The 554878-nt window shown below is 45.1% G+C and overlaps 3 protein-coding genes across 3 annotated transcripts; 2 read left to right on the top strand and 1 right to left on the bottom strand.

Moving 5' to 3' along the window:
• Positions 1-182347: 182347 nt before the first annotated feature.
• Positions 182348-444766, top strand: LOC132825790 (TRAF3-interacting protein 1-like). The gene is made up of 10 exons (XM_060841267.1): positions 182348-182404; positions 392531-392678; positions 401182-401348; positions 405882-406019; positions 415778-416056; positions 420009-420094; positions 430110-430267; positions 433499-434741; positions 442404-442601; positions 444550-444766. The coding sequence occupies exons 2-10, from the start codon at positions 392545-392547 to the stop codon at positions 444757-444759; spliced, it is 2613 nt and encodes an 870-aa protein (XP_060697250.1). The 5' UTR covers positions 182348-182404; positions 392531-392544; the 3' UTR covers positions 444760-444766.
• On the top strand, positions 329118-331836 carry rnf208 (ring finger protein 208). Its single transcript, XM_060841733.1, has one exon. It carries the CDS (start codon positions 329999-330001, stop codon positions 330734-330736), a length of 738 nt encoding a protein of 245 aa, XP_060697716.1. The 5' UTR covers positions 329118-329998; the 3' UTR covers positions 330737-331836.
• A 14015-nt stretch (positions 444767-458781) lies between the features above and the next one.
• Positions 458782-524098, bottom strand: zgc:92275 (cholesterol 7-desaturase nvd). The gene is made up of 7 exons (XM_060841732.1): positions 523671-524098; positions 475761-475949; positions 475288-475466; positions 473696-473821; positions 471944-472063; positions 470215-470391; positions 458782-459278 (listed from the first exon to the last, which is right to left on the bottom strand). The coding sequence occupies exons 1-7, from the start codon at positions 523969-523971 to the stop codon at positions 459117-459119; spliced, it is 1254 nt and encodes a 417-aa protein (XP_060697715.1). The 5' UTR covers positions 523972-524098; the 3' UTR covers positions 458782-459116.
• Positions 524099-554878: the final 30780 nt, after the last annotated feature.

The following is a 554878-nucleotide window of genomic DNA, read 5'->3' as shown; positions in this document are numbered from 1 at the left end:
TCCCCCAGATCCCCACAGTATTCACACAGAGTAACTCCCTATATCCCCACAGTACTCATACAGAGTAACTGCCCATATCCCTACAGTATTTACACAGAGCAACTCCTCATATCCCCACAGTATTGACACAGAGTAACTCCCCATATCCCCGCAGTATTCACACAGAGTAACTCCCCCAGATCCCCACAGTATTCGCACAGAGTAACTCCCCCAGATCCCCACAGTATTCACACAGAGTAACTCCCACATATACCCACAGTATTCACACAGAGTAACTCCACATATCCCCATAGTATTCACACAGAGTAACTTCCCCATATCCCCACAGTATTTGCACAGAGTAACTCCCCCAGATCCCCACAATATTCACACAGAGTATCTTCCACATATCCCCACAGTATTCACACAGAGTAACTCCCCCATATCCCCACAATCTTCACACAGAGTAACTCCCACATATCCCCACAGTATTCACACAGAGTAACTCCCCATATCCCCACAGTACTCATACAGAGTAACTGCCCATATCCCCACAGTATTTACACAGAGCAACTCCTCATATCCCCACAGTATTCACACAGAGTAACTCCCCCAGATCCCCACAGTATTCACACAGAGTAACTCCCCCAGATCCCCACAGTATTCACACAGAGTAACTCCACCAGATCCCCACAGTATTCACACAGAGTAACTCCCCCAGATCCCCACAGTATTCACACAGAGTAACTCCCCATATCCCTACAGTTTTCACACAGTGTAACTCCTCGAGATCCCCACAGTATTCACACAGAGTAACTTCCCCATATCCCCACAGTATTCACACAGAGTAACTCCCCCAGATCCCCACAGTATTCACACAGAGTAACTCCCCCAGATCCCCACAGTATTCACACAGAGTAACTCCACCAGATCCCCACAGTATTCACACAGAGTAACTCCCCCAGATCCCCACAGTATTCACACAGAGTAACTCCCACATATCCCCACAGTATTCACACAGAGTAACTCCCTATATCCCCACAGTACTCATAAAGAGTAACTGCCCATATCCCTACAGTATTTACACAGAGCAACTCCTCATATCCCCACAGTATTCACACAGAGTAACTCCTCGAGATCCCCACAGTATTCACACAGAGTTACTTCCCCATATCCCCACAGTATTCACACAGAGTAAGTCCCCCAGATCCCCACAGTATTCACACAGAGTAACTCCTCGAGATCCCCACAGTATTCACACAGAGTAACTTCCCCATATCCCCACAGTATTCACATAGTGTAACTCCTCGAGATCCCCACAGTATTCACACAGAGTAACCTCCCCATATCCCCACAGTATTCACACAGAGTAAGACACCCAGATCCCCACAGTATTCACACAGAGTAAGTCCCCCAGATCCCCACAGTATTCACACAGAGTAACTTCCCCATATTCCCACAGTATTCACACAGAGTTACTTCCCCATATCCCCACAGTATTCACACAGAGTAAGTCCCCCAGATCCCCACAGTATTCACACAGAGTAACTCCTCGAGATTCCCACAGTATTCACACAGAGTAACTCCCCCATATGCCCACAGTATTCACACAGAGTAACTCCTCAATATCCCCACAGTATTCACACAGAGTACCTCCCTATAACCCCACAGTATTCACACTGAGTAACTCCCCCATGTGCCCACAGTATGCACACAGAGTAACTCCCCGTTTCCCCACAGTATTCACTCAGAGTAATTCCCCTAGAACCCCACAGTATTCCCACAGAGAAACTCCCCATATCCCCACAGTATTCACACAGAGTAACTTCCACATATCCCCACAGTATTCACACTAAGTAACTTCCACATATCCCCACAGTATTTGCACAGAGTAACTCCCCCAGATCGCCACAATATTCACACAGAGTATCTTCCACATATCCCCACAGTATTCACACAGAGTAACTCCCACATATCCCCACAGTATTCACACAGAGTAACTCCCTATATCCCCACAGTACTCATACAGAGTAACTGCCCATATCCCTACAGTATTTACACAGAGCAACTCCTCATATCCCCACAGTATTGACACAGAGTAACTCCCCATATCCCCGCAGTATTAACACAGAGTAACTCCCCCAGATCCCCACAGTATTCGCACAGAGTAACTCCCCCAGATCCCCACAGTATTCACACAGAGTAACTCCCATATATACCCACAGTATTCACACAGAGTAACTCCACATATCCCCATAGTATTCACACAGAGTAACTTCCCCATATCCCCACAGTATTTGCACAGAGTAACTCCCCCAGATCCCCACAATATTCACACAGAGTATCTTCCACATATCCCCACAGTATTCACACAGAGTAACTCCCCCATATCCCCACAATCTTCACACAGAGTAACTCCCACATATCCCCACAGTATTCACACAGAGTAACTCCCCATATCCCCACAGTACTCATACAGAGTAACTGCCCATATCCCCACAGTATTTACACAGAGCAACTCCTCATATCCCCACAGTTTTCACACAGAGTAACTCCCCCAGATCCCCACAGTATTCACACAGAGTAACTCCCCCAGATCCCCACAGTATTCACACAGAGTAACTCCCCATATCCCTACAGTTTTCACACAGTGTAACTCCTCGAGATCCCCACAGTATTCACACAGAGTAACTTCCCCATATCCCCACAGTATTCACACAGAGTAACTCCCCCAGATCCCCACAGTATTCACACAGAGTAACTCCCCCAGATCCCCACAGTATTCACACAGAGTAACTCCCTATATCCCCACAGTACTCATACAGAGTAACTGCCCATATCCCTACAGTATTTACACAGAGCAACTCCTCATATCCCCACAGTATTGACACAGAGTAACTCCCCATATCCCCGCAGTATTCACACAGAGTAACTCCCCCAGATCCCCACAGTATTCGCACAGAGTAACTCCCCCAGATCCCCACAGTATTCACACAGAGTAACTCCCACATATACCCACAGTATTCACACAGAGTAACTCCACATATCCCCATAGTATTCACACAGAGTAACTTCCCCATATCCCCACAGTATTTGCACAGAGTAACTCCCCCAGATCCCCACAATATTCACACAGAGTATCTTCCACATATCCCCACAGTATTCACACAGAGTAACTCCCCCATATCCCCACAATCTTCACACAGAGTAACTCCCACATATCCCCACAGTATTCACACAGAGTAACTCCCCATATCCCCACAGTACTCATACAGAGTAACTGCCCATATCCCCACAGTATTTACACAGAGCAACTCCTCATATCCCCACAGTATTCACACAGAGTAACTCCCCCAGATCCCCACAGTATTCACACAGAGTAACTCCCCCAGATCCCCACAGTATTCACACAGAGTAACTCCACCAGATCCCCACAGTATTCACACAGAGTAACTCCCCCAGATCCCCACAGTATTCACACAGAGTAACTCCCCATATCCCTACAGTTTTCACACAGTGTAACTCCTCGAGATCCCCACAGTATTCACACAGAGTAACTTCCCCATATCCCCACAGTATTCACACAGAGTAACTCCCCCAGATCCCCACAGTATTCACACAGAGTAACTCCCCCAGATCCCCACAGTATTCACACAGAGTAACTCCACCAGATCCCCACAGTATTCACACAGAGTAACTCCCCCAGATCCCCACAGTATTCACACAGAGTAACTCCCACATATCCCCACAGTATTCACACAGAGTAACTCCCTATATCCCCACAGTACTCATAAAGAGTAACTGCCCATATCCCTACAGTATTTACACAGAGCAACTCCTCATATCCCCACAGTATTCACACAGAGTAACTCCTCGAGATCCCCACAGTATTCACACAGAGTTACTTCCCCATATCCCCACAGTATTCACACAGAGTAAGTCCCCCAGATCCCCACAGTATTCACACAGAGTAACTCCTCGAGATCCCCACAGTATTCACACAGAGTAACTTCCCCATATCCCCACAGTATTCACACAGTGTAACTCCTCGAGATCCCCACAGTATTCACACAGAGTAACCTCCCCATATCCCCACAGTATTCACACAGAGTAAGACACCCAGATCCCCACAGTATTCACACAGAGTAAGTCCCCCAGATCCCCACAGTATTCACACAGAGTAACTTCCCCATATTCCCACAGTATTCACACAGAGTTACTTCCCCATATCCCCACAGTATTCACACAGAGTAAGTCCCCCAGATCCCCACAGTATTCACACAGAGTAACTCCTCGAGATTCCCACAGTATTCACACAGAGTAACTCCCCCATATGCCCACAGTATTCACACAGAGTAACTCCTCAATATCCCCACAGTATTCACACAGAGTAGCTCCCTATAACCCCACAGTATTCACACTGAGTAACTCCCCCATGTGCCCACAGTATGCACACAGAGTAACTCCCCGTTTCCCCACAGTATTCACTCAGAGTAATTCCCCTAGAACCCCACAGTATTCCCACAGAGAAACTCCCCATATCCCCACAGTATTCACACAGAGTAACTCCCTATATCCCCACAGTATTCACACAGAGTAACTGCCCATATCCCCACAGTATTCACACAGAGTAACTCCCCCAGATCCCCACAGTATTCACACAGAGTAACTCCCACATATACCCACAGTATTCACACAGAGTAACTCCACATATCCCCATAGTATTCACACAGAGTAACTTCCCCATATCCCCACAGTATTTGCACAGAGTAACTCCCCCAGATCCCCACAATATTCACACAGAGTATCTTCCACATATCCCCACAGTATTCACACAGAGTAACTCCCCCATATCCCCACAGTATTCACACAGAGTAACTTCCCCATATCCCCACAGTATTCACACAGAGTAACTCCCCCAGATCCCCACAATATTCACACAGAGTAACTCCACATATCCCCACAATCTTCACACAGAGTAACTCCCACATATCCCCACAGTATTCACACAGAGTAACTCCCCATATCCCCACAGTACTCATACAGAGTAACTCCCCATATCCCCACAGTATTTACACAGAGCAACACCTCATATCCCCACAGTATTCACACAGAGTAACTCCCCATATCCCCACAGTATTCACACAGAGTAACTCCCCCAGATCCCCACAGTATTCACACAGAGTAACTCCACCAGATCCCCACAGTATTCACACAGAGTAACTCCCCCAGATCCCCACAGTATTCACACAGAGTAACTCCCCATATCCCTACAGTTTTCACACAGTGTAACTCCTCGAGATCCCCACAGTATTCACACAGAGTAACTTCCCCAGATCCCCACAGTATTCACACAGAGTAACTCCCCATATCCCTACAGTTTTCACACAGTGTAACTCCTCGAGATCCCCACAGTATTCACACAGAGTAACTTCCCCATATCCCCACAGTATTCACACAGAGTAACTCCCCCAGATCCCCACAGTATTCACACAGAGTAACTCCCCCAGATCCCCACAGTATTCACACAGAGTAACTCCCCCAGATCCCCACAGTATTCACACAGAGTAACACCCCCAGATCCCCACAGTATTCACACAGAGTAACTCCCACATATCCCCACAGTATTCACACAGAGTAACTCCCTATATCCCCACAGTACTCATACAGAGTAACTGCCCATATCCCTACAGTATTTACACAGAGCAACTCCTCATATCCCCACAGTATTCACACAGAGTAACTCCTCGAGATCCCCACAGTATTCACACAGAGTTACTTCCCCATATCCCCACAGTATTCACACAGAGTAAGTCCCCCAGATCCCCACAGTATTCACACAGAGTAACTCCTCGAGATCCCCACAGTATTCACACAGAGTAACTTCCCCATATCCCCACAGTATTCACACAGTGTAACTCCTCGAGATCCCCACAGTATTTACACAGAGCAACTCCTCATATCCCCACAGTATTCACACAGAGTAACTCCTCGAGATCCCCACAGTATTCACACAGAGTTACTTCCCCAGATCCCCACAGTATTCACACAGAGTAACTCCTCGAGATCCCCACAGTATTCACACAGAGTAACTTCCCCATATCCCCACAGTATTCACACAGAGTAAGACACCCAGATCCCCACAGTATTCACACAGAGTAAGTCCCCATATCCCCACAGTATTCACACAGAGTAACTCCTCGAGATCCCCACAGTATTCACACAGAGTTACTTCCCCATATCCCCACAGTATTCACACAGAGTAACTCCTCGAGATTCCCACAGTATTCACACAGAGTAACTCCCCCATATGCCCACAGTATTCACACAGAGTAACTCCTCAATATCCCCACAGTATTCACACAGAGTAGCTCCCTATACCCCCATAGTATTCACACTGAGTAACTCCCCCATGTGCCCACAGTATGCACACAGAGTAACTCCCCGTTTCCCCACAGTATTCACTCAGAGTAATTCCCCTAGATCCCCACAGTATTCCCACAGAGTAACTCCCCATATCCCCACAGTATTCACACAGAGTAACTCCCACATATCCCCACAGTATTCACATTAAGTAACTGCCCATATCCCCACAGTATTCACACAGAGTAACTCCCCCAGATCCCCACAGTATTCACACAGAATAACTCCCACATATACCCACAGTATTCACACAGAGTAACTCCACATATCCCCATAGTATTCACACAGAGTAACTTCCACATATCCCCACAGTATTTGCACAGAGTAACTCCCCCAGATCCCCACAATATTCACACAGAGTATCTTCCACATATCCCCACAGTATTCACACAGAATAACTCCCCCATATCCCCACAGTATTTGCACAGAGTAACTCCCCCAGATCCCCACAATATTCACACAGAGTAACTCCACATATCCCCACAATCTTCACACAGAGTAACTCCCACATATCCCCACAGTATTCACACAGAGTAACTCCCTATATCCCTACAGTACTCATACAGAGTAACTGCCCATATCCCTACAGTATTTACACAGAGCAACTCCTCATATCCCCACAGTATTCACACAGAGTAACTCCCCATATCCCCGCAGTATTCACACAGAATAACTCCTCGAGATTCCCTCAGTATTCACACAGAGTAACTCCCCCATATGCCCACAGTATTCACACAGAGTAACTCCTCAATATCCCCACAGTATTCACACAGAGTAGCTCCCTATACCCCCACAGTATTCACACTGAGTAACTCCCCCATGTGCCCACAGTATGCACACAGAGTAACTCCCCGTTTCCCCACAGTATTCACTCAGAGTAATTCCCCTAGAACCCCACAGTATTCCCACAGAGAAACTCCCCATATCCCCACAGTATTCACACAGAGTAACTCCTCGAGATCCCCACAGTATTCACACAGAGTAACTTCCCCATATCCCCACAGTATTCACACAGAGTAACTCCCCCAGATCCCCACAGTATTCACACAGAGTAACTCCCCCAGATCCCCACAGTATTCACACAGAGTAACTCCCCCAGATCCCCACAGTATTCACACAGAGTAACTCCCCCAGATCCCCACAGTATTCACACAGAGTAACTCCCACATATCCCCACAGTATTCACACAGAGTAACTCCCTATATCCCCACAGTACTCATACAGAGTAACTGCCCATATCCCTACAGTATTTACACAGAGCAACTCCTCATATCCCCACAGTATTCACACAGAGTAACTCCTCGAGATCCCCACAGTATTCACACAGAGTTACTTCCCCATATCCCCACAGTATTCACACAGAGTAAGTCCCCCAGATCCCCACAGTATTCACACAGAGTAACTCCTCGAGATCCCCACAGTATTCACACAGAGTAACTTCCCCATATCCCCACAGTATTCACACAGTGTAACTCCTCGAGATCCCCACAGTATTTACACAGAGCAACTCCTCATATCCCCACAGTATTCACACAGAGTAACTCCTCGAGATCCCCACAGTATTCACACAGAGTTACTTCCCCAGATCCCCACAGTATTCACACAGAGTAACTCCTCGAGATCCCCACAGTATTCACACAGAGTAACTTCCCCATATCCCCACAGTATTCACACAGAGTAAGACACCCAGATCCCCACAGTATTCACACAGAGTAAGTCCCCATATCCCCACAGTATTCACACAGAGTAACTCCTCGAGATCCCCACAGTATTCACACAGAGTTACTTCCCCATATCCCCACAGTATTCACACAGAGTAACTCCTCGAGATTCCCACAGTATTCACACAGAGTAACTCCCCCATATGCCCACAGTATTCACACAGAGTAACTCCTCAATATCCCCACAGTATTCACACAGAGTAGCTCCCTATACCCCCATAGTATTCACACTGAGTAACTCCCCCATGTGCCCACAGTATGCACACAGAGTAACTCCCCGTTTCCCCACAGTATTCACTCAGAGTAATTCCCCTAGATCCCCACAGTATTCCCACAGAGAAACTCCCCATATCCCCACAGTATTCACACAGAGTAACTCCCACATATCCCCACAGTATTCACATTAAGTAACTGCCCATATCCCCACAGTATTCACACAGAGTAACTCCCCCAGATCCCCACAGTATTCACACAGAATAACTCCCACATATACCCACAGTATTCACACAGAGTAACTCCACATATCCCCACAGTATTCACACAGAGTAACTTCCACATATCCCCACAGTATTTGCACAGAGTAACTCCCCCAGATCCCCACAATATTCACACAGAGTATCTTCCACATATCCCCACAGTATTCACACAGAATAACTCCCCCATATCCCCACAGTATTTGCACAGAGTAACTCCCCCAGATCCCCACAATATTCACACAGAGTAACTCCACATATCCCCACAATCTTCACACAGAGTAACTCCCACATATCCCCACAGTATTCACACAGAGTAACTCCCTATATCCCTACAGTACTCATACAGAGTAACTGCCCATATCCCTACAGTATTTACACAGAGCAACTCCTCATATCCCCACAGTATTCACACAGAGTAACTCCCCATATCCCCGCAGTATTCACACAGAATAACTCCTCGAGATTCCCTCAGTATTCACACAGAGTAACTCCCCCATATGCCCACAGTATTCACACAGAGTAACTCCTCAATATCCCCACAGTATTCACACAGAGTAGCTCCCTATACCCCCACAGTATTCACACTGAGTAACTCCCCCATGTGCCCACAGTATGCACACAGAGTAACTCCCCGTTTCCCCACAGTATTCACTCAGAGTAATTCCCCTAGAACCCCACAGTATTCCCACAGAGAAACTCCCCATATCCCCACAGTATTCACACAGAGTAACTCCCACATATCCCCACAGTATTCACATTAAGTAACTGCCCATATCCCCACAGTATTCACACAGAGTAACTCCCCCAGATCCCCACAGTATTCACACAGAGTAACTCCCCCATATCCCCACAGTATTCACACAGAGTAACTTCCCCATATCCCCACAGTATTTGCACAGAGTAACTCCCCCAGATCCCCACAATATTCACACAGAGTAACTCCACATATCCCCACAATCTTCACACAGAGTAACTCCCACATATCCCCACAGTATTCACACAGAGTAACTCCCCATATCCCCACAGTACTCATACAGAGTAACTGCCCATATCCCCACAGTATTTACACAGAGCAACTCCTCATATCCCCACAGTATTCACACAGAGTAACTCCACCAGATCCCCACAGTATTCACACAGAGTAACTCCCCCAGATCCCCACAGTATTCACACAGAGTAACTCCCCATATCCCTACAGTTTTCACACAGTGTAACTCCTCGAGATCCCCACAGTATTCACACAGAGTAACTTCCCCATATCCCCACAGTATTCACACAGAGTAACTCCCCCAGATCCCCACAGTATTCACACAGAGTAACTCCCCCAGATCCCCACAGTATTCACACAGAGAAACTCCACCAGATCCCCACAGTATTCATACAGAGTAACTCCCCCAGATCCCCACAGTATTCACACAGAGTAACTCCCACATATCCCCACAGTATTCACACAGAGTAACTCCCTATATCCCCACAGTACTCATACAGAGTAACTGCCCATATCCCTACAGTATTTACACAGAGCAACTCCTCATATCCCCACAGTATTCACACAGAGTAACTCCTCGAGATCCCCACAGTATTCACACAGAGTTACTCCCCCATATCCCCACAGTATTCACACAGAGTAAGTCCCCCAGATCCCCACAGTATTCACACAGAGTAACTCCTCGAGATTCCCACAGTATTCACACAGAGTAACTTCCCCATATCCCCACAGTATTCACACAGTGTAACTCCTCGAGATCCCCACAGTATTCACACAGAGTAACTTCCCCATATCCCCACAGTATTCACACTGAGTAAGTCCCCCAGATCCCCACAGTATTCACACAGAGTAACCCCTTGAGATCCCCACAGTATTCACACAGAGTAACTCCCTATATCCCCACAGTACTCATACAGAGTAACTGCCCATATCCCTACAGTATTTACACAGAGCAACTCCTCATATCCCCACAGTATTCACACAGAGTAACTCCTCGAGATCCCCACAGTATTCACACAGAGTTACTTCCCCATATCCCCACAGTATTCACACAGAGTAACTCCCCCAGATCCCCACAGTATTCACACAGAGTAACTCCCACATATCCCCACAGTATTCACACAGAGTAACTCCCTATATCCCCACAGTACTCATAAAGAGTAACTGCCCATATCCCTACAGTATTTACACAGAGCAACTCCTCATATCCCCACAGTATTCACACAGAGTAACTCCTCGAGATCCCCACAGTATTCACACAGAGTTACTTCCCCATATCCCCACAGTATTCACACAGAGTAAGTCCCCCAGATCCCCACAGTATTCACACAGAGTAACTCCCCCAGATCCCCACAGTATTCACACAGAGTAACTTCCCCATATCCCCACAGTATTCACACAGTGTAACTCCTCGAGATCCCCACAGTATTCACACAGAGTAACCTCCCCATATCCCCACAGTATTCACACAGAGTAAGACACCCAGATCCCCACAGTATTCACACAGAGTAAGTCCCCCAGATCCCCACAGTATTCACACAGAGTAACTTCCCCATATTCCCACAGTATTCACACAGAGTTACTTCCCCATATCCCCACAGTATTCACACAGAGTAAGTCCCCCAGATCCCCACAGTATTCACACAGAGTAACTCCTCGAGATTCCCACAGTATTCACACAGAGTAACTCCCCCATATGCCCACAGTATTCACACAGAGTAACTCCTCAATATCCACACAGTATTCACACAGAGTAGCTCCCTATAACCCCACAGTATTCACACTGAGTAACTCCCCCATGTGCCCACAGTATGCACACAGAGTAACTCCCCGTTTCCCCACAGTATTCACTCAGAGTAATTCCCCTAGAACCCCACAGTATTCCCACAGAGAAACTCCCCACATCCCCACAGTATTCACACAGAGTAACTCCCTATATCCCCACAGTATTCACACTAAGTAACTGCCCATATCCCCACAGTATTCACACAGAGTAACTCCCCCAGATCCCCACAGTATTCACACAGAGTAACTCCCACATATACCCACAGTATTCACACAGAGTAACTCCACATATCCCCATAGTATTCACACAGAGTAACTTCCCCATATCCCCACAGTATTTGCACAGAGTAACTCCCCCAGATCCCCACAATATTCACACAGAGTATCTTCCACATATCCCCACAGTATTCACACAGAGTAACTCCCCCATATCCCCACAGTATTCACACAGAGTAACTTCCCCATATCCCCACAGTATTTGCACAGAGTAACTCCCCCAGATCCCCACAATATTCACACAGAGTAACTCCACATATCCCCACAATCTTCACACAGAGTAACTCCCACATATCCCCACAGTATTCACACAGAGTAACTCCCCATATCCCCACAGTACTCATACAGAGTAACTCCCCATATCCCCACAGTATTTACACAGAGCAACACCTCATATCCCCACAGTATTCACACAGAGTAACTCCCCATATCCCCACAGTATTCACACAGAGTAACTCCCCCATATCCCCACAGTATTCACACAGAGTAACTCCACCAGATCCCCACAGTATTCACACAGAGTAACTCCCCCAGATCCCCACAGTATTCACACAGAGTAACTCCCCATATCCCTACAGTTTTCACACAGTGTAACTCCTCGAGATCCCCACAGTATTCACACAGAGTAACTTCCCCAGATCCCCACAGTATTCACACAGAGTAACTCCCCATATCCCTACAGTTTTCACACAGTGTAACTCCTCGAGATCCCCACAGTATTCACACAGAGTAACTTCCCCATATCCCCACAGTATTCACACAGAGTAACTCCCCCAGATCCCCACAGTATTCACACAGAGTAACTCCCCCAGATCCCCACAGTATTCACACAGAGTAACTCCCCCAGATCCCCACAGTATTCACACAGAGTAACTCCCCCAGATCCCCACAGTATTCACACAGAGTAACTCCCACATATCCCCACAGTATTCACACAGAGTAACTCCCTATATCCCCACAGTACTCATACAGAGTAACTGCCCATATCCCTACAGTATTTACACAGAGCAACTCCTCATATCCCCACAGTATTCACACAGAGTAACTCCTCGAGATCCCCACAGTATTCACACAGAGTTACTTCCCCAGATCCCCACAGTATTCACACAGAGTAACTCCTCGAGATCCCCACAGTATTCACACAGAGTAACTTCCCCATATCCCCACAGTATTCACACAGAGTAAGACACCCAGATCCCCACAGTATTCACACAGAGTAACTCCTCGAGATCCCCACAGTATTCACACAGAGTAACTTCCCCATATCACCACAGTATTCACACAGTGCAACTCCTCGAGATCCCCACAGTATTTACACAGAGCAACTCCTCATATCCCCACAATATTCACACAGAGTAACTCCTCGAGATCCCCACAGTATTCACACAGAGTTACTTCCCCAGATCCCCACAGTATTCACACAGAGTAACTCCTCGAGATCCCCACAGTATTCACACAGAGTAACTTCCCCATATCCCCACAGTATTCACACAGAGTAAGACACCCAGATCCCCACAGTATTCACACAGAGTAAGTCCCCATATCCCCACAGTATTCACACAGAGTAACTCCTCGAGATCCCCACAGTATTCACACAGAGTTACTTCCCCATATCCCCACAGTATTCACACAGAGTAACTCCTCGAGATTCCCACAGTATTCACACAGAGTAACTCCTCAATATCCCCACAGTATTCACACAGAGTAGCTCCCTATACCCCCATAGTATTCACACTGAGTAACTCCCCCATGTGCCCACAGTATGCACACAGAGTAACTCCCCGTTTCCCCACAGTATTCACTCAGAGTAATTCCCCTAGATCCCCACAGTATTCCCACAGAGAAACTCCCCATATCCCCACAGTATTCACACAGAGTAACTCCCACATATCCCCACAGTATTCACATTAAGTAACTGCCCATATCCCCACAGTATTCACACAGAGTAACTCCCCCAGATCCCCACAGTATTCACACAGAATAACTCCCACATATACCCACAGTATTCACACAGAGTAACTCCACATATCCCCATAGTATTCACACAGAGTAACTTCCACATATCCCCACAGTATTTGCACAGAGTAACTCCCCCAGATCCCCACAATATTCACACAGAGTATCTTCCACATATCCCCACAGTATTCACACAGAGTAACTCCCCCATATCCCCACAGTATTTGCACAGAGTAACTCCCCCAGATCCCCACAATATTCACACAGAGTAACTCCACATATCCCCACAATCTTCACACAGAGTAACTCCCACATATCCCCACAGTATTCACACAGAGTAACTCCCTATATCCCTACAGTACTCATACAGAGTAACTGCCCATATCCCTACAGTATTTACACAGAGCAACTCCTCATATCCCCACAGTATTCACACAGAGTAACTCCCCATATCCCCGCAGTATTCACACAGAATAACTCCTCGAGATTCCCTCAGTATTCACACAGAGTAACTCCCCCATATGCCCACAGTATTCACACAGAGTAACTCCTCAATATCCCCACAGTATTCACACAGAGTAGCTCCCTATACCCCCACAGTATTCACACTGAGTAACTCCCCCATGTGCCCACAGTATGCACACAGAGTAACTCCCCGTTTCCCCACAGTATTCACTCAGAGTAATTCCCCTAGAACCCCACAGTATTCCCACAGAGAAACTCCCCATATCCCCACAGTATTCACACAGAGTAACTCCCACATATCCCCACAGTATTCACATTAAGTAACTGCCCATATCCCCACAGTATTCACACAGAGTAACTCCCCCAGATCCCCACAGTATTCACACAGAGTAACTCCCACATATACCCACAGTATTCACACAGAGTAACTCCACATATCCCCATAGTATTCACACAGAGTAACTTCCACATATCCCCACAGTATTTGCACAGAGTAACTCCCCCAGATCCCCACAATATTCACACAGAGTATCTTCCCCATATCCCCACAGTATTCACACAGAGTAAGTCCCCCAGATCCCCACAGTATTCACACAGAGTAACTCCTCGAGATCCCCACAGTATTCACACAGAGTAACTTCCCCATATCACCACAGTATTCACACAGTGTAACTCCTCGAGATCCCCACAGTATTTACACAGAGCAACTCCTCATATCCCCACAGTATTCACACAGAGTAACTCCTCGAGATCCCCACAGTATTCACACAGAGTTACTTCCCCAGATCCCCACAGTATTCACACAGAGTAACTCCTCGAGATCCCCACAGTATTCACACAGAGTAACTTCCCCATATCCCCACAGTATTCACACAGAGTAAGACACCCAGATCCCCACAGTATTCACACAGAGTAAGTCCCCATATCCCCACAGTATTCACACAGAGTAACTCCTCGAGATCCCCACAGTATTCACACAGAGTTACTTCCCCATATCCCCACAGTATTCACACAGAGTAACTCCTCAAGATTCCCACAGTATTCACACAGAGTAACTCCCCCATATGCCCACAGTATTCACACAGAGGAACTCCTCAATATCCCCACAGTATTCACACAGAGTAGCTCCCTATACCCCCATAGTATTCACACTGAGTAACTCCCCCATGTGCCCACAGTATGCACACAGAGTAACTCCCCGTTTCCCCACAGTATTCACTCAGAGTAATTCCCCTAGAACCCCACAGTATTCCCACAGAGAAACTCCCCATATCCCCACAGTATTCACACAGAGTAACTCCCACATATCCCCACAGTATTCACATTAAGTAACTGCCCATATCCCCACAGTATTCACACAGAGTAACTCCCCCAGATCCCCACAGTATTCACACAGAATAACTCCCACATATACCCACAGTATTCACACAGAGTAACTCCACATATCCCCATAGTATTCACACAGAGTAACTTCCACATATCCCCACAGTATTTGCACAGAGTAACTCCCCCAGATCCCCACAATATTCACACAGAGTATCTTCCACATATCCCCACAGTATTCACACAGAGTAACTCCCCCATATCACCACAGTATTTGCACAGAGTAACTCCCCCAGATCCCCACAATATTCACACAGAGTAACTCCACATATCCCCACAATCTTCACAAAGAGTAACTCCCACATATCCCCACAGTATTCACACAGAGTAACTCCCTATATCCCTACAGTACTCATACAGAGTAACTGCCCATATCCCTACAGTATTTACACAGAGCAACTCCTCATATTCCCACAGTATTCACACAGAGTAACTCCCCATATCCCCGCAGTATTCACACAGAGTAACTCCCCCAGATCCCCACAGTATTCGCACAGAGTAACTCCCCCAGATCCCCACAGTATTCACACAGAGTAACTCCCACATATACCCACAGTATTCACACAGAGTAACTCCACATATCCCCATAGTATTCACACAGAGTAACTTCCCCATATCCCCACAGTATTTGCACAGAGTAACTCCCCCAGATCCCCACAATATTCACACAGAGTATCTTCCACATATCCCCACAGTATTCACACAGAGTAACTCCCCCATATCCCCACAATCTTCACACAGAGTAACTCCCACATATCCCCACAGTATTCACACAGAGTAACTCCCCATATCCCCACAGTACTCATACAGAGTAACTGCCCATATCCCCACAGTATTTACACAGAGCAACTCCTCATATCCCCACAGTATTCACACAGAGTAACTCCCCCAGATCCCCACAGTATTCACACAGAGTAACTCCCCCAGATCCCCACAGTATTCACACAGAGTAACTCCACCAGATCCCCACAGTATTCACACAGAGTAACTCCCCCAGATCCCCACAGTATTCACACAGAGTAACTCCCCATATCCCTACAGTTTTCACACAGTGTAACTCCTCGAGATCCCCACAGTATTCACACAGAGTAACTTCCCCATATCCCCACAGTATTCACACAGAGTAACTCCCCCAGATCCCCACAGTATTCACACAGAGTAACTCTCCCAGATCCCCACAGTATTCACACAGAGTAACTCCACCAGATCCCCACAGTATTCACACAGAGTAACTCCCCCAGATCCCCACAGTATTCACACAGAGTAACTCCCACATATCCCCACAGTATTCACACAGAGTAACTCCCTATATCCCCACAGTACTCATAAAGAGTAACTGCCCATATCCCTACTGTATTTACACAGAGCAACTCCTCATATCCCCACAGTATTCACACAGAGTAACTCCTCGAGATCCCCACAGTATTCACACAGAGTTACTTCCCCATATCCCCACAGTATTCACACAGAGTAAGTCCCCCAGATCCCCACAGTATTCACACAGAGTAACTCCTCGAGATCCCCACAGTATTCACACAGAGTAACTTCCCCATATCCCCACAGTATTCACACAGTGTAACTCCTCGAGATCCCCACAGTATTCACACAGAGTAACCTCCCCATATCCCCACAGTATTCACACAGAGTAAGACACCCAGATCCCCACAGTATTCACACAGAGTAAGTCCCCCAGATCCCCACAGTATTCACACAGAGTAACTTCCCCATATTCCCACAGTATTCACACAGAGTTACTTCCCCATATCCCCACAGTATTCACACAGAGTAAGTCCCCCAGATCCCCACAGTATTCACACAGAGTAACTCCTCGAGATTCCCACAGTATTCACACAGAGTAACTCCCCCATATCCCCACAGTATTCACACAGAGTAGCTCCCTATAACCCCACAGTATTCACACTGAGTAACTCCCCCATGTGCCCACAGTATGCACACAGAGTAACTCCCCGTTTCCCCACAGTATTCACTCAGAGTAATTCCCCTAGAACCCCACAGTATTCCCACAGAGAAACTCCCCATATCCCCACAGTATTCACACAGAGTAACTCCCTATATCCCCACAGTATTCACACTAAGTAACTGCCCATATCCCCACAGTATTCACACAGAGTAACTCCCCCAGATCCCCACAGTATTCACACAGAGTAACTCCCACATATACCCACAGTATTCACACAGAGTAACTCCACATATCCCCATAGTATTCACACAGAGTAACTTCCCCATATCCCCACAGTATTTGCACAGAGTAACTCCCCCAGATCCCCACAATATTCACACAGAGTATCTTCCACATATCCCCACAGTATTCACACAGAGTAACTCCCCCATATCCCCACAGTATTCACACAGAGTAACTCCCCCATATCCCCACAGTATTTGCACAGAGTAACTCCCCCAGATCCCCACAATATTCACACAGAGTAACTCCACATATCCCCACAATCTTCACACAGAGTAACTCCCACATATCCCCACAGTATTCACACAGAGTAACTCCCCATATCCCCACAGTACTCATACAGAGTAACTCCCCATATCCCCACAGTATTTACACAGAGCAACACCTCATATCCCCACAGTATTCACACAGAGTAACTCCCCATATCCCCACAGTATTCACACAGAGTAACTCCCCCAGATCCCCACAGTATTCACACAGAGTAACTCCACCAGATCCCCACAGTATTCACACAGAGTAACTCCCCCATATCCCCACAGTATTCACACAGAGTAACTCCCCATATCCCTACAGTTTTCACACAGTGTAACTCCTCGAGATCCCCACAGTATTCACACAGAGTAACTTCCCCAGATCCCCACAGTATTCACACAGAGTAACTCCCCATATCCCCACAGTTTTCACACAGTGTAACTCCTCGAGATCCCCACAGTATTCACACAGAGTAACTTCCCCATATCCCCACAGTATTCACACAGAGTAACTCCCCCAGATCCCCACAGTATTCACACAGAGTAACTCCCCCAGATCCCCACAGTATTCACACAGAGTAACTCCCCCAGATCCCCACAGTATTCACACAGAGTAACTCCCCCAGATCCCCACAGTATTCACACAGAGTAACTCCCACATATCCCCACAGTATTCACACAGAGTAACTCCCTATATCCCCACAGTACTCATACAGAGTAACTGCCCATATCCCTACAGTATTTACACAGAGCAACTCCTCATATCCCCACAGTATTCACACAGAGTAACTCCTCGAGATCCCCACAGTATTCACACAGAGTTACTTCCCCATATCCCCACAGTATTCACACAGAGTAAGTCCCCCAGATCCCCACAGTATTCACACAGAGTAACTCCTCGAGATCCCCACAGTATTCACACAGAGTAACTTCCCCATATCCCCACAGTATTCACACAGTGTAACTCCTCGAGATCCCCACAGTATTTACACAGAGCAACTCCTCATATCCCCACAGTATTCACACAGAGTAACTCCTCGAGATCCCCACAGTATTCACACAGAGTTACTTCCCCAGATCCCCACAGTATTCACACAGAGTAACTCCTCGAGATCCCCACAGTATTCACACAGAGTAACTTCCCCATATCCCCACAGTATTCACACAGAGTAAGACACCCAGATCCCCACAGTATTCACACAGAGTAAGTCCCCATATCCCCACAGTATTCACACAGAGTAACTCCTCGAGATCCCCACAGTATTCACACAGAGTTACTTCCCCATATCCCCACAGTATTCACACAGAGTAACTCCTCGAGATTCCCACAGTATTCACACAGAGTAACTCCCCCATATGCCCACAGTATTCACACAGAGTAACTCCTCAATATCCCCACAGTATTCACACAGAGTAGCTCCCTATACCCCCATAGTATTCACACTGAGTAACTCCCCCATGTGCCCACAGTATGCACACAGAGTAACTCCCCGTTTCCCCACAGTATTCACTCAGAGTAATTCCCCTAGATCCCCACAGTATTCCCACAGAGAAACTCCCCATATCCCCACAGTATTCACACAGAGTAACTCCCACATATCCCCACAGTATTCACATTAAGTAACTGCCCATATCCCCACAGTATTCACACAGAGTAACTCCCCCAGATCCCCACAGTATTCACACAGAATAACTCCCACATATACCCACAGTATTCACACAGAGTAACTCCACATATCCCCATAGTATTCACACAGAGTAACTTCCACATATCCCCACAGTATTTGCACAGAGTAACTCCCCCAGATCCCCACAATATTCACACAGAGTATCTTCCACATATCCCCACAGTATTCACACAGAGTAACTCCCCCATATCCCCACAGTATTTGCACAGAGTAACTCCCCCAGATCCCCACAATATTCACACAGAGTAACTCCACATATCCCCACAATCTTCACACAGAGTAACTCCCACATATCCCCACAGTATTCACACAGAGTAACTCCCTATATCCCTACAGTACTCATACAGAGTAACTGCCCATATCCCTACAGTATTTACACAGAGCAACTCCTCATATCCCCACAGTATTCACACAGAGTAACTCCCCATATCCCCGCAGTATTCACACAGAATAACTCCTCGAGATTCCCTCAGTATTCACACAGAGTAACTCCCCCATATGCCCACAGTATTCACACAGAGTAACTCCTCAATATCCCCACAGTATTCACACAGAGTAGCTCCCTATACCCCCACAGTATTCACACTGAGTAACTCCCCCATGTGCCCACAGTATGCACACAGAGTAACTCCCCGTTTCCCCACAGTATTCACTCAGAGTAATTCCCCTAGAACCCCACAGTATTCCCAGAGAGAAACTCCCCATATCCCCACAGTATTCACACAGAGTAACTCCCACATATCCCCACAGTATTCACATTAAGTAACTGCCCATATCCCCACAGTATTCACACAGAGTAACTCCCCCAGATCCCCACAGTATTCACACAGAGTAACTCCCACATATACCCACAGTATTCACACAGAGTAACTCCACATATCCCCATAGTATTCACACAGAGTAACTTCCACATATCCCCACAGTATTTGCACAGAGTAACTCCCCCAGATCCCCACAATATTCACACAGAGTATCTTCCACATATCCCCACAGTATTCACACAGAGTAACTCCCCCATATCCCCACAGTATTTGCACAGAGTAACTCCCCCAGATCCCCACAATATTCACACAGAGTAACTCCACATATCCCCACAATCTTCACACAGAGTAACTCCCACATATCCCCACAGTATTCACACAGAGTAACTCCCTATATCCCTACAGTACTCATACAGAGTAACTGCCCATATCCCTACAGTATTTACACAGAGCAACTCCTCATATCCCCACAGTATTCACACAGAGTAACTCCACATATCCCCACAGTATTCACACAGAGTAACTCCCCCAGATCCCCACAGTATTCACACAGAGTAACTCCCCCAGATCCCCACAGTATTCACACAGAGTAACTCCCCCATATCCCCACAGTATTCACACAGAGTAACTTCCCCATATCCCCACAGTATTTGCACAGAGTAACTCCCCCAGATCCCCACAATATTCACACAGAGTAACTCCACATATCCCCACAATCTTCACACAGAGTAACTCCCACATATCCCCACAGTATTCACACAGAGTAACTCCCCATATCCCCACAGTACTCATACAGAGTAACTGCCCATATCCCCACAGTATTTACACAGAGCAACTCCTCATATCCCCACAGTATTCACACAGAGTAACTCCACCAGATCCCCACAGTATTCACACAGAGTAACTCCCCCAGATCCCCACAGTATTCACACAGAGTAACTCCCCATATCCCTACAGTTTTCACACAGTGTAACTCCTCGAGATCCCCACAGTATTCACACAGAGTAACTTCCCCATATCCCCACAGTATTCACACAGAGTAACTTCCCCATATCCCCACAGTATTCACACAGAGAAACTCCACCAGATCCCCACAGTATTCATACAGAGTAACTCCCCCAGATCCCCACAGTATTCACACAGAGTAACTCCCACATATCCCCACAGTATTCACACAGAGTAACTCCCTATATCCCCACAGTACTCATACAGAGTAACTGCCCATATCCCTACAGTATTTACACAGAGCAACTCCTCATATCCCCACAGTATTCACACAGAGTAACTCCCCCAGATCCCCACAGTATTCACACAGAGTTACTTCCCCATATCCCCACAGTATTCACACAGAGTAAGTCCCCCAGATCCCCACAGTATTCACACAGAGTAACTCCTCGAGATTCCCACAGTATTCACACAGAGTAACTTCCCCATATCCCCACAGTATTCACACAGTGTAACTCCTCGAGATCCCCACAGTATTCACACAGAGTAACTTCCCCATATCCCCACAGTATTCACACTGAGTAAGTCCCCCAGATCCCCACAGTATTCACACAGAGTAACCCCTTGAGATCCCCACAGTATTCACACAGAGTAACTCCCTATATCCCCACAGTACTCATACAGAGTAACTGCCCATATCCCTACAGTATTTACACAGAGCAACTCCTCATATCCCCACAGTATTCACACAGAGTAACTCCTCGAGATCCCCACAGTATTCACACAGAGTTACTTCCCCATATCCCCACAGTATTCACACAGAGTAACTCCCCCAGATCCCCACAGTATTCACACAGAGTAACTCCCACATATCCCCACAGTATTCACACAGAGTAACTCCCTATATCCCCACAGTACTCATAAAGAGTAACTGCCCATATCCCTACAGTATTTACACAGAGCAACTCCTCATATCCCCACAGTATTCACACAGAGTAACTCCTCGAGATCCCCACAGTATTCACACAGAGTTACTTCCCCATATCCCCACAGTATTCACACAGAGTAAGTCCCCCAGATCCCCACAGTATTCACACAGAGTAACTCCTCGAGATCCCCACAGTATTCACACAGAGTAACTTCCCCATATCCCCACAGTATTCACACAGTGTAACTCCTCGAGATCCCCACAGTATTCACACAGAGTAACCTCCCCATATCCCCACAGTATTCACACAGAGTAAGACACCCAGATCCCCACAGTATTCACACAGAGTAAGTCCCCCAGATCCCCACAGTATTCACACAGAGTAACTTCCCCATATTCCCACAGTATTCACACAGAGTTACTTCCCCATATCCCCACAGTATTCACACAGAGTAAGTCCCCCAGATCCCCACAATATTCACACAGAGTAACTCCTCGAGATTCCCACAGTATTCACACAGAGTAACTCCCCCATATGCCCACAGTATTCACACAGAGTAACTCCTCAATATCCCCACAGTATTCACACAGAGTAGCTCCCTATAACCCCACAGTATTCACACTGAGTAACTCCCCCATGTGCCCACAGTATGCACACAGAGTAACTCCCCGTTTCCCCACAGTATTCACTCAGAGTAATTCCCCTAGAACCCCACAGTATTCCCACAGAGAAACTCCCCATATCCCCACAGTATTCACACAGAGTAACTCCCTATATCCCCACAGTATTCACACTAAGTAACTGCCCATATCCCCACAGTATTCACACAGAGTAACTCCCCCAGATCCCCACAGTATTCACACAGAGTAACTCCCACATATACCCACAGTATTCACACAGAGTAACTCCACATATCCCCATAGTATTCACACAGAGTAACTTCCCCATATCCCCACAGTATTTGCACAGAGTAACTCCCCCAGATCCCCACAATATTCACACAGAGTATCTTCCACATATCCCCACAGTATTCACACAGAGTAACTCCCCCATATCCCCACAGTATTCACACAGAGTAACTTCCCCATATCCCCACAGTATTTGCACAGAGTAACTCCCCCAGATCCCCACAATATTCACACAGAGTAACTCCACATATCCCCACAATCTTCACACAGAGTAACTCCCACATATCCCCACAGTATTCACACAGAGTAACTCCCCATATCCAAACAGTACTCATACAGAGTAACTCCCCATATCCCCACAGTATTTACACAGAGCAACACCTCATATCCCCACAGTATTCACACAGAGTAACTCCCCATATCCCCACAGTATTCACACAGAGTAACTCCCCCAGATCCCCACAGTATTCACACAGAGTAACTCCACCAGATCCCCACAGTATTCACACAGAGTAACTCCCCCAGATCCCCACAGTATTCACACAGAGTAACTCCCCATATCCCTACAGTTTTCACACAGTGTAACTCCTCGAGATCCCCACAGTATTCACACAGAGTAACTTCCCCAGATCCCCACAGTATTCACACAGAGTAACTCCCCATATCCCTACAGTTTTCACACAGTGTAACTCCTCGAGATCCCCACAGTATTCACACAGAGTAACTTCCCCATATCCCCACAGTATTCACACAGAGTAACTCCCCCAGATCCCCACAGTATTCACACAGAGTAACTCCCCCAGATCCCCACAGTATTCACACAGAGTAACTCCCCCAGATCCCCACAGTATTCACACAGAGTAACTCCCCCAGATCCCCACAGTATTCACACAGAGTAACTCCCACATATCCCCACAGTATTCACACAGAGTAACTCCCTATATCCCCACAGTACTCATACAGAGTAACTGCCCATATCCCTACAGTATTTACACAGAGCAACTCCTCATATCCCCACAGTATTCACACAGAGTAACTCCTCGAGATCCCCACAGTATTCACACAGAGTTACTTCCCCAGATCCCCACAGTATTCACACAGAGTAACTCCTCGAGATCCCCACAGTATTCACACAGAGTAACTTCCACATATCCCCACAGTATTTGCACAGAGTAACTCCCCCAGATCCCCACAATATTCACACAGAGTATCTTCCACATATCCCCACAGTATTCACACAGAGTAACTCCCCCATATCCCCACAGTATTTGCACAGAGTAACTCCCCCAGATCCCCACAATATTCACACAGAGTAACTCCACATATCCCCACAATCTTCACACAGAGTAACTCCCACATATCCCCACAGTATTCACACAGAGTAACTCCCTATATCCCTACAGTACTCATACAGAGTAACTGCCCATATCCCTACAGTATTTACACAGAGCAACTCCTCATATCCCCACAGTATTCACACAGAGTAACTCCACATATCCCCACAGTATTCACACAGAGTAACTCCCCCAGATCCCCACAGTATTCACACAGAGTAACTCCCCCAGATCCCCACAGTATTCACACAGAGTAACTCCCCCATATCCCCACAGTATTCACACAGAGTAACTTCCCCATATCCCCACAGTATTTGCACAGAGTAACTCCCCCAGATCCCCACAATATTCACACAGAGTAACTCCACATATCCCCACAATCTTCACACAGAGTAACTCCCACATATCCCCACAGTATTCACACAGAGTAACTCCCCATATCCCCACAGTACTCATACAGAGTAACTGCCCATATCCCCACAGTATTTACACAGAGCAACTCCTCATATCCCCACAGTATTCACACAGAGTAACTCCACCAGATCCCCACAGTATTCACACAGAGTAACTCCCCCAGATCCCCACAGTATTCACACAGAGTAACTCCCCATATCCCTACAGTTTTCACACAGTGTAACTCCTCGAGATCCCCACAGTATTCACACAGAGTAACTTCCCCATATCCCCACAGTATTCACACAGAGTAACTTCCCCATATCCCCACAGTATTCACACAGAGAAACTCCACCAGATCCCCACAGTATTCATACAGAGTAACTCCCCCAGATCCCCACAGTATTCACACAGAGTAACTCCCACATATCCCCACAGTATTCACACAGAGTAACTCCCTATATCCCCACAGTACTCATACAGAGTAACTGCCCATATCCCTACAGTATTTACACAGAGCAACTCCTCATATCCCCACAGTATTCACACAGAGTAACTCCTCGAGATCCCCACAGTATTCACACAGAGTTACTTCCCCATATCCCCACAGTATTCACACAGAGTAAGTCCCCCAGATCCCCACAGTATTCACACAGAGTAACTCCTCGAGATTCCCACAGTATTCACACAGAGTAACTTCCCCATATCCCCACAGTATTCACACAGTGTAACTCCTCGAGATCCCCACAGTATTCACACAGAGTAACTTCCCCATATCCCCACAGTATTCACACTGAGTAAGTCCCCCAGATCCCCACAGTATTCACACAGAGTAACCCCTTGAGATCCCCACAGTATTCACACAGAGTAACTCCCTATATCCCCACAGTACTCATACAGAGTAACTGCCCATATCCCTACAGTATTTACACAGAGCAACTCCTCATATCCCCACAGTATTCACACAGAGTAACTCCTCGAGATCCCCACAGTATTCACACAGAGTTACTTCCCCATATCCCCACAGTATTCACACAGAGTAACTCCCCCAGATCCCCACAGTATTCACACAGAGTAACTCCCACATATCCCCACAGTATTCACACAGAGTAACTCCCTATATCCCCACAGTACTCATAAAGAGTAACTGCCCATATCCCTACAGTATTTACACAGAGCAACTCCTCATATCCCCACAGTATTCACACAGAGTAACTCCTCGAGATCCCCACAGTATTCACACAGAGTTACTTCCCCATATCCCCACAGTATTCACACAGAGTAAGTCCCCCAGATCCCCACAGTATTCACACAGAGTAACTCCTCGAGATCCCCACAGTATTCACACAGAGTAACTTCCCCATATCCCCACAGTATTCACACAGTGTAACTCCTCGAGATCCCCACAGTATTCACACAGAGTAACCTCCCCATATCCCCACAGTATTCACACAGAGTAAGACACCCAGATCCCCACAGTATTCACACAGAGTAACTCCCCCAGATCCCCACAGTATTCACACAGAGTAACTTCCCCATATTCCCACAGTATTCACACAGAGTTACTTCCCCATATCCCCACAGTATTCACACAGAGTAAGTCCCCCAGATCCCCACAATATTCACACAGAGTAACTCCTCGAGATTCCCACAGTATTCACACAGAGTAACTCCCCCATATGCCCACAGTATTCACACAGAGTAACTCCTCAATATCCCCACAGTATTCACACAGAGTAGCTCCCTATAACCCCACAGTATTCACACTGAGTAACTCCCCCATGTGCCCACAGTATGCACACAGAGTAACTCCCCGTTTCCCCACAGTATTCACTCAGAGTAATTCCCCTAGAACCCCACAGTATTCCCACAGAGAAACTCCCCATATCCCCACAGTATTCACACAGAGTAACTCCCTATATCCCCACAGTATTCACACTAAGTAACTGCCCATATCCCCACAGTATTCACACAGAGTAACTCCCCCAGATCCCCACAGTATTCACACAGAGTAACTCCCACATATACCCACAGTATTCACACAGAGTAACTCCACATATCCCCATAGTATTCACACAGAGTAACTTCCCCATATCCCCACAGTATTCACACAGAGTAACTCCCCCAGATCCCCACAATATTCACACAGAGTATCTTCCACATATCCCCACAGTATTCACACAGAGTAACTCCCCCATATCCCCACAGTATTCACACAGAGTAACTTCCCCATATCCCCACAGTATTTACACAGAGTAACTCCCCCAGATCCCCACAATATTCACACAGAGTAACTCCACATATCCCCACAATCTTCACACAGAGTAACTCCCACATATCCCCACAGTATTCACACAGAGTAACTCCCCATATCCCCACAGTACTCATACAGAGTAACTCCCCATATCCCCACAGTATTTACACAGAGCAACACCTCATATCCCCACAGTATTCACACAGAGTAACTCCCCATATCCCCACAGTATTCACACAGAGTAACTCCCCCAGATCCCCACAGTATTCACACAGAGTAACTCCACCAGATCCCCACAGTATTCACACAGAGTAACTCCCCCAGATCCCCACAGTATTCACACAGAGTAACTCCCCATATCCCTACAGTTTTCACACAGTGTAACTCCTCGAGATCCCCACAGTATTCACACAGAGTAACTTCCCCAGATCCCCACAGTATTCACACAGAGTAACTCCCCATATCCCTACAGTTTTCACACAGTGTAACTCCTCGAGATCCCCACAGTATTCACACAGAGTAACTTCCCCATATCCCCACAGTATTCACACAGAGTAACTCCCCCAGATCCCCACAGTATTCACACAGAGTAACTCCCCCAGATCCCCACAGTATTCACACAGAGTAACTCCCCCAGATCCCCACAGTATTCACACAGAGTAACTCCCCCAGATCCCCACAGTATTCACACAGAGTAACTCCCACATATCCCCACAGTATTCACACAGAGTAACTCCCTATATCCCCACAGTACTCATACAGAGTAACTGCCCATATCCCTACAGTATTTACACAGAGCAACTCCTCATATCCCCACAGTATTCACACAGAGTAACTCCTCGAGATCCCCACAGTATTCACACAGAGTTACTTCCCCAGATCCCCACAGTATTCACACAGAGTAACTCCTCGAGATCCCCACAGTATTCACACAGAGTAACTTCCCCATATCCCCACAGTATTCACACAGAGTAAGACACCCAGATCCCCACAGTATTCACACAGAGTAACTCCTCGAGATCCCCACAGTATTCACACAGAGTAACTTCCCCATATCACCACAGTATTCACACAGTGTAACTCCTCGAGATCCCCACAGTATTTACACAGAGCAACTCCTCATATCCCCACAGTATTCACACAGAGTAACTCCTCGAGATCCCCACAGTATTCACACAGAGTTACTTCCCCAGATCCCCACAGTATTCACACAGAGTAACTCCTCGAGATCCCCACAGTATTCACATAGAGTAACTTCCCCATATCCCCACAGTATTCACACAGAGTAAGACACCCAGATCCCCACAGTATTCACACAGAGTAAGTCCCCATATCCCCACAGTATTCACACAGAGTAACTCCTCGAGATCCCCACAGTATTCACACAGAGTTACTTCCCCATATCCCCACAGTATTCACACAGAGTAACTCCTCGAGATTCCCACAGTATTCACACAGAGTAACTCCCCCATATGCCCACAGTATTCACACAGAGTAACTCCTCAATATCCCCACAGTATTCACACAGAGTAGCTCCCTATACCCCCATAGTATTCACACTGAGTAACTCCCCCATGTGCCCACAGTATGCACACAGAGTAACTCCCCGTTTCCCCACAGTATTCACTCAGAGTAATTCCCCTAGATCCCCACAGTATTCCCACAGAGAAACTCCCCATATCCCCACAGTATTCACACAGAGTAACTCCCACATATCCCCACAGTATTCACATTAAGTAACTGCCCATATCCCCACAGTATTCACACAGAGTAACTCCCCCAGATCCCCACAGTATTCACACAGAATAACTCCCACATATACCCACAGTATTCACACAGAGTAACTCCACATATCCCCACAGTATTCACACAGAGTAACTTCCACAAATCCCCACAGTATTTGCACAGAGTAACTCCCCCAGATCCCCACAATATTCACACAGAGTATCTTCCACATATCCCCACAGTATTCACACAGAGTAACTCCCCCATATCCCCACAGTATTTGCACAGAGTAACTCCCCCAGATCCCCACAATCTTCACACAGAGTAACTCCCACATATCCCCACAGTATTCACACAGAGTAACTCCCTATATCCCTACAGTACTCATACAGAGTAACTGCCCATATCCCTACAGTATTTACACAGAGCAACTCCTCATATCCCCACAGTATTCACACAGAGTAACTCCCCATATCCCCGCAGTATTCACACAGAATAACTCCTCGAGATTCCCTCAGTATTCACACAGAGTAACTCCCCCATATGCCCACAGTATTCACACAGAGTAACTCCTCAATATCCCCACAGTATTCACACAGAGTAGCTCCCTATACCCCCACAGTATTCACACTGAGTAACTCCCCCATGTGCCCACAGTATGCACACAGAGTAACTCCCCGTTTCCCCACAGTATTCACTCAGAGTAATTCCCCTAGAACCCCACAGTATTCCCACAGAGAAACTCCCCATATCCCCACAGTATTCACACAGAGTAACTCCCACATATCCCCACAGTATTCACATTAAGTAACTGCCCATATCCCCACAGTATTCACACAGAGTAACTCCCCCAGATCCCCACAGTATTCACACAGAGTAACTCCCACATATACCCACAGTATTCACACAGAGTAACTCCACATATCCCCATAGTATTCACACAGAGTAACTTCCACATATCCCCACAGTATTTGCACAGAGTAACTCCCCCAGATCCCCACAATATTCACACAGAGTATCTTCCCCATATCCCCACAGTATTCACACAGAGTAAGTCCCCCAGATCCCCACAGTATTCACACAGAGTAACTCCTCGAGATCCCCACAGTATTCACACAGAGTAACTTCCCCATATCACCACAGTATTCACACAGTGTAACTCCTCGAGATCCCCACAGTATTTACACAGAGCAACTCCTCATATCCCCACAGTATTCACACAGAGTAACTCCTCGAGATCCCCACAGTATTCACACAGAGTTACTTCCCCAGATCCCCACAGTATTCGCACAGAGTAACTCCTCGAGATCCCCACAGTATTCACACAGAGTAACTTCCCCATATCCCCACAGTATTCACACAGAGTAAGACACCCAGATCCCCACAGTATTCACACAGAGTAAGTCCCCATATCCCCACAGTATTCACACAGAGTAACTCCTCGAGATCCCCACAGTATTCACACAGAGTTACTTCCCCATATCCCCACAGTATTCACACAGAGTAACTCCTCGAGATTCCCACAGTATTCACACAGAGTAACTCCCCCATATGCCCACAGTATTCACACAGAGTAACTCCTCAATATCCCCACAGTATTCACACAGAGTAGCTCCCTATACCCCCATAGTATTCACACTGAGTAACTCCCCCATGTGCCCACAGTATGCACACAGAGTAACTCCCCGTTTCCCCACAGTATTCACTCAGAGTAATTCCCCTAGATCCCCACAGTATTCCCACAGAGAAACTCCCCATATCCCCACAGTATTCACACAGAGTAACTCCCACATATCCCCACAGTATTCACATTAAGTAACTGCCCATATCCCCACAGTATTCACACAGAGTAACTCCCCCAGATCCCCACAGTATTCACACAGAATAACTCCCACATATACCCACAGTATTCACACAGAGTAACTCCACATATCCCCATAGTATTCACACAGAGTAACTTCCACATATCCCCACAGTATTTGCACAGAGTAACTCCCCCAGATCCCCATAATATTCACACAGAGTATCTTCCACATATCCCCACAGTATTCACACAGAGTAACTCCCCCATATCCCCACAGTATTTGCACAGAGTAACTCCCCCAGATCCCCACAATATTCACACAGAGTAACTCCACATATCCCCACAATCTTCACACAGAGTAACTCCCACATATCCCCACAGTATTCACACAGAGTAACTCCCTATATCCCTACAGTACTCATACAGAGTAACTGCCCATATCCCTAAAGTATTTACACAGAGCAACTCCTCATATCCCCACAGTATTCACACAGAGTAACTCCCCATATCCCCGCAGTATTCACACAGAATAACTCCTCGAGATTCCCTCAGTATTCACACAGAGTAACTCCCCCATATGCCCACAGTATTCACACAGAGTAACTCCTCAATATCCCCACAGTATTCACACAGAGTAGCTCCCTATACCCCCACAGTATTCACACTGAGTAACTCCCCCATGTGCCCACAGTATGCACACAGAGTAACTCCCCGTTTCCCCACAGTATTCACTCAGAGTAATTCCCCTAGAACCCCACAGTATTCCCACAGAGAAACTCCCCATATCCCCACAGTATTCACACAGAGTAACTCCCACATATCCCCACAGTATTCACATTAAGTAACTGCCCATATCCCCACAGTATTCACACAGAGTAACTCCCCCAGATCCCCACAGTATTCACACAGAGTAACTCCCACATATACCCACAGTATTCACACAGAGTAACTCCACATATCCCCATAGTATTCACACAGAGTAACTTCCACATATCCCCACAGTATTTGCACAGAGTAACTCCCCCAGATCCCCACAATATTCACACAGAGTATCTTCCACATATCCCCACAGTATTCACACAGAGTAACTCCCCCATATCCCCACAGTATTTGCACAGAGTAACTCCCCCAGATCCCCACAATATTCACACAGAGTAACTCCACATATCCCCACAATCTTCACACAGAGTAACTCCCACATATCCCCACAGTATTCACACAGAGTAACTCCCTATATCCCTACAGTACTCATACAGAGTAACTGCCCATATCCCCACAGTATTTACACAGAGCAACTCCTCATATCCCCACAGTATTCACACAGAGTAACTCCACATATCCCCGCAGTATTCACACAGAGTAACTCCCCCAGATCCCCACAGTATTCACACAGAGTAACTCCCCCAGATCCCCACAGTATTCACACAGAGTAACTCCCCCATATCCCCACAGTATTCACACAGAGTAACTTCCCCATATCCCCACAGTATTTGCACAGAGTAACTCCCCCAGATCCCCACAATATTCACACAGAGTAACTCCACATATCCCCACAATCTTCACACAGAGTAACTCCCACATATCCCCACAGTATTCACACAGAGTAACTCCCCATATCCCCACAGTACTCATACAGAGTAACTGCCCATATCCCCACAGTATTTACACAGAGCAACTCCTCATATCCCCACAGTATTCACACAGAGTAACTCCACCAGATCCCCACAGTATTCACACAGAGTAACTCCCCCAGATCCCCACAGTATTCACACAGAGTAACTCCCCATATCCCTACAGTTTTCACACAGTGTAACTCCTCGAGATCCCCACAGTATTCACACAGAGTAACTTCCCCATATCCCCACAGTATTCACACAGAGTAACTCCCCCAGATCCCCACAGTATTCACACAGAGTAACTCCCCCAGATCCCCACAGTATTCACACAGAGAAACTCCACCAGATCCCCACAGTATTCATACAGAGTAACTCCCCCAGATCCCCACAGTATTCACACAGAGTAACTCCCACATATCCCCACAGTATTCACACAGAGTAACTCCCTATATCCCCACAGTACTCATACAGAGTAACTGCCCATATCCCTACAGTATTTACACAGAGCAACTCCTCATATCCCCACAGTATTCACACAGAGTAACTCCTCGAGATCCCCACAGTATTCACACAGAGTTACTTCCCCATATCCCCACAGTATTCACACAGAGTAAGTCCCCCAGATCCCCACAGTATTCACACAGAGTAACTCCTCGAGATTCCCACAGTATTCACACAGAGTAACTTCCCCATATCCCCACAGTATTCACACAGTGTAACTCCTCGAGATCCCCACAGTATTCACACAGAGTAACTTCCCCATATCCCCACAGTATTCACACTGAGTAAGTCCCCCAGATCCCCACAGTATTCACACAGAGTAACCCCTTGAGATCCCCACAGTATTCACACAGAGTAACTCCCTATATCCCCACAGTACTCATACAGAGTAACTGCCCATATCCCTACAGTATTTACACAGAGCAACTCCTCATATCCCCACAGTATTCACACAGAGTAACTCCTCGAGATCCCCACAGTATTCACACAGAGTAACTCCTCGAGATCCCCACAGTATTCACACAGAGTAAGACACCCAGATCCCCACAGTATTCACACAGAGTAACTCCTCGAGATCCCCACAGTATTCACACAGAGTTACTTCCCCATATCCCCACAGTATTCACACAGAGTAACTCCCCCATATGCCCACAGTATTCACACAGAGTAACTCCTCAATATCCCCACAGTATTCACACAGAGTACCTCCCTATAACCCCACAGTATTCACACTGAGTAACTCCCCCATGTGCCCACAGTATGCACACAGAGTAACTCCCCGTTTCCCCACAGTATTCACTCAGAGTAATTCCCCTAGATCCCCACAGTATTCACACAGAGTAACTCCCCATATCCCCACAGTATGCACACAGAGTAACTCCCCCATTTGCCCACAGTATTCACTCAGAGTAATTCCCCTAGAACCCCACAGTATTCCCACAGAGAAACCCCCCATATCCCCACAGTATTCACACAGAGTAACTCCCACATATCCCCACAGTATTCACACAGAATAACACCCCATATCCCCACAGTATTCACACAGAATAACACCCCATATCCCCACAGTATTCACACAGAGTAACTCCCCATATCCCCACAGTATTCACACAGAGTAACTCCCCATATCCCCACTTCCTTCCACAGTGTGGAAACAGGCCATTCGGCCCAACAAGTCCACACCGACCCTCCAATGAGTAACTCATCCAGACCCTTTCCCCTACTCTGCATTTACCCCTGACTCATGCATCTAGGCTACTCACCCCTGAACACTCTGAGCAATTTAGCACGGCCCATTCACCCTGAGCTGCACATCTTTGTGACTGTGGGAGGAAACCGGAGCACCCGGAGGAAACCCACGCAGACATGGGGAGAACGTGCAAACTCCACACAGACAGTAATAGAGTCACAGTCATAGAGACGTACAGCACGGAAACAGACCCTTCCGTCCAACCTGTCCATGCCGACCAGATATCCCAACCCAATCTAGTCCCACCTGCCAGCACCCGGCCCAAATCCCTCCAAACCCTTCCTATTCATATACCCATCCAAATGCCTCTTAAATGTTGTAATTGTACCAGCCTCCACCACATCCTCTGGCAGCTCATTCCATACACGTACCATCCTCTGTGTGAAAAAGTTGCCCTGTAGGTCTCTTTTATATCTTTCCCCTCTCACCCTAAACCTATGCCCTCTAGTTCTGGACTCCCCCGACCCCAGGGAATAGACTTTGTCTATTTATCCTATCCATGCCCCTCGTGATTTTGTAAACCTCTATAAGGTCACCCCTCAGCCTCTGACGCTCCAGGGAAAACAGCCCCGGCCTGTTCAGCCTCTCCCTGTAGCTCAGGCCCTCCAACCCTGGTTATATCCTTGTAAGTCTTTTCTGAACCCTTTCAAGTTTCACAACATCTTTCCGATAGGCCTGAGGCTGGAATCGAACCCAGATCCCTGGCGCTGTGAGGCAGCAGTGCTAACCACTGAGCCACCAATCAGTGAATTAAGGTGTGAATGTGGGAGAACGGGCTTCCTGCACTAACAGTGAGGCTAACAGAGAGGGGAGGGGGCAATGGGAGGAAAGTGAAGACCTCTTTTGGGATGTGGTAGAGACAGATTCCAGTCAGACGTTCAAGGGAGCATTGGATGTGCTTAGAAACCAAATGTAGGGATACGGGATCAAAGCAGGAGATTAGCACAAGGCAATGATGCTGGTTAAAGGTACAGACATGATGGGCCAAATGGCATCCTTCTGCCCCACTGGGGTCTAGGATCTTCAGGCAGGGTGGGGGAGGGTGTAAAAGCGGGCGGGGGTGTCACATTATCAGTTCGGAGGTCAGTAACTGCAGGGAAGAGGGAGGATGTGTCTTTGAGGGTAGAATTTCGGAATAAAAAAAGGGGTCAGTCACACTGTATTATCGGCTCCCAGTCAGCGAGTGGCAGCTGTGGAACAGATATGTCACCAATTCACTGAAGTGTGCAACACCAATTATTAGGGGAATCAGTGTTTAGATAAAAATATACACAGGAAAGCTGTTTTTATCAAAATGTAGATGGGATGGTGCAGTGGTCAACCTACTTCTGGACAATGAAGCCCGGCAGATGTTCAAGTTGACAGTGGGGAAGTATCTTAGTCATAAAGGCCACAACACTCGACAATTTAATCGTAAAGGGTCATACAGAAACCGGCCTTCAGCTCAAACTACACGCCAATTCTATTTTTATATTCTGTCCAATCCTCTGCCCTGCTACGATGCTTACACAATTCCGTCTTTTCACTGAGTGTGATACCATCAGTGATGGTTTTAGTTAAACACATGAAGCCTGGGTGACCTTTATGAATCTTTCTTGTGTGTTGGAATGTGTCCACTCTGCATTTTCTGTGATTAGCTGTTAAATGTTTGCCTATCCCTTAGCCTGCAGTCAGTCAGAGGTCAGACGAGACCAGGTTATAGTCCAACAGGTTAATTTGAAATCACAACCTTTCGGAGCGCTGCCCCTTCATCTGGTGAAGTGGTTATTTTACCCTGACCAACTTCCTGTGACAGTGAATCCCACTCTCGGGGGTAACTTCTCAATCCGAAAGGGTTTTCCCAGTATCCTTACACTGCAGGCCCGGGTCTGGACACCCGCTCTGCCGTTGGGAATATCCTTCCTCCAGCTCCCCCCTTGTCTGGTCCTGTCGGAATTCGATCGGTTTCAATCCGAACCCCCTTATTCTTCCCGATTCCAGGGAACAGAATCCAAAATGTTTCACCCTCTCCCCACCGGTCAGTGCTGCAATCCCAGGAATCAGGCTGGGAAAGCTTTGTTCTAATCCCTCCATCACCAGAACATCCGTCCTCAGAGACAGAGAATAAAACTGCCCACAGAGCTGTGCTCTCACCAGGGCGCTATATAATTGCAGTAGGTCAGCCCAGCTCCTCTCCCCTTGTTAGATAACCACTTACTCCCTATCCCAGTGCCATCCCCTCTGTATCCCAGCATTCCGGCTCCAATTCCCACAAAGTGGCTCCCTAGCTTCCCTCTTACAGCGGGAGCCCCTGATAGAGACTGCACCCCCACACCCCGTAACTCACCAGGACAGACAGACGCACCCCACCCCCTCAGGACAGACTATGGCCCCCCTCCCTGAGGGACTAGGCCGGAGATTCCTGTACAGTCAGTGAGCGGGGCGCTGACTGACGTCTGTACAGCTCCCTGACTGTGTTCCCATGACTCCCCGAATAGCCCCCTGCTCAGCCCACAGGACTGACCCCGACCTGGAAAGCGATAATCATCCCCCTCCCCCCTTCAGCCCTGACAACTCCGAGTGATGGCCTGACCCCTGTCCTAGCCCTCAGTCTGATCTCCCAGGCAACCCCTGGCCTGACTGTCCTGGAGTCCCTGGCTGAAGGCTGTGTCCCTGGATCAGTTTGAGGCCTACTCCCCTAGGCCTTAGAGCCATGGCCTGTCAACCATTGACCTTCAGTGTATAGACCCTCCAGGACTGACCCTTGACTGACTTGCAGGTGAACTCCTGTCTGATCTCAGGTCCCTGCCTGTGAACCCTGGGCTATAGTTACTGGGCTCACAGAGGTGTCCAGGGCCTACTGGCCAGGCTGGAGACCAAGGCTCCCCTGGGATAGCTGACTGACCTTGTGCAAGTCCATAGCCTGAGGGCAGACACTACCATGGCCTTCCTGAGCCAGGACCCAACCTGGTCCCCCTCGCGTTGCCTGAAGACTGTTCCCCTTTGACTCTGAGAGCTGCCCATTTAGTTGAAGCAGGTGCAGAGTGGGCACATGCTGTCGGTGCGGTAATGACCATGCCAGCAGCCCCACTCTCCTGACTGATCACTGATAACATCGAAGACTAGCTGCCCTGGCGCTGTGTTTACAAAGCAGGGCTGGGGTACGGTGAGCGTCCACGGGCAGGCTGAGGGGACTGAGCATAGAAACACAAGGCCACGCGAGACTGGCGTGCCGTGGGCATCCAGGCCAGAGCAAAATAGAGTCCAGGGCTCAGTACCAGCACGGGTAGAGGAGTGGCTGGCAGGGGGGGAGTGAAGGGGAAGGATTGCAGCTGGTGACGAGTGGAATTCCCGCAGGGGTCAGTGTTGGGATCACAAATATTCATGTCTGACATTAGCAATCTGATGAAGAAACCTCGGGCATTGTTACTCTGTTGACAGATGACACAAAGATAGGTGGAGGGACAGGTAGTGCCGAGGGAGCAGGGAGGCTGCAGGAGGACATGGTCAGGCCGGGAGAGTGGGTCAAAGAAGTGACAGATGAATGCAACGTGGGAAAGTGTGAGGTGATGGGAACAACAGAGGCACAGTCTATGCCAGTTTCATAAACGCAACAGGTTTCACACATCTGAAGGCACTTGGTGAGGGTCCGGATTCTCTTCAGGTTAACCTGCAGGTTCAGTTAGGAAGGCAAAGCTGAAAATGTGTTGCTGGAAAAGCGCAGCAGGTCAGGCAGCATCCAATGAGCAGGAGAATCGACGTTTCGGGCATGAGCCCTTCTTCAGAGTGGTGACTTTGTACAAATATTTACAATAAAGGGAAATGTCAGCATTCCAAACATCACAAGATATTAATCTTTAATCATGGACTGTGAGGGATGGGTCTAAATCCCCAGGACCAGATGGTTTCCATCGTAGAGCTTTAAAGTGAGAGAGAGACTATTGTCCAGTGGATTCGCAGTAGGTTAAAATCTTCGAGGAGAAAGTGAGGACTGCAGATGCTGGAGATCAGAGCTGAAAATGTGTTGCTGGAAAAGCGCAGCAGGTCAGGCAGCATCCAAGGAGCAGGAGAGTCGACGTTTCGGGCATAAGCCCGATGTTTTGGGATTCCTGAGGAAGGGCTCATGCCCAAAACGTCGACTCTCCTGCTCCTTGGATGCTGCCTGACCTGCTGCGCTTTTCCAGCAACACATTTTCAGCTCTGATCTCCAGCATCTGCAGTCCTCACTTTCTCCTAGTTAGGAAGGCAGATGCAATGTTAGCATTCTTTTCAAGGGGGCTCGGATACAAGAGCAGGGACGTATTGCTGAGGCTGTATAAGGCGCTGGTCAGACATCAGTTGGAATATTATCAGCAGTTTTGGGTGCCATTTCTGGGGAAGCACATGCTGTGGTCGGAGGGGGTCCAGAGGAGGCTTTACACAGGATTAAGAGCTTGTCATATGAGGAGTGGTTGACAACCCTGGGTGTTGATGGAGTTTAGAAGGATAATGTCAGGGGGTGGGGTGGTATTTGATTGGCACTTACAGAGTATTGAGAGAGCTGGGTAGAGTGGACATGGGGAAGATGTTTCTACTGGTCTGAGAGGCTAGGACCCAAGGGCCCTGCCTCATGGTGAAGGGATGACCCTTTAGAATGTTTTCGGCCTATGGGAGAGTAATCCGTATGACGCAGCGTCACAGAAGGCTGGAGAGGCAAGGCCATTGGGTATACTGAAGACAGAGATAGACAGGTTCTTGATTGCTGAGGGGATCAAGGATTGTGGGGAGAAGGGAGGAGCATGGGGTTGGCAAACATATCGGCCATTATCAAATAGAGCAGAGCGGATGGGCCGAATGGCCTAATTCTGCTCTCATATCTTACGGCCATAGAAGCAAGTGCTGAGGGATGTGTATCCTGGTCTGAGCAGGGCAAGTGACCCTGCAGTGGCATTGCAATGCTCGCGGTGCTCCAGCTGTGGGGGGGCAGTGAGGTCGGGAGGTGGTGGTTGCCAAGAGGTGTGGTCACTACCACGGTGTGTGCTCAGAGATTGTTGGCGACTGGTGCCCAAGATGGAGGTCTGGTGAAGCAAGTGGACTCACGAGGTAAGTGCTGCTGTTGCTGAGAATTTGCTCTCTGAGGGCTGGGGGAAATAGAAACTGGATATTAATGAGGAAGAAGAAGGGCTCATGCTCGAAACGTTGACTCTCCTGCTCCTTGGATGCTGCCTGACCTGCTGCGCTTTTCCAGCAACACATTTTCAGCTCTGTATATTAATGAGGTGAGATCACCCCGTAATGAGGTTTAATGCTTTCAAATACATACTCACTTGACGTACTGTCCAAACACTCGGTTGGAAAATGGGCCCTTTGAGATTCAATTACTTTACTGACTTACAGCTCCTCATGATATTGGAAAGTTCTTCACTATCCATCTCTCGTGGTTTTCCCAATGGCCTTATTGTTCAGGGCCCGGGTTAGATGTCACCGCACACTCTGTCTCATTAGACAGTATCAGTGGTTAGCACTGCTGTCTCACAGCTCCAGGGACCCGGGTTCAATTCCCGCCTCAGGCCAATGTCTGTGTGGAGTTTGCACGTTCTCCCCGTGTCTGCGTGGGTTTCCTCCGGGTGCTCCGGTTTCCTCCCACAGTCCAAAGATGTGCGGGTTAGGATGAATTGGCCATGCTAAATTGCCCGTAGTGTTAGGTAAAGGGGTTTGGGTGGGTGCGCTTCAGCGGGTCAGTGTGGACTTGTTGGGCTGAAGGGCCTGTTTCCACACTGTAAGTAATCTAATCTCAGCAAATGACCAAAACAGCCTGTCAGTCTCATGGGCGAGGTCGCATTACGAGGACATACCAGGAATGACACTTGGACACGAGTCTAAAGAAAGTGCAAATCTGACGGATTCACATTTGTACGAAAGGAAATGTTGAGTGGTGACTTTGTACAAATATTTACAATAAAGGGAAATGTCAGCATTCCAAACATCACAAGATATTAATCTTTAATCATGGACTGTGAGGGATGGGTCTAAATCCCCAGGACCAGATGGTTTCCATCGTAGAGCTTTAAAGTGAGAGAGAGACTATTGTCCGTGCCTGAACTGACCCAGCGTGGCTCTCTCCTGTTGGTCTGGGAAATTGTGTGTGTCACATTGCCAAGTTGGGAGAGTCATGGTGCTGACATTTTGTTGTCAGGATGTAAGAGAGCTGAACATCCAGAATTGAGTGACGGACACTGTGTAACTAACACTTCCAGCTGCTCAGATAGACAGACCAGGAGTTGTAACGGTCTAGTCATACCTGACCAATGTGATTGAAACACTTTTGAAGAGGTGACCATGAAGGTGCTGTCTCTGGAGGTGGATGATCTAGATTTCTGAAAAACATCTGATTAAAACCTCTCAGAAAAACGTAAACAGTCTGAGCAGAATATAGGGGTGCTCCCTCATGAAGGTCTCTCCTTCCCAACCTTGCCTGAGGTCATGAGGTTACCCTGAAGGTCAGCATGCCTCAGGTGAGGGGAGAAAGAAGTCCTTCATCGCGACCCCAGCTACAGCGGGAGTTGAACCCGCACTATTTACACCACAACCCAGCTTAGGGAAGGGGAGGATGGCAGAGATCAGAGTCAAAAGATGTGTTGCTGGAAAAGCACAGCCAGTCAGGTGGCATCTGAGGGACAAGAGAGTCAACGTTTCGGGCATGAGCCCTTCATCAACCCTTACTCTCTCCAAGTGGATTATAACCTCACTGTGAAGCCTCTACAAGGATCTCAGTGAGTCTCTCTCTCTAACAGCACCCCACCCCACAGGCCATCTCCTCTGTCCTGATGCTCTTCAGCCACGTCACAAGCCAAGCTGTCCAGCTAACTGAGCTAACCAACAAACTGGAGCAGGCTGGGCTCTCACCTGCCTGGTCCCAATAGGTTTAGGTACAAAGGGATATGGCACGAAGGTGGGTTATGTGCGGTTAGGCCACAGACCAGCCAACAGCTCATCCAACAACAGAATCTTCCGGAAGGTTCAAACTGGTCACACTGTGTTTCCATATCGGCAAAGGACCTGGGGCTCTGGGCTGAGACCCTTTGGGTCGTGGTGACAGAGCGAACAAGAGTTACAACCCCCACATTCCCCAAACCTCGCGGCTTCTGAACTGACTCTGGGAGAAACTTGGCTGAATATTTTGGGGAAGCCGGCTGGGGATCTGCGAGTCTGTTAGAAGGGGAAGCCGGCGTTGTCACGGCACCCGTTCTCGTATGTGACACCAAACTCCCACTCCGGGGCTAAAAAATCTCAACCAATTCCAGACCCTGCCAGTGTTACTCACATCCCAAAGACAGAGGGTGTTGGTGATATTCTCCGGTCATAGTGTGGGGAGGAGACAGAGCGAGTCACTCTCTGACCTGAGCTTTACTCCCAGGTCTGGCTCTGTCTCTGAGAGCCCCACTCAGACAGGAAACAGGGATGGGGTGTGAGCGACTCCCACTGGGGCTGGGGCCCAGTCTATCCATGTACGAGGCAGTGTAGTGTCAGCCTGTAGCTGCAGGCTGTTGTCAGAGAGCTGGGGGGAGTTCAGTAACTCTCTCTCTCCCTGAGTACACCCCTCAGCCCCCATCCCTAACCCGAGCTGCTGTCGGGACTCAGGGGTTGGAGTGCTGGCCATGCCATGTGTCAGTCACTCTGTGGGCAGCATCACCCTGGAGGAGCAGTCAGAGCTCATTGCCCCCCTCCCCTCCCCTCCCTCTAGCCCCCTGCCCGGCTGGTGTGTTTGTTGACATGGAGCAGAGAGATTACAGGCAGATGTGACGTACACAAACAGAGGCACGCTGCGAAACAGTGGGGAGAGGGGGAGGGAGGGAGACACAGAAAGGAAGGAGAGAGGTGACAGGTTGAGAGAGGGATGAGGGAGAGGGGAAATCAAAACAAAGAATCAGAAGATTGAAGGAAGGGTGAAAGAGACCGTACGAACAGCAAGGTCATAAGAGGAGGGTAGCACGGTGGTTAGCACTGCTGCCTCACAGCGCTGGAGATTTGAGTTCAATTCCCGGCTCAGGCGATGGTCCGTGTGGAGTTTGCATGTTCCCTGCGTGGGTTAGCTCTGGTTTCCTCCCACAATCCCCAGATGAGGTGAATTGGCCGTAGTGTGAGGTGGGTTACACTTCGGTGGGTCGGCGTGTTTTAGCTGGGCCGAAGGGCCTGTCCCCACACTGTAGGGAATCCAATCGGAAAGGATTGGGGAACAGAATGAGGCCTTTGAGCCCATCGGGTCTCCTCCCCCAGTTGATCATTGGCTGACACGTTTCTCAAACAGTGACAGAAATCGTTGCTGGTTACACGATGATAGAGGATTAGCCAGGCCCCAGGGTGATGATGCCAGCTTGGAGGAGGGGGCAGAGGTACACATTTATCCCTGGATAAGCACATGGATGGTGATGGGATAGTGTAGGGGGACGGGCGGAGAATAATTCACAGGTCAGTGCAACATCGAGGGCCGAAAGGCCTGTTCAGCGCTGGATTGGTCTATGTTCTAAACGCTCAGCAGATCTGGCAGTTTCTATGGAGAGAGGTCAAAGGTAACATTTCGGATCCAGTGACCCTTCCTCAGAACTGATGGGAGTGAGGAGAAATGTGTCTGTAATACATTGTGGGGAGGTTGGTGCAGAGAGAGAAACAGTTGGACAGATGAAGCAGTGATGAGCAGTCACTCTGGGGGAGTGGATAGCATTCGGGACTGACAGTGGGTCACTCTGGGGGAGTGGATAGCATTCGGGACTGACAGTGGGTCACTCTGGGGGAGTGGATAGCATTCGGGACTGACAGTGGGTCACTCTGGGGGAGTGGATAGCATTCGGGACTGACAGTGGGTCACTCTGGGGGCGAGGATAGCATTCGGGACTGACAGTGGGTCACTCCGGGGGAGTGGATAGCATTCGGGACTGACAGTGGGTCACTCCGGGGGAGTGGATAGCATTCGGGACTGACAGTGGGTCACTCTGGGGGCGAGGATAGCATTCGGGACTGACAGTGGGTCACTCCGGAGGAGTGGATAGCATTCGGGACTGACAGTGGGTCACTCTGGGGGCGAGGATAGCATTCGGGACTGACAGTGGGTCACTCTGGGGGAGTGGATAGCATTCGGGACTGACAGTGGGTCACTCCGGGGGAGTGGATAGCATTCGGGACTGACAGTGGGTCACTCTGGGGGCGAGGATAGCATTCGGGACTGACAGTGGGTCACTCTGGGGGAGTGGACAGCATTCGGGACTGACAGTGTGTCACTCTGGGGGAGTGGATAGCATTCGGGACTGACAGTGGGTCACTCTGGGGGCGAGGATAGCATTCGGGACTGACAGTGGGTCACTCTGGGGGCGAGGATAGCATTCGGGACTGACAGTGGTTCACTCTGGGGGAGTGGATAGCATTCGGGACTAACAGTGGGTCACTCCGGGGGAGTGGATAGCATTCGGGACTGACAGTGGGTCACTCCGGGGACCTGGACGGGCTGGCGTTTGGCCAGGCTCTTCGTGGGCAATGTGGAATATTCCTTGGTCCACACCGACTCGGGCCCCCACCCACACACCCGCTCCGGGAGGGGGCCAGCTCTGATTGAGGACTCAGCAAAAAGGGGTCCACCTAATCCCCACACAGACAGCAGGCTGGCGGGGGGCAACAACGCGGGGGATTCATACTGGAGGAAGAATACATCCTCAACAGGAAACAAGAGAGAGCTCCCCAACACAGAACCGTTCACATCCAACACACAGGGCAAACATCAGACTAACATCTCATCTGAACGGAGGCACTCCCTCAGGGTCACACTCCCTCTGTAACACACTCCCTCGGTGTCACACTGCCTCAGTATCACTCACTCAGTATCACACTCCCTCAGTATCGCACTCCCTCAGTATCACACTCCCTCAGGGTCACACTCCCTCTGTAACACACTCCCTCGGTGTCACACTGCCTCAGTATCACTCACTCAGTATCACACTCCCTCAGTATCACACTCCCTCAGTATCGCACTCCCTCAGTATCACACTCCCTCAGTATCGCACTCCCTCAGGGTCACACTCCCTCAGGGTCACACTCCCTTTGTATCACACTCTCTCAGTATCGCACTCCCTCAGTATCACACTCCCTCAGTGTCACACTCCCTCAGTATCACACTCCCTCTGTATCACACTCCCTCAGTATCACACTCCCTCAGTATCGCACTCCCTCAGTATCACACTCCCTCAGTATCACACTCCCTCAGTATCGCACTCCCTCAGTATCACACTCCCTCAGTGTCACACTCCCTCAGTATCGCACTCCCTCAGTATCGCACTCCCTCTGTATCACACTCCCTCAGTGTCACACTCCCTCAGTGTCACACTCCCTCAGTGTCTCTCTCAGTATCGCACTCCCTCAGTGTCACACTCCCTCAGTATCACACTCCCTCAGTGTCACACTCCCTCTGTGTCACACTCCCTCAGTATCACACTCCCTCAGTGTCACACTCCCTCAGTATCACACTCCCTCAATGTCACACTCCCTCAGTGTCACACTCCCTCAGTGTCACACTCCCTCTGTATCACACTCCCTCAGTATCACACTCCCTCAGTGTCACACTCCCTCAGTATCACACTCCCTCAATGTCACACTCCCTCAGTATCACACTCCCTCAGTGTCACACTCCCTCAGTGTCACACTCCCTCAGTGTCTCTCTCAGTATCACACTCCCTCAGTATCGCACTCCCTCAGTATCGCACTCCCTCAGTATCACACTCCCTCAGTGTCACACTCCCTCAGTATCACACTCCCTCAGTGTCTCTCTCAGTATCACACTCCCTCAGTATCACACTCCCTCAGTATCACGCTCCCTCAGTATCACACTCCCTCAGTGTCACACTCCCTCAGTATCACACTCCCTCAGTGTCACACTCCCTCAGTGTCACACTCCCTCAATGTCACAGAAACTTGGCTGTTTGAGCTAATTCCCCTGAGAATCCATCCCCCCCCGCTACATTTTCCAAAACACTATACGTGTTTGAAATGGGGATAGCTACAGGAGACTCCTACCCTAGCAGCTTACCTCTCTCACCCTTCCTGGAGTTAACCCATCTGTGTGAGTGTATCTGTGACTTTAGTACCTTCCTATAACTGCCCTCCATCACATCCCCCTTGCTCTTGTAAATCCCTCATCATCTCTAACTGTCTCTCCAATTGACCCAATAAGTTTCACAACCAATGGCATTTATTGCAGATATAATCCTCAGTAACCCATAAACTCTCCCTAAAGTTCTACATCCGACAAGTAGAGCATATCACTCCACTAAGGCCCATTGTTGTTTGTTTAATCTACTAACCCAGAATACTGATATAGTGGGCGGCACGGTGGCACAGTGGTTAGCAATGCTGCCTCACAGTGTCTGAGACCTGGGTTCAAATCCTGACTCAGGCGACTGTCTGTGTGGAGTTTGCATGTTTGCCCTGTGTCTGCTTGGGTTTCCTCCCACAGTCACAAAGATGTGTGGGTAAAGTGGATTGGCCCACGCTAAATTGCCCATAGTGTTAGGTGTAAGGGTATGGGTGGGTTGTGGGTCGGTGTGGACTTGTTGGGCCGAAGGGCCTGTTTCCAAACTGTAAGTAATCTAATCTAAAAATAGCACTCTCCCATGATCCAATTTAACCTTATATTACCCAGGACAGGGCTCCCCCTCCTGGTGATCCCACCCTCCCGTCTCCCTGCCCCCCTCTCCCACAGGTCTCCTCTCTCTCCTATTCCCCCCCCAGCCCGCTCTCCTGAGGATTGCCTGCCCGCTCCATTCTCCCCAGCAACTCTTCCACTCTCACTGAGCGACTGCGATCATTCTCAATCCCTGTCCTGGGCTCTGAACGAACATGGGGTTAGGCAAGCCCCCTGTTCCCGTTAACAGTCCTGTGATACTGGCGCGGTGGCTCAGTGGTTAGCACTGCTGCCTCACAGCGCCAGGGACTCAGGTTCGATTCCCAGCCTCGGGTGACTGTCTGTGTGGAGTTTGCACATTCTTCCCGCGTCTGTGTGGGTTTCCTCCGGGTGCTCCGGTTTCCTCCCACGATGTACAGGTCAGGTGAATTGGCCATGCTAAATTACTCGTAGTGTTAGGTGCATTAGTCAGGGTTAAATATTGGGTAGGGGGAATGGGTCTGTGTGGGTCACTCTTTGGAGGGTCGGTATGGACTTGTTGGGCCGAAGGGCCTGTTTCTGCACTGTTGGGAATAGAATCTAATGTGGAGCATTGTTTTGTGAATTATTCCTAACACCACTCTTACAGGAGGCTTCAACAACAGGGACAGGACATTAATTAACATCTCCCAGCCCGTGCACAGCATTCCTGGGAGACTCTGAGCTGAGCTGAAAATGTGTTGCTGGAAAAGTGCAGCAGGTCAGGCAGCTTCCATGGAGCAGGAGATTCGACGTTTCGGGCATAAGCCCTTCTTCAGGAATCATGTTGTTGAAGCCTCCAGCAACACATTTTCAGCTCAGCTCAGAGTCTCCCAGGAATGCTGTGCACGGGCTGGGAGATGTCAACTAATGTCCTGTCCCTGTTGTTGAAGCCTCCTGTAAGAGTGGTGTTAGGAATAATTCACAAAACAATGCTCCACATTAGATTCTATTCCCGACAGTGCGGAAACAGGCCCTTCGGCCCAACAAGTCCATACCGACCCTCCAAAGAGTGACCCACATAGACCCATTCCCCGACCCAATATTTAACCCTGACTAATGCACCTAACACTACGGGTAATTTAGCATGGCCAGACTCTGAGCTGAGGACACACGTGTTTCTGTGGACAGGTATTGTTGCAGTGTCAGCACCGACACACTGAGGGTGCTCCATTCACACACGCAGTCCCAAATGTCTCCAAAGAAAAGCAGATCACAACAGGAACAAAGTTTGGGATCAGATTCCACCTAATTTGCATAAAACAGGTTTTGACTATATGTAAATTGGGCAGGTCCTGGTTTGTTTGACACGTGAAATGTTCACATTATTACTTTCAGAACCAAACAGACTGGGGGAGAAAAAGGGGTTATTGATTTCCACCCAGGCCTAATTAACTCAGTCCATAAGGATTCCTCGTGTTTTATTGAAATTTCTATTCCTGAAACATGAAAGTCACAGGCACGACCAGCGTTAACTCCCCAGACGGTGGTTCTGAGTTAAAGCATACTGCTGTGGGTCAGGAATCACATCTAGGCCAGACCAGATGGAGTCATAGAGTCATAGAGATATACAGCACAGAAACAGACCCTTCTGTCCAACCCGTCCATGCTGACCAGATATCCCAACCCAATCGAGTCCCACCGGCCAGCACCCAGCCCATATCCCTCCAAACCCTTCCTATTCATATACCTATCCAAATGCCTCTTAAATGTAATTGTACCAGCCTCCACCACATCCTCTGGCAGCTCATTCCATACACGTACCACCCTCTGTATGAAAAAGTTGCCTCTTAGGTCTCTTTTATATCTTTCCCCTCTCACCCTAAACCTATGCCCTCTAGTTCTGGACTCCCCGACCCCAGGGAAAAGACTGTCTATTTATCCTATCCATGTCCCTCATGATTTTATAAATCTCTATAAAGTCACCCCTCAGCCTCCGACACTCCAGGGAAAACAGCCCCAGCCTGTTCAGCCTCTCCCTATAGCTCAGATCCTCCAACCCTGGCAACATCCTTGTAAATCTTTTCTGAACCCTTTCAAGTTTCACAACATCTTTCCGATAGGAAGGAGACCAGAATTGCACACAATATTCCAACAGTGACCTAACCAATGTCCTGTGTTACTGAACCAGGTGGAAGTTGAAAGTAAAAATGAACAGTGGCTAAATTCTTCCAGATTTTCATTGATAATAACTTTCACCATTTGCCCCACATTGACCCATGACCTCATGAACCCGGAGGTCAGTATTATGAATGCAAAGACATCCACACCGCACCACCACATTCCCACGGAGGAGACAAACTATGTGGGATAATTCAGGTTTTGTTACAATTGAAAAGTACGTGGAAATAGATTCACTTATTCATGATAAAAGGCTGTGTAATGTGAGGATAAACATTATTTGAAGCTTTTGTGAGACTAGCTGACACGAGATGCCTTTAGATTGAAGAAAGGAAAAGGTCTAACAATGGTTTAGGAATTGTTATAAGGTGCACGTTATCACAGAAAGGGTGGACACACTCAACCCTCCAACAGGCTGCCAGCAAAGACAGATCGCCATCTCACTCACCGTCCGCGAAAAGAAAGCTGAAAAAAAACCCAGAAAAGGAGAGGATCTAACTTGACCAAACGTACTAAAGTCCACCTGACCGGCCGTGCGGAAAGAACATACAGCACAGACACAGACACAACAGAAATGAGCAGGTCATCTCACTTCACATAGTGGTTTAGATGCAAGATTCACAGAAATTAGGGGTATGGGTGGGTTGCACTTCGATGGGTCAGTGTGGACTTGTTGGGCCGAAGGGCCTGTTTCCACACTGTAAGTAAGTAATCTAATCTAATCTATTACTTTTCCTCATGTGAAATCACACTCACTCTCATTCACACACTCACACACTCACTCCCATTCACACTGTCCCACACTCACTCCCATTCACACACTCCCACACTCACTCCCATTCACACTGTCCCACACTCACTCCCATTCACACTGTCCCACACTCACTCCCATTCACACACTCCCACACTCACTCCCAATCACACACTCACACACTCACTCCCATTCACACTGTCCCACACTCACTCCCATTCACACACTCCCACACTCACTCCCAATCACACACTCACACACTCACTCCCATTCACACACTCCCACACTCACTCCCATTCACACACTCACACACTCACTCCCATTCACACTGTCCCACACTCACTCCCATTCACACACTCACACACTCACTCCCATTCACACTGTCCCACACTCACTCCCATTCACACACTCACACACTCACTCCCATTCACACACTCCCACACTCACTCCCATTCACACTGTCCCACACTCACTCCCATTCACACACTCACACACTCACTCCCATTCACACACTCACACACTCACTCCCACTCACACACTCCCACACTCACTCCCAATCGCACAGTCCCACACTCACTCCCATTCACACAGTCCCACACTCACTCCCATTCACACACTCCCACACTCACTCCCACTCACACACTCCCACACTCACTCCCATTCACACTGTCCCACACCCATGCTGATCCCTAATCCATCCTCAGATCTCCTGATGATCTATAATCCTTCCTCAGCTCATGACCCACTGTTCACCGCATGCTCACATTGAGTTAGAAAGGTTTTTTATTGACAAAGCACCTTTCTCAATCTATGTTCACATGACCGATGCAGTACGTTTTAAGAATAGTTACTATTGTATGGTAGACAGTGCAGTAGCCAATGCAATCACAGGAAGATCCCACAACCTGCAGTGATACTGACCAGATAATCTGTTCGAGGGGTGAAATGTTGGGATAGGTTTCAGTGAGTGCACTGGGGAGAACTGCCCTGTCTTTTGGAATTATGGTCAAGTGGGATCCTGTTCTTAAATGACCAGAGGGGTTACAGGTTTTAATGTCCTATCCCCGTCTGGCACTGGGAGTGTTAGCTCTGAATACCAGCTAAAATCTCCAGAATCAAGGGTGGATCTCCCAACCATCTGAATGAATAGTTCAACCCACAATGCTGGTGAAGTACAAATTGTACTGCTGCACAGTATCGTCGTTATTAGGGAGCGTCTCTCCCTCCTGTCAGTCTCTGGGTTCTTAACCATCAGAGACGCTCCACATGACTTGTTTGAATCTGCCCGTTGTTGGCGATGACGTGGAAGAACGCCGTGACGTTTGGACCAGGGCATGGCGGGGAACATTCCTGCTGTCACACTGACTGGGACATGAGTCACAGCTAAACACACTATTGTAGGTGATGGGATACACAGAGTGACTGACATCAGTGTCACTGAGTAGAGAAAACCATCAAGCACAGGAGAAGTAAGCCATTCGGCCCATCGTGTGTGCTCTACCATTCAATTAGAGTATGTCTGATCTGATAATCCTCAATTCCAATTTCCTGCCTTTCCCCTTCACCCTGATTCCCTCACCGATTAAAAGTCAATCTCACCCTGGAATAAAATTAGTGATCTCACCCTCTGTGGGAAAGAACTCCACAGATTCACTATTCTTAGAGAAGAAATTCCTCCTCGTCTCTGTCTGAAATGTGCAGCCCTCTCATCTCAGATCATGACCTCTGAAGATCATCCCACCCAGAAACACCCCCACCCCATCCCTGTAACCTTGCATTTCCCATGGTTAATACACCTGACCCTGCAGAAAATGGGAGGAAACGCACACAGACATGGGGAGAATGTGCATACCCCACACAGACAGTCGCCCGAGGCTGGAATTGAACCTGGATCCCTGGCGCTGTGAGGCAGCAGTGCTAACCACTGAGCCACCGTGCTGCCTCACTGGGCATTGGTGGGATCAGTCAAGTCAATCTCCTCTCAACTGCTTCCAACAGCCTTCCTGAGGCGCAGAAAGCTGGAGGGTGCTCAGGAGTGCAGACGTGGTCTCTTAGCACTCTCTCTCCGGGAGGGGGAGTCCAACGGGTTCAGTAATAAGCTCACTGTACCACCCAGAATGAATGGCATTGAAGAGTTGGCATGCCACCAGGTCAGGAGGAAATGGCACCTTAACCCACTGTGGAGCCTGTCTATAAGGAGCAGTGTCCTTTCCCCATCACCGTGCTGAAAGGGCCCTCCATCAACCAGGGACAGCAGTCGGTAGACCAACACTGAACGCATCTGGGAGATTGGTATCCCAGGGGGCAGCTGCACTGGGAATAGCCTTCCATTGGAATGAGGTGGTCTCACTGACTGCTACATAACCTTTACAATGGTTTTAAGTATTCCATGCATCCCGAGGTCATTCTAGCGAATCCCATTCAGCAACAGAGTGAGCGCATTCTGTCAGAGGGAAAGAAAATAACGAAACGGCTGAACCACAAGATTTAGTAATATTTCCAGCCCACAATAAACACCACCCACAACACCATCCCGATAAAGGTCAGAGATCTATTTATAATCAAAGTGCGTAAGGGAAAGGGGAACAAACAGGGAAAACCACACTCTTTTGTGTTTTCCCAGAGCACAGAGCTTGAGTAGGTCCTGCAGCCCGACAGGACTGTGGGAGGAAACCCACGCAGACACGGGCAAACTCCACACAGACAGTCACCCACGGCTGGAATTCCGCCTTCCTAGCCCACTCCAACAACCAGTTAAGCTTCGGGTCCATCTGGACCCCAGTGTCATTGACCTCCAAACTTCACATACCTCCCTTTCGTGAACAAAAATGAAAGGACCTCCTGGCAAGCTCCAGTTGATCACCAGCAGCCACAGCCTTTCTGGGCAGAAGGTTCTAGAATTCTGCTACCCCCCTGCAGATATGTTTTAATCAATCTGTTAACAGATGTCTGCAGTAACATTTGGAGCAGGTAGGGCTTGTACCCAGGCCACCTTGAACCTGCCCAGACATAGGCAGACTCTTGGGAAGGTCCCACAAGGAGGACTCTGGGTAATCCAAGATGGAGGTCAGGAAAGATATGTGGCTACAAGAGCTACTCCTTTTTGAGGTTTCTTCAGTGTTGGAGCTAATTTCCTCGATTTCTAAGACCAGTACTTACTGTTTTATAAGCTATTGCATTATTTTGGAATTAGGACAACTACAACATTTAAAAGACATCTGGATGGGTGTATTAATTGGAGGGGTTTACAGGGATATGGGCCAAGTGCTGGCAGATAGATCTGGATTAATCTGATATCTGACCAGGGTGGGCGAGAGGGAGCCAAGGAGAAAGTGAGCACTGCAGATGCTGGAGATCAGAGCTGAAAATGTGTTGCTGGAAAAGCGCAGCAGGTCAGGCAGCATCCAAGGAGCAGGAGAGTCGACGTTTCGGGCATGAGCCCTTCTTCAGGAAAGAGATGGAGCCAAGGGCCTGTTTCCATGCTCTATGTCTCTGTGACTATATTGGGGCTCATCGCAAAGGTAAGAGCCCATGGAAACCCAGGAAATTTGGATTCATGATTGGCTGGATGGCAGGAAGCAGAGGGCGATGGTTGAAGGGTGTTTTACTGACTGGATGTCTGTGTCCAGTGCGGGGTACTACAGGGGTAAGTGTTGAAACCTGTGTTGTTAGCAGCACATATGAGTCATTTAGAGTTGAACGGCAGAGGGTTAATCAGTAAGTTTGTGGATGATAAAGATGGGTTGGTAGTAAATAGTGAGGAGGATAGCCTTCAAGTTCAGGAGGACGCAGAGTGGCTAGTCACATCGGCTAAGGAGTGGATAAGGCAATTCAATCCAGTTAAAGCCGCTGAGAGATAATGTGCAGTCACGGGAGTTACACCGACTGGACAAGGTGTGCACTCAATCAATCATCCTGGATTCTCAGTTTGATATGTAAATAGCACGAAAAATAAACTTCGGGGGTTGATTCCAGGCTGCACGTAAATTCAAAAAGTGATCTTGTGCTTAGTGATTTATAAAAAAAATTAGAAGATTAAATTAATCCTGAACTTTGTTGTTACTCCTTTAAAATGATCAGAAAAGCACAGTACAATGTTTTAGGTTGTGCACAATTAAGGCAAAGAAAATTGATCATTTTTACATCCCATTTAACATTTGATGTTGGTCCAGGGTTTTGGCAGCAGGGCTGGCTGGTCACTGAGGGTGCCCGAGCTGTGATTTTGGGAAAAGCTGGGGCATGTCAGGAGGTTGAGAATCATTTATAATAAATTGAGAAAAGCATTTCTAAGCTGAAAGATTTAATAATATGGAACCATCGTTGGCAATTGTGCTCCCTTGACAAAACAGAAACTACAAAAAAAAAGGTATTGTTATTACCCATCATTTTAAAAGAGTTAGATGTGGGTATGAGAAAGCTTTAGTGGTTAGGATTAAGAAAAACCCTAAGGCATTCTACACCAATGTGAGGAACAAGAGAATGGCCAGAGTGAGGGTAGGACTGATCAGGGATATGGAGGGAACTTGTGCCTAGAATCGGAGGAGGTAGGGGAGATGGTGCTTAATGAATACTTTGCTGCAGTATTCACTAGTGAGAGGGACCTTGACATTTCTGAGGACAGCGTGAAACAGGATGATATGCTAGAACAGGTTGACGTTAGGAAGGAGGATGTACAGAAAGTTTGAAAAAAATTGAGTTTAGGTAAATCCCCTGGGCTGGTTGGGATATACCCTGGGTTACTACAGGAAGTGAGGGAAGAGATTGCTGAGCCTTTGACGATGATCTTTGCGTCCTCACTGTCCACTGGAGTAGTACCAGATGGTTGGAGGGCAGCAAATGTTATTCCCTTGTTCGAGAAAGGGAATAAGAATAATTCTGGGAATTACAGACCATTCAGTCTTACGTCAGTGATGGGCAAACTATTGGAGAGGATTCTGAGAGACATGATTTATGATTACTTGGAAAACCATAGTTTGATTAGAGATAGTCAGCATAGCTTTGTGAGAGGCAGGTCATGCCTCACAAACCTTATTGAATTCTTTGAGGATGTGACAAAACACATTGATGAAGGTAGAGCAGTAGATGCGGTGTACATGGATTTTAGCAAGGCATTTGATAAGATTCCCCATGGTAGGCTCATTCAGAAAGTAAGGAGGCATGGGATACAGGGAATCCTGTCTGTCTGGATTCAGAATTGGCTGGCCCATCAAAGACAGAGGGTGGTGGTAGATGGAAGGTATTCAGCCTAGAGCTTGGTGACCAGTGGTGTTTCACAGGGATTGGTTCTTGGATCTCTGCTCTTTGTGATTTTTATAAATGACTCGGATGAGGAAGTGGAAGGGTGGGTTCATAAGTTTGCTGATAATATGAAGCTGGTGGAGTTGTGTATAATGTGGAGGGCTGTTGTAGATTGCAACGGGACATTGATAGGATGAGAAGTGGCAGATGGAGTTCAACCTGGAAAAGTGTGAAGTGATTCACTTTGGAAGGTCAAATTTGAATTACAGGGTTAAAGGCGGGATTCTTGGCAGTGTGGAGGAACAGAGGGATCTTGGGGTCCATGTCCACAGATCCCACAAAGCTGTCACTCATGTTGATAGGATTGTTAAGAAGGTGTGTGGTGTGTTAGCTTTCATTAGCAGGAGGATTGAGTTTTGGAATATTGTGTTCAATTCTGGTGACCTCATTATAGGAAAGATGTGGAAGCTTTAGAGAGGGTGCAGAGGGGATTTACCAGGATGCTGCCTGGATTGGAGGGCAGGTCTTATGGAGAAAGGTTGAGGGAGTGAGGGCTTTTCTCATTGGAGTAAGGAAGGGTGAGAGGTGACTTGATAGAGATTTACAAGATGTTGAGAGGCTGAGATAGAGTAGATAGCCAGAGACATTTCTGCCCTGAGGAAGGTTTAGGGGAGATGTCAGAGGTCGGTTCTTTACACAGAGAGTGGTGGGTATGTGGAATGCACTGCCAGCGGGGGGAGTAGTGTCAGAGACATCAGGGACATTTAAGCGGCTCTTGGATAGGCATGTGGAAGTTAGTAAAATGAAGGGTATGTAGGTTAGTCTGATCTTAGAGTAGGATAAAAGCTCAGCATAAACATCGTGGGCGGAAGGGCCTAGACTGTGCTGTACTGATCTATGTTCTGTGTAAATGGGAAGTGATGCACGTGGGCAGGACAAACAAGACAAGAGAACCCATGGTGAACAGGAGGGCCGTGGGCAGCACTGAGGATCAGAGGTACCTTGGTATACTCGTCCACCACTCCCTTGAAGCTAGTGGGACAGGGAGATAAAGTGGTTAAGAAGGCACTGAAGGTCTGAAGAAGACATTAACTCTGGTTTCTCTCCACAAATGCTGCCAGACCTGCTGAGTTTTTCCACCAATTTCTGTTTTTGTTCCTGGTTAAGGGGCCAGATGGGAGACTTGTCTTTATTGGCTGAGACATTGAGTTGAAGAGCAGGGAGGTGATGCTGGAACTCTCTAGAATGGGAGGGGACAGAGGAGATTGACCAGGGTGTTGCCTGGGCTGGAGAGTTTCAGCTCTGAGGGAGACTGGACAGACTGGGATTGTTGTCCTTGGAACAGAGGAGGTTGGGAGAGGACCTGATTGAGAGGTCGGAAACTATAAACAGCATCGCTTGGAGAAATAGGAAGCAACTTCTTTCCCCTGAGTGGAGGGGTCAGTGACTGCGGTAATTTATGTGATTCAGGAGATTTGGATCGGATTTGAGGAAAGCATGTTTCAATCTGGGGGTGGGGGTAGTTTGGAAGTGACTGGCTGTGAGGGTGGGGCAGTGAAGAAGAATATAGATGTGCACATGAATGGAAAATAAAGTTAAACATGTACATTATTAACCTGGAATGGAGGCGGTGGTTACACTGAGATTAAAAGTTGAAAATCTAGCTGCCCTCCATCTTTCCCTGAAGCCTCTTTCTCCCAAAGACATCCCTTTTTCCAGAGTGGATCCATGTGACTGCTCCAACTGGCCTTGCTCATCATCCACACCCTGCTACTAGAGGTCCCAGTGTCCCTGCTCACTGCCCTCCCTCACTGTCACCACCTCCAGCTGGACCTTCTGTTATACCCTCACTGTTTGAACCTTATCGTTCGAGAAACTAACCATAACACACAGTGACTGCGTTACAGAGAAGTTGGATGATTAGCAGGTACACTGTGAAGGTTAGATGTTCAGATCCATATGAGGACAGCATTCTCTGCTGACATCATTGATCTGGGAGAGTGGTTAGATCTAGCATTTACTCGAGAGAACCAGCCCAGACTTGGATCTGGCCTGGTACCTTCTCGTGATCCAGGCTCAGTGGTATGCCCAGGCTCGGTAGTAGGCCCAGGCGCGGTGGTAGGCCCAGGCTCAGTAGTAGGCCCAGGCGCGGTGGTATGCCCAGGCTCGGTAGTAGGCCCAGGCGCGGTGGTAGGCCCAGGCTCAGTAGTAGGCCCAGGCGCGGTGGTAGGCCCAGGCTCAGTGGTAGGCCCAGGCTCGGTAGTAGGCCCAGGCTCGGTAGTAGGCTCAGGTGCGGTGGTAGACCCAGGCTCAGTGGTAGGCCCAGGCTCCGTAGTAGGCCCAGGCGCGGTGGTAGACCCAGGCTTGGTGGTAGGCCCAGGCGTGGTGGTAGGCCTAGGCTCAGTGGTAGGCCCAGGCGCGGTGGTAGGCCCAGGCTCAGTGGTAGGCCCAGGCGCGGTGGTAGGCCCAGGCTCAGTGGTAGGCCCAGGCTCGGTTGTAGATGTGTCTGTGGTTGGGGTCTCAGTGGGCTAGGTTTTCAGAAGCTGTATGATTGAAGCCATTTGCTGCCTCAGCTTGCAGATCCCACCAGCCACGCTGCATTGTTGACCAGGTGGGAGCAGATGTCCCCCTCCCTCCTAATTCACAACTCTCCGATCACTCCAGGATTCCAGCTTGCTATCTGATTCCAGCTCACTTCAACCATCATACAGCGACACTAGAACACCTAATAATACCGAGTGAGCTGCTTATCTGCACATCACCCAGCAGATCCCCCTTCCCTGAGGGGCCTACTTCCTGAGGCTGCCATGTATCCACTGCCATGTTTTACCATCTGAATCAGCGTAAGGATCAGGGTCTCACACAGCCTGTAACTTATTCCTTCCTTTTATATTGTAACTCTGGACCGGGGAGGGGGGTGTGGGGTGGGGGGGTGGGGGAGCGGGGGGAGACTGTCCCCTTGCACCACCAATCCTGCCAGCTTTATAACTGGGTAATGGTCAGCACCGCTGCCTCCCAGGGCCAGGGGCCTGGGTTTGATTCCATCCTGAGTCTGTGTGGGGTCTGCATGAGGTTCCTCCAGCTGCTCCACTTTCCACCTACCGTCCAAACATGCCCATGCTAAATTGCCCACAGTGTCCAGGGATGTATAGGCTGAGTAGGTTACATTACTCCAGCCTGATTGAGGACAGCGCTGGGTATGGATGTGCATTAGTCAGTTTGCAGAGGGCCCTGTCTCTCACTACTACACCTCAGCCTTTGTGTTAGACTAACAGTATTTCAGTTACAGTACATGACCTGCTGTGTGAAGTTTATTCAAACAGTTCTGAAATCCATGGGCAAGGAGCTGGCTGTTTCTGGGGATCCTCACTCCTGAGGCCGGGTCATTCGATCAGATAGATTAGATTAGATTCCCTACAGTGTGGAAACAGGCCATTTGGCCCAACCAGTCTACACCGACCCTCTGAAGAGTCACCCACCCAGACCCATCTCCCTCTGACTAATGCAGCTAACACCTTGGGGCAATTTAGCATGGCCAATTCACTCTGACCCGCACATCTTTGGACTGTGGGAGGAAACCGGAGCACCCGGAGGAAACCCACGCAGACACGGGGAGAACGTGCAAACTTCACACAGTCAGTCACCTGAGGTGGGATCGAACCTGAATCCCCGATACTGAGAGGCAGCAGTGCTAACCACTGAGAACCTTGGAAAGTGTGACTCCAGTAGGAGGCTGATGGCCTAGCAGACCCAGGTTGGTGGGTGGTCTTCCAGAGGCACAGAAATCCCGTGCAGCCGGAGGGGAAGTTTGGAGGAGTGAGGGAGTAATGACCATCACGGGGCTTGTCAATCCAGGTTCTGGTGGAGGTGGCCAAGTTCCTGACTGAATGGGGGGGTCATCTCATGAGGGCTTGGCCAGCTGTTTGAGATGGTGTCCCCAAGACTGAGGGGGAGGTGCTGAGAAGGGAAGGTCTCCCCAGAAGACAGGGTGAGACCCAGGGAGATGTTCCACAGGAAGGGCCAGAGGAGACGGTGTGGATTACAGCCCGAGGATGAGTGTGGGACGCTGTTAGAAACAATAACCAGCTCTAGTACACGCTCAGGCCACTTTCCTTTACTCCCAGGAGGCGAGATGCACAGACAGTAACGCAGCGTAGACCAAAGTACCCACACAGTCCTGCCCTGTCTTAGACTGAGGCTCCATCTCTACCGCTCAGATGTTCTCTCTGTTGGTTGGAAAGCTTTCCTTGGGGATTGTGAGGGAGAGGTCAGCACCTCTCTGGCTTTTCTTTCAAGTTAAACTGTGACAAGCAGCCATGATGGTGTCGAATCTTGGAAAGGGTTGGGGGGTGTGGAGCTAGAAATGAACGTTGGCAAAAGCTTTACCCACCTCCTGCGTGACGGGGACAGGGCCAAAGTAACAGGCTCGGGTATTTGGGAAGTGACCAGGTGCTTGTTTGGAATGCCATCCTTTCACTGTCTGATTCAGAGCGGTGGGGCTGGTTAGAGACGTGGGTCAAAGCAAGTCTGCCGAATTTCCTTTGTACCTTGTGAACTGGCAATGTCTCCTCAGTCCTGGGTAGAGGCTCAGCACCTCGTCAGCCTCTGGGCATCTGCTAATCCACCCAGCTTCTCAGTTTTCTGTCTTTGTGGGAGAGACAGATGGATCGGACGGCTCTCAGATGACTCCTTACTTCAAAGGGTAATCCCAAACCTCTTGCCAGCGCTGGGGTGTGATCCGATGGTCAGGAATCTTTCCTGGGTCATAGTCAGGGTATTGAATGTCACCACCATTTTTAGTGAGGGGTGCCCCATACACAGTGACAGCAGAAACAGATTGCTCTCCTCGGGTCCCTTCCTCCCCCTGGAAGTCATGGCTCAATGAGGCGGGAATGTTGTGCTCGGCTGGAGGCTCTGTTACCGTGGTAACCGCTCCAGTTCTGCACACACATTCCGGACAAGGCGTTCTCAGTCTGTCTCTGGATGGCTGGGACTGTTCCTGACCGGCTGAACGTAGATTCCTTTACCGAGTGGGCCAGCAAATATTCCTGCCTGGCACCCAGATTGGAGAAGACCTTAGCTCCTGGGAATTTGGGGATTCAGTTCCTCGAATGTTGGAATCTTGTGTGGGTCTCTGTTTAGAAGTGGGCTTTGATATCTTGGGTCTAAACCTATCCAGAACACGCCACCTTCTTTGACCATATCATGAACGAGACCAGTCTGCATGTTAACGTATATCATATAGGACACTATGACACGACTTATTGATCAGCTCACTCGTGTTTCTCAGATGTGAACACTGTGGGAGGATCAGGTGGTGGAATTTCAGCTTCCCACAGTGTGGAATCTTTCTGATGACCTTTATTGTAAGCTCTGGATGGATTTTGCAGGAAGTTCTCATTACCTCTGTGCAAACAGTTATCTTGGGGCTAGATTAGAGTGGTGCTGGAAAAGCACAGCAGTTCAGGCAGCATCCGAGGAGCAGGAAAGTCGACGTTTCGGGCAAAAGCCCTTCATCAGGAAATTGTTATCTTGGTGAGCTCATGAAAAACTGAGACCTGTATGTGCTGTTCACTCGAACCCATCAGGTTGAGAACTTGCTGTTATCATTCCCAGCTCCGAGTGAACCAATACAAGGGATGACTCTCTCTTTATATTCAATTAGTTTTGCTATTGTTGGCATCAACTCCAGCCCCCGAGACTGCCTTGATCCATTACGATATGGCCACAGCAGACACTATCTCCCTGAGGTAAAAGTGAGGTCTGCAGATGCTGGAGATTAGAGTCGAGAGTGTGGTGCTGGAAAAGCACAGCCGGTCAGGCAGCATCCGAGGAGTGAGAGAATCAACATTTTGGGCAAAAGTCCTGATGTTTCCCTGAAACGTTGATTCTCCTGCTCCTCAGATGCTACCAGACCTGCTGTGCTTTTCCAGCACCGCACTATCTCCCTGGCCCTACACTCGTCCCTGGAACATCTGGATAACAAGGACACCTATGTCAGACTCCTGTTTATTGACATTAGCTCTACCTTCAACACCATAATTCCAACAAACGCCATCTCCAAACTCTGAAACCCAGGACTCTGCTCCCCTCTGTGTAACTGGATCGTCGACTTCCTGACCACAATCAGTGAGGATAGGTAACAACACCTCCTCCACGCTAATCCTCAACACTGGTACCCCGCAAGGCTGGGTACTCAGCCCCTACTATACTCCTTATATACTCATGACCCTGTGGCCAAATTCTGCTCTAACTCCATTTCCAGATTTGCTGATGACACCACATCAGCTCTCAAACAACGATGGGACAGAGTACAGGAAAGAGATGGAGAGCTTAGTGGCATGGGGTAAAGATAACAATCGCTCATGTTAGTAAAATGAAGGAGCTGGTCATCACCTTCAGGAAGTGGAGTGGAGGACAACCCCTGTCTGCATCAATGGTGCTGAGGTGGGGGTGGTCGAAGCTCTGGGTTCCCAAGGAGTAGATATCACCAACAGTCCATCCTAGTCCATCCACTCCAATGCTGCCAGTCCACAAAGCACACCAATGTCTCCATTTGCTCAGAAGGCGAAGGAAGTTCAGCATTTCCACAATGACTCTTACCAATTATTGTAGATGTACCATAGAAAATATCCTATCTGAATGCATCACAGCTTGGCATGGCAACGGCTCTGCTCAATACCATTGGAAATTAGAGAGAGTTGGGAACACAACCCGGTCCATGATGAAAACCAACGTTCCTTCCATTGGCTCTGTCTATTCATCCTGCTCTGGATCAGTGGTGCTGGAAGAGCATTCCTGATGCTCTTTTATTCCTGATGAAGGGCTTTTGCCCGCTACGTCGATTTCGCTGCTCGTTGGATGCTGCCTGAACTGCTGTGCTCTTCCAGCACCACTGATCCAGAATCTGGTTTCCAGCATCTGCAGTCATTGTTTTTACCTCCTGCTGCCTCAGGAAAGCAGCCAACATCATCTAAGACCCCTCCCACCCCAGTTATACTCTCTCCCACGCCCTTCCATTGGCAGAAGATACAAAGGTTTGAAAACGCATCCCAACATGTTCCAGAACAGCCTCTTCCCCGCAGTGATCAGAGTTATGAACAGACCTCTCATATATTAGAACCCACCTGTCTCTGCACCCTCTCTGTAGCTGTAACACTATACTCTGTATTGTGTTTATTACCCTGATGTACTTACGTAGGGATTGATTGGTCTGGATAGCAAGCATAACAATACATTTCACTGTATCTCAGTACATGGGAGTGTTGCTGAACAAAGAGACCTTGGAGTGCAGGTTCATAGCTCCTTGAAAGTGGAGTCGCAGGTAGATAGGATAGTGAAGAAGGCATTTGGTATGCTTTCCTTTATTGTTCAGAGTACTGAGTACAGGAATTGGGAGGTCATGTTGCCGCTGTACAGGACATTGTTGGAATATTGCATGCAATTCTGGTCTCCTTCCTATCAGAAAGATGTTGTGAAACTTGAAAGGGTTTAGAAAAGATTTACAAGGATGTTGCCAGGGTTGGAGGATCTGAGCTACAGGGACAGGCTGAACAGGCTGGGGCTGTTTTCCCTGGAGCGTCAGAGGCTGAGGGGTGACCTTATAGAGGTTTACAAAATCATGAGGGGCATGGATAGGATAAATAGACAAAGTCTTTTCCCTGGGGTGGGGGAGTCCAGAACTAGAGGGCATAGGTTTAGTGTGAGAGGGGAAAGATATAAAAGAGACCTAAGGGGCAACTTTTTCACACAGAGGGTGGTACATGTATGGAATGAGCTGCCAGAGGATGTGGTGGAGGCTGGTACAATTGCAACATTTAAGAGTCATTTGGATGGGTATATGAATAGGAAGGGTTTGGAGGGATATGGGCCGGGTGCTGGCAGGTGGGACTAGATTGGGTTGGGATATCTGGTCGGCATGGACTAGTTGGACCGAAGGGTCTGTTTCCGTGCTGTACATCTCTATGACTCTATGTGACAATAATAAATCAAATCAAAGTAAGCTGTGCTATTGACTTTCAATGACCTGCTTGTTAATAATCATTGCTGCTTTTTTTAATCAAGCTACCACACGGTGCCAGTTTGATCCCAGCCTTGGGTGACTGACTGTGTGGAGTTTGCACATTTCTCCCAGTGTCTGCGTGGGTTTCCTCTGGGTGCTCCGGTTTCCTCCCACAGTCCAAAGACGTGCAGGTCAGGGTAAATTGGCCGTGCTAAATTGCCCGTGGTGTTCAGAGATGTGCAAGCTAGATGGATTCGGCAGGGGAAATGTGGGGTTACAGGGGGAGGGTGGGGTGGGAGGGGCTGGGTCGAGGTGGGATACTCTTCAGAAGGTTTTTGCAGACTCGATGGGCCGAATGGATTCTCTTTGCACTGTCAGGCTTCTAAGATTCTAAGTGTTGTTACACATACAAACACGAGAGTTTTACAAATAAGACACATCTACTGTTTCACAGCAATATTTAATGGCCAGCCTGTGTGCAGGGAAAGGGAGGAGGTGAAAGACAAGCCTGATGTCACATTACACAAGTGATAGGAGATAAGAGAATAAATCCTTTAGATAAAAACACATCGTCAAGGGCTTTCTGTTCACACCTCACCCTACCACATCCCCACCGTATCCTTACTTGGGCTGGCACAGTGGCTCAGTGGTTAGCACTGCTGTTTCACAGCACCAGGTTCGATTCCTGCCTTGGGGGACTGACTGTGTGGAGTTTGCACATTCTCCCCGTGTCTGCGCGGGTTTCCTCCGGGTGCTCCGGTTTCCTCCTGCAGGCCGGGTGAACTGGCCATACTAAATTACCCACAGTGTCAGGGTGCATAAGGCAGAGGGAAATGGGTCTGGGTGGGTTACATTCACAGGGTCAGCATGGACTTTTTGGGCCGAATGGCCTGTTTCCATGCTGTAGATAATCTGTTAGATTAGAAGGACCGAAAGAGAAGGGGAGCAAGAGACAGACAAACACAATGACACAGAGAGAGTGACAATGGAGGAAGAGAGAGAGAGAGAGAGAGAGAGAGAGAGAGAGAACAAGACAGAGTGAGAAAGGGGAAGATAACAAACTGAAAGGCAAGAGACACAAAACAGGAGAGAAGCAACTGAGATAGAAAACGGAATGACAGAGAGACTACGAGCAACTGAAAGGAATACATTAATAGGTGTAAAGTTCTGAACAATAACTCTGTGGGGAAACTAGTTGAGCTATTGAAATTCTGGATCAGTGGTGCTGGAAGAGCACAGCAGCTCAGGCAGCATCCAGCGAGCAGCGAAATCGACGTTTCGGGCAAAAGCCCTTCATCAGGAATAAAGGCAGTGAGCCTGAAAGGTGGAGAGATAAGCTAGAGGGGGGTGGGGGTGGGGAGAGAGTAGCTGGGGCTGTGGTACTGAGTGTGTAAAGGCAGCTCCGATATGTCAGTAATAAATATGATCCAGGAGAGATTCTGCCACTGATCGGGACACATGTTACTGCACTGCCACCTGCTGACCAGCTCCTGGCTGAGCAACAGCTGCCTCTGGGGTTGGACGGTCATAAATCCCTCAGCGAAGGTGAGGGCTGCAGATGCTGGAGATCATCAGGGGCCCTTCGTCTCTCTCATTCCTCATGAAGGGCTCCGGCCTGAAACGTCGATTCTCCTGCTCCTCGGATGCTGACTGACCTGCTGCGCTTTTCTAGCACCTCTCTAATCTCAACCATAATCCCTGGCGATTGCTGATGTGTGTGTGTGTGTATGTGTGTGTGTGTGTGTGTGTATGTGTGAGTGTGTGTGTATATGTGTGTGTATGTGTATGTGTGTGTGTATGTGTGTGTGCGTGTGTGTGTGTATATGTGTGTGTGTGTTTGTATTTGTGTGTGTGCATATGTGTGTGTATGTGTATGTGTGTGTATATGTGTGTCTGCGTATCTGTGTGTGTTTGTGCATGTGTGTGTTTATACGTGAGTGTGTGTGCGTGTGTGCGTGTGTATATGTGTGTGTATATGTGTGAGTGTGTACGTGTGTGTATGAGTGTGTGCGCGTGTGTGTGTATGTGTGTGTATGCATGTGTGTGCGCGCATGTGTGTGTATGTCTGTGTGCTCTCATGTATGTATGTATGTGTGCACGTGTGTGTATGTGTGTGCGTGTCTGTGTATGTGTGTGTGCGTGTGTATGTGTATGTCTGTGTGTGTGTTTGTATGTGTGTGTGTGCGTGCGCGCATGTGTGTGCGCGTGTGTGTGTATATGTGTGTGTGTATGCGTGTGTGTGCGTGCGTGTGTGTGTGTGCATGTGTGTGTGTGTGCGTGTGTGTGTATGTATATGTGTGTGTGTGTGTGAGTATGTGTGTGTGTGTGTGTGTGTATGTGCGTGCGTGTGTGTGCGCGTGTGTGTGGATGTGCGTGTGTGATTGTGTGTGTGCATATTTGTGTGTATATATGTGTGTGCACGTGTGTGTATGTGTGCGTGTGTGTGTGTGTGTATCCGCGTGTGTGTATGTGTGTGTATATGTATGTATATGTGTGCGTGCGTGTGTATGTGTGTGCGTGTGTATGCATGTGTGTGTGTATGAGAGTGTGTGTGCGTGTGTGCACGCGCGTGTGTATGTGTATGTCTGTGTGTATATGTGTGTGTATGTGTGTGTGCGTGTGTGTGCATGTGTGTGTGTGTGCGTGCATGTGTGTGCGTGTGTGTGTGTGCGTGTGTGCATGTGTGTGCGCGTGTGTGTATGTGTATATGTGTGTGTATGCATGTGTGTGAGCATGTGTGTGTGTGACTGTGTGTGCGTATTTGTGTGTATATATGTGTGTGTGTGTGTGCACGTGTATGTATGTGTGCGTGTGTGTGTATGTGTGTGCTTGTGTGTGTGCACGTGTGTGTGCGCACGCACGCGTGTGTGCGTGCGTGTGTATGTGTGTGTGTGTTTGTTGTGTGCGTGCGTGTGTGCATTTGTGTGCATGTGTGTGTGCGCACACACCACATGCATACATACACACACCACATACACACACACCACATGCACGCACACACATACACACACAAACACACCACATACACATATACACACATCACATGCATACATATACACACATACCACATGCACACACACATACCACATGCACACACACATACACACACCACATGCACACATACACGCACACCACATGCACACATACACCACATGTACTCACATACACCACATGCACACATACACACACCACATGCATACATACACACATACCACATTCGCACACACATATACGCACATATACACACACACCACATGCACACACACACCACATGCACACACCACATGCGTACATACACACACCACACGCACGCACATACACACACCACATGCCCACACACCACATGCACACACACACACCACATGCACACATACACACACACCACATGCATACATACACAGACCACACGCACACACATGCACACACACACACCACATGCATACACACACACACCACATGCATACACACACACACCACATGCATACATTCACATTGCATGCATACATACACACACATAAATCCACACACATCACATGCACACACACATACAAATACCCCATATGCACACACACACATACACACACACTCACACACACCACATACACAAACATACCTCATGCACACACACATACACACACACCACATACACAAACATACCTCATGCGCGCACACATACACACACACCACATGCGTACATACACACACACCACATGCACACGCACACATACACAGATACACACACCACATGCACACATACACACATACCACAGACATACACACCACATGCATACATACACACCACATACACACACACTTGGGTGAATTTGTACTTGTAGAGTTAAATTGTACTTTGCTCAAAAACTAAATTAATCCATGTAAGACTCTGTTAACTCATTTTTTAGATTAGAATCAGTCTAAACATTATGGCACAGACAACAGCACACAGGGGACTAACATCTTCAACACATTATCTGTGCTGACACCAATTGTTAAAGTTAACCTGAGAATGTACCTTTTTAAAAAAAATTTTGTGATTTACATATGAAAGAAGTGAAACTAACATGGTCATTCTAACAGATGAGAGACTTAACAAACAATCAAGGCATTTTTCAATGTATAATTTCAGTTACCTCACACTGTAAACTTTTGCTATAAATTCTGTGGTCTTACAATTGTCTCCTCCACAACCACCTGATAAAGGAGCAGCGCTTCGAAAGCTAGTGCTTCCAATTAAACCTGTTGGACTATAACCTGGTGTTGTGTGATTTTTAACTTTGTTAATAACGACGTCAGTGATAGAAGAACATCTCCATCTGCTGGTCATCACCAGGACCTCGCTGCAATTTTATGACAGATCAAGTCTCTCGTTTTCAACTATCCATCCAAGATTCCAAACGTATGATCTCTAACACCTAGAAGGACAAGGGCACCAGATACATGGGAACGTCATCACCCACAAATTCTCTAACAATTCACACACGATTCTGCCTGGGAAATATATTCCTTCAGTGTCACTGGGTTAAAATCCTGCAACTCTCTCTCTAAGAGCACTGTGCATGTCCCTACACCGTACTCCCAAGATCTACAGCTGTTTAAGAACGTAGCTCACCACCACTTTCACATGAGCAATTAGGAAAGGTCAATAAATGCTTGACTAACTTCCTTGGGAAAAAAAAATCAGTGGAAATTTTTTTTTGAAAACTACAGAAATTTGATCTAAGTAATATAGCAACATTTTACAAACTAGGGATACTTCTTGTTTCAAGTTTAGTCAGAGAGATGTTCAGCACAGAAACAGACCCTTCGGTCCAACTCATCCACGATATCCCAACCCAATCTAGTCCCACCTGCCAGCATTTGGCCCATATCCCTCCAAACCCTTCCTAGTTATATACCCATCCAGATGCCTCTTAAATGTTGCAATTGTACCAGCCTCCACCACTTCCTCTGGCAGCTCATTCCATCCACGTACCACCTTCTGTATGAAAAAGTTGCCCCTTAGGTCTCTTTTATATCCTTCCCCTCTCACCCTAAACCTACACCCTCTAGTTCTGGACTCCCCGACCCCAGGGAAAAGACCTTGTCTAATCATTCCATCCATTTGCCTCATCATTTTATAAACCTCTATGAGGTCACCCCTCAGCCTCCGACACTCCAGGGAAAACTGCCCCAGCCTGTTCAGCCTCTCCCTGTAGCTCAGATCCTCCAACCCTGGCAACATCTTTGTAAATCTTTTCTGAACCCAAAGAGCTTTGTTTTCAGTACTATCCCAACTACATCAGTGATAATCACACCTATAAGTAATCAAACCTCCTGGATAAGGCTAGACAATATCTCTAGTCCAGAGTGAGAGTTTTAAATTACTGCCTGAATGAATAAATCCATAATATTAGGGCAGCCAAGCACAGATTAATTAAGCATGTTGTTATGAAGATGTGTTCTGAAAATGAATTTAGAACATCATTGAAAGGAAATATATTCATAGCTTGGAGTTTTTGGAAAGATCACTTGATTAAAAAAAAAGACTAGCTGCAGCAGGGAATAATGTTACATTCTCAAAGAACACAAACCTGGTCCATGAGAGTCACTGAATTTCCAACACTCAGAGAGAGAGAGAGAGAGAGAGAGATCACGACCCAGTTTGGGGGGAATTGAACACAGTCAGTTAGCAGCACCTTTGGCATTATCTCTGTCTCGGAAATCCCTTCTCTCTAAGTGTAAGCACTGAAAAGTCATTTGAGGATCTCACCACAAGTGAACAGCTTTTAAGGGAGAGTGCTGATTCTGTCTCTATGATTTGGAAATGCCGGTGTTGGACTGGGGTGTACAAAGTTAAACATCACACAACACCATGTTATAGTCCGACAGGTTTAATTGGAAGCACTAGCTTTCGGAGCGACGCTCCTTCATCAGGGGGATGTGGGTGGTTGTGATGAAGGAGCGTCGCTCCGAAAGCTAGTGCTTCCAATTAAACCTGTCGGACTATAACATGGTGTTGTGGGATTTTTAACTTTGATTCTGTCTCCAGCTGGAAAGACATCACCGGGCCAGAACTGATCCAGGAAGAAAGCTCTGTGTGAAAAACATACCTTCGCTGCAGAACTAAACAAGCAATTCATATTTCTTTTTCCTGAACTTAACTGTTACTTTGTCAAAGTATTTTCAAGACAATGTTCTACAACATTTTATTTTTCCCAGAGTTAAATATTGTGTATCAGCTTTCAGGACAAACTGTTATGTATATTTGCACAATTTACATCTTGTTAATACCCCTTTACAGATTTGTTTGAGTAAGTTATGGCTGCAATAAACCATTCTTGATTTTATACCAGTCAGGAGTAAACATAGAGTAATAGGGTTAGGGGAATGGGTCTGAGCGGGTTACTCTCCGGAGGGTCGGCGTGGACTAGTTGGGCTGAAGGGCTGTCGGGAATCTAATCTAAGAATGTTCCACCTCAGAGTTACTTCGCTAGACTCAAAAAAGAACTGCATTTTCCTTCTGATCCCGAACAAACGTATCTGTCAGGAGGCCTCACTAAGGCCGATACCTCTACATAAGAACAACTAGGAGCAGGAGTATGCCATTCAGCCCCTCTAACATGCTCCACCGTTGAATACTATCAAGGCTGATCTCAACCTCAACCTCCAACCATCATCCCCCAACCTGTTATGAATTACAAAATCTATCTCCTTAAATTTGCTTGATGTTCACTGTCAGAGGTTGAGTGCTGAGGGATCGCCGCAATGTCGGAATGTCAGTGCTGAGAGAGTGCCACACTGTTGTAGGGTCAGTGCTGAGGGAGTCCCGCACTGTCGGAGGGTCAGTGCTGAGGGAGTGGGCACTGTCGGAGGGTCAGTGCTGAGGGAGTGCCTCACAGATGGAGGGTCAGTGCCAAAGGAGTGCCAGTGTCGGAGAGACAGTGCTGAGGGAGTGGGCACTGCCAGAGTGTCAGTGCTGAGGGAGTGGGCACAGTCTGAGGGTTAGTGCTCAGGGAGTGGGAACTGTTGGAGGGTCAGTGCTGAAGGAGTGCGGCACTGTCAGAGCGTCAGGGCTGAGGGTGTGCTACACAGTCGGAGGGTCAGTGCTAAGGGAGTGAGCACTGTCAGAGGGTCAGTGCTGAGGGAGTGTTGCACTGTCGGAGGGTCAGTGCTGAGGGAATGCGGCACTGTCAGAGGGTCAGTGCTGAGGGAGCGCCGCACTGTCAGAGGGTCAGTGCTGAGGGAGCGCCGCACTGTCGGAGGGTCAGTGCTGAGGGAATGCCGCACTGTCGGAGGGTCAGTGCTCAGGCAGCGGGCACTGTCGGAGGGTCAGCACTGAGTGGGTGCTGCACTGTCGGAGAGGTGGTGCTGAGGGAGCGCTGCACTGTCAGAGGGTCTGTGCTGAGGGCGTGCCGCACTGTTAGGGGGTCAGTGTTGAGGAAGTGGGCAGTCGGAGGGTCAGTGCTTACAGAGTGCCGCACTGTTGGAGGTTCAATGCTGAGGGCGTGCTGCACAGTCAGAGGATCAGTGTTGAGGGAGCGCTGACTGTCAGAGGGTCTGTGCTGAGGACGTGCCGCACTGTCCAAGGATCAGTGCTGAGGGAGTGCCTCACAGATGGAGGGTCAGTGCTGAGGCAGTGCTGCACTGTTGGAGGGTCAGTGCTGAGGGAGTCGTGCAATGTCGGAGGGTCAGGGCTGAGGGAGTGCCACACTGTCGGAGTGTCAGTGCTGAGGGAGTGCCGCACTGCAGGAAGGTCAGTGCTGAGGGAGTGGGCACTGTCGGAGGGACAATTCCTGAGGGAGTGCCGTACTGTCAGAGTGTCAGTGCTGAGGGAGTGGGCACTGTCGGAGGGACAATTCCTGAGGGAGTGCCGTACTGTCAGAGTGTCAGTGCTGAGGGAGTGGGCACAGTCGGAGGATTAGTGCTCAGGGAGTGGGCACTGTTGGAGGGTCAGTGCTGAGGGAGTGGGCACTGTTGGAGGGTCAGTGCTGAGGGAGTGGGCACTGTTGGAGGGTCAGTGCTGAGGGAGTGCGGCACTGTCAGAGCGTCAGTGCTGAGGGTGTGCCACACAGTCAGAGGGTCAGTGCTAAGGGAGTGAGCACTGTCAGAGGGTCAGTGCTGAGGGAGTGGTCACTGTCAGAGGGTCAGTGCTGAGGGAGTGCGGCGCTGTCGGAGGGTCAGTGCTGAGGGGGTGCGGCGCTGTCGGAGGGTCAGTGCTGAGGGAGTGCGGTGCTGTCGGAGGGTCAGTGCTGAGGGAGTGTTGCACTGTCGGAGGGTCAGTGCTGAGGGAGTGGTCACTGTCAGAGGATCAGTGCTGAGGGAGTGTCACACTGTCAGAGGGTCAGTGGTGAGGGAGTGCCGCAGTGTTGGAGAGTCAGTGCCGAGGGAGTGCCGCACTGTCAGAGGGATAGTGCTAAGGGAGTGGGCACTGTCGCAGGGGTAATGCTGAAGGAGTGCCGCCCTGTTGGAGGGTCAGTGGTGAGGGAGTGGCACAATTGGAGGGTTAGTGTCAGGGAGTGGGCACTGTCGGAGGGTCAGTGCTGAGGGAGTGGGCCCTGTTGGACGGTCAGTGCTGAGGGAATGCGGCACTGTTAGAGTGTCAGTGCTGAGGGAGTGCCACACAGTTGGAGGGTCAGTGCTGAGGGAGTGGGCACTATCGGAGGGTCAGCACTGAGGAAGTGCCGCACTTTCGGAGTGGCGGTGCTGAGGGAGAGCTGGATTGTCAGAGAGTCTGTGCAGAGGGAGTGCCGCACTGTTGGAGGATCAGTGTTGAGGGAGTGCTGCACTGTTGGAGATTCAGTGCTGAGGGAGTGGGCACTGTCGGTGGGTCAGTGCTGAGGGAGTGGGCAGTCGGAGGGTCAGTGCTTACCGAGTTCCGCACTGTCGGAGCTGAGGGTGTGCCACACTGTCGGAGGGTCAGTGCTGAGGGAGTGCCGCACTGTCGGAGTGTCAGTGCTGAGGGAGTGCCACACTGTCAGAGGGTCAATGTTGAGGGAGTGCCGCACTGTCGGAGTGTCAGTGCTCAGGCAGTGGGCACTGTCGGATGGTCAGCATTGAGGGAGTGCCGCACTGTCGGATGTTCAGTGCTGAGGACGTGCCGCACTGTCCGAGGATCAGTGTTGAGGCAGTGCTGCACTGTTAGAGGGTCAGTGCTGAGGGAGTCGTGCAATGTCGGAGGGTCAGTGCTGAGAGAGTGCCGCACAGTCGGAGGGTCAGTGCTGAGGGAGTGCCTCACAGATGGAGGGTCAGTGCTGAGGCAGTGCTGCACTGTTGGAGGGTCAATGCTGAGTGAGTCGTGCAATGTCGGAGGGTCAGTGCTGAGGGAGTGCCGCACTGTCGGAGGGTCAGTGCTGAGAGAGTGCCTCACAGATGGAGGGTCAGTTCTGAGGGAGTGGGCACTGTCGGCACGTCAGTGCTGAGGGACTGCCACACTGTCAAAGAGTCAGTGCCAAAGGAGTGCCACTGTCGGAGAGACAATGCTGAGGAAGTGGGCACAGTCGGAGTGTCAATGCTGAGGGAGTGCCGCACTGCAGGAAGGTCAGTGCTGAGGGAGTGGGCACTGTCGGAGGGACAATTCCTGAGGGGGTGCCGTACTGTCATAGTGTCAGTGCTGAGGGAGTGGGCACTGTCGGAGGGACAATTCCTGAGGGGGTGCCGTACTGTCATAGTGTCAGATCTCAGGGAGTGGGCACTGTTGGAGGGTCAGTGCTAAGGGAGTGAGCACTGTCAGAGGGTCAGTGCTGAGGGAGTGTTGCACTGTTGGAGGGTGAGTGCTGAGGGAGTGGTCACTGTTGGAGGGTCAGTGCTGAGGGAGTGTCGCACTGTTAGAGGGTCAGTGGTGAGGGAGTGCGGCACTGTTGGAGGGTCAGTGCTGAGGGAATGCGGCACTGTCAGAGGGTCGGTGCTGAGGGTCAGTGCTAAGGGAGTGAGCACTGTCGGAGGGTCAGTGCTGAGCGAGTGCCGCACTGTCGGAGGGCCATAGCTGAGGGAGTGCCGCACTGTCGGAGGGTCAGTGCTGAGGGAGTGCCGCACTGTCGGAGGGTCAGTGCTGAGAGAGTGCCTCACAGATGGAGGGTCAGTTCTGAGGGAGTGGGCACTGTCGGCACGTCAGTGCTGAGGGACAGCCACACTGTCGAAGGGTCAGTGCCAAAGGAGTGCCACTGTCGGAGAGACAATGCTGAGGAAGTGGGCACAGTCGGAGCGTCAAAGCTGAGGGAGTGCCGCACTGCAGGAAGGTCAGTGCTGAGGGAGTGGGCACTGTCGGAGGGACAATTCCTGAGGGGGTGCTGTACTGTCAGAGTGTCAGTGCTGAAGGAGTGGGCACAGTCGGAGGGTTAGTGCTGAGGGAGTGGGCACAGTCGGAGGGTCAGTGCTGAGGGAGTGGGCACAGTCGGAGGGTCAGTGCTGAGGGAGTGGTCACTGTTGGAGGGTCAGTGCTGAGGGAGTGGTCACTGTCGGAGGGTCAGTGCTGAGGGAGTGTCGCACTGTCGGAGGGTCAGTTCTGAGGGAGTGGTCACTGTCGGAGGATCAGTGCTGAGGGAGTGTCGCACTGTCGGAGGGTCAGTGCTGAGGGAGTGCGGCGCTGTCGGAGGGTCAGTCCTGAGGGAGTGGGCACAGATGGAGGGTCAGTACTGAGGGAGTGGGCACTGTCGGAGGGTCAGTGCTGAGGGAGTGGGCACTGTCGGAGGGTCAGTGCTGAGGGAGTGCGGCGCTGTCGGAGGGTCAGTGCTGAGGGAGTGGGCACTGTCGGAGGGTCAGTGCTGAGGGAGTGCCGCACTGTCGGAGGGTCAGTCCTGAGGGAGTGGGCACTGTCGGAGGGTCAGTGCTGAGGGAGTGCCGCGCTGTCGGAGGGTCAGTGCTGAGGGAGCGCCGCACTGTCGGAGGGTCAGTGCTGGGGGAGTGCCGCACTGTCGGAGGGTCAGTGCTGAGGGAGTGGGCACTGTCGGAGGGACAATTCCTGAGGGGGTGCCGTACTGTCGGAGGGTCAGTGCTGAAGGAGTGGGCACAGTCGGAGGGTTAGTGCTGAGGGAGTGGGCACAGTCGGAGGGTCAGTGCTGAGGGAGTGGGCACAGTCGGAGGGTCAGTGCTGAGGGAGTGGTCACTGTTGGAGGGTCAGTGCTGAGGGAGTGGTCACTGTCGGAGGGTCAGTGCTGAGGGAGTGTCGCACTGTCGGAGGGTCAGTGCTGGGGGAGTGCCGCACTGTCGGAGGGTCAGTGCTGAGGGAGCGCCGCACTGTCGGAGGGTCAGTGCTGAGGGAGTGCCGCAGTGTCGGAGGGTCAGTGCTGAGGGAGTGCCGCAGTGTCGGAGGGTCAGTACTGAGGGAGTGCCGCACTGTCGGAGGGTCAGTGCTGAGGGAGTGCGGAGGGTCAGTGCTGAGGGAGTGCCGCACTGTCGGAGGGTCAGTCCTGAGGGAGTGGGCACTGTCGGAGGGTCAGTGCTGAGGGAGTGCCGCACTGTCGGAGGGCCATAGCTGAGGGAGTGCCGCACTGTCGGTGGGTCAGTGCTGAGGGAGTGCCGCACTGTCGGAGGGTCAGTGCTGTGGGAGTGCCGCACTGTCGGAGGGTCAGTGCTGAGAGAGTGCCTCACAGATGGAGGGTCAGTTCTGAGGGAGTGGGCACTGTCGGCACGTCAGTGCTGAGGGACAGCCACACTGTCGAAGGGTCAGTGCCAAAGGAGTGCCACTGTCGGAGAGACAATGCTGAGGAAGTGGGCACAGTCGGAGCGTCAATGCTGAGGGAGTGCCGCACTGCAGGAAGGTCAGTGCTGAGGGAGTGGGCACTGTCGGAGGGACAATTCCTGAGGGGGTGCCGTACTGTCGGAGGGTCAGTGCTGAAGGAGTGGGCACAGTCGGAGGGTTAGTGCTGAGGGAGTGGGCACAGTCGGAGGGTCAGTGCTGAGGGAGTGGGCACAGTCGGAGGGTCAGTGCTGAGGGAGTGGTCACTGTCGGAGGGTCAGTGCTGAGGGAGTGTCGCACTGTCGGAGGGTCAGTGCTGAGGGAGTGCTGCACTGTCGGAGGGTCAGTCCTGAGGGAGTGGGCACAGATGGAGGGTCAGTACTGAGGGAGTGGGCACTGTCGGAGGGTCAGTGCTGAGGGAGTGGGCACTGTCGGAGGGTCAGTGCTGAGGGAGTGCGGCGCTGTCGGAGGGTCAGTGCTGAGGGAGTGGGCACTGTCGGAGGGTCAGTGCTGAGGGACTGGTCACTGTCGGAGGGTCAGTGCTGAGGGAGTGTCGCACTGTCGGAGGGTCAGTGCTGAGGGAGTGCGGCGCTGTCGGAGGGTCAGTCCTGAGGGAGTGGGCACAGATGGAGGGTCAGTACTGAGGGAGTGGGCACTGTTGGAGGGTCAGTGCTGAGGGAGTGGGCACTGTCGGAGGGTCAGTGCTGAGGGAGTGCGGCGCTGTCGGAGGGTCAGTGCTGAGGGAGTGGGCACTGTCGGAGGGTCAGTCCTGAGGGAGTGCCGCGCTGTCGGAGGGTCAGTGCTGAGGGAGCGCTGCACTGTCGGAGGGTCAGTGCTGAGGGAGTGCCGCGCTGTCGGAGGGTCAGTGCTGAGGGAGTGCCGCAGTGTCGGAGGGTCAGTGCTGAGGGAGTGCCGCACTGTCGGAGGGTCAGTGCTGAGGGAGTGCCGCACTGTCGGAGGGTCAGTGCTGGGGGAGTGCCGCACTGTCGGAGGGTCAGTGCTGAGGGAGTGCCGCACTGTCGGAGGGTCAGTGCTGAGGGAGTGCCGCAGTGTCGGAGGGTCAGTGCTGAGGGAGTGCCGCACTGTCGGAGGGTCAGTGCTGAGGGAGCGCCGCACTGTCGGAGGGTCAGTGCTGAGGGAGTGTCGCACTGTCGGAGGGTCAGTGCTGAGGGAGTGCCGCAGTGTCGGAGGGTCAGTGCTGGGGGAGTGCCGCACTGTCGGAGGGTCAGTGCTGAGGGAGCGCCGCACTGTCGGAGGGTCAGTGCTAAGGGAGTGCCGCAGTGTCGGAGGGTCAGTGCTGAGGGAGTGCCGCAGTGTCGGAGGGTCAGTACTGAGGGAGTGCCGCACTGTCGGAGGGTCAGTGCTGAGGGAGTGCCGCACTGTCGGAGGGTCAGTCCTGAGGGAGTGGGCACTGTCGGAGGGTCAGTGCTGAGGGAGTGCCGCACTGTCGGAGGGCCATAGCTGAGGGAGTGCCGCACTGTCGGTGGGTCAGTGCTGAGGGAGTGCCGCACTGTCGGAGGGTCAGTGCTGAGGGAGTGCCGCACTGTCGGAGGGTCAGTGCTGAGAGAGTGCCTCACAGATGGAGGGTCAGTTCTGAGGGAGTGGGCACTGTCGGCACGTCAGTGCTGAGGGACAGCCACACTGTCGAAGGGTCAGTGCCAAAGGAGTGCCACTGTCGGAGAGACAATGCTGAGGAAGTGGGCACAGTCGGAGCGTCAATGCTGAGGGAGTGCCGCACTGCAGGAAGGTCAGTGCTGAGGGAGTGGGCACTGTCGGAGGGACAATTCCTGAGGGGGTGCCGTACTGTCGGAGGGTCAGTGCTGAAGGAGTGGGCACAGTCGGAGGGTTAGTGCTGAGGGAGTGGGCACAGTCGGAGGGTCAGTGCTGAGGGAGTGGGCACAGTCGGAGGGTCAGTGCTGAGGGAGTGGTCACTGTTGGAGGGTCAGTGCTGAGGGAGTGGTCACTGTCGGAGGGTCAGTGCTGAGAGAGTGTCGCACTGTCGGAGGGTCAGTGTTGGGGGAGTGCCGCACTGTCGGAGGGTCAGTGCTGAGGGAGCGCCGCACTGTCGGAGGGTCAGTGCTGAGGGAGTGCCGCAGTGTCGGAGGGTCAGTGCTGAGGGAGTGCCGCAGTGTCGGAGGGTCAGTACTGAGGGAGTGCCGCACTGTCGGAGGGTCAGTGCTGAGGGAGTGCCGCACTGTCGGAGGGTCAGTGCTGAGGGAGTGGGCACTGTCGGAGGGTCAGTGCTGAGGGAGTGGGCACTGTCGGAGGGTCAGTGCTGAGGGAGTGCCGCACTGTCGGAGGGTCAGTCCTGAGGGAGTGGGCACTGTCGGAGGGTCAGTGCTGAGGGAGTGCCGCGCTGTCGGAGGGTCAGTGCTGAGGGAGCGCTGCACTGTCGGAGGGTCAGTGCTGAGGGAGTGCCGCGCTGTCGGAGGGTCAGTGCTGAGGGAGTGCCGCAGTGTCGGAGGGTCAGTGCTGAGGGAGTGCCGCAGTGTCGGAGGGTCAGTGCTGAGGGAGTGCCGCACTGTCGGAGGGTCAGTGCTGGGGGAGTGCCGCACTGTCGGAGGGTCAGTGCTGAGGGAGTGCCGCACTGTCGGAGGGTCAGTGCTGAGGGAGTGCCGCAGTGTCGGAGGGTCAGTACTGAGGGAGTGCCGCACTGTCGGAGGGTCAGTGCTGAGGGAGTGCCGCACTGTCGGAGGGTCAGTGCTGAGGGAGCGCCGCACTGTCGGAGGGTCAGTGCTGAGGGAGTGTTGCACTGTCGGAGGGTCAGTGCTGAGGGACTGGTCACTGTCGGAGGGTCAGTGCTGAGGGAGTGTCGCACTGTCGGAGGGTCAGTGCTGAGGGAGTGCGGCGCTGTCGGAGGGTCAGTCCTGAGGGAGTGGGCACAGATGGAGGGTCAGTAGTGAGGGAGTGGGCACTGTCGGAGGGTCAGTGCTGAGGGAGTGGGCACTGTCGGAGGGTCAGTGCTGAGGGAGTGCGGCGCTGTCGGAGGGTCAGTGCTGAGGGAGTGGGCACTGTCAGAGGGTCAGTGCTGAGGGAGTGCCGCACTGTCGGAGGGTCAGTCCTGAGGGAGTGGGCACTGTCGGAGGGTCAGTGCTGAGGGAGTGCCGCGCTGTCGGAGGGTCAGTGCTGAGGGAGTGCCGCGCTGTCGGAGGGTCAGTGCTGAGGGAGTGCCGCAGTGTCGGAGGGTCAGTGCTGAGGGAGTGCCGCACTGTCGGAGGGTCAGTGCTGGGGGAGTGCCGCACTGTCGGAGGGTCAGTGCTGAGGGAGCGCCGCAGTGTCGGAGGGTCAGTGCTGAGGGAGCGCCGCACTGTCGGAGGGTCAGTGCTGAGGGAGCGCCGCACTGTCGGAGGGTCAGTGCTGAGGGAGCGCCGCACTGTCGGAGGGTCAGTGCTGGGGGAGCGCCGCGCTGTCGGAGGGTCAGTGCTGAGGGAGTGCCGCAGTGTCGGAGGGTCAGTGCTGGGGGAGTGCCGCACTGTCGGAGGGTCAGTGCTGAGGGAGTGCCGCACTGTCGGAGGGTCAGTGCTGGGGGAGTGCCGCAGTGTCGGAGGGTCAGTGCTGGGGGAGTGCCGCAGTGTCGGAGGGTCAGTGCTGGGGGAGTGCCGCAGTGTCGGAGGGTCAGTGCTGAGGGAGTGCCGCAGTGTCGGAGGGTCAGTGCTGAGGGAGTGCCGCAGTGTCGGAGGGTCAGTGCTGGGGGAGTGCCGCAGTGTCGGAGGGTCAGTGCTGGGGGAGTGCCGCACTGTCGGAGGGTCAGTGCTGAGGGAGTGTCGCACTGTCGGAGGGTCAGTGCTGGGGGAGTGCCGCAGTGTCGGAGGGTCAGTGCTGAGGGAGTGCCGCAGTGTCGGAGGGTCAGTGCTGGGGGAGTGCCGCAGTGTCGGAGGGTCAGTGCTGGGGGAGTGCCGCAGTGTCGGAGGGTCAGTGCTGGGGGAGTGCCGCACTGTCGGAGGGTCAGTGCTGGGGGAGTGCCGCAGTGTCGGAGGGTCAGTGCTGGGGGAGTGCCGCAGTGTCGGAGGGTCAGTGCTGGGGGAGTGCCGCAGTGTCGGAGGGTCAGTGCTGACCAGAGCATTGTCCCGATCCCCTGTCCCCTCCCCCCGGTGACGTAACTCTCCCCTGTCCCGCTGCTCAAAGCTGTGATTGGACCGCGCGCTGCTGAACACCTGGACGCCCGGAGCCCTCGGTGTGCATTGGCTGTGGGGGGCGGGGTGCGTGAGAATTGCTGTTGCTCGGAAACGACGTGTGTCGCGTGCGCGCCGTCGTGTGGATAACGTCATCTCGTAGCGTGCTGGTTGCTATGGGTTGCCATGGCGCCGCGTGACTCTGGAGTGAACCTCGGCGCGAGAGCCAGGTGAGAGAGCGCGCGAGGGCGGGATAGAGGCTCAGGTGAGAGTCAGCAGAGCAGGGCGGGAACTATCACCTGGGGGATGGGCAAGGGGGAGTGGGGAATGGGGTATGTGGGCATATGGGGGATAGGGGGAATGGGGGATTGGGACATGGGACATGTGGGCATATGGATGGGTAATGGGGAATTGGGAATGGGGGATGGGGATGGGGGATGGGGGATTGGGGGTTGGGGGATGGGGGTTGGGGGATGGGGGATTGGGGGATTTGGGGATGGGTGATGGGGGATTGGGGGATGGGGGATTGGGGGTTGGGGGATGGGGGATTGGGGGATGGGGGATTGGGGGTTGGGGGATGGGGGATGGGGGTTGGGGGATGGGGGATTGGGGGATTTGGGGATGGGTGATGGGGGATTGGGGGATGGGGGATTGGGGGATGGGGAATTAGGGGATGGGGAATTGGGGGATGGGGATAGGGGATGGGGAATTGGGGGATCCTGTCTGGGTGAGGGTGGTGCTCACCTGCAATAGCAGCACTCGCCGGGCGGATGCAGCAATGACTGGGGTTGGGGTACACTGCCAGATGGAGGGACACACTCACCACAAGTGTGTAGTATTGACAGGGTAAAGCAGCAGTGTGTGTGTGTAAGGGCAGTACTGGCTGGGGGCAGTGCAGTTACTGTCCTCAAGGAATGGCAGTGGCACCACCAGGTTAAGTGACGCACCGACGACAGGGGGAAAGGCAGCACTGAGCTAGGCACTGAGCGGCAGTGACCAGCATCGATGGGAGAGGACATTGACAGTGGGAAGGTAAAATTGTTGGGCGGAGCAGTTTCTCATGCTGAATGGGTTTTCATACAATAGGTTTTCAAACTTATGAGGGATTATGAATAGGATAAATAGACAAAGTCTTTTCCCTGGGGTGGGGGAGTCCAGAACTAGAGGGCATAGTTTTAAGGTGAGAGGGGAAAAATATAAAAGAGACCTAAGGGAAACTTTTTCACACAGAGGGTGGTACGTGTATGGAATGAGCTGCCAGTGGAAGTGGTGGAGGCTGCTACAATTGCACCATTTAAGAGGCATTTGGATGGGTTTATGAATAGGAAGGGTTTGGAGGGATATGGGCAGGTTGCTGACAGGTGGGACTAGATTGGGTTGGGATATCTGGTCGGCATGGACGGGCTGGACCGAAGGGTCTGTTTCCGTGCTATACATCTCTATGACTCTATGATTCCCTCTGCACTATCTGTAAGGTCTTTACTTCCTTCTGAAAATGTGGTGCAAAGATTTGGACGCACTATTTCACCAACAGTTTATAAAGGTTTGGTAGCCCAGATTTTAAGAGTCCATTCAGACTCTGTTGACCTTTTAGATTGATAGAAGGAACCTGGATCCAAAAGACTTGTTCCCATTTCTGATAGATTTGATTTTCATCCAATGTAGGGGAAGGGGAATTTCATTTCACACAAGCAGGAAATCCCAATTCTGCAGGACCGTTTGAATCTGGTGTTGTGTTCAGACTGACACAATTTTCACTGTAGCAAGGATCTTAACCCACAGTCTGTGAGTTATAAACATATAAAGTAATTGTAAAAGTTTTTGGGGGGGTGCATAAGATGTACAGAGGTTAAAAAAAACTCAAACTGTCAAGTTATTTAAATCTCCAGTCAAAAAAAAAACTTTTTAAAAATCACTGTATCAGTGATAGCTGAAAGATTATGTTCTAGCAGTTAGAATTACAGCATGTTGACAATGTCATTATTAATGCTTGGCTGCTTTCCATAACCAAGCTCAAACCACAGTCTCAGTACAGACGAACCTCGATTATCTGAAGGACACGGGCAGGCAGTACTTTGTTCAGTTAATTGAATTCCAGATATTTGAATGGCGAATACCATAGTTTAGTCGAGCATCAGGACTTTGCGATCTTGCTGATATTTGGATAATTGAGGTTCCTCTGTAAATGGTTGTAAATCCACAGTTTGATTGACAGTTCAAAGAGGTTATTAAAGAATTGGCTGCATTTGACATGGGCTTATGAAACAACTATTTGATAAGCAATTCCATAGTTGAGGGGATTCAAATGGGCATTCACAGAGTTTTATTCTATATTAAAAGGCTGTATTAGATATTTAAATTTTATTTTATTTCATCTCAATATGGCTCCCGAGATCTTTCCATGTTGGATAATGGGTGTGTTGATGCGAATAAGGGTAAGGATGGAAGGTGTAGGGCATGAGGTGGCATTAAGTTGTTATGGTGGGTTTATAAATGGTCATGGGGATGTGTGGGACGTAAATTGGCTTGGGTAGACCAAGGGGAGTGGTTGGGTGACAATGTGGTATAAAAGATGAAGGTCTAGTATTTAACAAAACACGGGATGAAGTTCCAGAGAAACCCTGCCTTGCATTCAGCAGCTATTGCAACAATCATCAACTTGTGTCCGGGTGTGGTGAGCTAACTCCCTCCTGTATCTGCACAGATGTGCCGAGAGCTTGCTCGAATTGAAATCTTGAGAAGTATATCTGAACTGGGAGCGAACAGCCAGGTCATTCCTCTGTTTTCTGTCAATTTAACATTCCTCTCAATTTGTTCTGCCACCTTTAAAGAGTAATGTATGAACAGCTACTGCTCCTTACCCTCCTTTATAGAGGACCCACGCATTGTACTTTATCAGGATACCTTTAGATTCTTGATGAAGGGCTTATGCCTGAAACATCTGATTCTCCTGCTCCTTGGATGCTGCCGGACCACCTGTGCTTTTCCAGCACCACACTTTTCGACTCTGTTCTCCAGCATCTTACATCCTCCTACCTTTAGGTTATCCAGATAATCCACATCCATTGCATTGCTATTATAAACTATCTCTATTCCTTTGTTGAAAACCACAACTAACATGATTGTCTTTTAAGGTGTTCCATTTAGTAATCTATATTTTCCAAGAAATTTTCCAGGTAGTTGTTTGATGTTTCCCTTGCCAAATTCTCAATGACTGCCTTCTTTATTGGGACTTCAACAAGATCCTTTTTATTAAAGACAGGTGAAAAGTACTCATAAGTAGCTCCATAAGAAAATTGCTGTTTAGAAACAAGGGAGGAAATTGCGGATGTGTTAACATCCAAATCTCTCTCTCTTTTTGTAAAGTTTATAATTAATTTTATAGTAATATGAAATTAATAGCTAGTGTCAGTCATGATGACCATGAACATTTCTTCGATTGCCATAAGAACCCATGTGGTTCATTAATATCCTTTAAGAAATGAAATCAACCATTCTTACCTAGCCTGGCTTACATGTGAGTCCACCTCCACAGTAATGTGGTTGATTCTCAAATGATCTCTGAAGTAGTCAAGTAAGGCACTCAGTTGAAGGGCAATTTGGGATAGTTAACGAATGCTGGCCTTGTTTGTGACATCCACATCCAAGAAAGAATAAACAAATAGGTGGCCTGATGCAGGATTCCTCTTTCCAGCAAAACTTGTGCGATAAAGATGCCGGTGGTGACTTCTTACATAACATCCCTTCCCCTGCCAGATCTGTTGCAGACGTTGGCATTTCTGAGACTGTTTTGAAGGACTCTATTCTATTTTACTATAAAATGTGGTTCACAGTTCCTTTGAGGAATTGTGAACCATGCAGGGCCTCTAGTCTGGAGTCAGGAACCAAAACAAATGTTGCATTCTCTTTGAAGAGTGTTGCAACCCTTATTCTCTCACCAAACTGCCAACGAACCTCAGGCACTCAAAGTTCCACTGAGGAAATTGTCTATCCGCGTCACATCTCTTAACCTTGTCCTAAATCTGGTAACACAGATGTCTGAGTAGCTGTTCAAACTATCTCTGTTGATTCAGTTGCCAGTTGGCCTGATTATGTATGCTTGAAGCTCTAAGAATCACAAATCAGTCTGGCTCCGCACTCTGTTTAATCAATTGAAAAAGGGAGAGCTGGCTTTGTGCCTGTTGGCATCTTTATTGCCTGTTGTGGTTCTGTTCGCCGAGCTGGGAATTTGTGTTGCAGACGTTTCGTCCCTGTCTAGGTGACATCCTCAGTGCTTGGGAGCCTCCTGCGAAGCGCTTCTGAGATCTGTCCTCCAGCATTTATAGTGATTTGTATCTGCTGCTTCTGGTTGTCAGTTCCAGCTGTCCGCTGAGTGGCCGGTATATTGGGTCCAGGTCGATGTGCTCATTGATTGAATCTATGGATGAGTGCATGCCTCTAGGAATTCCCTGGCTGTTCTCTGTTTGGCTTGTCCTATAATAGTAGTGTTGTCCCAGTCGAATTCATGTTGCTTGTCATCTGCGTGTGTGGCTACAAAGGATAGCTGGTCATGTTGTTTCGTGGCTAGTTGGTGTTCATGGATGCAGATCGTTAGCTCTCTTCCTGTTTGACCTATGTAGTTTTTTGTGCAGTCCTTGCATGGGATTTTGTACACTACAGTGGTTTTGCTCATGCTGGGTATTGGGTCCTTTGTCCTGGTGAGTTGTTGTCTGAGAGTGGCTTTTGGTTTGTGTGCTGTTATGAGTCCTAGTGGTCGCAGCAGTCTGGCTATCAGTTCAGAAATGTCAGACCTGGATGTTCAGAAACATTTTCTAGATGGAGGTGATCAGGTGTGTGCTGGTGTAGAAATCAGAATTAGATTTATTGTTGCATGCACTCAAGTTACAAAACAGTGGAGTACAGTGAAAAGTGTACAATGTTGTCAACACACAGCACCATTTTAGGTACAAAGTACCTAGCTACAAACTTAGGTCCAAGAAATGGAGGATATAGAGAAAAAAAAGTTGAGCTACACTGCAGATATACGCAGTATAACTATAAGTTAGGAAAATAAGAATTAAAGCTAAAAAGATAGACATTACAGTATTTGGCAATTTTTGAGAAGATTGTTGATAAGTCTGTAAGTTATTTCGCTGAGCTTGAAGGTTTGTTTTCAGATGTTTCCTCACTATACGAGGTAACATCATCAGTGAGAGTCTCTGGTGAAGTGCTGGTGATATGTCCCGCTTCTCTATTTATAGATTTTGATTTCTTAAGGTGGATAATGACATTTCTGTTTTTTTTCCCAAGGGAAGGTAGATCGGATCTAGATAGATGTATTTACTGATGGAGTTCTGTTAGAATGCCATTCCTCTAAGAATTCTGGTGCATGTGTTTGTTTTGCTTGTCCTAGGATGTGTGTGTTGTCCCAGTCAACGTGGTGTCCTTCTTTGTATGTCTGTATGTGTGGAAACTAGTGAGAGTTTTTCTCTAAGGGCTTCTACAGGTTCTGACAGGGCTCTATTGGGTAACAACTAGTAGCAATCTTCACCCTGCTTTGGGCTCCACTCCCCTCTGCCCTCCGGCCCCCGCTCCCCTCTGGGCCCCTGCCCCCGCTCCCCTCTGGGCCCCTGCCCCCGCTCCCCTCTGGGCCCCTGCCCCCGCTCCCCTCTGGGCCCCTGCCCCCGCTCCCCTCTGGGCCCCTGCCCCCGCTCCCCTCTGGGCCCCTGCCCCCGCTCCCCTCCGAGCCCCACTCCGCTCTGGGCCATGGACAGACACATCTGTGGCTGTCAGATCAGTAAGGGTGTGGATAATTGTGTTCTTCCCTCTTTTTGGTTCCCTTACCACCTGCTGCAGACCCAATTATCAGCTATATCCGTTTGGACCTGACCAGCTCAATTGGTAATGCTGCTGCTGAGCCACTCTTGGGTGGTGAACATAGAAATCCCCGCCTAGAGTATATTTTTCACCCTTGTCATCATCAGTGTTTCCTCCAAATGTTGTTCAAATGGAGGAGCTAAGGGAGGATGGTACAGATAATTAACATGAAGTTTCCTTGCCCATATTTGACCTGATGCCGTGAGCCTGCGTGTTTTCTAGAGTTAATGTCGAGGGCTCCCAAATGGATACCACTATGCCAACACCTCTGCTGAGTCTGTCCTGCTGATGGGATAGGACATATTCAGGGATGGTGATGGTGATGGTGATGCCTGGGACACTATCTGTATGATATGAGTCCGTGAGTACGACTATCTCAGACTACTGCTTGACTTGTCGAAGAAGCAGTGCTCTCAATTTTGGTTCTACTCCCCAGATCTTAGAAAGGAGGACTTTGCAGGGTCAACAGGGCTGTTTCTACCATCATCTTTTCTGGTGCCTTGGTCAATGCCGGGTCATCCATCTGCTTTCGTATCATTCTTAAGATTTCGAGGTGATTGATACAGTTGAATAGCACGCTAGGCCATTTCAGGGGGCAGTTAAGAGTCCATCACATTGCTGTGGGCCTGTAGTCACATGTAGGCCAGATGAAATGTGGATGGCAGATTTCCTTTTTTAATGGCATTAGTGAGCCAGATGGGGTTTTCCGACAATCGGCAATGGTTTTATGGTGATCAGTAGATTCTTAATTCTGGATATTTTTATAGAATTCCAAGTTCTACCATCTGACTTGGTGGGATTTGAACCTAGGTCCCCAGAACATTAGCTGAGTTTCTGGATTAATACTATAGTGATAATAATACTCAACCACCACTGCCCCTGAATATCTTGAGTCTTTGGACTTCAGGTCTTCAACACTCTTTGGAATGCATTTCTCCATTTTTCCAGATACTCAGCCATGTTCTTACTAAGCCCATCACATCAGTCAATGCCAGTGTCACAGATACCTCCTGTTTCACTCTCTGTGAAAACATTGATTAGATTACTTACAGTGTGGAAACAGGCCCTTTGGCCCAACAAGTCCACACCGACCCGCCGAAGCGCAACCCACCCATACCCCTATGTTTACCCCTTACCTAACACTATGGGCAATTTAGCATGGCCAATTCACCTGACCCGCACGTCTTTGGACTGTGGGAGGAAACCGGAGCACCCGGAGGAAACCCACGCAGACACTGGGAGAACGTGCAAACTCCACACAGTCAGTCGCCTGAGTCGGGAATTGAACCCGGGTCTCAGGCGCTGTGAGACAGCAGCGCTAACCACTGTGCCACCGTGCCGCCCACCTATCTGAGACAATAGGTATTATTAAACTCTCACTTTCACCCCTGTTGCTTCTTACACTTGTCTGGTCCTCTTTGGAGATGTCTTGATGTAATTACATGCACCACTCAGGAACACCATGATCCTTTAGATTTCCTCCCTAACCACGTGGTTATAAGCCTTTTCCAAATTGTATTCATCAATCACCAAACTTGGCTGAATTTTTGAAGAAGCAACAAAGAGGATTGATGAGAGTAGTAGATGTGATCTGTATGGACTTTAGTAAAGTGTTCAACAAGGTTCCTCATGGGAGACTGATTAGCAAGGTTTGCTCTCATGGAATACAGGGAGAACTAGCCATTTGGATACAGAACTGGCTCAAAGGTGGAAGACAGAGGGTGGTGGTGGAGGGTTGTTTTTCAGACTGGAGACCTGTGACCAGTGGAGTGCCGCATGGATCGGTGCTGGGTTCACTATTTTTCATCATTAAGAACAGAAGAACATAAGAGCTAGGAGCAGGAGTAGGCTGTCTGGCCCTTCGAGCCTGCTCCGACATTCAATCAGATCATAGCTGGTCTTTTCATGGACTCAGATCCACTTAGCCACGCTGTCACCAAATCCCGTAATTCCTTCATTGTTCAAAAACAAACTGCCTTAGCTTTAAAAATGTTTACTGAAGTAGCACCAGGACAAGGAATTCCACAGATATACAACTCTCTGGGTGAAGATGTTCCTTCTCGATTCAGTCCTAAATCTGCTCCCGAGAATCTTGAGGCTGTGCCCTCTTGTCTTAGTTTCACCTGCCAGTGGAAACATCCTATCTACTTCTATCTTATCCATTCCCTTCATAATTTTATGTTTCTATAAAATCCCCCCATTCTGAATTCTGAATTCCAATGAATATAATCCCAATCTACTCAGTCTCTCCTCATAAGTCAACCCTCTCAACTCTGCAATCAACCGAGTGAACCTCCTCTGTACCTCCTCCAGTACCAGAACTGCATGTGGTGCCGCAGGTGTGGCCTCACCAGCACCCTGTACAGCTCCAACATAATCTCTCAGCTTTTAAACTCAACCCCTTTCGCAATGAAGGACAACATTCCATTTGTCTTCCCAATTACTTGTTGCACCTGCAGACCAACCCTCTATGATTCATCCACAAGGACACCCAGGTCCCTCTGCACAGCAGCATGCTGCAATCTCATACCATTCAAGTAATAATCCTTTTTACTGTTACTCTTACCAAAATGGATGACCTCACATTATTAACATTGTATTCCATCTGCCAGACCTTTGCCCACTCACTCAATGTATCTGTGTTCCTCTGCAACGTTTCACAGTCCTCTGCACACTTTGTTTTGCCACTCATCTTAGTGTCATCTGCAAATTTTAGCACCCTACACGTGGTACCTGACTCCAAATCATCTGTACCCTGAGGTACACCACTAGTCACTGATTGCCAGCCAGAATAGCACTCGTTTATCCCCACTCTTCCTGTTAGTCAACCAATTCTGTATCCATGCCAATACTTTACCGGTAGCACCATGCGTCCTTATCTTATGCAGCAGCCTCTTGTGCGACAACTTGTTAAAAGCCTTTTGGAAATCCAGGTACACCACATCCACTGGGACCTGTTGTCTACCTTGATCGTAATGTCTTCAAAGAATTCCAAAAGGTTAGTTAAGCCTGAACTGCCCCTCATGAACCCATGCTGCGTCTGTCCAATGGGACAATTTCTCTCAAGATGCCTTGCTATTTCTTCCTTAATAATAGACTCGAACATCTGCCCCACTGCAGAGTTTAAACTAACCAGTCTGTAATTCCCTATCTTTTGTCTACCTCCCTTTTTAAACAGTGGCATCACATTTGCTGTTATCCAACCTGCTGGGGCTGCCCCAGGATCCAACAATTTTTTGGAAAATTACCGCCAGTGCACTTGCTATTCTCCCACCATCTCTTTTGGTACCCTGGAATGCATTCCATCAGGGTCAAGAGACTTACCTATCCTTAGCTCCGTTAGCTTGCCCGGTACACATCATCTGTAATAATGATATTTTCAAGGTCCTTCACCTCTCTGTCCCTGACTGGCATGTTATTAGTGTCCTCCACTGTAAAGACCGATACAAAATACCTGTTCGATGCCTCAGCCGTTTCATCATATCCCATAACTAATGCCCCTTCTCATCCTCTAAAGAACCAACATTTACTTTAGCCACTCTTTTTCATTTTATATATTTATAGAAACTTTTGTTATCTGCTTTTATATTCTGTGCTAGGTTTTTCTCATGTTCTATCTTTTCTTCACAGCTTTTTTTCTGGCTTTCTGTTGACCTTTTAAAGTTTTCCCAGTTGTCTAGTTTAATGCTGTTCTTGGTCACTTTGTATGCCTTCTCTTTGTTTTGTTAGCCCCCCTTATTTCCTGAGACACCCATGGCGGATTACTCTTTTCCTTGCAGTCTTTCTTTTTCATCGGAATGTACTTTGCTGAGCAGTTTGAAAAATTGCTTTGAAAGTCCTGCACTGCTCATCAACTGTCCCACCATAAAATCTTTATTTCCAGTCTACTTTAGCGAAGTTCTTCCTCATCCTATTGTAAAAAGTGAGATCTGCAGATGCTGGAGATCAGAGCTGAAAATGTGTTTCTGGTTAAAGCACAGCAGGTCAGGCAGCATCCAAGGAGCAGGAAATTCGACGTTTCAGGCCAGAGCCCTTCATCAGGAATGAGGAGAGGGTGCCAGGCAGGCTAAGATAAAAGGTAGGGAGGAGGGACTTGGGGGAGGGGCGATGGAGATGTGATAGGTGGAAGGAGGTCAAGGTGAGGGTGATAGGCCGGAGTGGTCAGGAAGAGGATTGCAGGTTAGGAGGGCGGTGCTGAGTTCAAGGGAATCGACTGAGACAAGGTGGGGGGAGGGGAAATGTGGAAACTGGAGAAATCTGAGTTCATCCCTTGTCGATGGAGGGTTCCCAGACGGAAGATGAGGCGCTCTTCCTCCAACCGTCGTGTTGTTATGTTCTGGCGATGGAGGAGTGGCTCAACACTTTAACTCTCCCTCCCACTCCACCGAAGACATGCAGGTCCTTGGACTCCTCCATCGCCAGAACATAACAACATGACGGCTGGAGGAAGAGCGCCTCATTTTCCGCCTGGGAACCCTCCAACCACAAGGGATGAACTCAGATTTCTCCAGTTTCCTCATTTTCCCCTCCCCCCACCTTGTCTCAGTCGATTCCCTTGAACTCAGCAACGCCCTCCTAACCTGCAATCCTCTTCCCCTGACCTCTCCGCCCCCACCCCACTCCGGCCTATCACCCTCACCTTGACCTCCTTCTACCTATCACATCTCCATCGCCCCTCCCCCAAGTCCCTCCTCCCTCCCTTTTATCTTAGCCTGCCTGGCACCCTCTCCTCATTCCTGATGAAGGGCTCTGGCCCGAAACGTTGAATTTCCTGTTCCTTGGATGCTGCCTGACCTGCTGTGCTTTAACCAGCAACACATTTTCAGCTCATCCTATTGTAGTCTCCTTTGTTTAAAAACAGGAGCCTGATATTGGATTTTATCTTCACACTCTCCATTCTAAATTCAACCATTCTGTGATTGCTCCTTCCAAGAGGATCGCTAACGATGAGGTCATTAATTATTCCTGCCTCATTACACAGGGCCAGATCTGGGATAGCTTGCTCCCTCGTCAGTTCCATTACATAATGTTCAAGAAAACTATCGTGGATACCTTCCGTGAACTCCTCCTCAAGGCTACCCTGACCGAGGTGGTTCGACCAATCTACATGTAGATTAAAATCCCCCTTGATAATAAACGCATCATTTTTACAGGCATTAGTTATTTCTTTGTTTATTGTCCACCTCAAAGTGATATTATTATTTGGTAGCCTATAAACTGTGCCTATCAGTGACTTTTTCTTGTTAGAATTTTTAATTTCCACCCAAATTGATTTAACCTTATTCCCCATAGAACCTGTACCACCTCCCAGTGCTGCCATGATGTTGTCCTTGACTATCAGAACTACACCACCCCACTTATCTTCCTGTCTGTCCTTCCGAATAGTTGATACCCCTGGATGTTTAACTTCCAGTTGTGACTATCCTGTAACCATAATGGTTACTGTTATGAAGGTGTAGGTATGTACTGTACCTTTAAGAGAGAGTGGAACCTGGCACAGACCTGAAAAGGGCAGAGTGTGCTGAAAAATTTAAAAATATAACATTTGGTTGTGAAACAAATAGCTGGAGTTGTGTTGCTATTGTTACATAACAAATTCGAATTTGGCCACTCAGTTTAAATTATACCCTGAAAAATATCAAATTCCCCACTCAAGTTTAAATTGGTTTTTAAGACTGTCAATATACTCAATGTCACAATTCAATGCCTTGGGGTACAAGACTGGGGAAAATTGAACATTTGGGAAGAGAACAGCCAAGGTAACAACATCTGCAGTGTCCAAAAAAAACCCTTAAAAGGTACCTCAATTGATCAGTACCATGTGAAGCAGACTTCCCAAGAAGAACAACACAGGAATTCAGAGAAAACTGAAAGCGATTTTGAGATAAATGTTGTTTTGTAAATCTTTATCGGGAGTTTTATTGGACGAGTATTATAGAAGGGAAGGTAAAAGATAGGTTAGAGGAAGGAGTTGTAAATAGTTGTTAATTATTCTCTGTTACACTTTAAAGTAAAAATTAACAACTTTATTTCTTAACTAGTTCTTAGTCTATCAAATTTTTACAGTTTACCGCACGGGATACATCTTTTATGTGTTGCTGGTTTACATTAAGCAGGAGAGTTTATTCGTGTTGTAACAATGACCAAATCATATTCATTCATGATGATTTGTGCCATTAACTCATCAGCTTGGTTACAAATGCTATGAGCATTCAGGAAAAGTGCCTTTATGCTAGCTTTCTTAACCTCATGATTTCCAACATCTCTAACAATATCTCCTGAGTTATCCTTCCTTTTTACTTCTTCCATAGTCTGCCTTGAACTTAAACCTTCCTGCACACAAGCTAACCTGCTGCTTACCTTATATTTCCATCATACTTCCTGTTTTTCCATATAAATGATTTGAATATGAACATAAGAGGTATAGTTAGTAAGTTTGCAGATGACACCAAAATTGGAGGTGTAGTGGACAGAGAAGAAGGTTACCTCAGATTACAATTGAACCTTGATCAGATGGGTCAATGGGCTGAGGGGTGACAGATGGAGTTTAATTTAGATAAGTTCGAGGTGTTGCATTTTGGAAAAGCAAATCAGAGCAGGACTTGTATGCTTAATGGTAAGGTCCTAGGGAGTGTTGCTGAACAGAGACCTTGGAGAGCAGGTTCATAGCTCCTTGAAAGTGGAGTTGCAGGTAGATAGGATAGTGAAGAAGGCTTTTGGTATGCTTTCCTTTATTGGTCAGAGTATTGAGTACAGGAGTTGGGAGGTCATGTTGTGGCTGTACAGGATATTGGTTAGGCCACTGTTGGAATATTGCATGCAATTCTGGTCTCCTTCCTATCGGAAAGATGTTGTGAAACTTGAAAGGGTTCAGAAAAGATTTACAAGGATGTTGCCAAGGTTGGAAGATTTGAGCTACGGGGAGAGGCTGAACAGGCTGGGGCTGTTTTCCCTGGAGCGTCGGAGGCTGAGGGGTGACCTTATAGAGGTTTACAAAATCAGAAGGAGCATGGTTAGGATAAATAGACAAAGTCTTTTCCCTGGAGTTGGGGAGTCCAGATCTAGAGGGCATAGGTTTAAGGTGAGAGGGAAAGATATAAAAGGGATATAAGGAGCAGCTTTTTCACGCAGAGGGTGGTACGTGTATGGAATGAGCTGCCAGAGGAAGTGGTGGATTTGGAATAGTGTCCCTACAGTGTGGAAACACGCCCTTCGGCCTAACAATAATACTGAACAACCCAGATGGCCGCCTTCTTCAAAGACCGCAATTTCCCCATAGACGTGGTTGACGATGCTCTCCACCGCATCTCCTCCACTTCCCGCTCCTCCGCCCTTGAACCGCGCCCCTCCAATCGCCACCAGGACAGAACCTCACTGGTCCTCACCTACCACCCCACCAACCTCTAGATACATTGTATCATCCTTCGTCATTTCCGCCACCTCCAAACAGTCCCACCACCAAGGATATATTTCCCTCCCCTCCCCTATCAGCGTTCTGGAAAGACTACTCCCTCCATGACTCCCTTGTCAGGTCCACACCTCCCACCAACCCAATCTCCACTCCCGGCACCTTCCCCTGCAACTGCAAGAAATGCAAAACTTGCGCCCACACCTCCTCCCTCACTCCCCTCCAAGGCCCCAAGGGATCCTTCCATATCCACCACAAATTCACCTGCACCTCCACACACATCATTTACTGCATCCGCTGCACCCGAAGTGGCCTCCTCTATATTGGGGAGACAGGCCGCCTACTTGCGGAACATTTCAGAGAACACCTCTGGGACACCCGCACCAACCAACCCACTGCCCTGTGGCTGAACACTTGAACTCCCCCTCCCACTCTGCCAAGGACATGCAGATCCTTGACCTCCTCCATCACCAGACCATGGCAACATGACACCTGGAGGAAGAGCGCCTCATCTTCTGCCTAGGAACCCTCCAACCACAAGGGATGAATGCAGATTTCTCCAGCTTCCTCATTTCCCCTCCCCCCACCTTATCTCAGTCCCAACCCTCGGACTCAGCACCGCCTTCTTGACCTGCAGTCTTGTTCCCGAACTCTTCCCCCCCCCCACACCCCCTCTCCGGCCTATCACCCTCACCTTAACCTCCTTCCACCTATTGCATTCCCAACACCCCTCCCCCAAGTCCCTCCTCCCTACCTGTTATCTTAGCCTGCTTGGCACACCCTCCTCATTCCTGAAGAAGGGCTTATTCCCGAAACGTCGATTCTCCTGCTCCTTGGATGCTGCCTGACCTGCTGCGTTTCCAGCAACACATTTTTCACCTTCAGCCTAACAAGCCAACACTGACCCTCTGAAGAGTAACCCACCCAGACTCATTCCTCTACCCTATTACTCTACATTTACCCCGGACTAATGCACCGAACCTACAAATCTCTGAACACTATGGGCAGTTTCGCATGGCCAATCTGCCTAACCTGCACACCTTTGGATTGTGGGAGGAAACCCACACAGACACGGGGAGAATGTGCAAACTCCACACAGTCAGTCTCCTGAGGTTGGAATTGAACCTGTATCCCTGGCGCTTTGAGGCAGCAACACGAACCACTGAGTAACCATGCCAGTGGAGGCTGGTACAATTGCAGCATTTAAAAAGCATCTGATATATGAATAGGAAGGGTTTAGAGGGATATTGGCCAAGTGCTGGAAAATGGGACTAGATTAGGTTAGGGTATCTGGTTGGTGCGTTGGCCTGAGGGTTCCTCCACCACTTGTCTTAAAACAAAAATAGAATTTTTGATGCTTTTTTGGGCATGAATCCAAACTAAATTTCATGGATTTCGACTGATTTTCCAGTCACTGATCCGTGACATTCTTCCGTATCTCAAGGATAGGTTTAAAATTGAAGTTTAGTTCTTGAGTTTTTTTTCAATCTTAAAGTTCTCTTTGTACTTTAAAAATTAATTTCAAATGATTTGTCTTTAGATTGCAGTAGGCCATGGAGTTTAGGTTTGGTCCATTGGTAATGCATGGCGGGGCTCATTCCGTTGTCTGGTGCTTCTGGCATTTGGAAAGTTCAAGCAAGTACAGGACCTCATATATCGGAGTCTGAGTCCTGGGGAAATACTGATAATAGCCTGCTGAGTAACGTTTGGCTCCTGTGTGAATATGAGAGAAGATCCCTAATTTATAGTTAGGAGAGCAATATGGTGTTTCTCTAAACATTTGATTCAGTTACCAATTTAGAATCTCTTTGAATTTACTGAACTTCAACAAATATTTTTTTTCAGCAGGACTTGAATTTTAATCAGAAGAATTTACACATGAGAGAAGACAATACGGTCTGAGAAGTGATGGTATATGTAAGTGATTGAACTTAATGGAGGTAACCTTTTATAAATATATCTCCATTTTTCTTAGCTTCCTCCCTCTCCAGTTTGCAATGAAATATTTCCATTTCTGATAACTTGATTCACTCCTCTCATTTCCTTGTTCTGCTGCATATCTGATATTTCCTGTGTGGCATTGTAGTACTTGTCTATGTGAGGGGCTATGGTAGCATAGTAACAATGCCATGTGGTTGTGGGTTCAAATCCAGCATCTGCACAGACCTGCTTTAACCAGCAACACATTTTCAGCTCTGATCTCCAGCATCTGCAGACCCTACCTTTTATTTTAGCCTGCTGGACACACTTTCCTCATTCCTGATGAAGGGCTTATGCCCGAAACGTCGAATTTCCTGTTCCTTGGATGCTGCCTGACCTGCTGCGCTTTAACCAGCAACACATTTTCAGCTCTGATCTCCAGCATCTGCAGACCTCACTTTTTACTCGAATCTTACTGTGGCATTTAATCCTATTTAAACAAATAACCAGAAATTGAAAACCAATTCTCAGTATTTATACCACAAAACTATTATTCTATGTTGCTGTGTTACTAATGTCCTTTAAGGAAAGAGATCTACTAATCAAACTCAGCCCAGTCCGGCCGACATCTTACTCCAGACTCACTGTCATTTAGTTGATTCTTAATTAAAATGGCCTCTTGAAGGCATTCTCTGTTCAAGGGCAATTAATGTTGGACAATAAATGTTGGCTTTTCCAGTGACCTGCACATCCTGTGAGATAATATGTGCAAACATAAGGCAATGTGATGAATCTTCAGATGTTATTCATGCTGTTTTATTTATGCTATTTGTGTTCTTCTCATTTTTGAGAATTTGGGTCTTCTGAGTGATTTCAATTTATAATGTAAAGTCTCTTCCCTGGGGTGGGGGAGTCTGAACTAAAGGGCATAGGTTTAGGGTGAGGGGTAAAGATATAAGAGACCTAAGGGGCAAGTTTTTCACGCAGAGGGTGGTACATTTATGGAACGAGTTGCCAGAGGAAATGGTGCAGGTTTTTACAATTACAGCATTTAAGAGGCATCTGGATGGGTATATGAATAGGAAGGGTCTGGAGGGATATGGGCTAGGTGCTGGCAGGTGGGACTAGATTGGGTTGGAATATCTGGTCAGCATGGAAAAGTTGGACCGAAGGGTAAGTTTCCGTGCTGTACATCTCTATGACTCTAATACTTGTTGATCTGCGTACTTCTCTCTCTTTCAAAATTGCTTACTGTCCTTCTGTCTCTGACATCGTATTCACTTGTTCAGTGTGATGTATCTACCTCTGTGTTGTACTTTTCTGGACATCTCTGCTTTGTTCCAACTGTAAGTGGGGTTTGACCCCATGGCGATATTTCTCCCATGATCTTTCGGTTCTAACTCTGATCTCTGTCAAGGCTCCATCAACTATATCAAATTTAATAACCTTGGATGGGAATTGCCTCTCTCAATTTCTCACCTATTTCTTTCCTTGAGATTCGGTTAAATTCCTTGCGTGTTGAATTTGTTTTGTCCTTTTTTTGGCTTTTTAATATATTTTTATCACTTATTGTAATAATCTTAATGCAAATCCACATCACATTGGAGCAGTTTGCAATTTCCTTATGATTGCAAATTGTTCTTATCCTTTTGTGTTGCTTCCTCGCACTCTGTCTTGTATAGTTCTACAAAAGTCAGATATCTCGTAGTTTCCAATTTTGTGCCATGCTCCATTGAGGCATCCTTTTCCTTTGACAAAAGTTGTTTATTTCCTATATTTTATGCTTGTACATAAAGAATTCAGTCCCGCTCTCGATGGGATTGTCCATATCCGATGTAGAAAACAGTGCATATCTTTGAGACAAAACAGATGCTCTATGTCCACTACACAACCCTGTAGGGGGAATAGTTCATGTATAAAAGCATGAAACCTACAGCAAAGAAGACTGTTTGGCTCATTGTTTTTGTACTGGCCTAATTACACTTCCCACATTTGATCTGTAGCCCTGTGAGTAAGTGACATTATTTAAATGCAGTTGGACTTTTGCTTTCACTATCCTTTCAGAAAGTGAGTTCCTGATGCCCACCAATTTCTGGTTAGCCAACCAATCTCTTCAACTGCCCTCCAATCTTTCTGCCGATTAATTTACTTTAAAACTGTGCCTCCTGGGTTATTGACATTTTGTTATGTGGAACAGGTTCTTCCTATTCACTCTATCCTGGCCTCTCACAATTTCACCACCTTTAATGAAATCTCAGCTTCCTGCGTCCCAAGGAAAAGAACGCCACCCTACCCAAATAGAAACAGAAAATGCTGGAGAAACTCAGCAGGTTTGGCAGTGTCTAGGCAGACAGTTTTGAGTCCTTCAAACTCAAAACCCTCCAGCCTCTCCTCACAGCTAAAACTTTCATTGCTGGCAGTATCCTCATAAAGCACCTTTTATACTCTCCTTATACAATCACAGCCTACGTGTTGCAGGCCATAACTGTACGCACTACTCCAACTGTGGTTTTCAATTCTAACAGAACTCCCAACTCTTTTATTCTGTGTCTCAGCAATTCCATTTGCCAGCATTTGGCCCATATCCCTCTAAACCCTTCCTATTCAAGTACCCATCCAGATGCCTTTTAAAGGTTGTAGTTGTACCCATTTCAACCCATCTCCTCTGGCAGCTCGGTCCATAAACGCATCATCCTCTGATTGAAAATGTTGCCCCTCAGGTCCTTTTTAAATCTTTCCCCTCTCACCTTAAACCTATGCCCTCTAGTTTTGTACTCTCCTACCCCAGGGAAAGTATTCCACATGCTTTCTTGACCGCCTTATCTATTTTTTCTGCTACCTTCAGGGATCTTTGGACTATGACTATGCAACAACAACGTGGTCACTACATGAATGCAGAAGTCCAGAATTGAGAAGCGGAGGGTAGTGAAGCTGGAGGAGATTACAGAGATAAGAAGTATCAAAGCCTTGGAGGGATTTAAAAACAAGGATGGTAATTTCAAAGTCATGGTATTGCTTAGCCAAGACAGTGCAGGCCATGTGTACAGGAATGATGGGTGAACAAGACATGGACAGCAGAGTTCTGAATGGTGTCAGATTTACAGACATTGGAATGTGAAGACCAGTGAAGTCAAGAGATAACAAAGGTATGGCTGCAATTTCAACAGCAGATGAGCCATTGCAAGGCTGAAGACGTGCAACGTTACAGATGTTAAAATCAATAACTTTAATGATGGCGTACAAAATCATACAACATGATGGCATGGGTGTATGATTGAAAGCTCACCTTGCGGTCAAGTGCAGCACCAAGTCTGTGATAAGTCTAGGTCAGCTTCAGACTGCTATCAAGGAGTGGGATAGATTCAGAAGCTAAAATATGGAGTTTGTAGCAAGGATCAATTACCAGTGGCTTTGTTCTTCCCATCATGTAAAGGGAATCTCTGCTTTTCCAGTTCAGCATGTCCAAGCATGAGACAATTAAGAGGTAGTGGAGAGGCTGAAAGAAGTCCTGGTGAGGTCTAGCAGTATGCGGTCCTCAGTATACATGTGGAAACTGATGCTGTGTTTCAGTGGTGTTACTGAGGGGCACTGTGTAGATGTAAATGTCAGGGATCCAAAGACAGAGCCTTGAATATTATAGGTGATGCTGCAGGTCTTGGAAGAAAGGCTCCAAGGTTGCTCTGAAGTTCTCCAGTTATAGAGTCATAGAGTTGTAGAGCACGGAATCAGACCCTTTGCTCTAACCCATCCGTGCTCACCAGATATCCTAAACTGATCTAATTCCATTTGCCAGCATATCCCTGTAAACCCTTCCTATTCATGTACCCATCTACATGCCTTTTAAATGTTATAATTGTCCCAGTTTCCACCCACCACCTCTAGCAGCTCGGTCCATACACTCACCAGCTTCTTTATGAAAATGTTGCCCCTCGGGTCCCTTTGAAATCTTTCCCCTCTCACCTTAAACCTGTGCCCTCGAGTTTTGAACTCCCCTACCCTAGAAAAAAGACCTTGGCTATTCATTCTATCCATGCCCCTCATGATTTTATAAGGTCACCCCCTCACCCTCCGAAACTCCAGGGAAGGTAGCCCCAGCCTATTCAGCCTCTCCCTGTAGCTCAAACCCTCGAAGTCCAGCAGCATCCTTGTTAATCTTTTCTGACCCCTGTCAAGTTTAATAACATCTTTCCTGCAGCATGGAGTCCAGAACTGAATGCAGTATTCCAAAAGTGGCCTAACTAATGCCATGTTGCAACTGCACAGGACATCCCAACTCTTATACTCAATGCACTGATCAAGGAAAATAAGCTTGCCAAATGCCATCTTCACCACCCTGTCTATTTGCAAATCTCAAATTACTCCAATTTATTGCATATTTTCTTGCCTTACTCCTCTCTCCAAATATATGAGCTGCTACTGCTTTGAGTAAAAAATGAGGTCTGCAGATGCTGGAGATCACAGCTGCAAATGTGTTGCTGGTCAAAGCACAGCAGGTTAGGCAGCATCTCAGGAATAGAGAATTCGACGTTTCGAGCATAAGCCCTTCATCAGGAATAAGAGAGAGAGAGCCAAGCAGGCGAGCATAAGCCCTTCATCAGGAATAAGAGAGAGAGAGCCAAGCAGGCGAGCATAAGCCCTTCATCAGGAATTGTCGCTTCTGTGCACGTGATCATTGATGAGATGTATAACTCCTGACTCACTATGAATCATCATATAATTCCAACACAAATCAAAACACTGACCATTTTGTATTTATACCACATTGATACACATGATCTTTGTGGCTGAAGGTAAATTCTGCCAGATTCTCTGTGTGGTGATATGGTGTGACACACTGAGAAGACCAAGAGTTGGGACCCTTGACGAAGCTGCCTCAGTGACCCTATGATCAAATGTGTTGTTTGATTCCACAGGATTGTAGCCGAAGATGAGTTTAAATATTGACCAGAGCATTTCAACAACAAATCCTCTGTCCAATCCAGAAGCAACATCAACAGATGCAATGACAGATTCTCAAAAGGTAACGATTATAGATTCTATCTTTTTAATCAGTGGGTTTTATCGTGCTCATGCACAGCAATCTGGGGGGTGCCTTGTTTGATATACCCAGCTGAGAATATTTTGCAAGACTCCAGTACTGTTGTGGATGAGCAAAGGTTGGAGAGGTTTGCTCTTACACGCAGTATTATTGTCTGTCAAATTTGGCAAGGCTGCACATTAGTATAGAGGCATCATCGAGTGACCTTCAGCAGTGTAAGGAACCTGACACTGGGATGAATTCCAGATTCCAACTCTGTACCTTAACTGTGTCAATCCTGGAATTGTGGTGCTCAGTTAATAGCACTGAATGCCCACAGGAGGCAAGATTAGCTTGCTGGTGGAAGCAGCAACATTGGGTCATGCCACAGAGGTTCAGTCTTTGAGAAGGAGAGTAGCTGGGCCATAGAAAGGTAAAGTGCACGTTCTACCATGGAGGGCCCAATAACACTCAGCCTTAAAACAGGAACCTTTCTTCAACTCTGTGTCAAACCTAAAACTGATGTGCGCCAAAGAGTTTGGGTTCACTGAAATTGTGGAAAAAAGATCTGCCATCCTGCTGATCCACAGCATGGCCACATAAAAAACACAGAAGCTGGCCTGTAAAACACAGCAATCGAGCCTGCCCACACATACAGAACACACCCTGTCTTGGCCAAACAGGCTAACAAAGAAACTACACATGGCCAAGCTATTCCCAGACCAGAGAGTACACTTCCCGAACAGCCTCCACAGTAAAACTCCCAGCCCTGATTAGCACTGCGCTCCCAATACCCTAAGGGCAGGCTCGATTCCCACTGAAACCAATACTGCGGAAACAAACGGGCAGACCGTGGGACCCCGGAAGACTTTACTCGCAGGAGGAACACAATGGACACACCTGGATGCCAGGAAAAGGGACATTTACACACATTCGCACAGATGGGAAATACAATGAAGAATCCTCCAGAAGACGTTCTCACCCACTCAGAGATAGCTGGAATCTCCTGTGTCAATTACAAATGAATTGCTCCTGCCGGATGCTTAATTAACTTCCATTCAATTTACTCTTCCTTTAATTGCTTTGTAATTTTCACCATTGTATTGTAACTAATTTATATTTATCACCTTTGTGTTGTACCTCTATAAAGCATGCCTGCACCTTCCATTCTGGGAGGCACATTCTGACCATCAGTGCAGAGAATCTATTCTGTGTCAGCCTGGTCAGATTTCTCTTCTGCGATATCGCTTTGTTTATATAAACCGCTTGTCAATTTCACCATGATCCTCATTTGTGGTCTCTGATTCATTGGGCTGAATATTTTTGACAGAAATTAATATTCTAAATTCAAAGGATGGCACAGAAACTCAGTGGTTAGCACTGCTGCCTCACAGCCCCAGGGACCTTGGGTTCAGTTCCACCCTCTGTGTGGAGTTTGCATGTTCTCCCCGTGTCTGCATAGGTTTCGGCCAGATACCCTGGCTTCCACCCCCCACCCCCACACCATCCAATGATGAGCAGGTTAGGTGGATTGGTCAGGTTTAATTGCCCATAGTGTCCAGGGATGTACAGGCTAGATGGATTAGCTATAGAAAATAGTGTTACAGGGATAGGGTTAGGGTGGAGAGTTGGTCTGAGCCTGGGGTAGGACGCTCTTTGAAGAGTCAGTGTAGACTTGATAGGCCAAATGACCTCTTTCTACACTATAGTGATTCTGATTTCGTGAATTGCATTCTCCCTATCCCATCTCCTACTGGAGATTGTTAGGATATTAATTGATGATGAGGGGATTTCATATTTCCTACCATTCACCAACGCTTTGAAACTGTTCCAGAAGTGTCAGACGTTTGAGACAAAATCTGGCCTCAACCCTGTGGCCAAATTCAATCCATTGTGACTTGTCCCCACTCTATAGGAAAGGTCTTTCTGCTTGAAGAATCCCTTCGATTTGGAAACAAGCCCTTCTGCCCAACAAGTCCACAGTGACCCTCTGAAGAGTAACCCACCCAGGCCCATTCCCCTACTCTATATTTACCCCTGACTAATGCACCTAACCTACACATCCCTGAACACTATGGACAATTTAGAATGGCCAATTCACCTAACCTGCACATTTCTAGACTGTGGGAGGAAACCGAAGCACCCGGAGAAAACTCACACAAAGAGAATGTGCAAACTCCACACAGAGGCTGGAATCAAACCGGGGTCCCTAGCGCTGTGAGGCAGCAGTGTTAACCACTGAACCACTGTGCTTCCCCAGCCTTTAGTAATGCAGTCTGTTAAAAGCCATTTCTTATGGATTAGTTTATTTTCAGAGAAGCTCATCAGGCTATAAACAAGTCTGGTGCAGGTCCACATGGCCACCAAAGTCTGTGGAGGCCAAGTCCCTGACTGGCTTTAAGACCGAGAAATGTTCTTGATTCGTATGGAGTTCAAAGGTTATGGGGAGAAGGCAGGAAAATCGGATTGAGAAATGTATCAGCCATGATTGAGTGACAGAGCGGACACGATGGACCAAATGGGCTAAATCAGGTCCTATATTTTATGATTGTGTAGGCCCTTACACTCATTTCCCAACTCGGGGTCCTGATCGGCAAAGAAAGATCCCTACAATACTTTTCATACCCTCGGAGTGTCCCACATTGCGAGTGAAATGTGGTGTGGGTCTGTCGTGAATTGCAGTGATTCAAGAAGGCAGCTCACACTCGCCATTTACACCCACTTCCCCAAGTCTCCATGTCCCTTTTTGCTTCCGATTACCCTGACTGCACATTGAACTCAGGCTACAACCGTTCACCCCACCCCTAAGCCCTGACATTACACCTTTAATGATGCTTACCTTATCCTCTATGGATTTCCTGTGGAAGCCGCGGTGATGGTCACTGTTATTAACTCCCCCTCCATTGCCTACCATACCCTCTGATGTTCTGCACACCCCCATACACTTTGGGTGTGTCCCGTCACCATGCTTATTCCCATCTCCACAAATGCTTTTCTTTTGCTGTCCTTCCCAGCTTTGACTCCCTACCTCTTGGCAAAGATTCTCCAACTTCCCCCACAGGCCACACTTGCACCCTCCTTAACAATTAATAGACATACCCCCCTGGACTGAATTCATCTCAGACATCTGACTGACTTTAACAAACAACTTCTAGACATGACTGTCTGGGCTCTGGCCATACCTTTGCAGCTCCCTGACTGATGGTATGTGATCTCCTGACTGCTGCTGCTTCTGGCTGTACGGACTGACTGTTGTCCACTACCTGGACTGATCCCCTAACAGTAAGCACCTCAGACTGATGGCTGACCATTAGGAGAAAGTGAGGACTGCAGATGCTGAAGAAGAGCTTATGCCTGAAACGTCAATTCTCCTGCTCCTCGGATGCTGCCTGGCCTGCTGCGCTTTTCCAGCACCACACTTTTCAACAACTGATGGCTGACCATTGCCAAGTTTACTAAGCGTGCCCCTGACTGATGGTATCACCTCCCCCACTCTCCCCTGTTGACTGAGAATTAGCCCTCACCCAGTTGCTGACATGTCTATTTGGTTGAATGAACATGCAGTGTAATTGGCACACAGACAGCTGGCACATCCTGTAGATGTTAGATTGGCGACTCAATGTGTTGTGGAGACAGATGTTCCTCTCTCCTGTACTGACAAGCTTATCTGTCTGTCTGTCAGCATAAAATAACTCATCAATATGGTAGTACTGATAGCTGGCAGACTGGCACTTCAGCCAGAGCCGAACACTAACTAGCATGACCGAGTAAGGCAAGGTGGGATATGCTGGGAGTATGCAGGTAGGTGCTAAGTGAGTGAGTGATACAAGAACCAAAGAGCAGCTCTGAGATAAAGCCTGGGCCAATGTGTGAGCTGGATGCCTATCCCTGCAGCAGCTTCTCAGCGGTGGTTGCCGATGCAACCTGTGATGTATGTTTGCACTTCATGAGTGGCCTGCAAGTGTATCAGTGAGATGCCATGATGATCATGAGGGGACGGCAGGTGCTAGATGGCAATGTCCATGGACAGGGGTTTTGTGTGGCTGCTGCCTATAAATCAGCCTGAGATGTGGCTTAGCCTTGACAACATGGAGGCCCTTAGGAGCAAGTGGTGAGCTGGAGTCTTCAGATATCTGCACTAATTGTCTCATCACGAATTCTCATTGTCGAGATTGCTCAGCATGTTTGCTAAGATAGGAAACTGAGTACTAATGAGGCAACCTGGGATGGAGGGGAGGGCTGCAGATTGGAGTCTAGAGTAGAGTGGCACTGGAAGCGCACAGCAGGTCAGGCAGCATCCGAGGAGCAGGAAAATTGACGTTTCGGGGGGGGGGCTTTTGACCGAAACGTTGATTTTCCTGCTCTTCGGATGCTGCCTAACCCTCTGTGCTTTTCGAGCACCACTCCAATCTTGACTGCTGCTGTAATCCCCCTTGTTTGGCAACTCATTGCTGTGCAGTCAGAAACTTCACTGTTCATCAAAATCATGAAAGATGCAATGAGATGCTTGCTTCTTCCCATATCTCTGATTGTAACTGCTCTACCATTGACAGCTGTACTTGCAACCAACTGTAGGAAGATCAGATGAATCTAGTCCAGCCTATGATGGACTACAAGTAGCATGGAACTTGTAGTTGTTCCTGAGATTCAGACTTACTTCTGGAGTTACTTCTAGATTTTTTTAATACTTATTATATGAATAAGAAATTGTAGTGGTTCTGTTCGCCGAGCTGGAAGTTTTTGTTGCAAACGGTTTGTCCCCTGGCTAGGAGACATCATCCTAGCCAGGGGACGAAACGTTTGCAACAAAAACTTCCAGCTTGGCGAACAGAACCACTACAACAAGCACCCGAGCTACAAATCTTCGCACAAACTTTGAATGAATAAGAAATGTTTGGAAGAATATAAGCCAAACGCAGACAGGTAGGAGTAGTTTAGTTTGGGATTATAGTTGGCATGGACTGATTGGACCAAAGGGTCTGTTTCCATGATGTATGATTCTATGACTCTACGCTCCTAACTGCGAGATGTGCCTCTCAAACATTAATCCAATTCTGCCCTAAGTCTCATACTTAGCTGACATTGCTCAGACCACTAGAAGATTCCATTCACTGTCTTTCCATGTTCTTTCAACCAAAGATTTTCACTCCATGTTTCTTACCCTGAACTTCATCTTCCACTTATGCATCAGTTCCACCAATTGCCTTTGTCCTTTTGAAGTTCTTCAGCCTTATAAAACTTGGAAACATTGTTTTTATCATCCACAAACAAACTGTACAAATACTTTTTGGAAGTCCATATACACATGCCCATAACATTAACCCCATCATCTTTCACTGATATCTCCTCAAAAGAACTCCAACAAGATAGCTAAACATAATTTTCCCTTACCAAATTCTTTCTGGCTTTCCTAATTCATCTACAATTGTGCATGTGACCATTAAATCTATCCTGAATGATTGCTTGTGGAAGTATCTCCACCATTTAAATTAAGTTGACTCATCTGTAATTGCTGATGTTTCCTTGCAACCATTTTTGAACAAAGGTGTGCAATTTACAATTTTCCAATCCTCTGGCATCACCCCCATATCCAGAGAAGACTGAAAGATTATCACTCGTCCCTTTGGAAATTTCTGCTCATTTCCTTCTATGGCCTTGGTTGAACCTCATCTTGTCCAAGTGAGTTGTGAACTTTAACTGCCGATACCCTATCCAATACCACCTGCTTATCAATTGTGAAGTGATATAGTCACTGAGTTTCCTCCTCTGTCACCATGGCCTTGTCAGTCAGGGCAGATGAATACTATTCATTTAATATCTCAGCCATGTGCTTCTGCTTTCACTTGATCCCCAATTAAACCTACTCATTTTACCATCCTTTTATTTATTTGGGATTGGTATTTTCCTTTGTTAGCTGTCAATAGTTTTCATAATCCCTCTTATGCCTTTTCAGTTCCTTTCAGAACATTTTGTATTCAATTTGGTTCTCATTTTCTGCCTGACATAAGCACCCTTTTCCTTTTTATCTTTGTTTCTGACCCCTTTTTCATCCAGCAGCTCTGGATTATAATATCTTTCCCTTTTGAGGGAATATGCCTTGACTGTATCTAAACCACCTCTACATCATTTCTCCTTCCTTCAGGGCTGACAAATGTCAAATAACATTTATGCTATACCTAGGTCAGGCAATGATTGTCTCCAACAAGAGACAGAATCTATCTGTCACCCCTTGACATTCAATATCATTACCCTAATTTCATCCTCTATAATCAACACCCTGGGAGTTACTATTGTTACACCATGGCAGTGAACCCTCCTGTTAATTAAACCAAACACACAAAAAAGCTCACCTGGCCTCATAATCTGTTAAAATATGAATGACAGAGAACTCCCAAATTCCACTATTTAAAGAAAATAGTGTCAATTTATTCGTTAACTCTGAAAGCGAACATTTAACAACTATTTACAACTCTAAGCCCCCCTTTCTCCTAACTGCGTATTATCTGCTTCTAACTGTCGAACAATTTACTGTTCCAATAAAATAAAGAGCCTTATTAAAATTATTGAATTGAATTGAATTTATTGTCACGTGTACCAAGGCACAGTGAAAAGCTTTGTCTTGCGAGCAATACAGGTAGATCACAGAGTTAAATAGCATAGTTAGTAAATAATAGGCAAACAGTGGCAAATAACAAAAACACAGGGACAGGCGAATGTTAAGAGTTTGAGAGTCCATTCAGTATTCTAACAACAGTAGGGTAGAAACTGTTTCGAAACCAGCTGGTGCATGTGTTTAGGCTTCTGTACCTTCTCCCTGATGGTAGAGATTGTACAAAAACTGCCAGGGTGGGATCTTTGAGAATGTTGGCAGCCTTTCCTTGACAACGGGCCTGGTAGGTGGATTCTATAGGTGGGAGCCTTTGTGATTGTCCAGGCCGAGTTCACCACTCTCTGTAACTGTCTCCGATCTTGAATGGTACAATTGCCATACCAGGTAGTGATACATCCAGACAGAATGCTCTCGATGGCGCACCTATAAACGTTGGCAAGGGTATTCTCCGTCATGGCAAATTTCCTCAGCTGCCTGAGGAAGAAGAGATGTTGGGCCTTTGTAACCAGTGCGTCCACATGAAGAGTCCAAGAAAACTTGTTGTGGATGACCACTCCCAGGAACTTGACACTCTCCACTCGTTCCACCTCTGTGCTGTTAACAGAGTAACATCCCGCCAAAAGTCAATAATGAGTTCCTTGGTTTTGCTGGCATTGAGAGCTAGGTTGTTCTCAGTGCACTATTTTTCCAGGTCTTCCACCTCCTGTCTGTAGCCTGTTTCGTCGCCATTTGAGATTCGACCGGCTATGGTGCTGTCATCAGCAAACTTGTAATAATGGCTTTAGTCTGGTATTTGGCAACGCAGTCATGGCTATACAGTGAGTACAGTGAGGATGAAATATTGTCCCCAGTCTTCATTGATTGTGGCCTGTGGGTCAGGAAACTGAGGATCCAGTTGCAGAGAGTGGGGCTTAGTAGTTTAGTAATCAGCTTAGTAAGTTTAGTAATCAGTCTCGAGGGGATAATAGTGTTGAAGGCTGAACTGTAGTCAATGAGTAGGATTCTTATGTAGCTGTTCTTGGTGTCAAGATGTTCTGGAGGAGTGAAGGGCTATTACATCAACTTAATTTCAAAACCATACAGTGGCTGTCATCGTCTGTGTCTTTTGTCCGAAGATCTCCCTGGGTAGCCTTCTGTCTTTTTACTGTGAAATGTTTCATATGAGAAAAGGTACCTTTGCTAGGGAGTATTTTTGAATGGCAGTCTTTCTTGATGGCAGTTATTCTTTCTATAGAAGTTACCCTGTCGATGAAAGTTGCTCTCTCTGACTTTCAAAATGCCTGCGGCTTTTATACCCAAAAGATTGGATCGTCTCATTGGTTCGAGGTTGGCAAAAACAATAAATTCAAACACGATTGGGTTTTACTGTCTTGGGGCATAATTTAAAATATTGGTTAAATTCGAATTGTTGTCAAAACAGCATCCAACTCAGGTATCTATTTCACAGCCAAAGGTTACATATTTTCAATTTTCCAGTACACTCTGAGGCAGCTAGCTAGTCATATGACAGGCGTTTGTAAACTTTCAGTGCAAAACAGCATTCACTTTCTCTTAAAGGTACAGTACATGCCTTCAACTTCATAACACTATTGACTAGAAACTGAAATGGACTAGCCATATAAATACTGTGGCTGCAAGAGCAAGGAATCCTGTAGCAAGTAAATCACTTCCTGACTCCCTAAGGTCTGCCCATCATGTATAAGGTTTAAATTGGGATTCTGATTGAATACCCCTCACTTATCTAGAAAAGTGCATCATCAACACACTGAAGAGGCTTAACACCATCCAAGACAAAGCAGCCCATATGATTGGCACCCCATCCAATACCCAGTACCAGCAGTGTGTGCCAGCTACAAGATGCACTGCAGAAACTCGCCAAGTTCCTTCAACAGCACTTTCCAAAACCATGACCACTGCCATAAAGAAGGTTAGGAGCAGCAGATGCATGGTAGTATCACTACCTGCAAGATTTCCTTAAATCCTCACACCATTCTGTCTTGGAAATATATCAATGTCGCTGCCTGAAAATGTTAACAGCATTGTGGGCATACCTATATCCCATAGACTTTGTATTCAAAAAGCTACTCCCCATCTGCTTCTCCAGGGAAATTTGAATGGGTAGTAAATACTGGCCTAGCCAGCAACCATCATGTCCCGTGAACAATTAAAAAAATGAACCCTCACTCCTGCTCCGTTTCTTTAACCATGTAATCTGCTCCATCTTCTTATTTTTGAAGGTGATGGCCTAATTCGGTTATCGCTGGGTGGTTAATCTAGATGGGTAATGTTCTGGGGACCTGGATTCAAATCCTGCCACGGGTAGATGGTGAAATTTGAATTCAATTATAAAAAACTAAATTCATTGTCTAATGATAGCCATGAATCAGTTTTCAAAAATATCTGGTTCACTAATAATCTTTAGGGAAAGAAACTGCCATCCTTAATTGGTCTGGCTTACATGTGACTCCAGATATGTCGTTGACTCTTAATTGCCCTTTGGCAAATTAGGGATGGGCAATAAATGTTGGCTTAGCCAGTGATACCCTCATTCTGTGGATGAATAAGTCAAGAAAATGCTCACTAAGGCATGGCACCAGGAAGAATTTGGAAGCTGGTATAAAGAGGCACATTGAATGTGGATGACAGTGTGGCTACTTCTTGGGAAGGGACATAGCAGCAGGGGTAGGCTATTTGACCCTCCAACTCTGCTCCATCATTCAATAAGAAAATGACTGATATGTTTTTTTTTCAGCTCTACTTACCAGTCTGCCTCCATAACCCTTGACCCCCTTGACAAGCAAAACTCGAAATCAGCCTTAGATGTGTTTAAGGGCCCAGACTATTTTCTGAGGAAGAGAATTCACATTGTAATGACCCCTGGAGAGACTGACCTTTGTCCCCCTCAACTCTGTTTTGATTTTAACTAAGATCCCTAGCTTTCATCTGCCCCACAAGAGGAATTTTCATCCTGGTCTCCACCCTAATTGGTCCACTCAAGATCCAATTATTTTAAATTAGATCATTATCAATTCTTCTAAACTCCAATCTAAATAAGCCAAACCTGTTCAACTTTTCTAATAAGATAAATATCCTCGGAGTGAATTGAATGAAACTTCTCCAACTTGCTTCTAATGTAATTATAACTTTTTCAGATAAGGAAACCACGACTGTACACAATATTTCAGATATCGTCTCAGATACCTTTTAAACAGGGGAGTACTTTTCTAGTTTTCCTGCCAAAATGGACAAGTTCGCATTTACTGAGGTGACACTCCTGCTAAATTTGTGTCCTCTCATTAAACTTGTCTATATCCTTTTGCAGGCTTTCTAACTCCTCTGGACAACGTGTTATCCAAATTATTTTCTTTCTTTAGTAAATTTAGCGACATGGTCCATCATCCAAATCATTGATATAGCTTGTAAGTAATTGGGGATCCAGCAGTGATCCCTGTTGCACTACATACAGCCTGCCAACTCTTTCTTTAAGGATCTACCAGCTATTCTTAACGGACTGTCATGTGGGAGCTTGTTGGCCCACAAAAATAGATATTTAGGAATGAGTGCTCTTCCAGTCTATACACAATATACCCTGGCCAGTGCCAAATCAGACTTGAGTTTTACTGTGTGTGCATTTTGGGGTGTTGTGTTCCGATAATTGGCCTTTTGGTGTTTTGAGAGTGGTGTCATATGAGATATGTATAATATGAGTTTAACAGCAGAATGTTGTTGAATGAAATATAAAGCTGTTTCTCTTAATGCACTGAGTTTACTTCTATCTAAAACTGTAACTGGTGCAGTCTGGTGTAGCACTGCCCTTCAGTAAGAGCTGAAGGTGACTGGTGAACAGTAATTGTGGGAAGGCTGCTGCCTGAATGCCTGCTGCTAACAGTGTGTTTGTTACAGGTTGCATGTCTGCAGGCACAAGGAGATGAAGCATTAAGAAAAGAGAACTATGAGGAGGCTGTGCAATATTACACCCAGGGGCTAATGCTGGATGCCAAGGACTGCCAGTTACTGTCATGCCGTGCCTTGGCTTTCATTCAGATGAAGCAATATGAGGCTGCAAGGTTGGATGGAGAATTCCTGATACAGATCCGGCCGGAGGCTCCACAGGTCAGGTTTCTTGGAAACGCATGTTGAGAAAATACACTTTCCTAGTTGAAACGTTGTGGGGAAAGAGCTCTTTGAAAGCTCATTCTGAGTCTGTGCAAATCAAAACTCCTGGTCATTCCTCAGGAACTCTGGTTCCAGCTACCTGCCCGTGACCTAGTTTACAACTGCCATTGGGTAGACATAGCACTATTTTTCCTGTAAACACCAAGTTCCTTTACCATCACCAAACAAATAATCATGATGTTAGAGTTCCAGCCGCCAACTGTGTTAGTCTGTGTTAGTCATACATAGCGGATGAAGTTGTGGCAGCCTCTTGTATTGTATCAACAGCACTCAATCTTCCTGGACTAGCCCTTTACTTCATTATTCGCAAAATGTGGTCCAAATTTGGGTTCAAATGTCAGTGTCCACGAAATTGAGGCAATGAAGAAAATTAAAGTGAGTATTACAGAGAAAAAGAGCTCTGCAAGGCATTTGAACTCCTTGGCAGCTTCCATTAACACCAAAGGCACAATGGGTTAGCTAGTGGCAACCAAAGTACAAAGAAAGGAAACTCACCAGTAGACCTGAGGCTGCAGCTGACCAGCTCTGTGCCAGTCTATGGTCAATACTTGTAAGAAGTATACCTTGTAATTGTATTAGATGGCACTGGTAGCTGTCTGTTGATTTAGCATTACATGGCGATACCACCTTTCCCAACTGACTCCCTGTACCCCCGACTCTCCCAATATAATTGATGAGGGAATCCATTTTCTGTTTTGAAGCTTTTTCTTAAGATTTTCTTAAAGGCTTTATTTTTATTTACATGGGCTTTTTTTGGTTTTGAAGGGTTCTCTATCACCTCTTACTAATTCTCTATTAGGTAAAACAGTCTCATACCTCTTGGATTTGTATTGTCATGTGGGGAATTTGCACTTTAGCAGAAGCCGAATTAGAAGAATTCATCAATATCCTCAATAATCATCACCACTGTGTTAAATTAAACTCACAACAACAAGGAAAGCATTAATTTTCCAGGAACTGCAGTACTTACATTGACACAGACAACAGATGTAAGTTAGCAGCAGAAGCTTTCCTTTAAAAAAAAACTGATAGAAACCTTCACACGCTGTTGAGGTTACAGCTAAGCAGTTGCATGTTCATCTCTAACAAGAGCAGCATGGTGGTTCAGTGGTTAGCACTGTTGCCTTACACTGCCAGGAATCTGGGTTCGATTCCAGCCTCGGGCGATTGTCTGTGTGGAGTTTGTACATTCTCCCCATGTCTGCATGGGTTTCCTCCCACAATCCAAAGATATGCAAGTGAATTGGCCATGCTAAATTGCCCATTGTGTTAGCTACCTTAATCAGAGGGAAATGGGATCTGGGTGGGTTACTCTTTCGAGGGTCGGTGTGGACTTGTTTGGTCGAAGGGCCTATTTCCACACTGAAGGTAATCTAATCTAATCTAAAAGTCATCGCTCCTTAAATAATTCAAGCTGTGAGAGAAACTTTGCGATGTGACAACACATAAAGGCAAATTGTAGTGAAATAAAACTATTCAATGTTAAATTATCTGAGTGACATCGTATTCATTTCAATACAGAAAATTTGTAGGTTTAAAACTGCTCTTCCCCATCTTCTAATGCCCTCTCTCCTCTCTGCATTCTCACTCTTCCACAACCATATTTCTCCCAGTGCCTTCCTTCCTGTCACCCACTTCCTTGGTCCCAGCAGCCATACTGTATCACTGCTCCTGCAGTCACCGGCTCATAGACACAGACCCAGCTTGTGACTGGGGGAGCGCCCACTCAGTAATTTTGTCAGTTCCATCTATGGTAGTTGGGTTAGACATTGGGGGCAATTTTCGAAGATGGCTTGCCACTGTGTATTTTGACCTGGGTCAGTGCTGCCTTGATGGTGGGAGAAAAGGGGCTTTTTTACACTGATGAATGTCCTGCTGTGCCTTGTTTCTTTTAATGCCATTTAAAGCACAATATGTTGAAGTTAACATTCAAGTTCACCAGGAATTGTAAAGTAAATGGAAGATTGTGGATTGGCTGATATTGGCTTCTATATGACTTGTCAGTGGCCCTTTCTGTTAACAATAATGAAACCAAAATACATCTGGGTGTAGTCAGAGTGATTGATTCAGTATTATGCATTCTGCACTGACACCCAAGATTAAAATCCTTCTTATTATATTAATCTACATTGCATTGACATTGTTACAGGATTTTTGGCCAATCTCTTAATAAGAATTCCTGGGTCTGGGTCTGGACTGGGCACTAGATCAGGATAGCCATGGTGTTGAGGTGTGGCAGCTATTCCCAGCTTCCTGTCTCATTTTCGTGTCATTGTTTTCAAAGACTGTACATTTCCAAGAGCACATAATAACATTGATGGTACGGTGGCTCAGTGGTTAGCACTGCTGCCTCACAGCACCAAGGACCTGGGTTCGATTTCACCCTCGGGTGACTGTCTGTATGGAGTTTACATATTCTCCGTGTCTCTGTGGGTTTCCTCCCACAATCCAAAGGTGTGCAGGTTAGGTGGATTGGCCATGCTAAATTGCCTATCGTGTTCAGAGATGTGTAGGTCAGGTGCATTAGTCAGAGGTAAGTGTAGGTTATTCTTGGGAGGTTCGGTGTGGACTTGTTGGGCTGAAGGGGCCTGTTTCCATACTGTAGGGATTCTTTCCTACTGTCATTGAACCTGCTGTCTACAACCCTCAGACCAAGGGTCTGAAAGAACACTACAACAAAGTGGATAGTCACAATGGAACTGCATCCTTATTTGTGCTGATCCCTGTATTTCTAATTTCCTTAGATTTCAAAGCATTATTCACCTTAACCTTGAATGTAATCAATGATGAGACAGCCTGGACATTCAGGTACAGGTTTGGTTGTCTAATGCTTGGACAAGGACTGAGAGAATATTTACCTCTTCCTTTCTGATATTTAAACCCATTTGAACTGAAGGCCATAGATGATTACTCAGACAATACAACTCTCTGAATCCTTGTCTGTTACTGTGCTGACAACTTCTTTCTCATCCTCCATTGCAGAATCATTACTTGCTGTTCCTGGCTAACAGATACCTTGGCCATCTCCAAAAGGCTTTCCAGTCTCTACTTCGTTGTTTGGAGCTTGATTCAATACATCGGAATGAGATTGTGATAGACCTTTACAAAGCCACCAAGAAGCTGTGTAAGATTGAAACACACGACAAGTGCTGTGGTGAGAAAGGTACAGAGCCCTCGCTTAATATTATAATCCAAATCATTCTGTCCAGTAGACAGAACAAGCGTAGACAGGACTATAGATACAGTTCACTCTTTGTCCAGTGTCTAACCATGCACTGACATGAAACCAGCAATGCTAGGAAGAGTAGCTGAGGCCTGCTTTTGATACTGCCATTTGTCAGTGTTCCAGTCCATGATACGAGTAAGTTAACTCTTATTGTTTGTAAAATGAAATGCAGTGAGTTCAGTCTGATGGCGCTTTAGAACAGGCAAAATGGAGCCAACTCGTGGGATGGAATTCCTGATTTTCATGTGGTATCCTGCTAGGAGTCATCACTTCTGATGTTGCCATCTTCCCATTTTGTAGTTGGATAACATGTGACTCTCCATCACGGCCTGGCAGCTATTTATCTGGTGCTGTTGTTTGTCACTGTGGATGGATGGATGCACACTTGAGCAACAAGGAGCATATCTAGATTTTGTCTCCATATTCCTTTGCATGATAACATAAGTAAACAAACTGACAAGACAAAGAATTCATTGCAACCATCACAGCCTATCGCCTGACCCCATCACAGCCCATCCCCCAGCCCTCTGACCCCTTCCCCAACCCCCTGACCCCATCACAACCTGAATTCCGACCCCTTAACCTCATCACAGCCCATACCCCAACACATGACTCTTGAGACTCTCTACAGTTGACGATTTAACCAATATTATTAAAGGCTTTTTTCTGAAAACTTCATAATCTTGAATGAAAGCTTTCTTCCTAATAAAACTATTTCCTTGAATTTTAATCCTCACTAAAACTCACTTGTTTTAGTGAGGTATACCTCCCATCTCTCTCTCAGTCAGGCTTTCCTGTATCTGATTCCTGATGAAGGGCTCTGGCCCGAAACGTCGAATTTCCTGTTCCTTAGATGCTACCTAACCTGCTGTGCTTTAACCAGCAACACATTTTCAGCTCTTTCCTGTATCTCACCCAGCAGGGAGAATTGTCTGCCCCATCTTGTGGAAGGTTTGAGACTTTGGGGCATTTAATCGGATATGGTCAATAGATTTATAGATATGAAGTGTGTCACTGGATATAGGAATGGTATGAGAAAGTGCTGTTGGGTGGAAGATTATGAGTGACTTAGGTGAATGGTGGGGCAGGTGAATGGTGGGGCAGGTGAATGGTGGGGCAGGCTCAAAGAGCTGATTGAGCTACTTCTGGTTCTTTTTCCTATTTTTCTGTTTTTACATTACTGACCAATCCTGGGCTGGATAATTAATTACTTGTTCGTGGCCTCATCCTGCTATTGCCAGGATGAAGCCAGCTTATGGTGGGTCTGTTGCCACATGGGGAGCATGACAAGTAATCTGTCTGGGCCGCTTATGATTGCCAGCTTCCAAAGGCACACGGAGACTGATCGAGGGACTCTGCTTTGGGAAGTTAAGTAAATTGTAAGTCACGGTAGTTTTTGACATTGTTGAAATACCTGTCTCACTGCTGTTTAGGTCTCGACGAGCTCCTTCTGAAGATTGGGTACCTGCTCTGTGACGCTGCACTACACGAGCTCTGCATTCAGCTGGTCAGCTCAGCTGTACAGCTTTGTCAGTCAATAATGAGTGATTCAGTCCGCATGCAGTTCCACCTGATCCACGCGAATTGTTATTCAGCAACAAACCAAAAGGACATGGCCAAAACAGCCTATGAAAACTGTCTGAAGTTGGCAGTCAAGCTGAGCAGCACTCAAGAGCAAATCAAGGTACAAACTGCTCAGTTCTGATCGAAGGTTACAGACCTGAAACATTCTCTGAACACAAATGTTGCCAGATTTTGTGCTTTTCTCTCTGAACTCATGAAGGGGTGCAGTTCTATGGGCATCAGTAGCATTCCGTATTTCTAAATCACCTGCTCTCGCAGCCAAGGGCCTCATTGTCAATGCAGGTCGATTTCACAATTGCAACTATGCTCAGAACTGGAGGATTGGCTGTTGCTAATTAGCATAAATATTCTTTGTCACCTATTTAGGTGATTACTATGTTTACACCCATTGAAAGTCACATCTCGCTCAATCTAACCAGATTAAACTAACCCAAGTCTTAAAAATCACACAACACCAGGTTATGGTCTAACAGATTTATTTGGAATTACAAGCTTTCAGAGCACTGCTCCTTTGTCAGGTAGCTGTGGGGCAGGATCAAAACACGCAGAGTTTATAGCAAAAGATCACCATATCACGCAACTGATATGATATATTGAACAAACCTAGATTGCTGTTAAGTCTTTCATCTTTTAGAATGGGTTGCAGGTTTCAGTTCATTACTATGTAAATCCTAGAATTTCTTTCAAGTCACATTCTCGAGATAACTTGAGGTTGTATAATAAAAGTGTCACCTCAGCTCAGACAATGCATTAAATGTGTGAGGTTAGAATCTGACTGGATCCTGACCTTGAGACAGACTGGTTCTATTTCAAAAGTAGGAACTTATAAAATGTCACATGGACTGACTGCCTGCAGATTGTGTGTGTTTTTGAACAAAAGGGAATGTAGCTGCAATTACAATTCTGCAAATGAAATTCACCCCATAGACTTGTGTGTCTGTGCAGGCATGAGAAAGAGAGAGAGAGTGTCTGTGTGTGTGTAGGGGGCTGGAGGGCAGTGTGAGGGTGTGCATGTGAGTGGGTGATTGCGTGTGAGAGTATGCGTTTGCGTGTGTGTGCTTGATAGAGTGTGAGCATGAGTGAGACAGAGTACAAGCCTGTGCATCAGTGAGAATGTTGGGGATGTATGTGTGTGCCTGAGAGAGTGCGAGTGTATGAGAGAGGGTCTGTGTGAATATGTAAGAGTGTGTGTGAGAGTGTATAGTGTACATAGAACATATTACAGCGCAGTAAAGGCCCTTTTATCATCGCTATTGCGCCGACCTGATGAAACCATCTATCCTACACTATTCCATTTTTATCCATATGTTTATCCAGTGACTATTTAAATGCCCTTAAAGTTGGCAAGTCTACTACTGTTGTAGGCAGTGCATTCCATGCCCCTATTACGGAGCAGAGAAACTACCTTTGACATCTATCCTATATCTATCATCCAGGAGAAAGTGAGGACTGCAGATGCTGGAGATCAGAGCTGAAAATGTGTTGCAGGAAAAGCACAGCAGGTCAGGCAGCATCCAAGGAACAGGAGAATCAACGTTTTGGGCATAAGCCCTTCTATCATCCCTCAATTTAAAGCTATGTCCCCTCGTGCTAGCCATCACCATCCGAGGAAAAAGGCTCTCATTGTCCACCCGATCTAACCCTCTGATTATCTTATATGTCTCAATGAAGTCGCCTCTCAACCTCCTTCTCTGTAACGAAAACAGCCTCAAGTACCTCAACCTTTCCTTATTAGACCTTCCCTCCATACCAGGCAACATCCCAGTAAATTTCCTCTGAACCCTCTCCAAAGTTTTCACGTCCTTCCTATAATGCGTTGACCATTACTCCAAGTGCATTACTCCAAGTGAGGTTGCACCAGAGTTTTATACAGCTGCAGCATGATCTCGCAGTTCTGAAACTCAATCCCCCTATCAATAAAAGCTAACTCATCATATGCCTTCTTAACAACCCTATCAACCTGGGTGGCAACTTTCAGGGATCTATGTACATGGACACTGAGATCTCTCTGCTTATCTACATGACCAAGAATCTTACCATTAGCCCAGTAGTCTGTATTCCTGTTGCTCCTTCCAAAGTGAATCACCTCACACTTTTTCACATTAAACTCCATTTGCCACTTCTCAGCCCAGCTTATCTATGTCCCTCTGTAACCTGCAACATCCTTCAGCACTGTCCACAACTCCACTGACCTTAGGGCCATCCGCAAATTTGCCAACTCATCCTTCTATACCTTCATCCAGGTCATTTATAAAAATGACAAACAGCAGTGGCCCAAAACGGAACCTTGCGGTGTTGTGCAGTCACCTGTAGTGTGGCATGAACCCAAGGTCCCGGTTAAGACCATCCTCACGGGTATCGAACTTGGCTATCAGCCTCTGCTCGGCCACGCTATTTGTTGTGTATCCCGGAGTCTGCCATGGAGGATGGTGACCGGAAGACCTGAGGCCGAATGTCCCTGACCGCTGAAGTGTTCTCCAATGGAGGGAACATCGCTTCTGGTAATTGTTGCGCAGTGTCCATTCATCTGGTGTTGTATTGTCTGCTTGGTCTCGCCAATGTACCACGCCTCTGGCATCCTTGCCTGCAGTGCGTGAGGTAGACAACTTTGGCAGAGTAACATGAGTACCTGCCATGTACACGTGTAATGGTGGTATCTGTGTCGACATTCTGACATGTCTGGCACTGGTTGCCATGACAAGGTGGTACGGTCTTGTGGTTGATGTTGTCCTGAAGACTGGGCAATGGTCTGTTTAAGGCGAGGAATGGAGGTGTGAGGAAGGTCTTGGCGAGGTGCTCATCCTCATCGATAAGGTGTTGCAGGCTGCGAAGGACATTGCGTAGTTTCTCTGCTCCCAAAAAGTATTGGACAATGAAGGGAGGATGCTGCAACTTCTCCAGCTTCCACCCGGAGCATATAAAATCAGCCATCCCTTATGGACAAGCTTTACGCATCCACAGGATCTGTTCAGATGAGGAGGAACGCAACAGACACCTGAAGGTGCTGAAGGATGCCCTCATAAGAACAGGGTATGATGCTCAATTCATCGACCAACAGTTTCAACGTGCCACAACAAGAAACTGTAATGACCTCCTCAGGAGATAGACACGGGCTGCAACTGTGACCAGTACTTCCCAGGAACAGTGAAACTACGCCATGTCCTTCGCAGCCTGCAACACATTATCGAAGAGGATGAGCACCTCGCCAAGACCTTCCCTACACCTCCACTTCTCGCCTTTAAACAACCACCAAAGCTGAAACAGGCCATTGTTCGCAGCAAACTGTCCAGCTTTCAGGGGCACATCAACCACAATACTGTACAACCCTGTCCTGTCAACTACTGCGAGACGTGTCAGAGTGTCAACATGGATACTACCACGACACATTGTGCCACATCCACCACTTCCTCGGAAGCTTATTCCACACGTGTATCACCTCTGTATGAAAAAAAAAGCCTCTGTTGTCATTTTAAAATCTCTCTCCTCTCACCTAAAAAATGTGTCTGCTAGTCTTGAAATACCCCACCCTAGGGAAAAGATTGCCTATACCTCTCATTATTTTATAAGCTTCTATCAGGTCTCCTTTCAGACTCCTGTGCTCAGTGAAAAAGGTCCCAGCCTATCCAGCCTTTCTTTGTAACTCAACCCTTCCATATCCAGCAACATCATGGTACATCTCTTCTGAACCTTCTTCTGCTTGATAATAGGGTGACCAGTCCTGTACAACTACAACATGATTTTCCAACTCCTATACTCAAAGGACTGAGCAATGAAGGCACGTTTGCCAAACTACCTTTTGTCCACCATATCTATATGTGATGCAAAATTCAAAGAATTATGTACCTACACATCTCGGTTTCTCTGTTCTACAACACTACCCTAGGTTACTACAGCAAGCAAGGGAAGAGATTGCTGAGCCTTTGGCGATGACCTTTACGTCCTCTCTGTCCACTGGAGTAGTACCAGATGATTGGAGAGTAGCAAATGTTATTCCCTTGTTCAAGAAAGGAAATAGGGATAATCCTGGGAATTACAGACCATTCAGTCTTACGTCAGTGATGGGCAAACTATTGGAGAGGATTCTGAGACACAGGATTTATGATTACTTGTAACACCATAGTTTGATTAGAGATAGTCAGTATGTCTTTGTGAGGGGCAGGTCATGCCTCACAAACCTGATTGAATTCTTTGAGGATGTGACAAAACACATTAATGAAGGCAGAGCAGTGGATGCGGTGTGCATGGATTTTAGCAAGGCATTTGATAAGATTCCTCATGGTAGGCTCATTCAGAAAGTGAGGAGGCATGGGATACAGGGAAACCTGTCTGTCTGTGTACAGAACTGGCTGACCCGTAGAAGATAGAGGGTAGTAGTTGATGAAAAGTATTCAGCCTGGAGCTCGATGACCAGTGATGTTCCACAGGAATCTGTTCTGGGACCTCTGCTGTTTGTGATTTTCTTCTAAATGACTTGGATGAGCAAGTAGAAGGGTGGGTTAGTTAGTTTGCCGATGCCCTGAAGGTTGGTGGAGTGGTGGATAATGTGGAGGGCTGTTGTAGGTTGCAATGGGACATTGACAGGATGCAGAACTGGGCTGAGAAGTGGCAGATGGAATTCAACCTGGAAAAGTGTGAAGTGATTCACTTTGGAAGGTCGAATTTGAATGCAGAATACAGGGTTAAAGGCAGGCTTCTTGGCAGAGGACCAGAGGGATCTTGGGGTCCATGTCCCTAGATCCCTCAAAGCTGTCACCCAAGAAGACGTTTGGTGTATTGGCTTTCTTTAGCAGGGAGATTGAGTTTAAGAGCCACATGGTTATGCTGCAGCTCTATCATGCCTTGGTTAGACCACCCTTGGAATATTGGGTTCAGTTCTGGTCGCCTCATTATAGGAAAGATGTGGAAGCTTTAGAGAGGGTGCAGAGGGGATTTACCAGGATGCTGCCTGGACTGGAGGGCAGGTCTTATGAAGAAAGGGTGAGGGAGCGAGGGCTTTTTCCACTGAAGTGAAGAAGGATGAGAGGTGTTGTTATAGAGGTTTACAAGATGGAGGCTTAGATGGAGTGGATAGCCAGAGACTTTTTCCCAGGGCAGAAATGTCTATCATGTGAGGGCATATTTTAAGGTGATCGGAGGAAGGTTTAGGGGAGATGTCAAAGGTAGATTCTTTACTCAGAGAGTGGTGGGTGCGTGGAATGCACTGCCAGCGGTGGGAGTAGAGTCAGAGACATAAGGAACATTCTTGGATAGGCACATGGGAGTTAGTACAATGAAGGGTATGTAGGTTAGTCTGATCTTAGAGGATGTTGAGAGTGTGGTGCTAGGAAAGCACACCAGGTCAGGCAGCATCTGAGGAGCAGGAGAATCGACGTTTCGGGCATTAACCATTCCTGATGGTGCTTTTGCAGCACCACACCCTTGACTCTGAGCTCCAGCATCTGTAGTCCTCACTTTCTCCTGATCTTAGAGGATAAAAGATTGGCACAACATCGAGGGCTGAAGGGCCTGTACTGTGCTGTACAGTTCTATGTTCTGCCACCCAAGGCTCTTTCATTAATTGTATAACGTTTGTTGTACCAAAATGCAATACCTCGCATTTATCCAGATTGAACTTCCCTTGTGATTTTTCAGCTCATGGCCCATTTAGATTAGATTAGATTCCCTACAGTGCAGAAACAGGCTCTTCGCTCCAACCAGTCCACACCGACCCTCCGAGGAGTAACCTACCCAGACCCATTGCCCTCTGACTAATGCACCTAACACTATGGTCAATTTAGCATGGCCAATTCACCTGATCTGCACATCTTTGGACTGTGGGAGGAAACCGGAGCACCCGGAGGAAACCCACACAAACACGGAGAGAATGTACAAACTCCACACAGACAGTTTCCCGAGGCTGGAATTGAACCTGGGATCCTGGTGTTGTGAGGCAGCAGTGCTAACCCATTCGGTCAAGATCTCTTTGTAACCTTAGCAAACCTTCTTCACTGTCTGCTATGCCATATGTAAGTTGTTATCTGGATTTGGGTTACAGTGCTGTGCAGGTCTTGCTGAAGCGCATATGACAGCTGGCCGCCCGGAAGAAGCCATTCGATACTACCTTGAGCTGCTCGCAATCCTGGAGAAGAGTGAACAGGAAGCCCGGGACCGATACTCTGGATATGAGAGTCACGCTTTATCCATCAGGTACCTTGCTGAATTCAGTATACAGAGTTACAAAAGATAGATTAGATTACTTACAGTGTGGAAACAGGCCCTTCGGCCCAACAAGTCCACACCGACCCGCCAAAGCGCAGCCCACCCATACCCCTACATTTACCCCTTACCTAACACTATGGGCAATTTAGCATGGCCAATTCACCTGACCCGCACATCTTTGGACTGTGGGAGGAAACCGGAGCACCCGGAGGAAACCCATGCAGACACTGGGAGAATGTGCAAACTCCACACAGACAGTTGCCTGAGTCGGGAATTGAACCCGGGTCTCAGGCGCTGTGAGGCAGCAGTGCTAACCACTGTGCCACCGTGCCACCCACCTAGTTAGCTAGTTAGAAATGGAGAGAGTGACTGCTGCACTTAGATTTCTCATTATTTTACTAAGTTAAAAATCACACACCAGGTTATAGTCCAACAAGTTTAATTGGAAGTACTAGCTTTCGGAGCGACACTCCTTCATCAAGTGGTTGTGGAGAATAAGATTGTAAGATACAGAATTTATAGCAGAAGTTTACAGTGTGATGTAACTGAAATTATATATTGAAAAAGACCTGGATTGTTTGTTAAGTCTCCCATCTTTTAGAATGACCACGTTCAGTTCTTTCATTTATAATTCGCAAAACTTTTTTAAAAGTTACATTCTCAAGTGAACTTTAACAGTTGGTGTCGTGTCGGCCCAGATAATGCATTGAAGGTGTGAGCTGCCCTGTGTGAGACTGCCTGTGCCACAATGGGCAGACTGATTTTAATCTAAAAAAGGGACTTAAAGAATCTTACATGGATTCATGTGGTTTTTGAGCAAAGTAAAATGTAATTCTGCTAGTACAAATTCACCCCCCCAAAACTTACATGTGTAAGTGGGTGTGTGTGTATGGGGGTGGGGAATGGCGGTTATGGGTATCTGAGACAGTGTGTGAATGTGTGCGCATGTGTGTGTGAAGGGGTGTAAGTCTGTGAGAGGGTGCATGTGTGAGTGTGGGAGCGTATGCGTGGGCTTAAGAGAGAGGGTCTGTGTGAGAGTGTGTGTGTATGTGTGTGTGTGTGTAGGACATTTGGGTGGCCATCCTCCAAGGCGGACTTTGGGACAGGCAACAACGTCAAGTGGCCGAGCACAGACTGATAGCCAAGTTCGGTACCCATCCAAATGGCCTCAACCGGGACCTTGGGTTCATGTCACACTACAAGTGACCCCACTACACCACGCACACACACACAGACAGATGCACACACACAGACACTCCTACGCACACACACTCACACACTCCAACACACAGACATTCCTACACACGCATGCGCGCACACACAACCTGCTACATACATACACACACTTCTACACACACACACATACAGACTTCTGCACACACACATACACACATTCCCACAGATGCGCACTCTCACACAGACCCTCTATCATTCGCTCACACATACACTCACACACGCACCCCCTCAAAGACCTATACCCCTATACACTCACGCTCACACACACACACATCCACATGCTGCCTGACCTGCTGCACTAATCCTGGGAATTAAGACCAGTCAGTCTTGCGTCAGTGATGGACAAACTATTGGAGAGGATTTTGAGAGACAGGATTTATGATTACTTGTAACACCATAGTTTGATTCGAGATAGTCAGCATGTCTTTGTGAGGGGCAGGTCATGCTTCACAAACCTTATTGAATTCTTTGAGGATGTGACAAAACACATTAATGAAGGCAAAGCAGTGAATGTGGTGTGTATGAATTTTAGCAAGGTGTGTCATAAGGTACCTCGAGGTAGGCTCATTTAGAAAGTAAGGAGGCATGGGATACAGGGAAACCTATCTGTCTGGATACAGAATTGACTGGCCCATAGAAGACAGAGGGTGGTTGTAGATGGCAAGTATTCAGACTGGAGCTTGGTGACCAGTGGGGTTCTAGGAGAAAGTGAGGACTGCAGATGCTGGAGATCAGAGCTGAAAATGTGTTGCTGGAAAAGCGCAGCAGGTCAGGCAGCATCCAAGGAGCAGGAGAATTGACGTTTCAGGTATGAGCCCTTCTTCAGGAATGAGGAATGGACGTTTCGGTCATGAGCCCTTCTTCAGGAATGATACTCCTTGGATGCTGCCTGACCTGCTGCGCTTTTCCAGCAACACATTTTCAGACCAGTGGGGTTCCACAGGGATCAGTTCTGGGACCTCTGCTCTTTGTGATTTTTATAAATGACTTGGTTGAGGAAATGGAAGGGTGGATTAGTAAGTTTGCCGATGATGTAGAAGTCAGTGGAGTTGCAGATAGTGTGGAGGGCTGTTGTAGATTGTGACTGGGCATTGACAGGATGCAGAACTGGGATGATAAGTGGCAGATGGAGTTCAACCTGGAAAAGTGTGAAGTGATTCATTTTGGAAGGTCAAATTTAAATGCAGAATACAGGATTAAAGGCATGCTTCTTGGCAGTGTGGAGGAACAGATGGATCTTGGGGTCCATGTCCACAGATCCCTCAAAGTTGCCACCCAGGGTTATTACAAAGGTCTACAGTGTGTTGGCTTTCATTAGCAGGGGAATTGAGTTTAAGAGCCACGAGGTTACACTGCAGCTGTGTAGAGCCCTGGCTGGACCACACTTGGAATATTGTGTTCAGTTCTGGTCACCTCATTATAGGAAAGATGTGGAAGCTTTAGAGAGGGTGCAGAGGAGATTTACCAGGATGCTGCCTGGACTGGAGGGCAGGTCGTATGGAGAAAGGTTGAGGGAGTGAGGGCTTTTCTCATTGAAGCAACGAAAGTTGAGGAGTGATTTGATAGAGGGGTGACTTGATAAGATGTTGAAAGACATAGAGTGGATAGCCAGAGACTTTTTCCCATGGTGGAAATGTCTATCATGAGGGGGCATAATTTTAAGGTAATTGGAGGAAGGTTTCGGGGAGATGTCAGAGGTAGGTTCTTTACACAGAGAGTGGTAGGTGCATGGTAGTAGAGTCAGATACATTAGGGTATTTAAGTGACTCTTGGATCGGCACATGGAAATTAGTACAGTGAAGGGTATATAGGTTAGTCTGATCTTGGAGTAGGATAGAAGGCCATCACAACATTGAGTGCTGAAGGGCCTGTACTGTGCTGTACAGTTCTATGTTCTATGTATCAAACCAAAATTACAATTTATAAGCACTACCCACCAGGGTCAGTTTGGGCTAAATGTTACATATTAACAGGATGTTGTACCACTGAGATGATGCAGTGTGTGGGCATTAGATTTGAATGGTCTGTAGGGTTCCTCTCGGCATGTACTACACACAGAGTTATGTTAGTGTGGTACGTTGGTATCCCATTTGTGTATCATGTAGAATTCCAGTAAGTATAGGGTGCGGGGTCCTCCCTGAGGGAGTGTGCAGGGTCCCACTGAGACAGAGTGCAGGGATCCCCCAGAGACACCCTGTGGGGTTCCCGCAGAGGCAGGGTGTGAGATTAGACTATAATGGGGTCAAGGTGTCAGGGGGATAGGCTGTGTTGGGAGGAAAAAGCAACGAGGATACGTTTGACTGGATAAGTCAGAGAATTGGGAGATGAACTTCATTTGAAATAGAGGTTTTGTTTTGTGTTACATATCAGAGTAAGTTTCCTTTAAAATTTTGCCTGAATTAATATTACGGTTGCCTATATTTATCCGCTCTCCACAGTATGATTCAGAGTGAGCAATTTATTTGTCCCTGAAGGCTATTTCATGTGAGTTTCTGGACAGTTTGTTACTTTTTGTGGTGATTTTGACGAAATGCAGGGTATTATTAACTTGGTTTGCAAGTAATGCAAAAATTGCTTATGTGGCTGCGAGTAAGAAGGGTAACTGCAGGCTGCAAGAAGATATCGGTGTCCTGTTCAGGTGGGCAGGAAGTAGCAAATGGTCTTCAGTGCAGAGGAGTGAGGCAATTTATTTGAGGAGGTTAACAAGGCAGGGGTAAACAACAGGACACTGGGAGGCACTTTGCAGAGCATGGCCACAGATCCCTGAAGGTAGATAACTAGGAAGGACATTTAACCATGGGGGCACCCAGTATAGTTTCCTTCATTTATTGAGGCAGGGACTAAGATGCACATAAACAATTAAATGTTAAAGGAAGGATGTAATCACACTAGAGAGGGAACAAAGGGCAATGAAGAAGGTTATCTAAGATTACAAAGAGATCTTGATTAACAGGGTCAGTGGGCTGAGGAGCAGCAGATGGAATTTAGTTGGGATAAATGTGAGATATTGCATTTTGGGAAAGCAAACAAGGGCAGGCCTTATACACTTAATGGTAGGCCCCTGGGTAATGTTATTGAACAGAGAGACCTCAGGGTTCAGGTACATAATTCTTCAAACTTTGCGTCACAGGTGGACAGAGTAGTGGAGAAAGCTTTTATCACACATGCCTTCATTGCTCAGACCTTTGAGTAAAAAAGTTGGGATGTCATGTTGAGGTTATACAGGATGCTGATGAGGCCTCTTCCGGAGTACTGTGTGCAGTTTTAATTGTCCTTCTATAAGCAAGATATTATCAAATTGGAGCAGGTTCAGAAAAGACTTACCAGGATGTTGCTAGGTTTGATTTACAAGAAATGTCTGGTAGGCTGGGATGTAGGAGGGGCGTGTAGGTTGAGGGGTGACCTTATCGAGATTTATAAAACCATGAGGGGCATAGATAAGGTGAATAGCAAAGGTCTTTTCCTTAAGATGGAAGAGTTCAAAACTAGGGGATATATTTTTAAGGTGAGAGGAAAAAGATTTCAAAAGGATACAAGGGGCAACTCTTTCACACAGAGGTTCCCATGTGGGATTGAACTGCTAGAGGAAATGGTGGATGCAGGACCAGTTACAACATTTTAAAGACATTTGGATAAGTACATGAATAGGAAAGGTTTGGAGGGATATGGGCCAAATGCAGGCAAGTGGGATTAGTTGAGTTCAGTATTATGGTCTGCATGGACTGGTTGGAGCAAAACATCTGTTTCCATGCTGTATGACCCTATGACTCTGAGATTGTTAGTCTGTTCCTTGGGCTGGAGAATTTTAGCTACATAGAAAGTTTGAGCAGGTAGGTTTTGTTTATTTTTTCATTGACGAACTGAGGAGAATGTGGGTTGTAGTGTCCCTGCCTCTGAACCAAAATGCCCAGGATCAAGTCCATCTGCTTCAGAGGTGTGCCATAGTGTCTCTGAACAGGTTGATTAGAAAATATCTGTAAAATAGTATTAGTAGAGCAAATGAAGCAAGGAATTGAGGAGAGATTTAACTGAGCTGTATCAATGATCGGGGACCTGGATAAAGTGGATAGAAGGAGCATATTGCAAAAGCGACAGTAGCTATGGGAATGATGTAATACCATTGCCAGAGAGATGGAAGAAGAAAAGATTTCACCCAGAGGGTGATGGCATTTGGAACAAAATGCTTGAAAGATGATTGAAGCAGAAACCCTCACAATATTTTAAAAAAATCTTGAATATGGACTGCATCTGCTGTGACCTCAAGGACTAAGAACTAGAAAGTGAGCTAGGTCACTGTTTTTCAGATTGTGCAGATATGATGGGCTGAATGACCTTCTGTGCTGTTAAATATGGTCATTTACATAGGAGAGTGGTTTCTGTCATGTCTAACAGAGGTACCAGTCTGCTCAGCAGTGTTCCAGTTGATTGCACTGGTCCACACGGTACAACACAGATGACAAGCCGAATCAATTCAGCCTCTCTATCTCTGGACACACAGCACAGAAAAATTAAAATATTCACTACTCTTCAAAATTGCTCAATTGTTCATAGTCACACTTTATGAATGACTGATCTCGGATACCAAGTTTATAACTTAAAAATTAACAATTTATGATTAATAAATATGTGACTAGGAATAGGATATGAATCCATCTTTATGACTACATTCGCATTCCTATATTCTATGCATAATCTAATTGAACCATCTGGTTTAGGAGCCTGCACTATGGAAGGACAGCGATGACTCTGGCTTGGTTTGATCAGTTGATTATACAACATGTATTGAATTTCTTTTCTTCCTGTTTTTCTGGGTATAACCAATATGGCTTTTGTTTATTGGGTCTGAATTTTTTCCTGAACTGGGGGGCATAGGTTTAAGGTGAGAGGGGAATGATTTAAAAGGGACCTAAGGGGCAACTTCTTCACACAGAGAGTAGTGAGTGTATGGAGTGAAATGCCAGAAAAAGTGGTGGAGGCTGGTACAATTACAACATTTAAAAGGCATCTGGATGGGTATATGAATAGGAAGAGTTTAGAGGGGTAAGGTCCCAAGACTGGCAAATGGGACTAGATTAACGTAGGATATCTTGTCGGTGTGGATGAGTTGGTCTGACAGTTCTGTTTTGTGTTGTACATCTCTATGACTCTGTTTGGTTAATGTGGTGCATTCAAGTGTAGCTTTGTATCTCCTGGGCAATCATTATATCGGCCAGTTGATTCTTCTCCAGATATGAAAACACAGTGTCTAAATTCTCTGCTATCTCCGAAGTTGTGAATCTGATTGTGGGAAGTTTGCTTTGATAACTGTCCATTTCCCCTTTGCTCCTTTACTTAATTTACTTTCTCTCACACTTATACTCTCTCATTGTCTTTCTATCATATCGCTGGTTCAACATGTTCATGTGACACATGTACAATCACAGTATCGATTACATATGTCACCCTTTTTAACTACTTTGTAGAGATCACTACCATTTGCTTTTAGTGGCTTACTTTTGTTAAAATAACAGTATAGTTATGAAGGTGTAGGTGTGTACTGTACCTTTACGAGAGAGAGGACTCTGGCAAGGACTGACTGAAAGCACGGAGTGTGCTGAACAATTTAAAATGTAACATTTGGTTGAAACAGATAGCTGGAGTTGCATTGCCATGGAACAAAAGCAAATTCAAATTCAGTTTAAATTATGCCCTAGATAGCAGAATCCAGTCGAGTTTGAATTTTTATGTTTGGGATGACATCAAACCAATGAAATGTTCCGATGTTTTGGGGTATAAAACTGGACATTTGAACAGTTAGTGGGAGAACTGCGAAAAGCACCAACAAGTACAGACTGTTAATCGAATAGCTCTCTGACAGGTACCTGTCCATAAGAATGTTGTGTAGTAGAAGGCCAAAGAACAAACAACCCTGGAAAATCTACAGAGGAAAATTGACAAAGCTGGCTGGTTTTGAAGTGTGATAATTATTTTTCTGTAAATCTTAAACAAGGCTTTTTTATTGGACCAGTATTGTAGAGGGGGAGGTAAAAAAAACAGGTTAAGATAAAGGAGTTGTAAATAGCTGTTGTTTTAATGTTCTCTTTTGGACTTAAAGAATAAAATAGTTAATTTTTACTTTAAATAGTGACCTCTGGGATAATTCTTTGCCTCTTGAAATGTAACAGATTGCGGCGCGAGGTGAACTTCTCTATGTGTCAGGGTTAAATTAGCAGAGGGTTTACTCTGTGTCATAACAGTTTGGAAGCTCTTGTCAGTGATTTGAACAGGTTTGTACAGATCCAGTCTGAGATTTGGGCAGATTTGAATAGATTTTAGGTATGAAAAATGCCCAGTAATTTTAAACACTTGCCAGTTAGTGTCCTTGATCTTTAAATAGAACATAGGTGTGACAACTTGTTTAATTTTGGTTACTTAGAGTCATAGAGGTCTCCTTTATATCTTTCCCCACTCACCCTAAACCTATGTCCTCTAGTTCTGGACTCCCCGACCCCAGGGAAAAGACTTTGTCTATTTGTCCTATCTACACCCTTCATAATTTTGTAAACCTCTATAAGGTCACCCCTCAGCCTCCGACGCTCCAGGGAAAACAGTCCCAGCCTGTTCAGCCTCTCCCTGTAGCTCAAATCCTCCAACCCTGGCAACATCCTTATAAATCTTTTCTGAACCCTTTCAAGTTTCACAACATCTTTCCGATAGGAAGGAGACCAGAATTGCACGCAATATTCCAACAGTGGCCTAATCAATGTTCTGTACAGCCGCAACATGACCTCCCAACTCCTGTACTCAATACTCTGACCAATAAAGGAAAGCATACCAAACGCCTTCTTCATTATCCTTCACTAACCACTTGTGGTTGGTTAAATTAAATGTGAGAGAAATGCATCTTAAAATGGCTAAAGAGGTTCTGGGGTGTGAAGATGATTCCCAAATTTGCCAAGAAAGTTTAGAAAGAAAAGACCATACTCTTAGAATTAGTAAAGAGGTTAGAATTGGGTTTAACCAAGGACAAAAGTAAAGCTGAAATGTAAGGGAATTACTCAAATACTTAAGTGTGTCAGGGAAACAGACAAGTGCAGTAGTATTAGAAAAACATAAATTATAATTGAGGAAAATGGAGTTAGAAGATAAACAAAGAGAGGGAGGAGAAAGGGAAAGAGAGAGGCAAGAGAGAGAGAAGGTTCTTAGCTGAGCAAAAAGAGAAAATTTGAACTTGGGAAGTTGTGACTTAGTCAGTAAAGTCAGGTTAACAGGGTGGAGATTAAAAGAGAAAATAGTGATATATACAAACATGTCAAAACTTTGCAACATTTTGATGAGAAAGATGTTGAAGCCATCTTTATTTCATTTGAAAAATTAGTTAGGTGGATGGGGTGATCTGAGGATTTATGGGTAATGCTAGTTCAGACTAACTGGTAGGCAGAGCTTGTGAGGTATTTGCTGCGCTGTCAGATGAGGTGTCAAGAGATTATGAAGAGGTCAAACAGGCTATTTTAAGTGGTGCTTATGAATTGGTATTAGAAGCATATAGACAGCAGTTAAACATAAAGAAGGAACCAGGTCAGACTTATGTTGAGTTCGAAAGAATTAAACATAGTCATTTTGATAGATGGGTGCGAGCTTTAAAAATAATTAATACCTATGAGGTTCTAAGAGAAATTATTCTGCTGGAGGAGTTTAAAAACTCACATCCAGAGATGGTAAGCATTCACGTGGATGAAAAGAAAGTTCAGGAAGTGAGAAGGGCAGCAGGATTAGCTGATGAATACATGTTGTGCATGAGGCAAGCTTCCGGCCTGAATTTCGTCCTGTGAGGGATAGAAGTTGGGAGAAGGGGAGGTCCTACAATACGAAACAAAGAGTAGAGAACATTGATGAGAGTTTACCACAGGTTAAAGAAACCCATGAGGATGAAACGGAGGTGAAAGGCCTCAGGTGTTTTCACTGTAATGGAATGGGACACAGTAAATTACAGTGCCGGTGGTTTCAGAGGGACACTGGGAAAAGGTGTTTTCACCGCCAGAGTCACCGTGCTGGTCATTAAAGGAAGGCACTGTAGGAAAGGTGTGGTAAAAGAAGTTAAGCCAGTGGCATTAGGGAAAGTAATAAAGGAAACCCCAAGAAGACTCGAGGAGCTGCAGGAGAGTGCACAATCTGGGCATGGGCTGAATATGGAGTTAGTGCCTGATCTCTATAAAGAATTTGTCTCTGTGGGTAAAGTCTACTCAAAGAACAGGGGGAGAAGGGCAACAAGTTATAATTTTGAGATATACCACTCTCCAGTAATAAGAAAGGAACGAAGTTGCCCTCTTTCTGATCTGTTCCTGATAGTGTGGTAATTTGTAGGATAGATTGGCAGAAATTTAGCGTTCCCCTATATAAGATCAGGTTGGAGTGTCAACTCAAGACAGGGGAAGTAACAGTGGGAGTGATTGACAGAGTGTCAGTTCCAGAATTCAGTTTGTTGTGAGGAATTATTTGGCAGGATCCGTGGTGAGACTGACACTCCTTGTTGTGGAGAAGCCCTAGGGAGACCAGGGAACTGAGGAGTTTAAAAAAAAATTCCTGATATTTTCGGAGAATGTGTAGGAACAAGATCCCACTCTTATAAGTCACAGCACAAAGAAAAAACTAAAGAGAAAGATGAAGGAGTTGAGGTTCAGTTAGCGGACATCCTGAACAGGCAGAGGGTCAGATAGAAAGGCTAAGGGACTTGAATCAGAAAGACAAGATGATAAAAGATATGAGGACGGTGGATGTGTACTCTGAAAAGGAGGCAGAGAGTATTCCTGAGGGTTATTATCTGAAAGATAGAATTCTATGATGAAAGTGAAAACTTAGGTTAGTGCAAAGGAGAAATGGGCACATGTGCACCAGATTGTGTTGCTGGTAGCATACAGACAGGGAGCGTTACAGATAGCAGATGAACTAGCTGTAGGAGGTCACCTCGGTGTACAGAAGACTCCAGCTCACATACAAAAAGTTTTTTTCTTGGGCTGGAATGCACAAGAACGTGTTGTATGTGCAAAATGGTAGGTAAGCCCCAGGCGGTAATAAAACCAGCTCCTTTGTTGCCAATTCCCACTTTCGAAGAACTTTTTATGCGGGTTATAATTGATTGTGTAGGTCCCCTCCCGAGAACTAAAAGTGGGAACCGGTACTTGTTAACCATACTGGATGTGTCTACCAGATTTCCGAAGGCAATTCCATTCCGGAGTATCAAGGCAAAAAGGGTGGTAAGGGAATTAGTAGCTTTCTTCACGCAGTATAGGCTATCCAGAGAGATTCAGTCAGACCGAAGCCTAATTTTACTGCTAAACTATTTAAGGAGGTCATGGATAGCTTAGGTATACAGCACTTTAAATCAAGTGCGTATCATCCTGAACCCCAGGGAACTTTAGAAAGGTGACCTCAGAACCTGAAGACCATGTTGAGAGCATACTGTCAGGATTACCCGAATGATTAGGATAAGGGTATCTCATTCGTATTGTTTACCATGAGACTCTACTCAGTCTATTCCCCTCAAGTTAATATTCGGGCAAAAAGTGAGAGGCCTTTGAAATTAATTCAAGAAAAATTGACAGGACCAAAGTCAGAGATCTCACTTAGATTATGTATCAGAGGTGAGGGAGAGAGTCAATTGAGTAGGTGAGTTAGCTAAACATCATCTAAAGAGGGCACAGTATAGAATGAAGCAGGTGGCAGATAAAAGCTCTGAGACTCAGACATTTTCCCAAGGGAATGATGTGTTAGTATTATTACCAGTGGTAGAAGATCCCTTCAAAGCCAGGTTTAGTGGTCCCCATCAGATTGAGAAAAGCTGAGTCAGGTGAACTATCCGGTAAAGATGCCATTTAGGAAAAAATAGTATCAGGTATGTCATGTGAACATGGTGAAAACTTATTGTATTGGAGAGAATGAACTGGAGATACAGGTGTTAGTTACTGCCCTGCAGAGTGTGGATTTTGAGGTGCCCCAAAATATGTTTAAAAAATGAAGAAGTCCTTGAGGAGTGGGATGGGTGGGTAAACTATCTGTCTCATGAGCATAGAACGCAGTTGAGAGGTTTGTTATTGCAGTTTGAGGACATATGTAGGAATCAGATGGAAAGTGGATGCAACGATTTTGTGTGGGTTATCAGAAGGTTAATGCTGTTACAAAATTGGACACCTATCCAATGCCGAGATTGGAGGACTGTATCGAGAAAGTTGGACAAGCCCGTTATACGACCAAATTGGACCTACTGTGTGATTACTTGTAGGTACCTTTAGCAGAGATGGCAAAAGAAATTTCTGTGTTTGTAACCCCAAATGGGCTATATCAATTCAAAGTGATGCCCTTTGGAATGAAGAACACATCCACCACATTCCAAGGACTCATGAGCAGAGTTGTGGCTGGGTTAACAAACTGTGCACTCTATTTGGACAATGTAGAGATCTATCGTAAGTCATGGAAAGAACACGTGGTACAGTTGGCAGAGCTCTTTGAACGACTACAAGGAGCAAAACTGTTGATAAGCTTAAACAAAACTGAAATTGCGAAAGCAGAGGTGACGTTCTTGGGACATAACATCTTCATGGAGCGTTGACCCCCCTGGAACACAAAGACAAAAGCCATAGAGGAATTTCCACAACCAACCTCGAAGAAAGAGGTGCTTTGATTCTTGGAACTAAGAGGATTCTATCGGAGGTTTGTTCCAAACGTCAGCAGTGTAGTGGCACCGTTAACCGATTTGCTGAAAGAGAGCACAAGGTTTTGGTGACAGAACAATGCCAGTTGGCATTTCACCATTTAATAGCAATATTAACCACTGCACCAGCTTAGCTACACCAAATGTTTTGAAACCCTTCAAAGTTGCCATCGATGCTAGTGATGTAGGAGTTGGAGCTGTACTCTTACAGGAAGATGATGATGGGATTGAACTGCTAGTTAGTTACTTTTCAAAGAAACTCAACATCCACCAAATGAAATACCCCATGATCGAAAAAGAACTATTGAGTTTGATACTGGCCTTAATGTGTATGTCATGAACAATGTGTACATGGATCACAATCCACTTACATTATTGGAATGCTTTAAAGAGAAGAATATGCAACTATTTCATTGGAGTTTTATTTTACAGACTTTTAATTTACAAATCCTACATGTTGCAAGCCATAAGAATGTAATCGCAGATGCATTATCGCCGATTTAAATGACAAAGTATAGATGAGATTGGTTTCTATTCAACGTTATGTATATGTATGTGGAAAGAAATTAATTTGAAATTAGATTAAAGTCATTTGTCTGTCATGGTAATGTGATTAAGAAATAGAAACAATAAATAAGAAGTCAGCTTTTCATTATATTGGTTCATTTTTTCTTAAGGGGGGAGGTGTTATGAAGGTGTAGGTGTGTACTGTACTGAAAGCGAGGAAGCTAGCAAGGACTGACTGAAAGCACAGAGTGTGCTGAACAATTTAAAAATGTAACATTTGGTAAAAACAAATAGCTGGAGTTGCGTTGCCATGGAACAAAAACAAATTCAAATTCAGCCAATCAGTTTAAATTATGCCCCAGACACTGAAATCCAATCGAGATTGGTTTGATGTCATCCCAAACAGTAAAATTCAATGAAATTATCCGATGTTTTGAGCTGTAAAACCGGACATTTTGAACAGTTGTGAGGGGGGACTGCGAAGAGCACCAACAAGCACACTCTGTTAGCTGAATAGCTCTCCAACAGGTACCTGTCCATAAGAAAGGTTGTGCAGCAGAAGACCGAAGAAATGATGACCCAGGAAAATCTACAGAGGCAAATCGACAAAGCTGGCTGGTTTTGAAATGTGATGATTAGTTTTCTGCAAATCTTAAATGGTATTATTTTTATCAGGCCAGTATTGTAGAGTGGGAGGTAAAAGATAGGCTTAAGAGAAAGGATTAGACTACTTACAGACTAGATTACTTACAATGTGGAAACAGGCCCTTTGGCCCAACAAGTCCACACTGACCAGCCGAAGCGCAACCCACCCAGACCTATTCCCCTACATTTACCCCTAACACTACGGACAATTTAGCATGGCCAATTCACCTAAGAGAAAGGAGTTGTAAATAGCTGTTGTATTAATGTTCTGTTTGGACTTTAAGAATAAAATTTTTAATTTTTACTTTAGTGACCTCTGGGATTGTTCTTTGCCTTTCGAAATGTAACAGAGTAAGGCATGAGGTGAGCTTCTCTGTGTGTCAGGTTTACGTTAGCAGAGGGGTTTACCCCATGTCATCACCCTACCAAAATTTCATCTCCTGACTTGAAACCTCTGATTGTTGCATGTTTACCTTTCTACTGTTTTTTGGAAGTTTTCAAATGGTCCTGAGCAATTGTACATGCTTCTTTTTAAAATTCATTCACTGGTTGAGAATTGAATTGAAGTAAATTTATTGTCATGTGTACTGAGGCACAGTGAAAAGCTTTGTCTTCTGAGCAATACAGGTAGATCACAGAGTTAAGCAGCATAGATAGTAAATAATAGGTAAACAGCGGCAAATAACAAAAACACAGGTACAGGTGAATGTTAAGAGTTTGAGAGTCCATTCAGTATTCTAACTTCAGTTGGGTAGAAACTGTTTTGAAACCGGCTGGTGCGTGTGTTCAGGCTTCTGTACCTTCTCCCTGATGGTAGAGGTTGTAGAAAAACATTGCCAGGGTGGGATGGATCTTTGAGAATGATGGCAGCCTTTCTTTGATAGCAGGCCTGGTAGATGGATTCTATAGATGGGAGGTTGGCCTTTGTGATTGTCCAGGCCAAGTTCACCACTCTCTAAACCATCTCCAATCTTGAATGGTACAGTTGCCATTCCAAGTAGTGATACACCCAGACAGAATGCTCTCGATGGCACACCTATAAAAGTTGGCAAGGGTATTCATCATCATGTCAAATTTCCTCAGCTGCTTCAGGAAGAAGAGACGTTGTTGAGCCTTTATAATCAGTGCATCCACATGATGGATGTCGCTGGCTAGGTCAGCATTCACTGGCCATCCTAGATGGCAGTTAAGAGTCAACCATGTTGCTGTGGGTCTGGAGTCACGTGTAGGCTAGACCAAAGAATGGCAATTTCCTTCCCCGAAAGCACACTGGTGAGCCACCAGATGGGGTTTTCCAACAATTATCATTAAACCATTAATTCCAGGTTTATATTGCTGGAATTTTAAACCGTGTCCCAAGAACATTACCTGGGTCTCTTGATTAACAGCTTAGCAATAATTCCACTAGGTCATCAAACTGCATTTATTTCAATGCAAGGGGCCTAACAAGGAAGGCAGATGAACTCAGGGCATGGTTAGGAACATGGGACTGGGATATCATAGCAATTACAGAAACATGGCTCAATACTACAGGAAGGATAGAAAGGGAGGCAAGAGAGGAGGGGGAGTAGCATTTTTGATAAGGGATAGCATTACAGCTGCACTGAGGGAGGATATTCCCAGAAGTACATCCAGGGAAGTTATTTGGGTAGAACTGAGAAATAAGAAAGGGATGGTCACCTTGTTGGGATTGTATTATACACCCCTAATAGTCAAAGGGAAATTGAGAAACAAATTTGTAAGGAGATCTCAGTTTTCTGTAAAAATAATAGGTGGTTATGGTAGGGGATTTTAACTTTCCAAACATAGACTGGGACTGCCATAGTGTGAAGGGTTTAGATGGAGAGGAATTTGATAAGTGTGTACAAGAAAACTTTCTGATTCAGTATGTGGATGTACCTACTAGAGAAGGTACAAAACTTGACCAACTCTTGGGAAATAAGGTAGGGCAGGTGACTGAGGTGTCAGTGGGGGAGCACTTTGGGGCCAGTGACCATAATTCTATTAGATTTAAAATAGTGATGGAAGAGAATAGACCAGATCTAAAAGAAAGGCCAATTTTGACGGTATTAGGCAAGAACTTTCAAAAGCTGATTGGGGGCAGATGTTCACAGGTAAAGGGACGGCTGGAAAATGGGAAGCCTTCAAAAATGAGATAACAAGAATGCAGAGAAAGTATGTTCCTGTCAGGGTGAAAGGGAAGGCTGGTAGGTATAGGGAATGCTGGATGACTTAAAAAAATTGAGGGTTTGATTGAGAAAAAGAAGGAAGCATATGTCGGGTATAGACAGGATAGATCGAGTGAATCCTTAGAGTATAAAGGCAGTAGGAGTATACTTAAGAGTGAAATCAGGAGGGCAAAAAGGGGACATGAAATAACTTTGGCAAATAGAGTTAAGGAGAATCCAAAAGGGTTTTTACAAATACATTGAAGACAAAAGGTTAACTAGGGGGAGAATAGCAAAGATCAGCAAAGCGGCCTTTGTGTGGAACCGCAGGAGATTTTGCATCAGTATTTACTGTGGAAAAGGATATGGAAGATGTAGACTGTAGGGGAATAGATGGTGACATCTTGAAAAATGTCTATATTACCGAGGAGGAAATGCTGATTGTCTTGAAATGCATAAAAGTGGATAAATCCCCAGGACCTGATCAGGTGTACCCTAGAACTCTGTGAGAAGCTAGAGAAGTGATTGCTGGGCCTCTTACTGAAATATTTGTATCATTGATAGTCACAGGTGAGGTGCCGGAAGACTGGAGGTTGGGTAATGTGGTGCCACTGTTGAAGAAAGATAGTAAGGACAAGCCAGGGAACTATAGACCGGTGAGCCTGACCTCAGTGGTGGGCAAGTTGTTGGAGGGAATCCTGAGGGACAGGATGCACATGTATTTGGAAAGGCAAGGACTGATTAGGGATAGTCAACATGGCTTTGTGCGTGGGAAATCATGTCTCACAAACTTGATTGAGTTTTTTGAAGAAGTAACAAAGAAGATTGATGGGGGCAGAGCGATAGATGTGATCTATATGGACTTCAGTAAGGTGTTCGACAAGGTTCCCCATGGGAGACTAGTTAGCAAGGTTTGATCTCACACTATACAGGGAGAACTAGCCATTTGGATAAAGAACTATTTCAAAGGTAGAAGACAGAGGGTGGTGTTGGAGGGTTGTTTTTCAGTCTGGAGGCCTGTGACCAGTGGAGTGCCACAAGGATCGGTGCTGGATTCACTGCTTTTCATCATTTATATAAATGATTTAGATGTGAGGATAAGAGGTATAGTTAGTAAGTTTGCAGATGACACCAAAATTGGAGGTGTAGTGGACAGCGAAGAAGGTTACCTCCGATTACAACAGGATCTTGACCAGATGGGCCAGTGGGCTAAGAAGTGGCAGATGGAGTTTAATTCAGATCAATGCGAGATGCTGCATTTTGGGAAAGCAAATCTTAGCAGGACTTATGCAGTTAATAGTAAGGTCCTAGGAGGTGTTGCTGAACCCAAGAGACCTTAGAGTGCAGGTTCATAGCTCCTTGAAAGTGGAGTCGCAGGTAGATAGGATAGTGAAGAAGGTGTTTGGTATGCTTTCCTTTATTGGTCAGAGTATTGAGTACAGGAGTTGGGAGGTCATGTTGCAGCTGTACAGGACGTTGGTTAGGCCACTGTTGGAATATTACATGCAGTTCTGATCTCCTCCTTATCAGAAAGATGTTGTGAAGCTTGAAAGAGTTCAGAAAAGATTTACAAGGATGTTGCCGGGGTTGGAGGATTTGAGCTATATGGAGAGGCTGTTTTCCCTGGAGCGTCGGAGGCTGAGGGGTGACCTTATAGAGATTTACAAAATTATGAGGGGCATGGATAGGATAAATAGACAAGGCCTTTTCCCTGGGGTCACGGAGTCCAGAACTAGAGGACATAGGTTTATGGTGAGAGGGGAAAGATATAAAAGAGACCTCAAGGGCAACTTTTTCACGCTGAGTGTGGTAAGTGTATGGAATGAGCTGCTAGAGGAAGTGGTGGAGGCTGGTACAATTGTAACATTTAAGAGGCATTTGGATGGGTATATGAATTGGAAGGGTTTGGAGGGATATGGGCCAGGTGCTGGCAGGTACGACTAGATTGGATTGGGATTTCTGGTCGGCATGGACAGGTTGGACTGAAGGGTTTGTTTCCATGCTATACATCTCTATGACTTTAAAACTCCTTTAGAAATGGACAAATTTCTAACATTGAAGAATTTGTTTTTCTGACTGAACAATGTGTCTCTAATCAGTTTTAATGATCTCCTTGTTTCATACCCATAAACTAACTTAAATGGCTAATGCTCAATAGATTTAATGGGGAATCTCTGGTGTAAAATAAAGCTGACCCTTCTTCCTAATTCTTGCTGATATCTCTCCAAAGTACATGGGTCTGTGGTTGGTTTGCTGTCAATTTTAGTTGTTTAATTCCCAAGTTGCTAATAATATCCTGAAAAAGGTTTGACATAAAGTGTCATCCTTGATTGGACTATATTCCCATTAGTGGACCATAACCAGCAAAAAACTACTAGGCTTTCCACTACCACTGATTGTCCTTAAGGGTATAGCTAGAGAATAGTTTGTCTTTGTTCTCTTTCTAAAACAAGCTGCTTTTCAAAATGGAATTCTTAACTTCAGTTCCAAATCAAAATGTAAGAGAAAAATATAAGTGAAATAGTGATGGCCTCAACAAATAGTGTTAGATCTTTTCAGTGGAGATACTAAATGTCTTGAAGGGCAGAAAAGTGCCTCAAATCAACTGGCGTTTGATAGTCTGCCTCGCTCAACGCTGCTTTGACGTGTCTGGACAATCCTCTTCTTCGTGGCTGCACGCTTCCCTTCCTTTCTCCAAAACAGAATGCATTTTGTAAATTAATTAAAATGATGCTGACTTCACTGCTTTTGTGTATTTGCTGCAGAGAGTTCTGGAGCTCGGAGAGACAGGTGACTGTGTACCTGAACCTGACCAAGGCCTATTGGATTATTCAACAGCACCACAAAGCATTAGTCTTTGGGAAGAAGTATCTGGAACATTTAATCGGGGGACCACCGACTGGATACTGCCAGGACGTAACATCTGCTTATCATCAGGTGGGTAGGTTCAAAATCATTTGCAATTATGGATTGTGATTGAGAGCAATTTGATCCTTGGTCCTTGGATGCTGCCTGACCTGTTGTGCTTTGCCAGCACTACTCTAATCTAGACTCCAGCCTTAAGAATAGCCCACTCCTGAACCTGAGTTTGTTAGTGGTTGTGGTTGGGAGTGTGTAATTGTCAGTTTTGACATCCTGAGTCTTAATCCCTAAAAGAAGTCAGAAAATGCTGTGTAACAGGAATTTAACTCTGTCACCTTGAAACAAATAGCTTTAGAAAACAATTATTTGGACACTTCATAACAATAGGCTGTGATCATTGTTTTGAGAGTCTGCTGATAGCTCTCCAAATTACATGGGTCTTTGTTTGGTACTATTGCTCACTCCCTATTTGTGGTTCTCGAAGGCATTTTCCATGATGCATTTGTTCCTGTTTGGTGATTCGGGGTTGAGTTTGGTGTTACATCTTCGGGCATTTCAAATGAAGCATATATTGGAAGCCTTAGTAATTCATGAAGCAAGTTCCTCATCAGTTCAGGACATGTGTCCGAGAGATCTATAATAGGTGCATTAAATTAGAACTAGATCTTTATGTAGTACTACGCTTCCTTTGTACATCTGATTTCGCTGCACTTTGGATGCTGCCTGAACTGCTGTGCTCTTCTAGCACCACTAATCCAGAATTCCTTTGTACATTGTTGTCTTGGAGTTATCAGGTCTTTTTGGGCTGTGTCAGTCATTAGGTGAGCTATCAATAAGAGGCAAAGTAATGAAGCCTATGTTAGGATTACCATGCAATTACATGAATGCACAGTGCTTGGTACAGGAGATTGGTGAGTTGCATGGATCAAGGAAGGGTAGAACTGGCTATTAAATATTCCTGGATACAAGGTTTCCAGGACAGATAATCCAAAAGAAGGGATGTCAGAGTGGGATGGAAAAAGCAAATAAGGGAAAGAAAAGAGAATGTGAGAAGAGACTGGCAGCTCATCTGAAAGGGAACCTGGAATTCATCTATAACCATAATAAAAGGGTGGTAAAGGGAGGAATGAGATCAATGAGGTACCAAAGGAGGATTTACACCTGGAGGCAAGAGGCATGGCTGAGGTTCAAATGAATATTTTATATATTTTAGCTTTACCAAAGAAGAATATGGTGCACAGCTCTTAGCGAAAGAGGTCGTTCAGAAACTGGAAAGATTTAAACTGAATGAGGAGGAAGTGTTAGATCGGCTATTTGTACTTGAAGTTGGTAAAGCATCGGGACTGGGAGAAAGTGAGGACTGCAGATGGTGGAGATCAGAGACGAAGAGTGTGGTGTTGGTAAAGAACAGCCAGTCAGGCAGCATCCGAGGAGCAGGAGAGTCGACATTTCGAGCATAAGCTGGTCATCAGGAAGCATCAGGACTGGATGAGATGCTTCCAAGGATGCTGGAAGAAGTGTGAATGGAAATTCTAGAGGCACTGACCATAATGATCCAATCTTTGTTTGACTCAGCAGTGGTACCAGAGCACTGGAGAATTGCAAATGTCACATCCTTGTTCAAAAAAACGGGAAGGTTGCAACCAGGCCAGTTTAACCTGTTTGATAGAGAAGAATTTAGAAATAGCTATGTGGGACAAATTTAATGGTCACTTGGGCAAATTTAGTTAATTCAGGAAAGCCAGCATGGATTTATTAAAGGCAAATTATATTTAATAATTGGATTCAATTCTTTGGTAAAGCAACAGAACGGGTTGATGAGGATGATGTGGTGGATGTGATAAGAAATTTGATACAGTGCCATACAACAGACATGTGAGAAAAGCTAGAACTCGTGGACTAAAAGTGTCAGTGGTAATGTGAATACAAAATTGGCAGAGTGACATGAAAACAGGGTGAATGTCTGTTCTTTGGAGTGGAGGAAGATTTGTAGTGCAGCTCCCTAGGGGTCATTGCTGGGACCGTTGCTCTTCCTGATATATATTAAGGACCTAGATTTTTTTATACTAGGCACAGTTTAAAAATTTGAAAAATATTATACTGTGAACAGTTTTGGTCTGCTAATTTAAGAAAATATATACTGGTGTTGGACACAGTCCGGGGAAGGTTCACTGGATTGATCTTGGGTGTAGAGGTGTTTTCTCATGAGGAGAGATTGAGAAGGTTGGGCTTGTACACAACTGAAGTTAGAAGAATGAGAGGAAACCTTATTAAAATGTAAAAGGTCTTCAGGGTTTGACAGAGTGGATGTAGAGATGTTATTTCCCCTGTGGGGGAGTCGAGGATCAGAGGATCATAATCTCAGAATGAGGAGTCACCCATTTAAGACAGAGATGAATAGAATGTCTTTCACTGAGGGTCATCAATCTGTGGAATTTGTGTTGTGTGAAATATTCACTTTGATATGAAGAACAGGCAGAGACAATATAGAATGAAGAGTACAATTCTAAAGGGGATGCAGAAACAGAGTGGCCTGAGTGTTTGTGTGCACAAACCATTAACAGCAGCAAGACAGGTTCAGAGAGGGATCCTCAGCTTTATTAACATGGGCCTAGAGTACAAAACTAATGAATTCTTGTTAAACTTTCATAAAACACTGCCTCAGCTTCTACTGGGACATTATGTCCAGTTGTGGGCACAGCGTTTCAGAAAGGATGTGGCAGAATTGGGGAGGAGACAGAAAAGATTCATGAAGATGGTTCCAGGGGTGAGGTTGACAGGTACAGGAATAGTAAAGGTTTAGAGGGATATGGGCCAAATGCAGGCAAATAGCACTAGTTTCATTTTGGCATGGATGAGTTGGACCAAAGGTTCTGTATGACTCTATGATGAACATCAGTCACAGGAAAAGATTGGAGAGTTAGGAGTGCTCTCCTTGGAGAAAACCAGTTTGAGAAGAGATTTGATCAAGGTATTCAAAATCATGAGGGGCAGAGTACATGGGGGAAACTTTCATTGTTGGAACGTATGGGATCAAGCAGGCATGGATTTAAAGCAATTGGTAAGTAGAATAATAGTGACATGAGGAAAAAAATGTTTTCACACAGAAAGAGGTTAGGATCAGGAATTCACCACCTGAGAGCATGGTGGAGGCAGGGTCAGTTGAGGCATTCAGAAAGGATTTAAGTCCTTATCAAAAGAGGAGTGGATGGATGTAAGGAGCAAGCAGGAGAAGGTGGGGCAATGTCACTCGGTGAATTGCTTGTTCAGAGGATTGGCAGAAGTCTGAGGGGCTGAATGTCCTCCTCCTGTGCTGTATCCATCTATAATTCTACGCTTGGAAATTTGTTGTCAGCTTCATCCAGTTTAGTTACTGTACTGTATGTCGACGGGGGGAAGTATCTCTGAATCTTGTAGCTTTTGCCACTAATATTGTGTGTTAACATCAAAAGGGCGAGTGGAATACACCCTATATATTCCTGCGCCGATTTCTCATTTAACTTAGAAAATTGAAGAATGGTGCAGAGTGCAACTATTCAGGTTTAAACATTGAGACTGTCAAGTTATGGGGCTTATAGCCCTGAACGTTTTCATTCCCCTCGTCTGGCCAGATGCCTAATAAGGCAGAGTGGGCTCTCCTGGAACTGTTTTGGTCTTGCTGACAGTCCTGCATTCTACTCATTTACTTAATCCTTTCCTCTGACAGAAATCTGTGCTTAGGTTGGGATAGATGAGAAAAAGCAAGCCACTCAGCTGCTGAAAACTACTCCTCCCAATTTTATGGGATGCCTTGGAAATGATGCCCCTCCACAACTCTGTAATCTCCTCCTACCCTACAACCCTTGGATAGATCTCTCCAAATTCTGGCCTTTTGCACATGCACTCTTAAATTTAATTGCTGCACAATTGACTGTGCCTTCAGCTGCCTAAGACCAATCAACCCTCCAGTATAAGCACTTGGGAGTGTTTTATTATATTTAAGGGCATTTTGTAAATGTCATTTATCATTTAATTCCTGGCCCAGGAGAGGGGATGGGAGACCAGAGTGGTGCCAGGGGATGACTTAGAGGCTGACGATCTGGAATATTGTAACTGCAGCCCTTTTACTTCCTGGCACCTGAATCTTTGAGAGGGTGAAGCTTTCCCAGTGTTTTGATGACTGAAAATTCTCTGGAAGGAATTTGGAGAACTGGGAAATGTGCTAACTCACTGTATGTGTTTTTGAGTTTGCAGGTTGCGAAACTTCAAGAGAAATTGGGACTTTACAATGAGTCTGTGATCAACTACCAGCAATATTGTGAACTGAGCAAGATGCTGGGCAACAGTATCGCAGCTGCAGAGGCCCATGGAGCGATGGGTGTCATTCATACAGTGCTCGGGAACTATGACCTTGCAATGACCCACGCTCATCAGAGTTACAACCTATCAAAATCCATAGGAGAGCGACAACTTCGATTAGCAGCAATGATTAGACTTGGGGACATATACAGGACAACAGAGAACTTGGAGGAAGCAGCAAACTGGTACCAACAAGCTTGGGATCACGACAGCAGAGGAGATGATCCGAAACTGAAGTGCCAGGCTGCACTGGGTTTAGCAGAGGTTTATAAAGATACAGCTCAGTATCGCCATGCCCTGTACTTCTATGAGCAGGCTCTGGAAGCCGCAGAGCTGGCTGGAGAGGATGAGCTGATCTACAGGTGTAAGTTTAAGATAGCATGCAGCTGTCAATTCTCCTGCTTAGCAAAGGAGCTGATGAAAGGATGCAATGCCTTTAAGGAAGTGATAGCATATTACTGTTGGCTCAGTAGAAGATTAACAGTTGAGGGGATCACACTACCAAAAGAGACCAATGATATTCTCCTGGAGAGCTATGATGGGATACAAACAATCCTTGAAAAACTAGGTGACAGAATAAAGATATTCCAGTATGCAGAGGCTGGTAGGAGACATAAATTTCTAACCTATACATTCATGATAGAGGAGCTCCCAGTTTGGAACAATGTGGTAGAGGAATCTTCAATTCCATTCATCCCAAGTATCGAGGAGCTTTACAGCATTCTGGATCTCCTATCTGGGCCAGTATTGTATTACTCACTGGTCGACACAGGTCTCTATTTGTGGGTGCTGAAGGCAAGGGAAGGGCTGGTACATTTTCATGCCACCAGCAGTGTGGCGTCGAAAGTAATCCACAGGCAGATCTGCCAGTTCCTGCAGCTGGTGAAGAACAAGTCCCTGCTTTATGAGACTGAGGCCAGGAACATCCCGAAGAAAAGGCTGAGGCAAACCACTGTCGGGAACCGGAACAAGGTAGTGACTGGTGAGGAAGTGCTGAATGTCCTGTTTGGTAAAAGCGCAGTCCTGGCTCAAGGCCGAGCTTGCTCACAGCTGAGTCAGCACGCTAGGAGTTTGAAGTTCACTCCAGTGACTCGAGCTGGGCTGACACTCCAGTGCTGTGCTGAGGGACTGCCAGAGGTGTCAGCCATTGGATGAGATGTTAAAATGAAACCATTTCAGTCCTCTCAGGTTAAAGTAAAATAATCCAAGCTACTATTTCAAGATCGGGGAGGCAGTTCTCCCTGGTATCTAAGCTAGTATTTATTCCTCAACCAGCACCAGTAAAACTCATTCTTTGGTCTTTGTCTCATTGCTAGTTGTGGGATCTTGCTGTGCAGATCAGCTGAACAAATAATGCAGCACAGGAACAGGCTGTTCAGCCCTCCAAGCCTGTGCCACCACATTTTGCTCTTTCATACTAGAACACTCTTCACTTACAGGATCCGTATCCCTCTATTTCCTTCTTATTTTTATATTCGTCCAGGTGCTTCTTGAGTGCTGCTATTGTGTCTGCTTCCACCACAAATCCCATCTATGCAATCTTTCTTCTTAGCCAAAATGCCCCATACCAGGCTGCATCGTGCTGGTTTACCTGCATTTCTGACAATACTCAATTGGCTGTAAATTGTTAGACATTAACTGGAGGAAACGAAAGGTGCCGTAGATATCTGAGATGAGGTCAGGATGTTCTGACTGACCCAGCGAGTGACGTGCAATCCTGAACCATACACACCATGCAAGTTTCAAAGCGTAGTCCAGTATCTGCTGAGTTCAGATCAGGTGGTGATGACATTTCCCACATAGACCTAGGGCTCGAGAGAGAGAGACAAAATTAGCTGAGGTTTCTACTTGATTGAGCACTCCTGGAAAATGTACATGGCTGTGTATTCTGAGGGAGTAGAGCTATGATCTGGAGTATTGAGCTCTGTCATATGTTCTTCTGTGTTAGATTAACCCAACAAAGTCTGTGTCTGGTGGTAATTTTGTTTTGAGTCATACATGCAGACAGCATAGAAAAAGACCCTTCAGCCTACCATGTCTATACCGACCAACAAACACCAAACTGCATTAATCTCATTCATTGCATTTGATCTATAGCCAAATATGCCCTGGCATTTTAAGCACTCATTCAGATGTGTCTTGAATGTTACAAGAGTATCTGCCTCCACCACCCTCTGAGACAGCACGTCACGTATTTGTACCATCCTCTGGTTGGAGAAGCAAAACATTCTCTGATCTCCTCAAAACCAGTCTTCACCTTAAGTTAATGCCCTCAGTTCTTAAACATGTCTGCCATAGGAGAGAGATTCGCACAATCCATTCTGTCTATATATCTCATGATTTTGTATATCTCAACCAGACCCCAGCTCGGCCTCCTCCTCTGTTCCAAGGAAAACAAATGCAGCTTATCCAGTCTGTCCTCCTAACTGAGACTTCTCATCCCAGACAACATCATGGTGAATCTCCTCTGTACCTTCTCAGTGTAATCATGGCCTTCTAACAGTGTGATAACCAGAACACACACAATATTCTAGCTGTGCCCTAATCAATGATTCATACAGTTGTAGCAAGCCTTCCTTGCTCCTATATTCTATGCCCCAGCTAATGAAGGCAAGCATCCTTTGTGCCTTCTTCACCACCCAATCTACCTGCACTGACACCTTCAAGGATCTATGGACCTGTACACCAAGGTCCCTTCGTTCCTCAGAACTCCCTAAGGACCTACCATTCATTGTGTATATCCTTCCCTTCCAAAACACATCACTTTGCACTTACCAGGATTAAATTTGATCTGCCATTGCTCTGCTCAATTTACCAGATGATCAATATCAATATCATCCTGCAGACTGAGACCATCCTCCTCAGTTTGTTTGCTATGACTAAGCAACAACCATTATACTCTGAAGTTTTAGCTTTTTTCACTATCAGCCTGTCTGTAGATGGTCCTTGACTTTAGTAAGTGACATAACTTCAGTCCATTATTGACATAACATATTTTTAAAGAGTTGTAATTGCAATGGAAATTTATAATCAATTAATTTTGGCATCATATAGTGAATCATTAGACCAGGATAAAAACTAGATTTTCAGATAGGTTCATTTCCAATCAGGCCTTGTGAAAACATTATTATAGACATTCAGATTGATTGTATGCATGTTATTTGTGTTATATTACTATCCTCCACTCACTCCATTTTGCTGGAAAAAGCAATCCTGCTTTATCGGGAGACTTCACTGTAGTTTCAGTCATGAGGCTCTATGCCACAATTTATAAAAAACCCTTAGGCTAACCTCTCTTTTCTGTAGTTTGTAGAAACTTTGTTTAACTACACTGTTTGTTATTTTTTCGTGAATTCCTTTCTTAGCAAGTCATGCAGTACATTCCACCCTGTCTCCATCTCATTGGATGACATACTGGCTTCGGTAGTTTGATTAGTTTATGGTATGGTCAGTATGTTTGCTTGTACATACTGGAAATTGATGACGTTTCTCAAAGTCCTTCAAAATTTAGTTATTGGCAGAATCAGAGTGAAGGAATTCACTCGGGATTCGATATAAACAACACAGGGGATGGGGGGTGGGTTAGATGAACATGGTAAGTTGAAAATGGCATTGTAATAATGGACTGCAGAGTAGATTTTAACATGGGTTTGTGATAATAACTCTTAGTTATAAGAGATCAGGCGTGAAGGGCCAAATGGCCTACTTGTGCTCCAATTTTCTGTATTTCATCAGACTTTGAAACGTAAATTCCAACATGATTTTTATAACATAATGATGTTGGTTTCACTTGTGCCCTTGTTCTGACGTTTTTCTGCTGTAGAGACAGCAGGTGCCTCACTCATCGTGTAAAGATTCCCCGACAGCAGAGCGTCTGCTGGAAGGTGAGGAGGAGATTGAGCACTGGAAACAAATGTACCTGCTGCTGTTTGGACCTGTGACTGAGCTGCTGGAGGAGCTGCAGGAAGGCAGTGACCTCCTCATCGTGCCAGACAAGCACCTCATCCAGGTAAATACGTCAGATTATTGACAATTGCACTGATATAAAAAAGTGTATTAGTCCTTTGTGTTCAAATCCAGATAGCTAGTTACTGAAGTTTAGAAACCAGGAGTAGGAGTAGGCCATTCGGCCCTTCAAAGCAATTATGGCTGATCCTCTATCTTAATGCCATATTTCCACTTTCTCCCTTACCTCTTGATGTCTTTAAAATCTAAAAATGCACCCATCTCTTTCTCAAATATACTCAGTGACTTGGCCTCCGTAGCCTCCTATGGTAGAGAGTTCCATAGGTCCACTAACTTCTGAAGCAGTGTTTCCTCAACTCAATCCTGAATGGTCAACCTACATATCCTGATTTGGAGGTGTCGGTGTTGGACTGGGGTGTACAAAGTTAAAAATCACACCACAGCAGGTTGTAGTCCAACAGGTTTAATTGGAAACACACGAGCTTTCGGAGCGACGCTATCACCTGATGAAGGAGCGTCGCTCTGAAAGCTAGTGTGCTTCCAATTAAACCTGTTGGACTATAACCTGATGTTGTGGGATTTTTAACCCCATATCCTGAGACTGTGTCCCTGGTTCTAGACTCCCCAACCAGGACAAGCATCCAGTTTGCATCTAATCTGTACAGTCCTGTTAGAATTTTGGATGTTTCAATCAGATCTCCTCTCATCCTTCTAAAGTCCAGTGAACACTGGCCCAGTCGAAGCAATCTCTCCTCATGGGACAGTCCTGCCATCCTATTATCAGCCTAGACATCCTTCATTGTACTATCTCAATGACAAGTATGTCCTCTGTTAGGCAGGGAGACCAATGCTGCACACATTGCTGGCACTTATTGCCCCCATTGCAACTTCTTCTCAAAATAAAAGGCAAGCTACCATCTTGAACTGCTACATGGAATTTGTTGTAGGTACCGACCACAGTGCTGTTAGGAACATAGCTCCAGCAGCAGTGATGGAACAGTGACAGATTCCAGGTCAGGATGATGTGTTACTTGGTGAAGCATTTGCAAGTGGTCGTGTTTTCAGGCATCTGGATCCCTTTGTGCTTCTAGGTAGTAGAACATACAAGTTTGGAAGATTATGTTGAAGGGTCCTTGGGTGAGTTACTGTTCTGTAATGCTAAGATGATTTAAAACAAAACCACTGCTAACGTACATTCTTGTGGAGAAAGTAAATGTTTAAGCTGGTGGTTTGTGTGCCAATTAAGCTGATTTTTATCTTGGATGGTGTCAATTATCTTAATTGTTGTTGGAACTGCATTCATCCAGGAAGTTCCTTCAGCCAGAGGAAGAAGAAGGCTTATGTTATGCTCATGAGATGTGATGGCTCAGTTAGGGCACTTGAGAGTTACAAGGTAGCCAGGAAAGGCTTAAAGACAGCGCTAAGAAGAGCCAGGAGGGGACATGAGAAGTCATTGAAGGACAGGATCAAGGAAAACCCAAAGGCTTTCGAGAGCTATATCGGGAATAGAAGAATGACTAGAGTAAGATTAGGGTCAATTAAGCATAATAGTGGGAAGTGGTGCATGGAGTCAGAAGATAGGGGAAGCGCTACATGAATACTTTTTGGTCAGTATTCACAGTAGAAAAAGACAATGTGGTCAAGGAGAATACTGAGATACACGCTACTAGACTAGATGGGATTGAGGTGCATAAGGAAGATGTGTTCGCAATTCTGGAAAGTGTGAAAATAGATAAATTCTCTGGGCCAGATGACATTTATCCTGAGATTCTCTGGGAAGCCAGGGAGGAGATTGCCAAGCCTTTGGCTTTGTTCTTTATGTCATCATTGTCTACAAGAATACTGCCAGAAGACTGGAGGATAGCAAATGTTGCTCCCTTGTTCAAGAAGGGGAGTAGAGATAACCCTAGAAATTCTAGATCTGTGAGTCTTACTTTGGTTGTGGGTAAAGTGTTGGAAAAGGTTATAAGAGATAGGATTTATAATCATCTAGAGAGGAATAGGTTGATTAGGGATCGTCAACATGATTTTGTGAAGGGTAGGTCGTGCCTCACAAACCTTATTGAATTCTTTGCAAAGGTGACCAAACAGGTGGATGAGGGTAAAGTGGTTGATGTGGTGTATATGGATTTCAGTAAGGGGTTTGATAAGGTTCCCCACGGTAGGCTATTGCACAAAATACGGAGGCATGGGATTGAGGGTGATTTCGCAGTTTGGACCAGAAATTGGCTAGCTGAAAGAAGACAGAAGGTGGTGGTTGATGAGAAATATTCCTCCTGGAGTTCAGTTACTAGTGGAGTACCACAAGGACCTGTTTTGGATCCACTGTTGTTTTGTCATTTTTATAAATGACCTGGACGAGGGCATAGAAGGATGGGTTAGTAAATTTTGCAGATGACATTAAGTTCAGTAGAGTTTTGGATAGTGACAAAGGATGTTATAGGTTACAGAGGGAAATAGATAAGCTGTTGAGCTGGGCTGAGAGGTGGCAAATGGAGTTTTATGTGGAAAAGTGTGAGGTGATTTACTTTGGAAGGAGTAACAGGAATGCAGAGTACTGGGCGAATGGTGAAATTCTTGGTAGTGTAGATAAGCAGAGAGATTCGGTGTCTACATTAGAGTGGTGCTGGAAAAGCACAGCAGTTCAGGCAGCATCCGAGGAGCAGTAAAATCGACGTTTCGGGCAAAAGCCCTTCATCAAGAATACAGGCAGAGAGCCTGAAGGGTGGAGAGGTAAGTGAGAGGAGGGTGGGGGTGGGGGGAAAGTAGCATAGAGTACAATAGGTGAGTCGGGGAAGGGATGAAGGTGATAGGTTGTGGGTGGGGAGAGGGTGGAGTGGATAGGTGGAAAAGAAGATGGGCAGGTAGGTCAAGTCATGGGGACAGTGCTGAGCTGGAAGTTTGGAACTAGGGTGAGGTGGGGGAAGGGGAAATGAGGAAACTGTTGAAGTCCACATTGATGCCCTGGGGTTGAAGTGTTCTGAGGCGGAAGATGAGGTGTTCTTCCTCCAGGTGAGGGAGCAGCAGTGAAGGAGGCCCAGGACCTCCATGTCCTCGGCTGAGTGGAGGGGGAGTTGAAATGTTGGGCCACAGGGCGGTGTGGTTGATTGGTGCGGTGTCCCAGAGATGTTCCCTAAAGCGCTCTGCTAGAAGGTGCCCAATCTTCCCCATGTAGAGGAGACTGCATCGGGAGCAACGGATACAATAAATTATATTAGTGGATGTGCAGGTAAAACTTTGATGGATGTGGTAGGTTGGGCCTTGGATAGAGGTGAGGGAGGAGGTGTAGGCGCAGGTTTTGCAATTCCTGCGGTGGCAGGGGAAGGTGCCAGGATGGGAGAGTGGGTTGTAGAGGGGGGCGTGGACCTGACCAGGTAGTCACGGATGGAAACAGTCTTTGCAGAAGGTGGAAAGGGGTGGGGAGGGAAATATATCCCTGGTGGTGGGGTCTTTTTGGAGGGGGCAGAAATGTCGGCGGATGATTTGGTTTATGCAAAACTCCGCCCTCCCCCCAACCTACCACCTTCATCCCCTCCCCCCTCACCTATTCTACTCTTTGCTACTTTCTCCCCACACCCACCCTCCTCTCACTTATCTCTCCACCCTTCAGGATCTCTGCCTGTATTCCTGATGAAGGGTTTTTGCCCGAAACGTCGATTTTCCTGCTCCTGGGATGATGCCTGAGCTGCTGTGCTTTTCTAGCACCTCTCTAATCTAGACTCTAGTTTCCAGCATCTGTAGTCATTGTTTTTACCCAGAGAGATTCGGTGTCCATGTACATAGATCCTTGAAAGTTGCCACCCAGGTTGATAGGGTTGTTAAGAAGGCATACGGTGTGTTAGCTTTTATTGGTAGAGGGATTGAGTTTTGGAACCATGAGATCATGCTGCAGCTGTACAAAACTTTGGTGCGGCCACGTTTGGGGAATTGCATATAGTTCTGATTACTGCATTATGGGAAGGATGTGGAAAGATGTGCAAGGTTTGGAAAGGGTTCAGAGGAGATTTACTAAATGTTGCCTGGTATGGAGGGAAGGCCTTATGAGAAAAAGCTGAGGGACTTGAGGCTGTTTTCATTAGAAAGAAGAAGGTTGAGAGGCAACTTAATTGAGACATAAGATAATCAGAGGGTTTGATAAAGTTGACAGTGAGAGCCTTTTTCCACAGATGGCGATGGCTAGCACAAGGGGACATAGCTTTAAATTCAGGGGTGATAGATGTAGGACAGATGTCAGAGATAGTTTCTTTACTCAGAGAGGAGTAGGGGTGTGGAACGTACTGCCTGCAACAGTAGTAGACTCACCAACCTTCTGAGCATTTAAATGGTCATTGGATTGGCATATAGACAAGAATGGAATAGTGTAGGTTAGATGGGCTTCCGATTGATTCCACAGGTCAGTGCAACATTGAGGGCTGAAGGGCCTGTACTGTGCTGTTATGTTCTATGTCCTGATTTGTACCTTATAGCTGGTGGATGGGTTTTAGATGCTGTTTTAAAGAGTCCTAACTGATATGAAAGGTTAACTCTGTTTCTGTCTCAGCAGATGCTGCCAGACTTTATGAGCTTTTCCAGCACTTTCTGTTTATATTTCCAGCCTATGCCCTGCTCTTATGGCAAGTCATTATGTGGCTGGTCCAGTTCTGTTTCTAGTGCAAGGCATCAAATTAAGAGACCAAACCTCAAAGGTAATAGTCTCCAAAAATTCAAAGGATTTTTACTTAAACCTTTGCGTAGGATAAATTTAGTTAGAGAGATGATTGTTTGGTTTAGAGACTGGTGTGGGAGAAGTGGGTTCCAGTTCCTGGTGCACTGGCAACAATACTGGGGGAATGATACCATTGGGAGAGACTACATCTGAAATATGCTAAGGCCGAGTGAGTTGCATAACTCGGGAAGTAGAGAGGACTTTAAACTAAATAGTGGAGGCAAGAGATAAATGTTAGGAAGTCATCGAAAAATCAAAGGGTAGAGACCAGGGAAGAGAAATCTATCAGTATGAAAAATGATAAACAGATCATGAGAAGGAGGAAAAGAGAGGGTAAGTTTAAAAGTAAAGCAAGTTATAAAAATGATAGAAACTAAAAGCTTTGTGTCTGAATGCATATAGCATTTAAAATAAAATGGATGACTCTTTATATAATTGAGGTTTTACCTCCATAATCTGTTAGAATTGGCATGGAAGATTTTAAACGTTTGTAATAAGCACTCTACAATATACAATGAGATGAAAAAATAGTTATTTTAGTCAATATAGGTAATATCTTAATCTGTCATTGCAATTTTGGAGAATGAGAAGCAGGCCCCTTAACTGTAGACAGCGGTAGGATCAATTTATAAAGGAGGAAATATGAAATCTTGTCATAAAGCCAAGGCAGTAATCATTGGGTATTCTAATTTATGTATAGATTGTAAAGAATAAGATTAGAAAAGGTAGACTAGATCAGGAGTTCAGAGAATGTTTTTGGGTTAGTTTCTTGGAACCGTATGTTCTGGAGCCATACAATCATAAGACACAGAAGTAAGTCATTCAACCCATTGATCTGCTCTGCCAATCAATGCAATCATGCCTGATCTAATCATTCACAACATCACCTTCCTACCTTTTCCCTATATCCCTTGATTCTTTTACTGATTAAAAATCTGTATGTCTCAACCTTGAAAGTACTTAACGACACAACCTATACAGCCCTCTGCAGGAAAAGGAATTCCACAGATTCACTGCCATCTAAGTCAAAAGCATCTCTGAGTAAATGGATGACCACTTACTCAGAAATTATGGTCTCTGGTCATAGACGCTTCCTCAAGGGAAAACGACCTCTTGGCGTTTACCTTTGCAAGTCCCTTAAGAATCTTGTGTCTCAATAAGGTTGCCTCCCATTCTTCTATATTGAGTAGAGGCCCAATGTACTCAACCTACAATGACTTGGAAGAGGGAAGTGAATGTACTACAGAGTAAGACAGTCCCTCCATGCCTCGGTCAACCGAGTGAACTGGGCCTGGACTGCTTCCAATGCCATGATCTGTTTCTTTGTATAAGTGGATCAGAACTGTTCACAGTATTGTAGGGGTGGTCTAACTAACTATTGTTTTTAACAAGACTTCCTTATTTTTATCAAAATCAGAAGTTGGTGGAGAAACTCAACTTGAAATGTCAGCTCTATGTTTTCTCCACATATGCTGCCAACCCTCTTGTGTTTGACCAGAAATTTCCGTTTTTGTTTCAGATTTCTGGATCCACAGGTCTTGGGTTTATTTTCCTATTTTTATATTCAATTCCATTTGAAGTGAAGGTCATCACTCAATTTGCTTTTCCTATTATCTGCTGAACTTGAATAGTTGCTTTTTGTGATTTATGGCAAAGATTCCCAATTCCATTTGTGCTCCAGCTTTAGACCGTAGAGCAGTACAGCACAGTACAGGCCGTTTGGCATTCAATGTTGTGCCAGTCTTTTATCCTACTCTAAGATCAAACTAACTTACATTCCCTTCATTGTACTAAGTTCCATGTGCCTATCCAAGGGTCACTTAAATGTCCCATCTGTAGTCTTTCTCCATTTAATTATATTTAACTCCTCTATTCTTCCAGCTATGATGCATCATCTCACATTTTCTCACAATATATTCTATCTGCCATGGTTTTGTCCACTAGTTTAAACTGTCAATATCTCTCAGCAGACTCTGTGTCATCCTCACCACTTTCTTTCCTAGCCACTTTTTATGTCACCAGCAAATTTTGCAAGAGTGGATTCACTTCCATCTTCAAAGTTATTAACGTATATTATAAATAATTGTGCCCGTAGAACTGATCCCTGTGGTACTGCACTAATTGAAGTTGCCATCCTGAAAATGCCCCCTTCTCGCAACTCCTTACTTCAATTTGTAGTTCCCTCACAGACTCTGTGTGAAGCTGAAGTTAGAACAATCAGAGGGTTACTACTGTACTGAGGTCTCCTGAACTGAAAACAAATGGATCCAATTTGTCAGGATTTGGTGTCCTTAAACAAAAACACTGTCTCATATGCATGGGGTAGTTTCACTTGCTTTTGTAAACTGTGAACAACTTCTAGCACACTCTCCCTTTATTAAACAAAGTATCCATTTTCCTCATTTTCAGTCCACATTTCCAAAATTAAAAGAATATGTGTCATTACAATTTTAATTTTTGAAGAGTCCCTTGATTCAGGGAAGATTCCATTGGAATAGAAAAGAGCAAACTCCTTTATTTACAAAAAGGAAGACAGAAAGCTGGAAACTATAGGCCAGTTAGCTTAACATCTGTCACAAAGGAGACAGTAGAAACTATTATCAAAGGTCTTATGACTGGGCACTCTGAAAAATTAAGGTTAGTCAGGCAGACTCAAAGTTTGAAAAGGTATCAATTCAAAGATTATGGAAAACAAAAGCTTGTGGTGTTGCATTAACATATGGTAGAGTGGACAGAAGATCAGCTGTCTAGGCAGCAGAGAGTAGTCAGAAAAGGGTATTTTTCTGTTTGGCAAGATCTAATAGTCATATTAATGATGTGGATGAAGGGATGGATGGTATGGAAGTTAATTTGCTGATGACACAAAGGTGGGTAGGAAGGTAACTGGTGAAGAAGACATTGAGGCAACAGAGGGATGTTGCCGGGTTTTTATGGGAATTTTTTTTATTTATTCATGAGATGAAAGCATTAATGGCTAGGCCATCATTTTTTCCTTGTTCCTAATTACCCAGAGGGCAGTTAAAAGACAACCACATAGCTGTGGGTCTGGAGTCATGTGTAGGCCAGACTAGGTAAGAATGGCACATTCCTTCCTTAATGGATAATAGCGAGGCAGGTTGTTTTTCTCCTCCAACATTTGACAATGGTTTAATGGTCATCATTAGACTCCTAATTCCAGATTTCTATTGAATTCAAAATTCACTACCTGCCTCCACAGGATTTGAACCCCATTCCTCAAAGGCCAACAACAATACTATAGAGTCATAGAGATGTACAGCACGGTAACAGACCCTTCGGTCCAACCTGTCCACGCCAACCAGATATCCCAACCCAATCTACTCCCACCTGCCAGCATCCGGCCCATATCCCTCCAAACCCTTCCTATTCATATACCCATCTAAATGCCTCTTAAATGTTGCAATTGTACCAGCTTCCACCATTTCCTCTGGTAGCTCATTCCATATACGTACCACCCTCTGCTTAAAAATGTTGCCCCTTAGGTTTCTTTTATATTTTTCCCCTCTCACCTTAAACCTATGCCCTCTAGTTCTGGACTCACCAATCCCAGGGTAAAGACTGTCTATTTATCCTATCCATGCCCCTCATAATTTTGTAAACCTCTATAAGGTCACCCCTCAGCCTCCGACGCTCCAAGGAAAACAGCCCCAACCTGTTCAGTCTCTCCCTGTAGCTCAGATCCTCCAACCCTGGCAACATCCTTGTAAATTTTTTCTGAACCCTTTCAAGTTTCACAACACCTTTCCTATAGGAAGGAGACCAGAATTGCACACAATATTCCAACAGTGGCCTAACCAACGTCCTGTACAGCCGCAACATGACCTCCCAACTCCTGTACTCAATACTCTGACCAATAAAGGAAAGCATACCAAACACCTTCACTATCCTATCTACCTGCGACTCCACTTTCAAGGAGCTATGAACCTGCACTCCAGGGTCTCTTTGTTCAGCAACACTCCCTAGGAGTGTAGAAGTCCTGCTAAGATTTGCTTTCCCAAAATGCAGCACCTCACATTTATCTGAATTAAACTCCATCTGCCACTTCTCAGCCCATTGGCCCATCTGGTCCAGATCCCGTTGTAATCTGAGGTAACCCTCTTTGCTGTCCACTACACCTCCAATTTTGGTGTAATCTTCAAACTTACTAACTGTACCTCTTATGCTCGCATCCAAATAATTTATATAAATGACAAAAAGTAGAGACCCAGCACCGATCCTTGTGGCACTCCACTGGTCACAGGCCTCCAGTCGAAAAACAACCCTCCACCACCACCCTCTGTCTTCTACTTTTGAGCTGCCTCTTTCCCAATTTAATCCTGATAAGTGTGAGATGATGCTTTTTAAGAGGTCTTATAAGGGAAGGATATACACAATGAATGGTAGGCCCTTAGGGAGTTCTAAGGAACGAAGGGACCTTGGTGTACAGGTCCATAGATCCTTGAAGGTGTCAGTGCAGGTAGATTGGGTGGTGAAGAAGGCACAAAGGTCGCTTGCCTTCATTAGCTGGGGCATAGAATATAGGAGCAAGGAAGGCTTGCTACAACTGTATGAATCATTGATTAGGGCACAGCTGGAATATTGTGTGCAGTTCTGGTCTCCATACTATCTGAATGATGTGATTGCGCTGTAGAGAGTGAAGAGGAGATTGACAAGGATGTTGTCTGATATGAGAGGTGTCTGTTTTGAGGACAGGCGGGATAGGTTGGGTTTGTTTTCCTTGGAACAGAGTGGGCTGAGGGTGGATCTGATAGAGGTATACATAATTATTGGAGGTATGGACAGCTTAGGTTGTGAAACATCTCTATGACAGTCATCACAGAATCGTAGAATCCTCCCACCCTGCCTCCTCTAAAAATATTATCCCTTGCTCCCAATTCTTCCGCCACATCTGCTCCCAGGAGGGCCAGTTCCACCACAGAACATCCCAGATGGCCGCCTTTTTCAAGGACTGCAATTTCCCCTCCCACATGGTCAATGATGTCCTCCAGCGCATCTCCTCCACTTTCTGCACTTCCGCCCTTGAACCTCACTTCTTCAATTGCAACAAGAACAGAACTTCCCTGGTCCTCACCTTCCATCCAACCAACTTCTGGATACAATGCATCATCCTCTACAATTTCCTCCACCTACAAACAGACCCCGCTACCAGGGATATATTTTCCACTCCACCCCATCTGCATTCCGCAGAGACCATTCCCTCCATGACTCCCTTGTTAAGTCCACGCCTCCCCTCCACCCAACCCACCCTTCACTCCCGGAACCTTCCCCTGTCACCTCAAGAAGTGCTGAACCTATGCCTACACCTCCCCCCTCACCTCAGTCCAAGGCCCCAAGGGATCCTATCAGATCCAACAAAGATTTTCCTGTTCCTCCACACGTCATCTACTGTGCCGATTGCTCTCGATGTGGTCTCCTCTACATTGGGGAGACAGGATGCTAATTTACAGAATGTTTCCAAGAACATCTCTGGGATACACTCACTAAACAACCCAACCGCCCTGTGGCTGAACACTTCAACTCCCCCTCTCACTTTGCCAAGGGCATGCACGTCCTCTTCCACCGCCAAACTTTAACCACCTGATGCCTAGAAGAAGAACACCTCATCTTCCGCTCCGGGATCCTCTAACCACAGGGGATCAATGTCAATTTCACTGATTTCCTCAAGTCCCCCACCTTATCCCAGTCCCAGCCTTCCAATCTGGCACCACTCTCTTGAACGGTCCTGCCTGTCCATCTTCCTTCCCATCTATCCGCTCCTCTGTCCACTCCAACTTATCAGCACCATCTCCCACCTTCATCTACCTATCCCATTCCCAGCTACCTTCCCACCTTCCCCCACCCCCCCCCATTCCCAGTCCCCTCCTATTTATCTCTCAGCCCCTTTGGGTCCCCTTCATTCCTGATGAAGAGCTTATGCTCGAAATGTAGAATCTCCTGCTCCTCCGTTGCTGCCTGAACTACTGGGCTTTTTCAGCATTATACTTTCTGACAGTGTGGAAACAGGCCATTAGGCCCATCAAGTCCATACCGACCCTCCGAAGAGTAACTCCCCCAGACCCATTTCCCTACCCTATTACTCTACATTTAACCCCAACTAATACACGTCCCTGAAGGTCTAGGGACCATCAAAGGAGCCAAGGCCATCTTGCATGGTGATCAGGAAGCAATTCCACGATTCTGTAAGGCCTGCCTATTGCTAGTTACATTACAGGAAAAATTAGAGGCAGAAATCAGAAGGCTGAGAAACAAAGAAATCATCAAACCATACAGTTTGCAGAATGGGTGGCACCAGTTGTACCGATGGTGAGCTATTGCTAGGTTTGCCATTTGTGGGAATTTTAAACAACCAGGTAAACTGCTTTTCACAGCTGGATAAATACCCAATCCCTCGCATCGAGGATTCATTCACAAAGCTGGAAGGGAGGCAGTCTTCACAAATGTAGGCATGAGCAATATGTACTTGTAATTGTGGTTAGATGAAGAATCCCAGAAATATGCTTCAGTTAATACCCATAAGAGTTTATATACAAGACTGCCATTAGGGGTGTTATCAGTGTGTGCAATTTTATAGCAGACAATGGTGAACCTTTTACAAGGTCTAACCCAAGTCACCATGTATCTAGATGGCATGCTAATATTAGAGAAATCCAATAAGGACCACTTTGAGAACTTGGATGTAGTCCTTAGGTGTTTCTCCCAGGCAGGCATATGCCTTAGAAAGGAAAAATTGTGTTTAGGTACTGCAAGTGACTTACTCTGACTACAGAGTCAACAAGACTAATATGTACCTATTGGAAGACAAAGCAAGGGCCATCGAAGGTCCCCCTGCTCCCACGTCTGTACCAGACCATAGGTCTTTCGTTGGGCTGGTGAGTTATTAAGGAAAGTTCACACACAACCTGGCCTCCATTCCCGTACTTTGGTATCAACAATTAAAAAGGGTTAGCATTGGAAATGGTCGCATGGCCAGATCATAGCTTTCAGGGAAGTGAAGAAACATCCTTTTCCTTGTTTGTTTCTTTAGATTTAGTTGGTTTTGTTGTTTTTTTTTAAGGAAAGCTTACTTTTAGAGGGATGGCAGTGCAGAGAGGGCAATGTTCCTCTTGCAACATGTATGAGGTGAGGGAAGCCATTAGCGTCCCTGCTGAGTACACTTGCAAGAAGTGCACCCATCTCCAGCTCCTCCAAACCCATGTTAGGGAACTGGAGCTGGAGTTGGATGAACTGCGGATCATTCGGGAGGCAGAGGAGGTCATAGATCGGAGCTTTAGGCAAGTAGTTACTCCGAAAGTTCAAGATAGATGGGTGACAGTGAGGGGGAGTGGGAGGAAGCAGCCAGTGCAGGGACCCCCTGCGGTCATTCCCCTCAAGAACAAGTATACCGTTTTGGATACTTGTGGGAGGGATGACTTACCAGGGGCAAGCAACGAGGTTCAGGCCTCTGGCACGGAGCCTGGCCCCGTTGCTCAGAAGGGTAGGGTGGAGAAAGGTAGAGCAATAGTTCTTGGGGACTCGATAGTGAGGGGTACAGACAGACGGTTTTGTGGGGGCGACAGGGACTCACGTTTGGTATGTTGCCTCCCAGGTGCAAGGGTACGTGATGTCGCTGATCGTGTTTTCCGGGTCCTTAAGGGGGAGGGGGAGCAGCCCCAGATCGTGGTCCACGTTGGCACCAACGATATAGGTAGGAAGAAGGGTGAGGATGTCAGACAGGCTTTCAGGGAGCTAGGTTGGAAGCTCCGAGTTAGAACAAACAGAGTTGTAGTCTCTGGTTTGTTACCCGTGCCACGTGATAGAGAGTCGAGGAATAGGGAGAGAGAGCAGTTAAATGCGTGGCTACAGGGATGGTGCAGGAGGGAGGGATTCCGGTTTCTGGACAACTGGGGTCCTTTCTGGGGAAGGTGGGACCTCTATAAAAAGGATGGGCTACACCTGAACCTGAGGGGCACCAGTATCCTTGGGGGGAGGTTTGCTAGTGCTCTTTGGGAGGGTTTAAACTAACTCCGCGGGGGCATGGGAACCAGGACTGTAGCTTTAGGGTACAGGACCTTGAGTGTAGGGAGGTTAGGAATAATGCAGCGATCTCTAAGGAGGGTGCCTGTAACCAGAAGGGTGGATTGAAGTGTGTATACTTCAATGCCAGAAGTATAAGGAATAAGGTAGGGGAACTTGCAGCGTGGGTTGGTACCTGGGACTTCGATGTTGTGGCCATTACAGAGACGTGGGTAGAACAGGGACAAGAATGGCTGTTGCACGTTCCAGGGTTCAAATGTTTTAGTAGGATCAGACATGGGGGTAAAAAAGGGGGAGGCGTGGCATTACTTGTCAAAGATAGTATTACAGCAGTGGAATGGACGATGGAAGAGGACTTGCCATCTGAGGTAGTTTGGGCTGAGGTTAGAAATAGGAAAGGTGAGGTCACCCTGTTAGGTGTTTTCTACAGGCCTCCTAATAGTCCTAGAGAAGTAGAGGATAATATTGCGAGGATGATTCAGGAAAAGAGTGAAGGTAGCAGGGTGGTTGTTATGGGGGACTTTAACTTCCCAGATATTGACTGGGAGAGCTATAGCTCGAGTTCATTAGATGGGTCGGTGTTTGTACAATGTGTGCAGGAGGGTTTCCTGACACAATATGTCGACAGGCCAACAAGAGGGGAGGCTATATTGGATTTGGTTCTAGGTAATGAACCAGGCCAGGTGTTAGACTTGGAGGTAGGTGAGCACTTCAGGGACAGTGACCACAACTCGGTGACTTTTACTTTAGTGATGGAGAGGGATAATCGTGCGCCGCAGGGCAAGAGCTATAGCTGGGGGCAGGGAAATTATGATGCAGTGAGGCATGACTTAGGATGTGTGGATTGGAAAAACAGGCTTCAAGAGAAGAACACTAATGAGATGTGGGGATTGTTCAAGGAGCAGCTACTGCGTGTCCTCGATAGGTATGTACCAGTCAGGCATGGTGTAAAGGGCCTTGTGAGGCAGCCGTGGTTTAGTAAGGAATTGGAGTCCCTTGTGAAAGGGAAGAAGGCGGCATATGTAAAGATGAGGCGTGAAGGTTCAGTAGGGGCGATTGAGAGTTATAAGGTAGCCAGGAAGGAGCTAAAGAGGGAGCTAAGAGAAGCGAGAAGGGGACATGAAAAGTCTTTAGCTGGTAGGATTAGGGAAAACCCAAAGGCTTTCTATAGGTATGTCAAGAATAAAAGGATGACTAGGGTAGGTATCGGTCCAGTCAAGGATAGTAGTGGGAAGTTGTGTGTGGAGGCGGAGGAGATTGGAGAGACATTAAATCAGTACTTTTCATCAGTATTCACTCAGGAACAGGACACTGTTGCTGATGTGAATATGGAATCACAAATAATTAGAATGGATGCCCTGGAAATATGCAGGGAAGAGGTTTTGGGAATATTGGAAAGGATGAATATAGATAAGTCTCCTGGGCCTGATGGCATTTACCCCAGGATCCTATGGGAAGCTAGGGAGGAGATAGCAGAGCCATTGGCCTGGATTTTTATGTCGTCATTGTCAACGGGAATAGTACCAGAGGACTGGAGGATAGCGAATGTGGTCCCATTGTTCAAGAAAGGGAGTAGGGATAGCCCTAGTAACTATAGGCCAGTGAGTCTGACTTCAGTGGTGGGCAAAGTCTTAGAGAGAATGGTAAGGGATAAGATTTATGAACATCTGGGTAGGAATAACGTGATCAGGGATAGCCAGCATGGTTTTGTGAAGGGCAGGTCGTGCCTCACAAACCTTATTGAGTTCTTTGAGAAGGTGGCTAAGGAAGTGGACGAGGGTAAAGCAGTAGATGTTGTGTATATGGATTTTAGTAAGGCGTTCGATAAGGTTCCCCATGGTAGGCTAATGCTAAAACTTCGGAGGTATGGCATTGAGGATACATTAGAGGTTTGGATTAGGAATTGGCTGGCTGGAAGGAGACAGAGGGTCGTAGTTGATGGATTATGTTCATCTTGGAGCGCAGTTACTAGCGGTGTACCACAAGGATCTGTTTTGGGACCATTGCTTTTTGTTATCTTTATAAATGATCTAGAGGAAGGACTTGAAAGCTGGGTAAGCAAGTTTGCGGATGACACAAAAGTCGGTGGAGTTGTGGATAGTGAGGAAGGAAGTGGTAGGTTACAGCGGGATATAGATAAGTTGCAGAGCTGGGCGGAAATGTGGCAAATGGAATTCAATGTAGCTAAGTGCAAAGTCGTTCACTTTGGTAGGAATAACAAGATGATGGATTACTGGGCTAATGGTAGGCTACTTGGTAGTGTGGATGAGCAGAGGGATCTTGGTGTCCATGTACACAGATCTCTGAAAGTTGCCACCCAGGTAAATAGTGCTGTGAGGAAGGCATATGGTGTACTGGGCTTTATTGGCAGAGGAATTGAGTTCCGGAGTCCTGAGGTCATGTTGCAGTTGTATAAGACTCTGGTGAGGCCTCATCTGGAGTATTGTGTGCAGTTTTGGTCGCCATACTATAGGAAGGATGTGGAAGCTTTAGAACGAGTGCAGAGGAGGTTTACCAGGATGTTGCCTGGAATGGTAGGAAAATCTTATGAGGAAAGGCTGAGGCACTTGGGGCTGTTCTCATTGGAGAAGAGAAGGTTTAGGGGAGATCTGATAGAAGTGTATAAGATGATTAGGGGTTTAGATAGGGTAGATACTAAGAACCTTTTACCGCTAATGGAGTCAGGTGTTACTAGGGGACATAGCTTTAAATTAAGGGGAGGTAGGTATAGGACAGATGTTAGGGGTAGATTCTTCACACAGCGGGTTGTGAGTTCATGGAATGCCCTGCCCGTATCAGTGGTGAACTCTCCTTCTTTATGGTCATTTAAGCGGGCATTGGATAGGCATTTGGAAGTTATTGGGCTAGTATAGGTTAGGTAGGATTCGGTCGGCGCAACATCGAGGGCCGAAGGGCCTGTACTGCGCTGTATCCTTCTATGTTCTATGTTCTACGTTCTATCTCCTAAGTTGTTAGCACACCGCGGTGAAGCAAGATCTGGTAATGACACAATTTGGAGATGTCGGTGTTGGACTGGACAAAGTTGAAAATCAGACAACCCCAGGCTATAGTCCAACAGGTTTATTTGGAAGCACTAGCTTTCAGAGCGACGCTCCTTCATCAGGTGGTCGTGGAATATAAGATCATATTTCCCAATCTTACAATCTTGTACTCCACAGCTACCTGATGAAGGAGCAGCGTTCTGAAAGCTACTGCTTCCAAATAAACCTGTTGGATTGTAACCTGGTGATGTATGATTTTTAACTTGGTATTGACATATGATATTTCACCATTGGAATAGTAGTAGCTCATGGTGGCCCCGTGAAGAGGAACGCCCAATCGCCAATGCATTCGGCTTTGGCTAATGCAGAGCATAAATACGCACAGATAGAGAAGGGAGGTTTGGTGGTCATACCTGGAGTCAGGAAGTTCCTCCAACACTTTTGTGGATATAAATTTGTAATAGTAATGGACCACAAACTCCTGCGAGACCTGCTTAAAGAGGACAAGGCAAGGCCGCGCATAGCTTCAGGCCAGATTCAGTGGTGGGCTGTAATATTAAGTGTGTGTAATTGCAAGTTGGAACACCATCCAGGAGGCCAACTATCGAATGCAGATGCATTGAGCCACCTCCAGCTGGCAGATACATTGCTGGTGGAACTGCCACTGAAACAGTCCACGATGGTTTTAAAGTTTCTGGGAAACCTTGCAGTCACAGCAGGCAATATCAGAGTTTGGGTGTAGAAAGATCCTGCCCTGGCAAACTGAAACAGCTGGTGGTGATGGGGGAAGCCAAAGCACCATCACAATTAAAATTGAAACATTTTTGGACCCAGAGACACCGGGTTACAGTGAAGAATGGTATATTGTTATGGGGAGCAAGAGTGTTTGTCCAAGCAAATGTTACTGCCAGCTGCTGGCTGAACTGCACCAGGGTTATCCAGAGGTTTCCAAAATGAAGATGTTGGCAAGAGGTTATGCCTGGTGGCCAGGATTGGTTGCAGATATAGCTGTGCTGGTGGGGCAGTGCCCAGAGTGCCAACAAAAATTAACACCAACAGCTCCCCACATTTGTGAGAATGGCCAGGTAAACCCTGGACTCAGTTGCACGTCGACCCCTTCATGAGCTCAATGTTCTTAGTCATTGTGGATATCCATCCAAGATGGCTAGACATGCATAGATTTCATTCATCAAACACCAGGATAATGATTAGAAAAAACTGAGCACATCCTTTGCAAGACACGGATTCCCAGAAGTGCTGGCCACAGATAACAGACCATTCTTTATCAGCAAGGAATTTGAATATTTCCAAAAGTCAGATGATATTCATCGTGTCATCCAATGGTCTGGCAGAAGCGGCAGTCCAAACTTTGAAGGCATGCTTAAAGAAACAGCCTACAGCTTCACTAGATACCAAACTGTCCAGATTCCTGTTTGATTATCAGATCATTCCTCATGCAACTACAGGGATAACACCAGCTGAGTTGCTAATGGGGAGAAGACTCCACACCAAGTTAAATCTGATGTTTCCGCATCTTGGGGGGGTTGCGGGCTGGGGTTGGTGGCGGGGAGGTGGTGGAGGATGAAACAGCATCAGTAATGCCAATTTCAGACATAAGACTCTGCTGAGGCAGTTTACTTCAGGAAACAAAGTTTGGTCTCGGGACTATGGGAATGTGTGGGTAAGAAGCATGTTGAGACAAGGTCAGGTCCAGTGATGTATAAAGTTTGGGTAGGTACGATGGTCCTGAATAAGCATGTGGAATGTGAAACTGCAAACTCGCAAATGATGCGGAAGCGAAGCTGACAGATATAAACAGGAGTGTCAGAGATTCGATTCACTCTGAAAACTGGCTTTGAGGGACCTGAATCAGTGTCAAGGATTCCCCACATGTAAATAAAAGGTGACTTGGTAACTGGAAACTGGGCTCTCTGGAGTTATTTCAGTCTGTATTAAGACAGAGCCTCATTTGAGCAGTTAGTCAAAATGTTCTTTCCAATGAGCACTGACTTATTCCATGATGAGCTCCCCTCCATTCTTGTCTTTGAACAGATTAGGGCCTTGCACCATAGGTGGTCTTGACAGTGCTGAAGCAGCTTCACACCATTGGTGTCTGTTAATTATGTGATCTCTGGTGCTGTTTCTATCCACCATTTATGTATTACATTGTGAGTATGTGTTGCATCACTGCCTTCAGTTGCCTGGAGAACTCTGCTTTTGTCTTGAGGTGTGGTGAAGTTTCCAGTCCGTGAAAGCTCTGCAGTTGTGCTCAGGTCCCTTTCTTTTTATTCATTCATGGAATTTTGGCATCACTGCCTGCCAGCATTTATTGTCCCTCTCTCATTGCCCTTGAGAAGGTGGTGCTTAGCTGCCTTTTTGAATTGCTGGGATCACGTTGGGTATCACTTAGTTGTTATCATCAAATAATCATGATTGGGCGCAGAGAAATAAAGGAAACGTTGCAGGTCCTAGTTGCAACAGGTTGTAGGGTTGACCAGGTCGAACGGATACACTGTAGTCCTTGGTGGACACAGGTTGCCGATGAGGTGCTAACTGAGAAAGGCTACCTTGGTGAGATCTTTCAGGCCTTTAATGTCAATTTATTTAGCTCAGTTTGCTGGACAACTGGTTTGTGATGCAGAGTAATGCCAACAGCATGGGTTCAATTCCCAAACCAGGTGAGGTCATCTTGAAGGCTCAGCCTTTTCAACCTTGCCCTTTGTCTGAGGTTTAGTAATTCCACAGTTAAACTCACCACCAACCGTGAACTCTCTCTCTCTCTCTCTCTCTCTGGAATACGTAACATTCCTCTGGGATTATGCAAACTCCTATTTTTCAGTTTCTTGCAACGTGACATCTGCGTCCTCCGCTGTTCGGGGATCAGGCTGATGAGATGGTACATCAGTCAGTTGAGCAGTCATCAGTGCCTGTCAGTGTGTAGGTAATGTGGGAATGCTTGAACAATGATGTACTTGAGATAGTGCCAGTCTTTGGACTCTGAGTGTCATTGTCTCACTGGCGGTTCAGTATCCTGCTCCTCGAATGCTGCCTGACCTGCTGTGCTTTTCCAGCACCGCTCTAATCTAGACTCTGATCTCCAGCATCTGAAGTCCTCACTTTCGTCTAGTATATAGCCTTTGCCAAGGTTAGATTCTCGACATTGTGATAGGAGGAATCATTTAAAAAGAAAAATGCACTCTTCTAAAAGTACAGGCATCAACTAGGATGGAGCTAAATTCAACTAAACCATGTTGGAACTGTACATATTGTACCTTTGTTACGATTACTCATCTTGTGATACCTGTCAGTCTTGCTATGTTGTTCATGCTATGATTTGCTGCTTCCCTGAATAACAGCTAACATAATTCAGCTCACTCTTCTCTCATACTTTTCCTTCCTTCCTTCCCCCACCCAGTCTAACTGAAATCTTCTCTAATCTAAGGTGCCCTTCGCAAGCTTGCCGGATTTGAAGAATAAGAAGCTGGGAGAGAGATTCTGTGTTACCCTTGCTCCATCTTTGTTTGCAATTGAAATTGTGGCAAATCTGGTTAAAAATCCCATTACAAACAAGGCAGACAGTAAGTTGGAAGCATCTGTAAGATTACAAAACTGATTCCTTCAATCCAGTATCAACTATTTACAATGTTAATCTCAAGCAATCCTGCATTTGTCACTGCACTCCTGATCATTGATTTTGTTCCTATATTTCCTTTCTGTGTGAAGGAGACAAAACTTTCAGGAGAAATTAGTTGCCACTTGTGGTTCAGTAGTGGACCACTCGCTTCTAAGTAAGAAGGTTTCTGTTTAATTCTTATTCTTAAGATTTGAGCCAATGGTCTACTTGGCACAGGAGCTCAGTGGTTAGCACTGCTGACTCACAATGCCAGGCACTTGTGTTCAGCTGCACCCTATGGCCTCTGTCTGTGTGGAGTTTGCATGTGGGTGCTCTGATCTCCTCCCACAGTCCAAAGATGTGCAGGTTAAGTAGACTGGCAATGCTAAATTACCCCTAATGTCCAGGGATGTGCAGGCTGGGTACATTAGCCTTGGGAAATGCAGGGTTATAGGGATGGGATCAGGGGTAGATCTGGGAAGGATGCTCTTCAGAGGGTCAGTGTAGATTCGATGGGCTGAATGGCCAGCTTCCACACTGTAGGCATTGTATGATTCTGTAGCACAGGCTGACCTTCCACTGCAGCATTACCACACTGCTGATGGTGCCCCTTTTAGATCAGTCATTACATCTTCAATGCATGTAGAAGACCCTGATGTGTTTTTTTGAAAACGGTCATGGGAGTTTTCCCCCAGTATCCTAACAGCTGTAAGATGTAGTCATTGTTATGAAATTGCTTCCATTTTTTTTTGTTGAGCAGTTGTTTTAAAACAGTGAAAATTTATTCATTCATTTGTTCAAGCTCACTAACACTCAACACTAGAGCCCCCTGAGGGTACGTACTCAGCCCCCTAATGTACTCATTTTAGACCCATGACTGAGTCACCAAATACCAGGCTAATGCCATTATTACAAGTTAGCTGATGACACCACCATAATCGGTTAAATCTCAGATGGCAACGAAACAGACTACAGACGGGAGGTGGAAGACGGCACGGTGACACTGTGGTTAGCACTGCTGTCTCACAGCGCCTGAGACCCGGGTTCAATTCCCGCCTCAGGCGACTGACTGTGTGGAGTCTGCACGTTCTCCCCGTGTCTGCATGGGTTTCCTCCGGGTGCTCCGGTTTCCTCCCACAGTCCAAAGATGTGCGGGTCAGGTGAATTGGCCATGCTAAATTGCCCGTAGTGTTAGGTCAGGGGTAAATGTAGGGGTATGGGTGAGTTGCGCTTCGGCGGGTCGCTGTGGACTTGTTGGGCCAAAGGGCCTGTTTCCACACTAAGTAATCTAATCTAATCTAATCTAACAGACCTGGAAAAATGGTGCACCGAGAACAACCTAGCTCTCAATGCCGGCAAAAGCAAGGAACTCATTATTGACTTTTGGTGGGATGTTACTCATGCCCCCTACAAATTAACAGCACAGAGGTGGAATGAGTGGAGAGTGTCAAGCTCCTGGGAGTGCCCATCCACAACAAGTTTTCTTGGACTCTTCAGGTGTAGGCACTGGTTACAAAGGCCCAACAATGTCTCCTCTTCCTCAGACAGCTGAGGAAATTTGCCATGATGGTGAATACCCTTGCCAACTTTTATAGGTGCGCCATCGAGGGCATTCTGTCTGGGTGTATCACTACCTGGTATGGTAGCTGTACCATTCAAGATTGGAGACGGTTACAGAGGGTGGTGAACTCAACCCGGACAATCACAAAGGCCAACCTCCTATCTATAGAATCCATCTACCAGGCCCTCTGTCAAGGAAAGGCTGCCAGCATTCTCAAAGATCCATCCCACCCTGGCAATGTTTTTCTACAATCTCTACCATCAGGGAGAAGGTACAGAAGCCTGAACATACGCACCAGCCGGTTTCGAAACAGTTTCTACACTATTGTTGTTAGAATACTGAATGGACTCACAAACTCTTAACATTCGCCTGAACCTGTGTTTTTGTTATTTGCTGCGGTTTGCCTATTATTTACTTTCAATGCTAATAAATTCTGTGATCTGCCTGTTTTGCTCGCAAGACAAAGCTTTTCGGTACACGTGACAATAAATTCAATTCAATTGAATTCACTTGAAAGGCTGAGCTTTTATGGACCTTTTTTTAAAGTCACTGAAAATACACCAGGTTTTTTTTAAAAAGATATTTGCAGGCAGTCATTTATATTGTGGTGGAGCTGGCAAGGTAAAGTTATTTAGAAGGATACATTTTTATACTCTCATTGGGTGTCATTAAACTTTACATCTTTATTGAATAAGTCTTGATTTAATCATAAACCATTTGTGCTGTTGTTTATTAAAGAAGCCTGGTTGGTGGCTTTTTATTCTGAAATTGATAGATTGACATTGCCTATAACATACACCAAACAGCTAACTGCTTGGAGTGTTTGAATTTATGGCTGTCAGAAGTTGTGTATTTGATACTATTTGGATTTCAGTTCATTTGAGATCTTCTGAGAGAAATTATCCAAGTCATCATCATCCACCTGTATTGGAAAATCTTCTGAGAATCCAATGCAAGGGATGGAAATTAGTAGCTGTTCTCCTGAGAAGCTTCTGGAAGACTTTCTCTCCACATTGAGATCTGATTGAAGTTTTCAAAATCGTGAGCTTGCTGGACATAGTAGATAGGTTGAAGCTGTTTCTGCTTGTAAAAGGAACAAGAACCAGAGGACATTGATTTAAAGTGACTTGCAAACAAAGCTAGATTGCTGTGAAGAGAACCTTTCTTGCACAGAGAGTTGTTAGTGTGTGGAGTGCACTGCCTGGAACTGTGGTGGAGGCAGGCTCAATTGAACTATTTAGGAAGACGTCGGATGGTTTCTATTTGGATCGTAATGGTGTGCTAAGATATGGGAAAAAGGCAGGAAATTGGCACAAAGTAATCAAACCGGACCAGTTAATACAACTGAACAGCCTCCTCCTGCACTGTAATAATCCTGCGATTCTTCTGAATGAGCAGCTTCTGAAAGGATCCCAGTACTACCATCTGTGGTGTGCAAAGTTGGAAAATTTCAACCTTGTCCTCTTTTGTTCAGAAATTAACAATTATTTGGCCAAATATTATTTTTCGTGTAGTTCCTACCTGCAGAGAAAATATATTTTTAATTTTTCTGTTAACGAGAGGCATGTGTAAGATTATTTAGGTTATATTTTTATACTATAATATTCTACATTATGTGTTAATATATTTTTATTGATTAAGTGTTGTTTAATCATAAATTAATTGTTCTGTTATTCATTAAAGAAATCTGGTTAGTGGATTTGTATTCCAAAATGGACAGATTTGTGTAAATTGGTCATAAATTTAAATTTAGGTTCTGACCAGTGGAGTATGAGAAAAAGACAGTGCACTTGCACCACATTGGTCTTTAAAAAGTAGTCTATTATCTATTTAACCTGAATCAGGTGTTTGATATATTTCCCATTCAGCAGACTTCCTCCTTCTCTTTGTGTCTTAGGGCCTGTGACAACAATGGGTATGCTGGAGCAGATGGGTGGATCTCACCAGGAACTATGTGGGCTACAGAGTCTGGGACTCATGGACACTGTGAATCACCTTGTCAACTGTACATCCACAAACACCATTGTTGCCAGATCTCCATACTTCATTCCACCATTCAAGCAGGCATGTATCTTCATGGAAGCTACATAGCTGCCCTCAAGCTAGTCCTGGCCACGAAGCTTGTAACGGTACTACTGAGTTGTACAAATTTGTTCAGAGAACCATGTGAATACTGAGTGCCTTATGATCTCATTCTGATTAAACATTCAATACAAATCTATACTGGTGAAGCTTCTCAGTAGATTCTTTCCCAAACCAGGGTGTAGCTGTCTGTGAGAGTGTAGCCTGACTATACAGACTGGGAGCATGTCTCTGGGTCAGTGACACTGCTCTTCCAAGATATATTTGAATACTGTTCGGATAGAAACAAACAGTAAAGCTCTAAATTTGATCTGCAACACTTGAAGGTAGTTTCAGACGTTTGAGTAGATGCAAAGTTGATGCATTCATAAAGATCATTAAAGGCAATGAAAAGAAGTTAAAAATCACGCAACAAGTTGAACTATAAAATAAAATAACCTGTTAGACTATAACCTGGTGTTGTGTGATTTTTAACTTTGTATACCCCAGTCCAACACCGGCATCTGCAAATAATGAAAAGAAGAGTAGAAATGTTGGTTAAAAATTGGTCTTTACTCACTTAGTTAGATGTCAGCTGTAGCTAAGTGGCAGCACTTAGTCTTGTTAAAATATCAAGGATTCAAGTCCCACTTCAGTGACTGCGACAGGAAATTTAGATTGACGCTCCAGTGCAGTATGAAAGTGTGCTACAATGCACCATTAAATACAAGATCCCACCTGCCTTGTCAAGTGGACATAAAATATCCCAAGACCAGTAGAAAGATTCTTTTCATTGCACTGGCCAATATTTATCCTTCGACCACCGTCGGTGAATCAGATTATCTGGTCATTGCTGAATGTGGCACCTTGCTGTCCATAATTTAGTTGCTGCCCGTGGCCACATTTCAAGAATATTTCATTGGCTATGTTGCACTTTTACAATGTCTTGAGGTTGTGACACGCTCTAGAAATGCAGCTACCTGTTCCCTTTCCAATTTTTTGAAACCTATTTCCACTTTCAGATATTCAGCAAATCCCAGGCACTGGTTGTGGGAAGCCCACATTTCTCTTCACCGTTGTCCTTGTGGGGAAGAGTTTGGAAGCCTTGGGGACCATTAATCGGAGCCCAGAAGGAGGTTATCAAAGTGGCTGAGTATCTGCAAACAGAGGCCGTCATGGGCGAGGAAGCAACTAAAAAGCGTGTGCTCAGCCAACTTCCGCACATGACAATCGTGCATATTGGTAAGCAGAGCTTCCAGACCTTGGGGTCTAAAGACCATTGAGCCAGAGCATGATAAATCCTCAAATTTGTATTAGCATGGTGCAACGATGACTGTGATCAGCTGGTGCTGTGACACTTTTGCTCACTCAGGTCAAATTTCATTAGTTGTTGATGGGATAAATGTCTTCACCTGGGGCCTTACATGAAATACAATTAGTTAGGCACAGTAGGTTATATAGGAACACAGGTAGTCAAGAACAGGAGTAGGCCATTCAGCCTCCTGAGCTTATTCCTCCATTCAATAAAATCATGGCTGATCTGCAAGCACATTTCAAATACATGCCTTTGCCCCATTTCCCTTAATACCTTTGGATAACAATATCTCAATTACCAGTTCAAACTTCTAGCATCAACTAGTCACTTGGATCTAACCTTCCAATTTGTAACCTGTAGAGATTTCTCATCAGAATTATCATTTTAACGGTCCTGGGAAAAGTGCAGGAAAAATCATGACTTTTTTTCTTGCAGGTAACAGATCACATAGTCAAAAGTGAAACTTGGAGATCTCATTTGTTCCATAGATGTTCAGCGCAAGATATGGGAAGAGATCCGTTACGAGTGAACGATAGCCCCTTCCTATCAGAAACTGTATTTTATTCATTCACAGATGTGGGAAGTGTTAGTTGGACTATCTGTAATTGCCTTTGAGAAGGCAGTGCTGAGCTGCCTCCTTGAGCTGCTGTGGTATAGGTGCACCTACAGTGTTGTTAGGGCGGGGTTTCCAGGATTTTGATCCAGTGACACTGAAGGAACAGTGATATATATTTCCAAGTCAGGATGGTTTATTTCCTTAAGAGGAACCTGCAGGGGGACAGAATGTTCCCATGTAACTGCTGCTATTGTCCCTCTGGGTGGTATTGGTGAAGGAGCCTGAGTATGTTGTTGCAGCGCTTCTTGATGATGGTACCCACTCCTGCCGATATGTGTCAGGATTGAAGGAAGTGAGTGTTATAGCTGCTGGGTGGCTGTTTTGCCTTTGACGGTATTGAGCTTCTTGAATGTTATTGAAGCAGCATCCATCCAGGCAAGTTGAGAGTATTCCAGCATGCACGTGACTTGTGTCTTATTAGATTATGAACCAACTTTGAGAAGTCAGAAGGTGTGGCTAAATCCATGTTACTGTTACAAAAAGAGTTCCAGGATTTTGACCCAGGAACAGTAAAGGAAGGACAGTGTATTTCCAGGATTTCTGGTGCTGTTTGGAATAGATGCATCTGCTACAGGTAGGTATGTGAGAACAAGCCCAGTTTTTCCCTGCTAGTTTCCTTACTATTTGCTGCATGTTTCCAATTTTCTGGAGTTAGTGTTGCCATTATCACTGAAAGAGTGCTGAAAATCCTGCTCCTACCATACTTGAGACAGGATCGGATGGATTTGGGTTTGTCAGATGGGTGTTGCCTGGCATTATTGTAGATTCACAGGACTTCTTGTTCTAACTTCCAGCTTTTTCGGTGTTGTCATTTCTATTTTATTTAGGAATGCACAGGCTGGCTAGGGCAGTTTTTATTACCATGCCAAACTACCCTTGAAGGTCGAGGGGTTAAGGGTTCCTTCAATAATAAGTTTCAGTGCACTATTTCAGAGTGATTTTTTTTGGTTATTTGTTCAAAGGATGTCGGTGTCGTGTCGTGAGGAGGCTGCAAGGGATTTAGACAGCTTACATGAATGGGCAAGAACATGGAAGGTGAAATATAGCATGAATACATGTGAATTTATCCCCTTGCTAGAAAAAAACAAAGGCAGAGTGTTTCCCAAATGCTGAGAGATTAGGAAGTTTTACTGTCCAAAGGGAGTGAATGGCCTTGTTCATAAGTCACTGAAAGCTAAGATGCAGGTGCAATAGGCAATTCAGAAGGCAAGTAGTATGTTGGCCTTCATCACAAGAGAGTTGGAGTGCTGGAATAAAAGCACCTTCCTGCATTTGTACACAGTCATGGTAAGACTACAACTGTATAGTTGTGATCTCTTTATCTAATCACTTCAATAGTGAGATTGAGTAGAATGGGGCTGTATTTTCCAGCGTTTCAAAGAATGAGAGATTATTCCACTGAACCTTAGGCGATTCTTGTAAGATGTAAAAGGGTACATGTTGACTGCGTCTTTTCCCTAGCTGGTGAGTCTAGAACCAGAATAGAACACCATTTCAGAATAAGGGACAGGCTATTTCAGATTGAGACAAGGTGGAATTTCAAAAATTTTGTTGAACGTTTTGAAAAATATAAGGATAGATATGTCCCCGGGTCAGACAGTATATACCCAAAGTGCTTACAGGAATTGAGGGAAGATATTGCTGCGCCTTTGGCAATGATCTTTGCATCCTCACTGTCCCCTGGAGTAGTGCCAGATGATTGGAGGGTGGCAAATGTTATTCTTTGTTCAAGAAAGGGAATAGCCATAATCCTGGGAATTTCAGACCAGTCAGTCTTACGTCGGTGGTGGGCAAATTCTTGGAGAGAATTCTGAAAGGCAGGATTTCTGATTACTTGGAAAACCATAGCTTGGTTAGAAATAGTCAGCATGGCTTTGTGAGGGGCAGGTCATACCTCACAAGCCTTATTGAATTATTTGAGGAAGTGACAAAACACATGGATGAAGGCAGAGCAGTGGATGTGGCATAGATGGATTTTAACAAGACATTTGATAAGGTTCCTTCAGAAAGGCTCATTCAGAAAGTAAAGAGGCATGGGACACAGGGAAATTTAGTTGTCTGGATACAGAATTCGCTGGCCCATAGAAGACAGAGGGTGGTAATAGATGGAAAATATTTAGCCTGAAGCTCGGTGATCAGTGGTGTTCCATGAGGATGTATTCTGGGACCTCTGCTCTTTGTTATTTTTATTTATGACTTGGATGAGGCAGTGGAAGTGTGTGTTAGTAAGTTTGCCGATGACACAAAGTTTGGTGGAATGGTGGATAATTTTGACAGCTGTTGTAGGTTGCAATGGGACATTGACAGGATGCAGATCTGGGCTGACAAGAGGCAGATGGAGTTCAACTTGGCAAAATGTGAAGTGATTCATTTTGGAAGGTCAAATTTGATTACAGGATTAAAGGCAGAACTCTTGAGTGGAGGAACAGAGAGATCTTGGGGTCTGTGAGAAACAGAGCTCACAATATATTAAATTTCAGTCCGAGTCAAATTCTGAAGCAGTGAATTTTATTGAGACGTTCTTGCAAGAAGGGGTGACTAGCAAGTAACCACCCCAAACCAGAAATTACTCCACAATTTATACAGTTTAATTCTAGGTACTTCCCTGTTTACCTCATTGGCCTTCAAACCTTTCAATATTCCTTATTGTGTTCTGCCCCTACCCAGCTGCGCACCGCCCTTGTTTACTTCTCCTCCTACTCCAAGCCGGGCCACTCTCACCCCTATCCCTTATTTGTAAGTGACTTGGCTCACTTCAGTGCTGACATGAGGGAAATGCGCTGAACTTGGTATGTCTTGATGTTCTTTTCACCTTATCTGTCCGCCTGTAACTGTCTGCATTCCTGTATGCACATTTTAGCTAATGAAAAGTAACTATGTTTTTCTTCCACATAGTTTTCATTCCTGTGTTAGTTTTTATTTTTTTGCCTTACATAAGCAATCATTAATTCAGCTTTTGGATGATACTGGTGTTAATAAGCAATTATCAATTTGGCTGAAACAATTATATACTGATGTTCATAAACAATTATGGTTGCAGAAGTAACATTGCTTTTCCTATATCCCACAGGGTCCACATTCACGGATCCCTCAAAGTTGCCACCCAAATTGATAGGGTTGTTAAGAAGGTGTATGGTGTATTGGCTTTCATTAGCAAGGGATTGAGTTTAAGAGCTGTGAGGTTATGCTGCAGCTCTATAGACCCCTGGTTAGACCACTCAGTTGCCTCATAGGAAGGATGTGGAACTTTAGAGAGGGTGCAGAGGAGATTTACCAGGATGCTGCATGGACTGAAGGGCATGTCTTATTTAGATAAGTTGAGGGGGCAAGGGCTTTTCTCATTGGAGTGAAGAAAGATGAGAGGTGACTTGATATTCAAGATGATGAGAGGCACAGACAGAGTGAATAGTGAGAAACTTGGTTTAGGGGAGATGTCAGAGGTAGGTTCTTACACAGGGAGTGGTGGGTGCGTGGAATGCATTGCCAGTAGTGGTAGTAGAGTCGGATATATTAGGGACATTTAAGTGATTCTTGGATAGGCACAAGGATGATAGTAAAATTAAGGGTATGTAGATTACTTTGATCTTAGAGTAGGATAAAAGGTTGGCACAACATTTTGGGCTGAAATACCTATATTGTACTGTACTGTAGATATTCTATGTTCTAAATTTTACATGGATGCTGCTAGGAAATGCTGACAGAGTAGTTATGTTACTGGAATAATATTCCGAAGGCATGAGTTCAAATCACAATAAGGACTATATGCAGACAGGTGGGATTTGTTTAGAATGACATCATCGTTGGCACGGACACGATTGTCTGAAGGACCTGTCCCTGTACATTCTGTATATATGTTCTTCACTGAGACTGGTGAATTGTTGGAATTCTTTATCCCAGAGGGATGAGGAAGCTTGACTATTGAGCATGATCAAGACAAAAATTGATCCTTTTCAGGATACATAATAATATCAAGAGATAAGAAGTTACTGGAGAAAATTGGCATTCAGGTTGATAAAGAGCCATGATCTGTTTGAATGGTTGAGTGGGCTAGATGGACTGAATGCTGGAAGAGCACAGCAGGTCAGGCAGCATCCAAGGAGCAGTAAAATCGACATTTTGGTAAAAAGCCCTTCATCAGGAATAAAGGCAGTGAGCCTGAAGCGTGGAGAGATAAGCTCGAGGAGGGTGGGGGTGGGGAGAGAGTAGCATAGAGTACAATAGGTGAGTGGGGGAGGGGATGAAGGTGATAGGTCAGGGAGGAGGTGGAGTGGATAGGTGGAAAAGAAGATAGGCAGGTGGGACAACTCATGGGGGCAGTGCTGAGCTGGAAGTTTGGAACCGGGGTGAGTTGGGGGAATGGGAAATGAGGAAACCGTTGAGGCGTTCTTCCTCCAGGCGTCTGGTGGTGAGGGAGCGGTGGTGAAGGAGGCCCAGGACCTCCATGTCCTCAGCAGAGTGGGACGGGGAGTTGAAATGTTGGGCCACGGGGCGGTGTGGTTGATTGGTGTTGGTGTTCTGGAGATGTCCCCTAAAGCGCTCTGCTAGGAGGCACCCAGTCTCCCCAATGTAGAGGAGACCGCATCGGGAGCAACGGATACAATAAATGATGATATTAGTGGATGTGCAGGTAAAACTTTGATGGATGTGGAAGGCTCCTTTAGGGCCTTGGATGGTGGTGAGGGAGGAGGTGTGGGCGCAGGTTTTACAATCCTGCAGTGGCAGGGGAAGGTGCCAGGATGGGAGGGTGGGTTGTAGGGGGCGTGGACCTGACCAGAAAGACACAGAGGGAACTGTCTTTGCAGAAGGCGAAAAGGGGTGGGGAGGGAAATATATCCCTGGTGGTGGGGTCTTTTTGGAGGTGGCGGAAATGTCAGCGGATGATTTGGTTTATGCGAAGGTTGGTAGGGTGGAAGGTGAGCACCAGGGGCTCCTTCCCCCACCTCACCCCAGTTCCAAACTTCCAGCTCAGCACAGTCCCCATGACTTGTTCTACCTGCCTATCTTCTTTTCCACCTATCCACTCCACCCTCCCCCCCCGCCCCGATCTATCACCTTCAGCCCCTCCCCCACTCACCTATTGTACTCTATGCTACTTTCTCCCCACCCCCACCCTCCTCTAGTTTATCTCTCCACCCTTCAGGATCTCTGCCTGTATTCCTGATGAAGGGCTTTTGCCCAAAACGTCGATTTTATTGCTCCTCGGATGTTGCCTGAACTGCTGTGCTCTTCCAGTATCACTGATCCAGAATCTGGTTTCCAGCATCTGCAGTCATTGTTTTTACCTAGACGGACTGAATGGCCTACTTTCTTGGTTCCTATGTTGATTGTTGTTCGGGGAAATTGTCATGGCAGCCAAGGGTCGCACAGGTACTTTGGCACCCCATAAAATCATCCCAAAAAAACAACAGGTTTCAAAGACTGCTTCAGACTGCAGAATGTTGAATTTCAGGAAATCTTTCTGTTAAAGACTCAGGCTGTCTGGGTCCTGGAGCAGTGCTAACTTAGGGGTGGATTTAAAAAAAAAATTCATCCATAGGATGTGTGGATATCACTGATGAGGCATTTATTGCCTGTCCCTAATTGTCCAGAGGGCAGTTAAATGTCAAGTATATTACTGTGAGCCCGGAGTCACATGTAGGCAAGACTAGGTAAGGATGGCAGATTTCCTTCCCTCAATGGCAATAGTAAGTCAGATAGGGTTATTTTTAAATGACAATCAGCAAAAGTTTTATGATCGCCATTAGGTCAGCTCTTAATTCCAGATTTTTCAAAAAAATTGTATTGAAATTTTGTCATCTGTCATGATGGAATTCCAGTTGATGTCCTCAGAATATTATCCTGGGGATCTGGGTTGCTAGTCAAGTGACATTCCCACTATACCATCAATCACCTGAGGTTTAATGTGGGTCTGCACTTCCAGTACCAGCTGTGGCCTCAAAGGTGTCTTGACCGCAAAATTGGTTGCACTCACCTCCTCTTCCCCAAAGAGAATGATCATTCATTGGTAAACTGACTAGCGGAGTGACCTGGGAAATAGCTTAATTCATTGATGTCTTAGTTCATAGTTTCCACTCCATAGACCACACAGTAAAGGCACTGATTCAATCACAATATGAGTCAAAACACTGATATCTGAGCTCACAGATTTGGTGTTTGAATCTGAAAGGGTTAATGCTGCAGAATGCCTTCAGCACCCACCCACTATGCTGATGCCACATAGACTTGGATGCAGAGCAACTTAGGATCTTGATGGAGTGAGATCTAGTCCTCTTCAAATTCTCTAGACCAATGTCTATGGTATCAAGGGGACCTGGAACTAACAGCTAACATATAATAACCTATATCTTGTGAAGTTCAGGAGCCTCTTCTATTTAGACTAGGAAGTGGTTTCTTGTTAGAATAGTAGACCAACTTATTTCCTGCACTGAGAGAGAATAGTGGCAGCAACCTTCATTGTGAGCACTGACTCATACAGCATAGAGAGCTGGCATGCTCTTATAACAAAGGTCTCTCCAGATAATGGGTTCATTATCCAGGGAAGCCTGTACTGGGAAAGTTAATGACAGTCTCAAATTGAAAGAAGAAACATACTATGTTTTTGGGACAGCACAGTGGCTCCGAGGTTAACACTGCTGCCTCACAGCAACAGGAACCCTGATTTGATTCCAACCTCGGGCGACTGGCGGTGTGGAGTTTGCATGTTCTCCCCATGTGTCTGCATGGGTTTCCTCTGGGTAATTCGGTTTCGTCCCACAGTCCAAACATGTGTAGGTTGGATGGATTGGGCATGTTAAATTGCTCATAGTCGAGAGTGTAGTGCTGGGAAAGCATAGCAGGTCAGGCAGCGTCCAAGGAGCAGAAGAATCGACATTTTGGGCAGAACCCTTCATCAGGCAGGGCTAAATTGCTCATAGTGTCCAGGGATGTGCTGGCTGGGTAAATTAGCCTTGCTGGGTTATAGGGATAGGGTAGGCGAGTGGGTCTGGGTGAATGCCCTACAGAGGGTCATTGTGGATTTGATGGTCTAAATGGCCTGCTTCTACACTGTAGCGATTCACTGGTTCTATGTGACAAATATTAGTGTTAAATCAGAATTGGCAAACTTCTGAAAACCAATAAAAGATGATCAAAAATAAACTAAAGAGAAAATAAACTGTGAAAAAAGAACTAGCAAGCAACATTAAAAAAAACTAAGAACTTCTTGAACTATATAGGAAAGAGAGAAGCAACACTGAACATTTGTCGCACCGACCTCTACAGTGCTGAAGCCAGTGCCAACTTGCAGACACCTCCTCCTACTGCCCTTCAACCATGACCTCACCTCCCATCACCAAACCATCATCTCCCACACCATCTACCACCTTACCACGTTTAACGATCTCCCATCCACAGTCTTCAACCTCATCATCTGTGATCCCTACACCACCTGATTCTACCTCCTACCAAAGGTTCACACTGCTCCTGTCCCACTGAACTCATCTCTGCATACATTGACACCGTCCTGTCCCCCTTAGTCCAGGAACTCCCCACCTACGTTCAGGACACCACTCACGCCCTTCACCTCTTCCAAGACTTTTGTTTCCCTGGCCCCCAATGCCACATCTTCACCATGTACATCTAGTCCCTGCACCCATCCATCTGCCACGACAAAGGCCTCGAGGCCTTCTGTTTCTTCCTCTCATGCCTTCCACTGACACCCTCATTCGCCTGGCTAAACTGGTCCTCCCCCTTAACAACGTCTCCTTCTAGTCCTTACACTACCTTCAAACTAATGCGGCAGCCATGGGCACCCACATGGGACCCAGTTATGCCTGCCTCTTTGTCTGGAACATGGAACAGTCCATCTTCCACAGCTATTCCAACATCACCCCCTCACCTGATCATCTGCTACATCAGTGATTGTATTGGCACTACCTCATGTTCTCACGAGGAGGTTAAACAGTTCATCAACTTCACCAACACCTTCCATCCCGACCTCAAATACACCTGGATTGATTTAAATACCTCTCTCCCTTACCTGGACCTCTCCATCTCTGGAGACACGACTAATCACAGACATCAACTACAAGCCCACTGCCTCCCACAGCTATCTAGATTACACCTCCTCTTACCCTACCTGCTGTAAAATCGCTATCCTTTATTCCCAATTCCTCTGCCTCTGCCGCATCTATTCGCAGGATGACCAATTTGACCTCAGGAAATCCCAGATGGTCTGCTCCTTCCAAGATCGCAATTTCCCTTCTCAGGTGGTCAACAATGCCCTCCAGCGTATCTCCTCCACTTCCCGCCCTTGAGCCCCACCCCTCCCAACACAAGAGGGACAGAATCCCTGGTCCTCACCAATCTCCATATACATCACATCATCCTCTGCCACTTCTGCCATCTACAAATGGACCCCACCACCAGAGTATATTTCCCTCCCCACTCCTATCAGCGTTCTGGAGAGATCATTCCCTCCGCGACTCCCTCGTCAGATCCACACACCCCCATCTGCCCACACCCCACTCCCAGCACTTTTCCCTGCTACCAAAAGAAGTTCAACACCTGCGCCCACACCTGCCCCCTCACCTCTGTCTAAGGCCCCAAAGGATCCTTCCAAATCCGACAGAAATTTACTTGTACCTCCACCAATGTCATCTACTGTATCCATTGCACCTGATGTGGTCTCCTCTACCTCGGGGAGACAGGACACCAACTTGTGGATTGTTTCAGAGAGCATCACTGGGACACCCACACCAACCAACCCCACTGACCCGTGGCTGAATATTTCAACTCTCCCTCGCCCTCTGTCAAGGACATGGAGGTCCTGGGCCTCCCCCATCGCCAAACCCTTACGACCCGATGCCTGGAGGAAGAATGCCTCATCTTCCACCTTGGGACCCTGCAACCACACGGGATCAATGTGGATTTCACCAGTTTCCTCATTTCCCCTCCGCCCATGTTATCCCAATCCCAAGCCTCCGACTCGGCACCACCCTCCTGACCTGTATAGCACCTTTTCCATCTGTCCGCTCCACCCTCCTCTCTGACCTATCATTTTTTCTCATCACCTTCATCTACCTATCACATTTTCAGTTACCCCCCCCCCACCCCCTCCGTTTATCTCTCAGTCCCCCCCCCCCAGCCCACAAGCCTCATTCCTGATCAAGGGTATATGCCCGAAATGTTGATCCTCCTGCTCCTTGGATGCTGCCTGACCTGCTGTGCTTTTCCAGCACCATACTCTCGATACTTACCACTGAGATCAGTCAAGACTGTTTCGTTGAGTATATTCAAGGTGGGGATAGGCAGATTTTTAATTACTAAGGGAATCAAGGGTTGTGTCGAAAAGGCAGGAAAGGAGTTGAAGATTATCAGATTAATCAGCTATGATCTCATTGAATAATAAAGTCAAATAGGCTACTTCTGCTCTTGTGTCTTATGGTCTTATGATCTAAAGGTCAGTCTAATTCCTATAGTGGCTTATACCAGTTGGCCCTTGTGAAGGACTTGGTAAATGGATGACTGGTTGCCGGTCATGGAGATATACAGTATGGAATTAGACCCTTCGGTCCAACTCATCCAGGCTGGCTAGATATCCTAAATAAATCCAGTTCCATTCCATATACGCTTCACCCTCTGAGTTAAAACGTTGCCACTTAAGTCCCTTTTAAATCTTTCCTCTCTCACCTTAAACCTATGACCTCTAATTTTGGACTCCCCCACCCCAGAGAAAAGACCTTCTCTATTTACCCTAGCCATGCCCCTCATGATTTTATAAATTTCTAAAATGTCACCCCTCAGCCTCTGATCTCCAGGGAAAATAGCCCCAGTCTATTCAGCCTCCTGCTGTAGCTCAAACCCTCCAACCCTGGCAACATCCTTGTAGACCTTTCTGAACCCTTTCAAGTTTCACAACATCCTTCCGATAGCATGCAGTATTCCAACAGTGGCATGCAGTATTCCAATAGAGAGTGAAGCATATATGGAATGGGACTGTCCTGTACAGCTGCAACAGCTTGTACTCAATGCACTGATCAGTAAAGGCAAGCATATCAAATGCCTTCTTCACTATCCTAGATATCTGTGACTCCAATTTAAAGGAGCTATGAATCTGCACTCCAAGGACTCTTTGCTCAGAAACACTCCACAAGACGTGACCATTAAGCGTATAATATACCATTAACCTGCCTGATTTACCTCACATTTATCTAAACTAAACTCTGTCTGCCACTTAATGGCCCATTGGCCCATTTGATCAAGATCCCATTGTACTCTGAGGTAACCTTCTTTGCTGAGCACTTCACCTCCAAGTTCAATGTCTTCTGCAAACTTACTAACCATCCCTCTTATGCTCACGTCCGAATCATTTATATAAATGATGAAAGGCAGTGAACCCAGCACCGATCCTGTGGCACGCTGCTGGTCACAGCCTCCAGTCTGAAAAGCAATTTTCACCACCACCCTCTGTCTTCTACCTTTGAGTCAGTTCTGTATCCAAATGGCTAGTTCTCCCTGTATTCCATGAGATCTAACCTTGCTAACCAGTCTCCCATGGGGAACCTTGTCGAATGCCTTACTGAAGTCCATATAGATCACGTCCACGACTCTGCCCTCAACAAACCTCTTCGTTACATATTCAAAACACTCAATCAAGTTAGTGAGATACGATTTCCCACACATAAAGCCACATTGACTATCATTAATCAGTCCTTGCCTTTCCAAATACATGTAGATCTTATCCTTCAGGACTCCTATCAACAACTTGCCCACTACGAATGTCAGGCTCACCGATCTATAGTACACCTTTTCCATACCACCTTTCTTAAAGAGTGGCACTGCGTTAGCCAACCTCCTGGTTTCTGGCACCTCGCCTGTGGCTATCGATGACACAAATCAATGAATTGAAAATTAGGCCTGTTCTACAAATTAAAGTAATCTGCTCTCGCAGATAGTGAGGAAGAAAGTCTTCTGACTCTGGAAAAACTGATGGGACAGTGATAGGATTTACTTTGTATCTAATCCATGGAGTATCTGCCTTTGGAAATTTTGATGGGATAGCGTACAGGGAGCTTTATTCTATATTTAACGACAGGCTGTCCCTGTCCTGGGAGTGTTTGATGGGGACAGTGTAGAGGCAATTTTACTCTGTATCTAACAGCATGCTATACCTGTCCTGGGAGTGTTTGATGGGGACAGTGTAGAGGCAATTTTACTCTGTATCTAACAGCATGCTATACTTGTCCTGGGAGTGTTTGATGGGTACAATGGTGTCTTTGACATGGGCAAACAGAAATTGCAACACCAAAGAGTTTGAAAGAGTGAGTGAATGCTTCTCTGATGATGATCTTTCTGATGTTGCAGCAACTTATGGAAGCTGGGAGGATGGTGTGTTGGTCTTTACCCCACACCCACCTCCAGTTGCAGGAGAACTAGTGGAGGAGCGTTCCTATTTACTGACCATTCCTGAGATCCTTGAGCTGAAATTGAAGGCCAAAATTGTCGTCTTATCCAGCTGTGGAGAGGGGGGGACTAATCAGGATCCTGACGTGCCTTTGGAACTGCCCACTGCCTTCCTCAGAGCTGGTAAGGGTTTGATGTCTTGCTGATTTCTTCAAATTGAATTGTTAACACAAACGAATGTTCCTTAAATGTAGCCCTGAGTTGGATATTATACAGGAAGCTCAATCTGTTTCACCTCTTGTTGTGTGTCTGTTTATGATGTGGTTAAGGATTACTCTCAATTTGTGAGATTGTAAATAGAAGATTAATATGTATGTAACATGTCTGTGGAGTTTAAGGCTATTGATATACTGTACTGCTACTTGATTAATTGCAGTTCCAGATTGGAAATGAAAGCCAAGTTTAATCTTCATCAGAAACAGCATTAAGGATTGGGAGTTTTTGCAGCTTGTTCAGTTTCATTGCAAAATTTATGCATGCTGCCTTTCATTTTATATTATATTTCAAGTTATATTAACTTGGTCACTGTTGCACAGCAGTTGAGAAAAGTACAGAGAGCTGTTTGCAGTCTAGGAGTTACGACATGCTGTAAAATGAGGAATTAGGAAGATGTAAAACTGAGTTGCTACAATGCAACTACTATTGAAAGGGTGTAATTATAGCATGGCATGATTCCAAGGCAGTTTGCATTATAGATTTTGGTATAGACTTTTATTATTTAAAATTGGCCAACCAAAAGGTAGGTTTTGATGGTGTTGATCACAGAGAGCCAGTTAGCATGCCTAAAGTCATGTTGTCGTCATGTACAAAATCCACTGAACAAATTTCATTACAATACCTGGGTTGAGACTATATTAAGTTTATTTTTAAAACTTCTTGCCTCCACTAAAAACAAAATTTCAGTTTGGAGTGGCATTTAGAGCGTTAATAATTTATTAACCATGGAATTAAATGATTTTAAGTATAATATCAGTTCAGCGATACTCTGTTGCGATCCACAGTGTGAGTACTGTGAAACCTGACGCTCAGGATGTTGGGACAGATCTCACCTGAGCTAATAGTGCTCTGGAATGTTTTGGGGTCTCTTTCTGCAAATTTCTTTTAAAAGCTGTATGTATTTTAAGTCTTATTAAAGACTGCTAGTTATTGTCACTGCACTGGTTCAAATGGACAGAGTTTGCATAGCGTACAGTCTGCCCGGTTCTCCTCACAATTGCACTTATGATTCAGTGTATGTCTCAGAACCCTGATTTATGTTTTCCAGGTGTTCAGGGCTCCATTTCAGCAGCAACTGGAGCACTAGTGATCGGATACCATTTTCCTGCCATGATTGTCTCGTCTGCCTTAGGCAGATCTATTTAATGTTTGCCAAAGTGAATGAGAAGTTACATTATTATGTGGGAGTTTGCTAGCTCTGTAGAATTGAAGCCGGCATATTTGGAAGCAATCTCCAATAAACAACTGCAGCGAGTATAGTTTCTTGATGAAAGGGAAAACAATTTTATTGTCCATTGTTGTTCTTGTTTGGTCAGGCCTATGGTCAGGTGATTACTGTGGCCATTTTTGAGGCTGTGTTTCAGTCCATAAAAGTCCCAGGAATAAACATTGGATGATGGAAGTTAAAAGTTGTCCACATTTTCTCAATATCAAGACATAATGATGAAAATAATAGGACATTTATCTATTTTAAAATGTCTCTGGAAACATTTTGTATTATTTTTGTACTCTATTTAATTAATCTTTTTCTTTGGAACTTTTATTCCCAACCTTCCTACAAACTTAGATGGTACAGAACTTTAAAAAATTATGTTAATCATTGTTGTGCCACTAAGTGTCTCGCTCTAATGGGCGAGAAGTCCTGTGATCTAGTAAGATTACAGTGACTTTACTCTTGATGACTTGGAGGGGTCGGTGTTGGACTGGGGAGGACAAAGTTAAAAATCTCAACACCAGGTAATAGTCCAATAGGTTTATTTGGAATCACTAGCTTTTGAAGCACTGCCCCTTCATCTGATGAAGAAGCAACACTTCGAAAGCGAGTGGTTCCAGATAAACCTGTTGGACTATCACCTGGTGTTGTATGATTTTTAACTTAACCCTGGATATGAGATAAAGACAACATGCAAGAATTGTATTTGCTAAATATTATTGCAAAACAGAAAGATTAAATAATACCAAATCTGCAAGAAACAAATTCACTTTGCTAAGCTTGTAGGAGGCAGTTTGTAAAGTGAACAGCTTATAAACGGAGAATCTTTCAACGAAAGCTACATTAGAAAAGGTTGTGGAGGTCATGGACTACTTTAAATCCTTAAATATTGTGAAATACAAACAGAATATACGAGAAATACTCAGCAGGTTATACAACATCTGTAAAGAGAAAAGCCAAGTCACTGTATTTCAGAAATATCCAAATCAAGAATAAAAATAGAAAGTACAGTATGTACAGTAGCTCAGACAGCATCTGTGCAGAGAGGAAGATTTAAAACTTCAAGTCAAACATTGTTCTTCTTCAGAACTGGAGGAAATCAAGTTCAGAAATCTTGGGCTATTATACCATTGAAATGGTAGGGTGGGCCAATGGGCTGAGAAGTGGCAGATGGAGTTTAATTTAGATAAATGTGAGGTGCTGCATTTTGGGAAAGCAAATCTTAGCAGGACTTATACACTTAATGGTAAGGTCCTAGGGAGTGTTGCTGAACAAAGAGACCTTGGAGTGCAGGTTCATGGCTCCTTGAAAGTGGAGTCGCACGTAGATAGGATCGTGAAGAAGGCATTTGGTATGCTTTCCTTTAATGGTCAGAGTATTGAGTACAGGAGTTGGGAGGTCATGTTGTGGCTGTACAGGACATTGGTTAGGCCACTCTTGGAATATTGCATGCAATTCTGGTCTCGTTCCTATCGGAAAGATGTTGTGAAACTTGAAAGGGTTCAGAAATGATTTACAAGGATGTTGCCAGGGTTGGAGGATCTGAGCTACAGGGAGATGCTGAACAGTCTGGGGCTGTTTTCCCTGGAGCGTCAGAGGCTAAGGGGTGATCCTATAGAGATTTATAAAATCATGAGGGGCATGGATAGGATAAGTAGAAAAAGTCTTTTCCCTGGGGTCGGGGAGTCCAAAACTAGAGGACATAGGTTTAGGGTGAGAGGGGAAGGATATAAAAGAGACCTAAGAGGCAACTTTTTCACACAGAGGGTGGTATGTGTATGGAATGAGCTGCCAGAGGATGTGGTGGAGGCTGGTACAATTGCAACATTTAAAAGGCATCTGGATGGGTATATGAATAGGAAGGGTTTGGAGGGATATGGGCCGGGTGCTGGCAGGTAGGACTAGATTGGGTTGGGATATCTGGTCAGCATGGACGGGTAGGACCGAAGGGTCTGTTTCCATGCTGTACATCTCTATGACTATGAGATGAGATAGAGGCAAAAGAAATGAAAGATATCATCGAAGAAAAGGCAAAGAGAACAAAGCATTAGACCAGGAGTGTGAAGGTAGAAGAGTTCAAACGCAATGACATGCAATCTAAGATTGAAATTAGCACTTGGCAACATCTTGACATTGTTGCATTTTCTCATGTTTGATTTTCTTTTGATGATTTTTTTGAAAACGACACAAACTCCTGTCCTTTTCACAGCTCCTGGAGAAGGGTTTTCCGAGGCTCCTATTCAGTAATCTTCCCATTGAGGCACATGATTTGAAGAAGCTGATCCTTGTTCTTACTCCCGTGGCCATTGCTGGGGACTGTAGGTGTAAAGGTGCATGGGGAAATGCAGCCTTCTAGCTTCTTTCCAAAAACCTCTCGCTGCCCACAGTATGCCTGGGAGTCTTTGTCTATGACTTTGCATTCTTTGTAAAGTGTAAGCTATCTGTGTGAAATATTGCTTGTTACAATTTTATGGGTGTTTAATTTCATTTTGTAACTGTTATCTTTATCATATTGGAATCTTTATTTCCAAAGCTAAACTTAGTCAACCAAACTAATGACTGAAAGTGGTGTAAAAAATACTTTATGTAATTTCTAGCCTTATTTTTTGCATAGGTAGATTTTGCTGATTTGTTGTCCTGAATTAGTTATTTCCATAGATTATTGATGACTTTATATTTTCTCCAAATTTAGTTGGTACATTGCTTACCTGTTGAAATATCATTTCTCAGTTTTATAAAGATGAAACTTGAAGTTAATTGGGCATAGCTATGAAAAAACTACAGAGAGCTGATGTTAGACTGCCTCGGAGACATTTGGATGGGTACAAGGAGAATGATTTTGTAGTCTATAATAAATAACAACATGTAACTATCATAATAGGGAAAAGGCTTAGGTTAATTTGTCAGGAGTGGCTTGTTGTGGTTTTCAGTTGGTGAAAAATTGAATATTTTTTGGTCGATGTGGTGATGAGTGAGCTTTCTGTTTCATGATCTCTTGTCCTGTGCTCATAGCACAGCTCCCTGGAAAAGACAAATGACATTTGCATTTACACAGAATTTTATCAACCTAGTTGTTTATCGCTGCAGCAGGAGAAACTCCTGTGCATTGTGTTGGAACAGTTTTAGAAATGAGTGAAAGTGACACTGGATCAGAGTTCTAAGCTGACTGGCTCCCAGTGATTGGTTGAAGTTTTGTGAAAACATTTAAAGGGAAAGAACTTGCATTTATTCAAAGAACACCTTTAACTTCTCAGGTTCATAAAAGTGCTTCACAATTTATAGTTAATGATGAGTTATATTTTCTAAGCTAATGTAGGAAGTAATTTGCACAATAAAGGCCCCACCTTATTGGTAATAAGATAAGTGATCGGATAAATTGATTTAGAATGACAAATAATGGCCAGGGCATCATGGATGCCTTACTGCTTTTCTCTCAGTAGTGTTGGAGGATCTTCTATGTGCAACTGAACAGGAAGATGGGACATTGATTTAGTGTGTTCGTCCAAGCAAATGCATCTGCAGCAATCAGCGCTGTCTAGGTATTGCACTGAGATGTCATCTCTCAATGTGTGACCACTTCACTCAATCCATGATCTTCTGGCTCAGAGTCTGCAATGATAGTGTTACCCCACCCTAACTGAACTAAGAAAGTGACATGTGACTATCACCAGAGCTCAGGTGTTAACAGCATAGAAGCGATCCATGTCCAGATCAAGTTGCTTAGTTGTACAAAGCTTTTACCAAACTGGGGTGATGGCATCAGTGCTCTAGTTAATCTCATCTTTGGAAGGGAAAATGTTCTGGGTACATACATTTGGTTATTGGAGATATGGTCATGGGTGATCTTTGAAAGGAGGAGAAGACTTGTTCTTCAGGGAGACCAAGATCAAACACCTATACATGGTCGAAGCTCAGACATGAAGGATGGTCAATTCAGCTGATGCCAACAGCTGCAGTCAATGGTAGGCAATAAAAAGAGGGAAGTTCACCTTTACCATTCTGCTGGTGCCTCTGAGCACTGGTGCAATGCACAGTTGTATTTTCTTATTCAATCATTATGAACAGCTCAAATACAGAAATTTGGGTCATATCCCATCTGTCTGTCCTGGTGTATTTCCACAACTCATTTATAATATATCTGTTAGATTTGCAGACAGCTCCCTGTGTAACCCACTGCCCGGTACAGGCAACTCCCTGTGTAACCCACTGCCCGGTACAGGCAACTCCCGTGTAACTCACTGCCAGGTACAGGCAGCTCCCTGTGTAACCCACTGCCCGGTACAGGCAACTCCCTGTGTAACCCACTGCCCGGTACAGGCAGCTCCCTGTGTAACCCACTGCCAGGTACAGGCAGCTCCCTGTGTAACCCGTCCAGGTAATACAGTTACCATTGCTAGATATCCACTTGCATCAATACCAATTGAGGCATATTGAGATGATTATCAATGGTTGTGTGATGCGTTATGGTTGATTCCTATTGGTCATCAATAACAGCAATCTTTGTGCAGAATCCTATTAGACGCAGCAGCAGCAGGCACACCAAGCACAGCTAGTTCTTCTGGGAAACTGCAGCTCTTGTGGGGTGCCTTGACACAGGGCTGCAGGCTGCACAGTGATTGGCTGTGAGCTATGATGATCTTTGGCTTTCATTATATGTTGTGATTCGTTGTCCTGTCTCACTGCTGTTTTTGCAGACTCTATTTCGGTTTTAAGGGCCAAAAAGATGGCAAGGTCCAATTCAAGCATGACGACTCCACCACGTGGGCATGGAGTATTCTGACGGCACTGGGGACAGGGGATCCACCGCTGCTCATTCAGCATGATGTCCAGTCTCCGAATGCAGGCCTGGCAGAAGGTGTGCCCACAGTAGAGTTTCCGAGGCAACCTGTCAGAAAGGTTGTGGGTGGAGTAGCAGATGATGCATTCAGTGTTCTTTTGCTGAGCTGGAACACCACTTTCTGATATCTCCTTGTTGGTGCTGTAACCTGAACCTTCAACTTGGCCAGCATCAGCCAGCTCATCGTCCCTCTCGAACATCTGAAGAGAGATGCAGAAGGACAGAATCACAACAACAAGCCATGTCACAAAAGACAAAAGATTAGTGTTTCAATCACACCGTTCCTGACCCAGAGCTCTTCATGGCTAATGAAGCATTTTTGTCCTGTAATGTGGGGAATGCAGTTGCTAATCTTACTCTTGAGATCCCACAAACTGCAATGTAGTAATGACTAACTAATCTGTGTTTGCTGATGTCGATTGAGGTTAAAATGTTGGCCAGGACATGGGGGAGCATGCTTCTGCAGTTCCTCAAAATGCTACCATTGGATCTTTTCCATCCCCTTGAGAGGGAAGGCAGGTCTCATTTATTTGAAAAGACATCGCCTGTAGCAGACCCTTATACTGAATGGAGTGTCAGCCTTGAACATGTCTGAGATCAATGGTAGTTAGTACTGGACACATTGCTTGTGGGTGATGCTTTTCCTTCATTCATGAGATGTGGGCATCGCCCATTCTTAATTAACCTGGACAAAGTGGTGGTCAGCTTCCTTCATTATCAGCTCCATATGGTGTAGGTAGCCCCAAAATGCTGTTAGAAAGGGAGTTCTTTTCTTTTGTCAGACTTGGTCTAGCTAACCATTCACTTATATGAACCACAATGCTGTGGGCCTGGACTTGCATTTAAACAAGGCTAAGTAAGGGCTAGGTGGTTTTTCTTCCTTAAAGGAGACTAGTGAGCCAGATGAGTTTTACAGATAATGGGAACACAGATAATATCTTGCTTGCCATATTTTTTTGTAGCAAATAATTTAGCCCAGTCAGATAAATAGACCTTGTGGAAATACACTGCTGTCTGAATCTACTGGCAATACTAAACTGAAATCCTACTGAGTATAGTGAAGAGTTGTTCTGGCACCAGAGGCTTCTCCAATGTTATGATAATTTTCCTCATTACACAAAACATTTTCCATTAGATACAGGAGCAGGGGTAGGCCATTCAGCCCATCTGTCTGCACTGCAATGCAATGAGGTCATGATTATCTGTTGGTCCTCAATTCTACTTTCCCCCTAACACTGGATTCTGTCTAATTCAGTCTTGAATATACTTAGTGACCTACCCTCTACAGTCCTCTGTGGTAAAAAATATAAATTCCACAGGTTCACTACATTCTGAGAGGAAATTATTCCTCACCTTTGTATTAACATAGATTCAGTTTAGCTTTCTGAATCACCCTTGTGTCTTCTCCACTTAGTAAACTGTCCTCACACTCCTCCTATATCAGTTTGGACCCTGCCCTCAACTTTACATCTGGTGTGTCCCCCATCTCCTGCCACAATTAGGGGACAGGTGGTGGGGGTCAAAAGCAAGAGCAAACCTCCCAGCAAGGATATTGGACCCAAACAGGTTCAAGTGCAACCCATCCTGCTTGTACAAGTGCCTCTCACCCCAGAAACTGCCCCAATGATCCAAAAATTTAAAGCCCTCCTTCCTACTCTATTCCTTTCACCAAGTATTCATCTGTGCTATCTTCCTATTCCTATACACAGTAGCACATTGCACTGGAAGTAATTTGGATGTTACAATCTCAGTAGTCTTCCTCTTTAATCTACTACCTAACTCTCTCAATTCCTGTTGCACAACCTCATTAATGTTTTCCCACGTTATTGGTACCAACATGTACCACAACTGCCTGCCGTTCCCCCTTTTCCTTCTGCTCTGCAGTTGCTCTTAAACATCCCTGACCATGGCACCAGAGAGGCAATGTACCATTTGAGAATCTTGTTTGCTGCCACAAAACTGCCTGTCAGTTCCCTTTACAATCAAGTTCCCAATCACTAAAGCTCTCCCCTGCTGTGCAGCAGAGCTAACCATGGTGCCACACACATAGCTATTGCTGCTTTCACCTGAGGGGCCATTCCCCAAACCAAATAGTATCCAACTAGGTCTATCTGTTTGAGAAGTGAATAACAATTCTTCCGTCGCCTCCGCCTCCGAGCTTATTTTCACAATCAGGACTCCCGCCCACCTTCCGAGGACCCTTTCACCCACCTCCAACACACTGCATGCACCTGGACACCCCGTGCTGGCCTATTACCTGCCCTCGACCTCTTCATTTCCAACTGCCGCCGGGACATTAACCGCCTCAACCTGTCTACCCCCCCTCCCCCATTCTAACCTCTCACCCTCACAACGCGCAGCCCTCCAATCCCTCTGCTCCAATCCCAACCTCACCATTAAGCCAGCGGATAAACGGGGTGCAGTGGTAGTCTGGCGCACTGACCTCTACACCGCTGAAGCTAAACGCCAACTCGAGGACACCTCTTCCTACTGCCTCCTAGACCACGACCCCACCCCCCATCACCAAACCATCATCTCCCAGACCATACAGAACCTCATCACCTCAGGAGATCTCCCACCCACAGCTTCCAACCTCATAGTCCGGGAACCCCACACTGCCCGGTTCTACCTCCTTCCCAAGATCCACAAGCCTGACCACCCTGGCCGACCCATTGTCTCAGCATGCTCCTGCCCCACTGAACTCATCTCTACCTACCTCGACACTGTCCTATCCCCCCTAGTCCAGGAACTCCCCACATAAGTTCGAGACACCACCCATGCCCTCCACCTCCTCCAAGACTTCCGTTTCCCCAGCCCACAACGCCTCATCTTCAATGGATATCCAATCCCACTACACCTCTATCCGCCGTGACCAGGGCCTCCAAGCCCTCCATTTTTTCCTCTCCAGACGTCCCCAACAGTACCCTTCCACCGACATGCTCATTCGTTTGGCCGAACTGGTCCTCACTCTTAACAATTTCTCCTTTGAATCCTCCCACTTCCTCCAGACCAAAGGGGTAGCCATGGACACACGTATGGGCCCCAGCTATGCCTGTCTCTTTGTTGGCTATGTAGAACAGTTGATCTTCCGTAATTATACCGGCACCACTCCCCACCTCTTCCTCCGCTATTTTGATAACTGCATTGGCGCCACCTCGTGCTCCCGCGAGGAGGTTGAGTAATTCATCAACTTCACCAACACATTTCACCCTGACCTTAAATTTACCTGGACCATTTCTGACACCTCCCTCCCCTTCCTGGACCTCTCCATCTCTATTAATGACGACCGACCTGACACTGACATTCTTTACAAACCCACCGACTCCCACAGCTACCTGGATTACACCTCTTCCCACCCTATCTCTTGCAAAAATGCCATCCCGTATTCCCAATTCCTCCACCTCCGCCGTATCTGCTCCCAGGAGGACCAGTTCCACCATAGAACACACCAGATGGCCTCCTTCTTTAGAGACCGCAATTCCCCTTCCCACGTGGTTAAAGATGCCCTCCAACGCATCTCATCCACATCCCGCACCTCCGCCCTCAGACCCCACCCCTCCAACCGTAACAAGGACAGAACGCTCCTGGTGCTCACCTTCCACCCTACCAACCTTCACATAAACCAAATCATCCGCCGACATTTCTGCCACCTCCAAATAGACCCCACCACCAGGGATATTTTTCCCTCCCACCCCTTTCCGCCTTCCGCAAAGACTGTTCCCTCCGCGACTACCTGGTCAGGTCCACACCCCCCTACGACCCACCCTCCCATCCTGGCACTTTCCCCTGCCACCGCAGGAACTGTAAAACCTGTGCCCATACCTCCTCCCTCACCTCTATCCAAGGCCCTAAAGGAGCCTTCCACATCCATTAATGTTTTACCTGCACATCCACTAATATCATTTATTGTATCCGTTGCTCCCGATGCGGTCTCCTCTACATTGGGGAGACTGGGCGCCTCCTAGCAGAGCGCTTTAGGGAACATCTCCGGGACACCCGCACCAATCAACCACACCGCACTGTGGCCCAACATTTCAACTCCCCGTCCCACTCTGCCGAGGACATGGAGGTCCTGGGCCTCCTTCACCGCCACTCCCTCACCACCTGTGCCTGGAGGAAGAACGCTTCATCTTCCGCCCTGGAACACTTCAACCCCAGGGCATCAATGTGGACTTCAACAGCTTCCTCATTTCCCCTTCCCCCACCTCACCCTAGTCTCAAACTTCCAGCTCAGCACTGTCCCCATGACTTGTCCGGACTTGTCCGACCTGCTTATCTTCTTTTCCACCTATCCACTCCACCCTCTCCTCCCTGACCTATCACCTTCATCCCCTCCCCCACTCATCCATTGTACTCTATGCTACTCTCTCCCCACCCCACCCTCCTCGAGCTTCCTTGCTTCCAGCTCACTGCCTTTATTCCTGATGAAGGGCTTTTGCCCAAAACGTCGATTTCGCTGCTCGTTGGATGCTGCCTGAACTGCTGTGCTCTTCCAGCACCACTGATCCAGAATCTGGTTTCCAGCATCTGCAGCCACAGAGGACTGCCTGTTCACACTTACTTTACTTTCTGATGGTCACCCTTCGCTTTTCTGCCTGTGTAACCCTTACCTGTGGTCTGTCCAACTCACTAACTCTGCTATCCACAACATTCTGAGCCTCATGGATGCTCCATAGTGAGTCCATCTACAGCTCTAGCCACCCCCTGTAGTCGACCAGGATCTGCAGCTGAACGCACTTCTTGCATACATGGTCACCATGGACAGTGGAAGTGTCACTGATTTCCCAGATATTGCAGGAGGAGCATTCCACAAGGCCACATTCTCCTGCTATTGTGAATCTTACCATTTACAAGCACCTATTTAAACTTATTGTCTGTTTTTATATTACTTGCTAGTCTTCTTTCAAAATTTGTTTTACCCCTCCATTTATTTTTTGGCTATCATTTGTTGGTTTTCAAAACTTTCCTAATCTTTTCTCTTATGACTAATATTGTCACATTATGTGTTTTATTCTTTCAATATGATGTTATACATAACTCCCTTTGTTAGCCATGGTTGGTTTATCCCTTTCCTCGAATCCTTCTTCCTTACTCAGCTGTATCTTTGTTGTGAGTTATGAACTATTTTCTTAAAACATCTTCCATTGTTCCCCAACCATCATTTCTGCTAAACTCCTTTCTTGGTCCACTCCAGCTAACTCTACCCTTATTCATTAGAAATTGCACTAATTTAAATTTAATACAGTTGTTTCAACCCAAGCTGTTCACTCTCAACTCAATGCTACATTCTACTATGATCACTGATACCTAGGAAATCTTTTTCTTTAAGATTGTTTATTAAACTTGGCTAATTAAAGATTACTAGGTCCAAAATAGTCTGATCTACAACATATTTTTGAGGAAACTGTTGTGGGTATATTTTATGAATTCTTCCCTGTGCCTGCCTCTACCACTTGATGTAATAAAGGTTAAGCTCACCCCTGATTAATGTACTTCGTTTTTTACATACCCTACTTATCTCCTTATTTATTTATTGTCCTACAGTTTAGTTACTGCTCCCACCAGTGTCATCTTTATACCCACCCATATAGTTTCGACATCTCTCATTTCAAAACCATTTGTTGTAAACTTTCATGTTCTATCTCATATTAATTATGTTACCCCACCACCTTTCCTTTCTGCTTCTTCTGAAAAGCCACATATCCCTGAATATTTAGTTCACAGCTTTGATTTCCTTGTAACTGTGCCTCTGTAATAGCTCTAAGATTATACCTATTAATCCCTTGTGCCTTTAATTCATTTTTTCTCCCCATGTACGATATGAATTTAGGAGCCATTTATTTTAGCTTTTTATCATATTTTCTCCCTTGACTCTATTTAATGCTTTTTAAAAATAGCTGACCACCTTGTCCCTTTCTCTCCCACTCTGGACATCATTACCATAACAACTACCCTGCAATCTACGTGTATGCTTCTGCTTTATGAGCTTCCATATCCTGTTCCAGAATCCTTCTGCATTCTATCGAGTTTAAAGTCACCCCTCTACAGCTGCAGTTATTCGATTCGAACACTGGTTTAAGTGTAGTACATCTTTTATTTTTGTTTATTTTTGCAATGACTAAGCGTATTGAGAACTAAATAAGGCTGATGATAAAAGTATAATTTTTGTTCTGAAATAAATAAACTGAATGATTAGTATCTGATATTTGCTCAGACTGACTTTGAGAAGACTGGAGAGGCACATGGAGAAAGGAAATGAACATCCAGTTCAGATCACATTCCTGATGAAGGGCTTATGCCCAAAACATCAATTGTCCTGCTCCTGGGATGCTGCCTGACCAGCTGTGCTTCTCCAGTGCTACACCGTTTGACTCAGATCTCATTACAGCTCTACTGTTTGTTTTCATGTAACACTCTAAAACTGCGTGCATGAGTGACTTATATCATTGCACCTGAAAGAATATCTAAAACAAAATATTCAAGCCAGACCAGGTAGCGATCTCTCATTGTCTAAGTAGGTAAATGCTATCCAGAGGTCATTTACTTGCACATGCTCATAGCAAGCAAGCAAATGTTTAATGTAGATCTTTGGATGTGTTCAACACTATATTGTCAAAAGAAGATAGCGTTGCACCATCCAACTGTACTAAGTTAGAAATTATACCACATTAATAATTCAGAGAGGCACTTACATAAAAAATTAATATCCAACCAGACAGTAACTATAGAGAAATGGAATCTTGAATTACTTTTTGTCATTCTTCAAGCGTGCGATGTCATATGTTGTCCATCCCTTGAGAAGGTGGTAATAAGTGTCTTTCTTTAGTTGCTGTAGCCCATATTCCAGAATTTTCACACAGTGCCAATGAAGGAACTATGATGTAGTTCCAAGTCAACATGATGTGTAAAGTGGAAGGAAATTACTAAGTGCTGTATTGTCATGCATTTGCTGCCCTTGGCCTTGTGAGTGGTCCCAGGTTTGGGAATTGCTGAAAGAAGTGTCTCAATCAGTTGCAGCAAGGCAGTTTGTAGATAGAGTAGACTGAATTTACAGTTCCCCAGTGATGAAGGGAGTCAATGCTAAAGGTTGTTTGATGAGGTGCTGGTTAAGATTATCCTTCATCACATTATCCTAGATGGCTTTGAGCTTCATGTGTTGCTAAAGGTGAACATATCCAGACAATAAAGACTATTCCATCACATTCATGTCTTGTATGTGGTGGAAAGATTATCGGAGAACCTGATTTTTTGGCATTTATGTATGATTCTGTCAGGCTGTTGCTTGACTAGTTTGTGGTACAATGTTGGCACCAGCCCCTGGATACTGATGTTGTGTTTTGCTTCTCCTGCTTACTTAGTATTGTAACATCAAGTAACCATACATAAGGGATTGGTTAGCACAAACATTTGTAGGTTCACTTATTAAGGATTGGAGAAGTTGTTTGCAGCATTACACAGTTGGAGAATTTGTATACTAAGGTGATAGCTTCCTCATAACAAACTTAGTCTGAATCACATGATACATTGCATCATTTCCACTAGAATGTATAGTATACATAATCGCACCCATTTTTAGGTGTACCACAATAGTTAATGACAAAGACTTTGCAAGTCCAACTGAACTGTGTGTATCTTTGTCATTTCCGGATTCAATGTCTAGGTCACAGCCAGATGTCCCATCTAGTGGGATTCTCATTTCTTATGGAGCTGCTCCCTGTTTCCTTCATTCCTGGTCTTCTGTCCTCTGGGGTCACCCAATCCCTTCAACAGCTGGGAGTTGTGTGATCTGTAAGACGTGGACAGTAGGTTGTTGTCATTTGCCTCTCCCCATTTACTGGATAGGTTGAATTTGCAGGGAGAATTATTCCCATGGGGTGTTTTATTCTATCATGCAATGGTAAATGGTAGTAGGTTAAGTAGTTTTATTTCTTGTTTCCTTATAAGAACCTTACAGCATAAAAGGAGGTCATTCAGCCCTTTGTGGCTGTGGTTAGCTCATTGAAAGAATTCTCCATCACTCTCTCTCCATTGTTCTTCAGGCAGCAGATTTCATCTGAATTCTTTATTCAATCTGTTTCCAGCAAGTAGCACAATTCCTGATCACAACAGCTCATTGCGAGAGAATGTTTTCTCAGATTTCCTGGAGTTCTTTAGCAAAACACTTTCTATCCATATCCTTTGGTTAGCAAAATCTTTCACAATTTGGAGATGCCAGTGTTGGACTGGGGTGTACAAGATTATAAATCGCACAACACCAGGTTATAGTCCAACAGGTTTATTTGGAAGCACTAGCATTCAGAGCGCTGCTGCTTCATCAGGTGGTTGCCTGATATTACATTCCATGACACTGCAATCCTGTTGCTCTAAAGTCTGTGTCTTATGATTCTGCTCCACAACCACCTGATGAAGCAGCAGCGCTCTGAAAACTAGTGCTTACAAATAAACCTGTTGGACTATATTCCGATGTTGTGTGATTTTTGACTTTATCCACCCCAGTCCAACACCGGCACCTCCAAATCAAAATAATGTAGAAAGAGATAGCATTTACTTGTTCAGAGCTCATTAACATCAAAACTGATGGATTCGAGCCATCCTCAATCAAGCCATTTCACTTATTTCACTTCAGTTGTGGCATGGAGTTAGTGGGCTGTGAATTTTCACCAATTCTTAGTCAATGGAAAGACTATCTGGCATGTTGTGTTTAATGAAAGGAACTCTGCTGAATTTCTCCGACAGCAGTGGAAGAAGTGAAAGGTAAAATAAATCAAAGAATTGTAGATGCTGGAAATCTGAAAAACAAAACAATAGAAACTGCTGGAAGAACACAGCAGGTCTGGATGTATCTGTGGAGAGAAAGCAGAATTACTGTTTTGAATCCACTGATTCTTCTTCAGAACTGGTTTGCATGACCTGCTGCGTTTCTCCAAGATATGGGAGCTATCCTGTTTCATTACTGTAGATGATGCGAACGAATGGTATTGTTCATAGAGGAAGGAGCGTTGACCAATACACCAAGTCAATTGTTTTTCTATTTCAAATAGTGCCTTGATATCTCAGAACAAACATTTATAAACAACTGAACCAAAAGGTAGTGTCTCTGACAATGTGCCTACTTAGATGATACGTTTGAATTGTGGATTGGAACCTGCAGCTTGTGGACTCAGAGTGAAGAATGCTATGAGTTGTAGCTGTAGTATAGTAGGGGGCAGATAATTGAGAGTACAATTGGCATAAATAAGATTTTAGAGACAAAAAACTGTAGAAGCAGGAAGCTGGGCTGGAAAAACACAGCAAGCCAGGCAGGATCAGGAGGTGGAGAAGTCAACGTTTCGGGTGTAACCTTTCTCCACCACCTGATGCTGCATACATAAGATGTTGGCAGTGCCTTTGCAATGCAGGGTGCTGTCCAGGCTCTGAGAGCAAGCTGCCTTGGGGTGTGGCACCTGGACCACTAAATCCCATAAGAATAGTGGGATCCCGACCACACACTAACAGCAGCATTACAATAATCACTTCCTTACATAGAATGGGCACCCATCCTCCTCAGCCAGTAGGTTTATCATTGAAATAACAATAAATGGAAATATAAAATATGATAACAGTTGTGGGCTAATCAGATATTGTTTAAATCTCCCATATGGCAAAAGCTACAGCTTGCATTTATAGAACATGTTTAATATAGGAAAACATACTAATGAGCTTCATCAAGATAGGTTTATAAAGGACAAGAAAGGATTATGAGGAAGCTGGACCACATTTATTTGAGAAGTGTAGTTATTGCACAGGACAGGAGGAAGATGTACAAGGAGCTGGTGGTGGTAAGAGGTGGAGAAATTCAACATTCGGCCACCAATCACAAACAGTTTCTTCAGCTTGGTGCCTGAATTTTGCAAGGGTTGAGCAAATGGAGAGGAAGAGGTGCTGCACTATCACGGAGAAAGGCTTACTGGAGCAGTTGCAGTAGCCAAATGGCAGTTAGTTCATTGGATTTGTTGCTAAACTATCACAAAGTATGTTGTTAACTAACTCCTATTTTAATTTTATGCAGCTGAAAACGTACCTCTCCATGCTCCTCTTTGTTACCCTTGCAGGCATTCCCTTGCTTTAAGGAGCGTGTTATTAAACCATATTTGTTTGCGATTGAGCACTTGAGAATCATAGAATCCCTACAGTGTGGAAACGGGCCCTTCGGCCCAACAAATCCACACTGAACTCCAGTATCCCACCCAAACCCATTCCCCATTACTCTATATTTACTCCTGACTAATGCACCTAACCCACAATGGGTAATTTAGCATGGCTAATTCACCTAACCTGCACATCTTTGGATTGTGGAAAGAAACTAGAGCACTTAACACATTTGATTACCATTCACTGCTCATGCTAGGTAAAATCTGCCAATCCTTAGCACACAATTTGTCTCTAAATACTTAATCAAATTTGTTTGGATTCTGATCCTGTTCTTAGAAACACATGCCTAATCTTTACCCTTGTGTAATATATTTCCTTTTGCCTGTGTGCTCAGAATGTGGCAGGTACTCACTCTTTCGCGTTGTTTTCTCCAGGGCTTGTTGCTTTTATGCAGTTCATCACAAGGTCCAATTGTTGAGGTTGTACTTGGTATTCTTCTGTTTGCCTTTCAATATACTTGGAGCAGCTGAATTTTGCATACTCTTTCTTCACTATAATATCGAAGTCAATATTCAATGCAGTCAAACAGCTCTTGTGATTTACCCGTTGTGATATGTAACATTAATATCCTGTAATAATGCAGCCTTTCAAACATGGCAGGCAGCAGACATGGTTTTAGTATCAAGTTGGGCACCTCTCAATTTGTAACTGCTGTAATACCCAAGGCAAAGAAGAGAAGATAGCTCAAATACATGAATAAAAAAAGCAAGTTGAGCTGAAAGTCCTCCTGAACAAACCCATATCACAGCTTGCACTCTGATATCCTGTGCTTGAGGATTGGGATCCTGCTCATCTCTCTGTTCTTTCTTGTCAACAGAAGGGTGTTCATGTTTGCTTTCTCTCTATCTCTCCCTTTGTGTCTCATTCTGTCTCTCTGAGTTAAAAGCTTCAAATTTCTTAGTGGTAGCTCATTTTCCCTTTGTTCCCTAGCAGTCGATCGTGGCTCCTTGGTGTTGAGTTACAGCCTTCATTACATCCACAGCAGGCAGGCAAGGTGAACACTGGAAAGATAATCCCTGGGTCTTTGGGGCAAGGAGTCACGTAGTGACTTTTCTGTTAGCTCTAGCCATTAATTAACTCTTTCACACCCTGATTGTTCCTGGATTGGTGGCTATGAGAAAGGGCAACTGTGATATAACATTCACTATTCTGTCCCACCTTTTAGTGCCTTGATCCAGTGGAAGCTAAGAAATGGAAAAATCTACCACCCCATTGTGCCCTGAGCGATTGGAAATATTCTTGGCAGACTTCCTCTTTAGAGGTGGCGGTTTGCGTATTGGTGGTTAGTTATGTTTTAAGCGAAGATAATGTGGCTCAGGAGCCTTACTCTGGCATGGAGCCCTCAGTCACATAGGAACATGAGAACAGGAGTCAGCCATTCAACCATCAACCCTACCCAATCATTCAAAACAATCATGAACACTTCAATGCCTTTACCTACCCCATCCCCAAAACCCTCTATGCCACTGGTAATCTGAAATCTATCAATGTCTACCTTAAGCATTTGCCACACAGTGTATTTTAACTCTTCTTTCGAGCAAAGCAACTGTGAGCCGACTCAGAAACAATAATATTCATTTATTGAACACAATTAATACTATAACAACAAAATACACAATAAACTAATGGTTTAGGCTACAAATCTATCTTGTGCTTTAATTTGTGGGCGGCACGGTGGCACAGTGGTTAGCACTGCTGCCTCACAGCGCCTGTAGACCCGGGTTCAATTCCCGACTCAGGCGACTGACTGTGTGGAGTTTGCACGTTCTCCCCGTGTCTGCGTGGGTTTCCTCCGGGTGCTCCGGTTTCCTCCCACAGTCACAAAGATGTGCAGGTCAGGTGAATTGGCCAAGCTAAATTGCCCGTAGTGTTAGGTAAAGGGGTAAATGTAGGGGTATGGGTAGGTTGCGCTTCGGCGGGTCGGTGTGGACTTGTTGGGCCGAAGGGCCTGTTTCCACACTGTAAGTCTAATCTTAACTCTGGATGATCAGGTGCCAGGAAAAAGTGAGGTCTGCAGATGCTGGAGACCAGAGCTGAAAATGTGTTGCTGGAAAAGCGCAGCAGGTCAGGCAGCATCCAAGGAACAGGAAATTCGACGTTTCGGGCATAAGCTGCATAAAATATTCTTCTTTTCCTCATTCCTGAAACATCAAAATTGCTGTTCCTTGGATGCTGCCTGACCTGCTGCGCTTTTCCAGCAACACATGATCAGATGCCACCACACTAGATCTTGGCTTTTATCCATGTGGTGTTGGTCGTCTGGTCTTCTCCCAATGGTCTCGGGGTGTACCCGTTTCACAGTTGTTGGTCTTGAGTTACTGCTGCTCAGCGTGGTGCTGCAGCCATTCTTATTCCTGAAAGTCTTTGTGCATTTTTGGGAGGGTCCTTGCTGTCCACAATGGATCGATCAGGCTCAATCACCCGAATTGATCCGACCCAACCAGGCATTGGCATGTCGATGGGAGGGTGCTCCTTAGGCATCCATCCCTGGAGGTGTTGGGCGCATATAGCCCCCTCCGAATATGGGTGTGAGGTATGTCTGGTACCCACCCCTATGTTTCCCATCATCCCGAGGAGGGCATTCCGGTCAACTCTATTCAAACCCAAATTTGGGTGTGGTATTGTGTAGTCTGCAGCTACCAGGTCAATTACATATTGTCTGTACCTGCAGCCTGTCTGGATTCTGCGGCATGTTTATTAGCACAGTCATGTCGGTCAAGGCTTGCCTCAGATTCCCAGCATGCCTCAGTTATTGTCCAATCTTTGTAAATGCATCATAAATTCACCATTTTGAGCAGCCCACCCGGTCGCAAGGACTAAGCTTCCACAGTTTTGTGTGGTAGAGAATTCCAAAGGTTCACAACCCTCTGACTAAAAGAAATTTGCCTCATCTTGAACCTTGGAATCCCTCTTATTTTTAAATTTTGCTGCTAGTTCTAGTCTCCTCAACTAGAGAAAATATCTTAATTGTATCCAACATACCTGCCTCTTTAAAAATTTGTAAGTTTCAATGGGATCATCTCTCTTTCATAAAAAATATAGGGAATATCGCCTGATTTATCCAATTGCTGCCACCGTCCTGGGAACAAGTCTTGTGAACCTTCATTGCACTCTTTCCATAACAATACTATCTTCCCTGAGATAAAGAGACCTAAACTGCATACATACTCAGGGTGCAGTCTAACCAAGCTCTGATACAATTGAAGCAAGACTTCATGACTACTGTACTCAAATCCCTTTGTAATAAAGTTTAATATTTTATTAGCTTTCCGAACAGCTTATGGTCCCTGCAGGTTAGTCTTCAGTGACTTATTGGTACCTAGATCCCTTTGTACATCTACACTTTCCAACCTCTTACCATTTAAGAAAAACCAAGTGGATGACCTCATGTTTTCCACGTTATATTCCATCTGCTATTTCCAGCTCATTGACTAAGCCTCTGTAAATCTCCTGAAGCTGCTTTACATCTTACAACAAATATTCGCATTTAGTTTTGTATCTTCTACATACTTGGAAATATTACATTTGTTCCTCACCTCCAAATCATTGATATATATTGGGAACAGCTGGGGTCCAGTATTGATCCTTATGTTACCTCACTAGTCACAGCCTGCCAATGTGAGAATGATCGATCAATTCCTACACCTTTTTCTGTCTGTTAGCCAATCCTTAATCTGTGGCAGCACATTTCCTCCTATGCCATGTGCTTTAATTTTTCTAATCAGCCTTTTGTGGGGGAATTTATTAAAAGCATTCTGAAAATCTAGGTATCTTACATCCATCAGCTCTCCTTTATCAATTTTCTTAGTAATTGCTTCAAACATTTTTAAAAAGCATGATAGCTTATTCGCAAATCCATGCTGACTATGTTCAATCAGATCAATGGCATCTCAGTGTCTATTTACCCCACCTTTATAATAGATTCTAGCATTTTCTGTACTAATGATATACAGCTAACAGGTCTATGGTTCCCTACATTCTCCCTTGTTCCCTTCATAATTAGTGAGGTGACACTTGCTACCTTTCAAACTGTAGGAATCATTCCAGAATCTATAGAATTTTAAAAGATGATCACCATTGCATTGACGAACTTTATAGACACTTACTTCAACACTTTGTAATGTAGACCATCAAATCTGGGAACTTATCCATTAATTTCTCCAGCCCAATCTTACCAATGCTCATTTTCTTCAACTCCTCATTCTCCAGAGCCTCACTCTGTCTCCATCTCACTCTGGTGAAATCTCCCTTACTCTGACCGTGTGCCTTAGTTACATTGGGCTGCACAGAAAGACAGTACAGCAGGTTGTAACCTAGTGGACACTATACACAACATCTTTGGGTATATGGTCATCATCAATCTAACGATATTACTGGCTTGAGAACAAATGCATCTTTCTTCAGTCTATCCACCTCATTGAAGCTCCTTGTCCCTGGAACAATTCGTATGAATATTTTCTGCACTCGCTGTCACACCCTCCTGAAGTGCAGTGCCCAAAACTATCTGCAGTGCTCTCATTGAGGCTGAGCTATTGTTTCATAGGTGTTCAATTTAACTTCCTTTTTAAATCTTTCTCCGTATTGTATATGTAACTGGCTCGGCCAGTATTTTTTGCCTAATTGAGAGGTTAGTACGACCTTGAGAAGTTAGTAGTAAGCTACGTTCTTGAACACTGCAGTCCATGCATTGTGGATACACCCACAACACAGTTAGGGAGGGAGTTTGAGGTTTTTGACCCAGTGACACTGAAGAACAGCGATATATTTCCAAGTCAGGATTACAGGACCTGGGGGATGTAATTTGCAGTGGTGATGTACAAACATCTGCTGCCGTTCTCTGAGATGGTAGAAGTTGTGGATTCAGAAAGTGCTGTTAAAGGAGTCTGGCGAATTTTACTCAATATGCCTATTTTCAAACAGGCTGGATGAAATGACGTGTGCAGGGTACGCCCACTTAGCATTCCATTGAACATAGAATATTATCGCACAACAAATGACCTTTGGCCCTGGATGTTGCACCAACCTGTGGAACCAATCTGAAGCTCATCTATCCTACACTATTCCATATTGTTGTGGTTCTGTTCGCCGAGCTGGGAGTTTTTGTTGCAAACGTTTCGTCCCCTTTCTAGGTGACATCCTCAGTGCTTGGGAGCCTCCTGTGAAGCGCTTCTGTGATGTTTCCTCCGGCATTTATAGTGGCTTGTCTCTGCTGCTTCCGGTTGTCAGTTGCTGTCCGCTGCAGTGGCCGGTATATTGGGTCCAGGTCGATGTGTTTGTTGATAGAATCGGTGGATGAGTGCCATGCCTCTAGGAATTCCCTGGCTGTTCTCTGTTTGGCTTGCCCTATAACAGTAGTGTTGTCCCAGTCGAATTCATGTTGTTTGTCATCTGTGTGTGTGGCTACTAAGGATAGCCGGTCATGTCGTTTTGTGGCTAGTTGGTGTTTGTTGATGCGGGTTGTCAGCTGTCTTCCTGTTTGCCCTGTGTAGTGTTTTGTCCACCCCAACACACACAAACAAAGTTGCATCAGGACACTATTCAAAAGGGCCACAACACACTGCAGCACACCAGAACTGCAAAAAGAGGAAGAAGAACACCTATACAAGGTATTCACCAAAAACGGATACCCGCGCAATTTCATCAACAGATGCCTAAGGGAAAGACAATGGAACGAGGACATGCCACAACCCAAAGGACTAGCCACACTACCATACATCAAGAGCATTTCCGAACTGACAGCCAGACTGCTGCGACCACTAGGACTCATAACGGCACACAAACCAACAGCCACTCTAAGACAACAACCCACCAGGACAAAGGACCCGATACCCAGCATGAGCAAAACCAGCGCAGTGTATAAAATCCCATGCAAGGACTGCACAAAACACTACATAGGGCAACAGGAAGACAGCTAACAATCCGCATCCATGAACACCAACTAGCCACAAAACGACACGACCAGCTATCCTTAGTAGCCACACACACAGACGACAAGCAACATGAATTTGACTGGGACAACACTACTATTATAGGGCAAGCCAAACAGAGAACAGCCAGGGAATTCCTAGAGGCATGGCACTCATCCACTGGTTCTATCAACAAACACATCGACCTGGACCCAATATACCGGCTACTGCAGCGGACAGCAACTGACAACCGGAAGCGGCAGAGACATGCCACTATAAATGCCGGAGGAAACATCACAGAAGCGCTTCACAGGAGGCTCCCAAGCACTGAGGATGTCACCTAGACAGGGGACGAAACGTTTGCAACAAAACCTCCCAGCTCGGCGAACACAACGACAACAATGAGCATCCGAGCTACAAATCCTCTCCCAAACTTTGAACCATTCCATTTTCATCCATATGTTTATCCAATGACCATTTAAATACCCTTAAAGTCGGTGAGTCTATTACTTTTGCAGGCAGGGCATCCCTACTACTCTGACTAAAGAAACTACTTCTGCCATCTGTCCTATGTTTATCACCCCTCAATTTAAAGCTATGTCCTCTTGTGCTAGCCATCACCATCTGAGGAAAAGGCTGTCACTGTCCACCTATTTAACCCACTGATTATCTTATATGTCTCAATGAAGTAAACTTTTTCTAACGAAAACAGCCTCAAATCCCTCAGCGTTTCTTCATAAGACTTTCCCTCCATACCAGGCAACATCCTAGTAAATCACCTCCGAACCCCTTCCAAAGCTTCCACATGCTTCCGATAATGCGGTGACCAGAACTGTATGCCATACTCCAAGTGCAGCCCCACCGGAGTTTTGAACAGCTGCAACGTGACCTCACGGCTCCAAAGTTTAATCCCTCTACCATTAAAAGCTAACACACCGTATGCCTTCTTAACAATCCTATCAACCGCGGTGGCAACTTTCAGGCAGCTATGATTTCTCTGCTCATCTACACTGCTGAGAATCTTACCATTAGCCCAGTACTGTGCATTCATGTTACTCTTTCCAAAGTGAATCACCTCATACTTTTCCACATTAAACTCCATTTGCCACCTCTCGGCCCAGGTCTGCAGCTTATCTGTAACATGTAACATCTTTCAGCACTGTTCACAACAACTCCGACGTTAGTGTCGTCCGCAAATTTACTAACCCATCCTTCTACACTCTCGTCCAGGTCATTTATAAAAATGACAAACAGCAGTGGCCCCAAAACAGATCTTTGCGGTACACCACTAGTAACTGAACTCCAGGATGAATATTTCCCAACAACCACCACTCTCTGTCTTCCTTCAGTTGGCCAATTTCTGATCCAAACTGTGAAATCACCCTCAATCCCATGCCTCCATATTTTGTGCAATAGCCAACTGTGGGAAACATTCTCAAATGCCTTACTGATGTCCATTATACACCACATCAACTGCTTTACCCTCATCTACGTGTTTGGTCATCTTCTGAAAGATCTCACTAAGGTTTGTGAGACATGACCTACCCTTCACACAACTGTGCTGACTATCCCTAATCAACTTATGCCTTTCTAGATCCAAGTCTTTACCAACAACCGAAGTAAGGCTCACCGGTCTATAATTACCAGGGTTGTCTCTATTCCCCTTCTTGAACAAGGGGACAACATTTCCTATCCTCTAGTCTTCGGGCACTATTCCTGTCGACAATGATGACATAAAGGTCAAAGCCAAAGGCTCAGCGATTTCCTCCTTGGCTTCCCAGAGAATCCAAGGATAAATCCCATCCGTCCCAGGAAACTTAACTATTTTTAGACGTCCCAGAATTGCTAACACCACCTCCTTGTGAACCTCAATCCCATCTAGTAGCCTGTATCTCAGTATTCTCTTTGAAAATACTGTCTTTTTCCAGTGTGAATACTGACGAAAAATATTCATTTAACGATTCTCCCATCTCCTCGAACTCCACGCACAGCTTCCCACTACTGTCCTTGATTGGCCCTAATCTTACTCTCGTCATTCTTTCATTCCTGATATAGCTATAGAACTAATTGCTCGAGTAATTGCTGCTCCGAATACAAGGGCTTTGACGTGAAGCTGAGAGGGCTGTGGGCTTTGCCACTGTGACAAGCCTTCCTCACACACAGGTGTGACAGAATGTAGTCATTCAAGGTGGTGTCAGGGCTTCAGCTGTAATAGGAAGGGGGGACTTCCACTGCTGATGTATGATCACTGTGAACAGGTCAGGTTGCCATGGTGCCTTCATTCTGAGCCAGTCTCAAGTGCCTCATCTGTTCATATACCTCTCTTGTGGGATTCTGGGCTTCTCTCATCAGTCATGAATTCAGCAAATGCCGTTTCATCCAGCAGCCATCCACAAAGACTGTCTGGTGACCTTAATAGTTGAGAGAAGATGCACCCAAGTGAATTCCATGGTGATACTACTACCATTTCTCTCTACCCTGTTTTTTTTATTTCAAAAATATACTTTATTCGTAAAATATTCATAAAATAATTTGATTGTCTGTACATTTGGTAATGCCATACATATGTCAACATTTACATACACAGCTCAGAATTATCATTGCTATATACAGGTCTGTGCATTTCTTGCTCATATGCCCCTATATTGAGCTGAGGTGTCAGCAGAACCCAAACGACTGCATGGACGCCCTGTTCTTCTTTAGACAGGCAGATGTTACACGGTGGTCTTTCCCCACCGCGCCTTGGCGGCAGCTGCCCCAAGCTTCAGCGCGTCCCTCAACACGTAGTCTTGGACCTTGGAATGTGCCAGTCTGCAACACTCAGTCGGGGTCAATTCCTTCAGCTGTAAGATCAACAGGTTTCGGATTCCCAGAGAGCGTCCTTCACCGAGTTGATGATCCTCCAGGTGCAGTTGATATTCGTCTCGGTGTGCGTCCCGGGGAACAGGCCGTAGAGCACAGAGTCCTGCGTCACGGCGCTGCTCGGGACGAACCTCTGCATTCCTCTCCAGACTTCTTCTGCATAGCACATTCCATTTCTCTCTACCCTGTTCGGGTTCCTAAAGCCTTCTATAGAGGCAGCTGACTTGGGTTTGTACCCCAGTAGATGAGATATCCCTGATGCCCATCCTCTTGCTTATGGTGATCTTTAGAGTCCTCGTACAGTTTGCCAAGCCTACATCTGCGCAGGACAGCCTTGCTGTTGGAGCTGTGACACAATCTATGTGGCTAATGCAGAGGAGCCCAGGGGAGTTGGTCCTTGACGAAGGACAGATGAGATGATCTCCCATTGCCTTCAGCCTTGCCTCCCTTTGCCCTGTCAGAGCCCAAGAGCAGGAGATCTGGCTCCATTTCCATGCATCTCTGAGCCATTACTGCAATGGAACAAGTAGTTACATCACGGGGTAAACCCTCCTGCTTAATTTAAACCAGCATCACAGAAAAGATTTATCCCATGCATTAATCTGTGAAAATTCAAGAGGCCAAGAACTACTTAAAATAAAAATTAACAACTTTATTTCTTAATGTATAGCAGAGAATAACTAACTGACAACTATTTACAACTCCTTTCTCTAACCTATCTTTTACCTTGCCCTTCTACAATACTAGTCTGATAAAATCCCAGATTAAGATTTCTCAAAAAATTCTAATTTCAAAACCAGGCAGCTGTAGAATCTTCTGTTGGTATTTTCCTCTGTCGATTTCCTTCTCCTGAGGGATTTCTATTTCACAGGTCACTGATCGATAAAGGTATCTTTAAGAGAGCCATTTCTCGGGCAGTCTGGAGGCTTGGTAGTTTCTCCCTCAACTGTTCCTGGTCTTCCCCCCCCCCCACCGCCCGCCAAAGGAATCAGATTGTGTCATTGGTTTTTAATATTGTCCATATACTAAATTCAAACTTGATTGGTATTTTTGGGGGGTATAATTTAAACGGATTGGTCTAATTCTAGCTGCTGGACCACATGTTACATTGTAAATTCTCCAGCACTCTTGTGCGCCTCTCTCACTCCTTCACTCTCTTAAAGGTACAGTACACGTTCATAACACAATAAAGTAAAGAATTGTGGATGCTAGAAATCAGAAACAAAAACAGGAATTGCTGAGAGACTCAGCAGGTCTGACAGCATCTGTGGAGAGAAAGCAGATTTAACATTTTGAGTTCAGTGACCCTGACACAGAACTCAATGCTGGAACAGTCAATGCTACATCCATTCTGTGGAGGTTGCTGTCCTGTTCCTGAAGATGACACCATCAAGGTGGTCCCTCTTTCACTGGAAGAGCTCATATGACTGCGATGTGACATGAATGGACCTTCAGCCAACGGTGTGTGTGGCTTCGGGGAACTCTGACAGATGACCTGCATCTCTGTTTCCTGTTCCACTCTGTACCACCCAGCATCTTGAGTGAGTTGAGTGTGGCTGGAGCCATCCTCCATCCCAGTGGGGACTATTCACAACCATTACTGACTCCTTGACCAATAACTGCTAACGTGGGTAGTGCTGTTCCCTCCGGTCCATCTGTTTTGATGTGTGACTGACGCACTGGAGGAAGGCACACTTAATCCTGTGATGATTCTTCACCTGGAGAAAGAGGAGGAGGTGCTGCCCCTTTCAGCACCAGCTGCTGAACCTCTGGCATTGGCCTGGGGGAGGAAACAAACGCTTGATTAGTGGAGCTTGTATATGACACAGTGGCTACAACAAACATCGTGCTTTGGTTTAACTGAGGAATTATGGATATCATGCCCAAATAAGGGAGCTGCCCCAAGTTGCTTGCATGACTAAGGTGTGATATTTTAATCCTCCCTGTTCCGCAGTGTGCTTGCAGTCTTGGTAATGGTTCAGTCTGTTACTAACCTGCCAATCCCGAGGACCTGCCTCTCCCACTGGTGTCAGGATTGTGAGAAAGGTCGCTTCACCCATTGTGAGCAATGTGAAGATCAGAGTGTTCCCCACGTGTACATCATGAGGCACGTGCACAGTTTATGCTCTGCATTCACTGCACAGTAGAAGTTACCAATTGGTGACAGTGGTGTGAATGTTCCCATGAGTTGAGGAAGGCACCTGGATGCATTATTATTATTTCTGCTGGGGGAAACAGTGATTTACAGCTGTGCTGGGCAGATGCCTGCTGACTGTTTGGCTACCAGCTGTACCCAGTAGGGCAGGCACTTTGCCAGAACACAGGAGGTCGCTGCAGCATTTCAAGCTTGGAATCCACATCCTGTTGAATACACATTTGCAACTCACCTCCTCAGCCACCTCCAGCCATGCCATGCTTTGTCAGGCTGGTGGACCCCCACCTCACCTTTTGTAGTGAAGGTATATCCCTCTAAGTCCTCACCCTCTCCAATATCCCCTCCAGGGATGCATCAGCAAAATGTTGGACAGCAGCCCAAACCCCACGTTTACCCCCTTCCCATTCGTGAACCAGTTTTTTCAGTAGCACTTTGAATACACCCATGGGAGAATGGTCTTATGGACTAATCCTGCCTTCTGAGGCCCACTCCACAGTCTCTAACCAGCCAGAGACTGTGGAGGTGGACATCAAACTGGCTCACTGGTCTGCCCCATCGGTGGGAAATTTCATTGCCTGTGACTTTGCCCCATCCCGTGTGACTGCAGTAACTCTAAGCTCCTGATGGTGGTGCAATGTACTTGCTCCATGCAGGACCAACCTCAGCACTGCCCTCTGCAGGCATCCCACAGATCTGCAGATTTTGTTCTGTGATTCACCTCCGTCATTACAGGGGGCTTCGACAGGTTTAGTACCACATCCCTGTTTTATATTAACATTTTAGACTTAAATGTAGGGCCACATGCCTTCAATGAGAAAAGAGCCTATTGAGTGATTGATGAAGAGGTGGGAAGCAGTAGACCATAGGAAGGTACCGAAAGACTGGTGAAGTAGGAAGAAAGTGGCAAATGTTCATCAAACCACACAAAACATTTGGGAAGATGAGCAAGACAAAGCAATCGGTGATGAATGGTAAGAAAGCGAAAAGTGCAGAATGCTTGCTCATGAGAATCTGAACGTAGGACAGGTATGTAAATGACAGGATGTTTTTCTTTGACTCTAAGCACAAAGCGTAAGAGCAAAGAGATTATGTTAAAACAGTGAGTAAACCCCTAGCAAGGCCATAACTAGGGATCTGTGAAAAGAGTACTATTTGTCACATTACAGAAAGGATGTGATCGTACCAGAGAGGGTACAGAGGAGATTTACAAGAATGTTGTCACAATTCTAGTGATGGGGAGAGGCTGGACAAGCCAGGACTGTGTCTTTGGAACAGAGGAGAACTGAGGGCAGATCACAAGGGGCCGAGCATGGGAATGACCTGTTTCCCTTAACAGACTGGTCAGTAACCTGAAGGTGCAGATTTAAAGTAATTAGAAAAAGGTTAAAGTGAAGTTAAGGATTTTTTCTTTCAATGGGAAGAAACTCACTGCATGAAAGGACAGGAGAGGCAGAAACCCTCACTGCATAAATTATAATGTTCTCATTTATAGAATTAAAGCTAAAGAGATGGAAACCAGGATTCAATTGGATATCTCTTTATCAGCTGGCTGTTACAAGGGGCAGAATAGCCATCTTTAGTGCGGCAAAATTCTTTTCATGCTGAATTACAGAAATCCAGCGCAATCAGCTCATTAAAAACAAATATTGTGGACATTGGAAGGTTGAAACAAACACAAAAACTGTTGGAGAATATCAGCGGGACTGGCGACAACTGTGGAAAGAGAAGCTGAGTTAACATTTTGACTCCAGTATGACTCAGAGTTTTTACAGACTCAAAACGTTTACACTGTTTCTCTCTCCACGTGCTGTTGAATTTCTCCAACAGTTTGTGATTGTTACAATCAGCATCACTGCAGGCATCTACAAGCATCCATTTCCCAGACCTTACACTTGTATTTGTTTCTGTTTCATATTTTCACTGGATTTGACCTTTTGATCTGTGTTCCAGACTCAAGTAATTCTTTAAATGAAAAAAAAATCCTTTGTTTCCAACATAAATCCTGTGGAACCTTAAGATTCAGTAGTAACTGTTGTGGAGATGTGTCATCCAAATATCCATCTGAAATGTCATTGAACGGGCCCCTAGTTTTGGAAAACAAATAACAATTTGAAAAGCTGAAGATCCTACCCATGCCAACTATGTTATATTCAGAAGGAATGGAGCATTTGGTTGGAGACTTCCAATCTACAATGCAAACACACGGACACAGGCAGTAAATGTAATAAAGCCAGTGAATTTTTCACATAGAAAGTCAGAGATTCTGAAATAACTTGCTTAAGGAGCAAAAGCTGTTGTTCTCTCTCCATATCTGTGAAATTATCTCAAAGTACTGTATGAGAGTAGGAACTCCACTGAAAGGGCTCATCACCACTCCTGCAGGGTTGGAAAGAAGATTAAGGAATTTACCTCACTGTCTCTAGAAAAAAGAATTCAACCAGTCACAACTGATCCAGAAAGACACCCCAGTATCGTCAACATCTCTACGTGCAACTTGACTTCGGCTTTAGAAAAACATTTAGGACAATCCGTGAATAATGTTCTCCTGAGTTTAATTTCAACTTGGCTAAAGTACATGTGAGATTATAATAGTCTGCAGTGTTCATAGTGTTTTCCTCAGAGCTAGAGGTGTGTGTGTGTGTGTGTGTGTTTTCAAGGAAGATAATTCAATACTTGCACAGGTCAGACCCTCTGTTAATAATCTTTGAGTAAGGTTTGTTTGTAAGAAGCTAGTTATTATTTGTAAACTGAGGAAACCTGGCTGAATTGTTTCTGATGCTGTGCTGAATACTCTGTTTCTATATAATTGACAGTACCACCACCCTTATCACCTGTTGGGGAATGGGACTGAAAAGAAATCTGTTCAACCCTCCAAGTTTTGTTGTAGCATGCCTTTTAAAAGAAAATTAAAAGAAATTATTTCCAAGGCTCCAGGGGATAGCCAGATGTTGGGGGAGAATTAAAATAACTCTTTCGAAGAGCTAATACAAGCATAATAGGTCAAATGACCACTTGTTCTGTAAGAATGTATAACATTTTAATTTTATCTATCCTTGTCTATACATTCTTGATGGACAATGACACCTTGGCATTTATTACAAGAGGATTTGAATATTAGAGTAAGGCTGCTTTACGACAATTACATGGAGCCTCGGTTAGACCCCACTTAGAATATCATGTAGTCTTGGTACCCTACAGAAAGATACATTTGCCATAGACGGAGTGCAACAAAAGTTTACCAAGTTAGTTCTAGCAATGGACAGTTTGTCCTATGAGGGAAGATTAAATAGATTTGACCTGTATTCTCTGGACTTTACAGGACTGAGAGGTGATCTAATTCATACAAATGGATTTCTGACAGTAGACACGGTAGATGCAGGAAGGATGTTTTCCCTGGCTTTGGGGATATAGGTTAGATGAATTAGCCTTGGTAAACATGTGCTTACAGGGATAGGGGTGGGGAGGTGGAGGTTGGTGTTTGGTCTGGGCGGAATGCTCTTTGGGGGGTCAGTGCAAACTCACGGGCTAAATGGCATCTTTCCACACTGTAGGGATTTTGTGATGACATAACACTGGAGTGCCTGATAGTCAACTCACAGAAGCAACACGCAGTAGACAAGGCTATTACCCAATTACACAGTTATTGTCTAGATTATTGTGGGATCATGCTTCGCTTTTTGTTCTTGCTAAACTACAAACTTTAGTCATGGGCAGCTGCAACAAAGGCAAAGCTAAATGGTCTTTTCTTTAATGGTAGGACTGTAGTCGGGAAAACTGATGAGTTAAAGACATGGAAGTATGATGTTGTTGCCATCACAGAAACATGGCAGAGGGAAGGGCTGGACTGGCAACTCAGCATTCCAGGATATAGGATCTTTAGACAAAGTTGTAAAAAGGGTGGTGGTATAGCACTATTAATTAAGGGGTTAATTAGTGCAATACCTCTCCAGTTTTCACTCTGGAAAAGGAGAACAGAATTCAGGAAAAGCAACTCTGAGGAACTTGCACTGTTTGACATAGGAATTGGGAAGGTATTGGAGGCTCTGACAGGCTAAAAACAGACAAATTCTCTGGCCCAGATGAATTGCATCCCAGGCTGCTGTGGGATGGGATGCAGGCAATTGCAGGGGCTCTGACACAAATGTTTAATTCCACCCTGGCCATCAGGGAAGTGCCAGAGGACTGGAGTACAGCTAATGTGGTTCCTCTTTTCAAGAAGGGTGGTAGAGTTAAACCAGAGAATTACACACTGCTGAGTGTCCCATCAACAGTAAGGAAACTATTAGAGAAAATTGTGAAGGAGAGAATTAATACCCACTTGGAAAAGTGTAGGTTGATTAGCGATAGCCAGCATGGAATTGTCAGAAGGAAAACATGCCTAAAAAATGTGCTAGAATTTTTCAAAAATATGATAGTCTGTGTGGATGAGGGAAGTTCACTTGATGTAGTTTAAATGGATTTTAGCAAAGCTTTTGTCGGGGTGTTGATTGAAAAGATTAAAGCACATGGAATTGAGGAAAACTTGGTGAGTTGGAACAGAAACTAGTTTAGTTGTAGGACGCAATGTATAGTGGTAGAAGGTAGTGTGAGTGACTGGAGGCTGGTGTGCTGCAGTGTACCACAAGGATCAGTACCGGGATTCTTATTGTTTGTTATATACATAAACCATATCGATGAACATTTGGGGGGGAATGTTGAGCAAGTTTGCAGATGATTGATGATTGATAGGGCAGTTAATAGTGAAGAAAATTGTTGCAGGTTACAGGAAGATATAGATGGACAAACAAATGTTAATAGTATTTATCCCTGATAAGTGTGAGCTAATGCAGTTTAGAAGAAGAAACAAGAATAATAGAATTCCTACAGCATGGAAACAGGCCTTTCAACCCAACAAGTCTACACTGACCCTCCAGAGAGTAACCCACCTAGACCCATTCCCCTTTCCTATCATCCTATATTTATCCCAGACTAATGCACCTAACCTACACATCCCTGAACACCCTAGGCAATGTAGCATGGCCAATTCACCTAACCTGCACATCTATGGATTGTGGGAGGAAACCAGAGCACCCGGAGGAAACCCACGCAGACACGTGGAGAATGTGCAAACTCCACGCAGTGAGTCACCCGATGCTGGAATCTTTGTTAACTCTTCAAAATACTCAACCAAGTTCGTGAGACATGGTTTCCCACGAACAAAGCCGTGTTGACTATCCCTAATCAGTCCTTGTCTTTCCAAATACTTGTAAATTCTGTCCCTCAGGATTCCCTGTAACAACTTATAGAGTCATAGAGATGGGAACAGACCCTTCGGTCCAACCCGTCCATGTCGACCAGATATCCCAACCCAAACTAGTCCCATCTGTCAGCACCCGGCCCATATCCCTCCAAACCCTTCCTATTCATATACCCATCCAAATGCCTCTTAAATGTTGCAATTGTACCAGCCTCCACCACATCCTCTGACAGCTCATTCCATACATGTACCACCATCTGCGTGAAAAAGTTGCCTCTTAGGTCTCTTTTATATCTTTCCCCCCTCACCCTAAAACTATGCCCTCCAGTTCTGGACTCCCTGACCCCAGGGAAAATACTTTGTCTACTTATCCTATCCATGCTCCTCATGATTTTATAAACCTCTATAATGCCACCCCTCAGCCTCTGACGTTCCAGGGAAAACAGCCCCAGTCTGTTCAGCCTCACATCCTCCAACCCTGGCAACACCCTTGTAAATCTTTTCTGAACCCTTTCAAGTTTCACAACATCTTTCTGATAGGAAGGAGACCAGAATTGCATGCACTATTCCAAAAAAGTGGCCTAACCAATGTCCTGTACAGCCGCAACATGACCTCCCAACTCCTGTACTTAATACTCTGACCAATAAAGGAAAGCATACCAAACGCCTTCTTCACTATCCTATCTACCTGTGACTCCACTTTCAAGGAGCTATGAGCCTGCACTCCAAGGTCTCTTTGTTCAGCAACACTCCCTAGGACCTCACCATCAAGTGTATATGATTTCCTATACTTTCCTTTGCTTTCCTAAAATGCAGCACCTCACATTTATCTGAATTAAACTCCATCTGCCACTTCTCAGCCCATTGGCCCATCTGGTCCAGATCCTGTTGTAAACTGAGGTAACCCTCTTCGCCGTCCACTACACCTCCAATTTTGGTGTCATCTGCAAACTTACTAACTATACCTCTTATGCTCACATCCAAATCATTTATGTAAATGACAAAAAGTAGAGGACCCAGCACCGATCCTTGTGTCACTCCACTGGTCACAGGCCTCCAGTTTGAAAAACAACCCTCTACTACCACCCTCTGTCTTCTACCTTTGAGCCAGTTCTGTATCCAAATGGCTAGTTCTCCTTGTACTCCGTGAGATCTAACCTTGCTAATCAGTCTCTCATGGGGAACCTTGTCAAACGCCTTACTGAAATCCATATAGATCACATCTACTGCTCTGCCCTCATCAATCTTCTTTGTTACTTCTTCAAAAAACTCAATCAAGTTTGTGAGACATGATTTCCCACGCACAAAGCCATGCTGACTATCCCTAATCAGTCCTTGCCTTTCCAAATACATGTGCATCCTGTCCCTCAGGATTCCCTCCAACTTGCCCACCACCGAGGTCAGGCTCACCGGTCTATAGTTCCCTGGCTTATCCTTACCACACATCTTTTTTTTTAATAGTTTTTTTATTGAAAATTTAACATATTTTACAAGTTTACAAATAAAAAAACCCAAGTATAAACATTAATATACAATTAAATCTTAAATAACTAATACCCAAAATCTATCAAACAGAAAAAAGAGATACCGAGAGAAAAAAACTCAACTAACTACTAATCTAACCTACAACTAACCAGAGTGTATAATTAAGTCTCCCACATTATTCAGGGGGAAAAAAGCGATGGACAACACAGAAATTGAGTAGTGAGATAAATGCTTGGAATGTGTTAACATCAAATCATAACAAAACCCGTATTCGTGCGGGATTCCTCTCCCAAGGGGCCCTGGACCAGCCAGGTTCACCATCTCAATTAAATAAAGGCCCTTGTTAGGTTAGCCGAAATATCTGTATTTATATAATTCAAGAAGGGCTGCCATATTTAATGGAATGATTCAGTCTTTCGGTGCACCATATTTGTAAGGAAGTCAAGGGGAATACATTCCATGATTCTCCTGTGCCAATTTCAAAGTCACCCAGTTTGCCAAAATATTTTTCCTTGCACAGAAAGAGAGAATAGAAAATAATCTCTTCCCGTGCATATCCAGGGAGGGTAAGTTCAAAAAGCCCAAAAGGAGAGATACTGGATCCACTCTAATTTCCGTTCCTAAGATTTCTGTCAGAGCACTTGCTACTTTAGTCCAATATCTACGGATCTTATGACAGGTCCATAGACAATGTACAAGAGTGCCCACCTCTCTTTTACATTTAGGACACATTGGAAATGCTCCTGCCTTAAATTTTGCCAATCGGTCCAGTGCTATATGGGCCCTATGAAGTATCTTCAACTGAATAGCCTGAGTTCTGTTGCAGATGAAGATTTTTCTGGCATTTTCCCAAATTATATTCCACGTTTCTATAGAGATTTCTAGTCCCAATCCTGATCCCATGTTTTAAGCAGCTTGTCCATATCTCCCGATACTTCATCATGTAGTAAATGATAAATAGTGCTGAAGGAAGATACTCCCATTGGCCATAACACTCTACGTTCTCCATCTGTTTATAAAGACTATCTAATAGCGTAGTCTTCTTCTGTATGTAATCTCGAATTTGGAAGTATCGAAAGAGGTCTCCATTAGGTAATCCGAATTTCTGATGCAGCTGTTCAAATGACATCAGGACCCCTTCTTTAAACAGATCCCCTAAACAGGACATACCCCTGGATCTCCAGAGTTTAAAAGTGGCATCTGTAAGCCCTGGTTGAAATCCCCATGCTCCCACTATTGGCGCATAGGGGGATGTCTTATGTGAGTTGTCCTCATTTTGCCGCATTATATTCCAAGCTTTAATTGTGTTTAGTATTATAGGGTTTTTACAGTGATCCGTGATGATTTTCTTCTTGTCTGAAAATAAAAGGTTAATAAGTGGGCATTTTACTTGAGAAGCTTCGATGTCCAGCCAGATTGTTTGTGGATCAGACAAGACCCAATCAGCTATGTAACTTAATAGGGAACTTAACTGATATTTCCTAAAATCTGGGAAGTCCAGTCCTCCCCTTGCCTGTGGAAGCTGTAGCTTCTTCAGCTTAATGAGAGGCCATCTATGATTCCAGATAAAGGAACCCAGCCAGCCATATAATTTACGTAGTGCCAGCCTCGGCAGCATCACCGGAAGCATTCTCATTGGGTATAGGAGACGGGGCAAGACATTCATTTTAATTAGTGCTATTCTACCCAACCAGGAAATTGGAAGGTCTCCCCATCGCTGGAGGTCCTGCCTTATCCTATCCAGTAAATGCACAAAGTTAGCCTTGTATAACTGACCAAATACTGGGGTAATAAAAATGCCTAAATATAAGAAACCCTCCAGGGACCACCGAAAGGGAAAGTGGGATCTGTCCAATAAGTGGGATATACTAGCCAAGTCACCCTTTGGCATAGCCTCCGATTTTGAAAAAATAATTTTATAGCCTGAAAATACACTAAATGTATTAATAAGTTGGATTAAGTGAGGTACGGACATCAAAGGATTACTGAGGAATCGAAGAACATCATCTGCATGCAGGGTAATTTTATGTTTACCTGTACCAATCCTCGGGGCCGTTATATTAGGATCAGCCCGTATGGCTTCTGCTAGTGGTTTAATTATTAGCGTGAATAACAATGGCGAGAGAGGACATCCCTGACAGCAGCCCCTACCCACACTGAAGCTATCCGAACCTAATCCATTGGTAACCACAACTGCTTTGGGATTACTATACACTGTTGAGACCCATTTGGTAAACACCTTTCCAACGCCAAACCTTTCCAATGTGTAAAACAGGTATGACCACTCAACCCTGTCGAATGCCTTTTCCATGTCTAATGAGATTCCTACACTTGGTATCTTTCCCTGATGGCAGAATGGAATCACATTCAAAATCCTTCTGACATTATTGGATGATCTACGGCCCTTAATAAACCCTGTTGATCCTCCTTTATAATATGTGCAGTATCCTTTCTAGCCTCAATGCTAACGTTTTAGAAAGGATTTTAAAATCTACATTTAGTAAGGATATTGGTCTGAATGACGCACAATCTTCTGAATCCTTTCCTTTTTTGAGAATGAGAGAGATATTTGCCTCTTTCAGTGAAGGCGGGAGACAGCCCTGACTATATGAGTAGTGATACATGTCCATACGTGGACCAGCCAATATTCCTGTAAATTCTTTATAGAATTCAGCTTGAAAGCCATCTGGGCCAGGTGCCTTACCGCTCTGAAGTTGCCTAATTGCATCAAGTATTTCTTGGACTGTTAGAGGAGCATTTAGGACCAATACCTGTTCCGGAGTTAGGTCCAGAAAGGTCAGGTTTTTAAAAACTGACTGCATCCTTCTAGTCCTTACTTCACAATCCTGCGATTTATATAAATCAGAATAAAATTTTCTAAAGATTGCGTTAATCCTTTTATGATCATGAGTCAGAGTATCCGCACTTTCCTTGATAGACGTGATAGTTTGAGGGACCTTCTTTTTCTTTGCAAGAAATGCTAAGTATCTACCAGGTTTTTCGCCAAATTCATACAACCTTTGTTTTGCAAATAATATTTCCCTCTTAGCCGTTTGGGTAAGCGTGGTGTTTAGAGCTGTCCTACGGGCTTTAATCCTTTGCAATTTGATAATAGAAGATCTGTCAGCGTATGCTGTTTCAGCCACTGTTAAGCGAGCTTCAAGCAGACGCTGTTGTTCTCCCTTTAATTTTTTCTGGGTCGCTGAGTAGGAGATGATCAAACCTCCCGCGTAAGCTTTGATGGTCTCCCACATCATTGATGGGTTGCTAGCCGTACCTGAATTAATTTCTAAACAAGTTTTAAATTCTTGAGAGAAGTACTTTACAAATTTACTATCTTTCATCAGGAAGGGGTCCAAACACCAATGCCGGGGGGATGTCCCATTGTTCCTCGCCTTGGTTTCCATATATACAGCAGAGTGGTCGGAAATTGCCATACTGCCTATTTTACAGGATGATATGGAATTTAAAAAAATCGAGGGGGCAAAAAACATATCAATTCTGGTGTGACATTTATGTGGATTGGAGTAAAAAGAAAAATCTCTACCCTGTGGATGAAGACATCTCCATCCATCTATTAATCCTAATTCTTTGTTCAGATCCATCAATTGTCTAGATCTGGGAGATACTCCTGCAGTACTCTTGAGAATCCTATCTATTTCCGGATCCATAATACAATTAAAGTCTCCCCCTATAATTGTATGACGGGCACCGGGACCCATCAATTTTGAGAAGGCTTCCGTTATAAATTTAAGAAGATGTGCCGGGGGGCAATACAAATTTAAAATCCCATATTCCTCTCCATTTATAAGGGCTTTTATCAGAATATAACGTCCAGATTTGTCTTTTATCTGATTTAGGATTTTGAAAGGGAAATTCTTCCAAATAAGAATAACAACTCCTCTACTTTTTGAGCTGAAGGAAGAAAAGAAGGCCTGATCAAATCCACCCTGTCGCAATTTCAAGTGTTCTTTATCCAATAAGTGTGTCTCCTGTAGGAGAGCTATATCAACCCTTTCTTTCTTGAGGTTTGATATATTTTCCTCCTTTTGACTGGTGAATTATTCCCCTTGACATTCCAGGTGCACCACTTAACTGACTGATCAACTATGATCGTCCGGGCAAATCCGAGACCCCTGGAGAGGGTAAACCCTATCCAGAACATCCCGAGCATAGAGCTTATAAAATTCATAAAAATAAAGGCTTTTTAATACACTCACATTAATATAATAAAAAAAATTTCTAAATAATAAAAAAAATGCATTTAAATGGAGATTTTCCCCTTTATTCCCAGTGGGCATCACTTCCTTTCCAAAAGCCCATCGTATTCTCTCCCAACCAGTGCCCCACCCTTGACCCAGGCGCTCCTCAATAGGATGAAGAAAATTCAAATATACTACAGAGCTAGAGTTAACAGTGAGCACCCTACCCCCACCCCCCTCCCACACCAACACCTAGATATATTTGGTAATGTTAATACCATGTATAAACATATATCACTATAAAATTACACAGTCTCAACAAGTAATGATTAAATACAGTAATACAAAATAACAAGGGAAAACAACCCCGTTCCTAAAGACAGAGATAAAATAGGATAAGGTAACCACCTCCTCCCACCAACATTAATTAAACCCCCCCCCCACAGCCTATATATAAAAAAAAGAGAGAGGGGGAAGAAAATCGCTAAGTAGAGAACAAATAGATAAACCTTTCTCTCCACCCCCCCAAAGATAATATTAAACAGTAAGGTAAAAAAAGGATTAATATAAAAAAAAGGGGGGACTGGAAACCAGGGTGGGGGGAGAGCAAGACAACATCAATTAACTCTTATAATTTATCTAAGAGAGTCCAAAAGTTCCTTGGACTTCTCCAGAGATCCAAAATTGTCGATGGACCCTTCATAGCTAAAGCGTGGCATTGCTGGGTAGCACAAGGAGTACTGAATATTTAAGTCCCTTAAACACTTCTTTGCTTCATCAAACGCCTTCCTCTTTCGAACCAAAGCTGGAGAAAAGTCCTGGAATAACATAATCTTGAAACCTTTGTAAATTATGGCTTGCGGATCTTTCCCAAGATTTCTGGAAGCTTCTAAGAGTATCTGCCTCACCTTATAGCTGTGCAGCCGGAACAGGACCGGGCGGGGGCGCTGGTTTGAGCCGGGTCCGCGTATTGCAGCCCAGTAGGTCCATTCTACCCTTTCTGATCCAGCTTCCAGATTCAATAACTGTGGAAGCCACTGTTCAAGGAACCTTGTAAGCTGGCCTTCCTCTGCCCATTCGGGAAGGCCCAGCAAACGAATATTTTTTTGACAACCTCGATTCTCGAGCTTGTCGATGTGATTCTCTAAGGTCTGGACTCACTGTTCAAGAGTCCGGACCTGATCCACGGCCGATTGTGCTGTAGTCTCGGAGGTCGCAGCCTTTAGTTCCGCCCGTCCGACTCGGTATTCAATTTCTTCGATGTCTCGGCCGTGCTTTTGTAGCGCGGCCAAGAATGAATTCCACTGACTTTGGGACTCTTCTATGAAAGCATCGATCTTCGCATCGAGTTTGAAGATTATTTCCATAAGGCTTGCCACTGTAGGTAAGTCCCCCGGGGCGGCTGCGGACGCTTCTGCTGCAGCTGGGGAGGGTGGGGGAGGGGCTCCTGCTTGCTGAGAACTGAGGACTCCTTTCCCCCTAGTCATTTTTACTGAGGATTAAATTGTTTAAATTCAGTACTGACCAACTAATTACATTAAGTAAAAACTATTTTAAATGATTTGGTGAGTGTGGTGGGGGAGGGTGGCCCACTTTGCCCAAGTCTTGGGAGGAGCACTATAGACTCAGACTTGCTGGGTCGCTACCATCTTGGATCCCCCACCCTTTACCGCCCTTCTTAAACAGTGGCACCACGTTAGCCAACCTCCAGTCTTCTGGCACCTCACCTGTGACTATCCATGACGCAAATATCTCAGCAAGAGGCCCAACAATCACTTCTCTAGCTTTCCACAGAGTTCTCGGGTACACCTGATCAGGTCCTGGGGATTTATCCACCTTTAACCGTTTCAAGACATCCAGCACTTCCTCCTCTGTAATCTGGACATTTTGCAAGATGTCACCATCTAGAACATAGAACATAGAACAGTACAGCACAGAACAGGCCCTTCAGCCCACGATGTTGTGTCGACCATTGATCCTCATGTATGCACCCTCAAATTTCTGTGACCATATGCATGTCCAGCAGTCTCTTAAATGTCCCCAATGACTTCGCTTCCACAACTGCTGCTGGCAACGCATTCCATGCTCTCATAACTCTGTGTTAACAACCCACCTCTGACATCCCCTCTATACTTTCCACCAATCAGCTTAAAACTACGACCCATCATGTTAGTCATTTCTGCCCTGGGATAGTCATCTCTGACTATCGACTCTATCTATGCCTCTCATTATCTTGTATACCTCAATTAGGTCCCCTCTCCTCCTTTTCTCCAATGAAAAAAGTCCAAGCTCAGTCAAGTTCTCTTCAGAAGATAAGCCCTCCAGTCCAGGCAAAATCCTGGTAAACCTCCTCTGAACCCTCTCCAAAGCATCCACATCTTTCCTATAATAGGGCGACCAGAACTGATCGCAGTATTCCAAGTGCGGTCTTACCAAAGTTTTATAGAGCTGCAACAGGACCTCACGGCTCTTAAACTCACTCCCCCTGTTAATGAAAGCCAAAACACCATAACAACCCTGTCCACTTGGGTGGCTATTTTAAGGGATCTATGTACCTGCACACCAAAATCCCTCTGTTCCTCCACACTGCCAAGAATCCTATCCTTAATCCTGTACTCAGCTTTCAAATTTGATCTTCCAAAATGCATCACCTCGCATTTATCCAGGTTAAACTCCATCTGCCGCCTCTCAGCCCATCTCTGCATTCTGTCAATGTCCCGCTGCAGCCTACAACAGCCCTCTATACTGTCAACGACACCTCCAACCTTTGTGTCGTCTGCAAACTTGCTGACCTATCCTTCAATCTCCCCATCCAAGTTATTAATAAAAATTACAAACAGTAGAGGCCCATGGACAGAGCCCTGTGGAACACCACTCACCACAGACTTCCAGGCAGAATATTTTCCTTCTACTACCACTTGCTGTCTTCTGTTGGCCAGCCAATTCTGTATCCAGACAGCTAAGTTCCTCCTGACCTTCTGAATGAGCCTACCATGGGAAACCTTATCAAATGCCTTGCTGAAGTCCATATACACCACATCCACAGCTCGACCTTCATCAACTTTTCTAGTCACATCCTCAAAGAACTCAATAAGGATTTGAGGCATGACCTGCCCCTCACAAAGCCGTGTTGACTGCATTTAATCAAGCCATGCTCTTCCAGATGGTCATAAATCCTATCCCTCAGAATCCTTTCTAACACCTTGCAGACGACAGACGTGAGACTTACTGGTCTGTAATTGCCGAGGATTTCCCTATTTCCTTTCTTGAAGAGAGGAATTACATTTGCCTCTCTCCAATCCTCAGATACGACTCCAGTGGAGAACGAGGATGCAAAGATCTTCGCAAGTGGCAAAGCAATTGCATTTCTCATTTCCCAAAGCAGCCGAGGACAAATCTGGTTCGGGCTTTGTCAATCTTAATGTTTGACAAAAGTTTCAGCACATCAGCTTCCTTTATCTCTATCCATTTCAGCATGCACACCTGCTCTTCAAAGGTTTAATTCACTACAAAGTTCATTTCTTTTGTAAAGACGGAAGCAAATAACTCATTTAGGGCTTCCCCTACCTCCTCAGACTCCACACACAAATTCCCTATGCTATCCCCAATCGGCCCTACTCTATCTTTGACCATTCTCTTATTCCTCACATCAGTGTAAAATGCCTTTGTGTTTTCCCTAATCCGTTCTGCCAAACCTTTCTCATGCCCCCTCCTGGCTCTCCTCAGACTATTTTTGAGCCCCTTCATCGCCTGCCTGTAATCCTCAATTTCCCCACAATCTATATCTTCCATATCCTTTTCCACAGTAAAAACTGATGCAAAATATTCATTTAGTATCTCCCCCATTTTCTATGGCTCCACACAAAGGCCGTCTTGCTGATCTTTGAGGGGCCCTATTCTCTCCCTAGTTACCCATTTGTCCTTAATATATTTATAAAAACCCTTTGGATTCTCCTTCATTCTATTTGCCAAAGCTATCTCATGTCCCCTCTTGATTTCCCTCTTAAGTATACTCCTGCTTCCTTTATACTCTTCTTAGGATTCACTCGATCTATCCTGTCTATACCTGACATATGCATCCTTCTTTTTCTTAACAAACCCTCAATTTTTTTAGTCATCCAGCATTCCCTATACCTACCAGACTTCCCTTTCATCCTGACAGGAATATACTGTCTCTGGATTCTTGTTATCTCATTTCTGAAGGCTTCCCATTTCCAGCCATCCCTTTACCTGCGAACATCTGCCTCCAATCAGCTTTCGAAAGTTTTTGCCTAATACCGTCAAAATTGGTCTTTCTCCAATTTAGAACCTCAACTTTTAGATCTGGTCTATCCTTTCCCATCACTACTTTAAAACAAATAGAATTATGCTCCCCTACTGACACCTCAGTCACCTTCCCTGCCTTATTTCCCAAGAGTAGGTCAAGTTTTCCACCTTCTCTCATAGGTACATCCACATACTGAATCAGAAAATTGTCTTGTACACACTTAGGAAATTCCTCTCCATCTAAACCTTTAACACTGTGGCAGTCCCAGTCGATGTTTGGAAAGTTAAAATCCCCTACCATAACTACGCTATTATTCTTAGAGATAGCTGAGATCTCCTTACAAGTTTGTTTCTCAATTTCCCTCTGACTGTGTGGTTCTTTTCGCCAAGCTGGGAATTTGTGTTGCAGACGTTTCGTCTCCTGTCTATGTGACATCCTCAGTGCTTGGGAGCCTATTGTGAAGCGCTTCTGTGATGTTTCCTCTGGTATTTATAGTGGTTTGTCTCTGCCACTTCCGGTTGTCAGTTCCAGGCTCCAGGTCGATGTGTTTGTTGATAGAATCTATGGATGAGTGCCATGCCTTTAAGAATTCCCTGGCTGTTCTCTGTTTAGCTTGTCCTATAATAGTAGTGTTGTCCCAGTCGAATTCATGTTGCTTGTCATCTGCGTGTGTGGCTACTAAGGATAGCTGGTCGTGTCGTTTCGTAGCTAGTTGGTGTTCATGGATACGGATCGTTAGCTGTCTTCCTGTTTGTCCTATGTAGTGTTTTGTGCAGTCCTTGCATGGAATTTTGTACACTACGTTGGTTTTGCTCATGCTGGGTATCGGGTTCTTTGTTGTTGTCTGAGAGTGGCTGTTGGTTTGTGTGCTGTTATGAGTCCTAGTGGTCGCAGTAGTTTGGCTGTCAGTCGGAAATGCTCCTGATGTATGGTAGTGTGGCTAGTCCTTTGGGTTGTGGCATGTCCTCATTCCATTGTCTTTCCCTTAGGCATCTGTTGATGAAATTGTGGGGGGTATCCGTTTTTGGCAAATACATTGAAGAGGTGTTCTTCTTCCTCTTTTTGCAGTTCTGGTGTACTGCAGGGTGTTGTGGCCCTTTTGAGTAGTGTCTTGATGCAACTTCTTTTGTGTATGTTGGGGTGGTTGCTTTCATAGTTCAGGACTTGGTCTGTGTGTGTGGTTTTCCTGGATACCTTTGTGGTGAATTCTCTGTACCATCACGTCTAGGAATGGGAGTTGGTTGTCCTTTTCTTCCTCTCTAGTGAATCTGATTCCTGTGAATGTGGCATTGATGATCTGGTGTGTGTTCTCTATTTCTGTGTTTTTAATGATTACAAAGGTGTCATCCACATATCTGACCCAGAGTTTGGGTTGAATTTGCTGTAAGACTGTTTGTTCTAATCTTTGCATTACTGCTTCTGCTATGAGTCCAGAGATGGGTGAGCCCATGGGTGTGCCATTGATTTGTTCATATATCTGGTTGTTGAATGTGAAGTGTGTTGTGAGGCACAGGTCCAGTAGTTTGAGTATGCAGTCTTTGTTAATAGGTTCCCCGTCTTGTTGTCTGTTCTGTATGTCCAGCAGGTTGGATATTGTTTCTCTGGCTAGGTTTTTGTCGATAGAGGTGAACAGTGCTGTTACATCGAATGAGACCGTAGTTTCTTCCTTGTCTATGTGTATATTTCTGATGATGTCCAAGAATTCCTGTGTTGACTGTATAGAGTGTCTGGATCTGCTGATCAGGTGTTTCAGTTTCTGTTGTAGTTCTTTAGCCAGTTTGTGTGATGGTGTCCCTGGTAGTGATACTATGGGTCTGAGTGGGATGTCTGGTTTGTGCACTTTAGGTAGTCCATAGAATCTGGGGGTGTTGTTGCTTTCAGGTTTCATTCTCTGTAGGTTAAACCTGGTTATCTGTCCGTTTTCTTGTAGATTCCTCAGTGTGTTGTTTATCCTATTGGTGAGCTGTGGGGTGGAGTCAGACTCCCTCTTTTGGTAGGTGTTGGTATCTGCAAGTAGTTGTTGTGCTTTCTGGATGTAGTCTGCTTTGTCCAGGATGACCGTCATTCTGCCTTTGTCTGCTGGTAGTATGATTATGTTCTTATCGTTTCTTAGTGCTTTTAGTACTTCCCTCTCCTTGGTGTTGAGGTTATGTGTTTGTCTTTTCCTTGTTATCAGGGGTAAGATACTTTGTCTCACTGTTTGTTGTGTCTCTTCTGTCAGTCCATTGCTCCTGAGTGTGCATTCTAGTGCTGCTAGGAAGTCTGCTGTCTTGGCGTCCCTGTGGTTGTAGTTGAGACCCTTGTTGTATTGCCAGTATGTTCTTTAAGTGTCTGTGAGCTATCTGTGGGAAAGGTTTCTAACCCAAGTGTGTGTTGTGGTGCCCTCTCTGTTGTGTGTTAGTTTGGCCATTTTTCTTTTAGTACCGTTTTTTTGCTGTGTGTGGTCCTGTTCTGTCCTATGGTGACGGCCTGTTCTACGGTCCGGGTCCATTCCTGATTGGTGGTTTTTGAAATTAACGACTTTTGGCGTGCAATTTCTTGTCTGTATTTCTGTTTGCTCGACGAACAGAACCACAGCAACGAGCACTCGAACTACACACAAATCTTCTCACAAACTTTGATTCCCTCTGACTATTGAGAGGGGGGGGGGTCGATAATACAATCCCAATAAGGTGATCATCCCTTTCTTATTTCTCAGTTCCACCCAAATAACTTCCCTGGATGTATTTCCAGGAATATCCTCCCTCAGCACAGCTGCAATGCTATCCCTTATCAAAAATGCTACTCCCCTCCTCTCATGCCTCCCTTTCTATCCTTCCGGTAGCATCTGTATCCTGAAACATTAAGCTGTCAGTCCTGCCCATCCCTGAGCCGTGTTTCCGTAAACCATCACCAATGTCAGGCTCACTGGTCTGTAGTTCCCTGGCTTGTCCTTTCCACCCTTCTTAAATAGTGGCACAACGTTAGCCAACCTCCAGTCTTCTGCCACCTCAGCTGTGACTGTCCATGATACAAATATCTCAGCAAGGGGCCCAGCAATCACTTACCTAGCTTCCCACAAAGTTCTAGTGTACACCTGATCGGGTCCTGGGGATTTATCCACCTATATGCATTTCAAGACATCCAGCACTTCCTCCTCTGCAATATACACATTTTTCAAGATGTCACCATCTATTTCCCTCCATTCTCTATCTTCTATGTGCTTTTATACAGTAAATAATGATGCAAAATACTCATTTAGTATCTACCCCATCTCCTGCAGCTTCACACATAGGCTGTATTGCTGATCTTTGAGGAGCCCTATCTCTCCCTAGTTACCCTTTTGTCTTTAATGTATTTACAGAAAAACCCTTTGGATTATCCTTAACCCTGTTTGCAAAAGCTATACCATGTCCCATTTTTGCCCTCCTGATTTCCCTCTTAAGTATACTCCTGCTGCCATTATACTCTTCTAAGGATTCACTCGATCTATCCTGTCTATACCTGACATATGCTTCCTTCTTTTTCTTAACTAAACCCTCAATTTCTTTAGTCATCCAGCATTCCCTATACCTACCGGCCTTTCCTTTTACCCTGACAGTAGTGTACTGTCTCTGGACTCTTATTATCTCATTTCTGAAGGCTTCCCATTTTATATCCGAGCCTTTACCTGTGAACATCTGCCCCTAATCAGCTTTTGAAAGTTCTTGCCCAATACCAGCAGAATTACCCTCCACCAATTTAGAACTTCAACTTTTAGATCTGGTCTATCCTTTTCCATCACTATGTTAAAACAAATAGAATTATGGTCGCTGGCGCCAAAGTGCTCCCCCACTGACACCTCAGTCACCTGTCCTGCCTTATTTCCCAAGAGTAGGTCAAGTTTCTTTAGTGGATACGTCCTCACACTGAATCAGAACATTTTCTTGTACACATTTAACAAATTCCTCTCCATTTAAACCCTTAACACTATGGCAGTCCCAGTCTATGTTTGCAAAATTAAAATCCCCTACCGTAACTACCCTATTATTCTTACAGATAGCTGAAATCTCCTTACAAATTTGTTTCTCAATTTCTCACTGTTTATTATGGAGGGCCAGCCATACCTGTATGAGAAAGTTCTGCTGATTTCAAGTCTGCTTTTGATGATACACTGAATATGTTCTCTTCTTTGAGACAGCTTTAGTTAAAGGTGGAGTAGATTTGATTTTGGGAGACATTTTGGGATTGACTCCGATGTGGTATAGTGGAAGCTTGTTATTTCCTGACATTTGTCCAATTGCTACCGCACAGCTCAACTTTCGGAAAAGCTGACGAGGCTTTGGAAGGCACAACTTGGAAGAATCAGCTGGTTGAATTGAAGGTCTTCCTCATTCCTCTTTCTTAATGTTGGAGTTGTACAGTGTGTTGATCATAAAGTCATAGAGATGTATGGCACAGAAACAGACCCTTTGGTCCAACTCGTCCATGCCGACCAGATATCCTAACCTAATCTCGTCCCATTTGCCAGCAGTTGGCCTACATCCCTCTGCTCATTCCATATACACACCACCCTTAGGCCCCTCTTATATCTTTCCCCTCTCACCTGAAACCTATGCCCTCTAGTTCTAGACTCCCCAACCCCAGGGGAGAGACCTTGTCTATTTATCCTATCCATGCCCCTCATGATTTTATAAATCTCTGTAGGGTCACCCCTCAGCCTCCGACACTCCAGGGAAAACAGCCCCAGCCTATTCAGCTTCTCCCCATAGCTCAAATCCTTCAACCCTGGCAACGTCCTTGTAAATCTTTTCTGAACCCTTTCATGTTTCACAACATCCATCCGATAGGAAGGAGACCAGGCCACAGCCATCATCGTGGCTATCCCATGAGGTTGAGGATGATGGTCTTCATTCCATTGATCTATTTACGGGCTTTCAAGTGGCTTATGAGTCCAATCTTGGCTTTGAAAGTTCTTCCGCATTCAGGACAAATACTTCCAGGACAAATAGTTCCAGACAGCAGATCGGGCTTTGGTTGTTGCTGCCTCACTTTCCGTTTTCTTCTCTTCTAACTCTGCACATGTATTGGCTTCGAAAGTTGCTGTTCCTTCTCGGACGATGGTTTGCCAGGATTTCCTGTCCTTGGCATTGGTTTCCCAATTGTTGATGTTGATGTTACATTTCTTTATGTTGGCTTTTAAAATGTCTTTGAATCTCCTCTGTTGGCTGCCTCTTTTAAATTTGCCTTCTTTAAGCTGGGAGTCGAAGATTTGTTTCGACGGACATTCGTTTTTCATCTGATCAACATGACCACCTCCTTTTGAGTTGTTTTTTGATGGCGTAGGCTTCAATGCTCGTTATTTTTGCTTCATTCAGCACCCTGACTTTGGTTCATCTACCTTCCCAGCTGATGTTCAAAGGTAGCATTGATGGAACATTTTCAAGTGCCTTCAGATGTAGTTGGTATGTTGTCCGAGTTCCAGTGCATACAGGAGCGTTGGTTCACCACTGCTGTACACAGACTTTTTCGTGTCTGTCCGGATGTCATGATCATGAAAGACTCTTGTTTGGAGACATCCAAAAGCTGTTTCAGTGCATTTAAGACTATGTCAGACCTCATCTTTAAGGCTGACCTTGGAGGAGAGGTGACTCCCAAGATTTGTCTCAGTTGGTGATGGTTGGTAGATTCTTGGAATTGATGGTAAGTCTAAGTTTTGTGTATGCACAGTTGAAGGCAGTCAGAATCTGTTGTAGGTAGTTTTCTGAGAGAGCAGTAACACTGTTGCCATCTGCGTATTGGAACTTGATGAGGGAACTTAGAAATGTCTTGTTTTTGGACTTGAGATGGGCAAGTTTGAAAAGTGTGCCATCTGTTCTGAAGACTATCTTGATTCCTGGGGGTAGGTTGTCCTTGATGCTGTGGATGATTGTCGTAATAGAGATGGTGAACAGAGTTGGGACAATCATGCATCCCTGTTTTACTCTTGATCTGACTTGAAAAGGCTCCGAGTTACTGTTGTTGACCATGACTGTAGGGTTCAGACGTATTTTTCAGGGCATCCACAGGTGGATAGGACATTCCATAGGAGTTCCCTTGAGACCGAGTCAAAGGCTTTGATGAGGTCGATGAATGTCATGTGCAAACATTGAAGTTGTTCACAACATTTTTCTTGTAGTAGTTGCATAGTGAAGATCATGTTGGTTGTTCCACGTGATGATCTAAAACCGGCTTGTGTCACCGGAAAGATCTTCTTGGGTAAAGGCTTGAGCTGTTTGCTCATGATACAGGTGAGAATCTTTCCTGCTGTTGCTAACAGGGAAATCCCGTGCATTCAGATCGTTTGTTTTTCCTTTTGTTGATGGTAATGATTGCTGAGTCTCTAAAGTCTGCCAGTACATCTTCATTTATCCAGATCTTGATGAGAAGTTGATGCAGTTGGCAATGAAGCAGGTTACCTCTAATTTTGTCGACCTTGGCCAGTATTCCATCGAGCCCAGCTGCCTTGTTGTTTTTCAAGGTTTTGGTGGCTTCCTTGACTTCATCAAGTGTTGGTATGTTTCTGAGGGAGTTGTCGATGGGTTGTTTGGAATGTTGTTGATCACCTTCCTGTCAAATGGGACAGTTTGATTTCAAAGATCTTCAAAGTGCTCCCTTGATCTAGAATTTTGATGTCAGCATAGCTCTTCAGGGTGGTTGAACTACCTTTGCCTTTGAGAGGGCTTGACCATGAGTGAATGGGCCCAAAATAGCTATAGTTGTATTGGGAAAAGCCTTGTTGGCATCCACTAGTTGTTGGATTTCTTGAGCTTTCATCCTCCACCATTGGTTTTTCAGATTTCAGGTGCTCTTCTGGACTGGAGCCTTGCATTCCTGATAGCGTTTTCTTTTGGTAGCCGATGTTTGGCCATTTGTAAGGTGATGAAAACTTTTCTCCTTTGGTTAGTAAGTTGTTGGAGTAATTTGTTGTTATCATTGGACCAATCCTGATGTTTTATTGTCTTGAACCCAATTTTCTCTTTGCAGGAGGTGATGATAGTGTTCTTCAATTGATTCCAGTGTTGTTCTCTGGATGGTGGGATTTGTTGAGGCAGTTGTTCTTGAAGATTTTGTTGGAACTTCTGTACGTGGTTGAGTTTTGAAGGATGTCAACAATGGATTTCTTGACAGTGTTCTGATTTTGGTGTTTCCTTTTGGGCCAGATCTTCATTCTGATGGTGGATGAGATAAATCAATGGTCTGCCCAGCACTCGTTGGCACCAGTAACAGCTCTTGTTATCAGAACTTCTTGTTGGTCCCAATATTGTACGATGATGTAATAAATGAGGTGCCAGTGTTTGGAGCGTGGATGCAGCCTGTTTTTCTGCTGAAATACGGTGTTTATAATCACCAGATTGTGTTCAGCACATTTTGTGAGGAGGAGTGTTCCACTGGCGTTGACCTTGCCAACTCCTTCCTTGCCTATTATTCCAGTCCAGAGCCTATGATCATTCCCAATGCTGGCATTGAAGTCTCCCAAGAGAATGACATTGCTGTTGTTGGGAACAGAGGAAAGGATGTCATCAAGTTGGGCGTAGAAGCTCTCCTTTACTTCGTCTTCAGTGCCCAGAGTTGGAGCATAGGTGCTGATGATGGTTGCGGCATGTTGGTTCTTGATGAGCTGGATTCACAGAATCATGAGACGTTCAGTGATTCCCAGTGGTTGCTCCATTAGATTCTGAAGTAGGTTGTTTCAGACGGCAAGACCTACTCTATTGATCCTCAGTTGTTCAGGATCAAGTCCTTTCCAGAAAAGTGTATATTGACCTTGTTCTTCCTTTACCCAGAGCAACGATGTCAAAGTTGAATTTTTGGAGTTCCTGGGCAACAAAGGCAGTTCTCCTGTCTGGCTGGTCTGCGTTTGGGTTATCCATCAGAGTTCGTAATTCCAGGTTCCGAGTTTCATAGTTTCACTTCTCGATGTTCTTTGACCACATGATTGTGATCCCTCTGGACGCAGCTTTCCAGCAAGGTGTGGTGAAGCAGGCTATGTAAACGGCACCTTTTCTCGCCCCCCCCCCCCCCCCAGTTCAGGGTGAGCAGAGTAGATCCTAAATAGGGCAGCTCAGACATGAATACTGCTACCGAACAACTTTCCTGCCTCTGTCCAAAAGTTGAGCGACTAACCCAAGTATTCACCACTTTTGTGCTGGTTGTTGACTCGGAGCTTCCAGCCATCACATTGCCTGCTCCCGGCACGCTCCCCTGATCGCCGAAAGGCTTGAGGAAGTGGCCCACAGAGTGGAGACACCTGTGTGTGTATTTGTTTAATGTGTACTTGATGTTGGACTCCAAGAAGCACACAGTACTTCACAAATCAACCAACTGATTCCAATGGCATGGAAACCACGACGATTGGAGCTGATGGATTTGTTGCAGCCTTCATCCACCTTCACAGCCTTTGGGTTTAAAGTAACTTCATCCACCTGTTCCACCGTTGAGGTCTTGGTTAGATTGTTCTTTGTCAGGGAGCTCACCCTTGACCTTACCGCCATGGGCTATACCGCACTGCTCAGCTTTCCCAAAAGCTGATGAGGCTTTGGAAGGCACAACTTGGAAGAATCTGCTGGTTGAATTGAAGGTCTTCCTCATTCCTCTTTTTTAATGTTGGAGTTGTACAGTGTGTTGGAATTGTACAGTGTGTTGGAGTTGTACAGTGTGTTGTACAGTGTGTTGGAGTTGTAAAATGTGTTGGAATTGTAAAATGTGTTGGAATTGTACAGTGTGTTGTACAGTGTGTTGAAGTTGTACAGTGTGTTGTACAGTGTGTTGGAGTTGTACAGTGTGTTGGAGTTGTAAAATGTGTTGGAGTTGTAAAATGTGTTGGAGCTGTACAGTGTGTTGCAGCTGTACAGTGCGTTGGAGCTGTACAGTGCGTTGGAGTTGTACAGTGCGTTGGTCGGGCCACAGATGGAATAGTGTGTGTAGTTCTGGTCACTTCACAACCGGAAGCATGTGTTACTACTAGGGGGGTGGGGGGGGGGGGGGGAAGCGGGGGATGCATAGGAGGTTCACCAGGATGTTGCCTGGCTTCGAGAAACTGAGCAATAAGGAGAGACTTGGATTGTTTTCTTTCGAGCAGAGAAGACTGAGGGGGGAACGTGATTGAGGGGTATTGATTAGGGAGCAGTTGTTCCCCTTGGGGATTAGGGAGCAGTTGTTCCCCTTGGTTGAGGGGTCAGTCATGAGAGGGCATAGTTTTAAGGTAAAGGGCAGAAGATTTAGAGGGGATTTGTGCAAAATTGTTTTCACTCAGTGGCTGGTGGGAATATGGAATGCAGTGCCTGGGAAGGTAGTGGAGGCTGGAAACCATAAAACCTTTAAAAAAGGTTTGGATGAGCACTTGAAGTGTCATAGTATTTAAGGAAATGGGACAAGTGCAGGAAATTTGGATTAGTGTCCCTTGTGTTGGTACAGACTCGATGAGCTGAAGGACCTTTTCTGCATTGTGTATCACAAATATGTAAATGACTAATGAATCTTTAGAATGGTTAGTTTGTTTGACATGTTCCAGAAGATACAAGATAACTCACACCAAGTTCCATCAATAAACAAAAAGGTGCATTTATTCTCAAAAAGCTTAGCCTTCAAGTGGCAAATGGATTATTAATATGTAAACTTAAACTATTACTCCCTTTAAATCTCAATGCACATGCATACCCATTTATAAATAGGACTGATAAAGAAGGACAGCTCTGCGAAAATCTGTTGTTTGAAGAACAGGGAAAAAATAAACAAATTCTATGGATTGAATCCAAATGACAAGAGTGACTTTCTCATAATTTGGAGATGCCGGTGTTGGACCGGGGTGTACAAAGTTAAAAATCACACAACACCAGGTTCTAGTCCAACAGGTTTAATTGGAAGCACACTAGCTTTTGGAGCAACGCTCCTTCATCAGGTGATAGTGGAAGGCTCGATTGTACCACAGAATTTATAGCAAAAATTTGCAGTGTGATGTAACTGAAATTATACATTGAAAAATTGATTGTCTGTTAAGCCTTTCATCTGTTAGACCAAGGCCCTCAAGTCCTTCAAAAAGAATAAAACTCCCGGAAGCGACGGCTTACCGGTCGAGCTCTATTCTGCTCTGTGGGACCTGATTGGCCAGGACCTGCTGGAGGTGTCTGTCAGTATGCCTAGGGCAGGTACCATGAGTGAATCCATGAGGAAAGGCATCGTCACCCTCATCTGCAAGCGGAAGGGGGAGAGGGAGGAACTCAGAAATTGGAGACCAATCACACTGTTGAATGCGGATTACAAAATTCTGTCAAAGGTTATCGCCAACCGGGTCAGGTCTGATCTGGGGTCAGTGATTCACCCTAACCAAACCTGTGCTGTGCCGGGCAGGAAAATCGCTGACAGTCTCGCACTCCTCAGGGATACGATCGTCTACGTGCAGGACAGAGGGTTGAACACCTACCTCATCAGCCTGGACCAGGAGAAAGCCTTTGACAGGATATCACACAGGTATATGAGAGATGTTCTCTCCAAAATGGGCTTTGGGGAGGGAATCTGCAATTGGATCAGACTGCTCTACACCAACATCGTCAGTGCAGTCTCAATCAATGGGTGGGAATCAGATAGCTTACCAGTCAGATCTGGAGTCAGGCAGGGCTGCCCTCTCTCTCCTGCCTTGTTTGCGTGCTGCATAGAGCCATTTGCCAAGCCCATCAGGAAGTCTGAGACGGGTGACTATTCCTGGCAGCTGGGGCCTGCAGGTTAAGGCCTCCCTGGACATGGATGACATCGCCGTTTTCTGCTCGGATGCGCTGTCTGTGCACAGACTCAAGTGCATATGTGACCAGTTCGAATGGGCCTCGGGGGGTAAACTGAGGCAAGAGCAAGGCTATGCTCTTCGGGAACTGGGCCGACCAATCCTCGATCCCCTTCACCGTCAGGACCGACCACCTGAAGGTGCTGGGTATTTGGTTCGGGGGGGGTGCTGGGGTGTGCGCCAAGTCTTGGGAGGAGCGGATCAGCAAAGTGAGGCAGAAACTGGGCAGATAGAAGCTATGGTCGCTCTCCATCACGGGAAAAAACCTGGTCATCAGGTGTGAGGCACTGTCCTTGTTGTTATACGTGGCACAGGTCTGGCCTATTCCCAGAACCTGTGCCACTGCAGTCACCCGGGCCATCTTCCAATTTATATGGAGGTCAAAGATGGACTGGGTCCGAAGGGACTCAATGTATAAAGATCTGGTCAACAGGGGAAGAAATACACCCAATGCCACCCTCACCCTGATGGTCACCTTTGTGTGTGGCTGCATCAGGCTGTGCGTGGATCCCCGGTACACACACACCAAGTGTCACTATGTACTGAGGTTCTACCTGTCCCCGGTGTTGCGAAGGATGGGCCTGGCCTCGCTGCCATGGAACACTTCGAGTAGTTGGACCGTTCCGTATCACCTGTCCTTCGTGAAGAAGTTTATGAAGAAAAACACCTTTGACCACAAGTCCATCAGGAAGTGGTCAGCACGTAGTGTCCTCGAGACCCTTCAGGAAAAGGAGAGGGCAGTTCCTATTGAGCGGTTCCCTGAGCAGACTGTCAAAGCCATTTGGCAGAATGCCTCATCACTAGAACTTTCCAACAAGCACCAAGACATGGCTTGGCTGGTGGTGAGAAGGGCTCTGCCTGTGAGATCCTTTATGCACGCCCAGACTCTCAGCCGCACCGCACGCTGCCCTCGAAGCGGCTGCAGGGGGGATCGAGACTGTCACACACCTTCTCCTGGAATGTGCTATGCAGAGGAAGTCTGGAGAGGAATGCATTGAGGTTCATCCCGAGCAGCGCCGTGACGCGGGACTCCGTGCTCTATGGCCTGTTCCCCGGGACGCACACCAAGACGAACATCAGCTGTGCCTGGAGGATCATCAACTCGGTGAAGGATGCTCTCTGGGCGGTCCGAAACCTGTTGATCTTCCAGCTGAAGGAGTTGACCCCGACTGAGTGTTGCAGACTGGCACATTCCAAGGTCCAGGACTACGTGTTGAGGGACGCCCTGAAGCTTGGGGCAACAGGGGAAAGACCACCCTGTAACATCTGCCTGCCTGAGAAGAACAGGGGGCCCACCCAGTCATTTGGGCTCTGCTGACACCTCAGCTAAATATATGGATATATGATTGATAAATGTGCAGACCTGTATATCCAAATGACAAATTCTGATCTCTGTATGCATAGAAATGGAACATTTGCGTATGTATGGCATGACCAACTGTACAGACCATCAAAATATTTTATGAATAAAGTTTATTTCTGAAATAAAAAAAAAGTTTTGTTTGCAGCAGTCATCGGGAAGAACTGAAACCCAGGCCAGCACACTAACACACCAGCATTCTAGCACTTTAGCACACAGGACTACTTTAACCCCTTTCTTGTGTTCTCCTACAAGGGGAAACATAAACAATCAAGGTAGAGAGGGAACTTGATAAAATAATAAGGGGCATGGATAGGGTACTTTTTGGTTGGTAGAGGGTGAGGATAGATTTAAGGTGAAGTAGAAGGCTAACAGCAGAATTGAGGAGAATTGATTTCACTGAGGTTGGTAAGAGTCCAAAACACATTGCTTGAAAAGGTGGTTGAGTCAGAAATACTCATAACATTTAAGCAGTATTTAAATATTTACTTTGCCATAGGCTCCAAGACTATGGGCCAACAGCTGGAAAATTGGATTAATGTAATCAAATCTTTGACTGCTACAGACAACAATAGGCTAGGTGTCTTCTGAACTTTAAAAATCCACATGTTAGTAAACAAGTGCCTTGCTTGCACTCCACCAAGGATTTATATCATGTCGACATCTATAGGAGATTACAATTCAGATGCTTTGAAAGATATCTTTCCCAAGGAAGTGATTCTCGCTGAAGTTTCCTTTACATTCTTCAGGTGTGATATTCCATGGTTCCTCTTTGGCTAGTGTCCCCTTTGTTTAAAAGAGAAGTGCTTAAAAGTTCAAGATACAACATAGTGATATACAAGTCCAGATATGATCCATTGTGTGACGATGCTGCTCCTTTAAAAAGATTATGTTATCCTTGGGTTTTATTCAAGAGGGATTGCAAAAGGCATAGGTTCTGATTTGTCTCTGATTTCAGGTCTTTGCTAATGACTGACAGATACTACCCAGGGCAACAATCAGGAGAAAGCTTTTAAGTTTTTTAAAACAGTTGTACAATGAAAGGAGAGTGGCCAGTTCTCCCAACTCAGGAATTGTTCTAGTTTGATTTAGTTTTAGCTGGGGCCCTAGAGAAACAGTTTCAGTGGAAAGAGGTTATATGCTTCAGCAGATGATCCCTGGCCGATCCTCTCTTGGTCTCTGACATCTCGTTTGGCTAAGAGGCTCTGTTTGAATTTTGTTGCCAAGGAGTGTGTTTATGGGGATGTTTCAGGAAAATGGAACAGTTCCTTTTGTTAAGCTGTGGGGGATATCGCGTTGGGTTTTCAAATCATTGTTATTCTCAATTCTATTTTCTTTTGTTTGTGTTTCATTCAGTGGTGTGCAAATAAATTCTGTTAGACTTGAACCCAAGTGGTTTGACCAGCTGCAACATTCCTGGGATATCCACCTTACATCTGCCTAAGAGCTGAAAATGTGTTGCTGGAAAAGCACAGCAGGTCAGGCAGCATCCAAGGAACAGGAGAATTGACATTTCAGGCATGAGCCCTTCTTCAGGAATCAGGTTCCTAAAGAAGGGCTCATGCCTGAAACGTCAATTCTCCTGCTCCTTGGATGCTACCTGACCTGCTGCGCTTTTCCAGCAACACATTTTCAGCTCTGATCTCCAGCATCTGCAGTCCTCACTTTCTCCTTACATCTGCCTAAAACAACTTGAAAAGTTCGGGTCTGGGCTACCTTCTTAAAATGTTTTGAGGGGGTTAGGCCTGATCCATAACAAACTGGGGGCTCTTTGCAGGATTTATTCTGAAGTTCCAATTTGAGATGGGGTTGTTGGACTCAAAGGCAGCGAGTGATAAGTCTCAGTGTCTATTGTTCTGGGTGTTGAATTTGGTTGGTTTAAACAGTGCTTGGTGTAATAATGGCTTTTTCAGTCACTAAGAGTTTCCTGTGAATGGAATAAGTGACTTTGGTGGCTTTACAATAGGCGAACAAGACAAAGCTGCTGGAATTGGAGCCAGCTCCTTCTGAGAGAGATAATTACAGCAATAACTCCTCATTTAAATTTGCTAGAAACGCCATCAGAAATCCTCAATTGAAAATGAAGTAGTTTGAGTTAGAAGCAAAAGAGAAAGAAAGAAAGGGAGGAAAGATTTGAATTGCGATCAAAAGTAGTAGAAAGGGAAAAGAAAGAGAAAAGAATAAAAAGAGAGAGTTTGAAATTCATAAATTGGCCCTTAGACAGCCAAGTCAGCTTAAAAGGATGGAGATGAAGGAAGACAGTTAGCCTAGTGAGGAAGAGAGTCAGGATGAGCAAACGCATTGTAGTCAGAGGCCTGGTGGGCATCTGTTTAAATATATCCAAGCATTACCTAAACTTGATGAGAAAGATGTAGAAGCCCTTTTCATCTCATTTGAGAAGGTGGCTAAACAAATGAAGTGGCCAGTAACTATGTAGGTTTTGTTGATCCAAACAAAACTTGTCAGTGGAGCTAGTGAGGTATTTGCATCACTATCAGGAGGCAGCATCTGGGGCACATGAGGAGGTGAAGAAAGCCATCTTAAATGCATCTGAGCTTGTGCCAGAAGCCTAATGACAGCGCTTCAGGAATCTAAGGAGAGACCTTTGTCAAATCTACACTGAGTTTGAAACTATCAAGTAATTTTGATAGATGGATCAGGGCATTAAAAATAGAGCAAACCTATGATGCTCTAAGAGAGATGCTTACTGTGGAGAATTCAAAAATTCACTTCCTAAGGTAGTGCGAACTCATGTGGAAGAGCAGAGAGTTGAAACAGCAAGATTAGCACATGAAATGGCTGATTATGATCGATCTATGGACCAAAGTTTGACTTCTCACATCAATTTCAATGCTGGAGGGATAAGAATTGGGGAAATGAGAAATCCTCATGTGGTAAGGGAAAAGTAGATCTCAATGAGAATCTTAAAGATGGCTTACCACAGGGTGAAAAGGAGATCATTGAAGGGGAAAGAGAAGTTAAAAAACACCATTGTTTTCGTTGCAATAAGTAGGCCACATGAAATCAGAGTGTTGGTGGATTAGAAAAAGCATTGGGACAACAGATGTAGGAAAACAGGATAAGCCAGTGAGTTAACATAGAAAAGTACAACACAGAACAGGCCCTTTGGCCCACAATGTGAGTTCTGTTGGATTGGTAACCAAAAGCACAATGGAGCTGAAAGAGCTGCACCAGAATGTACAAACTGGTCGGTGATTGGTTAAAAGAAAGGGCAAGATCTTCTTAAACCAAATACTTGCAAAGGTAAAGTTTATTTATATACGCCAGGAGCAGCAAGTAAAGAGGTTGCAAGATTGAGATACAGGATCATGTCAATCTTTGATGTTGAAAGATGAGAAGATATGCACCTCTGAAGGACTATAGCCAGAAAAAAGTACTAGTGAGTGGAATTCAAGGTGAGACAAGAAGTGCTCAGTTATACAGAGTGAGGTTAGAGTGTCCAGTGATGAGTGGAGAAATGATGGTAGGAGTACTGGACAAACTCTCGGCTCCAGGAGTACAATTTATCCTTGCTAACAATACAGCTGGTCACAGGTAGGAGTGCTGCCCACTGTGTTTGAAAATCCAATGGAAAGTCAGGCAACTGAGCTATTTTTCTTAACTGTGTGATAACGAGGTCACAATGTCACCGGTTGGAACAGAAAAGCAATCAAAGAATACAGATAAGAACATTGAAGTAGGATTATCAGAGGCCCTGTTTGACCAAATGGTTGAGGCGAACCAGGAGCAGATGGATGACAAAGTACATATCCTTTGCTCAGAGAAATTAACTGAGTTATAGCAGAAAGATGAGAAACTAAATCACTTACAGAGGAAACTCAATTATCTGAATTCCAATTATCTGAAAATCGAATTATCCAAAGGAGATCTCGAGGTCCCGATAGAAACATTACATCAAAGCCGTGTTTTCAGCAGTGATTGCATCTTTTGTTTACAATGATTAAACAGGCACCGTCTCCAAATGACAGAGTGGGGGGAGGGGAACACCAACTCTCCCACCCACTCCTGCAAGTCCTGGACCTCCTCCATCGCCAAACCCTAACCACCTGACACCTGGAGGAAGAAAGCTTCATCTTCTGTCTTGGGACCACTCAGGATTAATGTAGATTTCACCAGTTTCCTCATTTCCTCTCCCCCCACCTTATCCCAGTCCCAAGCCTTCAAATCAGCGCTGCCCTCTTGACCTGTCTATTGTCTTTCCCATCTATCTGCTCCACCCCCCCCCGACCTATCACCTTCTCCTCCATCTTCATCCACCTATCGCTTTCTCAGCTACCTTCCACCCAGATTTTAGGGAATGATTAAATAGAGTGGAGGAGTTGGCTAGCATTTAAAAGTATCACAGCATACAATGAATGAGGAAGCAGACAAGAAATCAAAAATTCTCAATTTTGCTTTTGGAGATAACGTGTTAGTGTTACTTCCAGTGATATGTGAACCTCTAAAAGTAAGGTTTAGTGGACTTTATCAAGTCGAAAGGAGATTGAGTGAGGTGAACTATTTGATAAAGACTCCAGACAGAAAGAGATCTCTCAGTGAGTGTCACGTGAATATGCTCAAAAGGTATTTTGATAGGGAAGGAAAGCAAAAAGACAATATGTTATTAATGACAACAGAGGGAAGGACCAAGTTCAGAGGATTCTCAATCGGAAATTTCTCAAATTAAATAGGACAATGAAGAAGACATCAAAAATTGGGATATATTATTGAGTTACCTTCCTGAGGAAAATTGAAATGACCTGAAAGAGTTATTACTATCACATGGGGAGATACGTAAAAATAAGGTGGGTACAGTAAATGCTGTTCCAATTAAGCAACGTCATTATAGGCTTAGCCATTTAAAGTTGGCACAGGTTCAAAAGGAGATTGAACGCATGCTCCAAGATGACATAATCAAAGTGAGTTACAGTGACAGGAGCTTACTTTTAGCAATGGTGCCCAATCCAGACAGTACTCAGCAGTAATGTGTGGACTGTCACAAAGTCAGCGCAGTTACAAAGTCTGATTCATATCCGATTCCACGTTTGGAAGACTGTATTGAAAAGTTGGGACAAAGAACTTACATTTCTAAGTTGGACTTACTCAGAGGATACTGGCAGGCACTTTTGTCCGAAAGAGCGAAAACAATTTCGACTTTTGTAACGCTGAACAAACTATCAGTTTAAAGTCATGCCATTTGGTATGAAAGTGCACCAGCCACAATTCAAAGACTAGCCAATAAGGTCATTTCCAGATTACCCAAATGTGGGGTATTTATTGATGACCTGATTATTTTTAGTCATACATAGAAGGAACATTTGCAACATTTATCTGAATTGTTCAATCAACTTTGGGAGGCAGGCTTTGTGATAAACCTGGCTAAGAGTGAATTTGCCAAAGCCCAAGTCATCTTCCTGGGCCATGTTATTGGACATGGACAAATGGCCCCATGGGATACAAAAATAAAGGTATTTGGGGAACTTTCCATACCATCGACAATTCCTGGGCTTTATTGGAACTTTGTACCAAATGTAAACAGTGTGGCTACTCCACTCAGAGTTACTAAAGAAAGGCAAGACGTTTCAGTGGACAGCAGACTGTCAGAAGGCATTTGACAGCCTGAAAGCTGTGTTGACTACTGCCCCAGTATTAGCTACACCGAATTACGCAAAGCTATTCAAGGTGGCTATCGATGTGAGTGATGTGGTGCAGTCACATAATAATAATACTTTGTGTGTCTGTGTTAACATATGGAGCGTTTGGACTCACTTAAAAAGAACTAGAATTCATTGATACTCTCAATCACCACCATTCCATTAAACCTAAAGACAGGTATACAATGAGAAGATAGAAAGACTTATTGGGTATTTCTCCAGGAAATTGAACATTCATCAGCAGGAATATTCGACAGTCAAGGAGACTTGAGCTTGGTGTTGGCATTACAACATTTCAACATTAATGTTACCAGTAATGTATTGAGACATTCTTGTATACTGATCATAACCCATTGAAGGTTTTGGGGAAACTTAAGGACAAAAACTCCAGATTGTTTAGGGACAGTTTGTTATTATAGCCCTTCAATTTGGAAATTGTGCCTGTGGTAGGGCGAGAATATGTGATTGCCAATACATTGTTGAGACTTGGATGTGAAGCAGAGGCATTCGGTGGCAGGAGTAAACAGACTGAAATAGAATGTAGTAGTGCATGTTTGTAAGGTTATAGCCAATGTAATGTAAATATGTTGTACTGTACTAACAGTGTAAGATCAAGGGGTTTTAAAATGAAGACATCTTTGGATACTGATGGTTTTTTTTTAAAAGTGGGAGGTGTTGACAATGCTGCTCCTTTAACAAGGTTATGTTGTCCTTGGTTTTTTCAAGAGGAGTTGTAAAAAGCAGAGGTTCCGATTTGTCTGTGATTTCGGGTTTTTACTAATGGCTAACATATACCGCCCAGGCATCAATCAGGGAAAAGGCATTTAGGTTTTTTCTAAAAACAGTTGTCCAATGAAAGGGAATGGCCAGTTTTCCCAGTCCAGAGGTTTTCCTAGTCTGGTTCAGTTTTAGTTGGGGACCTACAGAAATAACTGCAATATCTGCCTTACATTTGCCTAAAACAACTTGAAAAGGGGGTTACCTTCTTAAAATGTTTGGAAGGGGTCTGGCCTGATCCATAACAATTGTCATGATACAGGATTTGCAGCAATGAAAGAGTGTTCAGGTATGAATACAATAGCATCCTTGTATGGCAATTTTTGTATTAATGGTTATCTTCATTTATTCCACAATAAGCAGGTTTTCCAAGAGGCACAGTCTTCTGTCTGTCCTGCTAAATTGTTAGTTAGCTACAGGGATCAAATGTTATTGTTTCCTCAAGGATGACTTTTTGATTTTTGAGGGCTACTTTTATGGGCTTCTTTCTCATTCTTACTAACTTCATTAAGTGGTGCAGTCACATAATAATAATACTTTGTGTGTCTGTGTTAACATATGGAGCATTTGGACTCACTTAAAAAGAACTAGAATTCATCGATACTCTCAATCACCACCATTCCATTAAACCTAAAGACACAAATATACAAGGACAGCATTAGTTACTTAGACACCACGCAACAAACATATGTTAGCAACAATTGCTTTTCTAAAAAATATACATAACTGACACACTTCTGGCTACAAAAGCCATCATCCTAAGCATACTTGCTGGTGTGGTCCTAGCGAAACCATTGCAAATCCACCTCTGACACAGTCACTACCCCTCATGTATTCCACAGTATGAGAGTTTTGAGACATGATAACACATAAATGCGAAATCTTTATCAAATAAAACTTCTCCCTATTAAATTATTCAATTCACATAATGTTCATTACTATGATATCCACAATGTTTTCCCCTGATAATAGCGCCTGAAACTGTAAACCTTGTAAACCTCAGCTGGAGACTTCACATTCATTTGCAAAGAATTCATTACCTCTGTTTTCCTGAGTGTTCCTTTGTTGAAAGATAAAGAACTGCTCTTCCCATTACAACTCTCTTCCCTCTTTATGGCTCTTTGCACTCCTCTCCCCACTGTGTAACCTCACTTTCCTTGCCCTGAGAGCTATGTACATTGGATTCTGACCTCTATTCATGTCGACTACCCCAACAAAGTCCAACATAGCCGTCAGCCTTTCCCTTCCTGTCCTCTTTGTATGGGTTTTGAAATACAGCATCTGATAGAGCAGTTTTTATTGTCTGTGACTGCATTATTGTTAAAAGAGCTATTTTATTTCTCAGTGAGCTCTGGGTGTAACGCTCATGTCTCTGAGTCAAAAGGTCAAAAATCAAACCACGTTCCAAACACTTGATTGCATTCTCCATATCTGTACATTCTGAATGAGGCACTGAGGTTATCTCTGAGGAAACATTAAACTGAGGCCCCCTTTGCAGCTTCGTGATAAAAGATCCCATAGCATTATTTAAAGGAGACAAATACCACCTAGTTCACTGAACCAATATTTCCTTTTAAAATAATACCATTTAAACAGATTATCATCTTGCTGTTTGTGGGATCTTACTATTTACATATGACTTGACTGCCATGTTTCCTACATTACATCAATGACTGTCTTTCACAGGCTAACGCCATCCTAACTGATTTCAGGCTAGTTGGGTGACTACACTGGTATCTTGGAGCTTACTTGGTCACAGTCCTACTTTTTGTACAAGCTCATTGTTCAGCTTGTTCACCTGCTGTATTATATTTTAATTTAAGAACTTCCCTTGTTTTGTTTGAAGTTAATAAAGATTAGGGAAACATTTGAGTTGATGATACTCATAAAAATAATTGATTGGCTGATTTCCTTGTTGAACTTTGTCAGATGATGTAATTGATTTCCTCATGTTAACAACCTGTCAATAAATAATTACTGGGATTGGAGAATCCCAAAGGTTCAAGATCCCATGTTCATCCCAAGCCATTGTGCTGATTTGTACTTAGGAAATTTGCATGCATTGTGCCTTACACTTAATGTAGTGGTGACGATTATAGGTGACAGTGATTAATTTGGGCGGCATGGTGGCACAGTGGTTAGCACTGCTGCCTCACAGCGCCTGAGACCCGGGTTCAATTCCCGACTCAGGCGACTGACTGTGTGGAGTTTGCACATTCTCCCTGTGTCTGCGTGGGTTTCCTCCGGGTGCTCCGGTTTCCTCCCACAGTCCAAAGATGTGCTGGTCAGGTGAATTGGCCATGCTAAATTGCCCATGCTAAATTGCCCGTAGTGTTAGGTAAGGGGTAAATGTAGGGGTATGGGTGGGTTGCGCTTTGGCGGGTCAGTGTGGACTTGTTGGGCCGAAGGGCCTGTTTCCACACTGTAAGTAATCTAATCTAATTTTTACACATGCTTAAAGTTCATAATATATAATCATTTATGAGTTTAGATTTTAAATGACAGGCAAGTGGGATTTTTGTTATTTTTTTTAGATTAGACTTACAGTGTGGAAACAGGCCCTTCGGCCCAACAAGTCCACACCGACCCGCCGAAGCGCAACCCACCCATACCCCTACATTTACCCCTTACCTAACACTACGGGCAATTTAGCTTGGCCAATTCACCTGACCTGCACATCTTTGTGACTGTGGGAGGAAACCGGAGCACCCGGAGGAAACCCACGCAGACACGGGGAGAACGTGCAAACTCCACACAGTCAGTCGCCTGAGTCGGGAATTGAACCCGGGTCTACAGGCGCTGTGAGGCAGCAGTGCTAACCACTGTGCCACCGTGCCGCCCACTTATAGATCTGTTTAAATAATTATTTTCTTAAAAGAGGTTCTTTAAGTATATTAAAGGAAAAAAGAATAACTAGAGAGAGAATAGGACCCTTCAAGGATAAAAGTGGACATGTATGCATGGAACCGCAGGAAATGGGCAAGGTCCCCAATGAGTATTTATATCGTTAGCCATGGGTTAGATCCCAAAAGACGAGGGTAGCGAATGTGGTGCCCTCATTCAAGAAGGGCTGCAAAGAAAAACCTGGGAATTGTAGACCAGTAAGCCTAACATCTGGGTTGGTAAGTTACTGGAGAAGCTTCTTAGAAATCAGATACACATGCCCTTTGTCAGGAATGAGGAAAGTGTGTCCAGCAGGCTAAGATAAAAGGTAGGGAGGAGGGACTTGGGGGAGGGGCGATGGAGATGTGATAGGTGGAAGGAGGTCAAGGTGAGGGTGATAGGCCGGAGTGGGGTGGGGGCGGAGAGGTCAGGAAGAAGATTGCAGGTTAGGTGCTGAGTTCGAGGGATTCGACTGAGACAAGGTGGGGGGAGGGGAAAATGAGGAAACTGGAGAAATCGGAGTTCCTGACCTCTCCGCCCCCACCCCATTCCGGCCTATCACCCTCACCTTGACCTCCTTCCACCTATCACATCTCCATCGCCCCTCCCCCAAGTCCCTCCTCCCTACCTTTTATCTTAGCCTGCTGGATACACTTTCCTCATTCCTGAAGAAGGGCTTATGCCCGAAACGTCGAATTTCCTGTTCCTTGGATGCTGCCTGACCTGCTGCGCTTTTCCAGCAACACATTTTCAGCTTTCATTAGGATTAGTCAACATGCCTTTGTGCATGGGAGAGCGTGTCTCACAAATTTGTTAGAGTTTTCTGATGTAGTGCCCAGGGAGGTTGACGAGGGCAGGGTGGTAGAATAGTTATATATATATTTCAATAAGGCCTTTGATAAGGTTCCACGTGGTAGGCTGCTCTGGAATCCAGGGAGAGCTGGCAAATTAAATACACAATTGGCTTGATGGTAGGAAGCAGAGGGTAATAGTGAAAGGATGCTTGTCGGCCTGGAGGCCTGTGACTAGTGGAGTACCTCAGGGATCAGTGCTGGGCCCATTACTGTTTGTTATCTATATCATGATGACACCAAAATAGATGGTATCGTGGACAGTGAGGAATGTTATCAGAAATAGCAGTAGGACCTTGATCAGCTGGGGAAGTGGGCTGAGAAATGGCAAATGGAGTTTAATATAGATAAGTGTGAGATCTTGCATTTTGGAAAGTCAAATCAACGTAGGCTTTTGATGGTGAATGGTAGGGCCTCAAGGAGTGTAGTGGAACAGAGGGATCTTGGAGTTCAGGTGCACGGTTCTCTGAAAGTGGAGTCCTAGGTAGACAGGGCAGTGAAGAAAGCTTTTGGCACACTGGCCTTCATCAGTGAGGCATTGAGTACAGAAGTTAGGTTGCAGTTGTAGAGGACGTTGGCGAGGCCGCACTTGTATCAGTTTTGGTCACCTTGCTGTAGGAAGAATGCTATTAAAGTGGAAAGAGTGCATCAGAAATTTACAAGAATGTTGCCAGGACTCAACGGTCTGAGCTGTAGAGACAGAAGGATAGAATCCCGACAGTGTGGAAATAGGCCATTTGGCCTAACAGGTCCACACCGATCCTCCGAAGAATAACCCATCCAGACCCATTCCCCTACCTTATGACTCTACATTTACCCCAGAACAGTATGGGCAATTTAACATGGCCAATTCACCTAACTCAGTGGGAGGAAACCCATGCAGACACGGGGGGAAATGTACAAGCGCCACACAGACAGTCGCTCGAAGCTGGAATCAAACCTGAGTCCTCCATGCTGTGAGGCAGCAGTGCTAACCACTGAGCCAGTATACTGCACCATGCCAGAGGTTGGACAAGCTAGGACTGTTTTTCTTTAGAGCACAGGAATCTGAGGGGGGATCTTATAGAAGTGTATAAGATTATGAGAAGCGTGGAAAGAGTGAATGCACTCAAATGTATTTTTCCCAGGCATGAGGAATCAAGGACTAGAGGGCATTAGTTTAAGATTAGAGGGGAAAGAATAAAAGGGAACTGAGGGGTAACTTTTTGTTTTCCACAGAGGGTGATATGCACATGGAATGAGCTGCCAGCAGAAGTGGTTGAGGCGGGTACATTAAAAACATTTAAAAGACATTTGGACAAATACATGAATAGGAAAGGTTTAGAAGGATATGGGCCAAGCAGGCAAATTAAGTTAGTGTTGATGGCGATTTTGGTTAGCATGGACCAGTTTGGGCCAAAGGGCCTGTCTCCATGCTGTATGACACTATGACAAAGTCATTTGGAATAATGAACTAAACACTTCATTTGCAAGGAAAGCATGTTGACTTAAATGCCCAATGATGTACCTGTGGAAGGCAATTGATGAAGGTGTTTACAATGCAGAGTTTTATGGCATACAGAAAGGCAAATAGGCAGGAGCCATTAATAATAGTTTTAATTCAGAAGTTTCATCCTAGCAGAAGGACACTTTGTTAGTTTATAGAATCTACAGGTTGTTCGAGGTTGTCAAAGTCACTTAAGAAGGAATGCAGGCTTAGAACTGGAAAGAAGTCTCTAGGATATCAAAACTGGAAATAGTTAAAGAAGAGATAGGAATGATACTTAACTGGGATGTAATGGATATTGCTGGTAAAGGGTTGAAAGTTTCATTTTGCTGATTAAGATATTTTGAAACTCTTAAAGTTGATTTTCCTTTTATGTAATAAACTTGTGTTCTTTGCTAAAGAACATTGATGGCAACATCATGTGAATGTGCTTTTGACTCAACCACCACTATAGCCAAACTGAAAAATTGAAGTTGATGCTGTGTGAAACTAGGCTTCACTCAAGGATCTGACTAGTTCCATTAGCTGTGATCCTCATCTCTTGTCAGGATAGACATTTGTTGAGTTTGAGGGATTTGTGATCTTTGAAGTGAGCACCTACAGATGCTGGACATAAAGCAGAAGCATCGTGAACTATATTACATGGATTAGAATTTCAAAACGGCTTTGAACATTTCTGAGATTTTTCAGGATATAGTTGATGTAAGTCAATTATTTAACTCTTTGAACAAAGGCTAGTGTTATCAGGTAAAACAGAAGATCCTTAATGGCTTGGGAGGGGGGGGGGGGGGGGGGGGGCGGGGGAGGGAGAGAAGGGGGGAGGTGGTGGCCGACACCTTTCCTATTTCGTACATTCTATGGTCTGAAAATAAAATAAAAGTTGGGTCTCATAAGAAGGAAGTGTTTCGAATCAGGCGGGGAAACTGAAATTGATGCATCACCTCGAGAATTTAGAGGAGGTGGGAGAGGCAAGTGGAGTGATATTTAAAGTACATTTGGATAGATACATGGATAGGAAAGGTTTACAGGGAGATGGGCCAAATGCAGGCAAATGTCACTAGCTCAGTTTAGGAAGCCTGGTTAGCATGAACTCGTCTGTCTGAAGGATCCGTGTTTATGCTGTATGACTAAGCATGTGATACTTATCACAGATCATGCTTTAGATTGCTCATATACTGTTTTTATATGAAATAAATCTTTGTGAATTTGGATTAATTGATACCACCACATTGACCTTTCCTGAGATACCCTATTGGATTTGCATGCGTCCACACAGACATGCACAAGAACGGAAATCTAATTCTTGACAAAACCTGTGGGGTAACACTGTCATTCAGGGCAGCTCTGTATGTCAGACTGCAGTCCTTTCACTTATAGAGTCAAAGAGATGGACAGCACGGAAACAGACCCTTTGGTCTAACTCATCCATGCCGACCAGATATCGCAAACCAATCTAGTCCCACCTGTCAGTATCTGGCCCATATCCCTCCAAACCCTTTCTATTCATATACCCATCCAAATGCCCCTTAAATGTTGCAATTGTACCAGCCTCCACCACTTCCCCTGGCAGCTCATTCCATACACGTACCACCCTCTGCATGAAAAAGTTGCCCCTTAGGTCTCTCATATCTTTCCCCTCTGACCCTAAACCTATGCCCTCTAGTTCTGGACTCCCCCACACCAGGGAAAAGACTTTGTCTATTTATCCTATCCATGCCCCTCATGATTTTATAAACCTCTGAGGTCATCCCTCAGCCTCCGACGCTCCAGGGAAAACAGCCACAGCCTGTTCAGCCTCTCCCTATAGCTCAGATCCTCCAACCCTGGTAACATCCTTGTAAATCTTTTCTGAACCCTTTCAAGTTTCACAACATCATTCTGAATTGCACGCAATATTCCAACAATGGCCTAACCAATGTCCTGTACAGCCGCAACATGACCTCCCAACTCCTGTACTCAATACTCTGACCAATAAAGGAAAGCATACCAACCATCTTCTTCACTATCCTATCTACCTGCGACTCCACTTTCAAGGAGCTATGAACCTGCACTTGTCCCCAGCAGTAACATTTACAAGCTGGCTGATCAGACGCTGCAGGCAGCTTTGTTTCTTGGTGAGGCCAAAATGTTACCCATAGATCAGTTGATAGTATGCCAGCCTTGTGTCAGATAATTCCAGAGATTTGGGCATGCAATGGGATTTTGAGGTGTTGAGCAAATGTTTGACTGGTGATAGGGCAATTCAGCTGGAGTTTCAGCAAGGCCTTTGACAAGGTCTTGCATGGGAAACTGATTGAGACGGTTAAAGCCCCTGGAATTTAGGGAATCCTGGTGAGATGGATCAGAAACTAGCTTAGTAATAGGACACACAGGGTAGGGGTGGAAGGCTGTTTGAGTGACAGTAGGCTGATGTTCAGTAGTGTACCACAGGGATCAGTGCTGGGTCCCTTGTTGTTTGTGATATTTATAAATGATGTAAATGAGAGTGTGAGGAGGCTGAGGGGATGAGACAAACATTGGCTGAATGTTGAAAGTGAGGATAAAAGATTTCCCTCCCCAGTTTCAGTGTAAATATATTCTTGGGTGTTGCATTTGGATTGTTTTACCTCGAGACTACACACATCAGACGGAGGATGGAGGAAGCACTTACGTTGCACAGTCATAAGGGATAAACAAACACCTTCCCTTGCTCACTTACATAACAAAGTGTAAAACTTGCTCTGCCCTGCCTGTGAACGTCAGAGCTAACTACTGACAGAGATTACACTGGATTTGCCCTGCTGATGTGACTCAGGATATTTATATACTGAGATTATACTGGATTCATCCAGCTAGTAAAATTTAGGACCTTATTAACAGATATTATATTGAATTTACCTTACCAGTAAAACTTGGAACTTTACTGTCACAGAGGTGACACTGGATTTACCCTGCCAGTGAGGGTGAGGATATTTATACACTGAGATACTAGATTTACCCTGCCAGTGAGGGTGAGGATATTTATACACTGAGATACTAGATTTACCCTGCCAGTGAGGGTGAGGATATTTATACACTGAGATACTAGATTTACCCTGCCAGTGAGGGTGAGGATATTTATACACTGAGATACTAGATTTACCCTGCCAGTGAGGGTGAGGATATTTATACACTGAGATTATACTGGATTTACCCTGCCAGTGAGGGTGAGGATATTTATACACTGAGATTATACTAGATTTACCATGCCAGTGAGGGTGAGGATATTTATACACTGAGATTATACTAGATTTACCATGCCAGTGAGGGTGAGGATATTTATACACTGAGATTATACTAGATTTACCATGCCAGTGAGGGTGAGGATATTTATACACTGAGATTATACTAGATTTACCATGCCAGTGTAACTCAAAGTTTATACACTGCGATTGTACTGGATTTGCCTCACTAGTGTGACTTTGCACTCGACTGATACTGAGATTATATTGAAAGTCACTGTCACTCCAGAGTACACCTCCCAGGTCAAGGCTGTCAATGACCTCGCTAACCCATGGGGACTAAACACAAAACAAGAAATCCCGTGGGGATTCGGGACAGTGTGCAGGAATGGAAAATGCAGGGGCAAGGCAGGTGGTGTACGAACCCAAAGCCCACTTCTTGAGTTGACTTCTACAGTGGTCAGTGTATGAACTTTGAACCCAGGGGAGTCACTCCACCTTGGCCATAGTTGTGCTTCATATGGGCAGGGACTGGAAACATGGCACCTCTGTGGAGCTACGCAGATTGAGTTTAAAGTCCTAAGATTTACACACTCGTTTTTTTTAAACTGTGTCGGACACCTGCACACACACACACACGACATGGGGGTGCTGGAGAAAATGTGTGTGTGTGTGTGTGGGGGGGGGGGGAAATGTTAAAAAAAAAGTCCTACCCTTCACATCAAACTAGGGATGTTGAGAGCGTTATAGTTTATTCTCAACAATATTGACACCATTAACAGACTGAGAACAAATCAGAAACAATCACAGCGGTTCTCAGAACAAGGTTACTCATTCAGGTGTGTACACCCAGTAAAGTCCACTATCAAACAGTGTATTAATAATAATCAGTCCAGTCTGAGTGAATCATTGCCTGCATTCTCATATCCCCCCTCCCTGCATGAGTCAGGGAGGTAGCCACCAGTTCACCATCTGTAATGCTGTACAGTCCAGTGCAGTGCCATTGCTGAGCTGCTCATGGCTAGCTCCATCCTGGGCCAGCCTGCCCTGAGGGCTATGCTCTGGACGGAATGTTCCTCTCCCGCCGGACAGGGTCAGTCACTGAGGAATTCTCCCTGCTCCTCGGATTCACGACACGGGGCGGATTTCTGCCAGCTCCTCCTCGTGGAGTTTATAATTAAAAAACAAAAAAAAACTTGTCCCCCGCAGCCGACTGTTTAGAAAGCGTTTTGTTCGGGTGCTGAGGGGAGGGTAGGAGAGTTTGTAGAGAAGCCGGGGAGGGAGGGAGGGTAGCCCTTCCCTTCCCTTCCCTCAGGACAGTACACAGTGTGAGTAGCAGCAGCGACAACACTTACACAGCCCACAGCAAGCACAAGGCGGGCTCGCCTCTTCCTCCTCAACCCCCAGATGCTTGGAGCTCCCGGCTGGTGGGTAGATGGAGCCGTAAGGATTAGCCACCAGGGCGGGCTGGCTTTTCCCGGGAGCCCCGTTGCGCTGAGGAGTGTCCCCCGGGAAGGAAGAAGGGGACCGCTCCTTCAGCTCGCCATCGGCGCTGGACTGGGAGCCCTGGTCCGCCTCAAAAGCCTCGTTTGCGAAGTAGGTCTTGGTGGGGAGCTGGACGTCCGAGTATGGATTCTGGACACTCATCCCTCCTGTCAGTCCCTCTGCCACCTCGCAGGGCGACCCCGGAGCCTCTCCTCTCGCTGACTCTGGCAGTACTCAGTCGCTGGGTAATCCCGAACTCCCTTCCAACACCAACTGACTGCACAAAACAACCAACCACTTCCTGAGGCTGGTCAGGTAATGAGCTACAGCACAGGGAACCCGAGCCAGAAGACACACCCATCTACCTACCACTTAGCCTTTGCACTCAATTGACCAGAAAAGCAGGAGCTGAATAGGGAATAGCACGGGGGTTTTTTAAAAAAATAAACCTTTCCCAGCCACACCCGGCTCTCCAAACTTCAGCCACCCATCAGGATTTCGGAGGAAACTTCATGCTGGGGAGTCTGAAAAGTAGGGAGCACTTGACCCCAGTAGCACACTCACACACGTTTCTTTTTAAAGAATTGGATGGATGTAAGGGCAGTGGGGATTCTACAGATAAGGCCACCTGTTTACAACTGAAGAGGTCAATGCCAACAGCAACAGAGACCCATTTACACTGAATGGCTTACACCTTTTCTTTAATCATACTCAGGAGTTTGCTGCTATGTTGCACCAGTCACTTTTGCTGTGAACAGACTTCACTGCCTCCTGATCGCTCACATCTGCACAGTTCTTGACCTTACTTGCCTCAGAAACTCTGGTTTATCCAGAGCTGTCTCCTATTGCAGTGTCCTGTGTAAACCCACAGCTTATCAGGTGGCCAAAATAACACCTGTGTCACTTCCTAATGAGAACAGCACCCAGGACCCATAGTTTCTCCCTCCATTCAGCATATTTGATGTTTGTTTCGGTAGTGAGCCTATGGGTAAATTCAGCATGTTTTAAATTCCTTTTAAGAGTTTCTCAGCAATTGCTTGTCACAGCCTCCAGCAATCTAACTGTTGTACTTCTTACAGCCAGAGCACTGACAGACTGATTGTCCCACCCCATAGCTGCTGAGAGACAGGTTCACCCACCCTCTTCAGTGACCTTTGCATCAGTATTGTAGGATTTTTTTAAATTTCAAAAATATACTTTATTCATAAAATAATTTGATGGTCTGTACAGTTGGTTATGCCATACATATGTAAACATTTACATACAGAGATCAGGATTTATCATTGTTATTTACAGGTCTGTACATTTTTTCAATCATGTGCCCATATGTTTAGATGAGGTTAAACTGCGTGGGCCCCCCTGTTCTTCTCTAGGCAGGTAGATGTTACACGGTGGTCTTTCCCCACCGCGTCTTGGCAGCAGTTGCCCCAAGCTTCAGCGCGTCCCTCAACACGTAGTCCTGGACCTTGGAATGTGCCAGTCTGCAACACTCAGTCGGGGTTAACTCCTCAGCTGGAAGATCAACAGGTTTCGGACCGCCCAGAGAGCGTCCTTCACCGAGTTGATGATCCTCCAGGCGCAGTTGATATTTGTCTCGGTGTGCATCCCGGGGAACAGGCCGTAGAGCACGGAGTCCCGCGTCACAACGCTGCTCGGGATGAACCTCGACAAACACCACTGCATTCCTCTCCAGACTTCTTCTGCGTAGACACATTCCAGAAGGAGGTGTGTGACAGTCTCATTCCCCCCCCGCAGCCGCTTCGAGGGCAGCGTGCGGTGCGGCTGAGAGTCCAGGCCTGCATAAAGGATCTCACAGGCAGAGCCCTTCTCACCACCAGCCAAGCCATGTCTTGGTGCCTGTTGGAAAGTTCTAGTGGTGAGGCATTCTGCCAAATGGCTTTGACAGTCTGCGCAGGGAACCGCTCGATAGGATCCGCCCTCTCCTTTTCCCAAAGGGTCTGAAGGACACTACGTGCTGACCACTTCCTGATGGACTTGTGGTCAAAGGTGTTTTTCTTCATAAACTGCTCCTTGAAGGACAAGTGACGCAGAACGGTCCAACTACTCAGAGCGTTCCGCGGCAGCGAGGCCAGGCCCATCCTTCGCAACACCGGGGACAGGTTGAACCTCAGTACGTAGTGACACTTGGTGTTTGCGTACTGGGGATCCACGCACAGCGTGATGCAGCCACACTCAAATGTGGCCATCAGGGTGAGGGTGGCATTGGGTGTATTTTTTCCCCCGTTGCCCAGATCTTTGTACAGCGAGTCCCTTCGGACCCAGTTCATCTTTGATCTCCATATAAACTGGAAGATGGCCCAGGTGACTGCAGCGGCACAGGTTCTGGGAATAGGCCAGACCTGTGCCATGTATAATAGCAATGACAGTGCCTCACACCTGATGACCAGGTTTTTTCCCGTGATGGAGAGCGACCGTATCTTCCATCTGCCCAGTTTCTGCCTCACTTTGCTGATCCGCTCCTCCCAAGACTTGGCGCACGCCCCAGCCCCCCCGAACCAAATACCCAGTACCTTCAGGTGGTCACTCCTGACGGTGAAGGGGATCGAGGATTGGTCAGCCCAGTTCCCGAAGAGCATGGCCTCGCTCTTGCCTCGGTTTACCTTGGCCCCCGAGGCCCGTTTGAACTGGTCACATATGCACATGAGTCTGTGCACGGACAGCGGATCCGAGCAGAAAACAGCGACGTCATCCATGTCCAGGGAGGCCTTAACCTGCAGGCCCCCACTGCCAGGAATAGTCACCCCTCTCAGGCTCGCATCCTTCCTGATGGACTTGGCAAATGGCTCTATGCAGCACACAAACAAGGCAGGAGAGAGAGGGCAGCCCTGCCTGACTCCAGATCTGACTGAGTATTGTAGGAATGAACTAATGACGGTCAAAGACTGACAAGTACTGCCTGCTCAACTAACATCATCTGGCTCCTTTATGGTCAGAAGTCACATGACATCAGGTCACGCAGGAGCAACACTCTGAAAGATTGTAATTTCAAATAAACCTGTTAGATTATAACCTGATATTGGGTGAATTCTGACCTTGTCTATCCCAGTCCCACACCAGCACCCCCACATCATGGCTCCTTTATATTCAGTTAATCAATGGGGATTTACAGGGATTGTCCTTCACTGGGATGTATTGGGATTGTTCTTCTCAGAACTGGGGATGTACTGGATTTGTCATTCCTGGCAAGAAGATGTACTGGGATTGCCTTGTCTGGTATTGGGGATGTAATGGGATTGACCTTCCTTGAATTATTGATGTATTGGGATTGTCCATCCCAGCAATTGTAATGTACTAGGATTGTCTTTCCTGGAACTGTAGTTGTGGTGGAATGGTCCTTTCCTGCAGTGGGGATGTATTGGGATTGGCTTAAAGTGGTGCTGGAAAAGTACAGCAGATCAGGCAGCATCATTCCTGATGAAAGGCTTTTGCCCGAAATGTCGACTTTCCTGCTTTTCGGATGCTGGATGACCTGCTATGCTTTTCCAGCACCACTCTAATCTAAACCCTGGTTTCCAGTATCTGCAGTCCTCACGTTTGCCTATGTATTGGGATTACCCTGTCACTAGACCTGGTGATCTAGTGGGATTGTTGTTCCCAGTACTGGGGATAAATGGATTGTCCTTGCTGGTATTGAAGTTTCCTTTACAGCATTGGAGTTCTACTGGGATTATCTTGCCCTGAGCTGGTTCTGTACTGGTAAGTATTGCAGCTGGTTCTGTACTGGGACTGTTCTTCCCAGAACCATGGCTGATAATGGGGAATATACTGGGATCGTTCTTCCAGAAGTGGGGATATAAAGAGACAGTCTTTCATTGGGTATATATTAGAATTTTTCTTGTGCTGGCATTGTACAGGGAGTGTCCTCCTTACACTGATGAGAAACTGGGATTCTTCTTCCTGGCAGCAGTGATGGTCTGGGATTTTCTAACCCGGAACTAGAAATATGTTGGGATTGTCATTGGAAGTGTACTTCCTGATAGTAAAAAATTTACTAGGATTGTCCTACCTAAGAGTGAGGATGTAGTGGTATTGTCCTTGCCAGTGTTGTGACTGTACTGGGCTCGTCCCTCCACACATTAGAGATGTACTGGAATTGTTTTTCTCAAAATGAAGGTGGTGCTGGCAATGTCCTTCCCAGAAGTGGTGACATACGAGGATTGTTCATTCCAATAGTGGGGATGTACTGGAATTGTCCTTCACAGGACAGTGAGGATGTACTGTTGTGGTCACTTCTACCCTACATCTCTCACTGTAGCATGCTTTGGGAAATGTCACTCCTGTCTCTGTAATGTAGTCTGTTATACCCCACACCCTCACTGTAATGCTCTGATGTCATGACCATCAGTCTGTACTCTGAGGTAAATTGGAAATTTTCAACTTATAATTTCAAAATCTGTCATTTTTAAAGAAAGGTGGCTGATACAGCAAAAAGAAAGGCAGTGGATGTAAATTAAGTGGCTGTCTGGAGAGTAAGATATCCCATGGAATGTTAACCTAAAGATGTGTGGCAGGAACTTCAAACAACGACTGTCATAGGGAATAAAGCAGTCTGTGTTCCTTTGTGACTACAAAAATAATGAAGGGTGGACAACCCCCTGCTCAACAATACATTTCCCCCCCATCCTGTCGATTATGTCCTTAACTGCAGGTACACATTATTCTTTTTAAGAATACACAAGGAAAGGGTTTCACCTCACCCCCCCGCCCCACCCCCAGTAGAGTATGCTTCTGTGACTGAGGTTTTTTGTGTGCTTTGCAATTGAGCCCTCAGATGTGCCAGTGGGCTGAGATATCTATGTGTATTATCTGCATTCAAACATTAGCATGATTTTAAGGTAACCGTTGAAGAACTGGCCCCAGTCACTCCCGTGTTGCAGATAAAGAGATGATTACTCTTCACTATAGAATTCAGCTAGCAAACCAGATGGAAGAAAAGAGGACAAAAAAAACTGTCTCACCAGAATTCTGCTATTTAGCCACAGTCAAAAGCAATCAGCACAACAGTATCCCAATCAACCTGTAAAATTAAGAATCTTGAAATCAACAGTTCAACTACCCATGTCAACGCTTCTGGTAACATTCGCTGCAGCAGCCCCAACATTCAACTATCTGCTCTTCACAAACAATTCAAGGATTTTTATATCTGCTTTTTTAAACGTTTTTCTTTTTGGATTAGCGTTACTAATTCTTCTCATGTTTAGTGATTAATAAACTCATTCTTTGTTTACTGGAGAAAACTTGGTTAACTTGGCTCCTTTTAAAACATAAATTCATTTCGATCTGGGAGAAAGGAAGTGACCTAATTTTAATTAACCTTGTTGCAACTAATCAAAGGATTGGATGAATAACAAAAGGGAGCCGGTTCATCCCTCCTCACCCAGGATTTAAGTATAACAAACTGAAGACTCAAGTGGCACCTAAATGTAACACATTTCCTACACCCTCATTGTAACACTCTGATAAACCCATGCCTTCACTATAGAATTCTGATGTAGCCCACACCCCTCACTATAATTTTCTGATCTACCTCAAACCCCTCACAGTAAGTCTCTGGTATACCCCACACTCCAAACTGTAACAATCTAGTATACCCCTCACCTCTGACTGTAACACTCTGGTTTATTCTACATCCCTCACTGTAACACTCTGATAGACCTTACATCCCTCGATATAAACTCTCTGATATACTCCACACACCTCACTGTAACATTCTGATACACTCCACACCCCTCTTTGTAACTCTCTGATATCGCTCACATTTCTCATTGTAGCACAGCAGTATTCCACAGCAGTTGGAGTCATACCTAGCACAAAGGAAGTTAAATGTGGTTGTTGGAGTTCAATCACCTCAGTCCCAGGACATAGCTGCAGGAGTTTTCTAGGCTAGTATTCAAGGCCCAACCATTTTCAACTGGTTTACCAACATTCTCTCATTTTCTTGTGTATGTTCAATTGATTAAACATTGAATATTTTTATCTGCTACTATATTAAGGTCATTGTTGGGTTGTTCCTACCCAATTACCTGGTTTATGCATGAGTTTTACAGGTGTCTCTTTGAAGTTGCTATCTTTGCTTCAATTTTAATTGAGTAGTTCACAGTGATTATTTCAACCACTTACAATGCAGTCAGGGAGTGACTACAATTAAAATGGAACATTATATACAGAGTAAATAGTCCAAGGATCGATTTCGAGAGAACATTTAAAACAGAAACCCCAAATTGTGATGCATTCATTAATGAGGACGAGTTTGAGGAAATCTCCCAACTCCCCATGACCTGTAGAAGTTTATAAAATCATGAGGTCCATGGAGAGGGTAAATAGTCACAATCTTTTCCCCTGAGTCGGGGAGACCAAAAATAGAGGGCTTAGGTTTAAGGTGAGAGGGGAAAAGTTTAAAAGGGATCTAAGGGGCAACTTTTTCACGCAGAGGATGGTGTGTGTATGGAATGAGTTGCCAGAGGAAGTCACGGAGGCGGGTAGAATTGCAACATTTAAAAGGTACCTGGATGGGTACACGCACATGTTGGGTTTAGAGGAGCATGGGCCAAATGCTGGCAAATGGGACTAGATTCAATTAGGATGTCTGGTTGGCATGGATGAGTTGGACCAAAGGGTCTGTTTCTGTGTTTTACATCTCAATGACTCTATGATCTTGGAGTCAAGAGTGTGGTGCTGGAAAAGCACAGCAGGTTAGGCTTCCACTCCTACCTAATGTGGTGGAAATTGACACTGCTATTAGGCGCATTAAGAATGGAAAATCCACAAGAATAGACAGGATTCCAATGGACATTTTCAAACTTGGAGGAGCAGAGCTAACCCATCATCTCCATCAACTGTTCTGGAAAATCTGGGACAGAGGAGAGATCCTTGTCAATTTCAGATAGGCTGCCTGTGCCACCGTCTTCAAAAAAGAAAACAAAGTGAACTGTGGGACCAACTAAGGAATCTCCCACTTCTCCACCCTTGGGAAAATCCATGCCTGAATCTTCACAAGGTGCTTTATCCCATTCTCTGAAGAAATCCTCCTGAAAGCTAATGTGTCCTCCAACCAAATTGCCAAGCAATGTCAAGAGAAATGCCAGGATGCACACTAAACACTCTGTGTTGCTATGATTGGTCTGACCAAGGCTTTTGATGCAGTCAGTCAGGGAATGGTATGGAAAACCATATCAAAGGCTCGGCTGTCCAGTCATGACAAGATCTGGTTAATGGTGCTCACTGATAGTAATATGACAGAATCCTTTGAGGTCAAACAGGAATGTGTCATCGCCCCCACCCTTTTCTCTATCTTCATTGCAACCCATTCTTCACCTTGTCAAGAACAAGCTTCCCAGAGGTGTGGGCATTGTCTACAGGATGGACAGAAAATTCTCCAACCTTAACCAGCTGAAATTAAAGAAGAAATTGGTACTGACCTTACTTGTGGCACTTCAGTATGTGGAGTGGCATAGAGTTACACAGCAAGGGAACAGACCCTTCAGTCCATCGTGTTCATGCCGACCAAGTTTCCCAAACTAATCTAGTCCCATTTGCCTGTATTCGGCCCCTATCCCTCTAAGCCTTTCCTATTAATATACCAGTCCAAATATCTTTTAGGAGAAAGTGAGGACCGCAGATGCTGGAGATTAGAGTCGAGAGTGTGGTGCTAGAAAAGCACAGCAGGTCAGGCAGCATCCGAGGAGCAGGAAAATGGACTTTTCAGGCATAAGCCCTTCATCAGGGACCCTGAAATATCGACTTTGCTGCTCCTCGGATGCTGCCTAACCTGCTGTGCTTTTCCAGCACCACACACTTTGACAAATGTCTTTTTCATGTTGTAAGTGTACCTGCACCTATCACTTCCTCTGGCAATTCATTCCATATACAAACTATCCAATGCATGACAAAGTTGCCCCTCAGGTCTATTTTAAAATTTTCTCCGGTCACCTTAAAATTATATTCTCTTATTTTAAACTCTCTCACCGTAGGGAAAAGATGTTTGCTATTCACCTGAGCTATGCCATCATCATTTTATAAATCTGTCTCTTGATTAAATTTTAAAAATATAAACCATAAGTATAAGTTAGCCTGGAGCAGTGTTTTTTTAGAGCAATAGTACGGTGCTATTTTCTGGGTTTGTAGATTGTGATGGAGCAAAGATGGCCTTTGGTAGAGTGATGTGCTCTTCTTGTCAGATGTGGGAGTTTAGGGAGAGTTTACATGTTACTGAGGATTATATCTGCAGGAAATGTCTTTGGTTGAGAATCCTATCAGATCAAATGGATTGGTTAGAGCAACAGTTAGAGGCAATGACCAATTTACAAGAGCTAGGGGGGTGTGATGGATGGCAGTTATAGGAAGGGAGAAAAGTCTCAGATGCAGTCACATAGATGGGTTAACTCTAGGAAAGGTAGGAGTGATAGGCAGGTAGTGTAGGAGTCTTCTGTGGTTACCCCCATTTCAAACAAGTATGCTGTTTTGGAAAATGTCGGGGGTGAAGCACTCTCAGGGAAAAGTAGCACAAACAGCTAAGTTTTTGGTATTGAGACTGGCTCTAATGCAATGAGGGGTAGGTTGAGTTCCAAGCAATCAATTGTGATAGGGCACTCTCTAGTCAGAGACATAGACAGATGTTTCTGTGGCCAGCAGCGAAAGATCTGGATTGCCTCCCTGGTGCCAGGATCAAGATGTCTCAGAGAGGGTGCAGAACGTTCTCAAGGAGAAGAGAGTCCAACAGGAGATCATTGTACACATTGGAGCAACTGACATAGGAATGGAAAAGGATAAGATTCTGAAGGGAGAATATAGAAACTTAGGCAGGAATTTAAAAAAAGAGGTCCTCGAGGGAAGTAATAATACATAGATTAGTCCTGGCACTATGATCAAGTAAGGGTAGGGAAAGGAGGATAGAACAGATGAATGTGTGACTTTGGAGCTGGTGCACGGGAGAAGGGTTCACATTTTTGGATCGTTGGAAGCTATTTTGGGGTAGAAGTGACCTGTACAAGAAGGATGGATTGCACCTGAATTGGAAGGGGACTAATATACTGGCAGGGAAATTTGCTAGAGCTGCTCGGGAGAATTTAAACTAATAATGTGGGGGGTTGGGACCCAGGAAGATTGTGAGTAAAGAGGTCAATCTGAGACTGGTACAGTTGGGAAAGGGAGCGAGTCAAACAGTCAGGGCAGGTAGGAACAAGGTAGGACTAATAAATGAAACTGCATTTATTTCAATGCAAGGGGCCTAACGGGGAAGGCAGATGAACTCAGGGCATGGTTAGGAACATGGGACTGGGATATCATAGCAATTATAGAAACATGGCTCAGGGATGGACAGGACTGGCAGCTTAATGTTCCAGGATACAAATGCTACAGGAAGGATAGAAAGGGAGGCAAGAGAGGAGGGGGAGTGGCATTTTTGATAAGGGATAGCATTACAGCTGTGCTGAGGGAGGATATTCCTGGAAATACATCTAGGGAAGTTATTTGGGTGGAACTGTGAAATAAGAAAGGGATGATCACCTTATTGGGATTGTATTATAGACCCTCTAATAGTCAGAGGGAAATTGAGAAACAAATTCGTAAGGAAATCTCAGCTATCTGTAAGAATAATAGGGTGGTTATGGCAGGGGATTTTAACTTTCCAAACATAGACCGAGATTGCCCGTAGTGTGAAGGGTTTAGTTGGAGGGGAATTTGTTAAGTGTGTACGAAAAAAATTTCTGATTCACTATGTGGATGTACCTACTAGAGAAGGTGCCAACCTTGACCTACTCTTGGGAAATAAGGCAGGGCAGGTGACTGAGGTGTCAATGGGGGAGCACTTTGGGGCCAGCAACCATAATTCTATTAGATTTAAAATAGTGATGGAAAAGGATAGACCAGATCTAAAAGTTGAAGTTCTAAACTGGAGAAAGGCCAATTTTGATGTTTTTTTCTTTTTATTTCTTTTCTTTTTCCTTTACTACCCCCACACTACCACCTAACTATGGTTGTGCTTATTTTTTCCCCAGCACCCATGGTGTGTGTGTGCAGGTGTGAGACACAGTGAGAGACACAAGGTGCACAAATCTTTATTCAAATTTCCACCATCAGGAAGAAAGGAAACACCCTAGTGGCCTGTGACAAGCAGTGCCCTTCACATCAAAGGGCAATGCTGTGTGATCAAACAGTGAAGGGGAGGGCAGGGACTAAATCAAAATAGAGTTGGAGGGGGAAATAATACACTCTACTCCCTGCGGCGCCCACCTCTCCCTGAACAACTCCAGGGTGTTGGTGGACACCACGTGCTCCTTCTCCAAGGACACCCGGGCCCTAACGTAACCGCGGAAGAGGGGCAGGCAGTCGGCCCTAACGACCCCCTCCACGGCCCGCTGCCTGGACCTGTTTATGGCCAGTTTGGCCAGGCCCAGGAGCAGACCCATGAGGAGGTCTTCAGACCTGCCCTCCCTCCTCTGTACCGGGTGCCCAAAGATCAGGAGCGTGTGACTGAAGTGCAACCAAAAACAGAGAAGGAGGTTTTTAAGAAAATTAGAAAGGGAGTGCAAATGCCCACACCCAATATACACACAGTCCACAGACTCTACAGTGCCATAGAACGAGCAGTTGGGCTGGGAGTCCGTGAACCACCGCAATCTGCGGTTGTAGGGGACCGCTGCGTGCAGCACCCTCCACCCCAGATCCCCGAGAGAAAGGGGGAGGACCCCTGCGTAGAGGGCCCTCCACTGGGGATCCCCACCGCCCGGTGGCAAATGGGCACGCCAGGGCGTGTCCGGGCGGTGCATGAGGGAGAAGAGGTGGATGGTGTGCAGCAGCAGTGGACACAGGGCCCGCTTTTTTATGTCCTTGAAAGGGACAAAATTAAAATTCCGGAAGCAGCTCAGGTTGTGGGGCACAGGTTCCCGTGGGAAGTATGGGACCTTGGGGCTAATGTGAAATTCCGTCCAGGAAGGGGTAAGCGCAGGCGGGATTCAATTTTGATGGTATTAGGCAAGAACTGGGCAGCACGGTGGCACAGTGGTTAGCACTGCTGCCTCACAGCGCCAGAGACCCAGGTTCAATTCTCGCTTCAGGCGACTGACTGTGGAGTTTGCACATTCTCCCAGTGTCTGTGTGGGTTTCTTCCGGGTGCTCTGGTTTCCTCCCACAGTCCAAAAATGTGCAGGTTAGGTGAATTGGCCATGCTAAATTGCCCCTAGTGTTAGGTGCTGGGGTAAATGTAGGGGAATGGGTCTGGGTGGGTGCGCTTTGGCGGGTTGGCATGGACTTGTTGGGCTGAAGGGCTTGTTTCCACACTGTAAGTAATCTAATCTAATCTAACTTTCAAAAACTGATTGGGAGCAGATGTTCACAGGTAAAGGGACGGCTGGAAAATGGAAAGCCTTCAGAAATGTGATAATGAGAGTCCACAGACAGTATATTCCTGTCAGGGTGAAAGGAAAGGCTGATAGGTATAGGGAATGCTGGATGACTAGAGAAATTGAGGGTTTGGTTAAGAAAAAGGAGGAAGCATATATCAGGTCTAGACAGGAGTGAATCCTTGGAAGACAATAAAGGCATTAAGAGAGTACTTAAGAGGGAAATCAGGAGGGCAAAAAGAGGACTTGAGATAGCTTTGGCAAATAGGGTTAAAGAGAATTCAAAGGGTTTTTACAAATACATTAAGGACGAAAGGGTAAGTAGGGAGAGAATAAAGTCCCTCAAAGATCAGCAAGGCGGCCTATGCGTGGAGCCGCAGAGATGGGGGAGATATTAAATGAGTATTTTGCATCAGTGTTTACTGTGGAGAATGACATGGAAGATATAAAATGTGGAGAAAGAGTTGGTGACGTCTTGAAAAATGTCCAGATTACAGAGGAGGAATGTGCTGGATGCCTTGAAATGCATAAAAGTGGACAAATCCCCAGGAACTGATTAGGTATAGCCTAGACCTCTGTGGGAAGCTAGGGAAGTGATTGATGGGCCCCTCGCTGAGATATTTGTATCATCGATAGTCACAGGTGAGGTGCTGGAAGACTGGAGGTTGGCAAACGTGGTGCCACTGTTTAAGAAAGGTGATAGGGAAAAGTCAGGGAATTACAGACAGGAGAGCCTGACATCAGTAGTGGGCAAATTCTTGGAGGGAATCCTGAGGGACAGGATGTACAGGTCTTTTGAAGGACAAGGACTGATTAAGGATAGTCAACATGGCTTTGTGCGTGTCTCAAGATCTTAATTGAGTTTTTTGAAGAAGTAACAAAGGGAATTGATGAGGACAAAGCAGTGGACATGATCTATAAGGAGAAAGTGAGGTCTGCAGATGCTGGAGATCAGAGCTGAAAATGTGTTGCTGGAAAAGCGCAGCAGGTCAGGCAGCATCCAAGGAACAGGAAATTCGACGTTTCAGGCATAAGCCCTTCTTCAGGAATGAGGAAAGTGTGTCCAGCAGGCTAAGATAAAAGGTAGGGAGGAGGGACTTGGGGGAGAGGCGATGGAGATGTGATAGGTGGAAGGAGGTCAAGGTGAGGGTGATAGGCCGGAGTGGGGTGGGGGCGGAGAGGTCAGGAAGAAGATTGCAGGTTAGGAAGGCGGTGCTGAGTTCGAGGGATTTGACTGAGGCAAGTTGGGGAGAGGGGAAATGAGGAAACTGGAGAAATCTGAGTTCATCCCTTGTGGTTGGAGGGTTCCAAGGCGGAAGATGAGGCGCTCTTCCTCCAACCGTCATGTTGTTATGGTCTGACGATGGAGGAGTCCAAGGACCTGCATGTCCTTGGTGGAGTGGGATGGGGAATTAAAGTGTTGAGCCATGGGGTGGTTGGGTTGGTGGGTCCGGGTGTCCCAGAGGTGTTCTCTGAAACGTTCCGCAAGTAGACGGCCCGTCTCCCCAATATAGAGGAGGCCACATCGGGTGCAGCGGATGCAATAGATGATGTGTGTGGAAGTGCAGGTGAATTTGTGGCGGTTATGGAAGGATCCCTTGGGGCCTAGGAGAGAAATAAGGGAGGAGGTGTGGGCGCAAGTTTTGCATTTCTTGCGGTTGCAGGGGAAGGTGCCAGGAGTGGAGGTTGGGTTGGTGGGGGGTGTGGACCTGACGAGGGAGTCACGGAGGGAGTGGTCGTTTCGGAACGCTAATAGGGGAGGGGAGGGAAATATATCCCTGGTGGTGGGGTCCGTTTGAGGGTGGAAGAAATGATGGCGGATGATACGCTGTATATGGAGATTGGTGGGGTGGTAGGTGAGAACCAGTGGGGTTCTGTCCTGGTGGCGGTTGGAGGAGCGGGGCTCAAGGGCAGAGGAGCAGGAAGTGGAGGAGATGCGGTAGAGGGCATTGTTGATCATGTCTGGGGGGAATCTGCGATCCTTGAAGAAGGAGGCCATCTGGGCTGTACGGTATTGGAACTGGTCCTCCTGGGAGTAGATGGGTCAGAGACGAAGGAATTGGGAATATGGGATGACGAAGGAATTGGGAATATGGGACATTATATCTTTCCCCTCCAACCCTAAACCTATGCTCTGTAGTTCTGGACTCCCACACCCCAGGGAAAAGATCTTGTCTATTTACCCTATTCATTCCCCTCATAATTTTGTAAACCTCTATAAGGTCACCCCTCAGCCTCCAATGCTCCAGGGAAAACAGCCCCAGCCTGTTCAGCCTCTCCCTGTAGCTCAATCCTCCAACCCTGGCAGCATCCTTGTAAATCTTTTCTGAACCCTTTCAAGTTTCACAACATCTTTCCAATAGGAAGGAGACCAGAATTGCACGCAATATTCCGACAGTGACCTAACCAATGTCCTGTACAGCTGCAATATGACCTCCCAACTCCTGTACTCAATGCTCTGACCAATAAAGGAAAGCATACCAAACACCTTCTTCACTATCCTATCTAACTGCAACTCTACTTTCAAGGAGCTATGAACCTGCACTCATATATAACCTTGCTCCCTCCTCGCAGTTCTCAGCTCTTAACCCTCTGCTTCCAGTTCCATAACCTTGCCCCTGCTCCTGGCTGGAATGAAGGGTCTGTTTCCATGCTGTATATCTCTATGACCTAGCCCCCAGCTTCCAGTCTCAAACTACTAGTCTCCCAGTTCCTAGCACCTCCCAGCTCCTTGCTCCTTTCTACTAGTTCTTAGCTCTGAGTCCCGTGGATCCTATCTCCCAATCCCTGATTTGGAACCCTGTTCATACCCATTTGTTGAAACTGTGTGAATGCATGAAAACTGTGCCAAAATGCTAGAGTCTTCTCTGCCAATAGCCGGCTGGTAAATCAAAGAGTGATCTGTAACATGTGGTATTGTACCTTTATAGACATAGCCATGCCCTCCCTGTCACCTTGCAGAGATATATCTGAAAATGACTCTGTTTACTGCCAACAGCGTAAGAAGGAATATTATTTCCATAAGTCACAAGCACCTTTCACACACGTAAACAAGTAAATGTCTATTGTGTAAACTAAGATGATCTTATCAACGTAAAGCATTCAAAAGTAATATGATAAAAGCAGGTATTTACCTCCTGCACTGATTGCCTTCAGACAGACCCTACACCATACCCTCTGGTCTGGAAATACAGACTCTATAACTGGGAGCAGGGTCAATTCAGACCATGAGTTAAATTTAGGAAACCATTGACACAGGCATTGATCTCCTGTTCCCTTGTTCCCTGTCGCATGCGGCACGGTGGCACAGTGGTTAGCACTTCTGTCTCACAGCGCCAGAGACCCGGGTTCAATTCCCGCCTCAGGCGACTGACTGTGTGGAGTTTGCACATTCTCCCCGTGTCTGCGTGGGTGTCCCCCGGGTGCTCTGGTTTCCTCCCACAGTCACAAAGATGTGCAGGTCAGGTGAATTGGCCATGCTAAATTGCACGTAGTGTTAGATGAAAGGGTAAATGTAGGGTATGGGTGGGTTGCCCTTCGGCGGGTGGGTGTGGATTTGTTGGGCTGAAGGGCCTGTTTCCACACTGTAATTAATCTAATGCAGCGTTTTCCTGTCACTCTCAAACTCTTCTTCCTGGCACACAGGTGAAGTGATGACCGTTTGAGCAAACAGGGCTATCATGCAGCATTTCCTTAGCTATAACCTACTCACTGATGCTCAGTTGGAGTTCTGCCAGGATCTTCAGCTCCTGACCTCATTACAATAACATACATGGACAAAAGAGCTCAACTTCAAAGGTGAGGTCAGAGTGACGTCCCTTGATATTGAGGCTGCATTTGTCCCAAGTATGGCAAAACTGGAGTGAGTGGGAATCAGGGGTCAAGCCCTCTGCTGGTTGATACCATAGCTGGCACATAGGAAGATGCTGGTGGGTGTTGTAAGCCAGCCATCCCAGGTCCAGACATATTTAACTTAGCTGAAGTAAATCACTAGATGGTTTCTGACTTTTGATCGGTGTCTGTATCTTTTACTGGGTGACCCTTCCAATTAATCTTGGAGAAAAATGTAAGTTTCAGGAAGGAAGGACTATGAAAATTGTGTTAACCCTGCTTTTTTCAGGTTTTGAGTAAATTTGTTGCAGGAAGTGAAGAAATCCCTTGTAGGCTGAAGGGAAAGTAAGGTAATGAAAGGCGGCAGTGATGAACAGAATAAACCAAGGTTATATTTATATTCAGATTTTCTCCTTCTGATTCTGACAGTGTTTTCTTCTCCCTTTTTCATTTGGTTGTGATCCTGCTCTTTCACTCATGCATTTATTTATTGCTAATAATGCAGAATGTTGAGATGTGTAGAATGCAGAGGAACTCTGGAATTTATTTGCTAGGATTAGACTGACCTTAAGTTGTGCCATTTCTCTAAGTACAGTCTTGGGTTTTGTGGATTCTTGGTGCTCCTGGTCAAAATATAAACAAGATCTTTTCCTTGCATCTTTCTGAACTTGAATTTCCAACTAATCTACTGGGAGGAATCTTTTAGCAAGGTAATATGTAATTTAGGCTAAATAACATTTTTAAGTGATTAAATCCTTCTGAAAACTCTTAAAGAACTGAATTATTTTGCTACTGCACTAGTAGTAAGGATTTCTTTTGTATTGCTTCCAATAAATACAATGCATGCATTGGTACTCTTGACCAGTTTCCCTTGTGTATTCTATATTAAATTGACACTATAATTCTATGATACTGAAAGAAAAATGTTTTTTTATGCAGGGAAAGTGGTAACGGTAATTGACCTTTTGCTGTTATAATGTTATATCTATGATGATCTTAGATGATGCTTCCACATGGGCGGCACGGTGGCACAGTGCTTAGCACTGCTGTCTCACAACGCCAGAGACCCGAGTTCAATTCCCGTCTGCACATTCTCCCCGTGTCTGTGTGGGTTTGCTTCGGTTCCCTCCCACAGTCAAAAAATGTGCAGGTCAGGTGAATTGGCCATGCTAAGTTGCCCATAGTGTTAGGTGCAGGGGTAAATGTAGGGGAATGGGTCTGGGTGGGTTGCTCTTCGGCGGGTCGGTGTGGACTTGTTGGGCCGAAGGGCCTGTTTCCACACTGTAAGTAATCTAATCAAAATACCAATAGTACTAAAATAAAAGCTGTATTATAAAATAATGTAAGGAATACTGCAGATTTTGGATTATTTGTTTATTCATGCATGGGACTTTGCATCACTGGCTGGCCAGCATTTTAGTGCCCATCCCTAGTTGCCCTTGAGAAGGCAGTGGCTTCTTGAACCACTGCAATCCACATATTGTAGGTTGATCCATAATGCTGTTAGGAAAATAATTTTAAAAATGTTTGACCCAATGACACTGAAGCAACGACAATATATTTCCAAATCAGGGTGGTGAATGGCTTGGAGGGAAACTTGCAGGTGGTGATATTTCCACTTATATGCTGCCCTTGTCCTGGGCTTAGATGGTCTGTCTCAGGATTTTCAATGAATTCCTGCAGTGCATCTTGTAAATTGTACACACTGCTGCTGAGTGTCAGCGTTAGAGAAAATAAATGTTTGTGGATGTGGTGTCAATCAAGCATGTTGCCTTTTCCTGGATGGTATCAAGCTTACTGATTGTTGCTGGCTTGGTGCAGCTACAACAAGTGGGAAGTATTCCATCATGTGCTTTGTAGATGATGGACAGACTCTAGAGAATTAGGAGGTATATTACTCACAGCAGTATTCTTAACCTCTTACCTGCTTGTGTAGCCACTGTGTTTATGTGGCAAGTCGAACTGAGTAGCTGGACAATAGTAACCCCAAGAATATTGATATTGGGGGACTAATTGATGGTAATAGCACTGAATGTCAAGGGACAGTGATTAGAATGTCTCTTGTTTGGTCATTACCTGGCATTTATATGGTGCAAATGTTATTTGTCACATGCCAGCCCAAGCCTTGATATTGTTCAGATCTTGTTGCCCTTAACATGGACTGCTTTGGTATCTGAGGATTCGTGAATAGTACTGAACATTGTGTGATCATCGGTAAACTCTCCACTTCTGACCTTATGATGGAGGGAAAGTCATTGAAGCAGCTGGAGTTATTTGGGCCTCACACACTAGCCTGAGGAATTCCTGCAGCGGTGTCCTGGAGCTGAGATGACTGACTTCCAGCAACCATAACCATCTCCCTACCTTCCAACTAGCAGCAAGTCCCCACCCTGTTACGTCTTGATTCCAGTTTTACATGGGATCCTTGGTGCCACACTCAGACAGAGGTGACCTTGATGTCAAGGGCTCTTATTCTCACCGCACCTGTGAAATTCATCTCCGTTGTCCATGTTTGAATCAAGGTGGGAATGAGGTCAGCAGCTGAGTGGCCATGGTGGTACACAAACTGGGCATCAGTGAGCAGGTTATTGTTGAACAGATGCTGCTTGATAGTTTTGTTGATGACACCTCTCATCATTTTACTTAAGAGTAAACTGGTGGGGCCAGTAATTGGCCAGTTTGGCTTTGTCCTTTTTCTATACCAGGCATAAGACAATTCCCAAATGGTCGGGTATATTCCAGTGTTGTAGCTGTACTGGAAGAGCTTGGCTAGGTGAGAGGCACGTTCAGGAGCACAACTCTTCAGTACTATTGGTGGAGCAAACTTGATTGAGTTTTTTGAAGAAGCTAAAAGGAGGATTGTTACTTCATCAAAAAGTAACAATCTTTTGAGCTAAATGTGATCAAGATGGACTTCAGTAAGGCGTTTAACAAGGTTCCCCATAGGAGGCTGGTTAGCAAGATTAGATCTCATGGAACACAGGGAGAACTAGCCATTTGGATACAGAACTGGCTCAAAGGTAGAAGACAGAGGGTGGTGGTGGAGGGTTGTTTTTCAGACTGGAGGCCTGTGATCAGTGGAGTGCCACAAGGATCGGTGCTAGGTCCTCTACTTTTTGTCATTTACATAAATGATTTGGATGTGAGCATAAGAGATAAAGTTAGTAAGTTTGCAGATGACACCAAAATTGGAGGTGTAGTGGACAGCGAAGAAGGTTACCTTAGATAACAACTGGATCTGGACCAGATGGGCCAATGGGCTGAGAAGTGGCAGATGGAGTTTAATTCGGATAAATGCGAGGTGCTGCATTTTAGGAAAGCAAATCTTAGCAGGACTTATACATTTAATGGTAAGGTCTTAGGGAGTGTTGCTGAACAAAGAGACCTTGGAGTGCAGGCTCATAGCTCCTTGAAAGTGGAGTCGCAGGTAGATAGGATAGTGAAGAGAACGTTTTGTATGCTTTTCTTTATTAGTCAGAGTATTGAGTACAGGAGTTGGGAGGTCATGTTGCGGCTGTACAAGACATTGGTTAGGCCACTGTCGGAATGTTGCGTGCAATTCTGGTCTCCTTCCTATCGGAAAGATGTTGTGAAACTTGAAAGGGTTCAGAAAAGATTTACAAGGATGTTGCCAGGGTTGGAGGATTTGAGCTATAGGGAGAGGCTGAACAGGCTGAGGCTGTTTTCCCTGGAACGTTGGAGGCTGAGGGTTGATCTTATAGAGGTTTACAAAATCATGAGAGGCATGGATAGGATAAGTAGACAAAGTCTACTCCCTGGGATCGGGGAGTCCAGAACTTGAGGGCGTAGGTTTAGGGTGAGAGGGGAAAGATATAAAAGAGACCTAAGAGGCAACTTTTTCACACAGAGGGTGGTACGTATATGAAATGAGCTGCCAGAGGATGTGGTGGAGGCTGGTACAATTGCAACATTTAAAAGACATTTGGATGGGTATATGAATAGGAAGGGTTTGGAGGGATATGGGCGGTATGCTGGCAGGTGGGACTAACTTGGGTTGGGATATCTGATCAGCATGGACGAGTTGGACCGAAGGGTCTGTTTCCCTGCTATACATCTCTATGACTCTATGACTCTATCTCTTCAGGAGTTGCTCAGGGTAATGTCCTAGGCCCAACTATCTTCAGCTGCATCATCAAGGACTTTCCCACCATCAGGTCAGAGGTAGGATGATTGCCAATGATTGTAGAGTGTTCAGTACCATTTAGTGCTCCTCAGATACTGAGGCAGTCTATGTCCAAACGCAGGATGACCTGGAGAATATCCTGACTTGGGCTGGCAAGTGGGCAAGCAACAATCATGCTGCACATGTACCAGGCGTTGACGATTTCCAACAGCAGTGAATGTAACCATTTTCCTTTGACACACAATGGCTTTGCCATTTCTGATTTCTTCCCCTTTTAGTATCCTGGGTGGGTAAAAATTGACCAGAAATTGAACTAGACCAGCCATATGAATACTGTAGCCATATGAGTAGATCCGTGACTAGGAGCGCTGTGGTGAGTAATTAACCTCTTGATCCCTTCTACAAGATACAACCAGGAGTGTGATAGAATACTCTGCACGAGCCTGATTCCAACAACATTTAAGAAGCTCAAGGCCATCCAGGACAAAGTAGCCCTACTTGATAGACCCCTATCCACTACCTTCAACTTTCACTGCTTCCACTACTGACATACGATATTAAACACAATAATCACAGTGTGTGCCATCTCCAAGGTGCACTGCAGCAGCAGCTCATCAATCCTACTTTGATAACTCCTCCTAAATCTTCAACCAAACCTCACTATCCAGAAGGACAAGAGCATCAGATACATGGGAACACCACCACTTGGTAGATACTCTCTTAGCCAAACATGATCCTGAACCTCGTTCTTTCAGTGTCACTGGGTCAAATTCCCTCCCTAACAACATTGTGGGTTTACCTACAATACATGGACTGCAGCAGTTCAAGAAATCAGCTTACCCCACCTTCTCAAAGGCAACTAGGGATAGGCAATAAATGCTGACCTAGTCTGAAATGCCCACATCCTGTGAATGAATTTTTCTTTTAAATGAAAATTTCTTCCAGATGGTTTCAAGCGAAGTGAGCTTAATTGGTGCTGCATTCATCCAGACAAGTGGAAAGTATTCCATTACTCTCTTGACCTGTGCCTTGAAGATGGTGGACAGGGTTTGAGGAGTCAGGAGATGAGTTACACACCACAGGATTCCTAGCCTCTGACCTGCTCTTGCAGACACAATATTTATACAGCTAGTCCGGTTCAGTTTCTGATCAATGTGAGCCTCCTGGATGTTGATAGTAGGGAGATACAGTGACAGTAAAGTCAAAATTCTTTCACTGCAGTGAGTGCATAAACCTCCAAATAACTAATCTCCCCAAACTTTTAAGCCCCTAATATATGGCTGAGTCTGCAGTTCATACATTAAACTCATCAGGCATCTCAGACCCTTTCAAACTGGGGTAAAAACAAGTCTAACAATATAAAACAAAGCAATGGAACCTAATGTATAGAACAACAGAATGTTTAACATTTCCATCTGACCCCGTTTCTTCAAAAATAAGAATACAAGGTGTTAAATTGCTTGGAATCTCTTTGAATGATAACTGTAACTTTTGATGGAACCCTGATTTTTGGTGATGGAGGCAGTGCTGGTAATTACATGACCAAAATCCAGGAAATAGGTATGAAAAGGAGATTCAGGAAGACAAACACAGTCAATAAGTAGGGTTACAGATGGTATCAAAAGTCCCAGATGGTATGCCACCTGCCTGGTGCCAAGGTAAGGTCACTTGAAGCCAGCTTGAAAGGACATTGGAGTGACAGGAGAGGAACCAGTTGTTGTGTTCCATGTTGGGACGATAACGTAAGCAAGTGGTTCAGTTTGGGGAATATCACAATCAAGTAACGGGACAGAGAGTAAAGAAAACGTCAGGAATCCACTTCGGTATGGCATGTAATGGCAAACCAGTAAGAAGTGTATTGATTGAACCAAAAGAGAGAAATGCTCAGTTGTATAAATGCAAACTGAAGCAACCGTGTAGCAAAGTATTAATGGAGAATTTAAACTTTAACAAAATTTGGGAGAGGGAGACAAGTGCCTCTCAGAAAGGTAGTGAATGTTTGGAGTATGTCCAGGATAGTTTTCTGCAGCAATATGTCCTGAATGCAACAAGGTGACAAGCAATATTGGATTTAGTAATGAGTCATATTGAATTTGTAACCTAATTTGTGCGTGAACATTTATCAAATAGTGATCATAACATTGGGTTCAATGCAATGTTTGAAAGCGAAAGCATGAATCAGCCACTAGAGTATTAGGTTCAGGTGAGGCCAACTTTAACAAGACGAGACAGAGACTATCCACAGTAAACTAGAAAAATCCACACATGCATAAAATAATTAAGAACAGTGGGGGATGTTTAAAGAAACACAATACACAACAGTTTATACCCCTGGGAGGGAATAGCTCCATTTCACCAAAAAAGCAACTATGATGACTAAAGAGATCAGGGACAGCATAAAGCTAAATGAAAGGGCACACAAAAATGCAAAAACAGCACAGATTCTGTCAAATGGGAAAGGTCCAAAGACCAGAAAAGGGCCACAAAGCAGCTTATAAGAGCTACTATAAATTATGAAAGGAAAGTTGTCAGGGACGTAATAAAATCAATAAGAAGAAATCTCACAGTTACATAAAAGTGCAGTGATTGTCACAAGGTCAGCTAGGTGGACCTTTCCTACTTCTTCATTCATTCACAGGAAGGGGGGGTTGCTGGCTAGATCAGCATTTATTGCCCATCCCTAATTGCCCACAGGGCATTTATGAGTCAAGCACATTACTGTGGGTCTGGAGTCACATGTAGGCCAGACCAGGTAAGACAGTTTCCTTCCCTAAAGGACATTAGTGAACCAGATGGGATTTTTCAACCATGGTTTTATGGTCATCATGAGACTCTTAATTCCAGGTATTTGTTGTATTCAAATTCTACTATCTGCCATGGTGGGATTCAAACCTGGGTCTCTGGGTTAACAGTTCAACGATAATACCATAGGCCATTCCCTTCCCCATAGAATATGAGTTCCCTGATTGAGGCTGTTAATCTAGTCCAACCAGGGAGCCCTGGCTGACAGACAAAAATAGGAAGGTCTGATATTCTGAGCGTTGGCTCTGAGGAAGCTGAATCAGTGTTAAGGACTTCCCACATGTAAATAATGGGTGATCTGATGACGGGATACCAGCCCCTGTGGTGTTTTTTCTAGTGGTGATAAGAGAAAAGCACATTCTTGAGGAAACTCACTCGTAACAGTTGTTTTTGAGTTGGGGTATGCATTTCTGGCATCCTACCATTATTTGGAAAGTTTGACTCATTCAATCCTGCCATCAAACACTGGAACCAGTATATGGAAAAAATGTGCTATTTTTTCTGGGAAAATGACATTGGAGCAGTCAAAAAGCAATGAGTTATTCTCCTGGCAGCTTGTGAACCCCCAGCTTTTTTGGTTATTAGGAGCCTAACGTTCCCTTTCAAACAGTTGACGGACTCCAAGTCTTTTCCAATTCTGAAATGCGATCAAGTTTACACTGCAGTTTGAGAACCAGTGGAATCCATAACGGGATTTTTGACCAGGTTAAGACGATAGGAGTTGGAAGGTCATGTTGTAGCTGTACACGACATTGGTTCGGTCATTTTTGGAAGTTTGTGTGCAATTCTGGTGTCCCTCCTATTGAAAGATAGGAAGGATATTGTGAGACTTGAAAGGGTTCAGAAAAGATTTACAAGGATGTTGCCAGTTTTGGCGGGTTGGAGCTATATGGAGAGGCTGAACAGGCTGGGACTGCTTTCGCTGGAACATTGGAGGCTGAGGGGTGACTTTCTCGAGATTTATAAAATCATGAGGGGCATGTAAATAGACAAGGTCTTTTTGCTGGGGTGGGGGCATCCAGAACTCGAGGGCATGGGTTTAGGGTGAGAGGGGAAAAATTTAAAAGGACCTAAGGGGCAATTTTTTCCCGCAGAGGGTGGTGCGTGTATGGAATGAGCTGCCAGAGGAAATGGCGGAGGCTGGTAAAATTACAACATTTAAAAGGCATCTGGATGGGTATATAAATAGGAAGATGTGTTTTGAGAAGATTTATAGCTCAGGTTGAGATTCTGGATGTAGGTTTGCTCGCTGAGCTGGAAGGTTCATTTCCAGACATTTCATCACCATACTAGGTAACATCTTCAGTGGGCCTCAGGCGAAGAAGCACTGCTTATGATTCCTGCTTTCTATTTATATGTTTGGGTTTCTTTGGGTCGGTGATGCCATTTCCTGTGGTGATGCCATTTCCTGTGGTGAAGTCACTTCCTGTTCTTTTTCTTAGGGGTGGTAGATGGCATCTAACTCGATGTGTTTGTTGATAGAGTTCCGGTTGGAATGCCATGCCTCTAGGAATTCTCGTGCGTGTCTCTGTTTGGCTTGTCCTAGGATGGATGTGTTGTCCCAGTCAAAGTGGCGTCCCTTGTCATCCGTATGTAAGGATATGAGTGAGAGGGGGTCATGTCTTTTTGTGGCTAGTTGGTGTTCATGTATCCTGGTGGCTAGTTTGTCCAGTGTAGTGTTTGTTACAGTCCTTGTACAGTATTTTGTAAATGACATTAGTTTTGCTTGTTGTCTGTATAGGGTATTTCAAGTTTATTAGCTGCTGTTTTAGTGTATTGGTGGGTTTGTGGGCTTCCATGATGCCAAGGGGTCTGAGTAGTCTGGCAGTCATTTCCGGTATGTCTTTGATGTAGGAGAGAGTAGCTAGGGTTTCTGGACATGTTTTGTCTGCTTGTTTGAGTTTGTTGCAGAGAAATCGGCGGACTGTATTCATTGGGTACCCGTTCTTTTTGAATACACTGTATAGATGATTTTCCTCTGCTCTGTGCAGTTCCTCTGTATTGCAGTGTGTAGTGGCTCGTTGAAATAATGTTCTGATGCAGCTTTGTTTGTGGATGTTGGGATGATTACTTCTGTAGGAGAAAGTGAGGATTGCAGATGCTGGAGATCAGAGCTGAAAATGTGTTGCTGGAAAGGCACAGCAGGTCAGGCAGCATCGAAACGTCAATGCTCCTGCTCCTTGGATGCTGCCTGACCTGCTGCGCCTTTCCAGCATGATTACTTCTGTAGTTCAATATTTGGTCCGTATACATTGTTTTCCTGTAGGCACTGGTTGAAGTTCCCCATTGGCTCTTTGCTCTACTATGACATCTAGGAATGACATAACCAACCCAAAGAATCCCAAACATATAAATGGAAAGCAAGAATTATCAGCAATGCTTCACCTGAGGCCCACTGAAGATGTTACATAGTAGGGTGACAAAACATCTGGAAATGAACCTTCCAGCTCAGTGAGCAAACCTACATCCAGAATAGGAAGGATTTAGAAGAATATGGGCCAGGTGCTTACAAATGCGCCTAGATTATTTTAAGATATCTGGTCAACATGCATGCGTTAGACTGAAGGGCCTATTTCTGTGCTGTACATTTCTAGGACTCTATGACTGACAGAAGCACGTGACTTTGGTTTTGTCCTCTTTTACACCCTCTCCAAAGTTTCCATATCGTTCCTATAATATGGCAACTATAACTGCACACAGTATTCCAGATGTGGCCTAAGTAAGTATAAGATACCTTACACCCCACTTTGAGTACTGTGAGCAGATCTGGCCACCATATCTTAGGAAGGATAGATTGGCCTTGGAAGGAGTGCATGGATTTGCAAAAATGATACCTGGACATCAAGGGTGAAGTGATGAGAAGAGATTACACTAATTAGGCCTGTTTCCACTAGAGTTTAGACAATTAAGGGGTAATCTGATTGAAGTCTTCAAGATATTAACTGGAAAAGACAGTGTAGGTAAAAATAAACTGTTCCCACTTGTTCGGGATTCTAGAACTAGAACACGTAGTCTCAGAATTAGGGCCAGACTATTCAGGATAGATAGTAGGAAGCACTTCTACACACAACGGGAGGGAGATGTTTGGATATCCCTTCCGCAAGTGGCAGTTAATATAAGATTAGTTGTGAATTTTAAATCTGAGATAGATAATTTTTGTATTCAGCAGAACTATTAAAGGTTACGGAGAAAGAGAGGACTGCAGATGCTGGAGATCAGTGTCGAAAAGTATGACACAGGAAAAGCACAGCAGGTCAGACAGCATTCCTGAGGAAGGGCTTATGCCCAAAACATCGACTCTCCTGCTCCTCGGATGCTGCCTGCTGTGCTTTCCCAGCACCACATCATTAAGGCATATGGGTCAAAAGCAGGTATATGGAGTCAGGCTATGGCCTGATCGACTGTGATCTTGTTGAATGATGGAACAGGCTTGAGGGGCTGATGGCCTGTTCCTATTCGTATGTTCCTGTGTTATTCTCCTGATGCTCAGCATATCACTTCTCAACAAGTCTATTCTTTATAGCATTAAGGACCATTGCATATTTTATGTAGTGCCTCTACTAACAGACTCAATAATATTGACATTCACTTCATCGCAAAATATGCAGCTTTACATCAGTCTTGTCACCGTCATTTTTGTATGTTCTTCCTGGTCACTGGTGACCATTATCCCCCTCCAACCAAATATGGTGATTATATGGGATTCTATAACCATGGTTCTATGATAAAGATCATGAACTAATGGTTCCACTTTACGTGTGCAAGAACTGTACCTGTGGGAGTCTTGTCAGCTTAGCTAATGATGCTATCTATTATGGTGCAACATTGTCTGAAGACTTGTGAGCAAACAGCACACTCCAGCTTGATGATTCAGGAAAATCTACAGTCATTGTTTTTACCTCGTTGATCTTAACCCTACTGCAAATCCTCTTGCAAGGATGCCTGCCTTGAAGAGGTTTTCCTCCTCTGTGTATAAGAATCTCAGGGAGTCCCTCTCCCACTGCAACTCCCAGGTCATTTCCTCTGCCCTGAAGCCCGTCAACCATGTATGCTACTTTCTCCCCACCCCACCCTCCTCTCACTTATCTCTCCACCCTTCAGGCTTTCCGCCTGTATTCCTGATGATGGGCTTTTGCCCGAAACGTTGATTTTGCTGCTCCTCGGATGCTGCCTGAACTGCTGTGCTTTTCCAGCACCTCTCTAATCTAGACTCTGGTTTCCAGCATCTGCAGTCATTGTTTTTACCTACCTGATTCAGGAAAGGATATGGATGAAGCATGCGGAAATTGTTCAGCCAAAGCCACTTCCCTGGGGAGCTCCTTTAGCAAGAATCTGGGTTTTAATGTATGGGCTGCAACCACAATTATTAATGTCTGTGGCTCACAACATGTGATATGAACATCCAAAAGACCCCATGATCATGAGGCAGTGATTGTTTTTTCCATGGTATCAGGTGACTACAGACATGAATGGAAATTAAAGTTAAACATGTACATTATTAACATGGAATGGAGGCGGTGGTTACACTGAGATTAAAAATTGAAAATCTATCTGCCCTCCATCTTTCCCTGAGGTCTCTTTCTCCCAAAGACATCCCTTTTTCCAGAGTGGATCCATGTGACTGCTCCAACTGGCCTTGCTCATCATCCACACCTGCTACTAGAGGTCCCAGTGTCCCTGCTCACTGCCCTCCCTCACTGTCACCACCTCGAGTTGGACCCTATGAACACCTTCAATGTCTAACATCTCTTTGAAGCTTCCCTTGAGTGGGATTAGTCACGAGGCAGTCAGCCCTGCTTCAGCTCAGGGCCACATTCTCCCAGACTTACAAAGAACCTTTGCTAACTTTCTCCATGAGGCAAGATAGGACAACAAGGATCATTCTAAGCTAGTTGAGCAGTAGTCTGCCTGTCTGCCTCTTTGGCCTGAGGTCTACTTTCTAGTAAGCACAGACAGACTCTCCTGATCTTAAGGGTCTAACCTTTCCTCGTGATCTGAATGATGTGATCCCATACATTGAAGAAAGACTATCGAGATCTGTTACCACTGACTAAGCAGGTGGAATCCGAAAGAACGTAACTGCTAGACTGGGCCTGTGGCTGGTTCTAATGAACCAACTAGAGAGATAAACATACTTGGCTTCGTCCTCACCAATCTACCCGGAGCAGTTGTATCTGTGCATAAAAGTATCTGTGGGAGTGACCAACGCACAGTTCTTGTGGAGAGGAAGTCCTGCCTTCAAATTAGGGATATCTCCAACATGTTTTGTGGCATTACCATCATAGGACAAACAGGAAAAAAGTTAGCCACCAGGATACATGAACACCAGCTAGCCACAAAAAGACACGACCCTCTCTCCCTCGTAGCCCTACACACGGATGAAAAAAGCCACCAATTCGACTGGGACAACACATCTATCCTGGGACAAGCTAAGCAAAGACATGCCAGGAAATTCCTAGAGGCCTGGCAGTCCAACCACAACACCATAAACAAGCACTTAGATCTAGATACCATCTATCAACCCCTCAGAAAATGAACAGGTAATGACATCACCACAAACCCCTGGAACCCCATCCAGGAGAAAGACATAAATAGAAAGCAGGAGACAATAGCTTCGCTTCACTTGGAGGTCACCACTGATGATGTTACCTAGCCAGGTAATGAAACGTCTGGATATCAAACCTACAGCTCAGCGAGCAACACCTACACCCTAAACCATCATACTAATTGGACAGACTTCAAGCAGGTCTAGTAAAATTGGACATCCACAAACCATTGTCAGCCAGCAACAACAGAAATGTATTCAACGGCAATCTGTAACCGCATACCTGACATTGCCCCATTCTACCATTACTATCAAGCCATGTGATCAACCCTAGTTCGATGAAGATTGCAGGATGAAGTGCCAGGAGCAGCTCCACACATACCTAAAAATGAGATTTCAATCTAGTGAAACTATAACGCCAAATAAATTGCATAGCAAACTGCGTAAACAACATGCAATAGATGGATCAGTGATTCTGCAATCAATGGATCAGACCTAAGCTCTGCACTCCTGCGACATCAAAACATAAATGATGGTGGTAATTAAACATCTCACTGGTGGGGGCAAGGTCCACGATCATGGGTCTTAAAGTCCTTTATAATAGTCATAATCATACAGCACGGAAACAGACCCTTCAGTCCAACCAAAGTCTGAAACTAAACTAGTCCCTCCTGCTTGCATTTGTCCCATATTTCTCCAAACATTTATTATTCGTGTATTTATCCAATGCCAACTAAACATTATAGCTGTAGCCACTTCCTCTGGAAGTTCCAAAGAAAATGCCACTTGTGTCTTGTTAAATTTTTTTTCTCCTCTTACCTTAAAATATGCTCCCTAGTCTTGAAATCCCCCACCCTAGGGAAAAGATACCTGTCATTCACCTTATCTATACCCATCATGGTTTTATAAATCTCTATAAGGTCACCCCTCACTTCCTATACATCAGTAAAAAAAAGTCTTAGCTTATCCAGTCTCTGCTAATAACTCAAACCCTCCATTTCTATCTCTTCTGAACCTCTCCAGGTTAATAATATCCTTCCTAGAATAGGTGACCAAAACTGGACACACTACTCCAGAAGAGGCCTCACCAACGTCCTGTACAACCTCAACATGTTGTCCCAACTCCTTTGTTCTGAGCAATGAAGACAAGTTTGCTAAATGCCCTCTTAACGACTCACTAAATATCATGCATATTTCAAAAAATAATATACGTGAGCCCCTCGGTCTCTCTGTTCTGCAACATTGACACAGTGGCCCAGTGGTTAGCACTGCTGCCTCACAGCACCAGGGACCCGGGCTCGATTCCAGCCTTGGGCTGTGTGGAGTTTGCGCATTCTCCCAGTGTCTGCAGGGATTTCCTCCGGGTGCTCTAGTTTCCTCACACAATCCAAGCATTTGTAGGTTAGGTGAGATGGCCATGTTAAATTGCCCATAGCGTTCAAGGATGTGTAGGTTAGTGTCTTAGTCAGGGGCAAATGTACAGTAACAGGGTAAGAAAATGAGTTTGGCTGGGTTACTCTTTGGAGGAGAAAGTGAGGACTGCAGATGCTGGAGATCAGAGCTGAAAATGTGTTGCTGGAAAAGCGCAGCAGGTCAGGCAGCATCCAAGCAACAGGAGATTTGACGTTTCGGGCATGAGCCCTTCTTCAGGAATGAGGAAAGTGTGTCCAGCAGGCTAAGATAAAAGGTAGGGAGGAGGGGCTTGGGGGAGGGGCGTTGGAGATGTGATAGGTGGAAGGAGGTCAAGGTGAGGGTGATAGGCCGGAGTGGGGTGGGGGCGGAGAGGTCAGGAAGAAGATTGCAGGTTAGGAAGGCGGTGCTGAGCTTGAGGGATTTGACTGAGACAAGGTGGGGGGAGGGGAAATGAGGAAACTGGAGAAATCGGAGTTCATCCCTTGTGGTTGGAGGGTTCCCAGGTGGAAGATGAGGCGCTCTTCCTCCAACCATCGTGTTGTTATGTTCTGGTGATGGAGGAGTCCAAGGACCTGCATGTCCTTGGTAGAGTCTCTTCGGAGGGTCAGTGTGGACTTGTTGGGCCAAATAGCCTGTTTCCACATTGTCAAGATTCTAACTTTACCCAAGTCCCTCCTTTTAACTGTATAAGTCCTGCCCTTATTTGTTTTACCAAAATGTAATGCCTCTCATTTATCCAAATTAAACTTCATCTGCCAGTCCTCAGTCCATTGGCCCATTTGACCAACGTCATTAGGGAAGGCAGCACTCTGAGTTTGGTCAATGGGACATTTTCTTTCTGTGTACACTGGAGGAATTGTTATGTTCATGGGCAACTAATCCATGAAACGTGATTAAAATCCCATGATAGGAGTTTGAGAACTTCAGGCAAAAGTGAGGACTGCCGATGCTGGAGATCAGAGTTAAGAGTGTGGTGCTGGAAAAGCACAGCAGATCAGGCCGCCACTGAGGAGCAGGAGATTCTATGTTTCAGGCAAAAGCCCTTCATCAGAAATGAGGCTGTGAGCCAAGGAAGTGGTGAGATAAATGGGAGGGGTGTGGGGTGGGGGGGGGGGGGGGGGGGGGTGGGTGGGGGGTGGGGGTGGAAGGTACTGAGAGTGCAATAGTTGGATGGAGATGGGAGTAATGGTGATAGATTGGACGGGAGGGTGGAGCGAGTAGGTGGGAAGGAAGATGGACAGGTGGGACAGGTCATGAGGGTGGTGCTGAGCAGGAAGGTTGGAACTGGGGTAAGGTGGGGGAGGGGAAATGAGGAAACTAGTGAAATCCACATTGATGCCATGGGGTTGGAGGTTCCCGAGGTGGAAGATGAGGCGTTCTTCCTGCAGGTGTCGGGTGGTTAGGGTATGGCGATGGAGGAGGCCCAGGACTTGCATGTCCTTGGTGGAGTGGGAGGGGGGTGGCCACGGGGCGGTGTGGTTGGTTGGTGCGGGTGTCCCAGAGATGTTCTCTGAGGCGCTCTGCATGTAGGTGTCCTGTCTCTCCAGTGTAGAGGCGACCGCATCAGGAGCAATGGATACAGTAAACGACATGTGTGGAAGTGCAATAAAACTCTGATAGATGTCAAAGACGGTAAAACTCTGTAGAAGGCTTCAAGTTGGAGAACTTCAATACACTATAAAAAAAGAAGCTGTATCAGTGAGTCACCATAAAAACCACTCTGGAATATTTTAAAAATCTAATGTGTTGATTAGTTCCTTCAGTGAAACATACTTGTTTGTACTCATCTACCCGAGATATTACTTCATTCTTAACTACACACTGAAATGGCCTAGCAAGCCACTCAGTTGTATCAAACAGAATTTTACATTCAAGTTTAGCCAGTATTGCCCACATCTCAAGGAAGAATGAAACTATTTTTCAGCTCTGAAGACAATCAGCCAGTGGAGCTCTCAGCAGCCTCTCCCTCGCCCTGAAGGCAGCTGAGTGAAACTTTCTAGATCTTACACGTCACAGCCTAGATTACGCTGCCTAACCTGTTTGACCACCCATGATTAACTAGTTACTGTATATGGTTCCAATATTTATCCACCTGTTCGCCTTGGAACGATATTCGATTATATTCCTAAATGTATCCAGACACATTGCCCGGGGAGGGCAGTTTTGCACTGTTCCAGAAGGCAGAACTGCAAGTAGTGCCACCTCCCTTTCTGCTTTGCCTTGTGTCCTGTGCAATTGTAATTGAAGTTCAAAGTGGCTGGTGCATAGGGGAGGCACATGCTATCCAGCGGCAGGGGGAACATTTCATTGGTGAAACCAGCTGACTCTTGAGCACCCAGAGAAAACCCACTGGAAGATTAGGAAAGAATCTGCTGGCAAACAAGGGGGCTCTGCATCATGGTCAAAACTTTCCCGTCCAACTACTTCACCAGAAACATAAAATGTATTGACAATACAAAAATTAAATTCCACTTGTAAATATTTCATATTAGATTGGTTTCACTTTATTGATTGTGTATCATTGTTATTTGTCGAGATATGTGAGAATTAGGAACATTATCCTTACAATAGAAGAAATAATATTGTGAATTGTTTTCGTTCACTCTTTATTGATTATTAATCTAAGAGTCCTGTGTTCCACTCACCATAATGTGGCACATGGCTGAACTTGCAATGACCTTCTATGTACTATAAAGGATGTGGCCTGAGATCACTCTCAGTGGGGAGAATTGAAATATTGTAGGTGAACTCAAACTCCCTGTGAGGACTTTTCCAATCAATATGCTTTGATAGCACATACTTGAACAGTACTGAGATTGCCTTTCAGGCTGATCATTTTCTTTCTCTTGACTGACTGATCCCACCAGGAGAAAGTGAGGACTGCAGATGCTGGAGATCAGAGCTGAAAATGTGTTGGTGGAAAAGCGCAGCAGGTCAGGCAGCATCCAAGGAACAGGAGATTCGTCGAACTCCTGTTCCTTGGATGCTGCCTGACCTTACTGATCCCACCACCCCACCTCCCAAAGCACCCAAGATGTCAGACCTTTCACACTTGACTCCTCCATGCACCTGACCATGCCCTCTGACCTCCTCAAGTATGTGCAGCCGTCAAAAACATCTGTAAATCCATCAGGCCAATTAATGGCGAATCAGTCTACTTTCAGTATTCAAAGTGGCAGAATATGTCATCAACAATGGTATAAGGTGCTTATCAACAACTGCCTCACTGATGCTCAGTTTGGATTGGCTAAGATCACAAGACCCATGGCCACATGTCGTGGCCTTGTTGAAAGAGGAAGTGGTGGCATAGTAGCAATATCACTATGTGGTCATTGTAACAAGGTCAGCCAGATGGGCCTAATAGAATATGAGTTCCCTGATTGGGACTCTTAATCTGGACCAATCGTGGAGCCCTGGCCGACAAATATGATAAAAAGTGTGAGAGGTTCTGTTCACCCTCAGAGCTGGCTCTGAGGTAACTGGACCAGTGTCAAGGACTCTCCACATGTAAGTAAAGGGTGACTTTTGGTGACAGAATACTGGCTTCTATGGAGATATTTTAGTGATGAGGAGAGAAAGGCGTGCTCCTGAAGAAATTTTCCCACAAGAGTGGTGATTGAGTTGGGGTAACCAGGTCATTATTTGGAAAGCTTGACCCATTCAATCCTGCCATTGACGACTGGGGCCAGAATGTGGCAAGAATGTGTTACTTTGGGGCTGATGAAAAACAATGAGTAATTCTCCTGACAGCTTGTGGACTCACAGTCATTTTGGTTATTAGGAACCTGACTTTCCCTAAAGCACCATATTCTAAAACCTTTCAAGAGCTGACAGATTTAGTTAAGGAATAATATAACCCCAAGCCTCCTCTTTCTGGGATGCTTTCAGTTTAACTCAACAACTTGAGAACCGGGGTATCTGTATCGGGATATTTGACTCGGTTAGGATGGCAGAGGCATGTGACTTTGATTTAACCCTTAATGAGAGACTGTTTGGTATATGGCATTGATGATGTAACCATGCAAAAGCGTCTGCTCGCTGAAGCCCAGGGAAACTTCAAACAGGCCCTACAACTGTTTTATCATTGGAAAATGTAGCAAGTGAAGCATATGAGTTGTAGGAAATTCCTTGGACATAGAAACACTTGGCAGGCCAACTGAGCTTGGGGAACACCACTTGAGTGAAGGGAATTACATCGACTGACTCTGGACATATCCAGAACAGAGGATTCTAGGTCAGCCCATAGCAAAACCCCAAAACAAAACTGACCCTTGGCCAAACAGTTAAAATTACGTCTGCACCCGCAAGAGCAGCTGCACGATCCACGTTGCTGAACAGCATCCAAATCAGAACCAATCAAATTCGATGTCTGGCGAAACGGCCATCCCTTTCTAATGGAGGCTGATGCTAGCATGACTGGTTCTGCAATCACTGAAACAGTCTTTAACAAAATTTCCTCTGGACTCCAACTCTTACATTTGCACCAGACCACAGCTAGACTGAGAAGCGATATGGGGAGCTTTTACAGATTAAGGATACAGCTTCAGTTCTGGTCTCCTATGAGTAGCATTTGGATTAGTTATCACTGACTATAGCAAAAGGCCAGGGCCCAAGCATGATGGGTGAAATTGGTTGAGAGAATTTCACTCAGACTGGCTCAACATTTTTTGATTAGAAAATGGCTGCCTGAGTGAAGTCTTAATTAAATATCCAGAAATCTTTCAGGAAGGTCTAAGGACTATAATAGGAGCCAAAGCCAGCTTGCATGTTGACCAGGAAGCAATTCCACAATTCTGCAAGGCTCATCCATTACAGGCAAATGTAGAGACAGAAATCAGGAGGCTGGCAAATGCAGGAATCATCAAATCAGTACGGTTTGTGGAATGGGTAGGATAAGTCACACCAATTGTGAACCCTGATGAGTCGGTTTGCCTTTGTGGAGATGGTAAACAAATGGTAAACCAAGTTTTGCAGCTGGATGAATACCCAATGCCTCACACAAAGGATTTATACACAAAGCTGGCAGGGGTCTGTCCTTCACAAAGCTGAACACGAACTATGCATACTTGCAATTGCAGTTGGGTGAGGATTCTCAGAAATATGTTACAATCATAGAGTCATAGAGATATACAGCATGGAAACAGACCCTTCGGTCCAACCTGTCCATGTCGACCAGATATCCCAATCCAATCTAAAGATACATGTCAGAAGTGGGATGCTTCAGTATCCGAGGAATCACATTCCCACTTCTGGCCTTGTGATGGAGGAAAGGTCACTGTTGAAGAAGTTCATGATGGTTGGGCCTGGGACACAAAGGCTCTTTTGGTGCAGTGGTCATGTCACTATGCGTGAGCCATGAGACCCAGATTCAAGTCCCACCTGTTCTAGAGACACACAATAACAGCTATAAACTGGTTGGTTAGAATTTTGCATCAGTATTTACTGTGGAAAAGGATATGGAAGATATAGACTGTAGGGAAATAGATGGTAACACCTTTCAAAATGTCCAGATTACAGAGGAGGAAGTACTGGATGTCTTGAAATGCATAAAGGTAGATAAATCCACAGAAACTGATCAGGTGTACCCGAGACCTCTGCGGGAAGCTAGAGAAGTGATTGCTGGGCCTCTTGCTGAGATATTTGTATCATCGATAGTCACAGGTGAGGTGTCGGAAGACTGGACGTTGGCAAACGTGGTGCCACTGTTTATTAAGGGCAGTAAAGACAAGCCAGGGAACTATAGACCAGTGAGCCTGACCTTGATGGTGGGCAAGTTGTTGGAGGGAATCCTGAGGGACAGGATGTACATGTATTTGGAAAGGCAAGGACTAATTCGGGATAATAAACATGGCTTTGTGCATGGAAAATCGTGTCTCACAAACTTGATTGAGTTTTTTGAGAAAGTAACAAAGAAGATTGATGAGGGCAGAGTGGTAGGTGTGATCTACATGGACTTCAGTCAGGCGTTCGACAATGTTCCCCATGAGAGACTGATTAGCAAGGTTAGATCTCACGGCATACAGGGAGAACTAGCCATTTGGATACACAACTGGCTCAAAGGTAGAAGACAGAGGGTAGTGGTGGAGGGTTGTTTTTCAGACTGGAGGCCTGTGATCAGTGGAGTGCCACAAGGATCGGTGCTAGGTCCTCTACTTTTTGTCATTTACATAAATGATTTGGATGCGAGCATAAGAGGTACAGTTAGTAAGTTTGCAGATGACACCAAAATTGGAGGTGTCGTGGACAGCGAAGAGGGTTATCTCAGATTACAACAGGATCTAGACCAGATGGGCCAATGGGCTGAGAAGTGGCAGATGGAGGTTAATTCAGATAAATGCGAGGTGCTGTATTTGGGAAAGCAAATCTTAGCAGGACTTATACATTTAATGGTAAGGTCCTAGGGAGTGTTGCTGAATAAAGAGACCTTGGAGTGCAGGTACATTTGCAACATTTCAGAGGCATTTGGATGAGTATATGAATAAGGAAGGGTTTGGAGGGATATGGGCCGGGTGCTGGCAAGTGGGACTAGATTGGGTTGGGATATCTGGTTGGCGTGGACAGGTTGGACCGGAGGGTCTGTTTCCATGCTGTACATCTCTATGACTATGATTCTAAAATATCTACCCTGATGAATGCCAACATTGATATCCTGGAGTTGAAATGACTGACCGACAACAATTGCAACCATAGAGTCATAGGGATGTACAGCACTGAAACAGACCCTTTGGTCCAGCCCGTCCATGCCGACCAGATATCCCAACCCAATCTAGTCCCACCTGCCAGCACCCGGCCCATATCCCTCCAAACCCTTCCTATTCTTATACCCATCCAGATGCCTCTTAAATCCAGCGTCCAGCATTTCCTCTGGCAGCTCATTCCATACACGCACCACCCTCTGCATGAAAATAATTGACACATAGGTCTCTTTTATATCTTTCCCCTCTCACCCTCAACCTATGCCTTCTAGTTCTGGTCTCCCTAACCCCAGGGAAAAGACTTTGCCTATTTATCCTATCCATGCCCCTCATAATTTTGTAAACCTCTATAAGGTCACCCCTCAGCCTCCAACACTCCAGGAAAACAGCCCCGGCCTGTTCAGCCTCTCCCTATAGCTCAAATCCTCCAACCCTGGCAACATCCTTGTAAATCTTTTCTGAACCCTTTCAAGTTTCACAACACCTTTCCAATAGGAAGGAGACCAAAATTGCATGCAATATTCCAACAGTGGCCTAACCAATGTCCTGTACAGCCACAACATGACCTCCCAACCCCTGTACTCAATCCTCTGACCGATAAAGGAAAGCATACCAAACAGCTTGCAGATGACACTAAACTAGGCAGCATTGTGGACAGTAAGGAACGTTATCAGAAATTGCAATAGGACTTTGACCAGCTGGGTAAGTGGGCCGAGAAATGGCAAATGGAGTTTAATATAGATAAGTGTGAGGTGCTGCAATTTGGAAAGTCAAATCAAAGTAGGAGTTTCATGGTGAATGAGCTGCACTCATCCAAGCAAGTGGGGAGCGTAGAGGAACAGAGAGACTTCGGAGTTCAGGTGTATACAGTTCTCTGAAAGTGTCAGCAAAGGTAGATAGGGCAGGGAAGAAGACTTTTGGCACACTGGCTTTCATCAGTCAGAGCATTGAGTGGGACATTGGTGAGGTTGCATTTGTAGTTTTAAGTTCAGTTTTGATCACTTGCTATAGGAAGGACGTTACTAAACTGGAAAGAGTACAGTGGAAATTTACAAGGATGCTGCCTGGACTCAATGGTCTGAGTTATAGGGAAAGGTTGGGCAAGTTTCTTTAGAGTGTGGGGGGGAGACTCCACTTTCAAGGAGCTATGAACCTGCACTCCAAGGGAACATTCCCTAGGACCTTAACATTAAATGTATAAGTCCTGCTAAGATTTGCTTTCCCAAAATGCAGCACCTCACATTTATCTGAACTAAATTCCATCTGCCACTTCTCAGCCCATTGGCCCATCTGGTGCAGATCCTGTTGTAATCTGAGGTAACCCATTAATAATACCCATAATAATAATAATTAATACCCATAAGAGTTTGTACCAATATACAAGACTGCTTTTTGGGGTATCATCAGCCTATGTAATTTAACAGTTGATAATGGAGAACATTTTACAAGGTCTACTCCAGGTCACTATTTATCTAGATGATGTGTTTATAATGGGGAAGATTAATGAGAAGTACTTACAGAACTTGGACATAGTCTGTGGGTATTCCCTTAGGCCTTAGAAGGGAAATAATGTGTGTTCCAAGTCCCTAGTGATCTGTTTGGGCAACAGAGTTAACAAGACCAGGTTACACCCATTGGAAAGTAAAGTGAGGGCGATCATTGTTGTCACGGCTCCCACATCTGTACCACAACTTACGTCTTTCCTTGAGCTAGTGGACTATTATGGAAAGTTCACATATAACCTGGCCTCCATCCTGGCACTTTTGCATAAACTCCTGAAAAAGGGTCAGCCTTAGAAATGGTCATGTGGCCAAACCATAGCCTTCAGGGAAGTGAAAAAACAGCTATCATTGTCTAAAGTATTGGCACACTATGACCCCCAGCGAGATCCGGTATTGACAATGCCATGCCTCCCTGTAAAGGTGGTATTAGCTCACAAGTGGTCCGAAGGAGAGGAACACCCAGTAATGTATGCATCTAAGAATTTGGCTACTGCAGAGGGTAAATATGCCCAGATAGAGAAGGAAGGTTTGACAGTCATATTTGGAGTCAGGAAGTTCCATCAATATCTTTAGTGTATGCAAAATTGTAATAAAAATAGATTATAAACTCTTGCTAGTCTACTTAAACAGAACAAGGCAATGGCACCCATAGCTTCAGGTTAAACTCAGCAGTGGGTTCTAATAATAAGTGGATGTAATTACAAGTTGGAACACCATCTGGGAAGCCAAGTAGCAAATAAGTTGAGCCACCTCCCGCTGTATTAGTTTTAGATTTTCTGGATGCACTTCCAGTCATAACTGACAATATCAGACTTTGGACACAGTAAGATCCAGTTTGGTAAAACTGAGACAGCTGGTGATGTGTGTAACTAAAGGGTGATTTGGTGACAAGGTGGTAGTGTCCCTGCCTCAAAGCTAGAAAGCCCTGATTCAAGTCTTACCTGCTCCAGAGGTGCGTCATAAACACGTCTGTATAGATTGATATAAAATATCCACAACCATGGGTAAACAAACTAGATTCCAGAAGTGAAATGAGAGTGAGGGCCTGAACGTCGCAGCAGTCTTTGATTGTTTGGGGCTTCAAGGAATATTTTCAAAACTGAAATCAGTGGGAATTGATGCTAAACTCTCCATTAGTTGTAGTCATAATTAGCACAAAGGAAGCTGGTTAAAGTGCCTGAAGATTGATCAGCTCAGTCTCAGGGTCTTGTTGCAGGAGTTCCTCAGGGTAGTGTTGTCAGCCCAACCATCTTCAGCTGCTTCATCAATGACTTTCCCTCCATCATAAGCCCAGAAGTGAGGCTGTTAACTGATGATTGCATCATGTTCTATACCATTCTGTAGTGAGTAACTCACCGCCTGTCTCCCCAAAGCCTGTCCACCATCTATAAGGCAGAGGTCAGGAGTGTGATGGAATACTCCCTGCTTGCCTGGATGGGTGCAGCTCCAATAACACTCAAGAAGCTTGGTACCATCCAGGACAATGCAGCCCATTTGATTGACTTTCAACATTCACTCCTTCTACCTCCATTGCAGAGCGGCTGCAATGTACTCCATCTGCAAGATGTATTGTAGAAATTCAGAAAATATCCTTAGACAGCATCTTCCAAACCAACAACTACTTTCAGTTAGACAACAGATACATGGGAACATTACCACCTGCATCATCCTGCAAGAACTGCACACCATCCTAACATGGAATGATATTTCCTTCACTGTCACTGGGTAAAAATCCTGCAATTTCCTTCCTAATAGTACAATGGAAGTTCCTATACTACACAGACTGCAGCAGGACAATAAGGTAGTTCACCATCACTTTTTCCAAGGCAGTTAGGAATGAGAAATAAATTCTTGCTTGGCCAGTAATGCTGCTATCGCATGAATGAACACAAAATTACAACATGTTTACTAACCAGGTGTGATAATGGAATTACTTTCCATGCAGGTGCCATTTTCTGTGTCATGTGATGCTATCAATCTGCTACGTAGAGTCATAGAATCCTATGGCATAGAGACAGGCCCTTTGCCCAAACTGGTCCATGCCAACTAAAATCTCCATCCACGCTAACCCCATTTCCCTGCACAAGGCCCATATCCTTCTAACCTTTCAAATCCATGTATTTATCCAAATGCCTTTTAAATGTTGTTAATGTACCCACCTCAACCACTTCCTCTGGCAGCTCATTCTATATATGTACCACCCTCTGTGTAAAAAGGTTGCCATTTATGTTCCCTTTTATTCTTTCCCCTCTACCCTTAAACTGATGCCCTCTAGTCCTCGATTCCTCAATCCTGGGAAAAAGACTGAGTGCATTCACTCTATCCATAATTCTCATGATCTTATACACATCTGTAAGATCCCCCCTCAGTCTCCTACACTCTAAAGAAACTTGTCCAACCTTTCCCTATAACTCAGACCATTGAATCCAGGCAGCATCCTTGTAAATTTCCACTGTACTCTTTCCAGTTTAGTAACATCCTTCCTATAGCAAGTGATCAAAACTGAACATAAAACTACAAATGCAACCTCACTAATGTCCCACTCAATGCTCTGACTGATGAAGGCCAGTGTGCCAAAAGTCTTCTTCCCTGCCCTATCTACCTGTGCCGACACTTTCAGAGAACTGTGTACCTGAACTCCAAAGTCTCTCTGTTCCTCTACGCTCCCCACTTGCTTGGATGAGTGCAGCACATTCACCATGAAACTCCTACCTTGATTTGACTTTCCAAATTGCAACACTTCACACTTATATATATTAACCTCCATTTGCCATTTCTCGGCCCACTTACCCAGCTGATTAAAGTCCTATTGCAATTTCTGATAACGTTCCTTACTGTCCACGATACTGCCTAGTTTAGTGTCATCTGCAAGCTTACTCTCATGCCTTGTACATTCTCATCCAAATCATTGATATAGAGTACAAACAGCAATAGGCCCAGCACCGACCCCTGAGGCACTCCACTAATCATAGGCCTTCAGTCTGACAAGCATCCTTCCACTATTACCCTCTGCTTCCCACCATCTGGCCAATTGTCTCTCCAGTTTGCCAGCTCCCCAAGGATTCTGTATGATCTAACTTTCCAGAGCAGTGTAGAACCTTAACAGAGGCCTTACTGGAATCCATATAGACTACGTCTACTGCCCTGCCCTCATCAACCTTCCTGGTCATTTTATCAAAGATCTCTAACAAATTTGTGAGGCATGATCTCCCACGCAGAAAGCCATGTTGACTATTCCTAATCAAACCTTGTCTTTCCAAATGCATGCATATCTTATCCCTCAATCTTCTCATGTAATTTACCCACTACAGATGTTAAGCTTACTGGTCTATAGTTCCCAGGCTTTTCTTTGCAGCCCTTCTTGAATGAGGGCACCACATTCGCTACCCTCTAGTCTTCCAGGACCTTACCTGTGGCTCACTATGTTGCAAAAATACCCGCCAGGGCCCCCGCAATTTCTTCTCTAGTCTCTTGCAGTGTTCTTGGATTTTTCTGTTCGGGGCCAGGAGTTTTATCCACCTTCATGCATTCTGACACATCCAATGCCTCCTTTATTATGATATGGATTGTTGCCAAGATATCACCACTAACTTCCCCAAATTCCCAAGACTTCATGTCTTTCTCCACAGTAAACACAGAGGAGAACTATTCATTGAGGACCTCACCCTTCCGTGGTTCTACACATATTTATCCACTTTGGTTCCTGATTTTACGCTATTTTCCTTTAATAAGCTTAAAGAACCTCTTTGAATTCACTCTAATCTTTTCAGAGTGAAAATGCCCCCTTTTCACCCTTCTGGTTTCCTTCTTCAGTAAATTCCTGTATATCTCCAAGGATTCCCTTGGTCTGAGCTACCTGTACCTCAGTCATTTTCTTTGATCAATGCCTCAAAGTCTCTTGTCATTCCAGGCTTCCCTATTCCTGCCAACTTTGCCCTTTAGCTTCACAGGAACGTAGAGACCTTGAACTCCAGCTATCTCACCTTTAGAGGCCTCCCACTTGCCAGAGGTCCCTTTGCCTGCAAACAAACTATTCTAATCACCCCCTGCAAGCTCCTGTCTAATTCCATCAAAATTTGCTTTGCCCCAGTTTAGAACTTGAACCTGCGGACCAGTTTTGTCCCTCTCCATAGCTGTTTTAAAATTAATAGAACTATCATCACTAGTCTCAAAGTGTTCCCTCACTGTCACCTCAGTGACCTGTCCTGTCCTATTTCCCAAGAGTAAGTGGAGTTTTGCCCCATCCCATGGAGGACCCTCTGTATACTGCTTGACGACATTTGCCTGAACTCACTTAATAAATTCCACCCCTTACCACTCTGGCAGTGCCAGTCAATGTTAGGAAAATTAAAATCCCCTACTATGACAACCTTATTGCTCCTGTAAGGCTCCCCAATCTTCCTGCTTATTTGTTCCTCTAATTCTCATTGACTATTTGGGGGGGGGGGGGCGGGCGGGCTATAGTACAACCTAAATAACGTCACCATCCCTTTCTTATTTCTAAGTTCTACCCACAAAGCCGCACTGAATGATCCTTCAGTTATTTCATCTCTGACTACTGCTGTGATACTTGCCTTAATCAAAAATGCAGCTCCCCCTCCCCTCCTTCCACCACCTCTGTTCTGCCTAAAGCACCTGTACCCTGGCACATTAAGCTGCCAGTCCTGTCCCTCCTGTAGCCATGTTCTGTAATGGCTATAATATCCCAGTCCCACGTACCCTATGCACGCCTGCATTCATTGGCCTTACCTGTCAGCCCTCTTGCATTGAAATAAATGCAGTTTAATCTGACAGGTATTCCTTGTTCCCTGTCATGTTCCAGCCTGATCGGTCTCTTCAACTTACTTTTTTTTACATGTATCTCCTTCCAGCCTTGCACTTGTTGAGGATCCCCCCTCCCTGCTGTTGAGAATCCCACCTCCCTGCTGTTGAGGATCCCCCCTCCCTGCTGTTGAGAATCCCACCTCCCTGCTGTTGAGGATCCCCCCTCCCTGCTGTTGAGAATCCCCCCTCCCTGCTGTTGAGGATCCCCCCTCCCTGCTGTTGAGAATCCCCCCTCCCTGCTGTTGAGGATCCCCCCTCCCTGCTGTTGAGAATCCCACCTCCCTGCTGTTGAGGATCCCCCCTCCCTGCTGTTGAGAATCCCACCTCCCTGCTGTTGAGAATCCCACCTCCTGGCCAATCTAGTTTAAACCCTCCCTTGTAACATTAGCAAACCTGGCTGCCAGGATATTGTCCCCTTCCAGTTCAGATGCAACCAGTCCCTCTTGAGCAGGTCACTTCTATCCCAGAAAAGATCCCAATGATCTAAAAATCTGAGTCCTTACCCCGTACCAATTCTTCAGCCATGCATTCATCTGCCATATCCTCCTGTTCTTACCATCACTAGCACATGGTACTGGAAGTAATCTGGAGATTATCTCCAAGATCCTAGTTTTTAACTTTTTTCCTAGCTCTCTATAATCACTCCACAGGACCTCATCCCAAACTCTGTCTATGCCATTTCTGCCAATGTACACAATGATGTCTGGCTCCTCGCCCTCCCCCTTGAAAACATTCTGCAGCTGCTCTGAGCTATCCTTGATCCTAGCACCTGGGAGGTAACACACCATCCTAGATGCCCATTTGCAGCCACAGAACCTCCTGTCTGTCCTCCTAACTATCGAGTCTCCTATCACTAAGGTCGTTAACCCAAAAAACATGCAGCTGACCAGTTCCCAAGAGACATAACACATTATAGCACTTTCTTGACCCATCAGCCTTCCAGCAACATAATCTTGCCATCTCCTGCTGTCTGGGTCTTTTGTTGTAGTTAGATGGAGGCTATGCTATTTTATAAAGACTACATGCACCCTTTGATTTTACATGCAGTGTATACTTTTGCTGCTGAGGTGGATCTTTGTGTTCACACCGTGCCTCCTTTAGATCAAGGAGTTGGTTAATTGGCACATACTGAGGTTAGCACTCTGATGGAATTAGAGACTTAATGCTGTGACATCAGCACATGGTGAAAATGAACAAGATTGTTAATTAGAGTGAACTTTCCTGGTCTCAGCAATCCTTATATAAGCTCACTGGTGATCAGGGAGTATTTACCTGAGCAGAGAATCTGGGTGAGGTTTATTTTTCTCTCACTTTTTAATGTGAAAGCTGGCCTAGCCAATGAAATTATAGCTTTACCTTTTTATTGGGTCTGGATTACCTTCTGCGTAACTTTTAGTGCCTTGTTTACAAGATTGGATACATTCCTAGATATGTTATCTAACCATAGTCAGATGTATTATGAAAGAAAATTATCCCAATGCATTTACCTCACAGGTTTCATAAATTCAGAATGTACCAGAGCATTTCATGGCCAGTATTAGAATCCAATGGCTGTTTCAATGTATGGAAGTATGTCAGCCAGGGTCATATGCAGCAAAGTCATACAAACTACAGTGCGATCAACTGCTAGATGATCTGTTTTACCAATGTTGGCTGAAATATAACAATGGCCAGGACAGGGCGAATGTCCCATTTTTCTGAATAGTGCCATGGGATCTTTTACACCCTTTTCAGTCGGTGGTTTTGGCCTCAATTTAACACTTCACCTGAAAAACTAGTGCAACCAGGATCTCTTTAAAATCAATACCATAGACTCTTAGATTCACACACCGACCATGTTCCCAAACTAAATTAGTTCCACTTGCCTGCATATCCTTCCAAACCTTTCCTATTCTTGTACTTATCGAAATGTCTTTTAAATTTTGTAACTCTATCTGCATCCACCACTTCGTCCCCAGCCCTCTTTAAAAATGAAACAGATAATTATTACATTTAACATCTGCAGCTTTATGTTTCCTTATGTTTTGAATGTCCATGTTTAATTGGTTCTATAATCAGTGTACTATATTGGTAGATACAATATAATTGTGGATATACTTCTGAATTAGAAGCTGTTTTGTGATGGCTGCCAGTTCAAAAATTAGTTTGGACAATGTCCAATCCATTAGAACATAAGAGCCTCACAACAGCAGATAGTCAGGAGGGATCTGTTTAAGTGTGTCAGTATTTGAGGGGATCAGTTACCTTATTGGAGTACACTGGGATTAGAATGAAGTCTGCTATGGGTGGCACGGTGGCAAGGTGGTCAGCACTGCTGCCTGACAGCGCCAGAGACTCGGGTTCATTTCCTGCATCAGGAGACTGTCTGTGTGGAGTTTGCACATTCTCCCCATGTCTGCGTGGGTTTCCTCCGGGTGCTCCAGTTTCCTCCCACAGTCACAAAGATGTGCGGGTCAGGTGAATTGGCCATGCTAAATTGCCCGTAGTGTTAGGTAAGGTGTAAATGTAGGGGTATGTTTGGGTTGCGCTTCTGCGGGTCGGTGTGGACTTGTTGGGTCAAAGGGCCTGTTTCCACACTGTAAGTAATCTATCCTGCTGGATGTGTGCTTGTGTTTGAGGGAGTCAGTTACCCCATTGTAGTCTGCCAGGATTTGAGAGAAAGTGAGGACTGCAGATGCTGGAGAGTCAGAGTTGAAAAGTGCGGCACTGGAAAAGCACAGCATCTGAGGAGTAGGAGAGTCAACTTTTTGGGTAGATTTGAGAGACCTGTTACCCTTGTGGAGTGTGCTGTGAATTGACTGGGTCAATTACTCTGTTCAAGTTTGTTGTGATTTGAGTGGGTCATTCAGCCTATTGGAGTGCGCTGAGATTTGAGGCGATCAGTCACTCTGTTAGTGTGCTGAGATTTGAGGGGGTTAGTGACTCTAATGGACACTATTGAGATTTGACAGAGTTTGTTTCTTTATCGGAGTGTGCTCAGATTTGACCACCCACCGTAGTGGCCACTCTGCTATTCAGTCTCTATGAAGTCAGTGATCCTACAGAAAGGGTTAAAGTGGAGAAGGATCTCTTCGTGTTTCACCTTAGGCCCTATGGGTTTCAGATTTCCAGATTGTCATTTTATCAAAAGAAAATCCTTACTTATCAAAAACAAAATACTTCAAATGACAGATGAATGAAATACAAATAGAAAAGTAAAAGAAACTCTGGAAAGACTAAACAAAAAAGGATGCAATTGTGGATATTAAAAAGAGTGAATGTTTCAGTTTGAGGACCTGTAATTGGAACAGGAAAACTTCAGAGCTGAAAATTCTTATGGAAATGCAGGTCCTGGGAAAAGGAGTGACTGAGCTGACTGACTATGAAACTTGGCTTGCTGCTGCTTGTCATGCTATTTGACCTGTTTGTTGTTACACAGTCCTTTCTCTCTGTGGCACTGGCTGTAGTCCCAGTTTCTGCTCTATGCCCCACCCTGCATCACAAAACCATGCATCATGTGGGATTGGTGAATGTGGACATGGTTGGTTTTGTGCAAGCCTGACTCTCTGCTCTCCTCAACACTGTCTTCTGAGCTGCTGACAGGGTAACGGCCTGCCAGACCTATGAATTTTTGCTTCAAGCTGCCATGGGCCAGAATGTGCATGTTGAAATGTTATTATCAGTGACAGTGTACATTTACACTCTCATTCTAATGATTGTGAAGATACAGATGGATGAGAGAGACTTGCCAATTGTGCAGAAACAAAGAGGCCATCGCCTACTGGGCTGTTAGTACAACCATCTGGTCCTGCAGTGACATAGTTATAAATACTTGCATTTATATAGTGACCTTTATAACCTTACGACTCAAGTGGTTTACAGATTTTTTTTTGAGTTTAGCCATTCTTTTCCCAGAGAAAGCAACAGCCAATTGCAGAGCAAGTTGCCACAAAGAGGAATGTGATAACACCAGTTTTTTTTATTGATACTGGTGAAGAGGTAAATATTTGCTAGGCTGTTGGAGAAATTTGCTCTGGTGTTTTAAATGGTGACACCTGAAATGGCTTCAAATTAATGTCTCATTTGAAGGACAGCTCACCCTTGGAATTGTGTTTAAATATTATCGTAGCATGTGAACATGGAGTTTGTTGTCAGGTTACGTGCTCTTGTTCCATCACACAAACTAATTGACGCTTCATCTTGGTGCTCTGTAGCATCAGAGTAGTGTCCAACTATAACTTTGGTGAGAGGCTGAAAGGTAAATAGTCCATGTTGCATCCTCATTGCCTCCACGATCTAAGCTGATATGATGTTCGTTACTGATAAGCCTTAAAACTTTTCTACAAAGTTGGTTGTTGCATTGTCCACTTTGAATCTTGACATGTTTATCCATATTCAACAAGTCAGTTATTCAGATGGCGAGCCCTCTTGCACCCTTTGACCCTGAATGTGTAATGTTTTGGTAATTTGTAGCAAACAGGAAGTGCTCCTCACAGTCTTTCCTGATTAACATTACTTTTTCTGGGAAATGGTAAACAATGCCCTAAACTGTGGCTGAGGCTATAAACTTCCAAACTAACCAATTAATGAGTAATTGAATTATTGAACCGCAAGAATGACACACAGTAATTTATATCAATTCTCAGCTTAAGTGTCTGTCATTAGAAGTCAGAAAAGTAACAATCATGTCTGCAAGGCAAACCTACAATGTAAATAAGGAGTGGAATTCCTTCCTGAATATTAACCAATAGATGGTAACTTGTGTCCGACTCTCAAAGCATCACTCTGCCCAGTGTAAATATCTGATGAATGAGTCAAATTTAACAAGACAGGCTGAGAAAAGCATCACAAAAACAACACAAAAGCTATTTAAATGCACACACTATTAAATTTTTTTAAAAATCGGACAATGAAATATTGTGCTGGATCTTATATTTTGGCCAAATGCAAGCTCTACTGAGTTGTTGGAGGTTTCTTCACTGTGGCACATAGTGGATTTCTGAAGGTATCTTAACAAACATGCCTCATTAACCACTTTCCCAACCCCTATAGTGTCCGTCATGCCCGATTTCAGTACCTCTTACCACCTGGTGTTCCCAGAACAACTCACCACTGCTAGGATATCCTGGAATTAACACGCACTCCTTGCACCCGCGTCATCTTTTAAAGTACGTTATTCGTTTTGGGAGGACGCAGTGGCATTGTGGTAATAATGACACTCGGCTAGTAATTCCAAATTCTAGCTAATGTTCTGAGGATGAGATCGAATCTCACCATGGCGGGTAGTGAGATTTGAATTCAATTAAAGACAAAGCTGCAATAAAATGCTAATCAAATAACAACTGTGTAACCATTGTCAATTGTTGTAAAAACCTACCTGGTTCCTTGATGGAAGGAAATCTACCATCCTTTTCTCATCTGGCCTACATGTGACTCCAGATCCACTGCAATGTGGTTGACCCTTAACTGCCCTCTGGGCATTTTGGGCTAGATAACAAATACTTGTCCAGCCAATGATGCTCACATCCCAAAAACAAATAAAATTACAGTCAGGATCAGGCCAGCGTGATTCCTGAAATTTGCCCCAGACACGGCCAGTGAAGAAATCTGCATCCCACTTTGTGACCAGGGGCCTGGAAGTTCTGCTGAATGAGGTGGTGTAGAGTTGGGACCTGGCCCGGGACTGGCAGTGAGGTCCTAACACCAGACCTTGCCAGTCCGGTCTGTGATGGATTAACTACTCAGGTTAAGCAGTCTCAGCGATCTGGAGGAATATACTGCACTGTACAAATAAAGTCATTGCTCTTGTCTACTCTGTTAGCATAAATGCCATCACAATTAGACTTCAGTAAGGCATTTCATAATGTTCCACACGGTAGGCTAGTTCACAAAATACGGAGTTTTGGGATTGAAGGTGATTTAGCGGTTTGGATCAGAAATTGGCTAGCTGAAAGAAGACAGAGGGTGGTGGTTGATGGGAAATGTTCATCCTGGAGCTCAGTTACCAGTGGTATGCCGCAAGGATCTATTTTGGGGCCAGTGGTGTTTGTCATTTTTATAAATGATCTGGATGTGTTCGTAGAATGATGGGTTAGTAAATTTGCAGATGACACTAAGATAGGCAGAGTTATGGATAGTGCCAAAGGATGTTGTGGGTTACAGAGGGACATAGGTGAGATGCAGAGCTAGGCTGAGAAGTGGCAAATGGAGTTTCATGCGGAAAAGTGTGAGGTAGTTCACTTCGGAAGAAGTAACAGGATTGCAGAGTACAGTACTGGGCTAATGGTAAAATTCATGGCAGTGTAGATGAACAGAGAGATCTCAGTGTCCAGGTGCATAAATCCCTGAATGTTGCCACCCAGGTTAATAGGGTTGTTAAGAAGGCATATGGTGTGTTGGCATTTATTGTTAGGAGGATTGAGTTTCAGAGCCATGAGGTCATGCTTCAGCTGCACAAGACACTAGTAAGGTCACACCTAGAGTGTTACGTGCAGTTCTGATCACCGCATTATAGGAAGGACGTGGAAGCTTTGGAAAGGGTTTAGAGGAGATTTACTAGGATGTTGCCTGGTATGGAAGGAAGGTCTTACAAGGAAAGGCTGAGGGATCTGAAGCTGTTTTCTTTGGAGAGAAGAAGGTAGAGAGGTGACTTAATCGAGACGTATAAGATAATCAGAGGGTTAGAGAGGGTGGACAGTGAGAGCTTTTACCTCAGATGGTGAAGGCTAACACAAGGGGACATAGCTTCAAATTGAAGGGTGATAGATTTAGGACAGATATCAGAAAAGTTTCTTCATTCAAAGAGTGGTAGGGGCATGGAACGGCCTGCTTGTACCAGTAGTAGACTCGCCGACATTAAGGCCATTTATATGGGCATTGAACATACATATGAATAATAATGGAATGCTGTAGGTTAGATGGGCATCAGATTAATTTCACAGGTTGGCGCAACATCGCGGGCCAAAGGGCCTGTACTGCACTGTAATGTTCTATGTTCTATGAAAATGCCACCATCTTCCCTCTGATACTTTCATACTCATTCTAACTCTGCTACTTTACCCACCTCCTGCCAAGGCACATACTCTATTACTGTCACTATTGCCTAGAATATCTTCCTTTGCTCACTGTCTCCAACCTTTACAGCCTACTCATTCACTGAGCACACCTCCCTATCTGCACCACAGTAACAGTTGTGTTGCTCAATTTGATCCCTCTTCATACCTTCCTCACCCTCATTCCAGGAAGAAAACAGCCCACCATAGTGCAGAAAGAGTCCAGGTGGTTGGTGGGCTTTCCAATATTCGGCTCCTCACCCCCCCTTAGAGTAGAGAGTCCTGATCCTGATCCTGATTTGCAAACTGGCCATGCCCAAGTCCCTTGACTGATATGAGAGGCTGCTCTTGACGTACTGTGCTGAGACGCCTTGACTGAAGGCTATTCCCCTGAATTGACAGCCCTGCTGAGAACTATGCCAAACACCGTTGCTGTATATCAATGGTAAATTCATATGAGCGTGGCAGGTATGACTAGGGGAACATGTCATAAAAAGGCCTGGCAAGATAGTGTAAGGCAGTGAAACTGAGAGTATCCCGGGAGGATCAGAGTGAATGAGTAATTTAACAGCAAGTGCAGATCCCAGAAATGGATCCTGGTCCAGTCCATGGGCTGCATGCCTATCAATAAGCACATTGTGTCCTAGCTGCAGCATTACAATAATAGTTGCTGATGCAGCCTAAGGTGTATCACTGAAATGCAGCAGTGTCTTGTAAATGGATTGCAGATGTACCATGAGGTACATCTTAAGGGACACATGTTATATGCCAATGTCCATGGACATGAGATGCATGTATCCAGTGCCCATGGAGTGTATCCTGAGTTGTATGTGCCAATTATCCAACATGGAGGTTCTTTGGAGCAGGTAATGAGCTGAATTTGCTCAGTACCCGCTCTAATCTCAATGTTGAGTTTACTCAATGTCGAATTTGTTTTTTAAAGCAGGAAGCTGAATATTATTGAGATGTGCTGGCTGTTAACAAACTGTAATTGCCCCCTTAATTGTCCGTTTGACGCTGCCTGGTGAGAAACTTGCCTTGCCACTTGTCAAAAACATTAGAGATGCAGGTGCTCCCAGTGTTAGGGCAGACCTTGCCTGATTTCTCATCCAATTCTGCCTCAAATCTCACTATTGAACACTTTGCTCACACCATGTAAGTTTCCACCCATAGTTTCAATCCGAACCCACAGATTATTTGAATTAAATGCTCGTTTCTGCTATTGAACATAAAGTGAGACACATCCACATTTTAGGCTAACAGACTTTCTGTCAATTAAACTTGTTTTTTTTAGGAACAAATCCAGAGACAGGACATTGTTCCATGGTTGACACTTTTATCATAGCACCCTCTTCTAAGTTCTCTTACTTCCAGCAAAGATCCACACTCTGACCATCCCAGTATTCTCACACCTTCCAGCTCCACTGATTTCATTCCCTCCACGCCCATCCTCAGCTTAACAACCAACCCTCAGTCTCATCGTATTACGTTCTCACACCCATGTCTCACTGTTACCCTCCACAAATGCTGTCCTTTCCTGCTCCCCACCCAAAGCATGGCTAATGTCTCTGCTTTCACTGCTTGGGGGGGGTGGGCATTCTAGATCCCCATCCAGATACAGGCACATAGATGGCCAGCGATGGTGTGGATAGTACCTCCTGCACTGGGGAGTGCATTTTATTTCAGGAGGCTGTAGATTTCAGTAATGACCTGCTGAAAACCTGAAATGCTGAGCTCCAACAGGCCGTGGTCCTCAGGCATATTGAGCAAGCGCTGATCCCTCTGCATGTAGACCTGCACATGGAGGACTGGCCTCCTTCCAGCTGGATCGGGCAGTACACCCCATCTATCCCTGTAAAAGATATGTGGCTGGGAGAAGGCAGTTGGTGTCAGTGTTCTTGCTGCTCTCACTCTCTATCATAGGTGCAAAGACCAGCTCCATAAACCTTTCATGTGCTTTAGTGAAGGCTGGTAACAGGGATGTGCAGCTCAAGGTGAGTGAAGTGCAGAACAGGTGGAGAGACTTTCAACAAGTTGGCAATCATTCACCGAGCAGTGACAGCACTCTCAGGGAAGGAATGCTGTGAGCAGCATTGTTTTTTACCTGGCCGTACCTGGAGGTCCTCAGTGTAATTGATCAAATACTTCCCAGTCTGTCAGTTTCACTATAGAAGCATTCTCCATGTGCCCTCACTTTAGCAGTCCTGCTGAATGGCTGACAGCAGAGGAAATAGATCTACTGGCTGTTTCTGACAGAATTGTTGCTTAAAAACAGTGAATGAATAATATAAATACTTCAAATCCTTGCCCAGCAGTTGCATGCATGTACCCTGCTTACCTCTAAATCCAGCCTGGCTGAAAGGTGGATCGAGAAATGATGACAGGCTCCTGACTGATGTCACATTTATGGAATCTGATCTTACCTTACCCTGGCACCCCATACAGGGGAAAACTAGCTGACTTCCATCCCCCAACCTCCTCCAGCCTTTCAAAATATCTGCACTATTTTGGGCCTCTTTCATTTCCCTGATGTGAGTCACTCCAACTCTGACTGCCATGCCCTTCGCTGCTGTGGGCTTGATCTCTGATATTCACATCCTTAACTTCAAACTCCTCATTTCACTTTTGTCCGTCAAGACTTCTTAAAACCTTCTTCTTTGACCTTGTTTTTGATCGCTGTGGTAGATTAGAAATATCTATAACATAGTTAAAAATCACACAATACCAGGTTATAGTCCATCCAACAGGTTTACTTGGAAGATCTAACTTTTGGAGCACTGCTCCTTCATCAGGTAGTTGAAGTAGCCTGATAAAGGAGCAGCGCTCCGAAAGCTAGTGCTTCCAAGTAGACCTGTTGGACTATAACCTGGTGTTGTGTGATGTTTAACTTTGTACACCCCAGTCCAACATTGGCATCTCCAAATCACATCTATAACAAAACAGCAGTAGTCCTAATACTGACCTCTAGGGGACACCACTGCACATGTCCCACTTGTATAACAAATGACTGTTCACCACTATGCTGTTTTCTGCCTGGAGTCAATTTATGACCTTTCAGGTACTGCCCCATTAATCCCATTGGATTTAACTTGATAACAGGTCCGAGTGTGGTTCATTATCAAACAGTCCATATACAAATCAATCTCTATTACTTCATCAAAGAACTCAAGCTCATCAACACAGCTTCCCTTTAGCAATTCTGTGCTGGTTTTCATTTACTATCCCGTACTTTCTCCAAGTGATAATTTATTCTGAGATGGAATCATATCTCTCAACATCAGCTTTAGGGTCAGTGTGTTCCCAGTTTATCTTTCCTCTTTTCAGTACAAGAGTATGACATTTGTCATACTCCAGTTCTCTGAAACCACCCCAGTACCTTAGGAAGCTTGGAATATTGTGGTCAAAGCCTCTCAATTTGTACCCAGCTTCTGTCAGCAGATTCAGATACATCCAATCCAGATTGGGTACGTATTCTACTTTGAAGGCGCCTTTTTAAAACTCCATCCACTTTATCAATTTATAACAAAGAACAGGCACATGTACCTGACAAGGCACATATGGCTCATTTGTTTGTGTTTTGAATTCCATATTCCACAATAGCCTTTGATTCACAGCCTAACAAGAATCTATCCATCTCCCCTTTAGAAATATTTAATGACCCCCATCTCGATCGCTTCTGAGGCACAGAATTCTAAAGTCGCACAGACCTTTGAGAGAAAATGCTTCTCCTCATCTCTGACCTGAAAGAGGGATCACTAGTTTTAAAACAGTGTCCCCTAATTCTCAACTCACCCACAAACAGAAACATCCTTTCCGTGTCCACCTTGTCAAGATCATTCAGGATCTTATGGACTTCAATTGTTATGCCTCACTTTTCTAAGTTCCAGTGGAAACAAGCCCAGTCATCCAACCTTTCCTCACTCAAGGTACCAATCTAGTAAACCTTCTCTGAACCACCTCCAATGGTTTTTTACATCTTTTCTTAAATAAGGAAGCCAGAACTGCACACAGTATTTGAGGCGTAATTGCATTGACTCCCCGTAAGACTGAAGGGTAATATCCTTATTTTTATGTTCCATTCCTCTCAAAATAAAGGATAGAATCCCATTGGCATCGTTAATTACCTGTTGTATATGCATGCTGACCTTTGTCAGGAACACCTGGATCCATCTACAACTCAGACTTCTGTAGTTATACTTTTTAAGACATACTCTGGTTCTTCGTTCATCCCACCAAACTAAATAACTTCGTAAATTCCCACATTATGCTCCATCTGTCACATTTTTGCCCAATCGCTCAACTGATCTAAATCCGTCCGCATTCCTTTAATGTTTTCTTTACAACATGCTACCCATCATTGTGTCATCTGCAAATTTAGTTTGCTTGCCTTAGAGTCACAGAGGTCTTCCATTATGGAAAGAGTCCCTTCAGCCCATCATGTCCATGTCGTAATCAAAGAAGTATCTATTTGAATCCCATTTTCTATAATTGACCTTAGTGACATAAGTTCATTTGATAATTCTTGGGACCTGCAGGAATCCTGCCATGAGGTACAATTGAGGTACAAATGCTGTTGTAGGTTGCTCATGAGGAAGATTTTGATGTTGCTTGCTCAAGCAACACTTGGTTTATTTATCCATGTGCAGTTTGATTACTAAAGGCTAATTCAGGGACACACACGAATGTACTCAGTGTATGGAAATTAAGAGCTCTCAGTGTATGGAAATTAAGAGCTCTTGTGACTCTGAGTTCCTGGCAGCCAAGCTTCTCTGTGCTGGGTACTGCGATTCACAAGACAATAGGAAATCCATAGCGTTATGTAGATTCTGCAGCTCAGACACAGGCCATTCAGCTACCTCGTTCGTGTCAGTGCTGCTACTCCAATCAAGCCTCCTCCTACCCTACTAATCCAGCTTTAGATCATAGGAAAGTGCAAACTAATTTAATCTCTCACTTCAGCTTTTCACCTGCAAATATGTTCACCTTAAATACAAGTTTAACTGCTTTTTGAAAGTTCAGATAGAATTAGATTGCACCACCCTTTCAGCTAGTGAGTGTTCCTTCATATCAGTTGCTGGGTCAAATCATTTCGCATAATTTCAAGTCTAGTTCTTTTGCCAGCTTTTTCCTGAAAATATATGGTTCTCAACCTATTTGCCAAATAAAAAACTGTTTCTCCTGACTTACCGTAGCAAATCCCTTTGCACATTTTGACTATCTGTTTGAAATTATCCTTTATTCTTTGCTGGAGGAAGAATGATTCCACCTCACTGAAATCCCCAATCCTTGATCTCATTCTGGCAACTCTCATCTGCAAACTGTCCAACACCTTGACACTCTTTCTAAAGTACCATTCCTGGAATCAGACAGAGTACTCAAGTTGAGGCCAAACCAGCGACGTGCATTTGTTTAGCATGACTTGATGGTTTCTGTGTACAACATCCCTGTTTACAAAGTCAGCTGTGCCATGTGCATTTTTTACTGACTTTATCACCTTTGAACTTTTGAGCATACACAGCTCAAGGTCCTTCTAGTCTCGGATACTCCCTCAAAATAGCACTGTGTCAATTAGACTTCTATTCTTTTCTCCATCATTACTTATTTAGATTTCTCTTAAATGCATCTTTTGATTCGCATTATCTCTGTTTCCATATTTGAACCATCTTCTTCAGTTGTCTGCCTGAAGGTAGGTCCAAGGTCGAATCCACTGGCCACGATCTCCACCATGGGTAAGGCAAGCAAGCAGGTTCCCAAATCCACCCCAGCCAGAGCTGGCTTTGAACCCTGTAGTTTGAGCATGAATCTGACCAACACCAGTGATCCGACCAACTGAGACAAATGGGTTACGTCAGCTGAAATGAGAGAAATAAAAATGTGAAGCTTGCTTTATTGAAAGGTCAATCAGTGGATGATGACTTTGGTATTTTCTGAAGGGTTACAACTCAGAAGCAGGTGGACCATTTGTCAGCAAAACAAAGTGCGGTTAATGACAGGGTCGTGCTATGTAAATGTCATGCAGTTGACTAGATGATAGAAAAACTGCAGGGAAATAGCCTACGTGAGCAGATGTGATCAGACCAGCCTGAGAAATAAGCCTCGCTCCAGAGACAACAAGCAGATATCCTGAAGAATGAAAAAGCAGCTGGCTGTGGTAGACATGACACACTATGATGTTTGCCAGTGACCAAACTGATCAATCGCTGAAAACTGGACACTATTGAGGATTGATCATGCAGGCTGCTTGCATGGATAGGGGGATAATGTGCCTCAGAGCAATAGCTGGCTAACTCAGGAACAGGAGTAGTCTGATCAATGACTGCAGGTCAGAATGGAACATGCTGGTCACTGTCTCAGTCTGATCCTTGGACAAGTCCATGGAAACCAAGGCACTTGTGATTGTAGGCATTGTACTGGTAAGCTTGTGATGTATCACTACTATCGTATGATTTTGTAGTATTCCCTGTTTCACTAAGGAACAATTGGGGTCAGTCCCCTTGTTGGGATGGCCTTGGGCAATTAGTCGAGATTAGAGTGGTGCTGGAAAAGCACAGCAGGTCAGGCAGCATCCGAGGAGCAGGAAAATTGACGTTTCAGGCAAAAGCCCTTCACCCTGATGAAGGGCTTTTGCCCAAAACATCGATTCAACTGCTCCTCGGATGCTGCCTGACCTGCTGTGCTTTTCCAGCACCACTCTAATCTCAACTCTGGTTTCCAGAGTCTGCAGTCCTCACTTTTGCCTTGGGTAATTAGTATCTAGAGGCAATCCTAGGGACCAGGGGAGGTAGAAATAACAGCCAATTTCTGATTATGGTAGACTCCAATTTCTTTCCATCACATGGCTGAATCTTACTAGCTGTTATTTGTGTATCTTAGGAGGATTCACAAATTGATACTTGACCTGTTTGGCCAAATTAGGAAAACACCTTGGCCATCAAGTGCTGGAGTAGGACTTTGCACCAGAGTTTCCAGCTCACAAGCAGCGTTGTTAATCCCTTCAGCACAACACCCCATTCTCACTGTGCACATGGAGTGGCTCGGTGGTTCAGTGGTTAGCACTGCTGCCTCCCAGTGCCAGGGGCCCAGATTCAATTCCACCCTCAGGCAACTGTCTGTGTGAAGTTTACACATTCTCCCACGTCTGCCTGGGTTTCCTCCAGGTAGTCCAGCTTCCTCCCCCAGTCCAAAGATGTTGCAGGTTAGTTGGATTGGCCATGCTAAATTGTCCAAACTAGTGCAGGCTCAGTGGATTAGCCATGAAAGATGCAGGTTACAGAGACCGGGGTGGGGTGAAGATGGGATTCTCTTTGGAGCATCTGCATGGACTCGATGGGCTGAATGGCCTGCTTTCACAGTATAGGGACTGGATGATACCATATATAAAGGTTCACAGCATAGGGTGAGTGGGAGCCTGAAAGTTTCCCTGCAACTCCCGTACCAACCCAACCTCCAACAAACACAACCATCTTTGTGCCAGGCATTACTCCAACCAGCAGAGAGTTAGCCCCGGATTCCGATTGACTCCAGTTTGGCGAGGGCTGGTTTATGGCTGCACATGGTCAAATGCTGCCTTAATGTCAAGGGCAGTCAGTCTCACCACACCTCTGGGACTCAGTCCTTTCATGTTTGAGCCAAGGCTGTAATGAGGTCAGGAGCTGAGTGGCCTTAGCAGACTGAACTTACTGTCAGTGAACCGATTATTGCTGAACAATGCCATTTGCTAGCATTATTGATGATAGTTAGCAGGGTTGGATTTGGCCTGCTTTTTGTGTACAGGACGAATCTGGGCAATTTTCCACATTGTTGGTAAATACCAGTGTTGTAGCTGTACTAGAACATTGGCTAGGGGTGCAGCTAGTTGTGGAGCATGCCTTCAGTACTATTCTCAGAATACGGCCCACGTCCATAGCTTTTACAGTATCCAGTGCCTTGGGCATTTCTTGATATCACATGGAGTGAATTGAATTGACTGAAGACTGACATCTGTGATGCTGGGGACCACTGGAGGAGGCCAAGATGATCATTCCCTTGGCACTTCTGCCTATATATTGGATAAAAATATTTCAGTCTTGAATTTAGTACTGATGTGCTGGGCTGCCTCATCATTGAGGATGGGGATATTTGTGCAGTCTCCTCATACAATGAGCAGTTTAATTGTTCACCATCATTCATGACCAGATGCTGCAGGACTGCAGAGCTTCAATCTGATTATGATGATGGGTTATGGAATTGTTTAGCTTAGTCTAACAGAAACAGTTTCTGCTGTTCAGTTCAAATTGTCACTAACTAACTATTTTATGTGTAAAGAGTGCTGGTCTTTGCATTCTCAACAACAATTTTCATAAACTGGACTATCCTATGTCTATGACCCTTAGGTTCGAACCCCTCTGACAAGTGTAAGCACTTTCTCTGCGTTTATTCTGCTGATCCCATTCCTAATGTTCTATTAAATTACCTGTCAGCCTTATCTCTCCTGGAGAAAAAAGCCAGAGCCTGTTCAGCCTTTCATAATCAGTATTGGGAATGTAAAGGCTGCGCTTCCCTTAGCAACGAGCATAGTAACAGAGGTTGGATAATGCAAGGGCCTCCTCCAGAAAACATGTACAACATAAACTATGCAAATTCCTCATGTTACCACATCAAGAAATATCTGCCTTGACAAGTTTTGCATGAATGGAAAAGGTCTGAAACAAACCTTCATACCAAAGTGTCAGTCACCATTAATGATTTTAGATTATATTTTAAAAAAGAAATGTAAGGAAGATTTATGATTTGTTTACAATCTGAAATTACCGTGATGTCATTACAATATTTGTACTGTGCATTCATTTTAACCGTCCTCTGTTAAACTCAATTAAATTGCTGATAAGACGTTGACAGAGGAAGTGCCTTATGAGCCATCAGGCTCAATACTGCCAGCATTAAATCATAATGACTTTAATTTTTTGTTCAATGAATAGGTGTGGTTTTTTGTTCCAAAATTAGTGGGAATGCTGTTCAAAACTGGAATGTGGCTTGCATGATATTTGGAGTGATGAATTACTGGCATGTAATTAAATCTGTCAATCTTGAAAAGACTATGCTGATTATCGTACTGCAGGAGATTTGGGCAAGAAATGTGGTAACTTGATTCCCATTAAGCAGCTTTCTGTTTAATAACAGTAAACATATTAACCAGTATCAAATCAATAACAGGCAGTGTATATTCCAATACCAAATCCATAACAGGCAGTGTGTATTCCAGTATCAGAGTCATAGAGTTGCTCAGCATGGAAACAGAGCCTTTGGCCCAACGTGTCCATGCCGACCAAATTTCCCAAACTAAACTAGTCCCATTTGCCTGTGTTTGGCCCATATCCCTCCAAACCTTTCCTATTCATGTACCTGTCCAAATGTCTTTTAAAGTTGTAACTGTACGTGCATCTACCATTTCCTCTGGCAGTTTATTCCACCTATGAATCACACTCTGTGTGAAAAAGTTGCCTCTGGGGTCCCTTTTAAATCTTTCTCCTCTCACCTTAAAAATATGCGCTCCCTGCCCTTGAAAAAAGCCTTTGCTGTTCATCTTATCTATGACCCTCATAATTTGATAAACCTCTATAAAGTCACTCCTCAACTTCCTATGCTTCGATGAAAAGTCTTCCAACCTGTCCAGCCTCTCCCTCTGACTCAAACCCTCCAGCCCCAGCTACATTCTTGTAAATCTTTTCTGAGCCCTTTCCAATCTAATAATATCCTTCCTATATCAGGCTGACCAGAACTGTATACAGTACTCTGAAAGTGGCCTCACCAAGGTCCTGTACAGTTGCAACATGACGTCTCAACACCTATATTCAGTGGTCTGAGCAATAAAGGCAAGCATGTTAAATGCCTTCTTAACCACTCTGTCTACCCATAACGCACCTTTGAAAGAACTATGATCTCTTTATTTGACAACACTACTCATGACCCCACATTAACTGTATAAGTCCTGCCCTTTTACTTTACCAAAATGTAATACCTTACATTCATCCAATTTAAACTCCATCTGCCATTCCTCAGCCCATTGACTCAATTGATCAAGATCCCTTTTTAATCTTAGATAACCTTCTTCACTATCAGCTATACCACCAATTTTGGTGTCATCTGCAAATTTACTAGTGCCTCCTAAATTCTCATTCAAATTATTTAAATAAATGACAAAGTGGACCCAGCACTGATCCCTGTAGATCAGGGATCTGGTCTCCAGTCTGAAAAACAACCCTCCACTAGCATCTTCTGTCTCCTAATATCAAGCCAATTGTGTATCCAATTGACAAGCTTTCTCTGAATCCATGTGATGGAACTTTACTAATCAGTTTACCATGCGGAACTTTCTCAAAGGCTTCACTAAAGACCACGTAGAAAATGTCTACTGCTCTGCCCTCATTTGCCTGTCCAATGTGGTCAACTCTTAGAGGTCTGTTTCTCAGGACTAATAGTTGTCGCACTTGGTTAAGTTTGACCACCCAAGAGGTGTTCAGCCTCAAGTTGGCTCATGATTATGTGTTGATGTTTGATCATCTAAGCCGCTACCTACCACCTTTTGGTACCAAGTGTTCTTTCCTCTTTCAAGGTTTGAGTATCACACCATAAGGGGGTCACTGAGTGGGCCAGAGTTACAGATTACTATGAATACTCAAGTAGTCTGATCCCTTTGCCTCTTGATCGTTCATGCTTCTTGTAGCTTGCCTTGGGAGTGCTCAATATTCATAGAATCATGCAGTATGGACGCAGACTCTTCAGTCCAACCAGTCCATGCCGACCAGAATCCCAAACTAACCTAGTCCCACCTGTCTGTGCATGGCCCATATCCCTCCAAACATTTCTTATTCATGTACTTATTCAAATATCTTTCAAGCATTTTAACTATACCTGCATCCACCATTTCCTCTGGAAGTTCATTCTACACATGAAGCACACTCCGGGTAATGAAAAATGCCCCGTTTTTTTAATAAATCTTTCTCCTCTTACCTTAAAAGTATGCCCCCAGTCTTGAAATCCCCCACCTGACAGAAAAGATATCTGCCATTACATTATCTATACCCTGCATTGTTTTATAAATCTTTACAAAGTAATCTCTAAACCTCTAGTGGAAGAAATCCCAGCCTCTCCTTATAATTCAAACCCTCCATTCTTGACAACATCCTGGCATAATCTTTGAACCCTGAATGTCCCAACTCCTATCTCAAAGGTTTAAGCAATGAAGTCGAGCATGCTAAATACTGATGGGGAGAGGCTGAACAGGCTGGGGCTGTTTTCCCTGGAATATAGGAGGCTGAGGGATGACCTTATAGAGGTTTACAAAATCATGAGGGGCATGGATAGGCTAAATAGACATGGTCTTTTCCCTGGGATGGGGCAGTCCAGAACTAGAGGGCATGGGTTTAGGGTGAGAAAGGAAAGATTTAAAAGGCACCTAACGGGCAATGTTTTTACACAGAGGGTGGTGTGTGTATGAAATGAGCTGCCAGAGGAAGTGGTGGAGGCTGGTACAATTACAGCATTCAAAAGGCACCTGGATGGGTACATGAATAGGAAGGGTTTAGAGGGGTATTGGCCATGTGCTGACCAATGGGACTAGATTATTTGGTCGACAATGACAAATTGGGTCAAAGGGTCTGTTTCTGTGCTGTACATCTCTATGACTCTACAATAGAGTCCAGTATCAGCTCAATGACAGTCAATATTCCAGTCTAATTATCAGTGGCAGTCAGTGTATATTCTGGCATCTGAAGAACGACAGTGAGTGTATATTCCAATATCAGATCAAGGTCAATCATAGTTTGTTTACTGCTGTTACAGCTTCCTGTTGGCCAAATTCCTGAAATCAAAGCCACCATTAACAGATTGCTGGACTCCTGTGAGAGTATTGCTCGCACTGATAATGGCAGCAGTCTGCACTTGCATCACAACAAGTAAAGATTTTATGCTCAGATTGAGACATATCCTCAGGGATAAGGAGATCTCCTCAGCAGTAGAATGGAGTTTAGTGTGGGAGGGATGGATGTGTGTGTGTGTGTGTGTGTGTGTGTGTGTGTGTGTCCGTCCTATTCAGCAGCTCCCTATAGCTTAAGCCCTCCACCCTGGCAACATCCTCAAATCTTTTCTGAACCCTTTCAAGTTTCACAACATCCTTCCGTTAGGTGGGAGACCAGATTCCTACCTGAGCCACAAGTAAGGTGGCTTAGGCTGATCAGAGAATTGTGTGCATGGTCCAAACACTGGTACAATTTTTATGTACAAGAGGTTGTGATAAGATACGAACATTTAAAATATTAGATAGCAGTAGAATTGAAGCTTGGAAGTTAACAAGATAGATATCATACAATTCTCAAGAGCGGGAGAAAGATGAGTAGAAATGGAGTGCTGGATGGATACAGAGAGAGAGGGGAGGGGAGGGAAGAGAGGATAAATGATTGTGAGAGAAATGGAAGGTTCATTGGTAATATTTTACAGGGGGACTGGCATCAGGATTTCGAGAAGAGGAACCAGTACCATTGGGAGAGCCTGGACCTAAACTTGAACCACCCTGGGGCTAGTGGTGAATTGTATTACTATACTGTGAATGAAATAATGGAGGAAGGTGCACATGGTGAAGGGTTTGAAAAGAGAAAGTTCTGGGTAATTGTGCACAGCAGTGATACAAGTAATGGCAACAGTCTGTGACATGAAGGGACAGAACATAAAAGAATAATACTGAACTAGCAAGTAAGCTCAGAGTGGAGAATAATTGTGGGAAGATAGTTTAAATGTCTTTATCTTTGTGCACTCATTATTCATAACAAGATTGGAGTATGAGAAAAACAGTAGCAAGCCATATAGAAACATACAGTAAAGGCTATCTTTGTATAAAAGGGAAAAGAATAATGAATGATCAAAAACAAAACACTGTAGATGTTGGCAAAACAGAAATCAAAACAGAAAATCCTGGAGGAACTCAGTAGGTTTGGCAACATCTGTGGAGAGAGAAAGAGAGTTCATGTTTCGAGTCTGATGTGGCTATTTTTCAGAATTCTGGAATTTTTTCCAATGCAAAGTCAAATTCAACATAAATTGTTAACCCTTCACAGTTGTTACAGTTGCACTGATTTCTCCAGCACTTTCTGGATCAAGTCTATACACATCACAAATGATTCTCGTCTAGGAATGTTCTGTCCATTTGTAAGCATCAACACTACGTTGCTCAATATGTGCTTCCAAAACATCTACCACAATACCTTTAGGTAAAGGTAGTTCATAGTTTCACGAATGTATCAACCTCCTAATTCAGAACTACTGCTCAGGAAAGCTCTGCAAAGTCCCAGTACACCAGCTCAGCATAGCTGTCATCCGCATCTGAGCTGATTCACCAACATAGAGTCATAGAGATGTACAGCACGGAAACAAACCCTTCGGTCCAACTCGAACATGCCGACCAGATATCCCAACCCAATTTAGTCCCACCTGCCAGCACCCGGCCCATCTCCCTCCAAACCCTTCCTATTCATATACCCATCCAGGTGCCTTTTAAATGCTGCAATTGTACCAGCCTCCACCACTTCCTCTGGCAGCTCATTCCATTCACATACCACCCTCTGTATGAAAACATTGCCCCTTAGGTCACTTTTATATCTTTCTCCTCTCACCCTAAACCTATGCCCTCTAGTTCTGGACTCCTCAACCCTAGGGGAAAAAAACATTGTCTATTTATCCTATCCATGCCCCTCATGATATTATAAACCTCTATGAAGTCACCCCTCAGCCTCTGATGCTCCAGAGAAAACAGCCCTAACCTAGTCAACCTCTCCCTATAGCTCAAATCCTCCAACCCTGGCAACATCTTTGTAAATCTTTTCTGAACCCTTTCAAGTTTCACAATATCTTTTCGATAGGAAGGAGACAAGAAATGCACACAATATTCCAACAGTGGCCTAACCAATGTCCTGTACAGACACAACATGACCTCCCAACTCCTGTACTCAATACTCTGACTGATAACGCCTTCTTCACTATCCTATCTACCTGCGACTCCATTTTCAAAGAGCTATGAACCTGCACTCCAAGGTCTCTTTGTTCAGCAACACTCCCCAGGACCTTACCATTAAGTGTATAACAAACTCACTCTTGGCTTATTGGTGGACAATCTCAAGTGCATGGAATTGATCTGGGAGGGAATCTCATAAAAGTTTCAATGAGTTTAATGGTAGTGAACAAGGAGCAGGCAGGGCCTGACATGCTCATCACAGAGATGCTGAGAAACAGCAGAGGTCAATTAGTCTGATCATAACCTTTTTTTGAGTTGGTGATGGGGTGGGGGTGGGAAAGCTGAATCAATATTTAAGGTGTAATTATTCTTTCAAAGAAGCACAGCTGAAAGAACTCATCTCATTTTTTATGTAGGCATTTTACAGCCTCGAGGTCTTCATATTAAATTCCATAACTTCAGAAGCTGACCGCATGACGTCTGTTCTCCATTTCTCTTAGATTCGATCCCCACTTTCCCCCACAGCCTTGTCTCATTTGTGTATTAGTTACGTTGCTCTTAGTAGAGAGGTCCTATTCTCTCCCTTTCGTACCTTACTCACACTTATTTTACATCTTTTTGTTCCTCTTCTACCAACATTAGCAGCCTTTTTGTCTGTTGCAATGAGCTCTACTGTTGCATCACCTGCTCCTTCTCCTCATCTTCCTCTTCTGTTAAAGACATAGAAAAAAATCTCCAGCACCTTCCTGTTCTAAAGAAGAGTCATACCTGATTTGAAGCATTCACTTTGTTTCTGTCTCCCCCAATGCTGTCAGACCTGTTGGCTTTCTCCAGCATTTCCTGTGTTTGATTATGGTTTCATATTAGTATTTTGTGTAAATTGCGCAAAGTCCTTATGGGTTTCAAGCAGTGTCTGTGGGAGCTGCAGGACAGAAATGAAGTGATGCTACTTGGAAGAGTTACTGATGAAACTCTCATACAGGATACCTTGGGGAAGACTTTGAAATGGAGTGTAAGTTGCGCAGGTGGCAGACATGCTTGAAGGAGTCAGCAAGTCATTTTCATGGTCAAATCTAATTGTTAACAGCATGGAATGAATTCCCAATAGACACCTCACTGATTAGGTAGCAGAAACTAGGAGCACAGACTTGGCAGCAGTCCGAAAGAAAATGTGATGATCTGATTAAAACTGCCAAGGTTACATCGCCTGCATTCTCTGGTGGTCCCACCTTTAGCCTGAGTGCAAGCAGCCCTTTCTGCAACTCTTTGAAAGTTATTGGGGAGTTCCTCACTGCCTCTCCTTTCTAACTGCAAGCACACCCTGCAAACCTGCTACTTTCCCCACAGTCACTAGAAGGTGAAGGTGGCATACAACAGCAGGGGAGTTTGTCACTGCAGGCACTGACATCCATTTAAGGGGCCATCAAAACATTGCTGGAAGACACAGGATTGGAAATGCCCAGGGAGTAGGTCAATCATAGTGCACATCCTCACTTCCGATAATTTTTATTTCAGGCAGCCTTGCATCACCATATGATTAGTACAATAGCCGAGTGGTGCATTGCACTCCCATTGATCCGATGCTTGCTGAGCCATTTGATAAATGTGAGAGAATGCAGTTTGGAGGAAGGAACAAGACAATGGAGTACTCAATCAGAGGCAGGACATTAGGAAGTTCAGAGGAATAGAAGGATCTTGGTGTGGTTGACAACAGATCTCTGAAGGTGACAGGACAGATTATAGCGTAGTTAAGAATGTGACACTTCTCTATCAGACATGGTATAGAGTATAAGAGCAGGGAGTCAAAATGTGTGGTGCAGGAAAAGCACAACAGGTCAGGCAGCATCCAAGGAGCAGGAGAATTGACATTTCAGGCATAAGCCCTTCATCAGGAATGAGGCTTGTGGGCCAGGGGGCTGAGAGATAACTATCACATCCCAGCCCCACCCCCCCTCCCATTTATCTCTCAGCCCCGGCCCACAAGCAGCACAATCTCAACTCTGATCTCTAGCATCTGCAATCCTCACTTTCTTCTATAAGAGCAGAGAGGTTATGTTGGAGTTGTACAAAACTTTGGTTAGGCCACAGCTGGAGTACTGCGTGTAGTTCTGGACTCCGCACTTGAGGAAGGATGGGATTATACCGGAGAGGGTGCAAAGAGGATTCACCAGGATGTTGTCTGGATTGGAACACTTCAGCAATGAGGAGAGGCTGGATAAGCTCAGGTTGTTTTCTTTGGAGCACAGAAGACTGAGGGGGACCTGACAGAGGAATATAAGATTATGAGAGGCATGGGTGAATAGAAAGCAGCTGATCAAAAGGTCAATCACAAAGGGAGACAATTTTAAAGTTTTGAGAGGATTTGAGGAGAATGTTTTCACTCAGAGGGTGGTGCGAGTCTGGAATGCACTACCTGTGATGGTAGTTGAGGTAGGAAATCTCACAAACATTAAAAAGTACTTGGATGAGCAGTTGAAGCCTCATAACATTAAAGGCTATGGGCCGAGTGGAGCAAAGAGGGATTGTTGTAGGAAGAAGTATATTGGCAATACAGACTGGATGGGCCAAATAGCTTCTTCTGGATTGAATGATTCTATGATTACATGCGAGCTGTTATCTTTTCTCTCTTTTCTTTGTCCATTAGATGATTCAGGGATAGTAAATGCACATACAGTTGGAGATCACTCCAAAAATGACCTTTTAAGCTCTTTTACACGATGTTGCATAGTGAGTGCAAGAGTCCATACTGGATGATTCATTGAATATAAGAGAATATGACATGCCAATGGAGGGACTGCCTAAGTCACAATTAATCAGAAGGCCCTCCTCTGTCCAAGCTGTGTTGAGGAGAATAGCGATGCAATCTTTAAAGGTCCAGATTGAAAAGAAATGTGCTTTCTTTGCATCCACCATTATTCAGTGTATCAGGTTACCTGTCAGGGAACTGCCACCATTACTCAGAGTGTGAGAACGCTGTTCGTGCTTCTAGTATATGAGAGACTCTCTGTGCAGTCAGTTAAATGGTGTATGGTCACCTCAGCAGATGTTGCAACTGGTGTCTCCCTGCAAGAATCTTCAGCAATACTATCTCTCAGGAATGCTGATATTCAAATCCTGGGCTCCAGCATCTTTTCTGCTTTGAATGGGCAAGGGGAGCAAATGGATCAGGGCTTCAATCTCTTGCAGTCTGCTCACCCACAATCGGCTCCCTTCAGTCTCTCTCCTTCATGCTTTCTCCCACAGTCTCCTCCACAGCAATCTACTCCATCATAATCTCCTTTCTTGTAGTTCTCCCCTGTAGTCTCTCCCCCGCTATCTTCTCTCCTGCAATGTCTTCTCCCACAGTCTACTCCCCTGTAGCTAACCTCCTCTGCAGTCTCTCTCCTGCAAGTTATGCCAAACTGCAGATCAACAACATGCACAGTGAGACAGTGTTGCCATCATTCATTCAGGATGTAAGGATGACTCTGTACTAAACTGGTGCCAGAGCTGCATGGGAGAGACAGCCCAACAAATACCGACCTTCTATGGTCTGCAGCTTGGACCTTTCAGGCACCCCTGGAGGTGGTTTCAGCAGCAGATCTGAGGCTAGATACTCTGTGGAGAGTGATTTCTGCCTCCTCAAAGCCTATCAACCATCAGCAAGGTACAAGCGAGGGGTGTGATGGAATGTTATCCACTTGCCTTGTTGGCAGCAGCTCCAACAATAAGGTCAGCACTATCCAAGAAAAAGTAGACTTCCAAGTGTAAGATTTTCTGTGAGCCTTAATAATTAAAAGGATTTAAGCTAACTCTTATTGGCTAAATGGTTTTGCTTTTATTACAATAAACGGTGCAGAAATTTATCATGGTGCCCATCATTAGCAGTACGAGTTAAGTGCCAGTCTCTGACCTTTCATCAGAATTGATGATGCCAGTTTTGGTTTCTGATTTCCAGTATAGTGTGTTGCTTATGTAGCAGTAATTAAATTGGCTTTAGGTACTACTCACAATTTGACTGCACAGGAAATTACACACAGGTAAGTTTCGAAAAGTGTTAGTCCTCCTTGTCAGCCTGCATTAACATCCACATTACAAAAGCTTGAGATTCACCTTGCTGGCCTGGACTTTTCCCAACTCATCACTTAATCATTCATTGGAGTTCTCCTCTTCCTTGACTGTATGACCAAATCATCTGATCAGGCAGTGACTTCTCGAGGAAGGGAATGGGCTCCGAAAAGGGCATGCCCAGCTGATGTGAAAGCTCTGATTTATCAAGCCTTTCTAAATAGTAGCCACAACCTTCACAGATCAACCACTGATCAGCAGAAGCTGCAGGGTATGGGGTGGGTCTATCACAAAGTGGACTGCAGTATTGTGAAAACAGATATCCAGCTGTGCTAGGGTGCTCAGGTCCCTCCATATAAACCACCATCTACTTGGTCTGTTCACCAATAATTCAATCAATGTTTGATTTGAAGAAGACATGCGCTTTGAGAACAGGATCTGTGAAACCGAGATTAAGGATTGTCAGCCAAGGTATGAAATGAACTGGAAAAATCTGTGAAACTACCGATTGCTTGTACTTTGTCTCTATCTTATTAAATCTCCCCAGGTGGATGTATCTGAGCTGTTACTCGTGAGGTGCTGTGTGTAAATATGATCTTATACTCTGCAACTACCTGATGAAGGAACAGCACTCCGAAAGCTAGTGCTTCCAAGTAAACCTGTGACCCGGTGTTGTGTGATTTTTAACCTTTGAAATGTGGTATTCTTAGACTTATCCTGATGAATGAAGGATGAAAAGCTTGAACAGTTTTTTCTTTCTTTCAACAATACAGTATTGTTCTTATGAAATATTATCACACCCAGCTTCCAATTGATTTGTTGACAATGAGTAAATGAAAGAGCAGGTGAGAAGGAAGAGTGGGACATATGGTTAGCAAAAACGTTGACATATTGTTCTACTTCAGTGGTCAAACCTGATGTTACACTATCATGATTATTTATAGTAATGTTAAGTATGAGCATGTAGCCCAGTGGGTGCGATAACACAATATCATGCAGCAACACCGGATGAAATTATTCATTTGGCCTGAGTGCAAGGCTGGTGGTGCAAAGTGTTAGGATGTGTCATTCAAGGCAAACGTGAAAACTAGTTTAACATAGCATGAAATAAATGTGATTCAAAGCATCCTAAATGCTGAATGCATTGATGTAATGGAAGGTAACAGCTTTATTACTTTAACTCAGATGGTGACTTCCAACATGTTATTCATTGCTGCTGGGAGCTAGCTGCTGTTATTCTTGGGCAGTTTCCTGGCACTCCTGTGACACTGCAACCCAGTGTAAACCCCCTCTCTCTGCTTCTTCCTTCCTTCAGAAGTTCAGTGGTCCCACAAGAACCACCTGCCATTCTGTGTCCTGCTGACCATGTTGGCAGATGCATTTCTAAGCAGAGGCCTCTGCCTGTTAAGCCACGGTGACAGCCATTTTCAGCAGCTATTGTTGTCTAGAATTTGCAACATCGCACAAACTCCCAAACAGAGGTGTGTTTCATTATGACAGCATTCCCACCCACTCCACCCTGAGGTTATGGAACTACCATTCAGATCATAGATACATCAAGAGGGGGAGGGCTAAGTATATTACTGGGTGGGTGATCTTCTTACAAAACTGGAATGGAAAATGTGCAAAATCTTTCCAGAGAGACCTTTGATGTTCTTGTTTTCTGGACAATGCAAGAACTATATGTATCTTTTTATATGTGTCTATGTCACTGTGGTTGCTCTGGGGGTGGTACGTGAAGGTTACATGTTAACTGAATTATATAGTGTGGTTGTGTTGGAGCAGCAATGACTTCACATTGTCTAACCTCTACACATTAGACAAGTTTCCTTCTTGGGGCTGGAGGGAAACAAGAGGTTGTGCTTTCTTGCTGTGATTAAGCTATATGTTGAGGTATATACTTGCATTTCAAATTTGCATTTTTCCTGCCCTTATGGCAGCTTTGACTCTATTTACTGGAGACACATCAGTTATTCCTAGTGACTGCCTTTCATCAGGTCATGTTGTGGCAGTACAGGACATTGGTTAGACCACTTTCAGAATACTACATGCAATTCTGTTCTCCGTGCTATAGGAAGGTTGTTGTGAAACTTGAAAGAGTTCAGAAATGATTTACAAGGATGTTGCCAGGGTTTGAGAGTGTGAGCTGTAGGGAGAGGCTGTATAGCCTGGGGCTGTTTTCCCTGGAGTGTCAGAGGCTGAGGGGTGATCTTATAGAGGTGTATAAAATCATGAGGGGCATGGATAGGGTAGATAGAAAAGGTCTTTACCCCAGGGTGGGGGAGTCCAGAACAAGAGGGCATGGGTTTAGGGTGAGAAGGGAAAGATTTAATTTGGACCTAAGGGGCAACGTTTTCTTGCAGAGGGTGGTGCATGTAGTGAATAAGCTGGCAGAGGAAGTGGTGGAGACTGGTTACAATTACAACATTTAAAAGGCATTTGGATGGGTATATGAATAGGAAGGGTTGGAGGGATATGGGCCAAATGCCAGAAAATGGGACTAGAATTACTTAGGATATCTGGTTGGCATGGATGAGTTGGAACGAAGGGTCTATTTCCGTGCTGTATATCTCTATGACTCTATGACCCAGATGCTGGGTGTTTTCACTCTTTGGTTATTGCTGCTTGCCCAGATGGCTTGCACCGATTGGATATTTTATGTCACATGTGTTGCACTTTACTGATGGGTCCTCTAATAGTGAACCTAAACTGACACCTTTGTTATTTGCATTAAAAGAGTACTATTTCAAATAAGGCACTTTGTTACATTTTTGATACTGTACAAGAAGCAGAAATATTTTAATGTATTTGACCATTACTTGTGTAAGTTGAATAAAGCTCATGCAATCCCCTTTAAAGGGCACTAGTTCATGCCTGGTCAACATGGCTATTTTAAAATGGTACACAGCTCATTTTTATTGTGATTCAATTGTTTCCGCCATTATCAGACTTTCACTGGTTCAATGCCTTCCACATTTACTTTGATTCATCAATATGCCAAAGCGTGTTTCAAAATTGTTTAGGTTGCTATTTCATATTGGTCTGCTGTGCCCTAGTTCTGACTGGTTTAATTCTCACTGATCTTTTGTATCCATAACTCAATCTCTTTGGTCTGCATTTTTTCATTTGTTCAAGGACCTATTGCTGGGGCATCATTTATTGACCATCCCTACTTGCCCTTAAGAAGGTGGTGCTGAGCTGCCTTCATGAAGACTGTGGCACATGTTCTGTAGGTGGTCCTATAATGCTGTTAAGAAAGGAGTTCCAGGATTTTGACCCAGTGACAGTGAAGGAACGGCAATCTGTGTTGTACCTTTGTTTAACAAGGCTGTAAGGAACTATAGACCTGTGAGCCTGACTTCAGTGGTGGGTAAGTTGTTGGAGGTGATTCTGAAAGATAGGATTTATATGTATTTTGAGAGGCATTAGTGATAGTCAGCATGGTTTTGTGCAAGGGAAATGATGCCTCACAAACTTGATTGAGTTTTTTTGAGGAAGTGTCCAAAAAGATTAATGAGGGCAGAACGCTAAACGTTGTCTATATGGACCTTAGTAAAGCCTTTGACAAAGTTCTGCATAATAGACTAATTAATAAATTTAGATCGCATGGGATTCAGGGTGTACTTGCCAATTGGATACAAAATTGGCTTGACAGTAGGAAACAAAGGGTGGTGGTGGAGGATTGTTTTTTGGACTGAAGGCCTGTGTCCTGCGGTGTCCCACAAGGATCAGTGCTGGGTCTACTTTTGTTTGTCATTGAGAGTAGATGATTTAGATGACAATATAGAAGGCAAGCTTAGTAAGTTTGCGAATGACACCAAGATTGGTGGTATAGTGGACAGTGAAGAAGGTTACTTGAGGTTCCAAATAGATCTTGATCAATTTGGTCAATGGGATGAGGAGCGGCAGATGGGGTTTAATTTGGATCAAAGATATTGCATTTTGGCAAAACAAACAAGGGCAGGAGTTATTCAATTAAAAGTAGGCCTTGCTTAGTGTAGGACGGAGAGACTTAGGGGTACAAGGTCATAATTCTTCCAAGTTTGCATCACATATAGACAGGGTGGTTAAGAAAGTGTTTAACACTTTGTCTTCATTGCACAGGCCTTTGAGTACAGGAGTTAGGAAGACATGTTGACGATGTGCAGGACATCAGTAAGGCCTCTTCTGGAGTACTTTGTCCAGTTCTGGTCACCTGTTACAGGAAGGATATTATCAAGAAGGAGAGGATTCAAAGAAGATTTTGCTGAAAATAGAAGGTTTGCCTTATCAGGAGAGGCTGCGACCTCTTTCATTAAAGTGTAGGAGATGGAGGGATGATCTAGAGGTTTTTAATATCATGAGGCCTATGGATCAGGTGAATGGCAGGTTTCTTTTCTTTATGGTGGGGGATTTCAAGATGAGGGGGCATTTTTTAAGGTGAGAGAAGAAAAAATTAAAAAGCACACAAGGGGCAACCTTTTTACATAGAGAGTGTTTCGTGTGTGGAATGAACTTCCAGAAGAAGTGGTAGAGGAGGTACAGTTACATTTAAAAGGCATTTAGATAAGTACATGAATAAGAAAGGTTTGGAGGGATACAGGCCAAGCGCTGGCAGATGGGCCTAGTTTAGTTTAAGATTGTGGTTGGCATGGACTGGTTGGACCAGAGGGTCTTTTTCTGTGCTGTATGACTCTATGACAGCATATTTCCAAGTCAGGATGGTGACTGAGTTGGAGAAGACCTTCAGGTGGTGGTGTTCCCATGCATCTGCTACCCTTGTCATCCGAGCTGGGAGCTGTTGTGGGTTTGGAAAAGTGCTGACTAGCCAGCCTGGTGAGTTTCTGCAGTGCATCTCTGAATTACTTCAGATTGTCTATTATAAACTTTGTATCACCATTAGATATTCTTCTGAGTTCAGTGACATCAGTCACACCCATAATCAAACCTCATGTTACCTAGGAACTGAAGAGCTCCTTTCTATATTCCAAGATCTGTAATAGTAGGTTGAATCTTACATCATTTTGGCTGTCAGTTTTGTTGAGTTTCTTGGCGGGTTTCTATCTGTGAGCCCTAATGAATTGTTCTTGCTGTTTTACCAAACATGCCTCATTACTTACCTGCTGCACCCCAATGGTGTCCTCTTAACCAATGCTGGCTTGATTTTACCAGTGCCTGGATAGTCTATAATAGACTGGCATTCATGTCACTCATGCCATTTTTAAATGGCTAATGTGCACTATCAGGCCAGAGCTGACCTGCAGAGTTCCTGACACTTGCCTCAGACATTGCAGATAAGGGGAATTTGGCATTTGCTTTGCACACAGGCACCTGGAAGCCCTGACAGACAGGGTGGTGCAGACAAGGGTTATCATCTTCCCCCAGGAGTGTCAGAGAGGCCACAATATCCAAATGTGGCAGCCTCACCTGAGGTTACCACCTTGGTCAATGCAGTCTTCACCCTCCTGAGGAACGCCCAGCATTGTAGGAAGCTCAGTGTCCTTCTCTGCTCTGCCATCTACATTCTGTTATTTCACACTCACTTTCTCTCTGCTACTATATCCTCTTCTCACTGAGGCACATCTTATACCAATCTCAGTATTGTATGCAACATGCTCCTTAACTCACTCGGATCCATCCAATCCACCCCACACTACTAACCTTACATATCCTCTGCACTGCCTAACCACTCCCTCAGAACACTTTGACATTTTTCCTCCACCTTCAGCTGCCCTAACATCTTTACCACTTCTTCATAGCTCCCTTAATAACTGCCTTTCTCTCATTATAGGAGAAAACAGTCATAATAGGGCAGAAAAAGCAAAAATGGGTGATGGGTGCTGACATTCAGATCTTCACCCTTTATGAAGAAAGGATCCTGACCCTGACCCTGACTTCCCCGAGCAGCTGACTGACTATATCCAAGCCCCTGCACTGCTATTGGAGGATGCCTTTGACTTACTGGGCCAGGATCTCTTGGCTGTAGGGTATCTGCTTTGACCTGACAGATAATTGCTGACATCCATGGCAAGTTTCCTAGCTTTGTGTCTGCACTAAACACCAAGGCAACAGAGATACTGCGACCCTGGTAGCTCTGACTGTCAGGACATATAGCAAGAAGACAAGGCAAGGCCAGGCTGGGATGCTATGACCATCCAGCTGGGCTCAAAGTGAATGAGCACTCAAAGAGCTAGTGAGCAGGACCAGCACGCAGTCTGATTCAAGTCTGCGGTGGGGTGCATGTTCCTGCATGTGAAGTGTCCTCACAGCAGCATTGTAATGGTGGTTCCCAGTACGCCCCAAGGTCCAGCATGGTCAGAAGACTAGAACATGCAGAAGCAGAAATAGGCCATTCAGCCTATTGAGTCTGCTCCACCATTTAATAAGTCTTGGCTGATCTGATAAACCTCAAGTGCTCCACTTTCCACCCTTGTCCCTGTAATTCCTTTACTAATTAAGAATCTGTCTATCTCATCATGGTATACACTTAATGACCCAGTCCTGACAGCCTTCTGTGGTAATGAGTTCCAGAGATTCAGTAGCTCCTATGAGGAGAAATTCCTCCTCATCTCAGTTTTAAGTGAGATGATGTCCTCTGGTCTTAGTCCTTCCTGCAAGAGGACACAACCTGTCTGTATCTACCCTGTCAATCGCTGAAGAATCCTCTCTGCTTCACCTCTCATTCTCCTAAATTCCAATGAGAGTAGGCCCAATCTTCTCAATCTCTTCTCATAAGACAGTCCCTCCAAATCTATTATCAACCTAGTGAACCGCCTCTATACAAGTATATTTTTCCCTTGATAAAGGGCCCAAAGCTGTTCACAGATTTCTAGCTGTGGTCAGACTGGTGCCTTGTATAGTTTTAGCAAGATCACCCTACTTTTACACTCCATTCCTTTTGGAATAAAGGCCACTATTCCATTTGACTTCTCTATTACCTGCTGAACGTGGTTGTAAGTTCCACCTCTCAGTGGGAGAAATACCCACCCTCAACAATTAGATTAGATTACTTACAGTGTAGAAACAGGCCCTTCGGCCCAACAAGTCCACACCGACCTGCCGAAGCACAACCCACCCATACCCCTACACTTACCTAACATTTAGCATGGCCAATTCACCGGACCCACACATCTTTGGACTGTGGGAGGAAATCGGAGCACCCAGAGGAAACCCACGCAAACTCCACACAGTCAGTTGCCTGAGGCGGGAATTGAACCCAGGTCTCTGGCACTGTGAGGCAGCAGTGCTAACCACTGTGCCACCATGCCGTTGCAGTCCCAGCAGCACAAGAGGTCAGTAACAGGCATTACTGGGACTCTGAGCAGTCCCAGGGGAGAAGCCAATGGGATCCCAGACCTTGGTAAGCTGACAGTGTTGGGTGGAGAGGTTTCAAACATCTTAGGCAGCAGGGCAAGGGGATTAGAGGTGTAGGTTTCAAATCCAGATGGAGGGGAAGGAAAGGTGACGATTATCTGATGATGCACAATGGACACCTTCCATAAATAATACCACTTTTCCTTCCCACTCTTTTGAAATCTTTATTCAATAAAATCAGGCTGCCTACCTGCCAATGCCAACCATTACATAGCAAGGGCATCACAATATTGAGGTCTAGGCAATTATTAATTATTTACCCACAATGAAGGCTCTTGAATAAGCAATGCCAAACTCAACCCCATTCTGGTATCATGAGAGACACGTCAAGGATGATTGGGAAGGTGGTGAACTTGCTGCCTGACCTATTTTACAGGCCCCTCTCCCCACCAAAAGCACAGCCAGCCATGAGTTATAAACTCCAAACCAAATGCAAGATTCTGAGTACAGAATGCCAACATCCGTTTAATTTACAAATCTTAACAGCAGGAGATAGTCAAGGCTTTTAGCCTGTACAGAGTCTTTTCATTGACTCTGTACGCCCCAGATGTTTTTCTTTTGGCTCTGTACGTCTCATACCTTGTTCTCATTGGGTCAGAGTTTATTCTTTTCTCTCAATGAGTTAGTCCATGTCTTTGTAAAGCACAGTGTTAAGCCTCACCTTAAACTTTTCTGAGGACTCAGTGTACTTTAGCACAGTGTGGAACCCCTTTCCTCTCATCAACTGACTGTCAGCCTATAATCAGCAGGCTTTTAAAACTCAAACTTAGTGTCTTGTTCTCACAACTTCTAAATTTATCTTGTCTTTTCTCCTAATCTGTTTGATCTGTGTCATTTTTCTGAAGTGTAAACACTCATTCTTAAGTCAAAACTTGTGAATGAACTGAAAGCATTCACTTTAATTTTCTTTGGCAGCACCTCATGGAATTGAACATTCTATTGGGTCCCTTTTGTCTTGAAAATTCAAATATCATTGTCACAAACATTCAATAAATGTCACTGTCCTGAGACATTTTGACAGTGAAAACACGTCAAACAGACTTCAAAAGGGACTAAAAACAAATATTATTTCCTTTTCGTCATTGCCCCTTATCAAACTGCAGATAGTTAGAGGTGTCAGAAGACAGCAGTCAACATTGAACACAGAGGGAGAGTGGAGGGGTTAAGTGTGTGAACTATCTAGAGGTGACCTCGCTGACTAGGAGGGTGTGAAATACTCAGGGGAATAACTGCTTTCTCTTGCAGTAGCAGCACTAAGCCACTGTGACTCAGGAAGGAAATGGCAACAGCATCATCCTCTGCTTTCACAGCATCGATTGCAACACAGCACAAAGCCTTTGAAGGTTAGGCAGATGAATGAAAAAGACAAGCAGCTCGAGGTTGTTTCAGTTGCAGAGGTAGCTTGTGTTGAGGTACTGCGGCCTGGAGCCCCTACACTGTGCTGAATGAGAGAAATGTGAGCTCGCTGCAGTACTGCAGTGCTGCTGCAGACAATACTGCCATCGGAGGTAAACAGAGGGCTCCGAGAGACAGAGCAAGACAGGGGAGAGAGAGAGAGAGAGAGAGAGAGCAAGCTGCAGAGGAGCCACTGCCCTTACTGTCAATACAGAGACGGATACTCTGCTGTTAGAAGGAGGACTGGGATCAGTTGAAAACTGGAAGCACCAGATTTACTACAAGCACAGGTAACGTGATTCAAGCAAGCATCTTCATACAGCTCACTATTGCTTAACTGAGGGCTTCTGTGTCGTTCACTCAGTTCTGTCATAGATCTTTCTTCTGGGATATGTTTGCAGTATTCGCCTGCTCACTTCATTCATATTGCAGCATTCACAGCCGTTAAGAGATTGAGCATCCAGGAGAGGAAGAGAAGTCGGGACGTACAGTTATAAAAGCTGACACTCAGTGCACCTCAGCTTCGTTATATAAGGAACACGGTGTTTGGAACCAGTGTGGACTATGCAAACGATTCAGGATGTTTCGTACAGATTGTGTTGCAGCCTGAACTGACTGTATGGATAGTGAAGGTTCCTGGTGCAAAGTGAGAAACCTGCAAAGGTGCAGAGATGGTCAGACAGCGAAGGGAGTGCAGGCCTTACCTGTGAAGCAGGCTGCCTAGTCGCAGCTGGGACTCTTAGTTCCCTTGCCCATGGCGTGCCTGAAACAGCAGCAGGCTGCCATCAAGATGGAGGCAGTGAAGATTGTGCCAGTGGAGAAGTTTGCGGAGTGCCCGAACTCGCAGGGCAGGTACGGGCCCTCGCAGTGTGTCCGCGAACCCCCGCTTGTGGGAAAGTGTGCCTGGCCCCTAGAGTCCGAGATCATTGCAAACCAGGCCTGTGCTGATGTCCCCACCCTGGAGAAAGCCCGGAGCCCGAGCGGGCTGGCCCGGACACCACCCCGCCGTGAGAAATTTGTCCAGGGTCATCGCAAGGCCAGTGGAGAATTGTGTTACCACCGGCAGACACCATCGGACGAGGTCATTGTTAATCAGTACGTCCTTCACCAGTCAACCACGTCTGAGCCCCTAGAATGCCCCACCTGTGGCCATGTGTACAATGCCACCAACAAACGTCCACGGATCCTCTCCTGTCTCCATTCAGTGTGCGAGGAGTGCCTGCAGATCCTCTACGAGTCCTGCCCCAAGTACAAGTTCATCTCGTGCCCCACTTGCCGCCGGGAGACCGTGCTGTTCACCGACTATGGCCTGGCCGCTCTGGCCATCAACACCAGCATCCTGGCCCGGCTGCCAGCTGAAGGCCTTGCCACCAACCCGGGCCAATGGGGGAGTGAGGCTGACCGGAGCTGCTACCAGACCTTCCAGCAGTACTGCGGGGCAGCCTGCAGCTGCCAGCTCCGAAACCCACTGTCTTCCTGTGTCATCATGTAAACGGATTCCCAATTTCACAGAGTAACATTTGTGACCAAAAAAAAGGATTACCCCAAGACTGAACAACTTGCTGTGCTTTCTCAGCAATCTATATGGTAAATTATCTATAACTGCATTATCTCATCTGGGAGTTTCTGTGTTTTCTGTGAAATCAAAGGTATCAAATTCAGGTTGAGTGGCAAGTATTATGCAGTCTTGATAGTTTTGCCTAGGAGGCAGTGTTGCCAAGCAACCTGTACATTCTTGACTCTGACCTCGGAATTGCTTCTTTTTCCACCCCAGTATTATACGATGCCTAAAACCATTGCCAAAGCAGCAAGTGTTTTAAAGTGTTGCCCTCTTTAGGTTGGTAAAGCTTAATGTGTTCGAGATGCACACCACACTATCCAGCAGCCGACTGAGACCCATTCCATTCTAATCTAGGCCCTGCCCAGTGCCCTCAATCTTTCACCAGAATGCAGCATCTGGCGAGAACATTTTGTTTAACCTAAAGTTTAGATTTTGATTGTTAGACAAAGAAAGAAGGGTTTAGTAGCACTTATTTTTAATTGCACACATCCTCACCTAAGCCACAGACCTGCCTCAAACCTTGATGATGTCAGAGGCACGCTTGTAGCTTTTGTGCAGTGTCAGCCCTGCCAAGCTCAGCATCAGGAAGTGATCGTCCTGGGCCAGCTGCCTCTGCACTTCAGCACCGTGCAACCTCCCCAGACACCCCTGCACCCCCCATACCCTCCCACCTCCCACCTCTAAGCCAATGTGGTTTTTGAGGGGCTGAAAAGGGTTATGACCAGAGGTTTCTACATCCACCTGTCCGTCACAGTAACCAGTTAATAAAGGCTGCTCTCACCTGTGTGTCTGAGTGCATTGGTTTTGCTTTTGCTCCTTGTCCCACCCCACAATCCCAACCTTGGGCTGCAAGAAGCCATTCACACATTTAACACAACAGATGGAGAAATACCAGTCTTTGGCTCCAAGTTAGGTGTATGGGGGAGCACCTATTGCCAAAGGTAACAGTCAGTGCTGGAGAGCTCACCGAGAGCCATGCTAGGAACACAAAGAATGTTTCTTTATTGATTGTATTCTGTGAATAAACTCTATATTAGACCTTCCATTTGTCTTTGTGCTACTAAATAATGAGTTAAGTAGATAAGCGTTAACGCATCTCCCAGCAAAGGGTTAAACTCAAAGCAATGACTGGTGAACACTGATGCAACATAATGGGGTGTCTCTGAGTGGGTTCCTCACTCCATCCTCCCCCTCACTTTACACCAAACATTGAAGTACTCATATCAAATTTTATTATCAAAATATTTCTGAGCCAAATTGTGCTTAAAAAACAAACTGCTTTTCATCAGATGCTAACTAAGATGCAGGGAAGCAGACTAAAGAATGGAGACAACAAGGTGAATATCACAGGTAGTTGCCTGTGTACCACAGGCCACAAAGCTGCAGATTGTACATCACAGTCTCGATATCACAGATGCAGGTTAGATAACACAGTGCTGCCTCAGCTTTGCACAGCACCAATAGCAGCAAGCACCTTGGTGACTATCATTGAGAGAAGGCTGTGTGTTACAAAGGGGTAAGCTGAAGTTTAGGGAGTGGGTTGAAAATTTTAGAGTGCCATTTTGAGTATATCATTGTGCAGATTGAGTCTTCCAAGGTATGGTGCAAGTATTTTACAGAACGTTGACTATCACACAGTGTTGCTTAAGAGCTTCTGGGTATTATTTGAAGATGTAATTTGACTATTGCAGAGAATACTGAGTATTTCAAGGTAATTGTATTTCCAAAGGTGTTTTGAGTATACTCAGTCATAGCTTGAATACTTGAAGGTGTAGGTTGGGTATTGCAGAACACAGTCAGCCTATGTTAGGGGATAATTTAACATGTTGCAGGGTGCAATTTGTGTAATTAAAGTAAGTTGGATATTGCAAGGTTTAGTTTGAGTAATTCAGTTTCGGTTCTCCAGGGTGTAATTTCAGTACTGCAGATATGTCAGGCTCTGAGTTGAATATTGCAGGGTTTGGACATAGTGTGATTGGGTGTGGGCTGAATACTTGGCTAAAGAGAAAAGCTTGTGGTTCTGTGAGTATCGCCGCTGCCTCTGAGTCAGAAGCTGCAAGTCCAAGTCCATGTTGGTGCTGGAGGCCAAAAAAATGTACATTCGTAACATAGCCAAACAGGTTGAGTATCAGCACATGGACTGACTTACAGTAAGAGTGGGAGAGATTCCAGGTAATCCCAATGGTAAAAGTAAAGTTGCAGCCTCTACCATCGCTATCCAGCTCCAATCTCCAAAATTGTGTGAAGAGCACATTGCCATAGCAACATGAGTGAACTATAACACACATGCATACATTGAAAATTATAGAGTATTGGTCAGAATTGTTTTGGGGATCAAAACATGATTGGATATCATGTCAGGGTAGATTTTAAAGATCAGAATTTGATTGGCTAGTTTCCCATGATTCATTTGGGAATTGGAGTCTGATTCAATAGTTACTCACGCTCAGCTTGTGAATTGAAGTCAGTTCGGATAGTTTCTCAGGATCAGTTGGGAATCAGAGTCTGATTGAATAGTATCTCAGTGTCGGTTTCTGAAAAGAATCTGATTGGATAGTTTATCAGGATTGGTTTCTGAATTGGAATCTGATTGGATAGTTTATCAGGATTGGTTTCTGAATTGGAATCTGATTGGATAGTTTATCAGGATTGGTTTCTGAATCAGCGTCTGTTGGGATAATCCAGCTGTGCAATTGGAGTCAGTTGGTTAGCTACAGTCCAGCCAATCTTGTGAAGTCCTGAGAGATGAGTTACTTTGTGCTGGTATTGGCTGAGATGGGATTTTACAGCTTCCTGCACCAGAGTACAGAAACTTTAACAAAAAAAAGTAAAATTATTTACATGCTGGAAATCTGAAATAAAAGCAGATAATGCTGGTAATACTCAGCAGGCCAGGCATCATCTTGTGGAGACAGAATCCAAGTTAATCTGCAATTCAAGCTAATCTGCCATTCAAGCCTCTTAAAATAACTTAAGAAGGAGTGTAAATGTCTGCATGAATGAACTATTGAAACTTCAACAAATCCCTCCAAGAATGAGGATCAACTTGTGTGCCAAATAAAAAAGTGAACCGTGAATGTGGGTAGCATCTTTGACATTCACCTTGTGGGCTTTGAGTGTTTCCAAAACCCCTGCAAATGTTCACAACGCAGTATTTGACATTATGGATTATGAAGTTCTTGAGCAGATTAATATGAAAAAAATGCCAGAGCTATTTGAGGTTTTGGCAGGTTAACAAGTGGACAAAAGACCAAGTTCAGATGAGTTGTATCCCAGACTATTATGGTAGACGAGGGCCAAAGTTACAGGGGCCCTGACCCAAATTTTTAAAATGTCTCTGTTCTCAGAAGGGATCCCAGAGGACTGCAAAGAGAGTGAATGTGATTCCACATTTCATGGTTTTCAGTAAGGCCTTTGACAAAGTCCCACATGGGAAACTGATAAAGAAAGTAAAAGCACATGGAATCCAGGACAGCTTGGCAAGATGGATCCAAAAGAGACAGATAGTGCTGGTCAAAGGCTGTTTGTGTGACTGGAGCCTGATGTGCAGTGGCATACCACGGGGATTAGTGCTGTGTCCTGTCTTGTTTGTGATATTCATAAATGATATGGATGATAATATGTGATAAGTATGATTGCAGATGGCACAAAGATTGGCCAGGTGGTTGATAGTGGGCAAGAAGATCTCAGGTTACAGGAGAATATAGGCAGAATTGTTCAGATGTGCAGATTAGTGGCAGATGGAATTTAACCCTGATAAACGTGAAGTGATGCACATTGGAAGAAGAAACAAGGTAAGGGAGAATCCAATGAATAGCAAGGCACTAGGAACCTCAGAGGAACCAAGGGATCTCGGGGTGCTTGTCCATCGACCTCTACACCTAAGGTGGCATAAGGTTGATAAGGTAGTTAAGAAGGTACATGAGACACTTGTGTTTATCGGTGGTGGAATAGATTATAAGATCATGGAGGTTATGTTGGAGCTGTACAGGATTTTGGTTAGGCCATAGCTGGAGTACTGGGTGCAGTTCTGGTCACCACATTGTAGGAAAGATGTGATTGCACTGGAGGGGTTGCAGAGAATATTCACCAGGATGTTGCCTGGGATGAAACATTTCAGCAATGAAGCGAGGCTGGATAAGCTTGGGTTGTTTTCTTTGGAGAAGAGAAAGATGAAGGAGGATCTGACTGAGGTGTCAAAGATTACAGGGCATGTAAGGGTAATAGAAAGCAGCAATTCCTCTTTGTCGAAAATTCAAGAACAAGAACTTTACCATTACAGTGAAAGCCAGGATGTTTGGAAGAGATTTGAAGAAAACAATTTTACCCACAGGTTGGTGGGTGTCTGGAACGCACTGCTTAAGAGGAAGCAGGAAACCTCACAACCTGTAAAAAGTACGAGGATGAGCACTTGATGTGTCGTAATATTCAAGGTTCTGAGCCTGTTGCGAGACACTGGGACCAGTGTAGGTAGTCATATATTTCTGGTAGAAGAGTGTTGATAAGCTAAAGGTCCTTTTCTGGACTAGAAGATTCTATGAATACAGCTTGTGATGCCTGCTAAATTCTTTACATTCATTTAAAAGTTACTTTGAGTAAAACATTCATTTGTGCAATGAAAAATGAGTCTGACTACTCAAATAAGGAGAGCTGCTCATGGTTGGAAAGAGGGGACACCTGACTTCTCCACTGAGTGTGTGCAAAACTAGGGCCTGAAGAAATGGGGTTGGCCTCTAAGCCAGGTCCTTACTTTTGAATTCAACATTTATACTCATAAATGCAAGGGTCATAAAGATCTTTTTAATAATCTACACTATTTGTCATACATGCCTAAGAACATAGCTGAAAATGTGTTGCTGGAAAAGCGCAGCAGGTGCCTAAAAATATAAACAGGATCAAGCAAGGTTTCCAAGCTGAATCCCCACCACTATCTTGGATCATGACCTATCTATCTTCTTTCTCAAAACTCCATCTGTTCACCCTATCCCCATATCATTAATTCCATTTGTTTGCAAAATCTGTCAATCTCTGACTTGATCTGTTTGCCGAGTGAACATCTACAGCTCTCTGTGACAAAGAATTCCAATGTGCACACCCCACTGAATGACGAGCTTTCTTCACATGATAATCCTAGATAGCTAGACTCTTATTCAATGACTTCCATCCTTGGGTTCAGGTTTCCCCAGCGAGAGAAACATCCCCCAAGAGGATTCTACCCCATCAAGCCCTTTAAATATTTTAAATATTTGATACATTTTTAATTCTTACTAAGGTAAGCACGCTGTTCACTTGTTTAGGAACCCAAAATTCTGCTCAGTACTTCACATGTGATCTGAGCAATGCCCAGAATAATTACAATGAAACAACTCTACTCTTATGCTCCAAACCTTTTGGAATGAAGGCTGCAGAATATTAGCTTGATGTGGCCACATGTTAAATTTCCGTGATCAATACAGAAGAATACCCATTTCCTTTGAATGCCAATGTTTTTGAATCTATTGCCATTTTAAAAAAGACTGCTTTTCTATTTTTCCCCTCCCCAATGGATAAGTTCATACTTGCCCATTGACACTTTCTTGCCCATTTACGTGAGTATAATCCTTTTTCAACCTCTCTTCTTCCTCCTCCTCACAGCTTACTTTCACATCTTACATTGTATCATCAGAAACCTTGATATATTTCACATGGCTCCTAATTTAAGATATTGAAATATATGAGGGATAGGCAATGATCCTTCCGGTATTCCCACTCTCTGTTTTCTGTTCATTAATTAATCTTCAATCCATCTTAAAATCCAATCATATTCACCCCAAGTTTGTCCAGTAACCCTGTTAGTTGCAACTTAAAAAAGACATGTTCACTGTTCAACCATACTATGTGTTTTTATGTGCAATCATGTCCCAAATATCCCTTACTGCTGTTTTTCACCTAAAGATTTATAGTTTCCTCCTTTTTCTCTTCCCTCTTTCTTGAATATTTGGGTTTGGTCTACAGGGACCATTCTAAAATCTAAGGAATTCTGGAAAATCAAAACAAATCCATTCACAATGTCTCACTACCTCATTGAAAACTTAGAATGTAGTTCATTGGATCCAAGGGATCTGTTCCAAGTTAGTCCCATTTCTCTGGTAGTATTTCTTCATTGAAACTAAATTACTCAATCTCACTCAGTCTTTGGTTATCCACTGTTTTGAATGGAGTGAAGACAGATACAAAATATTTGTTTTAAATGCCATTTCCTATTCCCTAGTACAGTTTCTCCTATCTCTACCTATAAACGATCTATGTTTACTTTCACTTTTCTCTTCCCTAGATGCTTTGATATCTCTTTACTTTTACTTATTCAGCCAATTTATTCATATTGTCTTTTCTCTCCATCAATTTGTTCATTATCTTTTTCTGAATTCCTCCTGATCGTTGGGCTTGGTAATCTTTCTTTGGCAAACTTAAGTCAAATAATATAATACAGTCTTTACTTTTTCTTTGCTATCAATGATTGGACCAGTTATCCTGTGGAGTTTTTATTTCTTAAAGAAACATAATGTATATTTGTCATGAATAATGTATTATTTAATTAAATGTTTGCTGTATCTTAGCTACTTTCACATCTTTTAATCTAAGTTCCCAATGTTCCTTTGCTAACATATCCCTCAAACCTATGTAGTTTGCTTAGTTCAGATTTAAATGTGAGTTTCAGGTTTAATCACTCTCAAACTCAAGATAAAACTCCACCATATTCTGATCACTGTTCCCTAAAGGCTCTTTAGTTATGGATTAACCTTTCTAATTGTTCAAAATTATACCTTATTGCCTTGTTAGTTTCTTCATTCCCTGGTCTAGAAAGTGAGCTTGAATGCATTCCATGAACTCATCCTCTGCAATATTCCAGCAAGTTTGACCTGCCTAGTCTTTATGAAAGTTAAAGTTCCTCAGGATTACTGATTCACCTTTGTTGCATGCATCTCTCATTTCTTGATTTGTATACTGTTTAATATTAAGTCGACTCTTTGGGAGGGATATAAGTTACTGTGACGAATGTTTTCCATCCCTTGTGGTCTCTTCTGTGATTCTGCTTCTAACCTGTGTGTTAAGATCCTTTCTCTCTATTTCCTTTACACAAGTTTTTATTATGGGGGCAACCCCTCCATCTTTTCCATTTCATTTATTTCTTCTTTAAATTGGGTTTCCTGGACTATGTAGTTCCCAACACTGGTCACTTTGCAACCACATCTCCCTAACAGTATTAGATCAAATCCATTAATTTGTATCTGTGATGTTAATTCATTTATTTTGTTTTAGATTCTATGCTTTGCATATTCAGATATACTCCCTTAGCTTGAAAGTTTTGTAATTTCCCCTGATGTTACCTTAAGTCACTGGTGATTTATTGCCTTTATCTCTTTTCCTGAATAATTTTTACCCAAATCACTGCTGTTCGGTGTGCCTTTCTTTTACTGGCTTTGCATAGAATCATATCTTCCCTTCGGCCCAACAAGTCCACACCGAAGAGTAAACCACCCAGACCCATTCCCCTGCTTCTTTGCACTTACCCCTGACTAATGCACCTAACCTACACATCCCTGAATACTACGGGCAATTTAACACAGCCAATTCACCTAACCTGCACATCTTTGGAGGAAACTGGAGCACCCACAGGAAACCCACACAGGCACGGGGAGATTGTGCAAACTCCACACAGTCGCCTGAGCCACAGTGCTGCCCCACTTTATTCATACATTTAACCATTTAATCTGTTTATTTCTGTACCAATGTTAAAACTGTATTAGTAATTCATATTATCACTCCTCATTCTTCCACCTAAGCGTACTATTTCATACTTCTCTGTATTAAATTTCATCTACCATGCATGTTTCCCTTTTCACCAACCTGTCAATGTCCTTCACGAGCTGATTACTGTCCTCCTCGTTGTTTATTACATTTCCATCTCAAACTTTGGGATCGAAGTGCAGTTTATAGGGTCGGTTTCACTGAACATCCTGTGCCAGAACCCTTCAGATCAGTGAGGTCAAGGGCTGTTCACAGTGTAAAGTTCCAACAGCGACCCTCTGCTATGACTTTCTGCTGTGGATTTTACAAAAATGTAGTGTGAAAAAGCAGAAATGCCAAATCCTACTTTATTAATGTAGACTTTGTGGGTTGTTTATCTACTGCAAGCCAATGTGTTCTAGGAAGTCTTGATGGCGTAACTTTGCAGAGTGAACAAAATGATAACACAGGGCTGCAGCCCTTTCACCTGACCATGTCCCGCATAGAAACAGGTGTACCCTGAGGACAAGAGTCACTTGCATTGCTATACCTCCAGGGCTGTGGTCCAAGAGCTGCGAAATAGGATTCATTTAGCCAGATCTTGTTGACCAACGCAGACACAAAGGGTTGAATGGCTTCCTGTCTATGAGTCTAAGGAGTATCTCCCTTTCCAGCTTGATTTGTGGCTGGGTGTTGGGCCATTGGAGGGAGTATAAGAAGCTAACATAGTCTGGGAACTAATGTTAAAGAAACATTACACTTAAGTGACCGTTCATAATCACATGCTTCGTTGAAATTCAGATTTAGAAGCTGTGCACTAGCCCTGCTTTCATTGTGATCTGGAAGACAGCCAGAGTTTACTACCAAAGAGAAGAAGATGCTGCAGTGACAATTTCCCCAACAGCTTTCAACTGATATTGTAAATGCCAATTAAAATTCTTGTGATATGTTACAAAAATAAGATGTCTCTGCCCCTGATCTCCCACTCTCTAAATTTTCAGCCCCACTTTTGTTTTGAGGCAGGGTTAATGCGCATATGTACACATCAAGATGGGGGGGGGTTACAGTCCTTTATTGTCTCCCATTCCTCTGCTTCGGTCTCCCTCTTTCTCTTGGTCTCTTGCTCTTTCTCTTTGTACTCTCCCTACTCCCCTTCTCTCTACCTTTCCTTCTTCCTCTGTCTCTATATCACTCAATTTTCCCTGTCTCTTACTGTTTTTGCCTTTCCCCTTCTTTGTCTCTCTCTCTCTAATTGCCTCTCTGATCGATCAGGTGGCTGATCAGCAGCAGTTGGGTGTCAGTGTTGAATGAAGCTGTTGCTGAGTGAAACTGAAACTGGAACTCCAATGTAACCTCACTAAATAACTAAATAACACAAAAACCTAAGCACTAGTCAAATGTTAATGTTCTTGAAAAGCAAATAGTTACAAAAATTAATGGAAAAATATTTGACACATTGTAGTGTAGTTTGTGCCATTTATGCTGCATGGTGTCGTTAGTGTCAGTTGCACAGTTTGGTTCAGTTTATATTAGTGATTCTGTGTCGTTTAGTTTGTGCCAGTCGGACTCTGTGGTGCAGTTTGTATCAGTCAGGCAGTGTGTGCTGTAGTTTGTGTCAGTCATGCTGCATGGTGTAGTTTTTGTCAGTCAGACATTGTGGTGTCGTTTGTGTCAGTCACACTGCATGGTGTAGTTTATGTCAGTCATGTTGCGTGGTGTAGTTTGTGTCAGTCATGTTGCGTGGTGTAGTTTGTGTCTGTTGGACTGTGTGGTGTAGTTTATGTCAGTCACACTGCATGGTGTAGTTTGTGTCAGTTATGCTGCATGGTGTAGTTGTGTCAGTCAGACTGTGTGGTGTAGTTTGTGTCAGTCACACTGCATGGTGCAGTTTGTGTCAGTCATGCTGCGTGATGTAGTTTGTGTCAGTCGGACTGTGTGGTGTAGTTTGTGTCAGTCATGCTACATGGTGTAGTTTGTGTCACTCACTGCATGGTATAGTTTGTGTCAGTCACACTGTATGGTGTAGTTTGTGTCAATCAGATTGTGTGGTGTAGTTTGTATCAGTCAGGCAGTGTGCGCTGTAGTTTGTGTCAGTCACACTGGGTGGTGTCATTTGTGTCAGTCATACCATGTAGTATAGCTTGTGTCCATTAGACTGTTAAGCTTAGCTTGTATCGTGTAAGGACAGCAGTCAGCAGGCCTTTGAGCAGTTTGGGAGCCCAGCCGTTGTTTGAGGCAGCAGGATTTCTTACAAGACTGTCAAATATGGCAAGTATTTTTCCACTCCATCTATTTCATCATCATCTCTTTCTGCTTCCTCCTTGAGCTTTATTTCATCACTCTTTGGCCCTCTGACTGTTCTGTTTTTTTTTCACCTTCAGGGACGAAATATTTAACTGTCTTCACCTCATTATGTGAAACTCTCACCCAGGCCCTCAAACTCTCACCCTTTCCTACAATTTTTTTAAAATACCCTGTCATGAGATATGGTGTTTTTTTTTGGTGTTTTCTTGTCCTTCCTTAACTGTCGTAATGACCATTTTCACACCCATTCTTGAACCAAGCTTCTGCTCATTATGCACAGTGTCTCCCTTCATGTCTTAACAACCAGGATTTTTATTGTTTTCCATTTGTAAATTATATGTCTGTGTGTGAATACATGTAACTGCGTGTGACTGAGCGCAAGTACATTTATGTGAAAGTGATTGCAAGTAGATGTTCACGTACTAAGACTTCTTTCCTGTGCATGTACATGTGTGTGCATGTGTGCGTGTGTGTTGGAGAGAGAAAGAAAGGAAATAAAGTGGAAGGGTTTCACAGCTGTAGACCACTCTTTGTCACCACCAATTGTCCTGAAATACTCGCAATCAATGAAGTTTTTTTGAAGTACGGAAACCAACCTACATTCAGCAAACACCCACAAACAGCAATGTGATCAAGAGCAGACAATCTATTTTAATTATGCTGATTGAAAGATGAATGTTGACCAGCACTTCAAGGAGAACACCGGTGAATGTCTTCAAAACAATGCCACAGGATCTTTTACACCCACCTGAGCTGACAGAGTTTAACTTCTCCTTCGAAAGATGCTGCTGCGGTTTGTGGAAATTTGTTCAGCTTGAATTGGCTTCTGTACTTCCTACATTACACTTCAGAAGCATTTCGGGACATCTGGTGGCCAGGAAAGGTAGTAAACAAATGTAAAGTCTTTCCATTTTATTTGCATTGCACACATCACATCCACAGCCATGTTCACCTGTACTTGGATTTGACAGTGCAGGATTACTTCCGTATTGCACTGAAGTGTCAGCTTTGATCTTTGTGCTCCAGCTGAGGTGTGGATCTTGAACCCAGATTTTGTGACTCAGAGGTGACAGGGCTATCCGTGCAGCCACAGCTGACAAGTGTGTATGTGAGTATTTTGTGCAAGTATAAGCATAAGACATGAGCAAGCAGATGGACTCGAAGTTTTATTATTTCTCAGGGATATATTAAAGATTGGCTCTTATATCTGAGGGCTGGAGAACAGCATAAAAAATCAATCCAGCCTTTCAAACAAAGGGGCAGGATTGCTCCAATCTCTTGTGCTGCACATTATTTCCTTGACTATTGTTAAAAATCACACATCACCAGGTTATAGTCCAACAGGTTTAATTGGAAGCACACTAGCTTTCGGAGCGACGCTCCTTCATCAGGTGATTGTGGAGGGCTCCACTATCACCTGATGAAGGAGTGTCGCTCCGAAAGTTAGTGCTTCCAAATAAACCTGTTGGACTATAACCTGGTGATGTGTGATTTTTAACTGTGTACACCCCAGTCCAACACCAGCATCTCCAAATCGTTAAAAATCAAGCCTTCAGAAAATATTTAATGTTTAAGCAAAATATATTCTTTTTTTTAAAGAAGACACTTCGGCAACAGATGTACAGGAGTGGTAGCATAGTGGCTGGGAATCCAGAGGACTGGACTTTGAGAGTTCAAATCTCACCAAGAGAGGTGGAGAGTTTAACTTCAATTGATTAAGTAAAGCTGGAATGAAAAAGCTGATATTGATTGTAATGACAGAAATCTACCAGATTGTCATAAAAATCTATCTGGATTACTAATGTCCTTTTGGAAAGGAAATCTCAGTCTGAGCTGGATCTGAATCCAGAGCCTCAGCGATATGGTGGGGTGATTAACTCCATTCGGGGATGACCTAGGAAGCCACTCATTGTCCATTTCTCATTTCCTTGGGAAGTTCCTTGATCCCTGTGTGTAAAACAAAAACTGATTAGAAGATGGCGCTTTTTTAACAGAAAGTTATGGAGAAACCACCAGATTTTTAAATAACTTCTGAAAATCAAACTAATGGCAAACAAATCTTAGAAAACCTCTTGTTCAAGGAGATTGAATCACTGATGTTAGAATCATTGGGTTTCCATAAATTGTATCATGAAGGTAATTATATGGAAGATTTAACATTATATAAAGAACATCTTATGACCTTGACCTCCAAAGTTGTTTTCAGAGAATCACCCCTGGTGTGGAAAGAGCTACAGCACCTGGTTTACAGACAGTAAAATCCTACATTCGGCAATGAGATACATTTTCATTAGATCTGTGGGGATACTTTTGGGGATATTGATCGTCGGATAAATGTCAGCTTGGAGAGTTTCCAGATCCCAAAGCACTTTTCATCCACCGATGACAGTTCAATCAGGTTGAATTTCCGTTTGAAAGATGTCACCTTTGCTAATGTGAGACTCCTTTAGTACTGAGGCATCAGCCTGTGAACTTTCACACTTGGAGGCAAGTTGATACTGATTCTCATTCAGTTAAGTGAGTTTGTTATTTATTAATCTGTACATTCACTCAATGGGAAACAAAACAGATTACCGTATACTCACTCAGATTCCATCTTTGAAGAAATTAAGGAACATTCAAAGAACTGGTTCAGGCCACAAGGATATTTTGTTGTTATTTCCCAGGCTCCACTGCCATTCTGACATATATAGAGCATTGGGAGTCTGCTCCCATTGAGGAACACAATGCTAGTGACAGGCAGGTACTGAATTACAGAAGTACAGAATTGTTATAGTGCAGAAGGATACCATTTGACATGTTATTTCTGCATGGGCTTCTGAATAAGCAGTATGGCTTAGTGTGACTCTTCTGCCTTCTCCTCATAACTCTATATATTGGTCCTATTCACATAATCATCTAAAGTCTTCTTGAATGTCTGAATTAAACTTACCTCCAACACGCTTGTATGTATTCCAGATACAAAACAGAAATTGCTGGAAAAGCTCAGCAGGTCTGGCAGCATCTGTGGAGAGAAATCAGAGTTAACATTTCAGGTTGAGTGACTCTTCCTCAGAACAGATACTGTGCATTCCAGACAGTAACTACTCACTGTGTGAAAATGTTTTATCACACTCTGCATTGTCTTATTTTACAAATGATTTTAAATTTGTACTTTATTTTTCTCAATCCTTTTACGAGCAGGAAGTTTCTCCCTATCTACTCTGTCCATATCCTTCATGTTTTCTAATATTACCATTAAATCACCTCTTAGCCTGCTCCTCTTTAAGGCAAACAGTCCCAACTTCTGCAGTCTACCTTTATGACTGAGGTTTCTCATGCATGGAACTATATTCATAAACCTTTTCTGCATTCTCTCCAATGCATTCACATCCTTCATAAAGTGCGGTGTCCAGAACTGAGCACAATACTCCAGCAGAGGTCTAGCTACTATCTAATACAAGATCAGTATCACTTCCTTCCCCTTGTACTCTGTGACCCCATTATAACAGTTGAAGACACTGTATTAACCGCTGTCTCCACCAGGCCTACCACCTTGACTAGCTTATGCACACATACAGGGAGACAGTGATTAGATTAGATTACTTACAGTGTGGAAACAGGCCCTTCGGCCCAACAAGTCCACACCGACCCGCCAAAGCGCAACCCACCCATACCCCTACATTTACCCCTTACCTAACACTACGGGCAATTTAGCATGGCCAATTCACCTGATCCGCACATCTTTGGACTGTGGGAGGAAACCGGAGCACCCGGAGGAAACCCACGCAGACATGGGGAGAATGTGCAAACTCCACACAGTCAATCATGCTAGAGATCAGAGTTGAGAGTGTGTTGCTGGAAAAGCACAGCAGGTCAGGCAGCATCTGAGGAGCAGGAAAATTGACGTTTCGAGCCGGAGCCCTTCATCAGGTTTGTATACACACATACACCCAGGCCTCTCTGCTCCTGCAAATGCTTTGGAATTGTTCCTTCTATTTTGTACTGTCTCTCCATGTTCTTTCCACCAAATTATATCACCTCAAACTTCTCTGCATTGAACCTCACCTACCCACTCCACCAGCTAGTCAACATTGGACTGTCCTCCTCAAAATCTAGAATGCTTGGATGTTTCGTATTGTCACCAAACTTTGAAATTGTCTTCTGATTAGATCATGAATATATATCAGGAAAAGTGAGGGTTCCAAGACCAACACCTGGAGAACTACACTCCACTTAACATAGAGCATAGAACAGTACAGCACAGTATAGGCCTTTTATCCTACTCTAAGGTCAGACTAACCTGCATACCTTTCTTTGTAATACCTTTCATGTGCCTATCCAAGAGTCACTTAAATGTTCCTAATATATTTGACTACTATGACTTCCAGCAGTGTATTCCACACACCCACCACTCTCTGTGTAATGAATCTACCTCTGACATCTCCCCTAAACCTTCCTCCAATCACCTTAAATTTACGCCCCCTCATGATATTTTCACCTTGGGGAAAAATCGCTGGCTATCCACTCTATCTATGCCTCTCAATATCTTGTACATCTCTATCAGGTCACCTCTCATCCTTCTTCGCTCTAATGAGAAAAGTCCAAGCTCTCTGAACCTTTCTCCATCAGACATGCCCTCCAGTCCAGGCAGCATCCTGGTAAATCTCCTCTGCACTCTCTCTAAAGCTTCCACATCTTTCCTGTAATGAGGTCACCCGAATTGAACACACTATTCCAAGTGTGATCTAACCAGGCCTCTATAGAGCTGTAGCATAACCTCACAGCTGTTAAACTCAAACCCCCATTAATGAGAACCAACACACCATACGCCTTCTTGACAACCCTATCAACTTGGGTGGCAGGTTTGAGAGATCTGTGGTCATGGACCCCAAGATCCCTCTGTTTCTGCACACTGCCAAGAATCATGCCTTTAACCCTGTATCCTGCATTCAAATTCAACCTTGCACAGTGAATGACTTCACACTTTTCCAGATTGAACTCCCATCTGCCACTTGTCAGCCCAGTTTTGCATCCTGTAAATGTCCCATTGCAACCTACAACAGCCCTCCATCCTCCACAACCTTCATGTCATTGACAAACTTACTAACCCATACTTGCACTTCCTCATGTAAGTCATTTATAAAAATCACAAAGAGCAGAGGTCCCAGAATTGATCCCCACGGACCACTACTGGTCAGGCTGAATTCTTTCCATTCACCACCACCCTATGTATTCTCTGGGCCGGGGAAAGTGAGGACTGCAGATGCTGGAGCTCAGAGTCGAGAGTGTGGTGCTGGAAAAGCTCAGCAGGTCAGGCAGCATCCGAGGAGAATCGAGCATAAGCTCGTCATCAGGAATGAGGCTTGTGGGTTGGGGCTTAGAGATAAATAAGAGGGTGGTGGGGTAAGGGGGAGGTAGCGGGAAAGTGATAGGTGGATGAAAGTGAGGGAGAAAGTGATAGGTCAGAGGGAGCAGTGATGGACAGATCTGAAGGGCGGTGCCAAGTTGGAGGCTTGGGACTGGGATAATGTGGGAGGAGGGGAAATGAGGAAGCTTTGAAATCCACATTTATGCCATGTGGTTGCACGATCCCAAGGTGGAATATGAGGCTTTCCTCCTCCAGGCGTCGGGTGGTAATGGTTTGGTAATGGTTTGAGTGAGCACCCAGGACCTGGATGTCGGAGTGGGGCATGGAATTGAAGTGTTCAGCCACGGGTTGGTGGGGTTGGTGGGTGCAGGTGTCCCAGAGATGTTCTCTGAAACAATCCGCAAGACTCTTAGATGGGCCAGCCAATTCTGTATCCAGACAGACAGATTTCCCTGTATCTTATGCCTCCTTACTTTCTGAATGAGCCGACCATGGGGAACCTTATCAAATACCTTGCTAACGTCCATGTACACTGCATCCACTGTCTCCCTGATGTAGAGGAGACCACACCGGTGCAATGGATGCAATAGATGACATTGGTGGAGATGCTGAATTCTGATGTTGAAGGACTCCTTGGGGCCTTGGACAGAGGTGAGGGGAGTGGTGTGGACGCAGGTTTTACACTTCCTGCGGTGGCAGGGGAAGGTGCCAGGAGTGGGGTGTGGGCTGTGGATCTGACGAGGGAGTCGCAGAGGGAATGGTCTTTTTGGAACACTGACGGGGAGGAAAATATATCTCTGATGGTGGGGTCCATTTGGAGGTGGTGGAAGTGGCAGAGGATGATGCGTTGTATGTGGAGGTTGGTGGGGTGGAGGTGAAGACCAGGGAGGTTCTGTCCTTGTTGCTTTGGGAGGGGTGGGGTTCAAGGGAGATCCCTTCCCATGTGGTTGATGATGTCCTAGAGCGCATCTACTCCATCTCACGCACCACCGCCCTTGAACCTCCACCCCTCCCAACAGCACCGTGTCCACCACCTCATCTACTGTACCCATTGCACACAGTGTGGTCTCCTCTACATCGGGGAGACAGGACACCTTCTTGCAGATTGTTTCATAGAAAATCTCTGGGACACTCGCACCCACCAACCCCACCGCCCTGTGGCTGAACACTTCAACTCCACCGCCACTTTGTCAAGGATATGCAGGTCCTGGGCCTCCTCCATCGCCAAACCATTACCATCCAACGCCTTGTGGGGGAATGCCTCATATTCTGCCTTGTGACCCTGCATCCACACAGGATAAATGTGGATTTCAACAACTTCCTCACTCCCCTCCCCTGACATTATCCCAGTCCCAAGCCTCCAACTTGGCACCGCCCTCCAGATTTGTCCATCATTGCCCCCTCTGACCTATCACCTTCTTCCTCACCTTCATCCACCTATCACTTTCCCAGCTACCTCCCCCTACGCCACCACCCTCCCATTTCTCTCTTAGCCCCAACCCACAAGCCTCATTCCTGATGAAGGGCTTATGCTCGAAACGTCGATTTTCCTGCTTCTCGGATGCTGCCTGACCTGTAGTACTTTTCCAGCACCACACTCTCGACTCCTCGATGGGCCAGCCAGTTCTGTATCCAGACAGACAGCTTTCCCTGTATCCTATGCCTCCTTACTTTCTGAATGAGCCTACCATGGGGAACCTTATCAAACCTTACCTACTCTGCCTGCATCAATGTGTTTTGTCACACCTTCAAATAATTCAATCAGGTTTGTGAGGCATGACCCCTCACAAAGCCATACTGACTATCTCTAATCAAACTATGGTTTTCCAAGTAATCATAAATCCTGTCTCTCAGAATCCTCTCCAATACTTTGTCCACCAATGACTTCAGACTGGCTGGTCTAATTCCCAGGATTATCCCTTTTCCTTTTCTCGAACAAGGGAATAATATTTGCGACCCTCCAACCATCTGGTACTCCAGTGGACAGTGAGGACGCAAAGATCATCGCCAAAGGCTCAGCAATCTCTTCCCTCACTTCCTGTAGTAACCCAGGGTATATTCTGTCCGGCCCAGGGGACTTATCTATCCTTATGTTTTCAAACTTTCTGTACATCCTCCTTCCGAACGTCAACCTGTTCTAGCATATCATCCTGTTTCACGCTGTCCTCAGAAATGTCAAGGTCCCTCTCACTAGTGAATACTGAAGCTAAGTATTCATTAAGCACCATCTCCCCTACCTCCTCCGATTCTAGGCACAAGTTCCCTCCATATCCCTGATCAGTCTCACCCTCACTCTGGCCATCCTCTCGTTCCTCACATTGGTGTAGAATGCCTTAGGGTTTTTCTTAATCCTAACCACTTAAGCTTTTTCATGCCCCCTTCTAGCTCTCCTAAGACCATTCCTAAGTTCCTTCCTGGCTACCTTGTAACCCTCTAGAGCCCTGTCTAATCCTTGCCTCCTCAACTTTAAAGTAAAAAGTGAGGTCTGCAGATGCTGGAGATCAGAGCTGAAAATGTGTTGCTGGTTAAAGCACAGCAGGTCAGGCAGCATCCAAGGAACAGGAAATTTGACGTTTCGGACCAAGGGCTCTGGCCCGAAACGTCGAATTTCCTGTTCCTTGGATGCTGCCTGACCTGCTGTGCTTTAACCAGCAACACATTTTCAGCTCCTCAACCTTAAGTAAGCTTCTTTCTTCCTCTTCACTAGATGCTCCACATCCCTTGTCACCCAAGGTTCCTTCACCCTACCATCCCTTCTTTGCCTCAGTGGGACAAACCTGTCCAGCCCTATCAGCAGGTGCTTCCAAAACAACCTCCACATTTCAGTCATGCATTTCCCTGAGAACATCTGTTCCCGATTTAGGCACCCCAACTCCTGCCTAATAGCACTATAACTCCCCCTACTCCAATTAAGTATTTTCCCACGCCGTCTGCTCCTGTCCCTCTCCACGACTATAGTAAAGGTCAGGGAATCGTGACCACTGTCACCAAAATGCTCTCTCACCAATGGATCTGACGCTTGGCCTGGTTCATTACCAAACACCAAATCCAATATGGTCTCCCGCCTAGTCGGCCTATCTATGTATTATGTCAGGAACTCTTCCTGGACACATCTGACAGAATCTGCTCCGTCCAAACTATTTGTACGAAGGAGGTTCCAATCAATATTAGGGAAATTAAAGTCACCCATGGCAATAACTCTGTTACTTCTGCATCTTTCCAAAATATGCCTTCCGGTCTGCTCTTCCATGTCTCTGTTGCTATTGGGGGGCCTGTAGAAAACTCCCAATAAAGTGACTGCTCCTTTTCTGTTAGTGACTTCCATCCATACCGACTCTGTAGACAAACCCTCCTCAACAATCTCCCTTTCTGCAGCTGTGATTAGCAATGCCACTTCCCCACCTCTTTTATCTCCCTCCCTATTCCTTTTGAAACACTTAAACCATGGAATATCCAACAACCATTCCTGACCCTGTAATATCCAAGTCTCTGTAATGGCCACAGCATGGACCAAGTACTGATCCATGCTCTGAGTTTGTCATTCTTATTCCTGGTATTTCTTGCATTAAAACAGTCACACTTCAACCCATCACACTGACTGCACCTTTGCCTTATCAAGTGCCTATCCCTTTTCACAGACTCTCTGCATGCTGTATCTGGTTGTGAACTACCTACACCATTATCTGATCTATAGCTCAGGCAAACCCCCACCCCCACTCGCTAATCTTGTTTAACCCTTCCCAAAGAGCTCTGGCAAACCGCTCGCTGTGGATATAGGAGCACCCCCAGTTCAGGTGCAAACTGTCCTTCATGTACAGGTCCCACCTTCCCGAGAAGTTATCCCAATGATCCACATATCCGAAGCCTCCCTCCTACAGCATCCCAGCAGCCACATGTTCAGCTACACTCACTCTGTTCCTAGCCTCACTAGACGTGGCACTGGTAAACAGTCCTGAGATTACTACTCTGCTTGTCCTGCCTTCGAGCTTCCAACCTAACTCCCTGTACGGAGGAACCTCGATTATCCGAAGGTGCGGGCACTATTACGTTCGGATAATTGATTCAATGTCTTTCCACTGGGGCTCGGAGTTTTCTGTTAAGTCCACTCCCCGTTCAGGAGACGAGGCAGCAGCTCACCGTGCGTGAGGCCCACACCCAACCCACCCCCAACCCCAACCGACACCACCCCCCCAACCCTGTCCGACACCACCCCCCCCAACCCCATCCGACACCCCCCAACCCCAACCGACACCACTCGCCCAAACCCAACCGACACCCCCCCAACCCTGTCCGACACCACCCCCCCAACCCTGTCCGACACCCCCCCAACCCCATCCGACACCCCACCAATCCCGTCCGAAACCCCCGCAACCCCATCCCACACCACGCCCCCTACCCCATCCAATACCCCCCCAACCCCGTTCGACACCCCCCGACCCCATCCGACACCCCCCAACCCTGTCCCACACCACCCCCCCAACCCCATCCGACACCCCCCCAACCACGTCCCACACCACCCCCCCAACCCCATCTGACACCCCCCAACCCCATCCGACACCCCACCAATCCCGTCCGACACCACCCTTCCCTGCTCCCAACCCTGTTTGACACCATTCCCCCCTGCCCCCCGTCCACCCTAAACCCTTATGTGACCCCCATCCCCGCCCAACCCCCCCGCCCCTCTGCGGGGCAGCCGGGCTAGACACCAACAACGAAGCTGCTGCTACTGCTGCTGGGGTGTGAGTCTCCAAATAGTGCACACACAGACACACACACAACTTTTTACTGCAACTTTTTGACAAGTTCCACCTCTGCCCTGTACAGGACAATGTTGGGAGATTATCTAGGGAAGAGGGGTTTTCGGGTATACCCCTGTGTAGAACTCCAGGGAAAGAGTGTGGGGAGAGAGAGGGGGCAGGAAGTCAATCATTTGGAGACAGTGTCTGGGCTCCCATTGTTGTCCAGGACTATTCTCAACAACATTTCAGTAAGCCAAGTTCACTTTTAATCACTGTAAACAAAAGACACGATTTGAGTTGGAAACACATCTTTGATGTAATGTTTCTAGGGGGACCTTGAGATCTCCTTTGGGTAATCCGATATTCAGATAATTGATATTCAGTTAACCGAGGTTCCTCTGTATTCTCTTTTCAGGCCCTCCTCCCTTTTCCTGCCTATGCCATTAGTACTGATGTATACCATGACTTCTGGCTGCTCTCCCTCCCCCTTTCGACCTTCAGTCCAAAAAGTATCTATTAACCAATACTGCCCATCCCTCAGTCAATCTTGTATCCATGTTTCTGCTCTTTTTATTTCATGAGCTCTAACTTTACTCTCCAGTGTGTATTTAACACCTTTTGGAAAGCCATTTACACCACATCAAAAGCATTATCTTCATCACTCTCTTTAAAAAAATCCTCTAAGTCAGTTACACATGATTTTTCCTTTAAATCCATGTTGGCTCTTTCTAATTAACCCCAATTGTCAATATGACTACTAATTCTCTCTGGAATGAGTTTCCCCACCACCAAAGTTAAATTGACTGCTGGATTTATGCTCAGTCAGGCTTCAGCCTCCAAGTGTCAGTCCCCTTTCTGGTCCCTAATCACCCTTACCCCTTTTACCACTCTTTTATTGTTTAAGTGCCTGTGGAAGATTTTTGGATTCCCTTTTATAATAATTGCCAATCTCTTTTCATACTCCCTCTTGCTCCTCTTATTTACTTTTTCACCTCACTTCTGAACCTCCTCTATTCAGCCTAGTTTTCTACCTGACACCTGTCACAAGCAAACATTTTCTTCTTTATCTTAATTTCAATCTCCTTCTCCTATTTCCTGAATCTAAGAAGCTATTTGCAAAATACCCAAACTCTTACAAACTCAACTCATACATAATACTTGCCTGAAATGTTGATTCTCCTGCTCCTCGAATGCTGCCTGACCTGCTGTGCTTTTCCAGCACCACACTCTCGACTCTAATCTGCAGTCATACGTGTACCTTCCTATTAAGAGTCAGAAATCAAAGAATTCAGACTTAAGGTCATCTCAACGCACTATACAACCAGTGAGTATTTCTGAAGTGTACGAACTGACGGATTGGGGAAATGCCAGCAGCCACTTTGCACAGCACAAATCCCGCAGTCAGCAATGTGTTCATTTGTTTTAGTGATTATGATTAAAGAATAAATTTGACCAGGACACCAGAGAAAAATCTGCTGATTGGCTTCAAAGTAGCACCATGGAATCTTCTACATCGATCTGAAAGAGTTGCTGGAACAATGGTTTAAGCAGTCATCCAAAAGACAGTGCCTCTGACAGTGCAGCACTTCCTGGAAACTGAACTGAAATTTTAGCCTAGACACGCTCAAGTTTCTAAGAGTACATTTTGAAACCATGACATTCTGACTCAGAGGTGAGAGATTCTCACCAATTGTGCCACAGCTGAGCTCTTCCTTCAATCCAATTAAGTTGGGCTTGATTTCAAATGCTAGAGCTGCCAGGACAGTGCGCTGTGTTTCTCAATGCACCATACAACCCTTACTTATCAGTCATCACCCACTACTATGCTCTGGTTCAGCCAGCATCACTTTTACACATCCTGTGGCTCTTTGGAATGTGGTAAATGTCACTCAGACAAGCACAGGGGGCTCACTATAAAGGAATGATCAAATTGAGCCAACATATTTAGACCACACTCAAATGTGAGAGATTGTTTTCCGTCCTTTATCAGAACAGATTAATATGGAGCCGGCTCTGTCACAAGTACCTTAAACTTTGGAATTCTTCTCATTAGAAATGTTTTCATGTCTCACAGTTTTCTGAAAAGACCAAGTTGCTGACTGGGACCATTTGATCATATATTGCATGTCAAAAGCTCGATTCTTTATGAATAATATTTTGTTTATACATTTGTTTTGTTTATATGCTGTTGTGAGGATATCTTAAATGCATATCTGCACATGTTGGATTATTTATGTACATATATACAGAGTCAATAAGTGTGGCGCTGGAAAAGCGCAGCCAGTCAGAGTCAACGTTTCGAGCCTAAGCTCTTCATCAGGAATACACAGTGTGTCATGCATATATCTGTCAGTATTTTATCCATGTATGTGTGTCTGACAATATATGTATATGACAGTATAACTGTTTGTCTATAGACGTCACTGCATCATATATACGTACATATCTGTGTGTTTGCTTTTCTGTGAGAATGTCTTTCTATGCACTCATGTTTACCTATTGCCTGATTGGGTAGCTATGTGTATATATTTGTCTGTCTGCCTACCATAAGACATATATTTAAATGCATATTGTAAGCATCACTCTGCCTGGCTAATGTTCACACAGATTGCTCTATCATTTCAAACAAGATAAACTGCTGCTTCAGGAAATGCCTGCGTATTGCTCAAAGTAGATTTCTCATTTGTGCTGCTTCACCTCAGGTGCACCATCTGTTACACAGACTGTAACACAAACAAACAAGCACGCACATATTCAGAGTCACAATTGTACGTAGAAACATAGAGAAAAGGATAATAGCAGGAGTAGGCGATTAAGCTGTTTGAATCTGCTCCACCATTCAGTATGATCATGGCTGATCATCCAACTCAGTACCCTGATCCCAGTTTGTCCCCATTCCCTTAATCACTTGAGCCATAAGAACTATATTTAACTCCTTCTTGCAATCATTCAATATTTTGGCCTCAATTGCTTTCTGTGACAACGAATTCCATGGGCTCACCACCTTCTGGGTGAAGAAATTTCTACTCATCTCAGTTCTAAATGGCTTACTCCATATCTTAAGCTGTGAACCTTAAATCTGACTGTGTAATCTTTCCACTGCTGAATCAACAGGAACATCACACAGTTCCACAGTGAGTAACCTGTACCCTGTCGAATAAACAGAGACATCACACAGTTCCATAGTGAGTAATCCTTACCCTGCTGAATAAACAGGAGAATCACACAGTTACATACTCCTTACCCTGCTGAAAAACTCAGTAATGTGTACTGGTGTACAATTTCCTGTTATTGGCACTGTGAACTGTGCCTAGCAAGGCAGTCTTACAGGTACTGCATGTTCTACACATCCCTTCCTGTGGAAACTCCCGTGCTAATTCATGCTCATTAAAGGGTTTCAGCAACCAAAGACTTCTTTGATCAGCACAAAATATTAGAAAACCTAAAAATTGTTTCTGGGCAACGTTGGGAGCACAAACGTTAAAAAGGTCATGTGTGGATAAGGAGCTGATGTGGTCTATGGAATTGCTGGCAAGGTTTCAAGGTATCATTCCTAGAGGATAGTGGCACACAGTGCCTGTGCACAGATGGATCACCAATCACAACATAAAGAGGAGATACAAGCAGGTGAGGCAACAGTCAACCCCTCCCAGGGTAAAGCCTGATGAGGTGAGGACCACCATGTGGATTATTTTCTATTCATTCACAGAATGTGGGTGTCACTGACGGGGCCAGCAGTTATTGCCCATCCCTGGTTGCCCTGGAGAAGGTGGTGGAGAGCTGTCTTCTTGAGTTGCTGCGTATCCATCTTTTACAAAGTACAGAAGCAGGGTACAAATACACAGCTTGTCTAGAACTCCAACAGAAAATGTAAGTGCAGATGGATGCAGTGGGTGCAGAACTGATGTTAGAGCATAGTAAGGGAAAGAAAACCAAATAAGAGTTATCAATGACATATGATGGCCCAACTAATCTTATAATCATAGAGTCATAGTCACAGAATCATACAGCGTGGAAGCAGACCCTTTGGTCCAACTCGTCCATGCCAACCAGGTATCCTAAACTGAGCATTTGCCTGCATTTGGCCTGTATCCCTCTATCTTTCCTATTCATACCCCGGTCCACGCTTCGTTAAATGTGGTAATTGTACTCATCTTTACCACTTCCTATGGCAACTCATTCCAAATACGAACCACCCTGTGTGAAAACGTTGCGCCTCAGGTCCCTTTCAAATCTTTCCCCTCTCACCTTACACCTACACCCTATAGTTGTGGACTTCTATACCCTGGAAAAAAGGACCTTGGCTATTCACTTTATCTATGCCTCTCATGATTTTACAAACCTCTACAAGGTCACCCCTCTGCCTCCAACGCTGCAGGGAAAATGTCCTAGCGTATCTAGCCTCTCCTTATAACTCAAACCCTCTAGTCCCAGCAGCATTTTTTTTTGTTTGTTTAACAGCATATCCAGTATTCTAAAAGTGCCTCACCAATGTCTTGTACAGTCGCAACATGATGGCCCAACTCCTATACTCAATGCTCTGACCAATGAAGGTAAGTGTACCAAATGCCTATCTTCACCATCCTGTCTACCTGTATACCACAAAATAGTGCAACAGTACAATCAGTACTTTTGATTCCAAGTATTACTGATATTTTTTGTTGGTTTTTCACTCTGTGGAAAAAGCTGCCCTTAGATAGCCATCTTTGTTACATTGTTGTGGTTCTGTTCGCCGAGCTGGAAGTTTTTGCTGCAAACGTTTCGTTCCCTGGCTAGGGAACATCATCAGTGCTATTGGAGCCTCCTGTGAAGCGCTGCTTTGATGTTTCTTCCGGTATTTATAGTGGTTTGTTCTTGCCGCTTCCAGGTGTCAGTTTCAGCTGTAGTGGTTTGTATATGGGGTCCAGGTCCATGTGTCTGTTAATGGAGTTTGTGGATGAATGCCATGCCTCTAGGAATTCCCTGGCTGTTCTCTGTCTGGCTTGTCCTATGATGGTAGTGTTTTCCCAGTCAAATTCATGTTCCTGGTTGTCTGAGTGTATGGCTACTAGAGATAGCTGGTCGTGTCGTTTTGTGGCTAGCTGATGTTCATGGATGCGGATTGTTAGCTGTCTTCCTGTTTGTCCTATATAGTGTTTGTCATCCTAGAGGCATGGCATTCATCCACAAACTCCATTAACAGACACATGGACCTGGACCCCATATACAAACCACTACAGCTGAAACTGACACCCGGAAGCGGCAAGAACATCCATCAACAGACACATCGACCTGGACCCCACATACAAACTACTACAGCTGAAACTGACACCCGGAAGCTGCAAGAACAAACCACTATAAATATCGGAAGAAACATCAAAGCAGCGCTTCACAGGAGGCTCCAATAGCACTGATGATGTTCCCTAGCCAGGGAACGAAACGTTTGCAGCAAAAACTTCCAGCTCGGCAAACAGAACCACAACAACGGACACCCGAGCTACAAATCTTCAACCAGACTTTAATCTTTGTTACATTTTGGTGGGGAAATAACATAAGTATGTGCTTTCAGGACCAATTGCAATACGGATTTACTAAAGCAAATTAATATGCCTACTCAAGAATGCAATGAGAAATCCACCCTCTAAATAAGCAAGAACACAGTGAGTGATCCTTATTCTAAATAAGCAGGGACATAGTGAGTAACCTTCACTTTAAATATACAGGAATACAGAGAAACATTCCACAAAAGAAACAGGAACAGAGAGGGAAACCCATACTCCAAATAAGCAGGGACACAAGAGTAACACTTACTGTAAAGAATCAGGAAGACAATGAAAAACCCTTACTGAAACTAAACATGAACACAGAGTATAACTCTTGCTGTAAATCAACAAGAACACAAAAGGTAGGCCTTAATCTAAATAAACAGCAATACAGAGTAATCATTACTTTAAATGAACTGAAACATGGTGACAGTCCCTTGCTTTAAATGTCAACAAGAACACAGAGTAAGAATTACTTGACATGAATAGGAACATGGTGAGTAACTCTTCCTTTAAATAAAAAGGAACACAGTGATCCACCCTTACCTTAAATAAACATGATGTGGAGGTGCCGGTGTTGGTCTGGGCTGGACAAAGTTAAAACTCACACAACACTAGGTTATAGTCCAACGGGTTTATTTGGAAGCACTAGCTTTCGGAGCGCTGCTCCTTCACTAGCTACCTGATGAAGGAGCAGTGCTCTGAAAGCTAGTGCTTCCAAATGAATCTGTTGGACTATAACCTGGTGTTGCGTGATTTTTAACTAAATAAACATGAGGATAGAGAGTAAGCCTTACTCTGAATAAAAAGGAACAAAGTAAGTAAATAAATATTGTACTTTAAATAAATAGGAACATGTTGAGGATCTCTTTCTTTAAATTAACAGGAACACAGAGAGTACACTTACTCTAAATAAAATAGAAAGTGAATGATCCTTACTCTAAATATATAGGAATACTGTGTAACCCTTGCTTAAATAAACTGGAATGGTGAGTTAGGCTTCCTTTAAGTAACGGACACAGCAACTTATTGTGTCAAAAAAAAACCAGGAATACAGAGTGTAAGCCTTACTCTGGATAAATAGGAACATGGTAATATTTTCTTGAAGTAAAGAGTAACACAGAGAGTAACCCTTACTCTAAACAAACAGGCGAACAGAGAGAAATAAGAGAAAAAGAGCACAGAGAATATAGGTCTACAAAATAATGAGAGGTATAGATAGGGTAGATAGTCAGAGGTGTTTTTGCAGGGTGGAAAGGGCAACTACAGGACACTGTTAGGCCACTGTTGGAATATTGTGTGCAGCTCTGGTCTCCTTCCTATCGGAAAGATGTTGTGAAACTTGAAAGGGTACAGAAAAGATTTACAAGGATGTTGCCAGTGTTGGAGGATTTGCGCTACAGGGAGAGGCTGAACAGGCTGGGGCTGTTTTCTCTGGAGCGTCAGAGGCTGAGGGGTGACCTTATAGAGGTTTACAAAATTATAAGGGGCATGGATACGATAAATAGACAAAGTCTTTCCCTTTGGGGTTGGGGAGTCCAGAACTAGAGGGCATAGGTTTAGTGTGAGAGGGGAAAGATATAAAAGAGACCTACGGGGCAACTTTTTCACGCAGAGGGTGATGCGTGTGTGGAATGAGCTGCCAGAGGAAGTGATGGAGACTGGTACAATTACAACATTTAAGGGGCATTTGGATGAGTATATGAATAAGGAAGGGTTTGGAGGGATATGGGCCGGGTGCTGGCAGGTGGGACTAGATTGGGTTTAGGATATCTGGCCAGCATGGATGGTTTGGACCGAAGGGTCTGTTTCCATGCTGTACATCTCTGTGACTCTAAAAGGCACAGGTTTATGTTGAGAGTGGGAACATTTAGGGGAGAAGTGCAGGGAAAGTTTTTCATACACAGGGTGGTGAGTACGTGGAAAGCATTGCCAGCAGGGGTGGTGGAAGTGGGCATTGTCAGCACTGGTTAAAGCATATCTTGATAGACACATTAATAGGAGGTGAACAGAGGGTTAAAGATCGCTTATGTGCAATATGTAGCGGGTCAAAATAAAGATTAGGAATCAGTGCAGGCTGAAGTGTGCTCAAGGGCCTGTTCTTGTGCTGTACTGTATTGTATAATAAGCCTTACTGTAACCCGACAGGACACAAACCTCTTGTCACAAAAACACCCTTCAACCATCATCCTTTGTTTCCTGCCTCTCAGCCAATTCTGGATTGAATTTGCCAGATTTCCTTGGATCCCGTGCACTCTTACCCTTGCTGTCAGTCTTACACATGCAACTTATTAAAGGCCTTGCTGAAGTTGTAGGAGACAGCATTGAATGCATTGCCCTCATCTACGTATCTAGTCACCACTTCAGAAATTCAATCATGGCCAGACATGACTTCCCTTTAACAAAACCATGCTGAATCTTTTTTATTTAATAGGCGAAAGTGAGTTCTGCAGATGCTGCTGACTAGAGTCGAGAGTGTGAGGCTGGAAAAGCACAGCAGGACAGGCAGCATCCAAGGAGGAGAAAAATTGACGTTTCGGGCAAAAGCCCTTCATCAGGAATGTTTTTATTTAATCCCTGCCTCTCCAAATTCTGTCCCTCAGAATTACTTTAATATCTTCCCCATCACCGAGGTTAGACTGACTGACTGACTGTTCCCTTGTTTTTCCCTTGCTCTGTTCTTGAATAATGTTACCATATAGGCTGTGAGAAAATCCTTCAGCACCTCTCTTGTAGTCAGAGAGGAATTAAAAATTATCTCCAGCACCCCTGCTATTTTCTCCTTTGTTTCAATAACAGCCTGGAATACCTTTTATCCAGCCTGGGTATTTATCTAGTTTTAAGTCTGCCAGACCACTTAGAATCTCTTCTCTGTCTATGCTAGTTTTTTTAAGTTTATCACAGCCCTTCTCCCTAATCTCTGTAGCCATATAGTCACAGTCACTAGTGAACGCCAAGAAAATGTTTCAGGTTTTGACGAAGATCTATAGCTGGTGTTGTGGGTGAGGTAATTGGTTAGCTCACGGAGCTGTGGGTTATTGTGCAGATGTTTCTTTACCATGTTGGGTAACATCATCAGTGTGACTTCCATGAAGCGATGTTGTTCTGTCTTGCTTGGTTTTTGTGTGGTCTGGTCTGTTGGTGTGAATGTCCATGATCTTCTCTGCAGTGGTTTGTACACTGGGTCTATCTCTATGAGTTTGTTGATGGACTTTTTGGTAGAAAGCCAGGCTTCCAAGAACTCTCTTGCAAGAGTTCTGGGTGACTTTTCCCAATCTGTTATGGTTCCAATTAAGACATCTCAAATTTCTGACTCCCAGGCAGGGCAGGATGTGCTGACGTCCATCCTTCACTGACCTGGTCCTTGCTTGGTTGCTACATGTTAATGTGAAGGAAAGGGTCCCTTCCCAAGTGGATACCTTTCTCCCATATGAAATTAATATGTTTCAAATAAAGCCATTTTAAGCATTTAATTTGCACTTCTCAAAAATGTGAGCTTGAAAAGTTTCCCAAGGGCAAGAAGAAATAATAATGCAACACAAATTCAAATAAATTAGAAATGAGGTCTGGTTCCAAAGAAAGATGAAAATTGAAACATATATGTTTCAGTTCCTAGATTGTTTCTGAAGAAAAGACAGTGAAAGGTTGATAGATGAGAGTTGATTTTAATATTGACTTTGCAGGTTGGCTGAAATTCTTTTATCCTGTTTCTTTTTGATTGATTTGCTGACTTGCCTCCAGCACATTGAGTGAATGAGTCCTTTACCTGCAGCACCGAGGTGATTAGTGGATTAATCTTTGACCATGTCTTTCACAATATACAAGCACTCACGCACATCTCAGTCCCCAAGCATGCAGACCTGAGGTGGAATTGGCCTTTAACCCCTGTTCTTTGTATTCAAGGAAGGGGAAACACAACATGCCTATATGTGGGTTGTGAGGATATGGAGTGGAGATTGGTGAGACCAGGAGAGGCAAGGGTTGGGGATTGGGGGTGGGTTTGTGGGGTGAGGCTGGGGAGATGAGGTGGTGGGGATGTGGGATGGCAGTTGGTGAGGCTGGGGAAGTGGTTGTTGAGAGTGTGGGGTGGAGGCTAGTGAGAGTTGGAGAGTGTGGAGATTGGTTAAGCTGGGGAATGGTGATATGGGGTGAGGTTGATGAGGCTGAGAGGTAGGATGGTGGGGATGTGAGGTGGAGGCAGGTGAACAGTGGGGTTTGGCATGACTTGATGATTTTTGCAAGTAATATCTATATCCACACAAGTAGTCTGCTGCCTGTCTGATATTTTAGACATTAATCTAACTGTGACCAACCCAATTTGTGGCCCAATGTTTCTCATAAATCTGCAAAAGTGAAAGTCACAGCCTCCCAGTATAAACCGCAGATGCTAGAGATCTGAAACAGGCAAAAATGGAAATTGATGGAGAAACTCAGCAGGTCTGGCATTATCTGTGAAAAGAAGCTGAGTTAAAGTTTTGAGTCCATTGACCCTGCTTTAGAGCAAGAAGCAGATATTGATGCTGGTAACCAGGGTGGGACAAGGAGTGAGCAAAAGGTGATGATGGAGCCAGAAAGAGAGAAAAAATAAGCAAAAACAGGCAATTTGTGATAGTAGCCAGAGAAGAAAAGAAATTAGATAGGTGCTAATGGGGACAACATTTCAGGCCTGTCTCAGGATCGGTGATAGTTGTTAATGGGGCCAACATTTCAGGCCAGTCTCGGGATCGGTTATAGGTGTTAATAGGGCCAACATTTCAGGCCAGTCTCGGGATCGGTGATAGGTGTTAATGGGGACATTTCAGGACTGTCTCAGGACAGATGGTAGATATTAATGGGGACAACATTTCAGGTCTATCTCAGGATAGGTGATAGGTGTTAATGGGGCCAACATATCAGGCCTGTCTCAGGATCGGTGATAGTTGTTAATGGGGCCAACATTTCATGCCTGTCTCAGGATAGCTGATAAATGTTAATGGGGACAACATTTCAGGCCTGCCTCAGGCCTGTCTCAGGATAGTTGATAGGTGCTAATGGAGACAACATTTCAAGCCTGTCTCAGGATCGATGATAGGTGTTAATGGGGATAACATTTCAGGCCAGTCTCGCGATCGGTGATAGATGTTAGTGTAGCCAACATTTCAGGCCTGTCTCGGGATAGCTGTTAGATGTTAATGGGGACATTTCAGGCCTGTCTCAGGATAGCTGATAAATGTTAATGGGGACAACATTTCAGGCCTGCGTCAGGCCTGTCTCAGGATAGTTGATAGGTGCTAATGGAGACAACATTTCAAGGCTGTCTCAGGTTCGTTGATAGGTGTTAATGTGGTCAACATTTCAGGCCTGTCTTGGGATCGGTGATAGTTGTTAATGGGGCCAACATTTCAGGCCAGCCTCAGGATCAGTGATAGGTGTTAATGGGGACAACATTTCAGGCCAGTCTCAGGATCGGTGATAGGTGTTAATGGGGCCGACATTTCAGGCATGCCTCAGGCCTGTCTCAGGATAGGTGATATGTGCTCATGGGGATAACATTTCAGGGCTGTCTCGGGATCGGTGATAGGTGTTAATGGGGACAACGTTTCAGGCCTGTCTCAGGATTGGTGGTAGGTGTTAATGGGGCCAACATATCTGCCCTTTTTTTGGATCGGTCATATGTGTTAATGGGGCCAACATTTCAGGCCTGTCTCAGGATAGCTGATAGGTGTTAATGGGGCCAACATTTCAGGCCTGTCTCGGGATCAGTGATAGGTGTTAATGGGGCCAACATTTCAGGCCAGTCTCGGGATCAGTGATAGGTGTTAATGGGGCCAACATTTCAGGCCTGTCTCAGGATCGGTGATAGATGTTCATGGGGCCAACATTTTAGACCTGTCTTGGGATAGGTGATAGCTGTTAATGGGGCCAACATTTCACGTTTGTCTCAGAATCGGTGGTAGGTGCTAATGGGGACAATATTTCAGGCCTGTCTCAGGATAGCTGATAGGTATTAATGGGTCAACATTTCAGGGCTGTCTCGGGATAGCTGATAGATGTTAATGGGGCCAACATTTCAGGCCAGTCTCAGGATCGGTGATAGTTGTTAATGGGGCCAACATTTCAGGCCAGTCTCGGGATCAGTGATAGATGTTAATTGGGGCAACATTTCAGGCCTATCTCAGGATCGGTGGTAAGTGTTAATGGGAACACTTCAGGGCTGTCTCAGGATCGGTGGTAGGTGTTAATGGGGCCAACATTTCAGGCCAGTCTCAGGATCGGTGATAGGTGTTAATGGGGACAACATTTCAGACCTGTCTCAGGATCGGTGATAGGTGTTAATGGGGCCAACATTTCAGGCATGCATCAGGCCTGGCTCAGGATAGGTGATATGTGCTCATGGGGATAACATTTCAGGGCTGTCTCGGGATCGGTGATAGGTGTTAATGGGGACAACGTTTCTGGCCTTTTTCAGGATCGGTCATGTGTTAATGGGGGCCAACATTTCAGGCCTGTCTCGGGATCAGTGATAGGTGTTAATGGGGCCAACATTTCAGGCCAGTCTCAGGATCGGTGATAGGTGATAATGGGGCCAACATTTCAGGCCTGTCTCAGGATAGCTGATAGGTGTTAATGGGGCCAACATTTCAGGCCTGTCTCAGGATAGCTGATAGGTGTTAATGGGGCCAACATTTCAGGCCAGTCTCAGAATAGCTGATAGGTGTTAATGGGTCAACATTTCAGGGCTGTCTCGGGATAGGTGATAAATGTTAATGGGGCCAACATTTCAGGCCTGTCTCAGGATCGGTGATAGGTGTTCATGGGGCCAACATTTCAGACCTGTCTTGGGATAGGTGATAGCTGTTAATGGGGCCAACATTTCACGTTTGTCTCAGAATCGGTGATAGGTGCTAATGGGGACAACATTTCAGGCCTGGCTCAGGATAGGTGATAGGTGTTAATGGGGCCAACATTTCAGGCCAGTCTCGGGATCAGTGATAGATGTTAATGGGGACAACATTTCAGGCCAGTCTCAGGATAGGTGATAGGTGTTAATGGGGCCAACATTTCAGGCCAGTCTCGGGATCGGTGATAGATGTTAATGGGGCCAACATTTCAGGCCTATCTCAGGATCGGTGATAGATGTTAATGGGGCCAACATTTCAGGCCTATCTCAGGATCGGTGGTAGGTGTTAATGGGAACATTTCAGGCCTGTCTCAGGATAGGTGATAGGTGTTAATGGGGACAACATTTCAGGCCTGTCTCAGGACAGATGGTAGATATTAATGGGGACAACATTTCAGGCCTGTCTCGGGATCAGTGATAGGTGTTAATGGGAACATTTTAGGCCTGTCTCAGGATCGGTGATAGGTGTTAATGGGGCCAAAATTTCAGGCCAGTGTCGGGATCGGTGATAGGTGTTAATGAGGCCAACGTTTCAGGCCAGTCTCAGGATATGTGGTAGGTGTTAATGGGGACAACATTTCAGGCCAGTCTCAGGCCTGCCTCGGGATAGGTGGTAGATGTTAATGGGGACATTTCAGGCCTGTCTCAGGATCGGTGATAGGTGTTAATGGGGACAACATTAACACAAGCTAATCAGCTGTCAGCACTGTGAGTGAACTGCGATCCTCACCCATCATACTGTTAAACATTCTGAAAATGCTCACCTGTAGTAGCACCATATGAGACTGCTTCAGTACTCTATTGTTAGGACTGCATTGACAGCTGTTTTATTTCAAATGTCAAATATCCATCACCTTTGCGGGGCGCTTGTAGCCCAATGGTAGTGTCCCTGCTTTGGCTTGGGTTCAAGTCACACCTGCTGTAAAGGTGTCTCCTAACATTTTTGAGATTAGAAATATCTGTCTTGCATTTTTTTAGCCCCCTTTATGTGAAGTTAAACTGATGTGTATACAGTAAATGTATATACAGTAATATGTATATACAGTAAAATGTATATACTGTAATATGTATATACAGTGAAATGTATATACAGTAAAATGTGTCTAATGTGTATAGAGTGAACATAAACAGTCAATGATATCATTCAATCTATTGCCACTAATCCATAGCTAGATGTTTCTCCAACAGTCTAGTGTGGAGATGGATACTCATACTTTTGCCAAACTGGAGGAGTGTCTTATGGTAAACATGTTATAGGTTATTGCATCTCTGGAACTGTTTATGGGTTACAAGAATATGGAACTGAAAATGTGTTGCTGGAAATGCGCAGCAGGTCAGGCAGCATCCAAGGAGCAGGAGAATCGATGTTTCGGGCATGAGCCCTTCTTCAGGAAGGGCTGACCTGCTGCGCTTTTTCAGCAACACATTTTCAGCTCTGATCTCCAGCAACTGCAGTCCTCACTTTCTCCTACAAGCATATGGAATGCATTCTGACAGGAACTTTTAGGAGCACTTGATGGTAACTCTTACTCCTTCAAAACCCTTCGTTATTATGCCCAACCAGTCCACTTGACATCATCACTGTGGGCGATGTTAATAGCATTCAGTCACTATTAGCCCTTTCAGGCCTACGTACAACTATTTGAATGGAAAGTTCCTGTGTTTTAGAAATAGCTGCAGCCCAGCTCAATGTTTAAGAAAGGCCTGCCTCTCTCTGATCACAGCTCTCAGTGCTGAATTCTCCCTGATCTTATCAGCTGTGTTCAGAGGTGCCACAAACAAAGGACTGATCCCATTGCTTTCTCTTAAACCCGTCAGGCATATCCACCGTACACCACAAAAAGAAGGCAACCTTTAATCTCTTCCTGTTTGCACACAGTTTGCAGATAAAATATTTAACAATGCTCAGCAGCTGAGAGCCAACAGTAAGCTGCCAGGCAGCCTGTCTGCATCATGCAACTGACAGCGTGATAAAGCTGTCTTGCACAATGCACAGAAAACCCAGTTAAAATTGTTCTGATGGAACAAATCGGGATTTTGTTTTACCTTAGTGTACATCAACTGCAGAACAGTTGGGTTCTTATTTTATACAAAAGCTGGATTGCATCACTCTCTGTCTCCCTCTTGCTCTCTGTAAAACTTGGCACAGCCTAAAAATAGCACAGAGCACCTGACTTTCATAGATGCCATTTGGTCAAGACCTCTTAATTGTCAGTCACAGATTGCCAACTGCTCAAAGGGTCTGAGGTCCTGTCCTTTAAAGGTGTTGCAGTACTGGAAGTGATGCATGGAGTTGGGGAGATGAACTGACCTCTTTCTTGAAACTGAAGAATTGAGTTTTCTGTGTGTTTAAAATGATGGAGTGAGAGAATTAAGAAATTAGCACCAGATGCAGTCCACTGAGAGCATTCGCTGCATGGTATGTCTGGAGGACTTGCCTAGAGACTGAGAGACGTCCTCACATTCTCCCCGAGTGGCTACACGTGTTCTGTGAGGGCTGAGACTGAGAGACGTCCTCACATTCTCTCTAAGTGGCTACACATGTTCTGTGAGGGCTGAGACTGAGAGACATCCTCACATTCTCCCCGAGTGGCTACACGTGTTCTGTGAGGGCTACCTCGAGAAACTGGTGGAGCTGACTTCTTTCTGCGTTTTTTTCCCCATATGCAGTGTGCCCAATAATGTGGCAGATGCTGGCGGGTACAAAGTCTATCTGTCGGTGCCAGGATCTCCCTATCTCCCTAGACCAACCTTCACTGTCAGGATTTGACCATCCTGAGGTTAATTTATCCTGAAGTTCCTGCAGGTCCAGCTTGTGGCAGCCTCACCCTCTATGACCCTCTTGGGCAAGATGGGACAGTGACCTATGCCATACTTGTGGTTGGCTAGGCATTAGCACAGCTGGGACACAGAGCAGTCTGGTTCAAGAACAGGAGAGTCAGTCCGAGCTATGCCATGACATTCTGAGTCCAACTGTCCACAGACCATCCCTAATCAGAAGGCTGTGTGAGCTCTTGAGGTAAGAACCAAACTCTTTTACAAGGGATACTAAACTCAATGTCTGAGAGGTTGGACAGGAAGAGGTGGGTGGGGCTAGTACCATTGCATTTTTTTTTGCAGGGCCCCATCAAGGAAATCTGCCATCCTTACTTAGTCTGGCGTACAAGTCATAGAGTTGTACATCAGTCAAACCAATCCATGCCAACCATAATCCCAGACAAAACTAGTCCCACCTGCCTTCACTTGGCCCATACCCCGCCAAACCTTTTCTATTCATGTGCCTATCCAAATACGTTTGAGTGTTGTAACTGTACCTGCATCCACCACTTCCTCTGGAAGTCATTTCCACACACGAATAATTCTCTTTGTAAAGAGTTCCCCCAAGTTTTTTAAACCTTTCTCCTCTCACCTTAAAAAATACACCCCCAGTCTTGAAATGTCCCACTCTAGGGAAAAGACATCTGCTGTTCACCTTATCTATACCCCTCATGATTTTACAAATGTTAACAAGGTCACCCTCAACTTCCTACATTCCTGTGAAAAAAATCCCAGCCAGTCCAGCCTCTCTTTATAACTCAAATCTTTCATTCCTGGTAAATATTTTCTGAACCGTCTCCAGTTTAATAATATCCTTCCTATAACAAAGTGACCAGAACGGGACACAGTACTCCAGCGGAGACCTCACCAATATGCTGTGCAACCTCTACATGATGCCCCAACTCCTATACTCAAAGGTTTGAGCAATAAAGGCAAGTGTGCTAACCGACTTCTTAACTACCCTGTATACAAGTGACTCCAGACCCACAGCAGTGTGGTTGACTTCTCACTGCCCTCTGAGTAATTAGGGATGGAAATCAAGGCTGCATGAACCAGTAATGTCCACATCCGGTGAATGAAATAAAAAATGCCTCCACATTGGGAACTCGGGCCCCTACTCTGTGATACACCTGAGCAATGATCAGGGTCAAAGTTCTGCTGGTTAACTCCCAGTCAGTCATTGATAAACATAAGGTGAGAATGTTTACAGTAAACCTTCAAAACAAACCCGACTGAAGTGAAGAGCCTGAGCCTTTGCTCACACACATCACTCGAACCAACACTCACTGCTTGTGCCTGACCCCTCAGTGAAATTTAATCTTTCAAACCAAAACTGTCATAATCTTCTAAAACTCACAGCGAATTGCAGTGGTCATTGATTTAGTCTTCCACATAAAAGAACACCACACCTCCCCCCAACTTTCCCTCCTGCCTCCACACCATTTTGATTTGGAAGTATGTTGCAATTCTTTCAATGTCACTGGGTCAAAATCCTGGAGCTTCCCCTCTACAGCACTGTGGCTGCCCCTGCACCATGTGGGCTATCGTGTTTGGAGAAGGTAGCTCACCGTTGAATTGACTTGAATTTATTGTCACGTGTACCAAGGCACAGTGAAAAGCTTTGTCTTGTGAGCAATACATGCAGATCACAGAGTTAAATAGCATAGATAGTAATCTACCTTCTCAAGGGGCAATGAGCAACAATTGCTGGTCTAGCCAGAGATCCTGCAAAATAATAACAGGCAAGTTTGAATACAATTGGGTGACAGTGGACAGGATGTGATGCCATTGTGTGACAAGACCTGACAATGATGACAATTGGACTTTCTTTCTCCATGATCGATGATGATACGGTAGCACTGGCCATGCTCACTTGTCCCGAGCAGGAGTACAGAGGCCTCAGAGTGAGTGGATGACAATGGACTCTTGAAGATGGAGCTATCTCAGCTTTGACTTGTCTGGCTCATTCATGGGATTCAGTCCAAAACCATTTCTTCAAACCAACCCTCAATTCATGATTGGCTTCAGGTTGACAGGGAAACTATAAGTAGACATTGTTTTGTTCCTGTGTGAGACCCTTGACCCATTCCAGCTCCACTTCAGCAAGGCATTTGATAAGGTTCCCCATGGCAGGCTCATTCAGAAGGTCAGGAGGAATGGGATACAGGGGAACTTAGCTGTCTGGATACAGAATTGGCTGGCCAACATAAGACATCGAGTGGTAGTAGAAGGAAAATATTCTGCCTGGAAGTCAGTGGTGAGTGGTGTTCCACAGGGCTCTGTCCTTGTAATTTTTATTAATGACTTGGATGAGGGGATTGAAGGATGGGTCAGCAGTTTGCAGACGACACAAAGGTTGGAGGTGTCGTTGACAGTATAGAGGGCTGTTGTAGGCTGCAGCGGGACATTGACAGGATGCAGAGATAGGCTGAGAGGAGTTCAACCTGGATAAATGCGAGGTGATGCATTTTGGAAGGTTGAATTTGAAAGCTGAGTACAGGATTAAGGATAGGATTCTTGGCAGTGTGGAGGAACAAAGGGATCCTGGTGTGCAAGTGCATAGATCCCTTAAAATGGCCACCCAAGTGGGCAGGGTTGTTGAGAAAGCATATGGTGTTTTGGCTTTCATTAACACGGAGATTGAGTTTAAGAGTCGTGAGATCTTGTTGCAGCTGTATAAAACTTTGGTAAGACCGCACTTGGAATACTGCGTCCAGTTCTGGTCGCCCTATTATAGGAAAGATGTGGATGCTTTGGAGAGGGTTCAGAGGAGGTTTACCAGGATGCTGCCTGGACTGAAGGGCTTATCTTATAAAGAGAGGTTGACTGAGCTCAGACTTTTTTCATTGGAGAAAAGGAGAAGGAGAGGGGACCTAATTGAGGTGTACAAGATAATGAGAGGCATAGATAGAGTCGATAGTCAGAGACTATTTCCCAGGGCAGAAATGACTAACATGAGGGGTCATCGTTTTAAGCTGTTTGGTGGAAAGTATAAAGGGGATGTCAGAGATGGGTTCTTAACACAAAGAGTTGTGAGAGCATGGAATGCGTTGCCAGCAGCAGTTGTGGAAGCAAGGTCATTGGGGATATTTAAGAGACTGCTGGACATGCATATGGTCACAGAAATTTGAGGGGGCATACATGAGGATCAGTGGTCGGCACAACATCGTGGGCTGAAGGGCCTGTTCTGTGCTCTACTGTTCTATGTTCTACGTTGCATTGCAAGTGCTGTAGACAGATGAGGAACTGCATTCACACACCAGAATGATGTACAGAACAGTCTTCACCAGGTTGTCAGTGCCTGTGATAAACAGTCCAACAGTAGCCATTGGCCCTACACCCCAAGCCCATCTCTGCCCAACCCAAACAGGAACCCTGACTCTCAGGTCACCAAGTGCAGTATGGGTGCGACCCAGGTGAAATGCAGTGCTCAGCAGTCCTGGGAGTCATGTCAAATTCCAGCCCATCCTCATCCAGCAGCCACTCGCACATGCTTACAGACAAGGTAATAACCTGGAGCATTACCCTTGACTGACAGTTCCTGTCTCCCTCAGCAAAGAGCATTGAGAGTCAGTCATTGTCTGAATGAGGTCAGGAACGGTACAGTCCGGGGATCAAACTCAGAAAGTTGCACAACCAGACTCCAACCAGTTTTAATCCTTTGAAAGATGGAGTATTAGATTTTTTTAGATTAGATTACTTGCAGCATGGAAACAGGCCCTTCGGCCCAACAAGTCCACACCGACCCGCCGAAGCGCAACCCACCCCGACCCATTCCCCTACATTTACCCCTTCACCTAACACTACAAGCAATTTAGTATGGCCAATTCACCTGACCTGCACATCTTTGGACTGTGGGAGGAAACCGGAGCACCCGGTGGAAACCCACACAGACACGGGGAGAATGTGCAAACTCCACACAGTCAGTCGCCTGAGGCTGGAACTGAACCCGGGTCTCTGGCACTGTGAGGCAGCAGTGCTAACCACTGTGCCGCCCTATTAAATAGATTGTCCCAAGAAGTGGCTGGTGAAGTGACCTGAGGCTGAATTTTTAAAAACTTGTTCACAAGATGAAGGCATTTATTGTCAATTTCTAATTGCCCAGTGAGCAGTCAAAAGTCATAGAACATAGAAAAATACAGCGCAGTACAGGCCCTTCGACCCTCGATGTTGCGCTGCCCGAAGCCTACCTAACCTACACTAGCCCAATAACCTCCATATGCTTATCCAATGCCCGCTTAATGACCATAAAGAGGGAGAGTCCACCACTGCTACTGGCAGGGCATTCCATGAACTCACAACCCGCTGAGTAAAGAATCTACCCCTAACATCTGTCCTATACCTACCACCCCTTAATTTAAAGCTGTGTCCCCTAGTAACAGCTGACTCCATTAGCGGAAAAAGGTTCTCACTGTCAACCCTATCTAAACCCCTAATCATCTTGTACACCTCTATCAAATCTCCCCTAAACCTTCTTTTCTCCAATGAGAACAGCCCCAAGTGCCTCAGCCTTTCCTCATACGATCGTCCTACCATGCCAGGCAACATCCTGGTAAACCTCCTCTGCAGGTAAAAAATGAGGTCTGCAGATGCTGGAGATCACAGCTGAAAATGTGTTGCTGGTTAAAGCACAGCAGGTTAGGCAGCATCCGAGGAATAGGAAATTCGACGTTTCGGGCATAAGCCCTTCATCAGGCAATTCCTGATGAAGGGCTTATGCCCGAAACGTTGAATTTCCGATTCCTTGGATGCTGCTAACCTGCTGTGCTTTAACCAACAACACATTTTCAGCTGAAACCTCCTCTGCACCCGTTCCAATGCCTCCACGTCCTTCCTATAGTATGGCGACCAAAACTGCACACAATACTCCAGATGAGGCCGCACCAGAGTCTTATACAACTGCAACATGACCTCAGGACTCCGGAACTCAATTCCTCTACCAAGAAAGCGCAGTACACCATATGCCTTCTTCACAGCACTATTTACCTGGGTGGCCACTTTCAGAGATCTGTGTACATGGACACCAAGATCCCTCTGCTCATCCACACTACCAAGTAGCCGACCATTAGCCCAGTAATCCTTCTTCTTGTTACTCCTACCAAAGTGAATGACTTCACACTTAGCTACATTGAACTCCATTTGCCACCTTTCTACCCAGCTCTGCAACTTATCTATATCCCGCTGTAACCTGCTACATCCTTCTTCGCTGTCCACAACTCCACCGACTTTCGTATCATCCGCAAATTTGCTCACCCAGCCTTCAAGCCCCTCCTCCAGGTCATTTATAAAAATGACAAACAGCAATGTTCCCAAAACAGATCCTTGTGGAACACCACTAGTAACTGCACTCCAAGATGAACCTATACCATCAACTACTACCCTCTGTCTCCTTCCAGCCAGCCAATTCCTAATCCAAACCTCTAATTCACCCTCACGAACGATCGCAGGGGGTCCCTGCACTGGCTGCTTCCTCCCAGTCCCCTTCACTGTCACCCATCTCTCTAAAACTTTCGGAGTAACTACTTCCCTAAAGCTCTGATCTATGACCCCCTCTGCCTCCCGAATGATCCACAGTTCATCCAACTCCAGCTCCAGTTCCCTAACACCGTCTTGGAGGAGCTGGAGATGGGTGCACTTCTTGCAAGTGTATTCAGCAGGGACGCTAATGGCTTCCCTCACCTCAAACATCTTGCAAGAGGAACATTGCACTGCCTTCGCTGCCATCCCTCTAAAAGGTAAACTTTAAAAAGAAAACTAGATCTAAATAAACAAACAAGCAAAATGCAGCACTTAACTGCTTACCACAACGGGTCTTATTATTAGGTTAGCGGAGGAGGGCGGGTGGGAGGCTCTACCCCTGTAGTGCCTCGGGTTCCTCGCCTGCGCACTTTTATAGAGAAAAAAAATCTTCCCAGGTAAGCTAGCGCAACACCAGCTTCCGGGTCCGCTAGGCGTTTAGAAAAAAAAACTTTAAATTTTAACCGTTAAAAAAAACTAACTGGACTATAGCGTGACTTCAAAAAAAAACACCGCCAGACAGCCCTTACCTGCTCCACCGAGAGAGTGAACAAACCGTATTGTTTTGGGTCTGGAGTCACATGGAGGCTAGACCAGATAAAGACGGCAGATTTCCTTCCCCTAAAGAACCAGATGGGTTTTAACAGCAGTCAGCAGTGTATACTGGTCACCATTAGGCTAGCTTTTTTTATTCCAGATTTTTTTTATGGAATTCAAATTTTATCACCTGTCAATGTGGGATTGAAGCCCATGTCACCAGAACACTAGCCTGTGGTTCTGGATTACTATCCAGTGACATTATCAGTACGTTATGGAGTAACAGAGGCCAGAATCCCATTACCAAGTTACTCTTTATTTACACATGGAGAGTCCTTTACCCTGATCTAGATCCCTCAGAGCCAGCTCTCAGAGTGAACCAAACGTCTGGCATTCCTGTTTATTTTCTTTTTACAAACAATCTCAGTAAACAATATAAAGAACCAAAAGAACTTCAAAATAAAACTCCTCCTGACTCCAAAGAAACCAACGACCACAAAAAATCAGTCTCCTCTTCCCTTGAGAGAGGAGAGTCCTTCCCTTCTCTCCACACTGAACCAGCCCCCTCAGAGCCAGCTCTCAGAGTGAGCAGAACCTCTGACATTCCTGTTTATATCTGTCAGCCAGGGCTCCTTGATTAGACCAGGATAACAGCGTCATTCAGGGGTCTCATGTTCTGTGAGACCCACCTGGCTAAACTCTTTATAATCACAGCAACCACTATCTCTACAGAGCGTATATATCATGTGTCCCTCCAATACCCGACTCCCCCTTCTCTGGTCTTTATGTCTGAATTCTCTTTTCCACGGGAGCATGATTTTTGGAGAATAATGGTTTGTCTGTTGATTAACAAAAATCACACTGAACGACGGAGCCTTTGTACTGAGGGACAGAGTATTCTGACAGTAAAGTAGCTAGGAGAAAGTGAGGACTGCAGATGCTGGGATATCAGAATCGAAAGATGTGACACTTGAAAAGCACAGCAATTCAGGCAGCAACCGAGGAGCAGGATAGTCGATGTTTCCGGCATAAACCCTTCATTAGGAATGATAATAAAGCAGCTGGACTTTTCGGGTGGCTATATTTCCCCTGCTCGTGTAGACAGAATCCAAGATGGTCTTGGCTAGTATCTTGCCCAAAACATTTCCGCAGTGTTCTTTGAGCACAGTGTTATGGTTTAAAAAATAACTTTGTCACTCGTAAACCCTTGGAAATGCACATTCCAAACTTTTCTAGCTTATTTTCTCCAAATTCATGTAGTTCTTCTCCCTCACCATGCTGCAAACATCTCCTTATCACTGGTCTATAGCCCAGACAGCCTTAAGAGGCAGGTCTGTCATCTCCCAGCCTCAAAAAGGAGCCCCTCAGTCTGAAAGCCACTATCCACCCATACAGGGCAGACAGAGAGCTCATTCTGAAGCAGTTCACGTGGCTGGAACAAGATGGGAAAGCTATATCTTGATTTACTTCAAATCGGATTGCCTTCCTGCAATACTTAATTCCATTGTTTTCTGTAAGGGCCACCAACATTGTCACTTGACATGTCATAATCCATTCAGCTGGGCAAGGGTCTCTCAATGTAATTGAGTGTAATTTATAGTAACAGCCCATGTAAGGCATCAGTTCTATACAGAGCAGTCAAAGCCAACATTCCACCACCCCACCACTACCATCAACATCACCATCATCACCTGTTTGCAGGTATCTGGTTTTATACAGGATAATCCAGAAACATTCACTGGATCTAGATGTAGGTTTGCTCACTGAGCTGAAGGTTTATTTTCAGGTGTTTCGCCACCATACTAGGTGGCATCATCAGTGAGCCTCCAGTGAAGCACTGGCATTAGTGACCCACTTTCTATTTTTGTGTTTAGGTTTCCTTGGGTTGATTATGTCATGCAGTCAAATTCTCATGCGTGTCTCTGTTTGGTTTGTCCTAGGATAGACGTGTTGTCCCAGTCGAAGTGGTGTCCTTCCTCATCTGTATGTAAGGATACTCGTGAGAGAGGGTCATGTCTTTTTGTGGCGAGTTGGTGTTCATGTATCCTAATGATCATGAGCATCAACTAGCCACGAAAAGACATGATCCACTCTCACTAGCATCCTTACATACAGACGGGGAAGAACACCACTTCAACTGGGACAACACATCCATCCTAGGACAAACCAAGCAGAGAATTCCTAGAAGTATGGCATTCCAACTGGAACTCTATTAAAAAGCACATTGACTTGGACCCCATTCACCACCCTCTGAGAAAAAGAACAGGAAATGACAACACCACGGGAAATAGCATCACCACAGGAATGACGGCACCAACACAAGAAAACCTAAACACAAATGGAAAGTGGGTCGCTAACACCAGTGTTTCACCGGAGGCTCACTGATGATGTTATCTGGTATGGTGACGAAATGTCTGAAAATGAACCTTCCAGCTCAGGGAGCAAACGTACATGCAGAACTCAACCTGTGCTACAAATATTCTCAAAACTTGCTAACATTCACTGGAGTTGACTAGCAATATCAGAGTTACTCATTGCTGATGGATTATTCACTGCATAAGTGCACAGGATTGCAGTTTATTCATCAGGCTCTTCACTGTGTAACTGTACATGATCACTGCTTAAAAATGTGTTGCTGGAAAAGCGCAGCAGGTCAGGCAGCATCAAAGGAACAGGAGAATCGACGTTTCGGGCATAAGCCCTTCTTCAGGAATCTGAAGAAGGGCTTATGCCTGAAACATTGATTCTCCTGTTTCTTTGATGTTGCCTGACCTGCTGCGCTTTTCCAGCAACACATTTTTAAGCTCTGATCTCCAGCATCTGCAGACCTCACTTTCTCCCTGTACATGATCACTGTTTGGACCAGCTGTGCCATTCAGTAAGGTTATGGCTGACCTGATTTTAACATCATCTCTGCATTTCTGCATATCTCTCAGTGATCTTTCATCCCTTTGGTAATCACGATTCTATCTACATCTTCCTTAAAAATATTTAATGATCCTGCATCAACTGCCTTTATGGAAGGGAATTCCAAAGACTCTCAACCTTCAGAGGAAAACAAAGTTTCCTCTTCTCTGTTTTAAATGGATGGCCCTTATTTTTAAACTCTGACTCCTAGTTCTAGATTCTCCCACAAGAGGAAGCATGCTTTCAACATCTACCTAGTCATGTACCCCCAAGATCATATATGTTTCAATTAATCTCTGACTCTTCTAGACTGCATATACTGGCCCAGCCTGTCCAGATATTAGTCAAGGAAAGACGACTTTGGATTGGGGGAAGGCAGATTTTATTAAAATCAAAACAGGACCTGGCCAAAGTTGACTGGGAACATCTCCTCGAGGGCAAATCAACAGTGGAACAGTGCGGAGGGGGTGCATTCAAAACAAACCTGGGGAGAGTGCAGGTCCAACATGTACATTTCAGGAGGAAATGCAACAGCAATAAGTTCAGAAGATCATGGATGTCTCGGACGATATTGGACTAGATGATGAAAAAGAGATAGTCCAAAGGGAGCAATTTAGTTGTAGCCCTAAGAGGAGTATAGGACGTGTAAGAGGGAACTTAAGAAAGCAATTAGAAGAGCAGAAAGGAGGCATGATTAAGGACTTGCAAACATAATTAGGGAGAATCTTAAGATACTTTATAAATACATTAAAGAGAAGAGGTTAACTGGGGAAAGAATAGGGCCCATTAGAGATCAAGAGAGAAACCTTTCTGTGAAGCTGCAGGACATTGGAAGAATGTTGAATGAATACTTTGCTTTGATCTTCACTCTGGAAAAGGAGAACATTGGTACGGAATTCAGGAAAAGGGACTGTGAGGAACCTACACAGTTTAATGTAGGAAGTGGGGAGGTATCGGAGGCTCTGACCGGCTTAACAACAAACAAATCCCCTGGTCTGGATGAATTGCATCTCAGGCTGCTGTGGGATGCAAGGCAGGAAATTGGATGGGCTCAAGGGGTTGTGCCCAAGGACTGGAGGGTGGCTAATATGGTTTCAAGAAGGTTTGTAGAGATGAACCAAAAAATTACAGACCAGTGAGTCTCACAACAGTGGTGGGAAACTATTGAAGAAAATTCAGAAGGAGAGAATTAATAACCACTTGGAAAAGCATAGGTATTGTCAGAGGGAGGTCATGCCTAACAAACTTGTTAGAATCTTTTGAAAGTATGATCAAGTGTGTGGATGAGAGAAGTCCAGTCAATATAGTTAATATGGCTTTTAGCAAGGCTTTTGACAAGGTCCCACATGGGAGACTGATTGAGAAGGTAAAAGCATACGGAATTTAAGGAAATTTGGAGAGATGGATCGGAAACTGGCTTAGTAATAGGACACACAGAATAGTGGTAGAAGGCTATTCGAGTGACTGGAGGCTTATGTCCAGTGATATCCCACAGGGATATTGTCCCTTATTGTCTATTAAGTATGTAAAGAGTATAGATGACAATGTGGAGGGTATGTTAAGCAAGTTTGCAGACGACACCAAGATCGACAGAGTGGTCAATAGTGAAGAAGCTTCTTGTAGGTCACAGGCAGATATCGATGGGTTGGTCAGATGGCAGAGCAGGGACGGATGGATTTTACACTTTGGAAGAAGAAACGAGATGACAGAGTATTAATGAATGGCAGAACGCCCAGTAATTTAGAGAAACAGAAGGATCCTGGATCCCTGAAGTCAACAGAGCATGGAAATAGGATTGTTCAGGCAGAGTATGGAGCACTTGCTTTCATCAATCGTGGCACTGAATATAAGAGCATGGAGGTAATGTTGGAGTTGTACAGAGCATTGGTTAGGTCACAGCTGGGGTACTGTGTGCAGTTCTGGTCACCTCACTACAGGAAAGATAAGGCAGCAGTAGAGGGGGTACAGAGGAGGTTCACCAGGATGTTGCCTGGAATTGAGAAATTGAACTATAAGGAGAGACTAGATAAACTTGGATTGTTTGCTTTAGAGCAGAGAAGACTGTAGGGAGACATGATTGAGATTTATACATTGAGGTGTTTGGAAAGGATGAGTAGGGAGCAGCTATTCCTCTTGGAGGGGACATAGTTTTAGGGTAAGGGGCAGGGATTTGAGAAAAATGTTTTCACTCAGTGAGTGGTGGGAATCTAGAATACACTGCCTGGGAAGTGTATTTAAACTTTACAACCTTTAAAATATATTTGCATGAGTTCTTGAAATATTGTAATATTCAAAGAATTGGGACAAGTACAGGAGATTGGGATTAGTGCACCTTTAGTGATAGTTATTGTTGATGCAGACTCAATGGGCCGAAAGATCTTTTCAGCGCTGTATGTTCACTGAATTGCATTAACATTCTTCCCTAAGTACAGTGAGCAGCACTGTACACTGTACTCCAGGTGCAGTCTCACCAATGCCCAGGTATAATTGAAGCATACTCTTATTCTTGCATTTAATTCCCCTCACAGTAAACTATAACATTCTGTTTAATTGTTGTACCCTCTTACCAACCTTCCTTGATTCATGCATTTGGACACCCAGATCTCTCTGCATTTCAGAACTCTGCAGCCTCTCCCCCATTTAGACCATATGCTTCTTTTTAATTCTTTCTGCTCAAATTGCAATTTTCACACTTTTCCACATTATACTCATTTTTGCCAGATCTTTACTCACTCCCTTATCCACTCTGAATCCTTTGTTAGGCTCCTTTTGCCCTCTTCACAACTCACTTTCCCACCTATTTTTGAGTCATTAATAAATTTAGCTTCATATCTTCAATCCCTTCATCCAAATCATTTGTATAAATTGTAAAACATTGAGGTGCCAACACTGACCCTTGTGGCACACCACTTGTGATATCCTGCCAGCCTGAGAAAGACCCACTTATTCCTGCTCTCTGTTTTCCATTACCCAGCCTGTATTCAATCAATGCCAATACATTACTGCCAACACTGTGAACTTTTATTCTCTACAGTAACCTTTGATATGGCACTTTATCAAATGCCTTCTTGAAATCTAAGTACCATACACTCCTAGTTCCCCTTTATCCACAGCATAGGGTACTTCTTCAAAGAAATTCAATAAATTATTCAAACATGATTTGCCTTACACAAAACCATGTTGGCTCTGCCAGATCACCTTGAACTTTTCCAAGTTCCTATTGTGATATTTTTAATATAGCTTCTAATATTTTCTCTATGGCAGATGTTTACTGGCATGTAGTTTTCTGCTTTCTGCCTCCCTCCCTTGTTAATAAAGGAGTCACATGAGCTATTTTTCAACCTGAAGGGACCTTGCCTGAATTTAATGAGTTCTTGAAAATTAAAGCCACCGTATCAACTATTTCCCTGCCTGTTTCTTTTAGGACTCAAGCATGAAATCCACTAGAACCTGGAACTTATCAACTCACACTTCCAACAATTTACACAGTCCTACTTCTCTGGTAATTGTAATTTTCTTAATTTCCTCTCTCCCTTCCAATTCTTGATTTACAGCTGTTTCCAGGCTGTTACTTGCATCCTCTCTAGTGAAGACCAACACAAAGCATGTAAAACTGTCTGCTTTCTGTTTGTCTTCCGTTATTAATTCCCCAGATTTCTACAGGACCAATACTTGCTTCACTAAATCTTTTCTTTTGAAATAGCTGAAGAAATTTTCCTATCTGCTTTTATATTTTTGGCTAACTTTCTCTCATTCTGTATTTTTTTTTCTCTCCTTATTAATCTTTTACTAATTATTTGGGGTTTATTTTTGACATTCTGTTCATCTTCTGACCTGCCACTAATCTTTGCAGAATTATATGTCTTTTCTTTGATTTTAACTAAAAATATCAAAGATAGTATCAAACTCAAAGAAAAGAGTTTGATACTATCTTTGATATTTCTAGTTAACTATGGATAGAGGATTGTCCCTTAGAATGTTTTCTCTTATTTGTTGGAATGTATCTACTCTGTGCTTTCTGGAATATCCCAAATGTTTGCCACACCATCTATATTGACCTATCCGTTAACCTAAGTTGCTAGTTCACTTTCACTAACTCTGCTTTCCTACCCTCATGGCCTTTATTTAAATTCAAAATAATCGTCTTGGAACCACACGTCTCTCCCTTTACCTATGTACAAGCTAGAATATACTATGATGGTTGCTACTCAGACTGATTTCAGATGAGATCAATAAGTAATCCTACTTCATTAATCAAAACCAGGTCTACTGTCGCCTGTTCTATGGTTGCTGCTAGAACATGTTGGTTTAAGCAAATATCCCAGAAACATTCAATAACTTCCTCACCTAGACTCCTTTTTTTACCTCTGACTTTTCCAATCTATATGTATGTTAAAATGCCCCATCAAAATTACTCTTCCCTTTTGACAAGCTCTCGTTAGTGTTTCCTTGATATCTTGTAGTTACTGTTAAGACGCCTGTGCACAACTCCCATAAGTGATCTATTGCCTTTATCGTTCCCTATCTCTACCCAGACTGTTTCTATATCCTGGTTTTCTGAATTTAGGTCATCCCTCTCTATTATACTAATATGATCTTTAATTAACAGAGTCACGCCTTCACCCTTTCCTAGCTTCCTGTCCTTCCAAAATGTCACGTACCCTTCAATATTCAGGTCCCAGTGTAGGTCAAGCTGCAGCCATGTCTCACTAATGACCATGGGATCATACTATGTATCTCAATTTGTACTTTTAATTCATCTGCTTTGTTTTGAATGTTATGTGCATTCAAATACAGTGCCTCAGGTTTTGCCCTTTTATTACTCGTGTCATCTCTATCTGTTGATTTGCTCTTAGATCTGTGTCTCTTCCTGTCATTGTTATATCATTTCTCACATTAATTCCATCCTCTCTTGCATTACTCCCATTCTTTAATTCACCACAACTTCCCAAATTTGGGCTTTCGGGCTCCACTATTTAGTTTAAAACCTGCTCTATGTCCCTAGTTATACGGTTCACAGGAACACCAGCCCGAGTATGGTTCAGGTGTAGATCGTCCCAACAGTACACATCCCACTTTCCCCAATATTGATGCCAGTGCCCCATGAACTGGATTCCATTCCTCCCACACCAGCCTTTCGGCTGCACGTTCATCTCTCTAGCATTGTTTACCCGAGGGCAACTTGCACATGGCTCAGGTAATAATCCTGAGACTATTACCTTTGAAGTTCTGCATCTTAATTTGGTGCCTAGCTCCTCGTACTGGCTATGCAGGGTCTCTTTCCTAGCTCTACCTATGTGATTGGTGCCTACATAGACCACGCCTCTGGATATTCCTTCTCCCACTGCAAGTTTGTCTCCAGCCCAGGGCAGATAACCTGAACCCTGACACCAGGCAGACCACACAGTCACGTGGGCTCATGCTGTTTGCTGCAGAGAACTGTGTCGATCCCCCTGACTATCCATTAATACCCTACTATGTTTCTTTTGGCTCCCCCCAATGTCTTCTTGTATCATGTCAGGATGCTGATTTAGCCTCAGACCCCACTTCCATCCAAACCTGTTTTCAGGAGGGCTGATACTTCTGCACTCCTGTCATCTGGGTCCCAAACATTCCTCAGTTGCAGTCACATCCTCTTGTCCCTGACACACTGACCACATCAGAATACAGTACCCTAAGAGGTGTGACTGGCTCCTGGTATAAAGAATCCAGGTAGTTTTCACCCTCCCTGATGCAATCCAGTGTCTGTGGTTCAGACTCCAGCTCATGAACTCTGAACCAAACACTCAGCACAAATATTTTTCCCCTGGATCATATTGGTACGCATGAGCTCTCACATACTGCAGCTTTGACATACCACCTACACTGCCATTTTTAATGAGTTGTAAATTAATTATTTACTTATATTTATTCACTTAGTTATGGCGCTTTTTATGCATTGTATTAACTCTACACCAATGTGTATGCTCTTAAAACTTGAAAATAGAGTAGGTTTCAACCAATTAATACATACTCACTCCTGATAAATGACACCAAAATTGAGATGTAGTGGACAGCAGAGAAGGTTACCTCAGAGTACAACGGGATCTTCATCAGATGGGCCAGTGAGCTGCGAAGTGGCAGATGGAGTTTAATTCAGATAACTGCGAGGTGCTGCATTTTGGGAAAGCAAATCTTAGCAGGACTTATACACTTAATGGTAAGGTCATGCTGAACAAAGAGACCTTGGAGTGCAGGTTCATAGCTCCTTGAAAGTGGAGTCGCAGGTAGATAGGATAGTGAAGAAGGTGTTTGGTATGCTTTCCTTTATTGGTCAGAGTACTGAGTACAGGAGTTGGGAAGTCATGTTGCGGCTGTACAGGACATTGGTTAGGCCACTTGTGGAATATTGCAGGCAATTCTGGTTTCCTTCTTACCGGAAGGATGTTGTGAAACTTGAAAGGGTTCAGAAAAGATTTATAAAGATGTTGCCAGGGTTGGAGGATTTGAGCTACAGGGAGAGGCTGAACAGGCTGGGGCTGTTTTCCCTGGAGCGTCAGAGGCTGAGGGGTGACCTCATAGAGGTTTATAAATCATGAGGGACATGGATAGGATAAGTAGACAAAGTCTTTTCCCTGGGGTGGGAGAGTCCAGATCTAGAGGACATAGGTTTAGGGTGAGAGGGGAAAGATATAAAGGGACCAGAGGGGCAACTTTTTCACACAGTGTGGTACATGTATGGAATGAGCTGCCAGAGGAAGTGGTGGAGGCTGGTATAATGGCAAAATTTAAAAGGCATCTAGATGGGTATATGAATAGGAAGGGTTTAGAGGAATATGAGCCAAGTGCTGGCAAACGGGACTGGATTAAGTTGGAATATCCTGTTGGCATGGACGAGTTGGACCGAAGGGTCTGTTTCCTTGCTGTGTATCTCGATGACTCTCTGACTCTAAGTGCTGTTTCAGGCCTTGAAATGAAGTTTGGTTTGGCATTCCTGCCTTCCACTCTATCCATACACCAGAACACTAAGCCTTTCCAACTCACACATGCAGGTAGCCAGTTCCCTACAAAGTAGCACAGTACTGTCTCCTTAAAATGACTGATTCCAAACAGTCTAATTTAGAATGCTGACAGTTTCTACACAGAGTTAGTAACTATATCAACTCAACAGTGAACCTGTTCAGCACATGATTTGGAGATGCTGGTGTTGGACTGGGGTGTACAAAGTTAAAAATCACACAACACCAGGTTATAGTCCAACAGGTTTTATTGGAAGCACTAGCTTTCGGAGTGTCACTCCATCAGGTAGTTGTGGAGGACACAATTGTAAGACGCAGAATTTATTGCAAAAGTTTACGGTGTGATATAACTGAAATTATACATTGAAAAATACCTTGATCGTTTGTTGAGTCTTTCTATCCTGTTAGAATGACCAGGATAGTTTACACATGATTTACACATGAAAGAAGTGAAACTTCGAAATAATAATTACCTTTAGCTGAATCTGCTCCAATTCCCATCACTAATCCATCACTCGATTATTCATACAGATTGATGCTCTGATTAACTGTTACATTTAATTTAGGAAGCAATAAAATAAAGATCTTAAAAATGTGTTGCTTTTAAAAGGTTTATTTATACAATCAGCTTCTGTTCACACCAATCCCAAACCAACCAGCTCCTGTTCTCCACCATCCAAACATCTCCTGCTCACCCAATTCCCAATCCAACCATCTCCTACTCATTCCATTCCTCAATCCAACCAGCTCCTGCACATTCCAGTCCCCATGCCAACCAACTCCTGTTTATTCTAATCCAACCAGCTGCTGTTCTCCCCATTCCAACAAGCTCCTCCTCACCCAATCCCCAATCCAACCAGCTCCTGCACATTCTAATCCCCAACTCCTTTTCACCCCGTGTCCCCAATTGAACCAACTCCTGTTCACCCCATGCCCCTAATCCAACTAGCTCCCGTTCACTCCAGTCCCCAATCCAACCAAATCCTGTTCACCCCATGCCCCCAATCCACTAGCTCCTGTTCACTCCAATCCCCAATCCAACCAGCTCCTGTTCTCACCATTCCACAATCCAAACTGCTCCCATTCACTCCAAACCCAATCCAAACAGCTCCCATTCACTCCAATCCCCAATACAACCAGCTCCCATTCACTCCAATGCAAATCCAACTAGCTCCCGTTCTCCAATCCCCGAACCAACCAGCTCCTATTCTCCCCATTCCTCATTCCAAACAGTTCCCAATTCACTCCAATCCCTAATCCAACTAGCTCCCATTCTCAAATCCCCAAACCAACCAGCCCCTGTTCTCCCCAATCCCCAATCCAAACAATTCCCACTCACTCTAATCCCCAATCCAACCAGCTCCCATTCACTCTAATCCCCAATCCAACCAGCTCCCATTCTCTCCAATCCCCAATCCAACCAGCTCCCATTCTCTCCAATCTAAACAGCTCCCATTCACTCTAATTCCCAATCCAACCAGCTCCGGTTCACCTCAATTCCCAATCCAACCGGCTTCTGCTCATTCCAATCCCAAATCCAACCAGCTCCCATTCACTCCAAACCCCAATCCAACTAGCTCCTGTTCACTCTAATCCCCAATCCAACTGCTCACATTCTCTCCAATCCCCAATCCAACTAGCTTCCATTCTCACCAATCCCCAATCCCACCAGCTCCCATTCTCTCCAATCCACAATCCACTCAGCTCCTATTCTCTCCAATCTCCAAACCAACTAGCTCCCATTCTCTCAAATCCCCATTCCAACCAGCCCCATTCACTCCAGTCCCCAAACCAACCAGCTTCGGTTCACCTCAATCCCCAATTCAACCGGCTCCTGCTCATTCCAATCCCCAATCAAATCAGCTCCCATTCATACCATTCCCCGATCTAACCAGCCCCCATTCACTCCAATCCCCAATCCACTAGCTCCCGTTCACTCCAGTCCCCAAACCAACCAGCTCCAGTTCATCTTAATCCCAATCCAACCGGCTCCCGTTCTCTCCAATCCCCAATCCAACCACTCCCATTCACTCCAATCCAGAATCCAACTAGCTCCCATTCTCCAATCCTTAAACCAACCAGCTCCTATTTTCCCCATACCCCAATCCAAACAGTTCCCACTCACTCCAATCCCCAATCTAACTAGCTCCCATTCTTTCCAATCCCCAGTCCAACTAGCTCCCATTCTCTCCAAACCCCAAACCAACCAGCTCCCATTTACTCCAAACCCCAAACTAACCAGCTCCCGTTCACTCCAAACCCCAATCTAACCAGCTCCCATTCCCTCCTATTCCCAATCCAACCAGCTCCAGTTCACCTCAATCCCCAATCCAACCGGCTCCTGCTCATTATAATCCCAAATCTAACCAGATCCTGTTCACTCCAAACCCCAATTTAATCAGATCTTGTTTACTACAATCCTCAATTCTACCAGCTTCCATTTACTCCAATTCCCAATCCAACCAGCTCCCATTCATTCCAAACCCCAATCCATCCAGCTCCCATTTTCTCCAATTCCCAATCCAACCAGCTCCCATTTACTCCAATTCCCAATCTAACCAGCTCCCATTAACTCCAATTCCCAATCCAACCAGCTCCGGTTCACCTCAATTCCCAATCCAACCAGCTCCCATTCACTCCAGTCTAACCAGCTCCCATTAACTCCAATTCCCAATCCAACCAGCTCCGGTTCACCTCAATCCCCAATCCAACCAGCTCCTGCACATTCCAATCCCCAAACCAACCAGCTCCTGCTCACTCTAAATCCCAGTCCAAACAGTTTCTGTTCACTTCCCTCCCTGATCCACTGGTTCCCTTGCATTCCCATCCCAACATCCAGGTTCCATCTCCTCTAAACCTAACCCCTCTGGGCTCCTCCTGCCTCTCATGTTTTATTCCATCCCCTGGGATTTCCAATATCTTACTCAGGTCTAACATTGATTTGCAATGTTTATAGATTGTTATTGCACCATTCATGTGTCGATAGGTTAATTGCTGTAGGCTGGGTCTGTGACCTATATTGCCATCAGCTCACTCTTTGTCCAGTAATGTGAAGAGCAAGATTAGGATAATCACAGGAGTGAAAATGAGAGAAAGACACAGTAATTCCAGCCCGTACAGGAGGAGAATGGAGCAAAGGTAAAAATATGGCGATGTCTGGTCACACTGTGCTAATGCATTCACCACCCACAATGGGTATCTCAGGCATGGCAGGTATCCACACCTCCGAGTGGTCAACAAACGCTGCCGGAAGGCCTGCTCCAGCCTCCAGCATGGCCTTCCCCGTGGGGCTGCGGGTGTGGGCAGCATGACCAGTCTGCCAGCCACTGCCCCATTTAAACACGTCACCTCTTCCTGAAGCTGACGGATTTCCCACTCAGGCATTGGGGTTCTCTGGCGACAGATGGGGCAGCAGATCTGGCTGGTGTTGCTCACTGCTGCCTCCTCCATAATGCTTTTCACACAGCTGTCACAAAAGCTATGGTTGCAGTTCAGCAAGGCCTGCTTGTGAGTGCCAGAGTCATATCGTTCAATACAGATGGGACATTCCTGTTCCTCACTATCCTCTGTCATGTGCAAGGCTGTGTCAGATCTATTGTCAGGCAGCACAGGCCTTTTGTGCTCATTTTTATTTTCCCCAAATTCACCTCCTGTTGGAGCAACCTTGGCCTGACACCCTTCATCTGCAAGGCTCACACCTTTGGCCAAGGAAATTAATCCTGTGTACTGTCCCCCATCTTTCTCTACAACAGACAGGTGAGCTCCATCATCGAGGACCAGCAGGGACTCTGCTGAGCTGCCTGCTCCACTCTTTACCAGCCGTCCATTTGTCTCAGTGCCCAAGGGATGTTTCTGGGAGTGACAGCAGCTCTCCGCCTGGGTGGCTTTCTGGGAGTGACAGCAGCTCTCCGCCTGGGTGGCTGGTGGCTGGTGCTCCCAGTTGGATCGTTCCTGTTGAGATATTGTTCAGTTACTGGTTGCAGGAGGAACAACTAAAGACACTGAAGCTTCAGATGCCATCTGCAGTTACCGGCATTGTCATTGCCCACCTCACCCTCAATGGTAAACTCAGAGTGCTCTTTCTCTTGAAAGCCACTCTCCTTGGCATGTGCCATGTGAGAGTGGGACATGGGCTCTCAGCTGGGTACAGGCAATGTCCTCTCACATTGCCTGTTCCACAAAAGGGACTGACTGCTCAGAATTCAATGCTTGCCACTCAGTCACCTTCAGTTGAGTCCACTCATTCAATATCCTGCACTACTGTCCTTCATCATTAGTTTCGCTATCCTCCTGGAAGGTCCACAGTGTCTGCATAGTTTTACTCTGTTTCAGAAAGGAGAACAGAGTCATGGAGGAGTACAGCACAGAAACAGACCCTTCGGTCCAACTCGTCCATGCTAACCAGATATCCAAAATTAATCTGGTCCCATTTGCTCACATTTGGTCCATACCCCTCTAAACCCTTCCTATTCATATACCCATCCAGATGCCTTTTAAATATTGTAATTGTACCAGCCTCCACCACTTCTTCTTCAGCTTGTTCCATGTACGCATCATCCTCTGTGTGAAAACATTGTCCCTTAGGTCCCTTTTCAATCTTTCCCCTCTCACCTTAAACCTATGAGGCCAAGTTTTGGACTCCCCTACCCTGGGTAAAAGACCTTGCCTATTCACCCTATCCAGAATAGAACATAGAACAATACAGCACAGAACAGGCCCTTCAGCCCTCGATGTTGCACCGACCTGTGAACTATTCTCAGCTCGTCCCCCTACACCATCCCATCATCATCCATGTGCTTATCCAGGGATTGTTCATATCTCCCTAATGTGGCTAAGTTAACTACATTGGAAGGCAGGGCATTCCACGCCTTTACCACTCTCTGAGTAAAGAACCTGGCTCTGACCTCTGTCTTAAATCTATCACCCCTCAATTTGTAGTTCTGTCCCTCCTACAAGCTGATGTCATCATCCTTGGAAAAAGACTTCCACTGTCTACCCTATCTGACCCTCTGATCATCTTGTATGTCTCTATCAAATCCCCCCCTTAACCTTCTTCTTTCCAATGAGAACAGACTCAAGTCTCTCAGCCTTTCCTCATAAGACCTTCCCTCCAGACCAGGCAACATCCTGGTAAATCTCCTCTGCACCTTTCCCAGTGCTTCCACATCCTTCCCGAAATATTGGGACCAGAACTGTACACAATATTCCAAGTGTGGTCGCGCTAGCGTTTTGTAGCCACATTATTGTAAAAATCTCTCTTCCGGTCCTGGCTGCGACATTAACTTCAACATCTGCTTCTTCCTGACAGTTGGGTGATTGGAACAGGGCCACGACGTGCCAAACTCTTCTCACACTGGCCTCTAGACTTTGGGCCTTCTAGTCTCCGAGTCTTTCAGCCTGTTTTACATTAACATCCTCTCCCTGCAGTTTGAGCATACTATAAAGTTCAGCAAAATTCCCAACACTCACCTGCGATGCCAGGTGGCTGCCTTTGCTCACTGCCATGATGTTAGCCATCGAGGACTCATAGTGTATCCTCTCTTTGGAGCTAGATGGTGTTTCCATCCTTGTAAGTTGTGTCCTTGTCGAATGTCAGTTCTTCAGGACGTTGCACCTCAATGTTAGCTGCTCCTACACGTAACTGCCACCCTGTCACTGTGACTGAAAGACTGTGTGCCAGTCAGTACTGTGGGCCAGATAAACAGCATAGATTAGAGAGATAACCAGTTTCCCCGCAAATCACAGCAAGGAGGCTGTACCCAAGGCCTGAATAGGCTGTGGCTAACTCAACAAACGATCCTGATAACACAAATCACAAATTCTGTACCCTCGTCCCGACTTCAGTTAACTCTTGAATGCCTGCATGTGCTCAGTATAGTAAATACTTTGTGCAGTTGTTTTGAGAGTCTGCTGTCAATCATAAAAATGACATTTCCAGGCCAGAGAGCTGCTTTTGAATGATTAGTGACCCGTTGCTGTGCAATTTAGCTTGGGAGAGGAAGCTGCAGCTGGATCAACCTCTTTGCCACTGGATTTAGAGGATCTTGGGAAAGCACTTCTCCAGTGTTTTGAGATGCCTCGGGTAGGTTGTCCCAGCCTGTAGGAGGCAGAGATCTCTGCTGCCATGTCCTTAGTCTCAAGTTTGAGATTCTCAAATGCTGTTCCCAATAATCAGCTGAAGGCTGAGCTGGCAAATGGGCGAGGATAAATATAGGCATCCTTCCATCAAGCAGAGGCTTCTGACGCACACAAGGTGATCCACATTTTCCAGGATCTCGCATGTTCATCTCAGTTGATGTAAGGTAGGCAGGGTGTTTTACTGGTTGTAAGAGGACCGTATTTTGCTGGGGTTTAGTGAAAGATCCATCTTCTCATCAGCTTTGACAAGGAGTCAGCAATGACCCAGAGTTCATTCTCTGAGTGAGCACACACGCATCTGCACACTGACCCTCTGACAGACATTACAGTGGCTTTTGTCATGCATTGGAGGCCCTTTCAAAACTGAAATGTGGTGGGAAACTCCCAGAGGATAGCCTTTTGGGAATGTCTCGAAATATCCCTGGAGAGATCAAACATTCCCGCTGAAACATGGGAGCCCCTGGCCTTGCAAACAAACAAAATGGACAAGGCTTATTTGGAAAAGGACCATACTCATCAGGAAACTGCTTAGGAGATGTGAGTAGTCACGCTGAGGCACAGAAAAAATATACAAATTCCAAAATAATCCCATCCAGACAAACCTTCAACACCAGCTACCCTGCCTGTGGCAGAGTCTGGAGATCACACATTGGATTTTTCATCGTCCTCAGAACCCATCGAATCAAAATAGAAGCAAATCCACCTCATGAATGATTGAATGAATGATTTATTGTCACATATATCTTGAAGATACAGTGAAAGGCGTATCCGGTGCCATTTTGACATACAATTATGTTAAATAGAAATAATTATGTTAAATTAGAGTTCATCTTCTGTTCAAACGGAGGTCTCAAGCACAGCTTCAGGGCTTCTATGAGGTCTCTGCAGGATGTTCTCAGTCCTCAAGGAGTCCCGTTCCAGGAACAGCAATGACACAGCGTCAGTTCCCCAGGAGTCCCTGGCTCTGACACTGCCATCACCTTGCTGATGCTGCCAAGAGTCCAGGCTCTGGGCCTACTGCCTCCAGGAGTCCCCAGTTCTGACATCATCATGAATGTAGGCCCCAGGCCTACTACCGCCGCTAAACGTCCAGGCTCTGGGATTACTGCTGCCAGGAGACCAAGCAGTGGGCCTGCTATCATCGGGAGTCCGGACTGCAGGCGTGAGGAGAGACTTGGGCTGGAGGTAATTACAGTGTGCTGGAACCACTGAGTAACTTCAAGAACTAATGTGGAATGGCAAATGGAGCTCTGCTGCTTTAAAGATGCTAGTGCTTACTGGGTTATAAATGAAAAGTGCTAGCACCTGACTTGTTAGAGTTCCACATGTGCTGGCTACTTGCTGGGGTACAAGAACTGGGATGCAGATGCACAGAACTAGAGTAAAGTCACACAAGCCCTGATTACTTGGACACCGTTCCGCAGGACTGGGGTATAGATACACAGACCCTGACTCCTTACAGTGTTACAGTTCTACAGGGACTAACAGATTAATGAGGGACAGTTAGTCACACAGTACCACAAAATCAGTCTACAGTTCCGGTTTGGTTTTTTTGTACTGTTATAGAGTCATAGAGATGTACAGCACAGAAACTGACCTTCGATCCAACTCGTCCATGCCGACCAGATATCCCAACCTAATCTAGTCCAGTACTTGGCCCATATTCTTCCAAACCCTTCCTATTCATATACCCATCCAGATGCCTTTTAAATGTTGTAATTGTACCAGCCTCCACCTCTTCCTCTGGCAGCTCATTCCATTCACGTACCATCCTCAAACATTCACAATCATTTATTACTTTGACCTTCTGTACCCCTGACATTCTGCTGTTAGTGTGATTTTGAGGGAGTGTCTTTGACTCAAATTTTCATTTCTAAATATCAAAGCTCGCTGGAATAGGTTGGACATTAACTGTAAGACTACAGCTTTGTGCAAATTTATTGCATACAAATAGCATTAAATTTGTCTCCCGAGTAAAGTTCAATAGGAGACACAATGAGATGGACCATTAGTCAGACAGCATCCTCACGTAAGACTGGAGTCCTCTGAACAATTCAGAAACATGGACTGCCACATGTATTTGGCTGGCCAGGCTGCTTCCACCAGGCTTTCCTCAGCATGGAGCAAGTAGGCCTAGGTTAAACTTCAGCACATCTCTGGGAACAATGTGTCTCCAATAGTTTACACGAGTTTGTAAGAAATAAATTATTCAAAAGGAGTTTGGAGATATACATTAAAAAGAAGAATGGGAGGGTCAAAAGGAACGATGAGAGGAGTGGGACTAATTGAACAGCCATTTTAACGAGCTGGCACAGACCCGATGGGCCAAAGGGCCTCCTGCGTTGTAAGACTCGATGAAAGATGAAGGCACAGGGTGGAGCACACTACATTTCTTTACAATTCCTCAAGTGACAGTAAATTCAGGCCCATCTGATGGGGCCAGCAGCTGTTCTCTGCACCAAGTCCCAGTGAGAGCCTGACAGAGCTAAGGTAAACCTGAGTGTGAAAAATGGTGGATAATTTATAAATGTTGATGTCATTTTTGGAATTTGAATTTCACAATAGAGGTAGTTACTTTCTTTAAAAAAAAACAACAAAGTTCAAGAATCCTTCCAGAAAGTCACTACATCCAGCATTTTTCAGAAAGCATGTGATTGTAGTCCTCTGTCTTGTCAACAGAAAGATGTTTATATTTTTGGGTTTCCAACAGATAGATTACTCATGCAAGGCCATTAGCTTTATTTTCTGTGCAGAAGAGTTTAGAACAAGTTTTTTTTTCTAATTCAGTTCAGAAGGCACCAGGATCATGTTTAGAAGCAAGGTTAGTTTCTCTTCTATATAGAAGTCAGGGCCGTTCAGGGTACGTCACCTGAACAGAAGGGTTTCATTTGTGAAGCTTCCAAACTGGCAGAATTTGGTTAGAAATCTGAAGTTGCTCTCAGATTTGTGAAAAGATTCATGTCAATAGACGTGTCATCAAATTCTATCCAAGGTCCACAGCAACAAAACTGTAAGGAGAGAGTTAAGAGGGATCTTAAGAGATTGAGATCAGGTCTAATTTCTCAAGACTTGAGCCTGTGTCATAAAAAGTATCAGAAACAGACTGAGACTTTGTTTTGCCGTGTGCTTTGAGATCATTCTATCTCCTATATTTAAGTAGTTTGGGTTTTTGCTTTATCGTTCTTTTAAGTAATACACATCTGTTTTGTCGTTAAGAAAATCTGCAGCTTTGTATGAATATTTCATAGTGACTGACCACCATGCTAAGTAATGAATACAAATGGTCTGTCAAGCCAGGTTTCATGTTGGGATCTGACCTATCCAATAGTACCATCTGCTGGGATTGTAGCTCAGACACATCTCTCTCCCTGACTGCAGAGCACCAACACTGTGTTGGTTTAGGCTGCACGTGGATATTGCACAGTTCCAAGTGCAGTTTAAACCTGAGGCCAGTGATAGCAACAAGGCGTCTGTCAAGATCTTCAACTTAATCGCAGCCTGTCTTTTGAAAGTGGGAGCTCTGAGATTGCACCGTGGGTGAAGTCTTTGCCAATACCCATTGGTGTCTGTCAATGACCTGTCCATGAGAGAAGGGTCCACCTCCATGGGGCTGAAGTGGGGATTTCTATGGGAGGATCTCCACTCAGAATAATTGGCCAAACCACCCAGGCTGAGGGTGGATGTATACCAAGTGTTATTCAATTAACCATTTTTAAATTCAGTCTTGGGATTTGAATGTCATTGACAAGGGCAGCATTTCTTCATTATATCCCTCGGTCATTTGATGATAGACCATCTCCAAACAAATGGCTTATTCTCAGCAGGTAAGAATCAATCACAATGCTGTGGGGCTAGACTCACATGTAAGCCAGACCAGGACAGGATGGCAGATTTCCTACTCTGAAGGACATCAGTTAACCAGATGGCTTTTTAAAAACAATCCAACAATTTCATGATCGTTATTAATGAGCATTTCATTCCAGAATTATACGACAAATTTAAACGACCCTACCTGATGTGTTGGGATTTGAATCATGTCTCCAGGTCATTATTCAAGTCCTCTGGGTTACTGGTTCTTACAGTACCACCATGCTACCATCTCTTTTATCTCTGAGGGAACAACGGAGGGTTTATCAAAGTGCAGAGTAAATTACAGGACAGAACTGGAAGCACCAGCTGGGGCCATCAGCCAGCGTGAGCAGGAAGCCTTAGCTCTGACATACTCAACCTGTCTCTCATCTTTCAACAGGAGCTACTTCTGTGATGATACAGATTAAACCAGTTCCCGTGCAGGCCTCGCTCACTTTCTATCATCACTTCTACATTGCTCTGTGGAGTGGCTCTTACATCAGTAGTGCCATGGAATATGCAAAGTACCAGATGCAGAATGACACCAGGTAAAAGACAGCTACTTTGGGTCACTGAGCAGAAAGGACCATCACAGGGTTTGGTCTTAAACCAGATCCTGAACATTGCCCTGGAATTTCAGGAGGTCTGAGTCTGATCACGGCCCGGGATTTCCTTTTACACAGACACACTCAGAAAGGGATATAGCTTTAATGGATTAATCTTTCCATTCTGAGAACCTAGCTCAACATGTTTGTGTAACCAGCAGCTGTAGAGTAAACTGGTGCTGTCATCTTCATTGCTCCCTATGCACAACCACTGTTAGCCTTCCAAACCTATTAGCAGAGCATACATAGAGATGAAAGACTTTGATGAGATTGTTTATTGCTTTCTACAAAGCTAGCATCTATACTCAAAACATTCAAATACAACCCTCCCCGACTCAGGGGTAGGGGAATTACTACTGTGCCATAGGACACCGTAACACATCTTGGTAGATAATTTCTAATCAACCTGTTCAGAGATGTTATTGCACACCTCTGGATTAGTGAACTTGGGCCTCTTGGTCCAGGTGTAGGGCCACTAGGCTGACCATTTTGGAAACCGATGACGGTGCTGGTTCCTCAGGGGGCTGCAGTCAAGCCAGGTTTGCAGTACCATGAGCAGCTTGACTCTACAGGAGAAGTCAAGAAAGGAGAAACGCATGACATTGATACAGGACTGTCCCAGATCCTATTCTAAATGAACTTCCTGTCTCTGTGCACATTGCTGCAATATTCAGATTCGCACACATATTCCTAAATCCCTCATTGGTCAATTCTCCTTTGTTGTCCATTAGAATCTAGCTGACGCTCCCAATCCAATTCTTATTGATCTTTCCATTGTTTTGTTGAGTATTACTTTCTCTATTTATGATAAGTTACAGTTGAGAGGCCAAATCTAGTCTGTACGTTAAAAAAAAGTCTTCATTCAGAGCCAAGGTTTCATTAAACTCAGTCGCCAATGGAACACTTACCAAAGAACTCGATGGCTTTCTCCTGTCTTTTTTCAGATATGTCTCATTTTCTATTAATATATTTGATAAGATTAGTGCAGTATTCTTGTATCCTTTAATTTATTGAAGAAAATGAAAAATAAGGTGTTTCTTAGTTGTAAAGAACAACTTTATTGACGAGGACCTTTAATGAAACTATAGCGATAGACCAGTTATAACAAGATAGATATGCAAACTCTTGGATGTAGTTTTGAAGTAATCTGCTTCTTTTCCTTTACATCCCTATGCATGGGTGCCATTAATGCCTCTAACATCCTGCCTTGTTAAGTGTATGCAATAATGCCCTGATTGCATAAATTGCAAATCCCAAAGACAATCATTATGCCATGCTTCATATCTAACTTCATTTAGGCTTTTTTGAATGAAGACTCACTTATTTCATTGGATACTATATCACGACGTACAAAGTGACATATTCCCCTGCTATTCTACACACAGTTGCCATACATTTCGAGATTTCAATGTGCTAAAGAGATTGAACGTGAATCTCTTTACTAGAACAGTACTACTCAATGCATTTTCAACCAGTGCTCATGTTTCCTGATGAAGGGTTTTTGCCCGGAACTTCGACTCTCCTGTTCTTCGGTTGCTGCCTGACCTGCTGTGCTTTTCCAGCACCACCCTTTTCAACTATGATTTTATAAACCTCTGTAAGGTCACCCCTTAGCCTCCGATGCTCCAGGGAAAACAGCCCCAACTTATTCACTCTCTCCCTATAGCTCAGATCCTCCAGCATCCTTGTAAATCTTTTCTGAACCTTTTCAAATTTCACAACATCCTTCTCATAGCAATGAGACCGAAATTGAACGCAGTATTCCAAAACTGGCATAACCATTGTCCTGTACACCCACAACATGACCTCCCAACTCCTATACTCAATGTACTGACCAAAAAAAGGCAGGCATACCAAATTCCTTCTTCACTTATCCTGTCTACCTGGGACATCACTTTCAAGCAATTATGAATCTGCACTTCAACATCTCTTTGTTCAGCAACACTCCCCAGGACCTTCCCATTCAGTGTAGAAGTCTGGCCTGATTTGCCTTTCCAAAATGCAGCACCTCACATGTAACTAACTTAAACTCCATCTGCCACTTCTCGGCCTATTGGCCATCTGATCATAGTCTCATTGTACTGTGAGGTAATCTTCTTTCCTGTCTGCTACATCTCCAATTTTGGTGTCATCTGCAAACTTGCTAACCATACTTCCTATGTTCACATCCAAATCACTGACATAACTGATGAAAAGCAGTGGACCCAGCACAATCTTTGTGGCACACTGCTGGTCACAGGCCTCCAGTCTGAAAAGCAACCCTCCATCACCATCCTCTGGAGAAAGACAGGACAATTAATGTTTGGGGTCCAGTGACCCTTCCACACAAATGATTGTGGCTAAGAAAAGGTGGCATATATAATAAAGACAGAGTATTGGGGTGGGCAGTGGGTGGAATATGATGGAGACAGAGCCTAGAGAGAGAGAGAGAGAGAAAGAGTGTTAGACAGACAATGGGATGCGAGATGGTAAGCCAGGGAAGGAGGAAACTTGGTCATGGGGACAGTGAGTCATTGAGAATGGTTGGCTGACCATGTCATGACAAGGCCTGGGATGACAGGGTGCATAAAGGAGGTAGGTGTGCAGTGTCTAAAATTATTGAATGTGATATTGAGTCTTCAAGACTGCAGGGTGGTGGAAACTGGGCAGCCTGTTCCTGCAGCTTACACTGAGCATCGCTGGGGCATGACGGTAAGCCTGCCAGGGAACCACAGTGATGTTTTGAACTTGCAGGCAACGGTAATGTTGTGGACATTTTTACAAAAGAAGATCACTCTATCAATGTTCACTCTCATCTACATTCACTCCCTCCCACAGTCACTCCATCCATAATCACTCCATCCACACTCACTCCTTTCTACACTCACTCCATCCACACTCACTCCTGTCTGTACGCACTCCATCCACACTCACTCCTGTCTGTGCTCACTCCATCCACTCTACTCCTGTCTATACTCACTCCATCCACACTTACTCCATCCACAGTCACTCCTGTCTGTGCTCACTCCATCCACGTTCACTCCTGTCTGTGCTCACTCCATCTACACTCACTCCTGTCTATGCTGACTCCATCCACACTCACTCATATTGATACTCACTCCATCCACACTCACTCCTGTCGGTACTCACTCTATCCACACTCATTCCAGTCTGTACTCACTCCATCCAGCATCACTCCTGTCTGTACTCACTCCATCCAGCATCACTCCTGTCTATACTCACTCTATCCACACTCACTCCAGTCTGTACTCACTCCATCCAGCATCACTCCTGTCTGTACTCACTCTATCCACACTCATTCCAGTCTGTACTCACTCCATCCAGCATCACTCCTGTCTATACTCACTCTATCCACACTCACTCCAGTCTGTACTCACTCCATCCAGCATCACTCCTGTCTATACTCACTCCATCCACAGTCACTCCTGTCTGTGCTCACTCCATCCACGTTCACTCCTGTCTGTGCTCACTCCATCCAGCATCACTCCTGTCTATACTCACTCTATCCACACTCACTCCAGTCTGTACTCACTCCATCCAGCATCACTCCTGTCTGTACTCACTCTATCCACACTCACTCCAGTCTGTACTCACTCCATCCAGCATCACTCCTGTCTATACTCACTCTATCCACACTCACTCCAGTCTGTACTCACTCCATCCAGCATCACTCCTGTCTATACTCACTCTATCCACACTCACTCCAGTCTGTACTCACTCCATCCAGCATCACTCCTGTCTGTACTCACTCTATCCACACTCATTCCAGTCTGTACTCACTCCATCCAGCATCACTCCTGTCTGTACTCACTCCATCCAGCATCACTCCTGTCTATACTCACTCTATCCACACTCACTCCAGTCTGTACTCACTCCATCCAGCATCACTCCTGTCTGTACTCACTCTATCCACACTCATTCCAGTCTGTACTCACTCCATCCAGCATCACTCCTGTCTATACTCACTCTATCCACACTCACTCCAGTCTGTACTCACTCCATCCAGCATCACTCCTGTCTATACTCACTCTATCCACACTCACTCCAGTCTGTACTCACTCCATCCAGCATCACTCCTGTCTATACTCACTCCATCCACACTCACTCCTGTCTGTGCTCACTCCATCCACACTCACTCCTGTCTGTACTTACTCCATCCTCACTCACTCCTGTCTATACTCACTCCATCCACACTCACTCCTGTCTGTACTTACTCCATCCACACTCACGCCTGTCTGTACTTACTCCATCCTCACTCACTCCTGTCTATACTCGCTCCATCCACACTCACTCCTGTCTGTACTTACTCCATCCTCACTCACTCCTGTCTATACTCACTCCATCCACACTCACACCTGTCTGCGCTCACTCCATCCACACTCACTCCTGTCTGTACTGACTCGATTCACACTCACTCCTGTCTATACTCAGTCCATCCACACTCACTCCAGTCTATACTCACTCCATCCACACTCACTCCTGTCTGTGCTCACTCCATTCACACTCACTCCTGTCTGTGCTCACTCCATCCACACTCACTCCTGTCTATACTCAGTCCATCCACACTCACTCCAGTCTATACTCACTCCATCCACACTCACTCCTGTCTGTGCTCACTCCATTCACACTCACTCCTGTCTGTGCTCACTCTATCCACACTCACTCCAGTCTGTACTCACTCCATTCACACTCACTCCTGTCTATACTCACTCCATCCACACTCACTCCTGTCTGTATTCACTCCATCCACACTCACTCCTGTCTGTACTTACTCCATCCACACTCACTCCTGTCTATACTCACTCCATCCACACTCACTCCTGTCTATACTCACTCCATCCACACTCACTCCTGTCTGTGCTCACTCCATTCACACTCACTCCTGTCTGTGCTCACTCCATCCACACTCACTCCTGTCTATACTCACTCCATCCACACTCACTCCTGTCTTTACTCACTCAATCCACACTCACTCCTGTCTGTGCTCACTCCATCCACACTCACTCCTGTCTATACTCAGTCCATCCACACTCACTCCAGTCTATACTCACTCCATCCACACTCACTCCTGTCTGTGCTCACTCCATTCACACTCACTCCTGTCTGTGCTCACTCCATCCACACTCACTCCTGTCTATACTCACTCCATCCACACTCACTCCTGTCTATACTCACTCCATCCACACTCACTCCTGTCTGTGCTCACTCCATTCACACTCACTCCTGTCTGTGCTCACTCCATCCACACTCACTCCTGTCTATACTCACTCCATCCACACTCACTCCTGTCTGTGCTCACTCCATTCACACTCACTCCTGTCTGTGCTCACTCCATCCACACTCACTCCTGTCTATACTCACTCCATCCACACTCACTCCTGTCTTTACTCACTCAATCCACACTCACTCCTGTCTGTATTCACTCCATCCACACTCACTCCTGTCTGTACTTACTCCATCCACACTCACTCCTGTCTATACTCACTCCATCCACACTCACTCCTATCTGTGCTCATTCTATCCAAACTCACTCCTGTCTGTGCTCACTCCATTCACACTCACTCCTGTCTATACTGTCTAAATCCACACTCACTCCTGTCTATATCACTCCATCTACTCTCACTCCTGTCTATACTCATTCCATCCACACTCACTCCTGTCTATACTCACTCCATCCACACTCACTCCTGTCTGTGCTCACTCCATCCACATTCACTCCTGTCTGTACTCACTCCATCCACACTCAACTCCTGTCTTTGTTCACTCCATCCACACTCACTCCTGTCTGTACTCACTCCATCCACACTCCTGTCTGTGCTCACTCCATCCACACTCACTCCTGTCTCTGCCCACTCCATCCACACTCACTCCTGTCTGTACTCACTCCATCACACTCACTCCTGTCTCTGCTCACTCCATCCACACTCACTCCTGTGTATTCTCACTCCATCCACACTCACTCCTGTCTCTGCCCACTCCATCCACACTCACTCCTGTCTGTGCTCACTCCATCCACACTCACTCCTGTCTCTGCCCACTCCATCCACACTCCTGTCTGTGCTCACTCCATCCACACTCACTCCTGTCTCTGCCCACTCCATCCACACTCACTCCTGTCTGTACTCCATCACACTCACTCCTGTCTCTGCTCACTCCATCCACACTCACTCCTGTGTATTCTCACTCCATCCACACTCACTCCTGTCTCTGCCCACTCCATCCACACTCACTCCTGTCTGTGCTCACTCCATCCACACTCACTCCTGTCTCTGCCCACTCCATCCACACTCACTCCTGTCTGTACTCACTCCATCACACTCACTCCTGTCTCTGCTCAATCCATCCACACTCACTCCTGTGTATTCTCACTCCATCCACACTCACTCCTGTCTGTACTCACTCCATCACACTCACTCTTGTCTGTGCTCACTCCATCCACACTCACTCCTATCTCTGCTCACTCCATTCACACTCACCCCCGTCTATACTCAGTCCATCCACACTCACTCCTGTCTGTGCTCACTCCATCCACACTCACTCCTGTCTTTGTTCACTCCATCCTCACTCACTCCTGTCTATACTCACTCCATCCACACTCACTCCTGTCTGTGCTCACTCCATCCACACTCACTCCTGTCTATACTCACTCCATCCACACTCACTCCTGTCTGTGCTCACTCCATCCACACTCACTGCTGTCTGTGCACGCTCCATCCACACTCACTCCTGTCTCTGCTCACTCCATCCACACTCACTCCTGTCTATACTCACTCCATCTACACTCACTCCTGTCTATACACACTCCATCCACACTCACTCCTGTCTGTACTCACTCCATCCACACTCACTCTTGTCTGTGCTCACTCCATTCAAACTCACTCCTGTCTGTGCTCATTCTATCTACACTCACTCCTGTCTTTTCTCACTCCATCACACTCACTCCTGTCTCTGCTCACTCCATCCACACTCACTCCTGTCTGTGCTCACTCCATCCACACTCACTCCTGTCTATACTCACTCCATCCACACTCACTCCTGTCTGTGCTCACTCCATCCACACTCACTGCTGTCTGTGCACGCTCCATCCACACTCACTCCTGTCTCTGCTCACTCCATCCACACTCACTCCTGTCTATACTCACTACATCTACACTCACTCCTGTCTATACACACTCCATCCACACTCACTCCTGTCTGTACTCACTCCATCCACACTCACTCTTGTCTGTGCTCACTCCATTCAAACTCACTCCTGTCTGTGCTCATTCTATCTACACTCACTCCTGTCTTTTCTCACTCCATCACACTCACTCCTGTCTCTGCTCACTCCATCCACACTCACTCCTGTCTGTGCTCACTCCATCAACACTCACTCCTGTCTATGCTCACTCCATCCACACTCAGTCCTGTCTGTGCTCACTCCATCCAGCATCACCCCTGTCTATACTCACTCTATCCAAACTCACTCCAGTCTGTATTCACTCAATCCACATTCACTCCTGTCTGTGCTCACTCCATCCACACTCACTCCTGTCTATACTCACTCCATCTACACTCACTCCTGTCTATACACACTCCATCCACACTCACTCCTGTCTGTACTCACTCCATCCACACTCACTCTTGTCTGTGCTCACTCCATTCAAACTCACTCATGTCTGTGCTCATTCTATCTACACTCACTCCTGTCTATACTCACTCCATCTACACTCACGCCTGTCTATACTCACTCCATCCACACTCACTCCTGTCTCTGCTCACTCCATCCACACTCACTCCTGTCTGTACTCAGTCCATCCACTCTCACTCCTGTCTCTGCTCATTCCATCGTCTCTCACTCCTGGCCACATTCACTTCTTCTCACTTCCAATGCCTGAAGCTAACAGAAGGAGTTCAGTTGCAGAATGTTTCTTCATGGATAGTGGAGACCAGAGAATGGAGACTTGAGGTTTTGGCTTGAATTTCCAAAATGTGCAAGTCAGACTAATGAAGGCATGCCCAACAATTGAGTAATTAAAATCTGGAATGTGCAGGACGACAGTATTAGATGAGTAGAGATATTTTGGAGGGTTCTAGGGTAAGTCAAAGTTTCGGCGAGGAATGCAGCTTGAAGCATTTTGCCAACAAGATTGTAAAAGTTAATACAGTGGTATTGCTTCCTTAAGATCCACTGTAAGTCAGCAAGCAGTGGGTAATGACGATAGGAGTTGGTGATCATTGATATCTGAGCCTCACAGAAGCAGAATAAGATGTCAATGGCAGGTTACCTGTCCCACAGGGTAATCCCACAGCTGATTGACATCAGGTTTTACTGACTACAATTTCATACAATGCCATGAGGTGACTTTAATTCAAGCAGATCACCACTTCACTGTCACTGCCTGGCATCATTGTGCTCTCTCAGTATTTGTTTTACTGGATTAAGGGAGACTTTGTGTCTTTGCAGATTCGGGAGGTATTGGTGTAATTTTGTGTTGCTTGGATTGGACACGTTTGTCAATCTGTTGGATGTTAAACATGATGTGCTGCACCAGAACATGGAGAATGCTGAGGAAGAGGTGGCTCAAAGCAGCAAGCAGGACTGGCTGAATCCTGCAACATACACCCCTCCAGGTAACAGCACTTGGAGACTAACTCTCAACTGGTGTGTACACTTTATGGCAGAGAATGTTCAGAGGAGGTTTGACACATAGTTTTGATAAATAAGTGAAAACTGTTTCCAGTAGCATATGGAGGACACGATAAACAGAGGACACAATTTAAACACAGACAAAAGACACTGAGAAAGTGCACATACAGAGTACACGCTGAGACAGTGCACTTGATCAGTACATACACAGTGATTATTGAAACTTATCACTCACCCTGTACATACACAGAATGCACTGCAACAGTAAACTAAACCTATACTTACTGACACAGTAAACCACCAGTCGCAACTGCCCTGCCTATACATAACAAACAGATTTTGCAGGAATATTATGAGTTTGAAATACAGGTAAAAAGGACCACGGTGTATGGACCAGAATCCCCATCACACGGGGAAAGGTGGTGATTATCTCACAGTCCTTTTGGTTTCTGGAGATGATACCATGTTGTTGCTGACTGCAGCAACACTCAATCTAATAGACAGTCAGTTGGATCTAGGTCTTGAATTCAGTTTGAAATGTTCTCTCCTTGCAGTGTCATTTCTTTATCACTCAGAAAGGGAGAGCACATGATCTCACTTTGTCACAGATGTTTGGTGGTCAGAGAGCCCAAGTGCCTTCTCTCCTCCAAGGTTCGTGACAAAATGCAGCTGAGTTGGTTTTAATAACCCAAAGGCACCTGGTGCATGATTAGTGTTCAACAGTATCAAATCCAGCTTCTAAAAAGTAATGACATGCCCTTGCGTAACCAACAAATGACCACACAATTTCACTTTTCCTTCAGGTTATGAAAGAAGAATGGTTTGTTCTCTTCGATACAGCAGCTAACTCCATTCTTCTGTTTTATATTTCAAATTAAATATCTGTCCAGCTGCTGAGACTGTATTCCCTACATGTGCTTTTACAATACAAATTGAGACAGCACATCCATGCTGTAAATATGCAGAACAATTTGTCAATTTGTGTTACAAATTCCAAGTTTCACAGCCCTCTGAGTAAAATATACTCCTTCTCTAAGACCTAAATGGCATGTTCCTCACTTTTAAACTGTGTGCCTTGGTTCTAGACACCCCAAGCAGCTTACCTGCATCTACCTTGTCTGTCCCTTTATGTATTTTGTAAGTATCAATGAGATCACCTCTCAAAATTCAAAATTCTAGAGAATACAGGCCCAGTTTACCCAACCTATCTGTAGGACAGTTCCACAATCCCAGGACCAAGTCTGGTGAAGTTTCACTCCCTAAATGGCAATAATATCTTTCCTGAGACTAAAGAAACCAAAATTGCACAATACTCCAGCTGCAATCGAAACACACTCTGATGCAATTGAGGAAAGACCTCACCACTCCTGTACTTAAACCTCTTGCAAAAGACTAACATTCCATTAGCTTTCCTAATAGCTTGCTTCACCTGCATGTTAGCCTTCGATGATTTCTCAACACCGACACCGAGATCCCAACCTCTGACCAGTTGAGAAATACTCTGTACATCAGTTGCTTTTCACAAAGTGAATAACCTCACTTTTTCCCACATAATATTCCATCTGCCGTATTATTCTTCATCCACAAAGCATGCTCAAATCCTCCTGAAAATATTTTCTACCATCCTCATAACACACATACACTTAGCTTTGTGTTGCCCACAAATTTGGAAATATTACATTTGGTCCCCACCTCCAAATGGTTGATATTTATTGTAAATACTGGGCTCCAAGCACTGATCCTTGCAGTTCCTCAGTAGTCATAGGCTGCCATTATGTCAATGTCCCATTTACGTTTACTGTCTGTTTTCTGTCTGTTTTGCCAATGATTAACCTTCTATCCCATGAGTTACAATTTTTCTAACCAGCCGACGGCAGGGACATTTATTAAAAGCATTCTGAAAATCTAAGTATCCTATCTCCACTAGCTTTCCTTTATCAAGTTTGTTTGAAACTCCTCAAAAAAATTCCAAGTTTGTCCAACACAATTTCCCATTTGAAAATCCATGCTGACCAAGCCTAATCAATCAGATCATTATTATACAATGTCTATTTATCCTAGACTTTATAATTAATTCTGGCATTTTCCTCCCACTGATGGAAGGTTAATTTGTCTGTAGCTCCTTGTTTTCCCTCTCAGTCTCTTCTTAAATAGTGGGGAATGGTGTTCGGGGGTGGGGGGAGATGATGAAAATGGAGAGTACAGTCCATTTATAGTCTCTTTTCTATAGTCACTTCCTTCAATACTCTGGAATGTGTACCATCGAGTCCTGGGGAGTTTTCCAATTTCAGCCCCATTAGTTTCTCCCTGTACAATTTTCCTACGAATGCTAATTTCCTTCATCTCAACTCCCTAGCTTGTAGTTCTGGGAGCTTTCTTCAATCTTCTCTAGTGAAAAAGGTACAAAGTAATCATTTAATATCTCAGCCATTTCTCTATTTCCCCATTATCAATTCAGGAGGACTCATATTTGTTATAGCCAAAGCTTCCTTTTTATGTACCCACAGAAGCTTTTACAGCTGATTTTTAAAATGTTTTTTGCTGATCTGCATTCATATTCTATTTTACCGTTGCTTATCAGTTTCTTGGTGAGTCTCTTGCTGTATTCTAAAAGTCTGACAATCTTCAGAATTGCTGCTGTTTCTGCAACCTTTTATTGACATGTTCTTTTAATCTTAGACATTCCTGAACATTGTTGTTAGACACGGGGTGACTAAATATTTTCAGTTTCTGGCAAGAATGTATTGTTGCCGTAAGCCATGCGCTAATTCTTTAAAGTTTGTCCATTGCCTATATACATTCATGCCTTTTAATGTATTTTCTCAGTTCACCCCAGCTACTTTCTGTCTGAAGACTTCATAATTTCCCCTTTCAAATCTAACACCATTGCTTCAAAATGGACTGCCTCAAATTCAAGCACAATGAAGATGGTGGTCATTCTTCTGATAGGTTCCTTTATGACAAGTTGTTAACTAGCACTTTTACTTTACATCATGCTGGGTCCAGTTGGCTCCTCAACAGTACACACTGAGACAACACTGTTATTCTCTACATCCGTGATAAACACTGAGGCAGGACACCCACCCTGTACACTCATGGTACACACTGAGACAGTACATCCACCATGTGTATACATAGTACACACTGAGACAGTACCCCCACCTGTACATACACAGTACACACTGAGGCAGTACACCCACCTTGCATAGACAGAGTACACACTGAGACAGTACACCCACCCTGTATATACACAGTACATACTGAGACAGTACACCCACAGGGTGTACAGGTTGGGTGTACTGTCTCAGTTTGTACTATGTATACACATTGTGGGTGTACTGTCTCTGTGTGTGCTGTGTATGTTCAGGGTGGGTGTACTGTCTCAGTGTGTATACTGTGTATTTACAGGGTGGGTGTGCTGTCTCAGTGTATACTGCATATATACTGGGTGTGTGTACTGTCTCAGTGTGTATACTGTGTATGTACAAGGTGGGTGTACTGTCTCAGTATGTATACTGTGTATGCAGAGGGTGGGTGTACTATCTCATTGTGTATACTGTGCATGTACAGGACGGCTGTACTGTCTCAGAGTACACTGTGTCTGTACGGGGTGGGTGTACTGTCTCACTGTGTATACTGTATATGTACAGGGTGGGTGTACTGTCTCAGTGCATACTGTGTATATACAGGGTGGGTGTACTGTCTCAGTGTGTACTGTGTATATATGGGGGGGTGTACTGTCTCAGTGTGTATTGTTTATATACAAGGTGGGTGTACTGTCTCAGTGTGTACTGTGTGTATATGGGGGGGTGTACTGTCTCAGTGTGTATTGTTTATATACAGGGTGGGTGTACTGTCTCAGTGTGTACTGTGTATATATGGGGGGGTGTACTGTCTCAGTGTGTATTGTTTATATACAAGGTGGGTGTACTGTCTCAGTGTGTACTGTGTATATACAGGTGGGTGTATTGTCTCAGTGTGTACTGTGTATGTACAGGGTGGGTGTACTGTCTTGGTGTGTGCAGTGTATATACAGGGTGGGTGTACTGTTTCAGTGTATACTGTGTATATACAGGGTGGGTGTACTGTCTCAGTGTGTAAACTGTGTATGTACAGGGTGGGTGTACTGTCTCAGTGTGTATACTGTGTATGTACAGGGTGGGTGTACTGTCTCAGTGCATACTGTGTATATACAGGGTGGGTGTACTGTCTCAGTGTATACTGTGTATATACAGATGGGTGTACTGTCTCAGTGTGTACTGTGTATGCACAGGATGGGTGTACTGTCTCAGTGTGTACTCTGTATATACAGGGTGGGTGTACTGTCTCAGTGTGTACTGTGTATATACAGGGTGGGCGAACTCTTCGCTGTGCTAATAAAGTGGTCACTGCCTGGGGAGTGTTTTTGTAAAGTTACTCTGCAGCATTGGTGTAGTTCTGAACTGTTTCACAAGCTTGAGAGAAACCCTGATTCCTCAGTTCCGGACATAATCAATAATCCACTGCTTTAATTCCAGATCAAGAAGCCCTGCTGTTAGAGATGCAGAAAAGTCTTGAGGAACTCATTGTAAATCAAGGTTCCATGTCATCAGTGTTGAAGCTACTCCATCTGCTAATGACAGAAGCAATTAAGCGACTGTCTCCCACAAACAGAGGTAGGCATGTGACTCTCGAAGACTGCTGTTCCTGTTTCCATAAGATAAACTTTCTCCATCTTTTCAGTTTGGATCTCTGAACCGGTGAGGGTGCTTTTTAATTAAACTCTTCCCTTGCTAACTGAGCAGGCACTGACAACATACTGTGTAATCCTTACTTTGCTGTGGAAACAGTACCTCCACGTCAAATGTCTTTATCTTGCTAAATCAGTGTAATGTGCAATAATACAATGAGAAACTTTGACCGTGCTGAAGAAACGGTGCAACTTCGCAACCCCTACACATCACCCACACTCCAACCAACTCCAGGATTCAGCGGGAGAATGGTGGGTCCTAATACTCGGCTACAAAGGAGTGCAAACGTTATCATTTTACAGCTATCCGTGATTCCCTGGTCACCATTATCTTTCCCTTTTCAAGGCCAGTGGAGGCCCAGAAGTAACCATGGTGATCTCATCCCATGTTCTAGCAGTAACAGTGTGGACACATACCACATGGGCCAGCTTTGGGAAAAGGGGTGCCCTCCTGATCCAGCTCCATCGAACGTACCCTCATGATAAGAACATTGCTGTTGGAATTCCACCCTCTCTCCGAAGTGACGCTCCCAACCCCTGCAATAACCCACTTCATCAGGGTCTAACAAGCAGGTCCACCTCACCTTCTTCTCGGGTCTCCATTTAGTGGCTGCAGGTCGTGGGCTGACAGCAGTCATTGCAGCGGCCATTGCCCCTGGTGAGGCTGCTGGGACTGAGGAGCTGATGGCTTCATGATTGGCCAGTAGCTCTTGGCAACTGGCTCTTTACCGTTATATCCCTGGAAACCCCAAAGGCAGAAAGCGGACTGCCTCGTGACTTCCAATTCATGGTGGAGATTGCAGTGTTCTGGGTCAAACCTGTCCTCAGGCAGAGGGCTGAGAAAGAAGCAGAGCTCTGCGCACTTACACAGTGAGTAGCCCTCATCCTGCTAAATAAATGGGAATTAGCAGAAACACTGCCTGCACTCACCGGATAGATTGAAGGATTTCTGGCCGTCCATGCATAGGATGTGTGAATTAGCAGCTACAGTCTTAAATCAGTCTGTTGAAAATTATTCCCCAATTTTAGATTTGCAATATCAGAAAAACTTGACCCTGTCCAAACATTGTTTCCCAGCACTGCTGTCTGTGTTTTATTTATCAGCCGCACTGTTCTCAGTGTGACAGGCTGCATTAACCACACAGCTGGCCATGTGCTGGGTGCCTTCACTGGCTCAGTATACTGTGTCTTTTTGCCAGTCAGTCTTTGCTCCTTCTGACGTCACTAGCTCCTACAAACTGTGCTCGGTTCCATCGGAGAAAAGAGTTCTAAACCTGTCACATCAAATCCTTCCATCGTGTAAAGCGTCTCAGTTTGATTGCCTCTTAATCCTGAATTTTGGGAGGGGCAAGGCTGGCTGAGGAAAATGTAGCAGCTTTCTGTCACCACAGCAATAACTCAGCACTGACTGAAAATGAGCCAGAAACAGCCTGAACAGTAAAATTACTACTGTTGCCGCAGCAGTAAAACGAGAAGCCGAATGGTAGATCCAAAAAACCATGAATCGTGATTAATTCAAGCGCATTACGTTAGTGACAGTGTAAGAGAAACAATGTGTCAATGGAAATGAGAGAGTAACTGTGTGATGTGGTAAAATGAGAGTAGCTGTGTATTACATTAGTGTGTAACTGACAGTATGCAAGAAGGAGTGACAGAGTAGCAGTGTGTGTGTTACACCGTAAGAGTGTAATAAGAGGATGACTGTGTGAGTTACAGTAGGGGAGTTTAATGGGAGGGTGGCAGTGTGTGAGTTACAGTAGGGGAGTGTAATGGGAGGGAGCAGTGTGTGAGTTACAGTAGGGGAGTTTAATGGGAGGGTGGCAGTGTGTGAGTTACAGTAGGGGAGTGTAATGGGAGGGAGCAGTGTGTGAGTTACAGTAGGGGAGTTTAATGGGAGGGGGCAGTGTGTGAGTTACAATAGGAGAGTGTAAAGGGTGGGGGGCTGTGTGTGAGTTACAGTCGGCGGGTGACAGTGTGAAAGTTACAGTAGGAGAGTGTAATGGGAGGGTGGCAGTGTCTGTGTTACAATAGGAGTGTGTAATGGGAGGGTAGCTGTGTGTGTGTTACAATAGGAGTGTGTAATGGGAGGGTAGCTGTGTGTGAGTTACAATAGGAGTGTGTAATGGGAGGGTAGCTGTGTGTGAGTTACAATAGGTGAGTGTAAAGGGAGGGTGGGAGTGCATGAATTACAATAGAAGAGTGTAATGGCAGGCTGGCGGTGTATGTGTTACAAAAGGAGAGTGTAATGGGAGGGGGACTGTGTGAGTTACAGTAGGAGAGTGTAATAGGAGGGTAGCAGTGTGTGAGTTACAGTCAGAGAGTGTAATGGGTTTGTGGCAGTGTGTGAGATACAATAGGTGAGTGTAATGGGAGGGTGGCAGTGCGTGAGTTACAATAGGTATGTGTAATGGGAGAAGGAACTGTGTGAGTTACAGTAGGAGAGTGTAATAGGAGGGTGACAGTGTGAGAGTTAAAGTAGGAAAGCGTAATGGGAGAGTAGCTGTGTATGAGTTACAATAGAAGAGTGTAATGGGAGCGTGGCGGTGTGTGTGTTACAATAGGAGACTGTAATGGGAGGGTGGCAGTGTTTGTGTTGCAGTCGGAGAGTGTAATGGGAGGGGAGCAGTGTGTGAGTTACAGTAGGAAAGTATAATAGAAAGGGGTAGTGTGTGAGTTACAATAGGAGACTGTAATGGGAGGGTGGCAGTGTGTGAGTTATAGTAGGAGAGTGTAATGGGAGGGGGCAGTGTGTGAATTACAAGAGGACAGTGTAATGGGAGGGGGCAGTGTGTGAATTACAAGAGGACAGTGTAATGGGAGGGTGGCAGTGTGTGAGTTACAGTGGGAAAGTGTAATGTGAGGGTGGCAGTGTGTGAGTTACAGTAGGAGAGTGTAATGGGAGGGGGTCTATGTGTGAGTTACAGTAGGAGAGTGTAATAGGAGAGTGACAGTGTGTGAGTTACAATAGGGGAGTGTAATGGGAGGGGGGCTGTGTGTGAGTTACAGTAGGAGAGTGTAATAGGAGAGTGACAGTGTGAAAGTTATAATGGGGAGTGTAATGAGAGGGTGGCAGTGTGTGTGTGTGATACAGTAGGAGTGTGTAATTGAAGGGTGGCAGTGTCTGAGTTACAGTAGTGAGTGCAATGGGAGTGTGGATGTGTGAGAGTTAAAGTAGGAGAGCGTTATGGGAGGGTAGCTGTGTGTGAGTTACAATAGGAGAGTGTTAAGGGAGGGTGGCAGTGTTTGTGTAGCAGTAGGAGAGTGTAATGGGAGGGAGGCAGTGCGTGAGTTACAATAGGATAGTGTAATGGGAGTGTGGGATAGTGTAATGGGAGTGTGGCAGTGTGTGAGTTACAATAGGAGAGTGTAATGGGAGGGTGGGAGTGTGTGAGTTACAATAGGTGAGTGTAATGGGAGTGTGGCAGTGTGTGAGTTACAGTAGAAGAGTGTAATGGGAGTGTGGCAGTGTGTGAGTTACAGTAGGAGAGTGTAATGGGAGGGAGGCAGTGCTAAGTTACAATGCGATACTGTAATGGGTGTGTGGCAGTGTGTGAGTTACAATAGGAGAGTGTAATGTGAGGGTGGCAGTGTTTGTGAAGCAGTAGGAGAGTGTAATGGGAGGGGGACAGTGTGTGTTACAATAGGAGAGTGTAATGGGAGGGCACAGTGAGTGTGTTACAGTAAGAGAGTGTAATGGGAAGGTGGCAGTGAGTGAGTTGCAGTAGTAGAGAGTAATGGGAGGGTGGCAGTGTGACAGTGACAGTAGTAGAGTGTAATGAAAGGGTGGCAGTGTGAGAGTTAAAGTAAGAGAGTGTAATGGGAGGGGAGCAGTGTGTGGGTTACAGTAGGAGAGTGTAATGGTAGGGTGGCAGTGTGTGATTTACAGTAGGGGAGTGTAATGGGACGATGGCAATGTGTGTGTTGCAGTAGGAGTGTGTAATGGGAGGGTGGCAGTGTGTGAGTTAGAATAGGAGAGTGTAATGGGTGGGGGGCTGTGTGTGAGTTACAGTAGGAGAGTGTAATGGGAGTGTGGATGTGTGAGTTAAAGTAGGAGAGCGTAATGGGAGGGTAGCTGTGTGTGAGTTATAATAGGAGAGTGTAAAGGGAGGGTGGCAGTGTTTGTGTAACAGTAGAAGATATAATGGGAGGGGAACAGTGTGTGTGTTACAGTAGGAGAGTGTAATGGGAGGGTGGGAGTGTGGGAGTTACAAAAGGAGAGTGTAATGGGAGGGTGGCAGTGTTTGTGTAGCAGTAGAAGATATAATGGGAGGGAACAGTGTGTATGTTACAGTAGGAGAGTGTAATGGGAGGGTGGCAGTGTGTGAGTTACAGTAGGAGAGTGTAATGTGAGGGTGGCAGTGTTTGTGTAGCAGTAGGAGAGTGTAATGGGAGGGAGGCAGTGCGTGAGTTATAATGGGATACTGTAATGGGAGTGTGGCAGTGTGTGAGTTACAATAGGAGAGTGTAATGTGAGGGTGGCAGTGTTTGTGAAGCAGTAGGAGAGTGTAATGGGAGGGTGGGAGTGTGTGAGTTACAATAGGGGAGTGTAATGGGAGTGTGGCAATGTGTGAGTTACAGTAGGAGAGTGTAATGTGAGGGTGGCAGTGCTTGTGAAGCAGTAGGAGTGTGTAATGGGAGGGGAGCAGTGTGTGAGTTACAGTAGGAAAGTATAATAGGAAGGGGTAGTGTGTGAGTTACAATAGGAGAGTGTTAAGGGAGGGTGGCAGTGTTTGTGTAGCAGTAGGAGAGTGTAATGGGAGGGAGGCAGTATTTGTGAAGCAGTAGGAGTGTGTAATGGGAGGGTGGGAGTGTGTGAGTTACAATAGGGGAGTGTAATGGGAGTGTGGCAGTGTGTGAGTTACAGTAGGAGAGTGTAATGTGAGGGTGGCAGTGTGTGAGTTACAGTAGGAGAGTGTAATGGGAGGGAGGCAGTGCGTGAGTTACAATGCGATACTGTAATGGGTGTGTGGCAGTGTGTGAGTTACAATAGGTGAGTGTAATGGGAGTGTGGCAGTGTGTGAGTTACAGTAGGAGAGTGTAATGGGAGTGTGGCAGTGTGTGAGTTACAGTAGGAGAGTGTAATGGGAGGGAGGCAGTGCTAAGTTACAATGCGATACTGTAATGGGTGTGTGGCAGTGTGTGAGTTACAATAGGAGAGTGTAATGTGAGGGTGGCAGTGTTTGTGAAGCAGTAGGAGAGTGTAATGGGAGGGGGACAGTGTGTGTTACAATAGGAGAGTGTAATGGGAGGGCGCAGTGAGTGTGTTACAGTAAGAGAGTGTAATGGGAAGGTGGCAGTGAGTGAGTTGCAGTAGTAGAGAGTAATGGGAGGGTGGCAGTGTGACAGTGACAGTAGTAGAGTGTAATGAAAGGGTGGCAGTGTGAGAGTTAAAGTAAGAGAGTGTAATGGGAGGGGAGCAGTGTGTGGGTTACAGTAGGAGAGTGTAATGGTAGGGTGGCAGTGTGTGAGTTACAGTAGGGGAGTGTAATGGGACGATGGCAGTGTGTGTGTTGCAGTAGGAGTGTGTAATGGGAGGGTGTCAGTGTGTGAGTTACATTAGGAGAGTGTAATGGGTGGGGTCTGTGTGTGAGTTACAGTAGGAGAGTGTAATGGGAGTATGGCAGTGTGTGTGTTGCAGTAGGGGAGTGTAATGGGACGATGGCAGTGTGTGTGTTGTAGTAGGAGTGTGTAATGGGAGGGTGGCGGTGTGTGAGTTACATTAGGAGAGTGTAATGGGAGGGGTCTGTGTGTGAGTTAAAGTAGGAGAGTGTAATGGGAGGGTAGCTGTGTGTGAGTTATAATAGGAGAGTGTAAAGGGAGGGTGGCAGTGTTTGCGTAGCAGTAGAAGAGTGTAATGGGAGGGGAACAGTGTGTGTGTTACAGTAGGAGAGTGTAATGGGAGGGTGGTAGTGTGTGAGTTACAGTAGGAGAGTGTAATGTGAGGGTGGCAGTGTTTGTGAAACAGTAGGAGAGTGTAATGGGAGGGTGGGAGTGTGTGAGTTACAAAAGGAGAGTGTAATGGGAGGGTGGGAGTGTTTGTGTAGCAGTAGGAGAGTATAATGGGAGGGAGGCAGTGCGTGAGTTACAATAGGATAGTGTAATGGGAGTGTGGGATAGTGTAATGGGAGGGTGGGAGTGTGTGAGTTACCATAGGAGAGTGTAATGTGAGGGTGGGAGCGTTTGTGTAGCAGTAGGAGAGTATAATGGGAGGGTGGCAGTGCGTGAGTTACAATAGGAGAGTGTAATAGGAGGATGGCAGTGTGTGTTACTGTAGGAGAGTGTAATGGGAGGGTGGCAGTGTGTGAGTTACATTAGGGGAGTGTAATGGGAGGGCGGCAGTGTGTGAGTTACAGTAGGAGAGTGTAATGGGTGGGCGGCAATGTGTGAGTTACAGTAGGAGAGTGTAATGGGAGGGGGGCTGTGTGTGAGTTACAATAGGAGAGTGTAATGGGAGGGGGCAGTGTGTGAGTTACAGTTGGAGATGTAATGGGAGGGTGGCAGTATGTGAGTTACAATAGGGAAGTGTAATGGGACAGTGGACGTGTGTGAATTACAGTAGGAGAGTGTAATGGGAGGGTGGGAGAATTACATTAGGGGAGTGTAATGGGAGGATGGCAATGTGTGAGTTACATTAGGGGAGTGTAATGGGAGGGTGGCAGTGTGTGAGTTACATTAGGGGAGTGTAATGGGAGGGCGGCAGTGTGTGAGTTACAGTAGGAGAGTGTAATGGGTGGGCGGCAATGTGTGAGTTACAGTAGGAGAGTGTAATGGGAGGGGGGCTGTGTGTGAGTTACAATGGGAGAGTGTAATGGGAGGGGGCAGTGTGTGAGTTACAGTTGGAGATGTAATGGGAGGGTGGCAGTATGTGAGTTACAATAGGGAAGTGTAATGGGATGGTGGACGTGTGTGAATTACAGTAGGAGAGTGTAATGGGAGGGTGGCAGTGTGTGAGTTACAGTCGGAGAGTGTCATAGGAGGGTGTCATTATGTGAGATACAGTAGGAGAGTGTAATGGGAAGGTGGCAGTGCGTGAGTTACAGTAGGAGAGTGTAATGGGAGTGTGGCAGTGTGTGTGTTACAATAGATAAGTGTAATTGGAGGGGGCATGTTGTGAGTTCCAGTAGTAGATTGTGATGGGAGGCTGCCAGTGTGAGAGTTAAAGTAGGAGAGTGTAATGGGAGGGTAGTAGTGTGTGAGTTACAATAGGAGAGTGTAATGAGAGGGTGGCAGTGCGTGAATTACAATACGAGACTGTAATGGGAGGGTGGCAGTGTGTGAGTTTTAGTCAGAGAGTGTAATGGGGGTGTGGCAGTGTGTGAGATACAGTAGCAGAGTATAACGGGAGGGGGGCTGTTTGTGAGTTACAATAGGAGAGTGTAATGGCAGGGGGCAGTGGATGAGTTACAGTTGGAGATGTAATGGGAGGGTGGCAGTATGAAAGTTACAGTAGGAGAGTGTAATTGGGGGTGGCAGTGTGTGGGTTACAATAGGGGAGTGTAATGGGAGGGTGACAGTGTGGGAGTTGCAGTCAGAGAGTGGAATGGGAGTGTGGCATTGCGTATGTTACAATAGAAGAGTGTAATGGGAGGCGGGCAGTGTTTGTGTTACAATAGATGAGTGTAATGGAAAGTGAGCTGTATGTGAGTTACAGTAGGAGAGTGTAATGGGAGGGGGCAGTGTGTGAGTTACATTAGGGGAGTGTAATGGGAGGGTGGCAGTGTGTGAGTTACAGTAGGAGAGTGTAATGGGAGGGTGGCAGTGAGTGAGTTACAATAGGAGAGTGTAATGGGAGGGTGGCAGTGTGTGAATTACAATAGGAGAGTGTAATGGGAGGGGGGCTGTGTGTGAGTTACAATAGGAGAGTGTAATGGGAGGGTGGCAGTGCGTGTGTTACAATAGATGAGTGGAATGGGAGGGGGGCTGTGTGTGAGTTACAATAGGAGAGTGTAATGGGAGGGGGCAGTGGGTGAGTTACAGTTGGAGATGTAATGTGAGGATGGCATTGTGAAAGTTACAGTAGGAGAGTGTAATTGGGGGGTGGCAGTGTGTGGGTTACAATAGGAGAGTGCAATGGGAGGGCGGCAGTGTGTGAGTTTAAGTCAGATATTGTAATGGTGTGTGGCAGACAGTGAGATACAGTAGGGGAGTGTAATGGGAGGGTGGCAGTGTGCGAGTTTCAGTCAGAGAGTATAATGGGTGTGTGGCAGTGTGTGAGATACAGTAGGAGAGTGTAATGGGAGGGTGGCAGTACGTGAGCTACAGTCTGAGAGTGTCCTGAGAGGGTGTCAGTGTGTGCTTTCCAGTAGGATAGTGTAATGGGAGGTTAGTAGTGTGTGAGTTACAATAGGAGAGTGTAATGGGAGGGTGGCAATGCGTGAATTACAATAGGAGACTGTAATGGGAGGGTGGCAGTGTGTGTTACAGTGGGAGAGTGTAATGGGAGGGTGGCAGTAGGAGAGTGTAATGGGAGGGTGGCAGTGTCTGAGTTACAGTCAGAGAGTGTAATGGGAGGGTGTCAGTGTGTGAGTTACAGTAGCAGAGTGTAATGGGAGTGTAGCAGTGTGTGAGTTACAGTAGGAGAGTGTAATGGGAGTGTAGCACTGTGTGAGTTATAATAGGAAAGTGTAATGGGAGGGTGGCAGTGTGAGTTACAGTAGGAGAGTGTAATGGGAGGGTGGCAGTGTGAAAGTTACAGTAGGAGAGTGTAATTGGGAGGTGGCAGTGTGTGGGTTACAATAGGGGAGTGTAATGGAGGGTGGCAGTGAGTGAATTACAATTGGAGAGTGTAATGGGAGGGTGGCAGTGTGTGAGTTTAAGTCAGATATTGTAATGGGTGTGTGCCAGTGTGTGAGATACAGTATGAGAGTGTAATTGGAAGGTGGCAGTGCGTGAGCTACAGTCTGAGAGTGTCCTGAGAGGGTGTCAGTGTGTGCTTTCCAGTAGGAGAGTGTAATGGGAGGGTGGCAGTGCGTGAATTACAATAGGAGACTGTAATGGGAGGGTGGCAGTGTCTGAATTACAGTAGGAGAGTGTAGTGGGAGTGTGGCAGTGTGTGAGTTACAGTAGGAAAGAGTAATGGGAGGGTGGCAGTGTGTGAGTTACAGTAGGAGAGCGTAATGGGAGGGGGCAGTGTGTGAGATACCGTAGGAGAGTGTAATGGGAGGGTGGCAGTGTGTGTGTTACAATAGGAGAGTGTAATGTGAGGGTGGCAGTGTGTGAGTTACAGTAGGAGAGCGTAATGGGAGGGGGCAGTGTGTGAGATACCGTAGGAGAGTGTAATGGGAGGGTGGCAGTGTGTGAGTTACAGTAGCAAAGTGTAATGGGAGGGTGGCAGTGTGTATGTTACAATGGGAGGGGGGCAGTGTGTGAGTGGCAGTGGGGCGAATGTCTGTGTGTGAGTAACAGTAGGGAGTGTGTCTGTGTGTGAGTGGCAGTGGGGAGAGTGTGTGTGTGAGTGGCAGTGGGGAGAGTGTCTGTGTGTGAGTGGCAGTGGGGAGAGTGTGTGTGTGTGAGTGGCAGTGGGGAGAGTGTCTGTGTGTGAGTGGCAGTGGGGCGAGTGTGTGTGAGTGGCAGTGGGGAGAGTGTCTGTGTGTGTGTGGCAATTTGTGAGTAGTAATGGCTGTACAACAATGTTTGAATCATCTGGCATCTTCTCATTCTGATCATCTTTCCGTTTCCCCACAGACAATGTCACCGTGAAGTTGACTGCGAATATCATTGGAATCCCGGGAGTATCGTCCATGCTAAATTTACTGGGATTTCGCTTTCAGTACCTGGCACCAGAACCATCCAAAATGGGAGACAGAACCTCCTTAATGACATGTGAACAAGCAGGAATGGGCGATGTTTCGAGTCTGTCTACAGTCCCCATTTCCCATGCTCACCCTGTGGCTGTAATCTTCCCTTACTGGAATCCAGATAGGCTGCTTGGTATAGCACAACAAGCCATCGCTGCTCTGATTGGTCAGTATCAGATATTTTATACTCAGCCCTCTGTCCGATTGTTTTGTGTCTGTTTTAGCTATATCTAATCTGTCACCCCAAAATAACCTTGAAGATGTTCCAATACCAACACTGTACATTCCAGTACACTCCAATACCCTCACTCTGCCCTGTTTCATTTACCAGGAACTTCATTCTATAACCCACCACCTAAAAATATCCTTGCAACCCCCTTCATGGCAACATGGTGCTTTGATAGTTAGTACTGCTACCTCACAACACAAGGGACATGGGGTTAATTTCACCTTTGGGTGTCTGCCTATATGGAATTTTGCATTCTCCCCATGTCTGTGTGGAAAACTCTGGGTTCTACAGTTTCCTCCCACAGTCCAAAGATGTACAGATTAGATGCATTAGTCATGTTTGATTGTCCATCGTGTCCAGGGGTGTGCAAGCTAGATGGATTAACCATGGGTAATGCAGGGTTACAGGGGTAGGGTAGGACAGGCCATGTGGGATGCTTTTCAGAGGGTTGGTGTGAACTTGGTGGACCAAATAGCCTGCTTCCACACTGTAGGGATTCTATGATACAAATCCCTCAGTCAACTCTCCATTACAACCCATCCAGTATCTACCCAGCTATACCCTTTGAACATTCCTATGAGATCACCTCTTCTTCTATGTTCTGGCTTACATAGGCCTGGTCCATTCAATACTCATCACAATATTCCTCCAGCACAGATTAACTTGCATATCTTTGAACCTCATTTACTACATCCATTACTCTCAAGATGTCTCCTATACATCGGAGAGACTGCGTACAGACTCGGGAACTGGTTCAGGGAACATCTCTGGTCTGTACGCACCAACCAACCCTACCTTCTGATGGCCATCCATTTCAACTCCCCCTCCCACTCCCCCAATGCCGTGTCTATTCTGGGCCTCTTCCACCGCCTGAACAAGGCCACCCGCAAACTGGAAGAGGAGCACCTCATCTTCCGCCTCGGGAGCTTACAATCACACGGTCTCAACATTGAACTCACCAGTTTCCAAAACCCACCACCCCAACCTAGATCCAATCCTCCAACTCGGCACCACTCTCTTGACCTGACCTACCTGTCCATCTATCTTACCACCTATCCACTCCGCCCTTCTCACCAACCTATCAAAATCACCTCCTACCTGCAATCACCTCTCACTATCCCACCCCCCCATCACCGTTTTTATTTCTCAGCTTCCTTGCCCCTCCCCAGTCCTGATGAAGGGTCCTGCCCAAAATGTCAACTCTCCTGCTCTTCAGTTGCTGCCTGACCTGCTGTGCCTTTTCCAGCAACACTCAATTACTCCTCACAAGACAATCTCTTACTCCAGCCATCTTTTGCTAGCTCCATGAAGGTACAGTGGTGAATTCAAGAAGAAAATTTAAAAGCATGTAACATATATTTGTGTTGTAAATTAAAATATTAAAATCTCTGTGCTCAAAAGAACAAACGTGATTATAAAGGGCTCTGACAAGACTTGCAAAGTACTAAGCAGTTTTTTTTCCTTTATTTCTTGATGGGACATGCATGTCTCTGGCAAGTCCATTTTTTGCGGGTGGCACAGTGGCTCAGTGGCTAACACTGCTGCCTCAGTGCCAGGAACCTGGGTTCGATTCCAGCCTCGGGCAACTGTCTGTGTGGAGTTTGCACATTCTCCCCCTGTCCGTGTGGGTTTCCTCTGGGTGCTCCGGTTTCCTCCCACAGTCCAAAGATGTGCAGGTCAGGTGGATTGGCCATGAGAAATTGCCCATAGTGTTCAAGGATGTGTATGTTAAGGGCATTAATCAGGAATAAATGTAGAGTAATAGGGGATTGGATCTGGATTCGGAGGGTTGGTGTGGACTTGTTGGATCCAAAGGCCTGTTTCCACATCGTAGAGTTTCTGTGATATTGATTGACCCTTGAACTCATTGGCTTCTTGACGCCCACTTCAGAGAGCAGTTCAGAGTCAACTACATTTCTCTGGATCTGGAGTTACAAGGGGGGTAGACTTATAAGGGCAGCAGATTTCCTTCCCTGAAAGTCATTAATGAATTAAACGGGTTCATTACTGACACCCAGCTTTCAATTCCAGATTTTATTTGTCGTTTTCATTTACTTTGCCACTTTTGGATTTGAGCTTGTGCCATTGGAGCCTCAGCAATCTCCCAGTTATCAGCCCAGTGACATTACCACTGCATCCCATTCCCAACACATTAAAAGTCTGGATAAAATAAAGTTTCAGGCTGAAGACCTTGATCAGTTTTTGGGAGATGTTAGAGATGAACAGACTGTAGACTGTAGCACAGGAACAGGCCCTTTGGCCCTCCAAGTCTGCACCAATCCAGATCCTCTATCAAAACATGTCGCCTATTTTCTAAGGATCTGTATCCCTCTGCTCCCTGCTCATTCATGTATCTGTCCTGATACATCTTAAATGGCACTATAGTGCACACCTCTACTACATCCGCTGGCAATGCGTTCCAGGCACCTACCACCCTCTGCATAAAGAACTTTCCACACATATCTCCCCTAAACCTTTCCCCTCTCACTTTCAACTCTTGACTCCTAGTAATAGAGTCCCCCACTTTGGGAAAAAGCTTCTTGCTGTCCACCCTGTCTATACCTCTCATGATTTTGTAGACTTCAATCAGCTCCCCCCTCAACCCCTGTCTTTCTAACGAAAAGAATCCTAATCTACTCAAACTGTCTTCATAGCTAGTATCCTCCATACCAGGCAACATCCTCATGCACCTCCTCTGCACCCTCTCCAAAGCATCCACATTCTTCTGGTAATGTGGCATCCAGAATTTTATGCAGTATTCTAAATGTGACCCAACCGAAGTCCTATACAACTGTAACATGACTTGCCAACTCTTGTACTCAATACCCCAACCAATGAAGGAAAGCATGAGTATGCCTTTTTGACCATTCTATTGACCTGCGTTGCAACCTTCCCTGCTGCTTTCTTAAACAAGGAGACAACATTAGCATTTTTCCAGTCCATGTTCATGGATGCTGCAAAGATATCCGTTAAAGCCCAAGCTATTTCCTCTCTCGTTTCCCTCAGTAACCTGAGGACCTGGGGACTAGTCCGCCTTAATGCCTTTTATAATACCCAACACTTCCTCCCTCCTTATGCCAACTTGCCCTAGAGTAATCAAACATCCATCCCTAACCTCAACATCTGTCATGTCCCTCTCCTCGGTGAATACCAACACAAAGTACTAGTTAAGAGTCTCACTCATTTTCTCTGACTCCACACATAACTTTCCTCCTTTGTCCTTGAGTGGGTCAACACTTTCTCTAGTTACCCTCTTGCTCCTTATAAATGAATAAAAAGCTTTGGGGTTTTCATTAACTCTGTTTACTAAGATATCTCATGACCCCTTTTAGCTCTCTTAATTCCTCTTTTCAGATTGGTCCTACATGCCCAATATTCTTCCAAAGCTTTGTTTCTCTTCAGTTATCTAGACCTTATGTATGCTTGATTTTTCCTCTTAGCTAGTCTCACAATTTCACCTGTCATCCATGGTTCCCTAATCTTGCCATTTCTACCCCTCATTTTCACAGGAACATATCTGTCTTGCACTTTAACCAACCTCTCTTTAAAAACCTCCCACACATCAAATGCGATCTTACCTTCAATGCCTCAGAAAAAGGGTGATAATGGGACCAGAAACTAGAGAAAGGTTTTTGATTTAAATTAATGATGATTAATTTTCACAGAGAGATTCTGTGGCTGAGTGCTCATCACTTGAGCTGCCATTTGTCCATTAGTCATGGATAGGTGACCCAAGCTGATTGATATATGCATTCCCAAGGGAGTGCTGCCAGGTAAGATGTCAAACCAGGGCACTGCCTGTGCAGCCACGGAGCTCATGCAGGCATGGTGTTCTGAAACACTGTATTAAATGAGGTAATGTATGAGTATATGTTTGTGCTGGTTTCAGATCTCAGTGCCTGCTCTCAGTGTGTGAATGCCTTGATCTGGATTCTGCCACTGACCTGTGAACGACTGGAACAGCTGATCAATTTGGTAGGTATCATTTCACCCCCACAAGTTCCAAAAGCACAGGATCTGCAGCTACTGTCATCCACTCTACTTTGTGCTACAGAAATGATTGCTTTCTGGGACTTACTCTGTGACCACAGGAAAGACATCATGAATTCAGGTTAGGGTGGATTGGCCATCCTAAATTGCCCACAGTATCCAGGGATGTGCAGTCTAGGTGGATTGGCAATGGAAATGCAGCTTTAGAGGAATAGGGGGGAGGGGGGAGTTGGATGCATATATCTGGGTAGGATGCTCTTCAGTGGGGCATTGTGGACTTGATGTGCCAAATGAGGGAATTCTATGCAAAAACAAGTTGCTTGAAAAGCTCAGCAGGTCTGGCAGCATCTGTAATGAGAAATTAGAGTTAATGTTTCGGGTCCAGTGACCATTCCTCAGAATTGATGATAACAAGGAAAATGTTGGTTTATATGTTGAAGATAGGGTGGGTGAAGGGAATAAGGAGTAAGCAATAGGTGGGGATACAGCCCAAAGAGACAGAAGAATAGTTGGATGGACAATGGAGTGGATAACAATCTAGCTAAGAGGGTGAATAGCTGTTAATGGAGACTGTTAGTGGCTAACAACAGGTAGTGTGTAATGGCAGACTATGTGATAACAAGGCCTGGTGTGTGGGGTAGGAGGCTAAGACATAGGAGAGTTCAGGCCCTAAAATTATTGAATTCCATATTAAGTCCAGAGAGCTGCAGGGTCCCCAAGCCCAAAATGAGGTGTTGCTCTTCCAGCTGACACTGGAACACTGCAGCAAGCCTGAGACAGAGATGTTAGCCAGGAAACAGAATGGAGTGTTAAAGTGGCAGGCAAATGGAAGCTCAGGGTCTTTTTTTATGGGGATAACATGGATGTTCTGTGAAGTGGTTACCTGGTCTGCACATCGTTTCCCCAATGTAGAGGAGACCACATTGTGAACAGTGAATGCAGTAGACTAAATTGTGGGGAGTGCAGGTAAAGTGCTGGTTTACCTGGAAGTTATGTTTGAGCACTTGGATTCTGAGGAGGGAGAAGGTAAATGGCCAGGTGTTACACTTTCAGTAGCTGCAGAGGAAAGTGCCGTGGGGCTGTTGGGAAGAGGGGTGGGGTAGGGGGGAGTGGTGGTTGGTGGGTGGTGGTGGTGTTGGTGTTGGGAGTGAAGGATGAGTAAACGAAGGTGACCTGAAGGGAATGGTGCCCTGCAGAAGGTGGGGCTGGAAAAGCACAGCAGGTCAGGCAGCATCCAAGGAGCAGGAAAAACAACATTTTGGGCAGGAGCCCTTCATCAGGATTCAGGAAGGGAATATGTGTCTGGCGGTGGCATCTCGCTGGAGGTATTGGAAATGGCGGTTGATGATCTTCTGGGTGTGGATACTGGTTGGGATGGTAGGTAAGGACAAGGGGAACCCTTGGTTTCCTTTTCTACATAGGAATTCTATGATTGGTGATGGGTTCCTGTCTCTCCAGAGGAAGAAGCTGGTGGATTTACTCTGCGCCCACAGGGATAAGTCATGAATGTTGGTGATGATGGGTACGTCACTTTTTTTAACTGAAGAAGCGATCATAACATTTATGGATCAAACATTTCCAAGAGTTGCTAGTTCTACCTAGCAATTGATAAGTGGCTTATTGAAAGGTTTCCAATAAGTTAGTCAGTCAAAAAGCTTGCAAGTAATACCAAGATAAACAGCAAGATGTTTTTGGATAGATGAAAAGGAAAAGGGAAGCCAATGTGAGCATAGGACCCTCAGAGAAAGAATCTGGAGAAATAATACTGGCCAACCAGGAAATGGCAGAGGAGTTGAATGAATACATTCCATCAGTTTTTGCAATAGAAGACACTAATAGCATTCCAAAATTAATAAATAATCAACATGCAAAAGGAGGGGAAGAAAAAGAGATAGTGGAACAATGGGGGTGAAGACTGATAAGTGCTCTGGGTGTGATGGGATGTGTCCTGAGATATGATAGGGAATAGCTACAGAGCTAATGGATGCTCTGGCACTAATCTCCCAGAAACGCTTAGATTCTGGAACAGTCTCAGATCGGAAAGCTGCCAAGCTAACATCTTTATTTAAAAAGGGAAGGAGACAGAAAGACAGGTAGCTACAGGCCAGTTATGTTAATGACAAATAAAATCTGCAGATACTTCAATCTAAGGTAGACAGGCAGGAGGCTGGAAGTACGCAGCAAGCCAGGCAGCATCAGGAGGTGGAGAGGTCAATGTTTTGGGTGTAAACCCTTTCTCAGGACTTGAAGACAGGTTACAGCCGATACACAATGTTCTGGCAATGGAGACAGTCCCCCAGAGAAGGCTAATGCTGGGTAATGAGGGTCTTATGAGGTGTGCTTGAGTAAGTTGTACCTTGTAGGAGAGTCTTGGCCAGAATGGATAATCTCAGAATAAGGGTTTGCACTCTAAGATTTTGATGCGGGGGATTATTTCATCTCAGAGGATAGTGAATTTGTGAAGTGTTTTACCGCTAAGGGCTGTCAAGGTAAGGTCATTGAGGATATGTTGAGCTGGACAGAATTTTACTCAGTAAAGACATCAAGGGTTATAGGGAAAAGACAGGGAAGTGAAGTTGAGTGTTATCAGATCAGCCATGATCTCTGGAATGAGACAAAAAAAACTGCAGATGCTGGATTCCAATGTAGACAGGCAGGAGGCTGGAAGAACACGCAAGTCAGGAGCTAGAGAAGTCGATGTTCCGGGTGTAACCCTTCTTCAGGATGGTTGGGGGGGAGGAGCTGCAGATAAAGGGGCTGGCGGGGGCAGGATGGTGAAGTGGGGATAGGTGAAGACAGGGAGAGGGTATGACCTGGATGGTCAATGGGTGGAGTGAATCCAGTTGATGGCAGGGAGCAGGGGAAGGGAGAGGGAGGGGCTGAGAAGGGAGTCAGGGGATGGAGAGGGAGGTTATTTGAAATTGGAGAAATCAGTGTTGAGTCCTCCAGGCTGTAGGCTGCACAGGTGGAAAATGAGGTGTTGTTCCTCCAATAGGGTTTGTTTTGGCAATGGAGGAGGCCAAGGGTGATCATGTCAGAAAGGGAGTGGTTGGGGGTTGTTTTGGCAATGATCTGATGGAATGGCAGACTCAGTGGACTTAATGGCCTATTTTTGCTCCTAGGTTTATGGTTTTATAATCTTATGCACAATTTGGGAGGCACTGCAGAGGAGTTCAAAGGGCAGTTATTTGGAAAAGACATAGAGTACAACAAAGAACAACACAGAGAACACAGAAAGATCTTGGAGTGCAGGTTCATAGCTTCTTGAAATTGGAGTTGCAGGTAGATAGGATAGTGAAGAAGGCATTTGATATGCTTTCCTTTATTGGTCAGAGCATTGAGTACAGGAGTTGGGAGGTCATGTTGCAGCTGTACAGGACATTGGTTAGGCCACTGTTGGAATATTACGTGCAATCCTGGTCTCCTTCCTATCGGAAAGATGTTGTGAAACTTGAAAGGGTTCAGAAACGATTTACAAGGATGTTTCCAGGGTTGGAGGATTTGAGCTACAAGGAGAGGCTGAACAGGCTGGGGCTGTTTTCCCTGGAGCGTCGGAGGCTGAGGGATGACCTTATAGAGATTTACAAAATTATGAGGGGTATGGATAGGATAAATAGACAAAGTCTTTTCTCTGGGGTGGGGCAATCCAGAATGAGAAGGCATAGGTTTAGGGTGAGAGGGGAAAGATATAAAAGAGGCCTCAGGGGCAACTTTTTCACACAGAGGGTGGTACGTGTATGGAATGAGCTGCCAGAGGAAGTGGTGGAGGCTGGTACAATTGTAACATTTAAAAGGCATTTGGATGGGTATATGAATAGGAAGGGTTTGGAGGGATATGGGCCGGGTGTTGGCAGGTGGGACTAGTTTGGGTTGGGATATCTGGTCGGCATGGACGGGTTGGACCGAAGGGTCTGTTTCTGTGCTGTACATCTCTATGACTCTATGAGTCTAAAGGTAGAAGCAGACTCTGTGTTCGGAGTGCTACAATTAGTACTGCTGGGAAAACAGTGAAACTGCACAGGTTCATTGTAGGGGACTCACTGAAGAGTCAGTAGCAGTAGGCTGGCTCTATACTGTTAGAACTCAGGAAGTGGTTTGAGGAATAAGTAGGTGGCTACCTTTTAGAATCAGGATTCAGAAGAAGTTCTGAGGTGCTGAGAAAGCACCTTCACTGCAGCTGAGAGTGGGGTTTGAGAGGCTCACAAAAGTATTTGCTTGATGCAAATCAGAAAGATTGGAGGTGGGGGAAGCAACCTGAGGCCGGACAGATTCGGTGAAGCTATCTGTAGGTGAGGTGCTGGAGTTATGCTTGTGAGTGATTATGGGATGCAGTTTTGGAATGCAGTGGAGCTTAGACCAAAGAAAGGAAGGTGGTCAATCAGAACAGTTGTGAGGTGGCCAATGATGGAGGTTGGCAAAAGTGAAGAACTGTGATCCCCTGTGAAGTTTAATTACAGTCGATGACCCATCATGTCATTAATGTCTGGGGTGGGGAGAAGAGTTACTGAGAAATCTGTGGGATCAGCCTCGATCGTGTTTAGTGTTTGAGCCATCTATTTCCCAAATGTGAATTCCAGATGTTCAGAATAAGTTAGATAAGTGTTGTAAATTTTGTTACTGCTCTGGAATTATATAATGAAGATTATTGTTGTTTGTTCAAATCATAAAATCTCACAGTTCTATTCTCTTATTAAGTCCTCTGGATCTTACACTTTGTCTACTTTGAAAGTCAAACTTATTGGTCCACTAACTGGATCGTAACATAAATTTGGTGATTGGTCTGATTTTGTAACATCCTTCTTTCAGTATTCTCTCCATTAAACCAAAGAGCATATGAAATAGGAACAGGAGTCGCCCATTGGGCCCTCAAATCCCTTCTGCCATTCAATATGATCATGGTTGATCTGATATTCCTCACAGCCACTTCCCTGCCCCTTTTCCTATAACCTTTGATTCCCCAGCTGATCATGAGTTTATCTCTCTGAGCCTTTCATCACAAGGACTCTGTCCCACAGCTACATGTGGCAATGAGTTCCAAAGACTCTGAGCTTTCTGAGGGAAGAAATTTCTCCTCATCTCAGGCTTAAATTGGCACTGTTTTATTCTGAGACTGTACTCTCTGGTTCTAGATTCTCCCATGAGGGGAAACATCCTCTCAGTATTTACCCGGTCAAGCCCCTTAAGAATCCTCTATGTTTCAACGAGGTCACTCTCATTCTTTTAAACTACAATGACAAAAGTTCCAACTTGTTTAGTCTTTGCTCATAAGTCAATCCATCTTTACCAGGGATCATCCCAGTGATCCTTCCCTGAGCTACCTCCAATGAAACAATGTCTTCACTTAAATAAGGGGACCAAAACTGCTCACAGTATTCCAGATGTGGTCTCCCCAGCTGCAGTAAGACTTCCCTACTCTTACAGTCTAAGCTCCTTGAAATAAGGGCCAACATTCCATTCCCCTTCCTGATGACCTGCTGCCCCTGTGTGCTAGCTTTCTGTATTTCATGCACAAGAACCCCCAGGTCCCTATGTGTAACAGTTTTCTACACTTGCCCTCCATTTAAATATCACCCCGTTGTTTTGGTATCCCTTGCAAAATTAACAACTTTGCATTTTCCCAGATTATACATCATTTGCCAACTTTTTGCCCACTTCCTTAACCTATCCAGATTTCTCTGTAAACTGTTTGTATCCCTCTCACAATCTGCCTGCCACCTAGTATTGTATTGTCTGCAAATTTGCTGATTTAGATTAAAATTAGAAAATGTTGAAAGCACATTTGCGTGAAGAGAAACAGTTTGATGATGAAATAAGTAAGGAAGGCGTAATTAAAGAAACATAGACCGGTCAATAACAGGTTTAAATGAGCAAAGCAAACTTTTCACCAACAGCTACCAACCAAATGGGCTGCTGATCTAATATTTGATATGATATGAAGACCTGTAGAGACTGGTAATTTTTAAAAAGATATCTAGATTCTCAGTGGCTCAAACAATCACAGAAAATGATTTGAAGTTCCAAGGCTTTGAGTACAGCAGACAAACTAAAATCAACAAAGAGTAAATGTTATTTATTGGGCAAATAAATAACAGAAAGATAGCTTTCTTAATACCTGAACATGATCAAATGCCCCATGCCACTATTATAAAGATAAGTGTTCACTCTGTGATGTATTATACATTTACAGAAACAGGTCCAAGTTCCCAATAGGCTCTCGTACCCTGTTTAGTTGTATACTTTTCTTCCTTTCTCTTTCTCTTTAACTCTCTCACTTTCAGTCTAGGAAACAATTTGTGTTTGCATTTTCAGTTCTTCCATCATTTCATTAGTCCTTACTTTGATCCCAACACAGATCATTTTTTTGTCCCTTTTGCGCCCTCTTTTTCCCCCACTTCTACATTTGTTTAAACCAAGAATAGTTGTTTCCAGCCGATGAAAAATCAACTGAAATGGTAACTCTGTTTCTCTGTCCACAGATGCTGCTAGGACAGCTGAGTTTTCCAGAAGTTTCTGATGATATTTCAGATTTTCAACATCTGCAGAATTATGAACCCAGGAATGAATGGTTCTGGAGGAGACAGATAGCCATCTCCCTGCAGTACCGCAGGCTGTACATTCCCTCACCACCTCTCCAATGTCCTGATGTTAGCCTTATATCCATCTCCCTTCTTCCACTCCAACATTAAATGGCCAAGCCCCACCCCCCACAAGACCCTAGACAATTCAGCCCCTCTCCCACCAAAGAACTACCTCCCCCTTCTTCCTTGAAAAGCCTCCTGTATTGTACGTTCTTTGACCAAGGTTGTGATCGGCTTTCTGAAGAAGGGTCACTGGACCCGAAACATCAATTCTATTTTCTCTCCACAGATGCTGCCACACCTAATGAATTTTTCCAGCAATTTCTGTTTTTGTTTGTGAGTATCTTTCTCATTCTCTCCTACCATACCCAATCTCCTTCACCTTATACTCCCTGAAAAGCCGTGGAATGGTTTTTGATGTTAAAGGCTATATGCAGTGCTAGTTGTTGTTGCAATTAAGCCCTCAGAACATGTCATCGATGTAGCTCAATAATCCAACCAAAGGTGCCACCATGTGTATGAGGCTCAACGTTTCAACTGTACAATGGGAGATTGTTTTTTCTTCCTTAGATGGGACAGTGTTGTGCACAGGTATTTGGACTGACTTAGATAGCTTAGTGCGTTAGGACTGCGGGCAGCAGATGTGCCTTCATGTGTACGCAACCACAGTTGTATTGTTGGGATGGGGATCAAGTTAAGGATAAAGCAGGTTAACTCAATGGGATCACTCTTCATTCTTCACAGGTGTCCAATTGGAATGAAGCAACAGTATGGATGGTGAGAAGGGTTTGTGGGTATATTATTCAGATTGTGCACAGTTTTCAATGGCTCCAGAACAGGTCAAAATCGCCTGATACCCAAAGGAACGAAGCTTGTCTTCAGCAGGGCATAAATCAGGCAGGAGTGGATCAGCCCTTAGCTCTGACAATACATTCTAAGAGGTGTTATCCCTTACTTTAGACTATGAAGAAGCTTAGAGGGGAGGTAGGATTTATGATGTGATGAAGATTATTTTCTTATTGTTTCACTGGGAAGGTCCGCATTTGTTGTCCATCCTTCATCACTCTTGGACATACAAGAACACAGTTTATCAGCAAGTCGTAGACTGAGGGGTGACCTTATCGAGGTTTACAAAATTATGAGGGGCAGGGATAGGATAAATAGGCAAAATCTTTTCCCTGGGGTCGGGGAGTCCAGAACTAGAGGGCATAGGTTTAGGGTGAGGGGGAGAAGATATAAAAGAGACCTAAGGGGCAACATTTTCACGCAGAGGGTGGTACGTATATGGAATGAGCTGCCAGAGGATGTGGTGGAGGCTGGTACAATTGCAACATTTAAGAGGCATTTGGATGGGTATATGAATAGGAAGGGTTTGGAGGGATATAGGCCGGGTGCTGGCAGGTGTTGGGGGATGGTCATTGGGGTAGAGTGACGGGGATTGGATGTTGGGATGGGAGTTGGATATTTAAGGGGTTGTGCGGGGGGATGGGGTCAGATGTTTAGTACCTGAGGCTGTAGATCAAATGGCCCAGCCCAGCCCAGCGCAGAGTCCTAAACCTTGAAGATTCAAGCATTAAATCCCTTTTTTGCTATACCTGGGGACAGGTTATTTTTGTGATTTTCAATCCACAACACCATTTGGTGACCAGATCTTTAAGCTACATCGTGGGAGTTGTGATGGGAAAATTTTAAATTGGACATGTTGACATAGCAATTTGCATACACGCTATGAAATAGGAGATGGAGAAGGCCACTCTGCCCCTCAGGCTTATCTTCCATTCAATATGATCATGGCTATCAGATTACATTCCCTCCCTACGCTCAATAACCTTTCATTTCCCCCTTTGCTTCTCAACAATTTATCTACCTTTGCCTTAAATAGATTCAAGGACCCTTCCTTCCCCAACCTAAGAGAGAGAGAGTTCCAAAGATTCATGATCCTCTGTGAGAGAAAAAGATTTTCCTTATCTCAGTTAAAAATCACACAACACCATGTTATAGTCCAACAGGTTTAATTGGAAGCACACTAGCTTTCAGAGCAACACTCCTTCATCAACGACGCTTCGAAAGCTAGTGCTTCCAATTAAACCTGTTGGACGATACCCTGGTGTTGTGTGATTTTTAACTTTGTACACCCCAGTCCAACACCGGCATCTCCAAATCATTCCTTATCTCAGTTTTCAGTAATTGACTTCTTGTTTTTAAATGGCAATCCCAGTTCTAGACAAGAGATAAACAGTAGTCAACATAACAAATAATGACAGAGGTGATGCTGCCAGGGGGTGAGATTTGTGAGCAGGAGGTGTGAACATTGCTTCATATATATGGAGGCAATAGTCTAGTGGTACAGTTAGTTCTCCTACAATGCTGTAATTGTGTTCCAATGATACTTAGCTTAATAGAAATTGCTTAATAGAAATAATGGGGCCTTTGGGAAAAGTGGGCTTAGAGGCAGAGTAGCAAAAAATATCATTCACAGTCACTCCAAAATCTCCCACAAGTCTAATGCACAGTAAAGCACAGCCTGAGTGAAGGTTGAAATCATATTTGTTCATGAAACAAAAGTTAATTTAGCACAGTACATTTACAAAATGTAAGGAAGCTGCTGTCTGAACAGTACCTCACACAGAAAGGCTGCTCAGTGGCCGGCACAAAGACCAGCGCAGAAAGGCACAGTCTCCAGTGGGTGTGCACAATGAAGCATGTAACCTGATCCCCACTGGAACCGCACTATTGCAAACGGCAATAATAATTTCAAAAATATTCTTCCCTAATTCTTCAGCAGCATTATAGCCAAATTGTGCTGCTGGAGTGCAGGGCATTTTGCTTTAACACACTTTTTTGTTAGCGTGAATTGGCCATAATGTGATTGACGAATTGTGGATGTTGTTTGGAACTTTCTACTGAACAGGTAAAGCAATTTCCTATTAGTGATCATCTGCAGTGCGAGTTTCTATAGTTTCCATAGTGTGATTTTTGACAGCAGGAGTTTGCGGAGGAACACAACTGCGTTATAGCAGATCATCCTGTGTTATCACTCAGCTATTAACCCAGATACCCAGGTCTGACCTCAGGGAACAGGTTAGGGGTCTACCTTCAGTGCTGGGTTGGTATGATTCAGAAGTACAAGACAGAGTGTGGAATGGCTCATCTGCTTCTCTGATATTTACTCAACAAGCAATCTTGTAGAAGTCATGATCTTCACAGTCGAAAAGTGTGGCGCTGGAGAAGCACAGAAGGTCAGGCAGCATCTGAGGAGCGGGAGAGTCGACGATTCGGGCATAAGCCCATCATCAGGAATGTGTAATGATCTCTTCATTCCTCTCACTGAAACAGTGAGACAACTCAGAGCAGGTTACTGATGTCCCACTTAATCTGATTGATGCTCAATGGTCACCCTTGTGCTCTTTGTTCTATTCCAGCTGGAAAAGTGCCGGTCACCACCCACAGTGTGCCCTAAACTGTTGGAGAAAGAGGTGGCAAGCCTATGGAGCCAGCCCCATTTCCGAGACTTCCTTCAGGTTATTGGATACGAGCAAGCTGGACGCTATCTGTTCCACAACCCCAGGGACCTCAACAAGTATGTGCCTCTCTCTGGTGTTGTGGGTAAATCACCACAAGTCACCTTTAATTTGGCTGCTTAAGATATCTGACAGACATACAATACTGAAATAATGATTTTATCCTTGTTGCCTGAAGCAACCAAAATAAGATCCCTCAAGTAAGTAAGTTAGTTAAGCCTCACAACCCAACTTGGCTATTACTCAATTAATGATGGAATCTGGCCAGGATTTCAGCCAACAATGTCTGTCTGGAAGTATCCAGGTTTCAAATCCTTGTGTGGTGTTGATCTTCAAAGTTCTGCTACTGACTTGTTCTTTTGTGGGATTCTTATACAATTTTTCTCTTTCTCAAGTTTATGATGTGACATTATTAATGATTCTATAGAGTCTTTAGTCCCCAACATTGACTATACTTCTGAAGACCCCCAAGTTTGTAGTTTGCCTTCTTACCAGAGGTAGCTGCCTGTTCCTTGTTACATTTGGGGATGGCTTTTCCTGCAATTAACTCCTTTGCTTCAGAACATTTGTTCTGCACACAGACTTAATTACCCATTTGTCATGAAGCTGCAGCTTGTCAAGCAGTTGTTATCTCCTCTCTCCCAGGGAATAGATTGTTTATGTTGCTTCTTCCCAGAGATGGTTAATTCACATATTGGTTTTAATTCTCTTAAAACAGTTTTTCTTGTCACTTTCATCTCAATGAACAGTTTATTCCAGTCAGAGTTATTGTTAATTCTTTCAATCCATGAAGTTACTAAAGTTCTGAACTTTACATTGTCACACTGGCTAGACAGAATCCAGCCTGACACTGAGGGACTGTAGGTCCCCAGTCAGGAGACTGGTGCTTTTTGTTCATGTTCTGGGTGAGCAATCAGTGAAAATGCAGAGCAGAGATACCTTTGTCTCACTCCTCACATTATCGGCTAGTGTTCTCATCCATTTCATCAATAGGCTGTGAATTCACTTCCTTACTTTCTGAATAATCTATAATATAATAGGAGGGGAGGACGTGATGAATGAATAGAGCACTGAGATTATCATGAGGTCTTTGATTTATACTCAGCCGCACTAAGACAGATGGTTATGCGGCACCAACAATCTGTACCAGTCTGCTAGAATCCAATTATCATACCAAAACATTGGTTCTAACTGCCCCTTGCCAGTGCAGGCCAGGTTGGATGGTGACTTCAGCCACCCCAGAAAGGCCATGAAGTCCAAGGGGAATGGGGAGCACTCCCGCAATCAGCTTTTGTGCACCCTGACACGGACTTAGGACCCAGACAGGGATAGTTGACATCGCCAGGTATATGTCTCACTCCCACTCCCACCCCAGTGTCTGGAGGTTCCCAGCCCAGAGCAGAGCTCTAAACCTTGACGATTCAAGCATTAAATCCCTTTATTTTCACTATAACTGGAGACAGATTATCACTGGTCCTGTTTGGTTTTGGCCTTTGACTCATGAACTTTGGCAGGAGTTATTATATCAGGGTGCCTGCCATTAAGCCTGGCCTTGAACCTCTCCACAAAGTACAACAATCCAATAACAGCCTTGGTGAGAACCAAGTTATAGTGGTGACTCATGTCGGTCACCAGGCCACAGGATTAATTCCCACTCAGCACTGAATCATGGCTGGGACTATAACAGGAAAGTCACAGTTAGCTGTGGTATGCCCTAAAGATAGTGGAAATAAATAGAATCGAATCTGCAGTACAAACTCATCAGAATGGGCCTAGGGTTAAACAATGAGGACGGATTGCATAGGTTTATATTCCTTTGAGAGTCAGAGCCCATCCAGAACCTAGAACAATACAGCGCAGAACAGGCCCTTCAGCCCTCAATGTTGCGCCGACCTGTGAACTATTTTCAGCTCGTCCCCCTTCACTATCCCAAAATCATCCATATGCTTATCTAAGGATTGTTTAAACCTCCCTAATGTGGCAGAGTCAACTACATAAGCAGGTAGGGCATTGAAGTGTTTAGAAAGCTGAAAAAGCCTTGATAGGGTAGATAGAGACAACTTATACCCCCTGGTCAGGGAGTTCAGAACAAGGGGAATAAGCTTAGAAATAAAGCTGGGTTTTTTGGAGTAATATCTGAAAGACATCTTCACATAAATGGTGATCGAAATCTGGAACTGTGCCCCTCTCCAAAAAGTTTCTGGCTGGAGTATTGAATGCAAGCCCGAGATTTTCATAAGGGTTAAGTAAGGTCTAGGTAAATAAGGTAGGTCAATGGAGGTATGAGTGGTAATCAGCTTTGATTTAATTTGGTTGGACAGGTTTGAGGTGTTGATTGGCCTATTCTTGTTACAAAGCCATCAGACCATGTTCATGACCTTCATTGCAATCGAGTCATGGTGAATGAGCACATGGAAAATAGCCAGGAATGCAGTGCCCATTAATGACCAGACATCCTCATTCCTTTGTCCGTTGAAGTGTAGCTGGTATGTCAGGCTTCAGGTCACATTCCCAATGGTATAACTCACATAGTGTGCCTGGAAATGAACAGTGGTGTAACAGACCAGAGATGAGAGAATAGGATCAGCAGTAAGCCATCCATCTCTTGAGTTGATTTCTCATCTTGGCAAATCTGTATCTACCTTCCTTAGTTAATATCCTTGCCCAACAAAAACTAAATGTCTATTAACCTCAGTTTTGAAATTTTCAAAGATCACTCAGACTCCACAGCTTTTTGGGGAACAGAGTTCCAGATTTCTACCTACAGAGTGAAGTGTGAAGAAATGCTTCCTGACATCACCCCTGAACAGGCTAGCTCCAAGTTTAAGATGTTGTGACCTCCCAGAAAATGGGTTCTCTCCATGTAGCCTACAAGATTCTTTAGTCTGTTGGCTTACTCTTTAATCTTCTAAACTCAAGGTTAGGTCAAACCTAGGCTGTGCAAGCTGACCACATAGATCGAGTCCTGCTCTTGTTCTGTGAATCTGCACATACTGCATCCTCTCCAAGACCAATATCTCCTTCCTGATGAGCAATGCCCAGTGGAGAATGAAGTTCCCAGCTGGGGTCTCAAAATACTCCAGATGGGTTCAACCATGTACAGCCACTCATGCTGCTGATGTGATTTTATTATTGTCCCTTCATTGACATGAGCAGTATTTGCTGATTGTCATGAAATGAAGCTTACCAGGCCCAAACACAGCACTAAAGCAGTTTCCAGTTGAAAGACAGCGGGGAACATTTGGTTTATGTCTAACAAGTTTAACAATGATATTTGATCTATTCCACAGGTCACTGCTGCTCGGGAGTCTCAACCTCTTCTTAGCTCTACGTCCACAGCAATTACAGAGTCTGTCCAAACCAGACCCTCAGCAACACTCCTCAGAAAGTTTGAGAGAACAGCAATCCAGAGAAGTTCATCAGGAAGCAGTGACACACAGAGAGAACCAATCCAGAGAGGGCCAATTGGAAACAGTGACACAGAGAGAGAAACAATCCAGAGAGAGTCAACAGGAAACAGTGACGCAGAGAGAGAAACAATCCAGAGAAGTTCATCAGGAAGCAGTGACACAGAGAGAGAAACAATCCAGAGAGAGTCAACTGGAAACAGTGACACAGAGAGAGACACAATCCAGAGAGAGTCATCAGGAAGGTTCAGTACATACCGGGGGAGATAAGAAAACCAGGCAGGCCTCTCAGCAAAGTTTACTAGCTACCAGGAGAGACAAAAAAAATAAACGTATCTCTCAGGAAAGTTCAACAGATACCAGGAGAGACAAAAAAACCAAACAGATCTCTCAGGAAAATGTAATACACACCAGCAGAGATAAGAAAACCAGACAGGGCTCCCTGGAAAGTTCAATAGATACCAGGAGAGACAAGAAAACCAGAGACAGCTCTCAGGAAAGTTCAGTAGATACTGGGAGAGTGAAGAAAACCAGAGACAGCTCTCAGGAAAGTTTAATAGATACCGGGAGAGACAAGAAAACCAGAGACGGCTCTCAGGAAAGTTTAATAGATACCGGGAGGGACAAGAAAACCAGAGACAGCTCTCAGGAAAGTTTAATAGATACCAGGAGAGTGAAGAAAACCAGAGACAACTCTCAGGAAAGTTTAATAGATACTGGGAGAGACAAGAAAACCAGAGACGGCTCTCAGGAAAGTTTAATAGATACTGGGAGAGACAAGAAAACCAGAGACGGCTCTCAGGAAAGTTTAATAGATACCGGGAGAGACAAGAAAACCAGAGAAGACTCTCAGGAAAGTTTAATAGATACTGGGAGAGTGAAGAAAACCAGAGACGGCTCTCCGAAGGCCACATCAGCAAAAAGCAAGAAAAACAGACAGGGGCATCCTGAAACTACAGCAACAAGAAATAAGAGAACCAAACATGGTTTACAGGAAGCCTCAGAGCTGAGCAATAAACAATCTGATCAGGAAACTCAGCAAACTGCAAAGGGCGCCACATATCCACATGAAAAGTCAAAAGTCTATCTAAACACTCTGAAGCCATTGTTGGTGCTGAGACACCAGGTAAAGACCAACTTTCTGAGGATATGAATACGAGGCAGGATCCATTTTCTAATTACAGCTGGATCTGTAGCCATAAACATAGAATAATAATCACAGGACACAAAATCATTATCACTACAAACTGGCAAGAAGAGAAAAAGGGGACTGAGTTTTACATTGTCTCCATAACTCCTTTCTTATCCAATATAGAGTCATAGTCATAACACACAGAAACAGACTCTTGGGTCCAACTTATCCACACTGACAAAACATTCCAAAGTGACCTAGTCCCATCTGCCAGCACCTGGCCCATATCCCTCTAAACCCTTCCTATTCATTTACCCATCCTGATGCTTTTTAAATGTTATAATTGTACCAGCCTCCACCTCTTCCTTTGGCAGCTCATTCCATACACGCACCATCCTCTGAGTGAAAAAGTTATCCCTAAAGTCTTTTTTAAATCTTTCCCCTCTCACTTTAAACCTATGCCATCAGGTTTTGGACTCACCCCACCCTGGGAAAAAGACCTTGACTATTCACCCTATCCATGCTCCTCATGCTTTTATACATTTCTATGTATGAAGCCCATCAAGAAATGAATCACTGCTGGATATCATAATATAGGGAGATGGCTACAACATATAGAGAAGTGTAGTTTAGCAATGAGACAATAACAATCCCATCATAATAATCTGAGATTTGAGGTCAGTGGTGATGGAAATTTGCTTACTGATGATCTCAAAGGAAGCTGCTTATAAAAGTCGAGTGATTCCGATGACATGCACTGACAATTGCCCATATTCATTTGAATCTGCCACCATGTGAAGGGAGTCTCCAGGCATCCATCGACTGATGCTGTCAAATAGGGTAAGGAGCCAATCGAGTTGAAGCATTCTCATGTACAGCAAAGCAGGAAGTAAAGTCTACTTTTGATCCTTTACCTTGAACTAAATTTTATTATGCTTCTTCAGAATGTTATTGGATTCAAAACATTAAGTCTCTTTCTGTCTGCACAGATGCTTCCAGATTTGCTGAGTTCATCCAGCATTTTCTTTTTTAAGATTTTCAGCATCTGCAGTATCTGGCTTTTATTTGTAAAAACATGGATTTTTTCATTATAATTGAAAATTTTGATGTTCCACAAACATAAGATTAGTTTCATTGGTCAATGAGGCTGCTCAGTACTAATTATGAACCTAGGAGAAAGTGAGGACTGCAGATGCTGGAGATCAGAGCTGAAAATGTGTTGTTGGAAAAGTGCAGCAGGTCAGGCAGCATCCAAGGAGCAGGAGAGTCGACGTTTTGGGCATGAGCCCTTCTTCAGGGCTCATGCCCGAAACGTCGACTCTCCTGCTCCTTGAATGCTACCTGACCTGCTGCGCTTTTCCAGCAACACATTTTCAGCTAATTATGAACCTACTCAGTTAACATCTCTTTACCAAAGTGTAACTTTTTCAAAGCTATTTTATAGCATGACAAATAATGTAAAAAGACAAAGTCTTCTCATTCCAGGTATTATTAACTGATAGTAGTTCGTGGTTTCAGTATAAAACTATTAACAGCATCTTCTGGATTTCCTATTTAGCTCTGTCAGTCTCAGAAGTGTAGTAGTGGTGAACATTGACTGTTTAACTCTCATTACTGACACAATATCCAAGTTAATAATGTTTAAGATAATGATTGAGAATAGATACAAATAAAACAGATATAAGTAAAAATTAAAATAAGTCACACTTTTCAAGAGGATCAAATTGGAACAAGAGAAGATGAACTGGGGCAAGAGTTATTGAACAGCAGCAGGAAATGTGATCCACAGTTTGGGATAAGTATGTTCCATGGACATAGATAAGTTGAATAGCAAAGGTCTTTTCCCGAGAGTAGGGGAGTTCAAAACTAGAGGGCGTATCTTAAAGGTGAGAAGGGAAAGATTTAAAAGAGACCTGAGGACCAAGTTTTTCACACAGAGGGTGGTTTGTATGTGGAATGAAATGCCAGAGGCAGTGGTAGATGGAGGTACAGTTACAACATTGAAAAGACAATTAGGCAGGTACGTGAATAGGAAAGGTTTATAAGGATATGGGCCAAATACAGGCACGTGGGACTAGTTTAGTTTGGGAATCTTGGTCAGCGTCGACTGAAGGTCTATCGTTGTGCTGTCTGACCCTATGACTCTGTGGTCAATAAGACAAAAGTAAGCCAGTTCATAATGATATTTCATGGATGGATCCATCCATGGATGAATAAACAGAAAGGGACGTAACTATCAAAAGGAAAAATATATACTAATGATATTCAGTGAAGATGACAAAAAATTAGGAATTAAACTTAAAAAATAGAAAAATCAAGAGGAACTTTGAAATTAAATTATTTAAGATTATGAAAAGAAATCATATTTTACAAACACATAATTAACGCAAGGAAATATGATAGGAATTGAATGGGCCCCATTAAAGATTGCAAACAATAAACTCATAGTTAATGACAGCAAAATGTCAGAAAAACAAATAATTACTTTGCCTGCTTATTTATCAAGAACATGGTGAGCATGCCATTTTTAAAAAAAAATGATAACAAACTTCAAGGCAGTAGATAGTAGGGCTGGGTGGAGTGAGAATTCTTTGGGGAGAGGATTGCTAACCTAGTCAAAGTTGAATAAATCACCTTGTCTCAATGGAAGATAGCCAATGTCTTTTATTCGCTCACAGGCCATGGACATTGCTGAATGGCCAGCATTTATTGCCCATCCGAGTCCACCTTGAGAAGGTAGTGGGGAGCTGCCTTCTTGAACTCTTGCCAGGATGAGATAACAAAGATACCAACATATTGAAAAGGGAATTATGTCAGAGATTAGTGAACAGTTACTTTTATTCCTATATTTAAAACAGGAGATAGAACACATTAAGGAACAAGTAATTTGTCAGTTTGTTTCATGTTGATGGTAAGAAAAATAATGAGTCTTCACTTAAAAAATGTAAAAGGTTAACATCAAATAAACCAAATGATAATAAACGGTTCTCAACACATTGAAAAGGAGGATCATACTTGATTGACCTTTTTGAATTCTTTGAAGAGGTCACTGAAAAAGGAGACAAATGGGAGTTCTTTTGGATTTTGAATTTGTAAGACTCATAACTAAGGTTAGAAAACAAAGGACCAGGCATTCCAGTCAAACCCAGAGACACAGCTATTTGAAGGAAAGTCCACATTTGATATGTGGGAGGCTTTCAAAGATAATTTGAAGATAGTAAAGGATAGGCATGTCCCTTTGAAACCAAGGGATAGGAAAGGCAAGATTCGTGAACCGTGGATGACAGGAGTAATCGTGCGACTAAACGAGGAATCAAGCGGGCTAAAAGGGGTCATGAAATAACTTTAGCGAGCAGAATTAAGGAGACCCCCAAGGTCTTTTATTTATATGTAAGAAGCAAGAGGGCAACCAGAGAAAGGGTTTGTCCACTAAAGGATAAGAAAGGAAAGCTGTGTCAAACCTGAGAAAATGGGTGAGATTTTCAATGATTTCTTTGCATCAGTGTTCACTGAGGAACGGGAGGTGATGAATATTGAGATTAGAGATAGAAGTTTGTTTACGCTGGATCACATTGACATAAGGAGAGAATATGTGTTGGGTAGGCTGAGGGATATTAAGGTAGACAAATCCCCAGGGCTGAATGGGATCTATCCCAGATTGCTGAGGGAGGCAAGAGAGGAAATAGTTGCGGCCCTGACAGATATCTTTGTAGCATCCGTAAACACAAGTGAGGTGCCGGAGGACTGGAGGGTTGCTTATGTTGTCCCCCTATACAAGAAAGATAGGAGGGATATTCTGGGTAACTGCAGACCAGTGAGCCTAATGTCAGTGGTGGAAAAGTTGCTGGAGAGGGTACTGAGGGATAAAATCTATTTATATTTGGAAAGGAATGGACTTATCTGTGATAGGCAACATAGTTTTGTGCGGGGGAGATCGTGCCTTACCAACTTAATACAGTTCTTTGAGGAAGTGACCAAGTTGATAGATGAAGGAAGGGCTGTTGATGTCATATACATGGACTTTAGTAAGACGTTTGGTAAGGTTCCCCATGGTAAACTGATGGAGAAAGTGAAGTCTCATGGTGTGCAGGGTGTTCTAGCTAGGTGGATAAAGAACTGGTTGAGCAACAGGAGACAGAGAGTAAATAGTTGAAAGGAGTTTCTCAAAATGGCGGAAGGTGACCCAGTAGTGTCTCATAGAGATCAGTGCTGGAGCCACTGTTGTTTGTAATGTACATAAATGATCTGGAAGAGGGCACTGTTGGTCTGATCAGTAAGTTTGCAAATGACGCTAAAATGGTGGAGTAGCAGAAAGCATGGGGGATTGTCAAATAATACAGGAGAATATAGACTGGAGAGTTGGGTGGAGAAGTGGCAGATAGAGTTCTATCCAGGCAATTGTGAGGTGATGCATTTTGGGAAGTCTAATTCTAGAACCAACCATACTGTAACCAGAAGAGCCTTGGGAAAAGTTGATGAGCAGAGAGATCTGGGAGTTCAGGTCCATTGTACCCTGAAGGTTGCTGCACAGGTGGATAGAGTGGTCAAGAAGGCATATAGTATGCTTGCCTTCATCGGACAGGGTACTGAGTATCAGAGCTGGCAGGTCTTGTTAAAACTATACAAGACATTGGTTCGGCCACATTTAGAATACTGTGTACAGTTCTGGTCACCACATTATCAAAAGGATGTGGATGCTTTGGAGAGGGTGCAGAGAAGGTTTACAAGGATGTTGCCTGGTATGGAAGGTGCTAGATATGAAGAGAGGTTGAGTAGGTTAGGATTGTTTTCATTAGAGAAAAGGAGATGGGGAGGGGGGGGCGGGGGACCTGATTGAGGTCTACAAAATCATGAAGGGCATAGACAGGGTGAATAGAGATAAGCCAATTCCCAGGGCGAGGGATGCAATAATGAGAGGTCACACGTTGAAGGTGAGAGGTGAAATGTTTAAGGGGGATATACACAGCAAGTACTTTACACAGAGGGTGGTGAGCATTTGGAACGTGTTGCCAGCAGAGGTGGCAGAGGCAGGCACGGTAGATTCATTTAAGATGCGTCTGTACAGATGCAGGAGTAGGTGGGGAGCAGAGGGATACAGATGCTTAGGAAGTTGCTGATAGGTTCAGACAGTGGACTTGGATCAGCTCAGGGTTAGAGGGCCGAAGGGCCTGTTCCTGGGCTGTAAATTTTCTTTATTCTTTGTTGTTTAATGACGAGCATGTTATAGTTTCAAGCCTTTGTTAGCTTCATTAATGTCAAGGAAAAGGGTGTTTCATAACTTCAGAACACCTTTCATGACCCATTGGCATCTCAAAGTTCCTTGTAGTCAATTTTTTTTGGAAGCTAGTGCTGACCCTGTTGTAATGTTAAACTGAAAGATGAGCAGGCCAATGTACAGCAAGATCCCACAATCAGTAATGCAGCAGTACTCTTCTCTGATTTTGGGATGAAGTTATGTCAAAGCACCAGGAATGACTCTGTTAATGTTGCTCAAAATGGTGTCTTGGGATTGTTTTGGCAGCTGCCTGTGATGACAGATAGAGCCTCAGTTTAATATCTCATTTAACACTGTAACAGAGCAGTGCACACCCTCAATACTGCATGAAGTGACTGCCTAGTTTCTTGCAATGAAACCATGGAGTGGAACTTGAACTCAGAACCTTCACATTGAGAGGTGAGAAATCTACTTCAGGGCCTCTTGTGGTTTCATTTAGCGTAACATGGCATTGGGTGACTTTCAGTTACATAATAACTAGGCTGCCTCAATCTCACCCCTCAATGCTACACTAAGAATACAAAACACACTCACCAGCACTTAGACTCATAGAGCCATAGAGGTCTACAGCACAGAAAAAAGGTCCTTCAACCCATTGAGTCCTCACCGGTCAAAGACAAGCACTTAACTATTCTAATCCATCGTCCACCACTATGCACAAAGCATTGTATGCCTTGTCAGAAGTCACATGACACCAGATTATAGTCCAACATGTTTATTTGAAATCACAAGGTGAAGTCAGATGCTTGACAAAAGAACAGCCCTCCTAAAACTTGGCAGTGCGTTCCAGGTTCCCACCACCCTTGGGATGTAAACGTTTTTCCTAATATCTCAAAGATGTGTTAGTTAGTTGGACTGGCCCTGCTAAATTGCCCATAGTGTCCAGGGATGTGCAGGTTAGGTGGATTAGTCATAAGAAATGCAGGGTTACAGGGATAGGGTACGGGGGTGAGTTTGGGTGGGAAGCTCTTCAGAGGGTTGGTGTGGACTTGATGGGCTGAATGGCCTACTCCCACACGGTAGGGATTTTATGATTCTAGAATCTCCTGTTAACGTCTGCCTGAAATCTGTGCTTCCTGACCATTGATCCCTCCATCAAGAGGAAATGTTTCTCCCTGTCTGTCTCTTCCATGCCCCTCATACATACAAGGTATTCAATATAATGAGAGGCATAGATAGAGCCGATAGCCAGAGACTATTTCCCAGGACAGAAATGACCAACACGAGGGGTCACAGTTTTAAGCTGGTTGGAGAAAAGTATAGAGGGGATGTCAGAGGCGGGTTCTTTACACAGAGAGTTGTGAGAGCATGGAATGCGTTTCCAGTAGCAGTTGTGGAAGCAAGGTCATTGGGGATATTTAATAGACTGCTGGACATGCATATGGTCACAGATATTTGAGGGTGCATACATGAGGATCAGTGATCGACACAACATCGTGGGCTGAAGGGCCTATTTTGTGCTGTACTGTTCTATGTTCTATCATTTTGTACATCTCAGTCATTTCTGCTCAACCCTATCTGCTCTGAGGGAAACAACCCCAGTCTGTCCAATCTCTCTTCGTAACTGAAACACTCCAGCCCAGGCAACATGCTGGTCAATCTCCTCCACACTCTCTCCAGTGCTGTCACCTCCTTGTTATAATGTAGATTCCAGAGCTGCACACATTACTCCAGATGTGGCCAAGCCAGCAATTTATACAGTTCCAGCAGAACAAACCTCTCTTCAATTATATGTCTCAGCCATATAGGTAAGTATCCCAAATGTCTACTTTAAGAGGCTGGTAGTCATGTCTACCAAGGTCCCTCTGATCCTCTGTGCTTCCAAGCTCCAACCATTCATCATGTATTCCCTTGCTTTATTTATCCTGGCCAAGTGCATCACCTCACATTTATTCAGACTGAATTCCATTTAACACTGATCAGCCCATCTGACCAGCCCATCCACAGTATATCCTACTCTAATTTAAGGCTGTCCTCTTAGCTATTTACCCCTCTCCATCATTCGCAAGCTTACTGATCAGCCTTCCTACATTCAAGTCTAAATCATTTATGTATACCACAAATAGGAAGGGCCCCAACACCAATCCCTATGAAATCCCATTGAATATAGGTTGTTAGTCACTGAAACACCTTCTCAACCATCATCCTCTGCTTCCTGCCACTCACCCAATTTTAGATCTAATTGGGCAAATTTCCTGGGATCCCATAGGCTGTTATTTTGCTCTCAGTCACCCATGTGGGACCTTACCAAAAGCCTTGCTGAAGTCCAAGTAGACATCTGAACCTCACAACCAGGATGTGTCAGGAACATTCTCCGTCAGTACTACCGTGATGGATGAATGCATTCGTTCTGAAATCTCTCCTTTGTCTCTGTCTGTCAGCTCATGATGCAGGCTCCATGGCTCACTGTCAAGCCGACCTCCGAGGAGGTGCGGGTTAAGCATGACCTGGTAAATCGATTGGACTCCCTACATTCTCAGCAGCAAGCTCAACTGCACCGTGTGAGGATGTGGCACAAGAAAGCTCTGACAGAGCTGGAAAATAAACCAGAGAAGCAAGGTGTCAAGAGACAAGTAAAGGTACGAAGCAGAAGAAATAAGGATGATATTGTTGTGGTTCTGTTCGTTGAGCTGGGAATTTGTGTTGCAGACGTTTCGTCCCCTGTCGAGGTGACATCCTCAGTGCTTGGGAGCCTCCTGTGAAGCGCTTCTGTGATCTTTCCTCCGGCATTTATAGTGGTTTGTCTCTGCCGCTTCCAGTTGTCAGTTCCAGCTGGCCGCTGCAGTGGCCGGTATATTGGGTCCAGGTCACAGTGCTTATTGATAGAATCTGTGGATGAGTGCCATGCCTCTAGGAATTCTCTGGCTGTTCTCTGTTTGGCTTGTCCTATAATAGTAGCGTTATCCCAGTCGAACTCATGTTGCTTGTCATCTGCGTGTGTGGCTACAAAGGATAGCTGGTCGTGTCGTTTCGTAGCTAGTTGGTGTTCATGGATGCGGATCGTTAGCTGTCTTCCTGTTTGTCCTATGTAGTGTTTTCTGCAGTCCTTGCATGGGATTTTGTACACTACATTGGTTTTGATACCAGAGGAAACATCACAGAAGCACTTTACAGGAGGCTCCCAAGCACTGAGGATGTCACCTAGACAGGGGACAAAACGTCTGCAACACAAATTCCCAGCTCGGAGAACAGAACCACAACAACGAGCACCCGAGCTACAAATCTTCTCAAACTTTGAATAAGGATGATATTCCCTCTACCCATGCTCTGTCAGCGGCTGGGAATGTACGCACTGTTACAGTGACATCACCAATTAAAGTGACAGCCCCATTTCTAACAGACCTTTAAAAGCTGGCACAGCTCCACAAGATGTCACTGACACTGGAGATGCACTGTTCATGGGGATATCAATACCACTGATGGTACAATGTCACTGCCACTAAAGGATTACTGTTAATTAGTCATCACCACCATGAAGAGTCTTTGCTAATAGGGGTATCACTGCCATTGGAGGTACAGTGTTCATGTTAATGGGGACATCATCACCATTATGTTCATTAGGTTATTACTAGGGCACCAGCATTAGAGGGATCATCACTGCCATAAGGGACAACTGTTAAATTGGGCATCACTAAAAATAGAAGGGTCACTGTGAATAAGACTATCGCTGGACGGCCACTCCTTCTATCACTGCAGTTGCACCGTCAGTGTTAGAAGGGATATCACTGTCACTGGGATGTGCTGTCCGTGTTAGAGGGGGTATCACTGTCACTGGGGTGGGCTGTCAGTGTTAGAGGGGATATCACTGTCACTGGAGGGTGACAATGTGAGGATAGTGTCACTGTCATTGCTGGAGTGTGTCAGTGTTAATGGGGATCTCCCTGTCATTTGGGGAGAAGCTGTCTGTGCTACTGGGGGTCACTGTCACTGGCATTGCCAAAGAGATTTGATTGAGGTGTTCGTAACGATGAGACAATCTAATCAGAGATTGGGAGAAATAGTTTCTGCAGATAAGGAGGGTTGGTAACTGGAAAGTTCAGATGTAAAATAATTGATAGAAGGAGTCTAGAGGAAAGATGATTCTTTTTTAAATGCAATCTTTTTTGATTTGGGACACACTGATTGTAAACCTGGGAGCAGCTTCCCAGTAATTTTCTGAATAGAATATTCACTGAGATGTAATTACCTACAGGGGAAAGAGTAGGAGGTAAATCTAACTACACAGCTACCTCAAAACACCAGCACAGGCACGATGGGCCAAATAGCCTCATGAGCTGAATCACTGTAAGATGCTTCTGTTTAAACCCTCCTGCAGGGCTTATTTTTGAGAGACTACAGTTCTTGTTTGCTCCAGATGAAACACATCTCCGATATTTATTCAAGTGTCTCTGAAATCTGATGCCTCTTTTGTGATGCTTTCTAACACACTGCCTGTATTTATTCACTTACCCCAGGGTGAGCTGAACATTATTCACTGCCCACCACCCACCTCGCCCAGTCCCTGACTCTACTTCTCTGTTTAAACAGGACTGCTGTCCAAAGAAAGTCAAGGTGAAGGAGCCCAGGAGTCCTAGTACCGCCCAGATCCCCTTTGACATGTCTACAGCAACATCACAGAATGTGGCACTGCGTCCGTCTGCACATGACATCATCAAGGAGCAAGAGGAGAACGTCCGACATCGGCACCGAGCTGCAGTCAAAGACATTTTCCTACCTTTCATTGAGCCTTTACCTTGACACTGCATCTGTGTGTGTGAGGGGGTTGGGGTTGGGGTGGGGGTTAGTGGTAGTGTGAGTGGGGTGGGGAGGGGAGTGTGTGTGGGGGTGTAGTATGAGTGTGTGTGGAGGAGTTTTTGTGTGTGTGGTGGTGGGTGCTGTGTGTAGGGAGGAGTTTGTGTGTGTGTTTTGGGGGGGAGTGGGTGTTGGGGCTAGCGTGTGTGTGTGTGAGGGGGGAAGGAGTATGTGTGTGGGGGAGAGAGTGTGTGTGGGGGGAGTATGTGTGTGTGGAGGAGTTTGTGTGTGTGGGGCGGGGTAACGTGTGTGTGGGGGTGGTGTGTGTAGGGAGGAGTTTGTGTGTGTTTTGGGGGGAGTGTGTGTTGTGGGTGGAGTATGTGTGTGTTGGGGGCTAGTGTGTGTGTGTGTGTGTGTGGGGGGGAAGGAGTATGTGCGTGGGGGAGAGTGTGTGGGGGGGGTGAGTATGTGTGTGTGGAGCGGGGTAGTGTGTGTGGGGAGGGGAATTGGTGTGTGTAGGGGTGAGTTTGTGTGTGTTTTGGGGGGAGTGTGTGTGTGTGAGGGGGGAAGGAGTGTGTGTGTTTGTGTGTCTCACTTTATGCTTATCCATTCCGTACATGGTGCTGATATGTGTCAAGATCCCTTTGAACAAGAATCAATCCACATCTCCATCAAACAGACACTCGGAATATCTCTCAGATCCCAGCATGTCATAGACACCGACATCAAATGATTTGACTATTTGAATAAATTCAGCAACCAATTCTACAAGCTGAAGCTGTGGTCTCCCTCAGTGACTGTATCGGTAAGACATTAGATTAGATTCCCTACAGTGCAGAAACAGGCCCTTTGGCCAACCGGTCCACACCAACCCACGTCCCTCTGACTAATGCACCTAACATTACGGGCAATTTAGCATGACCAGTTCACCCTAACCTGCACATCTTTGGACTGTGGGAGGAATTCGGAGCACCCGGAGGGGACTCACGCCGACGCAGAGAGAATGTGCAAACTCCACACAAACAGTCACCCGAGGCTGGAATCAAATCTGGGACCCTGGTGCTGTGAGGCAGCAGTGCTAACCACTGAGCCACTGTGCCGCCACATGTACAGGGTTGGAGGGGAGGCTAGCTTAGCAATGACTGGCTGAGTGTGCTAACTATATGCACTATGTGGGATAGATCTCTCACACACAGGAGACTGGAATTTTTAATTTGATTTATTATTGTCACATGTACCTACGTACAGTGCAAAGTTTTGTTTTGCTTGCAATACAGTCAGTTCATAGCGTACAAAGTTCATAGAGTAGTAGATTAAAGCGAGGAATGCAAAGTTACAGTTACAAAGAAGATGCACAAAAAGTAAAATCAACATTAGATTTGAAGTTTGAGAGGACCATTCAGAAGTCTAATAACAGTAGGGAGAAGCTGTTCTTGAATCTGTTGGTACGTGGGTTTAAGCCTTTGTATCTTCTACCTAACGGAAGAGGTTGGAAGGGGTCTTTGGTGATATTGGCTGTCTTTCCAATCCCAGCAAGAAATATAGATGGAGTCAATAGATGAAAGGCTGGCTTGTGTGATGGACTGGGCTGAGTTCACAATTATTATCTCCCTGTCTGAAGAGGCTAGATTTTCCAGCCAGTGTGGTCATTGCCCTGTCATTGTGGATCGTGCACCCGATGATTGGAAAATCAGGCAGAAATTACATGCACAAATATTCAGCTCATGAAGGACAGTGAACTGTTAACTGAAGTTCTTGCTTGTTCTGGTGATCAGGGAACTTGTTGAGCAAGGATAACAACTATGCAGAGCTGGCTTTCACTGCTGCAGCCCTAAACCCCATCGCTGGTTGTTAGATCGAGTGCAGCTCTTTCATTAACCTTCTCAGGGGAGGATAGGGTGAGTAGAGGATTGTGAAGCAGGTTTCCAAGTTGCAGACCTGGTCTGACCACATCTGTGTGTACAATTCCAGGCACGACTCCCCTTTGCTACAGCTGAGCAGAAAGACTGGTCTGGAGCAATGCAATTCAAGTGCATAAAAATGCAGCAATAATTTCAGAGCAATCCTGCAATAGCCATCTGGTCTAAGTGGATTGGAATAAAACATTGGTTGGCAAACAGTAACGAGTAGCAGGACCAATGGGATGCCTTCAAATGAGGCGAGAGCCTATAGTAATCAGGCACATTGCGACAAGGAAGCACTGTGAAAATTAGAGCTCCCTAGAAGATTAAAGACTTTGGGAGCAGTTTCAACCAGCCTGCACTTTGCTTATGTAAGATCGAGGAATTCCAAGCCCCAGTAACACCCAGAGCAAACTAAGTTCCCACAATTTCCTGGCATTTGGTTTAGAAATATCTCCTAGGATGGCGGCCTGGCCCTCAGTATTGACCAGGATCCCCACCTGAATCAGTTACCATGTTGAGTTTCTGACATTTGTGCCTGAATTTACAATCCATCAAGGAGCTTCTTAAACTGAAACTGGTTTATACACACACAAACACCCGACAAACATGTTTAAATACTTAAAAATACATGGCTTACCAACAGCTGACGTGTGAGCACAAATGAAGCTCACCCCTGCTCTGTTTAATTATTTCATGTCATTCCAATTATTTCAAATCAGGTCCTTCACAGTTGATGGACCACACACTGTAATTTAACATTTGTGTATTTTGCGATAAGCCCATATGCCACTGCATTAATAAAACTGCACCAGGTTTGCTGGTCTTAAGTAGATTAGGGAAGAAATAAACAATTCATTCTAATATCACTGCCCAATTACAGTGGATCATGCACGATTATGTTTGTGCGTGTACAAATGATGTTGAAACAAAATCACTTCAAGAGCAATTATCACCAGAATTTGCCAAATTTACACTCAAATTGTTGACTGCACCTGAATCAGCAACTAACTTCAGAGAGTGAAACGACATAGAAATGAGAGATTGACTCATCACCAGCATCACTGTTAATGGAGATCTTCCTGACATTGGAGAGAGTTGCTGTTAATAGAAATGTCACTGTCATTGGAAAGCTGCTGTTAATGGCGATCTCACTGCCATTGGAGATGGCCCATGTTAATGGGAATCTCAGTGCCACTGGAGAGCTATTCTTCCTGGGAATCTCAGTGCTGCTGGAGAGCTATTGTTCCTGGGAATCTCAGTGCTACTGGAGAGCTATTGTTAATGGGACTCTCAGAGCTACCGGAGAGCTACTGTTAATGGGAATCTCAGTGCTAGTGTAGAGCTACTGTTAATGGGAATCTCAGTGCTAATGGAGAGCTACCTTTAATGGGATTCTCAGTGCTACCGGGATTCTCAATAACAGTATACAGGTACTGTTAATGGGAATCTCAGTGCCTCTAGAGAGCTACTGTTAATGGGAATCTCAGTGCTACTGGAGAGCTGCTGTTACTGGGAATCTCAGTGCCACTGAAGAGCTGCTGTTAATGGGAATCTCAGTGCTTCCAGAGAACGACTGTTAATGGGAATCTCAGTGCCACTGGGGAGCTACTGTTAGTGGGAATCTCCGTCCTACCAGAGAGCTACTGATTATGGGAATCTCAGTGTCTCTGGAGAGCGACAGCTAGTGGGAATCGCAGTGCTACCAGAAAGCTACTGTTATTGGGAATCTAGGTGCCGCTGGAGAGTTCCTGTTAATGGGAATCTCAGAGCCAGTGGAGAGCTACTATTAGTGGGAATCTCAGAGCCACTGGAGAGCTCCTGCTAATAGGAATCTCAGTGCCACTGGAGAGCTACTGTTAATGGGTTTCTCAGTGCCACTGGAGAGATAGAACATAGAACATAGAAAAGTACAGCGCAGTACAGGCCCTTCGGCCCTCGATGTTGCGCCGATCCAAGCCCACCTAACCTACACTAGCCCACTTTCCTACATATGCATATCCAATGCCCGTTTAAATGCCCATAAAGAGGGAGAGTCCACCACTGCTACTGGCAGGGCATTCCATGAACTCACGACTCGCTGAGTAAAGAATCTACCCCTAACATCAGTCTTATACCTACCACCCCTTAATTTAAAGCTATGCCCCCTCATAATATCTGACTCCATACGTGGAAAAGGTTCTTATGGTCAACCCTATCTAAACCTCTAATCATCTTGTACACCTCTATCAAATCACCACTAAACCTTCTTTTCTCCAATGAAAACAGCCCCAAGTGCCTCAGCCTTTCCTCATACGATCTTCCTACCATATCAGGCAACATCCTGGTAAACCTCCTCTGCACCCGTTTCAGTGCCTCCACATCCTTCCTATAGTATGGCGACCAAAACTGCACACAATACTCCAGATGCGGCCGCACCAGAGTCTTATACAACTGCAACATGACCTCAGGACTCCGGAACTCAATTCCTCTACCAATAAAAGCCAGTGCGCCATATGCCAATTTCACAGCACTATTTACCTGGGAGGCAACTTTCAGAGATCTGTGTACATGGACACCAAGATCCCCCTGCTCATCCACACTACCAAGTATCCGACCATTAGCCCAGTACTCCATCTTCTTGTTACTCGTACCAAAGTGAATTACTTCACACTTACCTACATTGAACTCCATTTGCCACCTTTCTGCCCAGCTCTGCAGCTTATCTATATCCCGCTGTAGTCTGCCACATCCTTCCTCACTGTCAACAACTCCACCGACTTTCGTATCATCCGCAAATTTGCTCACCCAACCTTCTAGCCCCTCCTCCAGGTCATTTATAAAAATGACAAACAGCAATGCTCCCAAAACAGATCCTTGCGGAACACCGCTGGTAACTGCACTCCAAGATGAACTTTACCATCAACTACTACCCTCTGTCTTCTTCCAGCCAGCCAATTCCTAATCCAAACCTCCAACTCACCCTCAATGCCATACCTCCGTATTTTTTGCAGTAGCCTACCATGGGGAACCTTATCGAACGCCTTACTAAAATCCATATACACCACATCAACCGCTTTACCCTCGTCCACCTCCTTAGTCACCTTCTCAAAGAATTCAATAAGGTTTGTGAGGCACGACCTGCCCTTCACAAAACCATGCTGACTATCCTTGATCACATTATTCCTATCCAGGTGTTCATAAATTTGATCCCTTACAATTCTCTCTAAGACTTTGCCCACAACAAAAGGGAGACTCACCGGCCTATAGTTACTAGGGTTATCTCTACTCCCCTTCTTGAACAAGGGAACCACATTTGCTATCCTCCAGTCTTCTGGCACCATTCCTGTAGACAACGAGGACATAAAAATCAAGGCCAATGGCTCTGCAATCTCCTCCCTTGCTTCCCAGAGAATCCTAGGATAAATGCCATCAGGCTCAGGGGACTTATCTATATTCACCCTTTCCAGAATTTCCAACACCTCTTCCCTACATATCTCAGAGCCATCCATTCTAATTAATTGTGACTCAATATTCACATCGGTAACAATGTCCTGTTCCCGAGTGAATACTGACGAAAAGTATTCATTCAGTGTCACCCCAATTTCTTCAGCCTCCACACGCAACTTCCCACTACTATCCTTGACTGGACAGATTCCTACCTAGTCATTCTTTTATTCCTGACATACCTATAGAAAGCCTTTGGGTTTTCCCTAATCCTACCAACCAAGGATTTTTCAGGTCCCCTCCTTGCTGCTCTTAGCTCTCTCTTTAGATCCTTCCTGGCTACCTTATAACCCTCAATCACCCCAATTGAACCTTCACGCCTCATCTTTACATAGGCCGCCCTCTTCCCTTTAACAAGGGATTCCAATTCCTTATTAAACCACGGCTCCCTCACACGACCCTTTCCTCCCTGCCTGACAGGTACATACTTATCAAGGACACTCAATAGTTGCTACTTGAACAAGCTCCACATATCAATTGCACCCTTCCCTTGAAGCCTATTTTTCCAAGCCATGCATCCCAAGTCATGCCTCACAGCATCATAATTTCCCTGCCCCCAGCTATAACTCTTGTCCTGTAGTGCACCTTTATCCCTCTCCGTCACAGCCAACAACATACTTTCAAAATGTAGTGAAACTCATTAACCAATTTGCACACAGCAAGATCCCACAAACAGCACTGTGACAATGACTAGATCATTTTTTTGAAGGATAAATTTTTAGGAGATTTGTTTTTATAGGATAAATATTGACCAATACTCTGAGGATAAGTGCCCTCACACAGGATCCTCGGCTGGTGGAGGGGTCTTGATTTAATATCTGATCTGATAACTCACGCTCAGAGTGCCACACGTCCTCGGTGCAGGACTGTCAGACTAAACCTTTATGCTCAAGTCAAAAATGGTGAACTCTCCCACATCCCAAAAATACTGCTGTCTGTGAATCAGATAGTGCGTGCCTTGGATAGGAAGTTGCAGGAAGCGGTGTTCCCATTTATCTGCTTCCTTTGTGCTTTAAGATGGTGGTGATTGTGCGTCTGGCAGGTGCTGCCTGAGGAGCCTTGGTGAATTTCTGCAGTGCATCTTGTAGATGGTACACACTGCTGCTACTGAGTGTCGGTGGTGAAGGGAGTGGATGTTTGTGGATGTGGTGCCAAGCAAGTGAGCTGCATTGTCCTGGATGGTGTCAAGCTTCTTGAGTATTGTTGGAGCTGCCCCCATCCAGGCAAGTGGGGAGGATTCCATCACACGCCTGACTTGTATCTTGTAGATGGTGGACAGGCTTTGGGGTGTCAGGAGAGTGCCATAATTCAGAACAAAGAACAAAAAAAACTTACAGCCCAGGAACAGGCCCTGTGGCCCTCCAAGCCTGAGCCGATCCAAATGTACTGTCTAAACCTGTCGCCCACTTCCTAAGCATCTGTATCCCTCTGCTCCCCACCTACTCATGCATCTGTCCAGACGCATCTTAAATGAATCTACCATGCCTGTCTCTACCACCTCTGCTGGCAACGCGTTCCAGATACTCACCACCCTCTGTGTGAAGTACTTGCCACGTTTTCAGTGATAATGTTTCAATCGCCAATACTTGTTAAGACAACAGCAGAATGCCCCTGTTGTTCTTCAAATGCATCACTATTAGCCCCTGCTTCCGCTGCCCTAACAAAAAGGCAGAGTGGTTAGCAATGCTGCCTCACAGCACCAGGGTCTCAGGTTCGATTCCAGCGTCAGGCAACTGTCTCCCTGTGCCTGCGTGGGCTTGCTCTGGCTTCCTCCCACAGTCCAAATGTGTGCAGTTTAGGGTGAATTGGCCATGCTAAATTACCCATAGTGTTCAGGGATGTGTAGGCTGGGTGCATTAGTCCAGGTTAACTGTCAGATAACAGAGTAGGGGAATGGGTCTGGGTGGGTAACTCTTCAGAGGGTTGGTGTGGACATGTTGGGCTAAAGGCCTGTTTCCACATTGTAGGGATTTGGTGATGATTCTGTGATTCAAATAGTGGTCAAGGGAATGCAGCTTGTTCATTTGCACAGGCTTAAAGTATTTCTGAAAATAATGCCTATGACAATGCTTTGGTACGTCATACTCTGGAGTGGCACTCAAAACCAGGGCAGGGACAGAAATCTGGGCCCCAGGACTGCTCCTTGGCACCGGCCTCCATGACCTGACCAGGTGGGAGCCTATCGAGCTGGTTATTGGGCCCTGACTTACTCCCCTGTCGCTAACTCAGAGTTGGTGGGGAGAGGACAGAGCTCCAACTGAATCACAGCAGCTCCCCTTCCCACCCAACATTTCTAATGGAACAGGTCGTCACACATCTCAGCGGGCTCCTGGCCCAGAGGCAGGGACTCTACCACTAGCCACAGGAAAACCCTGCTAACACTTTTTAATCTCCTGGCAGTCCCCTCTGCTCCCTGTCAAATCAAATCAAATCAAAGCCGCTATCCTTCCCCCTCCAATTCCCATCTGCATGAACCAAAAATGCCACCCAGATTGACAGGGTTGTTAAGAAGGTATTCTGGCCTTTATTAATAGAGGGATTGAGTTCTGGAACCAGGAGGTTATGCTGCAGCTGTACAAAGCTCTGGGACGGCCACACTTGGAGTATTGTGTACAGTTCTGGTCACCACATTAAAAGAATGATGTGGTAGCTTTGGAAAGGGTGCAGAGGAGATTTACTAAGATGTTGCCTGGTATGGACGGAATGTCTTATGAGGAAAGGCTGAGGGACTTGAGGCTGTTCTTACTAGAGAGAAGGTGGTTGAGAGGTGACTTAATAGAAACATATAAGATAATCAGAGGGTTAGATAGGGTAGACAGGGAGAGCCTTTTTCCAAGTATGGGGACGGCAAACACGAGGGGACACAACTTTAAAGTGAGGGGAGATAGGTATAAGACAGATGGAGAGGTAGTTCCTTTACTCAGAGAGTAGCGCTGATAATGTGTTGCTGGACAAGTGCAGCAGGTCAGGCAGCATCCAAGGAACAGGAGAATCGACGTTTCGGGCATGAACCCTTCCTCAGAGAGTAGTAAGGGTATGGAATGCTTTGCTTGCAAGGTAGTAGATTCGCCAAGTTGAAGTGCATTTAAGTCGTCATTGGACAGGCAAATGGACGGACATGGAATAGTGTAGGTGGGATGGGCTTCAGATTAGTATGACAGGGCGGTGCAACATTGAGGGCCGAAGGGCCTGTACTGCGCTGTAATGTTCTATGTTAACATAGTGACTTTTAACATAAAATGCCACAACATGTTTCTCAGAAGCATTTTAAAAAATGACAAAACCGTTTTTAGGTATTAGTCCAAATGCCCAAACACATGATCACAGAGTTTGACCTGAAGAATTGAAGTAGCTCTGGGAGACAGAGAGAAGACCCTAATGTTTGGAGCCCAGGCCACCAATGGTGGAGGCCAGAATTAGAGAATTACAGATATCGAGGAGAGAGCGAGGCAGAAACAGATCACAGAGAGACAAAACAGCAAATTGATGCAGGGATTGAAAATAAAGATGAGAACTTTAAAATTTCCTGTGCGTGAAATTTAAATTGAGGGGAGAATGCAATACTTTTCAACTGAAATTTAGCTCAGACATAGACTCGAGTTCTGGGCAGATCCGCATGGAATAATATCTCCAGATTCAGTCACTGAAATACAGACATTCAGAAACGGAAGGCACTACATGGAGGTGCCAGAATTCAATTCTCCACCGAGAGGGGAACTTTCATGTTGAGTAATTTATGTGAGTATTGCAGTCTGAAAATGCAATGCTGGCAACTATTGAAGCAAAGATCAGGACTGCTACAGAAAAATAACTGACAGAAACTTTTCCATACAAACCATCCCCCTAACCGTACCTTCCACAGACTGCCACGATCACAGCTAATGCATTTCCATCAATTGTGCACAAAAGCTGGAACATTTTAATTAAGCATTGCTACCCCTTTTACTTCTCTCAGATCTCAATCTTAAATTTAAATTTAACTGTGGTCATTGCAGTGGGATTGACAACATTTTTCAGATCATAGTCATGCCGGAACTAGATTCCACATTCATCCACAAGGAATGCATGACATCGATGATTTAAATATTACTTGCATTCCAATTAGCCAAATATTTCTCTCTTAACAGGTTTAAAACTGTCCACGATACATAGAGGAAGATGACAATGTTCCTTGCAGTCTCCTTCTCCCACACACCTATCTTGTAGTGTAATTCTCCCCGTTCCTCAACCCTCATCTGATTATCTTCCAAAATCCATTTTTTAACCTATCCTGATAACCTTTGATTCTTTTGTTTAACAAGACTCTGCCTTCCTAACCTGCAATCTTCTTCCTGACCTCTCCGCCTCCCCACTCCACTCTGGCCTATCACCCTCACCTTGACCTCCTTCCACCTATCCCATCTCCATTGCCCCTCCCCCAAGTCCCTCCTCCCTAGGATCTGTCTATTTCAGCCTTAAAAAAAATTTAATGAGCCCCATCTCCATTGCCTTCAGAGGCAAGGAATTCTAAAATTGCACAGCGATCAGAGAAAGCATTTTTTTCTCATCACTATTCTGAAAGAATGGCCCCTAATTTGAAACCAGTGGTCCATAGTTTTGGACTCACCCACAGGAGGAACCATCCTTACCACATCGTCCCAGCCAAGACCACTCAGGATCTTATAGACGTCATGTTTCTATGTATGTTTGAATCAAACTGTTCAGAGATGTTATTAGACACCTTTGGAGCAGGTGGGACTTGATCTGAGGCCTCCTGACTCAGAGGTAGGGACACTACCTCACCTCCCCCCTCCCCCCTAACTCTTCTAAATTCCAGTGGAAACAAGACCAGCCTGTTCAGGTACTCCGATAAGGCAACTTACTCAAACCAGGCGTCAATCTAGTGAACGTCCTCTAATTCACCTCCAACGTGTTTACGTCCTTCTAGAAGTACATACAGTATTCGAGATGTGGTCTCACTAATGTCCCGTATAACTGAAGGATTCCTGATGACATCCTGTAACTCTCTCTTGTGCCTCGTGTACCAGATGGACTGTTTTCGCCACCCACTTTCTCTCTCCCCACCTCCAGCAGACACTCCCATTCACCCTCACCGCCCTATCCCATCTGACACACTTCTCTCTCTACCCTCTCCTCCATCCCAGATTCCACAGGTGGAATTTCTGGATCCAGTAAAAGGTTCTCAATCCCGTCCCCAATAACCTCCCCTCCCCTCCCCTCCATGAGCATTGGAGATAAGCAGCTGTGATTGCAGGAGAATCCTCCATCCCATTCCCTTCCAGCCAACTGATAACAGCAATCTCTTTCTGGCCAGTCACCTCTGTGTGGTGATTTGCAGACTGATTTGGTCACTGTCCGTGTATTTTTGGTGGTATTGTGGCCTCAGCACTGATCCTGGTCACATCCCACGAATGATAAATTGTTAACCTGGATATGACCCATTAGTGAGCATCAATGTGAACTTCACCAGTTTCCTCATTTCCCCTCCCCCCCCCACCTTACCCCAGTTCCTACCTTCCTGCTCAGCACCGTCACCATGGATTGTCTCACCTGTCAATCTTCCTTTCCACCTATCTGCTCTACCCTCCCCCCTGACCTATCACCTTCACCCCCACCTCCATCCAACTATCGCACTCTCAGCTACCTTCCCCCCCCAGCCCCACTACCCCCCCACCCCCCCAGCCACCATTTATCTCTCCACCCCCCGAGGCTCCCAGCCTCATTCCTGATGAAGGGCTCCGGCCCGAAACATCGATTTTCCTGCTCCTCGGATGCTGCCTGACATGCTGTGCTTTTTCAGTGACACACTCTCAACTATGACCCTTTTATCCCTCCCCTCCATTTCCTGTTAGCAACCTCATCCTTTAACCTGGCTACTGGGCTCAGCCCTCGCACCAAGTCAAGTATCTCTTGGAAATCCCCTCTACCTTCTGTGAGGTTTTGACAAAGTAACATTCAAAGATGAGTTAAACAGTACTTCCCCTTCACAGAGTCACATTGAAATACATCGAGAGAGACAAAGTCTCCTCTAACAACTGACTTCATAATGGATTACATGAGAAATGTTAGGAAAACTAGTCGATTCTTTGCTGCTTTTTGCCTCTCTTTAGATTGAGATGTTACAATCCTCCCAGAACTGAAAGGATTTTGGATGATGATAGCCAATGCATCGATTTTCTGGACTTATACATCTTTTAATACACGATAAAGCAGACTCTCTGGTCCTGCAGACCTGTCAGCCTTTAGACCCAGTAGCTTTCTCTAGTATTAATGATTGTTTCACGTTTATCCTTCTCCATCACCTCTTGAAATTCAAATTACTTTTTGACAAATTTTCTAAGTCTTTACCATGAAGGCAGACACAATATCTACTCAAAGTCTTTGCTATTCCCTTGTTTCCCATGATCAATTCCCCACACACTCTCTCTGCAAGAACACCACCAGCTGCACCGAATCTTTTTCTGTTCAAATACTTGAGGAATCTCTCCAGTTTGAAATCACCAGCTGATTTCCTCTCATTGTGTTTTCTCCACTTCTCTATTATCTATTCATCATTCCTTGGTGGCTCTTAAAGTCTGAATATCTAACAGAGACTGACCATATAGAGGTTTATAAAATCATTAGGGGCATAAATAAAGTGAATAGCAAGGGTTTTCCCAAGGGTAGGGGAGTTGAAAACCAGGCAGCATAGTTTAAGGTGAGAGAAGAAAGATTTAAAAGGGAACTGAGGGGTAACGTTTTCACACCGAGGGTGGTTAATGAACTGCCAGGGGAAGTGGTAGGTGCAGATACAATTGCAACATTTAAAAGGCATTCAGACAAGCACTTAAATCGAAAAGGTTCAGAGGGGCATGAGCCAAATGCAAGCACAGAAATGGGCTGTCCCCAAAGACATGATGCCATCCCAGCGAACTGGACAAAACGGACTGTGGGGAAACCTCGTTCGGGTGGACATGTTGGACCAAATGGTCTGTTTCCACACTGTGTGACTCCATGATTCGAGAGCTTGGCAATGACATCAGCAAGTTACACAGAGACTGTCTGGTCTGATGGGAACTGAGCTGGGGTGAGGGGGCATACTGACGGAAGAAGTATCTGGTCCCAGAATTCAGTGAAGGACAGTCCATTGTGTTTGCACAGGATCTGCAACTGAGCAACTCATTTGGTGCTATTCTCCTTTAAAGTCCAACTTTAAAAAAAACCAGTCCTCTTTGAATTCTTCAATTGAACCCATCTTTACCACACTGTGAGGCAGCCGCATCTAGACCCTAACCACTTACCGAGGGAAAACATTTCTTCCCAGCAAGGGAGTCAGTTGATGATTGGCGCAGAGAGGTGCCAAACTGGAGACATGAGAATCCGAGAGTGCAATGCCCCAGATTTAATTGATGTACTTGGAGTGGCTCTTGGTTTATTCCCACAATGCATTTTGTCCAGTTCTCTGGAATGGCATCATCTCCAGGAGACGGGTCCTGTCACCTGACTGCTCCTCTTGGCCCAGGACATCCCTTCATCTTCCACATGGAGACATACAGGAACAGAAGGGCACACATACCCAATCCTCTCACCCCCACAGGCCAGGGGCAGGGTAAAGGCAGGACTGCCAGACAACAGAGAAAACCGCAAAACACAGCAGGGTGAGGACTGAGAAGAAAAGGGTCAGTGAGAGTGTCATGCTTTTGTGGTCTTCACTCTGAACAGTCTTTCATCTTTATTCAATTTAACAAGAGAACAGGAGCGCATGCTGCCCTGTCCCCAACGTGATAAAACCTCAGCGATAGCCTGGGGAGTCAAGGCTGAGGGAGGAAGGACAGAGTCAGCATTGGCTCCTCCTGATTGTTAATAAGTGACAATTTTATATTATATTTATTTCAAATCTATATTCCAAACAAATGCAACTAGACTATAAAATCACAAAAATATGTTGAGACCATTGCTCAGAGTGTTGTTGAGAGAGTTACACACAATATCTAGGCTCAGAGTGCAGAACAGGACAATTCCATCATTACAGAAGCACCCTGTTTATCGTGAGTGTGTATCCAATACCACAGGAGACAGTGCCAGAGATTCCCCGCCCCTCCCACCTCAACCACTCCCACATGCAGGGCGAGCATTCCCGTGGAGGTAAAACTGAACAGCCCCTTACCCTCCACCCCAACTGTGACCCCGACCTCCCCAGGTGTGCAGCTATGACCCTCTGTTCCTCCCTCCCACTCTGTGAGTGTGACACTCTGCCCAATCCCCCGGGTACCCAGCGTGTGGATGGAGCTGGCTGAAGGACAGGATCTCACTGTCGGAATTGATTCTTCTAAACTGGGCATGGACTCGAGCCTATCACACAGAGAGTGGCAGGAACATTCTCCGTCAATGCAGGGTAGGAGCTACACTGTACAGAGTTAACCAGAACCAGTGTTTCGATTCTTTCCCATGATGTGGCCATACAGCCAATCCCTCCCACATACACTCGATTGCCCTGCCCTGCCCTCTCCTCCTGGTGCTGGGGTCTGAGTAACCTGCACTCTCTGCTTGAGCCTTCACCACCAACTGAACCCCAACTGGGAAGGAATGGCAAATGCCAGTTACCTGACACTACCACCCTCCCACCTCTGTGCCCCCCCCCCACCCTCCCCCAATAGGATGAGCTCACCCTGCGTCACACACCTGAGACTCCAACCATTAACTGATCATCAAAAAAAAATAAAAGTTATAATTGTATAAAATCTCTTGTGAAAACACGCATAAAACTCTCTCTCCTTGATAGCCAATGAGAAGTCAAGTCTTTGGATGATTTTTACAGTTTGGAAATTGTCTCAAACATTTGAAGCAATGAGTTGAAAAGAGGGAATTCCGAATCCATTGCTTGCCCTCTTGGAGACTGCAGCAAGTCCATTCCCAAGTCCTCTCCTCCCTCTCTCTCAGGGACAGATTCGCTGCAGGGTGTTGGAGCTCGGGACTTACGGAGTCCCTGAGCAGCAGTTACCACTCAAGAACATCGTGCCGTATGGTTAAGCGGGGGCTCTTCAGACTGTAGAACTGGGCATACCAGCGGCGGTGCCGAGCGATGGCAGAGTCCTCCTTCACTAGCAGCGGTTTCGAGACATACTTCTTATTGTTCCAGACCATCACGTCGCGCTCAAACTGGAAGACATAAGGATGTTTGGTTCACACAGCTTGCTTCTTGGCATCACACCAGTGAAACAGAGCGAGCAATACCGTAACCAAGGTGACCACCCCAGCTGGTTATATGCAGACTTGGTCATTTCCAACATGCACCTGGTCACCTTCTACAACTGTCAGCCCCTCAAATACCCTACCCCTTTCTCCTCTCACACACAAAGTCCCAGTATCCATCACACTTTGCACTCTGAGCTATGATTTGGAGATGCCAGTGTTGGACTAGGATGGACAGAATTAAAAATCACACAACACTCCAATTAAACCCATTGGTCTATAACCTGGTGTTGTGTGATTTTTAACTCTTTGAGCTACAGTGGCTTCTGATACAACATCGGTTCCATTGCAGAATTCAGCTGAGTTCCCAGATCCCTCCCCAGCTCTGCAATCGCCTCCAGTCCTATAAACCTTCAACCTACCAGGGAACTCAGCTCTGCAACTCCCTCCCTGCAGACACTTCCTCGACTTCCTCCTTTCAGAGGCGAGTTCAAAGCTGTCTCTTTGACCAAGTTTTGGGTCATTTATCCTGACACGTCCCTACTTGAAATGCTGTTTTATAATCAGTTTTGAAAGATACCTCAAAGTGTTTTATTTTGAGGTGCCATCCCAGATATAAGTTAATGTCTTTGACATATTGCCTGAGGGAGAACAGCTTCTTGCTGGTTCTAGTGTACTGAGAGAAAGCCAATTGTGTCAGACTCTACTGCTTTCCCTCACATGGACAGACATTCCACCAGCATGGGAGAATGGCAGAACAATGGTGTGTCTAACTGGAGTCGGGGGAAGAGGAGAGAGGACATGGTGACAGAGACTGTGACAGGTAAAGCTAAAGGAAAGGGGAGTGGGAGTGGGTTCATAACCATGTCATTGTTCTGCCATTCTCACATTCCAAGCACTTAATCTGAACTATCAATGTCCTTTCTCCAACCCAGCACTCCCACCTCCCCAGTATTGCGTAAATACTGCCTCCTCCACACTGCACATCATCTCCAAAGAAGAATAATCTAACCTGAAAACATTAGCCTGCTCTCTCTATATGGATGCTGCCTCACCCACAGTGATCACCAGCATTTTCTGTTGTCAGTATAGATTCCAACGTTGGCAATCATTTGCTCCTAAATTTTCTCGCATCTCTGCCTTATTATGTGCAAGGACGGCTGGAGGAAGAGCGCCTCATCTTCCGCCTAGGAACCCTCCAACCACAAGGGATGAACTCAGATTTCTCCAGTTTCCTCATTTCCCCTCCCCCCACCTTGTCTCAGTCAAATCCCTCAAACTCAGCACCGCCCTCCTAACCTGCAATCTTCTTCCTGACCTCTCCTCCCCCACCCCACTCTGGCCTATCACCCTCACCTTGACCTCCTTCCACTTATCGCACTTCCAACGCCCCTCCCCCAACTCCCTCCTTCCTACCTTTTATCTTAGCCTGCTGGGCACACCCTCCTCATTCCTGAAGAAGGGCTCATGCCCGAAACGTCGATTCTCCTGCTCTTTGATGCTACCTGACCTGCTGTGCTTTTCCAGCAACACATTTTCAGCTCCTTATACGTACAACCCCCATTCTGGTATTAGGCACTCTGGTACAAGATGGGACCAGTTTCCTCGCCATCCCAGATCCAACCTTTCTACTCCACACTGCCCTCTTGACCTGTCCATCTCGCTTCTCATCTATCCACTCCACCCTCCCCTCTGATCTATTACCATCACCCGCACTTGCATCTACCTATCGCCTTCCCAGTAACCTTCCCCCCCCCGCCCCACCTGTTTATCTCTCAGCCTCTTTCTGCACCCCCCCCCCACCCCACATTCCTGATGAAGAGCTTATGCCTGAAACGTTGACTTCTCCCCCTCCTGATGCTGCCTGACTTGCTGTGTTCCCCCAGCCTCCTGCTGGTCTACTTTGGATTCCAGCATCTGCAGTTTCTTTGTCTACAGACGAAGGGAGCTTGGCAGGGAGTAAACCACTGGACACACATTAGATTTCTGTAAGGCTTTTCACAAAATGGATACCGTTTGTGAACCAATAGGATCAAGAGAATAGTGGCACATGAATCATCACCGTGGGGAAATATTCCCAGTGTTTCTCTCAGCTGTCTGTCTTTATTATCTCAGTAAACATTCTGGAGCTTGGAGACACACAAATTCAAACAGTTTTTTCATTGACTCATGGGATGTGGGCTCTCTGGCTGGGTCGACATTCATTGCCAGACACTAATCACTGTTGGAAAGGTGGTGAGATACTTTCTTGAACCACTGCAAAGGATAATGAAGGTGGTCAAATATGAAGCCAAGCAGGATAGGCTACAGGAGAATTCAAACATACTTAGGAATTGGTCAATAAGAACAGGATGAAATATAATGTAGTAACAAATATTCAGGAAGGGACCCTGAGTGTTAAATGGAGTCCTGATGGACCATATATTCATATTTGAGAACAATCGCGTGGCAGTGAAAGAAACAAACTAAACTGGATGTATTAGTTGGTCAAACTGTATGAAAATAGTGAGATAACCCAGATACTTCCTAAAACATTGACGACCTCACTTAAATACTGTATTGGTCCATGCTATAGAAATAGGACACTGCAATAATTCAAAGGATACACAGAACAACAACCAACTGGAGCAGGGAATTGGATTATGAAGAGCAAATCTGTAAATGATGTATGATCTGACTGGAAGGGGAGGGGGACAGAGGAAATCCTGCTCATCAGATTCTGTAGCGCAACAATAACATTTTTTCGGCAGCTGTTGGAGTGGGAGGAGTGACAGCAAGGACCAGAGGGCCGACGGGAAGGTAAATTTTAAAAGATATAAAGGTTTACCTCATGTATAGGCCGAGCACATACTGAGCAGGTGCAGTCACAGGGCTGTTGGGTAAGTGAGACTTTATATTTGGTTGCTTTACCATAAACAATACTCGGGTCGTGTCTCCCACCCGTCGTCCTCCTCCAACCAAAACAAAAAGGTCTGTGCTCCAATTGGTACGGTGACTGGTTTCTTTTTTTTAAAGTGTTCAGTAGTCTCGTTGGGAATTTAGAGTCATAGGAATGCAGGTTAGGGCAGTGGAATGTTCCTCCTGCAGAATGTGGGAGGTAAGGGTTACCACGAGTGTCCCTGCTGACTGTATCTGCGGGAAGTGCATCCAACTCCAGCTCCTCGAAAACCGTGTTAGGGAACTGGAGCTGGAGCTAGATGAACTTCGGATCATTCGGGAGGCTGAGGGGGTTATTGAGAGCAGTTACAGGGACATAGTCACATCTCAGGTACAAGAAAATGGCAGATGGGTTACCATTGGGGACGGAAAGGGAACAGGCAGACAGTGCAGGGACCCCGTGTGGCTGTTCCCCTCAATAACAAGTATACCATTTTGGATACTGTTGGGGGTAAGTAATGGGGTACAGTTCTCTGGCGCAGGGTCTGTCCCTGTTGCTCAGAAGGGAAGGGGGGAGAAGAGCAGAACATTAGTCATTGGGGGATCCATAGTTAGAGGGACAGACAGAAGGTTCTGTGGGAACAAGACAGACTCACGGTTGGTGTGTTGCCTCCCAGATTCCCAGGTTCATGATGTCTCTGATCATGTTTTCGGGATCCTTGAGGGGGAGGGAAAGCAGCCCCGTGATCCACATGGGCACCAACGACATCGGTAGGAAGAAAGGTGGGGATCTAAGGCAGAAATTCAGGGAGCTGGGATAGAAGCTGAGAGCTAGAACAAACAGAATTGTTATCTTTGGATTGTTGCCTGTGCCACGTGCTTGTGAAGTGAGGAACGGGGGGAGAGTGGAGCTGAACACGTGGCTGCAGGGATGGTGCCGGAAGAAAGGTTTTGGATTCTTGGATAATTGGAGCTCTTTTTGGGGAAGGTGTGACCTCTACAAACAGGATGGTCTTCACCTGAACCAAAGGTGCAATGGTTGCTAATGGTCTTCAGGAAGGTTTAAACTAATTCAGCAGGGGGGGTGGGAATGAAATTGGAGTTTGAGTATCTGAGAGGGTGAGAGTAGAGAAGTCAGAACAAAGATTTCAACTTGCAGCATGGGTTGGTACCTGGGATTTCAATGTTGTGGCCATTTAGGAGACATGGATAGAGCAGGGACAGGAATGGTTGTTGCAGGTTCCGGGATTCAGATGTTTCAGTAAGAACAGAGAAAATGGTAAAAGAAGGGGTGGTGTGGCATTGTAAGTTAAGGACAGGAAGGACGTTTGAGGACTCATCCACTGAGGTAGTTTGGGCTGTGGTTAGAAACAGGAAAGGAGAGGTCACTCTGTTGGGAGTTTTCTATAGGCCTCTGAATAGTTCCAGGGATGTAGAGGAAAGGATAGCAAAGATTATCCTGGATAGGAGCGAGAGTAACAAGGTAGTTGTTATGGGGGCCTGTAACTTTCCAAATGTTGACTGGGAATACTATGGTTCAAGTACTATAGATGGTCAGTTTTTGTCCAGTGTGTGCAGGAGGGCTTCCTGACACAGTATGTAGACAGGCCAACAAGGGGCGAAGCCACATTAAGATTTGGTACTGGGTAATGAGCCCGGCCGGGTGTTAGACTTGGAAGTAGGCGAGCACTTTGGTGATAGTGACCACAATTTGGTTATGTTTACTTTAGCAATGGAAAAGGATATATAAATATTGCTGGGCAAGAGTTATAGCTGGGGGAAAGGCAAGTACAGTGTGATTAGGCAAGTTTTAGGATGCACAGGATGGGGAAGGAAACTGCAGGGGATGGGCACAATTGAAATATGGAGCTTGTTCAAGGACCAGCTATTGCAGGTCCTTAATAAGTATGCACCGGTCAGGCAGAGAGGAAGTTGTCAAGCGCGGGAGCCGTGGTTTACAAAGGAAGTGGAATCTCTTGTCAAGAGGAAGAAGGAGGCTTATGTTAGGATGAGGGATGAGATGTGATGGCTCAGTTAGAGCATTTGAGAGTTACAGATTAGCCAGGAAAGACCTAAAGAGAGACCTAAGGAGAGACAGGAGGGGACATGAGAAGTCTTTGGCAGACAGGATCAAGGAAAGCCTTAAAGCTTTCTAAGGTACATCAGGAATAAAAGAATGACTAGAGTAAGATTAGAGCCAATCAAGGATAGTAGTGAGAAGTTGTGTGTGGAGTTAGAGGAGATAGGGGAAGCACTAAATGAATACTTTTCATCAGTATTCACACGAGAAAAAGACAATGTGGTTGAGGAGAATACTGAGATACAGACTACTAGACTAGATGGGATTGAGGTGTATAAGGAGATATTAGCAATTCTGGAAAGTATAAAAATAGATAAGTCCCCTGGGCTGGATGAGATTTTTCCTAGGATTATCTGGGAAACCAGGGAGGAGATTGTTGAGCCTTTGGCTTTGATCTTATGTCATCATTGTCTACAGGAGTAGTGCCAGAAGACTGGAAGATAACAAATGTTGTTCCCTTGTTCAAGAAGGGGAATAGAGACAACCCTGGTAATTATACACCAGAGAATCTATTTTCAGTTGTAGGTAAAGTATTGGAAAGGATTATAAGAGATAGGATTTATAATCATCGAGAAAGGAATAAGTTGATTCGGGATATTCAACACGGTTTTGTGAAGGGTAAGTCGTGCCTCACAAACCTTATTGAGTTTTTTGAGAAGGTGACCATACAAGTGGATGAGGATAACTCGGTTGATGTGGTGTATGTGGATTTCAGTAAGGCATTTCATAAGGTTCCTCACGGTAGGCTATTGCACAAAATACGGAGGCATGGGATCGAGGGGGATTTAGCGGTTTGGACCAGAAATTGGCTAGCTGAAAGAAGACAGAGGGTACTGGTTGATGGGAAATGTTCATCCTGGAGTTCAGTTACTAGGGGTAACACAAGGATCTGTTCTGGGGCCACTGCTGTTTGTCATTTTTATAAATGACCTAAATGAGGGCGTAGAAGGATGGGTTAGTAAATTTGTAGATGACACTAAGGTTGGTGGAGTTGTAGATAACGTGGAAGGATGTTATAGGTTACAGAGGAACATAGATAAGCTGTCGAGCTGGGCGGAGAGGTGGCAAATGGAGTTTAATGTGGAAAAGTGTGAGGTGATTCACTTTGGAAGGAGTAACAGGGGTGCAGAGTACTGGGCTAATGGTAAGATTCCTGGTAATGTAGCTGAGCAGAGAGATCTCGGTGTCCAGGTACACAGATCCTTGAAAGTTGATCAGGTTGTTAAGAAGGCGTATGGTGTGTTAGCTTTTATTTGTAGAGGGATTGAGTTTCACAACCATGAGGTCATATTGCAGCTGTACAAAACTCTGATGCAGCCGCACTTGGAGTATGGTGTGCAGTTTTGGTCACCACATTATAGGAAGGATGTGGAAGCTTTGTTCAGAGGAGATTTACTGGACTGTTGCCTGGTATTGAGGGGAGGTCTTACGTGGAAAGGCTGAGGGAACTGAGGCTGTTTTTGTTAGAGTGAAGAAGGTTGAGAGGCAACTTAATAGAGACCTATAAGATAATCAGAGGGTTGGATAGGGTGGACAGGGAGAGCCTTTTTCCAAGTATGGTGACGGTGAGCACGAGGGGGCATTGCTTTAAATTGAGGGGTGATAGGTATGGAACAGATGTCAGAGGTAGTTTCTTTACTCAGAGAGTAGTAGGGGTGTAGAACGCACTGCCTACAACAGAAGTAGATTCACCAACTTTAAGAGCATTTAAATGGTCATTGGATAAACATTTGGATGAAAATGGAATGGTGCAGGTTAAATGGGCTTCAGATTGGTTTCACAGGTCAGTGCAACATTGAGGGCTGAAGGGCCTGTACTGCGCTGTAATGTTCGATGTTCTAATGTTAAAAACGCTCTTCATCTCGGGCTGAACTCATCCAGCCTCCTTCACGGGAGCTTCTCAACACCCCCTTCACCAGAAACCCTCCCTTGACCCCTCAGCTGTTCACCCAGCCCTCTCTATCCCCACCAGCCCACTTCACCTGTCCCCCACCCCCCGTGACTGCCCCCAGAATAGGGAGAGAGTGCAGTTGAACACGTGGCTGCAAGGATGGTGTAGGAGGGAGGGCTTCAGGTATTTGGACAATTGGACTGCATTCTGGGGAAGGTGGGACCTGTACAAACAGGACGGGTTGCACCTGAACCAGAAGGGCACCAATATCCTGGGGGGTAGGTTTGCTAGAACTCTTCGGGGGGGTTTAAACTAATTTGGCAGGGGGATGGGATCCGGACTTGTAGTCCAGCAAGTAGGCTAGCTGTTTGTCGGGATGTCCAAGAATGTAGGGAGGCTGTGGAGAAGGGAGCACTGACAGGGAATACTTGCGGACACAGAGATGGGCTCAAGTGTGTATACTTCAACGCAAGGAGTATCAGAAATAAGGTGGGTAAACTTAAGGCGTGGATCGGTACCTGGGACTACGATGTTGTGGCCATCACGGAAACGTGGATAGATGAGGGACAGGAATGGTTGTTGGAGGTTCCTGGTTACAGATGTTTCAGTAAGATTAGGGAGGGTGGTAAAAAAGGAGGGGGGGTGGCATTGCTAATTAGAAATGGTATAACGGCTGCAGAAAGGAAGTTTGAGGGGGATCTGCCTTTGGAGGTAGTATGGGCTGAAGTCAGAAATAGGAAAGGTGCAGTCACCTTGTTGGGTGTTTACTATAGGCCCCCCAATAGCAGCAGAGATGTGGAGGAACAGATTGGGAAACAGATTTTGGAACGGTGCTGAAGCCACAAGGTCGTAGTCATGGGCAACTTCAACTTCCCAAATATTGATTGGAAGCTCTTTAGATCAAGTAGATTGGATGGGGCGGTGTTTGTGCAGTGTGTCCAGGAAGCTTTTCTAACTCAGTATGTAGACTGTCCAACCAGAGGGGAGGCCATATTGGATTTGGTACTTGGTAATGAACCGGGACAAGTGATGGGCTTGTTAGTGGGTGAACATTTTGGTGATGGTGACCACAATTCTGTGACTTTCACCTTGGTTATGGAGAGAGATAGGTGCGCACAACAGGGTAGATTTTACAATTGGGGGAAGGGAAATTACGATGCTGTAAGACAGGATTTGAGGAGCATAAGTTGGGAGCATAGGCTGTCAGGGAAGGATGTGGTGGAAATGTGGAACTTTTTCAAGGAACAGATACGACGTGTCCTTGATATGTATGTACCTATCAGGCAGGAAAGAAATGGTTGTGTGAGGGAGCCTTGGTTGACGAGGGAGGTTGAATGTCTAGTAAAGAGGAAGAAGGAGGCTTACATAAGGTTGAGGAAACAGGGTTCAGACAGAGCAGTGGAGGGATACAGGATAGCCAGAAGGGACCTGAAGAAAGGGATTAAGAGAGCTAAGAGAGGGCATGAAAAATCCTTGGCGGATAGGATCAAGGATAACCCCAAGGCATTTTATGCGTATGTGAGAAACATGAGAATGACGAGAACGAGGGTAGGTCCGATCAAGGATAGTAGTGGGAGATTGTGTATTGAGTCGGAAGAGATAGGAGAGGTCTTGAATGAGTACTTTTCTTCAGTATTTACGAACGAGAGGGACCGTATTGTTGAAGAGGAGAGTGTGAAACAGACTGGTAAGCTAGAAGAGATACTTGTTAGGAAGGAAGATGTGTTGGACATTTTGAACAACTTGAGGATAGACAAGTCCCCCGGGCCTGACGGGATATATCCTAGGATTATGTGGGAAGCAAGAGAGGAAATTGCAGTACCGTCGGCAATGATCTTTTCGTCTTCACTGTCAACGGGGGTGGTACCAGGGGACTGGAGAGTAGCGAATGTTGTGCCCCTATTCAAAAAAGGGAATAGGGATAACCCTGGGAATTACAGGCCAGTTAGTCTTACTTCTGTGGTAGGCAAAGTAATGGAAAGGGTACTGAGGGATAGGATTTATGAGTATCTGGAAAGACACAGCTTGATTAGGGACAGCCAGCACGGATTTGTGAAGGGTAGGTCTTGCCTTACAAGTCTTATTGAATTCTTTGAGGAGGTGACCAAGCATGTGGATGAGGGTAGAGCAGTGGATGTAGTGTACATGGATTTTAGTAAGGCATTTGATAAGGTTCCACATGGTAGGCTTATGCGGAAAGTCAGGAAGCATGGGATAGAGGGAAATTTGGCCAATTGGATAGAAAACTGGCTAACCGGTCGAAGTCAGAGAGTGGTGGTAGATGGTAAATATTCAGCCTGGAGCCCAGTTACAAGTGGAGTTCCGCAGGGATCAGTTCTGGGTCCTCTGCTGTTTGTAATTTTTATTAATGACTTGGATGAGGGAGTCGAAGGGTGGGTCAGTAAATTTGCAGATGATACGAAGATTGGTGGAGTTGTGGACAGTGAGGAGGGCTGTTGTCGGCTGCAAAGGGACTTAGATATGATGCAGAGCTGGGCTGAGGAGTGGCAGATGGAGTTCAACCCTGCCAAGTGTGAGGTTGTCCATTTTGGAAGAACAAATAAGAATGCGGAATACAGGGTTAACGGTAGGGTTCTTAGTCAGGTGGAGGAACAGAGGGATCTTGGGGTCTATGTACATAGATCTTTGAAAGTTGCCACTCAGGTGGATAGAGCTTGTAAGAAGGCCTATGGTGTATTAACGTTCATTAGCAGAGGGATTGAATTCAAGAGTCGTGAAGTGATGTTGCAGCTGTACAGGACTTTGGTTAGGCCACATTTGGAGTACTGTGTGCAGTTCTGGTCGCCTCACTTTAGGAAAGATGTGGAAGCTTTGGAGAGGGTGCAGAGGAGATTTACCAGGATGTTGCCTGGAATGGAGAATAGGTCGTACGAGGATAGGTTGAGAGTTCTCGGCCTTTTCTCGTTGGAACGGCGAAGGATGAGGGGTGACTTGATAGAGGTTTATAAGATGATCAGAGGAATAGATAGAGTAGACAGTCAGAAACTTTTTCTCCGGGTACAACAGAGTGTTACAAGGGGACATAAATTTAAGGTGAAGGGTGGAAGGTATGGGGAGATGTCAGGGGTGGGTTCTTTACCCAGAGAGTGGTGGGGGCATGGAATGCGCTGCCTGTGGGAGTGGTAGAGTCAGAATCATTGGCGACCTTTAAGCGGCAATTGGATAGGTACATGGATGGGTGCTTAATCTAGGATAGATGTTCGGCACAACATCGTGGGCCGAAGGGCCTGTTCTGTGCTGTATTGTTCTATGTTCTATGTTCTAGCTCCTCCCCCAGTCACTGGTCAGGAGTTGAAACTGTAAGAGTTGGGACATCATGGTTGAGATTGGACAAGGCGCTGGTGATGCTTTTTCTGGAGTAGTGTGTCCAGTTCTGGCCCCCCTGTTGTAGGAAGGATATTATTTAGCTGGAGAGGGTTCAGAAAACATTTACCAGGATGCTGCCAGGAATGAAGGGTTTGTATTATACGGAGAGGGTGGATAGGTTGGGACATTTTTCACTGGGGCGTCGGAGGTTGAGAGGTAATCTTATCGAGGTTTATAAAGCCATGAGGGGCATAGATAAGGTGAATGGCAGGTGTATTTTCCCTAGGATGGGTGATTTCAAGACCAGGGGGCATATTTTTAAGGTGAGAGGAGAAAGATTTTAAAAAGACGTGAGGGGCGACCTTTCTTTTTCCACAGAAAAGGGGTTTGTGTGTGGAATGAACTCGCAGAGGAAGTGGCTGCAGTGACAACATTTAAAAGCCATTTGGATAGGGACATGAGGACAGGTCGAGAGAGAGAGAGACATGGGCTAAGTGTAGGCAGGTGGGACCAGATCAATTTGGGAACATAATCAGCATGGACTGGTCAGACTGAAGCGTCTGTTTCCGTGCTGTATGACTCTGTTTACAAGTCTTGGATGAACCTGTCACCTGTTGGGTCCACGCCTTAAAGCATCCTCACCATCAATACTCCTTTAACTGTTCTCCCTGCCCAGCCATCTCCTTCCTACACAGTCCGGCCAAGTGGGGAGTGACAGTTACACTCACCTGAACACACTCAGCCTTCAGGATGAACTTGGGGACGATGGGGGGAATATTGGCCTGGTAGTAGATACGGTGACTCACTCTCTGCAGCAGGGGCTCCACCGGCGTCACACAATGCAGGATGACTCCGCGGCCCAGGGACGAGTGATTGAACAGCATGTAGACAATGCCAGGACCCACCTTCAGCAAGACAGAGGCAGGGCGTGAACAGGGAACAAGGAATACAACCAAAATCCAGGAGTGACAGAGACAAACAGGGTCGGGTGGAGACGGTTCAGGAAGGATCCTGAATATCACAGATCGTTGGAAAGCTGAAATAAAAACAGACATTGCTGGAGAAACTCAGCAGGTCTAGCAGCATCTGTAGAGAGAGGAACAGAGTTCATGTGATCTTCCACTCGGACCAGTGAATGTCCGCTCTGACAGAAAGGTCAGAGACCTGACACATTCACTCAGGATTTCTCTCCACAGACCTGTGCAGTTTGTCAGATTTTCAGCATCTGCCATACTTTGTTTTTTTTGTCATTTTTAACCAAATTTGGCAACTTTCTCAGAGACAAAGATCTGATTCACATCGGGAGCAGCGTTCCAGCTTTTCTCCCGACTCCTATGGGTGAGGGGGAGAAGGAATACCATGTTTTATCCACAAGTCATTGAATGTGCATGCAAGAGGATTTTAAGAAAGTTGCATTGATATAGCACTTTTCATCATCTCTCAAACTTCCCACTACTTTCCAACCAAGCAGGTTAGTTTCAGGGAAGTCACAGATGCAGTATGGGAAATCTGGCAGCCATCTGTGCCCACAATCCCCACGAGGGACTGACCGGCCAATCTGTGCCCACACTCACCACGAGGGACTGACCGGCCAATCTGTGCCCACACTCACCACGAGGGACTGACCGGCCAATCTGTTTTGAGGTGCTGTTTGGGGAACACACCTTGGTCAGGAGATGTTGTTTGTCAGTATAGGGCTTGAGGAGGACCTTTCACACCGGCATGGGCTGTGTTTAATTGTCTCTTTGAACGATAGTATCTCCAGCATTGCCTCCCTCTATCAGTACCACAGGGGAGTGCCAAGGCGAGATATCATACCCAAAGGTCTGGTTTTATTCACTCTCAGACTGAGGGCATCTCTGGCCAAGTCAGCATTCATTGCCTGCTTGCAACTTCCCAGAGGGCAGTTAAGGGTCAAATCACATTGCTGTTGGTCAGGAGTCATGTGTAGGCCAGACCAGGTAAGAACATCAATGAACCAGATGGGTTTGTCCTGACAATTGTTGGTGGATTCATGGTTATCGTTAGACTCTGAATTACAGTTTTTATTAAATTCAAATGCCACCCTCTATCGTGGCAGGATGGGAACCCTGGTCCCCAGAACATTGGCTTGGTCCATAAATTAAGAGACCAGAGATAATCCCAATATGTCATCCCCTTCCCGGAGAGTCCTTGGAGGGCGATTTGAACCCAAGAGCTTCTGAATTGAGGCTGAGAGCGTAAAGCGCAGGTTGAGAAATATGAGCTCATCAGAACACCACGATACAGGGAGGGGAGGGGGAGAGCGCGTTTCCTGCTCATCGAATGGCATCACGCGAGGAATGGGAATGTGGTGGAGTGAGGGAACGCGGTACAGGGGTTGGGAATGCTGCTGTGTTTATCTGAGAGAGCTCAGCTCGGGTTATCTCCAGTCAGGGGGCTTTTTGGATTCACAGTAATTCCCATGCCAGTTCCTACCTGCCTGGCAACTACATGGACATCCAGGAGAGAGCAGTGCCACCCGAGGATGTGCAGCGAATGGTAGACCAACATCCGCGAGCAGTGTTTTGTCGGCTCAGCCTCTGGGTGCCATTCCACCTGAAGAAAAACAGTAGCAGCCTTAGTGTAGCTCATCACCTCCCTCCCTCATGGACAATCCCCAGACCCTCACAGAGACATCCACCCTCTTCAGGCCATTCAGCCCTTTGTGTGCACGCTGACTGACTCTCTGCAGGGGTTTCTGAAACAGTTGCAGCCTCTCCTTTTGCCCCAGATCCTGCACGAGTCTCCATTCTGGTTTATATCAACACCTCCTTGAAAAATCTCCCACCTCTTGCACCAGCCATTCAGGTGGAACATTCTAGATCAGTACACCAGTTCACAGCACCACACCCATCCCCACCACAAACTTCCAATGTTTTTGTGCTAACTGAAGACAGACCTGTCTCCTTGCATTCCTGACCTGGAAATTCCGGAAACAATTACTCCCCCTGTTTAGGATTGCAAACATCTCTGATCTCTCCTAAACCTCCCATGCTTTAAGGAGGAGGCTTTTTTCATAATTGATACCTTTCACCCTGAAACTATTGGTGACATCCCAAACTCCAGCTGAGAGTCAGCCACTGCTCTATAAACATTGAACATTACCGTGAGGGGGAAACCCTCAATCCTTCCACCCATTCATAAAACGCGATGATTTGGAGATGCTGGCTTTGGACTGGGGTGTACAAAGTTATGGAACAGAGCTCCAAAAGGTAGTGTTTCTAAATAAACCTGATGGACTATGAGCTGGTGTTGTGTGACTTTTAGCTTGAGACAGCTGATCGTTTCCTCTATTTAAATTTACCAAACATTTAACCCTAAACACCTCATCTCAAAATCTAACACACATCAATGGTCACTGTGGGATCGTAAGAAGGATCTTCCAAAACTGGTTCACACCCCCAGGGCTGTCTAAGGCATTAAGGGGTCCTTTTCTAATTAAGTAATTAGTAATTCCTCCTATGCATTGGATTAGTTGCCTGTTACAGATTGGAGCTGAAAATGTGTTGCTGGTTAAAGCACAGCAGGTTAGGCAGCATCCAAGGAACAGGAAATTCGACGTTTCGGGCCAGAGCCCTTTATCAGGAATCATTGGATATGACCAATCTGATGTTTTATAATCACCTGATTTGATAGTTATGCCTCACCTTCCCTCCCAGACAGCCATTGACTCTCTCTGGTGACTTACTGGGGACACACTCCTGTCACAATTCTTGCAACTGTGAGGAGAACACAGATATCAAACACAAACCCTCAACCAATTCTGTCTTCATTTTTAAGAAAGATAGAAGAGGGATGTAAAGGGATATGGACATACAGGACCCAAACCAAAGAGGATGATTCTCTCTCCTGTCAGCGGTCTCCTCCTTTGCTGTCTCTGGCCTGTGAGCCATCAGGTATAGAAGCAGTGTGTGACACGCACATACACGCTCACACGCTACACTGTATGGCCTCTCAGTTGTCCAGCTCAAATATCGAGTTACCTGCAAGGTCCCAGAGCTTGGCTCTGACAAATTCAGGGAAATGTAGCGGGGAGCAAATACAGAACAAAAGGGTCAACTCGATAATCTTTCTCCTGCTTTCCCAGGAGAATTCCCAATCAGGGCTGCAGTATCCAGCAGCCAGGAATCTTTATTGCTGAGAATTAGCCAGATCCCAAATGAAACATGGTGCCCAAGTTCTCCTTACCTTCCAGTCATGTTGTGCAAAGCCCCAGAGCCTGGCCCTGGTGTAGCGTAGATCAGATCCACTCAGCATGTTGGGGGTGTGCAGGTGGGACAGGTGAGCAATGTCAGCGGCATTCTCCGGGATCTCCTGTCACAGAAACACAGCCCATCAAACACACACACATCCCTCCGAATCTATTGGCAGAGCAGAGTACGCTACTCCCGGGAACTGCAGGTCACGTAGACCTCAGCTCCTTAAACATCCAGCACATCACACAAACTGATTAAAACCCAGCAACCCAGGCAGAGGAAGCTCAGGGAAAAAAATGTGCTGAGGTTCGGCAACATAAGGGGAGGTGGTGGTATTGTCACTGGAGTTAGTCAGCCAGAGGACAAGGGACGGAGGTTCAAATCCTGTTACAGCCGTTGGTGGAGTTTAAATTCAATGAACAAAATCTGGAAACGGTTTTGGGGTTTAAAAATGTGCCTGGTTCAATCTCCAATCCTTACTTGGCCTGACTTCCACACATTCCTCTTAACTCTGACAACCAGCCACCAAGTCCAAGGGGACTTACAGGTGGACAATAAATGCCTTGCCAGCTGTGCCCACATCCTACATGCAATAAATGAAAAAGAAAATGCTTTGCCAGAAGGGAGTGTTTGAGACACAGGTACAGGAAATTCAAATAGGCGACTGTGGGTGGAGCAGGACAGTAGTAAATAGTTGACAAGGATTCGAAGGTTTTAATGAGCTCCTGTACTCTAAATGGTTACAGCACAGAGAGACTGAAGCAAATGGCCCTCAGACCCTGTGACCATTGCTCACGGTCTTTATGGAAGTAATGGATGGAGCAAATTAATGGAAAAAGGATCTGGAGGAGGCAAATTCTCAGCCTGGTTTACATCAGGCCCTGTGCTGTTGGGTCACTGTAGGTGAAAGAACTTTCCAGAAACAGTAACGTTAAAGCAAAAGGATTGCAGAAGCTGAAACAACGACAAAAGTGCGGGGGAAACTCAACAGGTTTGATAGCATCTGTGAGGAGAGAAACAGAGTTAACATTTTAAGTCCGGCGAGCCTTCCTCAGAACAGTTCGGGATTACTCAGTCTGGGAGTTTGATGCTGGAAAAGCGCAGCAGGTCAGGCAGCATCCAAGGAGCAGGAGAATCGACGTTTCGGGCAAAAGCCCTTCATCAGGATAAGCTCCCCCAATGCTGCCTGACCTGCTGCGCTTTTCCAGCACCACACTCTCGACTCTGATCTCCAGCATCTGCAGTCCTCACTTTCTCCTGGGATTACTAAGAGCCAACACCAGACTTGAAACTGCTTCTGTTTCCACAGAGGCTGCCAGACCGACTGAGTTTCTCCGGCACTTTCTGATTTTGTTGATTCCGCTCTGATGAAGAGTCATCTAGACTTGAAATGCGAACTTGCTCTCTCTCCAAGGATGCTGGCTGACCCGCAGATTTCCAGCAGGTTTTGTTTTCATTGCTGTCGATTGTCAACAACATGGGGTCAAATGAGCTCCAACCTCTTTCCTATCTTGCCCTGGGCTCCCACAGGACCTGGGGTCAGATACAAACACCTTGCCTCTCTCTCTCTCTCTCTCGGCCCACCTGGATGTGACAGTTGACGTAATGCTCAGTCCTCCCACGGTACACCCACTCTCCGGACTGGATCTCCTCCTGTTCCGGGACACTCCAGCTCGGGTCAATACCGTCACAGTGAAACCACACAAACACCGCACAGTTCATCTCGCAGGATGGCCAGGTCTTAATCTTCGCAAAGTCTGGCACTGCAGGAGGAGACGACACACACACACACGGGTCAGACCACTTTCATTGCTGTCGTTAACTCTACAGCTCCCTCTCACCCCAAGATGTGCCCCACCCTGAGCTCCACTGTGCCTCAGACACAACCCCACCCACTCCCCCCATTCGGCCTCACATTTCAGGATGACACTGTGTGAAGCCTCATTACTCCCACGTGACTATTCCCACCAGGTTAGAGTGGTCATCCTAAACTGAGCCCCACCGTCAGCATCACTGGTCCTCCTTGACCCTGAGCCCAGTGCCCCTATGGCCCATACCTTTCTCTGCATACGGAATCTTTACGCACTTGCCATCCTCACCACGGAACTGCCAGCCGTGGAATGGGCACTCGATGCAGTTGCCAATCACTTGCCCTCCCACAGCCAGGTTAGCGCCCAGGTGAGGGCAATAGGCATCCACGACATAGGCCTGTCCATCCTGCCCACGATACACCGCAACCTGTTCCCCTGCCAAAGGACAATCAGACATTAATAACAAGCAATGCCAACATGTCCCAGAGAGCTCCCCCTTGTCCCCATGGGCTGCAGCCCAGAGACCGTCGGGCGCAGAGACAACTCCAAACCACTGAGCCAGGGCATCAGGCGGCCAGAGTGTCTGCCCCTCTCTCACACCCCACCCCTTCACGGGTGGGTGACCCACCACTCCAGACCCACATCTCCAGTTACCAAACAGACCACACTCCGTGTGAAGCCACACCACTGAACAACATTAGATACAAGGCTGGCCACATGGAGTAGACACACATACAACGGAGGAGGTCACATGGGTTTCCTCAATGCAGGATTCTGAGGTTTTCACTACATGAACAGCAAACATAGGTGCAAGTGGCACAGCTAATCAATAAATCGGTATCTCACCCCGTGCTGTCCCTCTCCTGGGAGTGTTTGATGGGGGACAGTGTAGAAGGAGCTTTACTCTGTATCTAACCCTGTGCTGTCCCTCTTCTGTTCCCCATTCCCTGTTCGTTTACTGCTGCTGTACCATATTTTATGGAGCTTTTTAATACCTTAAAGGAATGCACGCTCATTGAAAATCATATGTTAATTCTTTAAATGCTAACCATTGTGTATCTACCATCACATCTCTCAATGTGGTTCCCAAACAACCGTAACTAACACCATCATTCTCAGACAATTTGCTTTGGTCCAATTAAGATTCTAGTTTCATACTTTAACTAAATCACTTTCAAATTAAATGTACAATTTTAATCAACACCAGGTTATAGTCCAAGAGATTTATTTGGAAGCACTAGCTAACGGAGCACTGCTCTTTCATTGGGTGGTTATGAGTGGTTGGCTCCGAAAGCTAGTGCTTCCAAATAAACCTCTTGGACTATAACCTGGTGTTGTGTGATTTTTAACTTCCTGAAGAAGGGCTCATGCCCGAAACGTCGATTCTCCTGCTCCTTGGATGCTGCCTGACCTGCTGCGCTTTTCCAGCAACACATTTTCAGCTCTGATCCCTTAACTTTGTCCACTCCAGTCCAACACCGGTTCCCCCATGCCATGTACAATTTCATCACATTAAAAGTACCAGACTCTTTCTTATTGCACAACTCTGGATCTAAACTATGCTGATTCCTAGTTGGTTACTGATCTAGCAAACTATTAGACTTATTCCATTCACACATCACTGCAGATTTTGTATGGAAAGTCAAGGTAAAGGTGCCAGCATAAGAATTAGCAGAAAAAAGCCATTTGGCACATTGCAACGTGCAGTGCAATTCAACAAGATCATAGCTAATCGGTTTGCTCCACATTCCTCCCTACCCCTGATAACCTTTCACCTGCTTGAAGAATCTCTGCCTTAAAAATATTCATGGACTCTGAATCCACTGACCTTTGAGGAAGACCGTTCCAAAGACTCATGACCTTCAGAGAAAAACAAATTGCATCCGTATTAAGTGGGTGACCTTTAATTTTTAAACAGTGACTGGAGTTCGAGATTCTCCCATGAGAGGAAACATTCTCTCAGGTTTGATTAGATTACTTACAGTGTGGAAACAGGCCCTTCGGCCCAACAAGTCCACACCGACCCGCCGAAGCGCAACCCACCCACACCCCTACATATACCCCTTACCGAACACTACTGGCAATTTAGCATGGCCAATTCACCTGACCCACACATCTTTGGACTGTGGGAGGAAACCGGAGCACCCGGAGGAAACCCACACAGACACGGGGAGAACGTGCAAACTCCACACAGTCAGTCACCTGAGGCGGGAATTGAACCCAGGTCCCTGGCGCTGTGAGACAGCAGTGCTCAGGAGCTTATATACTTCAATCAAGTCACCTCTTCCCCTTCTAAACTCCAGCAGATATAAACCTAGACTGTCTAAACTAACCTCATAAGACATGCTCCAACTCATTTCCATCCTAAAATTGTTATGTTCCTTTTCCTAAATGTCTCTCCAATTTCCTGACTTACATTCAACATTAAAAAAGTACTGCTAGTGAGGCTTTTGCCCCTTGCTGTTAGTTTCACCCAAATTAATTGTTCTTCTCAATTGTGAGCACAGATCTCTCTCTTCCTAGTGTCAGGCATCCTCCTTTTCCATTTCATTTCTAGCATCTAAAACCCAGCACCCTGGAATTGTTAGTTCCCAACACTGGTCACTTTGTCATCCCAACAAGTGACACCAGAGGGAGCTCTGGCCCAGGATTGAAGGAGCAGCTCAGTGACGTGTTAAGGCAAAGCAAGATGTTTGATCAGGGATTTCTGGTTCAGCTCCCTCCAGTGCCACAGTCTGAATAAACCCCAGTATCCACCCCCCAGCCTCCAACAATGGCCCAGAGCCAGCAAACTGGTACACAGGTCCAGAGATGATTAGGGAACAGGGCTACAGCACCTACCAGAAATACACAAACTACTGGACGTAAAGAGCAGATACAGGTACTCCTCGGTTAATCTTGAGCTTCTCTCACGTCTTACAGCCAAAACCCTCAGGATGGAAGTACACTTGCATTTGGCTAAGCTGACCTCACTCAGAGGGTGGTGGTGGGCTGCTTTTCAGACTGGACACCTGTGACTAGCCACAAGGATCGGTGCTGGCTCCACTGCTTCCTGCAATGGATATACATGATGTGGATGCCGATATAGAAGGTAGGCTTGCAGATGACACCAAAATTGGTGGTGTACTGGCCGGCAAAGAAGGTTACCTCCGAGTACAATGGGACCTTGATCAGATGGGCCAATGGGCTGAGAAGTGGCAGATGGAGTTTAATTTAGCTAAATGTGAGGTGCTGCATTTTGTAAAGTCAAACGAGGGCAGGACTTATACACTTAATGGTAAGGTCCTATGGAACGTTGCTGAACAAAGAGACCTTGGAGAGTGCAGCTTCATAGCTCCTTGAACAGGGTAGTGAAGGAAGCATTTGGTATGCTTTCCTTTATTGGTCAGAGGATTGAGTACAGGAGTTGGGAGGTCATGTTCTGGCTGTACAGGACATTGGTTAGGCCACTGTTGGAATACAGCATTCAATTCTGGTCTCCTTCCTATCGGAAAGACGTTGTGAAACTTGAAAGGGTTTAGAAAAGATTTACAAGGAAGTTGCCAGGGTTGGAGGATCTGAGCTATCAGGAGAGGCTGAACAGGCTGGGGCTGTTTTCCCTGGAGCTTCGGAGGCTGAGGGGTGACCTTATAGAGGTTTATGATGGGCATGGATAAATAGACAAGGTCTTTTCCGTGGGTCGGGGAGTCAAAATTAAAGGGCATAGGTTTAAGATGAGAGGGGAAAGATATAAAAGGGATATAAGGGTCAACATTTTCACTCAGAGGGTGGTACGTGTATGGAATGAGCTGCCAGAGGAAGTGGTGGAGGCTGGTACAATTGCAACATTTAAAAGGCATCTGGATGGATAAATGAATAGGAAGGGTTTGGAGGGATATGGGTCGGGTGCTGGCAGGTGGGACTAGATCGGGTTGGGATATCTGGTCAGTGCAGACACGTTGGATGGAGGAGTCTGTTTCCATGCTGTACCTCTCAATGACACTATATGCAAGGCCGAACCTGCTCAGTTCAGTAAAACAAAACACTTCCCACAGAACATCTCAGACAGTGTTCCAGGAAATGGATTAAAATGGCACTCCCCTTCTGGCCCCATGTGGAGTCTGGCTGTGCACACACTTCTAGACAACAGGCAAACAAGTCAGAATGTGTGAAGGCCATTCAGCCTTTGAAAGAACTGTCCAGCATTCCCACTCTCCTGCTTCCTCCCCCACAGCTCCGGAAAAGTTGATCTTAAAATATGTATTCGCTCCTGTAATCTTGAAAAAGATATTAGATTCTGCTTGCATCACACCTCTGCTCTTCCTTTATGTAAACTGTTCAAACAATCCTCTTCATCTCCTGAGTCACTACTTCACACAGCCCTTGGTTGTGACTGAGTGAGCTAGCATTGGCCCAATAGAGTCTGATTATGATACTTCCATTGTCCTCATTAGGAGTTATTAGCTCCTGTGGTGGGAGTGATGCTAGTCAAACATCAAACCAGCTCAGTGCTGCTCACTTTAAGGTGCGCACTGTGACTCATTCTTTGACACAGGGACAGAGGGAAGGGAAGACTGCAGAAATACAGGAAATGAAAAGCTCGCGTTTAAAGTACCCTCCCAATCCTGGCAAACAGGACCGTGAATCTCAGTGAGGGAAAGGGAATGGGGTCTTCCACAACACAACAGGAAAATGCTGAGGCTGCTGCAAGTATTCAATATTTCTGACAAACGGTTCTCTAGGTCGAGTACAGAGCGAGGTGATGTGTGTTCTGGTGTGGGAATGACTTCAGTCAGATCGGACAGTCAGCCTGAGCTCAAAGTGCATCCAAGTGTAAAGATCAGAGTTTTAAAGAAATTTTGCAGAATTATACCGAAGTCACTTGTAAATAAAAGGGAAAACTACCTGGTCAAGCCCCAAGTCACCACACAGAGAGATCCAAACAGGACTCAAAGTGAGTACTCAACCTTGACCTGAAATGTTAAATCAGTTTCTCTTTCGACACATGCTGCACAACCTCCTGAATATTTCCAGCATTTCTGTTTGTATTTCAGAGATTTCAGAAACACTGATGGGCAGATCACTGAAACATGACAAAGATATGGGAGGTTTGTTGAATTCATTGATCGAGGAGGAAGAATCCCTTTCCCTCCAGGAGCCATGAGCGGGCTCTCCCTCTCAGTGTCCATGTCACAAAGACACCATTCAGCGACTGTCCTCCATCAGTGCTCCCAGCTCAAGATCTCCGTTCACCTTCCCTTTCATTATTTAATCCACCATCTCCTGGTTCCACATTGTTACAACTAGAACTTTGCCAGTGTTTGGATTTGAAACGTTACCGCGGGGCGGCACAGTGGTTCAGTGGTTAACTCTGCTGCCTCCCAGCACCAGAGTCCCAGGTTCGATTCCAGCCTCGGGTGACTGTCTGTGTGTAGTTTGTACGTTCTGTATCTGCATGGGTTTCCTCCCACAGTCCAAAGCTGTGCAGGTCAGGTGAAATAACCATGCTAAATTGCCCGTAGTGTTAGGTGCTTTAGTGAGGGGGAAATGGGTCTGGATAGGTTACTCTTCAGAGGGTCGGTGTGGACTGGTTGGGCCAAAGGGCCTGTTTCCACACTGTAGGGAATCTAATTTAATCAAACTCTGTTTCTCTCACTGTCTCTGCCCTCAGACCAGAGTATGACTTCATTTTAACTTGGAAGCACCATTTCACTGCTGTGTCTGAGAGTGGAATGCTCTCAGTTGAATAGTTGAATTTTTGACTGACAACAGGAATTTAACTGAACCGTGTCAGGAGGTTACTCACGGTCAGTCACCACCCTCTGGGAGAGGCCATGACACAGCAACTACTTCTGAACTGATTGGCTTCTCATTTCTTTTACTGCTCTTGGAAATGTTTACTCCCTCCAGTGAGAGGCACAGACAGGTGTCTGTAGACTTCACAAGCTGCTTTCCAGCCAATGGAAATGCTTTGAAATGTGGTCACTCCTCAAGCAGAGATCCCAAACTGTACCCAGCAAACGCCCACAATGCACCATGTGACTAGGTCATTGGCTTCAGGGAGGACACAGAGCAGAACATCTTCCAAATGACCTTTCAAACCCACTGTGACAAACACCTCATCTGAAAGATATTGCCCCCAACAGTGCAGCCCTTCCTCGGCAGCGGTGTGCTAGCCCAGGCGAGGCGTTCGATCCCAGCTCTCTGAGGTCTGAAAACACCAAACTCCTTACACACATGAAAGGACTTCCCACTGAGCTCCAACTAGAGGCACCCGTCAATTTCCTCGGGGCTTGCTCTGGCGTGCAGACCAGCCCCTGACTTTCTGCAGGCCCAGTCTCTAGATTCATTTAAGAAAGAGTTGGATAGACCTCTCAAGGATAGTGGAATCAAGGGTTATGGAGATAAGGCAGGAAGAGGATACTGATTAAGGATGATCAGCCATGATCATATTGAATGGTGGTGCAGGCTTGAAGGGCAGAATGGCCTACTCCTGCACCTATTGTCTATTGTCTAATCAGCCAAAGGGAATAGAGGATGGGACAGAGGTAAAGGGAGAGCCGGGGGCAGACAGAATTACCAGGAGATGATGATGTAAAATGTTACCACATGCTTTGGAAGGATGGGGAAAGGGGGGGGTCAGGAAATAAAGGAGTGAACACAGAAATAGATGTTAAAGGGGAAGGGAAGGAGAAGAACTGATGGCAGAAATATCAGCTCGATGCATTTGCCAACTGGCAGTTTCTCTTTCAACAGCGAAAGCAAGGGTGCGAGCACAACTCCTTAACCCCATAGTCATTAAAAACAAGCTTACTCTGCACAATGTAACTTGAATCCCATTACACAGACAGACACACACATACAGAGACAGACACAGGTGGACAGAGAGGAGAAAGTGAGGGCTGGAGATCAGAGTCAAAAGTGTAGTGCTGGAAAAGCACGGCAGGTCAGGCAGCATCTGAGGAGCAGGAGAATCGACGTTTCAGGCACAAGCCCTTCATCAGGATGGACAAATGAGTGGGGCTGGTTAATAAGGGTGAATTGGTCTGGGGATAATGACTGCATCCTCAACAGTAACCATTAAATTAGAATCTTATGCAGTAGCACTGGAATATAATGCCAAAGGCCTTTCAAAGATTTTTTAAAACTATATTAAAATGGACAGTTAAAGACAGTTCAAGTTTAATTCAATATTGAGAGCACTTATGAAGACACTTTAGGAAGCAGACATATTGTAATACTGAATTCCCCCAAAATGAAGTATAGTCCAAGTGTCTGATTTTATACTTCACCTGCTGCCTTGGGTCAAAGTAATGAAGATTCATCCATTGTCTCCCACACAGAGAGAATACTGAACCCAATCTACCCCCTGCCCAGAGCTCCCCCACCACTAGGTACCACCTCCACCTCACAGTCCTCCTCAACATATACACAGCCCCAACAAGCACCTCCAGCTCACCACCCCCCACCCCCCTCAGGGCTCTCACATACAACATCACCGCCAGTATAATGGCAGCACATAATACAATATAACATTATATTATAATATCATGAGTACAGAGCAGTCACTCGCTATTAACAGTAAAACACATTAAATTTCCCTTCTATTAAACACATTCTGCCGTTTCCACACAGCATGATTAATAATTATTTGTTGTGAGCCATACATCTCCCAGGATCAGACTCTGTGACATTCCACTAACCACCCACATACCATGTCAAAGGATGACTTTTTCTGTGCTTTGATTGGAGCACATGGAGATGTTTCCCCTGTGGGGTCTGCTTCCATTTGGATAGGAGAGGTAGATTTGAAAGTGATGCTTCAAATGAGAGGATTAGACTATGATTTGGAGATGCTGGTGTTGGACTGGGGTATTCAAAGCTTTTTAAAAAAGTTTTGTGATTTACATATGAAAGAAGTGAAACTAACATGGTCATTCTAACAGATGAGAGACTTAACAAACAATCAAGGTATTTTTCAATCTATAATTTCAGTTACCTCACACTGTAAACTTTTGCTATAAATTCTGTCTCTTACAATTGTGTCCTCCACAATCACCTGATAAAGGAGCAGCGCTTCGAAAGCTAGTGCTTCCAATTAAACCTGTTGGACTATAACCTTGTGTTGTGTGATTTTTAACTTTGGATTAGACCAAACTGCTTCCAGTGACTGAGTTCTCCAGAACCAGGAGAAAGGAAAAGGAGAGTGGAACAAACCTTTTGATTCTAATCGCAGCGGGGAGAGGCTGGCCAGAGTTAAGTGATCAAAACAGAAACAGAGGCAACATTTTGGTATCAGTCAGGAACGAGGGTGAAGGCAAATGGGATGAGGGGATAGGAGAACAGGATGGGCAGATGGGATTGGGAATATTGTTCCTTTGAAGGAAAGCATCCATTTGGATTGTTTGGATTGAATGGCCAGTTACCATTCTTTTTTTACTCTAATTGACATCAGTTCCTTGAAGGACGTTTGCCTAGCCATGGCAACATCTCCAGCCAACAATTGTTTTCAAGGCTTCTGCAATTTCCCTCCCACGTTTACTTGCTGCAGTGTAACAACAAAAATGGGAGGATACAAAACGACATCAATTTGGTTCACTGGAAATAATATTCTAATTTTCCTTCTTTCTCTTAAAAAGCTATTTGCACCATCTTCATTCCTGCCTCCTGTAGCATTTTCCATTCATCCTTGGGACGTGGGTATCGCTGGCTGGACCAGCATTTATTACCTGTCCCTAATTACCCTGGTGAGTGTGTTGGTGAGCTGCCTTCTTGAACTGAAATCCTTGGGGTTAGGTAGACCCACAATGTTATTAAGGAATTCCAGGATTTTGACCCAGCAACACTGAAGGAACAATGATATCCTCAGAGTCAGGACGGTGAGTGGCTTGGAGGAGAACTTGCAAATGGTGGCGTTCCCATTTATCTGCTGCCCTTGTCCTTCTAGATGGGTTTGGAGGGTGCTCTCTAAGGATCTTTGACAAATCTTTACATTAATCTGCCAATCTTGCAGTGATCACAAGGTCACAGACAGGGTTTGTTACAATCCCTGTAAAGAACAGTGACTTTGTTAAAAAGAAAGGCTTCCTTCAGATACTGACAGCAAACAGTCAGGCAAGATTCACTCTTCAAAACTTTAACTGTAGCAAAGGAACTAAAATGGAGACAATGCAAACATTAATTAACAGGCAAAAGATACTGTTTAAGAAGTAAACTTTACTTTAAATTGTTGATACATCAGATCTATATGTTGCAGTTACAAACACTCACACAACGTCCTGTACAAATATGAGGCAACACAACACAGAAACAGGCCATTCGGCCCACCAAGCCTGTGCTGATTTCTACTCCTTATTTAGGCCCACTATTTATTGCCCACGCAGGGTTTCTATCGCTCTGTCCGCCTCCCGTTCATGTGTCTATCAAGTCATGCCTTAAACGTTGCTAATATACCTGTGCCCACCACCCCCACTGGCAGTGTATTCCAGGCGCCCACCACCCTCTGGGTGAAAGTGTTTCCCTGCACTTTGCCCTAAACTTTCCCCCTCTCACCTTGAGTCCATGTCCTTTTGTAGTTGACCTATCCACCCTAGGAAAACGCCTCAGCCAACCTATCCTGGTCATGCCTGTCATAATCTTGCAGACCTCTATCAGGTCACTCCTCAGCCTCCATCTTTCCAGAGTTTATTTAATGTCTCCTCATAACTAAAACTCTCCAGAACAGGCAACATCTCTCCAGAGCATCCACGTCCGCCTGATAGTGTGAAGACCAGAACTGCATGCAGTATTCCAAGTGTGGCCTGACTAAAGCTGTAACATGACTTGCCAACTTTTATATTTGATGCTGGAGCCGGCAGATGTGTAGCACACTTTCCCTCAATCTCTCAGCTTTTCCAACTTGGCTCTTGTCATTCAAGATCTCTCACTCACATTCAAGCTTTCTGGCCTTCCCCCACAATTACCAGCAGCCATTTCCATTCGAAGTCCCTGGGCAATTAACACTGACCAGGCATTCAGTTGACAAATCCTTACTTACTTGGATCACAATAGTGCTGCTGGTACAGAATCCCCACACACATGTTTCACTACCTCTCTAAATGGTCTGGTGGATCCCCATTAATGAGATAGAGTAAATAGCCAGAGACTGTTCCCCAGGTCAGGATTGACTGGCATGAGGGGGGTCATAATTTTAAGATATTAGAGGAGAGGTATAGAGGGGACATCAGAGGTAGGTTCTTTATGCAGAGAGTTGTGAATGCATGGAATGCGTTGCCAGCGGTGATGGTGGAAGCAGAGTCATTGGGGATATTTAAGTGACTGTTGGACATGCACATGGATAGCAGTGAGTGAGGGGTGTGTAGGTTAAGTAACTATATTTTACATTAGCATTAAACCTCGGCACAACATGGTGGGCCAAAGGGCCTGTTCTGTGCTGTACTCTTCTATGTTCTGTTTCCCAGGCAGCAATGGGTGTTTTTGAATCCACAATCTTTCTCACTTCCTACCTTGTGTCTTGTCCTTACTGACTGGAAAAGCCATGCAGTAACACTGTCTTTACTCCATTCTCAGAGATGTGTCTCAACACTGTAGTCATGCTCAAAACTGCCAAGGGAAACATCATCCATTTGGAGACAGTTTTCGCTGCCTCTCTCTTTGACTAAATTCTCAGCATTCCAAGCAGACAAAGAAACAGACCAACCCCAACTCAATACAGGGCGCTTTCTATTAACCTGAGTTTCCCACCCGATCATCCCCATGGTAACCCCACATCATACTGGATTCTTTGAACTTAATGAAGTCATAATCAGGAAACCAATTAGCCTTCCTCCAAAATATTCCCACATTCACTCTGCTCTTGAAGGGATATCACAGCACAGGAATGTGGGTCAAGTGCTGACAAATGGGACTAGATTAATTTGGATGAATTGGACACGTGGGCGGCACGGTGGCACAGTGTTTAGCACTGCTGCCTCACAGCGCCTGTAGACCCGGGTTCAATTCCCGACTCAGGCGACTGACTGTGTGGAGTTTGCACGTTCTCCCCGTGTCTGTGTGGGTTTCCTCCGGGTGCTCCGGTTTCCTCCCACAGTCACAAAGATGTGCGGGTCAGGTGAATTGGCCAAGCTAAATTGCCCGTAGTGTTAGGTAAGGGGTAAATGTAGGGGTATGGGTGGGTTGCGCTTTGGCGGGTCGGTGTGGGCTTGTTGGGCCGAAGGGCCTGTTTCCACACTGTAAGTCTAATCTAATCTCTTGGAAGGTCTGTTTCCACGCTACACAGTTCGATGACTCAGTGTCATCTTACATAATTTGGAGATGCCGGTGTTGGACTGGGGTGTACAAAGTTAAACATCACACAACACCAGGTTATAGTCCAACAGGTTTAATTGGAAGCACACTAGCTTTCGGAGCGACGCTCCTTCATCACATGATCACCTGATGAAGGAGCGTCGCTCCGAAAGCTAGGGTGCTTCCAATTAAACCTGTTGGACTATAACCTGGTGTTGTGTGATTTTCAACTCCATCTTACATACAGTGGCTAAAAGAATGAGGTGTTGGGACAGAGATGCACAGTTCTCTGTAACTTAAATGGTAGAATTTCTACCAAGTTAGAACATTATACAAGAAATCATTCTCTCCCTCCTTGGGTAAGGAGGCAAATCTATACATAATACTCCAGGTACATCTCTGCACAGATATTAGAAGTGGGCCAGTCCTTTATTTCCCTTGGGATAATTGCCAGCGTCCCACTTACTTCTCTGATTACTTGCTCATTCTCGTTACTGGCTGCTAACTCATCCTCAGGTCTACTAAAAGTTGCCAATGCATTTCTCTGGAGATAGCAACAAGGTTCTTGGATAATTCAAGAACCCTGCTGTAGGTGTTCACACTGTCAACTACACACAAGTGTCTCTATCCGTCTTGAACAATACGGCTTCCTCTGTAATTCACGGCCTGTTGATGAAGGGACTTTTTTTTGTTGTAGGGCTCCTCACTCAGGGCTGGGTTCCTGCTGGTGCAGGTTTCCTCTGGAGGTGCCACACAATAATGGAGGCAGCGGTAATTATCCCACACGTGAAAGTGTGGGATGGGGTGGGGTTGGGTGTAAACTGCACGCCCCTACCACAAAGCTGCTGGAAACAGTAGCTGGGTTTATGAGCTGAAACTGGAATCCCAGACTGGCTGCAGCCCTTTACTTTATAACTGCTCCCAAGGTAGCTCAACAGGGCCACTGGCTTTCGATTGAAATGTGTCTCCTCTCAGGTCAATGTAGAAGGTACCATGGTACCACAGCAGGCTCATGTTTCACCCTCAGTCAATACCATTTTGACAGTTTGACTGGAGATTTATTTCACAGCTTTCTGAGGAAGTTTGCTGTGTAATAACTGGCTGCTGTGTTCCCTACACTACAGTCATGACTACATTTCAGAAATACCTAAAGTGAAACAAAGGACTGTGGCTGCTGGAAATCTGAAACAACGGAAATTAGAAACAAGAGCAGGTCTGGCAGCAGCTGTGGAGACAGAAAGCAGAATTGAAGGTCCGAGTCCAGTAACATTTCTGATGAAATGTTAACTCTGTTCTCTCCTCACAGATGCTGCCAGACCTGCTGAGTTTCTCTGGCACTCCCTGCTTTCGTTGCAAAACTACCTGGCTATTCTGGCTATTGAGGGAGTGCAGCGTAGGTTCACGAGGTCAATTCCTGGAATGGCAGGATTACCTTACCCTGAAAGACTGAAGCGACTGGGCTTGTATACCCTTGAGTTTAGAAGACTGAGAGGGGATCTAATCGAGACATATAAGATTATGAAAGGATTGGACACTCTGGCAGCAGGAAACATGTTTCCGCTGATGGGTGAGTGCCGAACCAGAGGACACAGCTTAAAAATACGGGGTAGACCATTTAGGACAGAGATGAGGAGAAACTTCTTCACCCAGCGAGTGGTGGCTGTGTGGAATGCTCTGCCCCAGAGGGCAGTGGAGGCCCAGTCTCTGGATTCATTTAAGAAAGAGTTGGATAGAGCTCTCAAAGATAGTGGAATCAAGGGTTATGGAGATAAGGCAGGAAGAGGATACTGATTAAGGATGATCAGCCATGATCATATTGAATGGCGGTGCAGGCTCAAAGGGCTGAATGGCCTACTCCTGCACCTATTGTCTATTGTCTACCTCACTGGGTATCAAGCAATTTTGGTTTGCTTAAGACACTACACAAATGCAAATCGTCTTACAGCTAAGAGTTAACTAGTTAGACTCATAGCAGTGGGACTTCAAGTGAAAATTGGGGAAGAAAAGAGACAATGCCATCTGATTGGTGCAGTCACACGGGGGGAGAATGAATGAGTAGGGTTAATAGAGGTACAGCACATTCATAAAGAATTTATTGACCTCCTCCTTCACCATAACCGGGTCTATGATTAAATCCTGCAGTTTCTCATTTGCATTAATAGCCAAGCTTGTAAATAAATGAGGAGAGGGAAGTTCCATAAAAAGAGCGAAGGTTAAAATTGAAAGTGATCTAGGAAATTGCCAAATTTTTCAAAGCAACACAAAGCTGCAGTGAACAAAGACAAGAGGCTGCCTAACCACTGTACCAGCGTGGTCCACAGAGATCACACAGCTCGGATCTCCTGAGTGTTGTCACCATATCAGGTTATCAAGACAGAGGTTGTGGACTCATTGGTTAGGTCCCTGGGACACGTGCAAAGACGGGGTCAGTGGTCAGGTCCCTGGGACACGGACAGAGAAGGGTCAGGGGTCAGGTCCCTGGGACACATGCAGAGAAGGGTCAGGGGTCAGGTCCTATCCCTGCCTCTCATCATTTTGTAAACCTCTATAAAGTCACCCCTCAGCCTCCAACGCTCCAGGGAAAACAGCCCCAGCCTGTTCAGCCTCTCCCTATAGCTCAAATCCTCCAACCCTGGCAACATCCTTGTAAATCTTTTCTGAATCCTTTCAAGTTTCACAACATCTTTCCGATAGGAAGGAGACCAGAACTGCACGCAATATTCCAACAGTGGCCTAACCAATGTCCTGTACAGCCGCAACATGATCTTCCAACTCCTGTACTCAATACTCTGACCAATAAAGGAAAGCATACCAAACAGCTTCTTCACTATCCTATCTACCTGGGACTCCACTTTCAAGGAGCTATGAATCTGCACTCCAAGGTCTCTTTGTTCAGCAACACTCCCTAGGACCTTACCATTAAGTGTATAAGTCCTGCTAAGATTTGCTTTCCCAAAATGCATCACCTCGCATTTATCTGAATTAAACTCCATATGCCACTTCTCAGCCCATTGGCCCATCTGATCCAGATCCTGTTGTAATCTGAGGTAACCCTCTTCGCTGTCCACTACACCTCCAACTTTGGTGTCATCTGCAAACTTACTAACTGTACCTTTTATGCTCGCATCCAAATCATTTATGTAAATGACAAAAAGTAGTGGACCCAGCACCGATCCTTGTGGCACTCTACCGGTCACAGGCCTCCAGTCTGAAAAACAACCCTCCACCACCACCCTCTGTCTTCTACCTTTGAGCCAGTTCTGTATCCAAATGTCTAGCTCTCCCTGTATTCCATGAGATCTAACCTTGCTAATCAGCCTCCCATGGGGAACTTTGTCGAACGCCATACTGATATCCATATAGATCACATCTACTGCTCTGCCCTCCTCAATCCTCTTTGTTACTTCTTCAAAAAACTCAATCAAGTTTGTGAGACATGATTTCCCACACGCAAAGCCATGTTGACTATCCCTAATCAGTCATTGCCTTTCCAAATACATGTACATCCTGTCCCTCAGGATTCCCTCCAACAACTTGCCCACCACCGAGGTCAGGCTCACCGGTCTATAGTTCCCTGGCTTGTCTTTACCATCTTTCTTAAACAGTGGCACCACGTTAGCCAACCTCCAGTCTTCTGGCACCTCACCTGTGACTATCGATGATACAAATATCTCAGCAAGAGGCCCAGCAATCATTTCTCTAGCTTCCCACAGAGTTCTCGGGTACACCTGATCAGGTCCTGGGGATTTATCCACCTTTAACCGTTTCAAGACATCCAGCACTTCCTCCTCTGTAATCTGGACATGCAGAGAAGGGTCAGGGGTCAGGTCCCTGGGTCATGTGCAGAGAAAGTCATGAACCTGATCTCCAAGGGTCGGGTGTCCATCAAAGAAAGCTAGGAGAAATGTGGGCTTTTCACTCTTGAAGAGATACCAAGGAAGTGAGTTAACATAACACAGTGGAACAATACGGAAACTAAACTAGATAATGGATTAAATTGTGGGAGAACGATAAATCAAGACAGGCTCAAGATTGTTGCCAGTAATTCCCCAGCTAGAACTGGTATATTCTGTAATTGAGACAAAAAAAACTTCTGAAAATCATTTCCGATTTGATGTGGCAAAAGGAGTGGTGTGGGGCTGTTCTGTATAGATACAATACAAGGGGCTGAGTAGCCTTCTCATGATCTGTTTTGCAGTTTTTTTTGAAGTTGATGTCCCCAATATTGGAAAGCTCCATTTACAAAGATCAGTGCAACTCCTCCATTTGATTTGCATGAACTGTGTCAGTGAGGGAAGGAGTGAACTGGCACCTCCAGATACACAGGTCTCAGCCCAATCTCGATGTTCGGATATTTAGAGTGTTCATCTTCTGAGTGTACAGCTCAGTGTATCTGTAATTTTATCTCTCTTAACATTAGCTGAGGTTCAGAAACCTGTTCCTCCACATAGCTCACTCTCTCTCTTAGACACAAGGAATGGCATGTCATTCTACATACACAATGCTGCAATCTCTCCAGTCACTTTGTTCACTGCACAACGATTACAGGATCAGTCCACACTCCTCATAACAGCAGCAACCTGTACATTTAACAGTCATTGCTGCACTGCATTTACACTGAAGTTAACATTTCTATTCTCACCAACTCCTGTCATCCTTCAGAAAGGATTTGGTAGTATTTTATCCCATAGGGCTGGCTGTTGGCATAACTTCAGACAGTGACACAACCTGCTGCAGAAGCTCCTCCCACTCCTACAGAGCGAGCGTTACTGAGCTGTGTGGGAGTGATTTCCGAGCAGCCCCGCCAGGGATAATTTGAATTGGCACAAATCAGTCACGTTTTAAACAATCATCCAACGCACCCACTTTCAATTCATTCCTGTCCATTCACTGTATCTTAACAGCATGTTTCATCAATGTGGCTGGGTGTGAGTGTGAGACGAGCAGATTGACACACACCCTGCCCTTCATGGGTCAGTTCAGCTCCTGAGTATTTGGACAGTGTACTGACATCCAGTCCCAGCCTCTCCATCCCAATCCCGTGAATTGGTCCATTACCAACTAGAAATACTCACTCACTCAGAAGCCATGGGCCAACCTGAAGGATATTTCTGGACCAGGTTTTCTTTTTAAACAACCATGCATGATAGTTGTCATGGTCACCATCGCTGAGTAATTTGTATGTTTTATTGCTGAATTTATATTGCTCCCTCTCCCAAAAACAAACCAATAGAACTTAGTCAAAAGCAATTAAAGATGAAGGATTGGAACAGAAGTGAGAAGCAGTTTGAATAAGATAAATGAACCAAATTCCACTGAGAAGATGGTGAGTAACCACTGGGACGATCAGAAGGACTATTAGATAAGGATGCAGAGAGATGAGAAATGTCTTTACCCAGCAAATAATGATGACCTTGAACAAAACATTCCAAGGGATAGTGGCAGAAGATTCAAACGTAACTTTCAAAAGGGAATTTGAACAAACCCTGGAAAGAAGACCAAAAAAAGAGCTTTGTGGAAGGTGTGTGGGTAAACGACAGATTGTTCCATCAAACAGCAGGCATGAGCACGATGGGCTGAGTGGCTTACAGTCAGGTTAAAAAAAAACAGTTTAATGGCTCAAAGCTACAAACAGTGCCACCCGCACATTGGAACAGGAGAACCAGGGGTGACTTCAGGGGTTACAGCAAAGGGGTCGAGTGAACAAACACACCTCTCCATTCTGAGGAAAGGTCACTGGACCCACAACATCAACTCTCCATGGATGCTTCCGGATCTACTGAGCTTTTCAGTTTTTGATTTGGATTTGCAGCATCTGAATCGGTTTGGTTTTTAATGGAGAGTAGGGTCGGTTCAGTCACTGTGCAGCTCAGCTCTGGCTGAAACTGGACCTCTCTCTGTCAATCTTTCCAGTTTCTATTCCCCACTTAGAACCAGGTTCATTTTAACATGTTTTTTAATACAACTTGAGCTAATTGTGAACCCAGTCATGTCGACAGTTTGGCTGTAGTTCTCAAATCAAAACCCATCACTTCCCAACATTTTCAAAATCAGCAGCATTTAAACAGCCCTGTGAGTGGTATATTTTAACGAGGCTGATGACAGACCTGTGTGGGCTGCCACTAGGGCCAGGGGAGAAGGAATTGCCTGGTTTGATTAGGGCTGCCTGCTTTTTTTTTAGATTACTTACAGTGTGGAAACAGGCCCTTCGGCCCAACAAGTCCACACCGACCCGCTGAAGCGCAACCCACCCATACCCCTACATTTACCCCTTTACCTAACACTACGGGTAATTTAACATGGCCAATTCACCTGACCCGCACATCTTTGGACTGTGGGAGGAAACCGGAGCAAATCCACCCAGTCAGTCACCACGGGGAGAATGTGCAAACTCCACACAGTCAGTCCCCTGAGTTGGGAATTGAACCCAGGTCTCTGGCGCAGTGAGGCAGCAGTGCTAACCACTGTGCCACCGTGCCGCCCATGTCTTTTGAGATTTCGAAATTGTAGGTGGTTCAGCTTGTGGATTTGGAAGATGCTGTTGAAGGCGCCTTAGTGAGTTAGAACATGGAACATTCCAATGCAGTACAGGCCCTTCAGCCCTCAATGTTGTGCCGACCTGTAGAACCAATCTGAAGCCCATCTATCCGACGCTATTCCATTTTCATCCATATGTTTATCCAATTACCATTTAAATGCCCTTAAAGTTGGCGAGTCTGCTCCTGTTGTAGGCTGTGAGTTCCACACCCCTACTACTCTCTGAGTAAAGAAACTACTTCTGCCATCTGTCCTATATCTATCACCCCTCAATTTAAAGCTATGTCCCCTTGTGCTAGCCATCACCATCTGAGGAAAAAGGCTCTCACTGTCCACCCTATTTGGGTTGTTAGACCCTCTGATTATCTTATATGTCTCAATTAAGTTACCTCTCAACTTTCTTCTCTCTAATTAAAACAGCGTCAAGTCCCTCAGCCTTTCCTGGTCAGACCTTCCTTCCATACCAGGCAACATCCTAGTAAATGAGTTGTAGACACATAACAGACAATCAGGTCCGCATTGTTTCAGCTTGAACACCTCTGCCTGGAATTGTAATGTAGAGCCGGTGTGCTGTAGGACCTATCTGAAAGTTGCTTCCCACCTGCTCCATGCTCTTTGAAAACAATAAGTACAAGGTGTGCATGTCACCTTTGTAATATGGAGACGTAGCTGCTTCTGCCTTCCCTTCCTCCAACGCTCTGGTCTAACCTCATCTCCTCAGCCTAGACCTTCACTCACCTTTCTCCCGTTCAGTCTCTCCTCATGCCAGCTCAGAGCTCTTCCTCCCTCAACCCTATTCCCAAAAAAAAACCGCTGACCACTCCAATCCCTTTCCCGGTTTCCACGTCAGCTGGTGGTTTTGTTTCCTCTGTCTTCAGGTATTAGCCCACCCTTATCTGAACCCGTCAAAATCCCTTCCTTAAACTAAAACACACCAACTCTTGGCCTCACCCTTCATATCCACTACCATCCCATCGCTGGTCATCATCTCCTTTCCATACCCCTTGTACCTCCCAGTCTGTGCCCATCTTTCCTTCAGCTCCACATTTTGATTTCTCCAATCACCTCCAATCATATTGAGATGGGTCAGTGACAGTGACAAAGATAAAGATTCCTCTCTCGTCCTTCTCAGCACTTTCACAGTTGACTGATAGCATCCTCCTGTGATGACTCTCCATTGACAATCAGTTGAATGGAGTTGCTTTCCCCAGCTCCATTCTTCCCAAATCATAGAAGGTTACCCTTCACCCAACTCCTCCACTATCACACAATTATCAGCATGTTTCTCTGTCATTCAGTACTTGATAAACAGAAAATTACACCAACAAGCCATTGATTGCACTCCTCAAAAGCCAACTCCATCCCTGACAACAGGCAGACACCAATTCCTGACCACCTTAGAGTCATATTTGACTCCAGGGTGAATTTCTAAGCACATAACCAAGGCCACACTGTTGCTACCTCAGTGACATCACCTACCTCTGTTCATCTCAGCTTTTCTGCTGCAAAAATCCTCATCCATGTATCTGTAACCTCGAGAATTGACTGCTCCAAAATACACCTGGCCTTCTGCATCTGGTCTTCCATTAACTGGACGCCATGCACGAACATCCTGACGCACATCAAGTCCCCATTCACCTCGCTGCACTGGCAACCAGCCAACATGGCAATGTTCCCCTCCCCTCCCTCGCTCTGAATCCTCAGAGATGTCTGCACTCAGATGATGGTACAGCAGTCCTGTCACTAAATTGATAATCCAAAGGCCCAGGTTAACAAATCCCAGTATGGAGGCTGGTGGCATTTAAATCAAATTAATGAATAAATCTGGGGTTGTACACCCATCTCTGTAATAGTGACAGTGAAACTATCATTAATTGCTGTGTAATGATTTGGTCTATGTGGCACACTAGACCCACAACACTATGGGTGACTTTATCCCCTCTCCTGAACGAATATACTGGCTATCTTTACTTGCAATGCCCAGGTCTCCGACAAATAGAAAATCCAGCCTCTCACACATCCCTGATTTTAATCACTGCAACACTGGTGTCTCTAAACTCTGGAAATCCCCCACCCCTCCAGCAACAGGTGTGGTAACAGTACCAGAACAGAAACCTAAAGACAGCTGGGAGGTAAACGGCATGTGAGGATGTGGATTGGAACCCACTCTGCAATTCACCTGAGGTGATAAAATCTCGCAATGTTTCAGACGGCCTTCCTCATTCTTCCCATTCATTTCAAGTTCCACTTGCCAGTGAAGCCTCCGATTGCTTCTGTTCAAACCTTCCAGAAGCACAAGAAACGAAACACAAGCTGCAAACCAAACTATCAAAATGGAATCAGTCCTGAAGACTATAAAATCCCAAAACAGAACAAAAAGGTTCAAGTGAAGACTCATTCTTCTTTCTTCGCTTCCTGCACAGAGCAGCATTTACTGTCCCCACGCACTCTCATATTCAAATTGCCACAGATAGTTCCTGAGATAAAGGTACATTGGGCACCGCTGTAAGACACCCACCATCTCATCCATAGGAAGATAGAACATTCAGTGCCTAATGCTACTCAGACAGTCGCATTGTCCAGGGATATACCAATAGGAACTTCTTGTGACCCTGTCCTTCATACAGACACTTCTACAAAAGATATTCTCACCAAAAACTGTGAGAAAATATTTCAAATTAACTTGCAGATTTATTTTGCAATAAAGAGAAGGTACAAGGCAAAGGTGAGAAGCTGATTACAACTCAAACAGTGCAATTCATCTTGATATAACAACAAATAAGGAGGAACAGGCGACAGTTCTGCAGAAACAGGAGGTGGTCACTCAGTCCCTTTCAAGGCTGTTCAATCATTTAATAAGATCCAATAGCCTAGCTCAATTTCTCTGCTTTTGATCCATATGCCCCAACTTCCTAGTGAACAAATATCTACCAATCTCCCTCTTGAACGTTCCAACTGAACCAAGAACATGGAATTCTGGGGAAATATTTACACACACACAAACACACACACACACAGGAAGAGCGAGGGGGAGTGATAGCTGGGGTAACAAAGACGGGGGCTTGTTCAGGGGAAGGACAGAGTTGATGGCTTTTCTCCTCCCTGTTCTGAAGGAGGGTCATCGGACCCGAAATGCTAACTCTGCTTTCTCTCCACAGATGCAGCCACACCTGCTGAGTTTTTCCAGCATCCACGGTTTTACTTGGTTTGTTTTTTAAACTCCCAAGGGGATGTGCCCAGGTCTGAAGCATCATTCCCTATTCCCTTTGTATTCCAGCTTCCCTCTCTCAGGACCTCAAGAAACTACGGAGTTGTGAACACAGCCCAGTCCATCACGCAAGCCAACCTTTCAGCCGTTGTCATAGTTCAGCACAGAAACAGACTCTTCGGTCCAACCAGCCCATGCCAACCAGATAGCCTAAATAAATCCAGTCCTGTTTGCCAACATTTGGCCCATATTTCTCTAAACCCTTCCTATTCATATACCCATCCAGATGCCTTTTAAATGTTGTAATTGTACCAGCCTCCACCACACCCTCTGGTTGCCCCTTAGGTCACTTTTATATCTTTCCCCTCTCACACTAAACCTATGCCCTCTAGTTCTGGACGCCCCGACCCCAGGGAAAAGACCTTGTCTATTTTCCCTATCCATGCCTTATATAGAGGTTTTATAAACCTCTATAAGGTCATCCCTCAGTCTCCAACGCTCCAGGGAAAACAGCCCCAGCCTATTCAACCTCTCCCTATAGCTCAAACCCTCCAACCCTGGCAACATCCTTGTAAATCTATTCTGAACCCTTTCAAGTTTCATAACATCCTTCTGATAGCAGAGAGGCCAGAATTGCACACAATATTCCAAAAGTAGCCTAACCAATGTCCTGGAACTTGCAACATAATTTCCCAACTCCTCTTACTCCATCTACACTTCCCATTGCCTCAGGAAAACAGTCAATACAATCAAAGACCCTCCCATCCTGGTTATAATCTCTTCCAACCTCTTCCATTGGGCAGAAGATACAAAGACTTAAACACATGCACCAATAGATTTAAGATCTGGAGGTGCTGGTGTCGGACTAGGGTGTTCAAAGTTAAAAATCACACAACACCAGGATATAGTCCAACAGGTTTATTTGGAAGCACTAGCTTTCAGAGCGCTGCTCTTTCATCAGGTGGTTAAGGAGTACAAGATCATTTTCCCAATCTTTACGATCTTATACTCCACAACCACCTGATGAAGGAGCAGCGCTCCGAAAGCTAGTGTTTCCAAATAAACCTGTTGGACTCTAACCTGGTGTTGTGTGATTTTTAACTTTGAACAGCTTCTTCCTCGCTGTAATCAGACTTCCGAATGGACCTCAAATTTTAAATTTTAATGTTGATCTTGTTCTTTGTGCACCTTCTCTGTAGCTGTAATACTGTATCCCTCGCGCTGTTCTATTACCCTAACGCATTTTGTATGGCATAATGGCCTAACTGCATGCTAAAAACAAAACCTTCCACTGTACCGAGATACATGTGACAGTAATAAACCAAATCAAAACTCCTCCCCTACCTTAAGCCAAAGCCTAAAGCAGACTGGTCTCTGTGAATGTTCTACCTGTCCATGGACCGTCAGCAGTTCTTAGCTGAGGTTAATTGGAATACATTCAGAGACAGACTGATAGCTCTCTCATGTCCTCCCCTCTCTGTTATCTGGCAGCTTGCCCAATCTGTAGCCCAGGCCAAATCACAATTTCCTACATTTGAATGTTGGGAGGAGAAAAGCGATTAACTTCAATTCTTATCACAAACTTTAACCTCCAGCTCCCTCCCCCTTCCTTGGCCACCATCTCAAGCTGAACCAGACTGCTCACCACCTGTTTCCAATCAACGCTGAGCTGCTGACCCACACCGTCTCATCACTACAACTCTGTGATCAAACATTTTTCAAAAGACTGAAGCTCATCGTCAGTCAAGTGCAGAAACCAAGACGGAGGGCTCCAGCGACATGGAGAGACTGGAAAAGCCAGGTCAGTTCTCCAGCAAGAGAAGGCCAGGAATTTTAACCGCTGAGGTCAAGACAGAAAAAGAGAAAATGCTCGTATTTTTGGAAGGGCTGAGAAGAGGACGACAACAATTTCAGAGAAACGACCAAAGACAACATGAGATGGCAGGTTTTCACACAGGACGTGGTTCAGGTCTACAAAGCACTGCCCTGTGTGGTGCAGGCAGGTTCCATCGAGTTTTTTTCTGAAAAACGAACTGCATGGTGGCCCAATACTTGGACATTTGCACAGCTACAAGGGAAGGGAGTGGAAATATCTGAGTCATTCTTGCAGACAACCAACATAGATATAGGGGGAGGGGCTGAATGGCCTCCTCTGCGCTTTAAGGCCCTGAACCAGCAGTGTCTCTCTTCATTGAAGCACACTGAAAGAAGGCAGGCTGACCCCAAGACTCTCTCTGAGCTGCTCTACCCTCTGTCAATAACACCCCATCAAAAACACGCCCAAGAACGAGCCACCATCATGGACTCAGAGGTAAACAGCACGGAAACAGGCCCTTCGGTCCACATCATCCATGCCAATCAGATATCCTAATCCGATCTCGTCCCATTTGCCAGCACTTGGCCCATACCCCCTCCAAACCCTTCCTATTCATATAGCCATCCAGATGCCTTTTAAATGCTGCATCATCTCTCTACTGGGAAACTTCACCAAAGTAACAAGGTCAACAGGGGTATGGCAGTTGGCTGCCCTGTTTAGAATTGGGCTGATAAGATAGAGAGACCAATAGACATAATGGGAGAGGCAGACTGGGACACAAAAGATCATGATCGACTGATTCATGGAGGGCCGGGCACTCCACCCAGTCCTGCTCAAAATGTAAAAACTGACCCTGCGTCAGTAGAGTGAGAAAACAAACACACGTGTGCACGAGGGTCAGCAAAAGAGACAACGGGAATAAAAGATCACTGCATCACTTTCCATTATCACGTGCTCCTGCCCTGTACACATAGGTCAATGGGCAGGATTTATTTATACTATTACTAATAGTATTTAGATGATGTCAACGTATACAAGACTGTGGACCAAGTGCTGGAAAATGAGATTAGAATAATTAGGTGGTAGTTTTTGATTGGCACAGACTCTATGGGTGACACTGCCTTTATCGGTGCTGTCAATCTCTTTGACTAACTTGCCAAGTCTGACAGGCCTGTTTGGTTTTGGGATTACCCACACTTCCGGAGTTTGCACTTGAACACGAGACGACATCCTCCCAAGCTCTGCATGGAATACATAAAAAGTTTCAGGACCAGACCCTTGGAATCCCTGACAGCTTCTCCGATATCATAGCGTTCAAATTTCCTGTCAACTCAGCAGAGTACAAGCAAACTTTCAAACCCTATTTCTCAGAGCACACAAGTCCCACCCCTTACAACCAATATGTCACCAGTCCAGTATTGCCAGTTCCTCACAACTTCATTCTCCGTTTAACATTCTTGGTATTACATGCCTTTCACCCACAAAAATCTAGCACTCCTGCTGCTAAACAAACAGTGACTAACTGCGACCAAACTTAACCTGTGCCAAGTGATTCACAATCTTGATTGTATGTTGTTTCGTTATTTCAAGAATAAGGTAGTGTCAGCTGTGGTTTAGTGGGTGGACTGTTAACTGAGAAGGTCGTGGGTTTAAATCTCACTACAGAGCTTTTGCGGTGCATTAGTGAGGGAGTGCCGTGCAGTCATAGGTAGCATCTTGCAGATCAGGTATCAGACCCAGGCCCTGTGTCTGCCCTCTCTGATGAACCTCACAGCGCCTTTTGAGGAGCAGGACAGTTCTCCCCAATGTCTTGGTTAGCATGCACAAAACATCACAAAAACAAATCAATACAATGACAACATAATAACTCTACGCAAAAAAAAAAGACAGCAAGCAGAAAACCACAAGCCAATTAGCCTAACATTGATATAGGGCAAATGCTAGAGTCCATGATTAAGGAGGTAATGACAGGAGATTTAGAAAACCATATTATTATTGCTCAGTATCAACATGCTGTTGTGAAATGGTATTTGCTTTCTTATATTAAAAAAGGTGTTATTTGAAGAATGTACAAGCAGAATGGATAATGGAGAACCAGTCGATGCAAGGTGTTTGGATTTCCAAAAGGAATTTCGATAAGTTGCCACCTAGAAAGTTATGAGACAAGATTGTGTCACAGTATTGGGGGGAAAGATATCAGCACAGAGAGGGGCTTAGTTAGCCAACAGGAGACAGAACTCAGCTGAATGGGTCAGGTTCTTGTGAGCAAACTGTAACTAGCCTATTATTGCAGGATCTCGTGATGAAGTCTCAAGGATTTCTGAGCTATGTTAATGACTGTGACAAAGGGACTGAATTTTTTTTCCCCCACACAGAGGGTGGTACGTGTATGGAATGAGCTGCCAGAGGATGTGGTGGAGGCTGGTACAATTGCAACATTTAAAAGGCATTTGGATGGCTATATGAATAGGAAGGGTTTGGAGGGATATGGGCCGGGTGCTGGCAGGTGGGACTAGATTGAGTTGGGATATCTGGTCGGCATGGACGGGTTGGACCGAAGGGTCTGTTTCCATGCTGTACATCTCTATGACTCTAAAGGGACTGAATGTATTGTGGTCACATTTTCGAATGATACAAGGATGGGTAGGAAAACAAATTGTGAAGAGGACCCAGTCTGCAAAAGACTGATAGGTAGGTAAAACATTGCCAGATGGTGTATAACGTGGGGAAAATGCAAGGTTATCCAGTTTGGCAGGTATAGAAAAACAAATTATTTAAAACAGAGAGAGACTGCAGAATGCTGAAGGACAGAGAGAGCTGGGCACTCTCATAAATGAATCACAAAAGAACTGCAGGTGCTGAAAATCAACCCTTTTCTGAGCTACAGTCAGCTAACTCTGAAGAAGGATCCCTGGACCTGAAACTTTAATTCTGCTTTCTCTGCATTTCTACTGGGTTTCTCCAGCAAATTCTGCACTTGAATAACAAATCAGCCGAGCATTTGAATAACTGTACCTGTAGGTTGCAGGTACAGTGGTAATTGAGATGCCAAATGGAACATTGATCTTTTATTCCTTGGAATGTGGAATATAAAAGTACAAAAGTGTTTCTATAACTGTACAGGCCTTAGTGAGGCTACATTGAGAAAAGCGCATATAATGACTCTCTTTTTTTTAAATACATGTATGGGGTGAGCGTTGCTGGCTAGACCAGTGTCTATTGCCCATCCCTAATTGCCCAGAGGGCATTAAGAGTCAACCAATTGCTGTGGGTCTGGAGTCACGTGTAGGTCAGACCAGGATGGCAGTTTCCTTCCCTGAAGCACATTAGTGACCCAGATGAGTTTTTCCCAACAATCGACAATGGATTCATGGTCATCGTTAGACTCTTAATTCCAAACTGCTTTTAAACTGAATTCAAACTCCACCAGCTACTCTGGCAGGATTTAAACCCAGGTCCCCATTACCTGGGGCTCTGCCTCTTCCAGCACCACTGATCCAGAATCCAGTGTCTGGATTAACAGGCCAGTCAGAATACATCCCTAGGCCATCACTCCTTACCTGAAGAGGGATATCAATCCATTGGAAGCAACTCAGAAAAAGTTTACTCGGCTGATTCCTGGGGTGGGTCTGATGAAGAGAGATGAATGATCTCTCATAAAGGAAGATGAGATTTGGTCAGGCTTGATAGGGCCAGATGCTCAGGGTATGTTGTCCCTCATGGAGGGAGCCTAGGAACAGGGACATAGTTCCAATATATAGGCCCCCCCCCCCCCCATTCAGCTAAAGCAGAGAAGGATTTCTCTCTCTCTCTCTCATTCTTTGAAAGTCAGTGGGATAGGAATTCTCTTCCCCAGGAAGTAGGGACACCTAGGGAATGGCGTTCCAACAAGGCTACGTTTGACTAATTTTGAATGTCAAAGAAACTGGGAGTAATGGGGAAATGACAAAAGGTTGAATTAAACCACAATCAGATCAGTAATGATTTTATTAAATAAGAGATCAGGTTTGAGATGCCAAATTGCCTTCTCCTGCTCTTTATGTTCCTTAATCTTATGCTGATTGTGGGGTTATGCTGTCCACAAATTGGTGACTACACTTCCTATATTAAAGGATCATTTCATTGGCTGTAAAATGCAGAGACTTGCTGAGGTCATGGAAGGTGCTACAGAAATGTAATTGGTCATATTGGTCAAGAGATAAACTCATTTTAATCAATACTGCTTTAACATTTTAGAGTCATTCTTACCTTATGAAAACGCACGTAGCATTTGTCTAAGATTCAGACCCTAGGGGGTTGGATTTCGGGAACTGAACACCCTATGACTAGATACGGTTGCTTCCCTGAATGGATCTTATCTAGGCCACAATCAGCCATAACAGAGGAGCCATGAGACAAGGACCAGGACAACAGCTTTGTCAACTCTACACTCTCACATAGCTGAGAAAGCTTCTCTATTGTATATTCCCACTATTAGATTTCCTCTGCAAATTTCAAACAGTGTTTACAAAATTGCACGCCTGAATCCACATTCAGTAAGACACAGACAGACAGCATGACGCACACAAAGACACACACGTTGGGTGGGTGGGGAGGGAGGGAGTGGGGACAGCGACAGACAGAGAAAGAGAGAGAGAAGCACACACGGTGGGGGAAGGGGGGAGAGAGAGCGAGAAAGAGAAAGAGATGCACAGAGGGAGACAGAGAGGGTGGGGAGAGAGACACACACACAAGGAGGGGTGGGAGGAGAGAGACAGACAGACAGAGCAAGAGAGGGGGTAGAGAGAGAGAGAGAGACAGATAGACACTCAGAGAGAAATGCACACAGTAATGTCTTTTCTTTTATTCCTCTTCTGTATCCAAGATTTATACCTCGGTACTCATACCTAAGGTGGTGCCATTAAAGGCAGCCATTGTAAAAACTTTTCATTGTACTCTTATACTGGAATACACATAATTTGTAAAGGATATTCGATTCTGAAAAGGGCAGGCCAAAGGAATTAGCTTAATTGGGCATCATGTTTGGCACAACATCATGGGCTGACGGGCCTGTACTATACTGTACTATATCAGACATTCTCTCCATGCCTGGGATCAATGTTTGACTCTTCTCTGGATTGCCTCCAATACCAGTCTATCTTTCCTTAGATGAGGAGCCCTAGAACTGTTCACTGCATTCCAGCTTTGCATAGTCTTAGCAAAACTTCCCCATTTTAATAATTCATTTCCTTTGAAATTAAGGCCACATTCCATTAGCCTTCCCTATTACCCACAAAACTTGGATGTTACATTTTAGTGATTCATTAACAAGGTCTCAAATCCCTCTGAGCTGCAAGTTTCTGCAGTCTTTCTCCATTTAAATAATAAGAGATCTCTCCCATTCTTCCTGCCAAAGTGCATAACTGCACATCTCCCCACAGTTATCTCAGTTCTAGGATGTCTCAACAGGAGTTCCTTAGGGTAGATATTTTTAATTAACCTACTCAGAGATGTATGACATACCTCTGGAATAGGTGGATCTCCTGGCCTGAAGGTGTGGACACTGCCACTGCATCACAAGAGCCCTTGTAGCTCTTTGTGACAGTGTCTTCGACCCAAGCATCGTCTGCTGGTTCAATAACTTTCCCTCCATCATAAGGCCAGAAAGAGGGATGTTCATCGATGATTGTACAACATCCAGCACCATTCATGACTGCTCAGATACTGAAGAAGTCCATTGACCAGAAAGTCAACTGGACTCACCAGATAAACACAGGCCAGAGGCTGGGAATCCTGCAATGAGTAACTCACCTCCTGACTTCCCAAAGCCTGTCCATCATCTACAAGGCACAAGTCAGGCGTGTGACAGAATACTCCCCACTTGCCCTGGATGGATGCAACTCCAACAATACTAAGAAGCTTGACACCATCCAGAACAAAGCAATCCATTCGGTTGTGTCTTAGGAATATAATCGCTGTACCTTCACTGATACTGAGTCCAAATCCTGGAATTCCCTCACTTAAAGCACTGAGTGTGTTCTCACACCTTAAAGACTGCAGCAGATCAACATGGCAGCTCATTGCTACCTTCTCTTGGGGCAACTAGAGATGGGTGATAAATACTGGCTCAGTGACACCATGAAGACAGAGAGGATGCTGGGAGATCTCAGACCCACCATAACTGTGACCATCTTCAAGAAGGATGTTATTGAACTGGAAAGAGTATAGAACAAATTTACAAGGATGCTGCCAGGACTCAGTTATAGGGAGAGGCTGGACAAGCTAGGGCTTTTTTTTTCTTGAGAGCATAGGAGACTGAGGGGGGGATCGTATACAAGTGTATGAGATCAGGATAGGCATGGATAGGGTGAATGCACTCAGTCTTTTCCCCAGGATTGTGAAATCGAGGACTAGAGGGCAGGAGTTTAAGGTTAGAGGGGAAAGAATTAAAGGGAACCTGAGGGCAACTTTTTTTTAAACACAGAGGGAATGAACTGCCAGGGGAAGTGGTTGAAGAGAGTACATTAGCAACATTTAAAAGGCATTTGGATGAACACATGGATAGGAAAGGATTAGAAGGACAAATGTATGGAAATGGGGTTAGCGTTGATGAACATTTTGGTCGGCATTGACCAGTTTGGCCAAAAGCTCTGGTTCCATGCTGTAGGACTCAATGACTCTAAAGCAGACAGGTCCAACTCTGGAAATTGCAGAGCGATTTCCCTACTGATCACCACGGGAAAGGTATTCTGAGAATCTTCCTCAACCGGCTGTTCATAGCGACTGAAAATATGCTCCCCGAGTCTCAGCGTGGCTTCCTCCTTCAAGGAGCACATTAGACATGGCTTTCAGAGCATGAAGTGCAGGAAACAGCACCAATCTTTGTACATGGCCTCCTTTGATCTCACAAAGGCCTTTGATTCTGTTGACTACGAGGGATTGTGGAATATCCTGCTGAAATTTGTCAGCATTGTCTACCTGCTTCATGATAATATGCAAGCCATGATTCAGCACAAGCCTAATATGAGTGCAAGCAGGGCTTCATCATCACACCAACACTCTTGTCAGTTTTCCTCACCACAACACTCCAGTCCATCTCCATGAAGCTCCCCGTTAGAGTGGAACTGACTTCCAGGAGAAGTGAAGGGAATCCTTCGAGCCAGATCCAAGTCCCATCCAGCTTCTGTCATCGAGCTCCATTATGGCGGATGATGCCCGGGCGTGCAGACATCAAGAGGCCAAGCTACAAACCAGGACTGGCACATTGACCAGGACACGAGAGGGCGCGGGCCTCCTACTAAACATCCTGAAAACAAAGATTCTCAAACAGCCCACTCCGACTACACAACACCTCTCACATCCCTGTTCATCAGAATCCACCGAGGCGTCCCCGGACAATGTGGATCCTTTCCCATACCTCAGGAGCATCCTCTTGGTGCGAGCAGGCAGTGAAATCCAACATAAACCCCAAAGTGCCAGTGCAACAGCCTTTGCAACAGTCTGCTTGAAATTGGAGACCTCAAACCCAGCACTAAGCTCATGGTTAGAGTAGTCCCTCCTGTGTCCACCAGAAACATGGTCTGTGCACGAGTGTAATCCCAGAGAGTAATCATTAGAGCTGCCTTTACAAATTCCTGCAAACTCACTGGCAGGGTAGGTGTACCAAGGTGAGTATTCTGCCCCAGAGCAAGATCTTCAGTATTGAAGCACTGGTCAGACATGACCACATTAATGGGCCACATTGTCCAAATGCCTGACACAGGGCTGCCTAAGAAGTGCTCCACTCTGAGTTCCACATGGTGAACGATCACTAAGATGACAGAGGAATGTTTACGAGGACACCCTAAAAACCTCCCTGAATAAATGCAACATCCCCGTCATGTAGAAATCGCTTGCCCTAGAATGCAGAAGCTGAAGAAGCATCCACGAAGGCAATGACCACTTCAAGCATCACGGAGTGCAGCTCAAGCAGCAGAAACAGTGCACAGAATCCGGAGCATCCCAACTCACCCTCCATCTCAAACACCAGCTCCCCCAACTATGGCAGAGTCTGCAGCTCAAGAACTGGATTATTCAACCACTGCAGGGCCCGACCCAGCTTGAAGTGGGACTTAAGGGATAGTCACAGGAGAGGAAGGAGGGAAAAGATACAGGTAATGGACGCTGATCCGGCTAGCGACACCCACATCCCACGTATGATTGAAAAAACAACAGTGACACGTTTACTGATCTCCTATCGGAAACAACTTTTCAGAAATGATACCATTACAAAAGAAGCCATTGGTTAGAATGCAGCAGTTAAGATGCACACAGATACTTCCCACAAGCTACAATGTCATGGTGATCAGATTCTCGAACATGGTCACTACTGCCCAGGACACAGGGGATCGCCCCTGCTCTTCAAACATTGTGACCTCGGACCTTTCACTTGTTCCTGGAGGAGGAACGAGGCCTTGGTTTCACATCTCACCTGAAAGTCTGCACCTTTATAACTAATGATTTAACCTTAATAGGGGATTAAAGATTTAGTTCCCTGTTACAATCCCATTCAGTATTTCACAGTAATGTGCGTTATTAACATCTCCCATTTGTTAAATTATTTAAGCTTTAGGATAGAGCAAGTTCAATTGGAAATATAATAGCAATTAAAACTTATAAAGACTTAATTGATCCAAAAAGGATTAGGAATACTTGCATGAACACTGTGAGGATAAAGGAAATCATATTTTATTCAGATTCTAACCACGGGCAAGTTTCGTAAAGAAGGGGAAATGTCTCAAGTTCCTGAAGATAATCCTCTCTCCCTTTTGCAAGCAATTTCAAAACCATGATCTGTCTTAAATCTGAGCAAAGAAGCAATTCAGAAAGTGGGGCAGATGTTTAGGGGAAGAGAAGGTTGTGTCTTAGCTTCAATGTCAGAGAGAGTTCCCCAGGAGCTCCAATCTCAGCCAGCACAGGTAGCAGCCCTCAGTTCTATATTAAACAGAACCGATCTTTCCTCAGATTCCCAAAGTAGCAGTTAGGCCCAGTTCCTCCTTCCCAAACCTGGGACAGATCACATCAGTCCACACCCTACCATTCAGACTCTGGACACTCCTGCTTCAAACACTGCTTCCTCTTCAGACCATCCGGACCCCTACCCTTAAGGACTGAGCCTCTCCCTGTCCAACCCCTTCATCTTTATCCACATCCACTACTGGTCCAATACTGCTTCCGGATCTCACAGACCTAGGTCTATCCCTAGGTTCCTTCTACCAGATCTAACAGGGTCATAGGGTCATAGAGATGTACAGCACAGAAACACAGCCTTTGGTCCAACTCATCCAAGCCAACTTGATATCCCAACCCAATCTAGTCCCATTTGCCAGCACTTGGCCCATATCCCTCTAAACCCTACCTATTTTAGATACCCATCCCAAATGCATTTTAAATGTTGTAACTGTACCAGCCTCCACCACTTCCTCTGGCAGCTTATTCCAAACATGCGCCACCCTCTGGGTAAAAAGGATACCCCTTAGGTCTCTTAAATCTTTCCCCTCCACCCTAAAACTATGCCCTCTAGTTCTGGACTCCCCCACCCCAGGGAAAAGACCTTGTCTATTTATCCTATCCATGTATAGATCTCTATATCTCCCAAATCTCCCTGCTGCTGACTGATCAGCTGCCTGTAATGGGGAATTGTCTGAAGATGGACAGTTGGTGACTCAAATCACTCATTATTTCCTGCAGAGATGCAATGGGAAAAGATCACTGCCTAAAGCCACAGTACACTGAGTAACTGGAACATGCAGAGACCCTCAGGCTGTTGACCTGATAAGAACTCTGTGTATGTGAATAGGTCCTGCCTGGGCATGTTCCAGAGACAGCAGGAGACTGTCGATGGGGTGGCAGCCTTAGTAACAGCAGCATTGATGGCATCACGGACCAACATAGAGTGAGCGAGCCATGAGGAAGGTCCCCCAGTCTCTCTCTGGTGGCATTGAGAACAAGCAGCTGAGTTCTCTTGGAGAGTGAGATAAGTGGACATGAAAGACTGGTGAACTTTTAAGTATATTAGCTTTTTTTCTCTAGTTGATACTAAGAAGCACTATTAGGTTAACTGTTACCTTATTGCTTTATTTTTCTACTTATTCCATGAAGTTAATGCTTAACTTTTTAAAAAATAAACAGATTTCCCCCGCTATCCAAAAGTAAAGCATGCCCCATGAACTTTTAATTAGCCAAAATGGCGCAACGTGAAGAAGCAATCACAGTGGTTCCACATTTTTCGTAAAAGCAAAAATCTTATTTGGATTTCTTTTGGTTAGCAAAAACAAGTACTAATGTAGGTCTTTTGTAAAAGTCAAGTGTCATAAAGCAAACTTTCAATAAGTGGGGGGTACCTGAACTTTGCATACAGGTACGTTTATACCGAAGATGACGTCATGTGTGGTGACATTATACACTTTTCAGCGTACTCCTGTACTCGAGTACACGTGACAATGAAAATCTAAATCTGTGAACATTGAGGTTATTGAGGGGACCTCAGACTGGACCTAGTTCATTGCAAATACTCTTGCTGTAATGATCAACATGAAATGACTTGATCTTGGGCTGTGTACCCAAAATTACTGCAGGAGGATCACGGCTCTTAAGAGTGAAACCAGTTATTTGTGGTCAAGTTGAATTTGATTACAATTCCTGTAATTGTTAAAGTTAAAATATTTCATAAGGTGCTTTTACAAATCTTCAGGTGATGAAGGAGCGTCGCTCCGAAAGCTAGTGTGCTTCCAATTAAACCTGTTGGATATAACCTGGTATTGTGTGATTTTTAACATTGTACACCCCAGTCCCACACAGGCATCCCCAAACTTATGAATAAAGTATGTTTTTGGAAATAAAACAATGACAATGAACAAGGAAGAACAAGAACGTGCACAAATACTACTGACTAAAGATGGAAAATTCATTGGAGAATAAGATGGATTTTGCCTCCACCTTATTGACCTGGCCATGTGTAATCAAATAGGCAGTAAACAGTTGTACAACAGCCTCTCAGAGTTCACATCACATTGGCACAGAGCAATCGCGTACCCAGACTCTTAAAAGACCAGAGAGGAGTTAACAACTAAAGGTAAATATGATGGATTGGACCAAACATTCAGAAATCTTTATGCTTTGATGGGATGAGGGTCTCACTGGAATTTGTGGCTCACCCCTAATTACCCTTAATAGAAGCGGCTTGATATAGGCCACTTCAGGGGCAGTTAAGAGTTAACCAGATTGCAGTGGGTCTGGAGTCACATGTAGTGATCCAGACAATGGATGGCACTAGTCCAATGACATACACGCTGCACCACAGCCTATCCTTCTCTCCCTCATGGTTTCATTTTTGGATAGTAAGGGTTCCTCAAAATCACACTAAGATGAAATGGAAGCATTGAGACACACTTAACCTTTTGAAACATGAGGGCGGTTGCTGAGTGGAAGGGATACAAATGGGCAAATTGTCTCAAATCAGTGCACCAGGTTATTTTCAGCAATAATGGCTAAGTCTACTAAGAACAGAACCATGAGGACATTTATGTTATTTAGTAAATTCTGGGAATCAGCAATAGTCTCATTTGTTGAATTTAAAGTGATTAATCGACCACTGAGTCTGTAGAGAAGACACTTCTTAGTTATCATGCAACACCAGATTACAGTCCAACAGGTTTAATTGGAAGCACTAGCTTTCACAGCACTGCTCCTTCATCACCTGGTTGTGGAGTATAAGATCGTAAGACACAGAATTTATAGCAAAATTTTACAGTGTGATGCAACTGAAATTATATATTGAAAACACTTGGATTGTTTAAGCCTCTCATCTTTTAGAATAATCTTGTTGGTTGGTTTCAGTTCTTTCATATGTAAATCCCAGAATTCTTTTTTAAAAGTTACTTTCTCAAGTGAACTTGACAATAGGTGCCATGTCGGCCCTGATGACGCACTGAAGTTGTGAGGTGCCCTGCGTGAGACTATCTGAACCACAATGGTCAGACTGATTCTAATCTAAAAAACGGATTTACAGAATCTGATATGGATTCATGCAGTTTTTGAGCAAAATAAAACATAATTCTGCAATGGGGATGGTCTCAACTAGGACCTTGGACTCATGTCACTCTACAGGTGACCTCAAAGTCTCACAGACTCTCAGTCTCACAGTCACTCATATTCCATCCCCTACACACAGACATCCACATGTACACACACATATAAGTTTGAGGGGTGAATTTTAGTTTACTGATAGCTTTCTCTTGGAGATGGTCACGTCACTTGTCTTTACTAACCATCTCTTATAACCTGACTACAATCCAAAGTATTTTAGCCACGCAACTGCAGATGGCAAACATGTCTAACCCCACCCAGTATTCTGATAAGATAATGTGGACTCAGGAACGGCTTCTAACTGAGGTCACACTTGATGTGATCTCAGGATACTGGTATGGGGAAGTGTGATAGGCTCTGTGAAACAAGGTAGCACACACAGTGGGGGAAGCTGACATGAAGAAGGGGCCTGAATAGTGCTCCGAAATGTTGACAATGTCTCTGCATTTGAGTGTGCCATCTAATCACTTGAGCATATGACTCCTCTGACTGTTTCTCTGTGTGCACATCAACAAACTTAAAGGGCCCCACTTCTGCAGGACCCTTCAGGCAGCTGTGCAGCAGCGTGGTGTACAGCACCGCTTCCCAAACTAATTCCCAATCAATAGTCTGAAACTGTCAGGAGCCCTTGGTTCGGAAATGGGAATTGCAGAGGGAGGGGTGGGATGGATAAGATTGAAAGGAGCAGGGTCGAGAAGAGCGATACGCAGTGGGACAGAGATCCCCCATGCAGACCCGGAGCTCACAGCACTCCAGCTTCAGCTAGTGTTCCCACTCGAGCTCCTGAAACCCTCTTTGGGAAACCCCGACTGAGTAGGTAATGTCGATAGCAAGGACTACACCATACGGTTCACTTCGATCATGACGATGAGAATGTATACGTACTGTTAGGCTTGTACTGGATCATTAGTGATTTTGAGCCTTAATTTAAGGCACTGTCTTGTGCTTCTTTAAAAGAATAGGTATGTTATTGGGAGGCACGGTGACTCAGTGGTTAGCACTGCTGCCTCACAGTGCCCAGGACCCAGGTTTGATTCCAGCATCAAGTGATCATCTGTGGAGTTTGCACATTCTCCCCGTGTCTGCGTGCATTTCCTCTGGATGCTCCAGTTTCCTCCCACAGTCCAAAGATGTGCAGGTCAGGGTGAACTGGCCATGCTAAATTGTCCATAGTGTTCAGGGATGTGGAGATTAGGTGCATAGGTCAGGGGAAACGTAGAGTGATAGGGTTTGGGTAGGTTACTCTTCGGAAGGTCAGTGTGGACTTGTTGGGTCAAGTGGCCTGTTTCCACACGGTAGTGATTCTATTAAATCACATTAGTTAATGCTAAAATGCATATAAATACACTACTGTCCAAAGGAATGGGAATTAAAGTTGAAATAGAAATCTAATCTGAAATTCCAAAACTCTGGCTTCGCTCCTTTGACCTGACACTGAAATTGGGCTAATTGACGTTCAGGGAGGAAAAAATAAAATTCAGAATTACGCAGGAGTACTGGATGGATGATTTCTCAATAAGGTGATAAGGTCATAAGAAACTGGAAAAGGGGTAGGCCATTCAGCCCATCAAGCATGGTCTGCCATTCAGTAGGGTGGTTGCCAGTCCAATTCTGGCCCTAGCTCCACTTTCTTGCCTTTGACCTTTCACTTCTGTCTAACTCAGCCTTGAACAGATTAATGACCAGGCCCCACTGCTCATAGTGAACGAATTCTCATTTTAAATGAGATCCTCCTCACCTCCTTTTAACAGTTCTCAAAAACAAATGTAAACATCTTCTCAGCAAATATCGTCAAGCCCCTCAGAATCTGAATTGTTTCAATAAATGTGGTAGAATACAACGGTCTCAGAAGAGTTAATTTTCATCCTACATTAAGCTACACCCAATCTAATGATGTCACAGTAACTTTGGTGACGATCAGGAAGGTGGAGAGGTGGGCAGTGTGGGACCTAGATTATTCATCTTGGTATAGTCTTATTAGCAACATCTAATGAATCAATGTAACTGCTACCATGCAGTACAACTACATCTTGTTAAGGCAACAGTCTCTCCTTGTTCGGAATCAGTGATGGTTGATCATCTGCTAAACTGACAAGGCCCTTAGGATCAGTGAAGGGGACTGGGGACAACATCTTACTTCCCATAAACACCACATGGTGGTCAGTGTTGGGAATGTAGGATTAATATCACAAGGTACAAAGGGGAGGAAAAGCAGGACACCTCCATTTTGCCTGAAGACAAGAAGCCTACATCTTGACTGCAAAAATGTAGGAAAGCCAACAAGTTAGGACAGAAATACAGCATTAACAGAACTTAAAGCTTTAAAAGAAAGAAGACAGCTTTGCTGTATTGCACATTTCAAAGCTTTAAGACATGGAAAATGAAGCAGCTTTTTATTTTTAGTAATGAAAGTTCTTAAGGGAAAGAGATTACAACAGCATTGAGGTACTACAGAATTTAAAAACTTTAAAAAAGAAAGAATAAATAATCACATTAAGATGACATTGTAGGAGAAGTAATGCTCCCTATATGACTTAATATCAGAGGTGGACCAAACAGAATATAGGAATGGACATTTTAGAGAAAATAGCTAAAGAGACACAATAGCTTCAAACTTTAATATCAAATCATAAGTAGATCAAGGAAGCACACTATTATATTCACTAGAACCTGCCATTGATGTTGGGAATCACTAAAACATAAAAGACAAATACCTCTGGAAATCCACAAGCTTTTGACAATTTAATCCAAGAACCAAAAATTCTTCAAACAACAAGATTTAACCAAAGAATTCAGCATGCAGGGAAATCTATAGATAAATTCATTCACAAGCTCTACATATTAATGGAAAATTATGATTATGAAGCTCTGAAATCAGAAATCAACAGTTCCAACATCAGTTCTCTCTCTGAAGAATAATTCTTGCTAGAATTAATTCAGTCTAAATGAAGATTTCACTTCAGCAATTCAGATTGTTGTGAAAACCAATACCAGGAAGGCTCACAGCCAAATCCTGACAGAATATTAATATCAGAGATGATGAAAGGAACCTATCTACTCTATGAGGTGTATACACTCTCTAAAGAGACAATTACACAACAAGGGAACACAAATAGTAAGCCAAACAGTAGATACTAAGATACAGCATTTGTGCTGTGGAATATAAAAACCCCACAATCACAAGCAGTGTCTAGCCATTACAAAAAGTAGTATATGTGTAAAACTACAGATCATTCCCAGAGGCGTGTAGAAGTAGGACACAGTTTCAAAGTAGCAGAAAGTCTAATGACTACAGAGTCAAAAATGTTAATGTGTAGAACAACTGGCATCAGAAAAGATACCCAATACATTCAGAGGGAAACTGGAGCTCAACAGAAGCGGTTTGCTAAATAGGCATCTCATTAACTTTAAAACTTGTATGGGGCGAGTGCTGAATATCATTGCTGGAGAAACAAAAGTTATAGTGAAGATATGGAACTGCATTATCCAGATGCCATAACTCTCAAGATTAAAAGATATGCTATAAGCAAATCTACAACAAAGAATATAAGGAAGTCGAGAACATGTACTTGATTTACAATCAACATTTCTCACTTTCAAGTCCACAGGTCCACATCCTTAAGGTACCAGGTGGTTTCGATTAGTTCTAAGAGGCGACGAACACATCAAGAAAAAACAAGTTATACCATGCCTAGCAGAACCCTAACGGAGTGTCGCTGTGCAGGTTAGCGCTGAGGAGATGCTGCTTGATTACACTGTTGATGACACCTTCCATCACTTAGGAAGGGTTTGGAGGGATATGGGCCGGGTGCTGGCAGGTGGGACTAGATTGGGTTGGGATATCTGGTCAGCACACTGAAGAGGACAAGAGATAGCTTCGGCAAATAGAGTTAGGGAGAATCCAAAGAGTTTTTACAAATACATTACGGACAAAAGCGTAACAAGAGAGAGAATAGGGCCCCTCAAAGATCAGCAAGGTGGCTTTTGTGTGGAGCCGCAGAAAATGGGGGAGATCTAAACGCGTGTTTTGCATCAGTAGTTACTGTGAAAAAGGACATGGAGAATATAGATGGTGATATCTTGAAAAATGTCCATAATACAGAGGAGGACATACTGAATGTCATGAAATACATAAAGGTGTATAAAATGCCAGGACCTGACCCTCGAACTCTGTGGGAAGCTAGAGAAGTGATTACTGGGCCCCTTGCTGAGATATTTGTATCATCGATAGTTATGGGTAACGTGCCGGAAGACTGGAGGTTGGCAAACATGGTGCCACTCTTTAAGAAACTTGGTAAGGGCAAGCCAGGGAACTGTAGACCGGTGAGCCTGACCTCAGTGGTGGGCAGGTTGCTGGAGGGAATCCTGAGGGACAGGATGTACATGTATTTGGAAAGGCAAGGACTGATTTTAGATAGTCAACATGGCTTTGTGTGTGGGAAATCAAATCTCACAAACTTGATTGAGTTTTTTGATGAAGTAACAAAGAGAATTGATGAGGGCAGAGCAGTAGATGTGATCTATATGGATATCAGTAAGACGTTTGACAAGGTTACCCATGGGAGACTGATTAGCATAGTTAGATCTCACGAATACAGGGAGAACTAGCCATTTGGATACAGAACTGAATCAAATGTAGAAGACAGAGGGTGGTGGTGGTGGAGGGTTGTTTTTTAGACTGGAGGCCTCTGACTAGTGGAGTGCCACAAGGATCGGTGCTGGGTCCACTACTTTTCATCACTTATATAAATAATTTGGATGCAAGCATAAGAGGTACAGTTAGTAAGTTTGCAGATGACACCAAAATTGGAGGTATAGTGGACAGCGAAGAAGGTTACCTCAGATTACAACAGGATCTTGATCAGATAGGCCAATGGGCTGAGAAGTGGCAGATGGAGTTTAATTTAGATAAATGTGAAGTGCTGCATTTTTGGAAAGCAAATCTTAGCAGGACTTATACACTTAATGGTAAGGTCCTAGGGAGTGTTGCTGAACAAAGAGACCTTGGAGTGCAGGTTCATAGCTCCTTGAAAGTGGAGTTTCAGGTAGATAGGATAGTGAAGAAGGCATTTGGTATGCTTTCCTTTATTGGTCAGAGTATTGAGTACAGAGTTGGGAGGTCATGTTTTGGCTGTACAGGACATTGGTTAGGCCAGTGTTAGAATATTGCATGCAAATCTGGTCTCCTTCCTATCAGAAAGATGTTGTGAAACTTTAAAGGGTTCAGAAAAGATTTACAAGGATGTTGCCAGGGTTTGAGGATTTGAGCTACAGGGAGAGGCTGTTTTCCCTGGAGTGTCGGAGGCTGAGGGGTGACCTTGTAGAGGTTTATAAAATTATGAGGGGTATGGATAGGATAAATAGACAAAGTCTCTTCCCTGGGGTGGGGGAGTCCATAACAAGAGGGCATAGGTTTAGAGTTAGAGGGGAAAAATATAAAAGGGATCTTGGGGGCAACTTTTTCACACAGAGGGTGGTACACGTATGGAATGAGCTGCCAGAGGAAGTGGTGGAGGCTGGTACAATTGCAACATATAAAAGGCATCTAGATAGGTATATGAATAGGAAGAGTTTGGAGAGATATGGGCCGGGTGCTGGCAGGTGGGACTAGATTAGTTTGGGATATTTGGCTAGCATGGATGAGTTGGACCGAAGGGTCTGTTTCCGTGCGATACATCTCTATGACTCAATGATGATTGAGAGTAGATTGATGGGGCAGGAATTGCCAAGTTGGATTTGTCCTCCTTTGTATGTACAGGACCCACCTGGGCAAGTTTCCACATTATTGGGTAGACGCCAATGTTGTAACTGTACTGGAATAGCTTGGCTGGGGGGGGAGGAGGGGGAGTCAAAACACGTGGCGCTGGAAAAAGCACAGCAGGTCAGGTACCTGCAGAGGAGCAGGAGGGTCGGTATTTTGGGCCAGTGCCCTTCATCAGGGATGTGGGGGGGGAGGGGGAAGGGGACTGAGAGAGAAATAGGAGTGGGAATAAGGCTGGGGGAAAGGTCGGTGAGATGGGGACAGGTCAGTGGGAAGGAAGGTGGACAGGTATATCAGGTTAAGGCAGCAGTGCCGAGTTGGAGGGTTGGATCTGGGATGAGGTGGTGAGGGAAGGAAGATTTGGAAACTGGTGAAGTCAATGTTATGTTTGTCGGGTCCTGAGGTGGAAGATGAGGCGTTCTTTCTCCAGTCGGCAGGTGGCTCGGATTTGGCAGTGGAGGCAGCTCAGGATTTGCGTGCCCTTGGGGGAGTTGATGTAGTTGGCCATGTTGGGGGGGGGGCATGGAAACTGATCATCTACAGTCAGACTCACCACCAAATGTAAACTTCCCACCCCCCTACACCTATCTGCATTCTGCAAAGACCATTCCCTCCATAACTCCCTTGTTAGGTACACCACCCCCCCCAACCAACCTACCCTCTCCATCAAGCACCTTCCCCTCCCACCACACAAGGTCCAAGACCTGTGCCCACACCTTCCTCTCTCACCTCCATCCAAGGCCCTTAAGGATCATGTGAAATCTGACAGAGATTCTCCTGCACATCCACTACTGTATCCATTACTCTTGATATGGTCTCCTCTACATCAGGGAGAGCAAGCGCCAAATTGTGGACCAGTTCTGGGAATATCTGTGTCCGCATGCACGATCCAACCCCACCGCCCTGTGGCCGACCATTTCAACCCCTCCATGCACCACGCAACCCCCGCCAAACTCCTCAAAGGACATTCAAATCCAGGGCTACCTCCACCGCCATATCAAAGCCATCCACCAACTGGAGGAAGAACACCTCATATTCCACCTTGGCGTCTACGACCACACGGTATCAACATTAACTTCATTAGTTTCCAAATCTCCCCTCCCCCCACCGCATCCCAGATCCAACCCTCCAACTCAACACTGCCCTCGACCTGTCCCGCTTGTCCATCTTCCTTCCCACCTATCCATACCATCGTCCCCACCAACCTATCACCTCCTACCTGCATCCACCTATTGCCATCTCACCTATCATTCTCCCCAGCCCCACCCCCACCCTGCTCTTTACTCTCAGCCCTCTTCCCCCTCCACATTCCTGATGAAGGGCTAACACCCAAAACATCGACTCTCCTGCTCCTCGGATGCTGCCTGACCTGCTGTGCTTTTCCAGCGCTGCACTTTAATCTTGACTCTGACCTCCAGCATCTGCAGTCCTCACTTTTGCCAATGCTCCCAGGCCTGCCCTCCTGCACTCTCCTTCGAACCAGGGTTGATCCCCGGCTTGATGGGAATGGCTGAGTGGGGGATATGCCAGTCCATGAGGTTACAGATTGTGCTGGTATGTGATTCTACTGTTGGTGGATCTCATGGATGGCCAGGCTTGAGTTATTAGTCTGTTCGAAGTCTGTCCCATTTAACATAGTGATAGTGCCACACAACGCGATGAAGGTTATTCTCAATTTGAAGGTGAGACTCTCCACAAGGACTGTGCTGTGGTCACTCTTACTAACACTGTCATGGACAGATGCATCTGCAGCTGGCAGATTTATAAGGAAGAGATCAAATATGAAATTCCCTCTTGTTGGTTCCTTCAACTGCTGCTGACTCAACCGAGCAGCTATGTCCTTTAGGACCCAACCAGCTCGATCAATAGTATTGCAACTGAGCCACTCTTGGTAGCGTACATTAAAATCCCCCACCCAGAGCACATTCTGTGCCCTGACCATCCTCAGCGTTTCCTCCAAGTGCTGTTCAACATGGAAGAGTACTGAGTGATCAGCCGAGGAGAGACGTAGGTGCTAATCAGCAGGAGGTTTCCTTGCCCAAGGTTAACCTGAAGTCATGAAACTTCATGGGGTCCAAAATCAAATGTTGAGGATTCTCAAGGTAACTTCCTCCTGACTGTATACTACATGCCACCACCTCTGCTGTGTCTGTACTGCCAGTGAGACAGAGCATATCCATGGATGGTGATGGTAGTGTCTGGCATATTGCCTGTGGAGATATGATTCTGTAAGTATCACTCCGTCAGGTTGTTGCATGATTAGTCTGTGAGACTACTCTCTCAATTTTGGCACTGGCCCCCAGATGTTGGTAAGGAGGACTTTGTGCGGTTGACGGGGCTTTTTCTGTTGGTTTCTTTTCCGGTGGCTAGGTCAATGCCCAGTGATCTGTTCGGTTTCATTTCTTTGAGACTTTGTAGCAATTGGCACCACTGAGTGGCTTGCTAGGCCATTTCAGAGAGCAGTTGAAAGTTAATCACATTGCTGTGGGTCTGGAGTCACATGTAGGCCAGACCAGGTAAGGACAGCAGATTTCCTTCCCTGAAGGTCAGGGGTGGACCAGATTGGTTTTCCCAACAACCAACAATAGTTTCATGGCCATCAGTAGATTCTTGATTCCAGACTTTTTTTTCTTGAATTCAAATTCCAACATCTGCCATGGTGGGATTTGAACACAGGTCCCCAGAACATTAACCGAGTGTCTGGATTAACAGTTTAGCAACAACACCATTAAGTTATCGCCTCCCTTTACGTCATCGAGAATGCACCAGTCAATGATGATTGACCCTAAAGCTTTGTTTACATATTGAAACAAGCAGGTTGGCTCTGTTTGATCTAAGAGATCAACTCTGGCTCTGACAAGTTTTGCCAATGAAAACTGGCTAGGTATACATCTGCCAGTCTGTGACATATGATCTACATACATGGCATCACACCAACACAGAAATTCATATATCACGAGTAATTTGAGAGACAGGCAGAAAGTCTTTATGGCTTGACAGCAATATTTTCTTAGTGAGAAATATCACTCAAATTGCTACTTCATAGTAACAGTGACAAACAGCTAGTGTTATCTATTGCCCAAAGTTTTATGATACATTAATCCAAAGTGATAGGGAACTTTTCAGGATGACAAGTGACAGCTTTAAGCCTCATTCATGAGTTTGCGTAATTTACGATGTGAAATCTGATCAGGGCTGCTCTGATCCCATGGAATAGCTTTGATCCACCCTGTTTCAGTATCACTCTTGCTCAGTGAGAAAGCCATTGGGCCCCATCTACAAGGTCACTGATACATTTAAACACCATTGATCATGAATAATTGATGCTCTGTGCACTCCTCTGGTTGCAATCCTGAAAATGACCAATTTATCCTAACTTTGTTCCCTGTGAGCCAATCCACACCAATATATCATTCACCAACCAGACCGCGATTCTCCTACACCACGAGAAAGCAGTTTGACCAGATTAATGCTCTGCATTCCTGTAGAAGCCAGAATTGGGAGCCCCAGGCAGAAATGTCCAGGACTGTTGGGACACAAAGACAGAATGGAACAATAACCTAGCAGTAAGTGCTGCTTTGGAAATGTGCAGACCTAATGTCCTTTTCGTACACACTACACAAAACCAGGAAAGTTATGGTGCTACAGCCCACAGAGTCTCGGGGCATGAATTCTCAGGGTGTGGCCGAAATATATAACAGGAGCAACTTCAGTTGATTAGAGACGAGCACAACAGACTGATGGGTCTGTGACCACTTCACATTGCCTCAGCCCTCTTTATTTATAATGCACTGAGTGGGTCAGTTCAGCACCAGACAATACCTTAGGGCCAGGCCACATGGGTCATGAGGAATACAGATGCTGAAAACCATGGTCTGATTAGAAACAATATAATGAGCAATAGCTCTCACTATCACTGAGCCTGCAGTCTCAATCCTCCAAATGGATGCAAACTTTAAACATTTTGCAATACTTGGTAGAACAGAATGTGTGTGTTTATTGAGAATTTACTTTCTTGATGTTTAAAAGCCCTGGGGAAATTGATGTACAGAAAGATCTGGGTGTTCAGGTCCATTGTTCCCTACAGATGGCAACACAAGTTGATAGGGTGGTCAAGAAGGCATATGGCATGCTTTCCTTCATCGGCTGGGGTACTGAGTACAAGAGTTGGCAGGTTATATGTTACAGTTGTATAAGACTTTGGTTTGGCCACATTTGGAATACTGTGTCTAGTTCTGGTTGCACATTACCAAAAGGATGTGAATGCTTTGGAGAGGGTGCAGAGGAGATTCTCCAGGATGTTGCTGGTATGGCGTGTGCAAGCTATAAAGAGAGGCTGAGTAAATTAGGGTTTTTTTTATTAGAAAGACAGAGGTTGAGGGGGGACCGGATTGAAGTCTACAAAATCATGAGAGGTATAGACAGGGTGGACAGCAAGAAGCTTTTTTCCCCAAAGTGGGGGACTCAATTACCAAGGGTCACGAGTTCAAGGTGAGAAGGTAAAAGTTTAAGGGAGATATGCATGAAAACCTCTTTATGAAGAGGGTGGTGGGTGCCTGGAACATTTTACCAGTGGAGGTGGTAGAGATGGGCATGATAGTGTCATTTAAGATGTATCTAGACAGATACATGAATGGGCAGGGAGTAAAGGGATACAAGCCCTTCAAAAATAGGCAACAGGTTTGGATAGAAGATCTGGTTCGGCACAGGCTTGCAGGGCCGAAGGGCCTGTTCCTCTGCTGTAACGTTCTAAACTTGGTAGGTGGTTCAGTACAAATGCATGAGGTGCATGTACCTATTTTGAGAGATTCAGGCAATATTATAACACTGCTATAACAGCACAGTTTAAAGACAATCACTGGAGTTAAACCTCCAGGCTGCCAGTGATTTCTTGGACATTGATTGCGATTTACTGTATAGGTGATAGTGCACAGATTTATAGTGCCACATTTTTTCATACTATACTCCGCCAAGGTCACCTGTGTATATGTTCCAAGAGTGAATGCAAAGCAGATAGCAGTCCCTGCACTCTCCCAACACACGCCCAGCCCTTACTGCATTGCAGACAGGAAGACCACCCTTTATTGATCATTTTTCTTCAAGGTAGAGCAGGCACCTCCATCTCAAATTACCTTGAAAAGTAAACTATCTCAAAAATTTGAACAACAGGTTTAGCAAGCTTTCGTGTTGCTTCCAACCATTGCCTATGCAAGTGTGATTTTCCACAAATGGGAGGCTCCCATCATTCCGAAGGGATGCCCTATCTTTTGTTCATTCCCAGGATGAGACATCAGCAATCCCTAGTTGCCTGGGAGGTGGGAGTGGGCGAGCTGAATTCTTGAATCATTACAGTCCATTTGATACAAGTAAACCCACAGTGCTGTAAAGGAGAGAATTCAAGGGTTATAACCCAGTGACAGCGAAGGAATGGGGATATATTTCCAAATCAGGTTGGTCAGTGGTTTGGAGAGAAACTTGCAGGCAATTGTGTTCCCATGTATCGGCTGCCCTTGTCTTTCTAGATGCAGTGATCATGGGTTTGGAATGTGCTGCCTTGGTAAATTTCTACAATGCATCTTGTAGATAGCACATACTCTTAATACTGAGTGTCGGTGGTGAGGGCAGTGGATGCTTGTGAAAGTTAAGATCGACCTTCTGTTTTTCCTGCATTGTCTCAAGGATGTTACATGCCTGATAGACATGTGGTTAAAGGTGTTTTTCTGTGAAATTACTCCATGAGGGATATGAGCGTTCCACAACAATGTGGCCAGATCAATCCTTCACAGAGAGTGAGAGAACCTCAGTAAGGGCAGCACAGTGGCTCAGTGGTTGGATCTGCTGCCTCACAGCGCCAGGAACCCAGGTTAGATTGATTTGCAGGTTTGCAAACCCAGGTTTGCACATTCTCCCTGTGTCTGCGTGGGTTTCCTCCGGGTGCTCCAGTTTCCTCCCACAACCCAAAGATGTGCAGGCCAGGTGAATCGGCCATGCTAAATTGCCCATAGTGTTAGGTACATTAGTCAGAGGGAAACGGGTCGGGGTGGGTTACTCTTCTGAGGGTCAGTGTGGACTTGTAGAGCCGAAGGGCCTGTTTCCACACTGGAGGGAATCTAATCTAGTGATACTTGGTGTTTGTGTACTGAGGTTCAACACAAAGCTAGATGCAGCTGCACTTAAAGGTGACCATCAGGATAAAGGTGATTTTGGGTATATTTCCCCCAGTTTATCCAGACAGTTTTACATTATGTCACTACAAACATCCAGATAAAATGGAAGATGGCTCAGGTGATCAGCACAACCCAACTGAAGAACATCCAGACCTGCACCACATACAGCAACACCAAGTGTGTCTCATACCTGATGTACAGGTTCTTACCTGCAATACAGACAGCCTATCTTTCCCACATGCTTAGTTTTTGTTGGATCCTGGCTTACTCTCTGTTTAGTTTTTAAGCCTGTGCCCTGACCCTCCTGAACCATATTCCCTTGCACCTTCATTGTCAGGTCAGACAATAAATCAGACTGAACTGTTCTCTGATAACATGACCCCTACCCTGCCTCAGTTTGAACTGGTCACAGTCTGTACACAACAGAGAACCTGAACATAAGACATTGAGCATTGTAGCCAAAGAGAGAGGGGCGACACAGAGAGGGGCGACACAGAGAGGGGGACACAGAGAGGGGGACACAGAGAGAGGGGGACAGAGAAGGCGACAGAGAGAGGGGGACACAGAGAGGGGGACAGAGAGAGAGGGGGACAGAGAGAGAGAGGGGCGACAGCGAGAGGGGGACACAGAGAGAGAGGGACACAGAGAGAGAGGGGGACACAGAGATAGAGGGGGACACAGAGAGAGAGGGGCGACAGCGAGAGGGGGACATAGAGAGGGGCAGAAGTGTAGAAGGAGAGCAGGGTTCCTTTTTTGGCAGCTCCCTGCCCAATCTCAGTAAATAGCAAAGCAGTATATCCACCTTTTTACTCGCATTGCTAATGTCACTCTATCTCACAAATCAGTGCAGTTTATCCAGATTAACATTTGATATCACTGGCTCTGCGTGCTGAAATAGAATACAGTAATTACTGATACACTGCCCAACAACATTGGCTTATTACTCAGCAACTGAGCCTAGCTACTGCGGTTCGGTATCAGATTCTCATCACTCTGGTTACAGATGCCTCCCTTTAATATAACAAAACTCACTGCAGATTAGACGAGCAATTGGGAAAACTCAGGGTCTGCACACAACCCTGGCATCTACACATCCCTCCCCCTCGAAATCCCTATCCCTGGCACCCACTCCCTCTAAATCAGACCCCAGCACCCACCAAATCCACCCAACTCCCCCCTTGTATGCCAGCAGCAACCCACCTCCAGCAAACCCCTGACAGCAGCACCAGTGCTCAGCCCAGCAGCAGCCCCCAGTCCCCCTGCACCCTCCATGCCAACCCCCTGACCCCCTTCTTACCGAAGATGGTGACATTCTTCACCTGGCCCTGGCGGAGCTCCTGGGAGTCCACAAGCCGGTACCAGCCGTTCGGATAGACCGGGGGCAGCTCCCCCCTCTTCCGCCTCCTCCTGACATCAGCGGCCGCCTGGTTCCTGCTGGTGCCGGGCTCGGGGATGTAGCCGACCTGGTGCGGGGCTCGGAGGAGCTGCAGGGGAGCGAGGCACAGGCGGAGGGCGAGGAGCACGGCCAGGGCCGGCAGGAGCAGCGTCAGAGAGGGCACCAGCCCCGGCATCCAGCCGCTCCACAGCTCCAGCGGCATGGCCAGCTGCAGCAGCCGCCTCCCCGGGCTCCCGGACCGGCTCCGGCTCCCGCTCCTGCTCCCGCTCCCGGAGTCACCTGTGTCCCCCCTACTCCCGGAGTCACCCGTGTCCCCCCCTACTCCCGGAGTCACCTGTATCCCTCCTGCTCCCGGACTCACCCGTGTCCCCCCTACTCCCGGAGTCACCTGTATCCCTCCTGCTCCCGGACTCACCTGTGTCCCCCCTACTCCCGGAGTCACCTGTATCCCCCCCTACTCCCGGAGTCACCCGTGTCCCCCCTACTCCCGGAGTCACCTGTGTCCCCCCTACTCCCGGAGTCACCTGTATCCCCCCCTACTCCCGGAGTCGCCCGTGTCCCCTCTACTCCCGGAGTCACCTGTGTCCCCCCCTACTCCCGGAGTCACCTGTATCCCCCCCTACTCCCGGAGTCACCCGTGTCCCTCCCTACTCCCGGAGTCACCCGTGTCCCCTCTACTCCCGGAGTCACCTGTGTCCCCCCTACTCCCGGAGTCACCTGTATCCCCCCCCCTACTCCCGGAGTCACCCGTGTCCCCTCTACTCCCGGAGTCACCTGTATCCCCCCCTACTCCCGGAGTCACCCGTGTCCCCTCTACTCCCGGAGTCACCTGTGTCCCCCCTACTCCCGGAGTCACCTGTGTCCCCCCCTACTCCCGGAGTCACCTGTATCCCCCCCTACTCCCGGAGTCACCCGTGTCCCTCCTGCTCCCGGAGTCACCCGTATCCCCCCCTACTCCCGGAGTCACCCGTGTCCCCTCTACTCCCGGAGTCACCTGTGTCCCTCCTGCTCCCGGAGTCAGCCGTGTCCTCCCCTCGCTCCGGGAGTCACTGATGTTCCTGCTCCAGGAGCCGGCAGCTCCTCCCCTCCCACCTGCAGCTAGACGTCAGAAACTGACAGATACCTGACACACAGCATGTACACCTCAGGGGGCATTAATCTACACAGGAGACACCTCAGGGGGCATTAACCAACGGAGGGTACACCTTGGGGGGGGCAATAATCATAGAGGGGACACCTTGGGGGTATTAACTCACCCGGGGTCAATAACCCACCCTGGTACAACTCAGGGGGCATTAACCTACACAGGAGACACCTCAGGGGCATTAACTCACACAAGGTACACTTCATTGGGGCATTAACCAACAGAGGGTACACCTTGGGAGGGCAATAATCACAGAGGGGACACCTTGGGGCAATAACCCACCCAGGGTACACCTTCAGGGTCAATAACCATAGAGGGGACACTTCAGGGTGGCAATAACCAATCCAGGGGACACCTCAGGGAGCACTAACCACCCAGGGTGCACCTGAAAAGGGGACAATAACCTACCCAAGGTACACCTCAGGGAGCATTAACTACCCATGGTACACCTTAGAGTGGCAATAACCCTCCCGAGGTGCACATCAGGGTGGCAAAAACACATCCAGGGTACTCCTTGGGGGCAATAACCAACACAGGGCACACCTCAGGGTCAATAACCCATCTAGGGTACACCTCAGGGGTCAGAGAAAATATCTAGGACAGGACTAAAAGGGCAAAAACTCACCCAGGATGGGGCTGAGACAAGAATTAGCCACCCTGGAGGGTAAAACTGACCCAGGACAGAGCTGCATGGGCAGAAACCCACAGGACAGGATTCAGGAAGCAAAAACCCATCCAGAACTGAGGAGAGTTGGCACTAACCCACCCAAGTTTACCTGTGAGGGCAAAAACTGATAGAGGGCATGGCTGAAGGGGGCAAAAGCCCACTACAGAGTGAGGGGACAAGAACTATTTCCCTCTGTGTAAGGCATGATTCCAATCAATGGAGAGTTTTATATCTGATTACCGTTGATTCCAGTTTTGCATGATGCCAAAACTTGGTAAAATGGTGCCTTGATGTCAAGGACTGTCACTCTCACCTCACCTCAGGAGTTCAGCTCAGTGGTCTATGTTTAGACTAAGACTATAATGAGGTCAGAAGCTGAGTGACTGGCAGAACCTAAAAACTGTGTATCAGAAAGCAGGATGTGTCACTTGTCAGAACTGTTGTTGATGACTGACGGGGCATAATTGGGCAGATTAGATTTGTTCTGCTTTTTGTGCACTGAATGTACCTGTGCAATGTTCCACGTTTTTGGGTAGAGGCCAATGTTTGAGCTGTATTGGGATGGCCAGGGTACCCTGGCTAAGGGCGTGGCAAGTTCACATATTTGGTACTATTTCCAGAATGTTGTAAGGGCCCATAGCCTTTGCAGTATCCAGTGTCTCTGGTTGTTTCTGGATATCGTGTGGAGTAATCACCTTGGCTGAAGGCTGGATCTGTGATGCTGACGGGAACCAATGAATTATGTACTTGGCACTTGAGGCTGAAGGTGGCTGAGATGTGAAGCAGCTACCAATCCATTCCCCAATATCAGAAAAAGGGAAGTGGGCTGAGTAGGTCTGGAATATTGAAAGTTTCACCTACCCCACGGAAAAGACATTCATAGCTAGTTCCATAGCAACACCTATAGCAACTATTTGGAGGAAGTAAGTGGGGTTGAAAGTTGTTCAGTGAGAATAAAGTGTATCCATTTACACTTTTTATTCCTGTTGTACCATTGCAATCTTTTGTTGTTTAATCTCCGCCTCCACCATGGAGCTCCTCGTAAGTGCTTCCTGTCCTTTCTTTGCTTACCATTAGCTTAAAAACTTTGCCATTTCTATTTTTCTTTAGTTCTGATGAAAGGTCATCGACCAGAAACCTTAACTCAGTTCCTCTCCACAGATACTGCTCGACCTGTTCGGTCTTTCCAGTATTTTTGTTATTTCAGATTTCCAGTATTACATTATTTTCTTTCTGTCTTCGGTGGTATTGCCAGAATGCTGTCAATGCCCATAGTCTCTGCAGTATTCAGTGCCTGCAACCATCTCTTGATATCACGTGGTGAATTGAATAGCTGGGGTCCACTGTAAGAGGCCAAGATGGATCATCCACTTCCGGATGAAGATTGTTGCAAACAGTTCAGCTTTTGTGATGTGCTTAGCTCCATCGTTATTGAGGATGGGAATATTTGTGGAATCTCCTCCTGCAATGAGTTGTTTAATTTAATTTACAACTGGATGTGGCAGGTCTGCAAAGCTTAGATCTGATCTGCTGCTTAGCTCTGTCCATTCTGCTTATGCTGTTTGATATGTCAGTAGCCCTGTGTTGTAGCTGCAGCTGGTCCTTACCAGATCTACCCGGTGTTGTGGGTCTGTTACAATATCTATTAATGACTTGGAGGAAGGAAGCGAATGTACTCGAATTAAATTTTTAGATGACACAAAATTGTTGGAAAGGCAAAATGAGAGAGCGCCACAAACAGTTTATAGTGAGATATTGATAGGTTAAGGAAGTGAGCAGAAAGTCGGCAAATGGAGTGTAATGTGGGAACATGGGCAGCACGGTGGCACAGTGGTTAGCACTGCTGCCTCACAGCGCCAGAGACCTGGGTTCAATTCCCGACTCAGGCGACTGACTGTGTGGAGTTTGCACGTTCTCCCCGTGTCTGCGTGGGTTTCCTCCGGGTGCTCCGGGTCCCTCCCACAGTCCAAAGATGTGCAGGTCAGGTGAATTGGCCGTGCTAAATTGCCCATAGTGTTAGGTGTAGGAGTATGGGTGGGTGGCGGGTCGGTGTGGACTTGTTGGGTCGAAGGGTCTGTTTCCACACTGTAAGTAATCTAATGTTCATTTTGGAAGGAAGAATGAATGAACAAAATATTTAAATGGAGAAAAATGGTCAAACGCTGCAGTTCAAAGGACATAGGGATACTTGTGTATGAAACACAGAAAGCTAGCACACAGATGCAACAGGTAATCAGGAAGGGTAGTGGAATGTTGGCCCTTATTTCAATGGGGTTGGAGTTTAACAACAGGGGAGTCCTACTGCAACTGTACAGGTGCGGGTGAGACCAATCTAGAGTTTTTTTGGACCCTTCATTTCAGGAAAGATAGCATTTCATTGAAGGCAGTTCACAGAAAAGTTCAGTGGGATGATCCCCACAATGGAGGGACTGTCTGATGGGTAAAGGTCAAATAGGCTGGGACACTACGCACTGGAGTTTAACAGAATGAGAGGTGATTTCATTGAAATGTACAGGATTCTCAAGGAGCTTAACAGGGTAAATGCTGAGAGGACGTGTCCCCCCATGGAAGAGTCTAGGACCACAGGGCATAGTCTCAGAATAAAGGGGTGCCGATATAAGACTGAAATGAGGAGAAATTCCTTCTGTCAGAGAGTTGACAGTCTTTGGAACCATTATACAGAGAGCTACAAGCAGAGTCCTTGTATATATTTAAGGCTGCGATGGATAGATTCTTGATAAATTGGCGAGTTGAGGGTTATGGGGAAATGGGAGGAACACAGACATGAGGAATGTGGGATCAGCCATGATCCTATTGAATGGCAGACCAGGCTTGAGGGGCTGAAAGGCCTACTCCTGCTCCTATTTCTTCCGATCTTAGTCAAGGTGACCTTATCTGTGATTCAGAGGGGGCTTGGCAGTGTAAATACTGAGAGGATGCCCGAGTGGAGGGATCTAGAACTAGGGGCAAACAGTTTCAAAATAAGGGATCGCCCATTTAGGTGAAATTTCTTCTGTCAGACAGTTGTTATTCTGTAGAATTCTCTTCCTCAGAGAGCACTGGAGATTGGCTCACTGTGCATATTCAAGTCTGAGTTTGCCAGATTTCTGATCTACAAAGGTATCAAGACAAGTAACAAAGTGGGGTAGAGGCCACATTCAGACCAGCCATGACCTAGTTAAGTAGTGGCACAGGCTTGATAGACCATCCTCCTCCTGTTTCTTATGATTTCTTTTGTTGCTTATGTTGGCTGAAGCTGAGAGGACACAACATTAAGTATAATGTGATAAAGCTGGAGGATTTTGCAGAAACATTATACGTCATTTTAAAACGCCTTTGATCTTTGTCACAAAGAAAATAATGAATACTTAGGAACTAGTATGTGGGGAGTTCTCAATTTACACTTTCATCTCCTTTCATTTGATATTGCGGGAGGGGATGACTGGGGTAGAATTGGGGTCAGTGCTTGGACCATTGTTAATCTGGAGTTAAATTAAACTTGGATGTAGAAAGTATTGCAAATCCTTTAAATTACTCTGACAGCAATAAAATAAGGAGTGTTCTAGACATGGAGGTGTGGTGGGTATGGTTTTTACATAATGACTCTGTTATGTACTTAGGCCAATAGATTAGGTGTAAATGGGAAAATGAATTATGCATAACTAAGTGCACAGAATTGACCAAAACATTGGTTAACACAATTTTAAAAGAGAATCTGAGAGGTTTTTTTATGGGATGTTTGTGTCACTACCTGGGCCAGTATTTATTGTCCATACCTGAAATGCTTGGAGAGCAGTTAAAAGTCAGCCACGTGGCTGTGGGTCTGGAACTGCATGGCTTTTGCCCGAAACATCGATTTTCCTGCTCCTCAGATGCTGCCTGACCTGCTGTGCTTTTCCAGCACCACGCTCTCAACTCTATCTCCAGCATCTGCAGTCCTCACTTTCACCTAATAATTGGATTACTAGTCTACTACATTACCGTTCTGTCATTGCCCATTTCACAGTGGACCTTCACCATCAGTGTCCTGACCAATTCATAGAACATGGAACATAGAACAGTACAGTACAGGCCCTTCGGCCCATGATGTTGTGCCAAATATTTATCTTAATCTCAGATCAACCTAGCCGACATACCCCTCAATTTACTGCCATCCATGTGCTTGTCTAGCAGTCGCTTAAATGTCTCTAATGCCTCTGACTCTACTACCATTACACGCACCTACCATTCTCCGTGTAAAGAACCTACCTCTGACATCTCCCCTATACCTTCCTCCAACCCCTTAAGATCATGACCCCTCGTGACAGCCACTTCTGCCCTGGGGAAACATCTCTGGCTATCTACTCTATTTATGCCTCTGAGGCCTTGTACACCTCTATCAAGTCATCTGGGATAAGACCAGTCAAGTGTAAATCTGTAGTGTATTAGACTCCCTAGTGTGGAGACAGGCCCTTCGGCCCAACCAGTCCACACAGACCCTCCGAAGAGCAACCCACCCAGACCCATTTCCCCTTTGACTAATGCACCTAACACTACGGGCAATTTAGCGTGGCCAATTCACCTGATCTGCACATCTTTGGACTGTGGGAGGAAACTGGAGCACCCGGAGGAAACCCACGCAGACACGGGGAGAATGTGCAAACTCCACACAAACAATCACCCATGGCTGGAATCGAAACTGGGACCCTGGTGCTGTGAGGCAGCAGTGCTGACCATTGAGCCACCGTGCCGCCAATCGCCTTAAAATCATGACCCCTCGTGACAGCCATTTCTGCCCTGGGAAAGGTCTCTGGCTATCTACTCTATTTATGCCTCTCATTACCTTGTACACCTCTATCAAGTAATCTCGGATAAAACCAGTCAAGTGTAAATCTGTAGTGATTTGTTGAAGCTTTTGTCAGGCTTTATTTAGAGAACTGTGTCTATTTAATGCTGCGACTCTCCAAAAAGAAATCAACGTATTAGTGAGAGTGCAGAAATTAGCATTCAAACATGACCTCAAATGTGAAAGAAATGAGTTATGAGGAGGTGAACACTACATCCTTACATTCTGCATTTCATTATGAGTAGCTCTCATAAGGTTCCTGTACACCATATTAAATGGCATGGATTTCATAAACCAGTGATCAAGAATATAAATAGTAAATTTAAAACCAATCCTGAAAAAATATACTTTCATCAAAGATTTGATAATAGATTCAAACATCTGAGAACTCAGGAAGATGTTGCAAGTTGGGTAGATAGGAACACTAGAGGAATGAGGTCACCATGTCAAATGTATTTTGTCATCCTTGGCAGTTCTACAATGTCTGCATTACTTTGTAGTGACCCATAAACTAACTCCTGTCTCTGCGTTGCAGCAACCTGGGTAAGAAAAGGCTAAGTTTACCGTCATTTCCACAGGATACAGAAAAATGTCAAATCAGAATCCTTATTACCAGCAGTCTGAGATTGATACAGGTTAGTGGGAACATTAGTTTGAACCTATGATATTCATAAACTGGGTCATGACGACAGAGTATATGAATGGAATACAGGAACCTGACAACTGTGAAGACTCTAACTTTTCTGGTTTACTGTATTTCTGACTGTGGACTGAAATGGGGAAAAGAACTGTTTTAAAAACTAAAGGATTCCTGCATTTGTTAAAAGCAAGTAACCTAGAGGTGCTGTTTACACAGCTGCTGTTCAAACATTGGGTGGAGCCTAGTTTGCAGGTGAGCTGGAGTCAAAGTGTGTGCATAAAAAAAGACTTCAAAGACAAGGAGCTGATTGGATTGCGGACTGGTGACCAATTATAGATGACAAAGTTCTTCTGCCTGCCGACAATTGTGATTGCCTCCTCGGCAACTGAACAGCACGAGGGGCGTGAATGTTTTGGGATACTTGTTACTTGTTGGAATGCAGAAAAATAACAGACTACCTTATTAAAGCATACAAGATTTTCAGGGGACTTGCCAAGGTAGATATGGAGAGGTGGTTTGCCCCTGTAGGGGAGTTTAAGACCAAAAGGGCATAATCTCCGAACAAGGGGTACACATTTAAGACAGAGACGAGGAGGATTTTCCTCTTTCTGATGGTTTGTGAATCTGTAAATTCCTTACTGCAGAGGGCTGTCAGGCTGGGGTAGACAGATCTTTAATAAGTAAGGGAATCAAAGGTTATGGAGGTAAGGAAAGAAAATAAATTTGAGTATTATCAGATCCGCCAGAATCTTACTGATAATCCTCAATTCCGATTTGAAATGCCTGTTCTTTCTCTTCTGTTTGAAATTCAAGTTCTCTCATCTCCATTTCCTCAAGACTATAAGGCTTAGGGCAGAATTAGGGCATTGAGCCCAATGGGTCTGCTGTGATGGGATTCAAATCCAGGTCCCTGGGTCTCTGGATTAATGATCTAGCTATAATAACATTAAGCATTGCCTCCCCTGTTTTATGTATTGAAGTCAGAAGCGGTCTCTATGGTTTATGCTCTGAAAGAAAAGGTCATATTGCATGCATTTGAGTCAATTTCTGAACCATACAAGCAAAAACTCCGGAATTTGTTGAAGTAGCCTGGGCAAACCTACATTGAATTTGAAAGAACAAAACACGGTCATTTTGACAAGGGTATCAGGAATAAATTAGTCTCTTACAAGAAATTAAAAAACTTAAGACCTTTTTTATAACGAGAACCCATGTTGAAGACCAGAGAGTTACAACTGGTCAAGATCCCATTGTACCTCTTCGCTGTCCACTACACCTCCAATTTTGGTGTCACCTGCAAACTTACTAACCTCCTAGGTTCACATCCAAATCGTTTATATAAATGACAAAGAAATGATAGAGATAAAGAAACTAACACTAACAACAAAGAATTGCAGATTCTGTAAATCCTGAAACAAACAAAATGCTGGAGCAACACAGCAAGGCCATTGGATTAAATGTTGATTTTGCTTTCTCTCCAGAAAGGCTGCCAGATTTGCTGAGTTTGTCCGGCAATTTATTTCAGCAAGTTAATACAGTCAGCTCACTGGAGAGTTTTTATTATACTAAAAGCATAGATTTGATATAGAAGCAGACCCAACTTCATAGACTTGCAGATGAGGAAGGGACAGATGTTTAGCTGTAGTGGCACTGGCCTTATATCATAAGGAGATATTGCAAATAGCACATGACATTCCAAAGGCAGGACATATCTCAATATAATAAAGTTAAACATTGATAAATCAGTATTTTATATGCCCAAGACATCATAGCCATATACTGCTGTTCTATAAAATGACAAATGTGTCAGGTAGTGGAAAATCCCAACATGCAATCAGAAATTTGATACGCATAGTAGCTTTTGAAGTACGATTCACTCAAGTACTCATTAATTTTGTCAGACCATTACCGAAAACAAGAACTGAACACCAGTACATCCTTACTGTTATGGATATAAGTATGATAACTCAAATTCCAGAAATTATTTCTTTAAGGACAATTATGGCTACGGTGATAGTGTAAAACATTAACTCAATTCTTTAATCTTTACTAGATGATCAATTAAAAGTTGTAGTGTGACATGAAAAGCAATTTGGGATAAGACAGTTCAAATTGTCTGACACAGGAAGTTTTGAACAGATACCATCACACTGTCAAAATAATGAAGAAGGCACATTGTCATAAGTATCCACAGAGTTGAGCCAATTTTGTACCAATTCTACTGTGAAGCTACTGGATTTAGTCCATAGGAATTAACTTATGGTATGAAATAATAAAAACTGATTAATGAGAACTGTTTAAAGCAGAAAGATGAATCCTCTATGTTGGATTAATTGTCCATGTTTCTAGAAGAGCTCCTGGGAAGTGTAGCAGAGGAGTGTTTGAAGGTTTCATAGTCTCAAATAAAAGAATCAGCAGACAAACATTCTAAAATGTTTCAAGTGGGAGCTGAAGTATTGGTATCCTTGCCGTTGCAAGGTGAGTCTCTGCATGCAAGATTCAGTGATCTATTTAAAGTCATTAAGAGGGTTAGTAAATTATCTGATAGATATTTCTGGTCACAGAAGGATGAATCTGTTTTGCCACTCAAACTCATTTAAAGCAATAAAAGAAGGAAATAAAAGAGGGAGGAAAATAAGAAAGAGCATGTATGTCAGGTACTTGAGACAGACAGTTCGCAAATTGAACCTCCTACAATCTGAATAGTAAATACTGAAATATCAGAACAGTCAACACTGTCTCGTACTTATAGGAAGAACAATGGCAACGCTCAGCAAGGTCACTTAGGAAATTCAAGGAAACAATATTAGTTAGGCATGATATGTACTTGGGGAATCACTAGCAGGCCAACATTTATTATCCTTCCCTAATTACCCAGAGGGCAGTTAAGAGTCAGCCACATTGCTGTGGGTCTGGAGTCACATGTAGGCCAGACCAGGTTTCATTCCGGATCTGGCTTACCCAGGTTTACCTTCTACTGGGTTCATAACAGTGTGTGACTGTGTCAGCCTCTATGAGTGTGTGTGAGTGTGTGCCTATTTGTGTGCATGTGTGTATGGATATGAATATGACGTGAAATTGAACCAAATGCTATTTTCTCTCAACAGAAAATCCTTTTTGTTAGAATTGGGATCTCATTGCTGAACTTAAAATAAACCTAAGGTACTGAAGAACCTTTACCATAATTTGTGTTCATTAGCTGTTTTCCTACATTGTAAAATATTGCAATGTTAAAATGGTTTCCTTGCTAAAATTATTTTACATGATTGCAGGATCAAAACAACATTAATGAGTGAAACACAATCAAACAATATAAATATAAGTATCAATATCTATAGTATTCACCATGAAAGGTCACTAATTTGAATTGTAGCTATCGAGATATCAATCAGTAAGGATTTAATCAAGATTCTAATAGTTAAAGACATGTTCAGTAAATATTATCTGTTTGAAAGTGTAACATACAAATTACAGAGTTTTAACTTACACCTTATATAATGTCAGCTTTGAACGGTTGTATACTTTTTAATAAGGTTTTCATGAATAAATTATATTTTAAGAAAATGAAAGCGTTGCCTTAATTCTCTCAAATTCTCTGAGATCTCCGATGATTTCCCTTGTGTAGTAGCGTCTATTCACCTATAGAGGGTGGGTTTGTCCTAATTCAAACAGTAGATGGAAAATCGGATATAAGGAAGATACACTTTGACATTTCCTTCAATGATTCACCCACAGAAAGAGAGTCTCCCATTGTAGATGCTTCTGAAATGACTTTAGGAATTCCATTCCCAAAGTCAAATCAGTTCCTGAAATGATCTTTTTTATTTTTATTTGCTCTTCCCGTGAGTATCTTTTCCTTTAGATATTTATCCTGCTTCTCTTCTCTTTCCAAAATATACTTTATTCATAAAAAACTGTAAAATACATTGGCAATCATTACAACTTTAAAATGACAGTAAGTGCAAAAAAATCCAACTCATTTCCTACAGCATGCTCTTTGAAGGCTCAATTCAATTGTAATAGCCTTAATATTTACAGTGTACAGGACATTCCCTGAAAAGCACACAGCCAGAGGAAAGATCACTTCACAATGAAAACCACGGAGATTTCTCTGCACATCACGCTCCAGATTGAGATGCCTCTATATAATTTCAATCTCTATTGATTTATTTATAATATAAATTCCCTGAAAACTGTAGCTACTTCACAGAATGAGAGGGAGAAGGGAGAGTGCAGGATAATTAACTTTTACAGGTGAATCAACCTGGCTCCAGGACAGAGAGATATTTCAGGGACCAGTAACCAGGTCTCCAACTCGAGGAGGTGCCAGATGGAGTTGGGGCAGAGTCGCTGTGCCTGTCTTGGGATAGAGGTCACTGTGCTCAGTTGCATTCCAGGAGGGTTGGGCTGGGGGCCCAAGCCAGTAGTGGCACTGGGGCCAGTGATATCAGTCCCTGCCATAGCTCCAAAAGTCCATCAACACAGGCTATGCCTGCCAGTGTCCAGGTCTCCCAGAGACAGCAGCAGCTTGTTCACGCAATGAGTAGATATCGTGTGATACAGAGAACATCAGTGAGAGGAGAGATCGTTAAAAGTATAAGCATATGGACAGTGGAAAGAGTAAGGACTGCAGATGCTGGAGATCAGAGCTGAAAAATGTGTTGCTGGAAAAGCGCAGCAGGTCAGGAAGGGCTTATGCCCAAAATGTCGATTCTCCTGCTCCTTGGATGCTGCCTGACCTGCTGTGCTTTTCCAGCAACACATTTTTCAGCATATGGACAGTGTTTGTATGTCTGTGCAGGTATGTGAGTGTGGACAGTGTGTGTGAGATACTGGCAGTATCTAGAGGAGGGGAGACTGTGTAATACGAGGGCGAGTGTCTGTGTGCTGTCATGACCAATGCTGGAGGAGTGCACTATTGCTCTGGCTCTGTTACTCCATAGATCCAGTTACCAAATCTTATCAATTCAGAACAGATATTAAACAGAAAGATCTGTCAACCATATTTCTTAATAACACAATTGGGGTTTATGATCAATACTTAATCAATGAGGATGCAGCAATTGGTTAACATACACAGTCAGTGATATGGAACTGAATTGAATTGAATTGAAGTTTTTGTTACATGTTCTGAGGCACAGTGGAAAGTTTTGACTTGCGAGCAATACAGGCAGATCACAGAGTTAAATAGCACAGATAAGTAAATAATAGGTAAACAGTGGCAAAAACAAAAACACAGGTACCGGCGAATGTTAAGAGCTTGTGAGTCCGTTCAGTATTCTAACTACAATAGGGTAGAAGCTGTTACGAAACCGGCTGGTGCGTGTGTTCAGGCTCTGTACCTTCTCCCCGATGGTAGAGGTTGTAGAAAAACATTGCCAGGGTGGGATGGATCTTTGAGAATACTGATGGCCTTTCCTTGATAGCAGGCCTGATAGATGGATTCCTACTCCTATCCCCTCTAAATACCTTAAAATGCACACACACACGCGTTTCAACACACACAATGAGACTTCCTTTAGGAGAAGAGGGACGAAAATGATTTCTCTGCGGAGATTGGCTTTCTGAAAATAAAAACAACTTTGCCCAATAAATTTTCCTTGAAGGCAAAAGGTTAAAGCATAGATGTTTCAGAACCTGCTGCTGGAAGGTACTAGCATGTGTAGTCAAATCATTAATCACCCAGCTGTCTCTGAAGTTAGTGAGTTTTGCCAAGATTTGTAGCTCAGGTTGAGGTTCTGGATGTAGGTTTGCTCGCTGAGCTGGAAATTAACTGGAAATGAAAATGAACCTTCCAGCTCAGTGAGCAAACTTACATCCAGTGTTTCTGAAGTCTCGTAAATACAGCTTGCTCAGAAAAACATCTTGAAAAGTTCTTTCAATCACTCTTTTCAAAAGAACAGTAAGTTTCCCGGAACTCAAGAGGATTGTCTTTTCTGAAATGAGAGACAGAGAGAGAGAGATCAGCTAGGCAGCTGGTTTTAGTAGGTTTTCCTCCAACTCAATTGGTTCTTGGCAGAGTTTTCTTCAACTGAATCAGATAGAAATAACTCTCCAAGCCAATCACTGTCCAAAACAGTCCCAGCAGGATCTACAGCAAGTCCTCATCTTCCAGGGGTGGGAGGAGTCAGACCTGCATAGAAGCATGTTCCAGGGCTATGAACAAGGCAAGGGTGTAGCTCAAAATCTTCACTTACCTTGCAGAAGCAAGTGGAGTCAGACATGTAAGACAGCACCTTCCAGAGCTCTGAATAAAGGCAAGCTCAGGATCCGGGGCATCCATTAACTTCCCAGAGTGGGAAGAGATGTGAGTTTTGAGAAGATTTGCAGCTCAGGTTGAGGATCTGGATGTAGGTTTGCTCACTGAGCTGGAAGGTCAGCTGAAAGATCCAAGGAAACCTAAACACATAAATAGAAGGCAGGCCATGCTACCAGTGCTTCATCTGGAGGCTCACTGATGATGTTACCTCGTATGGTGATGAAACATCTGAAAACAAACCTTCCAGCTCAGCGAGCAAGCCTACATCCTGGGAAGAGATGTATTAAATACAAGAGCAGAGAGTTGATGGAGCTTCATAAGACATTTGTTTGGTCACAACTGGAATTATGTGTGTAGTTCTGATCACCATACTCTAGGAAGGATATGATTGCACAGAGGAGATTCACCTGGATGTTGCCTGTGTTACAGTGTTTCAGCAATGAAGATAGCTGAGTTAGGCAGTGGCTGTTTTATGTAGAACAGGGAAGGTTGAAGAGGAGACCTGATTGAGGTCTACAAAATTATGAGAGCCTTGATAGAGTAGACAAACATTTACTTTTCATAAAAGTGTCAATAACCAGGTGGCATGGTTAAATATAAAACACCTTAAGAGTTGTACATCACAGAAACTGACCCTTCAGTCAAACTCGTCTATAGTGACCAGGTTTCCTAAACAGAACAAAGCCTATTTGCCTGTATTTGGCATGTAGCCCTCTAAACCGTTCCTATCCATGTACCTCCCCAAATGTTGTAAATGTACCCCCCTCTACCACAACCGTTGGCTATTGGGGGGGCTATAGAACAACTCCACAGAAGTAATTACCCCTTCTTATTTCTCTGTTCCACCCATATAGCTTAACTGGACAATCCTTAGTTCACCTACCTTACCTGTCAGGCCTCTTGTATTGAAATAAGTGCAGTTTAGTCATTAGGCTTACCTCGCTTTCTACCATGCTCTTGCTCATGTTGTTAATTTAACTTGTTCCACTTAACTACCCGTACTAGTTTCAAATCTCTTTCTTTTCTCATGCTGAATAGCTCTAGCAAATCTCCCCATCAGAACAGGCGGCACGGTGGCACAGTGGTTAGCACTGCTGCCTCACAGCACCAGGGACCTGGGTTCAATTCCCGCCTCAGGCGACTGACTGTGTGGAGTTTGCACGTTCTCCCTGTGTCTGCGTGGGTTTCCTCCGGGTGCTCCGGTTTCCTGCAGGCCAGGTGAATTGGCCATGCTAAATTGCCCGTAATGTTAGGTAAGGGGTATATGCAGGGGTATGGGTGGGTTGCGCGTCGGTGTGGACTTGTTGGGCTGAAGGGCCTGTTTCCACACTGTAAGTAATCTAAGTAATCTAAAAAAAACATTGCTCCTCCTCCAGTTCAGGTGCTACATGTCCCTCTTGTACAGATCACCTCTGCCCCAGAAGGGCTTGCAATGATCTAAGAATCTGAATCTCTGCCCGTTGCACAAGCTCCTCAGCTACAGATTTATCTGCCTTGTTCTCCTATCCCTACTCTCACTAGCACTTGGCATGAGGAGGAATCAAAAGATTACTACTCTTGTGCTCCTGCTTTAAAACTTTGTGTCTAACTCCCAATATTCACTCTACAGTCCCTCATCGCTTTTCTACCTACATCATTGGTACCAATGTGTACAATGACCTCTGGCTGCTCATACTTCCCTTTAGAATTTGCTACAACTGCTCTGAGACATCCTTCACCCTGGCACCAGAGAGGCAACACACCATTCTGGAGTCTCACTCACTGCACAGAAAGACTTGTCAGTGCCTCTGACTACAGAGTTCCCAATCCAGGAACCTTGATCAGTCAGGAAATCAAGGGTTAAGCAGAAATGCAGGAAAATGAACTTGAGGAGTACCAGATCAGCTATGATCTTATTGAATATCAGGTTTGCTCCTGTTCCTACTTCTTATGGTCTTAATGTGATAGACCAATCGAAACACTGTTAGTTGCTCTTAAGAAGGTGGTAGTGATCTGTCTTCCTGAACCACTGCAGTGTTTTGGATCATCACACTCTCACAATGCCTTTAGGGAGAGAGTTCCAGCAGTCCGATCCAACAACACTGTAGGAATGGTGATATATTTCCAAATAAGAATGGGGTGTGGTGTTCCCAAATATCTGCTGTCTTTGTCCTTTTTAGGTACCAAGTGGTCATAGGTTTTGAAGGTGTAGACTAAGGAGTAAATAATCTAATCTAATCTAATATAATCTAATTGTGGCAAACAGTTAAGCGATATTCAAAATACTCAGAAGTATATTCCTATGGTTAAGAAAATCTCTAAAGGGAGGGCCCAACATGCATGGTTCACTAAAGTAGTTAGAGAAAGCATCAAAATTAAAGAAGAAGCATATAATTGTACAAAGGTGAGTGACAGATCAGATGATTGGTCAGAATATAAAGAATGGTAGGAAAGGACTAAAAAGTTAATTAAGATGTAAAAGAGTATGAGAGGAGGTAAGCTAGGAATGTGAAACCAGATAACAAGAGTTTCTACAGATATCTTAAAAGGTATTAAATAAAGTAAACGTTGGTCCAATATAGAGTACAACATAGGAGTTAATAGTTAATAGGAAAATGATATGGCAGATGAAGTAAACAAATACAGTAAACTTTATTTTAACCAGCATCTTAACAAACCAGCCAAAATGATAAACCTCAAGTACTCTGATCTTCCACGATGTCTGATTATTTATGCTGTAAATTAAGTATAACAGTGATGTACATACCCCCACAATATATTTCTATTACTTACTGTGTGTTTTTAAATTGATTTTAGGCAAAATGTTTATGTTTTTATGTAGATTCTTTGAGGGATGCTGATGTCTCGAAGTCAGTGTTTACTGCGGTTATGCATAATCTCTTAACCACCCGGAATATTCGATCAACCAGCATATTCCTGGTTTCATAGGTTCCGGTTAATAAAAAAAGTTTGCTGCATTTTGTTTCTGTCTTCACTATAAAGGATACAAAAACATTCCAGTAATGGCTATAAATCAGGAGGTGGAGATGGATTTCATCCTTACAGTCTTAAATGAGTGGTTAATGAAACAAATGTGTTGGTATTAACTTTCTGAAGTTGCTAACTTCAGGAAAGATTCCATTGGGCTAGAATGGAAGGAGGTGAGAAACAGGAAATTGTTGGCCAGTTATTCTCACCTGGTCCAACCTCACCGACCACCCACAACATTCCCTGTCCCCATGTTGATGTTTGCTTTGTTCCACAAATCCAGACAACACAAGTTTTCTGTACAGCAGCAGTAGCTTTTTTTAATTGGACAGCCAGCAATTGATTCAAAATGTCCCCAAAGTAGCCATGTGTCTACTTGTGGTGACACTTCTCTGTGAATATCTGCCCCCCACACACAGACAGTATATTTTAGAGGAATCAAACAAAGGGTTTTTCAGACACATGGGCGATTGTCATCACACAGTTTAAAGTAGGTAATTATGAATTTACAAAGCCCGATGAATGTGGCTGTCCTGTGGTAACATGTGAATGGATTACAGAAACTGTTTATCGTATTCTTCACAATTATGTGTTGATGGGAAGAGATTAATGCAGAAGGGTTTTGCCTGCTGTAAATGGGGGATTCACATACCTATGCTGATATGGAGGGGACGTAAATGGGGAATTCTCAAACCTATGCTGATATGGAGGGTAAGTAAGAGAATGGGAGCGGGAGGCAGTTTAACAGGATTGAGGCCAAGGCTATCAGTTTTGTCTGGAAAGGACAAGTACCTCTGTCAGGTGGAATACATATGTGTGGCTCCACTCGACTCCATATCTGAGACACAGTCAGTCTCTGCCCTACTGAGATGTTCTGTCTGTATTGTAAGAGGGCAGGCTTTCTGTTGATACTGCAGTCAGTCCTTTGGCAGGGGAATGTTTAACCCTTGACTCCCCAGTGTGTCCTGCAAGAGAAGCAAAGCATGGAACTGACCACTCTGTGGCATTTTAACTCCATCACCCACACCCCACATCCCCCCACCCTGACCCCCACTCATTTTCACTAGCATCACCACAGGGCCCTGATAACTTCTGAAAATGTGAGGAGACCTCCCACAGTCTGCACCTAGTGTGATCTGTTTAACAAAACCAGCTGATCAAAGATTGGAATACCGAATCTGGAGTACTCCCTGTTTAATTCTGAATGGTTGATAACTGGCTGTGAATACAAATGCTTTATTAGAATGACTGACTTGGTGTTTTCTAATCAGTTACAGAAACACTGAGATTCCTGGTACCCTGTCCTTAGTTACACTCCTCTTTCTTTTATTCGCACTTGAATTTAACTTGGCCAGTTGGCTCCTGACCTGATGGAGTTAAAAACGTTTTGCAAGTAGGGGAGCTGATGGCCTTATGGTGATTTCAGAGGACTTTTAATTCAGAGATGCCGTTACTGTTCTGGGGACCCAGGTTTGATTCCCGCCATGGCAGATGGTGTAATTTGAATTCAGTAAAAATCTGGAATTGAGTCGACTGATGACCATGAAACAACTGTCAGGCTAATTTTATCTGGTACACTTTAGGGAAGGAAACTGCCATCCTTATCTGGTCTAGCCTACATGTGAGTCAAGATTAGAGTGCTGCTGGAAAAGCACAGCAGGTCAGACAGTATCTGAGGAGCAGGAACATCGATTTGTCTGGCAAAAGCCCTTCATCAGGAAAGTTTCCTTAATCAGCCCTTTATCAGGCCTGCCTGGCCTACACGTGACTCCAGACCCACACCCACAGCAATGTGGTTGACTTTTACCTGCCCTCTGAATAATAAAGGATGGCCTAGCCATCAATGCCCTCATCCTGGCCAGATGTCAGACAACACCAGGTTATAATCCAAGAGGTTTATTTAAAACACAAGCTTGTGGAGCGTTGCCCCTTTGTCAGGTGAAGTGCCACTTCAGAGTAAGGGCAGGGGTCGGGTGTGGATGCTGACGCAGATTGGGGATGGGGTTAGAGTGACGGCAGGGTTATGATGGATGGTAGAGGGCAGAGATGAGAGAGACAGGTGCGGGAGTGTGGCACTGAGGGGGATTGGTGATTGCGAATAAGTGTAGACAGGGTTGGGGAGGGTGACCTGTGAAGGGGCAAACCTCCACACTCCCCCCTTGCATCCTGTTTAAATCTGAACACAGACCCAGAGACATGTGAATGTGAGAATTTAATATGTGTCCAACATAACGTGTGCTGGCATCAGCAAATGCAGCCATTGAAGAGATGTTTAAAACCATTGGGAACTGATCATACAGCCTGGATTGGATCCACATCATACCACTGATTATACTCCTCTAGGCTGTGTGAGTGGAATACATTCAGGAGGGTTAACTTTCAGATATACAAGTATATAAAAGAAGACACATTTGAAGGAACTTTATTGCTATTGAAAAGTCAGGATCAGTTAGCCTGAGTTACGGCCATAATCAATATGGAATGGACTCACCTTGGTGGGAATTGTAAGTAACACAGCGGTCTTGGTCATGGAGATTTCCTGTTTGTGGCCTGCATGTTCTTGTCAGATCCACCAATATCAAGGCAGTTTTCTTCGCTGACCACTGCCTCCTGCTGGCCGACTGTCACCTGCAGCACATCCAGCGTGCTGGCAAGGGAATGTGGAAGCTGAATGTGAAGAGATTGACCCCAGGAAACATTGAGGAGCTCAAAAAGGATTACACGGATTGGAGAACTATGAAGCCTCTCTTTGAGCCTCCAGCAGACTGTGGGAAACAATCAAGGTGAACATCAAGAGGTTCTTCATCCTCAAAGGTGTTCAAAAGGCAAGAGAGAGAGAGAGATGTGAAACAGAGTCCAAACTCCAGAAAAGCATGCAGAACCTACTCCTGCTGCAGCTGATTGGATCTATGTCACAGAGAATCTCCAGGAGGTGAAGAGCCAGCAAGAGTCCTTCAAGATAATCTTCTGGTCCAGGGTCCGCGGTGCGGAGCAGGGTGTGACATGCTCGTGTTGCTTCTTCTAGAAGGTGCTCATGGAGAACTCTGTCCTCAGCAGCCTGAAGGAAGAAGATGGCTCAATAACGTCATCTCAGCCTGACGGCCTGAGGATCAGCAAATCCTTTTATTGCCAGTCTGGATGACACAAAGCCCCCAGACAGCACAACCTCCCAATCGTTCCTGTCCTCTACCATGGAGGTCTTAGACAACAGCACAGAGGAGAGGTTGGACCAGCCTCTGGATGAGCTGATCAAGTCCTTACAAAACAATAAAACTCCTCATTCCTGAAGAAGGGCTCATGCCCGAAACGTCGACTCTCCTGCTCCTTGGATGCTGCCTGACCTGCTGCGCTTTTCCAGCAACACATTTTTAGCATGGATAGAAGCTTGGCTGTTTGGCAGAAAGCAGAGAGTAGGGATAAAAGGGTCCTTCTCAGTATGGCAGCTGGTGACAAATGATGTGCCGCAAAGCTCAGTGATGGAACCATAACTTTTCACTTTATACGTTATCAATGGCTCAGTGGTTAGGGTTAGCTTTAGAGTCGCTTGCAGGGGAACTTGAAGATGGTGGTGTTCCCATGTATCTGTTACCCTTGTCCTTCTAGATGGAAGTGGTGGTGGGTTTGGAAGGTGCTGTCTGAGGAGCCTCGGGAAACTTCTGCAGTGCATCTTGTAGATGATACACATTGCTGCTATTGAGTGTTGGTGGTGGAGTGAATGGATGCTAGTGGAAATGATGCCAATCAAACAGGTTGCTTTGTCCTGGATGGTGTCAAGCTTCTCGAGTGTTGTTGGAACTGCACCATCTAGACGAATGGGGTGTATTTCATCTCATTCCTGACTTATGCCTTGTAGATGATGGACAGACTTTGGGGAATCCAGAGGTGAATTACTTGTCGCAGTGTTCCTAGCTTTTGACCTGCTCTTGTAAATACTGTCTTTATGCAATGAGTCCAATTGAGTTTCTGGTCAATGATAACATCCAGGAAGTCAATATTGAGGAATTCAATGATGATATAATGCCATTGAAAGTCAAGGTGGTTAAATTGACTCTTAATGAAGAGAGTCATTGCCTGGCATTTGTGTGGCATAAATGTTACTTGCCACTTGTTAGCCCAAGCCTGGATATGGTCCAGGTCATACGCATTTGGACAATGACTGTTTCAATATCTGAGGGGTCACATATGGTGCTGCATGTTTTTCACTGATGATTGCACATTGCCCTTATGATGGAGGGAAGGTCATTGATGAAGGAGCTGAAGATGGTTGGGTCTACACACTACTCTGAGGAACTCCTGCAGAGATGTCCTGGCTGATCCCCAACAACCATAGCCATCTTCCTATGGGCCAGGTATGGCTACAACCAGTGGAGAATATTTCCCTGATATCTATAATTCCAGTTTTGCTCAGGCTCTTTGATGCTATACTTGGTCAAATGTGGTCTTGATGTAAATTTTATTTTTAATATTCACTGCTTCAGATTTTAAGGTACTTTGTTTCATTGTATTTTTAATCAAGAATCCTTGAAAAGTTTTTAGATTAGATTAGATTATTTACAGTGTGGAAACTGGCCCTTCGGCCCAACAAGTCCACACCAACCTGCCGAAGCACAACCCACCCATACCCCTACATTTACCCCTTACCTAACACTACGGGCAATTTTGCATGGCCAATTCACCTGACCCGCACATCTTTGGACTGTGGGAGGAAACCGGAGCACCCGAAGGAAACTCACGCGACACAGGGAGAATGTGCAAACTCCACACAATCAGTCACCTGAGGTGGGAATTGAACCCGGGTCTCTGGCGCTGTGAGGCAGCAGTGCTAACCACTGTGCCACTGTGTCGCCCACTAAGTTATCCCCCACCACTTTCTCTGGTGCAGTGCCCCCATGGGACAGGGTGAAAAATCAGCTATGACAATCCAGGCCACCATCTCACTCTCAACAAGGTGAGGGAATGTGCTGTTCATTCAGAGACACTGGAAGGATCCATGATTCTCAAGAAGAGTTTGTTCAAGTATTGTATTGTTTATTCTACAGTCATGTGCTGTAGTGCACCAAGTCAGAAGAGAGCCTACAAGTCAAGACCAAAGAAGTTAGGGCTGTTTAGGTAATGACAAGCTCAAGAGAGAGAGAGAGGGAGAATGAGAGACAGTGAGAGAACAAGGACAGGGAGTGAGCCAGAGAGAGAAAGTGAGCCTGAGGGAGAGTGAGAGAGCCAGCCTGAGATAGGGGGAGAGAGAGAGAATAAGAGAGGGAGAGAGAGAGAGTGGGGGCGAAAGAGAGAGAGACAGAAAGAGAGAACGAGAGGGGGGAGGGACAGAGTGAGAGAGAAAGAGAGAGGGGGAGTGGGAGAGGGAGAGAGAGAGAAAAAGAGAGAGAGGGAGGGGGGGGAACAGAGTGAGAGAGAGAGCGGGAGAGACAGAGCGAGAGGGGTAGAGAGAGAGAAACAGAGAGAAAGAGTGAGAGTGAGTGAGAGGAAGAGACAGAGAGAGAGAAAGAGAGTGAGAGGGAGAGAGAGAGAAAGAGAGAGAGTGAATGAGAGAGAGAGAAAAAGGAAGAGAGTGAGTGAGAGGAAAGCGGGGATAGGTGGAGAAGGTGAAGGAGAGAGAGCGTCTATACACCCGTTAAGTGGTCCTGAGCCAACATGAAAAAGCTTGAAAGGACTCTGGGTTCTATCGTTTCTTAACTCTCTCCTATCAGATCATGGGGCACCGGTGATGAAACAGGAGAGAAACAAAAGCCATCTTAACCATTAAAATGTGCTTCCCAACCTTTTGACACATCGCTAATAAACAGGTGCATCTTTAAGACAGCTCTTCCCATTGCATGCAACTTATCAACATTCTCTTTCTTCATTCTAGTACAATTAGAATGCCAAAGTACTGGTGTCTTTAAATAATGGGATACCCAAATATTTGCCTTTCACTCCATCATCACCTCATTATTTCCCCAGAAAACTGAGAATGCCTTTCTCCTTCTCTGAAGCTGCACTAAGAGATCCTTTCACATCATGTCCTTGTGTTGCTTGGGCCCACCTTTCAGAAGAACCTGGATACAGGACAGCAGAGATGGAGATACAAATTAACAATTTGCAGTCTTACCAGGGAAGGTATTGTTGCGTCATCATAGGTAAAAAAGAAGGGGGCAGTTGAATAAAAGTCCTTCAGCAAACTGCTATCTGCCAGAACCAAGAATTCTCAGCTCTCGAAACAGAAAATGGTTCTCACAGTCATCTATATATTAGAGAAAGTATCACCTAAACAATACTGGTACCAATGAAAGAAAAAATGGCATTCCTGACAGAAGAATCAGACGAAAAGGCTTCCTGACAGAAGAACGACAGAGGAGGCATGGAACATTCCGGAAGAAAAACAGGATGATGAAGAAGCATGTTTTCCTTTATTGGTCAGAGGATTGAGTACAGGAGTTGGGAGGTCATGTTGCGGCTGTACAGGACATTGGTTAGGCCATTGTTGGAATATTGCTTGCACCTCTGGTCTCCTTCCTATCGGGAAGATGTTGTTAAACTTGAAAGTGTTCAGAAAAGATTTATATGGATGTTGCCAGGGTTGGAGGATTTGAGCTAGAGGGAGAGGCTGAACAGGCTGGGGCTGTTTTCCCTGGAGTGTCGGAGGCTGAGGGGTGACCTTATAGAGGTTTATAAATCATGAGGGGCATGGATACGATAAAAGACAAAGTCTTTTCCCTGGGGTGGGGGAGTCCAGAACTAGAGGGGCATAGGTTTAGGGTGAGAGGGGAAAGATATAAAAGAGACTTAAGGGGCAACGTTTTCACACAGAGGGTGGTAAGTGTATGGAATGAGCTGCCAGAGGAAGTGGTGGAGGCTGGTACAATTGTAACATTTAAGAGGAATTTGGATGGGTATATAAATAGGAAGGGATTGGAGGGATAGGGGCCAGGTGCTGGCAGGTGTGACTAGATTGGTTTGGGATATCTGGTCAACATGGAAGACTTGGACCAATGGGTCTGTTTCCACGCTGTACATCTCTATGACTATATATATAAAACCTGGTTGTAATTTTGAGAGACTAAATTCTTTTTTTTCTACATGAGTGGGACTCATATTTGTTGGCACAGAATTAGAATCTTGTTTTCTTTGGGAATAGTTAGTAGTTAGAAGGAATTTATTCAGTTTGTTAATAGTTTAATTAATTTGTTCACTGTTAGGGTTAGATAAATGTGTTGATTTTTAAGTGAGTATGAAGGATTTATTTTATTTCACCACTAGAAGTTGCTGAAGAGCAGTTTACATCACCTTTTACACACTTTTTATAGATTATAGGGTACAGTGCTCCTCTTTGGGTGGTTCAGTTTTATTTCTCGGCGGGTTGAGGAGTTCACCTTTCACTTTATAACAATTATCCAAAACTCCAAACCCACCTTCCAGGTGTAGCAGCGATTTATTGCATTTAATTTAATCTAGCTCAATTCTGTATTCGCTGATCACAATCTTGTCTTCTTTACACTGAGGAGACAAAACGCAGACTGGGTGACTGTTTTATTGAATACCTCCACTGTATCTGTAAAAATGACCCTGAGGGTCCAGTTGACTTCAACACACCACCATATTCCCAGACCAACATCTCTGTTTCAGGCCTGCTATAGCCATTGTGTGAAGCTCAGCACAAGTTGCAGAAACAACACCTCATCTTCGGCCTCAGTACCTTCCAGTACCTCAGAGCTCGGAAGTGAGTTTATCAGTTTCAGGACGTGAACACCCTCCTTCATATTCATTACCTGCTCCTACACTTGTATTCTGTGTGGGTGCTGCCAGCACAGCTATCTCATATTCAACTGTTCACACTTTTCGTTTACACTCATTCAACATTTACTTGTTTTCCAACTTACTATCAGCAATCGCCTTATCTGCTTCCCTTGAGTGTCTTGCTCTCTCTGGGAACAGTTCCCAACTAGATTAGAGTGGTGCTGGAAAAGCACAGCAGGTCAGGCAGCATCCGAGGAGCAGGAAATTCAACGTTTCGGGCAAAAGCCCTTCATTAGGAATAGAGCTAGTGAAGGATCTTGAAGGAGAACCGTTGCTGGTGTTTTTGAATCTGTAGTCTGTACTGTTTGTCCTGTTCAGTTCCGAACTCTGCTGGTTTAAAGGTGGTGCGGAGTCCGTGTGGGTTGAGTTGGTTATGGAGGCAGGCACTGAGGAAGCAAATCTGGCTATGGTAGCGAGTCTGTTTCAGGACATGGTTGAAGAGCTTCACGGCAGAGGAGATGACCTGAGGGTTGCACTGAGAGAGAGACTCACTGAGATTCTTGTAGAGAGAGGAGGAAAACTTCTTCAAGGCAGGCAGTAGGGTTAAAATCAGCTAGGTAAAAACAAGGACTGCAGATGCTGGAAACCAGAGTCGAGATTAGGCTGGTGCTGGAAAAGCACAGCAGGTCAGGCAGCATCCGAGGAGCAGGAAAATCGATGTTTCGGGCAAAAGCCCTTCATCAGTTTTTACCCACAGTTCCCAACAATGTGACTCACTCCTTACCCCCCACCCCCACACCCCTGTCTTCAGTGTAAATACCACTATTTTCAGCTGCTTTCAGTTCTGATGAAGTGTCACTGGATTGAAATGTTAGCTCTGTTTCTCTCTCCACAGATTTTGCCAGACCTGCTAAGTTTCTCCAGCACTTTTTGTTTTTGTTTCAGATTTCCAGTTCTTTGTTTTAGTGTAGATTGTGGTTAGTCAGCTCAATACAGACCAGGAACAAATCCCAAATCTTTCCAGACTACATGGATCTAGCTTTGTAACCTGATTTTTTAATTAGATCTTTCAATGGCCTCAATGTTCTGCTCGCGAATTGATTTACTTCTGCTAAAGCAACAGATTAAGCAGTATATTTAGGAAAGGTGTTCAATTCACATGTTCAGAAAAGGCTGAATAAAGCTGTCTCTGCTTCACAGGATGTGACACAAGAAGCTGGTTCCTGCCTGGGAATCGTTTTGAAAGAGTTTCCCGAATTGAATCATGCCATTCCATATTCTGTTAATGTAATTCTGTGAACATTTCACCTAATGTTGGACTCTTCCTTTGCCGGTTGCTATAGTAACTGTAGCAGCGCATGTTTCTTGAAGATGAGAATCAAACGGGCAATAAAATGAGGTTGATTAACATTCGAGAAAGAACAAGCATGACTTTGATAATGTGACGTTTTTGTTTTGTGTTCCACTGTATGAATAAAGACCCATGTATACGGCAATGCAACGAACTGTAAATAATATGTTTCTTTTGTATAAACCGAGCAGTTAGTTTGCGGAGGTAATTTTCTGTGAATTGGACATCATTGTTTCGAAGTCGATGTGTGTAAAATTGTGAAATGGGGGAAAGCATTGCATAGTCCCTTTAAAAGATGGTGTTTTCTTCACTGCTTAGAATTAAAATGGATGTCTTAACAGGAGTTTAAACTACAAGTGCACAGAGAGCAGCCGAACTGAAACATTTTGTATCAAACCAGACAAGCAGCATTTTTACCAAGACAACAAGTCTTTTTAAATTTATCCAATCAATTTGAATCAAGCACTCGGATACCTAAAACCAATTAAATTAGAATCTGATGGTTTTAACTACCTAGAACCAACCCGATTGTAAAGAAATTGATAGGTCATCAAGGGTATAAAAGATGGGGGCATCTGGAAAATCGGAGAGAGCAGACTGCCATCTGAAGAGATAACAACTTTCAGATGTCAGAGACAGCACCGTCTAATTAATGAAGGTACCGCAGCGCTCTTAGTTAATATTCCCAACAGTAGAATTCACAGAGAGAGAGAGAGAACATTCCTGACAGAAGAACTGATGCAACAATTCAAAAGGAGGAGGCATTCCTGAAAGCATCAGCAGAAAGGTCAAAGAGTATTCCAGAAGGTGTATCCTGCTGTAAATTGGAGAGACTAAATTTTATTATTTTGTTACATGAGTATTTTTTAAAACAGCATAACATTAGGATTTTGTTTTATTAGGGAATAGTTAGTAATTAGAAGGGAATTGATCAGTTTGTTTGTGGTTCTGTTAATTTGTTCACTGTTGAAGTTAGATAAATAAATTGTTACTTGTCGATTATAGAGTGGATAAAACAATTTCATGTCAATTAACCAGTCCTTTATAACAGCTTGGGAGGGTGAGAGGTAGTTGTCCCACTTCTTTTAATGGATCATAAGGCAAGGTGAGCCTCTCTGGGAGTTTCAGTTTCAGTTTCAGTTATCAGAGAGGGTTCGACCTCCACTTCATAATGCCATACATCATTTCATTCTCACCTTGATGCTCACCTGTAATCAACTTGAAATTGGGAGATTTGATTAACAGCAAGATTTTGTGGGGCTTTTTAAAAACTAAATAACAATAATTGAATACGTGTTGGCAGTGTTTGGTGACACAGGAACTTTAGGTGACATGGCAGCAGCACAGTGCCTCAGTGGTAGCACTACTGCCTCACAGCGCCAGGGACCTGGGTTCAATTCCCACCTCGGGCAACTGTCTGTGTGGAGTTTGTACATTCTCCCCGTGTCTGCGTGGGTTTCCTCCGGGTGCTTCGGGTTCCTCCCACAGTCCAAACATGTGCAGATTAGGTGAATTGGCCTGTAATGTTAGGTGCATTAGTCAGGGGTAAATATAGGGGAATGGGTCTGGGTGGGTTGTTCTTTGGAGGACCGGTATGGAGTTGTTGGGCTGAATGGCCTGTTTCCACACTGTAGGGAATTGAAAAAAAGACTGTGCAGCAAACGTGTTCACACAGCGATGTACATGGACACTGAACATCACTGTTTCAAATGCAAAGATCTACATTGCCCAGGAGCACTTAAAGGTCGCAGGTTTGATATGGGAATCCATGGGGAAGGGGGAGAGAGTGGACCACGAGTGGGGAGACAGATCGGACAGGGCTGGAGTGGGAGCAATTGGGTCTGTGAGGGGTGAAATAGGCCACGCTGATTCTATTCTCCTCCCATACACACTCCTTTCCTCATCCTGAGACCTGATCTCTCCCCTCCCCCCCGATCTCTTGCCCCCTGCAGTGACTGGAATGAAGTCATCCAGGTGGATCTCACAGACTATGAGTTTCCTGATTAGGAATGTTAATATTATCCAATCAGGGAGCCCTGGCTGACTGATATAAACAGGAATGTCAGAGGTTTGACTCACCCTGAGAGTTGGCTCTGAAGTAACTGGATCAGTGTTAAGAACTTTCCATGAGTACATAAAGGGTGACTTGGTGACAGGATACTGGCCTCTCTGGAGTTATTTCACCTCCCATACCTGATCTCTCTCTTCACACCCCAATCTCTTTCCCCACACCCAGTCTCTCTCCCCAGACCCTGTCTCTTTCTCCCCCCACACCTACTCTCTCCTCCCACACCTGATCTCTTCCCACACACCCAATCTCTCTTTCCCCATATCCCCAATCTCTCTCCCCACACCCAGTCTCTCTCCCCACACCCAGTCTCTCTCCGCATACCCGAACTCTCCTCCCACACCTGATCTCTCTTCCCACATCCAATCTCTTCCCACACACCTGATCTTTAAAAGATAAAAATAGTTAAAACTATTTTTTTTTTTTTAAAAATTCAGAATTCCAACTAAAGACTGAAAGTATGTTCAAGCCAAAAAGGTGTATACATGTTTTTGAAACTTACATTGAAATTGGCTCCAACTAGACATCCTAAGGTAAGAGATTAGTCAAAATACAGAAGGAGTTAAAGTGTTGATCCACAGAAAGTATTTGTGGATCCAGCCCTTTTCATATTGTCAGCCACCCCAGTGACAAAGATGTGCAGAGAGACAATTTTCAATAAATCCATTCATTAGTTCATGCACTAGTGTCTGCCGAGAGCATACAGCATGTGCCTCGGTGTCAGCAAATACAGCCAAGTGGGTAGAGTTTGGAACCAAAGGGGTAGAATTGGAACCATGTGGGTAGAGTTTGGAACCAAGTGGGTAGAGCTGAAAATGTGTTGCTGGAAAAGCGCAGCAGATCAGGCAGCATCCAAGGAGCAGGAGAATCGACTTTTCGGGCATGAGCCTGAAGATTCCTGAAGAAGGGCTCATGCCCAAAACGTCGATTGTCCTGCTCCTTGGATGCTGCCTGACCTGCTGCGCTTTTCCAACAACACATTTTCAGCTCTGATCTCCAGCATCTGCAGATCTCACCTTCTCCACCAAGTGGGTAGAGTTTGGAATAATTTTTTTTGCACTCCTGACCATTCAAGTCCATAATTTTGAAGCACAACCTAAGTTTTCCAAAAGCGAAACTTGCATTTTCTTCTCGTCTACCTTCCATAAGGCAGCATTGACATTAAACAAAAGGTTCATATAAATTCTAACACTTAACACCACCTCGGATGTTATTCTACTGCATTGAACTAGAGGTGATGGAGGAGCAAGTGTCCCAGAATGAGGACTCTTAAATAAAGTCACCAATAAATCAAGAAAAGAATTAAATTTCTGTGACAAAACTTTTTACCCAGACAGTGATCAGAGTACAGAATCCACTACCACAAGCAGTTGAGGTGAACAGCTGAACGATTTTTTTTCAAAGAAGACTTCATAACCACTCATAATAAACAACATAAGCAGGAGTAGGTCATCTGGCCCCTTGACCCTGCTCCACAATGTATGATCCTATTGTGGCCTTACCTTTACTTGTCTGCTTGTTGTCTCCAACCGTTGACTCCCACAACAATAAGGGAAAATGATGCTGTATTGGTTGTTTCACTGGACTACTGGTCAAAAATTCCAATCCAATGATTCTGGTGACATGGGTTCAAATTCTAACATGGCCGATGGTGAATTTACAATTCTGTAAAAATCGAGAATAAAATAATGACCACAGTTGACTATTGTAAAAATCCAATCAGTTCACTAATGTCCTATATGGAGGGGAATCTGCCAAACTTACCTGGTCTGGCCTACATATAATTCCAGACACCCAGCCCTCTACGCAACCAGGGAAGTGCAGTAAGTGCTGGCCTAGCCAGCAACTCTCATAATACCACGATGTAATTAAAAAATAAATCTGTCTGAAATAGCCTAGGCGGAGAGAGGATACAGGACCAGATAAAGTAGGGTGAAAGGTGTTTAAACAGCATTACGTATTGAAGCATATTAATACTTAAGGATTAAATCAGAAGATGTGGAACTGTTCAGATATGTTTTGGATTGGTTTTATCAAGGACTGAAGTTAACAATTCCATGTCTGCTGTAAGTTAAGAGGCCCTCAATTTCTGGGAGACCTTATTGAAAAAACTGAGGGGTCTCTTTTTGCAACCCTTTTTGTACTTTGTTTTCTGTTTTACAGATTTAAGAAGGAAAGCTACTCTTGCGTTAAATCAGTGAGCAAAATCATTCTGACTTCTGCAGACCCACATTTTGAAACCTGTACTTATTGCCATGGTTACACTTATTTGTAATGTTTTCATTTCAGGCCACAGGGATTTTGCAGAGAACCTAAAATTGATAGTATGACAGAAACTAGACCATATGGAAGACAGTGGGATGCTATTTCTAAAACTTGAACACATTTCAATTTTAGCCTAAACTGGGAATGGAGTAGGTTCAGATCAGCTGTGGTTATATACTGACCGAGACTGACTTCAATGTATCATGAAATCAGTCAGGATATAACAGTACTGTTCTTTCTAAAGCCAGATGGTTTCTGCCAGGTTAAAGCCAGAATTGTAATATGTCAAGGAGCTCATCTAAGCACTGGCATTTTTGTTTATTCATTCACAGGATGAGGGCGTTGCTGGCCATTTGTTGCCCATCCCTAATGCCCCACACAGCAGTTAAGAGTCAAGATCTGGCCTACGTGGAGTCTTGAGAGACTAGATGGGTTAGCCATGGTAAATGCAGGGTGGGGTGGGGGTCTGGCTGGAATGCTGCAGGCTTGATGTGCTGAATGGCCTCTTTCTGAACTGTAGGAATTCTATGAATTCTAAGATGATTAGGTTACTTGTACCTGATTGTTTTGACGTTATGATTTTTGCAAACCAACTTAACCGAAAGGCCACAGCTTGCTGGTTGGGATGTGGATCATTGATTGAGAACTTTTTGGTTATCCATGGAAGTTCCTATTTTAATATATATGGGCTGGTACTGAGATCAGTTCAGAAGCGACAACTACATGAAGAAAGGTAGCTTTCTGCAAGAACTTGTGTAATTATAGGAGCACTGCAGGGAGAATTTGAAGAAGGAAGTGTAGTTTATTGGCCTTGCCTCAAGTAGACTGAGGCAGATTTTGGCAGGTGCATGCTGGGATATGCTCCCCAGTTCTGCTACATCTTGCCTGATGTCAGTAGTCACCTTATTGTCTTCTTTTCCTTACAATCCTGGACAATGTTAGGTTCCTTGATTGTACCATTACAATCACCCTGCATCATCAGTGAGTGTCCTTCCATAGCTATGGGCTGCAAAAATTTAAACACTCCTTCACATCTCATTCTGAGCATGTTCCACCTGGCTATAGAGAGCCTAGGAAGGAGAAAAGTCTCCCTCCCACTCTTACATCCTACAGAGCCCCACAACATTTTTCCATTACTCATTGAGATTGCTTTTGCAGTGTGCTACTCCCAAGTCAGTGACCTCACTTTGACCTC

This window comes from Hemiscyllium ocellatum, chromosome 21, assembly GCF_020745735.1.
Source record: "Hemiscyllium ocellatum isolate sHemOce1 chromosome 21, sHemOce1.pat.X.cur, whole genome shotgun sequence".
Classification (NCBI taxonomy): domain Eukaryota; kingdom Metazoa; phylum Chordata; class Chondrichthyes; order Orectolobiformes; family Hemiscylliidae; genus Hemiscyllium; species Hemiscyllium ocellatum.
The sequence above is the reverse complement of the archived record's forward strand: the minus strand, read 5'-3'. Positions and strand labels throughout refer to the sequence as shown.

Coding starts and splice junctions, on each gene's coding strand:
- rnf208 (XM_060841733.1), top strand. CDS start 329,999: ATGGCGTGCCTGAAACAGCAGCAGGCTGCCATCAAGATGGAGGCAGTG.
- LOC132825790 (XM_060841267.1), top strand. CDS start 392,545: ATGATACAGATTAAACCAGTTCCCGTGCAGGCCTCGCTCACTTTCTAT. Junction 401,349..405,881: donor TGCAACATACACCCCTCCAG/GTAACAGCACTT, acceptor CTTTAATTCCAG/ATCAAGAAGCCCTGCTGTTA. Junction 406,020..415,777: donor ACTGTCTCCCACAAACAGAG/GTAGGCATGTGA, acceptor GTTTCCCCACAG/ACAATGTCACCGTGAAGTTG.
- zgc:92275 (XM_060841732.1), bottom strand. CDS start 523,971: ATGCCGCTGGAGCTGTGGAGCGGCTGGATGCCGGGGCTGGTGCCCTCT. Junction 475,467..475,760: donor GATTCCGTATGCAGAGAAAG/GTATGGGCCATA, acceptor CTCCTCCTGCAG/TGCCAGACTTTGCGAAGATT. Junction 470,392..471,943: donor TCCATGTAGTTGCCAGGCAG/GTAGGAACTGGC, acceptor GTCTTGCTGAAG/GTGGGTCCTGGCATTGTCTA.